Below are 576,716 nucleotides of genomic sequence, written 5' to 3'. Positions count from 1 at the left end.
GGTTTATAAACTAATCTTGTCCTTGGGGACCAGCCTTTCACTGCCTACCTCTCCAGTGTCTAGGCCTCCGGCCCTCTTCCCTCACTTTATCCAAACACTGCCACGACTATAAAATCAGTTATAAAATCAAACTTTCTGTAGGAAACATGTCTACTAAAAGAAAGTGTCTCTAGGTTCGAGAATAAGTCGAAATTAAAGGAACTGATATAACCACAAGAAAGAACAATACTAGCAGCAGAGTTATGAAGGTAACATATGTTGTTATATCCTCGTATGATCTTTCTTGTGGTTATTTAATATCATTCTTGTTCTAGGTGTTTATCAGAACTTTCCAGCCCTTCCTCGTAATGTTAACACCGTGCATTGTTACATAAACTCAGTTGATAGATCTTAGCAAAGTGAGCACTCATTATTTGAACAATCTTGTCAGTTTCTGACATAAGGTTGCCATCTACATTTAGTAAAGTTATTCTTTCACATTCATTCTTTCTTTTACTTGTGGCATAATGATAAAATTCTTTTAGAATGCCTGTAGCCTGTACATTCATTTCTTAACGTGATGTGAAAAATGTTTAAGTGTTTTAAAAAAAAAAGTTTTCTTTGTCCTGTTCAATAATATCGTGAAAAATAAAGATGTTTTCCAATACTGATATGTAAACGACATAATCAAAGGGGAAAAAAAAATTAGTAAAAGTACGAGCTTATAAACTCGATGACGCACTGCTTCAATGGTTCACTACACAAAGAAATGCTAGATTTTCAACAGACGGTCTCCGATCTGGAAGGCTCAAGCGGAATATTTTGCTAAACAATTTGGGCGTGACTTTGGCTGGGCCGAAATGTTTAACCTGAGAGAAATAAATTGTTTAGTATTAAGTGTAGTTTGTTAATTATGGACAAATAAATTGTGATTAAGTGTACTGTAGTTAGAAGCATATTCATCTAAATAATATCTAAGTATGTAATTATATTATTTTTTCTCTCTAATGCTTTTTTTAATCTATTTTTATCGCATTATTGAGAATTAAAAAAAAATAGGAGGTAGATTTAACTCATCACTGATATAGTGAATAATGGTTATAACGAGAATATTTTGTCGGTCGTGTGGTACTCGTGTGAACCTAGTTCAGCGCTTCCCAAACTGTGGGCCGCAGCCCTCTTGGGGGCCATTAGTTTTGTTGAGTGGGGGGCCGTGAAACCATGAAAACAAATTTAAAATGTTTTAAGACTAAGTGTGCCATGTCAAATGTGTATGTAAGATGCTAAAAATGTAATATTTGCATATGATTTTTGCAATATTAGCTGTGTATGTTTTGTATTGAATATAAATAAAATAAATATTATAATAATCTGTCTGTATGACGATTTTTTTTTTTTTTCGATGGAGGTCCGTGAAATATTTTAATTTTTCCAAAGGGGCCCTTTACATCCATAAGTTTGGGAAGCACTGACCTGGTTTGACTGTACTTGCTTGAATGTTTTTAAGGTAAATATTTAAATATTTTAAAACCGTAAGAATTTATCTGTGATATTTTTTGTAATTATGTATCATGTAGCTTATTTTTATTGTATTGATATTATTCCTGTGTGTGTTATAATTTGACTTTTAAAAAGTGTAAAATAATTTTATCTTTTTTTTTTTTTTTCTCATAAAAAAAATAAATTCTCTCGGAATCCTGGTTTTGTCAGTTAGCAATTCTATGAGGAATCTGATGGGCTGGGTTAAAGTTTTCATTTCTACGCCCTAAAATAAGTAGAATCAGCCTATTTTGATCCCAGTTACAAGATATTTGTTGACTAGTGATAATCTGAATTATTGAGCATCTCAATGAAACCTATGATTCCAGAGGGGATTCTGACTTACCTGTTATGGTAATTGCCATTTGCCCTATTATTTGCACTTGGCATATCAAAGTATGCATAGATAATATATTTTGCTTTATGATACTCCTGTCTATCATAGCGCGAATTATACATGTTTTAAGCTTGTAGCATTTAGTTCATAACGTTTATTCCATAGGTCGTCGGTTTCTAAGGTTCATCTCGCTTAAATTGAAAACCGAGAGACATTATTCAAGTGGAGGAAACACATTAGTATTTCTTTTTAAGCATATTTAACCACTCTTTAAAGTGAATGCACAAGATTTTTCTATCAGAATGTAGATAACAGGCTCAGGGCCGTCGCCAGATTAGATGGCAAACAATTAAATATCGCCCCTGGTGGATTATAAGATAAAAATACGTATAAGAATATAAAAAAATAAGAACTCGTATAAGAAAATCTCCAATTGCTATTTTGTTTATAAGCTCTTCTAAATTTAAATTATAAGCTATGTCCGCCTCTATCGATATAGTTGCTAGACCAACAATCTTTCTTGGGTCATTGCTGTTCACAAATAATTTTTAATCAGTTTAAACTTGGAGAAACTTCTTTCCGCACTTGCTAAGCGATGGCGCCTTACGCAATATGGCTGAAAGAGCGCCCTTTTAAGCCGCTCCGTGGTGCAGGCTGCCTCAATGCTATACCCTGTCGACGGTACTGAACAGGCTCAGTTATCAACATCTCTATACTCTCAAACTTAATATCACATTTTTTGCTTAGCACTGAGGAATTTGTGATAAGAAAAGCGCTTTTTTATTTCTTTTTTATAATTCTTTAAATATTATAAAGAATAGTCTTTAAAAGATTTGAATATTTACATAAATAACTTTAATCGCTTAGTTTGTAAAGCAATTATGTCAGTAGATATTCGCTAAGTGATCATAATCCATAATATGTTCGACTATATGAGCAAATTTTTACTGTTTCAACTACATGTATAACTTATTCCTAACACGTGCCAAGTCCTAGCTCTTGGACCAGAAAAGAAATTTTATTTCCTTAATGACTGTATAGTGGCTGTTCAGCTGTCCGATGCTTGTATTTGGCAGCTCACCAAGAAAGCTGTCGTTAAAAAAAAGTAGATGTAGAGACAAACTGATAACATCCTGATCGTGCCAGGAAAACTTATGTGAGGAAGACACTGCGTTAGGATAGGGATGCTAATAATAAACGAACTTCTATAAGTACTATTCAGTCATCACTCATTCAAAACAGCTATGTGATTGCATAACAGGATGGAAGCAGTTACTGTTTGAATAACTTTTTGTCTCTAAAATCAAACAGCAATTTTTCGAAGCAGAGGTCAGACAAAGACTTTTTTTTTTTCTTAAACGACTTCCGAAATAAACATTGTATGAAAAAAAAAAAAAAAAGAACTAGACCATCTTGAAAATACGCCTGGCTTCCTAATTATTTTAATTTCAAATGAATACCCATTAATAAAATAAAGCGATCTCCGGGCACGAGCTGTTAACAGATTATAAAATTAAAATATCGATTTATCTTTTATTTGCTTATTAGGATTAGTACGAGTAAATCCCTATATGAATGGATTTGCCTAATGCATTTCACGCCCTTTATTTTTCCTTTATACTATAAATGTATTATTTAAATTGTAGCAATTAGTATCAGTATTATTTTCCAGGCATCCCTGAAGTCAAAAGATTATAAAAGTTTATAAAAGTTATAAACTTTTAAAGATTATAAGATTATAAAAGTTAACAGATTATAAAATTAAAATATGGGTTTATCTTTTATTTGCTTATTAGGATCAGTACGAGTAAATCCCTATATGAATGGATTTGCCTAATGCATTTCACGCCCTTTATTTTTCCTTTATACTATACATGCATTATTTAGATTGTAGCAATTAGCATCAGTATTATTTTTCAGGCATCCCTTGGAGTCAAAAGACTCTTCGCGAGAAGCCAAGCTTTTTACACATAAAAATGTATGTTGTAGGTTGCTTGGAATGCATTTAACGTTGGTGCACTCACTACCGGTCTTGGCAATGCTAAAAAAAGAATGAGTATATGTTGATATGTCATCACAACAGGTAGAAATGATATGAGAGCGTCTGCAGTTTGTTTGCCAGTATCTACTATGTGGAAAGTTTTCATAGTTATCGTATGAATCAAATTATATTTGTGCACCCAGGTAGAGAGAAAATAACATTATTGAGCCTCTCTTCACCTCTAGCTCATGCGCAAAGGAAGGAACCAAAGTGCTACATGACAAGCAAATACCCGAAAGTAAGTAATATGAGCTGTATTTGTTTGTTCTTTGCACCATATACGAGTACAGTATATAATTAAAATGCACGTGCAGTGCCGTAACTAGAGCAAAAACATTCTCTAGGGGGCACTGCAGAGTTGTACCAGTTAATACAAAATACAGTAAAAAGAAAACAGAACTGAAACTACATTTTGTTATTTTACATATTAATGTTTATCAGAAAGTATATTTTGTTATTTTACATATTAATGTTTATCGGTGTACTTTTTTTCTCTCTCAAAATAAAAATCAAAACGCATTCTTAATTTTGGAGGAGATATTTACTTAGTCCCGGCGCAAACATTGTAATTACTATGTTTCCCCGGTGCAGAAACGTGTAAATAGCGCATTAAAAAACATGCATGTGTTGCAGAGTGCCTGAAAATACCATAATATTATATATAACAGTCGGGTTAATTGTCAAGAAATGCTGAAATATGTTTTCCTGCGAATTTGTATAAATCCATTTGGCTTAAGTATTAAACAGTATTAATAGCTCGATGGGGTTAAAAAAAAGCACTTTCGTCCAGGTTCATTGTATCAAGACAGTTTCTAGACATCGCTTGAGTAATAATATAAATTGAACACAGAAGAACAGTAATTCAAGATACGCACACATTATGAAGGCGCTTTTGTCATTTTGCAGATGTAGCATTCCTAACTTCCCCCAACAAACCTTTATGGCAACTTTCAGTAGCGAAAGAAAAAAAAAGCTCTAGAAACTGAGCTTTTTTTTTTTTTTTTTTTTTTTTTTTTTTAATCACTAGTATTCAGAGAAATGGTGTGATGTGAAGATAAGTGTTTAAGATGCTGGTTGTAGAAGAGCTTAGTTTGGGACGTTTGTGCACTAGGTTGTCGAATGGGGGAAACAGAATGTGCTATCCTCAGCAAAACAATAAGGTTATGGGTCAGAGAGAGAGAGAGAGTCATTTATGGTGAGGAGAAAGAAGGTAAGCGATACAACAGAGCCTCAAGGTACTTCTGTTTTGCTGAAGTTCGAAGAGAGGAAGCCATCCACCATGTCACACAGCAATCGATCAGAGAGAGAAAGCTGACTTAGACTTACCCAGTTACAGAAGACGGAAAACAAGCAGACTGCAGTTTACTGAACAAGTCTCGATTCTAGGTTCGGTCCTATGTTGTGGAAGTGCCAAGAGTAACCGCACAGGTTTCTCCAAATGGCATAGGTCCGGAGGTGGGTGGTGGAGACGGAAATCTGCCGTGGATCTATACTGGCGGAAACTATACTGATGGTCATTGATTAATTTGTGGGCATTTAGGTCGTGAAAAAGTTATTGTTGTTGATGACCTCCATTATTAGAGGACTGGGGTAATTAGCAATGGATCGGTAGTTTGACGACTGGCTTTTATCTCCCGTTTTTAAAATGGACTGAATATAGGCTTACTTTCATGTATTAGGATAGATGTCAGATAAGTATAAAATAGTGTAGAGACAATATAGAACATAATATAATGAAAGATCAGATCGTTTTTCAGAAGTGATGTCGTAGTTTCGGAAAAGTGGTTTACTGTGCGACATGTTTTAGTAATTTTCTTTTCTTTTTACCTAATTATGAAGGTACATGAATTTTATGAACCAGCATTGCTTAATGTTATAGTATTAGTGCTTTTTGTCACGTCTTACTCCAATCTCATCTCGCAGCACTTAGCTGCCACCTCAGGCCAGTTGGCTTTAAGCAGTCTTGTATTGATATTTGTAAATAGTGTACATGCTCATCTTCTGTAATTTTATATTTAAATGGTAAATATAAAATTTACTTCAACAATTTAAATTTGTGATTATTTGTTAGTAATTTTCTTTAGTAATTTTTTACGTAGATTCAACTCTATAACTTCAGTGATGGTCGAAGGTTCTAATAGCTATTTCTTCTCTGCAGAGTAAATCCTAATAGTTGTATTTTTTTATATATTTTTAATTTTTTTAAAATATTTTTTATAAGTACTCATTGTCGAGAAAAATAGTTCGTGCTTACAAAATGGCATTTAATAAGAACTACTTAGTCGAACTTTTTTTATTTAGTTTTCGTTTAATGATGTGGACACTCATTTACGTAACTCTTTTAATTTACATACAAATGTCCTTATTGGGATTTTCACTGCTGGAGGTGACATGGCTTGTTTTAAGATTCTGAGATAATTTAATCATAGCCACATTTTGTTTTTAATAAGTACTTTTTTTTTCCCTCCAAGACTCGCTAATCCTTCCGATCTACTGAAATGAACGCTATATGAACAGGATAATAACTACTAAATTTCATATTTCTTATTTCTCTATGCCTCTGCATCGATGTGAGCTGACTCTGTCTAAATAGAAAGTATCACTCGATCATAGACCAGATCAACCTGGAAGTTATCATCTTTAAAACTTTGCTCTCTCTCCCTCTCTCACCACAAGGCAACTAGTTGTGTCATCTTTCTGACACACTACTACCTGGAAGTGTCTGCTCATCATCTAATTATTTTTTCGGTATGCATTTCTCCACTACTAATATCACTGCGTAGATATCTGAGTTGATTATAACAACTTCGCTCTGAATGGATGGATTTTGATGAAATTTCCCGGCTAGAATTTTTAGCAATATTTGATGGAAATTTTTATGTATGATTTAAATAATAAATCCTTTAATACTTGAATTATGCAAAATGCAAAGAAAACAATCTTGATATTTAGCAGTTGTAATAACGAATGGCGTCATTGGAGAAATGACACTGTATTGCTATTCATTTAACTGAAACTAAATTTATTCAATCGTTACGGAACAAACATATTGCATTTTATCCAATGAAATGATAACGAAAATTGTATATTTACACACTGATATATTTCAGATACATAAGCGACTGGCTATAAGTGGTTACACTAGTTGGCTGTGAATTATTCTCCCTCCCTCACTCTCCTTGAAGATGTCATATGAATTCAAATGATTTTTTTACTGGCATTATTGTCTGGGAAAAGTTCTGATATAAGGAGAGAAGGATTCTAATTTTCTGGTCGGGCATTGTATATAATGATGTCATTATGCTGTCATTAAATGACAGCACAGTATTCGTATTTGGCAGCAGAAACCATGGCAACCAGAAAGCAAAGAGCAAGTTACAACGCGAATAGCGAGTAATTTTTGGTACGGCAACATTGCCTATTGCAGTGCTTTTCAAACTGTGGGGCGCGTCCCCTCCTAAAGGGTAATTCGCGAGACCCTTTCTACGGAGGCGCAGAACAAATGGGAAATATTGTTTACTTTCGAGGACAACTTCTGAATATACTCGATATTGCATCCGCTTATTTTAATACAATAGGGCATTAAAAACATTTGCAGTAGTTGTCATTAAGATGATGAGTTAGAAATTTAAAAATTATAATTTTTAAAATAAATATCTTGGTGTGCTGAAAATTATAATAACTAAATATTAGCCTAAAAAGTATAATAACTCGCTATATGTTCATGCAGGACGGAAAAAGAAGAAGAAAAGGGCTTACAGGATTGCCCGCCAACTCAATAAATCAAAAGTCAGAGTCAGTGATATTTGTGCCAATGCTGACGTCAGTATCCATTAAACTGTAGTTAACTGCAATGTCCAGTTCTTGAGCTCGTCTGCATAGCGACGTTGTGTTTTTTCCATTACACCGATTAACCGATTTTTTTTTTTAATGAAAAAAGAAACAGTGAAAAAATTTTAATATGGCTTCTAAATGACTAGCAAGCGTTCGGGCAAGTAATGCTTCAAAGATAGCAAGAAAAAGACTTAAACTCTTAAATTTAAAGTAAAAACTATCGTTGTAGAAATACTTGAAGTTGGTCAGAGTAACGTTTATGATTAAGCTATAAAGCAGAGGCACAAGTCTGGTTATCCAGAACAGTGGTGGTAGTGTGTGTGGGGGGGGGGGGGGGGAAGCAGGTACAAATTACTGTCCGCAAGAGGAGGCCCCTGGACTCCACTGTGTTGCATATGTGTTTGTCTTTCTCGGTGGTATCATTATTAGCCGGTCCAGCCTTGCTAGTAGTGGGGAAGTGGCCTTATTATTATTATTTTTTCCCCGAATGAGTTCCTCGAAAAGTTTCTTTCCAAGGCTCGAAAGCCTTGGAACGCTGTATTATGGAGAGACAAATCATGATACATCCTCTCCTGAGCAAATGTACGGGTGTGGGTGTGGTGGATGCCCAGTGAATGTCTCTTATCAGAGTGCGTAACTCCAGCTATGAAATTCGGATACTGTTTTTTCTGGTTTGGCCTGGGACCTCTGTTTGTGGTGCCACGAACAGAGGTACACTGAACTCCGAGAGGTATTTGAACATTCTGGACAGTGCAATGCGTCCTATTTTTTGGCATTTCTACGAATTGTTTCTTTCACCAAAACAATGCATAAGATTGCTGCTGTAACTGCGTGGTTTGTGGACATGAATATCACCCACTTGACTGGCCTCCACAGACCCCTTTTATATCAACCCTATTGAACATCTGTGGGATGAACTGGAGCGTCGAGTGAGGTCAAGGGACGTCCTTCCCACTACAGTCCAGGACCTCATTACATGCCTACAGGAAGAATGGTCCAAAATTGATCGTTATCGTACGTTTGTGGAAAACATGCCCCGTAGGATTTCTGCAGTCATTTTTTTTAATTGTGCAAAGACATCAAGGGTAATACTGCGCCAGGACACAGCAGTACATATAGTAAGTAGTTAGCAGGACAATCCCAAACATCCATGCTCTTGGCGGGAGTCGAACCCACAGCCTCTTGGCTGGAGAGCGGATACGTTAACCACTCGGTCAACCAGGCCGGCGCTGCAGAGCAGAGGCCATCATTTCATTAGTGTATGTAACATATTATTATTATTATTATTATTATTTTATTTTATTTGCAATTATTTATTTGCATTGTGCACCTTTTAATTGATGTGGAAGTGAGATCAGCCGAATGGTTCTCGCCGTTCACTCACTGATAAAATGGAAAGAATCAGCAATTTTGTTTATGCTTCTAAATTATTCCGTTTTGTAACATGACCATCTCATCTATTATAAACGATGTCCACGATCACTATTGATAGTGGCAAATGATATGTGAGGGATAAAAATTGTAGTTTTCGTCACTTAACTTTTATTGGAAAAGGGATCTAAGTTCACACCCTCTCTGATAAGCGGAATTTGCTAAATCTTTTTTTCCAGTCAGGGAAAAAAAGATATTTAGGTCACTTCTCCTCCCAAATATATATATATATATATATATATATATATATATATATATATATATATATATATATATATATATATATATATATATATATATTAAGGATACTAAGTAATTTTATAAACTTTTTTTTTATTTTTTTACTCCTTTTCCTATATATATATATATATATATATATATATATATATATATATATATATATATATATATATATATATATATATATATATATATATATATATATATTTGGGAATGCATGTCATGATGACAACATTTCATAGGTAACTGCAATGAGTCAGCAAAGTGGAAAGAAAGAAGGTAACAGAATCGTATTCCATGCATATTTATCCTCTGCCTGATCGACGTAGTGCGTGGTGCTGCCACTCTGAACTCAACAGACTTTTTTTTTCTTCTTTTTTTAAGCAATACTACCCTTATAACAATCAACCTACAGAAGGGCTTGGGGGTGGGCAAACATTTGCTTAATGTGCATATATATTGGATAATCCCACAGGTCACATGTGAATTATCAGTCGTGGAATCCTGCTATGAAAGAATGGCAGGATCCCGCGACTGACGCTATTTTTATTTTGTTCGAAAGTCGACACAATGCTCTAACATGTATTCAAATAATACAGGATGGATACCTGTGTGTGTGTGTGTGTGTGTGTGTGTGTGTGTGTGTGTGTGTGAGAGAGAGAGAGATTCTGTTACCTTCTTTCCTTCCACTTTGCTGATCCATCACAGTCACCTTTATGACATGTTATCTTATAAGCAATAATCAATACTTCATCATATTATAATAATTGTAGAGGTGAATGTATTTTTATTTGGAAATGCATGTCATGATGACGTGCATTTCCAGAATCAAAAGACGAATGAGCAAATAAAGCAAGGAGATGTACTTCTCGGTTTTCTGTTTCTTCCCATAATATTTCCATAATGTGCTCTTTATTTAAATCCGTTTATTCATTTGTTAACACTGTTAAATGAATGCTATAGCTAAATATGCATGGCTCAGAAAAATAACGACTTTTAAACTATTTCCTTTGTTGTAAGATAGGTGACTGAAAAAACGTTTTTCTCTGTTCGTATTCTTCGTCACGACTTTCATTTACAAATGATTTTTTTTTTTTTTCATTATTATTTTCTTATCTGTGTACATGTGGCATAACTATGTTCTTGGTCGCGGCGGGAAAAATGGGGCACTCCAATACGTCACTGTCTATTGATCCGTGGTCAGAATTTCAGTGCCGCGTTCCGTTCTCTACGATAGTAAGCTTTTGAAGCGGACTTTCCCGTAGCAATCGTCTCCATTCGAGTTTAATGCCAGCCTGACTAAGTTTCGTTTTTTGGGTTCTTTTTTTAGTATTATTATTATTATTTATTGAACTTGACGAATGCTACATCGCGTCACACCTCGTGTGTCTAAATGTAGAAATGCTTATGGCCTGTGCCCATACATTGCACGAGATTATCCAAACAGAAGGTAAGTTTTTACGGTTAACTTCAAGTTCTTTATTTACACCTAATTCGAATTTACAGTGAAGTTGAAGAAAAGTAAATTAAGGTATGTCAGCAAAAAGAATGTAGCCGAGCTTATTTAGCGAAGGTACCGATGTCTGTACAACCTAAAAATTTCACGACTTGTAATGTACTATCGCTACAGTAGAATGTAAAGGTTAAATTTTATGTAGAGGTAAAAGCCTAAGCCAAAAATCGCTTCATTAAGCGGAAAATATGTAACATTAACAACAAAAAAATGTAATGTTTCAATTTACAACATATTTTATATGTTGTTTATTTGAGAAAGAAGTCATGAGGTTATTATTTCATCTAAATAACGTATTGATAATTAAAGGATTCGTGCATTTCTTTTATTACTTCAAAGTTTCTTCAGTATTTCGTAATGTTAATTATTAGAAATGTCATTAAAGCTATTAATGTGAATAAGGGATAAAATCCAAATCATGAAGAGATTAAATAATTAAGATATTAAGTCACTTCATTCGCATCACGCATCTCATAGCACTTTGGAACATTTCGTGTTATTCGTGTTTTATAAAAGGAAAGTGGGGGATGATTATTTGCGAGCTTCTGTTGCTTAGCGCAGCGAAATTTTACGAATGTAATTGTATTAAATGCAGAAGTAAGACCAAAAGAAGGAAAGACCTGGTAAATTTTCCGAGTGTATAGAAAGGCCGTTTTTAACACACGATAAAGTAAGTGCTGATTATTTACTCAGAGTCGGTTAAATCAGGTCATTTATCAATGTCGGACTAAATTTATAATGGAAACATTCGATTAGTTCACCTCTATTTGTGTGTAAAACCTTCATTGTTTAGGCTGTAGCTGCTTTTGGTTATTTTGAAGATTTCCTAGTTGAGAAGCTTGACAATCTTAAATAAAGCTTCAGATAAGCCATGCAAGTGCTCTACAAGGCGTCAACAGTACAAGTCTGTCTTAATTCTTTTACATAGGCCCTTGAAATGAACTAGTGTATTGTTCCATGCAGAATATCACACATTCATCCTTTATGTGCCAACCTATAAAAATTAAAGATCGCTTTTGGGTGTTCTGTGAAGAATTTAAACTCTTTATATATATACTCTGTACTATAAAATGATAAGCTGAAATTGGAAACCGATGTGACGTCGGCTTGAAACGGATGTAGGCTGTAACGTTTTTGTGTAACGTTTTTGTCAAGTTATTTGAAACGTTTTGAAACTCAGGGGTTACTCTGAGTGTCGAGTCTTCAAAATTCGAGTCATCGGAAATCAAGGAGAACCTGTCTACCAGTCCGGAACACGGGGGGGGGGGGGTCCTCCCTAGTATATATATATATATATATATATTTAAATCACTTAAAACGTAACAATTCTTCGTGGCTTACTTATTAAGTTATCTGTCCAGTGAAGTGGAAAAGTTGCTAAAATTCGAATTCCTTTGAATGAAAAAAAAAAAAAAAAAAATTAAGGTTCTTCACCCTGTACCCATTTAGGATATTTCATCCGGAACTCATTGGAAAACGCTACGACTTCAGGGAGTAATGGGATTTTCCACCAAATTCTGAGTCACAAATTCTAGAAGATACAGCTTCAAGAACAAAATGTTTCGCAGGTCATTTGTATCTCTGAACAAAATTCGAGTAGACAAACTAACCTTTCAAATATGAATTTAGAGTCAAAATAAAATACGAATCTTCGTATTAAGCTCCGAACCCCCCAGAAGCTCCCATTTACAAAAAAAAAAAAAAAAAAAAAGGAGTTAAAAATAACATCTTTTTGAGCGGAAAACATTCTGATGTTTCTCCGTTCAGAAATCGGTTATTCTGGTTTCGATTTTAGTTATGTGGGATAACCTCCCAGCGCTTCTTTCCCTAAGGAAGAATATATAAAATAAATACATAAAACTGGCTTGTAGTAAAAGACATCGCCGTAGGGTAATGAAATAACAACAGACCATGCATTGGAGAATTAAAGGATCTGTTCAAATCCTGTCTGGAATGCGAATAGCTATAAGTTTGTTTCGGTTTAAGGTGAGTTATCGGGTTTCATATAGATATAGCAGGATTTTTACTCACGCAACAGACAAGACTATGTAGCGAACAGACGAAAGGAACAGATGTGCATTCGCCTCATGACGTACTAGACAATGTAATCATTACATTAATCGCATCCGTATCGTAGTCAGTGGATCTAATCTTAAAAGATATTTGAGTTACCGCCGAAACAACTAAGACGTTACGAGGCCAATATATTATATTGGATAATTGTATATGTTGTCCTGGCTGGTTTGCCTGATTGGAAAGGCCTGGATTCAGTTTTCATCGTAGTACAAGAGAAATATTTATAAAGCCTTTTTCAAAAAAAAGTTGGCAAAGCTCTTTTTTTCTCTCTTCCAGAAGCTCGGATTTCATCTTCGTTTTAGAGACAAACCGGCCGGAAAATACACGAAATTGACAAGCAAAATATATTCACCTGGTGATTATCTTATTACCGCAGCGTAGCACAAACAGTGATTTGTAAATACAAACTGAATGAAATAATCAAGAATCGAAAAGCTAATTAAAAAAAAAAAAAAAGCTGGTAATCATAAAGTGGCATACTAATAACTACGTTCAGTTTAAATGGATGGGGAGAATTTTTAAGTCGCGCGATCTCGGGCACCTCTGTAACTCGGCCGAAAGAATGATTTCTGTTGTTTGGAAGTATCTCATCTTCCTTTTCCCTCTTTTACCTTGCGGTGTCGAGGGTTTATTAATCATCGGACCTCAAACAGTTCACAGGATAAGGTGGTCAGCCATACGCCCCGGTGTGTCCTATGTCCATAGTGTTGAGTTCTCAAGGCTGGTTTGCCTGCTTTGTGGGTTGAAAAAGCCCTGCTGTTCACGCCCAAGATCGGCTAACTTGGCTGTGGCTGAGGAAGATCCTTCAGCTCCTCCCGTCACCGACGGGAATCGAACCTGGGACACTCCTTCCCCATGCATATGGTTGCGAAGCGCACAGCCACTAGGCTAACCGCGCGGACTATCGGGAAATAATAATAATAATAATAATAATAATAATAATAATAATATTATTATTATTATTATTATTATTATTATTATTATTAGTGCGGATTCTCTCAAACTTGGGGAATGCCGTCAAGATTGCATTCTCTGGAAGTCACTCACATCTCTTTTGGATGATGTGGTCACCGACATACCGCATAACATAAAACGCTTAAGTTAATCCAAAACGACTGGGTTGAAGGTCAGATAATCCAAATAAAACCTTCTCTAGACACCAAACATGAACTTTTTCTAGAGTTTTCAGTAAGTGATCTCACACAGGAGATGAAATTAATCTGCCACACATTCACAACCATCCATACCCGCAGTCGAAATCGGACTCGTGACCTTGTTTGCAGAGAAGTGTTTTCCCTCTCTGCCAACCAGGCTGGCCATTTTCTCCCATTAATCTGTATTTCATAAAATAATATAATTCAATTTTTGTTTAATGAGGCAATTGATCTGATATTTTAGTTTACAAAATCAAATTGGCCTCTTTTGTTTCTTGTCCTTTAATTTAGAAATTTAAAAACCTGTCGATATAGAAGTCGACAATTTCGTTATGCTGTGCTGCCTTCCATAAATGCTTCCAGGATCATATCATGGAATTACAGATATGGTGAAACATTAGCCCTTAAGATGCCTGCTAAAATATCGCTTATGTCATGTTTTTTTTTTTTAAATATTTGCGACATAAGTTGGAGTACAACACGGCATGCGTAAAACTTTTAGTAGTAGTATTAGTAGCGTTCATCTTACGACTACTAAAACCTGAATGTACTGTTGTCATAGAAACAGTCTTGTCTATCTGTCGGTTAACAAAGCGTTCTTTTTATATAAAAGGGACATGACTCCACAAGTAAACAGTTTCTAGTCGCATCTTCTTCCTCTTTATAGTACTTTTATCTCACTTAGAATCTGGCGTTGGAGAAGGGGGGGGGGTAATTTTTATGACTGTAGAAATGTGTGTGTTCACGGGGACGGTTTGCCTGTTCTGGGGGATGAAAAACCGAAGCTTCTAATCACATAATTTGTTTATTTATACGTTGTTTTGTTCTTTAATTTCATTGTAGACTAGAAAACCGTCCCTGCTTTTATTCATAAATACTTAATGACGTTTAGTATTACTTTGTTAATCTCTCTACATTTCTATCTAAATGTTACCGATGATCGGGTATCACGGTAACCTTCGGCTAAGATCACGTTTTAGCATAGTGCCTAATGATACGGGTATCACTCGAATTGCTGACGTTATCTTAAGGTACTTCTACGGGTCGAATAGCACTGCTGTCGAAACGCCAGCTCATCACTCATGTTTGGACCGTGAAATGCCAATAGAAGAAAATTAAACATGTTCGTTAGTAAAGAGTTTTATTCATCCTGATCACCGAGCATTAGATTAATGCCGTAGCGATTTCCCCGCAGGTAGTATGTTGGGATCTCTCCAGATAAAATATGGTCGAGGAAAATAAATAATTTTTGATGTTATTAACTAATTCATTTTTTTAAAAATTTGTCTTTGGGAAAATAGTAATATTTAAAAGCACATTTTCAGAATATGTACAAATATTCCAAATAAGTATACTTTTAAGTAATGAAAAAATGTTTTATCTTAAACTTATCTTATTTCGAAATTTAAATTTAAATATAAAATAAAAGTTGAACTTAAATTCCTTCGTTTGTATCATCGATTTGTTTAATTTCGTAGAATGCAACAACGATGTGAAACATACAAATATAATAATGGAAATAAATTTATTACAGCAACATTATTATCATCATCATCATCATCATTATCATCAGAGACCTCCAAAGAGTCAGGGACTCATTGAAAGATGCCATATAACAATCACATCCGTTATATGTTTTTTTACCCGTCTTTATTCAGTTTATTCAATTATTTAAAAAAAAATCAACTAACGCCTTTTACCCCCATACAGGGAGTAGACGAGACCGTTTTAACCCTATCTGACTTTTGGAGACTTAGTAGGCAGTTCAATCTCCACTGGTACCCAATCCGAGACAGCTGGCCCAAGCTATCACGAATTAAGCTGCATGCATGCAGTGAAGAGAGACCAACAAGTGCCGTCATCTAGTGCTCCCTAACACAATATATTTAATGTCTGAAAACAGTATGGGTTCTACGGTCGATTTTCTTGAGTTTACGGGACGAAAAAAACCCGCTTGCCCGTGCCAGAGATAGACTAACTCGGGAACTGGTCGAAAAAAGGCTTAGAAAAACTCTAGTCTTCGACTAGATTCCAAACAAAGTCTTCCTTCGTGCGGTCAAGCGCTGTGGTATGCAAACGTCACATCTACTGAGCTACACAGGCTCTTTTCAATTATTTACTGAAGGCTTTTTTTTGTCACATCCTCTCCAAATTTTGGTATCCTTTCTGTTGGATCTCCTACATTGCGTATTCTTCGATAGTCAATGTATTTGATCAGTGTGATAGTCATTCTTAGTTATTTTGTGTTCCTGTTCTTATTGATGTCCCTTATTTCAAATGTTGTGAGATGCCTACAGGGATCGGAGAATATTGCTGTTAAAAAGCTAGAAGAACGTTATCCACGCTTAGATTTACCTTCTTTAACTGTTAACGTCAAAGAGTGAAAAACTAAGCCCGTTCATTGGTATCTGTGATCGGTGTTTCAAAGCGGAAAGTTAGCAGGAAATTCAGAGCGCCAAACCCAAGGTTGGCGCAGGGACAAAGCAAAGAATGACTGATGGCTCATTATTTCGAAGCAAGATGAAATTTGCTGGTGTTTGCTTATACTATTCACATCTCAATAACATGTGGCTTTTCCACCGGTCATGATCACATTATTCATTTTTCTAGGCACAGTCTCCACTCAGAATATGATAACAAGTGAAAGATCATATTTTGAACCATTCTTCGTTTAACATAACGACCAGTACATTTATTTTTTGTTGGATGCAGTAGGTCTTCCCAAGACCGACCGTTTCTCTTTCTTAGAGATGTTCTGTTTGATTGCAATCTATAGCACTCCGTCGGTTTCATCGTCGGACTGTCCAGATTTCTATACCATTCTACTAAACACCCTTTGGTTCCTTTCTATCAGTTTCCTGGATCCTCCTGTGCCACTTTTAGTTGAAGTGGCACCTTCATATTTACACTGCTTCTAATGTTGATGAGGCCAATCAAGTTTTACCATATTTTCCTCAGACCACATTGCAGTAATATCTTCAGTATGTTGTTGGTCTCTTCCCTCATCCTGCCACTATATATGCAGCATCACGCTGTTTCCAGAAGTGTTGCATATCCGTTGACGTTCATCCCTTCAGATACAACTAGAGACCAGAGTTCATGGGAGGAGAAACACTGCCATGAACTCTGTATTACGGCAGAAGCTGTTGACGCTGTGAAGACAGTGTATTGCCTGTTAAATGCCTATATTCTTCTGGCTGGGTTTACATGTTTTGCTGGAGGAAAAACCTTCTCATCTCTGTATGAGACCGGCTAACTCACCTTCAGTTAAAAAGCACTTATAAAGATTTTTCGAATACTGGACTGGGAACCCAAGACTTTCCAACCAAAAAGTATCATCAATAATGATTGAACTACGAAGAGGAGGCCTTTATAGTTCAGATGATGTCCTTCTATTTTGAATTTCAAACGCTTTTCTGGCCAGTCAAGATATTCTTACCTTCGTACTGTTGATTGGCATGGTTGATTTGATTTAAGTTAATCTGCCCTTCCATGCAGGTATTTAAGTGGTATCCTGCTACTATCCTATCACTTTTTAAACTGATCGACCGTTTCTTCATCGCACTGTCCAAATTTCTATACGATTCTATCAAACACTTTTTTTTTGGATCTTTTTTGGTTGAAAAAAAAGATCCAAAACTTCCTATTAGCCTCCTCGATCCTCCTGTGCCATGTTTGGTTGAAGTGGTATCATCATATTTCCATCGGCTAATAATGTTGATAGTCTTTTAATAATATTTGTTTCGAAGTCTGTTAAGTTCGTATCCACGTGCTATTACAGTATAGAGATGTATAGTCGACTAGAGGTTTATCTACTATAGAAGTTTTATTTTATTTTATTATTTTTTATGTGAATCCCGTCCATGAAAGATTGGGAAGTTATCATACATTAGTAACGTGGGCGGGATAAGGGTTCCATAATCTGAGAACGCTTCTCTAGAGAGCAAACATGGAGCTTTTTAAATCTACACCAGGACTCCATTTTAAGTAGGTTCATCGTGAGACACTACCCTAATTAATTCATCCCAACCCTCAGTTTTCGAGGAATTAATAGGTAGGCCTCGTGGCCATAGTTATCTTGTTTTAATACCTAACTACGTAAACCCTTTATTGGGTGGAATTTTCAGTGAATTTTAAAGAATATGCAGCATATAGGATACAGCATAAAGCCTACTGGATTGATGTTTGCATCGCACTTAATTTTACAAATCTACAACAACTTTCCCTTCTAATTAAATAAAAAAAAATGGCGATCGCAAATCTATACATGTGTGCGCGTATGCCCACCTATGTGCTGTGAGAATGTCTCCCCTCTTAGAACAATCGTTGGGACCACTAAGCACACTCTTCTCCACTATGTGAGGTTTATGGTATTTGTGTGTGTGTGTGTGTGTGTGTGTGTGTGTGAGAGAGAGAGAGAGAGAGAGAGAGAGAGAGAGAGAGAGAGAGAGAGAGAGAGAGAATAATAAACAGTATTATATTTATAAATATACAGTACATTCACTTGCCCATTATTATGGTTTGTCTTCTAGCTTGTCCGAATCTTTCTTAGCTTAATAATATATTTAATACACATTAAAGTTTTTTAATCTAAAAACCAAGCATCGTTTTCACACGTTTTCATAATCACAGGCGGTAATGATTTTTTTTAAATTAATGTACGCTACAACCAAAAAACATGATTTTGATAATTTTCATGTTAGTATTACCATGATTAGCAGCTTACAAGGTTTTTCCCTATCGATTATTTTGCAGGAAGCGCAGTACTCAGAGTAGTTGTATTTTCTAAATCATCCCATTCATTGATTTGTTATACTTCTTCCACTTAGAGTATACCGCATTCAGTAATGGCTGTTTACCGTGAGTCGCAATCGCAAAGCCAATACATTCTTGGCAGGTGAAGCTTTTTTTTTTTTTTTATAATTTTTTTATATTTTTATTACTTCTCTGTTTATTGCTCATAGTTCTTCCCTACACAATATGGGCTTCGTGTTTTCGGACTTTTATTTAATGTGTTTTTCCTAGTATCATTTTATTGCTTCATCAAATAATCATTTCTGCCTTGGATTTCAGTATTAAAGAAAGGGGAAAAAAAACCCAAAAAACATGGCGTTTTGACTGGTGTCCTATACAGTTTAGAATATTAAAGTGAAATTCAACCAAAATGATAAAAGTAATGGCTACAGGAGGGGAGTATTATAATAACCCGTATGCTTAGTTTCCAAACCAAAAACCATCTGAAAGCAAACACGTAGTTCGTGTAAAGTAAGAAAGCCTTACACATCAAGAAAGTTTCGGCTAAAATTTTATGGCTCAGCAGCAAACTAAAATTGAAGAATGTTCCTTTACTTGCATACAGTATTTAGGTAGAAACAATTCATATTCACTGAATACGAAGTAATTCAGTGAATTTAAACTTTATGATTTTAGTAGACCAAAAGTAAACTACACACACTTGTGACTAAACCTTAATAGGGACAGAGGGGAAGGATTCAGAGAATTCGAAGTTTAACTACGAGTGGATGGTTGAACGTAATCCACCACTTTCAGGGAAAAAAAAAAAAAAAGTAAAACTGATATACTCGCAAAATTTTAGATAGATATGGTTTTCTAAAATCTATTAAATGATACATAAACAGTTCATAAGAACTGATGTTGAATGCTCGTATAAATCTTACTTCCAGGTTTCCATGCGCCCAATCTACATGTCCTAAGAAATATGGTAAACAACCATATTATCACGCAATACTTTTATTACCCATAGCAATGGAAATGTTTATCTCCCGGATGCTAGCAACAGCATTATTTTGTATGGAAGTCATGAATGTTCCTATCGAAGAGTTTTCGTGCGAAAGGTTCTTAGTATGGCGTTGTGATAGTTCACGTGCATTACTGACTTGTATGCGGCTTTCTTTTCTTTCTTTTTTTTTTTTTTTTATATATTATTATAATGATGATAACACTGGTAATCAAAAAAATCAATATAAAAACTAAGTGGGATGTCATAATGAATTCTCTCTAATATAAATAAAATCCTTGATTATAACGAATGGCAGAAGAAGAGGATAATGCATAAAAACCAGTGACGTAGCTTGGGGGGGGGGAGTCCTCCCCGGGCGGCACTTTGAACCTTTTTGAACTTTTGCAGTTAATTCTAAAATACAGTCTCGAGAACTCAGTTTCAAATAGCTGTAATAGCTGTAAGTGTTGGTAGTTGTGAGAGGAGTTTTTCTAAATAAAATTTGATTAAGAATTACCTACATTACTATGAAATAGACTTCGCCAATGTCACCGACGATTTTGCTAACAGAAAAACAAGAAAAATAACATTTTAGAATGTTTAAATTAAAGTTTTACTTCAAAAATAAACATAGTGTTTTAATTTATTTCCCTATACGTCGTTTTGACTTTTTGTAGTATTTTTGGCGTGTATTGAGAGGGGCGGCAAACTCAGGGAACCCCCCGGGCGGTAACAGCTCTAGCTACACCACTGATAAAAACAGAAAAATGTGAAGTGTTTCCTGTACTAAGTAAACTGGATGTTAGTAAAGGAATGTGACTGAATGAGGTCTCACCACGCATTTTAAGAGAATGTGCAAAGGAGTTAACTGTACAGACTTGTACAGTTAACTCCTTTAAGTTAAGTCTTGCAACGGAAAGGTCCCAGAGGAGCGGAAAGGGGAACCCTACATAAAGGTGGTTTTCCAAAACAGAGGTATCAAATTACTAACCATTTTGTATTTCCGGGGTTATAATGAAGGTCTTGGAGAAGTTTGTCAAGGATAGAATACAAAATTGGACTGAGAGAAAGAATCTCTCAAACGAATAGTTAACGAGGATTTGTTAAGGAAGATCGTGCTTTAGTAATTTTATTACGTTTTACTATAAGATGACGAAAATACTAAAATAAGTGTAAAGGTTGTTGTAACATTTCTCGATTTTGCGAAGCATTTGATAAAATTTCAAATTAGAATTAGTAGAACAGTGCACTAGAAGTAATAGATATCGGCGTTGTATGTATGGCAGAGCAGTGTCCCGCAAAGGTCACATGTGGAGTACCGCTGGACTCTGTACTAGGGCCACTGCTGTTTTATTTATATCCGTATATTGATGACATAATATCTGGCTTAATAAGAGACAATCAGTTGTTTGTAGATGACACACAAAGTTCGGGAGAGTTATGAAAAATAAATCTGATGCTAGATTACTTCAGTCGGATTTGGATAGAATGGTCCTTTGGGCAGAAGAGTGAGGATTTCTTTTCAATCTCGACAAGTGTAAGGTTTTGCATTTTGACCCAGGAGATAGAATGCAGTGGATTGAAGGCTTGAAGTTCAAGGTAAACACAGCAAAGGTAGCGAAGAAGACATACAGGATTGCCGGAATAATGAAAAGGACAGTAAAGTTGTGATAAAGAAATGATTATGCCATTTTATAATACATTGATTCAACCCCTTTGGACAACTATGCGCATATTTGGTCTCTTGGATTTCAAGGTGATGAAACATTAGAAGGGTTCAAAGCGAACAACTAAGATGATTTCAATGGGATGTTGGCTATGAAAATGAATCTCATCGCCGGTGTAAAGCCACCGCTCAGCTTATCGTACACCTGAAGTGACTTGAAAAAGTTCCATGTTTGGTTTCTAGAGCAGGTTTCCGGACTGTGAGAAATGAATGAAAAAACACAATATATAATTAAAAATCCTTAGCTCACCCACGATACGAATTTACTATAGGTTTGTAGAAGCCTTTCGTGTACGTGTGCCACAAAAAAAAAAAAAAAACTGTAGGTTTCGGCGTTTCTCAATCTGCGGTGTGATATAATAGGCATATAAATTTGTGAGGGGGTTATATAGGAGAGAATACAGGAGAATTTTTTCAAAATAAGGTAGGAAGGGAAAGAGCAAGTTGTCATTCATGGAAAGCGAACAAGAGTTTAGTGAATAGGAGAGCTAGAAGTCGATTTTTCTCATGGCGAGTAGTAAGCGAATTTTTTGCCAGAGAGTGGTGAGTGTAACATTGGCGAATGAATTTAAGTTGCATGACCAACATTGTGTGATTGCGATTGATTATCTTGAGAGTTGTTTTAGATTTGAAGTGTACATATGCTGCACCTTGTTATGTGACGAGCGGACCTTCCACAATGAGTCTTGGACTCTGTGAAGATACCCATGCAATAATAACAATAACCAGTTAAACATATGTAATCCTAAAAATTGACGCTTTTACCTTTTCAAATTTTATCTTGTTGGCAATTTACAGTCAATTAAAACAGGGGAGAAAAAAAGACATCAGGCTAGTTAATCACTACAAGAATTCAAGCCTCGTACCAAGGGCTGAAACAAACAAACAAACATGGCATCTACAAAGTGTGATAACAAGTGAAAAATAAGTTCTGAATATCATATGCAACATATCTCTATCTCTTTCGACTAGTTTTAATTATAACCGATTTTTGACAAGCTTATACTAAGCCAAAAAATTTGTTTCATTCGTGGAAGAGCTATAGAAAATTTTTTTCAGTATCGCGCAATGAACAACAACAAGTGAAACCGAGAATAGTCGAAAATAAACACAATTATCATTTTCTGATATTCAATCACAAGGGTTGCAGAATACTAGATAGCAACGTTTCTTAAACTGTGTTCCGCGGAATTCTAGGGTCCCTCGAAATTTTGTAGTAGTTCCCAATATCATTCTTCCTTCCTTTCTGCTTTACGCTTAAGCGTAGACCCACACGATATCATACAGGTTTTTCAAAACCATATCCGACGGAATAGATTGGTTAAACCTTATTCCCTTAGTATCCTTTGTCTGCATGGCGTGTTCTTTTGGCCGGTTTGCTTCTATTAGTGAACTATGTGCAGTCACTGTTAAATTCAGAGAGCGCACCACGAATTATATGTAATGCATAATAGATGCATTGGCTGTTTTCATGATTGCTTTTGCTACTTCATAGTATTGCTCGAATTTTATATGCAACCAGATCATTATAGGTTCGATTCTAGTCGCCGACTAAAATAACTTTTTCTAGGCCTTTCTTTCTTTCTTTCTTTTTCTTTTCGTTTTTTTTTTTTTTTTTTTTTTTTTTTTTTTCAACCAGTTCAGAATTAGCCGATCTTCTCGGGAAAGTATGTCTTTTTCTTTCTGGAAACTAGTGTTTTTAATCATATTGACCTGTTAGGGCTTAGGATCATAAGATGGCGGCACTTGTCTGGCGTTCTCTCTCTCTCTCTCTCTCTCTCTCTCAGAAGGCTTTCATTAAGCTATAATCTTGAACTCGGCTATGACTGAAGTTGGGGTCAGGGAGGAGGAGGGAAGTCGCCCTATTTGTCTTCACAAAGTATGAAGCGGCATTAAAGGGGAGAGGATTTATTTTTATTTTTATTATTTTTTATTTAAGTCATATTTTTTGGATGAAGCAAAACAGTTCATTTGGATTGTTGGATTTTTTTTTTTTTTTTTTTTAGGTAAAAAAAATCCTGGTTATTCGGACTCATGACGTCATGAGACCGAATGTATGACTTACCTTCAGTTTAAAGAGACTTCAAGAAACATAAGAAACTATTACATTCCGAAATTGGTTTGAAAGATTCACTATGTAGCGGTGTCATCAGAGGAAGCAGTTCCACAAAACCTTCCATCACAGTATGGAATAAAATTATGAAAAATACATTCAGTATTCAGATTGATCATTTTTTTTTTTATTTCAACAACCAAGAAATCCTTCTAATTTCATGTTCTGTTGCTCAGTGTAATTCTTTATAAATTTAATTTTTCCTTCCTATTTAATTTCCATGTTTCTTCATCCTGAACGGAGGTTGCTGTTTTTCTTCACAAAAACAAATCGACCCGAGAACATATTAACAGATAAGACTGGTATTTGTTCATTGGCATCAATACTATTATTATTATTATTATTATTATGTAAGGTGCCTCCATGGAGTCAAAAGACTCATCGCGGGAGACCCAACATTGAGTTTGCCGTTATTCACACAATACCCGTCATAGTTTCCCTTAAACTCATTCACAGATTAAGCATTCACAACCACCTCTGCCAACGCATTTACAACCCTCCAAGCAAAAAATATAGTCCTAACACCCTTGTTAACCACACTCTTACACAATCTCCAGGGATGACCCCTCGTTCTCTCCCTTCCTTCACTGGTCTTAAAAAGGTTATCAGTATCAATCCTATAAAACCCTTTTAACAATTTATATGCCTCTATCATATCTCCTCTCATACATCTATCAACTAGTTTTTGAAGCCCCAGAGCTTCAATCTATCCTCGTAGGAGACATCCCACAGGCCTGCAACAATTTTCGTAACCCGCCTCTGAATCCTCTCCACCATTTCCACATCACCAAGAAACCCAGGACCAGATCTGTGCACAGTAATCCAAATGAGGTCTTATTAATGCTTTATAAAGTGGGGCAATCACTTCCTTATCCTTGCTTGTCAGTGTGTTCCTCAATAACCATGTAATCTGATTTGAAGTTTTGGCAACCTTTGCAATATGCCCTCGAAACTTAAGTTCTCTGTCCACAATAACTCCCAAGTCCCTAACCTCATCAGTATAATAAACAGCATGTGATCTCATCCTTCCGAAGTGTATCACCTTACACTTGGCCCCATTAAACTGGCAACCATTTAGTTTAGCCCAAACCACCAGCCTATTTAAGTCATCCTGTAAGATATCCACATCATCTGAATTAACTATCGCTCTTCCCAGTTTTGCATCATCAGCAAACAAGTGGATATCTCCTTTCAAACTATTCCCAATATCATTGATGTACAAATTAAATAACACATACCACTCATTTGCTCCAATTTATGCAACAGAGTTCCATGTGGAATCTTGTCAAATGCCTACAGCCCAGTTTTGCATCATCAGCAAACAAGTGGATATCTCCTTTCAAACTATTCCCAATATCATTGATGTACAAATTAAATAACAGAGGACCAAGCACTGAGCCCTGAGGCACACCACTAATCATCTGCCTTCTACTGGACTCCGCTCCACCAAACCACTCTCTGATATCTATCCATTAGCCACCCTCTAATCCAAATCACTAGTCTCGGATCCATACTCATTTGCTCCAATTTATGCAACAGAGTTCCATGTGGAATCTTGTCAAATGCCTACACTCAATTCCGTCATTATTCTTAGACAAACACATGTCATTTTGAAATATTCATATCCTACAAATCACATTAATTAAACACGAACTTAATCTCGATTCTCACTATTATTATTATTCACACTATCATTTATATGCTTTAGAATAGGATATGAATTATAATGTCAGGAAACTTCGTTTTACATCTGCCCACATAACGCCTCAGCATTTAGCTTCAGCTCCGAGGTCATACGTATTTATTTCTGAGCAATTTTGGCAAGAATTAATTGATTTAATACTTGTCCTAGCCATGTTGATAGGCTTTTATAGGAGACATAATGATAGACACAGCACAAAGATAATTTATGACCTACTCATGCGAACATCCTATTTATATAACGTTAGGGCTATTATAAAATGATATTAAATTGGTGTCGACTTAATTCTTGATTGTGGTCATAATTTGTTCCCGAAACAATGCAGCAGTAGTCTTGATAGTGACATCCATTATGTTCTTATCAGTTATTACATAACATAAACACTATTTTTCCAAGCATTAAATATCGAAAGTATTGAAACAGCAACCAACTAACCTAATGTACCGTGTGCAATACAATATTTCATTTAATCGTTCAGTTTGGTGATTGAAATAAGACAGTAGAATTCATTTTAAACTGATAAAATGAATAAGCATTGTTATTCTTGGAAATAACAAAAAAATAACAGTGCTTAATGACTTTCTGTGGATACCAATATTTCATGACGACAGTTTTTCTTCTAAGTAATTTTGGCAAGAATTAATTATTAATTATTTAATAATTGCCAAAAGTTAATTAATTATTATTATAAGTATCTGGTTATGTGATATTCATCAGAAACTATTGACTGTTATTAAAACACTCAGAATACGTAACATTGCATGCTATATAGTGAAATTAATTACCAAGAACAATAATATTAAGGGGTTCACAACATCCATAAATAACAGTATCTTATACAATATTTATAAATTTTGAGTAGAATTTTTTGGGTATTGTAAACTGGAAACTTAATGTTGTAATTCTGAGTAATAAATCCATTTTGACTTTTAAGAGAGGTGATTTGATACTGATCACTGAGTAAATAAATGAATATTACTAAACTGTATTTTAATGCTAAACATAAAAGTTCTTTTTAGGTGAGTTTGAACTGATGCATTCACCGAAGGAATTAAAAAAAAAAAAAAAAAAAAAAAACCTTCTAAGGACTTTTAGCCCTCACAAACTTTATGAAATCGGTAGGCAGCCGGTTTTTAGCTTAGTCGTTAAACTCAGAAAACTTCCAAGTACAATAGACAGTTGTTACCATCTCCCGCGGTGCTCCATCAAGAATTACTTTTGGTAACCAATATCTTTCCATCCAAAGAAATACTCTTTATATTTCTCTCTTTATCTTTATATATTCCTTGATCTTTGTTTTTTTAATTTAAACTGTAAATATCTAGCTCTCTTCTAATATTTTAATTTTTTTGTATGGCGTAATTTTGTGCATCCTTTAATTGTTATTAAAAACTCATTTCTGCTACCTGTATTTTACTCTGATCTTTTTTAACAGTTTATATTTCTGAACTATGTAATAAAGTGGGAGTGACCATTACCTTATAAAATTATAATACCACTACCTGTCCGAAATTCATTAGAGATATGTGGTGTTACTGTTGTGTTTGAGTTGCAGGTTTAAAAACCCAGTTTCATAGAAAAAAAAAATCCTTTCCTGACTGTACTGAAGAATATAAGCCTATATCAGTTGCGGCAGTATCCAGGTATTTGCTTACGCTTGGAATCGCCGAACTTTATATAGTTTCTACTATATTCGGCATGAAACTCTTTGAGTTTCTTATTCGGCTGAGAAATTATATGGGATGTAATATCCCTTAACTTAAACAAGTTATATGTCGCCGAATTGAAGCCTTTGGCTCTTCATATATCTAATAATTTATTAGGACACCCCATGGCAAAACTCGTAGAAGGGTTGTAAGTTCTGTTCGCTACAAACTTGATATTAACTAGGTCTGCCTACTCACTGATGAGACCTCAATAAAGGTTGAAACCGGTCTGGGTAGTGACCTTCTCTCATAATGTCGAACAATAATACAGCTCCTAGGAGCTAAGTTCACATTATGGGTAAATATCAAGAATAGTGATCGGATTTTGCTCCACCTTTGACACGAGTTGCCTCAGCTTGCACTACCTTTAGGGTCAGTTGCGGCAGTATCCAGGTATTTGCTTACGCTTGGAATCGCCGAACTTTATATAGTTTCTACTATATTCGGCATGAAACTCTTTGAGTTTCTTATTCGGCTGAGAAATTATATGGGATGTAATATCCCTTAACTTAAACAAGCTATATAATAGGGTTGTGTGGGAGGGGGCAGGTGATCAAGAAGAAGGGGAACTTGCTGAAGTTTCTTAAACAACTTGAGGTCTTTAAAAAACATAAGGCGAGGAAGACTGTTCTATAGGATAGAATAGGTAGAATAAATCTGGGTTTCCAATTTCGGACTGTGGATGGATATTGAGTAGTAACCATACATTTTACAGGCCTAGAGAAAAGTGAGGGAATGATGAAAGTCGGTTCAACAGCATGGTGTCCATATATTACCTAATAGGAATGATATAAGACAAAATCGGAATGGCTGTCAGAAACGTTTTCTAATTGCACTGAATTTTTGAGATCTGGCACGTTTGAAGTGCATGATCTGAAAGGCTATTTTCCATAATTCAGGTATTTAATGTGTCACTTATGTTCTTCTTTTCTTATTGATAATTGTAAACCATGAAGGAAAGACAGCCTGAGGAAAGACGTATGATAAGCGTGTCCAGAAACGGAAAAATGTTTTTATTTATATACATATCAGTGGTGAATTCGATGCTTCGGTGTTAGTTCAGATGGCATAGAAGGTATTCAAAATTTCGTGGGCGTGAAGCTAAATGGCAAATATATCATCAACATATCTGAGTTAGAGTTTGGGTTTTAGAATCACTGAATCTAAAGCTCTTTGCTCAAAATCTTCCACACAAAAGTTAGTTATGGGAATAGGAAATGGTGAGCCATGGTCGTACCTACTTTTGTAGATGTAACCCACCAATATACACAAATATTCCTATCACCATCCAGCACAAAAACACTCTTAAAAATAGCACTCTATTTTCTCTTGAGCAGACTATGAAAAATGAGTATCAAATAATAAGCAAAACATTTATAAAGAACGGCTACAACAGGAAAACAATCAAGAGAATCCTTCATAGAAATGCTAAAAAATATAAGTTCATCCGTTTCTTACATTAGGAGAATATTTGAGAAAATAGAACGCTACAAAATTGCAATATTAAGGCAACATTTAAACCTCCCACAAAATAATAATAATAATAATAAAACAGCCTGCATAGCTCCCTAAAGATTTCCCCCCCCCCTTCCCATCCAAGGGGTATACAAAATCCACTGTGCCTGTAATTTACCCTACATAGGGGAAATAGGATGTAACATACAATCCTAGTACGAAAATAACCCAAACGACACATTAAATTCTTAATTATGGAGATCAGGCCTTTCTGATCATCACATAAAACGTGCTACGGAACTGATTGGAGAGGCACCAAGTCCTTACCAAAACTTAGTACAAAAGAGAAGTCTGTGAAATTCTAATCCATCATCCCAGTTTCAACAAGAATGATGCGTTAGTCTGGAAGACCCATCTACAACCTATATATCATCTAAGGAAATAAAACAGAACAGGATGGCCAACTGCAAACACAAAAAACCAAGACAATATAGATCCATTTATAACTAATGGTCGATGGACAATTAACGCCTAAAAATAATAGGACTGTAGAAAATTTAATGGTAGCAACTGATGTAGTTCGACTTATTTAAGTGTTTAATTATGTTATTTTTTATATTATTTAAAATTTGCTCTTCCTCTTTGAAAGTTAGGCTAGGATCAAGGGTTAACAGAACAGTTATGTAGCTTACTAAAAGTCCATTGCAGTGTAGCTTGTGTTCTATTGTGTGTGTGTATCGGATGATGACCTTGATGTGTCTATTGGATGATGACCTTGGATTAAAGGTCGAAACGTCGAGTGTTATTTTATCTTAGTTTTCAAGTAAAGTAATTACTCTAATATGGGAGTTTTTCTCAATAATTCTACACAATGAATGTTGACCACTGCATAGCCACAAAAGAAAGCATGATTGAGAGTGAGGGACAAACAATAAGATAGTAAGATCTCGCATAGAGGCCTACATACCGATCAAATGCTTTGAAATTTCAAGAATGAACATAACCGTTTTTCTAAACCTTTCGATAGCTTCTATCCAAAGATTATGCTAACCAGATCCTCTACGAACAGAGAGTGGCAAAAAACATAGTGCCGATGAGTGATAACTAGTTGGCCTTTTTGAGAAAACTGAAGTGCGGATGATAGTTTCATTTCTGTTTACTCCCCCACCACTTTTCTGGAATGAGGCTTCATATTGTAGAGTACACATCATCTGGATGTTAATTCTGGAGAACAAGTTTTGAAAATAATTGGTGGTGTGATACCATCACTTCCAAATACACCAAAACCATCTTCAAGAATGGAAGCTGTTTTGAACATCTGTGCAATAGGATGCAAGTAAGTTATCTTTATTTTCAGTGATGCTATCAGATATCACATGGATATAAGAAAGGAAAAGGCGGAAATATGAAAGTGTAGAGGTTGCATGGTTGATCTGAGGACACAATTCATGTGTGAGCACAGAGAAAGTTTTGTATATTTGAGCTCTTTCTGAAGAAAAGTTTTTATTTCATTTATTTATATTATTATTATTTTTAGAACTGCAGTGTGAACTTACTGTGAAAGTGGAATTTTCTAGTAATTTCCAGTAAGCTGAATTATTTTAACTAGGACTGCCTTGGTCTACTTATAGAAGAAACAGTGCTTGGATATTGGTTAAAAGTTTCGAGTTGAATTGGGAATGTAGGATTTCATTCCAGTTATTTAATTGGAACTGTTGTTCAATCAGGATAATAGAAACCGTAGACCAGGGTAGAGAGGAATGGAGGTCATGGAAGTATACCTCTGCTACTTCTACTCCTCATGCTCACACAAGAGTCGTGCCTTCAGGTTTCTACCATGTTCAGCAGAAGGAAACAATATTAAGACCATAGAAAGGTGACTTCTACTCTTCTGCAGCTTAAGGGATATCTTAGATTATGTAAATTCGTTAAACTGGAAAGGGCTTAAAGGATACTTCTAATATCTCTGGAGAGATTACCAGAGTTGGCAAAGGGAAGCTAGTTTGAGTTATGGACTAAAGATTCCAAGGAAGATGATCCCACTGTTTGGGTCCAAACACCCTAGAAATTTGATTTTCATAAATTAATAATCCGAAGATGGAGAGAGAGAAAATTGATACTACAGTATTCACTAAGGAAATTTTCAGCTAGGAGAGGATTAAAAAGAAAAGATTCTTGGTTTCGTATCCTTTGGTGCTGATGTTCTGTTTGATGACCCTTGTTAAGGAACAATCCCTGCAGTATGTAGTTCAAGTATTTGATATGGACAGTTGTCCCTATCAGATGAGATTTTGTTAAAAATAATAGATTAGAAACAGGTTAGATTTTTGTTAAGCAGTGGCGATTCGCATCGTCTGTTAGTCTGAAGACCAGGAATGTTGGTGAAATCGATGTGGAAATATGTTTCTGTTTGTTAGATTTTTTTTATAATCCAGAATATTTTCGTCAGATTTGATAACACTATTATCTTCAGTGTCTTTTTGGTAATCTCCCCTTTCTTTTCAAGCTTTAAAAGCCTCCAGTGCAGTTTATACCTTATAAACCTGGTTTATAAGGTATATAAAGAATGAAATTTATATAAAGAATGAAACCCAAGAATTCTGAAGTGGGTTCATTCTGACCATGGGCGGATTATATATTTAAACATTTTCCAACGTGTAAAAATCCTTTTGTGGACTGACATTCTGTAAGCTCCATGTGACTTTTTTTTTTTTTTTTTAACTAATTTTACGTAGCTTTCTTCTATTCTCCCGTTCCCTCGTATTCTCGAAGGGTACGAATGATTCATTTGCCAAGTACTTTGGGATTTTCTCTTTTCCTCGAACTCTTCCTTTGATTTCTTGAGAATATTATCAAGTTGTTCTTTTTTTTCTATCTTGTAGATAACTTTACGAAGTGCTTATACGCGAAGTTCATCAGTTATCTTCGGATTTATATAAAGTTACATAAAACCTGGTAAGACTGAAAAAAATTATATACAACTGGCTAATACATAATATTAATCCTGGTTGAACTGAATTTATATAAAGAATGAAACCCAAGAATTCTGAAGTGGATTCATTCTGACCATGGGCGGATTATATATTTAAACATTTTCCAACGTGTAAAAATCCTTTTGTGGACTGACATTTCCTACAAAATATGCTGAACTGTGAATATCTAACTGGGATGTTAAGTTTGTAAATAATAATTCATATGGTTTCATTTCTAATTCTCTCTTCCCCTACAACTTTTTCATAAATTGCCCACACATCCTTTCTTCGTCAATTTTCTATACGCTAGGGTAAAGCTCTCAAGCAGAAATAAGTTAGGCTCACTCACTAATATTCCCAGTTAACACGCCCATTTCATTTAACTGGTATGTGTCGTGCATGCTAATATTAAACTTGCACTTTTCACGGCAATTATGAATAACCATAATGCTCTCCGTGATCCATGTAAATCGGCCATATACGTCTAAATGCTTCACTTTTAGAAGTGAAGCATTTATGTCCGCTTTTTATGTATATCAATGGCAAACCAGAAGTTTCCTTCTAAGGAGCATGAAAACAGTTTTTTTTTTTTTTTTTAAATAGGCTTCCGTACTTTTTTTTATAAGAATCAATGTCTTATTCATCTGGTTATTAGATAAATGCTATTAATAGAAAAAGTTTTAACAAAATGAAGAAATGCTCCGACGGCGATAAATTGTCACTTTAATACAAATTTGTGTATATACCAATTTAACTGGTATATACAGGGTGGTTCAAAATTCCACGTACAAACTTTGAGGGAAGGTAGAGAACATCAAAATCAATCATATTCACATAGGAAAGCATGACCGCAAAAGGACACAAACAGAAATAACACAAGGCAGTAAGTAGTGTAAAAAACTTTAACTGAACAGTTCAATATTAGCTGGATACATAATATGGTTTCACATCAGGTGCTCAAAGTTACGACCATTAGCAGTGACCATGCCTAACATCGACGACGCATTGATTGCCGTACATTTTCGAAAATACCTGGAGTTTCCCGAATATTAGCAGCGGCGATGGCGATTCTTGCCACGAGGCGTTTCATACGCAGTGGCTTTAAGGGTCCCCCACAGAAAGAAATCTGTGCTCACTACGCCCAATCCATCGAGCCCCGAAGGACCTGTCCAAATACTGACGCACAGAAATGCCAAAATGGGCTGGAGCCCCGTCGTGTTGGAACCACATCTGCCGACGCACAGTCACTGGAACATTGTTTAGTAAATCAGGCAGAATTTCTTCCAGAAAGGTCCGATACCTCTGGGAGTCCAGTCGGAGTGGTAACAGGTATGGGCCGACTAAACAGTCAGCGACAATACCTGCCCATACATTAATGGCGAAGCGTTGTTGTGCAGCATGTGGGTTCTCATGGGTCCACACATGAGCATTGTGGTGATTGAAGACCCCTTCGCGGGTAAATGAAGCTTCATCCACGAACAAAACACAAGTTGGAAAATCCGGGTCTACGGCACTTTTCTGCAGAAACCACTGCGCGAACTCCACACATGTCGAGGATAATCTTCAGCCATCAGTGCATTTTTAATAATTAAAAAATTGTTCCACGTTTGTAATTTATTATAATGCAAATGTTAAAAATAAATACCCCTTTTTAATTACACCAATATCTTGCATTGCGTGGGGTTCGCTATAGCACGATTTATAATTTTTAATAATTAAAATGAAGGTAGTACGGTACTGTACTGCATTCTCAACATTCTGACTCGACTAAAACAGTACCGTAGTGATTTAGCATACTGCAGTAACAGCTGTATCGATGCATACTTTAGTATTATTATTATTACTTGACACCTCCAGGGAGTCCAAGACTCGAGGGAGGGCACCACTCAACCTCATCATCTACCAATGCCATCTACTGTCCACTACTACTACCACTTGTATTTTCACAGCCAATCACAAACATCCATACCCCCAGGGGATTAGAACCAGCAGCCTTTTGGCTGGAGGGCGGATACACTAACCACTCGGCCAGCCAGATAGGCAGTATTATTTCAGCATTGGTGCAGCAAAGTTATAGTCGCTCTAGAAATATTTTTATTTTTTTTTATTACATATGAGTACCTGTACATGCACAGTTATAAGCATCTACAAAAGAATTCTCATTAAATGAGATTTCGATTTTATTGTAAAAACAGACGATGCTTCTGATTTTTCTTATGATCGAACCTAACATTGAACGAAAAATTAAAATTCAGCAAGCATTGCAAAATGATATTAGATATTACAAAGATATGCATGCCGAGAAAATTAAGAAAATATCCTGTGCATTCTACATTGTTTAAATACAGTTTTTCCAAATAAAAACTCCTGTTCAGTTATCAACAATAAAAATCTTTACTATTTTTTAATAAAGCAGTAAATTTCATTTTTTTAAAAAAAATTTCATTTTTTAAATTTTAAATTAAAAAAAAAAAATTTTAATCCTTCTTAATTTTTCTGTGTGCATTATTTGGTATATCTGGTGAGCTTGCAGTAAACAAAATGATCTGTAATTATTTTTTCTCCCACCAACACACTGTAATTTTCCCTTTGGAACGTAGCATTATACAGTGCAGTCTGCATAGTACGGAAATTTTTGGCATCTATTAACCGCGCTATGCGAGATATTACTGTATTAGCATTCAAATGAAATATTATTAAATAGTTGTTAATTTTTAAATATGCTATCAAATGTCTTCAATTATATCTTGTCCTCTGCGCCTTTGTAAAACTTATAGTTATCTCGTTTAAACCTTTCTTCTTCTTAACCTTTATTATACATCTGACTTATGGCCGCAAATAATAAAGCTCACGTGTGCAAAACTTACAGAACAAAGAAATCGCCTCTGGCTGGAGCCAATCTCTTTCTCTGACCTACTGGTGTTTATTCTCAACTGAATTTGGAAATTTTATTTAGTTTCTAGCTGCGCCACCAAATTCGTGGGTGGGAGGTGAATCTCCCTCCGAAGAATAACACACAGTAAACTACACGGAACTTTTCTCTCTTAATTCTAAGTAAATCTATCAACTTAAATTTCCTGTTATGCAGTCGTGACAATATCTTTTTTTAAGGCTCACAGATTCGAATTAATGAGTAGTGCATTGGAAATAGAAATCAGGCAAGTTATTTAAAATATTATAAAAGAAAACAATTTATTTAACATCAATGAAATGTACAATGGTTCTATTTTAAGTACTAAGTACATTACCTTCTATGCTTCGAATTACAACTAATGACTACGTTTACAATTTAGTTCCTCATCATATTCAATTCTAGTAAGACCACGTGTCTATAATTTTCTCTCATTAAACTTGGTTATACCCAGATTAATCTTACATAACATTTTGCAGGCTTAGGCAATAGCTATAACATAAAATACACGATATTTCACTTTAGCCAGACCTCTCACATATAACAAAATACCTCAACTATCAGCATAAGGCATAGAGTATCACTATAAAACAAGTCCCTTAAATAAATCACCGTCATAATCTTCTTATTTCTAGCTAAACAAAGGAAAATTTTTACTTTGAACAGAAGTCTGGTCTTCTCTGAATGATCCCTGAAATCACTTCTATCTATTACCATCCGACTTTCGTACTGCACTTGGATATCATCTCCGGGATTTCGTGAGATCTCCTCTTAATATCGGCGAACATTTGGATCTTGGCGGCATGAAAAATCGGCATCTAATTTCTTCTAAAACAGCTTATCTTGGTCGCGTCGGTCCCTCGGCAATTTTCTATCTGAAACACATGTCTCCGATGGCAATTACAAATTATCTCCGACGATGTTAGCAAAACTCCGCTGCCGTAGCGTACATCGTAACTTCAGGTCGAAACTCCTCGCTAACCCGAGAACGGGATCGACTCGAACTCGTACTCCCGACGCCCACGTCTATCGGTGCAATTAGATGGGAGACCCCCCCCCCCCCGTGTAATATCGCGCTGCACGTGTACAGTAGCCTCAAGTCATGACTTAATCTTAATCCTGTCTGCAATTTTTGGTCACTATGGCATACTTAGACACAATACAATCTCCTTTGTTCTTACACAAAACTATTGATAATACATTATTCATAATTAAAAAAAAAACATTATTTCTATTACAATTACACCAAGTTTATTAATTGATATACAGGTATTTTAGCAGGAATTAGTATACTTGTAAAATCTGAATAAAAGGTATTATATTACTAAAATCCCTTTTATTCAAGATTTAGCAACATTCTAACCTGTCCAAAATTGTCTTTGTCTGAGAGAGGAGGTACGCTGATGTTATTAAAATTTTAAAAAGGGTACACGGGTACCGAAAGCTTGGGAAACACTGCCCTAGAGAGAATAAACAGAGCTCTTTAAGCTCTAACTTCTAGAAATTGGGGATGCTGATTGTCGGCATTGATCGTCAACAAAAAATGCCACCATTTTGTGTTCCTAAACACAAACACTCATATTGTTTTTGAGCTAGTTCTACAGTCTGTTTTTTCTGAAATGGGGTTTCAAATCCCCCACTTTTCACACAGGACACCCTAACTACCTATGCCAGAGATTGGCTAACTTTTGAACTAGATGAAAATAGACCTAGTCGGTAAACCAATAGCATCTTTCTTTTTGTGGTCTAGGAGTGCTATTATTATTACATGACACCTGCAGGGAGTCTCAGGACTCACTGTCTCCACTTTCCAGGCAAAAAATCCTGATACTTACATTTGAGATAAGGGAACCCACCTTCAATTTAAAAAAAAAAAAAAAAAAGAAGCCCATACAAATATTCCGTTCATGACGAGATCAAACCTTCTTGTTTTCCACTGATGAATGCATGTTCTGTCGTTCTTACAGCTGGTCTATTGAGGTTAGGAATTACCCATATTCTACGTATAAGGTATGTTCAATTTATGTATTAAAGACCTACTTCTTTTTTAAAATTTTCAACCCTTACTTATTATTATTATTATTTTTTTTTTAAATCAATGAATATTTAGGAAGCCACTCCTTATATACATCACTGAACTCAGTTTGGAGCCTGTAACAAAATTTCTTGGTTAAAGGTATTTTTCTCCCTTCAATCAGAGATGAATTGTCTGATAGACTTCCTATCAGGGAGGCCATTCCTGAGCCATGAATATATTATCCTCATTCACTTTAATTGATTTGTACTGCAAACTTCCTTGCGCACTAGTTTGCCAAATTGTCTAATGCCTGTTCTAATAACTGTTCATATTGTTTTGAAAACTAAGCAAGCTGAAACGCTAAATGCATAGTTTTCTTAGAAAATCATGTTCTCGGTTATATATTAAAATGTAAAATTATATGAAAGCATTGTTATATAGCAGTGGTGTTCAATCTTTTTTTAAGCAAGCTACTTTTTTATAAAAAGTTATTTGGCGATCTACTCTCTTATATATAAGTTATTCGGCGATCTACTCTCTTATATAGATTACGTTCCCCCAACCTGATATCTGATTACGCACAAATAAACAACTAAAAAAAAATACACAACTAAAAACTTTATTTGTGTATTTAAAAATTTATTTATCACTTTTAATTACTTTAATACAACAAATATTTTAATACAAAAAAATATATACATACATATATATATATGAAATATGAAATTTGGCATTGTTTGGACCTCTCAATATTTTCATAGTCAAGTTGATATGCACTAGTTCGTTGTTGAAATTGAGAATCTAGAAAATAGTGATATGCGAGGTATGAATAGTGATATTTGCGAGGTAGTACCAGATAGCTGTGAGAGTGGCGTTGAAAGTGAGAATGAAGGTAAATATACAGAACGGATGAATGAATTATCGGAGAATAAAAATGATGAGACTGATGCAATGAGTGAGCTCGCTCAGTTTTATTTTGGTATCCAGCTTGCTATTCCTATTGATAAGAGGGTAAAGCTGTGCAATGACTCTTGATGCGTTTATACATGAGGATTTTATATGTTAACTGAATGTTAGTTTTCTGTCCAGCAGCACACCCAGATATTTGGCTTCTGCTTTCCAGGGAATCTTGGTATTAAATAGGAAGATGTCATCTTTGGGAGATATTGAGTTTTTAGTGAAGAGCATGGCGATACTCTTCTGAGGGTTTACTTGCAATCTCCATTCCGAGAACCAGTGCTCTAATCTCTGCAGGTTTTCTTGCAGTTTCTTGGTGACAAGGTGCGGTTTAATAGATCTGGCTAGTATAGCTGTGTCGTCTGCGTATAGGGCAATGATAGATGACATTGGATTGTGCGGAATGTCCGCCATGTAAATCGTGAAAAGTATCGGTGCCGGTAGGGTCCCTTGAGGAACTCCTGCCAAGATGCGTCGCTGGGTAGATAATATATCATTTAGTTTGACTTGCATTCGTCTGTCACTAAGAAATGACTTTATACTTTGGACTAGATCTAATGGAATGCCAGCTAAAATCAACTTGTATAGTAGTCCAAAGTGCCATAATTTGTCGAACGCCTTTTCTAAGTCAAGAAAAACTGCTCCGGTGTATTGGTGCCAATTGTAACTTGTGATAAAAAATTCGATAAGTTTATGAATTTGTTGGGTGGTACTGTGAAATTGGCGAAAATCAAACTGTTCTGAAGGAAGGATGGTTAATTTTTTTTACTGAAAGTTGAATTCTGGAAAGGATAGCTTTTTCTGCTATTTTGCCCAAATTAGAAATCAGACTTATGGGACGATAACTTTGAGGCTTCTGAGGATCCTTTCCAGGCTTGTATATAGGAACTACGTCTGCCAACTTCCATGCAGAGGGGAAGTACTTAAACCTGAACATAGCATTTATTATTGTTGTAAGATATACGATAGCCTTTCGGGGTAGCAGTTTAGTAACTTTGTTGGATATGCCGTCAGGCCCTGGAGCTTTTTTAGTCTTTAAATTCTTTATAATGTCATAAATTTCAGCTGAGGAAGTAGGTGTGAGTTGGCTGGTACAAGTATCAGGCCGTTTTAACACGTGTCTGACGTGGCGGTGGACTTTGTAAATATGATTGAAATCTAGATTATTGTATGAAGGGCTACACTGTTTTTCTAAATTTTTAGCTATAGTTTCGGCTTTTTCTGCATCTGTGTAAACAATGTTCAGGTCAGATTTGAGAGGAGGTAGAGATTTGTTTTTGTTTTTAATGTTTCTCAGGAACTTCCAAACGGTTTGATCACCAGGTGATATGGAGGCTAATTTGTCTTCCCATAGTTTGTTTCTATGGACTTTCTATGCATCTCTCACTGCACTGTTCATTTTGTTGAGATATTTTTTGTGTTGGGGTGCTCTGGTGTTGCGGTATCTTTTTCTTGCTTTATTTTTTTCCCTGATTAAGTTCGTTATGTCATCTGGTAGTCGTTTCGGCTTGAAAGCAATTGAATTTGAGGTGACAGATGCTATGGCTGTGTTGATTTGATCAGTAAGTTTATTGACTGCAGAATCAATTTCTTCCTTGGAATTAATATGAGGGATGGGATCGATGTAGTTTGGAAGCATTTTGGATAGTTTTTCCCAGGGAATGAAGGTATGAGGCAAAGGGGGAAGTCCCCTCTGATAACCTAGTTGGAGCAGAATAGGATTGTGGTCTGATGATAATTCATTCAATGATTCCAGGGTGTACTGTAGGTTGACATTCTGAAGGACAGCTATATCCAAGACGTCGGACGAGCCAGTAGGACTGTGGTGAGTTGGCACTGAGGGGCCAGCCACAGTTGCGCAATTTGAGCTTGTGTAGTTAAAGAGGATGCGGCCATTCCTTATAGACCTACTGTTCCAGGCGTGATGTTTTGCGTTAAAATCTCCGGCAATAATAACCGGCAGTTTAACGCTGAGGATAGCATCCAGATCTGTGGTCAGCAATGTTTTAGATGGTGGGTTATAAGCAGCATAGATTTTTATGTTTCCGGCAGAATTTGTGATGACATTGATACCTGTGACTTCGAGATTAGTGGTTGTAGGAATGGCTACAGTATGATGGTTGATGTGATTTTTAATGAGGATGGCTGTGCCACCACCTCTGTAATCCAGCCTGTCATTCCTGTAGAGTTGATATCCTTTGAATTTAGGATTGTCAGCAGGTCTCAGGTGAGTCTCATTAATTAATAATATACCCGGATTATATCTGTCGTTGAATTCCTGCACTTCTAGTATTTTATTTTTAAGGCCGTTGGCATTCCATGCCACAATCATTTGAGAATCTGGGGTAAATTTTTTCTATGCATTGGAGAGTGCAGATAAAATGGACTGTGTTTGCTGCAAGAAACTTTTTGTAGTGCTTAGTGATGGATTTGCGTTACTGAAATCCTGTAACATATTTACAAGAGAAGAGGTGATGATGGCTGTTATATTTGAATGTGGATTTGGCATATTCTGGTCATTGATTGCTTTTTGGGGGCGGGCCACGTCAGCATATGCTCTTGTTTGGTGTTGAAGATTTATTTTCTTGGGGGGCTCAGTTGATGGTGCGTGAACACCTGTCATCTTCTTCAAACTAATAGGAGCCTGATGAGCTTGCGCTTCTGGGGCTCTCGTTTCTGATAGTGAGGTAGATTGACTGATTAACTCAGTTTGCCTGTTTTTTGGGTGGCAAATGCACCCTCTGTAATTTGCAGGGTTAGGGCCACCACAATTAACGTATTTAGCCGGGGTGGTTTGTGGCTTGGAGCAGGTATGTGTGGGGTGGGTGTCACCACATTTTAAACATCTGTATTGAGCTTTGCACAACTGGGCATGACCAAATTTTTGGCATCTATGGCACTGCCCAGAGGAGGCCCTCTTCTTAAGTGGCTCCGGTGTGACCTTAAGCCCACAGATTGTCTTCAAGTTATAAATATCTTTATAGATATTGTGTATTTCCACCAATACCAAAAGCATATGGGTCTTGTTTGATCTGTACATTCTGCTGACCTTTATGGGAGGCAGATCTTGCATGTTGAGGTCAGCAGCTGTTTCAATGTCTTCAGATTCTCCTCGGAGTACCACTTTTAAATTTTTTTTCCGATGTAAGTGTGAAGGTATGGTATTGTATACCTCTTACATCCAACTCCTTGGTTAAATTTCTATAGTCAGTCACTGTAGTAGGCTGAATTTTGAAGCCCTCCTCTGTGTTCTTGGCAGTAGAGTAATTTATCTGCAGGTTGGCCATGGTGGTTCTTAAGGCTGTCCATCTCTGCTTTTCCCTGAGAATGACTGGAGGCACCTTTTCATTGGTGGAGGCAGAGGAATCTGTGTTGGGGGCATCTTCATCCATGCCATTTTCGTTTACTGACTCCGAGGCGAGAGTTTTGCGTTTTTTGCGCACGTGCCTCTCTCCTTGATCTGAATGAGTAGAGCCAGAGATTACTAAATTTAATTTTTCCTCCATTTGAGGAGCGTCTTCATTTTGATCTTCATCAGTCTCGGGTAAAGAGTAAAAATTTAGGAAGCCGGGCCATTCAAGCTCGAACTTCTTAAGGAGTTTCTTTATGAAGCTGAAAGCCAGTCCTTTATCTAGAGAGTCTATAATGATGTCAGGATCTATCATGTTTGATGGCCATTTGAGCTTAAACTTCCTTTGAAGTTTATTTACAAGAATAAGCGCTGGCTCTTCATCCAGAGAATCCGTGAGGGCGTCCAAATCTAACACATTCATCATTAACGATTTGCGTATAAACGCAAGTAAATCCTGCAAGTATATGGATCTGAAATAGATATGCTAACAATGGCGATTCTAACTGTTAATTATCTGTTAGGCACTAACGAATCGCCCTCGTTGCAATTACAGTCCACTTACCTTTGCTGCTGTTCTTAAATACAGTATGATCCGTAATTTAATAAATTTAATCACGTCTCTGCTAGTTAATCTAGCTGCTACACTACAAAACCAAAGTTTCTCATATTAGATTTACACTTTCTACCGAGAAGAAAATCCACAACCGTATACTCCTCTCTCTTTGATAACTGATAACTGATGTGGCATGATGGATATCAGTCCCATGGACTCCGATCCCTTCGTCGCTATGAAATAGTCTTGTATTAAAGATTAGCGAGCACTTGGCTCACCCTATTTAGGGCTGTACGGAGGCACCTGAACCGATAAGCAGAGCTGCTTTCGGGCGCTTATGTTTCCACCTGTCGTGTTCGTCATAGTTAGATGACTCTTGAATGAGTTGATTTGGATGAACAGCTGCTTTGGCAAAATAAGCAGCAGCACTGTTATGGAGGAACGTGGGAATATCTGGAATATCGGCATCACGGTGTAAGAGAGCATTTCTGACAAACCACGGAGCGTTAAAAATCATACGGAGGCACTTGTTTTGAATAACTTGTAGCTTTTTGATGTTGGTGGGGGAAGTGTGACCCCATGCCGGTGATCCGTAAGTTAACGATGGTCTGATAATTGTTTTATAGATCCGTAGTTTGTTTTCAGTGCTGCCTTGACTTCTTCGTTTGAGGAGAGAATAGAGTTGCACAATTGCAGAGTTTGCTTTTTTGCATGCATAAACTATGTGGGAGTTAAAGTTTAAATGATTATCAAGTTGAATGCCTAGATATTTGGTGCTAGTTCTCCATGGGATAGCTATGTTAAAAAGTTTAACTTCTCCAAAGTGAAATGCTTGTCTTGTGAAGAGAATGGCAGTGCTTTTATCGGCATTTACAGATATTCTCCATTTCCTGAACCAGTCCTCCAAATTTTTTGCTGCAGTTTGTAAGCGCTGCCTAGCTATATGTGGCCTGAGAGATCTGCTAAGAATTGCCATATCATCCGCATAACTAGCTATAGTGGTTAGTGATGTGCTAGGAACATCAGAAACAAAGATGTTAAAAAGCAACGAGCCTTGAGGGACACCAGCAGTGATTTTTTTTCAATGAGGATCGAATTCCACGCAACTTGACCTGGATTTTACGGTCTTGTAGAAAGGAGTCAATAATTTTAGTAAGGTAAAGAGGGATGTTGGCTGAAATTAATTTATAGATGAGACCTTTGTGCCACACCTTATCAAATGCTTTTGCAACATCTAAAAAGATAGCTCCTGTGTGCTGTTTCCAGTTAAAGCTGTAGTGATGAATTCAATCAGTCTGTGAATTTGCTGTGTAGTGCTATGTCCGGTACGGAAACAAATTGTTCTTTCGGAATTATGTTATTTTTATTCACTTCCTCATTAAGTCGGTTGAGAATGACTCTTTCTGCGATTTTTCCTAGGCATGATAAAAGACTGATAGGTCTATAGTTCTGTGGCATTTGAGGTGCCTTACCAGGCTTGAGTATAAGGAATATATCAGCTTGTTTCCATCTTGAGGGGAAATAATTTAATCTCAGCATTGCATTAATAATGGCTACTAAATGCATGACAACTTTGTGTGGGAGGGCTTTAATTGTTTTGTTGGTAATTTCATCTAGACCAGGGGCTTTTTTGTTTTTAAGCTTCCTAATGATTGAGTAGACCTCTTTAGGTGAGGTTGGACAAATATTTTCACGGCTGCAAGGTTGCTGAAGCGCGGTGCGTACTCGACGGTGTATTTTCTTTATGAAGACCAGATCCGCATGTGCATAATTAGGATGGCACTGAAGTTGGAGAGCGTCAGAGAAAGCTTCTGCTTTTTCATTATTTCTGTAAACAAGACCTCTTTCTCCGTGAATGGGCTGGATGTTAGTGCGATCTGTACGGAGAGCTTTAGTCAACTTCCACAAAGAATTATCTTCAGTTTTGAGAGAACAGAGTTTTCTTTCCCATTGCTGATTCCAGTGATCTTTTAATGCGTAACGGACTAGGTTGGACGCTCTATTTAGTTCTCGACGGTCTTGCAGAGATAGCGTGTTGTGATAGCGGCGTCTGAGTCTATTTTTTGTTCCTGATCAGAGCAAGGATTTCTTCAGGAAGTAAGTTTACTTGAGCTGGGGTGGAAATAGAACACGCTGCGGATATGCCAGAGTGTATTTTACATTCAAGATTGCTGACTGCCACGTCAATTTCTTCACTGGAAGAGATAGTAGGTACTGAGTCTATGATAGTGTTCATTTATTTTAGCCTTGAATTTTGCAAAGTTAGTGTGGGATTGGCTGGGAATGAGCTCAGGCTCCTCTCCTAAACTTAAAAGTACTGGATTGTGATCTGAGCTAAGTTCGTCAACCACTTGAAGTTAGAATTGATGAGAAATGTTGTTAAATATAGCAATATCCAAAACATCAGGTCTGCCGATCACTCCGTAATGTGTTGGCTCGATCGGGCCTGCAATAACAATATTTCTCATCAAGGCAAAATTGTAGAGGATCCTTCTGTTGTTGTTAAAACTCTTGCTGTTCCATAAAGGATGCTTGGAATTGAGATCTCCTGCTACAATTATTGCTTCATTGGTGTCTAGTAGCTGAGAGAGATCAGAGGGGAGAAGTGGTTTGCCAGGGGGGTTGTATACAGAATAAATCTTTAAGCTGCCTGCATTGTTGGTATGAATTTCTATGCCTGTCTCCTCGAGGTTAGATGTATTAGTCTTCTTAATCTCATTATAGCAGATGTTTCTTCTGACAAAGATGGCAGTGCCTCCACCTCTAGCATTGCTTCTGTCATTTCTAAGTAACGAGTAGTTTCTGAGTTTGGGATTATCGCAGGGACGTAGGTGAGTCTCATTAATGAGGAGAATATCAATTTGTAAATGATCTGTAAGTTCCTGTAGTTCCAAAATTTTGTTGTTGAGACCATTTGCATTCCAGAATACTATCTGCATAGAATTTGATGTTGAGGCCGGATTAGTCATTAATCATAGAGAAGATGACCTGAGTATGCCTAGGAAATTTGTTGGTGTCGGCCTGGCTTGGATTTGTTTTGCTAAAGGCCGTTAACATCTCCCCTAGTGAGGCAGCGAGAATTGCTGAGGAGTTTTGACTGCTAGTTGCAGGGAGTACCTCGGTGTTATGCGAGGAAACCACCGAAGCATAAGATTAATCTGGCATAACTACCCGCGCTTTGATTTCAGGTGCAGATCTCGTGATACTTTTCTGAATGGATGGGACTGACTCCTGTCTACTTTTGGAGGTTGGATGGATGTAGAGAACAACCCTTGTAATTCGCAGGATGTGGGCCGCTGCAGTTTGCACATTTAGCAAGTATGGTCTTTGGCTTAATGCAAGTGTGCGAGGGATGGTTGCCACCATACTTTACACATTTGTAGTCTGCTCTGCATAGCATTTGCACATGCCCATATTTTTGGCAGCGATGGCATTGACCAGCCGATGCCTTTCTTCTCAGTGGCTCAGTCCTGATCACCAAGTTGCAGACTATTTTGAGATCGTATATTTCTCTCTGATCTTTACTGATCTCCATTAAGACCAGAGGCATGGGACGCTTGTCTGTTCGATACATACGATAAATCTTGATCGGCTCTAAGCCTTGTGATCTGAGGTCAGTAGCTATCTCTTCTGATGTTGTGTTTTCTACCAGTCCTCTGATAACTAACTTAAGGTTTTTTTCACTTTTCAGTTGGTATGTGTGATATGGTAATTTCTGTTCATCCATAAGCCTGGTGAGCTGGCGGTAGCCCGTTGTTCCTTCGGGCTGTATGCGGACTCCATCATTTGTGTTTTTGGCTGATGAGAACTTGATGTTATTGTTCTTCATCGTTTGTGCAAGTGACGACCATTTTTCCTTAGATCTCAGGACTACTGGTGGTATCCTCTCTTTGGGCTGTGTCAGTATATCTGTCTCTGTTCTTGCACCAGATAGCGCTGATGTATCGATTTGATATACTATTTCAGGCTCTGCTGCTGGTGAACTCTTCTTACGCTTTTTTCTGCTGACAACCTGATAGTCTGTAGAGTTATCTGAGTCCACTAGGGGCTGGTCGTTAACCAGTGACATAATCTCTCTGGTGTTATCTTGAGAAGTGCTGGGGAGAGGGTCAGGGGATTGATAGTCCTCTGTATCCACCTCTTCTACTTGGTGGATTGCCACCTTACCTGGCCATTTCCTTTGTAGAAGGCCTCCAATATGCTTAAAGACAGCCAAAAGCTGTTTGAAATCAAGCTCGTCGTATGGAGAGTCCATAGTTTGGCTTGAGAGAAATTAACAGTTTCCCAGGTAATCCTGTAGACTGAGAGTCTACTAGCAAATCCCGTAGACAGCTTAGAATAAGCGTCTACCAGCAAAAAGTTAGTCTGTTATAGGAGACTATCCTAAAAACGTGGAAAAAGGAGTTTCAGGAGCTTACTTGGACACAGTGCAGCGATCTACCTCCCTAAAACCATTCAACCACCACTGGTCCTCATTGCGGGTGGGGCCTGCCGGCCATTAGACCTCTGCATATTTCATACAGAGGGGGAGATAGTAGATCACGAACTGTGTTAGTTCCAGTGCAATGCGAGCTTCCCGAAAAACCCTATATAAAAATCAACTAGGTAGAGTCTAAAGGAATACGTCCGATCACAGTGACAGCAAAACGAAAACTCCTATTACCAATCCAATTCTCCTCTCTCTTTACTTTCGCTTTCCAGTTAAATACCTTCTCTTCCCCCTTCCAATCACGACACGAATCCTTATCTCTAATCATCACCCATAATTCCATACGCGAACAAAACAAACAACGTGACGTCACACACACAGATGGTCCCCAGAAAAATTCCTAACATTCCAAACTCATGACGTCACACACACAATGACATCATCATCTCAACAACCAAACATGTCACGATTCCTTATCTTATCTTCATCTTGTCAGAAGTGGCTACCCTACTACTCTGCTTGTTTCAGTCCCTTTTTATTAGGTCTCCTCTGAGACCTCGCATGAAGTTTGGCAATCCCCAAATAATCGGTATGAGTCTTTCATCTTAAGTTTCAAGTTAGGCTCGCCTTTTGTTCTCCTCCGCTTCCTTTTGATTGTAAGTTGCCGGTCATCGAAAAGTTGTTTGAACTCTTTCTGACTGACTTCCGATATGTTTACACTTAGAGCCTGCAAGCCTTTCTCATACATACAAGTTTCAATAACAATCTTTCTAATGGCGCCATGTACAGCTTTGGCGACAAAAATATTGCCTTTGTTTTTAACACTCTAACATATTCTTATTAAAGCAGTATATATAGTTAGCTTCAAAAGAGTTATTTACAAAAACATGTAATACAAACTATACCGAGACAAACAAAGTTTATTTTTTTACAATATTCACATGGGACTTAACCTAAGTAAAAAAATCGATGTAATGTGCTTTGGCATATTTAATATTTAAGCTACAATCGAGTTTTTACACTTTGCTTGTAATCGTATTCACTCTGCTCGCTGTTTGACTTCCAGTGATCCAAATTAATTCATTTATCCGGACTTTTAAGAAAATTACTGATTTGACAATTTTAACGAAAAATAAATAAACAAAGCAATACACTTAAAGCGAATTAAAAATAATACAAAATAATGATAAATAAAATATTATGTTATGTTTTCAGTTTTAATTAAATTTGTAAGTAAGGAGGAATACACAAGAGATCGACCAAAAATCGCTCCGCGATCGACGGGTTGAACACCCCTGTTATATAATGTTCTGTGAAATAGATTGTTATTGTTATAAGAAGTTCCAGTTAAATGAGCATGTGTGGAGCAAACTTATTTTGTATAGAGTTCTGTAATAATTTCTTTATATAGTGTTTTCTAGTTAGTGGAATATCAATTTTCTTAATAGCTTAATGTCAATTTATATTTGAATACTGTAAACTGAAAGACATTTTTATAAGCAGAGAAATAGCATTGAAATTGTAAGATGTGTACTTTTTTTTTTACCTGAATTCTACCTAGGAAAGGTTGTAAACCCTACCATGCTGAGGATTAGGTTAAATAATTCTTAGCTCACTCACAGCATTTGCTCTCTCTCCCTTTCTCTTTGATCTCTCTCTCTCTAATTTGGGCCTCCAATAAACAGTATTATGGTCTCTCACTAGACAATGGAATTTACTTACCGCCTTAGTTTTTATACAGCAGCAGTTTGTATTTAGGTAATGTGTTTGTATTGTTTTATTAGATTCCACCATTTAAAATATTTTAAATGGTTAATTTTTCACTTGTGTATTTTCTACCTTACATAAAATTATTTTTTTTCTCTTATAATGTCAGAATTCATAATGTTAACTACTGTATAAAGGTTCGGAAAGAGTTTCCCACACCAGAGTTATTTTAATGAATTTGCATGGAAATCTAATTTATTATTTTAACCTATGTAGAGCGAACAAGCAGGGCCGGCTCTACCGACGGTGCAAGACGTGTATTTGCATGGGGCGGCAAGTTTTTTTGGGGTGCCAAAATTGGCATAAACCTATATGAAAAATAAGGGAGAAGGGGCAGCCCTGCAAGCAAGTAAACATGTCCTTCAACATTTACAAACAAAAATCAACAAAGTCTCTTCCCTAATGCTTTTTTTTTGTGGTATCCTGATATATAAAAAAATGTTGTACCAAGAAACCAAGTTCATTAAACTAATGCTCCTAACTTTTACTATAGAGAAGGTTAGTTTTTCAGTGCACACAGAGCGAAAGTATTGTACACATTCAGCACAGCATAATTGAAGATACCCTCATTCATTCCTGGTTTAATTTACCTACTCACTGACTCTAGATATTCAATGAACAGTGAAGGCCCTTTCATCTCTGTCTGGCTCTGTGCTCACAAATTTGAACACCTTATGTATTCCAATTTGTGAGCACAGAGCCAGACAGACATAGTGCAATTTGCAGTGATAAAATTTCTCTATTTTTGTCGTATTGTGGGTCTAACAATAACACTATCTAATAACTTTCAACATTAATTATTATTTCTATCAAATTCAGTTAAATGTGGGTGAGAAAATCTCATCGCTGTTCCTGATCACTAGCCATGACCAGCATATATCAATAACTGTGTAAAAAGTGAATAACATGTATCTTTGCTGTATACCTGAAGTGTGGGGAGAGGGGAGATTGTCCTTCCAAGATATGAGAACAAAATTATATTCTGAATAAAATTGTGCATTGTAAATTAAATAAGAAGTATGGACACATGCAACTGAAGACAAAAAGGCACATTTTGCAGCAACGTATTGATAGTAGCATCATTCATCAGATTTGAATAAAGTGGACAATTGAGTAGAGAATAGGAAATGTCTCATGTACTGTAGCCAGTTTGTTTATTGCCATTTACACTGTCCTCTTGTCCAATTTTTCATTAAAAATTGTTCGCTTGAAACCAAAATTTACAAAACTTGACATTAGTAAGATCCTAAATATTAATTATTATATCATTGAATTCTGCTGCGAAAGAGGTGTTATTAATTTGTATCTTCTTTCAAATAGTTCCCCCCCTCACACAAAAAAAATGGGCCAATTGAAATTAAAACAGATGGCTCCACAAATCCTGATAAAGATTCTAAATACTAAATTTGAATTATATACCAGCAAGTCACCTGAGGAAATGGCATTTGCTCCCATAGCACAAGAGCAACAACAGAAAGAGACAATATAAGATTGAACCTAGTCAATGACTAGAGAAAATATGTTTCAGCCAGTTCCAAGTTAGTCGGTCTTTGGTACAGGCAAGTATTTTCTCTCTCTCCCCTTTTAAGGTCAGGTTTTTTTTTTTATCCAGTAGTTCATGAAAATCCACCAAAGAACTAAGTATTTCAGACAACAATACTGTGTTATGTCCATGAGATAGCAGCAGTTATCTGTAGTACTTTCCTCCAATGTGTTTATGAAAAATCATGGAGAGTATTGGGCAAGCTATTTGTGTTAGCTAAAGATACTCGGCTACCTACTATTCTTCAAAATGTTAGTGCTAAACAGCCTCCTCTACTCTCTCTAGGGGAACAAAATGACACTGAAGGAATTATTTTGTTTTTTTAATAAATCTTCCCAGAAGAGAGTTAATATAGCACAAGAAATAAACTAATAGGTACTAAGCATAGAGCACCCCTTTTTCTCTGACCACACCCAACCTCTTTCCCTCTGGCACTACAAAGTGTGATGATCTCCAGAACTACTACTCCTCTTTCGCATGGCATGTCTATTGCTTCCACTCTTCTGACCCAGATACCTGCACTAAAGCGAGTCACAGAAATCATCCTCAGTAGCATGAAGGCATTCATCCCACATTCCATCCAAAATTCCCATCCACTTTCTAGTCCTGGTTCAACAGATGTTTGTAAGCAGTTGAAGAAAAAAACTCAGCCTACCCCAGGCAGCTTGCATCAAGAACCCAAACTTCATACTCAGCCTATGAAGAAGCATGCAATAAATGTAAATCAACTATCAACAAATCTAACTTTATAAAAGTCACCAACAGAAAACTCGTCTCTTGTCCAAACAGTAGCTGTGCCTTCTGGACCCCTCACAAAAGCGAAGTGGGAGATGAATTTCATCGCCTGGTGTGAGACCACTACCCCACGTATTGGAGACCTGAAGTAGGTTGAAAAAGTACCGTGTTTAGTCTCTAGAGCAGGGTTTGCAGTCTGTGTAAAAATAAATAAAATTACAAAAAAAAATATAAAAATCATAAAAATCCCAAAACTAAAGTTCTTAGCCCACCCACAGTACAAAACGTACTATAAGTTTATAATAACCATTCATGGGTGGGAATCACACACACACACACACACACATTGGACACAACTTCTGCTCACCTGCACTCTCTCTCTCTCTTTTGGGAATTCAGATTGCACTACTGCTACATCATCCAAAGAAAATGCTGACCTCCTAGCATCACTCTTTCTCTCTAACTCCTGCGTAGATGATGAAGGCAAATCACCTCCTTTTATACCAGCAAATGAGCACTGTGGCCTTTTGGCAGAAAGACATAGGAAGAATATTAAACAACCTGAACACTACAAGGTCGTCTGGTCCTGATGACATCCTATTGTACTTAAACATTGCTCCAGAGATAACAGATGTCCTCTATCATTTCTTCAATCTTCTATGCTCAGCTGGCGTCTATCCCATCTCATGGAAACTAACATATATCCAACCTATTCTAAAACAGGGAGACAAAAGCCTACTGCCAACTACAGACCAACTGCTATCACCTCAATCTTCTCCAAAATATTGGAGAAAGTTATGAATGGTCACTACATAGAAACTGACTAGTTAATGAGCAACCACCAGTATGGCTTCCACCAATCCCGATCCACGGCTAATATCTTAGACTATATCACTCACCACTGGACACCTGCCACAGAAAGGTTTGGAAAAATGTGTGCTGTAGCCTTTGATATTTGCAAGCTGGGTTCAGGCCAAATGGGATCAGATCAGATTTTCACTTTATGACAAATTCAGCAAACTTTGCTTTAATGAGCATAGAAATAATGACATCATGGCTGTAATGACCATAAAGCCATAATGATTTTAATTTATACATATTGCTTGCTTTTATTGCTATTACACAGATGTACAGTACAAATTTTAGTAACTATGCAAATAGTCTGAATTGCTTGGAGAGTTCTTTGAATAGACAAAAATAAAAGGAGTGACTTAGTTTTACGGCCATCTGCATTGGATTTCAGTCCAGTTTATAACCTAATCTTGTCCTTGGGAACAATCCACACTCTACTTTCCTATGCAATGACTAGCTTCCATCCCCACTTTACTCAAACATTACCACAAAGTAAAATCAGTTAAAAACAAACCCTTGGGTCAGAGGCAAGTCTACTAAAATAAAGTGTCTCTTGGTTCGCAAAAAGTTGAAATTATTCACGAGTTACAACATAGTGCAAAACATGTTGAAGTGTGTTGATATTGTAGAAGAATAAATGTGTTTACATATCAGCACTGGAAAACAGCATAACCAAAACAAAAAAAATTGTAAAGTGCAAGCTTACAGTCATCAATGAAGCATTGTGTCATTGGTTCAACTACACAAAGAAGTGCTGGATTCTCAATAGATGGTCAGATCTTGAAGGATCAAGCAGAAAAATTTTCTAAACAATCTGGACATGACAATTTTGACAATGCATTTAAATTCACAGGGGAAAATGTGGTGGAAAAAATCAGACTCGCCTGATGGTGCTCATATTTGTACATATTTGTATAAAAAAATCCAGCCCATTCGTACATATGGGCTAAGGATTTTTTTTCCATTTTCATCAATTTTATATATATATATTTGTATTTTTAAAATTTATTTTTTACATAGATCTGGAAACCCCTGTACTAGAGACCAAACACATAACTTTTTCAAGCCACTTAAGACTCCAGTAAGTGGAATGGTGGTATCACACTAGGCAATGAAATTCATCTCCCACCTAAAGACAATGACAAACATCCATGCCCATGATAGGATTCGAATCCACTGTCTGAGTTGAAGAGCATGTATGTTAACTGCTCAACCAACCATGCTGGCAATGAGCAGATATTCTTCAGCAGTTCTTACATGATTGGAATAAGGAGGTATTTGAAAAGAAGAAAACTATTTTACTATTAGTTAATAACTGCATTCCCAAATTCAAACTTTGTCTCCAACATTAAGCTAGTGTTCCTTCCTCACAATGCAACATCAATTTCAGAACCAATGGACATGAGTGTAATCAAGGGTGTGAAAGAGATTTGTAGTTATACATGTAATCAGTCAAAGAGAACAAAAACTTTTTTGTTCTCTTTGACTATCTATTTTTATCTATTTTTTTATCAAGTTATAATTAATTAGGTAGATGAGTTAAATCTACCTTATATATTTTTTTTAGTTAGAACTAAAAAAATATATAAGGTAGATTTAACTCATTACTGATATAGTGAGCGATGGTTATAAGGAGGAAATTTTGTCAGTTATCCTGCTGCTTGTTATAACCTAGTTCATTTGTAATTGAGAAATAATGGGAATAACATGGATCTGTATTTAAGTTTTGTAGATCTCAAATAGGCATATAACAAACATTTTGAAACACAGCTATTCAAAATTAAGTGGATATTGAATACCAGATTATTTCTGAAATTTTAGTAATTTTGAACAGCCAAAGGAAAAGCTGTTCAAAATACTGCAGCTATATGAGATTACATGTAAATGAGACTTTACAATAAGTAATACATAGTCTATATTTGAGTTGTAAGTTAGCAGTTAGATTTGAAGGAGGTAACAGGTTGATGGTTGATTCAAGGGCAACAGCCATGAATTTCTCTACAAAGGTGGAGAAGATTGGTTAAGATCTGTTGATATCTGCCTCAGAGAACATAAATGCATTCATCACCATCTCAGTGTACAGAACCAGTGAAATATTGGCAGCTAAATAAGGATCACATTCATTTTGTTCTAGTGTTGTTAATTAAACTGCAGAATTAAAGATGAACAATTATAGGTCAGCCCATCATTCTCAAAAATAACAGAGAATGCCAACTTCTTTACTACCTGAGGTCACCAATTAATTAGTGATCACCACTATGGACGTCAGCACTCTCGATCCATAGGAAATCTCTTAACCAATCTTCTCCACCTTTGTAGAGAAATTCATGGCTGTTGCCCTTGACATTTCAAAGACAACTGACTGAATCTGGCATACAGATCTTCTTGCCAAGCTATTCATGTCATGGTGGATTTCTTCTTGTCAGAAGCTCTCTATCACTGCCAGGGAACCATGAGGCTCTATCCTTTGGCCCACACTCTAACCTCAACTCCTATCTGTGGTTTTGCTGATAACCCTGTGCATCATTCCTCTTCTTCATTCAATAAATTTTGTAGTGCTCAAATGATTCAAGCTTCAAGGTCTTCCTTGACCAATATCTTAAACACTAATCTCCTCACCATTCTCTAATGAGGTGAGAATGGTTTTATGAATTTCAATAAAGCACTGAAATTTATTAAATCAAAACACAATCCTGTCTTCTTTTTCAGAAGAAACTTCCCTCTCCCTTCTAATAATATACAAATCATTAATAGTAGGCTACATGTGAAAATTACCCTTTCTCTTTTTAGTTAATTTTCACATGTAGCCTACTCTTGCACAACTACATCACATCCATAGCTTCCAAAGAATTTTGTCTTCTTTCATTAAAAACATAACTTCTTTCTTGCACAACTGTTAATACTTTATAAATATGAAATATGCTGAACCTTAGAATACCATTTGGAGCAGTTTACTAAAAGCCTCCAAGTGATGCTGTCCAGAAGAATGTGATCCACTTAGTTGATAATACTTCTCTTAAAAACTCCTTACAGTTGCTTTCTCATATATGCTCTGCTTCTGCAAGGTTTTTTTTTTTTTCATGGGTGTTTTAATGGACACTGCACTACTGAACTGGCTGCCACTATTTCTTTGTTTCCTCTAAATATGCAAGAACACAAACAGCTGTTAATCAACATCCACATAGTTTCAAACTTATTGTACAAACTTCTCATTCTGCTTTTTCCTTCCATTTACCTGTGTTATTTGGAACAGCATTTCTCATTTAATCCCCAATGACTCCAGTTCTTCAAGAAACACAGTAACAGAGTATTCTTTCTTTTTGCTAATTACTTGCCCACCCACTCAGTAATGTCATGACCTATCATGTGTGGGGTTGATAAATATAAAAATGACTGTTTGCTTTCACAGACTTTCATAGTCATATATTAACAGTTACTGAAGACGCTGTTCTGTAGTTGGAATTTTTTTATGTGGTTAATGGTTCCCATCCATGAAATGTTATTAGTAAACCTATAGTATATTTGTACTGTGGATGGACTAAGATGCCCCCCCCCGCCATTTTTTATCATTTTTACATATATTTTTTGTAATTTTTTTATTTATCTTTACATAGTGTGGAAACCTGCTCTAGAGAAAACTATGCTCTGGAAACCCTGCTCCAAACCAACTGGCCAGCTGAATGGCCCTGTTATTCAATTTTATTTGCTTTTACCTAGAAATGACAAGTTGTGTATTAGCATTATCAGGGTTGTAGATCACAGTTGTCCTTACTTGAAAATACTTGTTGGTTATTTGAACAAATAAGAGATATCACTATGGTTATATCATCTTACAACATTTATTTTTAGCAGAGATCTTTGATAGTTTTTAATTAAATACGAAAACTTCATTTTCATAGAAAAACCTTTCACAACTTTGAGAAAAGTTACTTATAAAACACCAGAATTTTTGGCTGTAAGTAATAAAATTGGTTCTTCGTTCTTTCTCTCTCTCTAAAAGAGATTTTATCTATAGTATGCTTGAGAAATCTGTAGCAAACGTATTTTATGTAATGCAATTAATGGATCATATACTACAGGAAGAAATGCATCAGAAAAAATTTTGTTAGTAATTAGTCTCATCTAAAAGGTTTTTTTTTTTTTGGTAATTTCTGCAGCTGTTCCAGGTAGTACTTCAGTTAGCTGTCAACAGCTTTTCTTTCTTTACCCTTTTAAAGATATTAATAAGTAGCCCTGTTATTCTACAAAGGATTTAAAAGTCACCAGCACAGTAAACCATATAAGAAGCACCAGCTTCTTATATGGTTTATTATGAAGACAAGTGGTGTCATCTCGTGTCCCTAAACCATACCAAGTCTATAGTATGCTTGAAACAGTGCAAATTCTATGGTCAATTTTTTTGAGCTTTAAATTTAAAAACCAGAGTTTCCAGGAGGATAAAAAATAATTGCCTGCGACAAAGATCGACTAAATCAGGAACTTGTCAATAAAATGCCTAGAAAAGAAGTTCCTCTAAGCGCAATGGAATCTATAGCGGCCTTCCTTCCTGTAGTTTAGCTGTATATGGGGGGTGGGCACATTTTCACAGGTTATGCAGTTATCTCAATAACTGATCTAACTTTTAAAGTCATTAAAATCAACATATTTAAACTTAAAAATAAAAATAAATCCTTTCCTGCAAAAAAGGACAGTAAGGAGTATTTTTTGTTTGCAGGAAAATACAATAAATATACTACACCATAACACCATTTATTCTCCACATTACAGCAACTCAATTAAGGTGTGTTAGTAATTGGAAACAATCAGTAACCATTTATGGATAACATAGAATCTTGACTACGAGAGGTGAGTGGCTATGCTATTCCTGACATACGGTACGGTGCAAAAAAAAGTACTGAACTTCGACACCCCCTCAGCAGGGCCGGTGGAAGCGAGCATACGATGAATGCGAGCGCCGCTACGAAGGGGGCGCCGAGGCACGAGTCATAAGTTCATTTTTAAGAAACAAAATTTTTATATAAAAACAAAAAATTCTTAGAATGATCAATATTAAAATAAATAAGGCCGGATACACCGAATAAAAATTAAAAAAAAATTGTATATTGCCGGCTGTTTACAATTTTGCAGCGAGAGCAAGCTAAATGCTTGCTTCCAGAATCTAAAGTGAAACGGTGAACGGTTTTTATGCGCAGAAACGAATTTTCGTACAAAATATTTGTTGCTACGTAACCAGTCATATGGTACTGTAAAAACTCGATTGTAACTTAAATATTCCAAAGCACATTACATTCGATTGTTTACTTAGGTTAAGTCCCATGCGAATATTGTAAAAATAAACTTTGTTTGTCTCTGTATAGTTTGTTTTAGATGTTATTGTAAATAACACTCTGGAAGTTAACTATATACTGCTTTAATAAGAATATGTTAGAGTGTTAAAAACAAAGGCAATGTTTATATCGCCGAAGCTGCATATAATAGATCTACAGGGCGGCATTAGAAAGATTGTTATTAAAATTTGTTTGTATGAGAAAGGCTTGCAGGCTCTAATTGTAAACATCTGCTAAGTCAGTCAGAAAGGTTCAAACAATTTTCCGATGGCCGGCAACTTACAAAGCGGAGGAGAAGAAAAGGTGTGCCGAACTCGAAACTTAAGATGAAAGAATCATACTGATTCTTTGGGGGTTGCCAAACTTCATGCAAGGTCTCAGAGGAGATATAATAAAAAGGGACTGAAGCAAACAGAAGAGGCTGCAGAAGTTCCAGAGATGTCCACAGAGAGACAGGAGAGGCTGCCCGGTTCCAGATGCTGTCAAAGAGGAGGCAGCTCGGTTCCAGACATTGCTAAAGCTGCCCAGTCCCAGACGTTTCCAAAGAGAGACAGAGCTGCTCCGTTCCAGACATCGTCAGAGAGCATCCCACATCCAGACGTTGGTTGAGAAAGGAGTTTTCCGCTTCCAGAAAGGAGCTTCTCGGTTCGAGACGTCGCTAGAGAACGACTTCTAGGCCACAGATAGGGCTTTCAAATTGCCGAAAGGAGAAGTCCCAAACGTCGTAGAAGAGAAAAGTTTCCAGTCCAGAGGGACCCTGATTGACAGTTGACAACAATTTCATTTTTCTTAAAGGCGGCAATTCAAGCTACTTGAGACAGCAGTCGTCCAAGCATTTTCGGCTAGCCCAAGTAGAGGAGAAAAGGCGAGGCAAATTTCCCGAAGTACCTTCGCTCGTAAGTCTTTCTTTTCGCCATGGGAGAATAACATTTTTCTGGAACTGTATGAGTCCCGCTACATTCCCAATTGATATGGCCGAAGCCAAAATTCCAGATGAAGATCTGAGATGAAAGAATTGCCATAGAACTTTTAGTGAAAGACTTTTGACTAATTGTGAGATACAGAGCCTTTGTAAGTTCAAAACTTTTATATAATTCCTCTTATAGTTGTATTAGAAAGACTTTTAAGATATATGTTTAAAGTTTAATAAGGTTAAGAAGTGTCCTTAAGAGAATCAAAAAGATAACTTAACAGAGAGATTTAGGTAACCTCTTTGTGAGTAAGCTTGAAGTTTAATTCGTAAAATTTGTAAACCGAGAGTAGATAATGTTTTGTGTTAAAGAAAGTATTTTAAAGTCGAAGAAAAAAGGTTCTAAATTTTGCTAAAGAGTTTTTATAGAAGGATAGAGAAAGCAATCTCTCTAATGTTTAAATTCGTGTACATTTCATAGTAATTTAAATAAATGTGATTTGACTTTCTTGTAAACATAGCACGTAATAATATAAACAAGAGAGATTCTGAGAGAGAAAGCGTGCACAGCTACATTAGAATAACGGAGAATAAAGTATAAAGTAAAGAAAAAAGACATCACAAGTAATTAATAGAAATTACAAGTATACAAAGTTAAAATAATAAAATTTTACAATGTCGCAGTAATGACAGAATAGCAACAGTAGATTTATAAGAGTACGCATCTCAATAGGCTACTGACAGTAGCGCGGTGCAGACTATTATTTCGTCTCTGTGTCATGTTGTGTAATAATTTCTTGTTGGTATAAAATAGAAATGGAATCAAAAATTAAAAAAAGTTATCTGGTGCACAAAATCGTAAGAGTCATGCTGCGAAAGAAGCAGATATTAAGAAACAAACTGGGGCTCTTTGTTAAAATATTAAAATTTTTATATTAAAATTAAAATATTAAAGTTTGTTAAAATATTAAAATATTTTGATGCAGATTTTAACCAACTCGATACATCAGAAATCAGTGTTGACAAACACTGCACATCATCCAGTTTGAATGAAAGTACTATTACAACTGTTGAACAAGATAACAAGACGCAGGATTTAAGTGAAAAACAGTTGGGAGAAGATTTAGTTGTAGTTGACCACGAAACTAACGCATTGTTAGTCTCTGTAAATTTAGAAGATCCCAGTGAATGGGGAAATGTTGATGAAAAATTACGAGTTGTTTTAATTGAAATGGGGCCTGTTCAAAAGAAAAAAATAATATATCCCAGAGATACTCATGGTCGTAAATTAGACGACACGTATTATAATAGAAAAATGGAAAACGGGGAGCTCGTGCCAAGAACATGGCTCATTTATTCCAAAACTTTAAATTCTGTTTTTTGCTTTTGTTGCAAACTTTTCGCACCTACTGAATTAAGTAGTCTTGTAGAAGGTTATAACGATTGGAGAAATGTAAGTACAACTTTGCATAGACATGAGACTAGTTAGGTCGCATGAAAAATTTCTTAAAATGGAAGGAACTTGATAAAAATTTAAAAAACAAAACTACTATTGATTGCCAGACTCAAAGCATGTATGAAATGGAAAAGAAACATTGGACGAGTGTTTTAGAACGCTTGATTGAAATTATAAAATTCCTTGGTAGCCAAAATTTAGCTTTTCGCGGATCATCCGATAAATTATATGAAAGGAATAACGGCAATTTTTTAAAATTAGCCGAACTGTTTGCGAAGTTTGATCCCGTTATGGAAAATCATGTTGAAAGGACTAATTGTATGACAAGGAAACAATAGAGTACTCTATTTGAGTAAAGACAGTCAAAATGAAATATTGGAAACTTTAAGTAATGCAATCAGGGATACAATTTTATTATCAATTCGAAAATCTAAATATTATTCCATAATTTTAGACTGCACACCTGATGCAAGTAAAACAGAACAAATGACCATTATTATTAGCTTTGTTTCCTGTGACAATGGAATTGTCAAGATCAGGGAAAACTTTTTAGGTTTTGCAGATATATCAGATTCCACAGGACATGGTTTATGTGCAACAATAGTGGAACAACTGGAAAAATGGAATATTCCCATTGATGACATGCGAGGTCAAGGGTATGACAATGGGGCAAATATGAAAGGGAAAAAATATGGGCTCCAAAATTTGCTTTTGAACAAAAATCCTCTAGCTTTTTACATGCCATGTGCTACTCATACTCTAAATTTAATCATTAACGATGCAGCCAAAGTGAATGCAGATACAATTATTCAAGAAATATATAATTTCTTTCATTCTCTTACAAACGTTAGGCAATCCTTTTAAAGTTCGTAAAAAATTTAACATTGAAACAGCCATCAGAAACGCGATGGGAAAGTAAAATTAATGCAATCCGCCCTCTACAATATCAGTTAGGAGAAATTTTAAATAATGAAAATTTTAATAAAGAAACTCAGCATGAAGCACAAACATTGTGTGCTGCTAAAATGAATGAGTACAAATTTATTTGTTCTCTTATAATTTGGCATGATTTACTTAACAGAATAAAGCCTGTGAGTAAAATGCTTCAAGACAAAAATATGAACATTACACTTGCTTTAGAATCTCTGGAAAACTTAAAAATATTCTTACAAGAGTATCGATCAGATACAAATTTTAAAGAAGTTCTAAAAACGGCAAAATAACTGACTGAAGAGATGGATGAAGAACAAGAATTTAAAACTGGTACGGAAGTTCGACGACGAAAGAAGACACGACAATTTGACTACGAGCATCATGACGAAACGCCACAATCGCCAGAAGATAAATTTAGAGTGAATGTGTTTTATACACTTCTAGAAGTTGCAATGTGTTCGTTAATAGACTGTTTTGAACAACTAAAAACATATTATGATAATTTCAATTTATTGTATTATAACAAATTAATAACGAAGATTTACGAAAAAATTGGGACGATTTAGAGATTCTCTTGATTGACGGCGACTATAAAGACGTAAATGCAATAGAACTATATGACGAGTTATGTGTTTTCCGGGATATTTTTAGAAAGGATATTTAAATATTCAAAACCCTTTCGATATTCTTAATTTTATTGTGTCCAATAATTTATCTTTCCCTAACTTTTCAATTGCTTTAAGAATACTTATTAACCTTACCTATTAGTGTAGAGAGCGGTGAACGTTCCTTTTCCAAGTTGAAATTGATTAAAACCTACTTAAGAACAAGTATGTCACAAAAAAGGCTTGTTAGTTTGGCGTTAATAGCTATTGAAAATGATGTATGTGCGGAATTAGACGTTAAGACCATTATTTCTAATTTGGTGAATATGAAATCAAGAACCCTAAATTTTTAATAAAAAATTTTCAAGTATATTTATGTAATTTAATTTATTTTCTGTTATTCTGTAAAGATTTTATTTTTTGAATACTTATATTAATATTAATGAAATGTTCTAATTATTATTTCTGAATTCTTTTCTTATTTTCTCATGTATCTTGAGTTTCTTTTATTTTCCTAAAAGATAGTTCCACTTATAAAATTATTAAAAAAATTTTACAACTTACTAAGAATTTAGTAAAATGCAAGAATTTTTTAAACTTTAGTCAAATAAATTTTAACTTTGATTAAAATTCATTTTAATTTTGTTAGCGATTCGTTAATTAAAGTGAAGTGGCTTTATCAAAATTTGCTTTAACTTTTGAGAATTTTTTGAATATTCGAGTTTTTAATGATTATCCTGCCTAGTCAACACCCCCGGTTCGTTACATTTAGCGAACCAACGTGTGGCTGTTCTGTCAAAATTTATTTAAGAAATTTCAAATAATTTAAATTTTTATTATCGTAAAAGAACCACACACGTCTGGATCGTTACAGGGGCCCTTAGATAGACATTGCATGCGGGCGGCAAAACCCTAGTGCCGGCTCTTCCCCTCAGTACATGCTATGAGATATGCCGTTTGACTGCATGCATATAATAGAAGAACACGTGTAGAGTCTATGCCATTACATTTAGCTGTAGCAATAGGTCGTGAAAAAAAGACGTTTATTGTGGATCATTACTTTCGTTCATTCGGAGTTAGTAGAATAAATAGTACAAGCCTACAAGAGCAGTTGGTTCGTCGTTTCCGTAAGCATGCCCGAAGCGATAGTGTCATCATTTCCTTAATCGAGCGCTTCCGGCTTACCGGGAGTGTTCTGCCACAATGCAACGGCATTCGGGAAGACCACTAACTGAGAATCACGGGCGTGTGCTGGAATAAGTGTTACATTCTCCCGAATTATAGAGTAGAGGAGCCCTCCCTCGATGAATCTTTGAATTCTCTGGAGGTGTTAAGTAGTAATAATAATAATACCGAAGCGGTCACTAGAGAATCCTTAAGGAGTTGGGGACCTTTTCGTACGTCATTCAAGTGGGTCAGTGTTTAACAGCAACGGATTGCGCTGTATGGCGGGAATACTGTGCACGCGCACTGGCCAATGTCAAAGAAGATCCGTCCTTCCTCATAATGCCTGGTTCTCGGACGAAGACAGTTCCATCTAAGCAGTCATGTAAACAGACGAACCTACGGGTTTCTTGGTTTCTCGAAACCTGAAATTGTCCAAGAGAACCTCTTCACAGTGAAAAAGGTCACTGCATGGTGTGCAGTTTCTAACTATGCATAATTGGGTCTTAATTGAAGGGGGGGAGGGTTTAACTATGACCGTGAATAGCGAACGCTACATCGAGAATGTGTTGGTTCAGTTTACCTAGGATTTGCATAGGGTGTGTCGTGCAAAATACATTCCATTTCCTGCACAGTATTCCAGTAGGACGGCGCAACCTGTCACATCACACACCGTTTGGCTCCAGCGCCTATTTATCAGAAGAATTTCCCGTGAGGCTCATTTCGAGGTTCACAGAATTCCCGTACACACTTCAGATTCTCCTGATCTCACATCACTTGATGGGTTTGGAGAATGTTCAAGGAATGGGTATTCCACCATGACCCACCTTCAAACCTTGATAAACTAAGGGATAAAATTACACAATATGTCCAACAGATGTCCCAACCCTTGTTCTCCAATATGACAAAAAACCTTCGTATGTACTACGAGACAAAGTGCCCATTTCAAGCACTTAATCTACCATCGTTAACGTTTTATTCGACCATGATTCCACCAATGGTTGTGGATACATATCATCATTCGTAACATATATTTCTTTGTTAATAAACCCATTTACTCCTTAACATGTATCGTAGTTATTCACTACTTTTTTTTTTTGCCTCATACTGTATTAGATTTATCAGTGTCTCTCGCAATGATGTAGAGAAAAAGTACAGCAAATTTAAATATAAAATAAATAATCTGCTAGCTATCAGGAGGTCGTATTGTTCTTTGGAAATTACGTTTGCATCCATAGCTCTAGGCCTCCCAATGAAAGATCTTAGTTCTATTCTAGTTGCCAAGAAGATGCCTTTGGCTCAGCCTCTCAACCAGTTCTCGAGTTCATCGATTTCTAATACAGGCAAGTAGGGATTATTCCCTAAAAGTTGAGTTTTTAACCCACGTGTCTATCAGATGTGAGGGTTAAAAATCGAGAAATCAGACAAGACGAGTTTTAAGATTTACAGTTATGACATGGTGGTATTTGTCCAATATCTAAGTTTTTCAGGAGAGTTGTCTCTCTTGAAAAACGTTGATTTATTGATATTTTGTGCTCACTATTGGTAAAGGCTTGGATGGAGACCAGCTGCCTAATCCTCATCCTTCAGGCAATTGGAGAAGAGAGCCGTATCGGCATGTTTGTATGAAATTATGCAGCGTAGAGGATAGCCGGCTTTATGGATTTTGGCTGCAGATAGTAGGGAAATGATTTGTACGATGTATAAATTATTAGTGTATAAGTTATTACAGTGTATATATACAATTATTTTTCCTTTAAATTGTTCTTCTTCTTATTGTGCTATCTTCTATCGAAGGTCAGCGACCATCTTGGCGAACAAACTGCGCTCTTGTGTTAATCTGAGCAGTTGTGCACTGCTCTTTCCTGTCCACGTCTTGATGTTGTCAAACCATGATATTCTTTTTCTTCCTCTAGTTCCTTTGCCATCAATTCTTCCTACCAAAATAGTTTGTAGAAGTTGGTATTTGCTGTTTCTCATGATGTGTCCAAGATATGATGTTTTTCGTTTCTTGATTATTTGTACAAGATGTTTAGCTTTGCCAATGGATTTTAAGACATCTTCATTGGTAATTTTTTCTGTCCATGATATCTTTAGCATTCTTCTGTATAGCCACATCTCAAAGGCTTCGATTTTCTTGATGGTTGTCGCCTTCAATGTCCATGTTTCAACTCCATAGAGCAGAATAGACCACACGTAACATTTCAGCATTCGGCATCTGACTTCCATGTTTAGGTCTTTATTGCAGAATAGTGTTCTCATGTTCATGAAGGACTGCCGTGCAACTTCAATCCTTGTCTTTATATCTATTTCTGGATCCCACCGTTCATTAAGCCAGCTACCAAGATATTTATATCTTGACACTTGATCAATATTTTTCCCAATGAGTGTCAGTTTCATTGATGAGGCTGGATGTTTGCTGATGATCATGTATTTTGTCTTGTTGATGTTTATATTTATTCCCATTCTTTGGCTTTCTATGTATACTCTGTCAACGAGTTTTTGGAGATCCATAATGTTATCTGCAATTAGCACAGTGTCATCTGCATATCGTAGGTTGTTAACAATCTTTCCATTTATTGTGATTCCCTCTGGACATTCTTCCAATGCTTTTTTAAAGATTACCTCTGCATATATGTTGAACAGGAGTGGTGAGAGCACACATCCTTGTCTCACTCCTCTTTTGGTGTTAATATCACTGGTGGTAATGTTGTCTAATTGAACGGTAGCTGACTGATTCCAATACAGATTTGTTATTAGTCTTATGTCTTGTTCGTCTAGCCTTATTTGGTGAAGGATTTCTATTAAGTTGGTGTGTCTGACTTTGTCGAATGCTTTTTCAAAATCTATGAAACACATAAAGACAGATTTCTGTTTTTCTATGCATTTTTGTATCAATATTTGGGTACAGAAAAGGGCCTCTCTAGTACCAAAACCATTCCGAAAGCCGAATTGTGTTTCACTTAGAGTTTCTTCACTTTTTCTATAAATGCGATTCTGAATTACTTTCAAAAATATTTTTAATGTTTGGCTCATTAGACTAATAAGTCGAAAGTCACCACAGGAATTCGCTTTGGGTTTCTTCGGGATAGTGATAAATGTAGATTTGAGCCAATCTGATGGAAATTCATCACTTTCATATATTTTATTAAATAGTTTTTCAAGAAGTTTGATGTTATCTGGTTCGATTAATTTTAAAAATTCTGTTTGCACACCATCTGGTCCACTGGCTTTTCCTGTTTTACTTGTTTGTATAGCATTCTCTATTTCGCATTTCATGATTGCTGGTCCTTGAATGTTATCTTTTATATTTATAGGCTTCTGTCTAGTATAATTGAAAAGTTCTGTTACATATTTTATCCAAATCTGTGCTTTATTCTCTTCTTCTAGAACTATTTTTCCATTTTCGTCTCTTAGAGACACTATTTGCTTTTTCCTCAGTTTTCCAGAAATTTCGTTGATTTTCTTATACAGAATGAAATTATCATGTTGTTTCTGAAGCAGTTCAATTTCAGTACATAAATTTTTCATCCAATTTTCCTTGGCTTCTTTTATTTTTTTCTTGATGATGTTATGTGTTTCTGTATATCTGGCTAGGTCTTTGTTTTTATACATTCTTCTTGTATCAATAAGAGAAAGAATCTCATCTGTCATCCATTCCTGTTGTTTTATATTATTCACATAACCTACTTCTTCAATTCTTGTTGTTACGATGGCATTCTTTAAGCTATTCCAAAGAGATTCCACACTTTTATTTTCTTCTATGTTAATCTGTTGTAATCGCAGGTTAAGCTGTGTCTTGGCACTTTTATTTATGTTCGGGTCTTTCAATTTTTCTACATCAATTTGCTTTTTCTTCTTTTGTGATTTTTTAGCTGATTTTAATCTAAGACGTACTTCTGCAACTATGGGATTGTGGTCTGATGAGATATCTGCTCCAGGATAAGTCTTTGCACTCTTTATACTACTGTGGAATCTTTTATTTATCAGTATATAATCAATTTGATTTCTGACAATATTATGTTGGTTATCTTGAGGCGATTTCCAAGTGTACATTCTTCTTGGTGGAAGTTTAAACCAGTTTAAATTGTTCTAAAAGTTTTTTTATTTGCTTTATGATATTGTTTGCAGGGTCTTCTGTACTTGTTTTATAAGTGCTGGTATCACTGACCATGTCTTCTTTATCTGCTTTATTGATGATAATATTAGATATTTTTATGGCTTGAAAAATGTGAGGTGTTAGATTTGATTTTGGAATTATTTTGCTATTTATGATATTGTTTATAAATTATAAACATTTATAATTGTTTATAATTTGTCAGTCTGGTTTGTCGAGTGGTTAGCGTATCCGCTCTAGCCAAAAGGCTACGGGTTCGAATCCTGCTATGGGCATGGATGTTTGTGATTGTCAGTGGAAATAATAGTGGTGGTGGTGGTAGAGGATAGATGGCGTTGGTGTAGTTGCAGTTAGCTGTAGTTAGGAGAGAGTTGTAGAATAGGTGCCCTCCCTCGATGAGTCTTTAGACTCCCTGGAAGTGTTACGTAATAATAAAACATATCTTTCTTGGCGTTATTTTCAAGTAGTTAGTTTTCTTATATATTCTTTTCTAGGAATAGGGAAACTTAAACCTTTGTTGAACATTTCAATTTCATTTTGTGGTGTATAGCTGAATATAAATATCCTCAACAACTAATAGACTATGCTATTTACTTAGCGAAAAAACCTATGCCTTTTTCACAAATCCAACCTATTCTATATCATCCTAAAAGTCCGATATATCGATATTTAAATTCTTCAAAATTCAAAATTCATTCTTCAAATAATCCTCTGTGCAAGGCTGCACGAAGATAAGACTTATAGTTCGAAAATAAGTTATAGACTTATAGGCAGTCGTCGACTGGAGGAACTTTTTCTAAGCCTTTCTTCAACTGGTTCCGAGTTAGTCGATCTCTAACATGGGCAAGCTGGTTTTTTCTCCTGGAAACTCAGGTTTTTCATCCTGTAAACACAAAAAAATCGACCGTAGAACCCACATTATTTCAGACAGTAATATATCCTGTTAGGATTAGTTACCAGCAGATGGCATCACTTGTTTGCAGGTCTCTTCATCGGTAGCGGCCTATAATTAGTGATAGACATGAGTCAGCTATCTCTGATTGGCTACCAGTGGAGATTGAACTGACCACTCAGTCTCCAAAAGCTGGATAGGGTTTAACCATACTACCAGCCAAGACCTCTATAGATGTCAAAATTATCATGGATACAAAGTGCATATTAAAATTTTAATACCATTGATATTACATTGAAATGTGTGATGGATACGAAGCGTATGAGGATGCGTATTTGATCCATAATGGCCGGTAAGGTGATTGAAGCCCTCGCTTACTTCCTATAAGGGAATAAAAGGCGTTACTTATTATTAGTAGTAGTATTTAAATTACAGAATTGCCTTCGCTAAAAGCAAAAATAAATAAAATAATAATAATAATTAATAATAAAAATAGAGAGTAGGTGAGGCCTTTTAATCCTATCTAGCTTTTGGAGACTGGGCAACTCAATCTCCGTTGGTAGCCAATCCGAGATAGCTGGACTAAGACTATCACTAATTATAAATGGCAACTGATGAAGAGACAGGTAGACAAGTGATGTCATTTCTTGGTACTTAACCCAACAGGATATTTTTTTGACTGAAAGAATGTATGTTCTTCGGTCGATTTTCTCGAGTTTACTGGAAAAACAGACCCACGTGCCCTTGCCAGAGATCGACTAACTCGGGAACCAGTCGAAAAAAGGTTTAGAATAAGTTCATCCAGTCTGCAACGAGACTTGAACATAAGTCTATCTTGGTGCAGCCTAGCACAGAAGATGCAAGCGTCACTTAAACTGAGCTACACAGCTTTCATTATTATTATTATTATTATTCCTGATACATCCAAGGAGTCCGAAGACTCATCGCGGGATCACACCTACAACTGTCTGAACCACTATACCGAACCTCTATTACGAATCAACGCCATCTACCGCCCACCTCCACCTCAACTAGTATTTTTTATCTGTAAATTGCGTGTGTTCTGAAGGGCCGATTTGTCTGTATGCGGGATGAGAAACCCGAGTTTCCGGATGAAAAAACCCTGCTACCTCCGTATGAGATCGGCTAACTTACCTTCGATTAAAATCGTCCAGATAAAGATTCCTCCCGTCTCGACGAGAATCGAACTTAGGCCTATTCCAATCGAAGGGCGCAGTGTATCATCGTTCTTCCAATTCCGCTACGGAGGCGCTTAAAAGCAACAGATTACAAATACAGTATACTAAAACATAAAGCCACAATGTCTAAGACGACGTTTTACTATGGCACAATGTTGTTTAAGTTTATCTGCCAATCAGGATGCAATTCCTGATACATTAGATCCACTGTTCGTTTACAGTGGATCTTAACAAACATTAGCGAGATTGCTATAAGTTGCCGCTAGAGGGATTCGTTGTGTAGTGTTCGTGAAAGCTCCTGATAAGATAAGCGTTATTTTCAGTTATTGTTGATAAATTTACTTTAATATTGCGGAGTTTTGTTTGCTTTGCTTTGTTAGTGCGTCTGTTTGTGTGTTTTTGGTGTTTATAATTTGATAAAATACGTTACTATTATGGCTGTAGTACGAAGGGAAATGGCGGCCAGTAATGATGGTTCGCCATCTTCTTTCAAGAACGGTAATGTAAAGGAGATGATCCAGTGTACTATCTGTGAAATGTACGCTTTGCAGAGTGTGGTTAGATGATAATAAAGGAGTGAATGTGTGTAGAAAATGTAGGGAGAATGAGGAATTGAAGTGTATTTCGGATCGTGAGTGTGATATTTTTGTCAAACTTCAGAATGAAGAAAATAGGGATATGACAAGAAACGGCGAGGTTGTACCAGAGAATTGTGAGAGCGTGAATGTAGAAAGTGTGAATGATAGTATTTATGGTTTTACAGAGAATAAAAAATATGAGATAGATGCAATGAGTGAGATCGCATTGTTGAATGGTGCGACAAAGGGCAAAACAGCAGCTAGGGCGTATGAGCAAAAGTCGACTGAATGAACCAGCCAATAATAAAAAGTATGACAGGAAAAATAGGCGTATGAGTGTGAACATGAACAAAATGAAGGATAGAGTGCTGTATGGAGACTCGTTAGTACGAGGTGTGTTAGTAGAGGATTTGACAAAATCGTACCAACCTGGTGCGACCATAAAGGATGTAACTGAGTCTATTAGAGAGCAAAAGGAAAGGGTGAAAGAAATGATTGTTGTGGCAGGTACGAATGATTTGAAAGGAGATAAAATGGAAATGATAGAAGACCTGAATGAATTGTTTGAGGTAGCAAAAGAAAAGAGTGAGAGAGAGTTAGAATGATTAGTCTTTTGCCACGGTATGACAGTGAAATGTTTAAAAGGAGGGCCATAATTGCGAATGACTTTATGCGTGGGTTATGTATGACGAGTGGTGTGGAATTTGTGGATGTGTGGAGTGAGTTCGATGGGCGAAAGGATCTATATAAGATGGATGGCTTGCATTTGAATGGTTACGGTATAAGGAGACCTGAGAAAGTGTTGCTGAATGTAGCGGATGTGCAAATTCAGGGAAACTAGATTTATTAAGGGAGGCGGGGGGTAGATATACAGTCCTTAGGGAGGTAGTTGAATGTATGAATGAATATAATATGCCCGAGCAGATAAGGACAACAAATCAGAGTGGGACAGTTAATATAAGGCATCAAGATAGGGTTGGGGATAATGGGGGGTCTTAAATTAATGTACACTAATGCTAGGAGTATTAGGAACAAAAAGGAAGAGTTTTTGGCCATGGTTGGCACTTCCAGACCACAGGTTATTGGTATTAGTGAATCATGGCTGGCTGTAGATGATATAGCTAGTGGGATTGAATGCGATGGGTATAGTGTGTTCAGGAATGCCGGGAGAATAAAATGGGGGGAGGAGTATTGTTGATGATAGCTGATGAGCTACAGCCAAGGAGAATAGAAGTTGAATTGCAGGATAGAGAAAAGAGCACATTTGAGACCATTTGGTGTGAGATTGTGGCTAGCAGAACTAAATATACAATTGGGTGCTGCTATAGACCAGGTGATGGAAAAGATGGTGGTGACAGCATGCACAAGCAAATAGAAGAAATAAGTGGAAGGAGGGTAATTATTATGGGAGATTTCAACTATGGTCGCATTGATTGGAGTGAGGAGAGGACACACGGGAGGAAGGAATTGGATTTTATGCGGTTATTAAGGGATAACTATCTGCGACAGCATGTGATGGAAAATACTAGGGGTCAGAGAGTGCTTGACCTAGTAATTACATCTGAGGATTTGGCTGTAACAAATATGACCACATTGCCACCAATTGGGGAGAGTGATCATAGGGTCTTGACTTGGGAGGTGGCTAAAGGTGTGGAATTTTCAATTAAGACAGGGTACGTGTGGAATTATTGGGCTGGAAAGTATGACAAGCTTAGGAGTTTCATTGGTTCAGTGCCATGGCATGTACAACTGCCTCCCATGCACTATCAATACTAGAAGTTGATAGTGCATGGGAGGCAGTTAAGAAGTGTTTGCATGAAGCAATGGCTGACTGTATACCTAGAGTCCGAATAATAAATCAAGTAGGGGTTAAATGGATGAATAACACCATTAAGCTTGAGCTGCAAAAAAAGAAACAACTATGGAGGGAATTTAAGGAGTAAAGTGACCGGCAGGTACATGAACGGTATAAAGCACAGGCCAGAAGGGTAACGAGTGTGGTAAGAAAAGCAAAAAAGGATTACGAAAGAACATTGGCCATGCAGGCTAAAGAGAATCCTAAACAGTTTTTTAGATATGTAGCAAGTAAAAGGGAAAATGTACATGGCAGAATGATTTTAAAGAATGCCGATGGGAGAGAGGTAACTGAATCAGTTGATATAGTTGAGTTACTGAGTGAGCACTTTGCAAGTATATATCATCCAGGTGGTGACATTGCAGAAACGAATAAACCAGTAGATTATATGGGAATTATGGTGAATGTAGCGGAGGTGAGTAGTCTATAGCATAACCTCAATGTCAATACATCCGTGGGATTGGATGGTATACCAGCTCTTGTCGTAGGAGAAGCAGCTAAAGAATTGTCAGTACCCTTGACTATTTTGTTTAATTTGAGTCTCGGGTCTGGGTTAGTCTCGAGGGGGTGGAAAGAGGGGAAAATAATTCCACTGCATAAAGGTGGTTCCAAGACTGCTGTTGTAAATTACCGACCGATTAGCATATCAGGAATCATTGCAAGTCTTAGAGAAATTAGTCAAGAAAAGAATACAAGATTGGATAGATGAAAATGGGATATTGTATGGGGGACAACATGGTTTTGTGAAGGGTAGATCATGCCTCAGTAACTTGCTCAACTTCTATAACAGAGTAACGGCTGAACTGGATCGGGTTAATGGGTTTACAGTGATACTACTGGACCTTGCCAAGGCCTTTGACAGGATACCACATGGAACCCTAATCAGTAAACTGGAGCAGATGCGGAGAGATATAGGGTTGGTGAGATAGATAGGAGGGTGGTTGAAGGAGAGATACCAGAGAGCGGTTTATTCAGGAGTGGAGTCCAAAAGACGGCTTGTGACTAGTGGTGTGCCATGGGGGTCTGTTCTTGGACCACTGCTTTTCAATTTGTTCATCAATGATATAGGAAAGGATTTGAGAGGAAGTGTTCACTTGTTTGCTGATGATGCAAATTTGGGTAGAGCAATTGTGAGTGCACACGATGTCAAAATTTTACAGAATGATTTGGATAGTTTGGAGGACTGGGCTAGGAAAAATGGATGTCAATTTAATGTGCCAAAGATTAAGGTTATGCACTTTGGGATGAAAAGAATAGCAGCAGTATATCGCATTGGTGGAACGGTACTTCAGGAGATTCATGAGGCCAGGGATTTGGGAGTGCTGGTGGATAGGGAATTGAAGTTTAGGGGGCACATTGCAAAAGTGACTAAAACAGCTCACCAAATCACTTGGCTTCTGAAAAATACTTTAACATGCAGAGACAAACAAGTTGTTGTTCCTCTGTATCGAGCTTTGATAAGACCCCATCTGGACTGCTGTGCGCAGTTATGGGCACCAGGGTTTCTTTGTGATGGGGAGGAAGTGGAGAGGATCCAGAGATGAGTGACCAAGATGATAGAAGATCTACAAGATTGATCCAGAAGATATTTTTGAAAATATGACTGGTGGTGGGAGGACTAGGGGCTATGCATGGAAGCTGGGCAAGAGCGTGATTGACAAGGGTGTTAGAGCTAGGTTTTTTACTTGGAGAGTGGTGAATGAGTGGAATAAGCTTCCAGAGTCTGTTATGGGTGCTTCGACCGTGAATGAGTTCAAGGCAAGGTATGATAGATACTGTGTCAATGTCGAATAGTTGTTCTTGACATGATGTTAGGGCCTCCCTCGATGAGTCTGTCGACTCCTTGGAGTTGCCCGGAACAATAATAATAATAATAATAATAATAATCATAGAATGTTTATACTCCACCACTAAAACGAAACACACACAAAAACACACCAATCACATTAACGAAAATCTCACTACTGAAGTATCATTGCATATAAAACGGTCAATACACATCCCTGAAATGGATAAAGTTACCAATATTGATTTCCAGTAATGAAACCAAATTACGGTGTTCCCAATTTCTAGAGATATCGACCAATCAGAAGGCTATGAATACAAAAAAAGAAATAAAATAAATAAATAAATAATAATAATAATAATATAAATAAAATATAATCTAATTTCGCATCGGTAATTCAACAAATAACTTACTTCTCATTAACCTCGAATCACCAGCACTCGCTGTTACTCTGGAACTAAGCAAACTCCTCTTAATGATCTTAGACCACGCAGTAACTTATAGTAAGTTTTGTGCTGTTCTCATCGGGGAAGACATCAGGACACGACTAGTACTACCATCATGCAGTTTATCCAATAGGTAACATTAGTTTTGCTCCTTTTTGTCTTTAATTAAAAAAAAATTCTGCTAATGCCTTTTATTTCCATGTAGGGAGTGGGCGAAGTCGTTTCAACCCTGACCTGGTTAACTGAGTAGTTAGCGTGTCCGCTCTCCAACCAAGAGGCTGCAGGATAGAATCCCGCCAGAGGTATGAATGTTTGTAATTGTCCTATTAATCTTCGTGGAAAAGGCATCTGCGAGCCTACCACTTCTAGCAGAAGGCTTTGCTCTTGTAACCCAGTGAGGTACAGGAGTGACCATATGGCGTCAAAATACGACCTCACATATGAATGAATAACTTTTGAATACTGAATTAGCAGTCAGTCTCCTCATGTAGCCAATCAGAGATAACTGGCCAAGTGCACCTTGCATTTTACAACATTGAATTGACAACCATTGTTCTTTGCCCACACTGCCTTACTTAAATCATCCTGTAAGTTATCTACATCACCTTTATCAACTACTACAATCACCGGCAAACAACTGAATATATCCCTTCAAATTTTCAGCTATACCATAAATGTACAAATTAAAGAGTAGTGGTCCTAGTACAGAGCTATAGGTTACACTAGTCACCTTCATTTGCCTTGATTACACTCCACTATATAACATCCTCCATCCATGTCACCAGGCTCATCCATTCTCTGTGCTCCATCTTATGTAATAGCTTTCCATGGCGTATTCTGTCAAATGCTTTTGCAAAGTCCAACAATACCATAGTGTAGCCATTTCCTTTATTGACTTCTGCTGTCACCTTATAAAATGTGAATAAATTACTGAGGCATGACCTACCTTTTACACAGAGTATCATATTCATACTCCACCCATTCCTGAATTTTATTTTTAACCAACATTTCCACTTCAGAGATTTTCTACTTCTGTCTTGGAGCCACCTTTATGTAATGGAACTATCTTACCTCTTTCCACTCCCTTTGAACCTTGCCAGAGCTGAGAATTAGAGTAAACAACTTCGTCAGAGGCACTGCTAGTTCACTCGCACATTCTCGTAGCTCATACCGTCCAGGACCACTGGTATATTCATGTTGATATTTTTCAATATACTGAGTACCTCCAGTTAATCTATCCCAATGCTCATCAGTTTCTGTCACTTCAGTAACTGCAAATTCACCATCTGAATGATATACGCTTGCAAACTGATTACTTAGTAACTGAACTATTTCTTCTGTTTCTGTAAATTTCTTACCATCACCACTGAGTAAAGTTATCTTTCCATAATCATTCTTTCTCTTGCTCTGTAGTAGAGCAAAACTTTTGGATTTGTTTTGATATAATCTGATATAACCTTCCTTACCATATTAGTTACTCTTCTTGCTTGTGCTTTATACTGCTCATGGACATGCTGATCATTTTATTGTTTATATAATACTTTCTTTTTTGTGGCTTATGCTTTATATTATTAGTCATCCGCTTCATCCCTGCTTGATTTATCCACCTGAGTATGCACTCTGATACTGCCTTGCTCAAACAATCCTTGACCTTTCCCATGCACTAATGATATTAATTCCATGTAGTTTCTTATATGAGGGCAGTGCTCCAAGTTGCTGCCTAAGTTTGTCATAATCGCCAGCTCTGTAGTTCCCCATAAACCCTTTCTTCATTGAAATTTCCGCATGTTGAGTGATCTCCTAGAACAAGACTGCATGCTCACTCTTTCCCTGATCAGAGGTAGAGTTGCTACTGCAGTTGTAGATAGATCTTCTGAAGCTATTTCCAGATCCAACACTTTCAAACCCCTGATCCCTTCCATCACGTGATGTTTTTGGTAATTATTCCTTAATAACTATACATTCCATTTCCATTTTGTCATGTGCCTTTTTCTCCTGTTATACAGATTATTATTTGAAGTAGTATATGGATTAATAGAATCTAGACGAAGGCAAATGACTACTAAAGTGTGCTAACAGTGCTCTGCCTTTGGACTGCTGCTGCAGTTTTGGATATTAATAATATAGGATGTTAATTTAAAGCAAATATATGGCTTTTTAGTTGTGATCAATGGTTAGTTATGGTAAATTAATAATTAATCGAGGAAACATAAATATCCTATCGATAATCGTTTGCACACACGGCGCTTGATAGCACGAAGGAAGACTTGGTTTCGAATCTAGTCGTCGACTAGAGGAAATTTTTCTAAGAATTTTTTCAACCGTTTCCCGAGTTAGTCGATCTCTGGCGCGGGAAAGCGGGTTTTTTCTCTCGGAAACTCGGGTTTTTCGTCCCGTAAACTTAAGAAAATCGACCGTAGAATCCACATTATTTCAGACATTAAATATAAAATATATTGTGTTAGGCTTAGGAACCACGAGATGGCGGCACTTGTTGAGCCATCTCTCTTCACTGTGTGCCACTTAATTAATGATAGCCTTGGGCCAGCTATCTCTGATTGGCTGCCAGTGGAGATTGAACTGCCCACTCAGTCTCCAAAGTCAGATACGGCTAAACGGCCTCGCCTACTCCCTATACTGGAATAAAAAGGCGGTAGCTGATACCGATAATTTTTATAGACTAAAAGTATGAATAAAGAATATAACTGATATCAGATTGCACTTATCTGAATTGCACTGCTGGAAATTTATGGGACTGGGAATTTGGGTTGTGGTGGATTGGGAGTCGAAGTACAGAAGGCATATTGCAAAGTGGTCACAGTAGCTTATAGAATAACTTTGTTATTGAAGAACATACTGGTAAACGGGAATGAATTATTTATACTATCTCTAAAGCTTAGGAATGGAAATATCTAGATTTTTGGGAATTGGAAAGTAGTGATGAGATCCAGACTACCGACCAAGATAATGAGTATTCTGTGGAATATGTGATTGTGGTGGGGAAATGTAGGCTATCTAATTTTTAGAAATTGAGTAGGAAATTGGTAAGAAGCACATCAGGACTGGAGTTTTCGTATGGAGAGTTGTGAACAACTGGAAATGGTTGTTAGAGTTTGTTTTGAGTGCGTTGTCAGTGAACGAGTTCAGGGGTGAAGAGTTAATGTCGGCTTCCGATGTTTTTGCACTAATAATCAGATTTTTTGACATAAGGCATAAGTTGCTGACACATTTAAGCATTAAAGCAATTATTAGAAACAATATTAAAAAAGAAAAAAAAAAGAACAATGTTTAAGAATAACTGAAGGAGGAACAGGAAGATAATAGTGTTTTGCTGTGAAATAATTATATTCATGCTAAGTAGTATACCAGACGCTTTCGACAAGATCAAGATAAGATAAGGAATCGTGACGTGATTGGTTGATGACGTCATTGTGTGGGACGTCATGGGTCTGGAATGTTTGGAATTTCCCTGTGCCAATGTGTCAATGGCTTCAGTTCTTGTGTTTTGGTTCGCGTATGGCCTTATGCGTGATGATAGAGATAAGGATTCGTGTTGTGATTGGTGGTGGTGCAGTTCTGACCAGATGAATATCAAGATAAGATAAGGAATCGTGACGGTGTGTGTTGTTATGAGCTGTACATAAGTGACGTCATTTGTTAGTTGTAAATAAGTGACGTTATTGTTTTGAATGGGAAGGATGATTTTAGTGGTCAAGGAATCGTGTCGTGATTGGTGGACACTTCTGACAAGATGAAGATCAACATAAGATAAGGAATCGTGACATGAATGTTTGTTGTTATTGAGTTTAGAATGTTTGGAATTTTGCTGGGCCCTCGTCTGTCGGGGACATCACGTGGTGTGTTTGGTGATATTTAGAGATAAGAATCGTGACGTTATGTGTTTGGAAATTTCTGGGGAACATAAGTCTCTCTCTGTGATATCACATGGTATTTTGGTTTGGCTATGGAATTGTGGGCGATGTTTTTGAGATAAGATATCTTGGAATTTTCCCAGAGTGACACACATCCATCATTGTAGTCATGTTTGGTTGTCTATAGATGGCTGTACTAATTTTCCAATACATTTGGGGTATCTCTTTCCTGATAAAGTGTGGTAATTCTTAGAGAAAGTCATGATGGCTGTCGTGTTTCGAGTTTTTCTGAATAATTAATTACGTACTGGTGTCCCTTAAACACACACATACACATACACATTAGACATAAAAAAATCGCTAATGTATCCATATTGATACTCTAATATATACCCTATGATTATTCTTATGGAAAAAAACTATTCAGTATTAGAATTACGCTTACCAAAAACATACCAGCAGTTGTTATGTTTAAGTTAAAAAAGTACTTACAGCTTTCCAGATGACTCTTCTAAATACGAATATTCCAAAATAGTTGAATTTTATATCCACAACACAACACAAACACAAAAACCACAAAGAATGAAATTTCTGTAAATACTGTAACCTGAACCAGTTAAGTACTTCGTCCTTTAGATTACAGACCGTAGATGCTGTGGTTTCGTCATTGCAATATCCCCCAGCGAGCGGTTTTCTTCAAAGGGGTCTTTCATGAAAATGACACGAGTCACATCCGTAAATTGTGGTATTGTTCAAAAGATAACATTTCCTCAACTTTGGATATTTCTCAAATACTTACATATGACTAAGGGATTAGTATTCACATGATTGGATGACACACATCATAAATTATTCATTCTTCGTTACGGTTGGCATTTATTGGTGTAGTAAATTAATGCTTACATTTAATTTTAATTTAGATTACTATCCGATTGGTTCTCTGTATTAATTCTTTCCCACTGTTGCCCAAGCTTGGTGGGAAAGTCTATGCGCTGTTTTGTTTAGGGTAAGTGTTATTTGCGGTTTCGAATTCCGATTGCTGTTAGAGTATGGAATTCTGACAAGTGAAATTATTATTTTTTTTTTTTCAAATTGAATGGTTATTTTCTGTATTTTACTTTTAAAGGGCATATTCTAACAGAATAACTGAGCAGAATTAATAAATATATAAAGTGTATGTGAATTTATTTTCTAACACTGTATATTGCTCATTAAGTCTTATCTTAAAGATATCTCTCTTATCCGGTCGCCATTTGTTGTACGTAGGTGAGAAATCGTGTGTTTTGGTTCGAACTCTTGGTGTCCGTTGGGAAATTACCAATATAACTATTAATTTTACCTTCGATTCCTTGTGCTTTTAACTTATTTCTGTAAGTGGAATTTATTTATTTTATTTATTTTTTTCTTTAGCAATAGTAAATTTTAAGTACCTGATATGAGACAAACAAGGTTTTGAACTCTCCGCAGCGTTTTTCTACAGCAATCTTTTTAAGAGTTTTGTATAAAATAATTCTCTGGTTACTTTGTGGCATGAAATTTCACAAGGAAAAAAGAAAAAAAATGTTATCCTCCTTAAAGTTGTATATAACACATCATCGACACCCAAGTGTTCATTTAAATTTACAGATTTTATTTGAATAAAATATTTTTTACAAATTGTATTAACTGAATCTAACAATAGAGAAAATAAATAAATAAACTGAAAATTACATCAAAGGTTCTTCCCAGACTTGTGGAATTGCCATCATATGGTTTTTGACAATGTGACTCTCATCTGAAAGTTAATTTTTCTTTTGGCGTTCGTTGGGAATTTATTACTGTAGTAAAATTAAAGGTTGTGTATTTATTTCTTTGAATCCAATATGTATACTTCAGAGAATTATTAAAAGCACAGAATCTTTCGTTATGTTTCCAAAAGCATTTAAAAGTACACGTTATGTTTTCACGTTTTGGGCATCCAATTTCATTTATATCAAGAACAGGCCTCCCTATTAACTTCGTTAATGTTTTTGATTTTTCTCTTCCTTTGGCAAGTAATATATGATATTTGCATGTTGATTCTATCATCCAATCTCTTAGTTTGTCCAAAGCTAGTGAACCAATTTCCCACTTCAGCTGATGGTTATATTTTATTAACCAAGAAATCTGTTTTTTAACTCTTTCAGGTAATTCTTTCCAACTATAAGGTGATTTTGTCAATGCATATCTTACACTAATTCCATCAGAAATACAAGTTTCTTTAGGAAATAAATTTGAACTCTTATTCAAAAGAAATTGGCAGTCAAGTATCCCAATGATAACTGAAAATTCATATTTTTCACCCACTGTCGATTTTTCATAATCGTTTTCCTTCATTCTTCTTCTTCTTCGATTACTTCATATGGCACCACAAATAAATAGTTATTTATTATTATTTCACTGATTATTAGCTCTGATCGTATACTTTATGGTAACTTTCGTTTACAAAATTCTAAACAATTAGAACTTTTCACAAAGAAACTTTCAAAGAATTTGTGGCTCACCCATTATTTTTACATTACCAAACACAAATCACAAAACAGCAGCTGCAGTGGATGAACGATTACCTTAAGTCCAAAGCCACTTGACTCTATGGCATTTTCTTATAGAACTGTTTACACTTACCATGCCCTACCCTGACCGTTCCTTCAAAAATGAACCTTTTGCGCAGATGACTCAACGACATGTTTTCACATGATGTTGGATATACTGTTGGTGTGTTTTTATCTTACTTTGTGTAGGGAAAGGTAAAATTAGTATATGTGTTATCTGTAGAGTACAAACATTTTCTCTATGCCAAACTTTAAAGAAGAGTTAAAGTCACGTTTTGTTGGGTTAATTAGGTGCTTCTCTCTCTCTGTAAAATAATCAAATTCTAGCAGTTTGGATTTTCGATTATGTGAATGATTCGTTTTCAGATAACTCAAATAATGTCAATAGGTAGCATTAGACAATTTCTAAAATAATCAATACATGGATATTCGTTTTCAACACTTTTTTTTCCTGTCCTTAATTTCACAGTTGTGATTTTTTTAAATAAGCAAACAGAATTGCATTAATATATAAAGTTGTGGATTTAAATATCAAGATCTAATCAGAATAACAGTAAAAATTCAATGTGGAAAAACAACAACAAAAACACACTTCTTTGTTCATTTAAGTTTACAAATGCACATTTTATTTTGCTGAAATACTATTTACAAGTATATTCACTGAGAAAAATTCGAAACATGTAATTACCTAAAAATATTTCACAATATTTAGTTTAGACTCTTAACATTTTCCAAAGAGTTCAATGAATAAAATTTTTGTTACTCACTGTTTCTTGGTTACATTACATCAAAATAGCTGGTCACACAAAAGAATTTTTAAATCAGATACCATGGTAACCACACTTCCATACGTTTGATATTGTGTCAGTCTGGAAATGACACCATGCCTCCCTAAACATTCTGTGTATTCTTTTGTCAGCAAATATACACAATCAGTTTTTGTAAAATGTTCGTAAATGTCCTAAAATAAAGAATCTTTATCGAATTGGATAAAATCTTGAAAGTCTAATTTTACCATTGATGAATTTAAATTATTAGCGATAATTTTCCCCATTATACGAACAGATGGTAATTCTGTTTCCAAAAATAGTAAATGATTATCAATGTCGTACATTTTTGGTGAAAATCTCTCAGCTTCTTCACAACTAATAGAAAAAATTTTACTTCCATCACCTCCTGTATCATCAAGTATTAGTTCCCCATCTTGGCATTTCAGAATATAACACTCACCGAGGTCCATTTCATAGTCAACTCTTCTTTGCAAGTAGCCGAGGATATCAGACCACTTGCTGCATAATTTTTCCCAAGTGGTCCTGGATAAATACATCACAATGTACGTGTCTTCTAAAATAATAATCGGTTTCCATTCTTTTAGAGCTAGGTGAAGAGTTTTGTCTCGTGCTATTTTCCTGAAGAAAGAAAATTTCAATGACTTTTGTGGCTCACCCATTATTTTACTTTAATTTCCTGGATACCAATCACCACAACACAATACGATAACTTCACAGGATGAACGAATTGTCGTAACTGCAAAGACAATTGACTCGTTTATTTTTCCTTATAGTTCTGTTTACCTGACCCTTAACCCTGACCGTTCCTTCCAAAATGAAACTTTTTGCGCAGATGATTCACGGACATGTTTCTACATGCTGTTGGATAAAACATGATGACAATGACGGATGTCTGTCACTCTGGGAAAATTCCAAGATATCTTATCTCAAAAACATCACCCACAATTCCATAACCATACAAAACATGACAACAATGATGTTATGTGTTTGGAAATTTCTGGGGAACATATGTCTCTCTTTCTGTGATATCACAGAGGGTGACAGCTGTCTTCCCTGCAATGCACCCCCACCTAACCCCATCACCCTAGTCTCTCCCCTCTCCTCCAGAAGATGTCTGCTTAGCCTAGTGGAGATGAGTGAGCTCATCTTTTGCAGATATCTTTTAGTGATGTCACCTCCAACTGATAATGATAACTTTTTTGGAAAAAAACGTGTTTTTATGATAACATTTTTGGGAAAAAAAATAAAAAAACGCGTTTTTTATTTTTTTTTCAGGGAAGACAGCTGTCACCCTCTGTGATATCACAGAAAGAGAGACATATGTTCCCTAGAAATTTCCAAACACATAATGTCATTGTTGTCATGTTTTGTTTGGCTATGGAATTGTGGGTGATGTTTTTGAGATAAGATATCTTGGAATTTCCCAGGGTGACACACATCCGTCATTGTCATCATGTTTTATCCAACAGCATGTAAAAACATGTCCGTGAATCATCTGCGCAAAAAGTTTCATTTTGGAAGGAACGGTCAGGGTTAAGGGTCAGGTAAACAGTACTATAAGGAAAAATAAACAAGTCAAGTGTCTTTGCAATTACGACAATTCGTTCATCCTGTGAAGTTATCGTATTGTGTTGTGGTGATTGGTATCCAGGAAAGTAAAGTAAAATAATGGGTGAGCCACAAAAGTCATTGAAATTTTCTTTCTTCAGGAAAATAGCATGAGACAAAACTCTTCACCTAGCTCTAAAAGAATGGAAACCGATTATTATTTTAGAAGACACATACATTGTGATGTATTCATCCAGGACCACTTGGGAAAAATTATGCAGGAAGTGGTCTGATATCCTCGGCTACTTGCAAAGAAGAGTTGACTATGAAATGGACCTCGGTGAGTGTTATATTCTGAAATGCCAAGATAGGGAACTAATACTTGATGATACAGGAGTTGATGGAAGTAAAGTTTTTTCTATTAGTTGTGAAGAAGCTGAGAGATTTTCACCAAAAATGTACGACATTGATAATCATTTACTATTTTTGGAAACTGAATTACCATCTGTTCGTATAATGGGGAAAATTATCGCTAATCATTTAAATTCATCAATGGTAATATTAGACTTTCAAGATTTTATCTAATTCGATAAAGATTCTTTATTTTGGGACATTTACGAACATTTTACAAAAACTGATTGTGTATATTTGCTGACAAAAGAATACACAGAATGTTTAGGGAGGCATGGTGTCATTTCCAGACTGACACAATATCAAACGTATGGAAGTGTGGTTACCATGGTATCTGATTTAAAAATTCTTTTGCGTAAACAGCTATTTTGATGTAATGTAACCAAGAAACAGTGAGTAACAAAAATTTTATTCATTGAACTCTTTGGAAAATGTTGAGTCTAAACTAAATATTGTGAAATATTTTTAGGTAATTACATGTTTCGAATTTTTCTCAGTGAATATACTTGTAAATAGTATTTCAGCAAAATAAAATGTGCATTTGTAAACGTAAATGAACAAAGAAGTGTGTTTTTGTTGTTGTTTTTCCACATTGAATTTTTACTCAGTTATTCTGATTAGATCTTGATATTTAAATCCACAACTTTATATCTCAATGCAATTCAGTTTGCTTATTTAAAAAAATCACAACTGTGAAATTAAGGACAGGAAAAAAAGTGTTGAAAACAAATATCCATGTATTGATTATTTTAGAAATTGTCTAATGCTACCTATTGACATTATTTGAGTTATCTGAAAACGAATCATTCACATAATCAAAAATCCGAACTGCTAGAATTTGATTATTTTACAGAGAGAGAGAAGCACCTAATTAACCCAACAAAACGTGACTTTAACTCTTCTTTAAAGTTTGGCATAGAGAAAACGTTTGTACTCTACAGATAACACATATACAAATTTTACCTTTCCCTACACAAAGTAAGATAAAAACACACCAACAGTATATCCAACAGCATGTGAAAACATGTCGTTGAGTCATCTGCGCAAAAGGTTCATTTTTGAAGGAACGGTCAGGGTAGGGCATGGTAAGTGTAAACAGTTCTATAAGAAAATGCCATAGAGTCAAGTGACTTTGGACTTAAGGTAATCGTTCATCCACTGCAGCTGCTGTTTTGTGATTTGTGTTTGGTAATGTAAAAATAATGGGTGAGCCACAAATTCTTTGAAAGTTTCTTTGTGAAAAGTTCTAATTGTTTAGAATTTTGTAAACGAAAGTTACCATAAAGTATACGATCAGAGCTAATAATCAGTGAAATAATAATAAATAACTATTTATTTGTGGTGCCATATGAAGTAATCGAAGAAGAAGAAGAAGAATGAAGGAAAACGATTATGAAAAATCGACAGTGGGTGAAAATTACGAATTTTCAGTTATCATTGGGATAATTGACTGCCAATTTCTTTTGAATAAGAGTTCAAATTTATTTCCTAAAGAAACTTGTATTTCTGATGGAATTAGTGTAAGATATGCATTGACAAAATCACCTTGTAGTTGGAAAGAATTACCTGAAAGAGTTAAAAAACAGATTTCTTGGTTAATAAAATATAACCATCAGCTGAAGTGGGAAATTGGTTCACTAGCTTTGGACAAACTAAGAGATTGGATGATAGAATCAACATGCAAATATCATATATTACTTGCCAAAGGAAGAGAAAAATCAAAAACATTAACGAAGTTAATAGGGAGGCCTGTTCTTGATTTAAATGAAATTGGATGCCCAAAACGTGAAAACATAACGTGTACTTTGAAATGCTTTTGGAAACATAATGAAAGATTCTGTGCTTTTAATAATTCTCTGAAGTATACATATTGCATTCAAAGAAATAAATACACAACTCTTAATTTTACTACAGTAATAAATTCCCAACGAATGCCAAACGAAAAATTAACTTTCAGATGAGAGTCACATTGTCAAAAACCATATGATGGCAATTCCACATGTCTGGGAAAAACCTTTGATGTAATTTTCAGTTTATTTATTTATTTTCTGTATTGTTAGATTCAGTTAATACAATTTGTAAAAAATATTTTATTCAAATAAAATGTGTAAATTTAAATGAACACTTTGGTGTCAATGAAAGTGTCAATGCTAAAAAGTGTCAATGTCAAAATGGTGTCAATGTCAAAATGGTGTCAATGTTATCCCAAAGGAGGATAACATATTTTTCTTTTTTTCCTTGTGAAATTTCATGCCACAAAGTAACCAGAGAATTATTTTATACAAAACTCTTAAAAAGATTGCTGTAGAAAAACGCTGCGGAGAGTTCAAAACCTTGTTTGTCTCATATCAGGTACTTAAAATTTACTATTGCTAAAGAAAAAAATAAATAAAATAAATAAATTCCACTTACAGAAATAAGTTAAAAGCACAAGGAATCGAAGGTAAAATTAATAGTTATATTGGTAATTTCCCAACGGACACCAAGAGTTCGAACCAAAACACACGATTTCTCACCTACGTACAACAAATGGCGACCGGATAAGAGAGATATCTTTAAGATAAGACTTAATGAGCAATATACAGTGTTAGAAAATAAATTCACATACACTTTATATATTTATTAATTCTGCTCAGTTATTCTGTTAGAATATGCCCTTTAAAAGTAAAATAGAGAAAATAACCATTCAATTTGAAAAAAAAAAAAATAATAATTTCACTTGTCAGAATTCCATACTCTAACAGCAATCGGAATTCGAAACCGCAAATAACACTTACCCTAAACAAAACAGCGCATAGACTTTCCCACCAAGCTTGGGCAACAGTGGGAAAGAATTAATACAGAGAACCAATCGGATAGTAATCTAAATTAAAATTAAATGTAAGCATTAATTTACTACACCAATAAATGCCAACCGTAACGAAGAATGAATAATTTATGATGTGTGTCATCCAATCATGTGAATACTAATCCCTTAGTCATATGTAAGTATTTGAGAAATATCCAAAGTTGAGGAAATGTTATCTTTTGAACAATACCACAATTTACGGATGTGACTCGTGTCATTTTCATGAAAGACCCCTTTGAAGAAAACCGCTCGCTGGGGGATATTGCAATGACGAAACCACAGCATCTACGGTCTGTAATCTAAAGGACGAAGTACTTAACTGGTTCAGGTTACAGTATTTACAGAAATTTCATTCTTTGTGGTTTTTGTGTTTGTGTTGTGTTGTGGATATAAAATTCAACTATTTTGGAATATTCGTATTTAGAAGAGTCATCTGGAAAGCTGTAAGTACTTTTTTAACTTAAACATAACAACTGCTGGTATGTTTTTGGTAAGCGTAATTCTAATACTGAATAGTTTTTTTCCATAAGAATAATCATAGGGTATATATTAGAGTATCAATATGGATACATTAGCGATTTTTTTATGTCTAATGTGTATGTGTATGTGTGTGTTTAAGGGACACCAGTACGTAATTAATTATTCAGAAAAACTCGAAACACGACAGCCATCATGACTTTCTCTAAGAATTACCACACTTTATCAGGAAAGAGATACCCCAAATGTATTGGAAAATTAGTACAGCCATCTATAGACAACCAAACATGACTACAATGATGGATGTGTGTCACTCTGGGAAAATTCCAAGATATCTTATCTCAAAAACATCGCCCACAATTCCATAGCCAAACCAAAATACCATGTGATATCACAGAGAGAGACTTATGTTCCCCAGAAATTTCCAAACACATAACGTCACGATTCTTATCTCTAAATATCACCAAACACACCACGTGATGTCCCCAACAGACGAGGACCTCAATGACCCTCGTCTGTCCCCGACAGACGAGGGTCATTGAGTTTAGAATGTTTGGAATTTTGGCACCCAAAATTCCAAACAAACTTATCTTATCTTGATCTTCATCTTGTCAGAAGTGTCCACCAATCACGACACGATTCCTTGACGACTAAAATCATCCTTCCCATTCAAAACAATAACGTCACTTATTTACAACTAACAAATGACGTCACTTATCTACAGCTCATAACAACACAAACACCAACGTCACGATTCCTTATCTTATCTTGATCTTCATCTTGTCAGAAGTGTCCACCAATCACGACACGATTCCTTAACCACTAAAATCATCCTTCCCATTCAAAACAATAACGTCACTTATTTACAACTAACAAATGACATCACTTATCTTCAGCTCATAACAACGTCACGATTCCTTATCTTATCTTGATCTTCATCTTGTCAGAACTGCACCACCAATCACAAAACGAATCCTTATCTCTATCATCACCCATAAGGCCATACGCGAACCAAAACACAAGAACTGAAGCCATTGACACATATGCCCACAGGGAAATTCCAAACATTCCAGATCCATGACGTCCCACACAATGACGTCATCAACCAACACGTCACGATTCCTTATCTTATCTTGATCTTGATCTTGTCAAAAGCGCCAAAGTTTGTGTGTGCTAATCGGTACACAGAAACTTTGGCACACCATTAGTTGATTTCTTTGTTCTTAAAATTTTACTGCAAAAAGAAGCTTGAACCAATTTATAAATTTACTATAAAAAATTTGGTATGCAAAGAGATGACTTTCAAAAACGGAGGAACATACAGTTGATATCTTATGTCAGCAATTCATCTTCTAAAGAAAAATAAAATGAAATCTAATGATTTTTACTCCTCACAAGTAAACAGAACTGTTTACTTGAAGTAACTTTTTGGAAATCCCATATTGCAGCTAAGCTGTATCCTTAGTCGTCTGACGATTAAATTCATGGCTGTCGATAATTTCGAAGACTAAGGAGTGAGAGTACGGTAGAGAACTGCTGCCGTTTCGTGTTCTTGATCATAAAGTGTGTGTTATTGTCTGTATTCTGCTCTTATTTTACATTACGTGGCTTAAAGGTTTTTTTTTGTGTGTGTGTGTGGGGGGGGGAAACTTACCCGTCTGTCCTAAAGATCGGCTGACTCGGGAACCTACTGATCGGCCTATAAAATGTATTTGTAGTCACTACTAGAATCGAACTTGTAACGTACTTTCTTCTTGTGTTCAAAAATTATTGGATTGGAAATGATCGAATAGGCATTGTATAGTTCGCCCACCGATTTGAGGTCCCTCGACACTTCTGCGCATGTTAGAAAAAGGAGAATCCATTCCGATAATAGGGTAATCAGTCTGTCTTCTGGGATGTAATAATAAACAAACTGAGTTTGTTTTTTATTTAACTATTTTGCTTGTATAAACAGTTGGAAAAATGTACGTAGAGTGTTAATACGTGCAAACACTGTGTTCTACATAAAACAATGTCACTTCGCTCCATGATAAGTTTCCTTTTATTCTGTGACTTTTTAAAACAAAATCTGATTTCATGAAGTATTTTCCTTAAAGTTTCTCTTTTCCAAGGAAAATTAATTTTTTCTTTAAGCACAGGAATCAATTTCAGAACAGTTGGCACTCTTTTCCCGACCACGTAAAATTTGTGAATAGCTCTTCTAATAACGTCCACATCAAAATCATTCAAATCTACGGTTTCGATGGTTTTCTTTCTCTGGGGTTTTTTTTAGGAGATTTAAATTTTGGCTTACCTTCACCTTTTGATTCCCTACGAATTCTTTTAACAGTCGACCCCGATACGCCCGCACTTGCACGTTTTATGACTTGAGAAAGGGGAACAAGAAGACGGCCTTCTGACGATTCTTTTTCACAGAATGTCAGCACATTATTCAATATTCTTTTACAAGAGCTACTGAAACGTGTAACAATAGAACATGTGGACTGTACTGGATCCATCATACAAATTAATAATAAAAAAAAATGCAAAAAGAGAACAACAAAAATCAAGCTAGTACTAGTACAGCGACAGACAAGAAAGCACGTGATTTCGCATGTTGGCGACCAATTTGTACATCCTTCATTTCTTTCTCCCCTTCAGCATGAATCGACTATTCTTGGCACCAAGCCAAGAAGGGATCTAGAAATGGTGGACGAATTATAGTTAATAAGGCATGATATTCTCTTTCTCTCTATCTTTTTTTTTTAGGTTAAAAAGGCAACGCTTTTAGCATATTTCAAACCTAACAACCTATTCTACATTATCCTAAAAGTCTAATATAACGATATTTAAATTCTTCAAAATTCAAAATTCATTCTTCAAATAATCCTCTGCGCTAGGCTGAACGAAGATAGATGAAGAACTTAGAGATGCGGGTACGATAAGTCGTACCCGCATCTCTAAGTTGCAGCATTCATAGTTCCGCTAGGAAGCACATATAGTGTTTTTTTATACAGGCCGATATACCGTCAAGTCCCACTGTTGTATTCAAATTGATATTTTTCAATATGTTGATCACCTCTAGTTCGATTTCCTCAGTTCTCCCATCATCGTCTGTCACATCAATAACTGCAATATCAATTTGATTTCTTGGCTCAGCTCTTTTATTATTATTATTATTATTATTATTATTATTATTATTATTATTATTATTATGGGCTACTCAATGGAGTCAGACTCATCGAGGGATGCTTTAAACATCATGCCGTTTTCTTTAAACATCATGCCAACACTCGCAAAGTATCTATCATACTGTGCGAGTTAATATGGGTTGATACAGTCAATTTGAAATCATTCAAATTGACTCTATCAACCCATTCTACTCGTATACCACTCTTTAAAAAAATTTCGTCCTGACACCCTTGCTAACTACTCTCGTACTTAGTTTTCAACGATGGTTACTACTTCTCCTACCACCAGACTTGTTCTGAAAAATTTCCTCTGTATTAATCTTGTAAAAACCGTTGTGTAATTTGTATGTCTCAATCATATCACCCTTTTCCGTCTGTCAAAAATTTTCTATAATTCACCAATCTTCAACAAATGATGAACATCACCATCAGGTGATTTAACTACATCAGTTTACCGAAAGCCTACTTTCACTGGACGTCACATTCTTCAGCAACCCGCTCACCATCCTTCTCAAAAGACAGGAAATATTAAAACTTTATTTCGACCCGTTACACTATTTGCTCGACGCTGCATGAATTACAGGAAGAACTCTTAAACATCCAATGGTATATGAAATTAAATCTGTTCTCAGATAGGACTATACAACATCTGTTTGACTCCTACAAATCTAGCTTAAATAATAAGGAAACAGTTCCAATCCCATACCTTTCAGGCATTTCAGAACCGATTTCCAGAATTCTGAAAAATACAATTTAGCGGCTACTTTTATATCTATCAATAAATTATCAATTTATTGATAGATATAAAAATCACTTGTTTTCCCTTTTCAAAAGATAAACGTTCACTTCTGTCTCTCTCTGGCTTATACCAAGTTCCTTGTGATTGCCATCTATCCTACTTAGGACAAGCTGGATGCTCAGTAGAAAAGAGAATATAAGAACATCAGTGTTATATTTGCTATAAAAATTCTGATAAATCTGGCTTAGCTCAACACGGAATAGACATAGACCACATTATTTGGGCTGAAACTCGTCTATTTCATCGTTGTGTACAAATTTCAGTGTTTGTTTAAAGAAAGTGCTGAGGACTTGCTTCATTCCCCTGAACTTGAATCGGAACGACTACCTATCTTTATCTGAAATATGGGAAAATCTTATCAGAATAACACATCATTAAAGTTTTTTTATATTTTTTACAGTTATGGTTTCCTCAGTTATAGCATTATGCTCTTCTAAGTATAACATCACGCTGTTCTTTTTGTTTCAAATCAATCCATTGTTTACGTTCCAGTTTGTAATCAACTGTCATTGCCACCGAAAATCGCCTGCAATGTTCAAACTGAAATATTGGCTTTATCTAAAGAAACAGTGTTACTTATTCCTTCTGTTTTCATGTAAATAATTAACAGGAACTTACAGGGGCGAATGCTGGGCTTGAAATTCACGCTTGCTCTTGTTATCATTCAGGGAGTGAGAGGTGTGATTGAAGTTTGATTAGCAGAATAATGAATTACTGACCATTAAAATTATATATTTAGAAATTTATGTACATTTAATCTTACAAATACAACATTTATTTTACAAATGATATTCTATCTCTTTCAATTTAGTTACTTGAATACAAATTCTACCCTACGGTTTTTTCTTTATAAATTGGTCAATAGCATCATCATAAAAAGTTGGTTTTAACTTAATTTTTCCAAACACTTGTAACATGCACACTTGTAAAGGCTGGCTGAAGCTCACTGGCTAGAACTACTTTGACTGCGTATGGCCTTGTGTTTAAGACGACGTGAAAGGAGTGGAAATGGCTATGTGTGTGCATGAAATTACAGTGCTGCAGTGAGGACCTGGAAGCTCCTACAACTGAGCAAGCCAAGGTAGCTTTGGCTAGACAAGCAAACATCGGCCTTCGATACACAACGCAAAGCTCAATTATTGCCGCGCAAACTTAAGGCGTCTTCATCAAATCAAAATCAACTAACGCCTATGTTGTCCCCATATAGGGAGTAGACGGGGCCGTTTACCCTATCTAGTTTACCCTATTTTGGAGACTGAGTGGGCAGTTCAATCTCCACTGGTAGCCAATTAGAGAGAGAGATAGCTGGCCCAAGGCTATCACTGATTCATCGGTATGCAGTGAAGAAGGCGGCAAGGTAGTGCCACCATCTCGTGGTCTCTAACCCTAACACAATATTTTTAATGTCTGAAAATAGTGTGGGTTCTACGGTCGATTTTCTTAAGTTTACGGGATGAAAAACCCGAGTTTCCCTGAGAAAAAATCCGCTAGCCCGTGCCAGAGATAGGACTAACTCGGGAACCGGCCGAAAAAAAGGCTTAGAAAAATTTCCTCTAATCGGCGACTAGATTTGAATCCCATCAAATCCTTTCTTCGTGCGGTCAAGCGCCGTAGAGTGCAAACGCCACTTCTACTGAGCTACACAGGCTCTCTTAAGATGTCTTCTGTCTACAAAAATAAAAACCTAAATGGAATGCTTATAAATGCATGCATTTGTTAACAAATAAATATTACTTCTTTCTCAATTAATGATTAAGCATAGCAAGCATGGAGAATTCTCCCCTGGGAACTTATGAGTTTTTCTAAAAGAGTAAAATTTATTATAGCGGGACAGTGATGGAAGAACAAGAGGTCATCCCTGGAAATTACGTAAGAGTGCGGTTAACAAGGGTGCGAGGACTAGATTTTCGCTTAGAGAGTGGTGAATGAATGGAATGCGTTGCTTGACTCACTTGTGAGTACTTCATCTGTTAATGAGTTCAAGAAGTTGTTGTGATAAATATTGTGTGGATAGTTTGGGTCTCCTGCGATGAGTCTATTGATTCCATGGAGATGCCCGTATAACAATAATAATAGATTGGACAAAATAAGACCTGAAAAAAACTTGGACCGCAAAACTAGAAAATTAATGACTATGCATCAATCATTACATCTACGAAGTGATGTTGACCGGCTGTACCTACCAAGAAGAATAGGTGGACGGGGTCGCTGTAAGTGAGGCAGACTGGAAGAAGAGGAAATAAATTTAAAAAATTACATCGACAATAACACTGAGCAAATACTTCATTCCATTTCACAAATAAGGATTCTAAATGCAATAGGAAATAAATCTGATTACAAAAAAAAGGAAAAGCAAAATAATCGATATGTGCGCTGGAAAAATAAACCTTTGCATGCCCAATTTCTTCGAGATACTGAAGAAAAATATTGCGTGACCAAGACGAGGCAGTGGTTGTAATATGGATATATTAATGAAGAAACAGAAGAATTTATTCTAGTTACTCAAGTACAGGCGTTACAAACGCAAGCAATCAACGCAAAAATTTTGAACATCAATAATAACAGCAAATGCAGATTATGTGATCAGAAAGGTGAGATTGTAGAACATAATCAGTGCCTGTACAGTGGCGTAGCTAGGGAGGATGGAGGGGCGGTCCGCTCCGAGTGGCACTTTGAACCTTTTTGAACTTTTGCAGTTAATTCTAACACAGTCTGGAGAGCTCAGTTCCAAACAGTGCTGTAAAGAGGGCGTTGCGAAAGAGGCTCCCGCCACGGGCGCAAATCGGTTTGGGGCGCAAAACCTAGAAAAATGTAAAAAATAAAAATAAATAAATCGTTATAAAAGTCCTCTAATTTATATTATATTTTTAAATTTCGGCAATACGTCGCTTTAGACACAAATTCTGCAACTCATTTTGATGGGGTTAATAGTAAGTATTTAACATATTGCATTTGGTAAAATTTAACTTGTTACATTTAAATTTTTCAAAATTTTTGTCATTTTTGGGTTCGGTTGGGCGCAAGTTAGACATTTGCCACTGGCGCTTCACACCCTCGTCACTGTACTGGTTCCAAATATTGTAATACTACTGCAAATTTTCCTCACAATTGCTGTAAGTGTTGCTAGTTGTGAGAGGACTTTTTTCTAAATTAAAATTGATTAACAATTACCTACATTTCTATGAAATAGACTTCGCCAATGTCATCGACGATTTTGCTAACGGAAAAGCAAGAAAAATAACATTTTAGAATGTTGGAATTAAAGTTTCACTTCAAAAATAAACATAGTGTTTTAATTTATTTCCCTCTATGTCGTTTTGACTTTTTGTAGTATTTTTGGTGTGTATTGAGAGGGGCGGCAAACTCAGGGATCACCCCAGGCGGCAAAAGCTCTAGCTGCACCACCGTGTCTGTAGCAATGTAACTCAAATTGATTATAAATACCGCCATGATCAAGTGGCCAAATTAATTCATTGGAATGTATGCAAAAAATATGGCTTTCCTACTTCTGCTAACTGGTGGCATCATAAAATAGAGACAGTATGGGAAAACGAAAGATAGATTTGGATTATTGCTATTGCAGTACCCACCGATAACATCAAGAAAGAATTGGGGGGAAAAATCACAAAATATCCAGATATGGCAATCGAAGTCGGCCGGCTGTGGCTTAAACTCAACACAGTCCATCCCAGTAGTTATCGGTGCACTTTCAAAAAAAAGCTATCCAACTATTTACAAGAATTAAACATCAACAAAGTGAACACATATGATCTACAAAAAAAACAACATTATTTTACGTCCATATTTTGAGACGCTACCTGATAGACTATTCTTAGATTCTTGGGTAGAATCTGAATTGCGCTGTATCACCAGTGAAATCATTGTTTGAATGATATCTTGTTTTGACTGTGTATCAGTTACGTGAATAAAGTAATATCGTTTATCTGTCTTCAGATCCTAATCCTGTGGCCTCCTCTCTTTGAAACGGTTGCAATTGATTACTAGGGAGATATGTCGCAAAGTGATTTCTTTCCCGTTGTCTTCCTTGCCATAATTATTTATGACTGCAGCCTTGTGTGTTCACGGGACCGGTTTGCCTGCTTCAAGGGAAACCCGGGTTACCGGAAGAAAAAACCCTTCACCTCCGTATGAGACCGGTCAAGTCACCTTTAGTCGAAAGAGAGATAAAGGTTCCTCGCGTCATGGACGGGAATCGAACCAATTTCTTTCCGATCAAACGGTTTCATCTATACCGACTGAGTCAGTTTTGAAAATTAGAAAACTGACTGAGCTACGGAGGCTCCATCTTCAGCTTTTTTGTAAATAAAGTTTAAGTTTTTTTGTTTTTTTTAAAGAAACTTTTTTTTTGTCTGCAGTGTTTTGAGAGTTCTAGTTTGAAATTTTTTGCTTATTCAAATTTCAGTTAGCTGTTAAGTAGAAGCGATGGCAATTACGTTCTCTCCGAGAAAAAAAAAAATGCTGTCGAAATTTATTTCTAGTAACATCGTGAATTAAGTAGTAATAAGTCATTTTTAGTTTTCCAGATTTTCCCGATAGAGGACTCGCGAGAACTTTTTTGGTGCTTACTTCAATATTCTTAGGAATTCTGATAGTTGTTAGTAATAGATGCATTTTTTTGTTTTTGAGGAAGTGACGATATGGGCTAATGTTAACAAATCATTTGGATAAGTGAAATTGGGAAAATATCTTGTATTGTTTCTAGACGATGCACTTCAGACTTGCATATGACGGTGAACTGTAAAGTGCCTTCTCCTGCTCGACAGTGCTGTAGGTGGGTGGAGTGGATGTTACAGGGTTATACACTTTTTTTTTAAATCCCATTTCTTAAGCAGAGAATGTTGGTTAACTTACAGTATGCCTGTATCGTGAATATTTTAAAGGGAAGAAAAAAAAAACATATAAATATATCTTACACTTGGAAATGCATAAGAAAGTAGAATTAAACCAGTAGTGTAAAATGATAATTCATAAGTATATTATATATATATATATATATATATATATATATATATATATATATATTCATAATTGAGCTATGAACAAGAAGAGAGGAGAGGAACCGCACCCTTGAAGAAAAATCAAAAAATGTACATTTTCAATTTATAATTTTTCTGATAATTATAATTTACTTGAACTGAAATATTATTAGTAACATATCCAAGTAAATTATGTTAAAAAAACATTGCTAAAACACCTAAAATATATTTCAGTTTCCTCTTAAATGATTATTGGTAATCCCCCCCCCCCCACCAAAAAAAAAGCCTGGATGGCATTTGATTATGAATGGGTAGGTGGAGTAATGAGGATGACTGCACTCTCTGAAATCATATATAAAAAAAAGTTAATTTTTAATAACTAAGTAAAAATGAAATATTTATTATATTACATTAAATATCAAATTATTTGACTGAAAAACAGTGAATTATCTGGCCTGGTTGACTAAATAGTTCATCTGCTCTCCAGCAAACCAGTTGCAAGCTGTTCACACTGCAGGTGTGGATGCTTGTGAATGCCTTTATATAGTAGATGAATTTCGTTCTTCGGTGTGAGACCACCATTGTTATTAAAGGCCAGAGTGGCTTGAAAAAGTTCCATGTTTAATCTTAATAGGTTTCTGAATTGTTTCTTGGCCCACCCATAGTACTGATGTGCTGACTAGTTAGCAGCCTTTCATGGATAGAATTCACATAAAAATAATTGTATTAATAAAATGTTTCTAAAGAAGTATTGATAGTTGGATTAAAAAACAAATGAATTGGCTATTCCAAAGTCAAAAAAACTCCTAAAATTTCACTTTCCCTCAATATTTATTCCCTCAATGAGATGTTCTGGCCTTCAACTGAAAAAGAAGCACACTTCATTCTTGTTGTGATGAGAGGCATCTTTATATGGACTTTTTTCAGTTGAAAGCAAAATATCCAATCTCATATGGAAGTAATAAGGTTTTTTTCCTCTTGAAATGAGTTTTTCATCCTGTATACAGGCAAATCAGCTAAGAGGATACACAATTTACAAACAAAAAATGCTGTTAGTGGTGGTAAATGGTAGATAGCATTCTGTGTTGATGGTAGTGGTGTGCATAGTTGTATGATTAAGCAAGAGAGATAGTGAGTTATATTTAGTGAATAGTGTGCCAAGGAGTTCTGGACAGGAGCGGAGGGTAATTAAACTTTTTTTCCTCATCTGTACCTTGCTAAGGAATTGCACTGCCCTGTTTAAATTAATTTTTTATAATGATGGATTCCCTTTAAGTTACTTCACTTCTGAACACAATTGTAAATTGTGTTCAGAAGTGAAGTAACTTAAAGGGAAAAGTTATCATCCTGTTCTTGGATGCAGATATGGTAACCAGTGTATCACTAGATTTTTTCATTAATCTGTTGAAATTTTATTAATCAACACAATATAATTATTGCTTATATACAGTGGTTAATCTTCATTTATTATTATGATTTTCTCAGTCATTTAAATGTATTGTGGAAGGCCTGTACTAATCATTCTTCACATTATTATTATTAATACCAGAACTCCATGGAGTCAAAAGATGGAGTCATTCACATCAATTCCATTGTGAAGGGTAGTGCAAATACTGATGTAACTGTCGTCCTATCAGTATCTCTGGTGTGGTGGTGAAGATTTTAGAAAAAGTTAATAAGAGATCACATACAGAAATGGGTTGATAGAGAATTTTGCAATGAACTGCATGTTTAATTAAGAAAGGGCATGTTTGAGTAACTTGCTCACATTTTATAATAATGTTGTGTTAGACAAGGAGAATGGATATGCTATGATACTTTTTAATATTTTTTTTGCCAGCAAAGGTTGATCAATTGGTAGAATCTCTGTTACTAATGATTCAGGCAAAAAGTTAAGTAAGTTTGAGCATGGTTAGTAGTTGGAAGAGGATCAGTCATTCGATGCTGTTGGCACACTCTCCCTTGATGAGTCTTTGGACTCCCTGAAGGTGTCACATAATATAATAATGATACTTTTCGACTTTGTTAAAGCTTGTGACAGGATATAGCATGGAAGGCTGTTGCATAAATTGGAGATATGGGATTGGATTATAAAATATTAGTGTACATGGCAGACCGACAGATATCAAAAAGGGCAGTATATGTGGTATGTGAGTACAAGATTTAAGGTGATCAGTGGTGTTACCCTAAGGATTAGTTCTCAGTCCATTGTTATTCAATCTTTGCATTCATAACATTCAGAACTTTACAGGAGACATATAGCCATTTGCTGAAGATGGAAAAATAGGCAGGGCAATCAAGAATGTGAATATAAAGTTGAATTGTGGCTGTAAATGTAAAGTTATGCACTTTTGTATAATGAAATATCTAATAGCATATTGTATGCAGGATTATGCTAGAAGAAACAAACCAGACTGAGGATTTGGAGTTTTATTAGATTAGATGTTGAAGTTCAAGGCAAAGATTGTGAATGGAAAGGAAAGAAGGCAAAATAATACCACTATACACGCATGATTCTAGGATAGAAGTTTCCAGTTATAGACTAGTCTCTATAACTGCAGTTGTAGTCAAGATGTTGGAATGATTAGTTAGGAATAGAATACAAGATTGGGTTGATGGACATAGTATTCATTATTATGGCTGCATGGATTTGTAAGGGTAGGTTTTGTTTTAGCAGTTTACTTGCATTTTATGATAAGGTAACGAGTGTATTAGATAAGGACAAGTTGTACACAGTGACATTCTTGGACTTTGCAAAAGTGTTTGTAGATTATCCCATGATAAATTTGTGTACAAATTTATTTATGTGTTCAGAGGATGAAAATAGATAGTATATTGGCTAGATGGATCATGGATTAGTTCTCTGAATGATACCAGAAAGTTGTGTATGATGGAGCAAAGTCTCAAAAAAAGAGGGTAACCAGTGACAAGCCCCAGGGTTTTGTTCTAGGAGCCCTGCTGTTTAACTGGTTTGTAAATGATATATCATGTGGACTGACTGGGACTCTTCAGTTGTTTGCTGATAATGCAAAGTTGGGGAGAATTATAAGTAGCACTGTTGATGTTAATTCCCTTGAGGAAGATTTGAATAAATGTTTTTACTTGGACAGAGGATTGAGGTTTTTTTTATTATTATTACATCACACATCCAGGGAGTCCAAAGACTCATCGAGGGAGGGCTTCTACTCTACAACTCTTCATGTGACTACTCCACCAACCTTCATCATTTAACACCAATGCCATCTACCGCCGACTACCATCACTAGTACTTTCACAGACAATCACAAACATCCATGCCTACGGCGGGATTCGAGCCCTCAGCCTTTTGGCTGGAGAGCGGATACGTTAACCACTCGGCCAACCAGGTCGGCAATGGGCACAGGTTGTGGTTTTAATATTAATAAGTTCAAGGTGTTGCTTTTGGAGTAGAAATAAAAGACCGTGTATTATATTAATGGTACTGTGCTACAGGAAGTAGATGAGATTCGAGATCTGCGAGTGATGGTTGTCAGTAAACTGAAGATTAGAGGGCATATTGCAAGTGCTGCAAAGACTGTACATTGTAGTGCAACTATGACAAGAAGCACACCGATATGTAATAACAAGGAGCTGGTTGTGGCACTGTATAAAGCACTGGTTAGACTACACTCAGGCTATCGTGTTCAGATTTTGTCACTTTTTTTCATTGTGATGCAGAAACATTAGAGAGGGGCCAGAGATAACAACTAAGACACTATCAGGGGTCTGGAATGTTGGCTATGGAGAGAGAGAGGTTGAAGGAATGTGGTGTGTAGAGTTTGACGAGGAAAGGAGGTGATATGATAGAGATGTTTAAGTTAGTGAAGGGATTTTGTTTAAATCCTGAGGGGGTTATAAAAAGATTAGAAGGTGAGAGCAGAAGTACCAGAGACCATTGCTGGAAGTTATGTAACAGTGTGGTGAAGAATAGTGTGAGGAGTAGATTTTTATATGGAGAATTGTGGGAATGGAAAACATTACCAAAATATGTTGTTAATCCAAAGAGTATTAAGGATTTTAAGATTCAGTCTGATAAATATGTTGTCATTTGAATGAACTTCTCATGATGAGAAGTTCATTCAAATGGCATTTATAATTCCTATTATTATTATACCCTCCATGCTGACTGCATGGAGGGTATAATAATAATAATTATAAATGCCCTAATCCAACATGTCTAATGGACTACATTTACTCTTCTTATCAGAAATAGCTTAATTATTAGTAATAATGAATAATCATTATTTATTCCTGTTTGTATATGTGTGTATGTATATGTTTATGTATATTTGTAGTTTTTTTTTTTTTTTAATGTTGCCTTACTGCTATATTAGTGTTGCATTGTTGATTTTCCTGCTGTGTGCGTGCACGTGCATGCAACCATATCTGTTTTTTATTCATTTTATACTGAAGATGCCTATGAAACATTGGTGAAAATAAATTTATAAATAACTTTTTTATGTCAGATACCTGTGTTATTATTTGGGTAACTGACCTCTTTACCTTACTGGCATATTGGTGTTGCATTGTTGATTTTCCTGCTGTGTGTGTGTGTGTGCACCCATATCTGTTTTTTTATTCATTTTATACTGAAGATGCCTATGAAACATTGGTGAAAATAAATTTATTTATAAATAACTTTTTTATGTCAGATACCTGTATTATTATTTGGGGTCTCTGTAGAGTTAGAGGACTCACTGTAGGAGGCCCATCTTATGCAGCCAAAGTCTATCGTACCATTCCTTAAACTTGATTGCTGACAATCTCCATCACCTCCTGCTCAGGTAATGCATTCCATGGTAACTACTCTCTGTGCAAAAAGCCCACTTCTTATTCTCTTACTTACTTTTGCAGGTTCTAGGGATGGCCTCCATTCTTTTTTTCCAATTGCTTATCCTCAACCATCTCTCTCAGTATTATAACAGTCCTCTAGGTTGCCTTCACTTCATGATATGTGCCCTAAACTTCAAATTTCTATCAACCATCACTCCAAGATCTCCCCCCCCACACACACACTTTGTTCCCATTCTTAAAAGCCAGAACAGCACATTTTCATTAATTGCACGAATAACAGCCATCTCATTTATGGACACTTCTTTAGAGGCTGTTACAAAATCTAAAAGTATCTTTTTCTATAACTTTTTATTTTTGATTTCACAGTAGACAATTGCTTTTGTGATAAAACTGTTGTACATCTACACTCATAGTCAGTGTATTGGAAAAATTAGTTAGGAATAGAATAAATACAGGATTGGGTTGATGAATAGAGAAAAGATGAATAGATACAGACAAATTGGCCATGAATATACATGTAATTTACAGATAAGAAATACTAGTGCTGGTGGGCAGTAGATGGCATTGGTGTAGATGATGATGGCAGTATTAGCAGTTCTGTGTAGTTGATGGATTAAATGGTGGAGAGACGCAGAGTTGTAGAGTCGATTGCCCTTCCTCCCTCGATGAGTCTTTGCCTCCTTGGAGGTGTCATATAATAATAATATATGATTCTCTGTTATGTCAGTATTGTTTTGTGAAGGTAGGGTGTGTATTAGCACTGAGTGATATTCTTGGACTTGGCAGAGACATTTAATAGATTGCTAGATGAGAGGTTGATGCACAAGTTGCTGAAGATGAGAATGGATAATAGGTTGGTTAGATGGCTTGCCTTAAATGACACCAAGTTGTGTATCAAGCAGCAGCATTTGTTTTCAAAAAGGAGGGTAACCATTAGTGTGCCTCAGGGTTTTGTTTCTTGAGTATTTACGATGAGTCTGCTAGCTCCATGGAGAATTTCATTATATGAAATGTTATATAATGGTGAAGTCATTTGACAATAGCCAAATAATGTTTTTAATAGGTAATATCTATGTATATTTATAAGAAATGGAATCTCAAATTAATGCTTTAATAGTGAAGTTAGTGATGACAAGATTGCAGTATTTTAAGGGAATGTACTGTGCTTAGGAATTGACCTGATTGTTTATAAGTTATGCAACTAGAAGATTTAAAAGTAGCAAGAGTAAGATCATTCCACTTATATGTATGAGCAAATGCAATGGCACAATCTTTGGAAAAATAAGAAAAAATATTTTCCACAAAAATAATCAGTAAAAAATATGTTTCAAAAAATTAGTTGCAGAGTAGTTATTAATAGTGTTTTTCCAAGCCTCTAACATCAAGACCTCAAAACATTCAGCATCTATAGTAGTAATTCATCCCATTCACTCACTATCTGCTATGCAGAAACATCTTTTCACTTCTTTCCTCATAGTTTTTATACAATTTCCAGGGGTGACCTCTTGTTCTCCCTCCACCTATTATCATGTGTAATAATTTACTTATATCTATCTGATAGGCTTCTCTCAACATGTGCTTTGCATTATGGGATACTAAGCCAAGGGATGTGAAGTCATTAGCCTCTATATACGAGTTTCGCAGTCCTGAAGTTTCTTCAGGTGCAAACTTTGTTTGCTTACACTTGGATAAAGGATTAAACCAAGAATATAATTTCTTGGCATCTTTAATTTATATTAGCTCTTTGTTTGCCAAGTCCTACAGACCATAGTTCCTTATTCCATCTTTATACTCATTATTTCGTGAAAATATTATTCTGTACTGTGTTCCCTGATATGGATTTGACTTTACTCATTTCTGCTCAGCATATGGACTGGTCTAGTCATTTTTAGCACCATGTTCTAACTTAAGAGATGTGCACAAGTTTACATGGAGAGAAGACAAATAAGAAAAGTGTCATTAACTATGTTATTGTTGATAGTGATATTCTCATGCTGGTTCATGATACAGGAATATACAGATGTGAAATTGGAAGTGATCATCAATTTTAAGTAAGAGAAAAATGAATATCACTTAGAAAAGAACAGCATATAAGAAAGTTTTAAAAGGAATTAAAGTTAAGCAACTTTTACAGGGGATTTGTAGACTCATCTAAACAAGCATTATTATTGTTTAAGTTAAGGGATATTACATCCCATATTGTTTCTTAGTCGAATAAGAAACTCAGAGTTTCATGCCGAATATAGAAACTATATAAAGTTCGGCGATTCCAAGCGTAAGCAAATACCTGGATAGTGCAACACCTGACCCATTTGGTAGTGCAAACTGAGGCAACTCATAGTAAGGGTGAGGCAAGCTCTGATCACTATTCTTGGTATTTACCCATAATGTGAACTTAGCTCCTAGGGACTGTATTACTGTTCTACATTATGAGAGAAGGTCACTACCCAGACCGGTTTCAACCTTTATTGAGGTCTCATCAGTGAGTAGGTAGAATGGGAGTTCATGTCTTTCATCATCGGCCTTTGGAGTATAAAGATTGCTGAGGGTCAGCAGGTAGTAGTAGGGGAAGTTAAAGACAGGTAGAGTATGATAGTAAGAGATAATAAAGAAGCCTCAGTCAACCTGTTTAGCTAGGTAACCAAGAGGTTGTGGCTAAACAGTCCATACATATCATCTCTTCTTACCTGTTCTAAAAAAACTTTAAATGTACTTTACTTTACCCCATAGCTTAAACTAGATTAAACCAGGTGTCTGAAGATGTCATCTCCTAATACCTATTGCTCTATATAAAAAAGACATGACTTAAATTAAATTAAACCAGGTGTCTGTAGACGTCTCTTGTTCCTACAAAACGGAAAACAATTTAAACTTAAATTATATAGGATTGAATTTTGGAACCTTGACTAATTAGCTTAGTCCCAAATTAAAGGGATCCATTGTTTTGAAGGGCGACTGAGGAGAGAAAATCACCTGACATCTGTTCTTTGCAGTTTACACTGTAACATATCTGAAATAAAACTTTAAAAAAAGGAAAATAAAAGAAAAAAATTATTAATTAATTCTGGAGTTGGTCTGAGGAGAAGAAACCTGATATGACTTTGAAAGAAATCAATGGAACTTCAAATGAAAACTCCCAAAATAAAAAGCGATTGACAGAGTGGGGGGGGGGGGGAAGAACCTGGCCTGAGTGATGCAGCCCACAAGGAGCTGCACCGCCTCGATGTAAGCCTTTGCAGCTTGGGTTCTCAGGTCTATCCCCCTCCTTTGTGGACTAATAATCATAAACCTATTGGGGCAAGCGAAAAAAATTATAATTTTTTTTTTCGTACCCCTCCTGCATGAACTAACTCAACCTTCCTAGCTGTCGTAACCTTTGGAAGTATTTACGTCCAAGCCACTCAGTGTCTTCTTTGATCTCTGACTCTGTGAACTTTCTCAAAGAGTTCTGCAGAAGTACTTACTCTCGACCTCTGTCAGGCCCAAATGCCCCGTTACGTGGTTGGGCATGGCCATGTCCTCGATATAGATATCCTTCCATTTCATACTTATAATTCCTTACCGAAGGAGGAACGTTGGCCCATCTTCTCTGCAAATTGTTAAGAATACACTGTCTGCGGATTCAGTGGGGCCACTCCATTTCTTTATTATTGCAGTCCCATTTTTAAACATATTTTCATGCATAACTAGTTTGATTTCTTCTACAGAAAATTCTTCAGCCTCTTCCTGTATTGTTGTTTTGGTCTCCATTTCATCAGCTTCTGATTTTTCCGATGAGGTTGTGTTACCTGGTTTTGATTTTTTAATGTTCCCTTCTTCAGGGCTTCGTGACTGCTTTTGTGTGCCTTCTTCTTTAGTAGTTCTTTAGTAGGCGAGTACGACGGACAACAAATCAGAATGGGATAATTAGTATAAGGAATCAAAGTAGGGATGGGACAAATGGGCTTCTGCGATTCATGTACACTAATGCCAGGAGTATTAGGAACAAGAAGGAAGAGTTTTTGGCCATGGTTGGCACTTCCAGGCCACAGGTTGTCGGTATTAGTGAAACATGGCTGACAGAAGATGATAAAGCTAGTGGGATTGAATGCGATGGGTATAGCATGTTCAGGAGTGACAGGGTGAATAAAAAGGGGGGAGGAGTGTTATTGATGATAGCTGATGAGCTTCAGCCAAGGAGTATAGAAGTTGAACTGCAGGATGGGGAAAAAAGCACATTTGAGGCTGTTTGGTGTGAGATACAATCTAGCAGAACAAAATATACAATTGGGTGCTGCTATAGACCGGGTGATGGAGTGGATGGTGGGAATAGTATGCATAAGCAAATAGAAGAAATGAATGGAAAGAGGGTAATTATTATGGGTGATTTCAATTATGGTAATATTGACTGGAAAGAGGAGAGGGCACATGGGAGGAAGGAATTGGATTTTATGCAGTTATTAAGGGACAACTATCTACGGCAACATGTATTGGAAAATACCAGGGGGCAGAGAGTGCTGGACCTAGTAATTGCAACTGAGAATGTGGCTGTAACGAACATGACCTTGTTGCCACCAATTGGTGAGAGTGACCATAAGGTCATGACTTGGGAGGTGGCTAAAGGAGTCGAATTTACAATTAAGACAGGGTATATGTGGAATTATCGGGCTGGTAAGTATGACAAGCTTAGGTGTGTGCTTGGCTCAATGCCATGGCATGTAAAACTGCAAGGGCTGGATGTTGATGGTGCATGGGAGGTGGTCAAGAACTGTTTGCAGGAGGCAATGGTTGACTGTATACCAAGAGTCCGAATAATAAATCAGGTAGGGGTTAAATGGATAAATAACACTATTAAGCTTGAGCTGCAAAAAAAGAAACAATTGTGGAGGGAATTTAAGGAGAAGGGTGACCATCAGGTGCATGAACAGTATAAAGCTCAGGCCAGGATGGTAACAAGGGTGGTAAGAAAAGCAAAAGCAGATTACGAAAGGAAATTGGCCATGCAGGCTAAAGAGAATCCCAAACAGTTTTTTCAATATGTTGCAAGTAAAAGGAAAAATGCTCATGGTAGAATGATCTTAAAAAATGCTGAGGGTAGGGAGGTAACTGAATCAGTCGATGTTGTGGAATTACTGAGCGAGCACTTTGCAAGAGTATATCATCCAGGTGGTGGCCTTGCGGAAATGGAGGAACCAACAGCTTATACTGGAATTGTGATGAATGAGGTAGAGGTAACTAGTCTGTTACAGAACCTCAATGTCAATACATCTGTGGGATTGGATGGTATACCAGCTCGTGTCGTACGTGAAGCGGCAAAAGAATTGTCAGTGCCCTTGACCATTATGTTTAATTTGAGCCTCAGGACTGGGTCAGTCCCAAGGGGGTGGAAAGAGGGGAAAATAGTTCCACTGCACAAAGGTGGTTCCAAGGCTGCTGTTGAAAATTACCGGCCAATCAGCATAACAGGAATCATTATCAAGGTCTTAGAGAAAATAGTCAAGAGGAAAATACAAGATTGGATAGAAGAAAATGGGATACTGTATCGGGGACAGCATGGTTTTGTGAAGGGTAGGTCATGCCTCAGTAACTTGCTCACGTATTATAACACAGTGACGGCTGAACTGGATAAGGGTAATGGGTTTACAGTGATTCTGCTGGACCTTGCTAAGGCCTTTGACAGGATACCACATGGAATTCTAATCAGTAAATTGCAGCATATGGGAATGGACATAGGGTTGGTGAGATGGATAGGAGGGTGGTTGACGGAGAGATATCAGAGAGTGGTTTACTCAGGAGTAGAGTCCACAAGACGGCCTGTGACTAGTGGTGTACCACAAGGATCTGTTCTTGGACCACTGCTGTTTAATTTGTTCATAAATGATATAGGAAAGGATCTGAGAGGAACAGTTCATTTGTTTGCGGATGATGCAAAGTTGGGTAGGGCAATAGTGAATGCAGATGACGTCAAAATTTTGCAGGATGATTTGGATAGATTGGAGGTCTGGGCTAGGGAGAATGGATGTCAATTTAATGTGGCAAAATGTAAGGTTATGCATTTTGGGGTGAAAAGATGGGAGGCAGTTTACTGCATTGGTGGAACCGTGCTCCAGGAAATTGATGAGGCACGAGATTTAGGAGTGTTGGTGGATAAGGAATTGAAATTTAGGGGACACATTGCAAAAGTGGCCAAATCAGCTCATCAAATCACTTGGTTGCTGAAGAATACGTTGACAAGCAGAGACAAGCAGGTTATTGTTCCTCTGTATCGAGCCTTGATAAGACCTCATCTCGACTACTGTGCTCAGATTTGGTCACCTAGGTTTCTTCTTGATGGGGAGGAGGTGGAGAGGATCCAGAGGCGAGTGACCAAGATGATAGCAGGTCTGTGGAATGAACCGTATGAGAACAGGTTGAGGATTTGTGGGTTGCAAAAATTGGTTGATAGGCGGAGGAGGGGAGATATGATTGAGACATTCAAATTACTGAAGGGTTTCTATAAAATTAATTCAGAAGATATTTTTGAGAACAGGGCTGGTTGTGGGAGGACTAGGGGACATCCATGGAAACTGGGCAAAAGTGTGGTTAGTAAAGGTGTTAGAGCTGGGTTCTTTACTTTTAGAGTAGTGAATGAGTGGAATGCGCTCCCTGAGTCTGTGGTGGATGCTGTGACAGTGAATGAGTTTAAGGCGAGGTATGATAGATACTGTATGAATGTCGAATAGTTGTGATGAAAATGATTTGGGGCCTCCCTCGATGAGTCTAATGACTCCCTGGAGTTGCCCGTAATAATAATAATAATAATAATAGTTTCCATTTCTTCCTCTGCTTCGTATTCCTTCTCTGTATCTAAAGTGGTAGTTTCTTGTTGGTTGTGTTCCTTTGTTTCTTCCACTGTGGTTTCTGGGGTGGTGGCTTGATCCTTGGCTGTTTCTTCTTCCTCTGTTCTTTCTTTGCTTGTCATTTCTGCATTCTTATTTACGGGCACTTCCTTCTTATTGCGTTTTTGATTCCCTGTCGTTATCGTGTTATGTGCAGCATTCAGGGTTGGGAAGTCTTCCCGTTCTGTGTCATTAATATTTACTGTGGCTGGCGTGATAGCACCTCCCATCCTTTCTGCCTGGTTTCTGGATGGGCAGGTGTCTACTTTGTGATCCATGGTGCCACATTTAAGGCAAGCTGATTTGCATTGTTCTAATGCATGGCCTGCTTTAAGGCAATTTTTGCACTTAAGTTTAGGGCAGTCTGCCTCAAAGTGGGTGAAAGCACCACACCTGAAGCATTGCTTCTTTACACCAGGGTAATTAACCATTACCCTGGCTGATTCTAAAAAAACGAAGTTGGGGATGGGTGTTTTCATCTCTGTGGAGATGAAAACCTCCCCTGACTTCCACTCTGGGATGTCCATGTCATCGGATATTGTTACTTCTCTAACTGTTCCTCATTTGGAGAAGTACTTTTTTCATTTCATCTCCTTTCTCCAAATATTCTAGGGGAAACCTATCTATTTTAATGGTCTTGAGGATACTCCCCAACATGGAAGGATAAAGTTTTTCTCTTCTATACCAGATGACGATTCGTCATCTGGTATAGCTGCAATTTGATTCTGTTGCTGAGCTTGCTATTTCTGTTAATTAGCTGATAGATCTGAGCTATGGCTTTAGATGCCTTTGCGCACATAGATTTGATGTGTTGGTTGAAAGATAGCTTTTTGTCGAGAATTACACCCAGGTATCTTGTTTCTGTCTACCAGGAAATTTTAGTATTGAACAGCAACACATCTCCTGCGGGAGATATTGGCCTTTTCAAGAAAAGAATGGCTGAACTTTTTAGGGGGTTGACTTCCAATCTCCATTTAGAGAACCAACCCTCCAGCTTTAGAAAGTTTTCTTGAAGCTTTTTGGTAATGAAATGGGGTTAGAGAGATCTGGTTAGTATTGCTGTATCGTCTGCATACACGGCCAAAATGGAAGTCATCGGATTGTGCGGGATGTCTGACATTTATACAGAAAACAGCAAGAAAACCTAAAGCTGGAGGGTTGGTTCTCTAAATGGAGATTGGAACCATTGATTTTGACTTGTATTGATCTATTCTGAAGATTCAGATCTATCAGCTAATTAACAGAATGGATTAGATGAACCCTTTTTAGTGAGGTACCGGCTGAGATAAGTTTGTGTAGGTGTCCAAAATGCCAGATTTTGTCAAATGCTTTGGATAGGTCTAGGAAAACAGCTCCTATGCACTGGTGCCAGTTATAGCTGGTGGTGATGTATTCCACAATTCTGTGTATTTGCTGGGTAGTACTATGGTGTCACCGAAAACCGAACTGTTCTTTAGGGAGGATGTTTAGGTCATTTACTGAGGTTTGGAGTCGAAAGAGGATGACCTTCTCCGCAACCTTACCCAGATTGGAGATGAGACTGATTGGAGGATAATTTTGCAGTAGGTGTGGGTCCTTGCCTTGCTTATGTATAGGAACCACATCAGCCAGTTTCCAGGTGGAAGGAAAATAGTGAAATCTTAAGATTGTATTTATTATACTGGTCAGGTGCACTACAGCTTTTCGAGGCAGCAGCTTGATCACCCTGTTTGAGATGCCATCTGGTTTAGGAGCTTTATTGTTCTTAAGTTTCCTAATAATATCATACAGTTCAACAGGTAATGTGGGTGCAATATGGTCAGCACTGGTATCTGGGAGATTTAATGCGTGGCTGACCTGTCTGTGGATTTTGTACAAGTGATTGAAATCTAAGTTGTTATAAGAAGGTTTGCACTGCTCCTCTAGATTCTTTAGTATGGCTTCTGCCTTATCTACATCTGTGTGAACTAAGCCCTGATTTGAGATTATGGGGGGGATCTGTTTTTATTTCTAATCTTTCTCAGTAACCCCCAGATAGAGTGATCAATAGGTGAGATAGAGGCTAACTTTTTATCCCAAACTTGGTTTCTATGAGTTTTAAGTGCATCTCTTACAGCCCCATTCAATCTATTAAGAACTGTTTTGTCCTGAGGAGCGCGAGTGTTACGAAATCTCTTCCTAGCTCTGTTCTTCTCTCTGATCAGGTCCATAATATCCTCAGGCAAATGACAAGGCTTGGGAACAGGCTTGTGGAAGGTTGCAACCGTTATAGCAGACTTAATCTGTTGGGTGAAGCTAGTCACTGCAGATTCCACATCTTCTGCTGCGCATATGTGAGGGACAGATCCAATTTGATCCCTAAGTGCTTTAGATAATCTCTCCTGATATGCCTGAATGAGAGGGAGGAGACAGGTATTCTTGTTCTCCCAATTGTAGTAGAATTGGATTGTGATCCGATGACAGCTCGTTTAGTGATTTAAGGCTGTACTGAAGTTTAATGTCTTGAAGGATAGCTATATCCAGGATGTCAGCAGTGCCAAACGTACTGAGATGAGTTGGTTCAGTAGGTCCAGCCATAACAGCATAGTTTGATCCTGTGTAGTTGGAAAGGATGCGGCCATTTTTATTGGTAGATTTACTGTTCTAGGCAGGATGCTTTGCACTGAAGTCTCCAGTGATGACGACCGGTTCTTTTACTCCAAGGATGGCATCCAGATCTGAGGTCAACAATGTCTTTAATGGAGAGTTGTAAGCAGAAAAAATTTTAAGGTTTCCAATTGAGTTTGTGAGGACATTAATTCCTGTGATTTCAAGGTTGGTGGTTGTAGGGTTGGTTATTGAATGATGGTTGATATAGTTTTTGATAAGGGTGGCTGTACCTCGACCTCTATACCCAAGTCTGTCGTTTCTGTAAATCTGATACCCTCTGATTTTCAGGTTGTCAGCAGGTAAGTTTCATTGATTAGAAATATATCTGGATTATATCTATTATTGAATTCCTGGATTTCTAAATTTTTTTTTTTTTTTTTTTTCCCTATGCATTAGAGAGTGCAGATAATATGGATTGGGTTTGCTGTAAGAATCTTTTTGTAACGCTTAGTGATGGATTTCAGAAGAGAAGAGGTGATAATAGTTGATAGATTTGAATGTGGATTAGCCAGGTTCTGGGTTTGTACTATCTGTTTGGAGCAGGCCACATCAGCATATGTTCTTGCTTGATGTTGAAGATTCATTTTCTTAAGGGGCTCATTTAATGATGGGCAAGCACCTGTTGTCATGTTCTCACTCTTGGAGGACTGAGGAGCCTGAACTTCAGGAACTCTCACACTAGATGACGAGGTAGATTGATGATTTGGATCATTCCATCTGTTTTTGGGGATGATGTATACACCCTCTATAATTAGCAGGGTGAGGACCCCCCACAGTTAGCGCACAGCCGGGGTGGATTTTGGCTTGGCGCAGGTAGGGTGATTCTCACCACATTTTAGGCATCTGTACTGGGCTTTGCATAGCTTCTGGACATGGCCAAATTTTTGGCATCTGTGGCACTGCCCATTATCTATATGGATCACATTATGAAGGAATGTGGTATTAAACCTGATATCAAAATTGGAGATGTTAATGTCAGCTCTTTGCTTTATGCGGATGATGTTATACTTCTAAATAAATCCGCTACAAGTCTGCAAGATTCTCTGACTAAATTGAATAGCTGTTGTAATAGATATGGTATGAAGGTCAGCAATAAAAAGACAAAGACAATGAAAATAGGCAAAATCATTGAAAATGTCAACTGTGTTGTGAATGGAGAACCTGTGGAACAAGTAAAACATTTCAGCTACTTAGGCATGATTTTTACTGAAGATGGTAAATTAAATATAGAAATAGACAATAGAATCAGCAAAGCTGGTATGGTGGGAAGTCAATTGAATAAATTCATATGGAATAAGAAAGAAATTAGTCGGAACACTAAATTAGCTGTATACAAGACTGTGTTCAAACCAATTTTAACTTATGGATCTGAGAGCTGGGTCAGAAGTAAAACACTTGACCAAAGACTAGAGACCACAGATATGAGAGTCCTGAGAAATATTAGAGGCGTGAACAGATGGCATCAATGGCAATATCATATTAAAAATGAGGATATTAGGAAAGAACTTGACATTGTCAGCATCCAGGAATGCATTAGCAGAGCTAATCTCAGATGGTATGGTCACTTAAATAGAATGGGAGAGGAAAGATTAGCAAAACAAGTGTTCTCTGCCAGGTTGGCAGGAAAACGACCGAGAGGAAGACCAAGATATAGGTGGATTGATACGGTACAAAGTGCCTTAGACGATAGAAATATAAGATCTGATAATGTTGGAGTCTTGACAAGTAACAGACTGATTTGGAGGAAAATTGTAGATAGGAAGCTAGTAATGATGTAATTTTTTCATGTAGTACTGTCATATCCTGTACACCCCTTGAGGGTACATGGCAGGAATTTGATGATGATGATGTGGCACTGCCCAGAAGATGCTCTCTTTCTCAACGGTTCTGGGGTGATTTTTAAGAGAGATTGATTTTAGATTGTATATGTCTTTGTAAATATTATGAATTTCTACTAAGACCAGAGGCATAGGTGTCCTATTTGATCTGAACATTATAGTGACCTTTATGGGAGGTAGATCCTGTAAGTTGAGGTCAGTAACTATTTCATCCGTGTCAATATCCTCGGAGACTCCTCGTAGGACCACTTTCTGATTTTTTTCAGAGGCAAGTGAAAATGTGTGATATTGAGTTCCTCTTGCGTCCAGCTCCTTTGTAAGATTTCTATAATCAGCCACCGTGTTGGGCTGAATTTTTATGCCCTCATCTACATTTTTAGCCGATCTATAATTTATTTGTAAGTTAGCCATGATGGTTCTTAGTGTTGTCCATCTCTGCTTTTACCTTAGGATAATTGGTGGCACCTTTTCATTAGGGGAAGCAGAGGGGTCTGAATTGGGAGCATCTTCATCCATACCAACATCAATTGTTGGCTCAGTGAGAGTTTTTCGCTTCTTACGAGCATGGATCTCTCCTTGATCAGAAGGATTAGAGGTAGAGACAACTAGATTGAGTTTTTCCTCCATTTGAGGAGAGTCTTCATTTTCCTCAACATCGACTTCAGGTGAAGAATATAAGTTTAAGTAGCCAGACCAATCTCTTTCAAATTTTTTGAGAAGCTTTTTGACAAAAGTGAGTGCTAGCCCTTTATCGAGTGACTCGATAATGATATCGGGGTCAATCATGCTAGTAGGCCATGTCAGCTTGAACTTCTTTTGGAGTTTATTTATGAGTATAAGAGCCGGCTCTTTATCAAGCAAATCAGTGAATACGTCTAGGTCAGGCACACTCATATCGATTTAATTGCATATGAGTGCTAGTAGAAATCCCACAGGTCTAAAGACCTGCCAGCAGAAATTTTGTAGAATATCCTGCAGCCACAAAGGACTGCCAGCAAGTACCAAGCATAGGCTAAATGAAGCAATAGCAATTAAATTGCATCTAAATCAAAGTCTTACCTTGAGCACAAATCCAGTCATCATATACACCACAAAATCATTCACTTAGCTTCCATTGTTAATACCAAGTTTGCAGCAAACAGAACTCGCATCCCTTCTATGAGAATTGCCAAGAAGGTGTCCTAATAAATTACTAATTATATGAAGAGCCAAAGGCTTCAATTTGGTCACATGAACTTATTTAAGTTAAGGGATATTACATCCCATATTGTTTCTTAGCCGAATAAGAAACTCAAAGAGTTTCATGCTGAATATCGGAGCTTGCTCCACCCTTACTATGAGTTGCCTCAGTTTGCACTACCAAATAGGTCAGGTGTTGCACTATCCAGGTATTTGCTTACGCTTGGAATTGCCAAACTTTATATAGTTTCTATATTCGGCATGAAACTCTTTGAGTTTCTTATTCGGCTAAGAAACAATATGGGATGTAATATCCCTTAACGTAAATAAGTTCATGTTGCCGAATTGAAGCCTTTGGCTCTTCATATAATTAGTAATTTATTAGGACACCTTCTTGGCAATTCTCATAGAAGGGATGTAAGTTCTGTTCGCTACAAACTTGGTATTAACTACGTCTACCTACTCACTGATGAGACCCTCAATAAAGGTTGAAACCGGTCTGGGTAGTGACCTTCTCTCATAATGTAGAACAGTAATACAGCTCCTAGGAGCTAAGTTCACATTATGGGTAAATACCAAGAATAGTGAATGGAGTAAATACAAAGAATAGTGATCGGAGCTTGCTCCACCCTTACTATGAGTTGTCTCAGTTTTCGGCATGAAACTCTGAGTTTCTTATTCGACTAAGAAACAATATGGGATGTAATATCCCTTAACTTAAATAAGTTCATGTCACCGAATTGAAGCCTTTGGCTCTTCATATAATTAGCATTATTATTGTTTTATGGAAGCGAAAGACTCCTGAATGGAGATCTGCACTGCACTGCCTGAAAGTGTGAAATGTACTCTCTGAAATTTTGATGAGTTCAGGCAGTGAATTGCACTCACCAACCACTCTCCATGTAAAGAACCACTTTAACCTGGTGACAACCCTTTCAGTAACTTATACATGTTGATCATATCCCTTCTCCTTCTATTCACAAGGTTCTGAAAATTGCATTCCCTCAATCTTTCCTTATATTCCACATTCCATAGACCTGAAACCAGTTTAGTGAACCTTCTCTGGACACCCTCTCTAATATACTCTCACTCCCTTGAAATTATGCCTATCAAATCTGTGACAGTAGCCCATATGCAGCCTGATCAAGCATGGCCTTATGCAAGGAAATCATAACCTCTATGTTTCTGCATGTCAGTGTCCTCCTCATTATTGTCATAATCCATTGGGATGTTTTTACAGTTTCAGTAGTGTTATCCCCAAACTTCAAGTCTCTGTCTACCATCATTCCCAGATCTTACTAAATGATCCTTGTGGGGATTGAACCCATGACCTTCATGTTATTAGCACGATGCTCTAACCAGCTGAGCTAGTAGGCCACATGATTCAAGAAAAATTTGACAGTTTGAAAACAAAAACCAGACCTTGGAATCTGTAAATAACTGTAAAGAAACCATTTCTTTATTTAGCTTGAAAGGCATGTGGGAGGTTGTCTGCAAGGTTAGTAAAATAAGAATATCATGTGAACACAAGAAGTTAAAGAAGCAGTGATTATAAAGAAGAAAGCATTATGAAAGTTCATCTAAACTAAGTTGGCAAATGTCCTAAAAGAATACAGAGAAAATGTAAGAGGACTAAGCTATGTCTAGGAGCACTAATCAAAAGTCATGGGAAGACTGATTAGAATATAAAAGATAAATATCAGGAAAGTGATAAAATGTTCTGAAGATAAGAGTACTGTAAAAATAATAAAGGAGATGAGAACATTGAAGATAAAGTTATTTCTTGAGTAATTACTCTGAATGCATATTAAATGAAACAAGCAACATCAAAATATTCCAGAGGAATGTAAAGAGGAGTAACTATCAAGGCTTGAATCAGAAAGAGCAATCAGAAGCTTGAAATGTAGAAAGAAGCCAGCTGTAATAAATGCGACATGAAAATCAGCAATAAAAGAACAAAACTATGAAATTAAATAGGAACATAGAAAACTTCGACTGCATTCTCAATGAAAATCTTATAGAATAATAAAATATTTCAGCTATTTATGCACAGTTTTTAGTAAAGATGGGAAATTAAACATGGAGATAGATAAGAGAGTAAGCAAAGCTGGTATGGTTGGGGTGCCAGGTGAATAAATCTATATAGAATAAGAGAAATTAGCCTAAACACTAAGTTATCAGAATACATGATAGTGTTCAAACCAGTTTTAAGTTATTACATTGTTATTATTATTATTATTATTAAGAGATGCCTCAAGGGACTCAGAGACTCATCGAGGAAGGCCACATACTTCACACACCAGCTATCATACTTATTCTTGAATTCATTCACACTGCTTGCACTCACAACTTCCAATGGCAATCCATTCCAATCACACACCACCTTATGAGAGAAAAATCTAGACCTCACCCCTTCTTAGCAGCATTCATTCTCAGCTCCCAAGGATGCTCTCTTGTCCTTTCCCCACCCTCCATAAATTGAAAAATTCCATCAATTAAAATCCTGTTATGGTTATGGATCTGAGAGTTATATTAAAATTAAAACATTTGATCAAACAAGAGGTCTGAGACAAATTAGGGAAATGAACAAATGGCATTAATGGCAGAATCATTAAAAATGAAGATAATATTAGGAAGGTTGACACTATTAGCATTAGACAAGAAGAGATAGATTAAGGTGATATGTTTACTTAAACAGAATGGGAAAGGAAAATTAGCAAAACAGGTGTTTAATTGCAAGATAGCAAGAGAAAGACAGAGTTAGACCAAGATCTAGGTCGGAGGATTGATTCAGCCAGAAGTGCACTAAAAGACCAAAATATTAGACTTGACAATGTTGGATTGCTGACAAGTAATAGACTAATTTGGAGGAAAATTGTTGAAAGAATTACTGTATTATAATAATTATTATTATTCAGGCCTCCATGGAGTTAAAAGACTCATTGTGGGAGGTCCTTCCTAGAAAACACAGTCTATCATGCAACTCCTTGAACTCATCGACTGTTGTGCCCTCACCACTATATCAGGCAATGCGTTCTATTGTTCAACCACCCTTCATACAAAGAAACTACTCATCACCTGCTTGCTCACAGCTTTCTTACATAACTTCCAGGGATGGCATGTTATCCTCGCTCCTTTCCCCTGTTCCACCAAGCAATAGAAACTCCCCAGTGTCAACCCTGTAACTACCTCTCAATAGTAACAGTTTAAAAGTCTCAATCATATCACCTCTCCTTCTATCTACCAAACTCTGCAGTCCACATTCCCTCAGCTGATCCTCATAACGAACATTGTACAGTCCTGGAATCATCTTTGTTATCTGCCTCCGTACCCTTTCCACAGTTAACTTATCCCCTTCAAATCCTGGGGACCAAATTTGAGAACAATAGTCTAAGTGCGGTCTGATCCGGGTCTTATACAATGGAAAGATAACTCTTATCTCTGCACGTCAGCGTCCTTCTCAGTATTGCAGCATTCCTCTGGGTTATCTTCACCACCTTTGCAATATGCTCCCTGAATTTCAGTTTTTTATCAATCATCACCACAGATCTTTTGTCTTCCCTACTTCCTCCAGTATAGCTCCTCCAATCGAGTATGCATCCTCCTCCTCATCGATGGATCCCAAACTTCAAGACTTTACATTTTGCTGTAGTAAACCGACATCCCCATTCATTCGCACATCTGTCTAGTTTATTCAAATCCTCTTGCAGGGCTGCTGCATCTGCACTATTATTGATAACCCTTTCCAGCTTCACATCATCTGCAAACAACTGAATATCCCCTTGCAATCCATTGACAATGTCATTAATATAAAGATTAAACAATACAGCTCCCAGTACTGAGCCCTGTGGGACCCCACTTATAACCTTTTGCCTCCTTGATATTGCAACACTATGCACGACTCTGATACCTATCAGATAGCTAATCCTGAATTCAGTTAACTAACCTGACATCTAAATCCATGTGCTGCATCTTAAATATCAGCTTATCATGTGGCACCCTGTCAAATGCCTTTGCAGAATCCCCAAAAATGGCAGAATATGCCTTTCCCTTATCAACTGTTCTTGTTACGTTATTATAAAAGGCAATCATATTACTAAAGCAACAGCATCCTTTAACAAATCCTCCTTGTTGGCTCTCACAGATAACATTACTCTCATCTGCCCAATGCTGTATATGATCTCTCACTAATTTCTTCAAGATCTTAACAACTATTGATGAAACAAACTGGTCTATAATTTGACACTTCCAGTCTGCTGCTGCCCTTATGGAATGGCACTATTTTACCTTTCTTCCATTCTTTGGGTACCTTTCCTGTAGCAAGACTTTCATTACAAAGCTAGGTCAAGGGAGCTGTCAGTTCTTAAGCACATTCTCTCAAAACCCGTGGTAAAATTCCATCTAGTCCCACAGCTTTATTGACATCCACAAACAGTATTTGAAACATACTCATCTCTAAACCTTGAACCTGCCCTATCCCTCTAGTATTAAAATCTACTTCTCCAGGATGAAATGCTCCACAATGTTCTCTTCATCAGTCATTCTATTCTCATTTTTATCCCACAATATCATTCTTCCACAATCATTTCTCCTCCTACTGGCCACACAGCTAAAAATTCGTAGTATTTTCTTTGGATCTTACGACCAATCTCTTCTCATATTCCAGTTTTGCCTTCCTTACCATACTAGTCACTCTCCTGGCCTGTGTCTTATATTCTTCATGCATCTGCTCTTCACCTGTCTCATATCTCTTCCATAACTTTTTTTCACCTGCAATTCCTGTTTGATATTGTTTGTGATCCACTTTACACCAAACTGTGCCCACTTCGTCACTAGTGGAATACAGCTTACTATTGCTGCTAACAAATATTCTTTCACAATTCCCAAAGCACTAATAATATCTCGCCCTTCCAATTCCTCCCTCCATGGAACTACCCTGAATTGATATCTGAGGCTATTATAATCACCTGCCTTATAATTCCACATACATTCCCTTCTCTTTGATACTCCTGCATGTTTATTCATCTTACAAGTCCAAATCACATGGTCCCTCTCTCCAACTGGGGGAAGAGATGCCATCTCAGTTATGACCAAAGACTTCTGATGCTATGACCAAATCCAAAACTCTTGAACCTCATGTTCCTTCTGTTACATGTTTCCTGACATTTGTCCCTCAAGAATTCTAGAAACTCCATTCCTTTATTACTACATGCATTTTCCACTTCCCAGCTTATACCACTATTGTTAAAATCTCCCATAACAATCATTCTTTTTGTACTTGCCAAGCTCAACTGCCTAAACATCTTCTGCTACTCACCCTCTGTGCTCCTTGGTTTGAAGCAACACCCCACTAAATATCTTGTCTTGCCTACCTGTACCTCACACCATATGCTTTTAAAACCATTAGTGTCATTGTCCTCCAAAGCCTCCACTCTGAGGATAAAGGGTGTCCCAAAATTCACTCAAGAAGTAATTTTGATAGAAAACACAGGTTTTTAATTAAAAATTGTAATTTCTTATTGATTCATAAAGTATACAGTATAGGGTTATGCATGGAATAGCATATCGGATAAATGGCCTCCACGGCTTTGCTGGCACATATGCACTCTTTTGTCGAAATTTTCCATGACCGTTTTGCATAAATTATTATTATTTATTATTATTATTATTCAGGCCTCCAAGGAGTCAAAAGACTCATCGAGGGAGGTCCTTCCTAAGACATAAAGTCTGTCAAGACTCATCGAGGGGAGGTCCACCCCTGAGAAACACAAAGTCTATCATACCACTCTTTAAACTCACTGACCGTTCTCGCTCCCACCACTCCATCAGGCAATGCATTCCACGGCTCAACTACCCTCCACACAAAGAAACCACTCCTTACCCTCTTGCTCACAGTTTCCTTTCGTAACTTCCAGGGATGGCCTCTTGTCATCACTCCTTCCCGCTGATCAACCAAGCGAAAGAACTCCCCAGTGTCAACCCTGTAACCACCTCTCAACAGTTTAAAAGTCTCAATCATATCACTTCTCCTTCTATCCACCAAACTCTGCAGTCCACATTCTCTCAGCCAAGTTTCATAACTATCCTTGTACAGTCCTGAAACCATCTTTGTCATCTGTCTTTGTATCCTTTCCACAGTTAATTTATCCCCTTCAAATCCTGGGGACCAAATCTGAGAACAATAGTCCAAGTGTGGTCTGATCAGAGACTTATACAACGGAATGATAACCCTCTTATCTCTGCAGGTCAGTGTCCTACTCATAAAAGCAGCAATCCTCTGTGTTACCTTCACCACCTTTGCAATATGTCCCCTAAACTTCAGGTTTCTATCAATCATCAACCCTAGATCTCTTGTCTCCCCTACTTCCTCAAGTATAACTCCTCCCATAGAGTATGCAGCATCCCATCGATGTTTCCCAAACCTCAAGACCTTACATTTTGCTGCATTAAACTGACCCCATTCATTTGCCCATCTATCTAGCTTATTTAAATCCTCTTGCAGGGCTACCACATCTGCACTATTACTAATAATCCTTCCCAGCTTCGCATCATCCGCAAACAACTGAATATCCCCATGCAATCCACTGGCTATATCATTGATATAAAGGTTAAACAATATAGGTCCTAGTACTGAGCCCTGTGGGACCCCACTTGTAACCCTCTGCCTCCTGGAAACTGCTCCACCATACACAACTCTCTGATACCTATCAGACAGCCAATCCTGAATCCAGTTGCCAATCTGACATCCAGACCCATGTGCTGCAACTTAAATATCAGCTTATCATGTGGCACCCTGTCAAATGCCTTCGCCAAGTCTAAGAAAATTGCAGTATATGCCTTTACCTCGTCTAATGTTCTTGTAACTTTATTATAAAAGGCTAGCATATTGCTAAAACAAGAGCGTCCTTTCACAAATCCATGTTGATTCTCACAGATAACATTACCCTCATCTGCCCAATGCTGTATACGGTCCCTCACTACTTTCTCCAAGATCTTAACAACTACTGATGACACAGACTGGCCTATAAATAGACACTTCCAGTCTGTTACCACCCTTATGCAATGGCACTATCTTACCTTCCTTCCATTCCCTGGGCACCTTTGCCAAAGCTAGACTTTCATTGAAAAGCCACGTTAAAGGTACTGTCAATTCCCTAGCACATTCTCTCAAAACTCATGGCGAAATACCATCCAGTCCCACCGCTTTACTGACATCCAGAGTACTCAGTATCTGAAACACACTCTCCTCCTGTACCTCCAGACCTCGAACCAGTCCTATCCCTCTAGCATTAAAACTGACTCCTCTAGGATGAAATACTCCAATAAAGTGTTCTTTGAACAATTCCACTATGTCCTCTGCATCAGTCACTCTATTCCCATTTTTATCCCAAAATATCATTCTTCCACAGTCATTTCTCCTCCTACTGGCCACATAGCTAAAAAATTCCCTAGGATTTTCTTTGGATCTTAGAGCCAATCTCCTCTCATATTCCAGTTTCGCTTTCCTTACCACACTAGTCACTCTTCTGGCCTGTGTCTTATATTCCTCATGCATCTCTTCACCTGTCTCCTTATATCTCTTCCATAGCCTCTTTTTCGCATGCAATTCCTGTTTAATATTGTTTGTCATCCACTTTACTCCAAATTGCGTCCTCTTCTTCACTCGTGGTATACAACTTACCATTGCTGATAACAAATATTCTTTCACAATTTCCCACGCACTGGTAATATCCCGGCCTTCCAATTCCTCCCTCCATGAAACTTCCCGAAGTTGACATCTAAGACTATTATAATCACCTGCCTTATAATTCCACATAAGTTCCCGTCTCTTTGATACTCCTGCATGTGTATTCATTTTCCAAGTCAACACCATATGGTCACTCTCTCCAACTGGTGGGAGAGACGTCAACTCAGTTATTATCAACTCTTCTGATGCTATAACCAAATCCAAAACTTTTGAACCTCTTGTTCCCTCTGTTACATGTTGCCTAAGACATTTGTCCCTCAAGAATTCTAGAAATTCCATTCCCCTATTGCTACATGCATCTTCCTCTCTCCAATTTATACTACTGAAGTTAAAATCTCCCATAACAATCATTCTTCTTGCACTTGCCAAACCTAGCTGTCTAAACATCTCCTGGTCCCCATCCTCTGTGCTCCTGGGTCTGTAGCAATACCCCACTAAATATCCTGTCTTGCCTACCTCTACCTCACACCATACGCTCTCAAAATCATTTGTCTCACTTCCTTCCAAATTCTCCACTCTTAGAGGACATAGGTCATCACTTATCATAAGCAGCACCCTACCACCACGCTTTCCCCTCCTATCCTGACGAAAAATGCTATACCCAGTGACTTCTATTCCTGTTGTTATATCCCCTTCTGTCAACCACGTCTCAGGGATCGCAATAATTTTTGGCCAGGCTGATGCTATCTGCACCACCAATTCCTCTCCCTTATTCCAGATACTCCTGGCTTTAGTATAAAGCATATAAATGCCATTGTTTCTATACCCAGCATTATCCCTTCTAGACTCCACTGGGCTCAGTGTTACCTGACATTGTCTCCCTTCTCCCAAGTATCCATTCCCACAAGAGGCCACCCCTGCTATCATCCTCCCTGGGATACACTGACTTGTTCAGAACAGCAATCTCTCCAGATGCCTACGTCCTTCCTCATTCAAATGTAAACGGTCTCTCGCATACAACTCCTCTCTTTCCTCAAACGCACTCCAAGCATCCACATATACCAGTCCTCTCTTGTCACACATTCTCGCTATTATGCCATTCAATATCACCGCTCTTCTGCTCAGCTCATCATTATCATACCTAGGCAACACGCACACTATTTTTCCTCTCTCTGTTTTCTTCCGCACAGTCTCAAGCAAAAATCTCATATCTCTCGCTGCCCGACTTACATTACCACTCAAGTCATTCGTTCCTACCATCACAATCATCTCATCCACCCTTTCACCTCTCTTAATTGCCATAGCCACCCTTTCTATTGTTCCTCCTGGCAAACACTCCTCACGCATCCTATCTTGAACACCACGGATCATTGAGTCGCCATACATTATACCTCTTACCATTCCCTTGCTCCTATTGTTTCCATTTTCTCCTCTTCTTTCATTCCCATACCTCTCTCTTCTACTGTTTCCATTCTCTCCTCTTCTAGCACTCCCATGTGGCTGAATTTCGTTGATACAGAGTTCAATTTCCTCCTTCAAGGCGTGGGTGGTCATGAACTTGTTGGCATAAACCTTAGACTTCAAAAAACCCCAAAGAAAAAAGTCCATTGATCTGGGCAGCCAATTCTGATCACCAAAATGGGAAATTACACGACCAGGAAATGACTCATGCAGTAATTGAATTGTTTCTCGGGCTGTATGGCAAGTGGCACCGTCTTGTTGAAACCACATGTCATCCACATCCATATCTTGCAATTTAGGCACAAAAAACTGGATTATTATGTCGCGATAGCGAGCACCATTAACTGTTATTGCCTTACCAGCCGCATTTTCGAAGAAGAATGGACCGATGATGCCTCCAGCCGAAATTCTGCACCAAACAGTGACATGTTGTGGATGCATTTGTTTCTCAACAATCACTCATGGATTTTCTGAACCCCAAATGCGACAATTTTGTCAATTAACGAAGTCATCAAGATGAAAATGAGCCTCATCGATGAAGATGATTTTGTTCGAAAAATAAGCATCCCCTTGTTATTGTTCCATAATCCATTCAACGCACTCTCTTTGCTGTGTGTGTGGTCAGTAGGCTTCAGTTCTTGAGTCAATTGAACTTTGTAAGCATAAAGATGCAAATCTTTCATGAGAATACGCTGTAGAGAGCTTCTCGAAATGCCCAATTCAAGACCACGGTGCCGAATTGATGTTCCTGGACTCTCAGCAACACTCTCACAAACTGCTTTGATGTTTTCTGTTGAACGACTTGTTGAAGGACGGCCAGAGTGTATAAGATCACTAATTGATCCAGTTTCCTTGAATTTTTTAATTAATCTTTTCACAGTTGAAGTTAAATCACTATTCCGACCATATTTTGTATGAAAATTGCAAACTGTAGCTACTAAACCTTCATTATTTTTAAAATATTGCTCAACAATGAAAATGCATTATTCTTTCATGTAGCGCTCCATTTTTAATAACCCTGAACTGTCAGCTGTCACACTGTCTTTTTTTTCTCGTTGGCAACACTTTACCGCACAAATGGCACTAAATTTAAATCTTGCTTGAATTTTGGGACACTCTGTATAAGTCATCACTTATCACAAGCAGTATTCCACCATCGCGTTTTCCCCTCCTATCCTGCCAAAAAATGCTGTACCTGCTGCTTCTATTCCTGATATGCTTCGAAGATCATAGAGTATCAGTGTGGTTTCTGCAAGGGAAAGTTGACAACTGATTATGTTTTCATGCCTCGAGGACTGTTAGAAAAACATGTTTTTCTAACAGTTGTCATTATATATGTGTTATATATAACGACAACTATAACACGTGCTATATATATATATATATAAGGTCAAAGCACCTTGTGGCAACTTGTATAGGTTAAAATTATAAGTTCTGCATTACTTCAACCTTGGTATCACCGCCTCAGGGTCTGGCTCCCAATGATGAGACCTCAATAAAGGTCGAAACCGGTCTGGGTAATTTCCCTTTCCCTTAATGCATAGCATCATACATACATCATACAGGAGATGTGCTTTGCATTATGGGAGATACTAAGGTAAGTGATCAGAGCTTATTCCACCTTTACCATGAGTTGCCTCAGACCTGAAAATACTTCAGGCACAAGCTTAGCTTACTTGCTTGTTTGCTTACTTGGGAAAAAAAGGATTAAAACCAAGTTTATAAATTGCTTGGTATTTTTAACGTGTGTGTGTGTGTGTTACGAACATATACATATATCTTTGTATATGTTTTCTAACATATACAAACATATACATTGACACACTGTGGGAAGCAATAAAACTCTTCTGAATACCATAAAAGTATATAAATATGAAACAACTTTGTAATCGCTACGCTGTCTGCAAGGTATGTTTCCTCCAGGAACTTTTCATCAAGTATTGACATAAACTACCCTGTTTAATCTAGCTTAAATGAACAAAGGAAAATGAAATGAATGGGCACAACATCCTGTTGGCTTATGCTGATGATATTGTTATCCTTGGAGACTTGTCAGGATGTTATACAAACCACATGTAATTTAATGAAGCCAAGTAAACCTCTGGGTCCTGTCATCAAACAGGAAAAGACTAAATATATGTGCATTTCAAGTACCCATCAAGACAGATCCAATTTGGTTGATAATTATTTTATCTTTGAGCAAATGGATAATTTTAACTATCTAGGAGTAGTCGATATTAACAGTCACCGTAATATTCATCAAGAGATAGAGCAGAGAATCGAGAAGTCCTATCATGACTATTTTGTGATTTTACAACTCCTGAAATATAGAATATTATCAAGGAAATCCAAAGGAAAACTATATTCAAGTTATCTATGACAAGTATTAAACTGTGGTTGTGAAACATCTCAAGACCAAAGAGAGATAATAGAAAGCTTATCACATATGAAAAAAAGTACTGGGTAAAAGTTATGGACCATCTTACAATCAAAATATGTGAACGAAGACATAATGAGGAAAATTGCCACATTTGGAGAGCAGATGACCAGTTAATCGAATAAGTGCTTTCAAATAAAATTAACAAGAGAAGATCCACAAGAAGACCCCAAACATATGGATGAATAATAGTAATGAAAGGCTTAATACAGCTGGACAAACATTTTACACCAAATACAGCTTTTGACATTGGCACATGGAGAAAATTAGGGATATCAACATTAGACTGAATGGTCCATTAAACTGTTGAAGAAGAAGATGATTAATAGGAGATTAGTATTAATGTAAATTTAATTATGTAGTATTGTCATAGCATCCTGTACACCTTTTGAGGGTTCAAATCAGGAAATTCATGATAGCAAGGCATAAATGTAAATGATTATAAGTTATTTGGACAGTATTAACTCAATTCATTAACTCATTTATGCCATCAAAAATCATTGCAGTTCTCCACTGTCACATGCAGAGTTTATCAAACCATGCCTTAAACTCAGATTTTGCACACAACTACACTCTCAGGCAATGTATTTCACTAACCATCCACTCTATATGTGATGAAACTATTCCTCAATTCCCTTGAGGGATGGCCTCTTGTACTGTCCCTGTCTCCCTCCATTCTGTAAAAAGTCACTTCCACATTAACCTAGTTACAACCTCATACTAGCTTGTGTATCTCAGTCATATCCTCCTTCCTCATGTTTGAGGCTCTATGCATGGCACTACTCAATGTTTGTCTGTTTGTCCCCTCAATCTTCTATGGACACTTTCCTGTATATATATATCCTCATTTCTGTGAAAACCATATAACAAAATCTACATGCAATAATCCATATGAGGCCTAGTTACAACCTTATACAATGGAGCCATAACCTCTTCTGTTGCATGTTAAGGGCTTTCTCATCATTGCATAATCCAATGTGATGATTTCATAACTTGAGCAGTGTGACCCCTAATCATCGGGTCCCAGTCCACCACCACTACTTGCACATCTCTCGTCTTCACCTCCTTCAAAATTTCACCACCATTTTTGTACTTTGAATCTGATCTTTGCCCATCATATTTCAAAACCATATCAGTTCAATGTTGCAAATATCCTTTGCAACATTGAACTGAGCTCACCCGTGCAGTCTGTTTGGATCCTCTTGGACCACATTATATGCTTGACTTGTTGTTTACTCCAACTTTGCATCTGCAAACAGCTGCATATCTCTATTTAAACCCACTCTAATATAATTAATATACAAGGTAAACAGTAATGGTCTCCTGCAGCGCACAATTAGTGGCTTTCCTGTTTTAGGATACTGCACCCCTCATAGATAACTTGTTGGTACCTATCTGACAGCCCATCACCTGCCAAACTCTCTAACGTAGTATGCAACTCTCATCTGTTCTGGTTATGTAGCAATCTATTAAAGGCATTTACAGGATATTAAGTATACCACTGTATGCGACTCCCTTGCCCATTGCATTTGTCATAAGTAAATATAAGTGATGTATAAATTGGTAAAACATAACCTCTCTAACAAACCCATGTTGACCATCACAGAGAATTACTTCAGTTTTGAATCCCAGCTCTCCCTAACTCCTCCATCACCTTAATCACAACTCCAGAATATACAGATTGGTGATGACTGAAGCTACAGATTAGCCTCAGTCTTATCACCAGCTATATGAATTGGAACAACTTTATTCTCTTTTCACTCCTTTGGACTTACCCTGTAGCAAGATTTGTTAAAGAGGCATTCCAAACAGCTGTTTGCTCCTTTGAATATTCCATTAGAATGAGATCGTATGTTCATCAAGTACTGTTGCCTTATTGAGATCAAGTTTACTTAATTCTTCATATACCTTTTGTTTGCCTACCATCAGTCAGTCCTCTACCATTTCCATCTACATACAAGGTATGTATGTAGATCTACATACATCTACATACATACATTCTCACGATGTCACACTTGTAAATGATGAAATGATAATGAAAGGATCATGGAATACTTCAACTATGTCCTCTACAGCAAATATCCATATCCATGTTGTTGTGGAATGCACTTCAAAACAAAGAAATGCCACAGAAAATAATAAACCTCATACAGGAAGGATATAACAAGTTCCAATGCCATGTGCTGCATGATGAATATCTGTTGCAACCCTTTCAAACTGTATCTGGTGGGCAACAAGGATGTCTGCTTGGTGCTAGATCAAGTTCTAGAACAGATAGCAATGAAACATGGCAAAGGAATATCATGGAAAATAAATAAAATTTTGGGTAATCTAGACCAGATCCTCTTTGAGTTGCGACCTCAGATTTCTGAACGTGAAATGACCAAAAATTAATTCCAAATCAAATGCATAATGAATCCGAGGTGTTTCTGGCAGCGCACACCCGTGTCGCATCACGCTACTTCGCTACAGCCGTGGTACTGAACACACAACATGTAAACTTTGCACTGAGCATGCCGTCACGCCACTCAGCACCAACAAATGCTGCCAGAAACAGCTCTGCTCAGATTCGAGACTATTGTATTGTAATTCTTTATGTAAATGGTAAAATTATATGTATACCAAAGAATTGTTTTATAATAAATGTCTTTATGATTTATTATCAGTAAATGTTTGATTTGTATACCTATTTTTGTACCTATATACCCGGGGTCGCGTAAAAATTTCTTGAGTGAAAAGGGGTTGCAAGTGGGGAAAGTTTAAAAAGCTCTGATCCTAGACCAGTGGTGGTGAAAATTTTTATGTGCGCATGCCAAAAATTTACAAATCGAGTTGCTGATGTTACGGCGCATACCAAAAAATTAACCAATCAATTTGCTGATGTGCCAAGCAGTTTTTAATAGGGGAAAAAAATTAATAGAAAATTAATCTAACTTATTTATTTATATATTTATAAATTTATAATATATTTATTTATAATATTTTATAAATAATTATTTATACTTTTATAAATAATATTTTATATTATATATAAATTTACAATGTTATTCAGTGTAAAATTGATTATTGTATTATTAAATTGATTTTCATTATGTTGGTTTGAAAAAAAAATTTTTTTTGCATTGTAACTCACTATCAAAGTTAGCTGAGCAAGGGAAGCAGCAGAAGGATGTCAACTTGTTGGTGAAATGCTTACTATATTTAGTAGCAAATAACTTGCCCTCGTGCATAACTGGCACCCCTGATTTTACTTTATGAAAAAAGACATTAAAAAGTGTTGCACACGAAAAATGTTTAAACATGTTCACGTCAAGGCGATAGTAACTTGCTCCCTGCGGCTAACAACACACCCTCCCCAACAGCCATTATACTGCAGATGCAAGAAAAACAAGTAGTTTTATTGTATCCCTGATTAAGGTATACAGAGGCTTTTGCAGTCTGTGTAATATATTTCTCAACAAATAGTGCAATTAGAGATAGCTGGAATAAAAACGGCGCTAACTAATGAATCACATGTCCCCTCTCACAGAAACTACACTGTATAGACTCAAGCAAAACCATATGTTGCACCGGAAACACATTATCTAACTAAAAATTCTTGTCCAATTTTTTAGTTACATGAAATAAGTGTTTGTTTTATTGCATTTGAAATTCTCGATAAAATATAATTCTTCAAATAAAATTCTACCATGAATTGAAATATGCCATATAATGCATGTGTGAGTTCCTGTGCCAGCTCAAACGCAAACAAGCAGCAATAAAATTCAACCAAAGGTTAAAACATTGTGCGAGTTGAGCCCACCGATAAAGAGATGTTCTGTCAGAACGATAAACGACCCATCGTGAATGTGTTAAAACTAAGAAATATATAGTGAATGTTGTGACAGTTTCACATGTTATGGAATTCGGTTGAAGAGAATTAGCATTTCAACTCAACAATTGTAGGTTGTCTTTGTCTTGCGCGACCTTTTGTTAATACCGCACCAATCATATGCACATCTTCATAGCTGCTCTCTGTAAAACAAAATTTAACTTGTACGTATTGTTACAGTTAAAAAAAAAAGGTTGAATAATTTATCATCATCATCAAATTCCTGCCATGTACCCTCAAGGGGTGTACGAGATATGATAGTACTACATGAAAAATTTACTTCATTACTAACTTCTTATCTATAATTTTCCTCCAAATCAGTCTGTTACTTGTCAAGACTCCAACATTATCAGATCTTATATTTCTATCGTCTAAGGCACTTTGTACTGTATCAATCCACCTATATCTTGGTCTTCCTCTGGGTCGTTTTGCTGCCAACCTGGCAGAGAACACTTGTTTTGCTAATCTTTCTTCACCCATTCTGTTTAAGTGACCATACCACCTGAGATTAGCTCTGTTAACGCATTCCTGGATGTTGACAATGTCAGGTTCTTTCCTAATATCCTCATTTTTAATAAGATATTGCCATTGATGCCATCTGTTCATGTTGAATAAATTTATAAGCGTATAAAAGGATATCACCTGTAAATCGTTGATGTGCCAACTCTGGCACATGTGCCATAGGTTCGCTATCTATGTCCTTGACTATGCAGATGATATATGTCTAATTGCTCACAGACATGCAGATATCCAAAATAAACTAACCACATCACAAGAATAATCACTGAAAGTCAGTTTTGAAAATAAATAGAAACAAAACAAAAAAAAAATGAGAATCGATGTGAACAACAAGGCACTGAGTACAATTAAAAATGCAAAAATCAAAACTGTTTTACATTTTACATATCTGGGCACATGTTTTGTTTGCAGATGGAGGTGCCACTAGAGATGTTGACATAAGGATTCAAAAGGCAAGAAGTGCATATGCTAAACATAGTAGAGTATGGAAAATTAAAAATATTCACACAGATAAAAAATTAAAAATGAGTAATGCATGTATTAAATCAGTTCTTTTATATGGATGCGAAACGTGGCTGGTTTCAAAGGAAATACAAAGAAAACTACAAACATTCATAAACATATGTCTGTGGAGCATACTTTGAATTTGGTGGCCACATATTATTACTAACAAAGACCTCTGGAAAAGAACCAATCAAAAAGTCAACCTTGAAATCAGAAAACGAAAATTTAAATGGATTGGACATATATATTTAGGAAAGATCATGAAGAAATCTATCATCAGCCATGGAATGGAATCCACCAGGAAAGAGAAAGCGCAGCCATCCTAAAAATAAATGGAGGAGACTGACTTTAATAGAATGTGGGAAGACTTTTGCTGAACTAATACCAATAGCAAGAATAAGGAAACGATGGAAAGCATTCACAGACCCTTGATGTTCCGGATGGAATCTGGGAAAGAAGAAGAAGAATGTGGATGGTAATGACCATGAAATATATAATCAAATTAGCCAAGCAAATAAGAAAAGGGTGATCATTATGGGCAATTTTAATTATGGCAATATAGACTGTGATGATGAGATAGCAATTGGAAGTAAAGAAAACGAGTTTCTCGAGTTTTTGAATGACAACTACCTCAGGCAGTATGTAACAGAGGTCACACAAATATTGAGGGTGAGGATGTTATTATAAACGAGTTGTCAAATCACCCTCCAATTGGTGAGAGTGACTATGAATGATTACATGGGTGGTTGCCAGCAGTTGAAGGACCTCTGTTATGAAAGGTATATGTGGAACTACAAACCTGGTTTCTAGTAGAAGCAATGTCTAAATGTATTTCAAGGGTCAGAAGGTTGAATAAGGTAGGCGTGAAATGGATAAATGAAGAGATTAAGTATTATTATTATTAAGAGATTAAGATTACCACTCCGCTTATGCCACCTCCATTATGGAGGTGGCATAAGCGGAGTGGTAATAATCAGTTCGATGAGGATTACAAAGAACTGGCAAGGAGGGTGACTTGGATAGTAAGGGTAGCCAAAGTGAAATAAGAGCAGCAATTAGCTAATTAAACCAAAAACAATGATTATGATTATCTAATGAAGCTAGCAAAAAAAAAATTATGGAAGGGTGACATTGATTGGAGAAAATGGCGTAAGAACAACTGCTGCCGAAGATATAGTTGAGATATTTAATGAGCAGTTTATAAAGGTCTTTCATTCTCAGGAATGCGACATCATAGAGACTTTGAGAGCAGTAGCTGATGAGGAGGAGAAGCTGACTGTAAGTGAGTAAGAGATATATGGGTAATTGAGCAAACTTGATGTTCATAAGGTTTGGGACTTGATAATAGATTACCACGTATTTTGAAGGAATGTGCCAGGGAATTAGCATCTGGCTTGTCATATTTTTTTAATACGAGTCTTGCACTGGGTCAAGTTCCAGAGCAGTAGAAGGAAGGCAAGATTGTGCTGCTTCATAAGGGAGGTGACAGAACTCAAGCCTCAAATCATAGGCCTGTTTCTGTGTTAGTTAGTTGTGGTTAAAGTGGTGGAGAGGCTGGTGAGAACCAGAATTGGATTAAGAACATGGCATTATCTTTGATGGACAGCATGTATTTGCTAAAGGGAAGGCATGTTGTAGTAATCTACTTATTATAATAAGGCAGTGGCGCACCCAGGGAGGGGGTGCAAGGGGCCCTGCCCCTCCTTAAAAAAAGAAAAAATTGAAAAACACTAAATTATTTTCCAAAATACTTTTCCTAATTAAAATTCATTTTTTATTTATGTTGTTTCATGTTTTCTATTTCTATACTACTTATGAATTAGGGGTCACATAAGGTAAGAGAACCCTATAGCAGTGTTTCTATCCACAGACCACAGGTGGTCTGCAACGATGGGACAGGTAGTCCACAGGCTTAAATTAACCAAATAAATCTATATATTTTAATTATTCAAACAAAACAAATTAAAATTGAATAAGTAAGTAAAAATTATTAAAATAAAATGAATATTAAAAAAAAAAATAGCAGCAGAATGTTCATTCCATGAACATTCTGCCACTATTTTAATTTGTAGCGGCAGAATGACGAGTAATAAAAGAAGGGTGAAGTGAAAAACAATATGGTTTTATTGCTTCCACCTTCCCTTGCTGTTTTGTCAGATTTGAAGCGAACATGTGTTGTCCACATGACCACATTTCAACCAATTGCTTGTTGTTTATTGATTTTTATTGTTGAAGGGTTTCCTCCTTCAACCAAGGCTCAATATATCTTCAGAAGTGCTAAGTAATACTTAGACAAAATGTGTTGTGTGTATATTTTTCGGAAATCGCATGAAAAGCAAGCTGACAATTGAGTTGAAATGCTAACTCTCTTCAACCGAATTCCAATAATATGTGAGACTGCCATAACAGCATTCACTATATATTTAAATATATCTTAGTTTTAACATGTTTACGAATTTTAACACTTTCGGTTGAATTTTATTGCTGCTAAGTGAACTCACACAATCTAATTAATAATAATAGTTTTTAGTTAGATACTGTGTTTGCCGGCGCAACATATGGTTTTACTTGAATCTATATATACAGCATAGTTTCTGTATGAGAGGACATGTGATTTATCAATTAGTGTAGTTTTTATCCTACTTGTTTCTAATTGCACTATTTGTTGAGAAATATATTACACAGACTGCTTATACCTTATTCACTGAATACGGTATAAGCAGTCTGTGTAATATAAGATATAAGATTATATGTGTAATATAATATAAGATTCACTGAATACGTAATAAAAGTACTTGTTTTTCTTGCCTCTGCAATATAGTGGCTATTGGGGGAGGGCGTGTTGTTTACCACGGGAGCAAGTTACTATCGCCCTGCTCTGAACGTGTTTCAGCTTTTTTCATTTGTGAGGGATATGCGAAACTTTTTAATTTATTTTTTTCGAAAAGTAAAATCAGGGGTAAGAGTTATATGCGAGCAAGTACAGTATTTCAATTATGGATAAGTACATTGGTACCTTCTTTAAACGGAAATATATCTCGGATGATAGTGATAATACAAAACGAGTTTGTAATGACAGTTTGTGTGTAGTTTCTGAAGAAAAAGAGGTCTGTAATGAAACACAGAATTCCCATCAGTTGCAATGCGATAATATTAATACGCTGAACGAAAGGAAAGATTTGCTGATTTGCTAGACACTGGACCAGTGGATCGCATTTAAAGGTAAATACAGTTGGTTATTTTGTAGGAACATTTTTCTGTTTTGTGACTTTTCTCCCTTTAAGGTAATTATGCCTACATTATTGTGTTATTATTCAACAATTGTTTACAGGTTTGAATGTGTATATAAAGTCAATATCAACAGTAGCCTGATTACGAACGCATGATGAAACTTTCCCCGAAACTTATTAGTTTGGAATTTAACCAATGGGAAAGGGTTTGTGTCCACCTCAAAACTCTGAAACAGAATTTGGAAACATTTTCCGAATAACTTTTTATAAGAAATTTCTGTGATTTCACAATCCATTTCAGGCTTGCAGTCACAAGAACGACCTTTCGTTATCAAAAAAAGAACAGCTAATTGAGCTTTCACGTGACAGTGGGCTGAAAATGCAGTTCCGTGATCGTGGTTTGGCTCGATTCTGGATCTCGCCTTCAGTGAGAAGTGAATTTCCCTGAATTATTTGAAGACGTCAAAATTCTACATGCAGTTTTCTACAACCTATCTTTGCAAGAAACGATTTTCATCACTCCTTCAAATAAAAACAAAATGCAGAATTCGTCTTAGTGTGTATGTGCCGATCTTCGACTGAAGTTGACCAATATTGAGCCAGATATCCAGCAACTCTGCAAGGTTGAGAAGCTCATCGGTCTCATTAAAAGTAAATAGTACCATAATTGTATCATTTTATTTATTTGTTTAATAAAAATTGAAACTTTGTTTTAATTTTTATCCACAAAATTTAATTTTTTATCTGTATATCCGGCCTGGTTGGCCAACTCTCCAGCCAAAAGGCTGCGAGTTCAAATCCCACCGTGGGCATGGATGTTTGTGATTGTGTGTGAAAATACTATTGGCAGTGGTCGGCGGTAGACAGTGTTGGTGTAGATGATGATGATTGTAGTTGTGGTTGGTGAAGACGGAGAGTTGTAGAGTTGGTGCCCTTCCTCGATATGTCTTTGGACTATCTGGAGATGTTATGTAATAATATCGACAAGCTTTATATGTTCATTGTGCATCACATAGTTTGAATTTGGCACTTAGAAATGCTATATCTGTGACAAATAAGAAATTGCATTGGCATAATTGAAAAGGTACACAATTTCTTCAGCACCTAAAAGACAGGACGTCCTTGTTGTTTATAATATTAATATCTTTTAAGATTTATAATATCTTTATTTCTCTTGCAAAAAATATTTGTGTGCACCTTACCATTGCCTAAAATAATGCAAAAATCTGACAGTGACTTCTTAATTGCCCTAAATTTTGTTGATGATATAGTGGCTCAATTAAATACCGTTCGTAAAACACCAGATTCTTCATTTAAAGATATTTACGATGAAACATGTATAAAAGCCAATAATTTTAATATTGACATTAAAAAGCCAAGGACTTCATCAAAACAAACATTAAGGTCCAATGTTCCAGCCGATTCTGTAGAAGAGTATTTCAGGAGAATTATTTCATTCCATGTATTGACCAGATATTGACTCAACTTCATGAACGTTTCACTTGGCACTGCAACATTTTGAAGTATGTTTTTTTTCTCTTCTACCAAATGGAAAAGATGCTCCAACAATAAGTGCAATGGAAGATTTTCGTCAATTGTGTAAATTTTATGCCGGTGATTTGCCTTATACAAATCCAGCAATTTTGAATGCCGAATTCAAGTTGTGGTATAAGAAATTTGAAAAACCGTTTGCAATAGAGCCATGCAAAAATATCATTGATGCAGTTTCAAAGTGTGATAAAATGATATATCCTAACATCCATAACTTATTAAAAATATTTGCAACGCTTCCGGTAACAACATACATCAGTGAAAGGTCATTTTCTAATTTACGCCTTTTAAAAACCTATTTAAGATCTACCATGACACAATCACGATTGAATGGACTGGCTTTGCTATATATATATACACACAGAGAGGGATTAATGTAACCATGACTGAAATAATTTTTATTTAATGAATTTTATTGAATGAATAAAATTTAACGAATTTTAGTTGAACGGATAAAAATATTTTTAATGCAAATTCATTGTATTAAAAATGTTTTTATCCATTCAACTCGTCCCTCCCCCCTCCAAGATTAAATCCTGGGTGCGCCACTGCAATAAGGTGATGGCTTCATTGGACAAAGGAAATGGATACACAGTATTATACTTAGATTTTGCAAAGGTTTTTAATAGATTTACCACATGGCAAGGTGATAGTCAAACTAAAGCAGATGGGGTTGGATATTAGACTAGCACATTGAATCGGAGATTGGTATCTGATAGGTATCAGCAAGTTGTGTATGGGGGGGGGGGAGCAATATCCCGGAAGAAGAAGGTCACTAGTGGTGTGCATCAGGGGGTCTGTTTAAGGGCCATTGCTGTTTAACTGTATGTTAATGATATTGGGGAATATTTGGATGGGGATATTCATTTGTTTGCAGAAGATGCAATGTTGGGATGAACTAAGGAATATAGCAGATGTGTCTGAGATACAAGTAGTTCAGACATGAATATATTTCACGTGCAAAACATTGTTTTGCTTCCTTGGGTAAAGGATTAAAACCAAGTATATAATTCTTGTATCTTTAATGTATAATAGAACCAAGGTAAAAAAAAAACTTTCAAAATCTGATATCAAAATTGGCAATATTAGTCTTATCTCTTTACTTTATACAGATACTTTTAAATAAATCCAACACAATTCTGCAAGATTCCCCTGAGTAAATTGAATAACTGTTGAAATAAATTTGGTATGAAAATCAGCAATAAAAAGACAAAGACAGTGGAGATAGCCTGATAGATTGAAAACATTAACTGTATCCTGAATGGTAAATCTACAGAACAAATAAAACATTTCGGCTATTTTAGGTACCATTTTAAGTGAAGTGATATTGGCCTCTTGTGGGAATGGGTGCTTGGGAGAAGGGGGATGACATCAGGTAACTCTAAGCCCAGTGGAGTCTAGAGGGGGGGGATACTGCTAGGTATAGAAACAGTGGCATTTTTATGCTTTATACTAATGCAAGGAGTATCTGGAATAAAGGAGAGGAATTGGTGACACTGATAGCATTAGCCTGGCCAAAGATTATTGGGATCACTGAGACGTGGTTGACAGAAGAAGGTATAATAACAGGAATAAAAGTAGCAGGGTACAGCATTTTTTGGCAGGATAGGAAAGGAAAAGTGGTGGAGTACTGTTTATGATAAGTGATGACTTAAGTTCTCTAAGAGTGGAAGCTTTGGAAAGTAGTGACACTAATGTTTTTGAAAGCATGTGGTGTGAGGTAGAGGTGGGCAAGATAGGATATTAACCACCTTACCGACCATTATGGAAATATGCATGCTCAAACGCTTCGTATCCATCATATATTTCAATGTAATATCAATGGTATTACAATTTTAATATGCACTTCGCATCCATGATAACCTTGATGTTTATAGATGTCTTGGCCAGTAGCGTGGTTAAGTCCGGGGTTGCTACAAACCAAGGAGCACAGACGGTGGGCACCAGGATATGTTTAGACAGTTGATCTTGGCAAGTACAAGAAGAATGATTGTTATGGGAGATTTTAACTACAGCAGTATTTAAAATCTCCCATAATAATCATTCAAAAAAATTGGTGAGAGGAAGATGCATGTAGCAATAAGGGAATGGAATTTCTAGAATTCTTGCAGGACAAATGTCTTAGGCAACATGTAAAGAGGGAACAAGAGATTCAAGAGTTCTGGATTTGGTTAAATCATTAGAAGAGCTGATAATAACTGAGATGAAATCTCCCCCCCCCCCGTTGGAGAGATTGACCATGTGGTTTTTGCTTAGAAGATGAATAGATATGCAGGAGTATCAAAGAGAAGGGAACGTATGTGGAATTATGAGGCAGATGATTATAACAGTCTTAGATATCAACTTGGGGCAGTTCCATCGAGGACAGAATTGGAAGAGCGGGATATCATTAGTCTGTGGGAAATTGTGAAGGAATATTTGTTGGCAGTAATAGTAAGCTGTATTCCACAAGTGAAGAAGAGGACACAGTTTAGTGTAAAACGTGGTTGAGAGAAGAGGATATAATAACAAGAATAGAAGTAGCAGGGTACAGCATTTTTCGGCAGGATAGGAAGGGAAAGCATGGTGGAGTACTGCTTATGATAAGTGACGACTTATATCCTCTAAGAGCAGAGGCTTTGGAAGGCAGTGACACTAATGAATTTGAAAGCATATGTTGTGAGGTAGAGGTGGGCAAGACAGGGAATGAAGGAATATTTGATGGCAGCAATAGTAAGCTGTATTCCACAAGTGAAGAAGAGGACACAATTTGGTGTAAAGCGGATGGCAAACAATTTTAAACAGTAACTGCATGTGAAAAAGAGGCTATGGAAGAGATATAAGGAGACAGGTGAAGAGCAGATGCATGAAAAATATAAGACACAGGCCAGGAGAGTGACTAGTATGGTAAGGAAGGCAAAACTGGAATATGAGAAGAGATTGGCCCTAAAATCAAAAGAAAATCTAGGGAATTTTTTGGATCCTAGGTAAGCTATATGGGCGGTAGGAGGAGAATGATTGTGGAAGAATGACATTGTGGGATAAAAATGGGAATAGATTGACTGATGCAGAGCACATTGTGGAATTGTTCAATGAACACTTTATTGGAGTATTTCATCCTGGAGGAGTAAATTTTAATACTAGAGGGATAGGGCAGGTTCGAGGTTTAGAGGTGCAGGAGAAGAATGTGTTCCAAATCCTGAGTACTCTGGATGTCAGTAAAGCCGTAGGACTGAATGGTATTTCACCATGAGTGTTGAGAGAATGTGCTAAAGAACTGACAACTCCCTTGACCTGGCTTTTCAATGAAAGTCTGGCTGTGGGAAAGGTGCCCAGGGAATGGAAGGAAGGTAAGATAGTGCCATTGCATAAGGGCAGTAGCAGACTGGAAGTGTCTAATTCTAGGCCAGTTTGCGTGTTCGTCAGTAGTTGTTAAGATCTTGGAGAAATTAGTGAGGGACCGTATACAGCATTGGGTAGATGAGGGTATCTGTGAGAGTCTACATGATTTGCTCAGGGGTGTTCTTGTTTTAGTTATAATGCTAGCCTTTTATAATAAATTACAAGAGCAGTTGATGAGGGAAAGGCATATACTGCATTTTCTTGGATTTACCAAAGGCATTTGACAGGGTGCCACATGATAAGCTGATATTTAAGTTGCAGCACATGGGTTTGGACGTCAGGTTCGATTCAGGATTAGCTGTCCGATAGGTATCAGAGTTGTATATGGTGGGGCGGTATCAAGGAGGCAGAAGGTTACAAGTGGGGTCCCACAGGGCCCAGTACTGGGACCTGTGTTGTTTAACCTTTATACCAATGACGTTGTCAGTGGATTGCAGGGGGATATTCAGTTGTTTGGGGATGATGTGAAGCTGGGAAAGGTGATTAGTAATAGTGCAGATATGGTAGCCCTTCAAGAGGATTTGAATAAACTAGACAAATGGGCAACTCTGCCTGAAGTTGGTTACTCTGAGTAGTGATCACTGTAGCCAGTCCCAAGCCTTGATGAAAGAGGAGGGTTGTGCATTGGGTTGGCAACCCAATCTCATAAAAAATTTGATGTTATGAAACCTCCGAACAGTACTCAATGGCAACCGACCTGGAATGGAAAAAAAGAATGTGATTGGAGTATGAAATAGACAGAAAAATTAGAATAAAATAAGAAGTATAGATATCAGAATGGCAACATGGAATGTAAGGACAGTGAAACAAATAGGAAAGATGAATGAAGTTGCTACTGAAATGCTGAAATATAAAATAGACCTCGTTGCACTACAAGAAATGCGATGGCAAGGACAGAGAAGAATTGATAAACAGCATTATACTTTTATTTATAGTGGTCCCAATGAACAAACTGGTCAGCTGTGTACTGGCTTCATAGTAAGCAAGGAAATACAGAAAAGTATATTAAAATATGCAGCTATTAGTGACTGAATATGCAAAATAAGATTAAAAGGAAAATTTAGAACATTACTGTCATTTCAGCTCATGCACCAACTGAGGAGAAAGAAGAAATTGATAAAGATTGAGAAGTCTGCTGTAAGACACAATGGTATGATATTCTATTAATCATGGGAGACTTTAACACTAAGATTGGGAGAGATGAAAATCAAAAGCAAGTGGCAGGAATATTTTCGTTACATGATAAAAAATAATGAAAATGGTTATTTACTGATGCAATTTGCAATCAGAAACAAATTATTCATAAGAAGCACGTCATTCGTGCATAAAGCAATTCACCTGGGAACTTGGAGGATACCAGACACGAACGAAGTAAACCAGATTGATCATGTTTTAGTGTCGAGACATCATTTTTCCTCTGTCATTGATGTCAGGAGCTGTAGAGGCCCTAACTGTGACAGCGATCATTATCTAGTGAAATTGATTATAAGAGAAAAATTATCAAATGTGATAAAGATGACAAAAAAGAGGCTGGGTTATGGGACATAGATAAACTTAGTAATGATATAAAGGAAGCTAAGAAATACCAAGATAACTTGAAAACTAAATTAAATAAAACTATAAATAAAACTAAAAAAAAAATAATATAACTGATGGATTCAATGGAATTGATGGAAAATGGAACAGAGTAGAAAATATGATTAAAGAAGCAGCTGCTGAAACGATAGGTGAAAAGAACTCATAATGAAGAATGCTTTGAAGAATGTGATTCAGCTATAAAAGAGAAGAACCAGAGCACAGAGAAGAGATAGAGCCAGAGCACAAATGATGCAGCTAAAGACTAGAAGCAATTGGGAGAGATAAAATGAACTTAGAAGAAAAGCAAATAATATACTGAAGAAAAAGAAAATGATTATGAAACAAATAAAAGAAATAGAACAACTTAATAAAAATGAAAGTAGAAAATTTTATACTGCCGTCCAAAAAATGAAAAAAGGATTTCAACAGGAATTAGTGGATGTAAAGAAAAGAAAGGAAATTTATTAGGAGAGGAAAAAAAATATTAGAGAGATTATTATTATTATTACGGTGACTCTAGGAGTCCTTAGACTCATCGAGGGAGGCCCTAAACATTATAAGATGGGTAGAATATTTTAAGGATTTATTAAATAGAGAATAAAATGGGAAAAATATTCAATTATAAACAAGAAAGGACATTGGCGTAGAAGAGAATACCCTATAAAACCACCAACTAGTGAAATTGAAGCTAAAATACAAAAAAAAGAGAAATAATAAAGCACCTGGAGAAGATAATATAGTTGCAGAATTATTGAAACACACAGAGGGTATTCAGTATGTTTTGTACTATAGGATATATTTTCAACAGTCTGGTCTAAGGAAGAAATGCCAGACAGCTGGAATGTTGGCATAATCTGTCCTATTTATAAAAAAAAGGAGATAAACTCGACTGTGGGTATTAAATTACTTAATGTAGTTTATAAAATTCTTACATCCAGAATAAATGACAGGCTTAAAGAGATTACCAAAAAAGAAAATTAGAGAATATCAATGTGGATTTGGATCAAACAGAAGTACCATTGATTAACTTTTCTATTGCATGCTCAAAAGACCTACATATGTTATTTATAGACTTTAAGCAAGAATTTAACAATCTAAACAGAGATAGTCTACAAAAGGCTATGAAAGAATTAGAGATAGAACCAAAATTAATTAGATTAGTAATGACGATGATGAAAAAAACAAAAGCAAAAGTTAAAATAGATAATAAATTTAGTAACCCCCTTCGAATTTAATAAAGGTGTAAAACAAGGAGATGCACTATGAGCAACATTATTTATTATAGCTTTACATTATGCGATTAAAGATTTCGATCAAAGAGGAACAATTTTTAATAAATCAAGTCAGTTATGTGCTTATGCCGATGATATAGTCAGTACCGTCGACAGGGTGTAGCATAGAGGCAGCCTACCTCACGTCGTGGCTTAATAAGGGTGCTCGTTCAGCCATATTGCGGTATGTGCCGTCGCTACACTAACAATTCCTGTTAGCGTAGCAAGTGCAGAAAGAAGTTCTGCACTTGCTAACCTCTTTCTGCACTTCCAAGCTTAAACTGTTTAAAACTTATTTGTGAACAGCAATGACTCAAGAAAGATTGGTTGGTCTAGCAACTATATCGATAGAGGTGGCTTATAATTTAAATTTAGAAGAGCTTAAAAACAGTTTTATTGTGCGATATCCCTGTAGAGCAGACATTTAATTCATATTATCATGTAATCATTTTGCATTAATGTTTCTCTTGTAATAAAAACAAAATAGCAATTGGAGATTTTCTTATATTTTTGTCTTATAATCCTTCAGGAGCGATATTTAACTGTTTGCCTCAGGGTGTGATCTAATCTGGCGATATCCCTGGATATAGTCATCATGTCAAGAACTAAGAAATGGTTAATTGAAGTGTATAATGAACTGGAAAGAAAAACTAATGATATCGGATTAGAGATCAATGTAAATAAAACTAAATATGTGGTGATGTCAACTTCAGAAATAAGAAGAAAACTCAAGAATCTACAAGTTGGACAGAAAATTTTTGAAGGAGTGACCAGATTTAAGTATCTAGGACATATTGTTGAGAATGAGGCACAATCAACTATAGCACTTAAAGAACACATTCAAACTAGTAATAAAGCATATTGTGCAAATATGAACATGATTAAAAGCAAGCTAATAAGCAAAAATACTAACATACTTATATATAAAACTCATTAGACCCATGGTTACATTTGGAAACGAAGCATGGAATCTTAGTGAAAAAGACCAAGACAACTTGAGGAAATTTGAAAGGAAGATTATAAGAAGTTATGGACCTGTTGAAGAAAATAGTGTATGGAGAATACAGCACAACAAAGAAATTAGTCAGATACTAAAAGAAGAAGAAGATATTATTAGGTTCATAAAAGTGCAGAGATTGCAATGGCTAGTTCATGTAGAGAGAATGGAAGACTTCCATTAATATGCCAGGAATGCTGAGAGAAAAGATAAATGCAACAAGGAAAAAAGGAAGACCGAGATTAAAATAGATTGATAACGTAATCCAAGACTTGACTACTACGAAAGTGAAAGGCTGGGAAAGACTAGTCAAGAATAGAAGATTGTGGAGATAAGTTGTACAGGAGGCTAAGGCTCACAGTGGACTGTAACACTGGATGGTTGGTAGGTAGACAAATGGGCAAATGAATCGGAGATGTTGGTTTAATACAGCAAAATGTAAGTCTTGAGGTTTGGGACACATTGATGGGGCATTTCATACTCTATTGGAGGAGTCATACCGGAGGGAGTAGGGGAGACGACATCTAGGGTTGATGATTGAAAGAAACGTGAAATTGAGGTTTCATTATGTCCCCTATTCAGTGGTGAAGGTAACACAGAGGATTGCTGCAATACTGAGAACGATGCTGACCTGCAGAGATAAGAGTTATCATTCTGTTGTATAAGAACCTGATCAGACCACACTTTTACTGTTGTCCCCAAATTTGGTCCCCAGGATTTGAAGGGGATAAATTAAATGTGGAAAGAGCACAGAGGCAGATAACAAAGATGGTTTCAGGACTGTACAATGTTAGTTATGAGGATCGGCTAAGGGAATGTGGACTGCAGAGTTTGGTAGATAGAAGAAGGAGAGGTGATGTGATTGAGAATTTTAAACTGTTGAGAGGTGATTACAGGGTTGACACTGGGGAGTTCTTTCACTTGGTTGAACAGCGGGAAGGAGTGATGACAAGGGACCATCCCTGGAAGTTGCGAAAGGAAGCTGTAAGCAAGAGGGTGAGGAGTGGTTTCTTTGCATGGAGGGTGGTTGAACTGTGGAATGCATTGCCTGATAGAGTGGTGAGAGCAAGAACAGTCAATGAGTTCAAGGAGTGGTATGATAGACTTTGTGTTTCCTAGGAAGGACCACCCGTGATTAGTATTTCGATTCCATGGAGACCTGAATAATAATAATAATTAAATTAAATATGGAAATAGACAACAGAATTAGTAAAGCTGGTTATGGTAGGGAGTCAGCTTAATAAATTTATATGGAATAAGAAAGAAATTAGTCAAAACACTAAATTAGCTATATACAAGAGACAGTGTTCAAACCAATTCTAACTTATGGATCCGAGAGCTGGGTTAGAAATAAAACACTTGATTATAGATTGGAAACCTCAGATATGAGAGCTGTGAGAAAGATTAGTGGAGTGAACAGATGTTGTCAATGTTAGTATCATTTTTAATAAAAAATGAGGATATTAGGAAAAAACTTGCCCATTGTTGGCTTTCTGGAATGTGTTATAAAACTAATCTCAGCTGGTATGGTTACTTAGAAAAGATTAGCAAAATAAGTGTTCTTTACCAGGAGGCAGGAAAAATACCCAGATAAAGACAGATGTAGATTATTATTATTATTAAAAGAGACCTCCAGGGAGTCAGTGACTCATTGAGGGAGGCCACATACTACACACACTAGCTATCATAGCTATCATACTTATTCTTGAATTCATTCACACTTCTTGCACTCACAACATCCAATAGAAATCCATTCTAGTCATGCACCACCTTATGAGAGAAAAATCTACCTCTCACTTCCTTCTTGTCCTTTCCCCACCCTTCATAAATTGAAAAATTCCATTCAGTTGAAATCCTGTATGACCCTTTCAGAATTTATAAGTCTCAATCATATCACTCCCTTTCTTCTGTTTGCTAGTGTCTGCAGTCTACAAATTCTCAATCTGCATGATCAGTATTCCATAATCCTGATATCATTTTTAACATTCTCCTTTGTACTCTCTCCAATATATCAGAATCACAACGGAAACACTTTCACAGAAACAGTTTCACTGGTCTGACAGCTGTTTCAAACTCATTGGTTTTCATCTGAGACTAGGCAGAAACCTAAGAGAGCAAAAACTCTCAGTACTAAGGAACTCAAAGTGTCGAAGAGGTGTATTTTCCATAATCGAACCCTCGGTCGGTGCATGATGAAAACCAATGAGTTTGAAACAATTGTCAGACCAATGAAATCTTATCAAAATGGACCAATAGGAGGAAATATACAGGTGCTTTGTGTGTTCATGTTTCCTATAAGGTTCAGCTAGAGCAGCTCGTAGTATAGCAGTGAGTGTATGGTGGCAAGCTCTCTAGTCACTTTTCACATGAATGCTGAAACTTTTATAGTTTCAACATTCGGCTTTGAAATGATGTTGGCTTTATTTATGACAGTCATTAACATTGACATTCCAGCTGCAGAACTATGCACTGTTAACTAGATGCATTTTTGTTAATAAAATTGGTTAAATATGCTGTTTTTTTTTTTTTTTTTGAATCATTTACTGTGTATTGTTTTTGACATAACACTTTCATTTTACTTGAATTTGTAAGACCAGATTATCATAACAAAAACTTCAATTTTTGTTGTACTATTTTGAATCTTATTGCAAAGTCTGAATTCTTTGCATTTGCAGAGGTGTTAATTGTGAAGTATTCGATCTTTATTTTAGCATTATGGATAATGCTGCCAGTACTGCTTTCCAGGAATGGTCTCCATCAGCATTACCAACAGTCAGTGATTGTATCCTTCCTGTACCAGGCTCTCCACTCGCTTTGTATTTTCCAGAAAATAGCTATGTATCAAAGATAACCAACAGGTTGCCATATAGTGCTCTATCTAAGGTGAGTTGTTGTTACACAACCATGCATAAAATTAATAAATATAAATAAAAACATTTATATAATTAAGATTTAATTAAAAATGAAAAACATATTGGAATATGGGAACTTCTTATTCTTTAATTCAAAATAAGTTTCCCATAGTCAATGGTATCACGCTAAGTATTGCTTTTGAAAACAGCCAAATCACCAAAGAGTTCTAATGCAAGAAATCAAAAAAACATTAAGGAACCCAACTAATAGCTTGAAAGCTGTTAAGAAAATGTTACTGTCATACCAAATAATAGATTATAGATGTAAAATATCTTCCTTAGTAAGAAATAATACAGATGAAAATTTGAATCTGCTGAGCAGCTGAAAGGGATCTCAGTATCTTGAACCAAAAATGGCATGTTCCCTTTAAAAAAAAAAGTATCATTTCCTCTTTTTACTATTAAGCCCAGTTGCTTGTACCTCATTGTATACAGATAGGGGAAGTAAAAGAGTTGATTGTTTTGGCAGGCACAAATGATTTCAAAGGTGAGAAATATGATGAGAAGATGTGAAAGAGTTGTTGGAAGAAACAAACTCTTTCATATCCAACTGCATTCATCCCTCCCTCCCCAACAACAACAACCAACTGCATGTATGTTGCATTCTGTTCTTGTCTTTCATCCCCCCCCGCCACTTTACAACGCTGAATTGGTAGCCTCAGCTATTTGCTCACAGAGAGAGCCTATTTGAATCCTGCTGTGGAGCTCTAACATTTGGTGTCTCTCTAGCCTCCTTGATGGATCACAAATTTCAAGATCTTACATTTAGAGATATAGTTGTTGGTAATTTTTCCACTTGGTTATACTATAAATTAAAGATACCAAGAAATTATATACTTGGCTTAATTCTCTATCCAAGTGGTAAGCAAACAAAGTTTCTGCCTGACATATAAAGAGGACTAGGGTAACTCGTATATAGAAGCTAATGACTTCACATCACTTGCCTTAGGATCCCACAATGCAAAGCATATATCCTTACGGGTATGTATACTGCTGTGCATTATGGGAAGGGTCACTACCAAACCGGTTTTGACCTTTATTGAGGTCTCGTCAGTGGGAGCCAGATCCAGAGGTGATACTAAGGTTGAAGTAATGCAGCAGTAATATTTTCATATACGAGTTGCCAAAAGGTGTCACACTTTATTATTAAAGTACTCTGGATTAGAGATAATTGTTGGTAGTTCTTCCACTTGGTTATACTATAAAAGACACCAAGAAATTATATACTTGGTTTAATCCTTTATCCAAGTGTATGAAAATATGACTTCTGCGTTACTTCGACCTTAGTATCACCTCTGGGTCTGGCTCCCACTGACGAGACTCAATAAAGGTCGAAACTAGTCTGGGTAGTGACCCTTCTCACAACGCAGAGCAGTATACATACCCATAAGGATATGTGCTTTTCGTTATGGGATGCTAAGGCAAGTGATGTGAAGTCGTTAGCTTCCGTATACAAGTTGCTCTAGTCCTGATTATATTTCAGGCGCAAACTTTGTTTGCTTACACTTGAATAAAGGATTAAACCAAGTGGCTACTTGCATTGGTCCTATTACCAATAATCTCTTTAGACTCTCACATCATCTGTAAATAATTGAATATTTCCCTGTAACCCAGTGACAGTATTATACACATACAGGTTAAAAAGCAAAGGTACTGATCCATGTGAAAATCCACTTGTGACCTTCCTTTTCCTAAATACTGCTCTCATATGCACAACTTTTTCTCTGTTATATAGTCCATTTCCAATCCAGTTCACTCATCTATCTTCTACCAATTTAAATATCATGTGGCACCCTATCAAATGCTTTTGCAAAAAAAAAAAAAAATGTAATATATGCTTTTCTGTGGTCAACTGCTCTTGTCATTCATTATAAAAAGCAGGCAACTTACCAAAACAGGAGCACCCCTTAATAAATCCATGCCGAAATTCACAGATAATGTTATCCTCATCTGCCCGAATTTGTATACAATCTCTGACTCATTTTTCCAAAATTTTAACAACCATGAAAGAAATACAAACAGGTCTGTAGTTTGACTGTAATTTTGATACCACCTTTGTGCAATGGCACTCTTACCCTCCTTCCACTCGCTGGACTTTCCCAGTTACTAGACTTTTATTGAACAGCCAGGTCAATGGAGCTGTCAGTTTATTAGGTTATTCTCTTAAAAAAAACGTGAAGCGAAATCTTATCCAGTCCCGCTGCCTTATTGACCTCATGCACTAAAATCTTTAACCCTTCCATATGTCTCCAGGAATAAAACCTACATTTTACAGGATGAAATTCTCCAATAAAGTGATCATTAAACAGCTTGCTATGTGATCTGCATTAGTCACTCGATCCCCTTTTCCATCTAACAGGATAATTTGGCCACAATCATTTTGCCTTCTACTTGGATTTCATAATGAAATAATTCCTTATGATCTTCCTTGGACTATAATGCTCATTTTTTCTCATGTTCCATTTTTCTCTTCTTGACTATATTACTCCATTTCTTGGCTTGAGTCTTGTATTCCTCATGAATCTGTTCTTTCCACCTCTCTCTCTTTCTTTATACTTTTTTCCATAACCTCTTTTTTATATGCAGTCCTGTTTGATTTCATTAGTCATCCTCTTCACACCAAAATGTTATCTTTTTCACTTGAGGAATGCAATTTTGCCATTGCTTTTGATAAATATTTCTTCACTAGCCCCTGTGTACTGCTGATTTCTCTCTCCTTTACAATTCTTTCATTCATGGAACTTCTCAAGCTAGTTACTAGACTTATAATTCCACATAGATTCCTTTCTTCCTGATACTTCCACATGTCAGTTCAGTATCAAGGCTCATCATCTGAGTCAAGGTCCATTGTCACTGTCACCACTGAGGGAACATGACTAACATCTCGGTTATTATTATTATTATTATTATTCTTAGACACCTCCAGGGAGTCCAAGGACTCATTGAGGGATAGTCACATCATCTGATGCAAGGATGAAATCCAAAGCTTTTGATCCTCACATTCCCTCTATTATATGCCACCTGAAACATTTGTCCCTCAAGAATTTCAGAAATCCCATTCCCATACTAATATATGCAATTTCCTCTACTGCTGTAGAAGAAATTGCATATATTTTTATGCTGCTGCAGTTAAATCTCCCACGATTAACACTTGACAAACTGATCTGGCTAAACATTTCCTGTTCATCACCCTCTGTTTTCACTGACCTATAGCGACATCCCACTAAATATTTTATCCTGCCCACCCTATACCATACACTTTCAAAACTATCAGTTCCATATCCTTCCATTTGTTCTTCTTATCATGTCAGAATATGTTTTATCCTACTACTTCTATTACTGTTAGAACATCATCTTCTATTAAACACATTTCACTGATTTCAGTAATCTTTAGACAGGCTGAGGATATCAATGCCACCAGTTCACTTCCTTTTGTATAAATTTATATAAAAAAACATCAGTGAATTGATGCCAGTTCTATATCTATTATTATTCCCTCCAGACTTCATTTGGCTCTACAGTATACCATACATTCTCATCTCCCAAGTCACTATCTCCACAAGAGGCCATCCATACTACCATCAATCCTGATCTAGTTTTGTTGTCTTTCTCTTGCCAAGAGAACAACAGACCATTGCAAATAACCTCAAAAAAGATTATTTGCAAACCTATAGTACATTTTGGGTGGCTAAGGATTTTTATCTATTTTATATATATATATTGTGATTATTCATTTTTACTCGGTAGAAAATATTATAAATTATTTTAAATGACTGATACCGAGAGATAAAGAGATGACATGGTTTATTTAAAAAGATACTATTAGTTTACTAGTTTCGTTGAATGGATCAACTTCTTCAGGTATCACAATATCAAAGAAATATACAAATATAACAGAGACTTAAAATTGCATTAACAGTACTAGTCCAAAAGAACAGTAGTACATTTTGAAAACAGTAATGCGAGCTTGAGTTCCAAATAAAAGATACTACTAGTTTCGTTGAATAGATCAACTTCTTCAGGTATCACAATCAAAGAAATATACAAAAAATAACAGAGACTTAAAAATTGCATTAATAGTACTAGTCCAAAAAAAACAGTAGTACATTTTGAAAACAGTAATGCAAGCTTGAGTTCCAAATAAAAGTTGACTACGTGCTGTCACGAGTGCGCCAGTATTTAACAGAGGCAATGTGTGCATCAGAAAGATTGAAACTTAGGGAGTTATTTATATGGGAAAAATCTAAGGCAATTTCTCTGGATTCGACAATCTTTCTTTCAAGTTCATTATAGCACACATGGATATTAGAAGTTTCTGTCCAGTCCACAATGTGTTGGCAGCCTTCATCTGAGTTAACGGAGAAAAGAACATGGCTAGAGAGAGCGCTGGCTCTAGTCCTGTTGTAGGAAATATCTCTACGGTGTTCTTCCAAACGTAGAAGGATGGATTTAGCAGTTTGGCCATAGTATGGCTTTCCACAATCACATAAGATCTTGTAGACTCTTGGAAACTGAGTTGGAAGATGTTTCTCTTTAGGTTTACTAAGTATGGAGCGAAGTTTTGGGAGCATAGTGAAGCAAGTTCTGAAGTTAAATTTCTTGAGAATTTTAGCTAGTTTTGGTGAAAGAGAGCTGATGTAAGGCAAAGAAATAAAGGTTCTGGGGTGAGTATTGGACTAGAGCAGTGTTTCAACTGCCAGGCCCTAGCATCAATTATACCGGAGAAGTTCTCCTGGAACTTGTTATTTTAGCTTTCTAAGCATTTTTTATTAATAAATATTTTAAAGTGGAAATATTCTGAGGAATATAATATTCGTGAATGTGTCGAAAAGCCCAGAATGTCTAAATAACATCTGTGTAACAAATGTCACTGACCAATCAGCATTTTTTTAAACATGGAAGTATTCATGAATTATTATAAATTATCATATATATATATATAAATATTCATAAATAACAACATCAGGCAGTTCAAAAGGCTTTAAGTGGAAGTGCACAAAGTTTGATTAATGGAGTAAGTAACACTACTTAAGGATATGGTGTTCAAAAATAACATTAGATGTTATGTTTGTTTGATGTATGCCTCAGGCTTTAAAAAAACATGTATGACATTAAGGAGGATGTGAGAAATGTGAGAAATGCCTTATGTGAAAACATAAGGCAAAATGTGCATGAAAATGATTCTGGGATGAGTGAAGTGCAGAACTGAGATTTTAGAGAGATTTGGGGTACTCCGGAGCTCACTGTAGATAGCACAGAGCGAGAGTCAAGGATTGGATAAGAGATCCTTGGGAATTGGAATGGAAAGGATGAATTTAGTAGACATGGATGGATGGACAGGGGAAGTAAAAGGTGGAGGAAAGAGTTAAGAAAACTGTACTAGGGGATTCGATGATTCGTAGAGTAAAAAACCAGGGATGTCTTTAAAGAATGTTGTCCGAGAGCTACATTAGAGTGTGTGACTCTAATGTAGCTCTCTTTATGAGGGTTGAGAATGTAGATGAAATGATTTTAATGGTTGGGACGAATGATTTAAGAAGCAGTGTAAATTATGTGACAAGGAATTTGAAGGAGATGTTGGAGACTGTTAGATTTAAGAGTGCTAGGATAGTCAGTGTGCTGCCCAGATATGATAGTTGAGAATTGAGAAGGGGATGATGATGATGATGAATAAAATGGTAGCTAGGAGGGGTGGGATATGTGGATGTATGGGAGGAGCTTGATGGGAGAAAGGAATTATATGCTGATGATAAGTGTAAGGAATAAGTCAGAAGAGTTTATTGCATTTCGTTATTTAAAAAAAAAAATGCTGATAATGGTCTGCATTTAAATGAGTACGGGAGTAAATATTTACAGAAGTTACTGTTTAATGAAAATATGTGGGTATTAGATCAAGAAAATGAGAGTTATTGAGAATGGAAAGGAATAAGGATGGCTGTCAGAAATAACAGTGACAGGGATGTGGTAAAAAATGAAGAATCACGGGTAAAGGTTAAAAACACCCTCCTCTGTTTATATATCAGTGTGAGAAATATAAGGAATAAGTCAGAAGAGTTTATTGCATTGGAGGATGATAGCAAATGAGTTCTGTCCATGTAGGTCTGTGGAAGTAGGGAGTAAAAATGAGAGTGATTTTGAAAGTGTCTGGTGTGAAATAAATGTTACTAGAGAGAGAGAGAGAGAGAGAGAGAGAGAGAGATTTAGTTTAGGTGTGTTACAAACCTGGGAATAATGAATGAGATGAGAAAGAAATGTATAGGAAAATTAGTTTAACTTGTGAAAAAAGCTTTATAATAATAGGGATTTCAATTTTCGAAATATAAATTGGAAATAAGAAGTAGCTTATGGGAGAAAGAAAAAAGATTTTCTGGAATTCTTAAGGGATCACTATCTTATATAGTTGGTGATGGAAGGAACCCAGGGCTAAATATACTGGATTTAGCAATAACATAATTGTTAACAACATATCAACAATGCCACCAGTTGGTGACAGTGATCATGTAGCCCTGACCTGGGAGGTGCGAAAGCATGCAGATGTATCCAGAGTAAAAGGGTACATGTGGAACTATACAGCAGTAGATTATGGAAAACTCAGAAAACAACTTGAAGGAAAAGAAATTAATATGGCATGGGTCATAGTTAAGAAGTATTTGATGATGGCAATAACAGAATGTGTGCCTAAATCATAAAGGATTAACAAAATAGGTGTTGAATGTATGAATAGGGAAATTCAGCAGGAATTGTAGAAGAAGAGAAGATTATGGAGAAAATATAAACTTCAAAGATGAGAACAGTTGCATGAAATCTATAAAGTGCAGGCAAGAAGACTGACAAGTATAACAAAGGCAAAATTACAGTATGAAAGGAGATTAGCAAAACAGGCTAAGAAAAATCCCAGAGAGTTTTCTGTTATGCAGCTAGAAAAAGAAAGAATGATTATGGGAAGATAACGCTGCTAAATAGAGATGATGCAAAAGTGACCAAGGAAGAAGTTATTGGGGAATTTTTCAGTGATCATTTTGCTCAGGTTTTTCATGTTGATGTGAATAAGGCTATTGGACTAGATGGAATTTCACCATGTGTTATGAAAGAACATGCTAAGGAATTGGCACTTCCGTTGACTCGGTTGTTTAATGAGAATTCTAGTGTCCTCAACAATCCCTAATGAGTGGAAAGAGGGCAAGATTGTTCCATTACATAAAAGTGAAAGCAAAATGGATGTTTCATATTACAGACCTGTCTGCATTTCTGGAGTGGTTGTTAAGATCTTGGAGAGATTGGTTAGGAATAGAATACAGGATTGGGTGGAAAAGAGAAAAATTCTGTATAGAGGTCGACATGGGTTTGTTAAAGGGAGGTCTTGTTTTACAAATTTGCTTACATTTTATAATAAGGTGACTACCATTCTGGATAGGGCTGATTTATATACAGGGATACGTCTGGATTGTACAAAGGCATTTGATAGGCTACCACATAATAAACTGGTGTATAAGTTACGGCAAATGAGTTTGTTTGTTAATGATATTGTGAGTAGTCTGCAAGCTAATATTAAGCTGTTTGCAGATGATGCTAAGCTGGGAAAAGTTATTAGGAAATGATGCAGATATACTGGTGCTTCAGAGCAATTTGGATAAAGTGGCTAAGCGGGAATACAAGTAGGGATGTCAATTTAACACCAGTAAATGTAAGATTTTGCACTTTGGATCTCAAAAAAGTAAAGCTGCGTATCATATTGGAAACGTATTACAGGAGGTGGAGGAAGTGTGATCTTGGGATATTGGTGGATGAAGAATTGAAGTTCAAAGGACATATTGTAAAAATAATAACAGCACAAAGAAATGCAGCATACTAAGAAAAACACTGACAAGTAGAGATAAGGATATGGTCATTCCACTGTATGAGGCTTTGATTAGACTACATGGATTACTGCACATTGATTTGGTCACTGTGTTCCTAGGTGAGAAGCAAGCTGTGGAAAAAGTTCAGAGACGAATCACAAAAGCAATATTGGGATTGTGGAATACTGAGTATAAAAATAGCTTGAGAGAATGTAAATTACAGACGCAAGTCAATAGGTGGAAGAAGGGCAAAATGATTGAGATATATAAATTACTAAGGGATGCTTGTCAAATAGATACTGAGGATGTTTTTTAAAGGGTTGAAGAAAGGAAGGGGATGGAGACAAGAAGTCATTCGTGGAAGTTGTATAAAGGTGTGGTGTGTAAGAGAGTGCAGCATGACTTTTTTTTTTTGCATGGAGAGTGGTTGGTGAGTGGAATTTATTGCTGAAAGAGATGGTGAGTGTTCAAATATTGAACCAATTTAAGATGAGGTATGATAAACATTATCTCTGTTAGAATGCATCTTACTATTGCCTCCTTTGATGAGCCTTGATTCAAGGAGGTGTTTATATAATAATAATAATAATTTCATTTTCTTTACTTCCAATTTCCATCTCATCATCCCAGTCTATATTGCTGTAATTAAAATCACCCATAATGATCACCTTTTTCCTCTTTGCTTGGTTAATTTGCTTTTGCATTTTGTGATCACTACCTTCTACATTGTCAGGTCTGTAGCAACATTCAGCTAACTATTTCATTCTGTTCACCTCTATCTCATGCCATACTTCCCCAAAACTACTGCCACTATTTCTCCCTCTTGCATCTCTACCTTGTTTGAGCATAACTCTTTTTCTATCAATAGCATTTCACCTCCCTTTGTAGCTTTTCTATCTTCATGAAAAACATCATATTCTTATCTCTATTCCTGTCAGAATGTAATCCTCCTCCCAGCTCATCTCGCTAATTCCAACCATTTTTGGGTGAACAAACTCAATCATTGCAACAATTTCGTTCCCCTTGTATATCCAAGAATACTTTTGGAAATTACTTTTTTTCATCATGAGTTCAATATTTCTTGTTTCTTCACTTCCTAAATAGGTAAGTATAAAGTTATCTTTTCAGGTATATGATCAGGTATAGTATGTGATTTTGTGCATTGGTTGTAGGATGCTGAGGTTATGGTTATACAGTATTTTGTTTTATGGGGGTTGTTGCCATTGTTAAAAAAAAAAAAAGTGTTGCAAAAGTACCCAAATTCAGTTTTCAGGACTTTATTAAAACAAATAGCCCTGGCTTTCTGTTTTTAGAATGTTTACTGTTGTGATGGGTAGTTGTATGCTCATGTAAATACTTTTCCCTTATGGGTTTTTATTAACAGAGAAGGATAATAAATCATTTGGTAGTCACTTTATTAAGGGGAGGCAGTTGTAATTTCTTTTTTTCTGTGGCGAAGTATATTTTTGGGTGTTAGGTGTTTAAATATATTAAAAATGTATTTAATGTGTATAGAACATGAGGCCAAATAGCCAAAACATCACTTATATAGTATTCCCAAACTGTTAGCTTATGTGTAGCAATTTTACAGGTTATAGCTAGATGAAAAAAGCAACTTTACAATAAGAATTTTAGTGCGTTAAATCCTCAAAATATCACTGTCAAAATTAAAGTGGAAAAGAAGTGCAAATTCTTTTAAATTTGAGCAGCTGGATTTGTTTATAAAATGCATGTATATGCAGTATTTAAGATGCTGAAGAGATGCATTTAGGTTTCTCTTATAGACCAGGTGATGGAATAGATAGTGGAGATAGTATGCATAAACAAACTGATGAAATGAGTGGAAGGAGGGTAATTATTATGGGGGATTTCAACTATGGTAACATTGACTGGAAGGAGGCGATGACACATGTAAGGAAGAAACTGGATTTTATTCAGTTAATAAGGGATAACTATCTGAGACAACATGTAATAGAATATACTAGGGATTTGAGAGTGCTTGACCTGGTAATAGCATCTGAGAATTTGACTGTAATGAATATGACCATGTTGCCACCTGTTGGTGAGAGTGATCATAAGGTGTGGAATTTTCGATTAAGACAGGGTATATGTGGAATTACCATGCTAGCAAGTATGACAAGCTTAGGAGATTGCTTGGTTCAGTGCCATGGCATGTAAAACTGCAAGGGCTGGATGTTGATAGAGCATTGGAAGTGGTCAAGAAGCATTTTATTATTATTATTATTCAGGCCTCCATGGAGTCAAAAGACTCATCGTGGAAGGTCCTTCCTAAGAAACACAAAGTCTATCAAGACTCATCGAGGGGAGACCCCCCCCCCCTAAGAAACATAAAGTCTATCATACCACTCCTTGAACTCATTGACCGTTCTCGCTCCCACCACTCCATCAGGCAGTGCATTCCATGGTTCAGCCACCCTCCATGCAAAGAAACCACTCTTCACCCTCTTGCTCACAGTTTCCTTTCATAACTTCCAGGGATGGCCTCTTGTCATCATTCCTTCCCGCTGATCAACCAAGCGAAAGAACTCCCCAGTGTCAACCCTGTAACCACCTCTCAACAGTTTAAAAGTCTCAATCATATCACCTCTCCTTCTTCTATCTACCAAACTCTGCAGTCCACATTCCCTCAGTTGATCCTCATAACTATCATTGTACAGTCCTGAAACCATCTTTGTTATCTGCCTTTGTACCCTTTTCACAGTTAATTTATCCCCTTCAAATCCTGGGGACCAAATCTGAGAACAATAATCCAAGTGTGTCTGATCATGGTCTTATACAATGGAATGATAACTGATTTATCTCTGTAGGTCAGTGTCCTTCTCATTATTGCAGCAATCCTCTGTGTTACCTTCGCCATCTTTGCAATATGTCCCCTAAATTTTAGGTTTCTATCAATCATCAACCCCAGATCTCTTGTCTCCCCCTACTTCCTCCAGTATAACTCCTCCCATAAAGTTTGCAGGAGGGTATGGCTGATTGTATACCTAGGGTCCAAATAGTAAAACAAGTAGGGGTTAAATGGATGAATAACACCATTAAGCTTGAGCTGCAAAAAAAAAAAGAAACAACTGTGGAGGGAATTTAAAGAGAAAGGTGACTTGCAGGCACACAAACAATATAAAGCGCAGGCCAGAAGGGTAACAAGTGTTGTAAGAAAAGCAAAAGCGGATTATGAAAGGAAACTAGCTATGCAGGCTAAAGAGAATCCCAAACAGTTCTTTCAATATGCAAGTTAAAGAAAAACTATACACGGCAGAATGATTTTAAGGAATGCCGATGGCAAGGAGGTCACTGAATCAGTCGATATAGTGGAATTAATGAGTGAGCACTTTGCAAGAGTATATCATCCAGGTGGTGACATTGAAAGAATGAAGGAACCATTAGTTTATACGGGAATTGTGGTGAATGAAGTGGAGGTGAATAGTCTATTACATAACATTAATGTGAATACATCTGTGGGATTGGATGGTATACCAGCACGGGTCTTATGTGAAGCAACTAAAGAATTATCAGTGCCCTTGACCATGTTGTTTAATCTGAATCTCGGGTCTGGTTTAGTTCCGAAGGTGTGGAAAGAGGGGAAAATAGTTCTACTGCATAAAGGAGAATCCAAGACTACTGTTGCAAATTACCGACTGATCAGCATATCAGGAGTCGTTGTCAAGGTCTTGGAGAAAGTAGTCAAGGGAAAAATACAGGAATGGATTGATGAAGGTGAGATACTGTATGGGGAACAGCACAGTTTTGTGAAGGATAGATCATGCCTCAGTAACTTGCTCAAGTTTTATAACACAGTGACGGCTGAACTGGATAAGGGTAATGGATTTACAGTGATACTGCTGGACCTGGCTAAGGCCTTTGACAGGATACCACACGGAATGCTAATCTGTAAACTGCAACATATGGGAATGGATAAAGGGTTGGTGAGATGGATGGGTGGGTGGGTGATGGAGAAATATCAGAGAGTAGTTTATTCAGGAGTAGAATCCAAAAGACGGCCTGTGACTAGTGGTGTGTTGCAGGGTTCTGTTCTTGGAACTGCTGTTTAATTTGTTCATTAGCAATATAGGGAAGGATCTAAGAGGAACAGTTCATTTGTTCACTGATGATGCAAAGTTAGGTAGGGCAATAGTGAATGCAGAAGATGTCAAAATCTTGCAGGATGATTTGGATAGATTGGAGGTCTGGGCCAAGGAGAATGGATGTCAATTTAATGTGACAAAATGTAAGGTTATGCATTTTGGGGTGAAAAGATTAGCAGCAGTATACCACATTGGTGGAACTGTACGGAGATTAATGAAGCCAGGGACTTGGGAGTGTTGGTGGATAGGGGGATGAAGTTTTGGGGGCACATTGAAAAAGTGGCTAAATCAGCTCATCAAATCACTTGGTTGCTGAAGAATACTTTGACGAGCAGAGACAAGCAAGTTATTGTACCTCTGTACCGAGCCCTGATAAGACCTCATCTCGACTACTGTGCCCAGATTTGGTCACCTCGGTTCCTTCTTGATGGGGAGGAGGTTGAGAGGATCCAGAGGCGAGTGACTAAGATGATAGCAGGTCTATGGAATGAACCTTATGAGAACAGGTTGAAGATTTGTTGGGTGCAGAAATTGGTTGATAGGCGGAAAAGAGGAGATATGATTGAGACATTCAAATTACTGAAGAGTTTCTATAGGATTAATTCAGAAGATATTTTTGGGATCAGGACTGGTGGATGGGAGGCTAGGCGACAGCTATAGAAGCTGGGCAAGAGGGTGGTTAGTAAGGGTGTTAGAGCTGGGTTCTTTACTTTTAGAGTGGTAAATGAGTAGAATAAGCTGTCAGAGTCTGTTGTGGGTGCTATGACAGTGAATGAGTTCAAGGTAAGGTATGATAGATACCGTGAAAATGTTGAATAGTTGTGTGACATGATGTTCAGAGCCTCCCTCGGTGAGTTTAAGGACTCCTTGGAATTGCTCGTAATAATAATAATGTTTATCATGCACTTCACAAGATCTTTTAACAATTTTAGGCATATCAGATTCACTTTATGGCTTGTGACTTGCTATGTGAGCTCAGCCTACTGCACATATTGAGTCTGAGACTTGAAATTTGTGCACAAAATGTTCTTTATGCACACGTGGACTAGTAAAAAGAGGAAATAGTGGCCAAGAGCCTTCAGTAATAAACCACACACATTCCATTTTCTCCAGCCAAAATGTATAGCTTTATACTTAACAAGATTGAAGTGACATTCCCATTCTTCAGTGAAGCACCAGTCTATTCAAGTCTCTTGTGACAACATCACATTAGAACTTCCTGACATTGCTCTTCTTAATTTAGCATCGTTAGAAAACAACTGAATATCTCATTTTACACTCTGAACTATATGATTGCTATATAAATTAAAGAACAGAGTCCTCAGAAGAGAACCTTGTAACCCCCATCACTTTCCTTTATTAGGACACTGCACATCCATACATGACTTGCTGGCTCCTGTAAATCACCATCCCTGTATCCAAGCTACCTACTCATTGCCCATCCTCGTCCTGCTTGGTTTCAACAGTAGGTTATCATTTTATACTCGATCAAATGCTTTAGCAAGGTCCAGATAAGTCACTATATAAGCATCTCTTCTGTCCAATACACTAGTCACCCTGTTTTAAAATGTAACCAAGTTACTAAAGCATGGCCTTCTCTTAACAAACCGATTCAGCTCACTTGAAAGATTTCCATTCTCATCAGTGGAGGTTTGTATTCTGTCTCTAATCATCCTCTTTAATGCATTTATCGCTACACTTGGCACCCGCGCGCGTGCACACACACACACTGGGCTAATGTTAAACACCACTGACTTGGATTATCCATTATGAAGTGACACTATTTTTCCTTCTTTCCATTCTTCTGGTATTGATCTTATTGTCAGATTCCTGTTGAACAGCCAGGTCACGGCCACTGCCAGAGCTTTCACACATTCCTGTAATATGCATAGTAATATTCCATCCATTCTTGTTATCTTATTAACATCAAGGTTACTTAATATTCTAAATACCTTCCATTCCTCTGACCTCCTTCATGTAGTTGAAATATAAATTGTGCATTTATGTGGGTGGTCTGAAAAGTTCTCAGCCTAACAATGAAAAAACAAATTTATAATTTCTAAATTATTTTTATTTTTCAATATAATCTCCTTAAGACTAATACATTTATTTCAGCAAAGCTCCAGTGCCATTATCCCATCCCTGTAGTGGTTCTCAGTAAGATCTGCAAAATACCCCTCTACAGCTGCAATCACCTCTTGATTCAAAGAAAAATGCTGACCAGCGAGGATCACCCTGTTTTAGTTTTTAGTTTTGGGAAGAGATAGAAGTCAGAGGAAGCCAAATCTGGGGAATAGAGTGGATGTTCCAACAATTCATAGTGCAAATCCCTTAATTTTTCCGTTGCTGAACAACCTTTGTGGGCAAGTGCATTGTCCGGATGAAAGATGTTTTTTTCTTCTTCAAACCAGGTCTTTTCTCACAAATTTTTTCGTCTAGTCTGCTTAAAGGATTGGAATAATATTCCTTGGTTATTGTTTTACCCTTTTCAAGATAATAAACAAAATGCCATTAGCATCCCAAAACGCCAATGCCATGACCTTGCCTTCTTTGGTGCTGAACAACCGGCTTCTGTCCACTGTTTTGACTGCTGTTTGGATTTTGGTATGTACTGGTGAATCCAAGTCTCATTTATAATAATAAATCGATGCACAAAATCAGTTTTATTCTTGTTAAAATGCTCCAAGCACTGTTCAGAGATTTTCACGAGAGTCCGTTTTTGATCTGCGCAGCACCCATCTTGCACAAAGCTTTTTCATTTGGAATTCTTCATGCAAAATGTACCCTACAAGTTCTTTTGAAATGCCTATAGTCTCAGCACTTTCATGCACTTTGACTCGGCAGTCATCCAATACCATATCGTGCACTGATCAATAATTTCTTGTGTTGCTACACTTTTTGGACATCCTTCACATGGATCATCTTCAAGGCTGGTACAGCCATGTTTAAACTCGGCTGCCCATTTCTTAATGTCGAAAATGAAGGAGAAGAGTGCTCATAAACTTTTACAAACTTCGAATGAATTTCTTTTGGCATTAAACCTTCTTTTAAAAAGAATTTTATAACTGCATGATACTCAGTTTTATCCATTTCAAGGGATACAGACAACACTTTGGCTTCCGACAGCTGTATAAAAAAAACTATTTGATAGATTGACTTGCAATTTCATATCGATGCTTATGACAGATGTACGAACTTAGAAAAAAAAAACTTGCCAATAATTTTGCCATTTATGGTTGAGACCGAGAACTTTCCAGACTCGTATGATTCTTAGATTTGTCCAGTGTTTACCAAGTTCCTGCTGTAAGTTTGTGACCACACAGGAGAAGGTCTACATCAGAATTCCCTGAACACATATAGCATCTAATGCTACTACTAAGATATGAATCGCTACTTGAAGAAAGGAGATGCTCTTTTTTTTTTCTTTTTTTTTTTTTTGCAAAAAGAGCTTTGAGATCTCTCTGCTGATTAAATTTGAACAATACCAGAGATTTTGAAAGCAATGGATTATAAAAAGATATTAGGCTTTGTTCCTGTAAATTTTTCTGACCACCCACGTACTTTTGCATAAATTCTAATGAACAATTTTAAGAAAATATTTTCAACAATAGATGAGAAAATTTAACTTTTTCTAATAAAATTATTGAGATAAGCACACAGAAATTAAAAAAAAATTATGGAATTACTTTTGCATACAGCATTGCTAGAAGAATATATGAATAACTGAAAATTTGAGGAAAAGTACAATATAATCCTTGTAGTTTTTACTTAATAGGAATATATTGTTTTACCAGAATCATATGCATTAGGTCCCAAGGTTACTTGTAAAGGAAATATGGATTAACTGTTAAATTATTTTAAAAATGAAGTCTTGGAAAATTTTGATTAGTCTTTTTATGTAATCAGTTCAATTAAAAAATAATTGTTTGCTTTTAGTTGGATAGATTAAAAATAGTTCAGTCTAATAGGAATTTTAAATTTATTAATAGTTTTTCTTAATGAAGAAATGCTATAATGACAGTCTGTTTTTGATGCAAATATTTGATTTTGATATAGTTGGTAAAGGAACTCAACCAACATATGTGTAAATATCACTACCTTGCCTTGTCTCTTGGAAGCACATGTGATGGAGAACAAGTCAGAATGGAGCTTGCTGCACTCAGACAAAGAGCTAGCGATATCATAAATTCTACAAGGACTCGACTAGCAGATGCATTTAGAAGGTTAGTTATTAAATTCCATAAGAATCTATTAAAATGTTTTATCATATTTTAAGGATATATAATATTTTTTTTTTTCTATTATATCATACCTCCATGAAATCAAGACATGGGAAGTGCATCCTAAATAGCACAGTGCTTGTCATTACTACAATTTAAGTTCATTCCCCAGTTTTTGCACTACTGGCATTGCCTGGCAATGGATTCCAATCACTATTCTCCATACAATATATATATAAACTTCTCACACTCCTACTTACTCTACCTTTTGTGCAATTTTTAAGGATATGTTTTTACTCTTTCTATTTTTTTGCAGAATACCTCTATCTACTTGTAAGCTAACAGGTATGTTTTGATCATATCACTTCCTTTTCCTGTTTACCTGGGCTTGCAGTTTACACCGTCATTTTCGATATGATGTTTTATATATTCTATATTCTTATATTCTATAGCTGTGAAACTGTCTTAAATATTGCATGCTTTCTAGGCCTTCATATTACTCTGAATATGACAATGAAACATTATTATTATATGGGAAACTCCATAGAGTTCTTATACTCATTGAGAGAGGTCCTAAGCATCACGTCAAGTACTATCTAACATTTTTGCACAGTATCTATCATACTTTGCTTTGACCTCATTCACAGCCATGGCACCCATAACAGACTCTGGCAACTTATTCTGCCCATTCACCACTCTCCAAGCAAAAAATCTAGTTCTGACACCCTTGCAAACTACACTCTTGCTCAGTTTCCAAGTATAGCTCCTACTTTTCCCACCACCCAACCTGTTCAACTCTGTATTAATCTTGTAAAAACCCTTCAGTAATTTATATGTCTCAACCATATCACCATTTTCTGCCTGTCAACCCAGTTTTTGTAACCCACAAATCTTCAATCTATCCTGTAAAGTTCATTCCATAGACCTGTTACTATCTTGGTCACTTGCCTTTGGATCCTCTCCATCTCCTCTTTATCCCCAAGAAACCTAGGTGACCAGATCCGTGCACAATAGTAGTCAAGATGGGTCTTACCAACAAGGCTCTATAAAGAGGTATAATAACCTGCTTGTCTCAGCTCATTAGGGTATTCTTCAATAACTGATTTTACTTGAGAATCTGATGAGATGCTTTAGTCGCAGATTGAAGATTTGTGGGTACAGTTGGTAATCTTTTCACCCCAAAATGCATCAATTTATACTTTGCCACATTAAACTGACATCTGTTCTGTTTTGCCCATACTGTTAATCTATCTAATCATCCTGCAAAATTTTAACATCATCTGTATTAGCTATTGCTCTACCCAATTTTGCATCATCAGCAAACAGCCTGAATAGTTCCTCTCAAATACTTTCCTATATATTTAATGTACAAATTAAATAGAAGGGTCCTAGAACAGAGCTCTGTGGCATGCTACCATCACAGGCCTTCTTGGACTCTACTCCTAAATAAACTACAGTCTGGTTATCTATCCATCAACCACAGTCTTATCTACTTCACCAGCTTGATATCCATTCCCAAGTGCTGCAATTTATTAATTAGAATTCCATTTGTTATCCTGTCAAAAGCCTTTGCAAAGTCCAGCAGTATCACTGTTAACCCATTATCTTTTTCTAACTCATCTGTCACTGTATTATAAAATGTGAACAAGTTACTGAGGCGACCTACCCTTCACAAAACCATGTTGCCCCCATATATTGTATCCCATTTCTGTCTCATTCCTGTATTTTGCACTTGACCAACTTCTTCAATATCTTGACTACTACTCTTGATATGCTGATCAGTTGGTAATTTGCTACATCAGTCTTGGAGCTTCCTTTATGCAAAGGAACTATTTTCCCCTCTTTCCCCTCATTGGAACTAACCCAGATCCAAGACAGATTAAACAATGTGATTGAAGGCATTTCCAATAAATATGCATGTGGTTGTACATATAAAATATGTACATAGTTATCAGGTGCAGTGTAATCAGTGCCTTATACAAGGACATGATGATCTTCTTATCTGTATTTATAAAGTTTTTTCATCTCCTCTCCACCACCTCCTCTAAAGGAGTTGAAGACCACCAATGCAGTGAGACTTCAGCATCAGAATTCTGTGCAGAATTGTTTCAAGTTCCCTTACGTCCTCCACTTGCATTACAATTCCACTCTTGTAGTGTGCAGCCATCCATCTCTCTTAAATTTCAAAGTGGAAACCAGGCATTTAACTACACTGAAATTATATCCTCAATATACCTGCTTACATCACCACTCTGTTCAAATTCCTGCTTCAAGGCCACCACCTGAATTTTTTGATAATCATCCTAAGCTTTGTAACATTGACACCTGCATCTCTCCTGCAAACCATTAGAAATATTGTTTACACATTAGTTGAATATCAGTGGACTAAGAATGGATTTCTGTGTTATGCAATTTTTACTCTTCCTCTCAGACTTTATCCTGCCATACACTATTCTTTGAAAGGCAATTTTATTCAATTTGAGTAATTTACTATCCACTATTATTTGTTGCAGTTTAGATATTAGTTTTTATATGGTAATTTATCAAATACCTTCACAGCAGTTTCTGTCTTTATTATTAAAATGCACATTTATAGTGGAATGACCTGGTTCTGAATGCCATGAAATATTGAATAATCTTTATAAGATTTCATTCTGTAAAATAATCATCATGTTATTAAAAACATATTGCAAGAAGACTTGAATAAATTGAGTGATTGGGCACGGAAATGGAATGTGAGTTCAATGTTGCAAAATGTAAGGTTTTAAAATTTGGATAACAAAGATGGGATGCAGAATTTATGCTTGGTGAGAATATATTGTTGGAGGTATAGGAAATAAGAGATCTGGGGGTGATAGTGGATAAGGATCTAAAATTTAGGGGACACATCACCAAAATTGTGAAGACAACACAAAGGCTTCTGGGAATGATGTGGAGGACACTGACGTGTAGAAGTAGGGAAATTCTTGTTCCGTTGTATAAGGCTTTGATTAGGCCACACATGGACTATTGTGCCCAGATTTTGTCACCGGGTTTTCAAAAGGATGAAGAGATGCTGGAAAGGGATCCAAAGGCGACTGACTAAGATAGTTTCTGACCTCTGGAATGTTGAGTATGAGGAAAGATTGAGAACATGTCATTTGCAGAGTCTAGTGGACAGGAGGAAGAGGGGGGGGAGATATGATAAAGATCAGTGGTGGAAAAATTCTACAGAGAATGGTGGGAGATCAGGGGAGAACCAGAGATCATCCCTGGAAACTGTAAAGAGGGTGTGAGTAGGGGAGTGAGAGACATTTTTTTTCGTGCAGAGTTGTGAATGATTGGAATGCCTTGCCTGAGGGTGTGGTGTCTGCAAGGAGTTTAGTGTGTTTAAGACACGGTATGATGAGATGTGTGTGTGTGTGTGTGTGATAAAAGGACCTCCCAGATGAGTCTTTGACTCCATGAGGTCTTGGGGTAATAATAATAATTTCTTTAGTTGCTTTGTTATTCCAACTTGAGTATTCTGTTATAAAAAGTAACCAGGTTACTTTAACATGACTATCACGTAAAACTCATTCAGGCTTTCATAAAGAATTCCTATGTATCTTATTTCCTATATCACTTGTCTCCAATCATGAGCTATGGAAATTTTAACAAAGGGCTCGCATCGTGAAGCAAAAAAAAAAAGCCGTATTTCACACAAAAACTTTTGTTAATACAGCTTGTGTACAAATGCCAATCAAAAAGTATGAGGTGGACAATCAACCTGCAAAGGCTATCATTTTTAAACAAATATTTCATGATCTAAACATGAAATATTTGCACACAATCATCTGTGTTAATTTATCTTACATAAGAAAAACCTTATTTAACTATCAAAATATAATAAGAATAAAATCTTTTATAATCGCACATAAGAAATAGTCCACACTTTTTATAAACAAAATAAATTTCTTTTGTTTGTGATAGAAGTTTTTATGACAAACAATCTATAAAGAATAAATAAATATTATCTAAACACAATAATATTGAAGTACGTTATATATCTCTTTTGTTTTTATACTTCAAGTGATAATCAACGGTACCAATCAAGGGGCATTATTATTATTATTATTCAGGGGCCTCCATGGAGTCAAAAGACTCATTGTGGGAGGTCCTTCCTAAGAACATAGTCTGTCAAGATTCATCGAGGGAGGGGAGATCCCCCTTAAGAAACACAAAGTCTATCATACCACTCCTTAAACTCACTGACCATTCTCGCTCTCACCACTCCATCAGGTGATGCATTCCACAGTTCAGTCACCCTCCACGCAAAGAAACCACTCCTCACCCTCTTGCTCACAGTTTCCTTTCGTAACTTCCAGGGATGGCCTCTTGTCATCACTTCTTCCTGCTGTTCAACCAAGCGAAAGAACTCCCCAGTGTCAACCCTGTAACCACCTCTCAACAGTTTAAAAGTCTCAATCATATCACCCCTCCTTCTTCTATCCACCAAACTCTGCAGTCCACACTCCCTCAGCCGATCCTCATAACCAAAATTGTACAGTCCCGACACCATCTTTGTCATCCATCTTTGTACCCTTTCCACAGTTAATTTATCCCCTTCAAATCCTGGGGACCAAATCTGAGAACAATAGTCTAAGTGTGGTCTGATCAGAGACTTATACAACAGAATGATAACCCTTTTATCTCTGCAGGTCAGTGTCTTTCTCATAATTGCAGCAATCCTCTGGGTTACCTTCACCACCTTTGCAATATGTCCCCCTAAATTTCAGGTTTCTATCAATCATCAACCCTAGATCTCTTGTCTCCCCTACTTCCTCCAGTATAACTCCTCTCATAGAGAATGCACCATCCCGTCGATGTTTCCCAAACCTCAAGACCTTACATTTTGCTGCATTAAACTGACACCCCCATTCATTTGCCCATCTATCTAGCTTATTCAAATCCTCTTGCAGGGCTACCAGATCTGCACTATTACTAATAATCCTTCCCAGCTTCGCATCATCCATAAACAACTGAATATTTGTTTATGGATGATGCATTCCACTGGCAATGTCATTGATTAAATCATTGAATTTTATAGTCCTATTTATTTATATGCGATTACCAAAAGTGAATTCTTATTTGTAAAGTGGTGGTGGTAACAGTAACTATAATATTTGATTTAATAAAATCACTTTGTTAGGTTGTTAAAATCACTTTGTTAAAATCACTCTAATAATGTTGGAGTCTTGACAAGTAACAGACTGATTTGGAGGAAAATTGTAGATAGGAAGTTAGTAATGATGTAATTTTTTTCATGTAGTACTATCATATCCTGTACACCCCTTGAGGGTACATGGCAGGAATTTGATGATGATGATGGCTTTGTTAGGTTACTGTATGAGTTTGTCGCTTAATATATTTAAAAAAAAATTTTTTTTTTTTTTTTTTTTGAAAAAATAAAAAAGTAAACAAGAAGAACAAGGGGCTTGCAAATTTGAGAAAAATTTAACCAAGGGCTCAGGTGAGTCCCTTAAGACTCGAGTTATATCACCATGCCTAGGGTTATTTAATAAGAGTAAGGTCCTAGCATATCCCTTTAAAATGAATAGCAAAATACCATCTGTGATTCCACAGCCTTATTATCATCTAGATTATTTCATACTTATTCACATTTATGAAAGAATAAATTTCACATTTATTCTTTCAGTCTCACATCCCCACCCCCAAGAAATATTGACAATTTTATCACTGTGAAGTATCTAAATATCATAATACATATTTTTGTGGTCTGCAGGGCTTCACTGTACTGAGTATCTACTCTAGATTTTATGAATTGAAGCATGAATTAGTAAAAATTGAATTTTATTAAGTCTAATATTTCTTTAGTGTAACACTTCCATTTCAAGATGAAAGTGTTACAACTAACACTAGAGCTAACAAAATGACTGTAGCAACTGATAAGGAACAACATACAACAAAGTGTGAGCTTGTAAAAATAATTATAATTTAAAATTATGAATATTTTTACAGATTGTTAATGTTAGTATATTATTAGTTTTTATTTCATAACATGTATATATCAGCACTTGCGATGAGCCCATTATTATTAATTATTATTTAGGCCTCTGAGGAGTCAATAGACTCATCGTGGGAGGTCCTTTTTAGGGAAACACAAGTCTATCAAGACTCATCATGGGAGGTCTGTCCTAGGAAACACAAAGTCTATCATACCACTCCTTAAACTCATTGACCGTTCTCGCTCTCATCACTCCATCAGGCTATGCATTCCATGGTTCAACCATCCTCCATGCAAAGAAACCACTCCTCACCCTCTTGCTCACAGTTTCCTTTCGTAATTTCCAGGGATGGCCCCTTGTCATCACTCCTTCCCGCTGTTCAACCAAGCAAAAAAACTCCCAACTGTCAACCCTGTAACCACCTCTCAACAGTTGAAAAGTCTCAATAAGATCACCTCTCCTTCTATCCACCAAACTCTGCAGTCCACATTCCTTCAGCCGATCCTCATAACTAACATTGTACACTCCTGAAACTGCCTTTGTACCCTTTCCACAGTTAATTATCCCATTCAAATCCTGGGGACCAAATCTGAGAACAATAATCTAAGTGTGGTCTGATCAGGGTCTTATACAAAGGAATAACACTTTTATCTCTGCAGGTCAGTGTCCTTCTCACTATTGCAGCAATCCTCTGTTACCTTCACCACCTTTCCACTATTATTAATAACCCTTCCCAGCTTCACATCATCTGCAAACAACTGAATGTCTCCCTGCAATCCATTGACAATGTCACTGATATAAAGGTTAAACAATATAGGTCCCAGTACTGAGCATTGTGGGACCATACTTGTAACCCTCTGCTTCCTTGAAACTGCCCCACCATACACAACTCTCTGATACTTATCGGACAGCCAATCCTGAATCCATTTGTGACCAACCTGACATCCAAACCCATGTGCTGCAACTTAAATATCAGCTTATCATGTGGCACCCTGTTAAATGCCTTTATTAAGTCCAAGGAAATGGCAGTATATGCCTTTCCCTCATCTACTGCTCTTGTAACTTTATTATAAAAGACTAGCATATTACTAAAACAACAGCGCCCCTTCACAAATCCATGTTGACTCTCACAGATAACATTATCCTCATCTGTCCAATGTTGTATACGGTTTCTAACTAATTTATCCAAGATCTTAACAACTACTGATGACACACAAACTGGCCTATAATTAGACACTTCTAGTCTGCTACCGTCCTTATGCAATGGCACTATCTTACCTTTCTTCCATTCTCTGGGCACCTTTCCCACAGCCAGACTGTCATTGAAACACCAGGTCAAAGGAACTGTCAGTTCTTTAGCACATTCTCTCAAACCTCATGGTGAAATACCATCCAGTCCCACCGCTTTACTGACCTCCAGAGTACTCAGCATTTGGAACACAATCTCCTCCTGCACCTCTAAATCTTGAACCTGCCCTATTCCTCTAGTATTAAAATTGACTCCTCCAGGATGAAATACACCGTAAAATGTTCATTGAACAATTCCACTATATCCTCTGCATTAGTCACTCTATTCCCATTTTTATCCCACAATGTGATTCTTCCACAGTCATTTCTTCTCCTACTGGCCACATAGCTAAAAAATTCCCTAGGATTTTCTTTGGATCTTAGGGCCAATCTCTTCTCATATTCCAGTTTTGCCTTCCTTACCATACTAGTCACTCTTCTGGCCTGTGTCTTATATTCCTCATGCATCTCTTCACCTATCTCCTTATATCTCTTCCATAGCCTCTTTTTCACATGCAGTTCCTGTTTGATACTGTTTGTCATCCACTTTACACCAAATTGTGTCCTCTTCTTCACTTGTGGAATACAGCTTACTATTGCCGCTTAGAAATATTCCTTCACAATTTCCCAAGCAACTAATGATATCCCTGCCTTCCAATTCCTCCCTCCATGAAACTTCCCCAAGTTGATGTCTAAGACTATTATACTCACCTGCCTTATAATTCCACATATGTTCCCGTCTCTTTGATACTCCTGCATCTCTATTCATCTTCGAAGTTAAAACCACATGGTCACTCTCTCCAACTGGTGGGAGAGATGTCATCTCAGTTATTATCAACTCTTCTGATGCTATGACCAAATCCAAAACTCTTGAACCTCTTGTTCCCTCTATTACATGTTGCCTAAGACTTGTCCCTCAAGAATTCTAGAAATTCCATTCCCTTATTGCTACATGCATCTTCCTCTCCCCAGTTTATACTGCTGTAGTTAAAATCTCAGTATCTGGAGAGTTCATCGAAAAGGCAATTCATCGAAAAAACAGTTCACCGAAAATTTAAAATTTTCGAAAGTGTTATGAGAAAATTTATCCATTTCGAACAAAACCTGAACCGTGAATAAGGAGATTACAATGCTACTTTCATAGGGAAAATTATGGAACAATATGGTTCTTATAATCTTTCTTGTCCGAATAACTGTTTCATCTCTGTTCATGGGACCAATTTGCCTGTTTCTGGAAGAAAAGCCCAGCCGTATCTATATTATGCCTGCTAACTTACCTTTAGCAGAACAGGACTGATAAAAATTATGCATAAATGGGATCCAACTACCCAGGTCTTTCTAACTAAACGGCTTTGTTTTTACCGAGTGAACTACGCAGCTTCATTATTATTATTGTTGCTAGTAGTAATATGCGACTTCAATACAGCAGTTATTATGGGATGAATTTTACTCAGATTTGCTATTTGAAACTTTTACAAGAAAATGTCGAACCGTTCCAGTTTTCAGTTCAGCTATATTTGGGGCGACAAAGAAATAACGTGTCCAAATTATGTACTGTATTACAAAAGCTTTCTGACTTAAATGACTTAGTAGAAGTTGTTGGTACAAGAAGCTGTCTGCATGGTTCAGTTTTTGTTCTAAATGGATTACTTTTACCATAACATTATCGAAAATTTAAAATTTTCTGTGAATTGTTTTTCGATGAATTGCATTTTCGATGAATTGTCTTTCGATGAATTGTTCATTCAATGAATTGCCTTTTCGATGAATTTTCCTGTAACCAAAATCTCCCATAACAATCATTCTTCTTTCACTTGCCAAGCTGAACTGTCTAAACATCTCCTAGTCCCCACCCTCTGTGCGCCTTGGTTTGTAGCAACACCCCACTAAATATCACATCTTGCCTATCTCTACCTCACACCATATGCTTTCAAAATCATTAGTGTCACTGCCTTCCAAATCCTCCACTATATTATAAATTAAATGCAAAACATTTTAAGTTTTGATGTACTTACTAGATTCTGATAGTTGTGCTAGCTACTTTCAATTTTTTTATTGTAATATAAAATTGTTAAGTGTGAGACATATGTTGTAGTTTGTGAAGACATTCTCGTTACACTAACGGAGACAACATGTCAGCCATTATATGTAACTTCTCGCTTGTCATTTACATGGTGTGTGCATGCTCTCCAAGGAGATTGAAGGGCGATTGACAGCTGACAGAGAGCGGGTTTGGTATAGGATTAACAGGGGAATACAAAGAAGAGAGATAATAAAAATTTGAAAACAGCAACTGGAGAATTTTGTTCTTAGGAAGTTTTTAAGTTTATGTGCTAGTCAGGAGAATATTAATAATAGAAATTCTGAAAAGGAATCATAGAATTGCGAGTCTTTAAACTGGAAGAGATAAGACTAACAAGTATTTAGTAAATAAAAGAAGATATTGCAATTGACATTCTAATGGAATGTTTGAGGTAATGCTGAATGGAAAGTTTCATCTTCTGTCTTAATGACGCCAGATTACTATGGAAAAAGCAATTGGTGAAATTTGAAACTGTAAAGTGGCTTAACATGTAGAGCTCAACTTAGATATGTTGTTTGTGAAGTATTAGAAGAAATTTCCTTCACCGGTACAAAAAATTAGTAAATTGTGCATCAAATAGAAATAAGGGAGATTAAAAAGGATCCCATGGGAAAGAAGAAAATTTTATATTTTTTGAAAGGGCCTAACAAAGAAACTGATGCTGATGAACATTTTGTTGTTTAGTCTGTTAGACATGATTAAGTAATCTCAAACAATCCAATAATAGACTGAGTCCAAGAATGAATGATTTTAAATATCTTGGATAAGAAAATCTCAAAAGATATGTTTATTTTAGAAGGCCTTGGATCCAGCTAATTTTGTAGTTATTTATGTAATGTTATTTAAATGTATATAATGTTTTAGTTTCATTAAATATATATATATTTTTTATTTTGCTCTTGAGTCAATAATTTTCCAGATTCTAAAAGAAATGATAAAATTTTGCTTACAGGGTGCAAAAATTAATGATCTTAGCGATTCAAATCCAGAAGGGAAACATGAAAGTTCATTGTTTTGGCCAGAACAAATGATTTGAAAGTAGTCAAGTATGATATGAAGGGGGACATGAAAGAGTTACTGAAACTAGCAAAAGAAAAGAGAGAGTTAAGATAGTCTGTTGCTATGGTAGGAAAGATTTGTTGAGGAGGGCCATAATAATGAATGAGTCAATGCATAGGTTATGCAGAAGGAATGATGTGGAATTTGTGTATGTGTGGAATCAGTTTGATGGATGAAAACACTTATATAAGTGTTTATTATATAGTGTTTTATTAAGGCGGTTAGTTTGCACTTGAATGGATTTGGTGTTTGGAGTCTGGAAAAAGAGTTGTTGAATGAAGCGAGACTGGATGTGCAAAATCAGGGAAACTAGTAGAGCTATTTGTGGGGAAGCTTTTGAGTGTATTCACAGATGTCAGTGAGGCAATTGAGAATGTGAAAAAAATGCCTAAGGTAGTAGTACTGACTTAAGAATAGTTAGTATAAAGTGTGAGAATAATGGTGAGCCAGAGGGGGGGGGAGGATATTGTGCTTTATGTACACTAATGTTAGTAGCATCTGGAACAAGGGGAAGAAGTTTTTGGTATTTGTTTGTTCTTGGCCAAAGGTTACTAGCACTAGAGAGACATGGCTGACAGAAGATGGTATGTTTAGCAGGATAGAATGTGAAGAATGTAGTGTATTCATAAAAGATCAAGAGACAAGAATGGGGGAGGGATATTGTTGATGATAGCTGATAAACTGCAACCAAAGAGAGTAGGAGTTCAACTGGAGATCAGTGAAAACAGTGTATTTGAGGTCATTTGGCCAACAGGACAAAATATACAATTGATTGCTGTTATAGGTATGACAAGGATAGTATGCATCAGCAAAATAAGCCCAATAACAAAAATAAAATATAAACAAAATTAGCGTAAGGAGAAATAGATACACATTCTGATAATAAAAATATACACCATGGTAATAATATTACTTGACCTCCATGGAATTGATGGCATTAAATCCATGGAGGTCAAGTAATTATTATGGTGGGACTTCATCTATGGGAATAGGCTGGAAGAAGAAAGGACACATGGGAGAAAGGAAATGGAATTTATACAGTTGATAAGGAATAATTACCTTAGGCAGCATGTGATAGAATGTACCAAGGGTTTGAGAGTGCTAGATCTAGTAATTACATCAGAAGATTTGTCTGTAACCAAGATGACCACGATGCTGTAAGATGGTGAGGTTGATCATGTGGTTTTGACCTGGAAAATGACCTTGAAATTTCAGCATATGGAATTGCAGTGCTGGTATGTATGACAAACTTAGGTGATTGCTTGGAGCAATGCCATGGTGTAATATTTTTAGTATCAGTGTGTGTGTGTATCTGTTTCTCTTTGTGCTAATTTTGTTTATATTTTTAATTTTGTTATTAATTTTTATTCATACTCAACTGCACCTTTGTAGTTATGTGTTACTAGTCCAGCTCCTTATGCCTTACTTAACTCTGTTCTACTTTACCCTTAATATAACCTTATTCTACTTAACAAATATCTCTCAGTTAATCCTTCTTAATCTTATCCTCTGTTCCTACTGCAAGTAAACAGACCTTAAGCCTTCAGCCTATCTATGAAAAACGGGTCACCTAATTTCAATCAGAAAAATTTATTTGATTTTACGACTGCACCATTCTAATTGAATTTATATAGTCTGAGAATTTAGGGAAGGAACACAGGCAAAATCTTAGGTAAATTACATATGTTCATGCAGCTAATCGTGGTGGTTCTCTATCTAATTGGCACACAGGTTCGCTAAATTTTTTTAAGAGATAGTGCATTGGCAAATGATCAGACAAGATTGTTAATCAAACATAACATTTTATTTTAACTAGTAAGAGACTACGATTCACATACTCAAAGGGAGAAAATATCTCTTAGCCTATCTGTACTTAATAGGTATACTATACAATTGACTATTTTTCATGTAACATTCACTTAACCACATTACTAAACTATCTACAATAAACAGGAGCAGCTATCCCTGAATCACAACTTAAACTAAATACTTCAACCTTATGTACAATTATACAATCATTTCACCCATACATAACCATAACACAATGTCTAACATTTCACTACTTTTCCGTAAGCACTTACACATGCTAATTCCGATTATTCTTATCTTATGCTCACTTACGGTACTCTTTTACATTGTCAGTCCGGTCAGTTGAACAAAACTTCAACATGGATAGCTTGTCTCTATGTCTTCATCCTTGGTTATGATTGTTGCTTGGACGATGTGGTGGTTCTTGCTATGGGAAACTGCCTGATACAGTTGGGGTGATTTATCATCGGGTTACTGGGAAGGATCTGCTGAATTCTCCATTACGTCTGCAGGTAGTCATGTTCTCCTGGCACGTCCATGCATCCAAGCAGGAGCATCAATTACAGCCTCGCCTCCACACAACTGGAACTGGATCTTCTGAGATAAGGAAAAACTCAGAGCCTAAGATTTCTTTTTTTGTGTCATCTCAGTCCTCTTAAATATCTTTTCTAATCCTTTGTTTCAATGCTAAAGTAACCGGGATTACCCTCCGTTCGGGTATTATCTCTTTCTTGGGTGCTTATTTAATATTCACAAGACTAAGCGAACATTTGTTTTTGCTGATTAATTAACGCATTTTACAATAAAATAAAACATTTATTCAATTACTACATAATTTCTATTATAAAAATGTCTGAAAGCCTCTTAAAAATCGAGCTTGATAAGTTAATTAATTTAACTTATTGTGCGAGAATTTTACAATGGCATGTGAAACTGCAAAGGTTTGATGCTGATAGGAGGGATGTGGTAAAGGAGTGTTTGAGGGAAGAGGGAAGGAATAGCAGAGTCAGGATGAATAGTATCATTAAGCAGGAGATACAGAAAAAGAAATATTTGTGGAGAAAATTCAAAGAGAAAGGTGACCAGTATGGTAAGGTAGGCAGAATCAGAGCATGAGAGAAAATTAGCTGTGCAGGTCAAAAGTAATCCCAAGATTTCTTTTTAGTATGTGGCAAGTAAAAGGAAGAATAATTTTGATGAATGCTGATGGTGTGGTGATAACTGAAGCAGATGAAATAGATTAATTACGAAGTGATCACTTTGCAAGGGTATATCATCCAGGTGGAGATATTGTAGTAAAAGAGAGGCAAGGGCTAATATGGAAATTGGGTAGATGAACTGGACGTGCATAGGATATTATAGAACTTTGATGTGAATACAGCCTATGGGATTAGATGGTATATCAGCTCAAGTGTTACAACATTTGAGCTAACGCACACTTACAGGCGCACAAAAAAATTGTCCCCCCCCCCCAATGCCAGAGTGCAACAAACTGGTTGAGGTTTCCCATAGTCACATAATCATAGCAGACTCTGCACTAAGTAGGATAAAAACACTATAAAGAGGAAGAAGAAATAAATAAATAAATTTAACTTAATAACAAACTTTCCAAAATGTGGGAAACACTAATAATTCGAGATCACAGTTTACATCCTAGGATGCCAATATGTGTCCACAGAGGTTGCCCCCCCCACTTAGTTAAGATTCTAGTCATTCATGTTTCACCACATGTTCCACTTCATTTTGTGTTGCCTCATATTGTACAAGTCTCATATTGTAATTATTGACAATTTTCCCAAAATATTGGAAGAATTGAGTAATATTTTTAATCCTTTCTCAGTGCTGTTTCACTTCATTAAGCCTCTAACATGAGTTTCTCCCAGCACTTAAGCTTTAACACACTTTTCATTAAAGATACCATGTAATTTTATATAAACTTGGTTTTAATCCTATTTCCCAAGTAAGCAAACAGACAAGTAAGTCAAGTTTGAGGCAACTCATGGTAAAGGTGGAGTAAGCTCCAATCACTTTCCGTAGTATTTCCCTCTAATGCAAAGCGCATTCCCTTGCGGAGATGTATGATGCTATGCATTAAAGGCAAGGGGCCACTACCCAGACAGGTTTCAACTTTCTATAACACACTTTACCTATGACTAACCTATGGTTGAGTCTAGGAAGCAGGAAATAATTCAGAATGAAGAGCCTCTGCTGAGGTTTACATTGAGATTTACGGAGAGAGGAGATAAAAGATCCCAGAGTGGATGGGAAAGTGGAAGAGGCTGCCGAGAGAAAAGAACACTAAGATATCTCCATTCTTCCAGAACTGAAATAGAATGCAAGATGTTATGTGCAGGGGAAACTCAGAAGTTCTCAGCCTTCAATTTCTTGTCTCTACCTGAAGTGATAAGAAAAAGTAGCTTGAAAATGTGCCATATTTGGGCACTATAGTGGGATTTCTGGATTAAGTAAAAAAAAAAAAAAAAAAATTAAAGAATACCAAAACATAGAAAGTTACTAAAAATAGAAAAAAAATCTCTATAGGGTAAAACCTTGCATGGAGGGATTCAACCTGGATGTGATGCCTGCTGTATCAAATCTCAATTGTGCAGTTATGTTTCCTCAGCCTCTTGAATTCTAGTCTGGGTATTGCCTTAGTTATTCATCTCTGATCATTAGTATCTCACAAATTGACTTTTCTATTCACATGAATTTCAGAATATTAAAGTTAAAGCTTTTCCTATAATTAGTTTTAAATATAGTATTTTATTTTGTGAAAATAGATAACTAAATAGAGTATAATAGTGCATTTATGACTAATGTATCTTTATTGTTCAAAGTGCAGAGAGCCTGTCAAAGAAAGAGGTATCAGAACTGGAAGAGACTTGTCGCATTCTTGTTGGCTGCATTCATACCTTAGACAGAGAAATGAGACGTACGAGATATCTCTTCAACCTTTTCCCCCTTATTCCAGATCCAGGTAATATAGTTTGTTTTTTAAAACATGATTTGTATAAAAAAAAAATAGTCAATTCTAGCTATAGCAAATACCATTATAGTGAATTCGCTATTCCTAACTGAAGTCTCATAGCATCATTCTAGTTCTGTAAGAAATTCATTATAGCAAAGATTCTTTTAAGGTTGGCTAATTTCAGGATTTAAAAAAAAAAAAAATTATGATTTCTTGTTTTCCTACTTCTATTGATGCTCTTCTTTAAACAGCTGTGTTTGTAATCCTTGTGGAACATTAATGAGAAACTTCGAAGAGAATAGAATTAAGGAAGAGAAGCTGGATGAGTGGGTTTAAAGTTGAACTCTCTCTCTCTCTCTCTCTAGATGGATAATAACCGACTGCTGGTGGTGTTTATATAGGTTTAGAGAGGAGTTAAGAAAAAAATGAATGCCACCTTGTCTGAATAGTGTCTATGCAAGTTCCTATATGGAAAAACAGAAACAGACTGATTGTTGGAGTGAGCTGGTTAAGAGAAATGGATATTTAGAAATTTTTTTTTTGGTGCATCACTCCAGACATGAAAACGGTATTCTAAGTATGGGAATTTTTTTGCAAAATCAGCAATTGTATATGCAAGTGAAGTAATATCTAGTGTTGAAGATTATTTTATGAGTGTTGAAGATTATTAATGTTGAAGGCTGAGAAAGGTATAGTTGCAATGTATTTCTTTTAGGAAAGGTTGGAGATAAATATCAACCTAAGAAGAGATATGTTATCTTTCTGAAGATCTGTGTGTTATAAAAGTAAGGGAGAGTGAATTGAGGAAGAAAACAAGACTGTGTTTAGGTTGCAATGAAATTGACTAATCTGTTCACAAATTGAAGAAACAACATTTAACCCTTTCAGGACCAGAAGGACTTATTAAAAGGTATTAAAATGACTTTATTAGGTATCTATTTAACATAAAACATCATCATTATGTAGGAAAAAATCGTAGGTTTTATAGAATTTCATGGGACTCATGTGTCCCAATGGATGCAAAGGGTTGCAAATAAATTAAAATTACTAACATTTATGTATTGGCTTCAACTATTTTACTAAACATAACAGTACATAAATCAACAAAAACAACAATGGACGTAAAAAAGATAAACACTATAATCGTAAATAAATAAAAATGAGCAAATAAAATCTTTTAGTTATGGTATTCACAAAGCAATTTCTGTCGTTTGTATAGCATAGGCGAACGTTACATGTAGTGCGAGTGTTATTAGTGTGATTTTCAATTTTACTTTTAGCACAGTTTACACATATTTTACATGTATTTTCTTTCGCCATGGGATGTGAAGGCATGGAATATTTCAGAAATATACATTTTGTACTTATCACTGTCGTAGGTATGGCCCTCTTTCTCAAAGAGAAATCGCCAATCAAAGATTGAGTTATGACCTGTCTGTACTCGAGGCAGGATAGTTTAGGGCCCACAGCACGTTTATTTTCTTTGTGAAACTTTGTGTAAATGATATAGGCATTATTAACAGCTATATCCAGAAGATCAAAAAATAGATGGAGGTAGTACTTTATCTTTGATTTATGATCCAATTTGTAGCACACCTTGCGCTGATCCATAAGGTCGACACTGCCCATGTTTTTGTATAGGTTTATTTCTGATATACTGTTTCATAATATTGTGCCCCTTGTCAATGGATTGTGTTTTGGTATTGTTCATCGCTTTTTTGAAAAGAACTGTTCCGATTACAGGCCTGATTTTATATGCTCTGTCATAGTTAGCGCTATTTCTATCTGGTTGGTCTTCATTGTTACAAAAGTGTTAAGTTTTTGCTGATATTTTCAAACCTATTTCTAGGCATTATATTTGCAATGTAGGGAATGCCCATATCTGGATCAATAGACCAGTAATCTCTCAATGATGGCAAAACATGATAACCTATCACCAAATTCATACCTAGATAGGCTTTCATTTCATCATCATCGATTGTGTATTGTGTTCCATTCTACTCAGCGTACCATATAGATTCGACTCTTATTTTTCTAACTGAATCGTTGAAGTTAGTAGTCAAATAAAAAATTTCAGTGGGCGTCAATAACGAATTTTTATCTCTGTCTCCGCAAATCTGAACTTCTCCAAAGATATAATCAACATCAGGAAAGCTATTTGGTACGTTTGTATTTTTTTCCATATGAATGTAGGGCCACTTACTTCCGGTCTATTTTCTGTTTCAGGTTCTGTTGCTGATAATTCTAATGTGTTTTGTGCAGAGTCTTCAATTTCAACCATAGAAACCCCTGCATCCACATCTTAAGTTATAAATACCTGGTCTTCCTCATCGAGTTCTAGCACGTCTTCATCATCGCTATTTTCTGCTACTAAACATCGCAAAATTTCGTTATCTTTCAGTTCAGACTGCTTACACCCTTTTCTCAACATGTCTGTAATGATAAAAAGACAAATAAAATACAAAAGTGGGTGAAATAAATAAAAAAAAAAAACACCGATTACAACAACAAGTAATTTACTTATAAAATGCGCCCCTTTATCCACAGGGACAACAGTGTCCCTTTATGTTTTTACTAGTTTTTATGGAATATTATTTCAAAATTTTATTGAAAAACATAATAATACTATTATTTACTTACCATCAAATGAAAATATTACACCATAAACATATAAACAAACAATATTCTGTGCAGAAACACTTATGAAAAGTTCTGAATATGCCGCTCTGAATGTACGATTTGCTGCAAAACGTTTTTTGACAGGTGGCGCTAACGTAGGGTTTTCAGTAATAAAATTATCAAAAATACGTTCCAGATTACGCATTTGCTGGAAAAAAAAATATTGACATCATTTTGGTTTACATACAATCAAGATTTTATGTGGGGACACATGTCTCATGGTCGTGAAAGGGTTAAGGTATTAATGAGCACTCTGTTTGTCAACAAGGAGGAATACTCCATTCATTGGAAAAGACTTGATGGACCATCTCTATAATAGTCATTAAAAAATTAATTATTACACTTGATGTTTCATTCATTATGTTGAGGCCATCTTCAGGTGTATATTTCTGCATGTACTATACAGTATGCTTATAATAAAGTAACTGGAAAACTACATTAATTTTTCCCTAACCATAAGATGAAGCTACCTGTTATTTGCAAGGAATCCATAACAAACCAAAAGAAGAAGAAAAATATTTAAGCTCAATATTACTATTAAAAAAAATTAATAAGTAATCTAGAGTTTTAAGTTAGTTGAAGACCATCGATCAAATGTGTCTAACTTGACCTACTTTCGTTGGTCAAGTTTAGACACATTTGATCGATGTTAGCCTAGAGTTCTAGTTTTGGTAAAAGATGAGAAAATATGACATATTAAGGTGAGGGGCTTCCTGGTAATTCTTGAGTTGTTATATGCTGGCTGGACAAGTTGAGAACCTGGTAGAGAAGGATGTTTTAGTACTGTTAATCTGTTGACTTTCAAACACGTGTTTTTAACAGAGCCTGAACTGTCATGAACAAACTTATTTCTCAATATCCCATTTGCTGTATGAATTATACAGTTGAAGAATATGATTAACAACTCCAGAACTGCCTGGGATGTCACCATTTAGTGGTAATGGCATATCATAATGGACCACCTAGATAATTGTTGAGTTGTTACTCTGGCTATTTTACTTTTATATGGAGTGGTGATGGAGGATGAGATCAGATTTTAGCTTACCAAATTATCGTCATGATCAGATCTCCATGGAGTTAAATGACTTATCACTAAAGGTGCCTCCACTGTCATACACGATCATTGAACTGAGCCTTAAACTTATTCACTACACTCTGAGGCAGTACCTTTCCCTCACCAAGCAAAGAAACCATTCCTCACTCCATTTGCTTACACATTTATTCAGCCCTACTACTCCTTATTCAGCTTCCAGGTATGGGATCTTATTTTATCCCTGTCTTCCTCTATTCTGGGAGAAAGTTGCTCCACGTTAATCTGGTAACTTCTCACTAACTTGCATGTCTTCATATCTCTCTCTCTCTCTCCTATTCATAGGATCTAGCAAATGGCATTCCCTCAATTTCTTCTGTATACTCCACATTCTAGAGACCTTGCACCTCACTCTTCTCTAGATCCTCTACAAGAATTTTTTTTTTATCTCCCATCCCTTTGAAAACAAGAGAAGTAGATCTCTACACAATAGTCCATGTGTGACCTTATCAAGGTATATGATGGAATCATAACCTCTTTGTCCAGGCAGTAAACTATCAGGGTCCTTCTGCATGCCAAGGATCTCCTCATCATTGTCATAATCTACTGTAGTATCATCACAGTTTTATCAGTATGACATCTAAACTTCATGTTCCTATCCACTACCACTCCCAGATCTTTATCTTCCCTGCCTCCTTCAAAAATTCTTCACCACCTCTATCTTTGTATCTGTGCCTACCAAATTTCAAGATCTTTTAATTATTAACATTGAACTCGTTGCTCCATTCACTTGCCCACTCATACAGCCTATTCAGATTCTTCTCCTTTATAGAAGAAATTGAGGGAATGCTATTTGCTGGGCCTCATGAATAGGAAAAAGAAGGGATATGATTGAGACATACAAGTTGTAGTGAAAAGTTACCAGAATAATGTGGAGCAAATTTCCCTCAGAAAAGAGGGAGACAGGTAAAATAAGAGCCCATCCCTGGAAGCTGAATAAGGAGAGTAGCAGTGTAGGCAATGGGAGTGAGGAGGAGTTTCTTTGCATGGTGAGGGGGGGGGGAGAAACTCTGCCTGAGAGTGGTGAATAAGTTTTCAAGGCTCAGTTCAATGATGAAAGACTCCGAATTCTTTGACATGAATCAAAGATAATAGCATTGCCAAAACTCAATAAGTTAACTGATGACCCTAACAACTACTGTTCTATAGCATTGCTCTGCACTCCTTACAAACTCTTTGAAAGGATTATCATCCCTAGGATTTCTCCAAAAATAGAAGCCATCTTACCTATTGCACAGACTGGATTTTAAAGCTGGCAGAAATTTCTGCAACGAAGTCCTTGCTTTTACAGCACACATAGAAGCTGGATATCAAAAGATTTAAACACAGGTACTGCTTTCATATACTTAACATCAGCTTATGATACCATATATGAAAGAAAGGTTTAATGTATAAAACAGCCAAAATAATCATTTGCCAAAAAACTCTAAAATTACTAGAACAAATGTTCTCCAATAGGCAAATAAAGGTTCATCTGTATTCACAAAAAAAGTAGACCATTCATCCTGCAGGATGGATTGCTGCAAGGATCTGTCCTTGTCCCAGCTCTCCTCAAGCTGTACACAAGTGACATCCCTCCAACAGGCTAGTCAAAAGTTTATCTATGCTGATGATATAGCAATTGTTGCCATCAAAGACAGTACTTTCCAAGGCCTTGAGGAAACACTGAGCAAAGATATGAGCTCACTGCCAAAGTACTTTGAAAGCTGGAAGATATCTAACCTCAGCAAAACTGTTATTTTAGCTTTCCACTTAAATAACCATGAGGTGCATAGAAAACTAAAAATAAACTTCTGCAACTGGACTTCAATCCACGAACATATGAACATGCTGTAAACATGGAAAAAACTAAGTTGAAGATATCTTCCAGGGACAGCATTGTAAACAAGCTCACGGGCATAATTTGGAATTGTAATGCCTCAGTCTTTAGAACCTCATTCTTTGTTTATCCCTCACACTCCTTCCCACCCTTGTACAATGGAATTACCTTGTGTACTTTGCATTCCTGCAGAATCTTCCCTGTTCTGAGATTCATATTAAACAGCCTGGTCAAATGAATAGCCAGTTCAGCTGAACACTCTTTTAGCACACGTGCTAATACCCCATCAGTCCCTATTGCTGAATTCTTATTCAGTTTGTGCAAGAGCTCTAATACCTCGTCCTCATACACCTGAGTTTCTTCATCTAGTAAAGAGGTAGCATTGATCTCAATGTCGCGTACACCAAGTTGATAGCTTTTAACCAGATGGGCACTCATTAGTTGAACAACTTCTTCTGCATCTGTTATCCTCATGCCATCTGCATTTAGAAGAGTTATTCTTTCATATTCATTCTTTTGTTTACTTGCAGCATATTGATAGAATTCTTGTGGGTTGTCTTTAACATGCAGAGCCAGTTTGTTTTCATACTCAGACTTTGCTTTCCGTACAACAGTTGTTGACTATTCTAGACTGCTGCTTATAATTTTCATAACAGACATCCTTATGCACACGGTATTCCTTCGACATCATCCTTTTCTTACGAATATCTTGCTTAATAATATTACACATCCATTTGACTCTTACCCTATTCTTCGAACTCTAGGGATACATTCTGATATAGCATCATTTAAGTATTCTTTAAATGCTTCCCATGCACTGTCGATATTCTTCCAACCAGCAACTGATCCCATCCCACTGAACTCTGTATATTCCTCAGTTCATAATTTCCTGCCTTGTAGTTCAGCATGTAACATTTTCTGAATGGAACATTCATAAACTTAGTCACTTCCCAAGTGAGCATTGCATGATCACTGTCACCAACTGGAGGCTATTTAGGAGGTTAATTCATTTTCATTGACCTCCTCCACATCTCCAATAACCTCGTCAGAAATGCTAGCCTTCTTGTTCTTGCCTGCCGTGCTCTTCTTAGCATTGTTTCTTGTGCATTTTTGGTGCCATTTTAAACTTATACTTGTTGAAGTATCTTAATAAAATATGTTATAAACTACTAAATATACTAAAACAGTAAAATTTACACTGATATACCGGGTGATTATAAAATAACGTCAAGTGTTCAGAGCCCTCTAGCGAGTAATGTATTGGACGAAACACACCAATATTCGGTAGACATACACAATGGAACATGGGGATTCGATTTAAAGGAAAACAAAAGTACCAAAAGTCGCCAACAGGGGAAATTTTGGTGCTGCCAAATTAATTTTAGTAGGTGTGACTAATGAATGACTAAATGGCAAATGAGAACAGCACATACCGATTTCATGACGTTTCTTGTTAATTACAAATGAGGTTCAATATGACCACCATTCTGATGTTCCAGGAACTGCATACGGTGCACAACATTTTCCACAGTGGCTCGCAACATATCGGAATTGATTTGTGTCACGTGTAATGTTATTCGATCTTTCAAAGTTGGAATATCGGGTACATGTCCTTGATACACAATGCTTTTAAGAAATCCCCACAGCCAAAAGTCACAAGGATTGAGATCAGGCGATCTCGGTGGCCATGGTGTGGTAAATGCACGACTAATGATTCTTCTGTCAGAGAAATGTTGTCGCAAAACATGCTGTACCTGAAGTCTGATGTGGGGTGGTGCACCATCTTGCATGAAGATGGTCGAATCGAGACATCCTTTTTGCTGCAGTTGTGGAACCACAGAGTTCTGTAGCATATTGGCATACCTGTTAGCATTGACGGAACAGGTCACTGGTCCATTTTGGCGATTTTCCTCATAAAAGTATGGACCGATGATAAAAGTGCCGTAAATCTACACCACACTGTGACTTTGGGTGAGTGGATAGGCATCTGCAGATACACATGCGGATTAGTTGCAGCCCAAATGCGACAGTTGCATGTGTTAATATCGGCGTTCAAATAAAAGTGCGTTTCGTCACTCCACAAAATCTGCCACGGCCATGCATTATCCACTTCCATGCATGCTAAGAATCTCAAAGATAAATCGATTCGTGTGGTTGCATCACCAGGGCGTAATTCTTGAACATGACTGATTTTATAGGGGTAAAACTTCAACATTTGATGTAGGATTTTCCACACTGTTGTGTATGCGATATCCGTTTGCCGGAATATTGCTCGTGCACTGCTGGTATCCTGCACATTCGTCATCTCCTATTCCACAATAGTAGTTGCAACTTGTTCAACTTGTTGGTGATTGATTGGTTTGCGTCCCCTTCCCACCTGCACTGCTAGAGTTCCAGTAGTTTCAAATTGCTGAATCAGTTTTTTTAAGATTGTTACGCTAATCGGTCCTTTTCGTAAATTTTTCATACGCCGAAAATCATGAAGCCAAGCACTGGCATTATTGTTCCACTGATAATAGAGTTTGACTAACAAAGCATGCTCATGTAAGGTAAGAGGCATCGAAAAGCAGTTTGTCTACGAATGATAAGAAATTTCACAGGCTTTCCTTTTATTGCATGATCACTCATAAGAAATGCAATAATGCAAATTAATGCATTTTACTCGGTAAACAGTGCCAAAATTTCCCCTGTTGGCGACTTTTGGTACTTTTTTTTTTTGTTAAATCGAAACCACATGTTCCACTGTGTACATCTACTGAATATTGGTGTGTTTCGTCCAATACATTACTCGCTAGAGGGCTCTGAACACTTGACGTTATTTTATAATCACCCGCTACTGTAAAACACTAATTTGCTAAGGGAAAAACATAATAAAACAGACAAAAATCACCAATTTTACATGAGCACTAAATTCACTGACCAACCGCAATGTATCCTTGTACTAATCTCCGAATCAATGTAAATACTCCAAAATAGAGATATATTATTATTATTATTATTATTACCCAAGATCCGATGGAGTCAAAGACTCATCTAGGAGGTCCTTTTACCAAACACAGATATATTATTATTATTATTATTACCCAAGATCCAATGGAGTCAAAGACTCATCTAGGAGGCCCTTTTACCAAACACAGAGTTCATCATACCATGCTTTAAACACACTCAAATTCTTTGCAGACACCACACTCTCAGGAAAGGCATTCCAATCATTCACAACTCTGCATGAAAAAAAACCTGTTTCTCACTCCCTTACTCACACCCTCCTTATACAGCTTCCAGGATGACCTCTGGTTCTCCCCTGATCTCCCACTATTTTCTGTAGAATCTCTCCAGCATTGATCCTATAACAACCCCTTAATAACTTGTAGGTCTCTATCATATCTCCCCTCCCCCTCCTGTCCACCAGACTCTGCAAGTTGCATCTCCTCAATCTTTCCTCATACTCAACATTCGAGAGGTCAGAAACTACCTTAGTCAGTTGCCTCTGGACCCTCTTCAACATCTCTTCATCCTTCTGAAAACCAGGTGACCAAATCTGGGCACAATAGTCCATGTGTGGCCTAATCAAAGCCTTATACAATGGAACAAGAATCTCCCTACTTCTACAAGTCAGTTCCTCCACATTATTTTCAGAAACCTTTGTGTTGTCTTCACAATTTTGGCTATGTGTCTCCTAAATTTCAGATCCTTATCCACTATCACCCCAGATCTCTTATTTCCTCCACCTCCGACAATATATCCTCACCAAGTATAAATTCTGCATCCCATTTTTGTTTTCCAAATTCTAACCTTACATTTTGCAACATTGAACTCACATCCCCATTCCTGTGCTCAGTCACTCAATTTATTCAAGTCTTCCTGTAAGGCCACAACATCCTCTCTACTCTTCATGGTTCGTCACAAACTTTGCATACAAACAACTGAATATCTCTATCCAAATCTTCACCAATGTCATTAATATACAAGTTAAACAGCAGTGGTCCTTAAACAGACCTCTGAGGCAAACCACTAGTAACTTTCCTTTTCTTGGATATCGCACCCCCATACACAACTTGTTGATACCTATCAGATAACTAGTCTCCAATCCAATGCATCAGTCTAATATCCAACCCATTCCACTCCAGTTTGACTATCAACTTATCATGCGATAATCTATCAAATGCCTTTGCAAAATCTAAGTATATTGCTGTGTATCCTTCTCCTCTGTCCATGGATGCTGTCACCTTATTGTAATAAGTAAGTAGATTACTAAAACATATTTAGCAATATGGATGAATGATGCAAGCTGCAGTTGCTTGCTACAGAGAAAATTGTGTAGAAAAGAAAAGGAAACCTCTGCAGACTTTTAAGTTTTTAAAGTCTTTAAATTTTAAAGAAGCCCACTCTTGCTGTTCATGTCATTTCCAACTTCTGACTTTTTCAACTGATGGCATTATCATCATAATGGAACTCCATAAGTTGAGGACTGACTGGATATATATATATATATATCCAGTCAGTCCTCAACAAAAGCATTACACACACACACACGTGTGTGTGTGTGTGTGTGTGTGTGTAATGCTTTTTAACCACAAACCTTCAATCTGTCCTTATAGGAAACATAAGTATAGAATCACTGATAGCACCTTATTAAGATGAATATATCAGAAAAACCCTTAGGTTTATTAATAACTGAAAAAATAAACGAGCATGTGTGGTAAAGGACTTTTAAATAGAATGCTAAGGAAAGATTAAGCAAAATAATAGAAATCATGGATCAGCTGAGAGAAAGACAAAGGTCAGGTTTAGAAATGGTAATGAAAAATGAAACTGGAGCAGAACCTTTACAGAAGGTTATACTAAATAGGAGACATAATAAGATGATTGAAAAGAAAAATTAATAAAATTTTTTATTAAAAGAAGCAGGTCTGTAATATACTCAGTTTTTAGCAGACTAGTTTACATGTTAACATAGGAAGTAGTAATTGATGGTTCCTCCCGCCAGTAAAATGCATGTAATTTGAAAAGCAAAATGTAGTATATTTGTTATACTTAAAATTATGTATTGCTCTTATCTGAGTTTTCATCATTTTCATAAGAAAGAATTACCCAATGCTCACAACTGTTTCTTTAAAGAGTTACTTGCTATGTGGGTAGAATTTATAAAAATAACATCTGCTTCACGAACAAGTTAGGCAAAATTCTTCCTAGTGTGAACATTTTAAAATTATATCAAAATAGTAAAATGTTTTAATATTTCTTAAAGTACTTATATGAATTTAGTTAATTTGGCTTGAGAACATTACTTAATTGTTTGCTAAATATGATTATAGTTTATGCTTTAATCACATGTTGTTCATAATATTCAAATTAAATTGTTTATCCCCCCCTCCCCCTTTCTGTGCTAGATGGAATAAAAGTCTGCCACTTTATTAGAACAGGTCTGTCTGATAAACATGAGCAAGCAAATAACAATGCCTTAGTCTTGAATGACAAAACACCAGCTGAAAAATATATTAAGGAAAGAGAAGACTGGCAAGATTTAGAAAAGTAAGTTTTTTTTTAAAAAACAAACCTTAAAAACGTGAAGTTTATCTAGGATTGCTAACCTTTTGTACTTCAGATGGATGAATCAACAAATCAGTGATTATAAATAATATTGCTTGGTTGGTAGGTGATGGATAGTGGTATGCTGTGTAGATAGAGGATTAAGTAGTGTATATAGTAGATTGTGTAATGTGGAGTACCCACCCATGAAGACTCCTTCAAGATATTTCATAACAATAACAACAAATAGTTTGGCCCATTGTCTTCCTTTGTTAACATCAGTTTCAGTTAATCATTCACAACTTAAAGTACTTATTGATTTAAATGTACTTATGTCAAAAACAATATTGATATGTGTGTAAAACTACTATTATTATTTTCCCAAGGCCCACATGGAGAAGACTCATCATGGGAGGTTCCTTTGTCATTCACATACATCATACCATGCCTTAAATACGTTCAAATTCTCTTCAGACACCACTCACACAGGCAATGCAATTCAATCATTCACAACTCTCCATGCAAAAAACCTATTTCTCATTCCCTTCTCATATCCTCCTTATACAGCTTCCAGGGATGACCTTATGTTCTCACCCAATCTCCCACCATTTTATGAAAATTTCAGTGTTAATCTTATAACAATCTCTTACAAACTAATATGTCTTATTCATATCATCCCTCTTCCTCCTATCCACTACATCTGCAAATTGCATCTTCTCAACCTTTCTTTGTACTCACCATTCCAGAAACTACCTAAGTTGGTCATCCCTGGACCCTTTCCAATATATCAAAAACCAGTGACCAAATCTAGTGGCCTAATCAAGGCCTGAATAATAATAATAATAAGGGAGGTCCATCATGGGAGGTCCTTTCTAAGAAACACAAGTCTATCAAGACTCATCGAGGGAGGTCCCTCCTAGGAAACACAAAGTCTATCATACCACTCCTTAAACGCATTGACAGTTCTCGCTCTCACCACTCTGTCAGGCAATGCATTCCATGGTTCAACCACCCTCCCATAACAATCATTCTTCTTGCACTTGCCATGCTCAACTGTCTCAACATCTCCTGGTCCCCACCCTCTGTGCTCCTTGGTCTGTAGCAACACCCCACTAAATATCCTGCTTGCCCACCTCCACCTCACACCATATGCTTTCAAAATCATTGTGCAATGGAATCAGAATTTCCTTGCTTCTACACATACCAGCCACTGAATTAGAAACCTTTATGTAGATGTACATAAACAACTCTTATGCAGCATATGTGAAAATACTTGGTCACATGCATTACCACGTGTTCTAGGTAACTATTTAAGAATGCTGCTGATTAGTAATTGGTGATAGTGTTGATCACAATGGGAAAAACAAAGGATCTTTCAGAGTTTCATAAAAGTCTTATTATAGGTACCCATCCTCCAGCCACGAAACTCCTCCAAGTTGACGTCTAAGACTATTATAATCACCTGCTTTATAATTCCACATACGTTCCCATCTCTTTGATACTCCTTCATGTCTATTCATTTTCCGAGTCAAAACCACATGGTCACTCTCTCGAATAGGGGAGGGGGAGATATCATCTCAGTTATTATCAACTCTTCTGATGCTATAACCAAATCCAAAACATGATTTTGAAAACAGCAGAGTTGACTGGTTTCTCCAAAGGTGAGATATCTCAGATGTTTAATCAGTGGAAAAATAACCAACATTGCTTGTGTAAGAGGCATAAATATGGTCCTAAGACAATCTATCAGGATTGAGATTGCCATCATTCTGAGAAGGCTTTTATAGACAAACACAACTCCTGTGTAGTACTTGACTGAAGAATTTAATGAAGGCTGTTCTTGATCCATGTCTCACTGAAGTATGCACAGGGAGTTGAAGAGGGTTGGCAGTCGCATGCCTATACAGAAACCACTGATTTCTGCAAAGAACTAGAAAATTCATCTACAGTGGTGTTAGGAACACCATGACTGAATACTGGAAAAAAGTCATGGTCTGACAAGTTACTGTACATCTTGTTCTGTACCGAGAGTTTGGTGTAGAAAATTTCACAGGAATGCCATGAAGCAATGAACCAAGCTTGCCTTGTAAATAAAACTCAAGCTTCTGGAGATGGTGGCATGATGTAGGGCATGTTCTGTTGTATGGAACCAGTCCCCTGATATTGTTGGAAGGTCAGATATCTTCCAAGGAATATCTGAACATTGTTGCCAATCAAGTGCATCCCTCAATGCTGACTTTTTATCTAGCAGGTGACAGTTGTTTCTTGGATGACAGTGCTACTGTCCATCATGGATGAATTGTTCAGCAGTAGTTCAGTGAGCATTACAGCAATCACCATCTTCTCTGGCACCACAAAGCCTAGATCTGAACCCCCATTGAGAATGTATGAGACATGCTAGATAAAATAGATCAGGGAGCAAAGTCCTTTGCTGTCAAATCTGAACCAGCTAAAGGATTGTGTGGTGATTGTCAGTACATTGTAGAAGTAAATGCAATCCAACACCTTGTGGAATCTATGCCATACCATGCATGTGCTGTAATTCAAGTTAAAGGAGGTCCAACATGGTATTAAATAAAAGTTTCTAATTCAGTGGCTGGTATGTGTACAAATCTGTGTCTTCCGCATTATTGCCAGAATTCGTTGTGTTGTCCTCGCAGTTTTAGCAGTGGTTCTCAATTTTAAATCCTTCCACCATAACCCAAATATCTCTTATTTCCTCTGCCTCCAGCAACATATTTCTATCAAGAGTAAATTCTACATCCCATCTTTGTTTTGCAAAATTTAAAAACTTTACCCTTCACAACATTGAACTGGTATCTCCACTCCTGTGCCCATTCATTCAGTTTCTAAAAGTCTTTTGTAAGGCCAGAGCATCTGCTCTATTCCTCCGTCTTCCCAACTTTGCTTCATCTGTAAACAACTAAATACTCCCATTCAAATCTTCCCCAGTATCATGAACATACAGGTTAAATGGCCCTATAACAGACTCCTGAGACACACCACTAGTGACTTTAAATTAAAGATGGCAAGAAATTATATTTTTGATATTTTGAATATTTGTACTGAAGTATCTTCACAACTGGACTACTTATATAGAAGCTAATGACTTCACATTAATTGCCTTACTATCCCATAATGCAAATCACACACCCTTTCTGATGTGTATAATGCTATGCATTATAGGAAGGACCACTATCCAGACTGGTCTTGACCTTTATTGAGATCTCATCAGTGGGAGCCAGACCCTCAATATACAAGTCTAGTTGTGAAGATACTTCATGCACAAACATTGTTTGCTTATGCCTGGATAAAGGATTAAGCCAAGAATATAATTTATTGGCATCTTTAATTTCTATTATAAGTAAGGGAAAAAACTTTCAATATTTATCTCTAATCCAGAGTATTTTAATAATAAGGTGTGACACCATTTGACTACTCGTATATGGGAAATATATGACTGCATTAGTCATATATTTCCAATATACAATGGTCTGGCTCCAACTGGTGCAGTTTTATGTGGATGTGGGAAAATTTGCTAAAGTGGTTTCCACAAGGTGTGGCAAATGAAGTGGATGCTTTAACTTGAGATTTGGGTGATTGCTTGATGGTGTGGTGGATCTGTCCCTTTGGATCACCCATAGTCAGTATCTCCTCATTCACTACTTTCAAACTCTACATGTCATGTTCACAAGGATGAAATACCTTCATGAACTGGTCATTAATTATTTCAGCTACTGTATTTACTTGAATATAACTGGCCCTTGCGAATATATATATATATATCGCACTCCTGATGTTCCTTTTTGAAAAAATTTACTTTTAGAAAATTGGGCGATAGCAGACTGGAAATGTCTAATTATAGGCCAGTTTGTGTGTCATCAGTAGTTAGTGAGATCTTGGAGAAAGTAGTGAGGGACCATATACAGCATTGGGCAGATGAGGATAATGTTATCAGTGAGAGTCAACATTGATTTGTGAAGGGGTGCTCTTGTTTTAGCAATATGCTAGCCTTTTATGATAAAGTTACAAGAGCATTAGATGAGGGAAAGGCATATACTGCCATTTTCCTAGACTTAGCAGAGGCATTTGACAGGGTGCCACATGATAAGCTGATATTCAAGTTGCAGCACATGGGTCTGGATGTCAGATTGGTCAACTGCATTCAGGATTGGCTGTCGGATAGGTATCAGAGAGTTGTATAGGATGGAGCAATATCAAAGAGGCAGAAGGTTACAAGTGGGGTTTCGCAGGGCTCAGTACTGGGATCTATATTGTTTAACCTTTATATCAATGACATTGTCTGTGCATTGCAAGGTGATATTTGGTTGTTTGCAGATGATGCGAAGCTGGGAAGAGTTATTAGTAATAGTGCAGATGTGGTAGCCCTGCAAGAGGATTTGAATAAGCTAGATAGATGGGCAAATGAATGGGGGTGTCAGTTTAATGCAGCAAAATGTAAGGTCTTGAGGTTCGGGACACATCGATGGGACGCTGCATACTCTATGGGAGGAGTTATACTGGAGGAAGTAGAGGAGACAAGAGATCTGGGGTTGATGATTGATAGAAACCTGAAATTTAGGGGACATATTGCAAAGGTGGTGAAGGTAACACAGAGGATTGCTGCAATTATAAGAAGAACACTGACCTGCAGAGATAAAAGGGTTATCATTCCGTTGTATAAGTCTCTGATCAGACCACACTTAGACTATTGTTCTCAGATTTGGTCCCCAGGATTTGAAGGGGGATAAATTAACTGTCGAAAGGATACAAAGGCAGATAACAAAGATGGTGTCGGGACTGTACGATGTTAGTTATGACGATTGGCTGAAGGAGTGTGGACTGCAGAGTTTGGTGGAGAGAAGAAGGAGGGGGTGATATGATTGAGACTTTTAAACTGTTGAGAGGTAGTTACAGGGTTGACACTGGGAGAGTTCTTTCGCTTGGTTGAACAGCAGGAAGGAGTCATGACAAGGGGCCATCCCTGGAAGTTACGAAAGGAAACTGTGAGAAAGAGGGTAAGGAATGGTTTCTTTGCATGGAGCATAGTTGAACCATGGAATGCATTACCTGATGGAGTGGTGAGAGCGAAAATGGTCAATTCGTTTAAGGAGTGGTATGATAGACTTTGTGTTTCCTAGGAGGGACCTCCCATGATGAGTTTTGACTCCATGGAGGCCTGAATAATAATTATAATAAAAATTAGTAAACCAAATCAAAACGTTTAATATGTAGTTCTCACACGAAAAAAGTTAAAAACTTTAAGAAGTAGATAGTTAATGTTGTCATGATAATTTCGGATATTTTGGAATTTGGTTGGAGAGAATCACCATTTCCATTCAACAATTATTGACTTGCCTTTGTCATTGAGTCGCACTATATTTTGTTAATATCACACCAATCATATGCATAGAGATGGAGGCAACCAGTACACAAATTGTGGGAGTGAGAGCATTGACTTCTACTCGATCTTGAATTGCACAGGGAAGGGAGGTTAAGATTAAGAGACCATCATTATAATTGTTGTGCAATTGGAATTTGGGAGATTGGGGACATGATTTTCCTAAAAGATTCAAAATATATTGCTTAACAAAGGTGAGCAGCTGATCTCGTAAATGACATTGATAATTAAATTCATGAATTTTATAAATAATGTGAGCAAGTATAAATTATAACGAATACTGACAATGTAATTATAAATGTCAATTTAGTTTTTTCCTGAGAAGAAACTTTTAGTTGCTAAAAATTCCTGCATATATCTCGCACCATGTTTTTTAACTTTAATTTTGGAGAAAAAAAAAGTGCGAGTTATATTTGAGTAAATACGGTATACGAGAGTGGTCTGAAAAGTTCTTGGCCTAACAATGAAAAAAACGAATTTATAATTTCTAAATTATTTTTATTTTTCTCAACATAATCTCCCTTAAGACTAATACGTTTATTCCAGCATTGCTCCAGCACCATTATCCCATCCCTGTAGTGGTTCTCAGTAAGATCTGCAAAATACCACTCTACAGCTGCAATCACCTCTTGATTTGAAGAAAAATGCTGACCAGCAAGGAAGAGTTTTAGTTTTGGGAAGAGATAGAAGTCAGAGGGAGCCAAATCTGGGGAATAGGGTGGATGTTCCAACAATTCATAATGCAGATCCCTTAATTTTTCCATTGCCAATACTGCTTTGTGGGCAGGTGCACTGTCCTGATGAAAGATGATTTTTTCTTCTGTAAACTGGGTCTTTTCTCACAAATTTTTTTCATTCAGTCTGGTTAAAAGATCGGAATTATATTCCCGGTTATTGTTTTACCCTTTTCAAGATAATTAATAAACAAAATGTCTTTAGCCTCCCAAAACACCGATGCCATGACCTTGTCATCTTTGGCACTGAACAACTGGCTTCTGTTTTGACTGCTGTTTGGATTCTGGTGTGTACTAGTAAATCCAAGTCTCATCCATAATAATAAATCAACGCACAAAATCAGTTTTATTCTTGTTAAAATGCTCCAAGCACTGTTCAGAGATTTTCATGCGAATGCGTTTTTGATCTGAGTGGCGCCCATCTTGCACAAAGCTTTTTCATTTGCAATTCTTCATGTAAAATGTATCCTACATGTTCTTTTGAAATGCTTATAGTCTCAGCAATTTCACGCACTTTGACTCGCCGGTCATCCAGTACCATATCGTGCACTTGATCAATGATTTCTGGTGGTGTTACACTTTTTGGACGTACTTCACATGGAGCATCTTCAAGACTGGTACAGCCATGTTTATACTTGGCAGCCCATTTCTTAATTGTCAAAAACAAAGGAGAAGAATGCCCATAAACTTTTATGAACTTCGAATGAATTTCTTTTGCCGTTAAACCTTCTTTTACAAAGAATTTTATAACTGCACAATACTCAATTTTATCTATTTCAAGGGATACAGACAACACTTTTGCTTCAGACAGCTATATAAAACAAACTACTTGATAGAATGACTTGCAATTTCACATGGATGCTTATGACAGATGTACCAACTTAGAAAAAAAAAGCTTGCAGATAGTGTTGCCATCTATGGTCGAGGCCCAGAAACTTTCAGACCACCCTCGTATACTCTGCAGCAGTTTTCCTTATACTATTTTCTGCAATCAATGTCTGCTATCGTAATTTTTTTTTGTTGTTTTTTTGCATCCTTAGCTAACTGCTGCTCATATTACACCTTTGCTAAACTTACCAAACAAGTCACCCTCCTTGCCTGTTCTTTGTACTTCTCATGAAATTGATTATTGCCACTCATCTTTTGTTGCATGCTTAATCTCTTCATTCCTTCATTTCACACCTATTCATTCATTTAACCTTCTGAACCTTGGAATACATTTAGACATTGCTTCTACTAGATAGTTCTTAAATAACACTCAAGCAGCATTGATCTCCTTTCCACCCAACTCCTCATGTCATTTCTACAGCTGTGGGCTGGTTCCTGAGCTTATCATACTCACCAGCCTTGTAGTTCCACATGTTAACATTCTTCACAGAAGACCTCACATGGCTGGCAACCACCAAAATAATCACTTCATGGTCACTCTCACCAGCTGGAGAGAGATTTGACACCTCTCTTATAATGACATCCTCTGATGAGATGAGATAATCAAATCCAAGACCCTCAATCCTTGTTTTCCTCTCTGTTACATACTGTATGAGGTAGTTATCCTTCAAAAACTCAAGAAATTCATTTTCTTTACTTCTAGTTTCTTGTCATTCTAATCGATTTTGTCATAATTAAGTATTATCCTTTTCCTATTTGCTTGGCTAATTTGTTTATACGTTTCATGGTCACTACCCTTTATGTTACCAGGTCTATAGTAATATTCAATGAAGTATTTTGTTGTATTCATATTTATCTCATGCCCTTCTGCCTCAAAACTGCTGCCACTATTTTCCCCCTTACGTCTATCTTGTATGGACATAACTCGTTTTTTATCATAACTAGCATTTCACTTCCATTTTTTACCCTTTCTCTTTTCATTAAAAACATCATACCTTCCATCTTTATTCCTGTCTGAATGTCATCCTCATCCAACTATGTTTCACTTGTCCAATAATATTTGAATGTGAATGCACTCAATCAATGCAACCATTTCATTTCCCTTGTTTCTGAAACTTCTAGCCCTCGTATATAAACATAACAGCTCATTCCTGGAATTATAAGAAATTTTGATGACACAACTTATTAGATGTGACTTCTCCATACCTTCCTTGAGCCATTTTTTTTCCTCTTTACCCATCCCAGAACTTTCTTCAAATCTAACTGTTCTTCCTACATCCCATTTCGCCTATGCTTGTGCATGCACCCGCACGCACGCGCACACACACACACACACAAATTCTTTTCCTTTTTAAGTGCATCAACCTTTTCACGCTATGTTTCCCTGTTTGCCATGCACGCTTGTTCTCTCATTCTCTACACCCATGCTATCCACTTCTCCATTCATATAAGCACCACTTCAATCTATCCTGCTCTTTCACATTATTTCTTACTTGCTCAGATTCATTCTCTGCACTCATTGCTCTCTCTTCCAGCAGTAGTCTCTTCAAATGATTCATACCAGAACCATTCAAATGCATTTTATCATCACTCTTATACAGTTCACTTCATCCTTGAAACTTATTCTACACATTAACAAACTGCACTCCTTTCTCTTCATACATTTCTGCTAACATATCATTCATAATCCTTGATCTCTGCTTCATCCCATCACTGTTATATCTGGGCAACATGCTAACTATCTTTCATATTGAACTATTCTATTTTATCCTTGGGAACAAAGGATAAAATAGAATAGTTCAATAGGAAACAACCTCCAATAGGATATCTAGCTTTATGTCTTCATCTTGTTACCACTACCAACTGTTTTGCTTGCTTACTTCTCATGTCTGATGCCTCAATCACTCTTCATTTTACCTCCTTTGGAAAACAAATCTTGTGCATCTTCTTGTTTACCACACATCTAATAATTGAATCCTGTACAATGCCACTCATGAGTCTTGCATCATCTCCTTTATACCAACATCATTCGTTCTTATTTTCTTCACTCTTCCATATATATCTACAATTCTCTTCATTTTACTCTGCATCTGCTTCATCTCCTGCCTCATCTTCGTCCTCAGCTTTCAAATCTTGTGTCATTTTTTTGTTGTAGGTCACTCTAGCTATCTTATTATTAGTCACACAGACTTGATTGCCATTAATCCTGTTCTCCATTTTATCATTAATTGCCACTCTGTTTTTCAACATAATTATGACATGCTCTATCGTCAATCAGACTTTTTTTCCTTGCTATCACTTCTACATACTTTCTGAACATTTGCACATCATCATCATCATCATCATCATCAAATTCCTGCCATGTACCCTCAAGGGGTGTACAGGATATGACAGTACTACATGAAAAAATTATATCATTACTAACTTCCTATCTACAATTTTCCTCCAAATCAGTCTGTTACTTGTCAAGACTCCAACGTTATCAGATCTTATATTTCTATCGTCTAAGGCACTTTGTATCGTATCAATCCACCTATATCTTGGTCTTCCTCTGGGTCGTTTTCCTACCAACCTGGCAGGGAACACTTGTTTTGCTAATCTTTCCTCTCCCATTCTATTTAAGTGACCATACCACCTGAGATTAGCTCTGCTAATGCATTCCTGGATGCTGACAATGTCAAGTTCTTTCCTAATATCCTCATTTTTAATATGATATTGCCATTGATGCCATCTGTTCACGCCTCGAATCTTTCTCAGTTGGATTTCAAAGTTGGAACACTAAATTAGTTGGAACACTAATTTAGTGTTCCAACTAATTTCTCTCTTATTCCATGTGAATTTATTCAATTGACTTCCCACCATACCAGCTTTGCTGATTCTGTTGTCTATTTCTATATTTCATTTACCATCTTCACTAAAAATCATGCCTAAGTAGCTGAAATGTTTTACTTGTTCCACAGGTTCTCCATTCACAACACAGTTGACATTTTCAATGATTCTGCCTATTTTCATTGTCTTGGTCTTTTTATTGCTGACCTTCATACCATATCTATTACAACAGCTATTCAATTTAGTTAGAGAATCTTGCAGACTTGTAGCGGATTTATTTAGAAGTATAACATCGTCCGCATAAAGCAAAGAGTTGACATTAACATCTCCAATTTTGATATCAGGTTTAATACCACATTCCTTCATAATGTGATCCATATAGATAATGAATAACAGAGGGGATAATGTACATCCTTGTCTCACACCAGATTTAACATTAAACCATCTTCCTGTACTTCCTTCAATTCTAACTGCTGACTTACAACTCAAATAAAGACTAAGTATTGCTTGATATAATGCCCCATTGACACCATATAACTGCAGCGTATTGAATAGCTTCACTCTTGGCTCCTTGTCATATGCCTTTTCCAAATCGACAAAACTTAAATACAGATCTTTGTTATATTCCCATGCTTTCTCGACTATTTGTCGTAAAGTGAAGATCTGATCCTGACAGCCTCTATTTGGCCTAAATCCAGTTTGTTCTTCACCAAGCTTTTCTTCCACAATTCTTCTCAACCGTTTCTCAAGCATACTTGCATAGATCTTGACAGAACACTCAGTAGGGAAATACCTCTGTAATTCTCACATGTAGTTTTATTTCCCTTTTTATATATGGGTACTTATGAGAGCGCTACTCCAATCATCGGGAATTCGTCCCTCTGTCCAGGCTTTCTGAACTATGCAGTGCAGCCACTGTAAGACTTTTATACCACCATACTTCAGCATTTCTGGTCGAATAACATCTACTCCTGCTGCCTTTCCACATTTCAAGCCTTTTATGGCTTTTTCTACTTCAAATATGGATATGTATTCCTGACTGCATGCCTGGTCAGTGTTTTTTATCACTATGCTGTCATCACTGCTTGTTTCATTTAGCAGTTTTTCAAAGTAATTACTTCATACTTCAAGGATATCTTTTTCTCCTGTTTTCATGTCACCTTTATCATCTCTAACTCCATTTACAGCACTCTTTCCTCCATTCCTAAGCTTCTTCAACAATCTCCAGAATATTTTGCCACCTTCTTGATATTTATTTTGTATATTCTTGCCAAAGTCCTCCCATGACTTTTGTTTAGCTAGTTTTACACACTGTTTAGCTTTCTTACATTTGTCTCTGTATTCTGTAAGAGTAAAAGCTGACTTATTTGCCAGGAACTTTTGATATGCTTTCTTCTTTTCCTTCACTGCCTCTTTAACTTCCTGCGTCCACCAGGGAGTCCTGATTTTTTTATCCTTGCACACAACCTCACCACATGCCTCTCTGGCAGAATCAATCAATGTTTTCTTCAGAGTTTGCCACTGAATCTCCAAGGTTTGATTCCTGTTGTCAAACTCTTTCATTTTCTTTTCAATAATCTTTCTGTAATTTAGTCTACAGTTCACATCTGAGAGCTTCTCAACTTTTATTCGCTTTAAAACTTTCTTACATGTTATTCTTTTCAATATGAAATTCAATTTTATCCTGCTCAAGACTAAATAGTGATCACTTCCAATTTCAAATCCTCTGTACACTCTGGTGTCCTGCATCAGGGAGAAAACATCACTATCAACAATAACATAGTCAATGAGACTTTTCTTATTCCTAGCCTCTTCTCTCCATGTGAATTTGTGCACATTTTTATGTTGGAACATGGTGTTAGTAATAACCAGTCCATGTCCTGAGCAGAAATCCAACAGATATTTGCCATTATTATTAGCTTTGCTCTTTTCACCAAATTTTCCCAAAATATTTTTGTATGTCTCACAATCATTTCCTACTCACTCTGCTATTTAGATCCCCAACAAGGACCAACTTTTCCTTTTTCATTGTGTCAGTTGCTTTTTCGAAAGCATCAAAAAATTCTTCCACTTCTACCTTAGTAGAACCTTCTGTGGGACCATAAGCACAAATAAGTCTCATTGTCCAGTTCCCCATTCTCATATTTGCCCACATTACTCTACTTGAGACTGACTGCCATTCAAGAAGATTAGCCTCGTAATTTGTGTTGAATACTATGGCTACTCCTTTTCCTTGATTGTCATTGCCTGAATATAACATTTTGTATTTATTGCTCAGAAAGTTCTCACCAGTTGTGGTCTTTTTTGTTTCAGTCACCCCTATTATGTCGATCTGATACTTATCTAATTCCTCAGCTAGCTCCATTTCTTTGCCATTCAGGCTTCTTACGTTGATAGTACCGATCTTTAACTCTGGTGATGTTGAGTTGGGGTTTGTTTTCAGATTTGTTCCAGTAGCTGACTTTTCGCTGTTCGCCCTGGTTCCCTGGCGAAAACAATGGGGGGCTTGTTTAACCGTGCGACGCCCCAGCCGGCATGAAATTTTGTCATGTTGTACCATCATTCCATATTTTGGTTTAACCAATAAGAATACAATTTGGTCGGGTAAATCCCAAATTGCCAACCCATCCTCGTTCGTTCAGTATCAAAGTAGATACCCAATAGGGTGCACCACGAGAAGGTGAGGATTGGACATTAGGTCAGAAGCCCTGGTCTGTTCTCTGCATTCCTTTAAAGGCTATGTGGAGGTCTCCTCTCAGTTATACAGCTTTGACCCTTAAGCACCCCAACATTTGCACAATCTTCCTCAATTATCATTTCAGTTACGATGCCAAGTTCCCTACTCGTATTTAAAGAAGCCTCGTGTCCATCAGAATATCACACTCACTACACTCACTCCTTCCTCTTATTTAGCTTCTCCACATAAACATCTATGATATCTTCCCATGAATATGTATTCATACATACTACATTCATGGCACCGTACCATTTTGTCATCAGGGCTTATCCACACTATTCACTTTACTTGTTTTTTGCACCCAACTACACAGCGATCTATCTTTCACCGCCATATTTGTATCAAAGCAGTAACAAGAAACGACAAATTTAAAGTAATACAGTCTTAGAAATGTAACCAAAAAACCGCATTCAATACTCAAATATCTCACAGTAAAACTTAATCTATAAATTAGACAACATTACCACACATTACATATAACATTTACTTATCTTTTTGCAGCCTGCATGACAATTAATTTGTCCGATGTGACCGATAAAGTGCAAGTTTGTTTATGAATAAAAGTTGATACTATTGTTCACTTTCAATACTAAAGAATGAAATAAACTGAACAAACTGCAGAAAGCCAAATAAATACATGTTGTCCAAAAAAAAATGCTTAAATAGCTATTTGTTTATAAGCAACCAGATTTAGTACATCCCAAAGAAAATTGCATTTTACTTGTGTATGCATGTGCACAACACACACTCTTAGCAAAAAATGCAGGACAAGGACTCATGCCCTTGTTAGTCACAATCTTACACAACTTTCAGAAGTGATCCCTTGTTCTTCCCCACATCATATCCTTGAAAAATTTCCACTGCATCCATCTTATCCTTTTATCAAGGGATTTTATAAACTTTATGCTTCTTTCTATTACATCTCCTTTCCACCTATAAACCAAATTTTATAACCTCATAAATCTTTAATCTTCATACAAAGTATATGTCAGACCAGGTGTGCAATAGTGTGTACCTCCCACAATGATTCTCTGACTCCATAGAGGTCAGATGTTAATAATAATAATGATCCGTAAGAAACTCTCTTGCCAGATTATCCTTCTCAAAAATTTGGCATTATTAAAATGCTTTTCATAATCACTCATCTGCAGTCTCTGTGATCTTAACGTAGAACTTGATACCAGAAATATGATGAAAGTTTATTTTTCCCTTGGTTAGACTATAATAAATTTAGTTTAATCCTTTATCCAAGTGTGTGCAATCAAAGTTTGCACCTGAAAGTATCTTCAGGACTAGGGCAAAGTGGTACAACACCGGGCAACTACTTACAAAGGTGGAGCAAGATACCAACACTCCTATCTCAGTATCTCCCATAATGCAAAACACATCTCCCTTGCGGATATGTATAATGTTATGCATTAAGGGAAGGACCACTACCCAGACTAGTTTCGACCTTTATTGAGGTCTCTTCAGTGGGAGCCAGGCCCAGAGGTGGAGATACAAGCCAGAAGCAATGGCAGGTCATCTTTACCTATAGTAGTTGCCAAACCGTGTGCCACCTTTTTATTAAATTACTCTGGATTTAGAGAAAGATGTTGAAAGTTTATTTTTCACTTGGTTAGACTATAATAAATTTAGTTTAATCCTTTCTCCAAGTGTGTGTGCAAACAAAGTTTGCGCCTGAAAGTATCTTCAGGACTGGGGTTAAGTGGTACAACACCAGGCAACTCCTTGCTGAAGACACTTTCAGGCGCATTTTGTTTACACACAGTTGGATAAAGGATTAATTAAATTTATTATAGCCTAACCAAGTGAAAAATAAACTTTCAACATCTTTCTCTAAATCCAGAGTAATTTAATAAAAAGGTGGCACACCGTTTGACAACTCCTATAGGTAGAGATGACCTGCTAATGCTTCTGCCTGGTATCTCAACTTGGGCCTGGCTCCCACTGAAGAGACCTCAATAAAGGTCGAAACTAGTCTGGGTAGTGGCCCTTCCCTTAATGCATAACATTATACATATCTGCAAGGGAGATGTGTTTTGCTTTATGGGAGATACTGAGATAGGAGTGTCGGTAGCTTGCTCTACCTTTGCAAGGAGTTGCCCGGTGTTGTACCATTTTACCCCAGTCCTGAAGATACTTTCAGGTGCAAACTTTGTTTGTAAATATCACACTTGGATAAAGGATTAAACCAAATTTATTATACTAGAAATATATACACATTAGCACAAGAATAATGTTTAATTTGCCAAATATTTCGGTCTGAATATTACAGACCATCTTCAGTGGCTACATAGGAATAGTTTTAAAAAACAAAGTGGAATACGAACAATTGATCATTCATAGATAGAATGCGCCATGTGATGTCAAATCGTATTAGAAGAGTAAACATTTAAAAAAAAAACATAATTAAAGATATTAATTCAGAAATTCATATAATGATCTTAAATAACATTATACTGATAATAAAATTTAAAAAAAATAAAAAATTTAATGTGTTATCCTGATTAAACTTTCCCAAATTTTTGATATAGATATACAGTCATTACGATTCAAGTTAGGACATTGAAGTAAGGCCTCTACACTTTCTTTAAATAAACGTTCAAATTTGTAGCGACAGCTGTGTAGGAGAGTCTTGGACCAAAGGATGTTGTGGTTTGTTTCTAATCCATGCTGAGCTAATCCAGATTTCTCAGGTTTGTTGTGTTGAATTGATGACTGATGCTCTTGAATTCTTTTTTCTATGGGACGTCCACCAAAGTAAGAAAGATTATAATTACAAGGAACTTGATACACACCAGGTAGAGACAAGGTTGAGCGTTTATCTTTAGATGAAGGAAAATGGGTGGATAATTTGTTGATAGGTGTATAAGTGGCTGTTAAATTATATTTCTTTAGAATTCTCGAAATTGGTTCCGAAATCCCGGAAATGTAAGGAATTGGAACTCGGCGTATTGAATCTTGGTTGTTTTGTGTTGGTTTGTAAGAATCGAAAAGATGTTGTGTACTCTTTTCGGAGAAGCCATTTAGTTTCATGTGATGTTTGATAGTCGAAAGTTCCTTCTGTAATAAATGAGAAGTTGAACAGTTAGTTTTGGCTCATCAGATTAAACATTTTGTGACTCCTTTTTTTTGACAAGGGTGATGAGCAGATTCTTTGAGAATATAACGACCTGTGAAAGTTGGTTTTCTGTAAACTGTTGTTGTAAGAATACCAGAAGGTGGACGGATGAGAAGGGCGTCTAAAAAGGATAACTTGTTGTCTTTTCCAATTTCCGTGGTAAACTTTATACGAGTATATAAGGAATTGATACTGCTTAAATAAAAAGGAAGGTAAGGAGTCTGTCGTGAGGCCATATAGCTATATATCTAACCCAAAAGGTTGGTTGAGGGAATATAGATGAGAACAGGACTTCTTCTAGAGGTTCTAAATAAAAGTTTGCAAGAGCAGGAGAAAGTGGACTTCCTATGGCTGTTCCTTCCACTTGGTTGTAAAATTTATTTTGAAATAAGAAATATCCAGAGTGCATTACGAAATCAAATAGTTTTATAATATCTTGTGGGAAGATGTCAGCTAATAATTCCAATGTCTCTTTGAAAGGTACATTTGTATATAAAGATTCTATATCGAAGGCAATAAAGACAACAAGTTATCCTTTTTAGACATCCTTCTCATCCGTTCACCTTCTGGTATTCTTACAACAACAGTTTACAGAAAACCAATTTTCACTGGTCGTTATATTCTCAAAGAATCTGCTCATCACCCTTGTCAAAAAACAGGAGTCACAAAATGTTTAATCTGACGAGCCAAAACTTACTGTTCAACTTCTTATTTATTACTAGTCGAAAGGGAACTTTCGACTATCAAACAACACATGACTTCTCCAAAAACAGTACACAACATCTTTTCGATTCTTACAAACCAACACAGAACAACCAAGATTCAATACGTCGAGTTCCAATTCTTTACATTTCCGGGATTTCAGAACCAATTTCGAGAATTCTAAAGAAATATAATTTAACAGCACTTATACACCTATCAACAAATTATCCACCCATTTTGCTTCATCTAAAGATAAATGCTCAACCTTGTCTCTACCTGGTGTGTATCAAGTTCCTTGTAATTGTAATCTTTCTTACTTTGGTGGACGTTCCATTGAAAAAAGAATTCAAGAGCATCAGTCATCAATTCAACACAACAAACCTGAGAAATCTGGATTAGCTCAGCATGGATTAGAAACAAACCACAACATCCTTTGGTCCAAGACTTTCCTCCTACACAGATGTCACTACAAATTTGAACGTTTATTTAAAGAAAGTGTAGAGAGCCTTACTTCACCGTCCTAACTTGAATCGTGATGACTGTATATCTATATCAAAAATTTAGGAAAGTTTAATCAGGATAACACGTTAAATTTTTTTATTATTTTTTATTTATTTTTTAAAAATTTTATTTATTTATTTTTATCAGTATGATGTTATTTAAGATCATTATATGAATTTCTGAATTAATATCTTTAATTTTGTTTTTTTTAAATGTTTACTCTTCTAATACTCAGCGATATGACATCATGCGGCGCGTTCTATGTATGAATGATCAATTGTTCATATTCCACTTTGTTTTTTAAAACTATTCCTAATGTAGCCACTGAAGATGGTCTGTAATATTCAGACCGAATTATTTGGCAAATTAAACATTATTCTTGTGCTAACGTGTATATATTTCTAATCATTATGTCACAAGTATCGTTAAAAAATCAGAACTTGATACTATTTAAAGAAATGTGCAGCAGAATGGCTTCAGTCCAAAGATGCAGCATATCATACACACAGATACAAGCCTGTTCTTAAAAACTGCTGCTTTGTGTGTAGAGTTCCAACTCTCTGCATTGCTGGACTTTCTGAACCAATTGCAAGGATTGTAAAAAAAAATTACATGATATCTACTTTTTTTTCCTGTCAATAAATTCTCCCTCTATTCCACCAAAGATAGTTTTCTTCTCCCTCCTCCCTTAACAGATTTTTTCTAGATTTCTTATGATTGTCTTCTCTCATACTTTGAATGAATGTAACATTCCATAGAGAAGCGATGTAGGAACGTCATATATCTTCTTTCTCTCTCTCTTTTTTGCTACAAATTTGGGGAAGTTGATGGTCCTTATTAATTGTGAACAGTAAGTAGTCTTGAGTGCTCTCTTGTGATGTATCCTTGGATATGATGGGAAATATCATGTTAATAATAATATATTTGTATACTGAAATCCATCTGTTATTTTGTCTCTTTTTTGAATTATTAGATACACTGAGGATGATTTGTGAGTATCAGATTGAAATATTTGATTATATACATTAGTGATAAACTTTCTTGCATCCATGTTTATATATTGCTTCTATGTCACAAATGCTATTTAAAATGTGCTTTTATTGATGAAGTTTCAATTAGTTTATTAAAACTTGCACCATTTCTGTATTCTATAAAATAATGCTGTCCAGCAAATGAGCCATTTTTTGTAACAGAAATTAGGAGAAGTGATTCTGACATATTTCAAGGATATGAAACTCAGTTCAAAAAATTCTATCTTGTTGAGTTTTTTTTTTAACAGATATGAATGCCTTTCATTGTTTTTTATAGCGTATTATCATGTTAGTAATAATCATTAAGTATCTTACAATATTAAAAATTTAACTATTCTTATTTAATGGCCCTTTATGGTTTTCAAGTTGTGTCACAGTAGTTAAAAATAAATTGAGATATGGTTTGAACTTCTTTGAGCCATTTTACCTCAAGAAATACTGTAACACCCAAACTATTTAAGAGCACTCATTTGTGCTGAGACATATTTGAATATTTCATTGCTTTCATTTAGGGGAAGTAATGCAATTAAAAAAAGAATAAAAAGCAGATTTTCCAATTACTGTTACACATCTTGAAAAAAATTTATTATAATGCTCATTTGTATACTGAGTAGAGTGCAGGACAATACAATAGAATTCGTTATTGAAAAATTACATTCAAGCCTGTATGATGCTAAATTTTTGGAATTACATCTGTGAATAGGCATTCAGTGACAACTTGAATCACAACCTGGGTGCTTCAGGATATTAATAAGGGGGAAGTGCTGATCACAGGAGAAGAAAGATCGCAGTTTTCATCACCTAACTCTCTGTTAACTGAAGTTTCCCTTCTTCATTCATATGTTAACAGTGTTATGACTCAGACATCATTTTCCCATGTCCAATGTTCTGTAATGGTGGAAGGATTGTGATCTGGAGATGATACAGTAATTAATATCGAGTTACCTCGGTTATTAGAGATTATCATAATAGCATATATACTGTCTGTTGTGATATTACAGATTATCACAACAGATAGTATATATTCTGATAGAAGGCATGAAAGTACCCTGATATCATTTGGACAGCCTCTTATATCACTTGTTTGTTTTTCATGTGACTCCAGTAACTCTTCAGCAAATTATATGGGTATATCTGGAGCACCTACTAGCCCTAGTTCAAGTATTGGTTAGCTAAACAGAAACTAGTTAGAGGTGACACTTAAAAGGCATTTGGAAAGAGTCCAGTTTTGTAAAGAGAAGAAAGAAGCCTCTCCACCCAATAGCCAATCAGCTAGTTTCAGGTCCACTGACTAGACTGGAGTGGAATGTTGCTCCAGTTATCCATCCGTGTAACACTGATAATGCTAAATTTCAAACTCAAGTTGCTGCAGATCTACAGTACTATGAAAATGGCCTACCTTTTAACTATGGCCCTATGATATCTCAGAAAGGAAGCCAAATATATGAGAGCTGAATTGAGGAAAATGAATAGAAACATTTAGGACTCTTGAGAATAGTTTAGTTGATGTGACAAGAACGAGAACATGTCGGAGAGAGAAAGAGAATCAGTCACAGGTTGAGAGAATGAAAGAACTTTAGAAAGAGCGATAATGAAAGGATTCCATGAAAGTAGGAAAGAAAGGGAAAGTGTGATAAGAAGGAATGAAAGCACGAGAATTATAAGAGAGAATGGGAAAAGAGAGACTGAAGGATGCTAGTGTGAGTAGTAATGAAGCCATGACATGTATAATACGAGGGTGGTCTGAAAACTTCTTGGTCTAACAGTGAAAAAACGAATTTGTAATTTCAAAATTATTTTTATTTTTCAACATAATCGCCCTTAAAACTAATACGTTTATTTCAGCGATGCTCCAGCACTATTATCCCATCCCTGTAGTGGTTCTCAAACATAATAGGTATGTTTTCCAGGCGGTAAAATGAGTAGAATGATTGAGGCATTGCATATGAGGGGGGAACGAGCAAAAGAGTTAATTGTATTAATTGGTACAAATGATTTGAGAGAGAACAAATTGCATGTCAAAATGAATGTCAGGAGACTGCTTGGAAAGATAAAAGAGAATAGTGTGACAGGAAGGGTAGTCAGTGTGTTGCCTAGGTATGATTGTGGTGAAATGAGGTGGAGAGCAAGGATTATGAATGATATTCTGGCTGAAATGTGTGAGGAGATGGGAGTACAGTTTGTTAATGTGTGGAATGAGTTTGAGGGACGAAGTGAGCTGTATGGGTGCGATGGACTGCATTTGAGTAGTTATGGTGTGAGTCGCTTGGAGAGACTGCTGCTGGAAAGTGGAGAAGTGAATAGAGAGAATGAATCAGATCGAGAGGAGAGTGATGTGGAAGAGCAGGAGAGTAAGACAGGAGAGATTGAAGAAGTGGAAATGAATGGGGAAGTGAGTGGTATGAGTATAGAAAATGAGAGAATGGGTGTGCAAGAGGAGCAGGGAAACGGGGAGACTCAGGGTGGACAGGGATACACAGCGTGAGAAAGGTGGATGCTCCAAGAGGAGGTGAGAGCATGTGTAGGCAGGAAAGTAATGGGATGATCAGGGATCAAAAGGAAACAGATGGATTTGCAAAGGGTTCTTAAATGAAGAAGCAGAAAGGGAAATGGCCCCAGTCCAGCATGGAGAGATCACATCGAGTGAGTGGTATCAGTGGAACTAGCTGTAGATCCAGAAATGAGTTGTTGTGTTTGTATACCAATGCTAGAAGTATAAGAAACAAGGCGGATGAAATGGTTGCACTAATTGCGTCTGTGCACCGAGAGATTGTCGGAATAAGTGAGACATGGTTAGATGAGGATGACATCCTGACAGGAATAGAGATGGAAAGGTATGATGTGTTTCGTGAGGATAGAAGGGGTAAAAAGGGAGGGGGAGTGCAATTGATGATAGAGAAAGAGTTATGTCCATACAAGGTAGAAATGCAAGAGGGAAATGTGGCCAGTGGTTTTGAGGCAGTATGGTGTGAGATAGAGGTGAATAGAATCAAATACTTGGTGGGATGTTGTTATAGACCTGGTAATGTGGATGGTGGTGATAGTGAAATGTATAGTCAAATAAGCCAAGCAAATAAGAAAAGGGTGATCATTATGGGTGATTTTAATTATGGCAATATAGACTGGAATGAAGAGATAGCAACTGGAAGTAAAGAAAATGAGTTTCTTGAGTTTTTGAGGGATAACTACCTCAGACAGCATGTAACAGAGGGCACACGAGGATTAAGGGTCTTGGATTTGGTCATCTCATCGCAGGATATAATTATCAATGAGGTATCAAATCATCCGCCAATTGGTGAAAGTGACCATGAGGTGATTACTTGGGTGGTTGCCAGCAGTGCAAGGACCCCTGTGAAAAAAGGGTATATGTGGAACTACAAGGGGGGTGATTATGAAGAGCTCAGGAGACAGCTTGCAGGTGTAGCATGGAATGAGGAGTTAGCTGGAAAAGAGATCAGTGCAGCTTGGGGGATTTTCAAAAAATATTTAGTAGATGCAATGTCTAAATGTATACCATGGGTGAGAAGGTTAAATAAGGTAGGTGTGAGATGGATGAATAAAGAGATTAAGCATGCAATACAGAGAAAAAGGGCATTGTGGAGGCAGCATAAGAGAAGTGGAAGTAACCAATTACATGAGGTTTACAAAGACCAGGCAAGGAGGGTGACTTGGTTGGTGAGAGTAGCTAAAGAGAGGTATGAACAGCAGTTAGCTAATGAAGCCAAAAAGAATCCTAGGGAGTTCTTTCGATATGTAGCTAGCAAAAGAAAGAATGATTATGGAAGGATGACATTGATTGGAGGAAATGGTATAAAGACAGCTGTTGCAGAATGTGTGGTGGAGATATTTAATGAGCAGTTCATAAAGATCTTTCAATCTTGTGAATGTGACTTCATGGAGAGATTAAGAGCAATTGATGATGGGGAGGAGAGACTGACTGTAAGTGAGCAAGAGGTGTTTGGGGAGTTGAGTAAACTCGATGTAAATAAGGCTGTGGGACTTGATAATATATCACCGCGTATTCTGAAGGAATGTGCCAGAGAGTTGACACCTGCCTTGATATATTTTTTTAATACGAGTCTTGCACTTGGTCAAGTCCCTAAAGAGTAGAAGGAGGGCAAGATTGTGCCACTTCATAAAGGAGGTGATCGAACTCAAGCATCAAACTATAGGCCTATTTGTGTGTCAGGTGTTGTGGTTAAGTTGTTGGAGAAGCTTGTGAGAACTAGGATCCAGAGTTGGGTTGACAACAATGGTATAATCTTTGATGGACAGCATGGATTTGCTAAAGGGAGGTCATGTTTTAGTAATCTACTTACTTATTACAATAAAGTGACTGCTTCCTTGGACAGAGGAGAAGGATTCACAGTAATATACTTGGATTTCGCAAAAGCTTTTGATAGAGTACCTCATGATAAGTTGACAGTCAAACTAGAGCAGATGGGGTTGGATATTAGATTAGTGCATTGGATTGGAGACTGGCTATCTGATAGGTATCAACAAGTTGTGTATGGGGGTGCAATATCCAGGAAAAGGAAAGTCACTAGTGCAGTGCCTCAGGGATCTGTTTTAGGGCCATTACTATTTAACTTGTATGTTAATGATATTGGCGAAGATTTGGATGGAGATATTCAGTTGTTTGCAGATGATGCAAAGTTGGGACGAACCATAAAGAGTAGTGAAGATGTTGTGGCCTTGCAAGAAGACTTGAATAAATTGAGTGATTCGGCAAGCAAATGGGGATGTGAGTTCAATGTTGCAAAATGTAAGGTTTTAAAATTTGGAAAACAAAGATGGGATGCAGAATTTATGCTTGGTGAGAATATATTGTTGGAAGTGGAGGAAATAAGAGATCTGGGGGTGATAGTGGATAAGGATCTAACATTTAGGGGACACATCGCCAAAATTGTGAAGACAACACAAAGACTTCTGGTAATGATGCAGAGGACACTGATGTGTAGAAGTAGGGAGATTCTTGTTCCATTGTATAAGGCTTTGATTAGGCCACACATGGACTATTGTGCCCAGATTTGGTCACCTGGTTTTCAGAAGGATGACAAGATGTTGGAAAGGTCCAAAGGCGACTGACTAAGGTAGTTTCTGACCTCTGGAATGGTATGAGGAAAGATTGAAAAGATGCAATTTGCAGAGTCTAGTGGAGAGAAGGAAGAGGGGGAGATATGATAGAGACCTACAAGTTGGTAAGGGGTTGTTATAGGATCAATGGTGGAGAAGTTCTACAGAGAATAGTGGGAGATCAGGGGAGAACCAGAGGTCATCCCTGGAAATTGTATAAAGAGGATGTGAGTAGGGGAGTGAGAGGCAGGTTTTTTTCGTGCAGAGTTGTGAATGATTGGAATGCCTTGCCTGAGAGTGTGGTGTCTGCAAGGAGTTTGAATGTGTTTAAGACGCGGTATGATGAGATGTGTGTGAGATAAAAGGAACTCCTAGATGAGTCTTTGACTCCATGAGGTCTTGTTTAATTGTTTAATAATAATAATACCCCTCTACAGCTGCAATCACCTCTTTATTCAAAGAAAAACGCTGACCAGTGAGGAAAAGTTTTAGTTTTGGGAAGAGATAGAAGTCAGAGGGAGCCAAATCTGGGGAATAGGGTGGATGTTCCAACAATTCCTAGTGCAGATCCCTTAATTTCCCCATTGCCAAAACACCTTTGTGCGCAAGTGCATTGTCCTGATGAAAGATGATTTTTTCCTTCTGCAAACTGGGTCTTTTCTCACGAATGAAATTTTTTTTCATCTAGTCTGGTTAAAAGATCAGAATAATATTCCCCAGTTATTGTTTTACCCTCTTTCAAAATAATTAATAAACAAAATACCTTTAGCATCCCAAAACACCGATGCCACGATCTTGTCTTCTTTGGCGCTGAACATCTGGCTTTTGTCCACTGTTTTGACGGCTGTTTGGATTCTGGTGTGTACTGGTGACTCCAAGTCTCATCCATAGTAATAAATTGACACACAAAATCAGTTTTATTCTTGTTAAAAAGCTCCATGCATTGTTCGGAGATTCTCATGTCAGTGCGTTTTTGATCTGCACGGCACCCATCTTGCGCAAAGCTTTTTCATTTGCAATTCTTCACGCAAAATGTATCCTACATGTTCTTTTGAAATGCCTATAATCTCAGCAATTTCATGCACTTTGACTCGCCGCTCATCCAATACCATATCCTGCACTTGAACAATGATTTCTGATGTCGTTACACTTTTTGCACGTTCTTCATGTGGATCATCTTCAAGGCTGGTACGGCCACGTTTAAACTTGGCAGCTCATTTCTTAATTGTCGAAAATAAAGGAGAAGAGTGCCCATAAACTTTTATGAACTTCGAATGAATTTCTTTTGGCATTAAACCTTCTTTTACAAAGAATTTTATAACTGCACGATACTCAGCTTTATCCATTTCAAGGGATACAGACAACACTTTTGCTTCAGACAGCTGTATAAAACAAACTACTTGAGAGAATGACTTGTAGTTTCACATGGATGCTCATGACAGATGTACCAACAGAATTGTGCCGATAGTGTTGCCATCTATGGTCGAGGCCGAGAACTTTTCAGACCACCCTCGTAGAGAAAGGGACTTGGGAGGGTATTGAAGAGTCACATCGTAGAAGTGATGTCCATAGGACTTCTAGAACCAGAAATGATTTCTTATGTTCATTTACTAATGCCAGAAGTATTGAAAATAAAGGGAATGAAATTATTGCATCGATTGAGTTTATTCGTCCCAAAATTGTTGGTCTAAGTGAGACGGTTACATGAGGATAACATCCTGACAGGAATAGAGATGGACGGATATGATATTTTTGGTGTTGCTTTACAAGAAATAGAAGATCTAACAAAGACTGGAAGAATCAATAAAGCTTATAACATTATAAAAGGAATAAGCCAGCAAAACAAGACACGAAGTACAATTATCAAAAATAAACAGGGGAACATACTTATAGATAAGGAAGAAATTTCGGAAAGATGGAAGGAGTACTTGGAAGATCTATATAGTGAAAAGATCTAGATGTAAATGCCATAGAAGATGAAACAAGACTAGATATGGAAGAAATTGGTCCAACTATATTAAAAGATGAATTTGAATGGGCACTGAATGAATTGTCAGCCAACAAAGGCACCAGGCACTGATAACATCCCCTCAGAATTAATAAAATACTCAGGAAACATAACTAAGTCATACCTTTTCAAGATCGTAAAGGATATTTATGAAACAGGGATCATCCCCAAAGATTTTACAAAATGCTCTGTCATACCCATTCCTAAAGTAAATAATGCAAACAAGTGTGAAAATCATCGAACAGTAAGCTTAATATCACATGCTTCAAAAATACTACTCAAAATTATACAAAAAAGACTAACAAAGAAGGTTGGAGAATATGTTGGCAATGACCAGTTTGGATTCAGGAAACAGCAGGGGACAAGAGAAGCAATCCTAGCTCTAAGAACAGTTATTGAAAGAAGATTGGAGAAGAATCAAAATACTCTGATAGTCTTTCTTGACTTGGAGAAAGCCTTCGATAGTATTGACTGGAATCAAATGTTTCACCTCCTAAAAACAATAAAGGTAGATTGGAGAGATAGAAGGCTCGTATTTAATCTTTGCAAGCATCAAGAAGCCCTAATAGAAGCAGCCAGCAACACAACAAAAATCACAATAGAAAAAATACGTAGAGGCGTAAGACAGGGGGGTGCTCTCTTTCACCCATATTGTTTAATCTGTACATTGAAGATGCAATAAATAAACTGAAAGAACTAATAGAAACCGGAACTAAGATAAATGGAATTGATATTAACTGGCTACGGTTTGCAGATGATATAGTAGTTTTAGCTGATAACGAAAACAAACTGAAAGCCACCCTAACAAAGATGGAAGAAATCTTCACACAATACAGCCTAAAAATTAATTATAAGAAAACCAAATTATTAATTACAAGTAAAGCAAATCCAATGAAAATAAATCTGGAAATAAATAATAACCTACTACAACGGGTATCCTCTTTTAAATATCTTGGAAGTCTTATCACAGAAGATGGAAGAAACCAATCAGATATTAAAGCACGAATAATCCTAGCCAAAAAAGCATTCTATAACAGAAGAACCAGCTCAAAAAAAGGCTAGTGAAAACATACATATGGAGCATTGCATTATATGGTTGTGAGGCCTGGACTCTAACAAGACATAAAAAAGTTGGAGGCATTTGAAATTTGGTGCTGGAGAAAGATGATGAAAATTAGTTGGACAGAAAAGTAATGAAGAAGTTCTGAATATAGTTCATGAAGAGCAGTCATTAATGAAACACATCAATAAGAGAAGAAAAAGCCTAATTGGACACCATTTGAGGCATGGGGGACTGATTACAGAAATAATGGAGGGGACTGTAGAAGGAAAGAGGCCACGAGGCAGACCAAGAATTTCATATATAAATAACATAATGATGCTAACTGGCACTAAGAGTTATGAAGAGATAAAAAGGAAGTCACAAGACAGGATGTTGTGATGTGCTGCTATATTTATCAATTTTCGGATTGATGCACCAAAGAAGAAGATAAGCCAGGGAGCATAGAGAGTGAAGAGCAAGAGATGTTTAGGCAGTTGAGCTTGGTGAGTGTAGAAAGAATGATTGTTATAGGAGATTGTAACTATAGTGGTATAGTTATAGTTAGTGGTATAAGAGGAAACTGCATGTAATAGTAAGATAATGAAATTTCTGGAATTCTTGAAGGACAAATGTCTTAGATAACATGTAGTAGAAGGAACGCAAGGCTCAAGAGTTTTAGATTTGGACATAGTATCAGAAGATCGGATTATAACTGAGATGGCATCTCTGCCCCAATTGGAGAGAGAGTGACCATGTGGTTTTGACTTGGAAGATGAATAGACATGCAGGAGTATCAAAAGAAAGTAATGTATGTGAAATTATAAGACAGGTGATCATACTAGTCTTAGATATCAGCTTGGGACAGTTCCATGGATGGAGGAATTGGAAGGGTGAGATATCATTAGTGCTTGGGAACTTGTGAAGGAATATTTATTAGTAGCAATTGCAAGGCTGTATACCGCGAGTGAAGAAGACAACACAATTTGGTGTTAAGTGAATGACAATGACAATATCAAATGGGAACTACAAGTAAAAAAAGAGGTTGTTAAAGAAATATATGGAGGGGGGAGGTAGAGAGCAGATGCATGAAGAATATAAGACTCAGTCCAGTAGAGTGACTAGTATGATAAGGAAGGCAAAACTGGAATTGAGAAGAGATTGGCTCTGAGATCCAAAAAAAATCCTAAGGAATTCTTTCATTATGTGTCAGTAGGAGGAGAAATGATTGTGGAAGAATGACATTATTAGATAAAAATGGGAATAGAGTGACTGATGCAAAGGACATGGTGGAATTGTTCAATGAATATTTTATTGGGATATTTCATCCTGGAGAAATAGGTGTTAATACTAGAGGGATAGGGCAGGTTCAATAAAAACAATGAGACTGGATGGAATTTCGTCACAGGTTTTGAGAGAACAGGTTTTGATGATGCAAGTTGGGTAGAGCAATTGTGAGTGCACAGGATGTCAAAATTTTACAGGATGATTTGGATAGTTTGGAGGACTGGGCTAGGAAAAATGGATGTCAATTTAATGTGGCAAAGTGTAAGGTTATGCACTTTGGGGTGAAAAGAATAGCAGCAGTATATCGCATTGGTGGAACCATACTCCAGGAGATTGATGAGGCCAGGGATTTGGGAGTGTTGGTGGATAGGGAGTTGAAGTTTAGGGGACACATTGCAAAAGTAACTAAAACAGCTCACCAAATCACTTGGCTTCTGAAAAATACTTTAACATGCAGAGACGAACAAGTTGTTGTTCCTCTGTATCGAGCCTTGATAAGACCCCATCTGGACTTCTGTGCCCAGCTATGGGCACCAAGGTTTCTTCGTGATGGGGAGGAAGTGGAGAGGGTCCAGAGACGAGTGACCAAGATGATAGCAGGTCTGTGGAATGAACCTTATGAGAATAGGTTGAAGATTTGTGGGTTGCAGAAATTGGACGATAGGCAAAGGAGGGGTGATATGATTGAGACATTCAAATTACTGAAGGGTTTTTATAAGATTGATCCAGAAGATATTTTTGAAAATATGACTGGTGGTGGGAGGACTAGGGGCCATGCATGGAAGCTGGGCAAGAGCGTGGTTGACAAGGGTGGTAGAGCTAGGTTCTTTACTTGGAGAGTGGTAAATGAGTGGAATAAGCTTCCAGAGTCTGTTGTGGGTGCTACGACCGTGAATGAGTTCAAGGCAAGGTATGATAGATACTGTGTGAATGTTGAATAGTTGTTCTTGACATGATGTTAGGGCCTCCCTCGATGAGTCTGTCCACTCCTTGGAGTTTCCCGGAACAATAATAATAATAATAATAACATGCTAAAGGACTGACAGCTCCATTGACATGGCTTTTCAATAAAAGTCTGACCATAAAAAAGGTGCCCAAGGAGGGTAAGATGGTGCCATTGCATAAAGGTGGTGGCAGATTGGAAGTGTCAAACTATAGACCAGTTTGTATTTCATCAGTAGTTGTTAAGATTTTGGAGAAATTAGTGAGAAATTATTTACTGCATTGGGATGATAAGGGTAATGTTATCTGTGAGAGTCTCATGGATTTGTTGGGTGGGGGGTGGAAATGCTCTTGTTTATGATTATATATGATTGCCTTTTATAATAAAGTAACAAGAGTGGTTGATGAGGGAAAGGCCCATTCTGCCTTTTTTTTTTTTTTTTTTGTATTTTACAAAGGCATTTGACAGTGTATCACATGATAAGCTGATATTTAAGTTGAAGTGGATTTGGGATTGGCTATCTGATAGGTATCAGAGAGTTGTGTGTGGTGGAACAATGTAGTCTTGAAATTTGGGATACATCGATGGGAGGCTGCGTACACTGTTGGCAAAACTGTACTGGATGAAGTGGGGAAAGCAAGGGATCTGAGAGGGTGGTGGTGATTGATAGAAATCTGAAATTCAGAGAACACGTTGCAAAGGTGGTGAAGGTAATCTAGAGGATTGCTGCAATACTGAAGACATTGACCTGCAGAGATAAGAGTTGTCATTGCATTGTATAAAGTCCTGATCAGACCATACTTGGACAGTTGTGCTCAAATAGGTCCCCAGGATTTGAAGAGGATAAATTAATCATGGAAAGAGTGCAGAGGTAGGTAATAAAAGATGCTATCATGACTACAATTTCCACAGGTAATTAGTTATGTGGATGGGCTGAGGGAATGTGGACTGCAGAGTTTGGTAGATAGAAGGAGGAGAAGTGATATGGTTGACACTGTGGAGTTCTTTTATTTTGCTGGAACACGAGGAAGGAGTGAGGACAATGGGTCATTTCTGGAAGTTAAGAAAGGAAGTGAGCAAGTGGGTAAGGAGTGCTTTCTTTGCATGGAGGGTGGTTGAACCGTGGAATGCATTGCCTGATAGAGTGGTGAAGCACAAACGGTCAATTGGTTCAAGGAGTGGTATGATAGATTTTGTATTTTCTAGGGTGGGCCTCTTGTGATGTCTTGTGACTCCATGGACGCCTGAATAATAATAATAGAATTTGCAGCTGCTTTCAAAAATAATCCTCATTTGAATATATATATATATATATTATATATATGGTTGCATAAAACTTAAAAAAAATGGGAAACACTAATATTTCAAGATCTCAGTTTACATCCTAGGCTGCTAATAGGTGTTAGGTACCCATAGAGGGCATCCCATGTAGTTATGACTCTAGTCTTTCATCCAGTTGTTTCACTTTTTTTTTGCGTTGCTTTTTTTTTTCATATATGTGTGTGTGTGTGTGTGTGTGTGTGTGTGTGTGTGTGTGTGTGTTAAGTCTTATATTGTGGGATGAAATATTGGAAGAATTAAATATTGTTTTTAGTCTTTTCTCAGTGCTGTTTCACTCTTAAGCCTTGAACATGAGTTTCTCCAGCACTTATGTCTTAACACACACACACACATACTGCAAGATTTGTATATGACATTTATAAATTATTGCTGTTTCCAATTTTTCATCAGCAAACACCTGGATATTCCCTATAATCAGTGTACAAATTAAATTGCAGAAGACCGATGCAGAGCACTGTCGCATTCTACTGGTCACTTGCATTCTCCTGGACTCTACTGTATACTGCTCTCTGATTTCTGTCTGCTAGGCATCCTAATATCCATAATGCCAGCTTCTTATTCATTCCCAAATGCGAATGAACAAGAAGCCTAGCATTATTGTGATAACCATTATCTTCATAAGGCATATTCCGGTAATTGGACCACATTTTTTATTTTTTTTATTTTTTTATTACACTAAAAGCACAATAAAGAAATAAAACCCGACAAGTTTCGTAAGTCGTTTGATTTATATCTTCAGGGGTAAAAGGTAACTGAAAGTTAAAACAACAAAAAAGAGAAATTAATAGTTCATATTATACAGTTGTAGCCGTCTGACTGTTTATAAAATTAAGAAATCAGAATGCAGATTCAAAGCAGTGATAAGTTTAAACAATGCTGGATAATGCCACGTTCTGTTGTTCATGAACATGATGTCAGAGGTCTGACTGAGGGTTTTTTTTTTTCAAAGCTGACCAAACTTGGTGTAGAATTAAGCCAAGGATTTTATTGCATTGTGTTGGAATTCTAAGCATGTTTGCAGCTTCTTTAAATTTCCTTTTGTAATAGTTTTTTTCTATATAAGACATGTTTGTTTTCTGCCAGAGTACATTGTGGCCGGTGGAAGTGGTATGGAAAGCTAGATCTGATTTGTGTTCTCTTCTGTTTTGTACATCCTTTTGGTGTTCGTTCATGCATATTTCCCCAGATCTTCCTGTCTGTCCTATGTGGCAGATGCCACAAGAACAATAAATTTTATAAACACCTGGTTTTTTTAAAGGATGTTGTGTAGGTTTCGGGGGATATAGAAATCTTGAAATTTTTTCCAGCGGTAGAAAAGCTACTTTGATATATAAGTTACATAAGGAAATTTAAAGAAGCTGCAAACATTCTTAGAATTCCAACACAATGCAATAAAAACCAAGGCTTAATTCTACACCAAGTTTGGTCAGCTTTGATAAAAAATATACCTCAGTCAGACCTCGGACATTATGATCATGAACAACAGAACGTGGCATCATCCAGCATTGTTTAAACTTAGCACTGCTTTGAATCTGCATTCTGATGTTTTAATTTTATAAACAGTCAGACAGCTACAACTGTATAGTATGAACTATTAATTTCTCTTTTTTGTTGTTTTAACTTTCAGTTACCTTTTACCCCTGAAGATGTAAGTCAAACAACTTACGAAACTTGTCGGGTTTTATTTCCTTATTGTACTTTTAGCTTAAAAAAAAAAAGTGGTCCAATTACCGGAATATTATGCCTTATGAACTTCTAAACCACAGAAACCTCCACTTACAACCATTACCTTTATCTAACTCAGCTGTCATTTTATTATTAAAAAAAATAGTCCTTTCATCTATAAAATCGATTCAAAACATAAAAACTGCACACACCATTCTTCCCTCCCACACAATCTTTCGTTTGCAATTATGGCCCTCTTCTTCTCAATTCACTCCAATCATCCTGTAGCAGCAGACTCAGAATCTTCTCCCTCACTTTTCTTTGTCATTTCTTTTGTCTTTTGGTAACTTTTATATCTTCTCGCATTCTGTGTTTCACTTTTCAAATCATTTATACCTGTCAAAGCAGCGAGTTGTTTCATATTTCAAGAAAGTATTTGACAAATTTTTGTACAGATTTCAAGAAACAAATTTTCATAATAAATATCCAGCCAGAGGTTCAAAATTACTTGAATTTAGACAAACAGAATGTGAATCTTAAAAGTGATACTTAGGCATTTTGCAAAATACTGAAATGGTTTCATAAACTTGTTTTACATTTGTCAGTCATTTTACAAAACGTATTACTATTCATTAGCCCTTGTCAAATATTGTAAATTTGACAGACACAAAGCGTAATTTTCAAAAAAAAAAAAGGAATGATGAGGATCTACCATTTCAAACCACACTATATGTAATCAGTTAGTCACTTGAATATTGGAGTGAAATAATTTTCATTGTCTGTGTTCAAACTGGTTGAGAAAAGATTTTTTACACTAGAATCCTATTGTCAAAAGGTTTGAAATAACTCCTCACTGCCATGATTGAAATTCAGTAAATTTTGGTATTTAGGATCAATGTTTTAAAATTTGTCAAGCTTTTTAGTTGGACCATTTTAATGTCAAATTTAGACAAAGAAAATTATATGTCAGTATATATGCTAGGAACAGCTCTAGGTTCAATCATTGTAATATGGAATAGCATTGCCATATGAGAATACTGTAATAAAACACACCTTTATTTTTAACAAACCACATGGAGCCAACAGACTCATTATAGAAAGACGAGCTCAGCCACTAACAGAAATATATTGTACTCTTAGCAGTCAGTACATATTTAGCAATGCACTCCATCCACCTAGCACTTTACATGTAAAAGAATCTACTCACTGATCTCCATAGATTTTGAAACCAGCTTGCAGCAGTACAATGGATGACAGAATTTTAAAGAAGAGAGGTCAATAGTGCATGGGAAATACTTTGAAGAAAAAATTGTTGACAGCATTGTGATTGTAGAGATGGCAATTTGGAGTCAAATGGATAATGAGAAAGAGGAACTTGAGATGAAAAACAGATTATGGAAGACAGAGAGAGAGAGGAAGGTGGGGAATAATTGCTTGAGGCACATAAGGCTTAGGCCAAGAAAGTGACTAGAATATGAGACGAGACTAGCACTGCAAACCAAGGAAAATCCCAGTTTTTTTTTTTTCACTATGTAGTGAGGAGGAAAAATTATTATGAATGGATTACCCTGCTTGAGGGAGATGGAACTTAAGTGACCAACTAACATGGTCACTTGAGTATAGTTAAGCTATATAACGATCCCTTTATTAGAGTGTTCCATCCTAGTACAGCAGGCTTTATTCCTAGAAGGATAATCAGTGATGAACTGTTAGAAGTGAATGAAGAGGATTTATTCCAATTACTGAGTATGCTAAATATCATTAAGGCAGATTAGATGAAATTACCACGTGTTTTAAGGGTGTGTGCTGTAGAATTGACAGTCTTTAACTTGGTTGTTTAATGAAAGTCTTGCAATGGGATAGGTTCCTCAAGAGTGAAAGGAGGGTAAGATAGTGCCATTGCATATAAAGGTGGTAGTAGAATGGAGGTTTCAAACTATATGACAATTAGTATTTCTTCTACAGTTGTTAAAAATTTAGAGAAATTGGTAAGAACTTGTATACAAAATTGGGCAGATGAGGACAATATTATTTATGCTGGCTTTGTTAATCTGGTTACTTTTGACAATAGAGTAACAAGGGCAATGAATGAGAGTAAAGGCATACACTGCCATTTTATTTTGTATTTTGCAATGCCATTTGACAGTGTGTCAAATGACAAGTTGCACCATATGGGTTTGGATATCAGGTTAGTGGAATGAGTTGGTAATTGACTTTCTGATAGATAGTAGAGAGTTGTATATCAGGGAGCATTATCAGAGAATATGAGTGTTACAAGTGGAGTTTCAGAAGATTCAGTACTGGGACCTTTATTGTTCATTTGTTATGTCATTGATATTATCATAGGACTACTGGGAGATATTCAGTTGTTTGCAGATGTGAAGCTTGTGCAGGTTATTAGTAATTGTGGTGATGTTTTGGCTCTTCAGGAGGATTTGAATAAGCTGTAAAGGTGGGCAAATGAATGGAGATATCAGTTGAATGCAACCAAATGCTAGGTTTTAAAAATTGGGATCCACAGATGGGATACTTCACACTAACTTGTTTGAGTTATACCGAAAGAAGTGGAGGAAGCAAGAGATCTTGGGGTGATTGTAGATAGAAATTTGAAGTTCAGAGAACATATTGCTCATATCTGGTCACCAGGATTTGAAAAGGATGATAAAACCTTGGAGAGGGTACAGAGGCAGACAGATAACACAAATGATATCAGGATTCTACATTGTTGATTGAGGATAAACTGAGGACTGTAAATTGCAAAGTTTGCCGGATAATAGACAAAGGGGGGGGGGGTATGATTGAGACCTTTAAGCTGTTGAAGGGTTATCAGATTAATACTGGAAAGATTTTTCACATGGTAGAATAAGGGGAAGAACAAGGAAAAGTGCTCTTCCTAGAATATAGTTTCACAAGGAAGTAATGAGTAAAAGGGTAAGAAGTAAGTTTTTTTTTTGCATAGAGAATGGTAGGAGCATGGAATGCATTGCCTAAGAGGGTGGTCAAAGTGCAATTGGTGGATGAGTTTAAGGAGTGGTACAATTGAATTTGTACTGATTAGCATTGACCTCCCATTATGAGTCTTATCTCCAAGTCAAGAAAAGAATAAATGTGCCCTCACTAATATAAACATCCATTCTCTTTTCCCCTATCCATTGAAATCTACAATTTACATTTCCTCATCTGTTCCCCATAACTAACATCAAAATACTGCTGATGGGTTTAGTTGTCTCTAGATCCACTCCATTGTTTTTCATCACATTGAAAACTAGGTGACAAAATCTGTGTCTAATAATAGTCCATGTATGGTCTGATAAAAAAAAAAAAAAAAAAAAATTCTTGTATAGTAGAACATCCTTCTCCTTATCTGTAGTTGTCAGTCATCATAGTAAACGGTAATTATTCCAAATCTTGTAGTATGCCCATTGAACTTCCCTCTGCTGATCATTTCCTCCAGATCCTGAATTCATTTACCTCATGGAACACAGTCCACAAATTATTATTATTATTAAACAAGACCTCATGGAGTCAAAGACTCATCCAGGAGGTCCTTTTATCTCACACACAACTCATCATACCGCATCATAAACACATGCAAACTCCTTGCAGACACGACACTCTCAGGCAAGGCATTCCAATCGCTCACAACTCTGCACGAAAAAAACCTGCCTCTCACTCCCCTACTCACACCCTCTTTATACAGTTTCCAGGGATGACCTCTGGTTCTCCCCTCATCTCCTACTATTCTCTGTAGAACTTCTCCACCATTGATCCTATATCAATCCCTTACCAACTTGTAGGTCTCTATCATATCTCCCCCTCTTCCTTCTCTCGACTAGGCTCTGCAAATTGCATCTTTTCAATCTTTCCTCATACTCGACATTCCAGAGGTCAGAAACTACCTTAGTCAATCGCCTTTGGACCCTTTCCAACATCTCTTCATCCTTCTGAAAACCAGGTGACCAAATCTGGGCACAATAGTCCATGTGTGGCCTAATCAAAGCCTTATACGATGGTACAAGAATCTCCCTACTTCTACACGTCAGTGTCCTCCGCATCATTCCCAGAAGTCTTTGTGTTGTCTTCACAATTTTGGCGATGTGTCCCCTAAATTTTAGATCCTTATCCACTATCACCCCCAGATCTCTTATTTCCTCTACTTACAACAATATATTCTCACCAAGAATAAATTCTGCATCCCATCTTTGTTTTCCAAATTTTAAAACCTTACATTTTGCAACATTGAACTCACATCCCCATTTGCTTGCCGAATCACTCAATTTATTCAAGTCTTCTTGCAAGGCCACAACATCTTCACTACTCTTTATGGTTCGTCCCAACTTTGCATCATCTGCAAACAACTGAATATCTCCATCCAAATCTTCGCCAATATCATTAATATACAAGTTAAATAGTAATGGCCCTAAAACAGATCCCTGAGGCACTCCACTAGTGACTTTCCTTTTCCTGGATATTGCACCCACATACACAACTTGTTGATACCTATCAGATAGACAGTCTCCAATCCACTACACTAATCTAATATCCAACCCCATCTGCTCTAGTTTGACTGTCAACTTATCATGAGGTACTCTATCAAAAGCTTTTGCGAAATCCAAGTATATTACTGTGTATCCTTCTCCTCTGTCCAAGGAAGCAGTCACTTTATTGTAATAAGTAAGTAGATTACTAAAACATGACCTCCCTTTAGCAAATCCATGCTGTCCATCAAAGATTATACCATTGTTGTCAACCCAACTCTGGATCCTAGTTCTCACAAGCTTCTCCAACAACTTAACCACAACACCTGACACACAGATAGGCCTATAGTTTGATGCTTGAGTTCGATCACCTCCTTTATGAAGTGGCACAATCTTGCCCTCCTTCCACTCTTTAGGGACTTGACCAAGTGCAAGACTCGTATTAAAAAAATATATCAAGGCAGGTGTCAACTCTCTGGCACATTCCTTCAGAATACGCGGTGATATATTATCAAGTCCCACAGCCTTATTTACATCGAGTTTACTCAACTCCCCAACACCTCTTGCTCACTTACAGTCAGTCTCTCCTCCCCATCATCAACTGCTCTTAATTTCTCCATGAAGTCACATTCACAAGATTGAAAGATCTTTATGAACTGCACATTAAGTATCTCCACCACACATTCTGCAACAGCTGTCTTTATACCATTTCCGCCAATCAATGTCATCCTTCCATAATCATTCTTTCTTTTGCTGGCCACATATCGAAAGAACTCCCTAGGATTATTTTTGGCTTCATTAGCTAACTGCTGTTCATACCTCTCTTTAGCTACTCTCACCAACCAAGTCACCCTTCCTTGCCTGGTCTTTGTAGACCTCATGAAATTGGTTACTTCCACTTCTCTTATGCTGCTTCCACAATGCCCTTTTTCTCTGTATTGCATGCTTAATCTCTTTATTCATCCATCTCACAACTACATTATTTAACTTTCTCACCCATGGTATACATTTAGACATTGCATCTACTAAATATTTTCTGAAAATCCCCCAAGCTGCATTGATCTCTTTTCCAGCTAACTCCTCATTCCATGCTACACCTGCAAGCTGTCTCCTGAGCTCTTTATAATCACCCCCCTTGTAGTTCCACATATACCCTTTTTTCACAGGGGTCCTTGCACTGCTGGCAACCACCCAAGTAATCACCTCATGGTCACTTTCACCAATTGGAGGATGATTTGATACCTCATTGATAATTATATCCTGCGATGAGATGACCAAATCCAAGACCCTTAATCCTCGTGTGCCCTCTGTTACATGCTGTCTGAGGTAGTTATCCCTCAAAAACTCAAGAAACTCATTTTCTTTACTTCCAGTTGCTATCTCTTCATTCCAGTCTATATTGCCATAATTAAAATCACCCATAATGATCACCCTTTTCTTATTTGCTTGGCTTATTTGACTATACATTTCACTATCACCACCATCCACATTACCAGGTCTATAACAACATCCCACCAAGTATTTGATTCTATTCATCTCTATCTCACATATATCTACTGCCTCAAAACCACTGGCCCCATTTCCCTCTTGCATTTCTACCTTGTATGGACATAACTCTTTCTCTATCATCAATAGCACTCCCCCTCCCTTTTTACCCCTTCTATCCTCACGAAACACATCATACCTTTCCATCTCTATTCCTGTCAGGATGTCATCCTCATCTAACCATGTCTCACTTATTCCGACAATCTCTGGGTGCACAGACGCAATTAGCGCAACCATTTCATCCGCCTTGTTTCTTATACTTCTAGCATTGGTATACAAACACAACAACTCATTTCTGGATCTACAGCTAGTTCCACTGATACCACTCACTCGATGTGATCTCTCCATGCTGGACTGGGGCCATTTCCCTTTCTGCTTTTTCATTTTAGAACCCTTTGCAATTCCATCTGTTTCCTTTTGATCCCTGATCATCCCATTACTTTCCTGCCTACACATTCTCTCACCTCCTCTTGGAGCATCCACCTTTCTCACGCTGTGTATCCCTGTCCACCCTGAGCCTCGCCGTTTCCCTGCTCCTCTTGCACACCCATTCTCTCATTTTCTATACTCATACCACTCACTTCCCCATTCATTTCCACTTCTTCAATCTCTCCTGTCTTACTCTCCTGCTCTTCCACATCACTCTCCTCTCGATCTGATTCATTCTCTCTATTCACTTCTCCACTTTCCAGCAGCAGTCTCTCCAAGCAACTTACACCATAACTACTCAAATGCAGTCCATCGCTCCCATACAGCTCATTTCGTCCCTCAAACTCATTCCACACATTAACAAACTCTACTCCCATCTCCTCACACATTTCATAATCCTTGCTCTCCGCCTCATTTCACCACAATCATACCTAGGCAACACACTGACTACCCTTCCTGTCACACTATTCTCTTTTATCTTTCCAAGTCTCCTGACATTCATTTTGACATGCTCTTTGTTCTCTCTCAAATCATTTGTACCAATTAATACAATTAACTCTTTTGCTCGCTCCCGCCTCATATTCAATGCCTCAATCACTCTACTCATTTTACCGCCTGGAAAACATACCTTGTGCATTTTATCCTCTAGCACACCTTTAATAATGGAGTCGCTATACAACGCCACTCGCTCATCTTTCGTTAACTCTTTCATGCCATCATGATTTATTTTAATAGTTTTGACCTGAATTCTCTTAATTTCATTCTGCATCCATTTCATTTCTTGCTCCATCCAATCCAATTCACCTTCCGAACCTCGCGACACATTCTCTCTATCATTAAATCTTTCTAACTTTCTAACTCTTCTCACTTTCCCTCTCATTCATCCTTCTTTGTTTCCGTACTTTCGGTCCAACATACGTCCAACTTTTACTATCATTCTTCTCACTTTCACTCTCACATATCTTTCTTTGTTTCCGTACTTTCGGACTAACATGCGTCCAACTTTTGCTATCATTCTTCTCACTTTTACTGTCATTCATCTTTCTTTGGTTCAGTACTTTCGTTCCAACATGCGTCCAACGTATGGTACAGCTTTTCTAATGTTGCCAATCCAGTCTTCATTGAGAAAGATGTAGTATATGATACAATCATTAGTGTGTACTATAATTATATCTTTCTTGAGCATACTGAAATTGCTGAATCCCACCATTGTGGAAGCAGAATGATATACCAGTATTGGAATTTGAATTATATATATTATTATACAGGTATCTCTGTGGAGTCAAAATACTCAATGTGGGAGATCTACACAAATATGGTAGAATAAGGGAAAGAACAAGGAAAGTGCTCTTCCTAGAATATAGTTTTGCAAGGAAGTAATGAGTAAAAGGGTAAGAAGTAAGTTTTTTTTTGCACACAGTACCTATCATACCTCTTCATAACTCATTCACTCTCACATTACTCACAATTAATTCTGGTAATTCATTCCACTCACTCGCCGTTTGTCAAACAAAAAATCTAGTCCACATACCCTCACCATTCTCCAAGCAAAAAAAAAACTAGTCCCGATACCCTTCCTAACCACCTTCTTACACAAGCTCCAGGAGTGACTTTTAGTTCTCTCTCTCTATTTGTCATGTATTGAAAAATTTCCTTTGTGTCACTTTTATAGAACCCTCTAATAACTTATAAGTTTCTATCATGTCCCTTCTTTTCTGCCTATCATCAACTAACTTTGCAATCCACACAGTTTCAACCTGTCCTAATTGGGAGCATTCCACATACCTGTCACCCATCTCTGAATCCTCCCCCACTGCCTCCTGATCCATAAAAAATGCAGCTGACCAAATCTGTGCACAGTAGTCAAGATGAAGTCAAAACATAACCTATTAATGAGGGTGATGATCTTGTTAGTGCGTTTTTCAACATCCAAGTAATCCCTTGAGCAGTTTCACCAACTTTTGCAATATGCTCTCTGAACTTAAACTCTTTCCACCATTATCCCATGCCCCTAGCCCCATTAGTTTTCTACAGTCCAGTACCATCAATGTGATACACATATATAACCTTTTCAATCTGAATTGCAGAGCCTTACATTTTGCAACATTAAATTGATAGTCATTATCCTCACCCACAATACCAATTTATTTAAATCACCTTGTAGGATATCTGCATTACCTTTATCAACTGCTGTCCTCCTCAAGTTTGCATCATCAGCAAACAATGGAATATTCCTCCTTAAATCTTTCTCTATATCATTAATACTCAAATTAATGAGTAGTAGTTCTAGTACAGAACTCTGAGGAACTCCACTGATCATCCTTATTCTCCTGGATTCCACTCCGCCATATACTACTGCTTGGTATCTGTCTGTCAGCCCCTCCCCCCATCCATGCTACCAGCTTCATATCCATTCCTATTTGCTCCAGTTTTTGTAATAGTTTTCTATGAAGTATTCTCTCAAATGCCTTTGCAAAGTCCATCATTATCGTGGTATAACCATTTCCTTGATCTAATTCTGCTGTAACTCTATTATAAAATGTTAGTATGCAATAAGAACTCTTCAAAACATGCTAGTGGGGTGGATGAAGTATGACATTTTAATAAGAGTAGTTTTTTGTTTTGTATTGATAGAGGAACTTATTAATTTGGTTTGATCCTTCAAATTGGTTTTTAGATAGAAGTAAAGCAAGTCATTTCTTAAAACAAACTCCAAATGATAGAATAAACTTCTTTTGTATTAAGGTCTTCCTTTGAAATATATTTGCATTGGGCTGATCTTTCTATGCTGAGATTTATGAAATGCAGTAAATTGTTGCTTTCAAAGTCATGATAGTTTGGAAGACTTTGTGCTGTTGGTTTTTGTTAGTTTTGTTTGTTAATTCTCGTCCACTATTATGATGTCCCATATCATTGTTCATTCTCTTACCTCTTCTTGCAGGTCAGCCTATTCTCAAGCATTGGACTTTAGTGGCCAACCATTACACTGTGCCCGTCTTATGTCTTATTTAATTTTATTTTATATTCTTACGTACACAATCCCCAGCTGCAACAAACTATGCTGCCTGCTGCAAGGATACCTACTTCGTTGACTCTCACAGCTAAAACTAGGTAAGCGTCATTTGTTTTATTAATAAACTTTTTAGTTTGAACATCCTTTATTCCCCTAGAGATCAACTTTGTACTTTCTCTCTCTCTCTCTCTCGTAGCATCCCTTTATTTTGCTGCATATGTTAATTGCATGATTTTGCAAATCCAGAAATTTACAGCAAAAGGCAGTGTGGTCTGTGAAGGCTTTTTTTTTTCTCTCACAAATTTGACATGTTGCTTCCTTAGATAAATCACCATTAATAACTTTAATGTCATGTATTGCTCAAAGAATTATGTCTGTGTTAAAGTATAATAATACTTTAATGCAACTAATAAAATAAGAATAATGTAAAATACTGATATTTCTATATATGAGGGGTCTCAAATGATACTTTGTGTGTGTGTGTGTGTGTGTGTGTGTGTGTGTGTGTGTGTGTGTGTGTGTGTGTGTGTGTGTGTGTGTGTGTGTACATATTGATAAATACATGTATCTGAATACTCTTATTTATAATTATATTTAAATTTGAAGACAATTTTTCTATAATAAAAATATAGACTTTTTATTTTGGAACCTTTTTTTTTTATATATGAATATTTGAAAGTATTTGAGAGAGCTATCTTCATTAATACCATACAAAATAATAAATCTTTTAAATTCTTTTTATTCCCCTAGCAAAGTAGAATTTCTTCTCTAACAATATGAATGTTTTCATTGTTAACATGTTGGTAGATGATCATCAAAACTCACCAAGATATCATCACTATAAGCATTATAGATGTTTATATGAGGCTGGCTAGCTTGCATGCAATATTAGGAATGAATATGCTGGATTGAACTGCTGACCCATAGGCTAACAGTAGCATTTGTGTGATCAGTATTTTTTTGTTTTCTTGCTAGAGTTTCTTTGTAGTTGATCAGGCATTATCTCACCCTATTTTTAATTTTGTTTGCTATTAGTAAGATTTTTTGGGGAAGATCTTTTTGTGTTGTAGCTCATATATGACCATGTCTGCTATATACAGGCAGAAAAGATTTTTCTTGCAGAAATTCATTTGTACCTCTGATCTACAAATCTTTAATATAGCTGGGGAGGGGGGGGTAGTGAAGGATGACATTTTATAAGGACAAATTTTTCTTTGCTTTTATAGAAGAACATATTAATTTGACTTGATTTTCTGAATTGGTTTCATAACAAGCAGAGCATGAAAACAAACTTATCTAGAACTATTAACAAACAGAATATACTTCTCAACTTAGACAACAACAGGTATTATTGATACAAAATTAATAACTCGCGTACAAAGATTATTTAATAGTATAATTTGTATTATTTTGTATCGATATGTCTACTCACGGTATATCTCTTTTAAAACCTAACAGGTATTATTAGTCTCATACAGGGACGGTAGGATTTATCATCTGCCACAAAATAGGCACACTTTATTGGCATACACATACTTGCCTCAAATCCTTAGCTTATGCATAATTTAAAAACAACAATCAGCCACAATCAATATTAATGTATTTGTGACCTCAAAACCTGCTGTTGTTATCATTCAAAATGTGTGAGCAGTGGAAAAATCCTAGAGGAAGACGAGATCTAGGTGGATAGATGTGGTTCAAAATGCTTTAGAAGTATGAATGCCAAGATCTGATGATGATTGGAGTCCTGACAAATAAAACTAATAAGAAGGAAAATTGTTGCTAGAAAATTAGTAATAATGTAAATTTATCATATATTACCAACTTTTGCAATATGCTCTCTGAACTTTAATTCTCTGTCTACCATTACCCTCAAGTCCCAAGCCTTATGAATTTCCTGCAATCCAGTACCATCAATGTGATACACATTAGGTAACCCTTTCAACTCAAATTGCTTAACCTTACATTTTTCAACATTAAATTGGCAGTCATTATCCTTTACTCTCAATGCCAAATTATTTAAATCATCCTGCATTATATCTACATCTCCTTTATTAACTATTGCCATCCCCAATTTTGCATCATCAGCAAACAACTGAATATCTCTTCCTTTATATTTTCCCCTTTATATATTATTGATATACAAATTAAAGAGTAGTGGCCCTAGTACAGAACCTGAGGCACTCCTCTAGTCACCCTCATTCTCCTGGATTCCACTCCATCATACACTATTCTCTGGTGTTGTCTGTTTGTCAGCCACCCATGATACTTCATATCCATTCTATTTTCTCCAATTTTTAAATAGTTTTCCATGTGGTATTCTGTCAAATGCCTTTGCAAAGTCCAGGCAGTATCATAATGTAACTATTTATTAATTTAACAGCTACTCAGGAGTGGTTGTTAAATTAATTAATATTAATTGGTCTGTAACTTGCTTCTTGTCTTGGAGCCAACTTTATGTAATAATGTAATCTTATCCTCTTTCCACTCCCTTGGAACCTTGCCAGAGCTGAGACTTAAACTGAACAACTTCAGAGGCAATGCCAGTTCTCTTACACATTCATATAGTACATGGGCTTACTTGCTATCCAGTGTCATATTTATGATATTTTTCAATATGCTGAGCATTTCCTATTCATGTACCTCAGTTTTGACATGAATTTATTATGTCTGCTTCATCTCAGGAATGGCCTCTTTTTTTGGGGGGGGGGTGAGTGATATCAGTCTGCACTACCCCATGGCAAGGAAATAGCAGCTTCTGACTAATACTTCACCTCAGGATCCCACAATGATATTCTAGATGCTATAAGAAATGAGCACACACACCATCATATCAGATATACTGGATTGAACATTGCCCATATTAACAAGGTTCATATCCATAGCTTAGGCAGAGGGCTATGTTTGAAAAGTCCAATACAGTCCCCAAATTATTTTAATCATCTAAAAAATTAATAATAAACAACCAAACGACAACATCAGAAATAGCCTGACTATTCTCTAGCTGAACATCAAGGGATTTACTAAACCAAAATCAGAGGTACTAAATAATTCTTAGCAGGTATGACATTGTTGTGGTGCTTGACAGGAAACTCACAACATCTCACAAGAAAATATTACCATTCCTAGCTACATCCTTCTCACTGATAAACCTGATGAAAGATGTGGCCTGTTGATTTATGCAAAAGCAAATCTGGAACACATCTCTGAACTTCTGGAACACTTCCAAAGTAAAATTTGATATCCATCTGCACAACTTCTCAATTACAACATATATATGTCTCCTCATCTAGCTGAGCCTGGCACTTCCTCAGCTAGTCCATCCTTGTACCATCCTTTAGGATTTCAACTTGCACAGTATGTTATGGGAATACAGTAATGAGAGCAACTCAGACCTGCAACTGAGAGATTGGATGCAAACAGCTCTACCTCCTCTATGACAGCAAACAACCTGGAAACTTCAAATCTAGAAGATGGAGATAAGAGACAACCCTTAACTTCTTCTTTCCCACATCCAATACAAAAGGAACTCCTCTCACCTCAAACTATCAAGTACTGTCTCTTTTTCTCACAGACAGCACAGATCCTCCCTAATTACAATAAGACAATCCTCAGAATAAAAAGCTTCCCAATACTACCTCCAGTGGAATCTCAGGAAAGCAAACTGGCAAAAATTCATTGAAATTGTTTACATAATTCCACCTACAGTCGATACCTATGAAGGATTTACTAAACTCCTCATAGCATGTGGCAAATTACATCTCCATGTTGGTCATCCAAAAGTAGTATTCGTCTGGCAGAATATGAACAAGATCCTTAAGCTCATTGGCATGAAGAAATGAACACCCTCCACTTTACTAGATCAAGTTGAAAGGTTTGGTCACTGCTCTGTTGACTGGGAGGCCCCATTAGTTTGAGGGCCGCATCATACTTTTGATTAGTTTGATGCAGCCCTCAAACTAATCAAAACGGGTAAAGCTCCTGGTGTGATGGCATCCTTCCTGGATTTTCTTACTCACCTTGGCCTAAGATAATAAAAACCTGGCTATCTAATTTCTTCTCTTTAATGACAAAAGGATGAATGACTCCAAAAACTTTGGCATGAATTAAAGATAATATCCTTGCCAAAACCTAACAAGTCAACTGACAACCTTGATAGCATTGATCTGTGCTCCTTACAAACTTTTTGATATGATTATCCTCTCTGGGATTTTCAAAAAATAGAGGTAATCTTACTCAGTGAACAAGCTGGGTTTAGACCTGGCAGAAACTGCTGTGACCAAATCCAGACCTTCACAATCCATACAGAAGCTGGATACAAAAGGGCTTAAAAACAGGTACTGCTTTTATAATGTTAACATCAGCTATGACACCATAAAACTGCCAAAATAATAAACTTCCAAAACAAAAAAAATCCTTATAAAACTACTAGAACACATGCTCTCTAATAGGGAAAATAAAGGTTCATCTGAATTCATGCAAAAAAAAAAAAGCAGTACATTTATCCTACAGGATGGACTGCTACAGGGAGCATCCTCAAAAAAGCAAATTTCCTATAAATTCTATCCACAAAAATCTATGAAAATACTTTCTTTAAAAAAAAAAAAAAAAAAAAGGTCATTACTAGAGTGAATAAGAATGCTGTTATAGTCCCTGCACACCGGTCATGCGCATAAAAAACAAATATTCTACTTATTGATTGTGTCACCTATATAGCAAATAGATTATTATCACTCGGCCTATGTCTATCATATCTCACCTTGAATACATTCACTGAAAACATGCTAGCAACTGCTAATGCTATTCCATACACTTGCCACATGCAATGAAAGGAATCTAAACCTAATGTGCTTCCTAACCACATGCTTAATTGGCTTCCAGGGATGGCCGTAAGTCCTACCCCTAGATGCCATAAGCAGCAAATTTTACTTGTATCTATGTTGTACGATATCTACTCTCCTTGAGACTGCAGAATGGCAGGGAGTCTGGTCACTCTTTGTGTGGGTGTCATACTTACAAGTCTATTTCCCCCCACTGCATGCTCCCATTCTTTCCTTTCATTTCATCCAATAACAGACCAAAAATGAAACAGACAAATAATGATGGCATCACTGTGAACATAATAAATCTCCCTCAACCAGTTCATCCAAACAATTAAATCAAACACAATATTCCAAACTTACCAGGATCCGTACCAAAAATATCATTTCCACATCTACTTAACAAACATCTGCAGCATAAATTCCAACATAAATGGCATTCATCAGATGCATCCACTTACAGACATCCAGACCAGACCTCCTCTTAAGAGAAATCCACATTATAGCTACATCAACAATATTGAAGGTGAATCAGAGTTCACCATCAATACTCAAATTATACTCTTCATGATTCATTTTGCCACAAAGATAGTGCCTGTGCCTTTGTACATTCTAACATTACTTGCCAGAGAATGCCAAATCTAGAATCCCCTGCTTTTGATCTCCTCTGGATGAAGGTTTCCTTGCCTCCCATTTCTGCTGCATTTACTGGTCTTCAAATTCTGAAAATCACAAAGACCTCTTCATCTTCCTCTCCATAAAACTCAATCATCTACAATCCAGCTACCCAAAAAGCAAAGTCATCATCCTAGGAGACCTGAATATCCATAACTCCAACTGGCTCCCCTTCTCCAACACTACAGATCAAGCCAGATGTGATGTGGAAGTTTTTGCTATAAACAACAATCTAATGCAAATTGTGCTGTTACCTACCTCAATTTCTGATAATCTCTACTTTGCCAATACCCTTGATTTTTTTTTAACTAGTTCTCCTTCCAGATACGTTGTAGAAGTTACCTCTCTTTTCGGCAACTCATACCACAATCTTGTGCAAGTTTCCAGTCTCATAGAATGCCACTCCTCTGACCACATATAACCTCATATCCTCTGGTATTACAGAAGTACAAAGTGGGATGATCTCCTGAACTACTACTCGTGTTTTGCAACCCAGACACCTGCACTGAGCAAGTCACAGAAATTATCCTAATTGGCATGAAGGCATTCATCCCTCATTACATTCAAAATTCCTGCCCACTTTCCAACTTTAGGATTAACAGATGATGTATGAAAACTGTTGGGGAAAAAATGAGCTTACTTGCAGGTGGCTTGCATCAAGAACCCAATCTTCAGCCTATGCAGAAGCACATACTAAATGTAAATCAGCTATCAACAAATAAAAATTCACTTCATAAAAGTGAATCCATAACTTCTTCTCACCTGTACTCTCATCTCTCTCCCATCCAGATGGCACCACTGTTACAGCATCCAAAGAAAAAGCTGACCTCCTAGCATCAATATTTTCCTGTAATTACTGCATAGATGACAATGGCAAATCACCTCCTTCCTCCAACAACTAAGCACAATATGCCTCCTGTGGCCTTTTGGATGAAAAACATGAGATAAAGATATTAACAACCTGAACACTACAAGGTCATCTGGTCTTGATGACGTCTCTCCTATTGTAATCAAATGTTGTGCTCCAGAGTTAACACCTATCCCATCTCATGGAAGTAACATATATCCAGCCCATTCCAAAAAGGCGAGACAAAAGCCTACTGTCCAACTATTGACCAGTTGCCATTACCTCAATCCTCCCCAAAATAATAGAGAAAGTTATCAGTGGTCAACTTCTTCACTACCTAGAAGCTCACCAGTTAATCAGTGATCATCAGTATGGATTCTGCTAATCTCGATCCATGGCTGATATCATAACGTACATTGTTCACCACTGATACATGCCATGGAAAGATTCAGAGAAACGTGCTGTTGCCCTTGACATTTTCAAGGCTTTTGATCATGTTTGGCATCAAGGCCTGCTTTGCAAACTGCTTTCCTTCAGTTTAGCTACCCCTTTAACTGGATAGCCAGCTTTCTCTTTGGTTGTTCACTGCATGTCATGGTGGATAGCACCATCATTTCAAGCTTTGCCTCCAATGCAGCAGTATCTCAGGGCTCAGTTAATCTTACATCAAGATCATCTGCAACCAGTGCCTCAAACATTGGTCTCCATTGCATCCTTCAGTGGGGCAAGGATAACCTAGTCACCTTCAATGCTGCTAAAATGCAGTCCTGCTTTTTTCTCACAAAAGGGATCTCCGCTCACCTTCCCCTTATCATTCTTGGATTGATATTTACCTCTAACCTCTCTTGGCACAAATGCATTACATCAATAGATTCTTCAGCTTCTAAAAAACTAGGCATTCCTTTCTGTTCAAGAAGCTGTTTTGTACCCATCCAGTCCTAATCCTATATACATCCCAAATCTGCCCATCTTACACACATTTGGAGTGGTGTGCCTTAAATCTTGTTAAAAATTCTTGATGCTGTCTAGAGGAGAGCAATTTGGCTCATAGACAACCTTTCCCCTCACAGGCTCACTTCAACCTCTATCTCACAGACACAGTGTTTCAGCTCTGTCTCTCTTTTATAGCTACTTCCATGGTCACTGCTCCAGTGAACTGACAAATATTGTTCCTCCACTTGCTGTTAAAACTAGACCAGCAGCTGTCCAACGTCCCTTTACAGTACAACTGCATACTCATCAAACATACTTTTCCTCTTCCTCGTTTATTTCATCTACCCTAAGTCCTCTGTAACAGCCTTTCTCATGATGTGTTTTCAACAATTTCAATCTAGAGTTATTTAAAAAGATATCAATAGGTTTCTTCTTTCTTGACCCTCATTTTCACCTCACACACACACACACACACACCACTAATGTGCTATAGCCTTTGGACTCATCAGCTTGCTAGCTTTCATAATTATCTCTGGCCTTCCTTACCATACAAATCACCTTTCTTAGCTGTTCTTTTTTTGTACTGCTCATGGGCTTGCTGATCACCTTTCTTTTTGTATGTCCTCCACAACTTTTTGCTGCAACTCCTGCTTAATGATGCTGCTCATCTGTACCCCCCCCCTAATTTATCCTCCTGATTCTTGTATTTAATTTAATATTGCTTTCTTCACAAGTCTCCTTGGTTATCACCTTCATTATTAACATCTTTCTCCTCCTTTCTCTCCTCTTTATCTCAGCACTGCTCTAAACTGACCCTATTTTTTTTTAATCACCTGCTTCATAATTTCACATATACTTCTTAACTGAAAATTAGATACCTGAGTCTTGTAGGTCAAGACCTCATAATCATGCTTTTAATTGGGAGTATTGTATCTGATGCTATCACCAGATACAGTACTCTCAAACCTTGAATCCTCTTCATGACATATTGTCTCAGGTACAGATACTGGCCACCAAATTAGAGACCTTTATGAAGATATTTGTAAGCATCACTTATGCAGCATATATGCAAAATACTTGTCTACATGCATTACCACAGGTTCTAAAGCTAGCAAGCTGATGAGTCCAAAGGCTATAGCAGGCAACTATTGAAGAATTCTGATGTTCAATAATGTTGATTGCAATGGGAAAAACAAAAGGATCTTTCAGTTTGATAAAAGGCTTATGCATTATTTTTATTATTATTATGTGACACCTCCAGGGAGTCCAAAGACTCATCGAGGGAGAGTGTGCCAACAGCATCGAACGATTGATCCCTTCCAACTACTAACTGCATTCAAACTTGCTTAACTGTTTGTGTGAGCCATTAGTAGCAGAGGCTCTACCAATCGACCAACCTTTGCTTATGAGTGTCTGTTGGCTGGAGCCACAATTTTGAAAATTGTAGAGGCTGATTGTTTCTCAAAAGGTGAGATATCCCAGTCAGTGGAAAAATAACACATATTTCTTGTATAAGAAGCATAACTGTGGTCCTAAGACTGTCAGGAATGAGATGACAGCAATTCCTGAGAATACTTGTTTGGACAGACAAAACTTCCTGTATGTAACAATTGATCAAAGCATTTAATGGGCTGTTCCCGACCTATATCTCACCGATGTGAACAGGGAATTGAAAAGGATCAGTATTGGCAGTCTCATGCCCATATTAGAAACCACTGATTTATGCAAAGTAAATAAAATTTTCTAATTCAGTGGCTGGTATGTGTAATTATCTCTTAGTAGCATAAATTCCATTTCCTTCCCGTTCTATGACTGTTCCACTTTTCCAATTTATATCCTTATAGTTGACATCCTCCATATTAATTATCTATCCTACACTCATTTCATTGCACTAATTTGCTAATGCCTGCCATCTACATTTTTCCTTGTGTCCTCTGGCCTATATCAGTAACCAACTATATATTTCATCCTACATTAGATAGCATGAAATGCACTACCTTCTGCATCCCTGGCTTCCTAATGGACTTATTTTGGGCTCCAGTTCTTCTGTTGTCATTAGCAAATCCCCACCACCATTCTGTTCTCTCTGTCATCTTATTTCTTCATTGGACTTGCAAGCTAGTATCGATCAGGAAACATGCAATAACAAAGTCCTGTTTCATTAAAGTTCTAGAATGTAGTCTTCTCCTGCAAAAACTTTATGATAGATATATATATATTTTTTTTGGTTTGTCTTCCATTATTCAGCTTGACTCATCATAATTTTACTAGAGATACAGTAGGTGCTCCTTAAAATAGTTTTATTAACACTACATGCACTCACAACACACTCAGGCAATGCATTCCACTCACTAACAACTCTCCATGTAAAAAAAATGTACTCCTCACCCTCTTCTTCACCACATCTGTATACACCTTTCAAGGATAGCCTCTCGTTCTTCCCATCTTAACATCCACTCTTTTTATAATTTCTTCTGTAAATGTAATTTGATAGAATCTCTTAACTAACTTGAAAATCTATCATAATATCTCCTCTTTTCCTCTTATCCACCAACCTCTGTAATCCTCATTCTCATTTAATATCTCAACTATATCCTTTGAGGGTTATCCTTCTATTATTTTCACCGATCAGTATCATCCTTCCATAATTTCTTCTTCTGGTTGCATATCAAAAGAACTCCCAGTGATTTTTTTTTTTTTTTTTTTTTGGCTTCATTAGCTAATTGCTACTCATACTGCTCTTTTGCATTCCTTACCAACTGAGTCACCTTACTTGCCTGTTCTTTATACTTCTCATGAAATTGATTATTACCACTCATGATATGCTGCCCCAAAATGCATTTTTTCTCCACAATGCTTGTTTAACCTCTTTATTTATCCATTTCACACCTGCCTTATTTGATCTTTGGTTCCTTGGAAGTTATTTAGGCATTGCTTCTGTTTAGATAGTTCTTTCCACCCCAACTCCTCATTCCATGATATAGCTGCAAGCTGACTCCTGAGAATTTCATATTTGCCAGCCTTGTAGTTCCACATATATCGTTTTCTGACAGAAATCTTCATGTATCTGGACACCACACAGTTAATTGCTTCATGGTCATTCTCGCGCCAAATGGAGAAAGAGAGAGATTTGACATCTCATTTATAACAACATCCTCTGATGAGATGATCAAATTAAAACCCTTGGTCCTGTCTCTCCTCTGTTACATACTGCCAAAGGTAGTTGTTTCTTCAAAAGTTGAGAAATTAATTTTCTTTACCCCTAGATGCTATCTCTTCATTCCATCCATAGAGAGGGTAGCATGAGCATTTTAGAGAACAGTAATCTGGATTTAGTGTTATAATATGATGATCATTTTCATATTCATTTAAGTTGTAAATATCTAGCTCTCTTTTAATGTTTTCATTTTTATGTGGTCTAAATTTGTGCATACCTTAGTTCGTAAAAATCTCATTTTTTTTTCTGCCTATCTACTTTGATCTTCCTTTTAATAGTCCATACTTCTGAACTATATAATTGAGTAGGAGTGACCACTAATTTATAAAATTTAAGTTACTTTTCTCCTTTTTTTTTAAATTATTAAATTTATTTTTATTCAGTGTCCTTTTAATTGTTCCACAGATTTTCTGAAATTTATTTATTTTCTTCATCCATATCTTTTGTCTTTTAGATATGTTAGTATGCAACCCAAAGAATTAAGTCATGTTTCCTGTTCTGTTATTATTGTACCCTTTGACTATTTTTGATTTAATATGATTTGGATCTTTAAATGCCATGATTTTTGCTTTCTTTTGTGCAGTGTTTAAATTGTATTGCTAGCTTATTTTATGTAAATCATAAACTGATTTTTGAAATGTTATTCTCATTGTCTTGTAATATAATCAGATCATCTGCATACAGCAGTGTATTGAGAACAGCTTTTCTGGTTAACTGGATACATCATTTTATTGTGGTTTTCCATATGTTTATAATTTGATTAATAAAAAAATGTAAACATAGATATTAACTATACGTGATCTTCCATGTCTGAAATCATTTTGTTCTCCTGGGAGTAGATTGTTTGCAGTATTTCTTTTATTCAAAATTTTACTGTATATATATTTTATAACCTGCATTTAATAAACTTATTCTTCTGTAATTTTACAGTCATCTGTATCTCCTTTCTTAAATATTGATATACCCTTAGCTTTTGATCAGTCTGATGAAACTTTGCACTTCCTCCAACAGTTATCTTTAAGAATCTTTAACTTGAAGGATCTTTTGATTTAAATATTCTCCAGCATACTTCCAAAGCTCTGTATTTATGTTATCTATCCAGTTGATTTTCTATTTTTTGATACTTTTATTACTTCTTTTAGTTCTACCAATTAGATTGGTTCTTTATCAGTACTGATTTCTTTATTTTGATTTTCCATCCCAAACTTAAGACCTTAAATTTGGGTCACACCATAATTCTTAGTGTTCTGACCATTGTTTCTCTTATGTTGATTTGTGCTGTATCTCTTTCTTGATTATTTAATTAAGAAAGAGATAGCAAAAATCAACATAACAAGAGATGAAAGTTTAACTATTTTCTAGGATATGTTTTATCTTCCATATATGTGTTTTATTAATAAACATATTCCAAAAATCTTGGTGAGATTTCTTTACTATGGTTTTAGCTATAGTTCTTTTGTTTTTATATATTTCTTCTGCTTCCTTTATTTTTGAAGGAATGATGTTTATACCAAATTATTTTTCTTATATTACACTTTCTATATCTTTATTTTAAATTTTAATGTTTTTTAATATTTTATTTTTCTTTGAAAGTACTGTACCCCCCCCCCCCCAGAGACTCCCTTATGAATTATCTTTAAGAGGTTATCCATTCTTCTATATCTTCATTAATTTTGGCTTCTTTTAGACAATCTCTTAATTGTGATTAATATGGTATTCTAATGCTTCCTTCTTGTAATAGATATACATTGTATATTTGTTCTGTTTCTTATTTTTTCTTATTCACTTCTTTTCTCCATTTTGTTACTATTTCTATTTCAGAAATATATTTTAATATTTTGTACTTTATTTTTTTTAGTATGAAAAATTAATGCTTATAGCTTTCTTTGCCCACCAACCGACCTTTATTTAGAAAAAATAAAATTGGAAGAAATTGAGAAGTTATTTACATTAAAAAAAAAAAGTTGAAAATTATGATCTTTGGCTTGAGAAGCTGAACAGTTAATGGTCCATTTGAACCACAAGGCAAATATATTTTCAAATTTTAGATTAGACAAAAAAAAGTTTAGAAACCATACAGAAGTATCTGATGAAACTCAATTTTTTTCATTCTGTGTACAAGCAAATCGACCATCAGAACACACGCAATTTATAGACAAAAATACTGTTGGTGGTGGTGACGGATGATAAATGGCATTGATGGTAGTTGTGTGTAGCAGGAGAACTAAGTAGTAGAGAAGACAGTCAGATGTGTGTAGCAGAGTGGAGTAGAGTGTCCTCCCACGATGAGTCCTTGGAGGTGTCACAATAATAATAATCTCAACTTTATTTAGAGAAGAAATGCAACAAGTATATTTTGTACTTTTTTTTCAAGAACAGTTGAGCATTCCATTTGCTGAAAATTTCTGACAAATTTTGTACATTAATTGATAAAATATTTGGGATGAAGGAAGGGTGATTCAGCTTCTTTCTCTACATTCTTATAGGATGCATCATCCATGGTACATTCTTTCGTTGGAAAGGTCTATGTTAAAAATCTGTCAGGCATGTTAGGAACATTGTTCTTTTCAACTCAAAATGAGTTGATATAGGATAGTTTTAGTTGATAGAGTTAGTTATATAGCACAGGTTTTTCTTTTGAAAAACCTGTGCTATATATTTCACCTGGTCAAGAAAAAAGAAAAGACAAATGAGCCATTAAATGCATACAGTTCACAGAGGAATAGACATTTCATGGCTTTAGCAGCAGCCTTGGCATTGTTTTTCATCAATTCCACTTCTCTTACACACACACTTCTCCAGAAAACAGATGAATGAACACAAAGAACATCTAAATTAGAGATTTGTGTTATGGATTTGCTATTGTGCAATACAGAAAGAATAGTGATAGAAGTAGTGATTTTAGGATTTCAAAGGTAAGCTCTTTTTTTAAAAAATAACTGGTGATATTTGATTCATTTTTACTGATTGCTATTTTTTATGATGGTTGCTTGTTTGTTTCCAAGAGTTGTTTGGCTTGGTTCTAAGAGCTGTTACTTTTATGTATATTGTTTGTTATGGCACTGATGCAAAATAGAATGCTGGCAGAGGCAATTTCAATGTGTAATTTTGTTTGCTGCAGTGTGTGTGTGTGTGTGAATATTTGCTTTGTAGAATGAAAGATTTGTAGGAAGAAAGTAAAACTGGGCTAGTGAACATGTGGATGTCAGTTTTGAGAGCAAGTGTGTGTGTGTGTGGGGGGGGGGGGTACAAAGAATAACAGTGGAGAGTTGAATATTTAATGGTGAGAAAATGCAAGTAAATATGAGTGAAATTGCTGTTGTGATAAGTAATGTGATGAAATGCAGGATGAGTGATAATCTAATACTATATATCTCTCTACTGTAATGTGATAACCTATCTTGGTAATTACAGTAGCTTGGTCAGAGGCGGTGCCAGTTCTCTTGCACATTCTCATAACACACAGGCTATCCCATCCAATCCTATATATATTGACAGTTTCATGCTGTCCACATCCTCACTTGCATCCCCTGGACTCTAGTTTTAACTATGACTATGTTTTGCCTTTTTGGACTCTTGTCTCACACAAAACAGCCTCAAATGTATTGTGTAATTCATCAGTGACTTTGTACTGAACTGCTATTCTTGTTGGTTTGCATTCTTTTGCTATAATTAGCAATATTCCTTCCAATCTGCTCTCTCATCTTCCTGAAAATACAATAGCCATATATTCTTAGCTATATAAACCTCTGTCAACCAAATCTATCAGTAATGCTAGTTAATGTTTGGCCAAGTCAGACTAACCAAGTCAAAACTTCACTGTTATTCTTGATGCTTTACACCTTTGTATACATGAATTGTGGTATCCCTCATGATCCTAAAACTATCCTTGCATCTTCTAACGATTCTTCCATTGAGATTCGAGAATGCAAGAAACTTCATTTCTCATTTTTTGCTCTTTCCCATTCTCACACTCACTCACTTGCCTTAAAAGGTGCTTTGTGCCTGCATGCACGCACACACACACACACCTGCATTCTCCTCCCCTTAATAATTGTTCTACTTCTCTGATTTTACACTTCCAATTTCTCACTGAACAAGACTTTCTCCAGACACCTAATCCCAGTGCCATTCAAATGCAGTCAATATCATAGAAATACTTTCATACATCAAATTTATTGCACACATCCACAAATTACACTGCATTCCTCATGTACAATCTAAGTATTGATTCATTTGCTATTATGGTCTAGTTCACTGCTAACATATTATTATTAATGCCAGCCCCTCCAAGGAATCAAGATCTATCACCAGAAGTCTGCACTCATGCAAAAAAAAGATATCAGACAGTGCCTGAAACCTATTCACAGTTTCCTCACTCATCATCTATTCTCAATGCAAAAAACCTGCTCCTAACTCTTTTTAACATCTTTACATAGCTTCCAGGGATGGCCTCTTATTCTACTCCTGTCTCCCTCTACTCTATGACAAATCTCCTTCACATCAATCCGATAACAATCCAGTTTGTATGTCTCAGTCATATTCCCTGTTCATATATTTACAGTGCTCTGAAAATTGCATTCCCTCAATCTGTCTTCATATCCTACATTCTATAGACTTGACAGTGACGTAGTGAATCTTTTCTGGATAATTTCTAGATATCCTCATCCCCTTGAAAACCAGAAGACTGATCTGTGCACAAAGTTTTTATTTATGGTTTTCACTTATACAAGTGAAACATAACCTATTATCTTCTGCATGTCAAAGTTCTCAACATGTAATGATGAGAGATGTCAAGGAATGGAAGAGTAACTGATCAATTTTTTTAATTCTGTAATCACTGTAGCCATTGGATAGGAAGATGTTGTGTATATGGTTGAGTTCAGTTGAAAGAGAGGTTCCACTGGGACAAAGATTATAGACTCTATTGGTTAGAGTTTTAATGATATCACAGTCAAACTAGAGCAGATGGGGTTGGATATTAGATTAGTGCATTGGATTGGATACTGGCTATCTGATAGGTATCAACAATTTGTGTATGGGGGGGTGCGATATCCAGGAAGAGGAAAGTCACTAGTGGAGTGCCTCAGGGGTCTGTTTTAGGGCCATTATTGTTTAACTTGTATATAAATGATATTGGTGAAGATTTGGATGGAGATATTCAATTGTTTGCAGATGATGCAAAGTTGGGACGAACCATAAAGAGTAGTGAAGATTTGTGGCCTTGCAAGAAGACTTGAACAAACTGAGTGATTGGGTAAGCAAATGGGGATGTGAGTTCAATGTTGCAAAATGTAAGGTTTTAAAATTTGGATAACAAAGATGGGATGCAGAATTTATGCTTGGTGAGAATATATTGTTGGAGGTAGAGGAAATAAGAGATCTGAGGGTGATAGTGGATAAGGATCTAAAATTTAGGGGACATATCGCCAAAATTGTGAAGACAACACAAAGGCTTCTGGGAATGATGCGGAGGACACTGACGTGTAGAAGTAGGGAGATTCTTGTTCCTTTGTATAAGGTTTTGATTAGGCCACACATGGACTATTGTGATCAGATTTGGTCACCGGGTTTTCAGAAGGATGAAAAGATGTTGGAAAGGGTCTAAAGGTGACTGACTAAGGTAGTTTCTGACCTCTAATGTTGAGTATGAGGAAAGATTGAACAGATGTCATTTGCAGAGTCTGGTGGAGAGGAGGAAGAGGGGAGATATGATAGAGACCTACAAGTTGGTAAGGGGTTGTTATAAGATCAATGGTGAAGAAGTTCTACAGAGAATAGTGGGAGATCAGGGGAGAACCAGAGGTCATCCCTGGAAACTGTATAAAGAGGGTGTGAGAGGCAGGTTTTTTTTGTGCAGAGTTGTGAATGATTGGAATGCCTTGCCTGAGAGTGTGGTGTCTGCGAGGAGTTTGAGTGTGTTTAAGACACGGTATGATGAGATGTGTGTGTTATAAAGGGACCTCCCAGATGAGTCTTTGACTCCATGAGGTCTTGGGGGTAATAATAATAATAATGTTGAGAGGGATGGTGGTGGGAAAGTTTGTGAATATTGCCTGTGTGAGTGGGTTTTCTATATTCAGTAAAGGAAAGATTACCATTCAGAAGGTTTGTTACTAAGGTATCTAGGAAGGATAAACCATTGCTATTTTCCTTTTTCATCGTATTCTTGGATGTTGACTATTAAAGTGACTGAGGAAGGACTCTAATGTGTCTGGGCCATGAATACAAATTGAGAACACGCCATCTATGTACCAGATAAAAGATTTGAGATTTTTTAAAAAGATTTTATCTTTTAAAAAGATTTAAAAGATAAAAGCCAGGTTTGAGAGGGGCCGAGTCTATGACTCATTTTTCAAAATTTTCCATGTAAATATTAGCAATGGGGCGGGACCTCTATCTGTTTGTAAATTTTGTTCTTCCAAGAAAAATAACCAAAATTGATGGGAAAGGAAAAGAGATCTAGGATATCTGAAGGAAAAACGTTTTTTAAGTGTGTTTAGGTGTCATTTAAGGGCATATTGGTAAACAGTGAGGTGATGTTAAAGCTTACTAATGTATTATTTAAAGTTATATTCTCAATCAAGGTTTTGAAATAGGTAGAGTTTTTTTAATATAGGATGTGGTAAGTCTAGTGAGGGGGGGGGTAAGAGAGTTTGCCAGCTGTTTTGACAATTTGTAACATGGAGCATCAGTGGAATCTATTATAGGTCTTAGTGGGGAATTAGATTTGTGGATTTTTGGTAAACCATATATCTATATGGGGTGAATGAGAACTGAAGAGTTTGAGTTTTTTTGTAATGTCCAGTGGCCAGGAAGATATTTTTTTAAAGTAAGTTTTATAATTTTTTAACTTGCTTTTTTGGAGGATTGTGATCTAATGGGGATGTATGTAGCACAATCTTGGAGAATAATATCCATTTTCCAATTATATTCCATGATGTTAAGGATGACTGTGGAAAAGGAAAATAACAATAGTTTATCCTTCCTTGGACACCTTCGAATGATATCCTTTCCATCACTGTATATAGAAAATCTACTCACACAGGCAGATACATCCACAAACTCTCCCCCCCACCCCCTCTCAACAATATGGCATCATTAAAACTCGAACCAATAGAGCCTATAATCTTTGTTCCAGTGGAACCTCTCTTTCAACTGAACCCAACCATATATACCACACCTTCCTATCCAATGGCTACAGAGATTACCAAATTAAAAAAATAATCAGTTCTTTCCCATTCCTCGAACCATCGCTTAAGGATTTCAGAAACGCCATTACCATCCCCTAAGGGTTTGGCACAATGAAAAAAATAGCCAGGTCATTAAAAAGATACAACATCTACACGGCTTTTAAGCTGGAAACTTGGTACCTTTATCAGTTCTACCAAATATCGGCTCCCTCCTTTCTCAGTGCCTGGAGTATATAAAATGCCCTGTTCCTGCAAGTTGGCTTACTTTGGACAGGCAGGTAAATCAGCCACTGTCTGTTTAGATGAACACAAATCTTACATCTACAATCACGACTATAGTCAATCTTGCTTTGCAGACCATGTATTAGACACACCAGGATCTTCAAGAAGAAAACTACCATGCTTCACCATAGTAAATTTAAAAAGGAAAGGCTCTTTTTAGAATCTGCAGCAGCACTCAAAAACCAACCTAATCTAAACAAGTATGGATGCATGAAACTTCCCGAAATTTGATAAACAATAATCTTAAGAGGTCCCAGTGGGGCACACCAGCTAGATAGGACTTTAGAGTAACACATGTATTTCATTAAGTATTGTGTTGTCTTTTTTTGTGTGTGTGTGTGTGTGTGTTACAAGTGTTATTTGTACTCACTGAAGATGTCTCTGTGACTGTTGGAAGCATTAAAATTAGTTTTTAATCCTTTTCTAGTGCTGTCAATATTCCATTAAACCTCCAACATGATGTCCTTCCAACACTTAAGCCTTAACAATCAGTTTACCAGCTTGTAATGTCGCATTTCTGTCAAAGGCTTTTGAAAAATATCCAGTGAATTCATCACTTTGTGGTAGAATGTAAGCAGATTGCTAAAACATGACCTCCTCCATTTCTGAGTCCATCCCCTCACCAACTTCTATCTCACACTTAATGATAACATCAGACACACAGATTGCCTATGATTTAGCCTCGGTCTTCTCCCCTCCCCTGCCTTTGTGAACTGGAACATGTTTCACTCTTTTTGAGACTTATCCTGTTTCAAGACTCAGGTTAAACAGGTGTACCAAGGGTGTCGTTAATTTCAGAATTCTTTCAATACAACTGGTGATATATTGTTATGTCCTATTGCCTTATTAACATCAAGTTTACTAATTTCTCATATTCCTCCTGTTCATTAACTACCTCCCTCCTAAACCACATTCTTTATACTCAAGCTTCTAATGATTTCATTATCATGAATGCAACATCATTAGAAGCTTGAGCAATCCTTCTAGATTGCTCAAATATTTCAACTTTATCCTCAGCATTGGTTACTAATATATCATTTTTTTTCTTTAAATAACGAAACCTGTGGTGAGATCATAATTAAAAGAAACACACGTATAATTTTAATTAATTTTAATCTATCATTTTCATCCACTAATATCATCCTCCTATAGTCATTCTTTCTTTCCTCTGTTTGTCACATATCAAAAGAACTCACTAGGATTTTTATTTCATTGATGGGATTACTGCTTATAGTGCACTTATTTTGTCTTTACCAACTGAGTCACTTTTCTGGCCTGCTCTTTGTACCCTTTGTGCAACTGATTATTATAAATATTCATCTTGTGTTACTTCCACATTACCTTATTCTTCCAGATTCATGCTTAATCTCTTTATCCATTTTATTCCTATCTTATTTAGCCTTTTCACTTTTGAAATAGGTCACTTAGATATTGCTACTATTAAATATCTTTTTACCAGCACCCAAACAGCATCTGTTTCCTTTCTTTCTAACCCCTCTTTCCATGCTATATACAGCTCCCAATTGTCTCCAAGTGTTTCATAATCACTGGTCTTACACACTACATTCACAATCACATTCCCTGATAATATGATCAGATATAAGACTATCAACCGCCCCTCACCTTGTGACCTCTGTTACATATTGCCTAAGATAATTGTCCATTAAGAACTCAAGAAATTTATTCTCCTTATTTCCCAATGATATCTCTTCATTCCATTCAATGTTATTCTAATAAAAATCACCCATATCCCCCCCCCATAATTTGCTTGCTAAGCCAGTTTGTACATTTCGTTATCCAGTAATACTCAACTAAATATCTCATCCTGTCGATCACCACCTCATACCATACTAATTGAAAACCACTGTTACTATTTTTCCCCTTAAATCTCAACTTTGTGAAGACATAATTCACCTGCTATCATCACTGGCACTCTTTCTCCCTTCCTGTCCTCATGAAAAACATCATATTCTCCCATTTCTATTCCAGTGAAGTTGTCATTCTCATCCAACTGTGTTTCACTTATTCCAACTATTTCAGGTGAATGAACTTAATCACTGCAATAATAATGTCATCACCCTTATTTCTAATTGTTGTGGCATTCATAAATAAGCATGGCAGTTAATTTCTTGGTCTGTAACCAGTCCTACCCATGCCATCCCTCATTTGTGGCTGCTCCACATATACTCATGTTCTCTCACTTTCATAACCCTTTACAACATATATCTCCCTAAATTCGACTCTCTTCCCATGCATCCCATTCCTGTGCTGACCATTCCCATGCACATATACATTCATTACTGCTTCTAGAATCCACTCTCCTTACACTGTGTCTTCCTGACTGCCACAACTCTCCCTATTTCCTTTTCCAGCTTGCATTCCTGTTTTCGCATTCTTATCTCCCATCCATTCAAAAACGTTTGGTCTCACTTGATCCACTCTCGTGCAAGTTCGTATCAGTTCTGATCCCTTTCTCATATCACTCACTACACTTACTTCCAGCAACAGTCTCCAGTTGATTTGCACCAAATCCATTCAAATGCAATCCATCTGTTTTATACAATTCTATTTGCCCTTTGAATACATTCCATACATCAATGAACTGCACACAGATCTTCTATCATACCATTCATGATTTTTGACCTCATCCCACTATTCAATATGCAAGTTGAAATGTGCACGATTTAAATAGATTTGTCACTCAATATATTTGATTCATTAATCATCAATGAAATGTTACCGTTTGATGTAATGGTTTTATTAGCCATATGTTTCTCATTTCACCACTAATACAGTTCAGGATGTTAATGCAAGTGTTAGTTGAATGAAGAATATGACCCATGTCAATTTGATTTAATCTTGTAGGTCAACCTCTGATTCAAAATGATCATTCCTATCATCATTTTGATGATAAGAATGATCATTTTGAATCAGAGGTTGACCTACAAGAGGTTGAACTGTCCTTATATGTGATGCAAAAAATTTTTCAGGTTATTATTCATTTTAGAGGAAAGGATTTTCCTGTTATTAATTTTTCACAAGATAAATTTTTAAACACAGTTTTATAACAGCTTTTCAAAGCTGTTTCTTATGATCAAAAATTTTCTTATGGAATGAAAAATAAAAATAATTTTGAAATTATAAATTCATTTTTTCATTGTTAGGCCAAGAACTTTTCAGACCACCTTCATATTTTGCATGGAGAGTGGCGATTGAGTGGAATGTGCTGCCTCATTTAGTCGTGAGTGCTGAGTTGCCTTGACAGTGAATGAATTTAAGGAGAAGTATGATAGGTATTGTGAGTATCATGGTTAGTATGGGTCTCCCATGATGGACGTTCTGATTCTATGGAGATACCTGTATAATAATATACACCTGTATAATAATAATTGCCAGCCTGACTGGCCGAGTGGTTAGCATATCTGCTCTCCAGTCAAAAGGCTGCGGGTTTGAATCCTGCCATGGGCATGGATGTTTGTGATTGTCTGTGGAAATACCAGTGGTGGTCGGTGGTAGATGGCATTGGTGTAGTTGCAGTCATTTGGTGGATTAAGTTGGTGGAGACAGAGTTGTAGAGCAGGCGCCCTCCCTCGATGAGTCTATGGACTTCCTGGAAGTGTCAAGTAATAATAATAATTGTTATTTTTCCTTTCCAAAAATAACCTGAGGGTATAGTGAATTTGAATTATTCAAATTCACTATACCCTCAGGTTATATAATTACCCTTATTTCCAAGAATGTGGAAATAAGGTCATTTCCACATTTTCAGGTGGAAATGTGACTAAATAAGATTGTTTCTTTCATTGATGCATTGTAGCAAATAATCATGTAATTTGAAGCTGATCATAATGTCTGAGTGTTTTAGATTAAGAATTTTTTTTATTAAAATTTTAAAGCAAATAGAATATTTAACGAAGGAGGAAGAGTTGCCAGTGGGTGGGGAGGAAGCAATTTTGCTGACTGTCTGGCAGGTTAGTAGGTAGGGCTGTATGCTCTCAACTATAGGATTAAACACAGTGTTGAGTCGAGAGCAGACAGCCCTACCAATTTGGGACCTCATATATCCCAGGTAGTTTATACATGGTAAGGATTTAGTTTTTTGGTAATTTCTTTGGATCAAGATGTAATTTTTTAAAATGATTTATACACATTTTTTCTTTTGGTGTGAGGGCACTAGAGTGGGGATGGCAGTTCAGTGTTGCAAAATGTCATCATCATCATCATGCGTATCAAGGATTTAGCCCTAGCGTGGTCTGTTTCCGGCCTTAGAAGTCATCTTTTAAGAGGACGTCCTGGTTTTCCTTTTCCTAATGGCTTGTACGTTAAGGCTTGTTTTGGTAATCTTCCTAATTTCATTTTTTCTATTACTGATTCTTGGTTTAATTCTTTCATAATTTCTTCATTGCAAAATGTAAGGTTTTAAAATTTGGGAAACAAAGATGGGATGTAGAATTTACGCTTGGTGGGGATATATTGTTGTAGGTGGAGGAAATAAGAGATCTTGGGGTGATGTTGGATAAGGATCTAAAATTTAGAGAATGCATTACCAAAATTGTGAAAACAACACAATGAATTCTGGAAATGATGTGGAGAATACTGACTTGTAGAAGTAAGGAGATTCTTGTTCCATTGTGTAAGACATTGATTAGGCCACACATGGATGGACTACTGTGCATAGGTTTGGTCACCTGTTCAAACGGATGAAGAGATGTTGGAGAGGGTCCAGAGGTGACTGATTTCTTATTTCTGGAATGTTGAATTTGAGGAAGGGTTGAGAAGATGCGGTTTACAGAGTCTAGTGGATAGGAGGAAGAGGAGTGATATGATAGAGAGGTACAAATTGTTAATGAGTTGTTATAGGATCAGTGTTGAGGTTTTTCATAAAATTGTGGGAGATCAGGGGAGAACAAGAGGTCATCCCTAGAAGCTGTATAAGGAAGGTGAGAACAAGGGAGTGAGAGCAGGTTTTTTGCATTCAGAGTTGTGAATGATTGGAATGCCTTGCCTTGAGAGCATGATGGCTGAGAGAATTTGAAGGCAATGGGCTGTGTGTATGAGAAAGGGGACCTCCTAGGTGAGTCTTTGACTCCATGGGAGTCTTAAGATAATAATAAAGGGCAAAATATAAATTTCGTTACTATACTGCTGTAGGTGAGGTTTTCCAAGAAAGATATGGGAGGTTAGCAATGTATGATAACATAGATTGCATTGAAAGATCACATGCCAGAAAGGAAATGGAATTTTAAGTAATTCTATTTCCAGAAAGGAAATAGAATTTTAAGTAATTATTAAGAAATAATTACTTGAAACAGCATGTTAACATGTTCGCTGCCAACTACGAGTATACTCGTTGTTGGTATATGAGCCCCACAAGCCAGCTACAAGTATACTCGTATGACTCTTACCGCCAGCAATGAGATTACCTGTCTGTACTGACCTTGAAGAAGTGAAAATGCTTGGCATGTGGAGCTAGCAGCAAAAACTGTGTATACTCGTAGATGGTATATGCTCCTCACAAGCCAACTACGAGTATACTTGTATGTCGATTACCCCCGGCAACGAGATTACCCGTACTGACCTTGAAGAAGTGAAATTGCTTGGCGCATGGGAACAAACTATGCCGAAGTAGCATGACAGTGAACGTGTTAAAGAGAGGATTCAGAATTTGAGAGTGCTGGATCTGGTTATAGGATCAGAAGAATTAACCATAATTCTTTTGGGGAGAGTACTTGACACATGTGAGTTGCAGACAGAATTTTCAGTTAAAAGGAATGTATGTGGAACTATAGAGAAGGTGATTATGACAAGTTTAAGAGGTGTCTTGAAGTAGTGCCATGACAAAGGAATCTGCTAAGGATGTTAGCATTGTATGGAAGGTGGTCAATGGGTATCTAAAACAAACAATACCAGAATGTATCATTTAGTAGGAGCTGCAAAAGAAGAAATTTTTTTGGAGAGTATATAAGGAGAAAAGTAGTCTGCAAGCTCACACACAGTGCAAAAGTCAGGCAAGAATGGTGACCATGGTGGTAAGGAAGGTAAAATCAGAGTATGTGAAAAAATTATCTGAGCAGGCCAAAGGAAATTCCAAAGAGTTCTTTTTCTGTGTTGTAAGTAAAAGGAAGAACGATTGTGGGATGATGACTTTAACAAGTACTGATGGTATTCAGATGACAGAAGCAGATTTGTCTATCACCTAAAGAAAATCACAAACAACTATGCTCATGGCAGGATTCCACCCTGCAAGTTGGAGAATTTTGTGAGGTTGCATAATTGGTTGATAGGCAGAAAAGAGAAGATATAATAGAAACATTTGTTACTAAAAGGGTTTGATAGGATTGTACTGGAAATTGATGCACTTGGCTAAGGAGACAGAGTACAGGGTCCTCCCTGGAAATTAAGTAAGAAGAGTTTCAAGAACTAGATTTTTGGTTTGGAGAGTGGCAAGTGAATGAAATGGGTTGCCAGAGACTTTTTGTGAGTGCACTGTTTGCAAGTACTTTCAAGGGTATGATAGATTCTGTGTGGATAGTGTGGGTCCTAAAATATGTCTTCAAATTCCACCAAGGTTCCACACAATACTAATATGTCAGGGGGAGTTATTAAATACATAATTTCAGCAAATCTGATGTGTCATTGATATAAATTTTGATTATGACATATAAGATGTGGCCATATCAGTGACTTATAATGATAACATCCTTATCTGTACTTGTTAATGTATTCTTCAATAATCAAGTAATCCTATCAATCCTGTGTGAGCCACCTTTGCCACTCTGTAGTGTGCTTTCTGAACTTAACCCCCCCCCCCAAAAGCTAGTTTCACCAGTTTACTGGAGAACAATTCCATCAATGTTTAACACATACACTGCCTGGAAAGGAATCAACAGACACGCCATTAAGCAAGGTGCATCATGCCATGTAAAGTCACGTGTTTGTAGCCAGCATAAATTGGAGGAATATGATGTCATTGCATCTATCTATCTATATCCAGGCTGCTAGAAAGAACTGATGGAGTTTGAAAGAGGCATTGTGATAGGATGCCATGTTGCATTCTTATCTGTTTGGCAAATTATTGACAAATTAAGCTATCCCAGGTCAATAATCAGTGATGCCATACTGAGATGGAAGCACAAGGAGTCTACTGCACCCTGTGCTTCCATCACAGTGGATGACCCAACACATTCACCAAATGTGACCGTAGGGTGCTATGAAGGATAATATGTACAAACTGCCACTCGTTGGCTGACACATTGAATGCAGAGTTCCGGGCATCAATTGGAACATGAATCTGCACAAAAACATTCAGAATCAAGGCTTGCAACACAGATTTCTATGGTAGGACCACAATATGCATGCCCTACATTACCCGAATCAACATGCAATGTTGTCTTCAGTGGTGTAAAGTGCATGTACAGTGGGATGTGGAAGCTTGGGAAGATGTGTTGTGGAGCAGTGAATCATGCTGCACCCTCTACTGAGCAGATGGACGGATGTGGTGGATGGCTGGTGAATGTATGGTCCTGGTTTGACCTTGGACCTATGTTTGTGGTACCATGAACATTGAACTTAATTTGATTCTGTTTTATTCTGATGTGCGTATGTTATTAATGATATTGTACTGTAATATTTCATATTTCATGTAATGCTTTAACTACACTAGCTTTTATTCATCTTGCATTTTTGTGTAAGATGAATGGAACTTTTCTGTGGAACTTTCTATGGAACTAACCATTGTTGCTTTCAGCAAGACAGTGTGCCATGACTGTACAATGATAGTTATGAGGATTGGCTGAGGGAATGTGGACTGCAGAGTTTGGTGGATAGAAGAAGGAGCGGTGATATGATTCAGACTTTTAAACTGTTGAGAGGTGGTTACAGGGTTGACACTGGGGAGTTTTTTCGCTTGGTTGAACAGCAGGAAGGAGTGATGACAAGAGATGTTTTGTAACATCCCTGGAAGTTATGAAAGGAATCTGTGAGCAAGAGGGTGAGGAGTGGTTTTTTTGTATGGAGGGTGGTTGAACCATGGAATGCATTGCCTGATGGAGTGGTGAGAGAGCAAGAACGGTCAATGAGTTTAAGGAGTGGTATGATAGACTTTGTGTTTGTTAGGGAGGACCTCACCTCGATGAGTCTTGATAGACTTGGTGTTTCTTAGGAAGGACCTCCCACGATGAGTCTTTTGACTCCATGGAGGCCTGAATAATAATAATAATAATAAGGCTGCTGCTGTAACTTCATAGTTTGTGGACATGAACATCACCATACTTGACTGGCCTTTACAGAATCCTGATCTCAACTTTATTGAACATCTCTGGAATGAACTGGAGCATACAATTGCTGCAGCCTTTGCAGCGAAAGGAGGTCTACAGCTTAAGTTTGGCACCAATGCTGTTTGTTCTTCATGCTGTGGTGTGAGAAACAAACAGCTTCTTTCCAAAGTGTGTAGCTTGTAATTGCTTCGCAAAATGCATAAATTTCCTTTTCACATTAAACTGGCATCCATTACTTTTATCCATGCTTCAGCTTATTTAAATAGTTAATCAAGGCTCTATACATATGCCTTGATTAACTATTATTTTATTGAACCCAATTTTGCATCAGCAGCAGCAAACAACTGAATATTTCTCTTCAAATAATTTCCTATATTGCTGATGTACAAATTAACAGCAGTGATTTAAACATAGAGCTTTGTGGTACACCACTGATCATCTCTCCCCTGGATTCTGCTCCTCAGGTACCACTCTTTGGTATTTATCCATCAGTCTTCCTTATATCTATTCCATTTGCTCCAGTTTGTGTAATGAGTTTCATGCAGTATTATGTCAAACACTTCACAAAACTCAGCACTTACTCCCTTGATCCAGTTAAGCCAACACTTATAAAAAGTTATTAAATTAATTATTATAGCCTGATCTAACCCTAACAAAGCCAGACTTCATCCCATCCCCCCCCCCCACACAATTATTATTACATCTCCATAGAGTCAGAAGACTTGTTGCAGGAGATCCATTATTCACCAAGTGACCATTATTTGCACAATACCTATCATACTTCTCCTCAAACTCATTCTTTGATAAGGCACTCACAACCACCTCTGGCAACCCGTTCACCATCCTCCAAGCAAAATAATCTAGTCCTGTTATCCTTGCTAATGATAGTTAGACAATTTCTATGAGTGACCTGCTCATTCTCTCCCTTCCTGCCATGTACTGAAAAAAAGTCGTCAGTGTCAATCCTATAAAACCGCTTTAATAAGTTACATACTTCTATCATGTCTCCCTTTTTTCCTATCAACTGGTTTTTGAAGCTTGTATACTGTCTTATTCTCACAGGAAGTATTCCATAAACCTGCCACAATCTTTGTCACTTACTTCTGGATCCTCTCCATTGCTTCATTTCCACAGAATATCGTATTCTTATCCATCTGTTACTGAATTCTGTCTTTTAACCAACTTTTCCAGTACATTTATCATCACAACTAAGATGCTGATTGATCTATAATTCTCTGCTACAGTTTTGGAGTTTCCTTTATACAACAGAAGTAATTTGCTCTTATTCTACACCCTTCAAACTTTACCAATGTGAGACTTAAGTTAAACAGCCTCATCAGTGGCAATGCCAATTCCTTTGCACATTCCCATAATTGTGCAAGCTGATGTTCCAACTATTACTCATCTATTTTGCCTCCTTCTGTTACTTCACTGTCATCAGCACTCATTAAGGTTATCCTTCCTTAGTCATTCTTCATTTTACTTGACACATAGCAAAAGAACTTTCCTTTGGCCTACTTTGCTAATTTCTTCTCCTAATCTGACTTTGCCTTCCTTACCATGCTGGTCACTGTTCTTGCCTGTGTCCTGTACTATTGTGATCTTGCTTGGTCACCTTCCTCCTTATATGCATCATACATTTTCTTCTTCTTTTTTTCCTTTCCTTTTCTTGTTTTTATTTATTTATTTATTTTTTGTATGTACTCCTTAATAATACTACTCATCCATCTGACTCCTACTTGATTTATTCTCCTTACCTTAGATATACAATCTGATACTGCTTTCTTTAGATATGCCTTGACTATCTCCCATGCACTACTTCAAACTGCATTTAAGCTTGTCATAATCACATGCCTTGTAGTTTCACAAATATCCTCTAACTAAAAATTCAATATTTGGCATCCTCCTGTGTCAAGACTGCATGATCACTCTCCCCGATCAGAAGCAATGTGGCTAGCATGGCTATGAACAATTTTTTTTAATCCTATGACCAATACTTCAAACCATATTAACAACTCATGAATACATATTATGAATTTACTGAAATAAGATTTTTTTTTACTGACTTATCATTTAAATTCTAAATAAATACAGATATCAAATTTCATATTAATATTTTGTTTGTAGAGAAATATCAGAAGTTCATAATTTAGATGTGACACTTCATAGAGATGACATTCTTGGACCTGTGATGGACTACCTTACATTATGTCCAATTAAAGGTAAATGTACTGTTATGAGCCCTAATCTTAATTTAATACTGTTTTAATCTGATGTGGTTATCTTATTAATGATACAGTACAGTAATGCTTTAACTATAATAGTTTTTATTCATTTTACATTCTATAAATATGAGGAAAAGATTAATAAAATATTATAACAGCAGTTTCCCCTTAATCCATGGGGGATGCATTCCAAGCTCCCCCCCGTGGATACCTGAAACTACAGATAGTACTGAATCTTATATATGCTATATTTTTTTCTATACATACCTATGATAAAGTTCCATTTATAAATTAGGCACAGTAAGAGATTAACAACAATAAATACAATGATAAATGAGATTAAATCATGAGCTATCATATATGAGACATAAACAAGGAGTCCGATGCATGTCCCCTTTCAGCAACTCTTTTTAATATTTATCTAAATGGAATAAAAATATCCACCAAGGTATTAAGCTTTCTCCTATTGTGAACTTAAACACTCCTTTTTTCCGATGACCAAATAATTACAAATTCCGAAGATAACTTACAGAAAGGTATTTTAAATTTAAATGAAATAGCTAAAGATTATGGAATGATAATATTAACAGAAAAATCAAAAACTATGGCCTTAGAAGGACAAGATCCAATAAGAACTAAAATAGTAGTAGATAACAAGATTTTAGAACAGGTGAATTCATTTAACTACGATGATTACATATGAAAAGATATAAACCTAAAAATTGCAAAATATTTAAAAATAACAGGTTGTTAGATATGAAACAGGTGACCTCATTCTACATGACGTCACCATTCCAGAGTCTAACAGAAATTAACCATAATTTGAGCATACTTATCATATCATTTAGCACAGTGTAACTGTGTTTTTGGAGGAAATAACATCTTGCAAACTAAATGTAGAACTGTTTAAAATATAATTAATGCATCTATATATCAAATGTAACTAAGTCAATAAAAGGGGCAATTGTAAGAGTAATTTTCATAATGTTCTACACGAAAAGGAATGCCAATAATTCAGCAGGATGGGCAAAGGTCGCCCTAATGCTACAAGAGGAGCGTAAGCGCCTGCGGGTGTTACATCTGAGAAAATATTATTATGCATGTATTCCCGGAATTAGAAAGCCCCGTATGAGGATCGGTGAGGTCACCCAGTCGGGGACCAATCGACAAGATGATAGGAGAAATCAAACTCGGAAAGGTGGCGCTCTTGGGGAGCGTATATAAAACCCGCAACACGGAGAAAAACCACCCCGTTTTGTTTGTTCCTGTATTCTCACCATGTGCTACAAGTGTTCATCGTGGTTCAGTTCTTAATTTTAAGAGCTGACCTTCGAGAAGTTCCAGCATGGCACCGTCACAGAGCACGGCAAGATTGAACGTAGGCCGTCAATGAGAAGAAGCGTTGACGTAAATCCATAGCAAAGAAACAGCGCCCGATTCAGGAAGAGCACGTGAATCCCACGTGGCGGTAGAATCAAGATAGCCAGAATCTTCACAAAGAAGGAAGGATGGAGAGAAACCGAAACAGTGTAGATAAGTACTTTCATATGTTCTAGCCCCTTTTAGAGAAATTGACTAACAGCATGGAAAAGATTGTATTTCAAATATGTGATAAAAGGAAGTATGAAGAATTGAAATTTATGTGGATAACTCTATACCTTTGGACTGAATTTTAAGAACTATTAGTTTATTAGATGTTTTGTCGTGATCCACTCGAGGGAAAATATTAATGTGCTAAATGCCTAGCTGGCCTAATGAGCTGTAAACTAAAATGTCAAATAAGTTGAAAAAATTGAATTTGTGAAGATTTAGAAATCAATGTTTCTTTTAAGAACGAGAGGGTGAGAGGAAAATAAGAGTTTAATTTAGTATTAATAATTGTTTTGTTCCTGTATTATATTAAATAATGAATTCATTAAAATTGTTTGATACCTTTCATGCCTGTATTTCTGACCATGCTGACTGACCCTTCATAAAATTTCGAACCTGTGATCATATATGTGCGCGGGGATATTCCAATTAAGAGAGAAAATGGGCACGGCTGCAAATAAACTAGAAAACCTAAGGCTTCTAATTATAGTATATGATATTAGTAGCACATGATACCCTATAATTATCCTTAGGCTGAGTTTAGTGCGCCAGCACTAAATATATTTATATACTGCGCCAGCCTGATGGCCCAGGCTGGTGCAGTAAATAAATTTGCCTGAGTGAATAAGGATAGCTTATAGTGATCAGGGAACAGGTATTTCTGGGGGCCCAAAAATTGAGAGATTTGCTAGATAAGTGATAAGATCACATATTCAAGTAAGATAGATGACTTAGGGATACATGAAGTTAAAGATATCAGATAGAAGCCAAAGTATATATAAGAAAGTAAGTCACGCAAAGAATAATAAAAAGGGATAAAGATAAAAGATATAACAATGAGCAAGGGTAGAAACGTAACAATGGCGCAGACCCGACGAATACAAAAAATATAACAATGGTGCAGCAGTTGACAGGATGTGTTTGATCCAATAAAAAGGGAATAAATTAATCAAATGCAGTGAAGTGGTATCAGTCACATGAGAAGAAAAGAAAGAATTTAATTTTGGAAGGGAAATTTTGAAAAATATTGTAAGCAAAAGGATAAATATGTCGCTACCAACCAGTACAGAACCAAGTAATTTAGAATTCCTTAAAATGGGAGAATCTGATGAGAACCTCATCAGATTCTCCCTCAGTACACTGGAGAAGATTCTGATGATATAGGGATATTTTTCAAATATGCCAAAGAGCTTAGGAGGGTGGGTAGATGGAGCAAATTCCAACTTCTAGCGTTGCTTCGCGGCACCCTAAAAAACCTGACCATAGTCGGAGGACTCATAGAGGGAACACCATGTGAAATTCTGTTAGACACAGGTGTGCAAATTTCGGTTGTTCCTCACTCAATCTTTAAAAAATTTGATCCCCTTAGTCCCGAGAATTTCATAGAGCTGGAAAACCCTCGCACTCTAATAGGCATAGCCAGGATAGAATTGTGCTCCAGAATGAAGATAAAGATGCGAATATCTATACCTTGTTTCCCCGTAGATCTCACTCACAAACTACTAGTTCTACCTGAGATAGCGGACCTAAGCAATCAGGTTGTTCTGGGCCTGGATTTTTTGAAAAAGAACCATTTTGCATGCGAAAACTTCGGAAACCAATCCCTCTCTCTCTTTGTGGGAGAATCTTCCGAACCGGTCACAGCCCCAAGGAGAGAAACAATATGAGTGAAACCATGAAGGTTGAAGTAGGCAGTCTAAGTAATAATCATGATGAATGGAAGGAAAGGCTCACACATGATGCCATGGAACTGCATCACTCCAAACTGGTCAAGGAAGAAATTAGAGAATTCTTCCACACCAGCTACAAAAGTTTCCCCAGGGTGTTCACGGAAGGAATCACTTCCCTCTGCTGCACAAATGTGGTGGAGCATTCCGTACAGGTCACTTCGGAAATTCCATTATATACAAGGCGGTACAAGATTACTCTAAAACACCAGGACAAATTAGATAATCTCTTAGCAGAATATGAAAGGGCAAGAATTATTGAGAAATCGAACTGTCATTGGAACAGCCCATTTATCCTTGTCGAAAAATCTAATGGTGATCTAAGGTTTGTGCTAGACCTTAGGGAGATTAATAAGGTCACCATACCTACAATATTTCCCTATGTGTACAATAGAGGAGTTGCTGGTCGGCCTGGAAGGAGCAAAGGTGTTCTCTAAGCTCAATTTAAACTCTGGCTATTACCAAATTCCCCTTAGGAAGTGGGACAGACAGTATTTTGCCTTCACCACTAAATGGCAAAAATACTAACTGTGCCATCTTCCCCAAGGAGCAAGGAACTCAGCTATGAGTTTTCAGAGCCTCATGAACACCCTAATAGCTGATGTATTGGGCAAGGGAGTCCTGTGCTTCCAGGACAACCTGCTGATCTACTCGTCCACACTAGCCGAACACAAGGAGATTCTACTGATAGTTCTACATAGACTGAGCGAAGCCCGCCTGTCACTCAAGTGCTCCAAATGTAAATTTTTTTTAAAGGAAGTAGAGTACCTTGGACACATAGTGAGTGGCACGGGAATAAAACCTTCCAAGGAGAATGTGAGTGCTGTCTTGGAGGCAAAACCTCCCTCCACAGTTAGACAAGTCAGGAGATATCTGGGAATGGTGAATTTCTATAGGAAATTTATTCCCGAATGCTCTGAGTTAATGGACCCCATAGTGAAGCTTACGAAAAAGGGGGTAAAATTCACATGGGAGGAGGAGGGGCAGCAGAGAGCTCATCGAGCTTTGAATAATGCTCTGGTTTCAGCACTGGTTCCCACTCATCCCAAGATGGGACATTCTTTCTTGCTGCCAATGCTTCAAGTAACACCATTGCCGAACAGACTAAGGGAGAAAATTTTAGGCCGATTGCCTTTATGAGTAGGAGATTGTTGTCTTCTGAACAGAACTACTCTGTTATAGGGAGAGAGGCCCTGGCAATCGTGTGCAGCCTTAGGAAGTTCAGATACTTATTGCTTGGACAACGCATTATCCTCAGGTTGGATCACAAACCCTTATCCTTCATCTCCTCAATGAAGGATAAAAATCAAAGGATCGTGCGTTGGTTCCTAGAGATGCAGGAATACAACATGGAGGTTAGTTATATTCCTGGCAAAGAAAACGTAGTAGCTGACTATTTATCCAGGTAGCTAGACCCCAACCCTGACGGGAACAGCTGTATAGATACGGAGATGAACCCTGTAGTGATAATAAAAGAAAAGAAAAAAGGGTAGATCTCTACCCCCACCCCACCCCCCAGCTACAAGTCTGGGATAAAGCAGCAAATCACTGATGCCCAAAGGACAGATCCAATTGGGGGGGGGGGGTGCACAGAAGGCTATCAGAAGGACAGGATCTATTATCGCACAGTCAAAGGTTCTATGACTCCATATTCATCGACAAAGATGGCCTTCTGTTGTCTAAAAAAGGCATCACCGGAAAGTGGAGGGAAAAGATTCTTGTTCAGAGTGTCATGATCTCTTGGGTATTGTACACCTTTCATGACACGGACCTAGCTGGCCATCAAGGCATACATAGAAACTGGAAGAGGGTGACGGACAGATACCTATGGAGTGGGATGAGGGATGATTTGAGGCCTACGTATTATGTCATTTATGTCAACAAAAATCACCCATCACTGGTAGAGCACCTCTCCAACCTTTCCCACTCCCATCATGCCCCTTTCAGGCTGTGGCTATGGATATAGTGGGACCACTCCCCACTACCTCAAAGGGGAACAGATACATACTTGTCATAATTGACATGTTCTCCAGATTCCCTGAAGCCATAGCCATGAAGGATCAGATGGCGAAGACTGTGGCGAATAAGCTGTTCAAATTGATAATTTCGAGTTATAGAACACCAGAGACGCTCCTGTCGGATCAAGGCACAAATTTCACTGCCAAAGTGATGTTACAATTCTGTAAATTGCTGGGGATAATGAAGCTATTTACCACCCCATATCATTCCCAAGGGGAATGGGATGTGCAAAAGGATGAACCGCACTCTAAAACTTACCCTATCTAAGCTGACAGAGGGACAAGTTTCAGAGTGGGACTCTCACCTTGCGCAAACCCTTTTTGTCTGCAGGACAGCCCTCCACACTGCCACCAGGGAGATCCCCTGTGGTTGTGCTATATCGTTTTGAGCCCCTTCTCCCCAGTGATTTCAGAAGCTCCACAGCAAATACAGGATTTTCAAACATTGAACAATCTTATTCAAGAGATTGTTCAGAGAACAGGTTAGCACACGAACTAGTAGCTCAATCCAGCAACATTTGCAAACAGATCGAGAAAATACAAGGATCTAAATCTGGGAAATTTGGTTCTATTGGAACAACAATTCAACAAGGAAGAGAGGAGGTAAGTTTGGAAAGGGTGCTGATGGACCCTATGAGATAATAGAAAAATTGTTACCGTCACCTACAAGATTAGGGAAACAAGAAATAAAGGAAAAACTTTGATCGTCCACTCAGATCGGTTGAAGTTGTATAAAAGTAGATCGGATAGGATAGTCTGTTTAGGTGATTCTCTGGAAAACATCTGGGGTAGACGAAGAAGGCAAGAAAGGGGGAAAAGAACTCCGAAAAAACAAGAGTACAACCAGGTCCAAAAATCACTCACTTGTGGGAAAGGATAACAATGAAGAGGAAGGACAGAATATATCTGAGTAATACCTTTCCAGACATGTCAGAGATAGAGAAGGTTTAGACAAAAATCTCAGGGGGGGGGGGACACCCACCATGGGAATCAGAAAAAAAAGGGGGGGTTGGCAAATTATGGAGAGAGGATCCAAGACCCCTCCCCCCCCTCAGATACTCACCGAGACCTAGACATAATGGAAGGGTCATAACAAAAGGGGGGACTGAGAAGGAAAATTTTCTCAGGGACAAAATTTTTTTAGGAGGAGGAGGCCTTTGTTAGATCTGAAACAGGCAACCTCATTCTACATGACGTAACCATTCCAGAGTCTAACAGAAATTAACCATAATTTCTGTTAGACTTAGATTTAGTTTGCAAGATGTTATTTCCTCCAAATGTTTGGAGGAAATAACATCTTGCAAACTAAATTTAGAACTGTTTAAAATATAGTTAATGTATCTATATATCAAATGTAACTAAGTCAATAAAAGGGGAAATTGTAAGAGTAATTTTCAGTAATATTCTACACGAAAAGGAATGCCGATAATTCGGCAGGATGGGGCAAAGGTCGCCCTAATGCTACAAGAGGAGCGTAAGCGCCTGCAGGTGTTACATCTGAGAAAATATTATTATGCATGTATTCCCGGAATTAGAAAGCCCCTTATGAGGATCAGTGAGGTCACCCAGTCGGGGACCAATTGGCAGGACGATAGGTGAAATCAGACTCGGAAAGGTGGCGCTCTTGGGGAGCGTATATAAAACCCATAACACGGAGAAAAACCACCCCGTTTTGTTTGTTCCTGTATTCTCACCATGTGCTACAAGTGTTCATCGTGGTTCAGTTCTTAATTTTAAGAGCTGACCTTCGAGAAGTTCCAGCATGGCACCGTCACAGAGCACGGCAAGATTGAACGTAGGCCGTCAATGAGAAGAAGCGTTGACGTAAATCCATAGCAAAGAAACAGCGCCCGATTCAGGAAGAGCACGTGAATCCCACGTGGCGGTAGAATCAAGATAGCCAGAATCTTCACAAAGAAGGAAGGATGGAGAGAAACCGAAACAGTGTAGATAAGTACTTTCATATGTTCTAGCCCCTTTTAGAGAAATTGACTAACAGCATGGAAAAGATTGTATTTCAAATATGTGATAAAAGGAAGTATGAAGAATTGAAATTTATGTGGATAACTCTATACCTTTGGACTGAATTTTAAGAACTATTAGTTTATTAGATGTTTTGTCGTGATCCACTCGAGGGAAAATATTAATGTGCTAAATGCCTAGCTGGCTTAATGAGCTGTAAACTAAAATGTCAAATAAGTTGAAAAAATTGAATTTGTAAAGATTTAGAAATCAATGTTTATTTTAAGAACGAGAGGGTGAGAGGAAAATAAGAGTTTAATTTAGTATTAATAATTGTTTTGTTCCTGTATTATATTAAATAATGAATTCATTAAAATTGTTTGATACCTTTCATGCCTGTATTTCTGACCATGCTGACTGACCCTTCATAAAATTTCGAACCTGTGATCATATATGTGTGCAGGGATATCCCAATTAAGAGAGAAAAGGGGCACGACTGCAAATAAACTAGAAAACCTAAGGCTTCTGAATTATAGTAAATGATATTAGTAGCACTTGATATCCTATAACTATCACTTAAGCTGAGTTTAACTCTATCCTTAAGGCCCAGGCTGATGCAGTAAATAAATTTGCCTGAGTGAATAAGGATAGTGATCAGGGAACAGGTATTTCTGGGGGCCCAAAAATTGAGAGATTTGCTAGATAAGCGATAAGATCACATATTCAAGTAAGATAGACGACTTAGGGATACATTAAATTTAAGATAGCAGATAAAAACCAAAGTTTTTAAGAAAGTAAATCACACAAAGAATGATAAAAGATATAACAATGAGCAATGGTAGAAACATAACAATGGTGCAGACCCGATGAATACAAAAAATATTTATGGAATGATAATATCACCAGAAAAATCAAAAACTATGGCCTTTAAAAGACAAGATCCAATAAGAACTAAAATAGTAGTAGATAACAAGATTTTAGAACAGGTGAATTCTTCTAACTACCTAGGATGTATGATTACATATGAAAAAGATATAAACCTAAAAATTGCAAAATATTTAAAAATAACAGGTGTAATCAACTATATTTAAACTAAACCTAGTACAAAAACAAACCAGACTAAAAGTATACATTAGCATTAGCCCTACCAGTCCTATTGTATGGAATTGAAATCTGGACAATAAAACAAGACATTGATTAATAACAGCTGAAATGAAGTTAATGAGAAAAACTGCGAAGTATACTCTATTTGATCACAAAAGAAACGAAGAAATTATGAAAGAATTAAACCAGGAATCAGTAATAGAAAAAATTAAAAAATATAAACACAAAAGGATGGAACACATTGAAAGAATGAAAACAAAGATTACCAAAACAAGCCTTAAATTACAAACCATTAGGAAAAAGAAAACCAGAATGTCCTCTTAAGAGATTCAGTGATGAATTCTAAGGCTGGAATAGGCTACTCTAGGCCTAAATCCCTTGATAGGCATGATGATGATAAATACAATAATAAAATAAAACAGTTATAACAATATACTGCAATAAAAGTTATCTGAATGTGAATGGAATTTTAGCAACCTCAGCATATGTTTTTATTTATTTATTTATTTATTATTTTCTGAAGTGGAGAACTTTCGCCTTTTTCACTTAAAAGGAAGCACTTTATGGCTTCTATCTGAATTGCCAGCATCGCTACTCTTTGCGTTTTGGGGCCATTATTAAGTAAAATAAGGGTTACTCGAACACAAGCACTGTGATATTGTTACAGTCTATCTGATACACCAAGATGGCCACTAAGGGATTAACAGGTGGGTGGCATAAACAGTACAACATGGATACGCTGTGCAAAGGGGTGATTCATGTCCCAGGTGGGATTGCACAAGATTTCATCATATTACTCGGAACAGCACACAATTTGAAACTTATAAATTGTTTATTACTAAAAGGAAGAGCCATAAGGCTTCATTTCGGCAATGTAAAATTACATAGGCAAAGTGGATACTAGATCCAATATTATTTCAAAAGCCGAATGTTTGTAGAAACTATGAAAGTTCGTAAGTTGACCTGAGAGCTTATGAGAATACAATCCTTGGCATCCCTGAGTTGACTTACGCACTACTTAGGTAGTGGTAGTGCAAATATTCTACTAACTACAAACATTTGGCTTTGAAATAATGTTGGATCTAGTATCCACTTTACCTATGTAATTATAAATTATTTATTTTTGGAATTTGCCATTTAATATTTTCGGATCAGAGTTTACCACAGATAACTGAAACTGTGGATAGCAAACCCACAGATGGGGGGGGACTGTGGTACTGTTATTATTGTTATATAGGTATATCTTTGGAGTTGAAAGACTTATCACAAGAGACCCCCATGCTAACTTTTATACATACAATAATAACCATCATACCCCCACCCCCATTTAAATTCCTTGTTCATTGTTTGATCACTCACAAATAATTCTTACAAGCCATATTTCTTGTTTGTACACATTCTTATACAACTGGTACCGGTGATCAGTGGTGCACCCAGGGGAGGCCAAGGACCCCCCCCTCCAAAAGTTAAAATATGTGAAATTGCCGTAACAACATTCATTATATATATATTTCTTAGTTTTAACACGTTTACAAATTTTAACACGTTTGGTTGAATGTTATTGCTGCTTTGTGGTGAGTGAACTCACACACATCTAATTAATAACAATAGTTTTTAGTTAGATACTGTGTTTGCCGGTACAACATATGGTTTTGCTTCAGTCTATACAGTATAGTTTCTGTATGAGGGGACATGTGATTCATTAATTAGTATCGTTTTTATCCCAGTCATCTCTAATTGCACTATTTGTTGAGAAATATATTACACAGACTGCTCCTTATTCACTGACATAATAAAAATACTTGTTTTTCTTGCCTCTACAATATAGTGGCTATTGGGTAGGGCATGTTGTTTACAGCAAGAGACTGCTCTGAATGGCTCAGCTTTTTTTCATTTGCGACGCATTTGCGAAACTTTTTAATTTATTTTTTCGGAAAGTAAAATCAGGGGTACGAGTTATATTCGAGTATGTATGGTATTTCGATTATGGATAAGTACATTCGTACCTTCTTTAAATGGAAAAATAGCTCGGATGACAGTGATAATACAAAACTAGTTTGTGTGTAGTTTCTGAAGAGAAAGAGGTCTGTAACGAATCCACAGAAACACAGAATTCCCATCAGTTGCAATGTGATAATATTAATACGCTGAATGAAAGGAAAGATTTGCTGACTTGCTGAACACTTGACCAGTGGATCATACAGTTGGTTATTTTGTAGGAACATTTTTCTATTTTGTGACTTTTCTCCCTTTATGGTAATTATGCCTACATTATTCAACAATTGCTTACAGTTTTGAATGTGTATATAAAGTCAATATCAACAGTAGCCTGATTATGAACGCATGATGAAAGGAACGGGGGGTTTAGAGCTTCCCCAGATAGTATTCAAAAGGTAAATACAATTGGCTATTTTGTATAGGGCCCCGAAACTTATTCGTTTAGAATTTAATCACTCGGAAAGAGTTTGTGTCCACCTCAAAACTCTGAAACAGAATTTGGAAACATATTTTCCGAATAACTTTTATAAGAAATTTCTGTGGGTTCAAGATCCATTTCAGGCTTGCAGTCATGAGAACGACCTTTCGTTATCGAAAAAAGAACAGCTAATTGAGCTTTCAAGTGACAGTGGGCTTAAAATGCAATTCCATTTGACTCGATTCTAGATCTCGCTTTCAGTGAGAAGTGAATTTCCCAAATTATCTAAAGAAGCATTGAAAATGATCATGCAGTTTTCTACAACCTATCTTTGCGAGAAAGGATTTTCATCACTCCTTCAAATAAATAAAAACAAAATACAGAAATTCATCTTAGTGTGTGTGCCGATCTTCGACTGAAGTTGACCAATATTGAGCCAGATATTCAGCAACTCTGCAAGGCCGAGAAGCTCATCCATCTCATTAAAAGTGAATAGTAACATAATTATATCATATTATCTATTTGTTATTATCTATTTTATTAAAATTTTAATTTTAATAAAAATTAAAATTTTGTTCAGTGATGATACACTTTTAATTGTTTACTTCTAAGTTAATTATGTTTACATATATATTCAAAACGTGCTTTTAGATTTATTATGTTATAAATGGCACAGTTTTTCCCCAAATGTTGGTAATCCCCACATACATTTTTAAAAAAATTACATAACTTAGTGGTTCATAGAATTTTGAAAGTTTATTTTTCAGTTGGTTACACTATAATAAATTTAGTTTAATCCTTTATACAAGTGTGAGCAAACAAAGTTTGCGGCCTGAAAGTATCTTCAGGACTGGGGTAAAGTGGTACAACACCGGGCAATTCGTTGCAAAGGTGGAGCAAGTTAACATCACTCCTATCTCAGTATCTCCCATAATGCAAAACACATCTCCTTGTGGATATGTATAATGTTATGCATTAAGGGAAGGGCCACTACCCAGACTAGTTTTGACCTTTATTGAGGTCTCTTCAGTGGGATCCAGGCCCAAGTGGAGATACCGGGCAGAAGTATTAGCAAGGTCATCTCTACCTATAGTGGCCCTTCCCTTAATGCATAACATTATACATATCTGCAAGGAGATGTGTTTTGCATTATGGGAGATACTGAGATAGGAGTGATGTTAGCTTGCTCCACCTTTGCAACGAGTTGCACAGTGTTGTACCACTTTACCCCAGTCCTGAAGATACTTTCAGGTGCAAACTTTGTTTGCTCACACTTGGATAAAGGATTAAACTAAATTTATTATGGTCCATATAATTGTTTTAGGTATTTTACTGGTCCTTGGGCTTAAAAAGGGTGAGAAACGCTGTCCTATAGCTTGTTTGAACCCACTAACTGTTAGTGGGTTCAAAATGAAGGTTCTAATATCCTGGTCTCTGTGCTAAGTGGCACAGAGACCAGGATGTTAATTTGCAATATGATTTTTACTGTTTGTTTTAGAAGTGTGGGTGAAATATGAACTATATGGTTCCTGTTCCAGAGGGCTAAACATAATCAACCAGTTTTATATTAAAAAAATACCCAGATTGATATGATTAAACAAAAAATGAGAATGACTTGCAAGTTCTGAATTTAGTCACTTTCAGTAAGTACCATCAGCATCAGAATCTTTCAATGTGATTTTCGGTCACTTGCACCTGATTGTCTCCAGTTTCTGCTGTTGGAAATATCTGTTCAAATCTATTCTCAAGGTTTCTAAAGATATCTTCATTGAATCCGATAACAGAATAAATTCAACCAACAAGATTAAACATTCAGTAGGAAGGCAAAAGCATGATCATAGGAGGCAATGCATTTGAAGACAGTCTATCTACGGAACTCAACAGAACAAAGTATATGGTCCTTGGTTGTAAAGGAACTTGTGAGATTTCCAAGTTGAAAAGAAACACATAACCACAGCAAAAAAAGTATAAACTATATAATTCAGTTAAGAAATATTTTCATGATGAGCATCATGATGTTCATAATACTCGGAATGGAATATCTTCTAATTAATTAAATCAGTATTTATTATCATAATACTGATATGCTATGATAGCATCCTTGAAGTCCAAAGACTCATCACAGGGGACCTACAGATGAATGCTAACCATTCTTTACACACTACCTACCATATCTCTTTAAGCTCACTCACTAACAAATCACACAATGACTTCTCGCAACGCATTCACCACTGTCCAAGCAAAAAAATAGTTCTCACACCCTTACGAACCACATTTCTCAGACAGCTTCCAGTGGCATTCTCTCCAGTTCTGTCAGTTGGAAAACTTCTGCATCTGCTCTGTAAAATCCCTTTAGTAACCTGTGTTAAATTCTGAATGAAACTGAAATTAAATCCATTTATGTTTCATTCAGATTTAACATGCAATAACATTCCTGGGCCAATATTGGTATATCAGAAAAAATAAGGCTAATTGTAATTTATAAGCAACATTAGTGATTTGAGTAAAAACTTGTCTATGCATCGTGTTGTAAATAATTATTGTAAATTTTCTAATGTTTAAACTATGTGGATTTTGTGCAAATACTTGTGTATTGCTGGGAGTTAGATAATTGGATTAGATAGTGGTGGCCTGAAACTAAACACGTGCACCAAGTAGGACACGCACGTGGGTTCCCTCCGTAATGCACACGGAGAGTGTGGCGCTAGGTGCTGGAAAAAGTAAGGTGTCGTGAGAAAAAGGAGAGAGCAGGATGACGTAGAGAAGAAACATCAAGCGCATGATTTAAAAGGTGTAGCGGCACTAGTTCAGGGCTTTTTTTCTCTTCCCCCTGAATTGGAGTGGTCATCGAGACAGAGGTCATTGGGGCACTCTGAAGTGTCTATGGCAAGTTCACCAGTGAACGAGTAGCCTAGCAGAGTGGAGTTCCCGATCACCACTGAGATTGATAAGCCATGCTGTGCCAGTTGACCTGAGAGCGGCGAGCCAGACTTACCTTTTGGCAGAGATGTGTCTAGTCCGAGTCCATCAGTCGAATAGTGAGATGAAATCAATTAAGAGAAGGATCAAGGAAATAAAGTTCTGTCGAGATGTATGTGAAGGTCGAATAATTCCCCAGCCATTGGTAATGTAGAATTTTGATCTGTTATATAATTGTGTTGAGGTGAACAACCTGTAATTGTAAAAAGGACTTTAGGTTTATAATGTTTCAATTAATGAAAGGACTTTAGAGATTATGCTAAAGGAAATAGAGGAACTTTAAGTTTTGGATGAACCAAATTGTGTGGAAGCACGTTGAGATAATTTTGTTATTGATAAATGAATGACCTTTTAGCATTGTTATGTGTAAAATGGATAATTGACCTTTGATAGAATTTCCTACTTGAAGTAATCTTTTAACATATTACGGGAGAATTAGAAATGTTAGTTGAGTATACTCATTTCCTAAAGTTAGTGCAACTCTATGTCAGAATTTGTTCATAAAGTGTAAATTGTCTGATTTTCTAATTAAATATTTTTCTTTAGTATTAATTGATGAATTGATGATTTCCTTTCTATTGCACCACTCATTAAGTTATAACCAAGGCAGGAGGTAAAATACAAGGGAGGCCACGACTGTGAAATGAATTTTAGTTATTTGATGAATTTAGAATTTAACGAAAGTGCTTAAGAGATATTAGACAGTGTACTAACTGAGTTCTAGTTCCTTGATTTTGCATTGTTCAATAGTCTAGGATTCAGGGTGGCGCAGTATAATAGAAATTTTCTCTGAATCTGAAAAGGAACTGGCATCAGCACTGAAACAAAGGCTTTGGTGCTATCCAACGGCAATCCCTTTGTCTTCAATCCACGTGTACTACTCTTAAGAAAGTTATCGGCCCAGATTTAATATTGAGACTGCATAGGAATTGAGGTATATTAACTTGATGCATCGAGCAAAGAACTTTTATTGAAATTAGGTTAAGGAAATTATATGAATTATATGAATAAATAGAATTAGGATTAAGATCATAAATCACGACGTTAGGAGAGAATAGAATAAATATTACACCTGCACATTTCTCTCTTATCCTCTCATCAGTTCCATCCATGTAGCATGCAACTTCTAATCTTATTTCCAAGTTCATTGCCTTATACTTTGCTATGTTAAATGTGCAACAATTATCTCTTGTTTATGATGCTAGTCTGTTGACATTATGTGAGATCTCTGCATCACCTTCATTAACTGTTGGTCTCGGCAATTTTGCATCATCTGCATATAGCTAGGTATTATTCCCCCTCCCCACACACACATCATTCTTTTTAACATGCAAATTATATGGCAATGTAATGTAGAGCTCTATGGCACACTACCGTCACTTGCTTTCTCCTGAGTATACTCTACCATATTACAACTCTTTTATGGCTATCCATCAGCCATCCATTTGTCCATGTACCTTTTATTCATCTCCATTTACTCCACTTTACATAATTTAGTTTTTGTGTATATCACATTTGAGCACTGCAAGCTTAGTAAGATGGATGGAGAGTACTATCCAGCCTGGTTGGCTGAGTGGTTAGTGTATCCGCTCTCCAGCCAAAAGGCTGAGGGTTCGAATCCCGCCGTGGGCATGGATGTTTGTGATTGTCTGTGAAAGTACTAGTGATGGTAGTCGGCAGTAGATGGCATTGGTGTTAAATGATGAAGGTTGGTGGAGTAGTCAGACGAAGAGTTGTAGAGTAGATGCCCTCCCTCGATGAGTCTTTGGACTCCCTGGAGGTGTGATGTAATAATAATCACTTCCACATGAGAGGTCAAAAGGCCTTGTCAAGTAAATGTTTTGTGTGGGCTGGGGTAAAGAGCAAAGTAATCTGTTGATATGATATTCTTCTTAAGTCCTTGAGAATACTTTATGAGAAAGGCAGTTCCACAGAACTCTGGTGGAATACAACATGAGTAGCAGGTTCACTGAATCAGCAGTTAAGTAGAAGCTGTTGCTCCTGTTCCTGTAGGTTTAGCAAAAGAGCATAATGGATGCTGGTTCTACTGAACAGTGCCCATGGAAAAATCTGTGGAAGACATAATGTAGAAACTGAACATCTATAAGACAGTGGCTGAAGAGAGTCTGTTAAAGAGAAGGGGGGGGGCATCAATCAACCATACTGCTCTCTTCTGAACAGCATCAAGAATTTTTAAAGTGCTCTTATATACTGGAATAATGTCCAACTTTGGAATATCGCTCTCACATTTGAGGTGCACTACTCTGAATGCTACAGTAGTATTCCAAGTTTGGGCAAATTTTAGATTTATACAGGAAAAAAGTATGCCAAATTTTTAAGAAGCTGTAAATTCTATAGAAGTGATAGAACATGATTATGCCATGAAAGACAGCAGCAAGAGTTAGTCCGAGAAGAGAAGTCTTGTCTGTTAAGTTGAGCAATAAACAAAGGCGAGTGAATTGAAGAACCAAGGCTTTTTTTTTTGAACCATTAAAGATGACAAGTTTGTTGTCCATTGAAGGATGGTCTGTTTAGGGTACTTATCATAAATGCTCTTGAAGCTCAAGATATTGGAGCACTGCAAGCTTAGTAAGATGGGTGGAGAGTACTATCATAAAACTATGAATAGTATCATGAGAATATAACAAAGATTTGTATTTAAGTCTTGTAGATCTGGAAAAGGCATGTGACAAGGTGCTAAGGAGGAAAAAAAAAGTCATTCAAGAGAAATGGGATATTGTATTGAGCCATACATACAGTTGAGATGTACGTCAGAAGTTAAAATTGAAGGAGGTACAGGAAGATGGTAATGATTTGATGTTAAATCAGGTGTAAGACAAAGGTGCACATTATCTATACTTCGTAAGGATTGCATATGAAGGAAAGTGGTAATAAACCTGGCTGATATCAAAATTGGAGAAGTTTATCTCAGCTCTTTACTTTATATGCAGATGATGTTATACTCCTAAATAAATCCAGTACAAGTCTGCAGGATTCTCTAACTAATTTGAATAACTGCTGTAATATTTGTATGAAATTGACCAATGAAAAGAAATGAAAATAGGCAAAGACATCGAATACATCATTTGCATCCTGAATGGAAAATCTATAGAACAAGTAAAACATTTCATTTATTTAGGAATAATTTTTAGCAAAGAATGGCAAACAAAATATGGAAATAGATAACAGAATTAACAAAGCTGGTATGGTAGGAAGTCAACTGAATAAATGTATATGGAATAAGAGAAAAATCAGATGCTAAACTAGCTGTATACAAGATTGTGTTCAAACCAATTTTAACTTATGAATCTGAGAGCTGAATTAGAAATAAGACACTTGATCAAAGACTGGAGACCACCCATGTGAGAGTTCTGAGAAGATCAGGGGAGTAAACAGATATCTTCAATGGTGATATCATATTAAAATGAAGGTATTAGGAAAGAACTTGATGTTGTTAGCATTCAGAGATGTTAGTATTCAGGAATGTGTTAGCAGAGCTAATTTCAGGTGGCATTGTCACTTAAACAGAATGGGAGAGGAAAGGTTAGCAAAACAAGAAAGAAGTATTTTTGTGCCAGAGTGATAGGAAAAAAGATCCACACCAAGGTCTCAGTAGATTAGTAGAGTGAGGATATGTGTTAGAAGACAGAGATATAAGATCTAATGATGTTGGAATCTTCACAGATAACAGATAAATTTGGAGGAATATTATTGATAGGCGTTAGTAACGATCTAACTTTTTTCATGTAATAGTACCATAATATCCTGTACACCTACTGATCGTACATATCTGGAATTTGTACAAAATTCCAGATATGTATGATCAAAATATATACAATAGCTGTTAATAGATCTGGTGCAACAGAAGATATAGTGGCATGTCAGAAGATATAGTGGCATATGAATGTCATACATTCATATGCAGATTTGGTCACTTGAATTTTACAGACATAGACTTTGAAGAACATTATAGGCAGATGACAAAGATAATTAACTGGCTATGGAATGTCAAATGGGCATATATAGGCTGAGTGACTGTGGTCTTGCAGACCTTGGTAAATAGAAATAAGAGGATAATATGATTGAAAATATATAAATTTTTGAGAGAAGTTTAGTGGATGGATATGTTTTGCAATCTTCCAAAGGCCATAAGAGGAATTGGGAATAAAAAAAGAAGCCTTCTCAGGAAGTTACATAATGGTGCGATGAGAAAGGGAAGGAGAAGTACTTTTTTGCATGGTGAGTAATAAGTGGAATACATAGATGGCGAAGTAGTTGCATAAATTTCATTGATAAGTCTAACTTCATAGAGATCCAATTTTAATAATAATAAGAAAGGATTATTCAAATTTTATTTTCATCGTTTCTTTTCAAAGTGAGTCTCAGTTTAATTGACAGTTTTGTGTATGTTTTTTAAGGTTTAGATGAAGTCTCTAGCAGTACAGTATCAGTTGATGACATATGTGGACCTTCAGATTCCTGTGTAAGTGTGAAGTCTCAAATTAATTATTGCTATTTCTGAATCTAGCTGTTATTTAAATTCCCTTTTTTTTTTATATTGGAATTTTAATTCAGTTTGCAAAATATTTCCTTGGCTAACTATTAATTTTTAAAAGAAGGATGACTAAATAAAGTGGCACCTCTATAAAATAATGTTACAAGGTAAAAAATAAAAAAAACTTGCTCAGTGAAGAAAAGGCTAAGATATTCTAATATCATAAATTACATAGTATCCAACTGATCATCTACTTCTTAGATGGTAGATTACTTTAACTACTTAACACCACTGTCTTTCTTAGTAGAGCCCATTTTCCAAGCAAGTCTCTGTGGCTAAGTTGGAAAAACAAGACGTACTGTTTAGTAGAAAAAATTAAGTGTTTGAATCCTGAATTCATGTTTACTGCATCATGGCATAAAAGATGCGCAAAAAAAAAAAAAACTTCGGTGACAGAAATGTTGCAAAAATGGTAGTTTTATCATACATGACTTTGATCAGGCTGCATATAAGGAATCTAGAGTGGCTGTCTAGATTCAGGAAATGAAGCAGCACTGAAATAAGATAGAATGTTCAGAAGTGGTCATACACTGAGAGAATGTAATCTGCAGTGCTTGGAAAATAAGAGGGAGAAAGGTAAAGTATCAAAACATTAGATCTTGAAAGAAATTGAACAGATAGATATTGCAGATATTTTCCAAAGAGCAGAGTAATATTATTTTCTTGGTCATCTCTATGAAATCAAAGACTCATCACAGGAGGCTCACTTTAACAATTATTGATACAGTACTTATCATATCTCTCCATGAACAAAACATTAGCAATCACCACTGGTAACTCACTTTATCCAATCACCACCATCCAAGCAAAAAAATCTAGTCCTAACGCCATTGTTGACCACATTTTTATGAAATTTCCTGGGGGTGATTCCTTGTTATCTACTTTGCTGCTATGTATAGAAAAAAAGTCTTCTATGTCAATCCTATGAAACTCCTTTAATGACTTATGATTCTCTCATATTTGGCTATCAGCTGGTTTTTTTGAAGCCCATAGACCTTCAGTCTATCCTCATAGGGTGCATTCCATATACCAGCCACAATCTTGGTAACTTGTCTCATTATCCTCTCCAAAACTTCCTTGCTTCCCATGGAATCCAAGCAACTAGATCTGCACATAGAATGCATTAATAAAGCAGATGTGGCTTTATTAACTCCTCATAAAGAGAAATAATAACCTCCTATCCCTGTTTGTCAGTGTGTTCTTCGACAACCAAGTTATCTAATGAGCCATTTTGTCCACTTTATTGTTATGCCCTCTGAAGTTTAACACACTTCCTCTCTCTCTTACCACCTCAAAATCCCTGGATATGATAGTGCCTTATAAACTTCTTGTAGTTCAGTTCCATCAGTGTAGTACACTTTTTGTAATCTTTTCATCCTAAAGTGGATGACTGTATATTTGGCCATGCTAAATCAGTAGCGTTTACCCTTGATTCTATGAAAATTCATCGAAAGACAGTTTACCAAATGGCAATTCATTGAAAAAGCAATTTATTGAATAAACAATTCGTTGAATGACAGTTCATCATATGACAATTTGTTCCAAATGCAACTGATCGAAAAAACAATTCACCAATAATTTTTAGATGAATTCTATCATAATTCATTGAAAGATGAATTTTCTTAAAAACTATTGTTTTAAAGGGTTTGTTAAGAATACTTAACATCACCCAAGATGTAGACAGCATATGTAGGTGGTCATTGAAATGTTAAATTATTTTATTGTTTTTTACACTATTATTTTGTAAGCATACCTGCTACTTCATTATGTAAATAGTGATTTATCTCTGGATAAAAAAGTTCATTCTGTCTAATTTTTTCACAACAGTGATCAGATTAAAATCAAAACTGACAAATTTTAGATTGTATGAATGGGCAGGTAAGTGTAACTATCACTTCATTGTTGCAAAGTATAAGGTTTTGAAATTTGGTAAGTAACGATGGAATGGAAAGCATACACTTGTTGGGGAAACTTTAAAGGAGGTAGAGGAGATGAAAGATCTAGGAGTGATGGCAGACAAGGACCTGAAATTTAGGGCCCACATTGCACAAGTTGTGAAGACGTCGCATCGGATAATGACAATAATGCGAAGGATCTTGACATGCAGAAAGGTTATGATGCCATTGTACCAGGCCTTGATCAGGTCTCACATGGATTATTGTGCACAGATTTGGTCGCTGGGTTTTCTTTTGGAGTTTGGTCACTGGTTTTTTTTTTTTTTTTTTTTGGAAAGGGTCCAGAGAAGATTCACAAAGTTGGTCAGTGATCTTTGGAACGTGGAGTGCAAGGACAGATTGAGAGAATGTAAGTTGCAGAGCTTTGTGAATAGGAGGAAGAGGGGTGATATGATTGAGACATAAGCTAGTCATGGGTTGTTATCAGGTCAACATGGAAGAGATTTTTCATAGAATGGGAGAGGGAGTTAGAACAGGAGGCCATTGCTGAAAACTGTATAAGGAGGTGTGAGCAGAGGAATGAGGAGTAGGTTCTTTGCAGGGAGAGTGGTTGGTGAATGGAATACATTGCCTGAGTATGTTGTGGGTGTAGGCACATTGAAACAGTTTAAAGCAGTTGGATGAGCATTGTGTGCAAGAGTGTGTACCTCCCATAATGGGTCTCCAACTCCCTGGAGGTCAAATGTTAATAATAAGTAAACTGTAAATTATAGGTATTATTTCTGGGAAAATTCCCATGTTACTCCTCTTAAAAACTATTATTTTTATGGCTATTTTGCTTTCGTTTAGAGTGTTCCTTTTTTAATGTCATTGGCTTTTTACTCAAAGATTCTTAGGGCTTACAGATGTATTTTAGAGACAAACATATGCAGAATAATAGAGGAAGAAAATTCGCATACTTTTTTGGATATTGTTGGTTGTCTTCTTTCTGCGATGTGCATACTTCTGCTGTTAGGCTGTTAAATGGGAAGGGGGTTTTGGAAAACGTGGGGAGGGGTTGAGGTTATGTGGGAGAATTAATTGAAAAACCTGCTTTTTTTTTTTTTTTTTTTTTTTTTGAGGAGGGGAAGGGTTTATGGGAAAAGGAGCCAGGGAGATGGTTAACGGGTTGTGAGCCGTTGTCGGAACTCATGGGAGAAGTGTAGACTATGTCACGTTGGCTTGGTGCTTCTGCCTTTGAAGTGCTTGTGTTATCGCCTATTTGTCGGAGTTGTGACCTAATTTTTATGTTATGGAGCTTCCAACACTCGGAGATTATGTAGGGTCGGTGGACGTTGATTGAGTTTTTGTCACATTTTATGGTTATCGTTTCCAATATTCTAAGCATTGTTTTGTTACTTTGTCTGTCTATTATTATAGCCTTGTCGATTTGCGGGGTATGTTTCTGTTCAACGGTATGAACTGCTATTTCTGTTTTCCCTGTACTCTGTATTCTATTTTTCTTTTTGATGTTGTGTTTTTGTGTTTAAATGTTCTGAATAATATATGCATGTAAACACAAGAAAGATATTTAATTAACCAAATATTTCGGTCTGGAAATAGCAGACCATCTTCAGTGGCACTACAAGAGCAGTTTTAAAAAAAAAAATACAAGGTGGAATACTAACAATAGATCATTTAAAAATAGAACAAGCCGCATGATGTTATATCACTAAGTATTAAAGGGAATATTTTTAAGCAGAGACATGATTGAAATAAAGATATTAATATTCCCTTTAATACTTAGTGATATAGCATCGCGTGGTTTGTTCTATTTTAAATGATCTATTGTTAGTATTCCACCTTGTATTCTTTTTTTTTTTTTTTTTAAACTGTTCTTGTAGTGCCACTGAAGATGGTCTGCTATTTCCAGACCGAAATATTTGGTTAATTAAATATCTTTCTTGTGTTTACGTGCATATATTATTCAGTCTTTATGTCACAAGTATCCTTAAAACATCAAAGTTTAAATGTTCTGGAATAAGGATGTTACAGTCACGGAAGTGTTCTTGTAGTCTTGCCCATAAAGGCCTGATAGTGAAACCTGTGTAGGTGATATCACAGTCTTTTTGGCAAGGAAATTTGTAGACTATGTTGTGGTGTTCTAATATTTCTTTGTGTGTGAGATTTAGTGGGTCTTCTTAGAAGTCTTGCCAATTTTTGGTTTGTGGTGAACACCAGCTTATAGTCAATATGTTTGAAAATGTATTTGTAGGCTTTGTATGTGTTCTGGATGTATGGCAGTGTGATAACTTTTTGTGTTGGGAAGTTTGTTTTGGTTGTCAGGTTGTTTTGATGGGTTCTTGATGTCCTGTTGCGTAATTTATTAGTTGTGTAGGATGGTTATGATTTTTATAAATCTGTGTTAATTTTTTTATTTCTGTGTTGAGATAATTACTGTCAGTTGAAAACTTGTAAGCATTTATAAATTGTGATAGGATGACCGATTTTTTAATTTTTTTATATACCAACAACATCAAAAAAAATTTCTATTTTCAGCTCCCTCTTTCATCTCTTCCCCCCCTCCAAAAAAAGCACCCTTAAAAATAATATATGTATATATTATATTAAAAAAAACTAGGTTTTTCAATTAATTCTTCCACATTACCTCAACCCCCCCCCCAGTTTTTCCAAAACCCCCTTCCCCTTTTAACAGCCTAACAGCAGAAGTATGCACATCGCAGAAAGAAGACAACCAACAACATCCAAAAAAGGTATGTGCGAATTTTCTTCCTCTATTATTCTGCATATATTTGTCTCTAAAATATATCTGTAATGCCCTAAGAATTCTTAAGTAAAAGGCAATGACATTAAAAAAAGGGGCACTCCTAAATGAAAGCAGGCAAAATAGCTGTAAAATTAATAATTATATATTTAGTTTAATCCTTTATCCAAGTGTAAGCAAACAAAGTTTGAGCCTGAAGTATCTTCAGGACTGAGGCAACTCATGGCAAAGGTGGACCGAGTTCTCATCACTTTCCTTAATATCCCATAATGCAAAGCACATCACCTTGCAGAAATATATAATGCTATGCATCATGGGAAGGGTCACTACCCAAACTAGTTTTGACCTTTATTGAGGTCTCTTCAGTGGGAGCCAGACCCAGAAGTGATACCAAGGTTGAAGCAATGCAGAAGTCATATTTCCATATGCCAGTTGCCAAAAGATATCACATTTTATTATTAAATTACTCTGGATTAGAGAAGATGTTGGAAATTTTTTTCCACTTGGTTAGACTATAAATTATATATTTAGTCTAATCCTTTATCCAAGTGTAAGCAAACAAAGTTTGCACCTGAAGTATCTTCAGGATTTGGGCAACTTGTGGCAAAGGTGGACTGAGTTTTCATCACTTTCTTAGTATCCCATAATGCAAAGCACATCTCCTTGCAGACACGTATAATGCTATGCATTATGCGAAGGGTCACTACCCAGACCAGTTTCAACCTTTATTGAGGTCTCTTCAGCAGAAGCCAGACCCCGAGGTGAGAACTCGGTCCACCTTTGCCACGAGTTTCTCCAGTCCTGAAGATACTTCAGGCGCAAACTTTGTTTGCTTACACTTGGATAAAGGATTAAATATAATATATAATTTTATAGTCTAACCAAGTGAAAAAAACTTCTAACATCTTTCTCTAATCCAGAAAATAAGTAAACTGCATAGAAGGTTCAGAAGCAGCTTCAAGTATGAAAATATGAGGTCTACATGATGTACATCAAAATTAACAGAATGCAGATTAGAGTTAGTAAATTCATGGAAAAAAGAAATATGATAAACATATTGAATGGAAATAATAGGAGAAATGCGTCCTGATAAGTAAAAGCAGTGAAAGTGTGACCTGAAAGTTGAAGTTACAGTATCAGTAATAGCATTTTTCTCATGGACAACAGTGGATAAGTAAAATGTAGTATCAGAAAAGATATCAGCACATTAACACTAAATGAGTAATGTGAAGCATAGTTGCCAGGTTAGCTGAGTTGATAGGATCTCTAGGTTTGAATCTCTCTCTGCTGCTCAGTGCAAGGTTACCACCTTCCTTACTCTAAGTTTGAAGTTGCTTGACAAACTATATTTGACATTTACAATATTTCCAAGTTATCTAACCACTGGCCCACTACACCATAACAGTCAGAGTAAGCATTTCATGTATAAGCCTGGGGAATCTACACAAGTGCAGAAATATTAATGACATCTGAAAGATTAAACTAAACGTTAGTATTATTACCCCAAGACCTCATGGAGTCAAAGACTCATCTGGGAGGTCCTTTTATCACACACACACACAGCTCATCATACCATGTCTTAAACACACTCAAACTTCTTGCAGACACCACACTCTCGGGTAAGGCATTCCAACCATTTACAACTCTGCACAAAAAAACCTGCCTCTCACTCCCCTACTCACATCCTCTTTATACAATTTCCAGGGATGACCTCTGGTTCTCCCCCGATCTTCCACTATTTTCTTTAGAACTTCTCCAGCATTGATCCTATAACAACCCCTTACCAACTTATAGGTCTCTATCATATCTCCCCTCTTCCTCCTGTCCACTAGACTCTGCAAATTACATCTTCTCAATCTTTCCTCATACTCGACATTCCAGAGGTCAGAAACTACCTTAGTCAGTCGCCTTTTGGACCCTTTCCAACATCTCTTCATCCTTCTGAAAACCAGGTGACCAAATCTGGGCACAATAGTCCATGTGTGGTCTAATCAAAGCCTTATACAACGGAACAAGAATCTCCCTACTTCTACAAGTCAGTGTCCTCCGCATCATTCCCAGAAGCCTTTATGTTGTCTTCACAATTTTGGCTATGTGTCCCCTAAATTTCAGATCCTTATCCACTATCACCCCCAGATCTCTTATTTCCTCCACCTCCAACAATATATCCTAACCAAGCATAAATTCTGCATCCCATCTTTGTTTTCCAAATTTTAAAACCTTACATTTTGCAACATTGAACTCACATCCCCATTTCCGTGCCCAATCACTCGATTTATTCAAGTCTTCTTGTAAGGCCACAACATCTTCTCTATTTGTTTCATTGGTTTTATATGTTTATAAATGCTCAGAAAGAAAACTTGCCACAACCTTTTGTATGTTTAGAAATTAAATAAATACTTTTGGTATAAACAGCATATTTCTGTTCATTATCACTAAAATTGCTTCCATTTTCATATAGGGTGAAGACTCAGCCTCCAGAAGAAAAAGCAATATTGTATGTTATGCAGTTGCAATTATGACAATTATTTTTATTGGTGGTGGTGTACTGATGGGAGTCATTTTTATAATTGTGGAATAAAACATTTTGCCAGACAAGTAAGGGACTTCCAGTTTGAGCAACAGTTCCGTCCACCTTTCCTGAGTTGTGAATTCTAGCAAGTGTTAGGAATCCAGGATGATAGTTTCATTCCATTAGCTCAGAAACTGGCATATCTGGGATAGCAAATGTCTCTTTCTGATCACGTTTGTGATATTTTATACTAGTTCCTCTAATCAGTAGAACCTTTTTAATGAAAATAGATCTAACATTGTAAAATAAGCATTAACATAATTAGGTATTTTCCTATGTCTTATTAAAAAAATTCTCACATTAATGGTTGAAGATTAAGGAATAATGTGGCTATTAGAAATGTGTTAATTATATATCACTGCATGTGTTTGTGTGCATGTGCAAGAAACATATGCACATATTGTGGCTCTTTATAGAGATTAGTGCACTGAAAATTCATTTGCTCTAGTCTTCCAAAAGGAACTCAGGGTTATAGTGAGGGCTAATTTCAATAAATATGTATAAAAGATGAACAGTGTGTAAATAGGTAGTTTAATAGTTATATACACTTAATTTTGATTATTTTGTCCCCCTGAGAAATTCATCTCTAAAAAAATGTATTTCAAAAAAAAAATATATATATATAATGCAAAGAATAACTATTAAAGAATGTTAAAAAAATTTAATAACATTTATGTTGAGATGCAGGTCTGTTAACACCGGTCATTATTGATCTTTGTAATTAGGAACAAAACAGGTGATTCTATGTATTTAAGGGTGTAGAATTTTAAAACAAAATTCTATATTGATGTATATTTTCATCATGTTGGGATTCTTTGATACATGTATGTCAATGCCAAAACATAAATGGCTAAGTATTGTTTAATGATTAAAAAAAAGTTATTTAAAAAAATAGTATTAATAGAATGCCACTGATCAGCAAATTCAAGTACTACATATTTTATTATAAGTAAGAAAAAAAATATTAAAAGTACAAATTTAAAACTGCTTACATTTTTTTTTGTTAATTCTACCCATAAAATGTTAGTAACACATATTACACTATGAGTAGGTCAGACAGTCCAGTAAAACCAATATGGAAACTCTTTCAAGCCACTTTAGCCTTCTAATATGCAGAGATGGCGATGTAACACAGATGATTTTTCATATAAAGATATCCTTATCTTTATAAAATTATTTATAAAAATTATCTTCATACAGTTGAATTCATATCCACTCATAACATGTGTAATCTGGAAAGCAGAGACATTATCCACTCAACCAGCCAGACCAGAACAATACTTAGTTTCCTCTTGGAAGCATGTTTGTATCTCTCTGTCTACTTCTCTCTCTCTCTGAAGAAACCAACAGTAGTCTCCTATCATACTGTTCTTGTACTAGTGATACAACTTTCAGGTGTATCACTGGTAGCCTTATCAACTTTCGCTGGTAGGTTATTCACTTACCATGGTCAAAACGGGGAATCAGCGTGTGATTCTGGAGAGGGAGCCTGAGAAACTGCCACCATATTCCATTTTCCCTGTATGCGATTGCTCCATTACCATAATGTCCTGGAGGGAAGTTACTTTAGTTTTGCAAGTCACAAGGTTTTTGCAGGGTGAACAGGAAAGAGGTCTGGGAGAAAATGATGGAGGTGTGAATCTTCAGTGATATCTTGTACTTATTATAAAGTTGATTAACTTAATTGTAACTGAAAAATTCTTCAGCAATATATTTCCAGGCTTCTGATGCTATTTTCATTTCATATTATTCATTTTTTAAAACTTCCATAACATGAGGTCCAATAAATATACCACCTTAAGTTTGGCTTGTGAAAGTTTTGGAAATAGTGTACTAGGTAATGAAATGTAGATCCATTTTTGTCAAGTGCTTTAACAAAGTTTTTTTTTTTTTTTTTTTTTTTTTTTAAGAACCAGTTTATTGTTCAGTCATGGTAGAAACATTTCCTTGACCTAATGTTTTGTATTGCTGTACCATAAACACAAAAAACAACAATCTTTTGTAAATCCTCCTTATATACTTGCAGTAGGGTTTCTGTCCCAGGGCAAAATATAGTGTAAACTTGAGTATCTTTCTTGAGTCCTGGGAAAAGCATCTCAAGTCATTTCATAAAGTTAAATTTACAAATTTGAAACAGAAAAGCATCAAATAATTTTTATATCTTTTAATTTAAGTAAAATTAATATTGTATCATACAGATTATAGACAATAGTTAAAGTTTTATTATGAATTAAAATATTTATTTACTGAAGTGATTACAGTGTTATTTGTTATTTTATATGTATTTGTTTCTTTTAAATATAATACAATAATATCATTATATGACTAATATAACTATGAATAAAGTGCAATGTTTGTTGCACTTGATTCATAGATATATTAATCATAGTCATGTAGATTCAGAGCCACATATATATGGACATTTTTATTACACTTAGCTGCTCCGAGTTGATTTGTTCACAGAATTATCCATCATACCAAACAACTTGTTGGTTGGTTAAACAAAATATTGCTACCACTAGGCAACGGTCTTTCATGTTACTAAAGTTATTTTTTATTTTCACTTTTTAAGTTTGGATTGCATATGACAACTTGATAAGATAAAAATTATTTATAACTTCAAGTTTTATTAATTTTATAATTTTAATGTTTTAAGTTTCAAAATGCCCGTGTGGGGGGGCAACCTGTAACCCCTTCGGGCATGTCTGCTGGTGGCAGATCGGGGAATGCTCATCATAGTTTACTATGAAGGGTAGGAGGGAAATAAAATGCCTCCCACGGACCAACAGGAGAGCACTTCTCTCATAGGCTGGTCTGGAGGCCTCGAAGGTGGCAGCTCCACCACCAGACTCATGTGCTGAAGGCTAATCCCCTACACACCTTAAAATTTCACCCATTAAAAGAAATAAGAAAGAGATAGCCAAACTGCCTAAATGGTTAACAACAAAGTGAGGAAAAAGGTACATGAGATATGGAACATTAAAAGTCTTCATGGAAAAGAAAATGAATTAATAGATGAATTAAAAACTCAAGATTGGATCTGCTAGCAGTCACAGAAACAAAAAAAGAAAGATCAAGGTTGCCATAAAATGAAAGATGGATATATACTTTTCTATTCAAGGGTAAAGCAACCCCCTTGTTTTCCCCAAGAGAATGGGGAAAACAAGGGGGTAGCTTGCATAATTAAACCAGATCTCAAATATATTACTAAATGGCAACTAATAAATGAAAGGTTGTTGACAATCACTATAGATTTTAAATCAGATAACCAAGTATTCACTGTAATTGTTGCATATGGCCCAAATGATAATGCTAATAAAGAAATTAAAGATGAATTCTTCGAACTCTTACAAAAAACAATCGAAGAAGTTCAAGGGCATATCATACTACTAGGAGACCTTAATGGCTGGGTAGGGAATCAAGTAGATGAGGAAACGAAACAAGTGTTGAGATCACAAGGAGATATAACCTGGAATAATAATGGAGAAAGAATAATAAATCTTTGCCTTACAGATAATTTAGTAATAGCAAATACTATGTTCAAGCATAAAGAAATCCATAAGTTTACCAGGGAAGAGACCAGTAGAAATGAAAAATCTATAATTGACTACACCATCATAAGCAGATTGTACTGGAAGTATGCAAAAAATGCAAGAATCTATAGGGGTCCTGAAATAGGCAGTGACCACTACTTATTAATATTGAAACAATCCATAAAATAAAAAAAGTTGAAAAATGTAGAAAAAGTATCAAGGAAATAAATGTTAAGATAAAGAATTACAAACTAAAGAAAGAAGAAACAACCATTGAGTATAAAAGTAAAATAGAAGAGAAGAAGAAAAGAGTAGAAAAAGAGATATATGAAAGACCAGGATGTAGAAAGCCTAAAGTGTTTTGAACCTATACCTGCTACACAGGTACAGGTTCAAAACACTTCTTCTAGAAAAAAGCAAAGAAATTTGTGGTGTATCCTTAAATAATAATAATAATTATTATTATTATTCAGGCCTCTATGGAGTCAAAATACTCATCGTAGGAGGTCCCTCCTAGGAAACACGAAGTCTATCATACCACTCCTTAAACTCATTGACCATTCTCACTCTCACCACTCCATCAGGCAATGTATTCCATGGTTCAACCACCCACCCTCCATGCAAAGAAACCACTCCTCACCCTCTTTCTCATAGTTTCCTTTCGTAACTTCCAGGGATGGCCCCTTGTCATGACTCCTTCCCGCTGTTCAACCAAGCGAAAGAACTCTCCAGTGTCAACCCCTGTAATCACCTCTCAATTTAAAAGAGATCGACTAACTCGGGTACCAGTCGAAAAAAGGCTTAGAAAAATTTCCTCTAGTTGCCGACTAGACTCGAAACCAAGTCTTCCTTCATGCGGCTAAGCACCGTGGTATGCAAACGCCACATCCACTGAGCTACACAGGCTCTATTTTTTTCCCTGATATTTTTGAATTATTTCAATTTACCATGAATGCAGGTTACTTTACATGGGGAGGAAAATTCTACACACAGATTAATGGTACTGCTATGGGTTCCCCCCTCTCTCCCCTGTTAGCAAATTTTTACATGGAACACTTTGAAAACAAAGTACTTACAACAGCTACATACAAGCCGCAAGTGTGGTTACACTATGTAGATGATGTGTTTGCCATCTGGCCCCATGGACAAGACACTGGATGCTTTTGTCAACTACCTAAACAGCCAACACCCCAAAATTCGCTTCACAGTAGAAAAAGAATCAAATTACTGTTTACCATTTCTTGACACATTAGCTGCCTGCCTTTCAGATGGATCACTATCCTTTTCTATTTACAGGAAGTCTACACACACAGGAAGATACCTACATAAACAATCACATCATCATCCAGTCCAACAGTACGGCATTTTAAAAACACTTACACACAGAGCCAGAACAATTTGTTCTAACGATACAGCTCTGACCACTGAACTCCAATACCTGTGCCATATGTTCTTAGCCATAGATAAAATACTACATAGGCCCATTACTCTGCCCTCTCCTAATACACAAGAATACAACATGACCATTTCTATTCCCTATATCAGAAGTACATCGGAAAAGATAGCCAAAGTATTGTTGAAACAGGGCCTTCGCACCACTTTCAAACCTCATGTTAAGCTGGCAACTCTGATCTGCTCACCTAAGGATAAACTTCACCCTTTAGCACACCCAGGAGTGTATGAAGTTCCTTGTGACTGTGACTTGGCCTATTATGGGCAAACAGGAAGATCAGTGATACATTCGCTACTATTACCATGGCAAGTCAGGACTGGCAGACCACGCTTTGGACACTCCTTCACACAGGATTAGATGGAGGAAAACGAATGTGCTATTTAGGAGTCGTTATAGATCTGAAAGATTATTTTTTGAGTCAGCAATGGCTTTGAAGAATTCTCCCAACCTTAACAAATATGGTTGCATTAATTTGCCAAAAATCTGGGAGACGGTTATCCTAAGAAAAACTCCTGGATAGCTGCTGTTTTTTTTTTTTCCCATTAGAGGGCACCAAAAATAGGACTTTAGATCTTTTGTCTTTTGCAATTATATTGTTTCACTCACTCACTGTCGCGTATACAAGTGTGTTGCGCTCTGATGATGCCGAGTTGAAAATCAGCGAAATATAAGCGTTAATAAAACATCTTTGTGTTAAAAGTGTGTGTGGTGTTGTTAATACCATGAAAAATAAGTCATGATTAAAGGAAAACAAGATAAAACAAGATACAAGATAACCTAATAGCAGCCATATAAAACCTCTACAAAAGTAACAGAAATTATGTAAGAACCTGTAATAATAGATCAAAAGAATTTGAAACAAATGTAGGAGTGAGGCAAGGCTATATCCTCAGCCCTCTTCTCTTCATTTTTAAAGGCATGCCAAACAAAAACAAAAAAGTTCCACCTAGGAAACTGAAAGAAACCAGGATTTCACACATAACTTTTGCAGATGATGTAGTGATTCTAGCAAATACAGCTGAAGATTTGCAGTACAACATGAACATTTGGTATGAAGAAACAAAGAAAAAGAATATGGCCATAAATATAAATAAAACTAAAACAATGATCATATCTAGAAACCAACCAAAACACATACTAAAAATAGAGAACCATCAACTGGAACAAGTCCATTCCTTTAAATACTTGGGATCATATATACAAGAAGATTGTAGACTAGACACAGAAATTAACAACAGGATAACCAGGGAAACAAAGCTATGAAAGGTCCACTCCTAGATAAGAAAGAAGTCACCCAGAATACCAAAATGGCAGTGTACTGTTCAGTGTTTCTACCAACATTAACATACAGTTGCAAGTCTTGGTGTTTGACAATAGGAAATACAAATAAACTACAAACAATTGAAATGAAATATCTTAGGAAAGTGGCACAAAAAACAAGACTAGACTGAATAAGAAACCAAACTATAAGAGACAGCCTTCAAGTTGCACCTCTGAACCAATTCATAACACAAGCCCAAATGAGGTGGTTTGGACATCTTAATCAAATGAAAGAAGGAAGAATAGCAAAATCTGTATACGAAAGCCAAAAAATGGGAAAAAGAAACATAGGCAGACCCAGGAAAGGGTTGGCAAAAGAAATTAAAGAAAAATTGGAAAAGAAGGGAATTAACTGGAAAAAAGCAAAACAACAAGCATTGGACAGGACGGCATGGAAATCTCTTTGGCAAAATCTCAACGCTTAAAAGTACAAGAGATCATAGATGAAGAAGTAGTTTCAAAATGAAAATATATCAATCTAAAGTTTAGAAACACTTTAAGAAATGTAAAAATCAGTAAGTAAGCAACTCAGTACAGTTATTGTCCAAAGCATCAAATTTATCCACTAATGTTCGATGCCCTACCTGAATAAATGTAAGGCATCTTTCATTTTCATCAAATTTTCGATGAAAATGAAAGATGCCTTACATTTATTCAGGTAGGGCATCGAACATTAGTGGATTGATAAGGCATTTAGAATGTATGCAAGAATCACATTTTAAAAGAAGCGCTGAGAGAAATACAGTTGTTCATTGACATCTCAATTTGAACAACTGCGAATAATTCTTTTATACGCAAATCACTTTCAAAACAGAATTATGTATTACCAAAGAAAACCAGTTAGGTATTTTAAAATTAATTTTTATCTTCTGTAAACAAAACAAAAAAAAAAAGCAAATATCAAAAATTAAAACTTAATAGAATCAGATCATTTTAGTCTTACTTTGGATGAGTGGACCAGTATTGAAAAGAAAAGGTATTTCACTGTTATTATTATTATTATCATTACACTCTCCATGGAGTCGACAGGTTCATTGTGGTAGGTTCATTCAGCTGACAACATATTTATCATTTAGAATCTTAAAGTCCTTAACACTCCTTGCATTAACAACATATTTGGGTAATGCATTCCATTCACTGACAAGTCTCCATGTACTCCTCACATCCTTCTTCACCACACTTTTACGTAACCTCCAGGAATGACCTCTGGTTCTTTCCCTCTCGCCTTCTACTTTTTTTTATAATCCTCTCTGGATTAATCTGATAAAATCCTCTTAATAACTTAAACATCTCTATCATATCACCTCTCTTCCTCCTATCCACCAAATTTTGCAATCCATATCTCTTCAACCTCTCTCTCTCTCCATAGCCAGTATTCCAAACTCCTGATATTATCTTAGTCACTCATCTCTGGACCCTCTCCAATGTCTCCACATCACATTGAAAAGCAGGTGACCAGATCTGAACACACTAGTCCAAGTGTGGTCTGACCAGTGCCGTATACAGTGGCACAACCACTTCTTTATCCTTGCATGTTAGAGTATTTCTTATCATAGTAGCACTACGATGTGCAACCTTTGCAACACTAGCAATATGCCCTCTAAACTTCAGTCTACTGTCAACTATCCCTCCCAAATCTCTAATCTCTCCACTTCCTGCAGTACAGCACCATCGATATAGTACACAGCCTTATATTTCTGCACTCCAAAATGCAACACCCTGCACTTATTGATATTAAAACTACAACCCCGCTCTTTTGTCCAAGTAAAAAGTCTATTCAAATCTTCCTGAAGGGATTCAGCATCAGCCATGCTACTTATAATTCTTCCCAACTTTGCATCATCAGCAAATAACTGAAGATCCCCTATCAATCCACATAATATATCGTTTACAAACAAGTTAAACAGCAGGGCTCAAGAACAGAACTGTGGGGCACGCCACTGGTTACTCTTCTTTTTTGAGACACTGCTCCATCATACACAACCTGCTGGTATGCTGGTATGAGCTAGAGATTGGCTCTCTAAACACGTTTAAAGAGCCAATCTCTGATTCATCTAACCAATATACTGTCTATTCCCATCCTCTGCAGCTTGTACACCAACTTATCAAGTGTTAATCTATCAAATGCTTTTGCAAAAGTCTAAGAATATCACTGTATATGATTCTCCTCTTATCTAACACACTCGTTACCTTATCATAAAATGCAAGTAAAATCTTGAAACAGGACCTACACTTTACTAATCCATGCTGACCATCATAAAGAATGCTGTGTCCATCAATCCAATTCTGTATTCCATTCCTCACCAATCTCTCCAACATTTTGACCACAACTATAGGCCAGTTGGAGACTTTTGTCTTGGAACCATGCTTGAGGAGTGGTACTATTTTGCCTTCTTTCCACTCCTTAGGAACTCTACCTGCTGCATGACTTTCATTAAATTACCAGGTCAAGGGCATAACTAACTGTGGTGCACCTTCCTTAAGCCTACATGGTGATATGTCATCCATCTGATACACCTATGTGTCTTTCACTTCCAATTCTCCTAATACTTGCCTCTCTTCTATATATTGTACTGGATATTTATACCAGTATGATATACGCTTATAAAGTGCTCGTTCATTAATTCTGACCTGAGCACAATATCACTTCCACTATATATTTTGCAGCTGTTAGTCTGCTGCCACCATGACTATCCACCAATGTTAGTCTGTCATAATTATTCTTCCTCTTGCTTGCCATGTAGCAGAAAAATTTCCTTGGTTAACATTGGCCTGACCAGCCAATCTCCTCTCATACTGCACCTTTTCTTTTTTTACCATGCTCATAACCTTTCTAGTCTGCACCTTATACTCTTCATGGGTCTGATCACCACAAACTGTTTTGCACCTTCTCCATAATCATTTTCTTTTCCAGCACAGCTTGCTTGATTTTGCTGTTCATCCATTTTACTCCCACTCTATTTACTCGCTTAACCCTCGATATGCAGTCATATGTTGCTTTTGTCAGATACTGCCTTATGAGTTTCCATTCATTGTCAGTATCTTTTCAGCTCAGCTCAGCTCATCTACCCAACGTACTGATGCTAACTGACCACAGAGCTTCCTATAATCACCTGCTTTATACTTCCACATGTATCCATTTTTGACAGTAACCTTTTCTTGTTTCATCACTTCCCAAACAAGTACCTCATGATCACTCACAAACTGGTGGCAGTGTCAACACATCATCATATCATTAACAACTACATCTTGTGAAGTTATCACCAGATCCAAAACATTTAAGCCTCTAGTTGCTTCATTCATGTGCTGCTTAAGATACTTATCTCTCAGAAGTTCCACAAACTCGCTCTCCTTGTTCCCATACACTATCTCCTCCTTCCAGTCTATTTTCCTGTAATTAAAGTCTCCCATCAGGATCACCTAATGAACTTATTGTTCATTCAGATGATGCAAACATTTTTAACTTAGGATTAGTTTATAAATCCAGAAAAATGTTCATCAGCTGATATTCAAAATATTGTGGATTCATGAATGCAAGAATTTGGAGTAATTTTAAAAAACATAATGTGGCTATAACAACAGATGGAGCTAGGATGATGCTGAAATTTCGATATGAAAGATCAGTTGAAAATTTACTCTGCTTTATTCATACTGTTTATTTAGCTGTTATAGATGCACTTTAAAAAAAAAATAAATGATATTAATTTTTATGGCCATTTTGCTTATTTTTCTTTAGGATGCCCCTTTTATGATGTCATTGACTTTTTACTTTTAGAGCATTACTGATCTTTTAAAGACAAATACATGAAGAATATAGGGAAGGAATAATTTCTGATATATCTTTGTATAGGATGTTCTTTTTTTTTTTTTTTTTTTTTAAACAGCATCAGGCGTATTATGATAAACATTTATATATTATAAATGCTGGCCTGGTTGGCCGAGTGATTAGCATATCCGCTCTCCAGCGAAAAACGCTGCAGGTTCGAATTCTACCATGGGCATGAATGTTTGTGATTGTCTGCAAAAGTACTAGTGGTGGTGGTGGTGGGAAGTAGATGGAATTGGTGTAGTTGGTGAATTGAGTGGTGGAGACAGAGTTGTAGAGTAGGTGCCCCTCCCTCGATGAGTCTTTGGACTCCCTAGAGGTGTCACATAATAATAATATCCAGAGAGAAGGATTTAGATAGATTCAAGCAGTGTTTAGCCAGTAGAATATGATGAAACAAGATTGGGTGAGAGTAATGGGGGTGTGAGCAGTTTCGACTGTGTGTCATCTTTGTAGCTCAGCACACCCGTTACACCCAATCTCCTAATCTTGTTCCATCATAGTCTCTCCTCTCCTTTCCCCCCAACAAATTTCTATCTTTCACCTTCCCAAAAAATTCACAGCCCACCCTTGAAATCTGGGTTTTAAATTCACATACCTTTGTCTTATCTGCAATGCTCCCATATCTTTCTATCTCCACATTTCCAATCCCTCCCCCACTTCCTTTCAGTCATACTTCAGCAGTAATATAAATGTTTATTGCCATACACTGGATGCTGCTCAATAAAAAAAAAACAACCAGGAGCATCCTACAAAGATATTGCCAAAATTATTCTTTCTTTATGTTCTTCATGTATCTATATCTTTAAAACATCAGTAATGCCCTAAAAATGAGTAAAAAGCCAATGACATCATAAAAGGGGTACTCCTAAAGAAAAATTGGCAAAATAGCCATAAAAATTAAAATTAAAAAAGATAATTTGTCTACCAAGATTTCTGAGTGTGTATCGGTGGATCATAAACAAATCAAGACTATGGAAAATGTTCTTTGAGAACAAAATGAGAAACTTTTCTTCTCCTTTATAAAACTTTGTAACATATTAAAGAGTTTTGTAAAGGGAAAAAAAAGGGGAATATATGGTACACTTTTATAGTTGAGCAAAAAGAGCAAATGGAAAAGTATGAGTGTACTGATTTTAAACGAGTTTAAAAATGGGTGTGGCATACATGGTGGCACTGATACTACTTCAAATGCAGAGGTAGTGTGTGGTAATAATAATCCCTCTCCCACATTTAATTTTTAAGACCAGGCTCAGTTTTATAAATTATATTATTACAGACACCTATAAAATAGGTGTAACTACATACTTACCACATTTTGGCAAATTTCCATTAAGTTTAGAATTTGTAAAACTTATTGTATTTGAAAGCTCATAATTAAAGCTACAATTGAAAATATCAATCAGCTAATCAGGATAAATGATGTCAAGAAGGAACTATCTGTGAACAATAAAGTGTGTTTAGTGAATACTGGAAATATAGCTTATATTATAGACTTCAGACTAGTTCATCTTATCTAATAGTGACTGCAAGATAAAATTAGTATGGTATTTAAAAAGATGCATTAAAAGATACAAAAGAATCAACTGACATTACAGACCAACCACAATTAGCAATTTTTATTCATTTCGTTCTTGAGGATGGAGTGACGCGAGAATTATTATTAGATTTAATGACATTAAAAGATAGTACTTGTGGCGTTGATATTAAGGAAGCTTTTGATGTTGCCCTTAAAAATGTGAGCACTATTCTATCCACATGAACACATATGTGTAATGTTCATCTTTAGTACATTACAAATCATATATTATTATTATTATTAAACAAGACCTCATGGAGTCAAAGACTCATCTAGGAGGTCCTTTTATCTCACACACATCTCATCACACCGGGTCTTAAACACATTCAAACTCCTTGCAGACACCACACTCTCAGGCAAGGCATTCCAATCATTCACAACTCTGCACGAAAAAAACTTGCCTCTCACTCCCCTACTCACACCCTCTTTATACAGTTTCCAGGCATGACCTCTGGTTCTCCCCTGATCTCCCACTATTCTCTGTAGAACTTCTCCACCATTGATCCTATAACAACCCCTTACCAACTTGTAGGTCTCTATCATATCTCCCCTCTTCCTTCTCTCCACTAGACTCTGCAAATTACATCTTTTCAATCTTTCCTCATACTCGACATTCCAGAGGTCAGAAACTACCTTAGTCAGTCGCCTTTGGACCCTTTCCAACATCTCTTCATCCTTCTGAAAACCAGGTGACCAAATCTGGGCACAATAGTCCATGTGTGGCCTAATCAAAGCCTTATACAATGGAACAAGAATCTCCCTACTTCTACACGTCAGTGTCCTCCTCATCATTCCCAGAAGTCTTTGTGTTGTCTTCACAATTTTGGCGATGTGTCCCCTAAATTTTAGATCCTTATCCACTATCACTCCCAGATCTCTTATTTCCTCTACTTCCAACAATATATTCTCACCAAGCATAAATTCTGCATCCCATCTTTGTTTTCCAAATTTTAAAACCTTACATTTTGCAACATTGAACTCACATCCCCATTTGCTTGCCCAATCACTCAATTTATTCAAGTCTTCTTGCAAGGCCACAACATCTTCACTACTCTTTATGGTTCGTCCCAACTTTGCATCATCTGCAAACAACTGAATATCTCCATCCAAATCTTTGCCAATATCATTAATATACAAGTTAAATAGTAATGGCCCTAAAACAGATCCCTGAGGCACTCCACTAGTGACTTTCCTTTTCCTGGATATTGCACCCCCATACACAACTTGTTGATACCTATCAGATAGCCAGTCTCCAATCCAATGCACTAATCTAATATCCAACCCCATCTGCTCTAGTTTGACTGTCAACTTATCATGAGGTACTCTATCAAAAGCTTTTGCAAAATCCAAATATATTACTGTGTATCCTTCTCCTCTGTCCAAGGAAGCAGTCACTTTATTGTAATAAGTAAGTAGATTACTAAAACACGACCTCCGTTTAGCAAATCCATGCTGTCCATCAAAGATTATACCATTGTTGTCAACCCAACTCTGGATCCTAGTTCTCACAAGCTTCTCCAACAACTTAACCACAACACCTGACACACAGATAGGCCTATAGTTTGATGCTTGAGTTCGATCACCTCCTTTATGAAGTGGTACAATCTTGCCCTCCTTCCACTCTTTAGGGACTTGACCAAGTGCAAGACTCGTATTAAAAAAATATGTCAAGGCAGGTGTCAACTCTCTGGCACATTCCTTCAGAATACGCGGTGATATATTATCAAGTCCCACAGCCTTATTTACATCTAGTTTACTCAACTCCCCAAACACCTCTTCCTCACTTACAGTCAGTCTCTCCTCCCCATCATCAACTGCTCTTAATCTCTCCATGAAGTCACATTCACAAGATTGAAAGATTTTTATGAACTGCTCATTAAGTATCTCCACCACACATTCTGCAACAGCTGTCTTTATACCATTTCCTCCAATCAATATCATCCTTCCATAATCATTCTTTCTTTTGCTGGCTACATATCGAAAGAACTCCCTAGGATTCTTTTTAGCTTCATTAGCTAACTGCTGTTCATACCTCTCTTTAGCTACTCTCACCAACCAAGTCACTCTCCTTGCCTGGTCTTTGTAGAACTCATGAAATTGGTTACTTCCACTTCTCTTATGCTGCCTCCACAATGCCCTTTTTCTCTGTATTGCATGCTTAATCTCTTTATTCATCCATCTCACACCTAACTTATTTAACCTTCTCACCCGTGGTATACATTTAGACATTGCATCCACTAAATATTTTTTGAAAATCCCCCAAGCTGCATTGATCTCTTTTCCAGTGGCATACAGTTGACATTTTGAATATCCAAACATTTCTAATGATGATGATGCTAAATGGCTCTAATAGAATGTGGTAACATGTTTTTGGGGCCAAATGTAATGTAACTACAGTTGATTCTCACTGTAACAAATAGAGATCACAGAAATAGTTTGTTATGAATGGATGGTTTTCTATTGAAAATAGAAAATTTTTCAGTAGTTTGTTGCAATGAGTGAGTTTGTTATAGTGATATTTTCTGTAGTGAGAACTGACTAAAATTTGTTGTTTACCTATGTTATTAAATCTCCATGGAGTCAAATGAGCTATGTGACAATGGGACTTCCTATAATGAGTAACTCCTATTGTCACATAGCTAATCAAACCTTAAGCTCATTCACTATTTCTGCTTTCATCACACTCAGGAAGTGCATTCCACACACACTCACTCACTCCAACCACTCTTTATGCAAAAAAGTCTCCTGACTTTTCTGCTCACACCTTATACATATTCCAGAGATGGACTCTTATCCCACTCCCTGTTATCCTCTGTTCTCTGAAAAATCATTTTCACTGATCTAGTAACAATTTTCTTAAATATCATACAGATGAGGTTTTGCAAATTGCATTTCCTCACATCTACCTTGCCAGAAACTGGAAATCATTTTAATCAGTTGTCTTATTATTATTTTCTTGATCTCCATGGAGTCAAAAGACTCATCTTGGGAGGTCAACACAAAGTCTGTCATACCACTCCTTAAACTCATCTACTGTTTACACTTTCACCACCCTCTCAGGCCAATGCTTTCAATACTCTTACCATTTTCCATGCAAAAACCTTACTCCTTACCTTTCTACTCATGACTTCCTTTTGCAACACCCAGGGATAGCCTCTTGTTCTTGCTCCTTTCTCTTTTTCTATTATGCGAAAAATCTCAATGTTAACATGATAGTAACCCTTTAACAGCTTAAATGTCTCGATCATATCTTCCCTTTGTCTCTATCTATCAAACTCTGCAGTCTGCTTGTCCTCATAATCAACACTGGACAGTCTTGATATCATTTTTGTTATTCATCTCTGCATCCTCTCCAAAGTTACTTCATTCCTTTCAAATCCTGCTGAGCAGATCTGAGCATAGAAATCCAGATGTGTTCTGATTAAAGATTCATACAATGGAACCACCACACTTCTTCTCTCGTGATCAATATCCTCAACATTGCAGCAGGGCATTCACAGGCTATCCACAATCATCCCAAGATCCCTTTCTTTCTCCAGTATAACTCCACAAAGTGAGTATGAAATATCCCAAATTTTAAAACTTGCATTTAGTTGCATTAAACTGACATCCCGATTAATTTCTAGCTTGTTCAGATTCTCTTGAAGAACAAAACATCAGCATTACTAATAACTTGCCCAAGTTTCACATCATTTGCAAACAACTGAACATCTCCTTGTAGTCCTGTGACAATATCATTGACATAAAAATAACAGCAATGGTCCCAGTACTGAACCCTGTGGAACTCCATTTGTAATCGTCCAACTCCGTGACTCTGCTCCCCCATATATAACTCTCTGATATCTATCAGAGCCAATCGCCAATCCAGTCTACTAACCTGATATCCAAACCCATATGTTGCAACTTAAAAATCAACTTGTCATGTGACATATATGCCTTATCCTCATCCCCTGCTCTTGTTACTCTATCATAAAAGGTAACCAGATTACTATAACAAATCCATTCTGGACTGCATAAATGATATTTCCTAATCTTCCCAATTTTGTACACAACTTCTTACCAATTTCTACAAAATCTTAACAGCTACAGAAGAATTACAAACAAGACTATAGTTTGACACCTCCATTCTAACACCAACTTTATGCAATGGTGCTGTCTTATCCTCCTTCCATTCTGCAGGAATTCATCCCATTTCATGGCTTTCATTAAATAGCCAAGTTAATGGCACAGTTAGTTACATAGCACATTCCTTTGAAATATATATTCCATCTGGTTGCCCTGCCTTATTGATATTTAACATACTCAGTATTTGGAATAAATCCTCTTCATCACTCATTATCCTTCTAGGAATAAAGCCTGCTGTACCAGGATGGGACACTAAAAAGGTCAAAAATTGCTTAATTTTCCCACTATATAGTAAAGAGGAGGAATAATGATTATGGATGGATTACTCCTCCTCCTTACTATGTAGTGGGAAAAAAAAAACTCCTTGGGATTTTCCTTGGATTGCAGTGCTAGTCTCCTCTCTTATTATCTTAGTCACTTTCGTAGCCTAAGCCTTATGTACCTCATGCTACTGTTCTCCTCTCTCTCTCTGTCTTCCATAATATGTTTTCCATCTGCAGTTCCTCTTTATCTTGTCATCCATTTGACTCCAAATTGCCATATCCTCTTCACTTGAAGAATTTCCTATTGCTATCAACAATTTTTTCTTAAGTATCTCCCATGCACTAATGACCCTGCTTCCTTCAAATTCTTTCATCCATAGTACTGCTGCAAGCTGGTTTCTAAGTCTATGATAGTTGCCTGCCTTATTATTATTATTATTACGTGATACCTCCAAGGAGTCCAAAGACTCATTGAGAAAGAGTACCTACTATACAACTCTCCATCTCCACCACTCAATCCACCAACTACAGTGAACCACATCATCTACACCAATGCCATCTACTGCCCACCACCATTACTAGTATTTTCACAGACAATCACAAATATCCATGCCCACGGTAGGATTCGAACCTGCGGCCTTTTGGTTGGAGAGTGGATACGCTAACCACTCGGCCAACCAGGCTGGCAATATAATTTCACATAAATTCTCTCTATTGTGATATTTCTACATGATATTTCTTGACTCCTTCATACTCTTCCTTCTGGCTATTCCTTTTTATCATCACTTATATTACACCTCTCCCCAGATCTAAATGTTACCCTTACATCCTTGACCATCTTTAATCCTTTATTTCACACTTGCTGTCCACTCCTGAAACCATCATCTACACTTCTCACAGTGTGTCCCTCTCAATCCTGCACACTATTCACCTGAACATTATTCCCTAGTGTTCAGGTGAATAGTGAACACAAGGTGAAGCACTATTCACCTTGTGTTCCTTCTCTGTTCCTTGTGCACTTTCCACTCACCAAACCTCTATTCACTGAATCTCCCCCCCCCCCCCCTTCTTGACTCATCTTTACCACTCTTTCATCTCTTCAGTTACTTTCTCACTGCCATTTATGCCAATTGCATTTTTTCCACCTTGTGCATCTGCTGTCTTATTGCTCGTTGCACAACCGTTATTGTCAGTTGCCAATAATGCAACCGACAATAATGGTTGTGCAACGCTCTCCAGCCAAAAGGCTGCAGGTTCGAATCCAAACATGGGCATGGATGTTTGTGATTGTCTGTGAAAGTACTAGTGGTGGTGATCGGTAGATGGCATTGGTGTGGATGATGAAAGTGTTATTATTATTATTACGGGTATCTCCATGGAGTCAGTAGACTCATCGCGGGAGACCCAAGCTAGCAAAACAATATCTGTCATATCTCTTCTTGAATTCATTTACAGATGAAGAGCTCACAACAAAGTCAGGCAATGAATTCCACTCATTCACCACCCTCCAGGCAAAAAACCTTGTTCTGACACCTTTGTTAACCACACTCTTCTTTAATTTCCAGAGATGACCTCTTGTTCTTCCATCACTATCACACAGCTGAAACATTTCCCCTGCATCAATCCTATAAAAACCTTTTAGTAATTTGAATGTCTCCATCATATCCCCTCTTCTCCGCCTATCAACCAATCTCTGCAATCCACAAGCTCTCAATCTATCAATGTAGGGAGCATTTTTTATATCACTCACCAACTTGGTCACTCTTCTCTGAACCCTCTCCACAGCCTCCTCATCTCCAAGGAATCCAGGTGACCAGACCTGAGCACAGTAATCCAAATGTGGAAGTATCAATGCTTTATAAAGGGGAATAATAACCTCTTTATCTCTGGATGTCAGTGTGTTCCTCAACAACCAAGTAATCCTATGTGCAATCTTGGACACCTTAGCAATGTGTCCTCTGAACTTCATCTCCTTATCTACCAATACCCCTAAGTCCCTAGCCTCATCAATCTCTTGGAGTACCTTTCCATCGATGTAGTACACAGCTGGTAATCTTTTAATCCCAAAATGCAAGACTTTACACTTTTCCACATTGAACTGACATCCATTTTCTTTTGCCCATTTTACCAGCTTATTTAAATCCTCCTGCAAACTTTCAACATCAGCTTGATTTTTTATTGCACTACACAACTTTGCATCATCAGCAAACAACTGAATATCTCCCTTTAAGCCGTTTCCTATATCATTTATATACAAATTAAACAACATTGGCCCAAGCACAGAGCCCTGAGGCACACCACTGGTCACCTGCCTCATTCTGGACTCGGCTCCTCCATACACCACCTTATGGTATCTCTCCCTGAGCCATTCTCCTATCCATATCACCAATTTAATATCCATTCCCATCTGCTCCAATTTGCGTAACAGTGTTCTATGGGGTATCCTGTCAAAAGCCTTAGCAAAATCCAGAAGTACCACTGTGTAGCCAGTTCCTTTGTCCAACTCTGATGTTATTCTATTATGGATAGTTAATAGATTGCTAAGGCAGGATCTACCTTTAACAAAACCATGTTGGCCTCTATAGAGTATCATATCCTGATCCACCCATTCTTGAATTTTGTCTTTAACCAACTTTTCCAATACTTTTACCACTACTCCTGAGATGGTGATTGGTCTGTAATTCAATACTGCAGTTTTAGAGCCACCCTTATGCAAAGGAACCACTTTGCCTAACTTCCACTCCCTAGGGACCATACCAGAGTTCAAACTTAAATTAAATATCCAGGTAAGAGGGGTTGACAATTCATTTGCACATTCACGCAACACCCGAGCTGATATTCCATCTAAGTCTACTGCAGTGTTTGCATTTAAGTTTCGCAATATATTTAATACCTCTGATTCTTTAGCTTCAATTCTCACATTAGGTATTGCTATAGGTATAGAGATATCCTCACTTGGGTGATAGACTTTTGAGAAGTGATCACTCAGTAACTCGACTATTACATCTGATTTTGTCACCTCAATACCATCAGCACCCACTAAGGTTATCCTTCCGAAGTCATTCTTCCTCTTACTTGCCACATAGCGGAAGAACTCTTTGGGATTACCCTTGATCTCTTTGGCTAAGGTCTTCTCATAATCTGATTTAGCTTTTCTTACTATGCTGGTAACCTTCCTAGCTTGAGCCTTGTACTGCTCATGGGTGTCCTGATCGCCCTTCTCCTTGTAAATTCTCCATAACATTTTCTTTTTTTGTAGTTCAAGCTTGATACTACTGCTCATCCATCTAATGCCTGCCTTGTTTGACCTCCTGACGATGGGGACACAATCTGATATTGCTTTCCTCAGATACCCGCTGATTTTATCCCAAGCACTGCTAACATCTTTCCCTTGCAATATGTTCTGCCATGGGATGGCTGCAAGCTCACTCCGAAGCTTGTTATAATTGCCTAACCTGTAGTTTCGTACATACCCCTTCTTAATAGAAAAATCCACAGATTTTGCAACCTCCCAAGTCAATACCACATGATCGCTTTCACCAACTGGAGGTAACGAGGTCACCTTACTTAAGCATATAACCTCTGAACCAATAACCAGGTCCAACACTCTCACACCACGTGTCCCTTCAGTTACGTGCTGTTTCAAGTAATTATCTCGTAGCAGATGTATGAACTCCATTTCCTTTTTGCTACATGATATTTCCTCCTTCCAATTGATATCACCATAATTAAAATCCCCCATAATAATCACTAAGCCTTCACTCATTGCACTAAGTTGCTGATGCATGAATTCAATATCTCCCCCTGTACTCCCTGGCCTATAGCAGCATCCAACTGTATATTTGGTTGCGTTGGTCACTATTTCGCACCAGACTGCCTCAAATGAACTCTCATTCACATGTCTATCATCATGATATACTACTTTCTTTGGCTGCAACACATCAGCTATCATCAACAGTACTCCTCCTCCTGTTCTATTTTCTCTATCCTCCCTGAAAATACTGTACCCATAACATTCAATTCCAGTGACCACATCTTCTGCTGACAGCCAAGTTTCACTAATGCCTACAACTTTTGGTGAGATTTCACTGACTAATGCCAAAAATTCTTCTCTCTTATTTATAATGCTTCTAGCATTGGTATACAAAAATTGCAGATTCCCTCTAGATCTTGTACCGGCTTTAGAACTGATATATAAGTCACTAACTACCGTAGTCCTATGCCGATTTTTTTCCCCTCTCTTCTGCAATTTATTCTGCCTATAAGGATCAATAAATACACAATCAGTGCTAAAGTTTCTCTCTCTTACACTCAACCTTTTCAATATTAGTTTCCCTGCCCAATAACTTCAACCTGTTCAGAAAACAATAACTTCTTCAATCTCTTATGTCCTTCCATGTTAAGATGCAGTCCATCTCTAGCATACAACTGCCTTTTTCCTTCAAACACACTCCAAACATCAACAAACTCCAGACCTCTTTTTCTGCACATTCTTGCAATCATATCATTCATTATCATTGCTCGTCTACTTAACTCGTAATTGTCAAAACGAGGCAGCACACACACTATTCTCCCATTGACACTTTTCCTCTTCACAATATCTAATAATGTTCTTAAATCTTTTCCTACCCGATTTATACTACCTCTCAGGTCATTCGTACCCACCATAACTATCATCTTGTCTGTTTCATGCCCTCTCTTTATTGCTAAAGCCACTCTTTCTATTGTACCATCAGCCAAGCACTCCTCATGCATACCACTCTCCATACCCTTAATCATAGAATCACCATATATTTTACCACTATTAACTTCATTCAAGTTCACACTCATGGATTCATTCTCTACACTATTCAGCATGACTCTCCCAGCTTCATTACTCAACTCTCTATTACTTATCCCCCCACTCTCACTACATCTCATTTCTTCTTGGCTACTTGTGGTTTTATTATGTTGACTCCCAATCACTCCCATACTATTTATTACTGAATCATTCACCAAAGACTCACCCATATGTAATCCTGTTCTAGTTACTTCAGCTAAAGTAATCTCTATAGTCCTAATTTCTCTGTTTAACACATTAAACTCAGCTTTAACTTCCAGTATCTCCTTACCGATCACTTCCACTTCCTCATGAAGAAGATGAAGGTCATTTTTCATTTTCATAAACTCCCGCCGAAGTTCTTCCGCTACGGTCCCGATGTCAGCTTCCATTCCTAAAAGTAGTTGCAGTTCGTTGTAGTTGGTGGATTGAGTGGTGGAGACAGAGTTGTGGAGTAAGTGCCCTCCCTCGATGAGGCTTTGGACTCCCTGGAGGTGTCATATAATAATAATCTTCTTTCGTGCGTTCAACCAAACCATCAACCCTGCTTACTTCTATGGTACAGTCAAGATCGTTTGTCTGCTATTGCTCACATTCAAAGGCACCACATAATGTATAAACATATAAGTATAACTTTCTCGTCTCTCCTATTAATCCTCTCCAGATATCATCAGTCTCTCCTAAAGCATATATATTACATTAATAGCACCTCACCATTTTTGAAAAATCTATGCCACTTGCATTTGTCTTTTGCACCGATCTACATCTCAATGCCATTTTGCACATTCTCAAAGCTACACACAGAAGAAAGTAAAAAAAAAATTAACAAATCAAAAGAATGCAAGTTTTGTAATCACACAGCAGGTTATAATTAAGTGGTCCAATTAGATATAGATACATCTTGTTTAGTAAGAGTTTAAAGTGTTTTTCATTGTGCCTTTCAAGTCTAAATTAAGTGTGTGTATGAGGGGGGGGGGAAAGCTTTGACCTAAACATATACAGCAGGGTTATTTAATTCAGCCCACCCACAATACTACTTACGCTTGCAGATTTTTGTGAAATTATCATTAAAAAAAAAAAAAGTTAGATACAGTAATACCCCGACTTACGTAAATCCGGAGTTATGCAGTTTCCTATATGCACGTATTCCTGTCCCGCTTCACGCCTCATCACTAGTCGTATCTTTCCAGCGCTGGCCGCATTTGCCAGTGTCGCACATGCTGTGAACAAGCACTGATGTGTTTCTTGCCGTCTCCATTCATACATGATTTTTATAGTCTACAAACCTTGCGATTGTTTGATGTTATGATCTTGATCAAAATTTTATCACATAAAAAATAATAATGTCATCCAAAAGAAGCAAGTCTGATTCTTCTACAGCTAGCAAGAAAAGAAAAACATTGACTTTGGAAACAAAACTCAATGTTATTAAGGATTTTGAAGGCGGAATGAAAATTTGTGAGCTAGCAAAGAAGTTTGATCTACAGGAATCCACAGTAAGAACAATCATAAAAGAATGGAGATGGCATTCTTGTCATGCCTAATCATTGAATTCAACATAATTCGTAAACGTCATGGGATTATTGGTGAGATGGAAATGTTGCTGTGAACAAGCACTGATGTGTTTCTTGCCGTCTCCATTCATACATGATTTTTATAGTCTACAAACCTTGCGATTGTTTGATGTTATGATCTTGATCAAAATTTTATCACATAAAAAATAATAATGTCATCCAAAAGAAGCAAGTCTGATTCTTCTACAGCTAGCAAGAAAAGAAAAACATTGACTTTGGAAACAAAACTCAATGTTATTAAGGATTTTGAAGGCGGAATGAAAATTTGTGAGCTAGCAAAGAAGTTTGATCTACAGGAATCCACAGTAAGAACAATCATAAAAGAATGGAGACGGTATTCTTGTCATGCCTAATCATTGAATTCAACATAATTCGTAAACGTCATGGGATTATTGGTGAGATGGAAATGTTGCCAGAAACTGATCAAGTTGCTGAGGCAATAGAAGAAGTTGGCAACTTTGCTAGGCAATTAGATTTAGAAGTCGACAGTGAAGATGTCAGCAAGCTGTTAGACTCACATAACAAGAAGCTTACAATTGACAAGCTCATAGAGATGTGTGAGCAAAGTGCTACTGAACAGACCGAAACCTTTGATCCAGTTCTACCACAAAAGCACATGACAATTGCAAAATTAACAGAAGGTCTCAGCTTAATTAAGAAAGGTTTACAGATTTTGGAAGACATAGATTCTAACGAGGAATGAATTGTAGCCACAAGGCAAGGAATAAAAAAATCATTGGCTTGCTATCAAGAAATTTTGCATGACAAGAAAAAGATATTATGCAGTCAGACGAATCTATTAGATTTTATGAAACCATCGACATCGAAATAACTTTCTTTTTTTTTTTATGTACGGAAAACTACAATTATGATTATATTTCTTAAAAAAATATAGGTGTTTTTGTAAACCTTTGGTCCCAATTAACTAATATTTTGTATGTTTGTATATATAAATTACATGCAAAATTATACCCCGAGTTATGCTAATTCAACTTGAGCACTTTTTGTTGGTCCCACCTACCGTGTAACTGCAGGGGTTTTGCCATACTTTATTTTTAAAAAAAAAAGTCAAGAAGAATACACATCACTTACATGAAAGAAAAATTGCTACAGCAGCTACTATTATATGCAAAACAAAGTTTTGAAATGCACGAACCTTAGCATCTTTGCTATATAACATTTCAGTTTAATTTTTTTTTTCTTTTAACACAAGATTGTTATTACTTTGAGTTTTTACACTATGAAGTTCTCATTCAGAAAATGAGATGTTTAAAATTATCATTGAAGTAGCTAAGGCCACAAAACAATCATTGTGTCAGTCAGTGTATGTCTTCATCTAATTTGTTTTGTGTGTGTGTGTGGGGGGGATCCCTCTACCTCTGTCTGAAACTAGCTATCTCAGCTTCAATTGAAAACTCCTAGAAAATGTTCTCTGCTTTCATAATGGGAGACATACTCAATTAACAATTAACAGAAAAGCGACACAGACCGAATTAATGGGCATGTGTCATTCTTGCACTGCACAATGGAGGTTCCCTTCAAACAATAATGAATGAGAAATATTCATCCAGGACAAAGCAATGTATCTAATTTTACTATTCCTTTTTTTTTATCTGCAGCTGTTTAATGTTATGTTACTGCTCATTAAATTTTATCTGTGCAATAAAATTGCATTATTCTGTTACTAAAATAATAATAAAATCCACGTTTACATGTTCTGCAACAGAAATATTTAATAGCTTATGAAATAGATATTCCACATTTACTGATCTATGGTAACTATTTATTAATAAGAATGACACCAACTTAGAAGATGTTTCAGAGAAGCAACTAAAAACTCCATCAGCCTCATTGATCTTCTTGCTGGGTTTCAACCAAAAAAATCAATAATTATGATTCAGTAATATAACTACAGTAAACCCTTGCTGAATGCGATTTTGCACATATGTGTTATCTTAATTGTTTCCATTGGCTCTGCAGATAAAGAAGCAGCAGAGAAATTCAAACCCCAATTTTTGAAATTCATTGAAGAAAGGGGTTACGTTCCGCAACAAATTTTCAATGCGGATGAGATGGGCCTATTTTATAAGTGAATGGGACAACGAACCTACATCGCAAAGACACAAAAGGTTGCCCCAGGTTTTAAAGCTTTTAAGGATAGACTAACTTTGCTTTTTTGTGAAAATGCATCAGGTGACTTCAAGTACAAGCCTCTGCTCATTTATCGATCTAAAACGCCTCGTGCATTGCAGGGAAAAAAATTTGAGCAATTGCCCGTTGTGTGGAAGTGGAATAGAAAAGCTTGGGTAACAAAAGCCCTCTTTAATAACTGGTTTGAAAATTCATTCGTTAAAGAAGTCAAACATTACTTAGAACAGCAAAAGCCTGTGCTTTAAAGTTCTCCTAATTCTCGATAATGCTCCAGGACACCATGCCGAAGCCCTCACAACATTGCATCCAAATGTAGAGGTTTTATTCCTCCCACCTAACACCACTTCCTTAATCCAATCAAGCAATCATAAAAACATTCAAAGCCTATTATGTCAAGCATGTTTACACCTCTGAAAATAAAGCACTACAAAAAGGAAAGCACGACACGCTAATGGCATTTTGGAAGCGATTCAACATAAGCCACTGCACAGAAATGATTAAACTCGCATGGGAACAAGATTCATCAACATTGAATGCTTGCTGGCATCAGCTCTGGCCATAAGTTGTCAACAATTTTAAAGGATTTTCATCGATTGAAAATGAAGCCAAAGAAATCATACAAATTGCAAAAGCAATTGGCGGCAAAGGATTTTCAGATATGGAAGAAGGAGAAGTCAAAGAATTAATCAAGAATGACGAATGAAGAATTGGATGATCTTGTAACACCAGCCGATAGTGAAGAAGAAGATAAAGCGCTTTTAACTTACAAGAAGTTAAACGAATTGTTAAAAAAGGCACAGGAACTGTCTGATTTTGCAATGGAGATTAACCCAAGTAAAGAAAGAAGAGGGACACTTTATGAAACGCATTGAAAAACTTTGCGCTCCTTACCGCGAAACTTTTAAAGAGTTGCGTCAGTCATTGTCCTAAGCAAAAATCACTAGCTTTTTTAAAAATAATTGTATCATGTACCTACTTATTAAGCAGTAATAAAAATCCTATCAATTAACATTTGTTTCATTTTTCCCTTTTAATTACAACAATATTTAGGTTAGTTTAAATTATACATACATACATACTTTCTTAATTTGAACTATACTTAACACATTTTTTTCCATAGAAAGTTAACTTTGCGGAACGCGATTTTGCTGTGCACGCAATGTATTAATGATGTAACCCCGCGTTCGGCAAAGGTTTACTGTAATATATATATATATATATTCATGAAGGGTTTCTCAGCTGTGAGACAGGTAATATAAATTTTTATATCCAGTAAAAATTAAGGGGGGGGGCATAGCCCCCTCTAGTATATATATATATAGATGAACAAACTCAAAATTTGGTATAACAACATAATGTGATGGCTTCAGTAATATTAAGACTATAACAACAAATGAAATTAATCTGCATTATAGAAAATGCTGTCTTAACTTCAGTAAGCACTCTTATCATTGGAAACCTGACAAATATATTACAAAAATGCAATTAGAACAATAATTTGCTCTAGTGTATAACAGATTTCAATGAATCTTGGTGTCAGCTAAAGACATTCATAATTTAGATACTATAATACACTACTGAAGATACCATTTGCTTGCAGACTTCCTTGCCTCAGGAGGACAATGCAGCTATTTTAATTTCATGGTGTGGAAAAAGTATATCAGAAATATATCTTGCAAACCACTGAATCTACCAGGCAACTTGTTTTATTCAGTCTGAGATCAAGTTCAGAGAACAGCTAATGATTGCTATCTGAGCACAGTGAACGGCGCAGTGAACATGTAACAGTATTGTATATACATAATGGTAACACGTCTTTGATGAAGCAAGATGTAATTCTGAAGTGATGTTGAGATTGTTCATCAGTAGGAAATTTTTATCTGTAAGTTGGTTATGTATTAAATGTGTTTCAGCAATTACTAGTTTGAGACACTGAGTATTGTGTAGTTTTTATATACTGAAACACAAGAGAGGAGGATTTTGAAAAAAAAAATCACCACCTATTTGGATGAAAAAAAATACTTTCGTTGTTCTTGTGCATAAGCTAATTTTACAAGATGACACAATAGAAACTGTTTTGTATATGGAAAGCACAAATAATTCCTCTGCTAAAAGACAGATTTTTCCACATAAAGATTTGTGTATTACAATGTCCATTTTTAACCTGTAAGGAATAAATTGTCATTTTGTATGGTTAATATGATGCTGGTGGTGAAACATTAATCTTATTAATGTACTCTCACCAGCATTTGTGGGGTCACCAAGTTCTACATTTTCTAGAAATATGATAATGACTTAGGAGAAGTCATAAAAATAAACAAGGTTGTATCTGTTCATATAGTGAACTGAGTAGATACCATCTCCACTCTGCAACTAACAGGCTGTCAGTTTGAATCCCACTGCTATGTCGTCTGTGAAAGTCTTTGTGGGATATGATTTTCATTGTCTGATGTGAGACTGCCAATCCACTTACTAGCTCAAAAAAGTTTCTTGTTTGTAAGAGTTTCTAGAGTATGTAACCCTTAGCTCATCCATGCTATGCTACATATACAGTAAGTTTACAACTTTTAATAAGTGGAATTCATATTAAAAATGTGACAGTTGATATAGATTCTCATAAATTGATGTCATCGCTCAGGAAAATGTAGAACTTAGTGATTGTATAAACTAAAAACACACTGAAAAACATCCATAGGTAAGTTGCAGTTGTTATGCCTAGCTCATCTTTTATTCACTCCTAATTTGTATGCTGTTACATTAGCGGATAGCTATTGCAATGAAATTAAACAATGTGATTCTTCCTCTTTTACTACAGTAGTTATATTTTTTCATTCCAATTCATGTGTTTCTTTTCTGATACCTTCTCTTATAAATAAAAGAAAATCTAAACAAAATATTAGATTATTCTTGTTAGCCAGATCTGTATATAGTATATCAAGCAAAATAGTTTTGACATTTTTGGCAACTGTTATTAAGAAACCTGAAAATGCCAGTTCCTTGAACTTTGTATTGTTGATTATTCTACTGTATTAGCATCTTTTATGAACAGTTATGTGCTGTAGGACTGAAAAATACTCCGTATGTTTTGCTCATATTGTCTTATATTTCTAGATGCTCTTAACCTACAGAAAAAACATTTATAAATGTAGGCAGTTCCCACTTTGAGTTTTTTTTTTTTTAATCTAGTATCAACAAAATAAAAAATATGAACATTAATTGCAATAAATAAATGCTAAATATTCATAAATTCAGCATTTCAAACCATGCATGTAGCTATACAATACAGTATATGATGTATGCATTTCTGTGTTCTGACATATAAGAGTGTCTCACTGAATCATCATTTATTCATGTATAAATAGGGAAATATATACAGAAATATTCATATAACTCATCATTAAGATAGTCTGTTAAAGTGAATCAAGTTGCTCTGTTTTGTACCAAATAGTAAATGTCAGATGGTTCGCATTTTCTTCATCTTCCTCTAGCTATTAGTTGGTCTGAAGAGAGCAAGAGCACTGAACATAGGTGAATGTCTAACTTGGTGTCCAAACCACCTGAGTTGACTTTTCTGAATTGTTTCTATTAGGGGTATTTGCTGGCTTTCTTCAAGAATGACAGTGTTAGGAATGTGTATCCTAGTATCTGCCTAGTAGACCTAGTATATTGGTCTTTTCATAGATGGAAAAAAGATTAAGAATTTTATTGATTAAAAAATACAGTATGTAGGTATCTGATGAAACTTTATGTTGGTACATTCAGTAATACTCAAAATGTATGGATCATAATTCTGCATTACCTTGTTATTCTTGGGTGTAGAATTGATTGAAGACTTTTTCCAGAGTTATCGATATTAAATGCTCGTTGAGTTGATGTTCCATGTCTGGGAACCAGATGTAAACATAGCTTGACAGATATTTAGTTAGGCTTTTAGGGAATTAAAGAGCTTGTGCTTTTTTTTTTTTTTTTCAGTACATCAAAGTATTAATTTATTATTATTACAAGATACCTCCAGGGAGTCCAAAGACTCATTGAGGGAGGGCACCATCTCTACAACTTTGTCTCCACCACTCAATCCACCAACTACAACAAACCCCTACTATTTTCATCATCTACACCAACACCATGTACCACTGACTACCATTACTAGTATTTTCATAGACAATCACAAACATCCATGCCCACAGTGGGATTCTAACCTGCAGCCTTTTAGTTGGAGAGCAGATATGCTAACCACTCGGCCAACCAGGCTGGCTATAGGAACCAAGGTAATCAAAATCATTATTATTATGTGACACCTCCAGGGAGTCCAAAGACTCATTGAGGGAGGGCACCTTCTCTACAACTTTGTCTCCACCATTCAATCCACCAACTACAACAAACCCCTGCTATCTTCATTATCTACACCAATGCCATGTACCACTGACTACCATTACTAGTATTTTCATAGACAATCACAAACATCCATGCCCACAGTGGGATTCAAACTCGCAGCCTTTTGGTTGGAGAGCAGATATGCTAACCAACCGGGCTGGCTATAGGAACCAAAGTAATCAAAATCATTTTTAATCATTACAGAGAAAGGTTGTGTTGCTCTTCATGTTGTCTTATATCAAATTTATCTTTATTAATACTGCTTAGCATGCTAAAGCTAAGTAATTCAAGGGAGAGTGATGTTAATAAAAAGAAACAATTGAGATTTTCAAGTCATAAGATTCAAATTTCTAACTTATGTAAATTCAGAGATACAATACAAGGTGAGTACCATGAGCTTCGAAGACTCATATCACATAGACAGTTAATCTTCTTCTTCTACCTAATATGTATTAGGCCTACTGGCTTCTTACAGAGCTGACTTCAGCTCTTCTAAGTCGAACCCGTCCCGAGGATAAGGTGACTAGCCCTATGCCTCCTGGTATATCCTATGACTACATCTCATGTTCATGGAGCCAGTTTGTTTGCCTGCTTGCAGGAAGACAAATCTCAGATAAACTGGGGCGAAACCCTACTGTCCATGCCCGTGACCGGCTGACTTGGCTATGTCTGAGAAAGATCCTTAAGCTCCTCACGTTGGCAATGGGAATGAAACCCGGAACACTCCTTTCCCAGGCATATGGACAGACAGTTAATCATTTTTAATATTTGCTGAGGATGAGAATATCCCAAACTTTCAGGATTGAGAGGCAGTCATTCCAGTTTAAAGTCAAAGCCATGTTACATTGTTCAAAATCAGGCAAGCATGTTCCAGTAGATTAGCTCAATAATGTGTTGTGCTAGACCTGACTTTGATGGCTTAAAGTACTCATTGTAGTAATAATGTCTTTAGAAAATATTTATTCTCTTTTCTACAAACTAGGCAGTCTGTCCAAAATATGTTAAATTACTCTTACAAGGAATCTGATAAACACAGGCTATAGTTAGAGGGTTCATAGATGAAAAAAAAAATTAAAAATTTTGTTGATTGAAAAATATAGTATGTAGGCATCTGATGAAACTTTGTCAGTACATTCAGAAATGTTCAAAATGTATATGTATAGATCATAATTCTGCATTCTCAAGAATAACAATGCAGAATGCATTGTAATTTTTGAGTGTAGAATGTAAAATATGCATATCCATTGCTTATGATGCCTATTATAACCATTTGATTTCACTAATGATTTAATTGTGACATATTCCTGCTGTAAAGATGGAGGAGAGGAACAAATATATTCTGTTAATTAAGATTTTGATACCTCTGATTTTCAGGGATGCATGATGAGTGTAACTTCGATGTATGTAGTTGCCAGTAAAGATAGGTTTATGATGAGCACTAGATGAATAGGTCTGTATCAGTAAGTAAGATGTCTAAGAAAGATAAACTCACAGAACTCTGCTGTCCATAGGGAATGAATATGCGGACGTAGAAGAAGACTTTTCCAAACAAAATCATGTTTCCCTAGTGCAAAAATTAATGATATTAGTCATGCCATCCAGACTAATATTCCGACTATGGGCATAGATATTTGTGATTGTCTGTGAAAATACTAGTGGTGGTGGGCATTAGATAGCTCGGTGGAGACGAAGAGTTGTGGAGTAGGTGCCCTCCCTCGATGAGTCTGGATTCTCTGGAGGTGTCGTAATAATAATATCCAGAGAGAAGCCTTCAGATCGATTCAAGCAGCATTTAGCCAATGGATGTTAGTGAAAACAGAGACAGACAATATCAAAACTGAACCAGAATTCTAGAGCCTTTTAAGGTAATATTTAATCTTTTCTAGAAATTGCGTGAAATTTTTGATGTGATCTAGAGCATTTGATATATGCACACCATAGAGCTTCCTTGGAAGTTTATCTTTCTGACCCATATTTTTTCTCTGGTACTTTGTCACCCATCATTTATAATAAACTTACCTTCACTAGTAGATACACGCAGCCAAGTTCAACTCATCCCAGAAGATTAGAGTTGTCAAAGTACATAACATTTATTCCTCTCCATCTTCACAGCAAGAATTCTCGCTTCGATGAAATCAAATAGTTATAATTCTCATCACATTCACCTGGATATTGGACTTGTAGTTTTACCCCAAAATACCACAACAGAATGCAGAGGTCTCATCCCATACATTTTGGGTATTTCTAAATCTATCAGCAGAAAGTTTCACCTACAGTTTTTATGTAACTCCTACCCACAAAAGGTTGTAAACCTATAGTGCATTAGACTAAGGATTCTTTTTTCTATTTTTATTAATTTCTTTTCATATATATTTTTTTACATAATCTAGAAAGTGTACCAGATCTAGAGGCCAAATAGAATAGAATTTTTTTTCAAGCCACTTCATGCTTCCAATAAATGGAGCAGTGGTCTCTTTTTTACATGAATTTTTAGGGCCAAAAAAAAAAAAAAAAAAAAGGATTAAAAAGAATTTATTAGTTGTTAAATTTAAAATTGTACCAATTAGCTTCAATCACACAAAAAACGGGTGACTTCTTCAGGGTTTATAATTAGCACAAAACACAGTTACAGTGTTTTTCCACACTGTACATTACAAAGGAAATAAATAAATTCATCCTAAAGAAGAAGAATGCAAAGTCATGTGGCATGTTTTAGCTATCAGATAGACCCAAAAATAACTGGATATTTTTGAGTCTTGAGTTGGTAGATGATTTTCATTACCTGGTTGGAGACCACCACCATTCTACATCCTTGAGGCTTGAAAAAGTCCCATGTTTCTTTTATTTATTATTATTTTGTCATGCTAGTATCGCCATTTTGTGGGTAGGATTCAGATAAAAATAACTATGTGTTATTTTTATCTTATTCTAATCCTGTAAATCTAGTCTTATTTACAGGATTCAAGGAGGTACAAGACTCATTGTAAGAGGCTAAATTATCTACAGACCACAATACATACCATATTTCACATTGAACACCATGCATTCTCTAAGCAAAAATCCATCTGTGACTTTCTTGATTATGATACACTAAGTGAATATGATGTTTCTTTTCTCCAACCAGTAGGCCGTGGGTTCAAATGCCACTGTAGGCACAGATGTTTGTGAATATTTTCAGGCAGTAAATGAATTTTATCACCTGGTGGGAGATCAACATCCTGCTTACTAGGACCTTGAAGTGGCTTCATAAAATTCAGTGTTTGGTCTTTAGCGTTTCTGGATTATCTGATCATTAGTCCAACTATTATTTTTTTTTTTATAAAAATAAAATAAATCCTCCATCCTAGTACTTGACATTCCAAAGCCTCAAGAAAGTTTTTAACTTGGGTATACTATGTTAAAGATACCCAGCAATTTTATAAGCTAGGTTTTAATCCTTTTTACCAAGTGAAGCAAACAGACAAATAAGTCAAGTTTGCGCCTGAACGTAGTTCAATTCTGAGGTAAACTTGTGGTAAAGGTGGCGCAAGCTCCAAGTGCTTTCCTTAGTATTTCCCCCTAATGCAAAGCACATCCCCTTGCAGAGATGTATGATGCTATGCATTAAAGGCAAGGACCACTACCCAGACCGGTTTCGACCTTTAGTGAGGTCTCATCAGTGGGAGCCAGACCCATAAATGCCAAGTTGAAGTGATGCAGAGCTTATACATTTTACCTAAACAAGTTGCCACAAGGTGCTTTGACCTTATTAAATAAAAATCTCAGGATGAGAGTAAGATGTAGAAAGTTTTTTAACTTGGGTAAACTATGTTAAAGATACCGAGTTCCACCTTTACCATGAGTTGCTTCAGACTTGAACTACGTTCAGGCGCAAACTTGACTTATTTGTCTGTTTGCTTCACTTGGGAAAAAGGATTAAAACCTAGCTTATAAAATTGCTTGGTATCTTTAACATGGTATACCTAAATTAAAAAACTTTCTACATCTTACTCTCATCCTGAGATTTTTATTTAATAAGGTCAAAGCAACTTGTTTAGGTAAAATCTATCAGCTCTGTATCACTTCAACCTTGGCATTTATGGGTCTGGCTCCTACCGACAAGACCTCACTAAAGGTTGAAACCGGTCTGGGTAGTGGCCCTTGACTTTAATGCATAGCATCATACATCTCCGCAAGGGGATGTGCTTTGCATTAGGGGGAAATACTAAGGAAAGTGATCGGAGCTTCTCCACTTTTACCATGAGCTGCCTCAGACTTGAACTACGTTCAGACACAAACTTGACTTATTCGTCTGTTTGCTTCACTTGGGAAAAAGGATTAAAACCTAGCTTATAAAATTGATTGGTATCTTTAACAAAGTTTTTGTTACTTGCCTTCATACTCTATTGTTTCCCTATCACATAAGTATGCAGGTAACCAGATCTGTGCATGGAAATCCATGTGTGACCTAATAATTGCTTTATATAGTGGCACTATCATCTCATTATTTCTTATCAGTGCCTTTGCATTATGGCAGCAATTTTCTGGTAATCTTTATGAACTTTTGCAGTATATTCCCTGATCTCAAGTGCTCCCTATCCACCAACACCCTGAGATCTCTCATCACTGCATTCTCCTATGGTATATAGTTCAACCAATGAAGTATACCCTGTTTCATCTTCTCTGGCCAAAATGCCACATAGCAGTACTGAATCTCCAAAACACCAACCTATTGAAATTCTCTTATATAACAGCATCATACTAGAGCTATTCTTTCCAATTTAACGTTGTTGTTATTATTATTATACAGGTATTTCCATGGAGTAAAAAGACTCATCCCAGGCGATCCACACTAACAATTATTCACACAACACCTATCATACTCTTTTTACACATGTTTACCTTTGGGGCATTCAGAACTACTTCTGGCCATCCATTCTGCTCATTAACCACTCTCCAAGCAAAGAACCTAGTTTGCATACCCTTAATAATTACACTCTTGCATGACCTCCAGAGATGAGATGCCCCACCCCCTGTTCTCCTCCCATTCCTCGTGTATTGAAAAATTTCATTTGTGTCAATCTTATAGCATCCCTTTAGTAACTTATGTATCCTATCCTCCACTTATCAACTAAACTGCAACCCACACTCCTTCCATCTATCCTCATAGGGAGCATTCTACAGAAGACCCATCATCAGCTTGATCACTCATCTCTGAATTCTTGCCACCACCTCCTGATATCCAAGAAACCCAGGGGTGACCAAATCTGTGCACAGTAGTCAAGATGCAGCTGAATCATAGAGGGATAATAACTTCCCTATCTTTACTTGTTAGCATGTTCTTTAACATACAAGTAATCCTTTAAGCTATTTTACCAACATTTGCAATATGTCCTCTGAACTTCAAATTTCTATCCACCATCACACCAATATCCCTAGCCTCATCAATTTCCTGTAATCCATTACTGTTAATATGATCAATGCATGTGATCTTTTTCATCCCAAAGTACATCCCTTAGACTTTGCAACATTAAATTGACAACCATTGTCCTTTGACCACACTGCCAATTTATTTAAATCATCCTGCAGGATATCTACATCACCTTTATCAACTATTGCCCTCTCCAGTTTTGCATCATCAGCAAATAACTGAATATCCTCCTTTAAATCTTCTGCTGCATAATATATGTTAAAGAGTAGTGGCCCTAGTACAGAGCCCTGTTTTGCTACTAGTCACCCTCATTCATCTTGATTCCACTCTGCCATACATCATCTGATTATCTATAATCAAGTGACTGTCTCCTCCCAAGCCATGAACTATATTATCAGTATATAAATAGCAATGGTAGCTCCAGAACAGAACCCAGTGATGCTCTATTTGTCATCATCCACAACCTTCTGCCATCTATCAGCCACCTGAAACCATGACACCAACTGACTATTGATTTCTATTCTCCTCAATTTCAAAAGTAGTTTGTCTTGTAGCATCTATCAAATGCTTTTGCAAAATTTGGAAAACTCACTTCACAAATATCTTATGTGCTGCTATATGGTTATCATCCTCTTATGAAATGTTAGGAAGACCTCCCCTTAAGAAACCTTGACTCTTCTATGAAAACATTTCAATTCTCATCAATTCAGTTTAGTATTCTCTCTTACCAGCCTTCTCTAATACATCACAATTACTCTCGACACACAAACTGGCTTATAGTTTGGCACCACGGACTTGAATTCTCTCATATGCAGTGGCACTGTTTTTCCATATTTCCAGTCTTGAGGGATTGTTCTTGTCAGCCTTATTAAATAGCCAAGTCAAAAGCACTGTTAATACCTTTCACATTCCCTTAATAATATACTTAATAATATCCCATCTAGTCCCAAGCCTTATTAACATCAATCCATCTTTTTTATTCCAGTTGTATTCAACATTATATACATAATCATAGTTTTTAAAAGTACAAACAATTTAACTAATAATATAGTATGAGAGAGAATATGAAAGGATTGCTGGAAGAAGCGAGAGTGAAAATCATCTTTACTACCAAGTATGATAGTAGTGAATTAAGAAGGGTTATAATGGCAAACGATTTAATGTGAAGGCTGTGTAGAAAGAATGGATGCAAATTTTGATGTGTGGAGTGAGTTTAAGGGAAGAATGGATTTATATAAGAGGGACATTTGAATGCCTGCACTTGAATGCATTTGGTATTGGAGTCTGGAGAAATTATTTATCGGCATGAGATCTAATATGGAGAGTCATGAAAACAAGATCATGATGGTGAGAATTTATGCATAAAACCAATTAAACTCTGCAAATCTGTTAGTGATATGAATCATGGAAGTTGATTATGGTGAAAGGATGATTGTGTGTTCATCTGGTTTGGATTTATTAAGTGTGGTATGTACTATCTCCGAGTAAAGCATTACATATGGACAAGGATCTGAAAGTTGTTCAGCTTGGTCATGCAGACTACAGAGAAGAGTATATAAAAAAATAGCATGGAGGTAACATACTGTGTCTATACAAATGCCAGGGGTATTAGGAACAAAGGAGTAGAGTTTACTGCCATAGTAAATACATTGGGGCCTGAGATTGTATGCATTAGTGAGACTTGATCCTCAAAGGTAGATGCTAACTGCTATCAGTGTAAAGGGTACAATATTTTTAGTAATGATGGACAAGATAGGAGAGGGGAAGGCTGCTAATAATACTGGATGATTTGAGTCCTTTTAGGATAGAAAGCTATGAATTCAATACTAGCAATAGTTTTCTATGTAGCAGTGAGTTTGAAGCTCTCTAGCATGAGGTGATCCTAACAAGATAAAATACAAGATCAATTGTTACAGACCTGGTAGATCAGTTGATGTTGATAATGGAATGCATCACCAAATCATCACAAGCTGATGGATGCTAAATGAATAGTCATCATAGGTGACTTTATTTATGAGCTATTGGGAGACAACTTCCTCAAGCATCATGTGACAAAAGGAAATAATTCAAAGATTTTAGATCTGATGATTATGTCATAGGGGTTTCTGTTACAGATGCGACCATTCTCCCTTCAGCTGGTGAATGGTGAAATCATGCTGAATGGGAAGTGGCTATCTATGTGAACGTTCCTTACAGAAAAGGTTACATGTTGAATTGCAAAGCAAGAAATTATAACCAACTGTATAACAACCCATGGTATTGGTTGTTAGATGAGAAGGATATCTGCACTGATGCAATATCGAAATGTGTCCCTAGCATTCAAACGCAATGGAGATGCAGTCTTATTAAGCAAGAAATTCTGAAGAAATTGATGAAAGAAATAAATACTATATGCATAAGGATGTCAATTATGAAAATTATAAGGCACAGGCCAGAACAGTTACACATATTACACGAAAAGAAACGGACAATACAAGCTAAAGACAACTCAGAAGAATTCTATTGTTAGGCTGCAAGTAAACGAAAGAATAACTTTCACAGGAGGTATTATAAATGTTGCCCAAACTGCATAAGAATTTGGCAATAGGGACCAATGCTAAAAGAGCATTCAGTTGAACTGGCTATGCTCTTCACCAGAGTGTTTGAGTTTCAGAACAAGGAAGGTTTGAAGTGGAAAGAATGCAAGATTGGCCTATCAGTATCTCTGGAGCGGTGGTGGTGGTGAATATTTTGGAAAAGTTGGTAGATGCCTGCATACAGAAATGGGTGACAGTGAATTTGCACTAAGGGAAGGTCATGTTTGAGCAACTTGTTCACATCTTTTTTTTCAAAAAAGCAATTTTCAAATCAGCTGACGCCTTTTTTATTCCCGTATACGGGAGTAGGTGAGGCCATTTAGCCCTATCTAACTTTTATGGAGACTGAGTGGGCAGTTCAATCTCCACTGGTACCCAATCAGAGATAGATGGCCCAAGGCTATCACTAATCAAGCGGTACGCAGTGAAGAGAGACGGCTCAAATGTGCCACCATCTCATGGTCCCTAATCCTAACACAATATATTTAATGTCTGAAATAATGTGGGTTCTACAGTCGATTTTCTTGAGTTTACAGGACGAAAAACCCGAGTTTCAGGGAGGAAAAACCCACTTACCCGTGCCAGAGATAGACTAACTCGGGAACCAGTCGAAAAAAAGGCTTAGAAAAATTTTCTCTAGTCGCCGACTAGACTCGAAACCAAGTCTTCCTTTGTGCGGCCAAGCACCGTGGTATGCAAACGCCACATCCACTGAGCTACACAGGCTCACATCTTAGAAACAATATTATGGTTGTACAAGACAAGGGAAATGGATACACCATGATACTTTTTGGACTTTTATAAAGCTTTCAACAGGATATGGCTTGGAAAGCTGTTGCATAAGCTGAAGGATATGGGATTGGATTATAAACCAATTATAACTAAAGCTTGAATAAGAGGAGGACTGATTGGCTGATGTCAAAGTGATGTATTGAGGGTGGGGGTGAGTCTGTAAGACTTAAGGTTATACAGCTGTTTGCTGATAATGTACAGGTAGGAGGGTAAACAGAAATGTGATGGACATGCAGCATCTTGCAGGATTTGCATAGGCTGGAACTGTGAACATGTGAAGGCTGTCATTTCAATGATAATAAATGTAAAGTTATGCATTTTCGTGAAAAGAGATATCTGCTGGCGTATTATATCGGTGGAATTATGCTAGAAGAAACGGATCAGACTAGGGAGTAATCTTGGAGTTGTAGTAGATGGGAAGTTGAAATTCAATGGCTATATAGCAAACACAAATCTAAAGCCACATAGCTAAAAAATTCCTTAGGATTTTCTTTGGATCTCAGGGCCAATCTCTTCTCATATTCCAGTTTTGCCTTTCTTACCATACTAGTTACTCTCCTGGCCTGAGTCTTATGTTCTTCATGCATCTGCTCTCCACCCTTCTCCTGATATCTCTTCCACAACCTCTTTTTAACCTGAAATTCCTGTTTGATATTGTTTGTCATCTATTTTACAAAGATTGTGTCCTCTTCTTCACTCATGGTATTACAACTTTCTATTATTCTAATAAATATTCCTTCACAATTTTCCAAGTAGTAATGATATCTCGCTCTTCCATTCTTCCATCCATAGAACTACCCCAAGTTGATATCTAAGACTTATATAAACCAGGGAAACTAGAACTACCAAGTAGGGGGGGGGGATATGCAGACATCAGTAAGACAGTTGAATGTAAGAATGTATATAATGTACCCAAGCCAGTACTAAGGACAAAAAATCGGAATGGGATAGTTAGAATAACGCATCACGATAGGGGTGGGACAAAGGGACCACTGCATTTCATGTATACTAATGCCAGGAGTATTAGGAACAAGAAGAAGAATTTTTGGCCTTGATTGGCTCTTCCTGGCCACAGGTTATTGGCATTAGTGAAACATGGCTGACGGAAGATGATATAGTTAGTAGGATAGAATGTGTAGGTTAGGAGGGACAGAGAGAATAAAATGGGAGGAGGGGTGTTATTGATGATAGCTGATGAACTGCAGCCAAGGGGAATTGAAGTTGTATCACAGGATAGTGAAAGGAGCTCATTTGAGGCTATTTGGTGTGAGATTGAGACTGGCAGAATAAAATATACAGTTGGGTATAAATAAAATATACTATAGACCAGGTGATGGAATACATGATGGAGATAGTATGCATAAACAAATTGATGAAATGAGTGGAAGGAGGGTAATTATTATGGGGGATTTCAACTATGGTAACATTGATTGGAAGGAGGAGAAGACACATGTGAGGAAGGAAATGGATTTTATTCAATTATTAAGGATAACTATCTGAGACAGCATGTAATTGAAAATACCAGAGGTGTGAGAGTGCTTGACCTGGTAATAGTATCTCAGAATTTGACTGTAATGAATGACCATGTTGCCACCTATTGGTGAGAGTGATCATAAGGTCTTAACCTGGGAGGTGGCTAAAAGTGTGGAATTTTCGATTAAGACAGGGTATATGTGGAATTACCGTGCTGGCAAGTATGACAAGCTTAGGAGATTGCTTGGATCAGTGCCATGGCATGTTCAACTGCAAGGGCTGGACATCGATAGAGCATGGGAAGTGGTCAAGGGTCATTTACAGGAGGTTATGGCTGATTGTATACCTAGGGTCCGAATAGTAAAACAAGTAGGGGTTAAATGGATGAATAACACCATTAAGCTTGAGCTGCAAAAAAAGAAACACCTGTGGAGGGAATTTAAAGAAAGGGGTGACCTGCAGGCACATCAATGGTATAAAGTGCAGGCCAGAAGGGTAATGAGTGTGGTAAAAAAAGCAAAAGCGAATTATGAAAGGAAACTAGCTATGCAAGCAAAAGAGAATCCCAAACAATTCTTTCAATATGCTGCAAGCAAAAAAAAAACTGTACACGGCAAAAATGATTTTAAGATTTGACGATTGTACGAAGGTCACTGAATCAGTCAATATAGAGGACTTACTGAGTGCGCACTTTGCAAAAGTATATCATCCAGGTGGTGACATTGAAAAAAATGAACCATTAGTTTATACGGGAATTGTGATGAATGAAGTGGAGGTGAATAGTCTATTACAGAACCTTAATGTGAATACATCTGTGGGATTGGATGGTATACTGGCACAGGTCTTGCGTGAAGCGGCTAAGGAATTATCAGTGCCCTTGACTATGTTGTTTAATCTGAGTCTTGGGTCTGGTTTAGTCCCAAAGGTGTGGAAAGAGGGGAAAATAGTTTCACTGCATAAAGGAGGATCCAAGACTACTGTTGCGAATTACCAACCGATCAGCATATCAGGAGTCGTTGTCAAGGTCTTGGAGAAAGTAGTCAAGGGAAAAATACAGGAATGGATTGATGAAGGTGAGATACTCTATTGGGGACAGCATAGCTTTGTGAAGGGTAGATCATGCCTCAGTAACTTACTCAAGTTTTATAACAAGGTGACAGCTGAACTGGATAAGGGAAATGGGTTTACAGTGATACTGCTGGACTTGGACTTGGCAAAGGCGTTTGACAGGATACCACGTGGAATTCTAAGCCGTAAACTACAACATATGGGAATGGATATAGGGTTGGTGAGATGGATAGGTGGGTGGTTGATGGAGAGATATCAAAGAGTAGTTTATTCAGGAGTAGACTCCAAAAGATGGCCTGTGACTAGTGGTGTGCCGCAGGGTTCTGTTCTTGGACCACTGCTGTTTAATCTGTTCATTAACGATATAGGGAAGGATCTAAGTGGAACAGTTCATTTGTTCGCTGATGATGCAAAGTTGGGTAGGGCAATAGTGAATGCAGAAGATGTCAAAATCTTGCAGGATGACTTGGATAGATTGGAATTCTGGGCTAAGGAGAATGGATGTCAATTTAATGTGACAAAATGTAAGGTTATGCATTTTGGGGTGAAAAGATTACCAGCAATATACCACATTGGTGGAACTGTACTCCAGGAGATTGATGAGGCCAGGGACGTGGGAGTGTTGGTGGATAGGGAGTTGAAGTTTAGGGGGCACATTGCAAAAGTAGCTAAATCAGCTCATCAACTCACTTGGTTGTTGAAAAATACACCTTGACGAGCAGAGACAAGCAAGTTATTGTACCTCTGTACTGAGCCTTGATAAGACCTCATCTCGACTACTGTGCCCAGATTTGGTCACCTCGGCTCCTTCTTGATGGGGAGGAGGTGGAGATAATTCAGAGGCGAGTGACTAAGATGATAGCAGGTCTATGGAATGAACCATATGAGAACAGGTTGAAGATTTGTGGGTTGCAGAAACTAGTTGATAGGCAGAAAAGGGGGGAATATGATTCAGACATTCAAATTGTTAAAGGGATTCTATAGGATTAATTCAGAGGATATTTTTGAGATCAGGACTGGTGGTGGGAGAACTAGGGGACACCTGTGGAAGCTGGGCAAGAGTGTGGTTAGCAGCGATGTTAGAGCTGAGTTAATTACTTTTAGAGTGGTAAATGAGTGGAATAAGCTGCCAGAGTCTGTTGTGGGTGCTATGACGGTGAGCGAGTTCAAGGCAAAGTATGATAGATACTGTGAGAATGTCGTATAGTTGTGTGGACATGATGTTTAAGGCCTCCCTCGATGAGTGTAAGGACTCCCTGGAGTTGCCTGAAATAATAATTATAATAATCACCAGCCTTATAATTCCACATACATTTCCTTCTCTTTGATACTCCTACATGTCTATTCATCTTCCAAGTCAAAACCACATGGTTACTCTCTCCAACTGGGGGCAGATATGTCTTGCTCACCTCTCAGTTATAATCATATCTTCTGATGCTATAACCAAATTTAAAACTCTTGAACGTGATGTTTCTTCTACATGTTGTCTAAGACATTTGAAGAATTCTAGAAATTCCATTCCCTTACTATTACATGCAGTTTCCTCTTTCCAATTTATACTGCTATAGTTAAAATCTCCCATTCAATAATTCTTTTTGCACTTGCCAATTTATCTCTGTGAATGCTCAATTGCTTAAACATCTGCTCTTCACCCTCTATGCTCCCTGGCTTATAGCAACACACCACTAAATATTCTCTTCTTAAGTTTCATCTTCCCAATTTATATTGCTATAGTAGTTGAAATCTCCCATAACAATTTCTTTTTGCACTTGTCAAGCTCAACTGTCTAAACATCTCCTGCTCTTTACCCTCTATGCTCCCTGGCTTATAGCAACATCCTACTAAATATCCTGTTTTGCTCACCTCTATGTCATACCATATGCTTTCTAAACTATTATTGCCATTGCCCTCCAAATTCTCCACTCCGAAAAGACATAATTCATCACTTATAAGTAGCAGTCCAGCACTGTTTGTCCTTCCTATCCTGTCGAAAAATGCTATTCCTGTCAACATATATCAACAACCTAAATGACCAGCAGATGCATCTCTTCTTACAGAAGCTTTACCAATGTATTGATGTTCAACAGGATTCATTGCTACACCTCTCACTTTAGTCCATGAATTTCTCTTTGCCTTGTATTTGTGATCAACTCTTCCAGCAGGATTAGCTTATCAATATTCTCACCTTCTGCAATGATACCAATCATAGCTCTATTTGTTGAGGGCATTCTTGGCACCAAAACCAAGCTTTACTCTTGTTTTTCTTGAGTGGATTATGAGAGATGGAGGGTGGAGAGACGGCATCCATGGAAACTGAGAATGAATGCAGTCAAGAAAGGGGTGAGAGATAGATTTTTCTCTTATAAAGCAGTGTGTGATTGATTGGATTTACTTTGGCATTTGTGAGTTAGTGTGAATGAATTTAAGAATAGGTATGGCAGCTAGTGTGGGTGATATGAGTCCCTGAAGATCTCTAGTAATAATAAATGGTGGATATTAAGAATGAAAACAGCACACACATATATATACCTCTACAGTGCTTTTATTTCATCTGATATTCTAGCGATGCCTTTCTCCATTGTTATCCTGCTCATCACTCAAAACATTGTGTAGATTATTGTTAACATTACTTAAATATATTAGATAAGCAAATATTGTTCTTTCAGAAAACGTTGTGTTCAACTAACTTAGGTTATCATCTCTCATTAACATCCTTAACCCCCCAACCAGCCAGGACGTCTATAGATGTCCAGCTAAATCTGGATATGATTCTGTAACAATTATTGAATAACATGGATAAGAAGTGCAGTTCAGTCTCACTATTTATTTTGCACTTGGTTAGACTATAATAAATTTATCTGGATATGATTCTGTAACAATTATTGAATAACATGGATAAGAAGTGCAGTTCAGTCTCACTATTTATTTTGCACTTGGTTAGACTATAATAAATTTTCTGGATATGATTCTGTAACAATTATTGAATAACATGGATAAGAAGTGCAGTTCAGTCTCACTATTTATTTTGCACTTGGTTAGACTATAATAAATTTTGTTTAATCCTTTATCCAAGTGTAAGCAAACAAAGTTTGCACCTGAAAATATCTTCAGGACTGAGGTAAGGTGGTACACATCCCTTGGCAACTCGTAGCAAAGGTGAACCAAGCTCTCATCACTCCTGTTCTCAGTATCTCCCATAATGCAACGAACATCTCCTTGCAGACATGTGTGATGAGAGCTTGGTTCACCTTTGCTACGAGTTGCCAAGGGATGTGTACCACCTTACCTCAGTCCTGAAGATATTTTCAGGTGCAAACTTTGTTTGCTTACACTTGGATAAAGGATTAAACTAAATTTATTATAATCTGTATATGTTTCTTTATTCCTACTTGTTAGTACACTTTTGTTGTGATTTATCTCTGTGAATGTCGTTTGCTATGATGATTTTTTTTTTATCAAATATATACACTACAGCTCTTCCAGATTGATTATTTTGCTACTATAGTGGAAATAAGCCACAAATATATTTAATAAGAATGGAATTTATTCAGTCACAACTTATAGAAATCAAATAATACATAGCCAAAATTATTTATTTGTAGAATTGCTGTTTCTTCTATACGCATGAGAGAGCAAAAACTGGTTCTTACATTACACTGTATAATAATTCAAGAACACATGTGCAACCCTGGAACAAATCAGATCTGTCTAAAATATACAACATATAAAACTATGTTAACACTCAAATTATTATAACACAAAACATTCTCACATTTTGTCATGGATTAAGAAATAGATATGCTGTAATATTTGCACACAAACAGTACGAAAAGGCAACACAGACTCTCTTACTGCTACCACTTGAATTGTAAAATCTTTAAAAGCAAGTCAGAATACAGAAAGGAGAAGATCTAATTCACAGTCCACTGACATGAAGCAGTGGCTTGCTGCTGCTCAAACACGTACATTAATAATTATTATTATTATTCAGGCCTCCATGGAGTCGAAAGACTCATCGTGGGAGGGCCTTCCTGAGAACATAGTCTGTCAAGACTCATCCAGGGGAGTTCCCCCCCCCCAAGAAACACAAAGTCTGTCATACCACTCCTTAAACTCAATGCCCGTTCTCGCTCTCACCACTCCATCAGGCAATGCATTCCACGGTTCAATCGCCCTCCAAGCAAAGAAACCACTCCTCACCCTCTTGCTCACAGTTTCCTTTCGCAACTACCAGGGATGGCCTCTTGTCATCACTCCTTCCTGCTGTTCAACCAAGCGAAAGAACTCCATGGTGTCAACCCTGTAACCACCTCTCAATAGTTTAAAAGTTTCAATCATATCACCTCTCCTCCTTCTATCCACCAAACTCTGCAGTCCACATTCCCTCAGCCGATTTTCGTAACTATCCTTGTCATCGGTCTTTGTATCCTTTCCACAGTTAATTTATCCCCTTCAAATCCTGGAGACCAAATCTGAGAACAATTGTCCAAGTGTGGTCTGATCAGAGACTTATACAACGGAAAAGTGTCCTTCTCATAATTGCAGCAATCCTCTGTGTTACCTTCACCACCTTTGCAATATGTCCCCTAAACTTAAGGTTTCTATCAACCATCAACCCCAGATCTCTTGTCTCCCCTGCTTCCTCCAGCATAACTCCTCCCATAGAGTATGCAGCATCCCATCGATGTTTCCCAAACCTCAAGACCTTACATTTTGCTGCATTAAACTGACACCCCCATTCATTTGCTTATCTATCTAGCTCATTCAAATCCTCTTGCAGGGCTACCACATCTGCACTATTACTAATAATCCTTCCTAGCTTCGCATCATCCGCAAACAACTGAATATCCCCTTGCAATCCACTGGCAATGTCATTGATATAAAAGTTAAACAATATAGGTCCTAGTACTGAGCCCTGTTGGACCCCACTTGTAACCCTCTGCCTCCTTGAAACTGCTCCACCATACACAATTCTCTGATTCCTATCAGACATCCAATCCTGAATCCAGTTGACCAATCTGACATCCAGACCCATGTGCTGCAACTTAAATAATCAGATTATCATGTGGCACCCTGTCAAATGCCTTTGCTAAGTCTAAGAAAATTGCAGTATATGCCTTTCCCTCATCTAATGTTCTTGTAATTTTATTATAAAAGCTAGCATATTGCTTAAACAAGAGCACCCTTTCACAAATTCATGTTGACTCTCACAGATAACATTACCCTCATCTGCCCAAGGTTGTATACGGTCCCTCACTACTTTCTACAAGATCTTAACTACTGATTACACACAGACTGGCCTATAATTAGACACTTCCAGTCTGTTACCACCCTTATGCAATGGCACTATCTTACCTTCCTTCCATTCCTGTAGCCAGACTTTCATTGAAAAGCCAGGTTAAAGGCACTGTCAGTTCCCTGGCACATTCTCTCAAAACTCGTGGTGAAATACCATCCAGTCCCAAAGCTTTACTGACATTCAGAGTACTCAGTATCTGAAACACGCTCTCCTCCTGTAGCTCTAAACCTCGAACCAACCGTATCCCTCTAGTATTTAAATTGACTCCTCCAGGATGAAATACTCCAATAAAGTGTTCATTGAACAATTCCACTATGTCCTCTGCATCAGTCACTCTATTCCCATTTTTATCCCACAATATCATTCTTCCACAGTCATTTCTCCTTCTACTGGCCACATAGCAAAAAAATTCCCTAGGATTTTCTTTGGATCTTAGGGCCAACCTCCTCTCATATTCCAGTTTCGTTTTCCGTACCACACTAGTCACTCTTTTGGCCTGTGTCCTATATTCTTCATGCATCCTCTCTTCACCTGTCTCCTTATATCTCTTCCATAGCCTCTTTTTCACATGCAATTCCTGTTTAATATTGTTTATCATCCACTTTACTCCAAATTGTGTCTTCTTCTTCACTCGTGATATACAACTTACCATTGCTGCTAACAAATATTCTTTCACAATTTCCCACGCACTAATGATATCCCGCTCTTCCAATTCCTCCCTCCATGAAACTTCCTGAAGTTGACGTCTAAGACTATTATAATCACCTGCTTTATAATTCCACATAAGTTCCCGTCTCTTTGATACTCCTGCATGTCTATTCATTTTCCAAGTCAAAACCATATGGTCACTCTCTCCAACTGGTGGGAGAGATGTCATCTCATTATTATCAATTTTTCTGATGCTATAACCAAATCCAAAACTTTTGAACCTCTTGTTCCCTCTGTTACATGTTGCCTAAGACATTTGTCCCTCAAGAATTCTAGAAATTCCATTCCCCTATTGCTACATGCATCTTCCTCTCTCCAATTTATACTACTGAAGTTAAAATCTCCCATAACAATCATTCTTCTTGCACTTGCCAAACTTAGCTGTCTAAACATCTCCTGGTCCCCATCCTCTGTGCTCCTGGGTCTGTAGCAACATCCCACTAAATATCCTGTTTGCCTACCTCACACCATATGCTCTCAAAATCATTGGTCTCACTTCCTTCCAAAGCCTCCATTCTTAGAGGACATAGGTCATCACTTATCATAAGCAGTACCCCACCACCACGCTTTCCCCTCCTATCCTGACAAAAAATGCTATAACCAGCGACTTCCTGTTATTATATCCCCTTCTGTCAACCACGTCTCAGTGATCCCAATAATTTTTGGCCAGGCTAATGCTATCTGTGCCACCAATTCCTCTCCCTTATTCCGGATACTCCTGGCATTAGTATAAAGCATATAAATGCCATTGTTTCTATACCCAGCTTTATCCCTACTAGACTCCACTTGGCTCAGTGCTACCTGACATCGTCTCCCTTCTCCCAAGTATCCATTCCCACAAGAGCTCACCCCTGCTATCATCCTCCACGGCACACACCGACTCGTTCAGAACAGCAATCTCTCCAGATGCCTGCGTTCTTCCTCATTCAAATGTAAGCGGTCTCTCGCATACAATTCCTCTCTTTCCTCAAACGCACTACAAGCATCCACATATACCAGTCCTCTCTTGTCACACATTCTCACTATTATGCCATTCAATATCACCGCTCTTCTGCTCAGTTCATCATTATCATACCTAGGCAACACACACACTATTTTTCCTCTCTCTGTCTTCTTCCGTACAGCCTCAAGCAAAAATCTCATATTTCTTCCTGCCCGATATTACCACTCAAATCATTTGTTCCTACCATCACAATCATCTCATCCACCCTTTCACCTCTCTTAATTGCCATAGCCACCCTTTCTATTGTTTCTCCTGGCAAACACTCCTCATGCATCCTATCTTGAACACCACGGATCATTGAGTCGCCATACATTATACCTTTTATCATTCTGTCTCTCCTATTGTTTCCATTCTCTCCTCTTTCATTCCCATAGGTCTCTCTCATTCCCTCTCATCTACTGCTATTCTCTCTTCTAGCATTCCCATACCTCTCTCTCCTACTGTTTCCATTCTCCCCTCTTCTAGCACTCCTGTAGATCTCTCTCATTCCCTCTCTCCTACTGTTTCCATTTTCTCCACTTCTAGCACTTCCATATCCCTCTCTCATTCCATCTCTCCTACTGTTTCCATCCTCTCGTCTTCTAGCATTCCCATATCTCTCTCTCTTTCCATCTCTCCTATTGTTTCCATTCTCTCCTCTTCTAGCATTCCCATATCTCTCTCTCATTCCATCTCTCCTACTGTTTCCTTTCTCTCCTCTTCTAACACTCCCAAATTTCCCCCCCCACTCTGATTCGGCGTGCATTTATCTCTTCCATTCTCCTAATCTTATCTTTCATACTTCTGCTCTCATTCACAAGACATTCCACCTCCTCTTTCAGCTCATCTATCTCCCTCTGCAGGTCAGTCACTCTTAATCTAAATTCACTCTCCCAAACAAAACCATCTCCTAAACTTTCACAGTCACTCATGCCTTCTACACTATCAACTATTATTTTCTCATTCTTTCATTCCCCATTCCTGCAAGGTCAGATATTGATAATTCGACACTTATTTCCTCCCACTGCCTGCATTTTGCACACATACGCTCTCCGCTCCCTTTAACAAGCCACATATCTAATTCCCGAGACGCATACATGCCACAAGTACTGCATGCCACAAAGTCCCTTATGATATTTCTTATAATAGAGTTCTTAAATGGCGATACGCCACTTGCAGCTGAATCCGCCATCATTCCTTACTGCTGAGTAGCGTAATCGTTAATTATTCAATTAATAAATTCCGTTAAATAAATAGAAAAAAAAAGTACAAATAATTACAAGCAAAACAAAACATTTAAGTACACTAAATAAAATGAAATATAACTAAATACAGTAATGAAAACTTGGCTTCGTTTTGTCTTCCACCATTATGCATTCGATTCTGACGGTAACAAAATATATTATATCACGACAGCAACTAACTTCCAAAAAACAACCACTGAAGTACACTCGTATTCAGAGAAACAATTTAGCACTCAAAAACGTAGAAAAACGGGGAAAAAAACACACTATTCACCAATTAAAAATCACTTTCAATAAGGTACATTTTTCTTTGGAATGTGCTATAATACAAACTTCACTCATGAAAATATTGAGAGATCTTGCTAAACTAATGTTGCAACTCTATCATAACTCTAAATACATGAAATTAAGTGACTGTGCCATGAATAAATTTGTCTTCTCAGTTGGATCCAGTTTATCTTGTTAAAAAAAGCTTAATCCCTCATAATAAATACTGAAGGATGGTTTATTTTTTACTATTTATTGACGGTTTGGAGAATTCTACATATCTGATTGTTTATTTGTTCCAAAATTGATTTTTTCATTGGCACAAAGCATACAAACCAGCCTGTATAAAGTAATGATCCAAACCTTGTGTCACAGACTCTCCACCACATGCTACTCACTGATATGTCAATCAGCCACTCTGTTATCCATGTCACTAAGTTCATATTCATCCCCATTTGCTCATATTTATGTAATAGGCTTCTATGCAGTATCCTGCCAGATGCTGCTGCAAAGTCTCACGATATCATAATAAAGCTATTCCCATCATCCAATTTGACTGTCACTATACTACACAAAGCTCTGCTATTCTCTATATTCCTCTCTACCCATTTCTTGAATTTTCGCCTTCAACTTTTACAGTTCCTTAATCACCACTTCTGAGATAATCATCATCTATAATTTGCTACCTCTATCTTGGAGCCTCCTTTATGTAAAGTGACCATGTCACTCTCTTTTCATTTCCTTGGGAAAAAGGGAAAAAATTTTTTAAATAAAGCTAAACTTCAGAAAGCAAGTAGCAATCTGATGGTGATACTGAATGACCTAGCCAAAGAGAGTTTGTAGTGAAGTTGCCTGCAGGATTAGAAAAATAAGAACTTTAAAATGAACAAAGGCTGATTCCATAAATAGTCTTTCGAATTTGTATTTGCTACGGTGTATTACTGTAGCTTTCTCAGCCCTAAGAAACTCTCCAAACCTCAACAAATTTGGTTGTATGCGACTGACCCAAATTTGGGAGGCATACATCAGCAGACCTTCAGCCCAACGGCCAAGAACACCTACTTAGCCCACTAGAGGGCACCATCGGGACTTCTAGGAGAATGATAGCTTCATATCTTCAATCTCAGTTACTGTGTTGTAGTGCCTGCGTGCACGTGCCTTTTTGTACGTTCCTTTTGAAAATGGCAACGTGACGTTGCCGAATTATCGGAAATATTTATTAAAGTATAATTTAATATATATTCGGATCTACGTTGTTCAATTCCCTAAGTGATTTAGAAATGCATAACCAACATATAAGCCTGTCTACGAGAAGTTACATATGACAATATTGGAGTGCTGCCAAGTAATAGATTCATTTGGAGGAAAATTGTTGATAGGAGATTAATAATAAAGTAAACTGAATCGTGTAGTGCTGTCAGAGTATCCTGAACATCTCTTGAGGGTACATATTCAGGATGATGATGATAACTCTACCAGGAGGTGATTTATTTCCTACATGCTTCATTGCATGCAATACATATGCTACATGTAGCTTTTAAATAACTTATTAACATTATATTTTTGTATCAATATTCATATTTACATTTATACATCTATATGTACATTAATATTCATATTTGCATATACAATATCAACAAATAATTGTCTGGACACTCCTGTTATTTGAAGTTTTGGAACATTTCAGGTTTGTTAATAATATAAAAACCAGTGTACAGATAGTATGAAGCATTATTTCATCGTAACAGTTGAATACAGGTATGGCAACACGACGTGAACTCAGTGACTTTGAGAGAGGTGCATAGTTGAGCACTAATACTGTAAGAACTTAATGTACTGAGAGTTTCCATGGAAGAGCAGTGGCATTTAAGCCAAACATCACAACAACAAACAAGGTGGTGGCTCGTCTGGCCTGGTGCAAAAAAAAAAGAGCATGTGAACTGAACAATTGACCAGTGGAAAACGATACTCTGGAGCGATGAATCAAGGTTCACCTGTTTCCAGTCTGATGGCCGGGAGTGGAGGCAGACTGGTGAATGTTTGTTACCACAGTATTGTACCCACATTAAAGTTTAGTGGTGGAGGAGTAATGATGTGGAGTGCATTCAGCTGGTTTGGAATGGAACCATTGGTAGCTCAGTACCTTGATATTCTGGATAATTAGATGCTGCCTGCACTGTGGAGTTTTTATGGTATGGACCCGTGTTACTATCAAGACAATGTCCCATGCCACAAAGCTGCAGCTGCTATGAAATGGTATGAAGCGATGGGTGCTAAATGACTGCTCTGGCCTGCACAGGACTCTGTGTAGGCGCCAGAACTGCAGGAACGAATTTGAACATTGATTGAGGTCCAGAGCAGCATGACCTTGATCTGTCGCTGAATTCCTTGCTAATTTGATGGAAGAATGAAGACAAATTCCATCTGATGTCTGCTGCACATTGGTGGAAAGTCTCCCTCAAAGGGTGCAGGAGGTGATCAAAGCCAAAGGTGGACATACCCGATATTAGGGTTCACCTGATGGTATCAATTATAAATTGCTGAAGTGTCCAGATAATTATTGGTAGATAGTGAGTATTTATATTTTTATATCAACATATATTTCCACTATATAATCCAAACATTATGAGTAATTTATATTATGTTACAATGATTGAAAGTTAATTCCATTGGCAAAATGAAATAATTTCAATACTTTTGAATAAGTGTCTGTTTCAATACTGACCACTCATTTACTGGAATGATGATTTCTTGTATCAGGGCATCTGGATGAAGTCCAGTAGCTGACAGCCATAGAGTAAGTGATCTACAGTCTGTTCAAGGTGTGGACAACAAACACATAATGGCAATTCCAGAATATAAAATCTATGCAGATAGTGTTTATTTTCTATGTTGCATGCGTGCGTGTGTAAATTAATTTTTTTTATGTTAGACCTTCATTCTTTGGTATACAGGTACAAATTTGAAATATCTTAACCAACCAATAAACAAAAACTATATACAAATAAAGTTAACCTCCACTATACAACTGACTTAAAAAAAAAAAAAAATTGGGTATGGACAAAGTTGGGATTTAACAGAATCTTGATATGGACTTTTTAAATAGAAGACAGCCAATCTCACATGGAAATATCAGGATTTATTCTTCTTCTTCCAGAAACTCAGGTTTTTCGAATTATAAAAATATTTCAAGTTTCAAGATGCATTGGCTAACAAAGTTTATAAAATCACTGATTGGAAAGAAGTCAATGGATACCCCTATGGGCAAAGTGCATCATGCCATGTAACGAGTCACATGTTTGTAGCCAGTATAAATTAGAGAAATATGATGCTCCCAAGTCAGTAATTGTGTCTGGGTGAAATGGCTGTGAGAAGAGACCTAACAGAGTTTGAAAGAGGCATTCTGATAGGATGCTATGTAGCAGGCCTATCTTTTCAGCAAACCGTAGACAAATTGGGACATTCCAGATCATTAGTCAGTGATACCATACTGACATGGAAGTGCAGAGAGTCAACTGCAAGTGCTACCCACAGTAGACAACTCACTCCATTTACTGAACATGACTATAGGGTGTTATGAAGGATAATATGTAAAAACCGCCATTCGTCAGCCGGTGAGTTGAATGCAGAGTTCTGGTCTCGACTGGAACACGAATCTGCACAAAAACATTTAGAACCAAGGCTGACAACGTGTTTCCATGGTAGGACTGCAATATCCAAGCCCAACATTACCCAAATCAACATGTAGCACTGCCTTCATATTGTTATTTTATCGTCATCAGTGCAAATAGCATGTACAACAGTGAGACATGGAAGCTTGGAAAGATGTTATGAAGTGATGAGTCATGCTACATCCTCTACTGAATAGATGGATGAGTGTGGCAGATGCCCATCTCTTACCAGAGTGCATAACCCCAACTATGAAATTCAGAGGTGGTGGTGTGATGGTATGTATGGTGCCGGTTTGGCCTTGGACCTCTGTTTGTGGTCTGCTTGGACTACTCAACTCCTAGAGGTATCTGAAAGTTCTTAAAAATGCAATTCATCTCACTTTGTGGTGTTTCTAAGGAATGTCTGTTTCAGCAAGACAGTGCATCATGTCATAATGCTGCTGCCATAACTGTGTGGTTTGTGGATCACACTTGACTGGCCTCCTCAGAGGCCTGATCTCAAGGGTACTGAACATTTGGAGGATGAACTGGAGTGTCAAATGAGGTCAACGGACTGCCACACAACAGTTCAGCACCTAATTACATGCTTACAGGAAGAATGGTCCAAAATTTCCATTGATTGCTATTATATACTTATAGAAAGTATGCCCTGTAACATTGCTGCAGTCATTGAAGTGAAAGGTAGTCTTACATCTCATTAAGGTGGCTGTTTGTTCCACACTTATGGTTTCCATTCACTTCTTTCCAAGCAGTGTAGAATGGAGCTGCCCTTAAAATACTAACAATAGGCTACATATTAATGTTTTATTTGTTAATTAAATTATCATTAATTGAAATATTAATTTCATTATAAGGAGAATAAATTAAATCATACCTAGATATCTGGGAGATAGTGATGATTTCCATATAGAAATGAGTGAGATTGGAAAAGAAAAAAAAAAAAAACTTTGAAGGAATAAGAATCAATATGGGTGTATGGAATTATGAAAAAGATAAACTAAAATTAAATAAAAGAAATATACATAACAAGCAAGCAGTGAGAATGACAGTTTGCTGGCTGTTTCAGAGAAATCATCATCAGGTAGCAGAAGATAAAAATTCATTGAGCTAGTTGCATGATTCACAAGATGAATATGTTAAGTGGAAGATCAGTAGTTTGAGAGTAAGGAGAAGATATCTTGCTTGATTGTCATGATGGCAAGATTAGATGGGGATCTCTGTGCGCTTATAGTGCATCGGTCACAAGACATTCTGAGCAAAATGGTTTGCTTTCACTTTCTTGGAAATGAATAATGATGATCTTATTGATTTTAGAAATGTTTTATCAATATTTCAGTGATGAGATTCTTGTTGATGTTTGTACTTTTTTTTCTTTGTGATGCAGGTAATTCGGTATAAGGATGTTACAATCATAGGAATATTCAATTTTGATGAAATTTTAAATTCAGTACTATATATATATAGTACTTAATTATGTGTGTGTGTTTATACACACACACAGTGCTTTTTTTTTGACGGTACACAGTACTGGCACCCTTTTTCTTAAGTTTTTAAAAATTTGCGATTTATTGACAGCAAAATGTATTATGAATATCCTGGTAATGAATTGAATTTTCAGTTTTGATTACTCATAAGTTGGTACCCTGCTTTCCTGTTTCATAGATTGGTACACAATTGGAAACAGGAAGTTGTGTTCACTTCAGTCTGCAACAGGAAGGTGTTCATGTGAGTTTTGAATTAATCTGAGTTAAATCAGTGCGATCATTGTTCAGAATGAGTAAAATAAATAGTTACTTTATGCCAATGAGTAAAAAAATGAAGGCTGAAGAAGCAGAAATTGTTGAATATACGTGTGATCCTGTAAAACAGAAAACTAGCACCGAAAATACACTTGGTGAAGAGGATCACAAAACCAAAGATCCACGTGGTCAAAAGGAAGCAGATTCTGATAATGATTGGCCCGAATGCTGGACACTTTTGCAGAAAAATGACTTCTGTGAGAGAAATGAGTGACTGTATGTCAAGAATAAAATGTTGGGCTGTAAAGTGTGTCATAATGTCGGAAGTCTTGCCTTCAAGAAACACATGGGAATAAAAATTTCAGCAGAGTGGGAAAATGGTAAAACCAGTCATTTTGGAGAATCTCGCAAACAACAGTTAATGTCAGTAAGAAAAAAAGATCATAAGGACAGTGCAGCACACAAAGTATGCCAAAAAATAAAATCTGAAGAAAAAAACGAAACGTTAGAGAAAATTTTCTTAAATACTTAGTCTTATAATAAAGACGTAACAGGAAAAGTGTTTCGAACTGCTTATAAAGTTGTGAGGAGAAATCAATCGTTTAACAACTTTGAAGGCAAAATAAATTTACAGGAACTTAATGGCCTAAACATGGGATATATTCTTCATTCTGTAAATGCTTGCGTTAACATTGTGAGCCATATTGCAAATGAAATGAGAAAAACATTAATAGACAATATACTGAACTCCAAGAACAAAATATCGTTACTTATTGATGAATCGATAATTGTGAGTAACACAACAACAATGGTTGTTATTGTTTGTGTAGTTCTTCCTGAACTTTCGGCTCCTGTGAGTATTTTTCCTAGATTTGATCGAATTATCAGATGTAACTGCTAGAGAAATTCTAAACTCTTTAATTAGTCATGAGTGTTTAGGATTATCTGAAGATTATTTAAAGGAGTATTTATTGTCTGTAATTTGTGATGGTGCAGCCATGTTATTTAGTGTGCATAATGGTGTAAGGAGGCTAATGCAAGAGAAGTTTCCTAGTGTTATTTTCTGGCATTGTGCTAGCCATCACCTTGATTTGTCTGTTAGTAACACAGTGAATAATGTGGCAGGAGTGAATCGCTTTAAGAGTTTCATGGACAAACTTTATGTAACTTATCATGCTTCACCTAAGAATGTTAGGGAACTACAGGAATGTGCAGTGACTCTAGAACTTCAACTTCTTAAAATTGGCAGAATTTTAAGCACTTGCTGCATTGCATCTAGCTTTCGCACTGTTTCTGTAGTGCGGCAAGACTTTGAAACCCTCGTCCATCACTTTCTGGAGGTAAAAAAAGATAGCAGAAGAAGCAAAACAGATTGCTTTCTTTATTTCTTTCTTTAAGAAAAATAACATCATGTGAGTTTGTTCTTAATTTGGGCCTTATGTGTGATTGCTCTCCAAGAACTTAGTGAACTAAGTCTAGATTTACAAGAGAGAAATATTAACTTGTACAAAGCAGATGGGAAGATAAAGAATAAGTTCAACTTTTTGAAGAAAGAATTGAAAATCCTGGTCCATACTACAGTATTTCTCTTCAAAGTCAGAAGAACATGACGTTCAAAGGGATTGAGCTCCACAAAAATAAAAGACAGTCCTGCAATAAGTTCATCTGCTTTCTATAAAAGTCTGAAAGAAGCTGTTGCAAAACGTCTACTTGAAGGAGATGATGCTGATTTGCCTGAATGTGCTAAGATTTTAGATTCCAAGTATTGGCCAGAAAATCCTGTGAAGCTCAAATTAAAAAGCTAGCACGCAAATTTTGCTTAAATGAAAGAGAAGCAGTTCGTGGTTTCTATGAAAATCTTCAAGAAAATAAAGTCCTGGACATACTACTTCCTCTAAAGCACACTCTGGGCACAATTGCAATATCTTCCAGTGAATATGAAAGGGATTTCTCTCAGATGATTCTTATAGTAACACTTCATCTAGGTCATCTCTGCTTGTATGGACAACTTCTGCGCTGATGTTCATCAGTATAGTAGGAACTCAGCTCACTCAGTTCAATCCTAGCAAATACGTGGACTCATGGCTGCTCCAAGGTCGTCATTCTGCAGATGATACCAAAAGCAAGAAGCAATCTAGAGATGACGAGGGTATATCGGAGGATATGTTAAAAGTGTGGAAGTTGCTGTAATAACATTTTCATGGTGAGTACCGGCACTTTTTTTCCAGAAAAAATGCACTGTGTGTATATATATACGTGGGCTGTTCAATAAGTAATAAGACTAATTTTACTGTGGTGACACCACTCATCACAATATTAATTTCTGTGGAATAAAGAAATGTTGTTGTCTGTATTAACAAAAGAGGTTGATAGATGGCGTATATGAGCTGATGTGCCAGAGTGTCACGTGACTAAACGCAAGTGCTCATCGGCACGCTTTACGAGGTGCAACCAGTCTTCGAAATGGAAGCGTCCTTGGAACAACGTTATGCGATTAAATTTTGTGTGCGTTTGCAAAATTCGGCATCGGACACTTTTAACATGATACGCGAAGCTTTCCAAGATGAAGCAATGTTGAGGGCAAGTGTTTTTCGCTGGCATAAAACTTTTAAAAAAGGAAGGCAAAATGTGGAAGATCTTGAACGTGAGGGAAGACCTTCAACGTCCATCACAGAGACAAATGATCAACACAGCAGCGATTATCATGAAGCACGTCAAAAGGAAGCGTCCATTGCTGAAGAATGGCTTCTTATTGCACCACGATAATGCAAGGCCACATATTGCTGTTTGTGTAGTGGACGTTTTGCAGAAGAACAACACAGATATCCTACCACACCTTCCATACAGTCCTGATCTCGCACCGTGCGATTTCTGGCTGTTTCCTCAGCTCAAGAAACCGCTAAGAGGCCGCCATTTCGAAAGCAACAAAGCATGTGTAAAAGCAGCTGATGCAGTTTTGAAAAAAACTCTCAAAAAACGGACTCTCACATGTATTTAAGAAGTGGACGCAACGCTGGGACAAATGCATCGAATCTCACGGTAGTTACTTCGAAAAAGACCATGTAAATGATGACGATTAAAGGTAATCTGTTTTCTGTATAAATATAGTCTTATTACTTATTGAATAGCCTACACGTATATATATATATATATATATATCTTCATTGGGTCCAAGGTTATATTGTGTATTTTCTTTAGAAAATTAGACTTTTATAGTATATTAGAGTGTATTTTCATGTTTGGGAGTATATAGTGTCTGTATAACATATTTTTATTGTAATATTTTAATATTAAACACAGAAGTTGTTGAAAGAAGAAAATATTGAAAATAATTTAACCTCTGAGATCACTAGGCTAAAGCAGATTATTAAATAGATGATGAGGGAACTACAGAAAGCAGAGTGGCATTTGGAGGAACACAGAGAGAATAAAAAAGTTCAGCAGCAATTCGTCCCAACTTTGCATTATCTGCAAACAACTCAATATCTCCATACAAATATTCACCAATAATATTAATATACAAGTTAAACAGTGGGGTGCTTAAGGGTCAAAGCTGTATAACTGAGAGGAGACCTCCACATAGCCTTTAAAGAAATGCGGAGAACCGACCAGAGCTTCTGACCTAATGTCCAATCCTCACCTTCTCGTGGTGCAGCCTGTTGGGTATCTACTTGGATACTGAACAAACGAGGATGGGCTGGCAATTTGGGATTTAGCCAACCAAATTGTATTCTTATTGGTTAAACCAAAATAAAAAAATGATGGTACAACATGACAAAATTTCATGCCGGCTGGGGCGTCGCCCAGTTAAACAAGGACCACCGTTGTTTTCGCCAGGGAACCAGGGCGAACAACAAAAAGTGAGCTACTGGAACAAATATGAAAACAAACCCCAACTCAACATCACCAGAGTTAAAGATCGGTACTATCAACATAAGAAGCCTGAATGGCAAAGAAATGGAGCTAGCTGAGGAATTATCAGATCGACATAATAGGGGTGACTGAAACAAAAAAGACCAAAACTGGTGAGATCTTTCTGAGCAATAAATACAAAATGTTATATTCAGGCAATGACAATCAAGGAAAAGATGAAGTAGCCATAGTATTCAACACAAAATACGAGGCTAATCTTCTTGAATGGCAGTTAGTCTCAAGTAGAGTAATGTGGGCAAATATGAGAATGGGGAACTGGACAATGAGACTTATTTGTGCCTATGGTCCCACAGAAGGTTCTACTAAGGTAGAAGTGGAGGAATTTTTTGAGGCTTTAGAAAAAGCGACTGATACAATGAAAAAGGAAAAGTTGGTCCTTGTTGGGAATCTAAATAGCAGAGTAGGAAATGATTGTGAGACATACAAAAATATTTTGGGAAAATTTGGAAAAAAGCGCAAAGCTAATAATAATAGCAAATATCTGCTGGATTTCTGCTCAGGACATGGACTTGTTATTACTAACACCATGTTCCAACATAAAAATGTGCACAAATTCACATGAAGAGAAGAGGCAAGGAATAAGAAATGTCTCATTGGCTATGTTATTGTTGATAGTGATGTTTTCTCCCTGGTGCAGGACACCAGAGTGTACAGAGCATTTGAAATTGGAAGTGATCACTATTTAGTCTTGAGCAGGATAAAATTGAATTTCATATTGAAAAGAATAACATGTAAGAAAGTTTTAAAGGAAATAAAAGTTGAGTAGCTCTCAGATGTGAACTGTAGACTAAAATACACAAAAATTATTGAAGAAAAAATGAAAGAGCTTGAGAAAAGGAATCAAATCTTGGAGATTCAGTGGCAAACTCTGAAGAAAACATTGAGTGATTCTGCCAGAGAGGCATGTGGTGAGATTGTCTGCAAGGATAAAAAAATCAGAACTCCCTGGTGTACGCAGGAAGTTAAAGAGGCAGTGAAGGAAAAGAAGAAAGTATATGAAAAGTTCCTGTCAAATAAGTCAGCTTGTTCTCTTAGAGAATATAGAGATAAATGCAAGAATGCTAAACACTGTGTAAAACTAGCTAAACAAAAGTCATGCGAGGACTTTGGCAAGAATATAGAAAATAAATATCAAGAAGGTGGCAAAATATTCTGGAGGTTGTTGAAGAAGATTAGGAATGGAGGAAAGAGTGCTGTAAAAGGAATTAGAGATGATAAAGGTGACATGAAAACGGGAGAAAAAGATATCCTGGAAGTATGGAGTAATTACTTTGAAAAACTGCTAAATGAAACAAGCAGTGATGACAGCACAGTGGTAAAAAACACTGACCAGGCATGCAGTCAGGAATACATATCCATACTAGAAGTAGAAAAAGCCATCAAAGGCTTGAAACGTGGAAAGGCAGCAGGAGTAGATGATATTCGACCAGAAATGCTGAAGTATGGTGGTATAAGTCTTACAGTGGCTGCACTGCATCGTTCAGAAAGCCTGGTCTGAGGGACGAATTCCCGATGATTGGAGTAGAGCTCTCGTAGTACCCATATATAAAAAGGGAAATAAAACTGAATGTGAGAATTACAGATGTATTTCCCTACTGAGTGTTCCTGGCAAGATCTATGCAAGTATACTTGAGAAACGGTTGAGAAGAATTGTGGAAGAAAAGCTTGGTGAAGAACAAGCTGGATTCAGGCCAAATAGAGGCTGTCAGGATCAGATCTTCACTTTACGACAAATAGTCGAGAAAGCATGGGAATATAACAAAGATCTCTATTTAAGTTTTGTCGATCTGGGAAAGGCATATGACAAGGTGCCAAGAGAGAAGCTATTCAATACGCTTCAGTTATATGGTGTCAATGGGGCATTATATCAAGCAATACTTAGTCTTTATTTGAGTTGTAAGTCAGCAGTTAGAATTGAAGGCAGTACAGGAAGATGGTTTAATGTTAAATCTGGTGTAAGACAAGGATGTACATTATCCCCTCTGTTATTCATTATCTATATGGATCACATTATGAAGGAAAGTGGTATTAAACATGATATCAAAATTGGAGATGTTAATGTCAGCTCTTTGCTTTATGCGGATGATGTTTTACTTCTAAATAAATCTGCTACAAGTCTGCAAGATTCTCTGACTAAATTGAATAGCTGTTGTAATAGATATGGTATGAAGGTCAGCAATAAAAAGACAAAGACAATGAAAATAGGCAGAATCATTGAAAATGTCAACTGTGTTGTGAATGGAGAACCTGTGGAACAAGTAAAACATTTCAGCTATTTAGGCACGATTTTTACTGAAGATGGTAAATTAAATATAGAAATAGACAACAGAATCAGCAAAGCTGGTATGGTGGGAAGTCAATTGAATAAATTCATATGGAATAAGAGAAAAATTAGTCGGAACACTAAATTAGCTGTATACAAGACAGTTTTCAAACCAGTTTTAACTTATGGATCTGAGAGCTGGGTCAGAAGTAAAACACTTGACCAAAGATTAGAGACCACAGATATGAGAGTCCTGAGAAAGATTATAGGCATGAACAGATGGCATCAATGGCAATATCATATTAAAAACGAGGATATTAGGAAAGAACTTGACATTGTCAGCATCCAGGAATGCGTTAGCAGAGCTAATCTCAGGTGGTATGGTCACTTAAACAGAATCGGCGAGGAAAGATTAGCAAAGCAAGTTTTCTCTGCTAGGTTGGCAACAAAACGACCCAGATGAAGACCAAGATATAGGTGGATTGATACAGTACAAAGTGCCTTAGACGATAGAAATATAAGATCTGATAACGTTGGAGTCTTGACAAGTAACAGACTGATTTGGAGGAAAATTGTAGATAGGAAGTTAGTAATGATGTAATTTTTTTCATGTAGTACTATCATATCCTGTACACCCCTTGAGGGTACATGGAAGGAATTTGATGATGATGATGAAGTTAAACAGTAATGGCCCTAAAACAGACCCCTGAGGCACACCACTAGTGGCTTTCCTTTTCCTGGATATCACACCCACATACACAACTTGTTGATATCTATCAGATAGTCAGTCTCCAATCCAATATCCAACCCCATCCGCTCTAGTTTGACTATCAACTTATCATGTGGTAATCTATCAAAAGCCTTTGCAAAATCTAAGTATATTACTGAGTATCCTTCTCCTCTGTCCAAGGAAGCAGTACCTTATTGTAATAAGTAAGCAGATTACTAAAACATGACCTCCCTTTATCAAATCCATGCTGTCCATCAAAGATACCATTGTTGTCAACCCAATTCTGGATCCTAGTTCTCACAAGCTTCTCCAACAACTTAACTACAACACCTGACACACAGATAGGCCTATAGTTTGATACTTGAGTTCTATCACCTCCTTTATGAAGTGGCACAATCTTGGCCTCCTTCCACTCCTTAGGAACTTGAACAGTGCAAGACTCTTATTAAAAAAAAATATGTCAAAGCCAGCATCAAATCCCTAGCACATTCCTTCAGAATACCTGGTGATATATTATCAAGTCCCACAGCCTTATTTACATCTAGTTTGCTCATCTCCCCATACACATCTAGCTCACGTAGTATCAGTCTCTTCTCCCCATCATCAACTGCTCTCAATCTCTCCATGAAGTCACATTCACAAGACCTTTATGAACTGCTCATTATATATCTCCATCACACCTTCTGAAACAGCTATCTTTATACCATTTTCTCCAATCAATGTCATCCTTCCATAATCATACTTTCTTCTGCTGACTATATATTGAAAGATCTCCTTAGGATTTTTTTTGGCTTCATTAGCTAATTACTGTTCATACCTCACTTTAGCTACCCTCACCAACCAAGTCACCTCCCCTGCCTGGTCTTTATAGTCCTAATGGAATTGGTTATTTCCACTTCTCTTATGCTGCCTCCATAATGCCCTTTTTCTCTCTATCACATGCTTAATCTTTTTATTCATCCATTTCACACCTACCTTATTTAACCTTCTCTCCCTTGGAATACATTTAGACATTGCATCTACTAGATAGTTTTTGAAAATCCCCCAAGCTGCATTGATCTCTTTTCCAGCTAACTCCTCATTCCATGCTACACCTGCAAGTTGTCTTCTGAACTCTTCATAATCAACCCCCCCCCCCTTGTAGTTCCACATATACCCTTTTCTTACAGAGGTCCTCACACTGCTGGCAACCACCCAGGTAATCACCTCATGGTCACTCTCACCAATTGGTGAATGATTTGACACCTAATTTATAATTACATCCTCTGATGAGATGACCAAATCCAAGACCCTCACTCCTCGTGTGCCCTCTATTACATACTGTCTGAGGTAGTTATCCCTCCAAAACTCAAGAAACTCACTTTCTCTACTTCCAGTTGCTATCTCATCATTCCAGTCTATATTGCCATAATTAAAATCGGCTATAATGATCACTCTTTTCTTATTTGCTTGGCTAATTTGATTATACATTTCATAGTCACTACCATCCACATTACCTGGGCTATAACAACATCCAACTAAGTAATTTATTCCATTCAGCTCTATTTCCCTCTTGCATCTCTACCTTGTATGGACATAACTCTTTCTCTATCATCAATAATACTCCCCCCCCTCTCTTTTTACCCCTTCTATCCTCACAAAACACATCATACCCTTCCATCTCCATTCCTGTCAGGATGTTGTCCTCATCTAACCATGTCTTACTTATTCCAACGATTTTTGGGTGGACAGACTCAATTAGTGCAACCATTTCATCTGTCTTGTTTCTTACACTTTTAGCATTTGTATACAAACCCAACAGCTCATTCCTGGATTACAGCTAGTTCCACTGATACCACTCATTCGATGTGATTCCCTCCATGCTTGACTGGGGCCATTTCCCTTTCTGCTTATTCATTTTAGAACCCTCTTCAATTCCAATTGTTTCCTCTTGATCCCAGTTTATCCCATTCCTTTCCTGTCTACACATCCTCTTGGAGCATCCAACCTTTCTCATACTGTGTACCCCTGTCCACCCTGAACCTCCCCATTTCCCTGTTTCTCTTGCACACCCATTCTCTCATTTTCCATACTCATGCCACTCACTTCCTAATTCATAACCACCTCTTCAATCTCTCCTGCTGTTCCACATCACTTCCCACTTGATCTGATTCATTCTCTGTACTTATTTCTCTACCTTCCAGCATCAGCTTCCCAAGTGACTCACACCATAACCACTCAAATGCAGTCCATCGTCCTTCAGACTCATTCCACACATTAACAAACTGTACTCCCCCTCTCCTCATACATTTCAGCCAACATATCATTCATAATACTTGCTCTCTGCCTCATCTCACCACAGTCATACCTAGGCAACACACTTACTACCCTTCCTGTCACATTATTCTCTTTTATCTGTCTAAGCTGGAAACAAGCTGGATCATATTGTTTTGGCTCTTGAGCATGTGTGTATTTTTTTATTTAAACATATACCTGATATTTTTCTTTACTCTGCAAATCTTGTTCACACTACCTCCACCAAGCATAAGTCTTTATAGACCGAGGAGAAATAAAATCTGTAAAGTATCCTAGTTCTGGATCATGTACAGTAAGATTTAGTGGATAATTATTCCTGTAGTAAAAGAATAACATGATTTGTAATACACAAAATTAATTGAAACAAGTCATTGAATAATTTTAATTAAATTTATGAATTTGTCTTTTGACAAATTCATTTATGTATGGGTAAAAGATATTTAAACAATGTTTAAAAACACAGAAGCATCAATGCTTTACCTACTACAACTGAGTAAAGTATATTTGGAATTAAATATATTTGGAAGACACAATCTATGACTTCTTATTAATCTGTTTAATACCTGTGACCTAGAGAAAAACATATTCAAAAAATAAGGCTTATCAGCCACTTTGTGATTTTTATGTGACTCACACCCACAAAAAACTTTTGTAAAACTAGAGTATATTTGTACCATGAATATTTCAATTTTTTTTTAAATTAAGTTTATATTTTTTTGTATTTTTTATTTATTTATTACATAGTTCCAAAAGCCTGCTGTGGAAACCAAATGCTGAACTTGTTCATTTGTTTCAGGCCTCCAGTTAGCAGTATAGCGATACATTGAGTGATGAGATTTATTTCCCACCTAAAGAAAATCACACACATCTATGCTCACAGTGGGATTTCAACTCACAGTCTGTTGGTTGGAGAGTGGATATTCTAACTACTCATCCAACAGGCTCACAGAAAATACATGAAGAAAACATTCTTATAGAATGTCATCTGTTAGCATTTTAGTAGCAATATGCTCTATGGCATAGATTCTCAACCTATGGTACGCGTACCACTGGTGGTACGTGAGCCACTCCCGGGTGGTACGAAAACAGAGTATAAAACAAAAGGGTAAATTAACATTTTTTTTACTCACAACATGAGTTGAGAATTAAAAATGTATGCACAAATATTTAACACTTCTACTTAAAATATTTCATGCAACTAAATGAAAACAATTTGATTTTAAATTATCATTAAAACTTTTGTATGATAATATACGAAAATAATATGGAAGTTCGATTTGAATTTAATAAATATTAATCAAATGACAATGGCAGAAAGTAGCTCGAATATGTTTGATCGGACAACAATGGGAAACAGTTTGTCCATTGTCATTTGTTTAACCACAAGCTGCAGTTACAGTTAAGAAAGTAGTGATGTTAGATTATTGTCTTTGAATGCGAGATTTTATTTGTGAAATTGTCATATTTATATGTAATTTGTGCTAGAGGATAGAAACCGGAACATGAGTAAGTGGTTAACGAGCCGATCCTCAAAAAGATCGACGGGTGAAATGGATATAAGCGAGGGAAACAATTCTTCTGCCAGAAGCCACTACTTCGAATCCTAACCAAACGACGGAGGACATCATTGTACAAGAATGCAACAAAAAAGCCCCGTACAGCATAACGTAAATATAATCTTAATTATTTATCATATGGTTTCACATATATTGGAGAAGAAACCGCACCTATTTCCCAGTGTGTGATTTGTTATGAAATGCTATCAAAACATTTGATGAAGCCTTCCCTTCTTAAACGTCATTTTGAAACCAAGCATGGCGATTTAAATTGCAAACCTTTCAAATATTTCCAGAGAAAACTCCGATTTGTCAGCAAGGAAAAAACAAATATCCTCATTTTCAGGATTTAACATGAAGACTCTGGAGGCATCTTATGAAGTCAGTTTAAGAAGAGCTAAGGCAGGAAACCTCACATGATCAGAGAGTCATTACTATTACTGACAGCTACAGATATGGTTAGAATAATTTTTCGGGAAAAAGCAGCAAAACAACTTGAAATGATTCCATTAGCCAATCACAAAGAATTTCAGATTTGTCTTCAAATGTTAAGGAGCAGTTAATAGAAAAAGTTCAGGCTAGTAAATATTTTTCCATACAATTGGATTAAACTACTGACATTACCAGCATTGCCCATCTTCTTACATATGTAAGATTTACAGATGGGAAAAGAGTGAAGGAAAAGTTCTTATTTTGTGAACCACTGCCTGCTAACAACCTCAAATGAAATATTTTCAAAATTAGACCAATTTATGAAAATTAATGATATAGAATGGAATAAACATGTTGTATTTGTTCTGATGGAGCTACTTTAATTTTTGCATTGTTGCAAAAATTAAAGTAGCTCCACAAGCAAAATTTGTACAGTGTAGCATTCATCGCGAGGCTTTAGCTGCAAGAAATATACCTGTTACTCTGAAGACAGTTTTGAATGAAAGTGTGAGAAATGTTAACTTCATTAAGTCTGGAGCTATGAATTCATGACTATTTTCCATTTTGTGCAATGAAATGGGTGCTGAACATGATTCTCTTTTATTTCACACCGAAGTTAGGTGGCTGTCGAGGGGAAATGTATTAAGCCGCCTGTTTGAACTTCGTTCAGAAGTGCAAATTTTTCTCTCTGACAAATCCTCAGACTTCAATTATTTCACTAATGAACTATGGTTTGCCCGGTTGGCTTACCTGGAAGATTTATTATGCCACCTCAACCAGCTGAACACGAGCTTGCAAGGGTCTTGCATACTTTCTTGTTCTTGATACAGGATCAAACTGCGGCTCTTAGGAAAAATCTTGGCTTCATCGTTAAAGAAATCGATACTGGAAACACGTGTTCCTTTCCATTGTTGGATGCTTTCTTAACTGAGAATGAAATTCTTCTTCATAGTGAACTGGCAGTGAATATAAAAAAGCATCTTGGGAGTGTAATCACAGATTTCAAGGAATACTTCCCTGAAAACCTGGCTTCAGAATTTTGGATTAGAGAGCCGTTTTTCCATTGATGACACCTTACCAGACACGTTAACTCCTTCTGAGAAAGATGAACTGATCAAGCTCTCCTGCAACAGACGTCTCAGGCAAACGATCAAGAGGATGGATTTAACAGACTTCTGGTTGACAAGAAGAAATGAATATCCAATGATCTCAGAAAAAGCTATAACATTTCTGTTGGTGTTTGCAACTACTTACCTTTGTGAATGTGGGTTTTCTTCTCTCATTTATATCAAAAACAAGTACAGGAATAAGTTGAATGTTGAACCCGATTAAAGATTCAAATTAAGTCAATTAAAACCAGACATTAAGAAGCTGTGTTTAGCTAAACAAGCACAACCTTCACACTGAAACAAGAATGTGAGTTCTGTAATTAAAAATCTGTTACATTTATAGCTTGTATTGAATGCAAGTTTATTTGAGAACTGGAGTATACCATTATCAGGAATATGTGTTTATCAAAATTTGTTTATGTATTCACCCATTATTATTTTAATTTTTAAAAATTTTACATTTTACAGAACAATCCATTGAATAGATTCAAAGAGTATCCGTTTCTCTAATAAATATTTGAATAAAATAATAAATAACTAAATAGATCACTAGTATTGTAGAAAAATGCTTATTTTGTCCTTGGAACCAACAAATCGCCCTTTTCCAGAATAAATTTGCTTACTGGTATCTAATATCCTGAATTAAATATAATGGTATGACACTGGAAAAGGTTGAAAATCCCTGCTCTATGGTATTTACAAGAGTTGTAAATACCATAGAGTTGTAAATATCTACGGTATTTACAAGAGCTTAACATTAGTATTTACAACTCTTGTAAATACTAATGTGCTCCCTGAAATTTACATTTCTATTGATCATGACTGCTAGATCTGAATCTCAATCCCTTTCTGGAGCACATTTCCACAAATACTGTGCTATGCATTAGAATTTGAAGTGCAAAACTTTGCACTTAGCAAAATTAAAACTAAATCTCACTCTTATGTCCAAGCAATGAAACCATATGAATCTTCCTGAAGAGAGTAGATTAGCATCATTCCTTATAATTCTCACGACCTTTGCATCATCGAAAAACAAAGAATGTCCTCTGTCAACAACATGAAATATTATTAGCAAATCATATGAAATAATCAGCAGTCCAAAAACAGAAACTTGTGTTACATCATTGGTTATCTTCCATTCCATGGACAATGTCTTCAACCTCTCTACTTTTCATATATAATTAGCTAGTATTATCATCATCTCAGCCTAGCAAGCTCCTTCCATTAGGAATATGTTGAAGAACCTGTTAAGGTATCCTGGTCCTCTCTAATCTGTTTACTAGCAGCAAACAGCCGCTAGTAAACTACTATACATATGGTATTATAGGTACTACATTTAGTTTATTTATTATATATCTTTGTTTTCATCTAATTCATTAAAGTACATCTCATGCAGTTCTTCTCATAAATTTGATTTCAATTGATGTAACTATTATTCATCTTGTTTTCTGATAGTCCAGGCTTTACTCCTATAGGTAAAGACTAGTCTTTCAAATGTCTTGTATTCTTTAATTCTAGTATATTTTGTACTTTTTGTTCAATTAAAAACTTAATTATTCTAAGTGCTGTTGTTATAATTAATTATTCTATACTTTTGAATTTTATTATTAATGTTATTTACTTCATAAGTTAGATTATAACAAATTAGATAAAGCATCAATAAAGGTGTATAGAATATTACAATTCATCATCCGAGATTATTCCATTAAACCTCCAACATGAATTCTGTGCAGAATTCATATTGGAGGTTTAATGGAATAATTATTAGCATTGAGAAATGATTAAAAATAATTTTAATACTTCCAATATTTCGTTTCTGTCACAGAGACATCTTCAGGGATTACAAAAAACTTTTTGTAACAACACACACAAAAGCAATACAGTAGTGAGTGAAACTAAAGTCTTATCTAGGTGGCGCACCCTCTATGGGCATTTGCAAGTGGCCTAAGATGTAAAGAGGGATCTCTAATAATTAATGTTTCCCAAATTTTGGGAAGTTTAATACAACCATATTTGTTTAAATTAGGTTGATTCCTGAGTGCCGATGCAGATTCAGAAAACAGTCTTTCTCTTTTGAATTTACTATGGTGGAGCATGGTTGTTTTTTTCAAGAAGATCCTGTGGGTAGTATCCAAAACATGGTCTGCAAGGCCAGATTGACCATAATTGACTGACAGAGAAAATATTGGAAGTATTAAAATTATTTTTAATCCTTTCTCAGTGCTGATAATAATTCCATTAAACCTCCAAATGAATTCTTCATCATTATTGGTTACCTAATCACTGCATATAATTGTGTTAAGATAACTATCATCATAATGGAATAAATTAAAGGAGCCAAAAAATTATATTCTTGCTTTAATCCTTTATCCAAGTGTAAACAAACAATGTTTGTGCATGAAGCATCTTCACGACTGAGTTACTTGTATGGAGGCTAATGACTTCACATCAATTGCCTTAGTAGTGTTTGCTTTGCATTACGGGATACTAAGGCTATTAATGTGATGTCATTTGGGCCTCCATATGCAAGTAGCCCCATTGTAAAGATACTTCATGCACAAACATTGCTTACACTTGGATAAAGGATTAAACCAAGAATATAATTTCTTTGCATCTTTAATTTATAGTATAACCAAGTGAAAAAACTTTCAATATCATAATTGGTCGATTGGTAAAGCCTCTGCTGCTAATGGCTTACAAAAAGTTCAGGAAGTTTGAGCGTGGTTAGTAGTTGGAAGGGGTTCAATTGTTCAATGCTGTTGGCATACTTTCCCTCGACGAGTCGTTGGACTCCCTGGAGGTCACATAATAATAATGGAATATTTCCAAACTATCAGTTTGCAATGTCTGACAATAGTGTTGATATATATATATATCATCAATTTCCTGATATGTACTCTCAAGGGGGGTTCAGGTTGCTCTGACAGCACTATATGATTAAGTTTACATTATTATTAATCTCCTATCAACAATTTTCCTCCAGACCAATCTATTGTGAGCATTCCAATATTACCATATCTAACATTTAGTGCTTCTAAAGCACTTCTCACTGAATCAGTCCACCTAGATCTTGTTCTTTCTCTGGGTCTCTTTCCTGCCATCTTGGCATCAAACACCTGTTTTGCTAACCTTTCTTCACCGATTCTATTTAAGTGGCCATACCACCTTAAGATAGCTCTGCTGACACATTCTTGAATGCAAATAATGTCAAGTTCCTTTCTAATATCTTCATTTTTAATATGATTCTGCCACTGATGTCATTAGTTCACTCCCCTAATTTTTCTCAGAACCCTCATGTCTGTGGTCTCTAGTCTTTGATCAAGTGCTTTAAACTGGTTTAAACACTGTTTTATATACTCCAAGTTTGGTGTTTCGATAATTTCTCTCTCATTCCATATAAATTTATTTAGCTGGCTACCCACCATACCAGCTGGATTCACTAAAATCTGTGCCTAAATAGCTGAAATATTTCATTTGTTCTATAGGATCTTCATTCAGAATGCAGCTGAAGTTTTCTATGCTCCTGTATATTTTCATAGTTTTGGTCTTTTTATTGTTGATTTTCATGCCAAATTTCTTATAGCTGTTATTCAGTTTAGTTAGTGAATCCTGGAGACATGTACTAGATGTGTTTAGGAGTACATCATCTGCATAAAGCAAAGAGTTAAGTTTGATAACTCTGATTTTGATATCAGGTTTAATGTCACTTTCTTTCATAACATGATCCATATAGATGAACATCCTATACTTGAAATTGTTATAATTCTTGACCACAGAGATTAATGAATAACTAACTCTTATTTAAAAGTATTGGTCAAGTGGCAATAAACTATTTAATAACCAACTAGTTTCACTGACTATTGCTGTCGACATCTTCAGGGTTCAAATAAGGTAGGCAAAGTAAATTACAAGCTAGATTGGTTATTAAATAGTTTATTACCATTTGACAAATACTTCTAAATAAGAGTTAGTTATTCATTAACATCCTATACTTATTTATTATGTTCTCACCTGTTTTTGTCTTCTTTGTCTCAGTAATGCGAATTATGTCCATAATGATTTCCTTTTCATTAATACTTTTATACTAATAGTTCCTATAATAAATTTAGTTTAATCCTTTATCCAAGTGTGAGCAAACAAAGTTTGTGCCTGAAAGTATCTTCAGGACTGGGGTAAGGTGATACAACACCGGGCAATTTTTGCCCGGTGTTGTATCACCTTACCCCAGTCCTGAAGATACTTTCAGGCACAAACTTTGTTTGCTCACACTTGGATAAAGGATTAAACTAAATTTATTATAGTTTAACCAAGTGAAAAATAACCTTTCATCATCTTTCTCTAAATCCAGAGTAATTTAATAAAAAAGTGGCACACCGTTTGGCAACTCCTATAGGTAGAGATGACCTTGCTAATGCTTCTGCCTGGTATCTCCACTTGGGCCTGGCTCCGACCAAAGAGACCTCAATAAAGGTCGAAACTAGTCTGGGTAGTGGCCCTTCCCTTAATGCATAACATTATACATATCTGCAAGGAGATGTGTTTTGCATTATGGGAGATACCGAGATAGGAGTGATGTTAGCTTGCTCCACCTTTGCAATGAGTTGTCTGGTGTCATACCGCCTTACCCCAGTCCTGAAGATACTTTCAGGCGCAAACTTTGTTTGCTCACACTTGTATAAAGGATTAAACTAGATTTATTATAGTCTAACCAAGTGAAAAATAAACTTTTAATAGTTCCTATCTTCAGTTCTTCTGAAGATAGAAATTTCTCTCTTCTGAAGTTTCACTTATTCCAATGATTTTGGGATGAATAAACTCAATCAATGAAGCAATTTCATCTCTCTTATTTCTGATACTTCTGGCATTTATAAAACACAGCAGTTCACTTTCAGGTCTATAACCAATCCTACCCAAGCCACTTGTTGGTTGTGATTATTCCCACCACACCTGCTCTTGCCCAATCATCTTTATTACCATTTACCACACATATCTGCTGAGGCTCAACTACCCCACTTGCATCCTGATCTATTCCATTTCTATGCTGATCATCCCCATACATGCATTTATTACTCCCACAACATCCACTCTCCCTGTCCACCTGTGTTGAGTTCCTCCCTCCTCCCCATTTCCCCGTTCCTCTCTTCCATTCCCTCTCTCTCTTAATCTTTCACACTACTACTGTTTCCATTGCCAAGCACTTCAGTCTCTCCAATATCACAATCCTGTTCTTTCACTTCACCTCTTACGTCTGATCTCTTGCTTGCAATAACATACTGCATTTCCATTTAGCAACAGTTGCTATAGTTCACTCACTCCAAAGCCATTCAAATGCAGTCCATCACATCTGTATAATTCCATTCTTCCCTCAGACACATATAATACATCCCCAAACTGCACTCCCTTCTCACACAGCTCTGCTAGCATACCATTCATGAATCTGGAGTTCTCCGCCTCAATTCATCATTATCATATCTCGGCAATACACTGACAACCTTTCCCACTATACTGTTATCCTTCACTCACCTAAATAACCTCGTAATGTCTGCCCTTACATTCTTCTTATATGCAATTTGACCATTTGTGCCCACAACCACTACTAATTCTCTTGTGTGTTTCCTTCTCATGTCCAAAGCATGAATTATCTTGCTCATTCTCCTTATTGACTCTCTCATTAACCAATCCTCTAACAATGTAATCTCCATACACCTTTCTTGAATCATTCTTTACCTTTTTTTCTTTCATTCTATTCTTCTTTACACTTTCATTTGTTTCCACTAAACATCTAATATCACTCTGCATATTCCTCATTTTATTTTTCATTTTGAATAATTGTTTCATCAAATCTTGCATTACAACAATTTCACTCTCTGTTGCGCCCATAGTCTCGCTACCTCTTGTTCTGCTAGATCTTACTTCCATTTCTTTGTTCATATCTCCTTTAACTCCCTTATCATTTAATTTTGCTTCTTCATTCTTGCATTCTTTCACTCCTTCAGTCTGTCTACTAGCTTTTTCCATTTCTTTTACTTACACTAACCTTTACTCCTTCAGTCTGTTTCACATTCAGTAACTCAGTCTAACAAAATATTGCACCTTCTACACATCCATACTTTCTATTGTCTCTTGTAGTTCAGTCTCTCCACAAGCATATCTTCACATTTCGCATACATATATTATTACACTCACGATATTGAACCAATTTTGAAAAATCTATGTCATAAATAAGCAATGGATTTTCAAGCCTGAGGAAGAAGACAAACATTACTCACTCTATTAATTTATGACTTTACGACACTGATTTTTTTTTTTTTTTGGAAAATGTGATGAATAGACTTTTGATGTATCTGTAGTAAAGGGTTTCTGATAAGTGCTGGCTGACAAAGTACCAGAGGCTGTGCAAGTAAAAAGGATGTCCAAGAAGTGTAAACTACCAGAACATTCTTTTTTCATGGTGAATTGAATATGTGGGAGAAGACCATTGATCTGATGTAGGAAGGTGGTAAGTTCATTTTCAGATTGAGAATACCCAGCAAAAACATCATCGACATAGCAAAGCTAGAAACAGGGGGATCAATGGATGAAAACAGTCTCTTCCAGATGGTTAAAATAATACATTTCAATGAATAATTTTCATAATACTAAATGCAATCTTTCTCGTCTTTCACGGGATGATGTTAACAATACGCTCGTTAGCATCGTCACATTTTTAAATATGCTTTGAAGTTGCTGCATCATTCTTTATAAGCAAATTACTTCAGTGTAATTTATCTACTACTGAATTCCATGTACTGATTTCCTTAAAGCAAAGGAACCACATATCTATTTCAAAATTGGATAAAGGAAAATCTGTAATTATAATGGATAAGGTGGCTATGAGAGAAAGACTGCCTTTCACAGGATACCTCCAACTACCAAGAAATTAGTTATCATCCCACTAAAACAAAAATTAGACAATTAAATAATCTCCTTGATGAAGCTGTTAGCTGGGATGAAAACACTTTAAAGAAGTTACACATTCATTTTGGAAAGACTGCTCATTTATGGTCTTCCAAAAATATACAAAGAAGGTTGTCCTGTATTATTATTACGGGCAACTCCAAGGAGTCCTTAGACTCATCGAGGGAGGCCCTAAACATCATATCAAGAACAACTATTCAACATCCACACAGTATCTATCATACTTTGCCTTGAACTCATTCACAGTCATGGGACCCACAACAGACTCTGGCAGCTTATTCCACTCATTCACCACTCTCCAAGTAAAAAACCTAGTTCTAACACCCTTGCTAACCACACTCTTGCCCAGTTTCCATGGATGACCCCTAGTCCTCCCACCACCAGTCCTGTTCTGAAAAATATCCTCTGAATTAATCTTATAGAAACCTTTCAGTAATTTGAATGTCTCAATCATATCACCCCTTTTCTGCCTATCAACCAATTTCTCAAACCCACAAATCTTCAACCTGTTCTCATAATGTTCATTCCATAGACCTACTATCATCTTGGTCACTCGCCTCTGGATCCTCTCCACCTCCTCCCCATCAAGAAGAAACCCTGGCACCCAGATCTCGGCACATTAGTCAAGAATCTTATCAAGGCTCGATACAGAGGAATAATAACTTGCTTGTCTCTGCTCTTCAAAGTATTCTTCAGTAACCAAGTGATTTTGATGATTCCACAAGTAAAGAAGAGGACAAAATTTGGTGTAAAATGGATGACAAACTATATCAAACAGGAATTGCAGATGAAAAAGAGGTTATGGAAGAGATATAAGGAGAGGGGTGGAGAGCAGATGCATGAAGAATATAAGACTCAGACCAGGAGAGTGACTAATATGGGAAGGAAGGCGAAACTAGAATAAGAGAAGAGACTGGCACTAAGATCCAAAGATAATCCTAGGGAATGTTTTAGCTATATGGCCAATAGGAGGAGAAGTGATTACAGAAGAATGACATTATGGGATAAAAATGGAGTATTGGAGTATTTCATCCTGAAGAAATAAGTTTTAATACTAGAGGGATAGGGCAGGTTCGAGGTTTATAATAAAGTGATAACAACTGGATTCAGGAATGGCTGTCTGATAGGTGTCAGAGTTCTGTATGGTGGAGCAGTATCAAGGAGGCAGAAGGTTACAAGTGGGGTCCCACAGGACTCAGTACCAGGACCTGTATTGTTTAACCTTTATATCAATGACATTATCAATGGATTGCAGAGAATATTCAATTGTTTGCAGATGATGTGAAGCTGGGAAGGGTTATTAGTAATAGTGCAGATGCAGCAGCCCTGCAAGAGGATTTGAATAAACTAGACAGATGGGCAAATAAATGGGGCGTCGGTTTAATGCAGCAAAATGTAAAGTCTTGAAGTTTGGGATACATCGATGGGAGGCTGCATACTTGATTGAAGGAGCTGTACTGAAGGAAGTAGAGGGAGACAAGAGACCTGGGAATGATGATTGATAGAAAACTGCAATTCAGGGAACATATTGCAAAGGTGGTGAAGGTAACCCAGAGGATTGCTGCAATACTGAGAAGGACGCTCACCTGCAGAGATAAGAGTTATCGTTCCATTGTATAAGACCATGATCAGACCACACTTAGAACTATTGTTCTCAAATTTGGTCCCCAGTATTTGAAGGGGATAAATTAACTGTGGAAAGGGTACATAGGCAGATAACAAAGATGGTTTCAGGACTGTACAATGTTAGTTATGAAGATCAGCTGAGAGAATGTGGACTGCAGAATTTGATAGAAGAAGGAGAGGTAATATGGCTGAGACTTTTAAACTGTTGAGAGGTATTTACAGGGTTGACACTGGGGAGTTCTTTTGCTTGATGGAACAGTGGGCAGAAGCGATGACAAGAGGGCCATCCCTGAAAGTTGCAAAAGGAAACTGTGAGCAAGAGGGTGAGGAGTGGTTTCTTTGCATGGAAAGTGGTTGAACCATGGAATGCATTGCCTGATAGAGTGGTGAGAGCAAGAATGGTCAAAGAGTGGTATGATAGACTTTGTTTCCTAGGGAGGACCTCCCACAATGAGTCTTTTGACTCCATGGAGGCCCGAATAATAATAATAATAATAAATGAGTTGGTTATGTTTCAACTGGTTTCCAGTTGAAAAGTGCACTGCTTTTGCTAGGAATGTAAGCTGTTTCTCAATAAAAATTAAAAAACAGATAACATATGTGAAAATCACTTATAAAATTTTCAATTAGCATATATAACAATATTCAGTGTAAAATGGCACTAATTTAAAAGATAGAACAAATATGGAAGCATGAGTTGTTATTAAGGGAGGAATATAAGACTATATATATATATATATATATATATATATATATAATGGGTCAGGGACATAAATCAAATAAAAGTGAAATGGATGAACATTACACAGAATATTAAAAAAGAAAAGGAAGAAAGAAAGTGGTGCTGTTGAAGGCATACAAAGAGAAATGGGATAAGCAAGGTCATGACTAATACAAAGCCTAGACAAGGAGAATTACAAGCATTATAAGGAATGCAAAATCAGATTGTGAGAATTTCCTCTCATAATCTGATTTTGCTGAGAAATGAGCTGAGAAAGCTAAACAAATTCCCTAAGAGTTATTTCACTACAGGAATAAAAAGAATTACTTTGAGAAAGAATATCATCCAGGTGGAGATAATGTAATGATTGATGTGATAGTGACCAATGTGAGAATAAAAATAGTTGATATGTGAGATAAAGATAGTTTTATATTCATTGATATGTGACAAAAACATGTTGTGAGGTAAAATATGTTGTGAGGTGGAGATAATGTAATGATTGATGTGATAGCGACCAATGGGAGAATAAAGATAGTTAAAATGAAGATGTTTAGGATAACATAAAATCTCTACATGAATGCTGGCCACTGAATTAGATGCTATACTGGCTCACATATTATAAAAAATGTGCAAAAGAATTACTAGTGCCCATGACTAGGCTGTTTAAGTTTCATTACATAATAAGGAAGGTTTCAGGACAGTGGCAGCAAATTATAAACCAATCAGTATCTCATGAGTGGTGATGGTGGTTAAGGTACTGAAAAAAAATCTGTTAAGGCCAGAATTCAAGAATCACTCTAGAGCAGTGGTTGGCAACCTTTTTAATATGAAGAGCGCAATACTGCACGCCATGAAGCTCGCAGGTGCTGTGTTGCCGACCCCTCCTGATTTAAATAATTAAACTTAAAATTACAATTGGCATGAATGGTTTTTGAAATGTCTTTCTATATTACTTTTTTTTAGAAATAGCTACACTATTATTGCATAATAAACAAATAAATTTGCCATTATGATTGATAAAGCAAGGCGCTCGCATCTGATCTGACAGACACACGCTAAATGTTAAGATGAATATTCTTTTTTGTATTCGTTTTTTATTTTTTATGGTATTTTATATTCATTGATATGTGACAAAAATATGTTGTGAGGTAAATAAAATAATGTTAAAATTTGAAATGTCATTTTTCTTAAAAACAACTAATCATAGAATTTCTAGGCCTGAAATGAAAGAAAAAATGCCTGTGTCATGAGCCCTCTGTAATTTTCAAATTTTATATTGTGCGCTTCATATTAAAAAGGTTGCTGACCTCTGCAAGATGTGCTTTATATTTATGGAAAATACTAAGGAAAGAGGTCTTGAGCTTGCTCCACCTTTACTATGAGTTGCCCATAAGGCACAAAACTCTTGTAGTTTCTATATTCGGCTATGAAATAATGTTGGATTCAATATTCACTTAATTTGTACCATCATGTACTATATTTGCAGTGTTTTTTTCTTTATGTTTTATTGCATTTTAAAAAGCACATATTAGTAATGAATGTAACTCTCAGATATACTACGATCTATGCTGCAAAATTACCGCTGCGAGCTCCAAAGCAGTTTACAATAATTTCTCTGAGGGTGCACTAAAAATTCACAGCAGGCGCCATGGCGCCCGTGGACACTGCGTTGCCGACCTCTGGTCTAGAGTACTCTGTGGAGGACAGTACAGTTTTCAAAAGGGAAAAAAGTCTTGTATAGTAATTTACTCACATTTTACAATAAAGTAATGACCGAGATAATAAAGGAAATAAGCCTGTTACTTAAATGGAGAAAATGGGAAGATGGATATGAAGCTGCTGAATGATAACATGGTAGCTGATGAACCAATATCAAAGAGCAGTAGTGGAAAAGTAGAATCAAGGAAAAGGTGGCCAGTGGTACGCAACAGGGCTCTGTACTTAGCTTGGACTGGTGCTATTTATTTTTAGATTAATGATATTAGAAAGAATTTGAGGGAGAATATCCAGTTGTTTACTGATAATGCTTAACTAGAGAGGACAATAGTTAATAGAGGTAATGTGGAGATCCTGCAGGATTTATATATAGACTGGCAGTATAGGCAAAGGATAATAGTTGCCAATTCAGTGTGGCAATGTAAGGTTATGCACCCAAGAATCAAATAAATAAAAGCTTGGTATTACCTTCATGGAAATGGACTGAAGGAAATTGATGAGGCTAGGGATTTGGGAATGACAGCAGTCAAGGATTTAAAATTCACATTTCAAAAGCAAGCAAAACAGTTCATAGTATCAGTATCCAACTGATAATACACTGATAAGGGATAATGAGGATTTGATATGGCTGCATTTAGACTACTGTGCACAGATTTGGTTGCATGGGTTTTTTTGAAGATGTGTCAGAAAGGATGCAGAGATGAGCAAGAGGGATGATCATAGTTCTATGCAATTCTTCTTATGGGGACAGAGTGAAGATTTGTGGATCAAAATTTGGTACACAGGTGGAAAAGAGGAGATGGGATGGAAATGCATAAGTTGCTAAAGAGGATTTATAGGATGGATGCAGAAGAAATTTTGTAATATATGATAAGGGGGAAGAAAAAGAAACAGATCAGTGCTGGAAGTTGTGCAAGAGTGTAGTTAGCAAGGGTATCAGAGCTAGATATTTTGCTTGATTCTGAGTTACCAGAAGTGGTCAGTGAATGGGTTTATAGAGAAATATCTTTTTTCTATAGAAAAACTTACTTTACAGAACTTGATCTAATTAAAAAAAAGGAAATAATTAAAGAAAATATAATAATTTAAGAACATTCAGAGCATAAAAAAAAAACAAAAAAAAATACTCATGAAATATTAAACAAAGGTTACATGGAAGAAAAATGGATTCCACGATTTTAAAATAAGCAAGGAATGGTGTGGTACAGCAGAGAAGAAATAAAGAAAATATGTAGTGAGTTTTATAGGGACCTATATGCAGGCATGGAAATAGATACAAATCTACTATATTTAGGTGAGACTGATATTGGACACCCATCATGAAGGAAGAATTATGGAAAGCCCTCGGATCAGCAAAGAATAATATAAGTCCTGGTAAAATGGCATATTAGCAGAACACACAAAATCAGGAGGTTCACAGTTTCATAAGTTCACACTGGATATGTTCAATAATATTTGAACTACAGAAAAAATTCCAGCCCAGTGACATAAATCCTTGATTATCTTATTACATAAAAAGGGCAGAGAGATTATATTAATAACTATAGGCCAATTAGTTTGCTATCACATTTGTACAAAATGTTTATAACCACTATACTAAATAGGATCACAAGATTTTTGGATGATGCACAGCCACATGAACAAGCAGGATTCAGAGCAAGATTCTCTACAATAGATAATATCCACACTATTAATCAAGTAATAGAAAAAGTAAATGAATATAATCTTCTTGCATATTTAGTGTTTGTAGATTTTGAAAAAGTATTTGATTCTCTATATCTAAGAAATAATAAAAAACAATTTAAAAACAACCAAAGTCATCCCAACAAAGCAGAGTTGACCCTTGAACAATGTGGGGGTAAGGAGTGCCGACCCCCACGTTGTTTGAAAATCAGCATATAATTTTTGATTCCCCAAAAAACTTAACTACTAATAGCCTACTGTTGACCAGAAGCCTTACCAATAACATAAACAGACGATTAACACATATATTATAACATAAATTGAAAGCCAAATGGCTATTTTTCTGGCATCCTTAATAATAATTAAGGGGATACAAATCCCTTGTTGTTCAATTGCCAGTAAGCAAAACACTAAGATCGAGAACTACGAATCTATGCGTTTCATATATATATATATATACCGAAAAACTATCGGTGAATCCAAGTGTAAATGACCACTTAGTACAATAAAGTGACTGCTTCCTTGGACAGAGGAGAAGGATACACAGTAATATACTTGGATTTCGCAAAAGCTTTTGATAGAGTACCTCATGATAAGTTGACAGTCAAACTAGAGCAGATGGGGTTGGATATTAGATTAGTGCATTGGATTGGAGACTGGCTATCTGATAGGTATCAACAAGTTGTGTATGGGGGTGCGATACCCAGGAAAAGGAAAGTCACTAGTGGAGTGCCTCAGGGGTCTGTTTTAGGGCCATTACTATTTAACTTGTATATTAATGATATTAGCGAAGATTTGGATGGAGATATTCAGTTGTTTGCAGATGATGCAAAGTTGGGACGAACCATAAAGAGTAGTGAAGATTTGTGGCCTTGCAAGAAGACTTGAACAAACTGAGTGATTGGGTAAGCAAATGGGGATGTGAGTTCAATGTTGCAAAATGTAAGGTTTTAAAATTTGGAAAACAAAGATGGGATGCAGAATTTATGCTTGGTGAGGTTATTTTGTTGGAGGTGGAGGAAATAAGAGATCTGCGGGTGATAGTGGATAAGGATCTGAAATTTAGGGAACACATAGCCAAAATTGTGAAGACAACACAAAATCTTCTGGGAATGATGCACAGGACACCGATGTGTAGAAGCAGGGAGATTCTTATTCTGTTGTATAAGGCTTTGATTAGGCCACACATGGACTATTGTGCCCAGATTTGGTCACCTGGTTTTCAAAAGGATGAAGAGATGTTGGAAAGGGTCCAAAGGCGATTGACTAAGGTAGTTTCTGACCTCTGGAATGTGGAGTATGAGGAAAGATTGAGAAGATGTAATTTGCAGAGTCTGGTGGACAGGAGGAGGAGGGGAGATATGATAGAGACCTACAAGTTGGTAAGGGGTTGTTATAAGATCAATGGTGGAGAAGTTCTACAGAGAATAGTGGGAGATCAGGGAGAACCAGAGGTCATCCCTGGAAACTGTATAAAGAGGGTGTGAGTAAGGGAGTGAGAGGCAGGTTTCTTTCGTGCAGAGTTGTGAATGATTGGAATGCCTTGCCTGAGAGTGTGGTGTCAGCAGGGAGTTTGAGTGTGTTTAAGACACGGTATGATGAGATGTGTGATAAAAGGACCTCCCAGACGAGTCTTTGACTCCATGAGGTCTTGTTTAATAATAACACCAAGGCAACTCGAAGCAAAGGTGGAGCAAGTTCCCGCACTATCCTTGATATTTTCTCATAATGTAAAAACACAGCCCCTAGGAGATGTAATACTATAATTACATTATGAGGAGAGGTCACTACCCAGACCGGTTTCAACCTTTTTTGAGGTCTCATCAGTGAATAGGTAGACCTGGAAGATAACAAGGTTTAAGTGAAAAGAACTTACATACCTTTACTATACTAATGCCATAAAGGTGTGTTTGTATATTATAACATAAATTGAAAGCCAAACGGCTATTTTTCTGGCATCCTTAATAATAATTAAGGGGATACAAATCCCTTGTTGTTCAACTGCCAGTAAGCAAAACTCTACGATCGAGAACTACGAATCTATGAGTTTCATATATAGCGAAAAACTATCGGCGAATCCAAGTGTAAATGACCACTTGGGTAAAACGATAGTTTTTTAGTATATATGAAACTCATAGATTCGTAGTTCTCGATCGTAGAGTTTTGCTTACTGGCAGTTGAACAACAAGGGATTTGTATCCCCTTAATTATTATTAAGGATGCCAGAAAAATAGCCCTTTGGCTTTCAATTTACGTTATAATATACAAACACACCCTTATGGCATTCATATAGTAAAGGTATGTAAGTTCTTTTCACTTAAATCTTGTTATCTTCCAGGTCTACCTACTCGCTGATGAGACCTCAATAAAGGTTGAAACAGGTCTGGGTAGTGACCTCTCCTCATAATGTAATTACAGTATTACATCCCCTAGGGGCTGTGTTTTTACATTGGATTCGCCGATAGTTTTTTGGTATATATGAAACTCATAGATTCATAGTTCTCGATCTTAGAGTTTTGCTTACTGGCAGTTGAACAACAAGGGATTTGTATCCCTTTAATTATTAACACATATATTGTATGTTATGTGTATTATACGAGGTTGGTCTGAAAAGTTCTCGGCCTAACAATGAAAAAACGAATTTATAATTTCAAAATTATTTTTATTTTTCAACATAATCCCTCTTAAAACAAATACATTTATTCCTGTGATACTCCAACATCGTTATCAACTCCTTGTAATGGTTCTCAATAAGATCTACAAAATACCCCTCTACAGCTGCAATCACCTCTTGATTCTAAGAAAAACCTTGACGAGTAAGGAAGAGTTTTAGTTTTGGGAAGAGATAGAAGTCAGAGGGAGCCAAATCTCGGGAATAGGGTCGATGTTCCAACAATTCATAGTGCAAATCCCTTAATTTTCCCATTGCCAAAACACTTCTGGGCAGGTGCATTGTCTTGATGAAAGATGATTTTTTTCTTCTATAAACCAGGTCTTTTCTCACGAATATTTTCGTCTAGTCTGGTTAATAGATCGGAATAATATTCCCCAGTTATTGTTTTACCCTTTTCAAGATAATTAATAAACAAAATGCCTTTAGCGATGCCATGACCTTTCCTGCTGATGAAACTGACTTTGTCTTTGACGCTGAACAACCGGCTTCTGTCCACTGTTTTGACTGCTGTTTGAATTCTGGTGTGTAATGGGGAACCAAAGTCTCATCCATAATAAATTGATTACTATGGATGAGAAATAATAAAAACCACTATATATTAAAGATTCTTCCCGTTACTAAGAGAATCGAACTTATGCCTTTTCTAATCGATGGGTGCAAATGTACAGTAATTCTTCTAATTGCACTATGGAGGTCTCCGATTATATCTGATTATTAAAAACCGGATGTCAAACTTCCACAGCCAGTATCAAGCTAGAACATGACTCTTCCCCAAAAGTCACTACCAAGACCGGTTGCAACTTTACTGAAGTCTGATGAGTGGGAGCAAGACTAAGAGGCAATACGAAAGATGAAATAATGAATACAAAGAATATAATTTCTTGATATCTTTAATTTATAGTATAACCAAGTGGAAAAACTTCCAACATCTATCTCTGATTCAGAGTATTTTAGTAATAAGGTGTGACACCCTTTGGCTACTTGTATATGGAAACATGACTTCTGCATTACTTTAACCTTGGTATCACCTCTGGATTGGCTCCTGCTGATGACACCTCAATAAAGGTTGAAACTGGTCTGGGTAGTGACCCTTTCCACATAGCATTATACAAATCCCTAAGGATATGTGATTTGTATTATGGTATACTAAGGCAAGTGATGTGAAGTCATTAGTCTCCATATACAAGTTGCTCAGCCCTGAAGATACTTCAGGTGCAAACTTTGTTTGCTTACACTTGGATAAAGGATTAATCCAAGAATGTAATTTCTAGTACTGTACTGTATTTATTAATATTGTATATTTACATCATCTGTTTACAAGATAAATCGTGTGTCTGTCAATACCTACATCACTATTGTCATATGTGATACAAAACATTGTAAATGGAAGTTTTCCCACTTGGTTATACTCTATATTAAAGATACCAAGAAATTATATACTTGGTCTAATCCTTTATCCAAGTATAAGCAAACAAAGTTTGCACCTGAAATATAATCACGACTTACACTGGGATAAAGGATTAAATCAAGTATATAACTTTTTGGTATCTTTAAAACAGTGTAGATGTTATATGTATTACTAACACTAGACATCAAAAATGAAAAGATAATGTGAAAAAGAAATTCATATTTATTTACAGGTATAATGAAGGAGCAGCAATACGATTACTTTATGGTAGCCTAGTGCAATCAATTCTATTGCTTCATGGTAGCCTAGCTTATACACTAATGAATGAATAGTTATAATTTCTTTTTTATTTTTAACTAATTAACAGTTATGATTTAATACTGCATCTTTAAGTTTGTTTACATTTCTCTTGACTGTGACAATGTATGGTCTGTAAGTGTTTGTTTGTGTGTGTAAGTTTTGATAAATTTTAACTTTTTCATAATAGATTTATGGTAGTAAATGACTAGTGTCTACAAATATTTTATGCATTCATGACATACCTAACTTTTTAATTTTTTTTCGATATTTCTAAGTATGCAGTTTGTCTGTGAATTTTTTCAAATTGTCAAAATCTCTAAAAAAATTTCAAACATATTTATTAAAAAAAAATGCATATAAGAGGATCTTCACAGTTCAAACTCACATTCTTCAAGGGTGAACCATATATTGCTTATTATTTTTTATTTCGCGATACCTCCAAGGAGTCCAAAGACTCATCGAGGGACGGCACCCACTCCACAACTCTCCGTCTCTACCACTTCCACCAGTCTCCATCATCTACACCAATGCCATCTACTACCCACCATCACCACCACTAGTATTTTTTGTCTGTATGTTGCATGTGTACTGAAGGCTGATTTGTCTGTATGTGGAATGAAAAACTTGAGTTTCCAGGAGTAAAAATTCCTGCTACCTTCATATGAAACCTTCAATTGAAAAGAACCCATATAAAGATTCCTTCCATCATTACTAGAATCAAACTTATGCCTTTTCTAATCGATGGGTGCAATGTCCAGTCATTCTTCTAATTGTACTGTAGAGGTTTCTGATTATATCTGATTATTAAAAACGGGTTATCAAAACTCAACAGTCAGTATAAAGCTAGAACATAATACAGTGGTATCTCGCTAATCCGAACTAATAAAAACCGTGCTCGTTCGGATTAACGAATTTTCCCCCAAGAGACAACAATAACTAGCGTTTAAGACAAAAATAATCAGATTCTAATGGTACATCAATTTAATTATGTAAATAAATGAAGTAACTGATAGAAAAAAAGCTACTGTACTGTAATATAAAAAATAAAAATTAATACAGCACACAAGTTTATTTTAGTAAAACATTTAGTTTGTATGTATCTGTATTGTTGAGGATTCTGATTTAATAAAATTGCATAGTTCAGTACATAAATTAATTTGCGTAAAAATATCACTTTCTGGAACACAACACAAAAAAAAAAGTTTTTTGATTTCTTTGTAAAAAAGTCACTGATTTTCTTTGGCTTCTTGGAAGCTAAACTTTTTCGAATGCTTCTTCTCAGAGCTGCATTAGCAATAAAATTTTGTGGAATGGCGTATCATTCTGTTTAGCCCATTCTATACACACATTAAAACTGTCAGCTGCCCTTCACGTTTTACTTTTTCTTCTTCAAGTTCTTTATCATCATCTAATTCATTCTGTAGCGTGATATTTATAATTTCAGCATCTGATTTCATTTCGATTTCACTTTCGGTTCTACCTTTAATCCATTCCATAATATGTGTTTGAGAAATTTCAATATCTGGATTTATAGTTTTAACCAAATTATGCACATTTTGAATTTCCTCTTTTTGTGTATCACCGTAGTTATACTGTACTGTAATAATAATAAAATAAATAATAATTATTAAAAAAATAGTACACAAAATAATAATACGTCATAAATAAAAAATTTTTTCTTTCAATCCGCAGTTCGGATTAGCGAGATACCACTGTATTCAAAAATGGTGTTGCTTGTTTAGTGAGCAGTTTACTATATTCACATATACTTCCAAATCAAATAAATGTGCAATGTATAATAGTACAGCTTATCAAACAAAGTATTATATTATGTTACATCTGTAACATAATATAATACTATAATACATAATATAATAATAATATAATATAATCTGTAATTAATAAGTTATGTTGAATCAATGTTACAAAGATCATCATAGTTTTTGACTAAATATTTTCTCTTGCTTTATCTGTTTAATAAAGTTATTAATAAAGAATTTTTGTTTAATCTATTATACAAAGGAAAAATATGCTTGCCTGTTTAGTGAAATCAAAACAGTTGAATTTATAGGTGTTTCAAATGCTGCCAACTCTAATCCTTCATTTCCTTTTACATTCAGATCTATACGTACTGTGCCATGTGGAAGAAACTTGCTAAAAAGTAACAAATATTTCATTAAAATCATACAATACTGTTCATTTATAATGCAACATAAAGATGTAACTACCCCACCTATCTAGGGTTAATTAGTGTTATAAATTTCATTCAGACTTAAATAAATTGTATCAAAATCGTAATATATTTTGCTTTAAGTATTAGTATACACTACCTAAAATAAACATTGGAATAACTGAACCAAACAACCTAAGAATATTCTATATGAAAACATAATAATTCTGTCTAATTTTCTTCTCAAGAATCATCCCACAATGAGTCTTTTGTTTTTATGGAGGTTTGGCATTGCTCTGCTCTTTTTGTATAATAATTTTTGTGCAAGTTATTTAAAAATATTATTATTACTACGGGTATCTTCATGGAGTCAGTAGACTCACTGGAGGAGACCCAAACTATCAAAACAATATCTATCATATCTACTCTTGAATTCATTTACAGACGAAGAACTCACAACTGAGACAGGCAATGCATTCCACTCATTCACCATTCTCCAGGTGAAAAACCTCATTCTCACACCCTTGTTAACCACACTTTTTCCTTAATTTCCAGGGATGACCTCTTGTTCTTCCATTACTATCACACAGCTGAAACATTTTCCCCTGCATCAATCTTATAAAAACCTTTTAGTAATTTAAATGTGTCTATCATATCCCCTCTTCTCCACCTATCAACCAACCTCTGCAAATCCACAAGCTCTCAATCTATCAATGTAGGGAACATTTTTTACATCACTCACCAACTTAGTCACTCTCCTCTGAACCATTTCCACAACCTCCTCATCTCCAAGGAATCCAGGTGACCAGACCTGAGCACAGTAATTCAAATGTGGAAATATCAATACTTTATAAAGGGGAATAATAATCTCTTTATCTCTGGATGTTAGTCTGTTCCTCAATAACCAATATACTTGACATGCTAATGTCAAGAGGAAAAATATCTGGTTTATTAGATAAATCATGGCATGTAAAGTATGTCATATACTAAACAGGACACAAGTAAAATAAAATAATCAGTAAGCCCACCTATATATCTCATTATAATAAAATTATGGAGGATGCTGCTATATTGGAGTAATAACTTTAATATAAACTAATTTAATTTAATTATTATAAACTAATTTAAACTTAATTATAAAATAAAACTGGATATTTGGAAACTGAAAAACTGCTTAGTATCAGGAAAGCTAAGAAAAAAGACAGGGATATGCTGATTCTATGATTAGAGGTATTTTAGACGAGCAAGTAATGAAAGTGTGTTTTGTGGAGTAAGGATTGATATTACAGAGGCTACATGCAGGATATGATTGTATCAGTCAGAATAAATGACTTGAAAGGAAATAAGTACAGTATGATAGAAGACATGAAAGAGCTGTTGAATGGCATAAAAAAAAGAGCAAAAGAATCAAAATTGTGAGCAAGTTGCAATGATGTGTGTTGAGCAGAGATACAGCACTCAATTGTTAATGATTTTTGAAAAATTCTTGATTGTAAGAAGGATTTGTACTTGTAGCATTGATTACACTTAAAATAGATTTGGTGTCAGGTACTTGGACAGAATGGCCGTACGAGAGCTTGGATACATGCACTAAAGTGAGAGACTGCAATTGTTATGACAGATAAAAAGACAATGATAGTACAGAAGGGATAACTAAGAGTATGGTGGAACTAGTCTTGTCAGTGAAGAAAAACAGTGGGATAAGGAATCTGGTTGATTAATCAATTCGGGCTGCTTATTTGAATCAGTCAGATTTTAAGATTTACTTGAATATGCATTAGCCTATGTGGTTATTGGTGCATGTTTACTAATGCCAGAATCATCAAAATTTTTGGTACAGTAATACCTCCCATTACAATGATTCACTCATATAATGTTTATAAATTATGACCAATAATCATTTATATGATGGTGCATCCACTCATACAATAGTTTTTGTGGATGAGGCTCTCGTGATCAACCGCCGCACAGTTTCCACAAACTGTTTTTATTATTATTATTATTCCTGATACCCACAAGGAGTCCGAAGACTCATTGCAGGAGGACATTTACAACTGTCTCAACCACTACACCGTGTTGTTGTTATTGGCTCATCTTTCTATGTTTTGGTGTTTCACTGTGCTTATAACTTTGTTTTATTTATTGTTATTAATAATGGCAAATAAAATAAAAGAAGAAGACTCATAAACCTATTATAGTTGCTAAGATTAAAATAATTCAATTTTGTGACAGTAGTCACAAACTCTAAATAGTCACTCCAAACTCACCTGCTTGAATGCAACCAAAGCAGTCACTTAATTATATTGCATGAGCAACTGACATAGCAAGCAAAACATAATAAACAAACTAATACTTTATCAGTTGGCAATAAGGCCAATACTCACCTTACCTAACTAGCTTGGAGTCACACAGCTACTTCTAACATCCAAAGACCACAGAGTCCAAAAGAAACATCTGTGCATAATATTAGACACACTGTGGTATATCAGAAATGATCAGCTATATCAGCACTACAGATATTTCCTTCCTATGCCATTCTGTAGCAGTAAAGCTTCGCAGATGCAGCTACCTACCCAATTCAGCTCCTAAAACAAGCTATTGACTACAGTGAAAGAGATCCCTTCAAGCACCGACATCCAAAAGTCATTCTCCTAACTGAAGGCACATGCCTAAACTAACAGTCCCCAAAGGGCGAGCATCAAGCTCTCAAATCATCTGTAAACAATCAAAGGGGAATGTGAAAAGCTAATCACTTGTGCCCACGCAGTCAATGTCATCATCCATTATCCGCACAGTATCTTATCTCCTCAAATTATACAGATGAAATTAAAGGCTTTCCTTGACAATTTAAGAATCCTTCAATCTTCCCCTCTTTCCTTTGAAGTTTTTTTTTTAAATAAGAATTTTCAAACTTAGACAGACAAAAAGTTCTAAAAAAGAAAGTGTGATAACAACAAAGGAAATATCAGCAGTGTGAGGACCTCTGTGAGAAAGGGTATAAGTGGAACTACAAGGGTCAATGTCATCATCCATTATCCACACAGTATCTTATCTCCTCAAATTATAGAGATGAAATTAAAGGCTTTCCTTGACAATTTAAGAATGTGTTCTTTTCCTCTTCTCCTTCAATCTTCTCCTCTTTCCTTTGAAGTTTTTTTTTTTTTAAATAAGAATTTTCAAACCTAGACAGACAAAAAGTTCTAAAAAAGAAAGTGTGATAACAAAGGAAATATCAGCAGTGTGAGAACCTCTGTGAGAAAAGGGTATATGTGGAACTACAAGGGGGGTGATTATGAAGAGCTCAGAAGACAGCTTGCAGGTGTAGCATGGAATAAGGAGTTAGCTGGAAAAGAGATCAATGCAGCTTGGGGGATTTTCAAAAACTATCTAGTAGATGCAATGTCTAAATGTATTCCAAGAGTGAGAAGGTTAAATAAGGTAGGTGTGAGATGGATGAATAAAGAGATTAAACATGCGATACAAAGAAAAAGGGCATTGTGGAGACAGCATAAGAGAAGTGGAAATAACCAATTCCATGAGGTCTAAAAGACCAGGCAAGGAGACTGACTTGGTTGGTGATGGTAGCTAAAGAGAGGTATGAACAGCAGTTAGCAAATGATGCCAAAAAGAATCCTCAAGAATTCTTTCGATATGTAGCCAGCAAAAGAAAGAATGATTATGGAAGGATGACAATGATCGGAGAAAATGGTATAAAGACAGCTCTTGCAGAATGTGTGGTGGAGATACTTAATGAGCAGTTCATAAAGGTCTTTCAATCTTGTGAATGTGACTTCATGGAGAGATTGAGAGCAGTTGATGATGGGGAGGAGAGACTGACTCTATGTGAGCAAGAGGTGTATGTGGAGTTGAGTAAACTAGATGTTAATAAGGCTGTGGGAGTTGATAATATCACCACGTATTCGGAAGGAATGTGCCAAGAAGTTGACACCTGCCTTGACATATTTTTTTAATATGAGTCTTGCACTCGGTCAAGATGGGGCCACTTCCTAAGGGAGGTGATCGAACTCATGCATCAAACTATAGGCCTACCTGTGTGTGTGTCAGGTGTTGTGGTAGCTTGTGAGAACTAGGATTCAGAGTTGAGTTGACAACAATGATATTATCTTTGATGGACAGCATGGATTTGCTAAAGGGAGTTCATGTTTTAGTAATCTACTTACTTATTACAATAAAGTGGCTGCTTCCTTGGACAGAGGAGAAGGATACACAGTAATATACTTGGATATCACAAAGGCTTTTGATAGAGTACCTCTTGATAAGTTGACTTTCAAACTAGAGCAGATGAGGTTGGATATTAGACTAGTGCATTGGATTGGAGACTGACTATCTGATAGGTATCAACAAGTTGTGTATGGGGGAGCGATATCCAGGAAAACGAATGTCACTAGTGGAGTGGCTCAGGGGTCTGTTTTAAGACTATTACTGTTTAACTTGTATATTAATAATATTGGTGAAGATTTGGATGGAGATATTCAGTTGTTTACAGATGATGCAAAGTTGGAATGAACCATGAAGGGTAGTGAAGATGTTGTGGCCTTACAGGAAGACTTGAATAAATTGAGTGATTGGGCATAGAAATGGGGATGTGAGTTCAGTGTTGCAAAATGTAAGGTTTTCAAATTTGGAAAACAAAGATGGAATGCAGAATTTGAATTTATACTTGGTGAGGTTATTTTGTTGGAGGTGGAGGAAATAAGAGATCTGCGGGTGATAGTGGATAAGGATCTGAAATTTAGGGAACACATAGCCAAAATTGTGAAGACAACACAAAATCTTCTGGGAATGATGCACAGGACACCGATGTGTAGAAGCAGGGAGATTCTTATTCTGTTGTATAAGGCTTTGATTAGGCCACACATGGACTATTGTGCCCAGATTTGGTCACCTGGTTTTCAAAAGGATGAAGAGATGTTGGAAAGGGTCCAAAGGCGATTGACTAAGGTAGTTTCTGACCTCTGGAATGTGGAGTATGAGGAAAGATTGAGAAGATGTAATTTGCAGAGTCTGGTGGACAGGAGGAGGAGTGGAGATATGATAGAGACCTACAAGTTGGTAAGGGGTTTTTATAGGATCAATGCTGGAGAAGTTGTGTGTAGAGGCTTAAGTGCTGTGAGGACATCATGTTGGAGGCTTAATGGAAAAAACTTAAACCTTTCTGCTCCCATCCCCCCAGAATATACGGTTTACCAAAAATCCACAAACCCAATTCCCCACTCGGGCCTATAGTAGATGCTACCAATGCACCTTGCTATAGACTATCTAAACAGCTGGCCAAATCTCTGATCCCCCTCACCGGAAGGTCCCCTTCCTATATAAAAAACTCGACCCACTTTAAAGCCCTCACAGAAAATTTAACCTTGAAGAAGACAGACATATTGGTAAGCTTTGATATCTCCTCTTTGTTTACCAATATTCCCTTAATTGACACCTTATCTCTCTTAGAAAAGGTTTTTCCCTCTGACATCTTAGATCTCTTTTCCTTTGCCATTAACTCTGGATATTTCTCGTGGAACAACAAAATCTACAAGCAGATAGAGGGAACTGCCATGGGTTCCCCCCTCTCACCCCCCCCTTGCCAATTTCTATATGGAAGATTTCGAAAAACGAGCCTTAGACTCAGCCCCACTCAAACCTTCTATCTGGCTAAGATATGTAGATGATGTGTTCTCTATTTGGCCTCATGGCCCAGACACGTTAGATTCCTTCCTCAGTCATCTCAATAGTCTACATCCAAGAATCCAGTTCACTATGAAAAAGGAAAAGAACAATTGTTTACCCTTCCTAGACACCTTAGTCACACGCCTGCCTAATGATACACTTACCTTCACCGTATACAGAAAACCCACACACACAGGCAGATACATTCACAAACTCTCCCACCACCACCCCTCTCAACAATATGGCATAATTAAAACTCTTACCAAGAGAGCCCACAATCTTTGTTCCAGTGGAACCGCCCTCACTAATGAGCTTAACCACATACACAGCACTTTCCTCTCCAATGGCTACAGCGATCACAGTATCAAAAAAATAATCAACTCCTCCCCCATTCCCCTTCCTTCTCGTCAACAAGATTTTAAAAATGCCATCACCATACCCTACATCCGTGGCACATCTGAAAAAATAGCCAAGATACTAAAACAATACAATCTACACACAGCATATAAGCCCCACCGCAAACTGGCTACCGTTATCCGTTCTACGAAAGATCAGCTCCCTCCTCTCTCTCTGCCTGGAGTTTACAAAGTACCCTGTTCCTGTAAGCTGGCGTACTTTGGACAGACAGGCAGATCAGCATCCATCCGTCTAGAGGAACACAAGTCTTACATCTTCAAACACAACTATGGCCATTCAGGCTTGGCTGACCATGTTTTGGACACCACCCACAGAGTATCATGGAAGAAAACCACCATGCTCCACCACAGCAAATTCAAGAAAGAGAGACTTTTCTTAGAAGCAGCAGCAGCTCTCAAAAACCAACCAAATCTCAATAAATATGGGTGCATTAAGCTTCCGAAGATTTGGGAAACACTCATCACCAGAGTTCCCACCTTACATTCCAGGCCACCTACTACTGCCCTTAGAGGGCGCTCTACCTAGATAAGACTTTAGTGTCACCCACGTGGTTGGGCTTAGTATTGTTTGTTATTTGTGCATATGTTACATTAATTTTTTTGTAATCCCCGTAGATGTCCTAGTGACTAGGACGAAATATAGGAAGTATTAAAGTCTATTTTAATTCTTTTTGAGTGTTGTAAAAAAATCCATTAAGCCTCCAACATGATGCTGGAGAAGTTCTACATAAAATAGTGGGAGATGGGGGGGGGAGAACCAGAGGTCATCCCTGGAAACTGTATAAAGAGGGTGTGAGTAGGGGAGTGAAAGGCAGGTTTTTTTTTTTATGTGCAGAGTTGTAAATGATTGAAATGCCTTGACTGAGAGTGTGGTGTCTGCAAGGAGTTTGAATGTGTTCAAGTCAGGGTATGATGAGCTGTGTGTGTGATAAAAGGACCTCCCAGATGTGGGAGGTCCCCACATACTGAATTTGTGCATCAAATTCAGTATACACCTGCATAGGCAAGGGAAGAAATTGGATCCTTAGAGGAGCTGAGTAAACTTTTTAATTTAAACATTTTAACTCTCAGAAAATTAAAACATTTATTAAAACTTTGGAAAAGAGGGGGATTTAGAGGCTCAGTGATCTTGTTTACAGCTCACAGGTCTAAAATAAATCTAACTTTTCCATTTGGTTTCTCTAACAAAAGATATGGGCTGTTCCACAAACTTTTTCAAAGTTGAATAATTCCTGCCTGCATCCAGTATGAGTTTTTTAAACTTTTCTGCATACTTAAGTGGTGTGTGTGTATTACTGCCTCACATAAATTAGTTTATCTGAATTCACTTTAACACAGTGCTCCACCACATTCTTTTCTGATAAATTGGACATTCCTTCAGTAGAGAATGTACCAAATCTCTTGAATAACCTCCTTAGAAATTTTGAGACAACAGACTTATTCATCAAGAGAAGCACGTAGCAAGGTTGTCTGTAAGGATAGAAAAATTAAAATTTCATGGTGGACTCAGGAAGTTAAAGAGGCAGAATAAGAAAGCATATTGAAAATTCCTGGCAAGTAAGTCAGCTTGTGCTCTTAGAGAATACACAGAAAAATGTAAGAAAGTGAAGCACTGTGTAAAACTAGCTAACAAAAGTCATGGAAAGACTTCGTTAAGAACCTAGCAAAATATCAGGAAAGTGGCAAAATATTCTGGAGGCTATTCAAAAAGCCTATAAATGAAACTGTGCAAGGCATCAGATATGATAAAGGTCATATGAAAACTGAAGATAAAGATATTCTAGATGTCTGGAGTAATTACTTTGAAAGACTGCTAAATGAAACAAGCAGTGTCAACATGGTGGTAGAAAACTCCCAACAGGAATTTATATATATCCATACTTGAAGTAGAAAAGGCGATCTACAACCTGAAATGTGGAAAATTAGCTGGAATAGAATTCGACCAGAAATGCTCATATATGGAGGTATAACAGTTTTACTTTGGCTACAATTATGCATTGCATAATTCAGAAGTCCTTGTCAGAGGATCAATTTCTGGATGATTGGAGATCAAATTACAGAGTGCTCATAGCACCCATCTATAAAAAAGGGAAATAAAACTGAATGTGAGAAATGCAAAGGTATTTTTCTACTGAGTGTTCCTGGAAAGATTTATGCAAGTATACTTGAGAGATGGCTAAGAAAAATTGTGGAAGGAAAGTTTGGTAAAGTTTGAGTGCTGTATGGGGATTCACTATTAAGAGGTGTGATAGTTGAGAGTTTGACAAAATCATACCAGCCGGGTGCGAACATAAAAGACGTCAGCGAATCTATTCGAGTGCAAAAACAGAGGGTGAAAGAGATGATAATCGTGGCAGGAACAAATGATTTGAAAGAAGACAAAATGGAAATGATAGAGGATGTGAGGGAATTACTTGAGGTAGCAAAAGAGAAGAGTGAGAGAGTTAGGATGGCGAGTATTTTACTGTGGTATGACAGTGTAATGTTTAGAAAGAGGGCCATAATTGCCAATGACTTTATGCGTGGGTTATGCATGGAGAGTGGTGTGGAATTTGTGGATGTGTGGAGTGAGTTCGATGGGTGAAAGGATTTATATAAGATGGATGGGTTACATTCAAATCAAAATTACAAGAGAAATCTAATTTAATCTAATCTGTTGATTATTATCATTATCATCAAATTACTGATATGCTCCCTCAGGGGATTCATAGGATATTATGATATTACTGCATGAAAGAAGTTACACCGTTACTAACATCCAACCAACAATTTTCCTTTAAATTAATCTGTTATCTGTCAAGACTCCAACATCATCAGAGCTTATATTTCTGTCTTTTAAGGCACTTTTTACTGTATCAATACATCTACATCTTGGTCTTTCTCTGGATCTTTTTCGTGCCAAACTGGCAAAGAACACTTGTTTTGCTAATTTTTGATCCTTCTACTGAGGGAGGAATAGATAGTATATTGGTTAGAGGGATCGGAGATTGGCTCTCTGAATGATACCAGCAAGTTGTGTATGATGGAGAGTCTCAAAATAGGAGGGTAACCAGTGGCATACCCCATGGTTCTACTCTTGGGTCTCTACTGCTTAACTTCTTTGTAAATGATACATCATGTGGACTGACTGGGGATCTTCAGTTGTTTGCTGATAATGCAAAACTGGAGAGAATTATAAGTAGTACTGCTGATATTAATTCCCTTCAGGAAGATTTGAATGGACTTTTGACTTGAACAAAGGTTCAGTGGGGTTTCAGTTTTAATATTAATAAGTTCAAGGTGTTGCATTTTGGAGCACTGAAATATAAGGCTTTGTACTATATTGATGGTGCTGTACTGCAGGAAGTGGATGAGATTCAAGATTTGGGAGTGATGGTTGACAGTAGGCTGAAGTTTAGAGGGCATATTGCAAGTTTTGCAAAGACTGCACATCATAGGTTGGTTGGGTGAGTGGTTAGCCTATCTGCTCTCCCGCTAAAAGGCTGCGGGTTCGAATCCCGCCGTGGGCATGGATGTTTGCGATTGTCTGTGAAAATACTAGTTGGCAGTAGATGGTGTTGGTGGAATGAGTGGTGGAGACAGAGTTGTAGAGTAGGTGCCCTCCCTCGATGAGTCTTTGGACTCCCCGGAGGTGTCAAATAATAATTCAGCATTTTTCCATTTACCAAGAGACTTAAATGTTTCAGCAGTTTCAAAAAAATAAAATGTTTTCCTAAGGTTCTCCACTAAAAGTATAAATTAATCTATCCAAATCAGTAAGTTTTGAAAATTCTTCATTTTGAAGAGATGGAGCCAAATAACCCACATTTTCATTATAAATATTTTATGCAGAAATTTTACATTAAATAAAACTGGAAATTAATTTCAGAGAAATAAAAAGCTTAAGTATGCTATTTATTCGCAAGTGCTTAAACTGATCCTGCTGACTGCATAATTTATTGTGAAAATTGATGAAAAATAATTATATTATATATTATTAGTGTGTGTTTTGTGCACCTATAAAAGGTTAGGCCCATATCACAAGTATTATTTAAATATTTCTGATGCCTTTCTAATATATTTAAATTTCTAATACTTTAAAAAAAATCTGGTTTCCTAAATTCTTAATCTCTCATATATTACATTCACTTATCTTACTCTCTTAAATTATTATTATTATTATTGCATTGCATGAGCATCTCCATGTAGTCCTAAAACTCACTGTGGGAGACCCAAACTCTCAACACAGCATATCTATCATACCCCTCCATGAAACTTAACAGACATAGCACTCACAACTGATTCAGAAGTCCATTTTTTTTTGGTTTGTTTGTCCCTTAAAACAGGCAAGCAAGTCTCATGCACACACACACACACACACACACACACACCTACAGACATAGAATACTACTGGACAAGGAAAGCAATGGGAAACTGCCTTGTTCTATTAATAATTCCCTTGTAAAAGTAGTACTGTTACCGCACCAACCATTAGGCTGAGGGGAGAAGGAAGTTGTTTAACTTGTATGTTAATGATATTAGGAAACGTTTGAATGTGGATATGCAGTTGTTTTTAGATGATACAAAGCTGAGAACCATGCGAAGTAATGCAGATGTTGCGATTTTATAAGAGAACTTGAAAAGGATGAGGGAATGGGTGAATGTATTGCCAGTTCAATGCTTCAAAGTGTAAGGTATTAAAATTCGGACACTAAAGATGGGATGAACAGTATACAACTGGTGGTGGAGGAAATAAAAGACTTGGAAGTGATGGTGGATAAGGACCTAAAATTTAGGGAACATGTTGCTAAAATTGTGAGAACATCACAACAGATTCTAGCAATGATTTGGAGAACACTAATACGTAGATTATGGTTCCATCATATAAGGCCTTGATCAGGCCACATATGGATTATTGTGCAGAAATTTGGTCATTTGGTTTTCAAAAGGTGGAAAAAGGTCAAGAGATAACTGAGTAAGGTATGTTTCTGGAATGTTGAATATGAAGAAAGGTTGAGAAAATGCAAATTGTAGAGTTTGGCTGATAGGAGAAGTGGTAAGATGTTATTATTAGATTAACATAAATTTTTCCTTGAAGAAAGAAAGAGAGAGAGCAAGGGAGAGAACATAAGGTTATCCCTATAAGTTATGTAAGGGTGTAAGCAGGTGAATGAAAAGAAAAGGTTTTTGCATGGGGTATGATTAGTGATTGGAATGCACTGTCCAAGAGCATGTTTAGTGCAGAGATGGTGTATGAGTCATCAGAAGGACCTCATGTGATGATTCTTTTGACTCTATGGAGGTCTGATGATGATGATAATATATTTTATTTTTTCTTGATTAATCTGCAGATGTATCTTTGTTACTACTTTTTCCAGACTGATAAAGGTTTCTTTTATTGCTGTTTGAGTTCTTCATATAATATCATCAACATATGCCAGAATTTGTACTGAACTTAAAAGAGAATTTCCCTTTATGTTAATAACAGCATTGCTGATAACATTTTCAATTTCCATGTTGAATGCCATTTTTTTGTGTGTACTTTACCAGAAAACATGTTCCGAATTTTGATCTAACCCCTGAATGTTTTTCAATGTTTGACTAGGGCGAAAGACTAGAGTCCTAATTAAGTAGGGCACCACAATTCTCCAAGCCAAAAATCTAGTCCTTACACTCATACTAGCCATGCATTTATGTCCTGGTCTTCCAGGGGTGACCTCTTATTCTGCACCCTCTAGCCAAGTGCTGAAATATTTCCCATGCATCCATCCTATAAAACCCTTTAAGTAACTTAAATGTTTCTATCGTATCCCCTCTTTTTTCATCTATCAACCAACTAATGCAATCTACACATCCTCAATCCATTCTCAGAGGGAACATTCAAGAGACCACTCACCATCTTGGTCACTTGCCTCTGAATCCTTTCCACTACTTCCCCATTCCCAAGAAACCTAGGAGACCAGACCTGAGAATAGTAATCCAGATGTGGATGTATTAAGATCTTATAAAGAGGAATAACAACTTCTTTATCTCTACTTATTAGTGTGTTCTTCAATAGCCAAGTAATCTTATGAGCTACCTTAGTAGCATATCCTACCACCAATCCTAAATTACTTGGCTAATCTTATGAGCTACGTTAGCAGTATATCCTACCACCACCAACACTCCTAAATCCCTAGTTTCATCTATTTCCTGGAGTACAGTTCCATCAATGTGGTAATTGATTTATCCCAAAATGCATAACTTTACATTTCTCAACATTAAGCTGATACCCATTATCTTTTGTCCATACTGACAGTCTATTTAAATCATCCTACAAGCTCTCCAGATCGTAATTTAGCATCATCAACAAACAATGGAATGTTTCATTTCAGATTATTTCCTATGTAAAAATTAAACAGTAGTGGTCCTAGCACTGAACCTTGCAGCATACTACTAGACATGCTTTTTCCTGGATTCTACTCCTCCATATACGACTTTGTGATATCTGTCCAGCAGCCACCCTCTTATCCACATAATCAGTGTCATATCCATCCCTATTTGTTCTAATTTGTGTAACAGAGTTCCACGTGGTATTGTCAAATGCCTTTGCAAAATCCAGAAGAATCATCGGGTAACCATTTCCTTTATTCAACTCAGCTGTCACTCTATTATGACTATATATACATATATATATGGAGAGAGAGAGAGAGAGAAAGAGATTTTTTTTTTTTAAATTGTAAACATAACAATCTTATGTACAGGATTAACTGGTTTTTGGTTCTCTGCAATCAGGTAGAGAGGTTACATGCTCATACCCTTGTTGAGGTATGTTACATCGAAATATCAATTATAAGGTGAATTACTTTTTTTTTTTTTTTTTTTTTTTAAATACAGCCATTAACAGTTATTTTGACATGATACTGTATAAGAACATAAAATCTGACATGTATGTGTACAGCTTGTGAGAACTAGGATCCAGAGTTGGGTTGACTACAATGGTATTATCTTTGATGGACAGCATGGATTTGCTAAAGAGAGATCATGTTTTAGTAATCTACTTACTTATTATAATAAAGTGACTGCTTCTTTGGACAGAGGAGAAGAATACACAGTAATATACTTGGATATACTTGATTGTGGAGGGAATTTAAGGAGAAAGGTGACCAGCAGGCGCAGGAACAGTACAAAGCTCAGGCCAGGATGGTAACAAGGGTGGTAAGAAAAGCAAAAGCAGATTACGAAAAAAAATTGGCCTTGCAGGCTAAAGAGAATTCCAAACAGTTTTTTCAATATATTGCAAGTAAAAGGAAAAATGTTCATGGCAGAATGATCTTAAAAAATGCTGATGGTAGGGAGGTAACCGAATCAGTCGATATAGTGGAATTACTGAGCGAGCACTTTGCAAGAGTATATCATCCAAGTAGTGACATTGCAGGAATGGAAGAACCAACAGCTTATACTGGAATTGTGATGAATGAAGTAGCGGTAACTAGTCTATTACAGAACCTCAATGTCAATACATCTGTGGGATTGGATGGTATACCAGCTCGTGTCGTACGTGAAGCTGCTAAAGAATTGTCAGTGCCCTTGACCATTTTGTTTAATTTGAGCCTCAGGTCTGGGTCAGTCCCAAGGGGGTGGAAAGAGGGGAAAATAGTTCCGCTGCATAAAGGTGGTTCCAAGGCTGCTGTTGAAAATTAAATCAGCATAACAGGAATCATTATCAAGGTCTTGGAGAAAATAGTCAAGAGGAAAATACAAGATTGGATAGAAGAAAATGGGATACTGTATCGGGGACAGCATGGTTTTGTGAAGGGTAGGTCATGCCTTAGTAACTTACGTTTTATAACACAGTGATGGCTGAACTGGATAAGGGTAATGGGTTTGCAGTGATTCTACTGGACCTTGCTAAGGCCTTTGACAGGATACCACATGGAATTCTAATCAGTAAATGGGGATGGATATAGGGTTGGTGAGATGGATAGGAGGGTGGTTGATGGAGAGATATCAGAGAGTGGTTTATTCAGGAGTAGAGTCCACAAGATGGCCTGTGACTAGTGGTGTGCCACAAGGATCTGTTCTTGGACCACTCTGTTTAATTTGTTCATTAATGATATAGGAAAAGATCTGAGAGAAACAGTTCATTTGTTTGCAGATGATGCAAAGTAGGGTAGGGCAGTAGTGAATGCAGATGACATCAAAATTTTGCAAGATGATTTGGATAGATTGGAGGTCTGAGCTAAGGAGAATGGATGTCAATTTAATGTGGCAAAATGTAAGGTTATACATTTTGGGGTGAAAAGATTAGCAGCAGTTTACTACATTGGTGGAACTGTACTCCAGGAAATTGATGATCAGTGTTGGTGGATAAGGAGTTGAAGTTTAGGGGGCACATCGCAAAAGTGGCCAAATCAGCTCATCAAATCACTTGGTTGCTGAAGAATACGTTGACAAGCAGATTATTGTTCCTCTGTATTGAGCCTTGATAAGACCCCATCTCGACTACTGTGCCCAGATTTGGTCACCTAGGTTTCTTCTTGATGGGGAGGAGGTGGAGAGGATCCAGCGGCGAGTGACCAAGATGATAGCAGGTCGAGGATTTGTGGGTTGCAAAAATTGGTTGATAGGCGAAGGAGGAGAGATATGATTGAGACATTCAAATTACTGAAAGGTTTCTATAAAATTAATTCAGAAGATATTTTTGAGAACAGGGCTGGTTGTGGGAGGACCAGGGGACATGCATTGAAGCTGGGCAAAAGTGTGGTTAGTAAGGGTGTTAGAGCTGGGTTCTTTACTTTTAGAGTGGTGATTGAGTGGAATGTGCTCCCTGAGTCTGTGGAGGATGCTGTGACAGTGAATGAGTTTAAGGCGAGGTATGATAGATACTGTATGAATGTCTAATAGTTGTGATGAATATGATTTGGGGCCTCCCTCGATGAGTCTAATGACTCCCTGGAGTTGCCCGTAATAATAATAATAATAATTTCGCAAAGGCCTTTGATAAAGTACCTCATGATAAAATGATAGTCAAACTGGAACGGATGGGGTTAGATATTACATTGGTGCATTGGATTGGAGATTGGCTGTCTGATAGGTATCAACAAGTTGTGTATGGGGGAGCAATATCAAGGAAAGGAAAAGTCACTAGTGGAGTGCCTCAAGGGTCTGTTTTAGGACTATTACTGTTTAACTTGTATATTAATGATATTAGCGAAGATTTGGATGGAGATATTCAGTTGTTTGCAGATGATGCAAAGTTGGGACGAGCCATGAAGAGTAGTGAAGATGTTGTGGCCTTACAGGAAGACTTGAATAAATTGAGTGATTGGGCATAGAAATGGGGATGTGAGTTCAGTGTTGCAAAATGTAAGGTTTTCAAATTTGGAAAACAAAGATGGAATGCAGAATTTGAATTTATACTTGGTGAGGTTATTTTGTTGGAGGTGGAGGAAATAAGAGATCTGCGGGTGATAGTGGATAAGGATCTGAAATTTAGGGAACACATAGCCAAAATTGTGAAGACAACACAAAATCTTCTGAAAATGATGCACAGGACACCGACGTGTAGAAGCAGGGAGATTCTTATTCCGTTGTATAAGGCTTTGATTAGGCCACACATGGACTACTGTGCCCAGATTTGGTCACCTGGTTTTCAAAAGGATGAAGAGATGTTGGAAAGGTTCCAAAGGCGACTGACTAAGGTAGTTTCTGACCTCTGGAATGTGGAGTATGAGGAAAGATTGAGAAGATGTAATTTGCAGAGTCTAGTGGAGAGAAGGAAGAGGGGAGGTATGATAGAGACCTACAAGTTGGTAAGGGGTTGTTATAAGATCAATGGTGGAGAAGTTCTACACAGAATAGTGGGAGATCAGGGGGAAAACCAGAGGTCATCCCTGGAAACTGTATAAAGAGGGTGTGAGTAGGGGAGTGAAAGGCAGGTTTTTTTTTGTGCAGAGTTGTAAATGATTGAAATGCCTTGCCTAAGAGTGTGGTGTCTGCAAGGAGTTTGAATGTGTTCAAGGTATGGTATGATGAGCTGTGTGTGTGATAAAAGGACCTCCCAGATGAGTCTTTGACTTCATGAGGTCTTGGGTAATAATAATAATAATGTGCAAGAACATAAGAGTTACTATAGGACAATATTATATATTTAGATGAGGTTGACGCTCGTAGACAGGCTTATAAGTTGGTTATGCATTTCTAAATCACTTAGGGAATTGAAACAACATAGATCCGAATATAAATTAAATTATATGGTGGAGAAGTTCTACAGAGAATAGTGGGAGATCAGGGGGAAAACCATTTATACTTTAATAAATATTTCCGATATTTCTCCAATGTCACATTGCCATTTTCAAAAGGAACTTAAAAATAGGCAGGTGCACGCAGGCACTACAATACAGTAACTGAGAATGAAGATATATGAAGCTATCGTTCTCCTAGAAGTCCTGATGGTGCCCTCTGGTGGGCTAAGTAGGTGTTCTCGGCTGTTGGGCTAAAGGTCTGCTGATGTATGCCTCTCAAATTTGGGGCAGTCGCATACAACCAAATTTGTTGAGGTTTAGAGAGTTTCTTGGGGGCTGAGGATGATTCCATAAATAGGCTTTCTAATTTGTATTTGCTTTGGTGTATTACTGTAGCTTTCTTCCACCGTATTCGGTGGCGTGTATCCAGAGCATGGTCTGCAAGACCAGAATGGCTGTACTTGTTAAACCGGATGTAGTCCTTATGTTCAGAAATTCTGATATTCGCTATCCTGCCTGTTTGGCCAAAGTACGACAAAGTACATAATAAAGAATTAGTTATCACCAAAGCGGATAAGGGAAATGCAACTGTAGTACTTAACCAAAAGGACTACAAAGGTAAGCTTAATGCTCTTCTATTAGATCGGGCTACTTACCTCCTTATCAATTACAATCCCACCAACTCACAAATTAGAAAACTTCACAGGCTCCTTAAGAAAGTCACTTCTTGGCCTGTAGAAGTTACCAACAGATTAAAGCTGTTTAACTCTATACCCCCCCCCCCATATTTACGGACTCCCAAAAATACATAAAAAAAAAAAAAGTGCCATTACGTCCCATAGTGGATGGCATTGATTCTCCCACATACAAATTAGCTAAACATTTGGCCAAAGAGCTCACACACTATACTGGCAACACATCATCACACATAAAAAACTCAGCCCACTTCAAAGCCAGCATAGAAAACCTTACACTCCAACATACTGACATAATGGTCAGCTTTGACATCTCGTCCTTATTCACAAATGTCCCACTCAAGGAAACTTTAGAGCTAATCCAAGCTAAATTTTCTCTTGATATCTCACCCCTATTTCAGTTCACAATGAACTCAGGCTATTTCGTTTGGCATGGAAAATTCTACAAACAAATAGAGGGGACAGCCATGGGTTCACCACTCTCCCCACCCTTGGCCAATTTCTTTATGGAGACCTTTGAAGAACAAGCCTTAGCCTCTGCCCCACAAAAACCAACCATATGGCTTCGCTATGTTGATGATGTGTTCGCTATTTGGCCACACAAAAGAACTGCCTCCCTTTCCTAGATACACTAGTCACCCGCCAGCCTGATGGAACCTTGGTTTTTTCAGTCTATAGAAAACCCACCCATACAGGCAGATACATTCACCAACAATCCCTCCCCACCTCACAACAATATGGAGTGGTGAAAACACTATACAACAGGGCTAAACTAATCTGTTCTAATGACATGGCCCTTAACACTGAACTAAATCACATCCTCAACACTTGCTCAGCCAATGGCTACCCCCCCCATAAAATCCAAAAAATATTAAAACCTACAAACCACAGCCCCCCTTCCCCCCTCAACAACAAAGATTACTCTAAATCCATCACCATTCCCTACATCCGAGGCACCTCGGAAAAAATTACCAAAATTTAAAAAAAAACATGACCTCACCTCCTGTTACAGGCCTTACAGAAAATTGGCATCCCTTATCCGCTCCACCAAAGACCAACCACTTCCCCTAGAACTACCTGGTGTATACCAGGTCCCTTGCAGTTGTAAAGTGTCATACTTTGGCCAAACAGGCAGGACAGCGAATATCAGAATTTCTGAACACAAGGACTACATCCGGTTTCACAAGTACAGCCATTCTGGTCTTGCACACCATGCTCTGGATACAAGCCACAGAATACGGTGGAAGAAAGCTACAGTAATACACCGGAGCAAATACAAATTCGAAAGACTATTTATGGAATCAGCCTCAGCCCTAAGAAACTCTCCAAACCTCAACAAATTTGGTTGTATGTGACTGCCCCAAATTTGGGAGGCATACATCAGCAGACCTTCAGCCCAACGGCCGAGAACACCTAATTAGCCCGCCAGAGGGCACCATCAGGACTTCTAGGAGAACGATAGCTTCATATATCTTCATTCTCAGTTACTGTATTGTAGTGCCTGCGTGCACCTACCTTTTTGTAAGTTCCTTTTGACAATGGCAATGTGACGTTGCCAAAATATCAGAAATATTTATTAAAGTATAAATGAATTTATATTCGGATCTAAGTTGTTTCAATTCCCTAAGTGATTTAGAAAAAAATAGATGAGGTTGACAGCTGATTAATATTCTAACTGTTAAGCACAAAAATTCTTTCTTCCCCCTTTCCATGGGGGGGTGTGATGTCAATTCTATGCTGGAAAGTGGACTATGATAGATAGATAGATAGATAGATATATTATACGTATATATATTATATGCATATATACTCTAGAAATTTGATGCAATGGATTTACTCAGCTATATGACATAACTGAAGAAATCCACTGAGTTGTGTATGGAAGAGCATGTGAGAGACATCATATATGGCATAACTAGAGCCAGCACACTATCTAATCACATTCTTAATTCTGCTCACTCTAATAATGAAGATTCGATTCTATCATCATCCAGTGATCCAGAACAAATCAGGAAACATTTTTATATGCTATGATGACCTTGAGAGAAGAACTGTCGAATCAACAGAAACTGCCCTCAAATCAGTCTATCTTAATACTAACCTTAACTGTAACCTATCTGAATGTCATTCTTTAGCTATCCAACTTAGTACATGAGATCATGCCCATGTGAATATGCCCAACAATATTATGGCATCCAGAATACTTGCAAATGTCATCAATACTCTCTTGTAATGTATATATATATATATTTTTTTTTCACGTCATGCATCTGATCAAGTCTTCTAAGAAGGCAGAAACTAGTTTTGCATTTAAATAATTATTATTATTCAGGCCTCCATGGAGTCGAAAGACTCATTGAGGGAGTTCCTCCTAGGAAACAAAGTCTATCATACCACTCCTTAAACGCATTGACCATTCCTGCTCTCACCACTCTATCAGGCAATGCATTCCAAAGTTTAACTACCCTCCACACAAAGAAACCACTTCTCACCCTCTTGTGCACAGCTTCCTTTCGTAACGTCCAGGGATGGCCCCTTGTCATCGCTCCTTCCCGCCGTTCCACCAAGTGAAAGAACTCTCCAATGTCTACCCTGTAACCGCCTCTCAACAGTTTAAAAGTCCCAATCATATCACCTCTCCTTTTATCCACCAAACTCTGCAGTCCACACTGCCACAGCTGATCCTCATAACTAACATTGTACAGTCCTGACACCATCTTTGTTATCTGCCTTTGTACCCTTTCCACAGTTAATTTCTCCTCTTCAAATCCTGGGGACCAAATCTGAGAACAATAGTCTAAGTATGGTCTGATCAGGTCCTTATACAATGGAATGATAACTCTTATCTCTGCAGGTCAGCATCCTTCTCAGTATTGCAGCAATCCTCTGAGTTACCCTCACCACCTTTGCAATATGCTCCCAAAATTTCAGTTTTCTATCAATTATCACCCCCTAGATCTCGTCTCCCCTACTTCATTCAGTACAGCTCCTCCAATCAAGTACACATCCTCCCATCAATGGATCCCAAACCTCAAGACTTTACATTTTGCTGCATTGAACCGACAACCCCATTTATTTGCCCATCTGTCTAGTTTAGTCAAATCATCTTGCAGGGCTGTCACATCTGCACTATTACTGATACCGCTTCCCAACTTCACATCATTCGCAAACAACTGAATTTCTCCTTGCAATCCAATGACAATATCATTGATATAAAGATTGAACAATACAGGTCCCAGTACTGAGCCCAGTGGAACCCCACTTGTAACCTTCTGCTTGATATTGCCCGTTCATACATAACTCTCTGATAATTATCAGTCAGCCAATCCTGAATCCAGTTGACCAATCTGACATCCAGACCCATGTGCTGCAACTTGAATATCAGCTTATCATGTGGCACCCTGTCAAATGCCTTTGCTTAGTTTAGGAAAATGGCAGTATAGTGGTGCCTTGGTTAACAAGAGCCTGATGTACTTGGTTAATGACGAGTGGCTGTAAGAGGAAAATCTCTTGTTAATGACACAGGCTTTGGTTAATGACTCTCGATTATGTGAACCTCTATCTGATCGCACTCATCCACGCACAAGAAGACTTTGTCGAATAGAGAACAGCCATGCGGCATAGCTGTGAAGCACAGATATGTTTGACCCATCATAGCCAGATGTTTATGTTTTCCGTTTATTGTTTCTTTTCTTGTAGTGTACTGCGCTTTATTTTAAAATTTGTGGTTATAAAAACGTTTTATGATGAAAATGAGTATTTAAGCATTTATTTTTTATGTGTTGGTTCATATAGACAATAAATCGGTGGGTGCGTGTTACTGTTTGTTTGCCATCAGAAGGCAAAATGAAATCATATCGGTATAATAATCATTGTATGTTACAGTAAGTGCTGTATCTAATATCCTCACCTTACAAGCAAAATGCACTAAGTCAAAAATTGCAGGTTTCGAATTTAACTGTTAATTAACTTTTATTTCAAAAAGGTTTTTTTTTGAAATAAAAAAAACTTTTACTTTTATTTTCAGGTGACGATATGTTCTTTGTATCCCTTGTCTTAGTGTTGTATAATTTGTAATAATACCATATTTTGCATATCTTTTTTTTATACAGTGAATTTTTTTACTGTGTGACAAAATGGGTCCCAAAAAGAAAGCTAGTGAGGGAAAAAAAAAAAGAGAAAAATTTTCTCTATTGAACAGAAGAATGAAATAATAGCAAAACATCATGAAGGCGTAAAAGGTATGTAGCTAGCTCGAATATATGAAACCAGTCATTCTTCAATATCAACTATTTTGGCTAAGAAAGAAGAACTTATGGTAGCTAAGGTTGCTAAGGGAACTTAAAGGTTGAATGTCAGAGGGCTTCTTTTTGAGCAAATGGAAAATCTATTACTAATTTGGGTGAAAGAAACAGAAATGGCAGGCAATACTACATCTCAAAATGCAATCTGTCAGAAAGCTAAACAGATTTATCAAGATTTGAAAAAGACGACTTTGGGATCAAGTTCTGAGGTAAATGATGATTTCAAAGGTAGCAGAGGTTGGTTTGACAACTTTAAAAAAAGAACAGGAATTCATAGTGTGGTCAGACATGGAGAGGCAGCTAGTGCTGAGAAAGCAGCAGCAGATAAATTTATCAATAGCTTTACAAGAATTATAGAAGAAGGAGAATACCTACCTCAACAAGTCTTCAATTGTGATGAGACTGGGTTATTTTGGAAGAAAATGCCCAACAGGACATTTATCACAAAAGAAGAAAAAAAACTCCCTGGCCATAAACCAATGAGTGATATGTTAACATTGCTTTTAGCAGCAAATGCAAGTGGAGACTGCAAGATAAAACCAATGTTAATGTACCACTCAGAGAATCCCCGAGCATTCAAAAAGTTCAATGTCTCCAAATCCAATCTAGGTGTTTTGTGGAAGTCTAACAACAAAGCCTGGGTCACAAGAATAGAATTTAGAGACTGGATTCGTGAAGTGTTTGGAGCAACTGTCGAAGCCTATCTTGAGCAAAACAATCTGCCTCTAAAAGCCATTTTAACCTTGAATAATGCACCTGGCCTTCCAACGGGCATACAAGAAGAGCTACTAGAGGAATTAGGTTTTATCAAGGTACTTTTTCTTCCTCCCAAGACTACATCTCTGATTCAACCTACGGATCAACTGATAATTGCAATTTTTAAAAAACTTTACACAAGGGCACTTTTTACCAGGTACTTTGAAATGTGTGAGGCTACCAACATAACCCTAAGAAAATTTTGGAAGGAAGAATTCAACATTGTCATAGCAATTAGGCTAATTATAAAGGCTTAGCAAGAAGTAACAATGAAATGTCTCAAAGCAGCATGGAGGAAACTGTGTCCTTCCTTTGGTAATGAAGAAACTTCAGGTGAAGGACACAAATTGGTAAAGGATATTGTGGCAACTGCTCATGATCTTTACTTGGAAGTAGGAAGACGATGTTGAAGAATTACTGGAGATGCATGACCGAGAACTGACTACTGATAAGCTAAAAGAACTTTTCAAGCAGCAATGTGAAGAAAAGGAAATGGAAATTTCATCTGAAGATGAGGATGGAGAGAAAGAATAAATTACAACTGATGAAATAAAAAATGTTTTGGCAAAGTGGGAGGACGTTCAAAATGTTGCTATGAAATGGAATCCAAACAAATCTGAGGTTATCAGAACTGCAGATCTATTTAATGAAAAGTCCATGCAGTTTTTCAGAAACATTTTAAAAAAGAAGCAGAAGCAAACAACCCTAGACATATTTTTTACAGGTCCATTTGTCAAAAAACTCCAAAGTGAGCCCAATTGTCCTTCTGGTGAAGATTGATAATTAAAAACAGTTTTCATGAACAATTCATTTTTTAATGTTCATTTTTTTGTAGCAAATAGATACACTGTATAATAAATAAATGATATTTACCATATTTTTATGACATTTTAAATGAGTTTTATCAGCATTATGAATATGTACTATGGTTGTGGGGAGGAGCCGGATGAAATTAATCGATTTTCAATTAAATCTTATGGGGAATTGCGTCTTGGATAATGACAGTAATCCTGGAATGGATTGCCATCCTTAACCAAGGCACCACTGTATGTGCCTTTCCCTCATCTAATGCTCTTGTAACTTTATTATAAAAGGCTAGCATATTGCTAAAACAAGAGTGCCCCTTCACCAATCCAGGTTGACTCTCACAGATAACATTACTCTCATCTGCCCAATGCTGTATACAGTTCCTCACTACTTTCTCCAATATCTTACTAACCACTGATGACACACAAACTGGCCTATAATTAGACACTCCAGTCTGCTACTGCCCTTATGCAATGGCACTATCTTACCTTCCTTCCATTCCATGGGCAGCTTTCCTGTAGCCAGACTTTCATTGAAAAGCCAGGTCGAAGGTACTGTCAGTTCCCTAGCACATTCTCTCAAAACTCGGGGTGAAATTACATCCAGTTCCACAGCTTTACTGCCATCCAGAGTACTCAGTATTTCGAACACTATCTCCTATTGCACGTCTAAACCTCGAACCTGCCCTATCCCTCTAGGATTCAAATTGACTCCTCCAGGATAAAATACTCCAATAAAGTGTTCATTGAACAATTCCACTATGTCCTCTGCATCAGTCACTCTATTCCCATTTTTATCCCACAATATCTTTTTTCCACAGTCATTTCGTCTACTACTGGCTACACAGCTAAAAAATTCCCTAGGATTTTCTTTGGATCTTAGGGCCAATCTCTTCTCATATTCCAGTTTCGCCTTCCTTACCATACTTGTCACGCTCCTGGCCTGTGTCTTATATTCTTCATGCATCTTCTCTTCACCTGTCTCCTTATATCTCTTCCATAGCCTCTTTTTCACATGCAGTTTCTGTTTAATATTGTTTGTCATCCACTTTACTCCAAATTGTGTCCTCTTCTTCACTCGTAGAATACAGCTTACCATTGCTGCTAACAAATATTCCTTCACAATTTCCCAACCACTAATGATACCCTGGCCTTTCAATTCCTCCCTCCACAAAACTTCCCCAAGTTGACGTCTAGACTATTATAATCAATTGCTTTATAATTCCACATACGTTTATGTCTCTTTGATACTCCTGCATGTCTATTCATTTTCCAAGTCAAAACCATATGGTCACTCTCTCCAACTGGTGGGAGAGATGTCATCTCAGTTATTATCAACTCTTCTGATGCTATAACCAAATCCAAAACTCTTGAACCTCTTGTTGCCTCTGTTACATGTTGCCTAAGACATTTGTCCCTCAAGAATTCTAGAAATTCCATTCCCCTATTGCTACATGCATCTTCCTCTCCCCAATTTATACTACTGTAGTTAAAATCTCCCATAACAATCATTCTTCTTGCACTTGCCACGCTCAGCTGTCTCAAATCTCCATCCCCACCCTCTGTGCTCCTTGGTCTGTAGCAATACCCCACTAAATATCCTGTCTTGCTCACTTCCACCTCACATCATATGCTTTTAAAATCATTAGTGTCACAGCCTTCCAAAGCCTCCACTCTTAGAGGACATAGGTCGTCACTTATCATAAGCAGTTCTCCACCACCAAGCTTTCCCTTCCTATCCTGTCCAAAAATGCTGTACCCAGCAACTTCTATTCCTGTCATTATATATATATATATATATATATATAAATATATACTAATGCCAGGAGTATACCCAACATTATTCCCTCTAGACTCCAGTGGGCTCAGCATTACCTGATGTCATCCCCCTTCTCCCAAGTACCCATTCCCACAAGAGGCCACACCTGCTTCCATCCACACTGGGCAACACTGACTCATTCAGAACAGCAATCTCTCCAGATGCCTGCGTCCTTCCTCATTCAAATGCAAGCAGTCTCTCGCATACAATTCCTCTCTGTTCTCACACACACTCCAAGCATTCAGATATTCCAATCCTCTCTTCTGACACATTCTCGCTATTATGCCATTCAATATCACTGCTCTTCTTCTCAGCTCGTCACTATCTTCCTTTCTGTGTCTTCTTTTGTAGAACCTCAAGCAAGAATCGCATATCTCTCTCTGCCCTATTTACATCACCACTAAAGTAATTTGTTCCATCACAATCATCTCATCCACCCTTTCATCTCTCTTAATTGCCACAGCCACACTTTCTATCATTCCTCCTGGTAAATGCTCCTTAAGCATTCTATCTTGAACACCATGGATCATTTAGTCCCCATACAGAGGTCATACTCAACGAGGTCAGTTATGGTCATTTCTAAATCATCAAGTTCCTCCCATTGCCTGCATTTTGCGCATATACATTTTCTCTCTCCTGCCAGATATACAACCGCCGGGACGCATATCCTGCATGCTACAAAATCCTGAATGATATCGTGCAAAATGGAGTCCTTAAATGAGGTGGGGTGGGGGGGGACTTGGCAATACGCCATTTACAATTTTAACTGCCGCTGCTGCTATTATTCAAAATAGTGTCGCTAATTAGTGCGACATGTCAAAAAATAAACGCTAAATAAGTATTAGGGAATATAACTATAAGAAAAAGTACAACCAATTACAAACAGAACATTTAAGTACACTAGATATAAATAAATAAAATGAAATAATTAAATCATCAAAACTTAAGAAATAAAATGAAATAACTAAATCATGAAAATTTATCCTTCGTCTTGTCTTCCACCGTTATGCATTCAATTCCGACACTGTCTTCTCGGTAACCAAAATACACAATAGTGCAACAACAACGAACTTCAAAAAACAACCACTGAAGGACACTTGTATTCCAGAAAACAAGTTAGAACTACAATTTTGGTATCTCTTGGCTTTTAGTCATTAAATTTCTTCAAGTGTGTATATATATATATATATATATATATATATATATATCATGAAGCTGTCTACACAAATATAAAAAATAATGAGAACTTCATTGCAGATTCAACAAGACACAGTTGAGGATAAATCACATAAAAAGTTACTGTTAAGTAAACCACCATATACTTTTAGACAATACAGATGGGGAAAAAAAAATAAGAAAGTTATGCATAACAGTAGCTAACCAATAATTAAATATCATTAAGCCTGAAGTAATTATTTTGATAAATTATTAAACGAAACAATCAGCAACAGGACAGCAGCAGAAAATATCCAAGAGGAATGCATTCATGAGTACATTTTGATACTAGAGCTACTAGGGAATTAATAAAAAAATTAGAAATCTAAAGCTATTACATATCAGAAATGTAGAAAGGCAGTAAGGCTTTGTTTAACTTGACATTACACCTGATTATGTCATACCATTATACTACTGTATGTGGGTTTAAACTAATACAAAATACAATCTTGCTGTCACAAACTGTTAGACTACACATTAAGTCAGAAGTTCTGATCAGTTCTCTGCATTCGGATATTAGGACATTTCCTAATATCCTCCAGGCTTATGTGGAGATCTTCTCCCAGTTATTTATCTAACTTTTACTTATAAAAAAACACCTAATAATAATATGGGATTTTTTACCTAAAGTGAGCAAGTGCATAGTACATTGGTTGCCTGTAAAATTCATTGCTTGTATGGTTTACAATTACTGGAGCATCAACAAAAGTAGAAAGCCAGTTAGGTCCACCATCAGTGTTTAAAGCTAAATTCCAATCCACCCAGCCAGCTGTCCAATGTAAAAGATCCTGCAGATAAAAGGATGTATTATTTTCAGTGAATAATTTTGTTAAAAATATTAGTTTGATCATAGCCTATCAATTTTCTATTAGATAAAGTAAAATAAAATTCATTTAAGTTTCTAGATAAAATAATTTTGTCATGTGTGCTGATTCAGGATAAAAATCTACTTCCTGCTCTAAATTTTTAACCAAGGATTCATATTTGAATTGTTTCATTTATTTATTTTATACACACACACTGGAAACAATGCAAATTCAGCAGCTAATTATATAAATCATAAAATAAGAGGAACAATTTACAATATACAATAAAAGAACAACAGTAATGCAATTTAAAACATATATGAAAAAATGTAAGTGTTCAAATTTAGAACATTCAGTCCAGAACTTTGTACACTGCAGGGGCAGTATCTGTGCACTCAGCCAAATCTTAGTTGTGTAAGCTTGATCCAGTTGTGAAAGGCATATTATTACCTAGTTTGTTTCACCACTTAAGAAATCTGAATTTGGATTTTTCCATCTCAGTATATAGCCTGTTCAGGCTTTTCTAAGTTACAGACATATTCGATTATAAATTCTGTTTATATGTAAATACTGGTTTGCTACACTTAATTTTTTCTTTAATTTGTTTTTTGTACATAACATGATATTTACTATATTTCTATTTATTATTACCTAGAGTACTGCTGTAACCTTTGGTTTGGCACAGTATGACCTTTGCTGTCCCTGTGCCAATAAACCCATAATCAACCAACCAGCTCTTAAGAGTAATCCAGTGTCTTGCCAGGTGATAGCACTTCTGACAGTGGCAGGTGTCAGAAGTGCTCGTTCTGGATGTTAGTGCCATCAAATGATGATTTTGCCACATTTCTAACTTAATAAGAACACTCTTGGTATTGTTATTGCTGATTTAATAAGCAGAAAATACAACTATCTGCTAGATCATCTACATATGCAAAACTTCTTCTGCCAGTTTATATTGGTTAGTCATTGACATAAATGTTTAAAAGAAGAGGGGGCAAGTATGCTCCTCTCTTTGCCACATAAAGTGATTGTGTAGTCCAAAGTTGTGAGTGTGTAGTCCTTGGTAATGCTAAAAATTTTAGTAAGGAGAAGTCTGTTGCTGATAGTGTCATAGGCAGTGAGGTCAAATAATAAGGTGATACACTGGTTGGCAACACAGAGGTAAATATGACCTCTCCTATTGCTTCTGACTTAGTATCACCACTTCTGGGTCTGTCTCCCACTGACGAGACCTCCATAAAGGTCGAAACCGGTCTGGGTAGTGGCCCTTACTTTAATGCATAGCATTATACATGTCTGCAAGGAGATGTGCTTTGTATTGTGGGAGAGATATTGAGACAAGGAGTGATGAGCTTGGTCCACCTTTGCTGCGAGTTGCCTAAGTGTTGTACCACCTTAACTCAGTCCTGAAGATATATTCAGGCGCAAACTTTGTTTGCTTACACATGGATAAAGGAATAAACTAAATTTATTATAGTCTAACCAAGTGCAAAATAAACTTCCAACATCTTTCTCTTAATCCAGAGTAATAGAATAATAAGGTGGTACACCGGTTGGCAACTCGTATAGGTAAATATGACCTCTCCTATTGCTTCTGTCTTAGTATCACCACTTCTGGGTCTGCCTCCCACTGACGAGACCTCAATAAAGGTCGAAACCGGTCTGGGTAGTGGCCCTTACCTTAATGCATAGCATTATACATGTCTGCAAGGAGATGTGCTTTGCATTATGGGAGAGATACTGAGACAAGGAGTGATGAGAGCTTGGTCCACCTTTGCTGCGAGTTGACTAAGTGTTATACCACCTTACATCAGTTCTGAAGATATTTTCAGGCGCAAACTTTGTTTGCTTACACTTGGATAAAGGATTAAACTAAATTTATTATAAATAATGTTAGTTAAAATTTAATTGATGTGAGCAATTATAAATTATAATGAATACTGAAAATTTAATTATTTTCTTGAAAAACTTTAGTTTCTGAAAATACCCACATATATCTCGCACCACAATTTTTTAACTTTAAGTTTTTTTAGAAAAGTGTCAGTTATATTCGAGTAAATATGGTATGCCCTCTGAACTTTAACACTTTGTCCACCATTATCCCCAAGTCACTCGCTTCATCAATTTCCTGCAAACCAATACCATCAATATTATTATTATTACCCAAGACCTCATGGAATCAAAAACTCATCTTGGAGGTCCCTTTATCACACACACACACACACACACACACACACACACACACACACACAGCTCATCATAGCATGCTTTGAACACATTAAAACTACCTGCAGACACCACACTCTCAGGCAAGGCATTCCAATCATTTACAACTCTGCATGAAAAAAAACCTGCCTCTCACTCCCCTACTCACACCTTCTTTATAACCAAGCGTACCGACTAATAATAGGCAAAAGTATGATAGAAAAAATAAGGGTATGATAGTGAGTGTAAACAAAATGAAAGAGCATGTGTTGTATGGAGATTCCTTAGTAAGAGGTGTGTCAGTTGAGAGTTTAACAAAATCGTACCAACCCAGTGTGAATGTTAAGAATATAAGCGAGTCAATTAGAATGCAAAAGCAGCGGGTGAAAGAATTAATAATGGTAGCAGGTACAAATGATTTGAAAAGAAACAAAAAGGCTATGAGTGAGGATGTGAAGGAATTGCTTGAGGTAGCAAAAGAAAAGAGTGAGAGAGTTAGAATGATGAGTCTGTTACTGTGGTATGTCAGTGAAGAGTACAAAAGGAGGGCCATAATTGCAAATGAATTTATGCGTGAATTATGTTTGATGAGTGGTGTGGAATTTGTGGATGTCTGGAGTGAGTTCGATGGGCAAAAGGATTTATATAAAATGGATGGTCTACATTTGAATAGATTTGGTGTACAAAGACTTGAAAAGGTGTTGTCAAATGTAGTGGAAGTGAATGTGCAGAATCAGGGAAACTAGAGTTATTAAGGATTGGGGAGGGGAGGGGAGTAGATATGCAGATTTTAAGGAGACAGTTGAGTTGTATACAAATGCCAGAATTATTAGGAACAAGAAGGAAGAATTTTTGGCCTTGGTTGGCACTTCCAGACCACAGGTTACTGGCATTAGTGAAACATGGCTGACAGAAGATGACACAGCTAGTGGGATTGAATGTGAGTGACAGGGAGAATAAAATGGGGGGGGGAGTGTTATTCATGACAGCTGATGAGCTACAGCCAAGAAGAATAGAAGTGGAACTGTAGGATAGAGTAAAGAGCACATCTGAGGCTATTTGGTGTGAGATTGAAACTAGCAAAACAAAATATACAGTTGGGTGCTGCTATAGACCAGGTGATGGAATAGATGGTGGAGATAGTATCCATAAACAAATAGAAGAAATGAGTGGAAGGAGGATAATTATTATGGGAGATTTCAACTATGGTAACATTGATTGGAAGGAGGAAAGGACACGTGGGAGGAAGGAATTGGATTTTATGCAGTTATTAAGGGATAACTATCTGTGACAGCACGTAATGGAAAATACTAGGGGTCAGAGAATGCTTGCCCTAGTAACTGCATCTGAGAATTTGGCTGTAACGAATATGACCACGTTGCCACCAATTGGTGAGAGTGATCATAGGGTCTTGACTTGGGAGGTGGCTAAAGGTGTGGAATTTACAATTAAGACAGGGTACGAGTGGAATTATCGGGCTGGTAAGTATGACAAGCTTAGGAGATCGATTGATTGGTTCAGTGCCATGGCATGTACAAATGCAAGGGCTAGAAGTTGATAGTGCATGGGAGGCGGTAAAGAAGTGTTTGCATGAAGCAATGGCTGACTGCATACCTAAATTTTGCAGGATGATTTGGACAGTTTGGAGGACTGGGCTAGGGAAAATGGATGTCAATTTAATGTGGCAAAGTGTAAGGTTATGCATTTTGGAGTGAAAAGATTAGCAGCAGTATATCACATTGGTGGAACCGTACTCCAGGAGATTGATGAAGCCAGGGATTTGGGAGTGTTGAAGTTTAGGGGACACATTGCAAAAATGTCTAAATCAGATCATCAAATCAATTGGTTGCTGAAAAATACTTGAACAAGCAGACACAAACAAGTTATGGTTCCTCTACATCGACCCTTGATAAGACCCCGTCTAGACTACTGTGCACATATATGGGTGCCAAGGTTTCTTCTTGATGGGGAGGTGGTGGAGAGAACCCAGAGAAGAGTGACCAAGATGATAGCAGGTCTGTGGAATGAATGAATCTTATGAGAACAGGTTGAAAATTGGTTGATAGGCAGAAAAGGGGTGATATGATTGAGACATTCAAATTACTGATGGGCTTCTATAAGATTAATCCAGAAGATATTTTTGAGAATAGGACTGGTGGGGGGGGGGGGGAGAGAACTAGGGACCATACATGGAAGCTGGGCAAGAGTGTGGTTAGCAAGGGTGTTAGAGCTAGGTTTTTTACTTGGAGAGTGGAATAAGCTGCCAGAGTCTGTTGTGGGTGCTATGACTGTGAATAAGTTCAAGGCGAGGTATGATAGATACTGTGTGAATGTCGAATAGTTGTTCTTGACATGTTAGGGCCTCCCTCAATGAGTTTGTCGACTCCTTGGAGTTGCCCGAAATAATAATACAGTTTCCAGAGATGACCTCTGGTTCTCCCCCGATCTTACACTATTTTCTGTAGAACTTCTCCAGCATTGATTTTATAACAACCACTTACCAACTTGTAGGTCTCTATCATATCTCCTCCCCTCCTCCTGTCCACCAGACTCTGCAAATTGCATGTCCTCAATCTTTCCTCATACTCGACATTCCAGAGGTCAGAAAAAATCTTAGTCAGTCGCCTTTGGACCCTTTCCAACATCTCATCATCCTTCTGAAACCAGGTGACCAAATCTGGACATAATAGTCCATGTGTGGCCTAATCAAAGCCTTATACAGTGGAATAAGAATCTCTCTACTTCTACACATCAGTGTCCTCCGCATCATTCCCAGAAGCCTTTGTATTGTCTTCACAATTTTGGCTGTGTGTCCCCCTAAATTTCAGATTCTTATCCACTATCCCCCCCCCCTCCAGATCTCTTATTTCTTCCACCTCCAACAGTGTATCTTCACCAAGCATAAATTCTGCTTCCCATCTTTGTTTTCCAAATTTGAAAACCTTACATTTTGCAACATTGAATTCACATCCTCATTTCCGTGCCCAATCATTCAATTTATTCAAGTCTTCCTGCAAGGTCACAACATCCTCGCTACTCTTCATGGTTCGTCCCAACTTTGAATCATATGCAAAAAACTGAATATCTCCATCCAAATTTTCACCTATGTCATTAACATACAAGTTAAACAGTAATGGCCCTAAAACAGACCCCTGAGGCACTCCGCTAGTGACTTTAATTTTCCTCGACATCGCTACCCCATACACAACTTGTTGATACCTATCAGACAGCCAATCTCCAATCCAATACACCAATGTAATATCTAACCCCATCCATTCCAGTTTGACTATTAATTTATCATGAGGTACTTTATCAAAAGCCTTTGTGATATCCAAGTATATCACTGTGTATCCTTCTCCTCTATCCAAGGAAGCAGTCACTTTATTGTAATAAGTAAGTAGATTACCAAAACATGACCTCCCTTTAGCCAATCCATGCTGTCCATCAAAGATGATACCATTGTTGTCAACACAACTCAGGATCCTAGTTCTCACAAGCTTCTCCAACAACTTAACCACAACATCTGACACACAGATAGGCCTATAGTTTAATGCTTGAGCTAAATCTTGTCCTCCTTATGGACTTGACTGAGTGCAAGACTCGTATAAAAAAAATATGTCAAGGCAGGTGTCAACTTCTTGGCACATTCCTTCCGAATACATGGCGATATATTATCAAGTCCCACAGCCTTATAAACATCTAGCTTACTCAACTCCCCATACACCTTTTGCTCACTTACAGTCAGTCTCTCTTCCCCATCATCTACTGCTCTCAATCTCTCCATGAAGTCACATTCAGAAGATTGAAAGACCTGTATGAACTGCTCATTAAGTATCTCCACCACACATTCCGCAACAACTGTCTTTATACCATTTTCTCCAATCAATGTCATCAATATCAAAATCTTCCATAATCATTCTTTCTTTTGCTGGCTAATATCAAAAGAACTCCTTAGGATTCTTTTTGGCTTCATTAGCTAACTGCTGTTCATACCTCTCTTAAGTACCCTCACCAAACAAGTCACCCTCCTTGCCTGGTCTTTGTAGACGTCATGGAATTGGTTATTTCCACTTCACTTATGTTGCCTCCACAATGCCCTCTTTCTCTTTTTTATATGATACACCATATGCAACCTTTTCTACCCAAAGTGCACAATCTCACATTTTGCAACATTAAATTGACAATCATTATTTTTTGTCCACAATGCCAATTTATTTAAATTAACCTGCAGGATATCTAAATCACCTTTATCAACTATTGCTCTCACCAATTTTGCATCATCAGAGGCCATCCCACTGAAACCATCACTTTATACTCTAGCTGCTATATCACATCTCTCTCTCTCTCTTTTGTCAGACCACACCTATTTCCTTGATCCTGACTCTTAATTGCCATTCATACCTGTCTCATATTAAACACATTCTTCAATGGTAAGCAGGTGCATTTTTTGAAATTCATCAATATTTATGCAAGTGTATGAATTTTTTTTTTTTCAGTAGAATTTTTGTATAAAACCTGTTTAAAATTGCAAAAAATAATGTTATCACATTTAAAATCCTTAAAAAAAAAACCCAGAGCATTTCCTTTAAAAAAAAATAGTTAATACAAATACGTGCTATAATAAATGTATTCTTTTAAACCAAAGTTTATAAGTTCTGTTGTTTTGAGACTGACCTACCACTTAGAAAAATGTTCGGACCTGTGTGAGTGAGGGAGAACATTTCATGCAAGGTAGAAAGGGGAGCCACGACTGCTCACCACGTGATCCCTATGTTAACTAGTGTTACCAAGATAATCAATTAAGTATCAAGAATTAGTTACCGCCTGGCACAGTCGCTCTAAAACATTTTGTCGGAAAGAAACGAAATTTCTGGTACACAGGAATATAGGATAACAATAGCAGTAAATAAAGAATAAAACGAAAGTATAAGATGTAACAAGGGCTAGATAAGAGATATAACAACCTTGATGGACCTGTGTTTCACTCAGGATTTCTCCATCAGTGCAGGTCACAAAGATGTCTCCAACGATCTCAATCTTCCATGTTATACTCATAGATTTCATTAGTGAGTGTCTTCCCATCTTATAGGTGGTCTTCCTGCTTTTCTCTTTATTCTTGGTTGAGTATTCTATATATCCATCTGTTATCCCTGAGTCTGGCTATGTGACCTGCCCATCTCATCTTGCTTTCATATACTGCAGTTAACACATCTTTTAGGCCTGATCTCTTTCTTAGTTCTGTGTTTCTAACATGTTCCATTTTGCTGATGTTACAAATTCTGCATTCTATTGCACGCCGAGTTATTCTGAGAGTTTCTTCTTCTTTTCTTGTCGTGTTCCATGTTTCTGATCCATATGTGAGTGATGGAAAAATGTCACTAATGATGTCAAGATTTGGATAAGTAAGTGTTTCTTTTAGTCTGTTGAATGATAGCCATGCAGCTTTCTTTCTTTCTTTTTGCTAGTTCTTCAGATAAATCATTATTCATTTTTATTATTTGTCATAAGCAATTGTAGGAATCAACCTGTTCTATGGGGATGCCATCAATACATAGGTGACTGTCACTTGTGTTGATGTTTTTGATCCATTTTGTTTTTTCTAGATTCATTTCTAAGCCTATCTTACTGCTGTTTGTATATATTTTTTCACCCATTTCTTCTAGGTCTTTTGGGTTGTGGGATATCAGTACTAGATCATTGGCAAACATAAGGATTTGTAGTTTTTCACCATCTATGCTTATTCCTCCGTTTAGGTCTATTTTTTTCAGAATGTATTCTAAAGTGCTGGTAAATAGATTTGGGGAGATTACATCGCCTTGACGTACCCCTCTCTTTATATCTATATTTATAGGTTGATCAAATAGGGTTATTTGTGTGGTCTGATTTTTGCTAATTTCTTTTATCATGTGGATGTAAGTAGGATGCACATTTATTTCCAGTAAGGCATTGATGACTGCACTGTGTTCTATGAGAACAAGGCTACAGTTTGAGGGTGAGAGAAAAATCTTTCTTGTGCTCCTTCATGGCACAACAAGCTTGTCCTAATTTATCTGAAAATATTCAGGTTTGTTTTCCATGTTGAGGTGATATTTTATAAATCAGAGTTCAAAGTGGTCACATTATGCACATTACAAAAGATTTCTATGCTCAAAATGATGCTAAGAATATATTGTCAGGTGACCACAAGTCATTTTGCGAACTGAATTCAATATTTATGGGAAACAGAACAATCTGCAGTGGGTGAGCTCTTGGTTCAGGTTTTTAACGTACAAGGATACAGACCTGAACACAATACTAATATATCACTAATATATAGTAATATATTAGTATTAATATATTTTTATATAAATAATGTATTTAATAAATATATTCAATAGGATAGCATGTAGATTTTTTTTTTCATTTAAATCATAATGAAACCTTACTGGCATGATCATATGACTTACAGTTAGAAAACCAGAGACTGGTATAAACATAACAATTTTATCCTGTATGGAACGACATTGCACAGAGTATTAACACTAAGGTTTCACTTCGCTTTAGTCATGGATGTCAATGTTGTTATATAGCTTATGTAGTAAAAAAATTATCATTTCATTATAATTATTTCACAAAATTTGCAAGTCTTTTTATGTGATTTCTTTCATTTTTTTTAGACCTAAATCTACTTAAATGAACAAAAAACAGTAAGCAATCTGCAATTTTTCTGTCAATTTTTGGAGACAGCTGTTAGCTAATACCTGATGTGATTTCTATGCCCACAGTATACTAAAATAAAAGTAATGTCATGTTAAGTAAAGCAAAGTAAAGAAGTCATTGGTAAGTTGTGGTAAGTATAAAAGTCACTGCTAAGCGTAAGAGTTGTAGTAGTCTTATACAGTGAGTATAGCACAAAATAAGCATTTTGTAAAAAAAATTGGGGGGGGGATAGTTTTGTAAGCCCAGTCACCTTGTATGCTGGCATACAAGTAGCTTTCTTCAGACTACCCTTTAATTACTTTGCAACTGGTGCTGTGCTGATTCTTCTACTATGTGGATTCTCACAAAGTAAAAGGTGAATTATAATAATATTATAATTCACCTGTCTCATACTTCCACATATATCCCTTCTTAAAGTTCACATCTCAAGACATCAACTGCATGATCACTCTCACCAAATGGAGACATAACAGTCACCTCAATTTCTAGGGATTCTCAGATGTTATACATACTGTTAACCAGTCTCCATAATGTCAATAATTTTGCCTCCTATCCTCCTCCTAGCATTCCCCAATTCCTTACCCAATTCCTTAACATCTTTCAGATGCTTCTAGCCTTAGTGAAGATGTATGGTGTTCACTAATTATGTCTACCAATCTTATATCTCTATTCACATTTTCTCTATTATATTCTCTCTCTCTGTCATTACCATCTGAATTTTGAATTATTATTATTATAATACAGGCACCTCCATGGAGTCCGAAGCCTAATTGTGGGAGACTCAAACTATCCACATAATCTCCAACCAAAAACTAGATGCATGCAGACATCCAGTTCGTATTGATACATGCATCAAAGTTCATATGCAACAGTTCTGACACATCTAGTTTCTCTGATTATTTATATTCACTTTTTGTTACTCAATAACAATTTCTTGCACCTAACATAAAATCCATTTAAGTATAATACATCCTTCAGACTATCAAAATCACCCCATTATATCAATATTCTGCATGGCATTTTCCCGAATTTGAAATCACATCTCTTCACTCTCTCAGTTATCACATCATACCTAGCAAACCCACAATCTTGTCTCTTTTGCTCTTGTTTTTATCAACGATTCTTCCATATCCTTTTTTTTTTTTTACCATGCTTATCTCCTTTTGAGTCATTTGTTCTAATCAACACAATCATATATTTCATTATGTAATATTTGCTTACAATGCTCTCAGTCATGTTTACATCTTCACACCTGGAAAACACTTTTGGCTAGCACGCTTTGTATTCATGAGAAGCTCCAGACAAACAAAGAGATGTAATCCACTATGCTGGTTACATCTTACAAAGCAAGGTGTAACCAGCACAGTGGATACAACACAGCAAATTGCATCGTGCTTTCCATTTCTGCAGTGGGCAAGCATAACAGATTGCAATGTGGGCTTTCTATTGAAACCAAAGCTGTGTAGAAGGTAAAGGAATCTGGTTATATGAGGATGTATAAGTAACCAATAATAAGGAGATATTCAACATTTCACTGACACATTTAAATTACTAAAGATGTAGTTAATTAAGTTCTGTATATGTCAGTGTTTAAGATGAATATTTGAAGTTACGGAAAAAATTGCTGAAACATTGGGTCATCTAATACTAAAGATTTGAATTCAGTGATGGAAAACATCATTCAAGTGATTGCCTAACATCTCCAGTAATGTATGGTGTGTAGCAGTCTTATGTTGGACCCATGTACTAATATTTTATATTAGAAGTTTTGATCTAGCTGAAGGAAAGGTACCCAAGGAATGGAAGGAAGGTAAGATAGTGCCGCTGCATAAGGGCGGTAACAGACTGGAAGTGTCTAATTATAGGCCTGTTTGTGTGTCATCAGTAGTTGTTAAGGTCTTGGAGAAATTAGTGAGGGACTATATACAGTGTTGGGTATGAGGGTAATGTTATCTGTGAGCATCAACATGGATTTATTAAGGGGCACTCTTGCTTTAGTAATATGATTGTCTTTTATAATAAAGTGACAAGAGCAGTTGATGAGGGAAAGGTATATATTGCCATTTTTTTGGATTTTGCAAAGATGTTTGACAGGGTGCCACATGATAATCTGATATTCAAGTTGCAGCACATGGGTTTAAATGTTTGGTTAGTCAAATGGATTCAGGATTGGCTGACTGATAGGTATCAGAGAGTTGTGTATGATGGGCAATATCAAGAAAGCAGAAGGTTACAAGTGAGGTTCCACAGGGCTCAGTATTGGGACCTGTATTGGTCAATCTTTATATCAATGATATTGTCATTGGATTGCAAAGGGACATTCAGTTGTTTGCGGATGATGTGAAGTCGGGAAGAGTTATCAGTAATAGTGCAGATGTGGCAGCCCTTCAAGAGGATTTGAATAAGCTAGACAGATGGGCAAATAAATAGGGTTGTCGGTTCAATGCAGCAAAATGTAAAGTCTTGAGGTTTGGGATCCATTGATGGGAGGATGTGCACTTAATTGGAGGAGCTGTACTGGAGTAAGTAGGGGAGAAAAGAGATCTGGGAGGTGATGATTGATAGAAAACTGAAATTCAGAGAGCATATTGCAAAGGTAGTGAGGGTAACTCAGAGGATTGCTGCAATACTGAGAAGGACGCTGACCTGCAGAGATAAAAGAGTTATCATTCCGTTGTATAAGGCCCTGATCAGACCACACTTAGACTATTGTTCTCAGATTTGGTCCCCAGGATTTGAAGGGGGATAAAATGATGTGGAAAGGGTACAGAGGCAGATAACAAAGATGGTTTCAGGACTTTACAATATGAGTTATGAGGACCAACTGAGGAAATGTGGACTGCAGAGTTTGGTGGATAGAAGAAGGAGAGGTGATATGATTGGGACTTTTAAACTGTTGAGAAGCAGTTACAGGGTAGACATTGGAGAGTTCTTTCACTTGGTGGAATGGTGGGAAGAAGCGATGACAAGGGGCCATCCCTGGAAGTTACGAAAGGAGGATGTGCACAAGAGGGTGAGGAGTGGTTTCTTTGTGTAGAGGGTGGTTGAACCTTGAAATGCATTGCCTGAGAAGGGACGGTTAATGGGATCAAGGAGTGGTATGATAGACTTTGTATTTCCTAAAAACGACCTACCACGATGAGTCTTTTGACTCCATGGAGGCCTGGATAATAATAATAAGAAGAACATGTTTAATTAGAAGATTAATATACTGATATATTAGCAATATTAATATATTTTGTAGATAAATATTTGTATTTAATAAATACATTCGTTAGGGAGTATATATATATATATATATATATATATCTATATGTATATTCAAGATACCAAGTAATTTTATATAAACTTGGTTTTTAATCCTATTTCCCAAGTAACCAAACAGACAAGTGTGTCAAGTTTGCACCTGAAGTAGTGCAAGACTGAGGCAACTCGTGGTAAAGGTGGATTAAGATCCGATCACTTTCCTTAGTATTTTTCACCTAATGCAAAGCACATCCCCTTGCGGAGATGTATGATGCTATGCATTAAAGGCAGGGGTCACTACCCAAACTGTCCGTGCGGTTAGCCTAGTGGCTATGCGCTTCGCAACCATATGCCTGGGGAAGGAGTGTCCTAGGTTCGATTCCCGTCGATGACGTGAGGAGCTTAAGGATCTTCCTCAGCCATAGCCAAGTTAGCCGGTCTTGGGCGTGGACAGCAGGGTTTTTCCCATCAATTTAGCTGGGGTTTTTCATCCCACAAGCAGGCAAACCAGCCTCGTGAACACACACGGTTCTACAGTCATAAATACTTAACCCCCAATGAGGGGGCTCAACTCGTCCCAGTAGGGACAGGGGAGAAATAGGGAAAAACTCCATACGAATAAATAAATAAACTACCCAGACCAGTTTCGACCTTTATTGAAATCTCATCAGTGGGAGCCAGACATGAAATATGAAGGTTGAGTAATGCAGAGTTTATATGAATTTTATCTAAACAAGTTGCCATAAGGTGCTTTGACCTTATTAAATAAAATCTTAGGATGAGAGATAGATGTAGAAAGTTTCTAACTTGGGTATATTATGTATTCAAGATACCAAGTAATTTTATATAAATTTGGTTTTTAATCCTATTTCCCAAGTAAGCAAACAAACAAGTATGTCAAGTTTGCACCTGCACATAGTGCAAGACTGAGGCAACTCGAGGTAAAGGTGGATTAAGGGTAAAGGTGCACTACTTGCAGTAAGTTGCCATGTCATAAAGACTAGAGATGTTAGATGGCTGATTTATAAACTAAAAATAACACAACATTGGTATATATTTGCATTAAAAAATAAATAATATATATATATATATATATATTTTAATATAAACTGACTAAAAATCTGAGAATTATAACAAATTGAGATTTATTAAAAATCGCAACATGTTTTGTCAAGATTGACTTCATCAGGCGTTAAGAACATACAAAGCTATTAAAAGACATTAAGAACATAGAAAGCTATTACCTTTCTATGTTCTTAATGCCTGATGAAGTGAATCTCAACGAAACATGTTGCATTTTCAAAAAAATCTCAATTTCTTATATATATATATATATACACACATATACACTCTATAATATAAAATGATAATTAAAATTAAGTGATATTACATCCCATATTGTTCTGCTACAAAACCTTCATATTATATCTAGGTCTACCTACTCACCGATGAGACCTCAGTAAAGGTTGAAATCGATCTGGGTAGTGACCTTCTCTCATTATGAAAAACAGTAATACAGCTTCAAAGAGCTGGGCGTCACATTATGGGTAAATACCAAGAACAGTGAACGGAGCCTGCTCCACCCTTACTATGAGTTGCCTCTGTGTTGCACTACCAGGTGGACTACGAGTTGCCCTGCTGTTGTACTATCTAGGTATTTGCTTCATATCAGTTCGTATTAAAATTAAAAAAAATAATCACTAATAACTAAAAATAATAACTATCCAGGTTTGCTGGACACGTCCAGCAAAGAAATGGTACACTTACATACATTAATTTCATGGAATACATACAGCAGTTCCTGTTAGCTTTATATTCTAAGGAAAGAACAATGATTTCAAATGGAAGAGGAAGACCTCACAAATTTTTCAGCGGCCTCTAGTTTTTATATTATCATCATCAAATTCCTGCCATGTACCCTCAAGGGGTGTACAGGATATGATAGTACTACATGAAAAAAATTACATCATTACTAACTTCTTATCTACAATTTTCCTCCAAATTAGTCTGTTACTTGTCAAGACTCCAACATTATCAGATCTTATATTTCTATCATCTAAGGCACTTTGTACCGTAGCAATCCACCTATATCTTGGTCTTCCTCTGGGTCGTTTTGCTGCCAACCTGGCAGAGAACACTTGCTTTGCTAATCTTTCCTTGCCCATTCTGTTTAAGTGACCATACCACCTGAGATTAGCTCTGCTAACGCATTCCTGGATGCTGACAATGTCAAGTTCTTTCCTAATATCCTCGTTTTTAATATGATACTGCCATTGATGCCATCTGTTCATGCTTTTAATCTTTCTCAGGACTCTCATATCTGTGGTCTCTAGTCTTTGGTCAAGTGTTTTACTTCTGACCCAGCTCTCAGATCCATAAGTTAAAACTGGTTTGAACACTGTCTTGTATACAGCTAATTTAGTGTTCCGACTAATTTCTCTCTTATTCCATATGAATTTATTCAATTGACTTCCCACCATACCAGCTTTGCTGATTCTGTTGTGTATTTCTATATTTAATTTACCATCTTCATTAAAAATCGTGCCTAAGTAGCTGAAATGTTTTACTTTTTTTTTTAAATGTTTTTATATTATGTTTTTATATTTTTATATAATAAAATACTTATTTATAATATTTATAAATAAATATTTTATTTTGCAACTATTATTATTATTATAGGTAACTCTAAGGAATCCTTAGACTAATCGAGGGCGGTTGAGTAGTCTACATTCACTGTGTGGATGTAGACTACTCAACATCCACACAGTGAACTCATTGACAGTCATGGCACCCACAACAGACTCTGGCAACTTATTGCACTCATTCGCCACTCTTCAAGTAAAAAACATAGTTCTAACACCCTTGCTAACCACACTCTCTTGGACTAAGGGCCATCCAGTTTCCATGGATGGCCCCTAGTCCTACCAACTATAACTATGCTGGTTTTTTTTATTGTTCTCTGTGAGGAGTACTATGTATATATATAGAACGATGATATATATGAAACTCCATAGATATGGAGAAAATATATGAGCGATATTCTGCACAGACTGGTTCAGAATTTATGCTAATTATGAACATTTCCAATTACCCCCCCCCTCTTTCTCCCATGAATTATAAAGAACTACTCTAATTTTCTACTGAAAGTTTTCACTAAACAGTAATCAATATCTATTTTTTTCATTTTAACGTTTAAAAAAATAAGAATACTAAGAATATTGTTGTATTCGGTGAATTCTGGCGTATTTCTTTGTGTGTGTTGACATTATTCCCAGTTAATAAAATAAAATATATAATAATAAACAAATTCAGTTGTGGAGTGGCAGTTTGTTTCTTAAAAAATTCAAATACTGACAATGTTACTGCGACTGGAAATAGAAATAAATTTTTATATTTTCATCATCACTAAAATCTGGCTCCCCGAAGTTCGCTCTTCTAAGTTCGCCTAATGGTAAAACCAGACCTTTGCATAAGAATCCAGCTTTTCTCTTTTTCCGTGGGGGAAGGACCCACCTATTAATCAGCTGATGTTAAAAAAAATTTATTTTCAGTACTTCATAACACAATTGTTATGAACGAAAAGCGCTTAGGTTAGGGAGCATACTCAGCATTTTATTATACTAAAAGTACATAGCTATTTCAAAAATTGCCACTGATCTAAACTAGCTGAAATATCTTTTTTAAATATGCGGTCATTTCTTGTTTGTACTGATATGTCAGATAATGATGATGATGATAATAATGATAAGAAAAGATGTGGTACTTTCATTGAGTGGAGATTTCAGAATGAAGTAATTTATAATGTACTTTCTTTGTGTGATTTTAGAAAACTGCACATCATTATTTTCTGGCTATTACTGTCAACTGACTATCGGAAATAATGGAAATGACTAACTACAGGGGATTTGTAATGGTTTTGACCTCCTGCCTTAGAAGAGTGAACCTGTGTTCTTTGGATTTCCTCAATTAGGAAATTCAAGCTAATATTTTGGTGATGTATGCTTACAGCTTCAGATATAATGCTGCTGTTTGAGAACAACTCTTTTTCATATAACGATATATATATATATATATCGTTATATATAACAATAAAATGCTTAGAAATTTGTGCTGTCTATTCATTTTAACATCTCTTTCTCTTGAATACCATTTCGAAATGCACTATTGGACTTTTCTTCTTAAAATACTTTCTCCAAAGCCATATAGCAGCAAAGACAGTTTCACAGAGCACACTACACATTTTGACTTATCAGGTCCATTGAAGTAGTTAAGGATGCATGGATGATTGGGGTGGGGATGCAGTGTGCTTTTATTTATTTTTCTGAAACGAAAATCACAAGTGTGGCAAGCTTTTTTCACCCTGGCCGTGTATGGTGACATACCGTAAAAAGCAAACATGGCGCGTGTGCTCGGCCGAATATGCACGCAAGCGACCGATTGTAACCAGAGAGAGAGATACGAGCGTCACAGTGACGTCAATCTGATCTAACTTCCGCTTCATCCCTCTTCCGGTGACGTCACTTCCGGTAGTGAACGAAGACGAGGTGCCCGCTCATGCATTAATGCGTCCGCTGCGGTCTTCCATAGGCTACTATGTTAAAGAACCAGCCATTTGAAGGGAAAGAGTCTGATTTTCGAAATGGATTAATTCCCAAACCTGAAACGAGCCCTAATTTTAGTAAGTTGCGCTATTCTCACTGAAAGGTAACAAATTGCATGACATGCTAATATCGGGATTTAGATTTGAGACAATCTTTTTCACGCTTTGTCAAAGAAATTTCATTGTAATTTAAAATTATCAAAGGTTGCGTTTTATGAAGACATTCTCTTGTCGCTAACGGAGACAACGTGTCAGCCATTATTTATAGCTAACTTCTTGCTTACCAGTTTCATGGAGTGCTCATGCTCGCCGAGAAGGTTGATGTGTGATTGACAGCTGACAAGTTCGGTATCGAAGCAACGAGAGAGTAAACAGGATAGCGTTCGGAAGGAATTTAGAACACGTGCTGGCAGATATTTAGGTTCGGAGGAACTTAAGTTTTTTATGTGACAGTCGGAAGAAAATTAATAGTACATTCCGAAAAAGGAATCGTGGAACCATTAAGTTTTAATGTGGAATAAATATGTGGATAAATAAAAGAAAATATTGCTATATGCATTTTAAACGGAATATTGGAGGAAACACTAATTGAAAGATTTATAGTAGATTCCGAAAAGGAAATCGTAGAACTGTAAGTTTTTTTTTAATTGGAAGAGTTAAGACTGCCAATAAGCATTTAGTGAATAAAAGAAGAATTTGCTATTTATGTTCTAAAGGAATGTTCGAGAAAACTCTCATTAGGAAGTTTCATCTGTATTAAGGATGCCGGATCTGACTATTATTTCCACTGAAGAAAAGAGACAGAATTAAGTCAGGAAGATTTTATGTGCACTACATGAGTGATGAAAAGGATCCTGTGTAAATGAAGAATGGAGTCATATCTTCAGAAAAGGGCCTTGACAGATAGAAAAATTGGCTATGAACATTTTGTCATTTTGAAAACAAAGTGTTTAGGCTTAAGTGTAAGTTTATTTAAAAAAAGGCCTTGGATCCAATTAAATTTGTAGTTAGTTATGTAAAGTTGTTTGAAGTGTATTATATATATATATTGTTTTTGTTTTATAAAATGTGTTTATTTTGTATTTTGGTCTTGAGTCAGTGATTATTTGGATTCTGAAAGAGTTAAGATCCTTGCACCAATTGGAGTGACCCCTTGTGCATATAAAAATATATAGGTATACTCGGAATTAAAGAAAACAATTGTTAGAAACAGAGATCATCTCTATGGTAGGATTAAATATTAAGATATAATATCTATGAATATCTCTATATATATAAAAATCCACCAATTATTAACACATTTATGTGTTAAATGTATTTTAATGGTATTATTCATTAAAATTAATACCATGAAATATTTAAAATTACACAATAACCACAGTAATTAACTTTAATGAAATGAAAGTACAGATATTTCATACTGAACATAACAGTAAATCATCAGTATGAAATATCTGTAATTTCATTTCATTAAAGTTAATTACTGTGGTTACCGTGTAATTTGTTGTTTAATACCATTAAAGTCAATTTACAGTTAAGGTCGCAGTTAATTTTAATCACACTGTGAATGTTTTTTAATCATTATCAAGGTTAATTGGTTATTTACCACAATAATATCATGAGCATAACTTTCAGCTCTCTGCCAATTTCCAAGCTGAACTTTTGGAATGTCCCATGGGTATGGACCTGTACATGCTTCAGATGACAACAAAAATATACTGGGGAAGTAGTTGTGGGTGATATCTAGCAACTTAGGTGGTGAAATGAAGTTCCAATACCAATGATATGCAATTCCTGATATATAACGTGCAGCCTCTTCATCACCAAGAATCTGAAATACAAGACATTCAAACTACATTACTAAAAAAATTAGTTAACTATAATTTATAAAATAAAACTACGTTAAGAAAACAGTAAAATCAATCTAAGTAGTGAAACCCATTAAAACTGATTCTAAACATCTTTAACATATAAATTTGCATTAATGCTGCAGCATTTTCATAGATGTAACAGAGAATACTATAATTAGTCTATAACAGAGACTGAAATTAGAGGATATGAATAAAACTTCCAGATATATATGAAAATGATTGCAAGGGTAAGCAAGGAAAGAATTGTTTAAAAATATAACTAATGGTATGAAGTGCCAGGAATAAGCAAAGCACACCAATGGATTTAAAAGTATTTTGTCATTGTCATCATATTCTTCTACTAATGTAATGACAGAAGGTAATTTTTTTTGTTAATTTTTATTTACAAGTACAAGGTGGCCCATAAGTGGCCTATGAAGGGGTTTTAAATGTGAATAACTTTTTTTTTTATTATCAATTGTTCCATTTTATTTTTTTCAGGTATACTAAGGAACATTTGGGAAATTAATCATAGAACAATTTACAACCCAACAATGAGCCAAAACCGTGCAACTTTACAATTATCTGCAATAATTTCATGAAGATCTGCAATTAATTGGCCATCATGTTCTTCAGATCTGATGACTTTCTACTTTTTCCTATGGAGTTACCTGATAGAAAAGGTGTATGTCAACAAGCTCCAGACAATCCAACAGCCGAAGGAGAGCATTCATGCAGAAATTAAAAGCTGTCATGGAACATGCTGTGGAAAGGGCTGCCCATTTGTGAAGCTGAAAATGGAAGGCATTTACGTGACGTAAATGCCTTCCATTTTTTTTTTATTAGTTTTTCATAACTAAGTCTCAAGATTCTGTATTTATTAATAACAAAAAAGAAGAAAAATAATAAATAAAAAAGTTATTAAATGTTTAAATCCCTTCATGACTTAGGGGCTTAGCAATTTATTGCAATATAATGATAATATTACATTATTAGCATTTTTATCTGGTTTGACATCTCTGTGATGAGAGGAACTTTATTAAGCCTTTTTAAATCCTACATAAGTCAGATGGTCTTAGAAGACATGATAGCTTACCCAAGTGTCTATATATGGAATATATGGACGATGTCTTCTATATGGTATGTGCTGGGGTAACTCATAAATGCCAGCGAGTGTATTCCCGTAAGCTCTCTGGTCAACTTTTTTTTTATGAAACTTTCATAGTTTCTACATTTGGCTTTGAAATAATGCTGGATTTAATATCCACTTGATTTATATAATTTTGCATTGCCGAAATGAAGCCTTTTGGCTCTTTATTTTAGTAAATACTTTACGCCCTGACTGAGAGTTCGCTTAAGAAAAATATTTCTCTCCGACACTTTGAGTTCTTTAGTACTGAACGAAAGTTTTTGCAACTCTTAAGGTTTCTGTCTGGTCTCTGGGAAGAACCAACCAGTTCAAAACAGCCATCAGGGCAGTGAAACCATATCAAAATGGACTAATAAAAGGCAAATATATGAGTGCTTGGGCAAGCGATCATGTCTTCTATATGGTCGCACTAGGGTAACTCATAAATGCTGGCAAGTGTATTCCCATAAGCTCTCTGGTCAACTTTTTTATGAAACTTTCATAGTTTCTACATGCGACTTTGAAATAATGTTGGATTTAATATCCACTTGATTTATATAATTTTGCATCGCCAAAATTTACCAAAATAATAATAATTTACCAAAATAAAGAATTTTATGATTATTATGATTCAGGACCTACATGGAGTCACAAGACTCATTGTGCTCTCACCACTGTATCAGACAATGCATTCCACAGTTCAACTACCATTCATGCAAAGAAACCAAAGAAACTTCTTTTGCAACTTCTTGGAATTGTCCCCACCATACAAAAGAACTCCCCAGTATCAACCCTATAACTATGTTACTCGGAAGAAGTAGAATTGGAAAGAAGAAGTAGAAGTAGAAATAGAAAAGAAGTAGAAGAATTGTTCCATCTTTCTTACATAGAAAGATGGAACAATTTCTTCTACTTCTTTTCAGAAATAATGTTGTTTAGAAATAATATTCTTTTCAGAAATAATAACTAGAAAAGGATTTATTTAAGCCCCAACCCAAAACCTCTAAAGTAATAAAATACATGAATAAAGAAATAAAAGAAAAGATAAAAATACAAACAATAGATTTAGAAAAATGGGTGACCTATTTCCAAAATCTCTGGACAGATGAGAACAATGAAATAAAATTTTATAAGACAAAGAATGACCTAATAGAAAATATCACAATGTTAGAACTGAAAAATATAATAAAGAAGATGAAAAATAGGAAAACACCAGGAGAAGACAATATAAATATAGAACTATGCAAAAATGCAGGTGAAAAATTTAACAAAAGACTTCTGAAATTTTTTAATATGGTTTGGATGTCTGGAAAATCCCCTAACTCTTGGAAAAAAAGCACTGGTTATCCCAATCTATAAAAAAGGAAATAAAGACAATTGCAATAATTATAGGGGAATTAGCCTGCTGAATACAGGATATAAAATATATGCAGGAATATTAAAAGAAAAACTAAGCAGCATTGCAGAAGACAAATTACTAGAAGAACAAAATGGTTTCCGAAAAGGCCGATCCTGCATAGATCCAATTTTTACTTTAAAATTATTAATAGAAAAGAGAAGAGAATTTCAAAAAGAAACACATGTGGCCTTTATTGATTATGAAAAAGCCTTTGACAAAATTAGTAGATAAAAATTGTTTAAAATATTAACCAATTTAAACATACCAAACCAACTTTTACAATCGATTCAAGAAATATGTACAGGAAATAAAATAGCAGTTAAATTAGAACACATCTCAGAATGGAAAGATATATCAAGAGGAGTACGACAAGGATGTACCCTCTCACCTCTGCTTTTCAATATATATATATAAATGAAATATTAACAATCTGGAAACAGCATAACCTATTTGGTATACAAATGACCCTGCAAATGAAGATAGATACACTACTATTTGCAGATGATCAAAATTAGCTACATCAGAAGATGACTTACAAAGATCATTAAATGATATCTCAAAGCAATATAATATGACTATCTAAAGAAAACACAAAAATAATGGCATTCAACGGAGAAAACCCAATAAGAAGTAAAATAGTGATAGATAATAAAATACTAGAACAAGTAAACACTTTCAGATACTTAGAATGTGATCTATCATACAAATAAGAAAAAGACAGACACTAAAATATCAAACTTTGTCAAAGTTAATGGCATAATAAATAATATATTTAAGTCATTCCTAGTACAAAAACACACTAGAATCAGACTATATAATGTCTTGTCAAAACTAACTCTACTATGCGGAAGTGAAACATGGAGACCATGAAAAGGAAAGATGAAAAACGAATTCAAACACAGAAATGAAGTTCCTCAGAAAAACAGCTGGATATACCAAGTGGGACCACTAAACAAATGAAGAAATCTTATAATCCTCGAAAATAAAACCAATTAATTACTACATAAGACAGTACAAACTGTCTGGGGTGCTTAAGGGTCAAAGCTGTATAACTGAGAGGAGACCTCCACATAGCCTTTAAAGGAATGCGGAGAACCGACCAGGGCTTCTGACCTAATGTCCAATTCTCACCGTCTCGTGGTGCACCCTGTTGGGTATCTACTTGGATACTGAATGGACGAGGATGGGCCGACCAAATTGTATTCTTATTGGTTAAACCAAAATATGGAATGATGGTACAACATGACAAAATTTCATGCCGGCTGGGGCGTCGCCCAGTTAAACAAGGCCCCCGTTGTTTTCGCCAGGGAACCAGGGCGAACAGCGAAAAGTCAGCTACTGGAACAAATCTGAAAACAAACCGCAACTCAACATCACCAGAGTTAAAGATCGGTACTATCAACGTAAGAAGCCTGAATGGCAAAGAAATGGAGCTAGCTGAGGAATTAGATAAGTACCAGATTGACATAATAGGGGTGACTGAAACAAAAAAGACCAAAACTGGTGAGATCTTTCTGAGCAATAAATACAAAATGTTATATTCAGGCAATGACAATCAAGGAAAAGAAGGAGTAGCCATAGTATTCAACACAAAATACGAGGCTAATCTTCTTGAATGGCAGTCAGTCTCAAGTAGAGTAATGTGGGCAAATATGAGAATGGGGAACTGGACAGTGAGACTTATTTGTGCCTATGGTCCCACAGAAGGTTCTACTAAGGTAGAAGTGAAGGAATTTTTTGAGGCTTTAGAAAAAGCAACTGACACAATGAAAAATGAAAAGTTGGTCCTTGTTGGGGATCTAAATAGCAGAGTAGGAAATGATTGTGAGACATACAAAAATATTTTGGGAAAATTTGGAGAAAAGAGCAAAGCTAATAATAATGGCAAATATCTGTTGGATTTCTGCTCAGGACATGGACTGGTTATTACTAACACCATGTTCCAACATAAAAATGTGCACAAATTCACATGGAGAGAAGAGGCTAGGAATAAGAAAAGTCTCATTGACTATGTTATTGTTGATAGTGATGTTTTCTCCATGGTGCAGGACACCAAGAGTGTACAGAGGATTTGAAATTGGAAGTGATTACTATTTAGTCTTCAGCAGGATAAAATTGAATTTCATATTGAAAAGAATAACATGTAAGAAAGTTTTAAAGCGAATAAAAGTTGAGCAGCTCTCAGATGTGAACTGTAGGCTTAAAATACACAAAGATTATTGAAGAAAAAACGAAAGAGTTTGAAAACAGGAATCAAACCTTGGAGATTCAGTGGCAAACTCTGAAGAAAACATTGATTGATTCTGCCAGAGAGTCATGTGGTGAGGTTATCTGTAAGGATAAAAAAATCAGAACTCCCTGGTGGACACAGGAAGTTAAAGAGGCAGTGAAGGAAAAGAAGAAAGTATATGAAAAGTTCCTGTCAAATAAGTCAGCTTGTGCTCTTAGAGAATATAGAGACAAATGCAAGAATGCTAAACACTGTGTAAAACTAGCTAAACAAAAGTCATGCGAGGACTTTGGCAAGAATATAGAAAATAAATATCAAGAAGGTGGCAAAATATTCTGGAGGTTGTTGAAGAAGCTTAAGAATGGAGGAAAGAGTACTGTAAAAGGAATTAGAGATGATAAAGGTGACATGAAAACGGGAGAAAAAGATATCCTTGGAGTATGGAGTAATTACTTTGAAAAACTGCTAAATGAAACAAGCAGTGATGACAGTACAGTGGTAAAAAACACTGACCAGGCATGCAGTCAGGAATACATATCCATACTAGAAGTAGAAAAAGCCATCAAAGGGCTTGAAATGTGGAAAGGCAGCAGGAGTAGATGATATTTGACCAGAAATGCTGAAGTATGGTGGTATAAGAGTCTTACTGTGGCTGCACTGCATAGTTCAGAAAGCCTGGACAGAGGGACGAATTCCCGATGATTGGAGTAGAGCTCTCATAGTACCCATATATAAAAAGGGAAATAAAACTGCATGTGAGAATTACAGAGGTATTTCCCTACTGAGTGTTCCTGGCAAGATCTATGCAAGTATACTTGAGAAACGGTTGAGAAGAATTGTGGAAGAAAAGCTTGGTGAAGAACAAGCTGGATTCAGGCCAAATAGAGGCTGTCAGGATCAGATCTTCACTTTACGACAAATAGTCGAGAAAGCATGGGAATATAACAAAGATCTCTATTTAAGTTTTGTCGATCTGGGAAAGGCATATGACAAGGTGCCAAAAGAGAAGCTATTCAATACGCTTCAGTTATATGGTGTCAATGGGGCATTATATCAAGCAATACTTAGTCTTTATTTGAGTTGTAAGTCAGCAGTTAGAATTGAAGGCAGTACAGGAAGATGGTTTAATGTTAAATCTGGTGTAAAACAAGGATGTACATTATCCCCTCTGTTATTCATTATCTATATGGATCACATTATGAAGGAAAGTGGTATTAAACATGATATCAAAATTGGAGATGTTAATGTCAGCTCTTTGCTTTATGCGGATGATGTTATACTTCTAAATAAATCTGCTACAAGTCTGCAAGATTCTCTGACTAAATTGAATAGCTGTTGTAATAGATATGGTATGAAGGTCAGCAATAAAAAGACAAAGACAATGAAAATAGGCAGAATCATTGAAAATGTCAACTGTGTTGTGAATGGAGGACCTGTGGAACAAGTAAAACATTTCAGCTATTTAGGCACGATTTTTACTGAAGATGGTAAATTAAATATAGAAATAGACAACAGAATCAGCAAAGCTGGTATGGTGGGAAGTCAATTGAATAAATTCATATGGAATAAGAGAGAAATCAGTCAGAACACTAAATTAGCTGTGTACAAGACAGTGTTCAAACCAGTTTTAACTTATGGATCTGAGAGCTGGTGCAGAAGTAAAACACTTGACCAAAGACCAGAGACCACAGATATGAGAGTCCTGAGAAAGATTATAGGCATGAACAGATGGCATCAATGGCAATATCATATTAAAAACGAGGATATTAGGAAAGAACTTGACATTGTCAGCATCCAGGAATGCGTTAGCAGAGCTAATCTCAGGTGGTATGGTCACTTAAACAGAATGGGCAAGGAAAGATTAGCAAAACAAGTGTTCTCTGCCAGGTTGGCAGCAAAACGACCCAGAGGAAGACCAAGATATAGGTGGATTGATACGGTACAAAATGCTTTAGACGATAGAAATATAAGATCTGATAATGTTGGAGTCTTGACAAGTAACAGACTGATTTGGAGGAAAATTGTAGATAGGAAATTAACAATGATGTAATTTTTTTCATGTAGTACTATCATATCCTGTACACCCCATGGCAGGAATTTGATGATGATGACAGTATAAACAAAAATGGCTAGAACATTTAAATCGAATGGACAACTGCAGACTACTAAAAATATTATACAGATACAAAATAAGTGGAAAAAGAAGAATCAGAAGACCAAGAAAGAGATGACATGAGACCCGAACAGGCCACTTGGCCTAAATTCCATTTTAGGAAGAAGAAGACATTAAGAGGAACGTATATTAAAATAAAGAAAAAACACAAATAATAAAAAAACCTTTTTATTCATTTCCTACTAAGATGTTCTTCTGGCTTATTTATTCCTTATTTTTTATGAACGTGTTCGATTATATCGCCCCTAAATTGTGCCGCCCAAGGTTCATTGCACTGTGGTATGGAACGGACCTGGACATTGTCTTGCTGAAAGAGATAATGGCCAGTTCTGTAGAAACACCACAAAGTAGGAAACATTGCATTGTCCAGAATGTTCAGATACCTCCTCAGTATTCAATGTTTGTGGACCACAAACAGAGGTCCAAGACCAAACTAGGCAAAACAGGACCATACCATCACACTGCCACCTCCAAATATTATAATTGGGGTTATGCACTCTGGTAAGAGACATTTACTGAGCATCTGCTAAACCCACACTCATCCATCTGCTAAGTAGAGTAGCATGTAGCATGATTTGACACTTCATTACCTAGCTTTCTAAGCTGCCACATTCTACTGTACATGCTCTTTGTGCCACTGAAGATGACATTGCATAATGGTTCAGGTCACGTGTGGCTTACATATTGTGGTCCTATAATGAAAACCCATGTTATGAGCCTCAGTTCTGAATGTTTTTGTGCAGATTCATGTTCCAACAGATGTCTGGAACTCTGCATTTAATGTGTCAGCTAAGGAATGGCAGTTTTACATATTATCCTTCATAGCAATCTGGGGTTATTTTCAGTGAATGTGGTGGGTCATCTACTGTGTGTATCACTTGCAGTCGACTTTGTGCACTTTATCTCAGTGATACCCTACTGAGATAAAGTGCAGATTTTTGAATTGGGATGGCCCAATTGTCAAAAATTTGCTGAACAGATAGACCTGCAATGCGTCATCCTATCACAATGACTCTTTCAAACTCTGTCAGTTCCCTTCTCTCAGCTATTTCAACAGGACACAGCTGCACTAACTTGGAAGCATCATATTCCTCTAATTTATACCAGATGTGACTCATTACATGGCATGATGCACCTTGCCCATGGGGAGTGTCTGTTGACTTCTTTCCAAGCAGTGCACCTACCTCTCAGTAGTTTAAAAGTCTCCATCATATCACCTGTATTTCTTCTATTCACCAAACTCTGCAGTCCACAGCTAATTTATTCCCTTCAAATAGGCAACAGAATTAGTAAAGTTGGTATGGTATGAAGTTATTATTATTATTATTATTATTCAGGCTTCCATGGAGTCAAAAGAACTCATTGTGGGAGGTCCTTCCTAAGAACAAAGTCTGTCAAGACTCATCGAGGAAAGGTCCCCCCGGAGAAACACAAAGTCTATCATACCACTCCTTAAACTTATTGACCGTTCTCGCTCTCACCACTCCATCAGGCAATGCATTCCACAGTTCAACCAACCTCCATGCAAAGAAACCACTCCTCACCCTCTTGCGCACATCCACCTTTCATAACTTCCAGGGATGGCCTCTTGTCATCACTCCTTTCCGCTGTTCAACCAAGCGAAAGAACTCCCCAGTGTCAACCCTGTAACCACCTCTCAACACTTTAAAAGTCTCAATCATATCGCCCTCATTCTTCTATCCACCAAACTCTGCAGTCCACACTCCCTCAGCCGATCGTCATAACTAACATTGTACAGTCCTGACACCATCTTTGTGTTCTGCCTTTGTATCCTTTCCACAGTTAATTTATTCCCTTCAAATCCTGGAGACCAAATCTGAGAACAATAGTCCAAGTGTGGTCTGATCAGAGACTTATACAATGGAATAATAACCCTCTTATCTCTGCAGGTAAGTGTCCTTCTCATAATTGCAGCAATCCTCTGTGTTACCTTTACCACCTTTGCAATATATCCCCTAAACTTCAGGTTTCTATCAACCATCAACCCCAGATCTCTTGTCTCCCCAACTTCCTCCAGTATAACTCCTCCCATACAGAATGTAGCATCCCATTGATGTTTCCCAAACCTCAAGACCTTACATTTTGCTGCATTAAACTGACACACCCATTCATTTGCCCATCTATCTAGCTTATTCAAATCCTCTTGCAGGGCTACCACATCTGCACTATTACTAATAATCTTTCTTAGCTTCGCATCATCCGCAAACAACTGAATATTCCCTTGCAATCCACTGGCAATGTCATTGATATAAAGGTTAAACAATATAGGTCCTAGTACTGAGCCCTGTGGGATCCCACTTGTAACCCTCCGCCTCCTTTAAACTGCTCCACCATACACAACTCTCTGATACCTATCAGACAGCCAATTCTGAATCCAGTTGACCAATCTGACATCCAGACCCATGTGCTGCAACTTAAATATCAGCTTATCATGTGGCACCCTGTCAAATGCCTTCGCTAAGTCTAAGAAAATTGCAGTATATGCCTTTCCCTCATCTAATGTTCTTGTAACTTTATTATAAAAGGCTAGCATATTGCTAAAACAAGAGCACCCTTTCACAAATCCATGTTGACTCTCAGAGATAACATTACCCTCATCTGCCCAATGCTGTATATGGTCCCTCACTACTTTCTCCAAGATCTTAACAACTACTGATGGCACACAAACTGGCCTATAATTAGACACTTCCAGTCTGTTACCATCCTCATGCAATGGCACTATCTTACCTTCCTTCCATTCCATGGGCACCTTTCCCGCAGCCAGACTTTCATTGAAAAGCCAGGTTAAAGGCACTGTCAGTTCCCTGGCACATTCTCTCAAAACTCGTGGTGAAATACCATCCAGTCCTAAAGCTTTACTGGCATCCAGAGTACTCAGTATCTGAAACACACTCTCCTCCTGTACCTCTAAACCTCGAACCAGTCCTATCCCTCTAGTATTTAAATTGACTCCTCCAGGATGAAATCCTTGAATAAAGTGTTCATTGAACAATTCCACTATGTCCTCTGCATCAGTCACTCGATTCCCATTTTTATCCCACAATATCATTCTTCCACTATCATTTCTCCTCTTACTGGCCACATAACTAAAAAAATTCCCTAGGATTTTCTTTGGATCTTAGGGCCAATCTCCTCTCATATTCCAGTTTCGCTTTCCTTACCACACTAGTCACTCTTCTGGCCTGTGTCTTATATTCTTCATGCATCTTCTCTTCACCTGTCTCTTTATATCTCTTCCACAGCCTCTTTTTTGCATGCAGTTCCTGTTTAATATCGTTTGTCATCCACTTTACTCCAAATTGTGTCCTCTTCTTCACTCATGGTATACAACTTACCATTGCTGCTAACAAATATTCCTTCACAATTTCCCATGCACTAATGATATCCCAGCCTTTAAATTCCTCCCTCCATGAAACTTCCTGAAGTTGATATCTAAGACTATTATAATCACCTGCTTTATAATTCCACATAAGTTCCCATCTCTTTGATACTCCTGCATGTCTATTCATTTTCCAAGTCAAAACCATATGGTCACTCTCTCCAACTGGTGGGAGAGATGTCATCTCAGTTATTATCAACTCTTCTGATGCTATAACCAAATCCAAAACTCTTGAACCTCTTGTTCCCTCTGTTACATGTTGCCTAAGACATGTGTCCCTCAAGAATTCTAGAAATTCCATTCCCCTATTGCTACATGCATCTTCCTCTCTCCAATTTATACTACTGTAGTTAAAATCTCCCATAACAATCATTCTTCTTGCACTTGCCACACTTAACTGTGTAAACATCTCCCGGTCCCCATCCTCTGTGCTCCTGGGTCTGTAGCAACACCCCACTAAATATCCTGTCTTGTTCACTTCCACCTCACATCATATGCTTTTAAAATCATTAGTGTCACAGCCTTCCAAAGCCTCCACTCTTAGAGGACATAGGTCATCACTTATCATAAGCAGTACCCTACCACCACGCTTTCCCCTCCTATCCTGCTGAGAAATGCTGTACCCAGCGACTTCTATTCCTGTTATTATATCCTCTTCTGTCAAGCACATCTCAGTGATCGCAATAATTTTTGGCCAGGCTGATGCTATCTGAGGCACCAATTCCTCTCCCTTATTCCATATACTTGTGGCATTATTATAAAGCATATAAATGCCATTGTTTCTATACTTAGCATTATCCCCTCTAGACTCACCTGGGCTCAGTGTTACCTGATGTCGACTCCCTTCTCCCAAGTATCCATTCCCACAAGAGGCCACCCCTGCTATCATCCCCCCCTGGGACACACTGACTCGTTCAGAACAGCAATCTCTCCAGATGCCCACGTCCTTCCTCATTCAAATGTAAGCGGTCTCTCGCATTCAATTCCTCTCTTTCCTCAAACGCACTCCAAGCATCCACATATACCAGTCCTCTCGTCACACATTCTTGCTATTATGTCATTCAATATTACTGCTCTTCTGCTCAGCTCGTCATTATCATACCTAGGTAACACGCACACTATTTTTCCTCTCTCTGTCTTCTTCCGTACATCCTGAAGCAAAAATCTCATATCTCTCACTGCCCGACTTACATTACCACTCAAGTCATTTGTTCCTACCATCAAAATCACCTCATCCACCCTTTCACCTCTCTTAATTGCCATAGCCACCCTTTCTATTGTTCCTCCTGGCAAACACACCTCACGCATCCTATCTTGAACACTACAGATCATTGAGTCGCCATACATTATACCTCTTACCATTCCCTCTCTCCTACTGTTTCCATTGTCTCCTCTTCTTTCATTCCCATAGGTCTCTCATTCCCTCTCCTATACTGCTATTCTCTCTTCCAGCATTCCCATATCTCTCTCCCCTACTACTGTTTCCATTTTCTCCACTTCTATATCCCTCTCTCCTACTGTTTCCATTTTCTCCACTTCTATATCCCTCTCTCATTCCATTTCTCCTATTTTTTCCATCCTCTCATCTTCTAGCATTCCCATACCTCTTTCTCATTCCATCTCTCCTACCGTTTCCATTCTCTCCTCTTCTAGCACTTCCATATCTCTCTCTCTCTCATTCCCTCTCTTCTACTGTTTCCATCCTCTCATCTGCTAGCATTCCCATACCTGTCACTCATTCCCTCTCTTCTACTGTTTCCTTTCTCTCCTCTTCTATATCCCTCTCTCCTACTGTTTCCATTTTCTCCACTTCTATATCCCTCTCTCATTCTATTTCTCCTACTGTTTCCATCCTCTCATCTTCTAGCATTCCCATACCTCTTTCTCATTCCATCTCTCCTACCGTTTCCATTCTTTCCTCTTCTAGCACTTCCATATCTCTCTCTCTCTCATTCCCTCTCTTCTACTGTTTCCATCTTCTCATCTGCTAGCATTCCCATACCTGTCACTCATTCCCTCTCTTCTACTGTTTCCTTTCTCTCCTCTTCTAACACTTCCAAAATTCTCTCTTCCCCCTACTCTGATTCGCCTTGCATTTATCTCTTCCATTCTCCTAATCTTATCTTTCATACTTCTGCTCTCATTCACAAAACATTCCACCTCCTCTTTCAGCTCATCTATCTCCCTCTGCAGGTCAGTCACTCTTAATCTAAATTCACTCTCCCAAACAAAACCATCTCAGATTTGGTCCTAAACTTTCACAGTCACTCACACCTTCCACACTATCAACTATTATTTTCTCATTCACATATATATATATTTTTCATTCTCTCCTATTACACTACTTGTCTTCCTACATTCATTCCCCATTCCTGGAGCAACAAGTTCGGATATTGATATTTCTAATGCACTGATTTCCTCCAACTGCCTGCATTTTGCACGCATACACACTCTCTTTCACAAGCCACATATCCAATTCCCGAGACGCATACATGCCGCAAGTACTGCATGCCACAAAGTCCCTTATGATATTGCTTATAATAGAGTTCTTAAATGGTGGAGGACTTGACGATATGCGACTTGCGACTGCAGCTGAATCCGCCATCATTCCTTCCTGCCGAGTAGTGTAATCTTTAATAATTATTGAATTAATAAATTCCGTTAAATAAATAAGAAAAAAAAGTACAAACAATTACAAGCAAAACAAAACATTTAAGTACACTAAATATAATTAAATAAAATGAAATATAACTAAATTCAGTAATGAAAACTTAGCTTCGTTTTGTCTTCCACCGTTATGCATTCAATTCTGACAGTAACCAAAATATATTATATCCCGACAGCAACTAACTTCCAAAAAACAACCACTGAAGTACACTTGTATTCAGAGAAACAATTTAGCACTCAAAAATGTAGAAAAACAGGGGGAAAAATAGACTATTCACCGATTAAAAATCACTTTTTTCTGCACAGCTCAAATTCACCACCACGTGCTGCAAGTTAGCTGACTAAATTTATATGGAATAAGAAGGAAATTAGTCAAAAAACTAAATTAGTTGCCCCCATTGTTAGCATTTAAGAATGCGTTAGTAAAGCAAGTTTCAGGTGGTATGATCACTTATATAGAATGGGATATGAAAGATTAGCATTCTTTTGTTTTTTGATATATTCCAAATACGTGACTTTGTTATGCTATGTATGTATTTTTCCATAATTAATTTATATAAGAACTGATCAAAAACCAAGGTTTTCCAGAATATTATATAACTATTTACATGTTTAGGGAAATAAAATTTCCATTTGTAACAAAAGTTAACTGATGTTATTTTATTATTATCATCATCATTATTACGTAACACCTCCAGGGAGTCCAATGACTCATCGAGGGAGGGCACTCTACAACTCCACTGCTCAATCCACCAACTACCATCATCTACACAAGCACTATCTACCACCCATCATCATCACTAGCATTTCCACAGACAATCGAAGCATCCATGCCTGCGGCAGGATTCGAACCCACTGCCTTTTGGCTGGAGAGCTGATATGCTGACCACTTGGCCAACCAGGCCGGCTTAGAAATGGCAAAACAGTTGGAAACAGATTCCTGTAATGAAGTTTGTGGTGTATTTTCATTGAAATGGGTTGATATATGAAAGGTATAGTGTAGTAGCAGAAAACTGAAGTTGAAGAGAAAAGATTCGCAATGAGAATGGTAGAAAAAGTCGAGCACCGATTGAGAAACTGATTTCAGACAACCTTGGAATTAAGCATTTTGACAGAACACTGCATATTATTCACAAAGAATGGGGATACTACAAAGTTTCTGGAGAATAAGCAGAAATCTGTTCTTCATAATTAGTTGCATTATATATATATATATATAGGGCAAGTGATTAGGAAGAAGAAAGGAATCTATTAATGTGCTTCTTGAAGTGCTGGCTGGAGGTTGTATTCATTGCAGGAAAACTGTTTGGGGAAGGCTGTTCCACAAAAAAAAAAAAAAAAGGATATCTGTGGAAGTGTAAGGCGAGTGTGAATATGGGAAGCTCTGTAGCCAATTAGAATCAATATGTTGGGTTAATGAACTGTGCAGAAAAGATGTTAACAGTAAATAGAAATTCATAAGGCAGTATCTGACAGAAGCAATGTGTAATTACATACCAAGGGTTAAGCAAATAAATACAGTGGGAGGGAAATGAATGAACAGTGAAATCAAGCAAGCTGTATTGGAAAAGAAAAGGCTATGGAGGAGATACAAGACAGTTAGTGATGACTGGATCCGCGAAGAGTATAAAGTGCTGGCAAGGAAGGTGACGGGCATAGTAAAGAAAGAAATGGTGCAGTATTAGGATAGATTAGCTAGTCAGATCAAGATTAATAATTATATAGTAGAATTTTTCCACTATATGGCAAGCAAGAGAAAGAAAAATTATGGTAGGATGACAGTGGTGCATAGTCATGTCAGCAGAGTGACCGTTGCAAATAGTGAAATTACTGAATGAGCACTTTATCAGTTATATTGTACTGGTGAAAATAATGCCATGCAATATGTAGAAGGGAGGCAAGTATTAGGAGAATTAGAAGTGGAAGAGGTGTATCAGGTAGTGATTAGGTTAGATGTTAATTTAATAAGGCTGTGGGAATGGATGACATATCACCACACATTCTTAAGGAATGCACAGATCAAGGGCATAGTTGGCTATGCCCTTGATCTTCTTATTTAATGAAAGTATTGCAGTGGGTGGGGTTCCTAAGGAGTGGAAAGAAGGCAAACTAGTACCACTCCACAAGCATGATTCTAGGAAAGAAGCTTCCAATTACCAGTCTGTATAATTTTTATACAGACTGGTAATTGGAAGGTCTTGTTTTAGTAATTCACTTGCATTTTATGATAAGGTGACAAGAGTGTTAAATGAGGGAGAATTATATGCAGTGATATTCTTGGACTTTGCAAAAGCATTTGATAGATTACCACACAATAAGTTGGTATACAAACTGCAGAATATTGGTTAGATGGATCAGAGATTAGCTCTCTGAACGATACCAGCAAGTTCTGTATGATGGAGCAGAGTCTCAAAAAAAGAGGGTAATCATTGGCATGCCCCAAGATTCTGTTCTTGAGCCCCACTATTTAATTTGTTTGTAAATGATATATCATGTGAACTCACTGACGATCTCCAGTTGTTTGCTGATGATGCAAAGTTGGGGAGAATTATAAATAGCACAATGCTAACATTAATTCCCTTCAGGAAGATTTGAATAGACTTTTGACTTGGACAGAGGAGTGAGGTTGTAGTTTTAATATTAAGTGCAAGATGTTTCATTTTGCAGTGCAGAAATATATGGTTCTATACTTGATGGTGCTGTACTGCAGGAAGTGGATAAGATTCGATATTTGGGAATGATGGTTGACAGTAGGCTAAAGTTTACAGGACATATTGCAAGTGTTGAAAAGACTGCACATCATAGTGCTGCTATTATAAGAAGTACTCTAACATGTAGAAAGTCGTGCTACTGTATAAAGCACTGGTCAGTCCACTCTTGGACTGACCAGTGCTTTATACAGTAGCATTGGACTATTGTGCTCAGATTTCGTCACCTGGTTTTCAGTGTGATATGGAAACATTGGAGAGGGTCCAGAAACGAGTGACTAAGACAATAACAGGACTTTGGAATGCTGGCTATGAGAGGTTGAAAAAACATTATTATTATTATTTTGCGACACCTCCAAGGAGTCCAATGACTCATTGAGGGAGGGCACCTGCTCTACAGTTCTCCATCATCTTCACCCCTGCCATCAACTGCCTCCACTACCACAAGTATTTCTTTGTCTGAAAAATGCATATGTCCTGAGGGCCAATTTGTCTGTATGTGGGAAAAAAACCCGAGTTTCTGAAAGGAAGAAACCCTGCTATCTCAAAGGCCTTTCAAATCAAACGGTGCAATGTACCATCATTCTTCCAATTACATTACAGAGGCACTATAAATATGTATTGCAGAGTTTGGTGGATAAGAGGAAAAGAGATGATATGATAATGACATTTAAGTTAGAAGATTTTTTTGGATTAATCCAGAAGTGATTATAAAAAGAGTAGAAGGTGAAAAGGGAAGAACCAGAGGCCATCCCTGGAAGTTATATAAGAGCAAGGTGAAGAGTAGATTTCTTACATGGAGAATTGTCAATGAATGTATCACATTATCAGAATATGTTGTTTTAATACAAGGAGTGTTAAAGATTTTAAGATCTGGTATGATAAATATGTTGTTAGTTGAATGAACCTCCCATGATGAATCTGCTGACTCTTGAGGAATATTATTATTATTAATAACAAGAAGTAGATAAATTATTATTATTAGATGATAAATAGTAGATATAGTCGATAAAATGTTATTAATAACAACAAGAAGTAGATAAAATGAAAGATGTGGATGAGAGGTTGGTGAAATAGCATGGGGCGGAATTGTATACAGATATGAAGCAGTATTTTCTTACATGCTCATTTTATTACGTGATTATAGGATAGGCAAAGAATGGTGATGGTCAGTTTGGTGGATCAGTATTCATGAAAAAAAAAAAACATATTTTAACATCAGGCAGATGTGGATTTATAAAAGATTAGGAGTAGTGCAAGCATGAAATAATGTTTTGAAGGAAAGATCAAGAATATATTTGTGCCAAGCTAGATGTGAAAATTAACCTAAGGCAAGAAAACCGATCCTGATTGGAGACTGAAATATTATCAAAATAAGTAATGGGAATCCAAGTAAAACTTTTATTTCTAGAAATAAAAGCAAGATTGTGTTTTAGTAGCAATGAAATTCACAGGATTTTCTTTTCACCACTGGAGAATGGGTGATTAGATCAATGTTTAAGACATCTGTTATGGAAGATCTTGAATCATTTGAGCATGGGAAAGTTTTTCAAATGAAGAAAGGAATATACTGTCATCAGTAGAACTATGGAGAGAATTTGATGTTAGAAAAGAAGGTCATTAATGTACAAAAGGAAGAAGGTTCATGAAAGTGAAGAGCCCTGGGATACACTAGGACTGACAGATAAATCTGATGAAAGGAAACTGGTAATCCAATCAAAAAGGACAGGAGGAACACCATAAGATGGCAACTTCATCAAAGTCCTCTATGTTGGACTGGATCCAATGCCTTGGAAATATCAAAAGTGAACCAAATGACTTTTAGAATTTTTCCATGACTTTTATTCAAAAGTAAATATGGTTGGATAGAAAATCTGCTGTGGAACAAGGGGGAAAGAATCCAATGGTGATCACTAATCAATGATCACTTACACTACCACTTTCTTCATGACTTTTGAGAGTACTATGCTAAGGATAATAGAATGTTAAATTGCTTCCATGCAATATAGGATGGGAGTACAAGTTATTAGGATGATAATAGAGGTGTTAGCATCAAAACAGGGAGACTTATTAATGTCAACATTATTAAGAATTTTTCTGATTTACTTCTGGCAAAAAATCAAAGAGGAAATGCAGTTATTGTGGTAACACAAAAGGTGATTTTCCTTGGTTGCCTAAACAAGAGTTGGAGGAGAAGACTGACACTAAAAGGTGTCAGATGTTAACATGGTACAATTAGTATGTGAGAAAGAGGAGGAAGTATGGAAGGATAGGATTGCTAAACTAGCCTTAGCAAAAAACCAGAAAATAACTGACAGACATTCAAACAGGAGGCAAGTTATTTTGTGCTTACAAAGTCCATGGATTTGTTCGTGTTTTTTTTTTCTTCCTTTTTTTTTTATTGTTTCTGATGTAGGTAGTATGGATTGTGAGAAGCCTGAGATTTTGGACTTGGGCTATTTAATGTATGCTGATTATTATTGTTTACTTGAAGTACTTTGGCAGCACACTTGTTGGAGAATCCAAAGCTTGGGCAATGATTTTGGGTTTTGTGTAGAATTTGGATGAAGGCTCATTTCAGCAGGATTATTTCAGTTATTTGGGTAGAACAGTTGTTTGGATCAGGAAAATGAAAACCATAGAAAAGAGGTACAAAAATCCCAGAAGTCACTACTATGGGTACTATTATAGTGTCCTCTGTTTTCAACAGAGGGTCAATCTGTAGAAAAAGTAATGTAGTGAAAGCTGCCATGAAAAGAGGTACAGAAATCCCAGAAGTCACTACTATGGGTACTATTATAGTGTCCTCTGTTTTCAACAGAGGGTCAATCTGTAGAAAAAGTAATGTAGTGAAAGCTGCCATGAAAAGAGGTACAGAAATCCCAGAAGTCACTACTATGGGTACTATTATAGTGTCCTCTGTTTTCAACAGAGGGTCAATCTGTAGAAAAAGTAATGTAGTGAAAGCTGCCATGAAAAGAGCTAACATTTACAGTATATTACAGGAAGAGGTGGTTAAGAAAAGATCCAGGGTGTTGGAAGAATCATAAGGATTATCTTGCATTCTGGTCAGAAAGTGAATAATTACTGACAGCAAATAGTTTGGTTTCCCTTTCAGCTTAACCTGTGAAGTTAGAAATGGGAAGTCAGTCTGAGTTATGCACATCGAAACCTCCAAGTAAAATGATCTTACTGTTTCAGTAATTACTGTAGAAACTCAACCTTCAGAGATAAATAATCAAAGAAGGTCAGTATGGCAATTGGAATTAGGAAAGCAGTAAAGACAGAAAATGAAAGCAACAAAGTGAGACAAGGAAAACTGAAGCCAGAGGTGATGATACTGGAAGGGTGAGCAATTAAGATTGGTAATCTCTGGAATGGAAAATGATATTAGATCTGACAAAGGTACATATTCCACCCTTCTTACAGAAGGAATCATACAGAATGTAATTGTAATGGATGCCAGTTGAGGTTCAGAAGGAATATAGTGAAGTGCATGTGAAAGTATTTTGCTGTATTTTTTTTTTTATATAGGACTTTTTTTTTTTTTAGATTTTTGGGTGTATTTTGTTGGGGGGGGGATTGTAATTTTTTGCATTTTTGATATCTTTTAGTTCTTTTTTTGTGGGAGATTTTTTTAAATTATGCTATGGTTCAAAAAAAATATTTTACTATGATATCTTTCATAGTTAGTGATGTCAGACACTTTCAGAGAGGGCAGCCAATATGGGTTAATGGCTTCTGGACATGACCCCCACATACAGTTTGTCAAGACTCTGGTCCAAGAATGGCGTTAACTGCATCCTCTGAATATTGCAAGCACAAAACCTATATTTGGTGCACCATCCCACATATGAGAAAAATATTCTACAGTAGGCCAGACTTGGGATTTATATAGTGCTAGGAGTTGAAGTAAGAAATAATGTTTTGAATGGAATGGAATATGATGTGATGTGCTTATGCCAAGAAAGGCTAGAGGTGTAAGTCCAAGAAAATATATTTAATCTTGCATGGAGATGAAGTTACAAGATTGTTCTGTATACATGGAAGTTGAAAAGGTTATCATCACTCCACTAAAATATAGCAAGGACATCAGTGCTTAAAAGGCAATGATTATGGAAAATCTTATACATTGGGATATATGGGCACTACAAAGTTTGGTGAATGAAAAATGAAGTGTACTGTCATCAACAAATTTGATATTAACAAACATTATGCAGTAGCACAATTTTTTCTTCTTGTCGGCCTGGTTGGCCGAGTGGCTCGCATATCCATTCTCCAACCAAAAGGCTGCGGGTTCAAATCCTGCTTTAGGCATGGATGTTTGTGATTGCCTGTGAAATCACTAGTGGTGGTGGTGGCAGTTGGTGGTAGATGATGAAGGTTGGTGAAGTAGTGAGACAAAGAGTTGTAGAGTTGATGCCCTCCCTCAATGAGTCTTTGGACTCCCTGGAGGTGTGATATAATAATAAAAAAATCTGTCAGTATCATTGTGTAGCTATTCCCCTTATCCAACTTAGGCATTGCTCTATTATAAATGTTAGTAAATTACTAAGGCATGAAACTAATGGAAACAGTTATGTTGGAGGTTTAATGGATTTTTTTACAACACTCAAAAAGAATTAAAATAGAATTTAATACTTCCTATATTTCGTCCTAGTCACTAGGACATCTACGGGGATTACAAAGACAATTAATGTAACATGCACACAAAAACTTACAATACTAAGCCCAACCACGTGGGTGACAATAAAGTCCTATCTAGGTGGAGCGCCCTCTAAGGGCAGTTGTAGGTGGCCTGGAATGTAAGGTGGGACCTCTGGTGATGACTGTTTCCCAAATCTTCGGAAGCTTAATGCAACCGTATTTGTTAAGATTTGGTTGATTTTTGAGAGCTGCTGCTGCTTCTAAGAAAAGTCTCTCTTTCTTGAATTTGCTGTGGTGGAGCATGGTGGTTTTCTTCCATGATACTCTGTGGGTAGTGTCCAAAACATGGTCAGCCAAGCCTGAATGGCCATAGTTGTGTTTAACGATGTACGACTTGTGTTCCTCCAGGCGGATGGATGCTGATCTGCCTGTCTGTCCAAAGTACGCAAGCTTACAGGAACAGGGTACTTTGTAAACTCCAGGCAGAGAGAGAGGAGGGAGCTGATCTTTCGTAGAACGGATAAGGGTAGCCAGTTTGCGGTAGGGCTTATATGCTGTGTGTAGGTTATACTTTTTTAGTATCTTGGCTATTTTTTCCGAAGTGCCACGGATGTAGGGTATGGTGATGGCATTTTTAAATTCTTGTTGACGAGAGGGACGGGGAATGGGGGAGGAATTGATTATTTTTTTGATGCTGTGTTCGCTGTAGCCATTGGAGAGGAAAGTTCTGTGTATGTGGTTAAGCTCAGTAGTGAGGGCGGTTCCACTGGAACAAAGATTGTGGGCTCTCTTTCCGCTCCCGTCCCCCCCGAATATACGGTTTACCAAAAATCCACAAGCCTAATTCCCCACTCAGGCCTATAGTAGATGCCACCAATGCACCTTGTTACAGACTGTCTAAACAGCTGGCCAACTCTCTGTCCCCCCTCACCGGAAATTCAGCTTCCTATATAAAAAACTCGACCCACTTTAAAGCCCTCACAGAAAATTTAACCTTGAATAATACAGACATATTAGTAAGCTTTGATATCTCCTCCTTGTTTACCAATATTCCCTTAACTGACACTTTATCTCTCTTAGAAAACGTTTTTCCCTCTGACATCTTAGATCTCTTTTCCTTCGCCATCAACTCTGGGTATTTCGCTTGGAATAACAAAATATACAAGCAGATAGAGGGAACCGCCATGGGCTCCCAACTCTCACCCCCCCCTTGCCAATTTCTATATGGAAGATTTCGAAAAACAAGCCATAGACTCAGCCCCACTCAAACCTTCTATCTGGCTAAGATATATTGATGATGTGTTCTCTGTTTGGCCTCATGGCCCAGACACGTTAGATTCCTTCCTCAGTCATCTTAATAGCCTATCCAAGAATCCAGTTTACTATGGAAAAGGAAAAGAACAATTGTTTACCCTTCCTAGATACCTTAGTCACACGCCTGCCTAATGATACACTTGCCTTCACTGTATACAGAAAACCCACACACACAGGCAGATACATTCACAAACTCTCCCACCACCACCCCTCACAACAATATGGCATCATTAAAACCCTTACCAAGAGAGCCCACAATCTTTGTTCCAGTGGAGCCACCCTCACTACTGAGCTTAACCACATACACAGAACTTTCCTCTCCAATGGCTACAGCAAACACAGCATCAAAAAAATAATCAATTCCTCCCCCATTCCCCGTCCCTCTCATCAACAAGAATTTAAAAATGCCATCACCATACCCTACATCTGTGGCACTTCGGAAAAAATAGCCAAGATACTAAAAAAGTATAACCTACACACAGCATATAAGCCCTACCGCAAACTGGCTACCCTTATCCGTTCTATGAAAGATCAGCTCCCTCCTCTCTCTCTGCCTGGAGTTTACAAAGTACCCTGTTCCTGTAAGCTTGCGTACTTTGGACAGACAGGCAGATCAGCATCCATCCGCCTGGAGGAACACAAGTCGTACATCGTTAAACACAACTATGGCCATTCAGGCTTGGCTGACCATGTTTTGGACACCATCCACAGAGTATCATGGAAGAAAACCACCATGCTCCACCACAGCAAATTCAAGAAAGAGAGACTTTTCTTAGAAGCAGCAGCAGTTTTCAGAAACCAACCAAATCTTAACAAATACGGTTGCATTAAGCTTCTGAAGATTTGGGAAACAGTCATCACCAGAGGTCCCACCTTACATTCCAGGCCACCTACTACTGCCCTTAGAGGGCGCTCCACCTAGATAGGACTTTATTGTCACCCACGTGGTTGGGCTTAGTATTGTAAGTTTTTGTGTGCATGTTACATTAATTGTCTTTGTAATCGCCGTAGATGTCCTAGTGACTAGGAGGAAATATAGGAAGTATTAAATTCTATTTTAATTCTTTTTGAGTGTTGTAAAAAATCCATTAAACCTCCAACATAATGTCCTCACAGCACTTAAGCCTCTACACAATAATGGAAACAGTATATATATATATATATATATATATATATTACTGTTTCCATTATCAATTATCAAACTTGTTAAATAATTAAGTCAAGGCAGTACCTTTATGTTCCCTTAATATATACTGATAAGCCTTCGAGTCCTACAGTTTTATTAACATCAAGCACTCTCTTGATTAAATCTATCTTCCTTCCTATTGTTATTATTAAGCAGATAATAACAAATAATTATTATTATCCCTCCCCCAATAGGAAATACTCATTCAACATTTCCATTGCATCTTTTGCAAATGTAATTCATGTGCTGTTTTCAGTAACCTTTTTTCTTGCCACATGACTATAATTCTCCAGGATTTTGTTTTGCTGCCTCGGCCAAACTCCTTTCGTATGAGCAAGTAAGAAGCGACATGAAAGAGCAGGAGAGTAAGGAAGGACAGATTGAAGTGGTGCTTATGAATGAAGTAAGTAGCATGAGTATAGAAAATGAGAGAATAAGTGTGTAAGACAAACAGGTAGATTTAGGGGCTGACAAGGGAACACAGTGTGAGAAAGGTTGATGCTCAAAGAGGAAGTGAATATGTGTTTAGACAAGAAGTGAATGGGATGGCCTGGGTGGGATGTAGGGAGAGCATTTGGATTTCAAGAAGGGTCTGGAATAAGTAAGGAGAAAAAGAAATGGCTCAATGAAAGTATGGAGGAGTGACATCTAATAAGTAGAATCAGTGAAACTTATTATAGATCCAGGAATGAGCTGTTATGTTTGTATACAACATAGAAGTATCATAAATAAGAGAAATGAAATGACTTCATTGATTGAGTTCATTCACCCAAAAATTGTTGGAATAAGTGAGGCATGGTTGATTGAGGATGACATCCTGACAGGAATACAGATGGAAGGTATGATGTATTTTGTGAAGACAGAAAGGGTAGAAAGGGTGGAGTGCTATTGATGACAGAAAAAAGAGTTATGCCCATACAAGGTAGAGATGCAAGGGGGAAATAGTGAGAGTAGTTTTGAGGCAGTATGGTGTGATAAATTATTATTTATGCCTCCATGGAGTCAAAAGACTCATCGCAGGAGGTCCTTCCTGGGAACCACAAAGTCTATCAAGACTCAGCGTGGGAGATCCCTCCTAGGAAACACAGTATATCATACCACTCCTTAAACTCAGTGACCGTTCTCACTCTCACGACTCTATCAGTCAAATCTCCCTCCAGTTGGTGAGAGAGATCATGAAGTGATTACCTGGACGGTTGCCAACCAAGTGAGGACTTCCATTAGGAAAAGGTATATGTGGAACTACAAGGCTGGTGATTATGAGAAGCTCAGGAAACAGCATAAAGAAGTGAATAGAATGAAATACTATGTTGAATGTCTATAGACTTGGTAGTGAGCAAGAAATGTATAAGCAAATTAGCCAAGCAAATGGGAAGAGAGTGATCATTATGGGTGATTTTAATTATGGCAATATAGACTGGGATGACAAGATAGCAACTGGAAGTAAAGAAAATGAGTTTCCTGAGTTTTTGAGGGATAACTACCTCAGACAGTATGTAACATAAGACAAACAAGAATTGAGTATCTTAGATTTGATCATTTCATCAGAGGATACTATTATAATTGAAGTGTCAAATCTCCCTCCAGTTGGTGAGAGAGACCATGAAGTGATTACCTGGATGGTTGCCAACCATGTGAGGACTTCCATTAGGAAAAGGTATATGTGGAACTACAAGGCTGGTAATTATAAGAAGTTCAAGAAAAAACGGTATGCAGCTGTAACATGGAATAAGGAGTTGGGTGAAAAGGATATCAATATTGCTTGGGTGATATTCAAGAAATCTAGTAGAAGCAATGTCTAAATGTATATCAAAGTCAAAGGTCAGAAGGTTAAATAAGGTAGGGGTGAAATGGAGGAATAACGAGATTAAGCATGTAATACAGAGGAAGAAGGCATTGAAGTAATATAAGATAAATGGTAATAATCATTTCCATGAGGAATACAAAGAACAGACAAGGAGGGTGACTTTGTTGGTAAGGGTATCAAAAGTTCAGTATGAGCGGCAGTTAGCTAATGAAGCCAAAACAAATCCTAGGGAGTTTTTTTCATTATGTAGCCAGCAAAAAAAAAAAAAGAATAATTATGGTAGGATGGCACTGATTGGAGAAAATGGTATAAGGGAAAACTAATGCAGAGGATATAGTTGAGATATTTAATAAGTAGTTCATAAAGATCTTTCATCATCCTTGTGAATGTAACATCATAGAGAGTTTGAGAGCAGTGGATGAAGAGATGTTGGAGAAGGTCCAGAGGTGAATGACCAAAATAGTTTCTGATCTTTGGAATGTTGAATATGAAGAGAGGTTGAGACAATGCAATTTAAAGAGTCTAGTGGATAGGAGGAAGAGGGATGGTATGATAGAGATGTACAATTTGGTTAAGGGTTGTTATAGGTTTAACACTGAAGATGTTTTTCATAAAATGGTGGGAAAGTGGGGAAGAACAAGAGGGTCATCCCTGGAAGCTGGTTTTTTGCATGGAGAGTTGTGAATGATGACTGGTTTCATATATTCAAGCTAGCTGCATAACTTTCACACCTTCATGATGTTTTGCTATTATTTCTTTCTTCTGTTCAATAGAGAGAATTTTTTTGTTTTTTTTTCTCCCTCGTTAGCTTTCTTTTTGGGACCCATTTTGTCACATGGTAAAAAAATGCACTCTATAAAAAAAAAAAAGATACTCAAAATACAGTATTATTACAAATTGTACAACACTAAGACAAGGGATACAAAGAACATATCGTCACCTGAAAATAAAAGTAAAAGTTCAAAAAAACACACAGCTCATCATGGTATGATGAGCTGTGTGCACAACAAAAGGGACCTCTTAGAAGAGCCTATGGGGTCTTAGGATAATAATAATAATAAGCCAATATCTCTTTCCTAACTGCACTCATCACTTTCCTTATATTCCTGGTGCTGCTGAGGTGTAACCTGTTCTTTATTCTTTTCCATATCAACTTCTTTCTCAGCAGCTCTTACATAATTACACAAGTCATACTTTTCACCCCTACTTTATACAGTGGTGCCTTGGTTAACAACAGCCTCAGATACGACATACGTGGTTAACAACAAGTGGCTGTAAGAAAAAAAATCTCTTGGTTAACAACTCTCAATTATGTGAACCTCTATCCGATCTCAAAATCCAGAATTTTCCGATCGCACTCAGCCACGCACGGGAAGACATTGTCGAATAGAGAACAGCCACGCGACATAGCTGTGAAGCTCAGATATGTTTGACCCATCATAGCCAGCTGTTTATGTTTTACATTTATTGTTTCTTTTCTTGTAGTGTACTGTGCTTTTTTTTTTTAATTTGTGGTTATAAATGCATTTTATAATGAAAATGAGTATTTAAGCATTTATTTTTTGTGTTGGTTCATATAGACAATAAATCAGCAGGTGTATGTCACAGTTTGTTCGCTATTCTAAAGGCAAAATGAAATCTCATCTGTATAATAATCATTGTATCTATAAGCTACTAACTAGTATATGTTACAGTAAGTGCTGTATCTAATATCGTCACCTTACAAGCAAAATACACTAAGTCAAAAATTGCAGGTTTTAAATTTAACTGTTAACTTTTATTTCAAGAAGTTTTTTTTTGAACTTTTACTTTAATTTTCAGGTGATGATATGCTCTTTGTATCCCTTGTCTTAGTGTTGTACAATTTGTAATAATACCGTATTTTGAGTCTCTTTTTTTTTATAGAGTGCATTTTTTTACCATGTGACAAAATGGGTCATAAAAAGAAAGCTAGTGAGGGAAAAAAAAAACAGAAAAATTCTCTCTATTGAACAGAAGAAAGAAATAATAGCAAAACATCATGAAGGTGTGAAAGTTATGCAGCTAGCTTGAATATACGAAACCAGTCATTCTACAATATCAACCATTTTGGCTAAAAAAGAAGAACTTATGGTAGCTAAGGTTGCTAAGGGAACTTCAAGATTGAATATCAGAGGGCATCTTTTTCAGCAAATGGAAAATCTATTACTAATTTGGATCAAAGAAACAGAAATGGCAGGCGCTACTACATTACAAAATGCAATCTGTCAAAAAGCTAAACATATTTATCAAGATTTGAAAAAGAAGACTTTGGGAGTTCTGAGGTAGATGATGATGATTTCAAAGGTAGCAAAGGTTGGTTTGACAACTTTAAAAAAAGAACAGGAATTCATCATGTGGTCAGACATGGAGAGGCAGCTAGTGCTGACAAAGCAGCAGCAGCATATAAATTTATCAATTGCTTTACGAGAATTATAGAAGAAGGAGAATACCTACCTCAACAAATCTTCAATTGTGATGAGACTGGGCTATTTTGGAAGAAAATGCCCAACAGGACATTTATCACAAAAGAAGAAAAAACACTCCCTGGCCATAAACCAATGAGTGATAGGTTAACATTGCTTTTAGCAGCAAATGCAAGTGGAGACTGCAAGATAAAACCAATGTTAATCTACCACTCAGAAAATCCCCGAGCATTCAAAAAGTTCAATGTCTCCAAATCCAATCTCGGTGTTTTGTGGAAGTCTAACACCAAAGCTTGGGTAACAAGAATAAAATTTAGAGACTGGATTCATGAGGTGTTTGGACCAGCTGTCAAAGCCTATCTTGAGCAAAACAATGTGCCTCTAAAAGCCATTTTAACCTTGGATAACCCACCTGGCCATCCAACGGGCATACAAGAAGAGCAACCAGAGGAATTAGATTTTATCAAGGTGATTTTTCTTCCTCCCAAGACTACATCTCTGATTTAACCTATGAATCAGCTGATAATTGCAAATTTTAAAAAACTTTCCACAAGGGCACTTTTTACCAGGTGCTTTGAAATGTGTGAGGCTACCAACATAACCCTAAGAAAATTTTGGATGGAAGAATTCAACATTGTCATAGCAATTAGGCTAATTGTAAAGGCTTGACAAGAAGTAACAATGAAATGTCTCAAAGCAGCATGGAGGAAACTGTGTCCTTCCTTTGGTAATAAAGAAACTTCAGATGAAGGACACAAATTGGTAAAGGATATTGTGGCAAGTGCTCATGATCTTAACTTGGAAGTAGAGGAAGACGATGTTGAAGAATTATTGGAGATGCATGATTGAGAACTGACTACTGATAAGCTAAAAGAACTTTTCAAGCAGCAATGTGAAGAAAAGGAAATGGAAATTTCATCTGAAGATGAGCATGGAAAGAAAGAACAAATTACAACTGATGAAATAAAATATGTTTTGGCAAAGTGGGAGGAAGTTCAAAACGTTGCTATGAAATGGAATCCAAACAAATCTGAGGTTATTAGAACTGCAGATCTATTTAATGAAAAGTCCATGCAGTTTTTCAGAAACATTTTAAAAAAGAGGTAGAAGAAGCAAACAACCCTAGACATTTTTTTTACAGGTCCATTTGTCAAAAAACTCCGAAGTGAGTCCAATTGTCCTTCTAGTGAAGATTGATAATTAAAAACTGTTTTCATGAACAATTCATTTTATTAATGTTAATTTTTTGTAGCAAATACATATAGTATTGTATAATAAATAAATGATATTTACCATATTTTTATGACATTTAAAATGTCATAAAAATATGGTAAATTGAATGAGTGTTGAATGAGTTTTATCTGCATTTTTAATGTGTACTATGGTTGTGGAGAGTAGCCGGAACAAATTAATCGATTTTCAATTAAATCTTATGGAAAATTGTGCCTTGGATAACAACGGTTTTGGTTAACGACGGTAATCCTGGAACAGATTACCATCGTTAACTAAAGCACCACTGTATATCCTCCTAACCATAGATATACAATTTTGCATCGCCATAAGTAATAGATCTGGAACCAAGTCTATGTACTACTGATTTTTCTCCATTTCAGTGCTGCAGAAGGTTATTTCCTCAGTTTATCACAGTCTTCTCTCCTGTAATTCCACACATCTCTTTGATACATACTTTTGATTTTTCATTCATGTAATGTTCATTGATGTAAGAGAGGTGACGGTGCTGAATGAAGGGAGTATTGCAGTTTATCTATAATAATGTCAAAAGTATAAGGGTTAAGAGTTTTTTCCATTGGTTAGTTCAACTTGGCCAATAGTTATAAGCATTGTTGAGACTTGACTGACAGAGGATGATTTAGTCATGGGGATATAGCATTTTCAGAGAGAATAAAGGGTACAGAATGCAAGGAGTGGTGCCTCAAAAAAGTATGAGTACATTAAGGAGGATGAAGAGGACAGTTTATTTGAGGCTATCCTGTGTGAGACAGACCAGTAGGATGAAATACATAATTGGCTGTTGATATAGCCAACGAGATATAAAGGGGAATATAAATGGCATGCACTGGCAAATTAGCACAATGGGTGCATTTCAAGTAATTATTATGAGAGACTTCGACTATGGGGAGACAGATTTTAGAGGGAGAAATGGTCACAGGGAAGGAAGGAAACAGAATTTGTATAGCTGCTAAGCAATATTATTAAGCAATATATTACCTGAAATCACATGTAATGGAGGGGACAAGAGTTCGAGAGTGCTGGATATGGTCATGGCAAAAGCGAACTTAGCAGTAAGCAATAGAGTCACACTGCCTCTGACTGGTAAAAAGCAATCATGTGATCTTAATCTCAGAGTGTCAGACATGCAGAATTTTCTGTTAAAACGAGTATATGTGGAATTACAAAACAGACGATTATGACAAACTAAGTCAATTTGGAGCAATGCCATAGCATAAAAATTTGGGGGGGGGGGGGGTGCTAGCAGTGCATGGAAGATAACCAAGGGGTGCTTGAGGAAAGCAGTATCAGACTGTACATCCAGTCAGGAAGATAAATCAGATAGAAGTTAGATGGATGAATAGCATCATTAAGCAGGCATTACAGACAAAAAAAAAAGCTGCGTAGAGAATATGAATATAAATAAAGTAAAAGGTGATACCCATGAACAGCAAGGCACAAGCAAGAAGGGTGAAGTGTGTGGTAAGGAAGGCCAAAGCTTATTATGAGAGGAAGTTAGTGAAGAGTGCATTTGCTATGTGGCAAGTAAAAGTAAAAATGACTACTATGGAAGGATGATTTCAACTAGTTTTAGTGGTAGGAAGGTGACAGAAACAAAGAGAAATAGTTGAATTACTGAGTGATAATTTTGAAACTGTATATAATGAGAATGTGCAAGAGAATTGGTACCTGCTCCAGCTGTTTAATTTGAGCCTCAGTTCTGGGACGATGCCAATGCAGTAGAAAGAGAGCAAAATAGTTCCATTGCATAAAGGAAACTCCAAGACAGAAGTTGCAAATTATAGGCCAATTAGTATCTCATGAGTGGTGGTTAAGGTATTGAAGAAATTGGTAAAAAGCAAAATTCAGGACTGGGTGAACAGGAATATGATACTTTTATATGAACAACATGGTCTTGTGAAGGGTGGGTCTTGCCTTAGTAATTTGCTTACTTTTTTTATAATTAAGTGACACCTGAGTTGGATTAAAGAAATAGCTACTAACCGCTACTGCTGGACTTTGCAAAAGTATTCGGCAGGATTCCACATGGAATTCTCTTGCATAAACTGGAGCAAATATAGATTTATATGAAGCTGATGATTTTGATAAGAGAATGGCTAATGGGTATAAAAAAAAAATAGCAGTGTATGGTGGAGTTGAGTTCAGAAGAAGGGCACATAACTAGTTGTTTACTGCAAGGCCCAAAGGGATGTATGGATCACTGTGGATAAGGGAGTTGAAATATAGAGAACAAATTACAAAGGTAGACAAAACAGCACATCAAATTATGAGGTGGCTGTTGAAGAATGCATTGACAAGCAGGGATAAAGAGGTTACTATTCCTCTTTATAAGGCTTTAATAAGGTCACATACTACTGGTTCCCTGAATTTCATGGAGTGCAAGAAGTGGTAGCGACGTTGAGAGGCTTTCATGTGGCTTAATGGAATATATACAGCACTCAAGAGGCAAGTAACTAAGATTGTGGAAGGTCTATGGAATACAGCTTATGAAAACAAATTGAAGGTTTGTGAGCTTCAAAAACTGCTGACAGCCAAATAAGAAGACATAATAGAAGCATATAAGTTACTAAAGAGGTTTTATAGGATTGACACTGAAGACTTTTTTTCAGTGTAAGCCATTCATTACCAATCATCAGGAAAAACTATGTAATTCCTCCTTGTAGAAATATCTTAACCCACATCACCAGTTATGGAGATGTTACAGGAAGAATACCACAAGTGTACATTCATTTAATTTAATTTTAATTTCATTTGCTTTTTTTTTCAGTACATGGTGGGAAGGGAGAGAACAAGGGGATCATCACTGGAAATTATTGAGGAGTGTGGTTAGCAAGGGTGTTATGACTAAACTTTTGCCTTGGAGGATGATAAATGGGTGGAATGGGTTGCCAGAAGGGGCTGTGAGTGCTTCATGGGGAAGACTTCAAGGAGATGCAGAATAGATATTGTGTGAGAGTGGGTCTGCCATGATGAGTTTCTGACTCCACATAAGATGCCTGAGAAATAATAATAATATTTGATTTTTCATTTTCTGTGAGTCATATTTTTCATTAGAAAAACACGACTAGTACAGATTATTTACCAACCTGGGTGGCTGAGTGGTTAATTAACGTATCTGCTTTCCATGCAACTACAGGGTCAAGTCCTGTCATGAACATGGATGTTTGTGATTGTCTTTAGGTGGGTGATGAATTTGATTGTTGGGGATGAGACCACCTCCCTGCTCAAAGTGGAGTGAAAAAAAGTTCCCTGTTTGGGCTCTAGAGCAGGGATTTTCAAATTATGTAAAAAATATATTTAAAAAAAATACAAAAGAATATATAAAATTAATAAAAATAATCCTCAGCCACTCATGATATGAATGCGGTATAGGTTTACAAAAACCTTTCATGGATGGGAGCCACATAAAAAACATGAAATTCATCTTCCAGCTAAAAACAATCATCAACATCCATGCCCATATATGGATTAAAACCTGCAGCTTGCTGGTTGGAGAATTGGTATATTAACCACTTCAGCCTTTACATCTTTAACCACTTTACATCACCATTTTGAAATGTTTTGTCCTGGCAAATAGTCTTATTTAATCTCTACCTATATAGTCTGCTATGTTTCTTTGTTATCTGTCTAATGGATGCCTATTTAGAGGGATGAAAAATCTGAGATTCTGAAAGTAAATTACCACCCTTCCTAAAAGTCCTTTATAAAGACTTAAGAGGAGTGGAATTTGAACCCATGCTCCATAGGAAAATGTCAATACTGACTTAGCTATAAGGCTCCTACAATGAATGTACTGGAAGAGAAGCTTTCATATGAAAATACTAGTGGTGGTAGGCGTTAGTGTAGTTGCGGTTCATTTTAGGTGGTGGAGACAAAAAGATGCAGAGTAGTAGGTGCCCTCCCTCGATGAGTCTTTGGACTCTCTGGAGGTGTCATGTAATAATAATATAAATTATCATCAGATAGTCTATCTCATTATAATGGATGACTTAATGCAGTGGTTGAATATGACAGTGAATGTGAAGAAACTGGATAGTTTGGACTAGGCAGGAAGGCAAGAGGAGAACAATTATCAGATTTCTGCAAACAGCATGACCTTATAGTTGATAACACATTTTTTGAAGTATCAAAATCAAGACACTATATATGGAAATCACCAGGAGATTATTTAGGCCTCAAAGGAGTCAAAAGACTCAAAGCAGGGAGGGGGGGGGTCCTTCCTAGGAATGTCACACGATACCAGATTAATTACATACTAATCAAGATGAGATACAAAAACCAAATTAAGCCATGATGTAGTTACCCAAGAGCTGAGATAGAGAGTCACCACTCACTCGTTATTGCAAAATGTAAAATAAAACATAAGAAAATAAATATAAGGAGGAAAAAATGGAATATTGAACTACTGAAGACCTCAGATATAAAAAAATAAATTTAAAAAAGAAACAGGTTGCATGTTTGAGAAGAAGACTGAAAAAGACTGGATAGTCATCAGATTTACAAAACTACAACCATCGAAGTCTTCGGTCACAAATGAGATACTTAAGTTAATAGAAGAACAAAGTAAAGCAAAGAACAGTATCAAAGACTAAGGAACAAGATTAAGGAAGATTAAATTGAAAGATTGTAAAAAAGCAAAGGAGAACTGGATAAAAGAAATATGTAAAGAAGTTGAATATAAATTCAAAACAGATATATAATATTAGATATATCTGTTTTTAATTTATATTCAACTGTATGAAATCAAAAAAATTACTTATTGGTAACAAAGAAATAGCTGACAGATGGAAGGACTTGAAAACTTATATAGTAGAGAAAATATGAATAATGATTATCGAACCAGAATATGAAGTTGAAAAAGAAAGTCTTTGACCAGAGATACTGGATGAAGAAATGAAAAGAGCTATTAATGAACTACTTAACTGGAAAACTGGAAGGAACAGATGAAATACTGCCTAAAATTCTGAAAATTCTAGCAGACACAACACAAGAAGCTTCATTTAAAGTGATTAGGCTAATCTATCAAGAGGGACAGGAAGTATTTGATTTCTATGAAAGCAGAAAGTAATAGTTTGATGGTAACAATACCCAAGAAAGGGAATGCAATAGACTGTAAAAATTATTGAACATTAAGTATACTCGGTCATGCCTCAAAGATCATATTAAATATAGTGAAGCATAGAATAAAATCAAAAATTGAATGCTATTTAGATAAAGATTAGTTTGGATTCCAGAATAGTAAAGGAACTAGAGAAGCAATACTAGACTTAAGAACAATAATAAACCAAAGAAGTCAAATAAATAAAGCTATATACATTTTTATAGATTTAGAAAAGGCATTTGATAATGTACAATGGAACAAGGTTTTTCAAATAATGAAGGAAATTATAATAGACTGGAATGACTAAAGACTAATTAAGAAATTGTATAAATTTTATACTAGCGAAAATAAGGGTACAAATACAGGAAAATTAAGCAACTACAGAAATAATGAAAGGTATAAGACAAGGTTGTGAATTTTCACCCTTACTTTTCAACCTGTATATAGAAAATGCAATGAAATTGATAAAAGAAGGAATGAATGGGATAACTGTAGGTGGAATGCAGATACATATGATACACTTTGCCAATGATATAGCTGTATTATCTAAGAATGAACAAGATCTAAATCAGATATTATCTAAGATGGATGATGTTTTATCTGATTATGGACTTAAAATAAATGCAGAAAAGAAAAAAAAAAACTGAAATAACAGTGGAAGGCTTAAGTGAACAAAATATAATAGCTAAAATAGTGACTAGAATAAGTAAGGGTGTAAAATAGTTCATATATTAGGGATGAACTATTCAAGAAAATGAAAGGTGTAAGGAAATCTGAAGAAGCTATGGGAAAAGAAGTATTACGGGAAAAGAGATAATTTATTACAAGTAAGATAAGCAAAGATATATGGAAAAGAGTTATAGAAACATTTCATGACTTATTTTTCACGGTATTAACAACACCACAAACACTTTTATCAACAAGGATGTTTTATTAACGCTAATATTTCGCTGATTTTCAACTCAGCATCATCAGAGCACAACACACATGTAAACGCGACAGTGAGTGAGTGAAACAATATAATTGCAGAAAGACAAAAGATCTAAAGTTCTATTTTTGGCGCCCTCTAACGAAAAAAAAAAAAAAGGCAGCAGTTATCCAGGAGTTTTTCTTAGATAGGAAGAAGAAGATAAGGAAGAAGAGAGGAAGATACCTACATAAACAATCACATCATCCAGTCCAACAGTATGGCATTTTAAAAACACTTACACACAGAGCCAGAGCCATTTGTTCTAACGATACAGCTCTGACCACTGAACTCCAGTACCTGCGCCATACGTTCTTAGCCAACGGCTACAATCCCTACAAAATAGAAAAAATACTACATAGGCCCATTACTCTGCCCCCCCCCCCTAATACACAAGAATACAACATGACTATTTCTATTCCCTATATCAGAGGTACATCGGAAAAGATAGCCAAAGTATTATTGAAACATGGCCTTCGCACCACCTTCAAGCCTCATGTCACGCTGGCAACTCTGATCCGCTCACCAAAGGATAAACTTCACCCTTTAGCACACCCAGGAGTGTATGAAGTTCCATGTGACTGTGACTTGGCCTATTATGGGCAAACAGGAAGATCAGTGAACATCCGCCTGGAACAACATGAAAGATACATTCGCTACTATTACTATGGCAAGTCGGGACTGGCAGACCACGCTTTGGACACTCCTTCACACAGGATTAGATGGAGGAAAACGAATGTGCTATTTAGGAGTCGTTATAGATCTGAAAGACTATTTTTTGAGTCAGCAATGGCTTTGAAGAATTCTCCCAACCTTAACAAATATGGTTGCATTAATTTGCCAAAAATTTGGGAGACGGTTATCCTAAGAAAAACTCCTGGATAACTGCTGCCTTTTTTTTTTTTTTTCTTTGTTAGAGGGCGCCAAAAATAGGACTTTAGATCTTTTGTCTTTCTGCAATTATATTGTTTCACTCACTCACTGTCGCGTTTACATGTGTGTTGTGCTCTGATGATGCTGAGTTGAAAATCAGCGAAATATTAGCGTTAATAAAACATCCTTGTTGATAAAAGTGTTTGTGGTGTTGTTAATACCGTGAAAAATAAGTCATGAATAACCAGCAACGCCTAAGCTTATCTGTTAGATTATAGAAACAGATGTTTGGAGCATATTCTTATATGGATATGAGACTTGGACTTGAACAGAAGAAGACTGGAAAAAGAACTGAAGCATTTGAAATGTACTCTTAGAGAGTATTCCTAGGAATAAATTGGAGAGAAAGAAAAACCAATGAAGAAGTCTTGCATGAAATAAAAGCACAAAGTATTGAAGAAGACAATCATAGAAAGAAAGAAAGAAAGAAAGATGAAATTCCTGGGGCACATATGGATATGTAATGAATGGATTGGGTTATAAACATACTAGAAGGGAAGATATTAGGGAAAAGAAGAAGAGGATGGCCAAAATATACATTCATAGAGGAGTTGTTTAGATTAATCAGAAGAGATTATAAACTACTAAAGAGGAAAGCTGGAAATAGGATGACCTGGAAAAGGAAACTTGCCATAGCAAAGGGGACTGTCCCTTAGAATGATGATGAAGTTGATCTCAAAGAATTGCCTATTTATTTAATAACCTTTAATAATATAAACATTTATGAAAATCATTGACAATGATAGTTGTGCTAGCCATTGGATAGTTAACGATATGCAATAACAATTTTAAAAACAAGCTATCTTAATTAGATAAACAGAAAGGGCTTAATATGAATATATAAATTTAATTCATCCTGCAGTTAATACATTACATCAAAAATAAATAAATAAAATAATAATAAACCCATACCTTTTTTGCCCAAATAGGCAAAGCAAAACGTTGATCATCCATTATCATAATTTTTAATTTATCAGATCCATATCCGGCTTTCTGAAGAGATGGTCCCAAGTTCAATTTGATAAAATCACGTTCAAGTTCTGGAGTAAAAGCCATACTTTGAAAAGGAAATGAAGGAATCATTCCATCAAGTGGCTCATTCTGTATTGTAATACCCCAGAAAGTAATATTATATTTTTCATATGCCTGAAGAAACCTTGAAGCAGAGAAAACCATGATATGAAACAGCTGGATTTTTTAATACAAAAATTATAAATAACATTGTATAAGTGAATATTAGATTCAGCATTATTATAAATAAAATTTCATGACATACTTCTTTTTTAAAATGTTGTGTTAAAAAACAGATAATGTGTAAAAAAAAAGCTTAGCTTATTATATTATTGATGTTATTATTATTATATTATTGCACAGGCATCTCCATGGAGGCTCACACTATTTATGCAATGTCTATCACACCTCTCAAACTCATTCACAGACAAACACTCATGATGGCATCTGGTAACCCAGTCCACTTATTCATAATTCTCCAACAAAAAATCTAGCCCACGCTCCTTTTCACACTCTTTATCTGTACTTATCAGTGTAGTTTTCAACTTTCAAGTGATCTCTTGAGCTATTTTGCCTACATTTTGCAATATGTGCTCTAAACTTCATCTCCCTGTCAACCATCACTTCGCTGGTCTTTTCAATTTCTCACTCCATTCCATTAATAATAATTATTGTTATTATTATGATTCAGGCCTCCATGGAGTCAAAAGACTCATCTCGGAAAGCCCATCCTAGAAAACAAAAAATCTATCATATACTCCTTGAACTCATTGACCGTTTGTGTGCTCATCACTCTATCAGGCAATACATTCCATGGTTCAACCACCCTCCATGCAAAGAAACTACTCCTCACCCTCTTGCTCACAACTCCCTTTCATTAACTTCCAGGGATGGCCCCCTTGCCTCACCCTACAACCAACTCTCAACAGTTTAAAAGCCTCAATCATATCACCTCTCCTTCTATCCACCAAAATAGTAGCCCAAATTCCCTCAGCCTGTCTTCATAACTAACCTTGTACAGTCCTGATACCATCCTAGGTATTAGGGTGCAGTGGAAAGGGTGCAGAGGCAGATTCCTCTGCACCCTTTTCACTGGAGACCAAATTTGAGAACAGCAGCCCAAGTGTGGTCTGATCACCGCTTTATACAATGGAATGACAACTCTTTTATCTATGCAGGTCAGTGTCCTCGGTATTGTAGCAATCCTCTGGGTTACCTTCACCACCTTTGCAATATGTTCCCCGAATTTCAGGTTTCTATCAATCATCACCCCTCCAGATCCCCTGCCTCCCCTGTACATACCCCCCCGACAGAGTTTGCAGCCTCTAATCGATGTAACCCAAACTTCAAGACTTTACATTTTGCTGCATTAAACTGATATCCCCATTCATTTGCCTATTAGTCCAGTTTATTCAAATCCTCTTGCAGGGCTGCCACATGTGCACTATTACTAATAATCCTTCCCAGCTTCACATTATCTGCAAGCCACTGACAATGCAGGTTCCAGTACGAAGCCCTGTGGGACCCCACTTGTAGCTAATCCTGAGTCCAGTTCACTAACCTGACATCTAAATCCATGGGTACCAACTTAAATATCAGCTTATCATGTAGTACTCTGTCAAGTGCCTTTGAAAAATCCAAAAAAATGGCAGAATATGCCTTTCTCTCATCAACTGCTCTTGTCACTTTATTATAAAAGGGAATTATATTACTAAAGCAAGAGTGCCCCCTTAACAAATCCATGTTGATTCTCACAGATAACATTACCCTCATCTGCCCAAAGCTGTATATGGTCCCTCACTAATTTCTCCAAGATCTTAACAATTACTGATGAAACACAAACTGGTCTATAACTTGACACTTCCAAAATTTTGCTACCACCCTTATGCAATGCAAAGATACCCAAGCATAAGGGTGAATGGCACCCTTATGCTTGGGTATCTTTGCATTGCAGGTACCTTTCCCTTGGCCAGACTTGCACTAAAAAGCCATGTAAATAGAGCTGTTCTTTAGCATATTCTCTCAAAACCCATGGCAAAATTCCATCCAGTCCCACTGCTTTATTGACATCCAGAGTACTCGGTATTTAGATGTCAATCCTTGGACCTGCCCTATCCCTCTAGTATTAAAACCTACTTTTCCAAGATGAAATACCAATAAAGTGTTCATTGAGCAATTCCACTATATCCTTTGCACCAGTCAACTCTATTTACATTTTATCCAGCAATGTCATTCTTCTGCAATCATTTCTCCTCTTACTAATTCCTTAAGATTTTCTTTGGATCTCAGGACCAATCTCCTCACATATTCCAATTTTGCCTTCCTTATAATACTAGTCGCTCTCCTGGCCTAAGTCTTATATTTTTCATGCATCTGCTCTCCACCCCTCTCCTTATATCTCTTCCATAACCTCTTTTTAACCTGCAGTTCCTGTTTGATATTGTTTGTCATCCATGTCATCCACTTTACATCAAATTGTGTCCTCCTCTTCACTCGTGGTATACAGCTCTCTATTGCTTCTAATAAATATTTCTTCACAATTATTCAGCACTAATGATATCTCACCCTTCCAATTCCTCCCTCCATGGAACTGACCCAAGTTGATATTTAGGAGACTATTATATAATCACGAGCCTTATAATTCCACATACATTCCCCTCTCTTCTTTGATACTCCTGCAAGTCTATTCATCTCTTCCAAGTCAAAATCACATGGTCACTCTATCACTGGGGGGGGATGCCATCTCGGTTATTATCAGCTCTTCTGATGTTATGACCAAATCAGAAACTCTTCAACCGCATGTTCCTTCTACTACATGTTGCCTAAGACATTTATCTCTCAAGAATTCTAGAAATTCCATTCCTTTATTACTACTGTACATGCAGTTTCCTCTTCCCAATATATACTGCTGTAGTTAAAATCTCCCATAACCATCATTCTTCTTCTTTTTGCACTTGCCAAGCTCAACTGCCTAAACATCTTCTGCTCCTCACCCTCTGTGCTGCTTGATTTGTAGCAATGCCCTCACTTGGATTTGTAACAACACCCTCACTTGGAGTATCCACATACTCCAAGCCACCTCTACCTCACACCACATCCTTTCAAAACGATTAGTGCCATTGCCCTCCAAATTCTCCATTCTGAGAGGACATAAGTCATCACTTATCATAAGCAGTACTCCACAGCCATGTTTTCCCTTCCTATTCTGTTGAAAAATGCTGTACCCTGTTACTTCTATTCCTGTTAGTATGTCATCTTTCATCAACCACATCTCAGAGATCCTAATAATCTTTGGACTGGCTAATTCTATCAGCACCACCAATTCATCTCCTTTATACATATATTCCTGGCATTAGTATAAAGAATAAAAATGTCACTGTTTCTATACCTATCATTATTCCCTCCAAACTTCACTGGATTCAGCATTGCTTGATTTATTCTCCCTTCTTTCAAGTACCTATTCTCACAAGAGGCCATTCCTACTACCATCCACCCTGATAATTCTAGTTTCCCTGCACTGACACACTGACTCATTCAGAGAACAGCAATCTTTCTAGATGCCTATGTCTTTCCTCATTCAAATGCAAGTGGTCTCTCGCATACAGTGCCTTTCTGTCCTCAAATGCCTTCCATGCATCCATATACTCCAAGCCTCTCTTTTGACACATTCTTGCTATCATACCATTCATTATTAATGCTCTTCTTTTCAGCTCTTCATTATCATACCTGAGCAACACACACTATCTTCCCTCTCTGAGTCTTCTTCCGTACAACTTCAAGCATGAACCTCAGATCTCTTGCCACCTGATTCACACTGCCTCTCAGGTCATTCGTGCCCACCATCACAATCATCTCTTCCACCCTGCTTAATTGCCACAGCCACACTTCCCATCATTCCTACAGGTATACACTCCTCAGGCACTCTATCTTGCACATCTTGCACACCATGGATCATCAAGTCTCCATACATCACACTTTTTACTACTCTGTTCCTTCCATGCTCACCTGCATCCCTCGCTCTCTCTCTCTCTCTCTCTCTCCTCTTATGCTTTCTTTCTTTCTTCCCCTACATGTCAACTGTCCTGATATTTCTCTATCACTGGTTCCAGCACTCCCTTGCATTTTTCTCATTCCTCTCTCCTGCTGTTTCTATTCTCTCCTCTTCTATCATTCCCATAATTCTCTCTCACTCCTACTCTGATTTGCATTCATCGCTTGAATTCACTTAGTCTCTTCTTTCATGCTTCTTAACTCATTCCCGAAACATCCTACCTCTTTCAGTACATCTATCTCTCTCTCTGCAAACTATGCACTCTTACTCATCATTCATCCTCCCAACTATGACCATCTCCAAAAACTTCACAATGATTCAAACTTTCCACACACTCCACTTTTATTTCTCTCGCCTCTGATGCAATACTGCTGAGGTCTTTTATATTAATCTCTAACTCACAAAGTTCTTCACATTTCTTACATTTTCCACATATATGCACTCCCAAGCTCCAGGACACATACATGCCACAAGCCCCACACAACACAAATTTTGTAGCATGCTATGCAAAATGTAGTCCTTAAATGGGGAAGGACTTGGTGGCAAGCCATTGGTAGACTGAGCTGCAGCAACTGCCATCATTCGAATATTGCACAAAGAACCAAGTACTTAGAACTACACTTCTTAGATTAGAGAGAGGGTTTCCCAAACTGCGTTCTGCAGAAGGTGAATAAGTGTTCAGAAAAGTTCTCCTGGAATTTGTCATTTTAGTTTTCTAAGCATTTTTCATGACTAAATATTTTATAGTAAAATATTCTGAGGAGAATAATATTCATGAATATGTCGAAAAGCTCAGACCCAGAATGCCTAATAACATCTGTGTATTGTTAATTTTCACACATCGAAACCTTTCAACATTTGGGAAAGAGAATACCACTGTTAACGACTGGTCATAAAAATTGCCTGCAAGTGTATTATAACAAAGGGCAACGTATCCTCTGTCCTCAAAACTGAAGGAAATAACATCTGTGTAGCAAATGTCAGTGACCAAGCGGTATATTTTTAAAAAAGGAAATATTCATGTTTTATATTCATTAATTTTTCATACTCACCTAGTGAGGGAAATATAAGTCTACCTTCAAACTCTCATTCTGTTACCTTCATCTCAAGTAATATTCTCTCAGGGAAGAAGGTTATCAGCAGAAATAGAGTAAGGGTGTGAATAGGAAGCATCAGGCCCAGATTCTTCTCAGTCCTATGGTGTGGATGAGTGTGTGAAATGTACTACCAGTAGATGTTGCAGCTTCAGTGAATGTTTTTAAACAAAAATATGATCAGCTATTTATGCATAGTGTGACATAGACATGACCTCCCTTGATGAGTGCTTGGTTTCCTGGAGGAGCTTGCATAATAATTATAACAATCTTCTCCAACTTCTACATAGATTACCTAGTCACACTGCCTTCTACTATACAAAAACAGTACATTGTTTTCTTCATCATTCATCAGAAAGATGAGAGAAGAATGTCAAATAGCCTAGATACTAGTAAGTCTTCTGGTTCTGTTGGTAGCTCTGCTCAGTGATCAAAACTTGTTCTCCTTTACTAATGCCCACCCCCTTATCATCTGTATAATTTTTCATACTCACCTGGTGAGGGAAATATAAGTCTACCTTCAAACTATCATTCTGTTACCTTCATCTCAAGTAATATTCTCTCAGGGAAGAAGGGTATCAGCAGTCAACCTCTTTGAAATGAGATCCACCAAGTAATTCATGACCACCAGTATGAATTCTACCATAAGAGATCTATAACAGATCTATTAGCACACATCAAAACCTTTGGTGACAAGCCAAGGAAGGTTTGGGTAAAGTTATGTGGATTGATATTTCCTGGACATTTGATTGGGTCTGATAAAGAGACCAACTTATAATACCATCATCATATAGTTCAGGGGTTCCCAAACTGTGTTCCGCAAAATACCAGTGTTCCGCAGAAGTACATTCTGCGAGAAGTTCTCCTAGAGCATTTTTCATGAATAAATATTTTATAGTGGAAATATTCTGAGAAGAATAATATTCGTGAATATGTCGAAAAGCTCAGACCCAAAACACCTAATAACGTCTGTGTAGCAAATGTTAGTGACCAAGCCATGTATTTTTAAACGTGGAAGTATTCATGAATCATCATCAATTTTCACACATCGAAACCTTTCAATATTTGGGAAAGGGAATACCACTGTTTATGACCAGTCATAAAAATTGCCTGCAAGCCGATTACAACAATGGACAGCGTATCCTCTGTTCTCAAAACTGAAAGAAATAACATCTGTCTTGCAAATGTTAGTGACCAATCAGCAAGGAAGTATAAAGAAAATTTTTCCACTAAAATTGAAGATCAAGATAGTCTGTATCCGGTTCTCAAATCTAGTAATACTGAATACTTTCTTTGCAAGTTCGTAATGTAGGGTGAAAGTTTCGAAACCGTAGTGCCGTGATTTTTTAAAAGTAATAGGCCTGCAGATTTAAATTTTAATATGAATAAGAGACTTTGTTTAATTTTGGTATTAAGAAATCTCTTGTTGAAGGTGTTTTAATTAATGTAGTAAATGATCAGAGTCTACTTGTGAAGCACGATAGCACAACTAAGCGGATTGTATGAGAGGAGGAAGATGGGTATGAGGTTTAAGATGTGATGCAGTAGCACAAGGTGATGGAATGCATAAAGTTGAGGATGAGACAGGTAGCAATGGAAATCAGAGTCAGGATCAGGGAAATGAGAGTGGTCAGACCAAAGAGAGAGAGGTGTGGTATAGCAGCTAGAAAAAAGAATGTTGGTGATGGTAGAATGGCCTCAAAGATATAGGAATTATTATGTTTGTACACAAATGTAAGGAGTATTTGAAACAAGAATTTGTTGCATTGATTAAATTAGTATGCCCAGAGATAATTGGAATAAGTCAAACTTAGTTGTCGGGGATAGAATATATAATTTTTCGGAAGGATAGAAATGTGAAGGGAGTGGGATGTTATTAATGATTGCAGAGGAATTATGTCCACAAAGTGCAGAATTTGATAGTGCATGTGCAGATTTTGTTGAAATTAACAGGCTAGTATATCTGATAGGATGCTGTTATAGGCCACGGAATGCGGAGAATACTGATTATGAAATGTACAGGCAAATTGGTTAGGCATGTAGAAAAAGGTTAACATAATGGTCCACTTTAATTACAGGAATATAGAATGGAAGAAGGAGAGTGTATGGGAACAAGGAGAGTGAGTTTGTTGAATTTATGAGAGATAAACATCTTACGCAACATATGACTGAAGCAATTTGAGGTTTTAATGTTTTGGATTTGGTGATAACTTCACAAGATGTAGTTGTTAAAGAAGTGTTGACACTGCCACCAGTTGGTGAGATAATAATGTGGTACTTGTTTGGCTGTGGTGAAACAAGAAAAGATGACTGCCAAAAATGGGTATATGTAGAAGTATAAAGCGGGTGATTATAGGAAGCTCTATAGACAGTTAGCATCAGTTAATTTATTTATTCATGTGGGGGTTCCCTCATTCCTTGACTGCTCCTTAGCATTGGAGCAGTCAAGGAATATCCTGTGATTATATCCTGTGTGTTCAGGGGGCCAGTTTGCCTGCTTGCAGAATGAAAAACCCCAGATAAACTGGAGGAAAAACCATGCTGTCCATGCCCAAGACCAGCTACCTTGGCATTGGCTGAGAAAGATCCTTAAGCTCCTCACATCATTGATGGGAATCGAACCTAGGATATTCCTTCCCCTAGGCATGTGGTTGTGAAGCTCATGGCTACTAGGCTAACCGTGCAGATGTTAGCATCAGTATGTTGGGTAGATGAGCTGAACAGAAATGATGTTGACAATGCATGAAAATTCACAAGGCAGTATCTAACACGAGTAATGTATAACTGCATACCAAGGGTAAAGCGAGTCAGTAGAGGAGGAGTGAAATGGATGAACTGTGAAATTAAGCAAGCTGTGCTGGAAAAGAAAAGGCTATGGAGGAGGTACAATACAGTTGGATCCATGAAGAGTATAAAGTGCAGGCTAAAAAGATGCAGTAACAGAGGAGATTGGCTGGTCAGGCCAAGGTTAACTCAAGGGAATTTTTCTTCTATATCGCAAGCAAGAGAAAGAATAATTATGGCAGGTTGACAATTGTGAATAGTCATGCAGCAGAATAACAGTTGCAGAGGATATAGTGGAGTTACCGAAGGAGCATTTTATCAGTGTATATCATACTGGTGTAAATGATGCAATGCAATATATAGAAAGGAGACAAGTATTAGGAGAATAAGAAATGTATCAGGTTGTGATTGGGTTAGATCTTAATAAGATTGTGGGAATGAATGACTTATTATTATTATTATTGTGTGACACCTCCAGGGAGTCCTAAGACTCATCAAGAGATAGTGTGCCAACAGCATCGAACAATTGAATCCCTTCCAACTATTAACCATGCACAAACTTGCTTAACTTTTTGCGTGAGCCATTAGTAACAGAGGCTCTACCAATCGACCAACCATTGCTGGCCATGCCATATCACCATGTATTCTTAAAGAATGTGCACCACAGATGTATGCCCTTGACCTGGTTATTTAATCAATCTAGCATTGGGTAGGATTCCTAAGGAGTGGAAAGAAAGCAAAATAGTACCACTCCACAAGCATGGTTCTAAGAGCTTCTAATTAGTGTCTGTATAACTGCAGTTATGATCAAGGTGTTGGAGAGACTAGTTAGGAATAGAATACAGGATTGGGTTGATGGACATAGCATTCTTTATTATTGTCAGCATGTGGATTTGTAAAGGGTGGGTCCTGTTTTAGCAATTTACTTGCATTTTATGATAGGGTAGCGAGTGTGTTAGATAAGGGAGAATCATGTACAGTGATATTCTTGGACTTTGCAAAAGCATTTGATAGATTACCACATGATAAGTTGAAGTACAAGCTGCAGAGAATGGGAATAGATAGTACATTGGTTAGATGGATCGGAGATTGGCCCTTTGAAGGATACCAGCAGGTTGTGTATGATGGTTGTGTACTGCAGAATGGTGCGATAGAAAGGGCAAAATAGCAGCTAGAGTGCATGAACAAAAGTCGACTGAATGAACCAACCAATAATAAAAGGTATGACAGGAAAAATAGACGTATGAATGTGAACATGAACAAAATGAAGGATAGAGTGCTGTATGGAGACTCGTTAGTACGAGGTGTGCTAGTAGAGGATTTGACAAAATCGTACCAAACAGGTGCGACCATAAAGGATGTAACTGAGTCTATTCGAGAGCAAAAGGAAAGGTTGAAAGAAATGATTGTTGTGGCAGGTATGAATGATTTGAAAGGAGATAAAATGGAAATGATAGAAGACCTGAATGAATTGTTTGAGGTAGCAAAAGAAAAGAGTGAGAGAGTTAGAATGATTAGTCTTTTGCCATGGTATGACAGTGAAATGTTTAAAAGGAGGGGCTTAATTGCGAATGACTTTATGCGTGGGTTATGTATGACAAGTGGTGTGGAATTTGTGGACATGTGGAGTGAGTTTGATGGGCAAAAGGATCTATATAAGATGGATGGCTTGCATTTGAATGGTTACGGTATAAGAAGACTTGAGAAAGTGTTGCTGAATGTAGTGGATGTGCAAATTCAGGTTAACTAGATTTGTTAAGGGGGGGGGAGTAGATATACAGTCCTTAGGGAGGCAGTTGAATGTAAGAATGAATATAATATGCTAGAGCAAATAAGGACAACAAACCAGAATGGGATAGTTAATATAAGGCATCAAGGTAGGGTTGGGACTAATGGAGGTCTTAAATTCATGTACACTAATACTAGGAGTATTAGGAACAAGGAAGAGTTTTTGGCCATGTTGGCACTTCCAGACCACAGGTTATTGGTATTAGTGAAACATGGCTCACTGTAGATGATATAGCTAGTGGGATTGAATGTGATGGGTATAGTGTGTTCAGGAATGACAGAGAGAATAAAATGGGGGGAGGAGTATTGTTGATGATAGCTGATGAGCTACAGCCAAGGAGAATAGAAGTTGAATTGCAGGATAGAGAAAAGAGCACATTTGAGGCCATTTGGTGTGAGATTGTGGCTAGCAGAACTAAATATATAATTGGGTGCTGCTATAGACCAGGTGATGGAAAAGATGGTGGTGACAGTATGCACAAGCAACTAGAAGAAATGAGTGGAAGGAGGCTGATTATTATGGGAGATTTCAACTACGGTCACATTGATTGGAGTGAGGAGACGACACACGGGAGGAAGGAATTGGATTTTATGCGGTTATTAAAGGATAACTATCTGCGACAGCATGTAATGGAAAATACTAGGGGTCAGAGAGTGCTTGACCTAGTAATCACATCTGAGGATTTGGCTGTAACGAATATGACCACATTGCCACCAATTGGTGAGAGTGCTCATAGGGTCTTGACTTGGGAGGTGGCTAAAGGTGTAGAATTTTCACTTAAGACAGGGTACATGTGGAATTATCAGGCTGGAAAGTATGACAAGCTTAGGAGTTTGATTGGCTCAGTGCCATGTCATGTACAACTGCAAGGACTAGAAGTTGATAGTGCATGGGAGGTAGTTAAGAAGTGCTTGCATGAAGCAATGGCTGACTGTATACCTAGAGTCTGAATAATAAATCAAGTAGGGGTTAAATGGATGAATAACACCCTTAAGCTTGAGCTGCAAAAAAAGAAACAACTATGGAGGGAATTTAAGGAGAAAGGTGACCGGCAGGCACATGAATGGTATAAAGCGCAGGCTAGAAGGGTGACGAGCGTGGTAAGAAAAGCAAAAAAGGATTACGAAAGAACATTGGCCATGCAGGCTAAAGAGAATCCTAAACAGTTTTTTAGATATGTAGCAAGTAAAAGGAAAAATGTACATGGCAGAATGATTTTAAAGAATGCCGATGGTAGGGAGGTAACTGAATCAGTTGAGATAGCTGAGTTACTGAGTGAGCACTTTGCAAGAATATATCATCCAGGTGGTGACATTGCAGAAACTAATAAACCAGTAGATTATACGGGAATTGTGGTGAATGAAGTGGAGGTGAGTAGTCTATTGCATAACCTCAATGTCAATACATCTGTGGGATTGGATGGTATACCAGCTCGTGTAGTACGAGAAACAGCTAAAGAATTGTCAGTACCCTTGACCATTTTGTTTAATTTAAGTCTCGGGTCTGGGTTACTCCCGAGCGGGTGGAAGGAGGGGAAAATAGTTCCACTGCATAAAGGTGGTTCCAAGACTGCTGTTGTAAATTACCGACCGATTAGCATATCAGGAATCATTGTCAAGGTCTTAGAGAAATTAGTCAAGAAAAGAATACAGGATTGGATAGATGAAAATGGGATATTGTATGGGGGACAACATGGTTTTGTGAAGGGTATATCATGCTTCAGTAACTTGCTCACGTTTTATAACACAGTGACGGCTGAACTGGATAGGGGTAATGGGTTTACAGTGATACTACTGGACCTTGCCAAGGCCTTTGACAGGATACCACATGGAACCCTAATCAGTAAACTGGAGCAGATGGGGATAGATATAGGGTTGGTAAGATGGATAGGAGGGTGGTTGAAGGAGAGATACCAGAGAGTGGTTTATTCAGGAGTGGAGTCAAAAAGACGTCTTGTGACCAGTGGAGTGCCGCAGGGCTCTGTTCTTGGACCACTGCTTTTCAATTTGTTCATCAATGATATTGGAAAGGATTTGAGAGGAAGTGTTCACTTGTTTGCTGATGATGCAAAGTTGGATAGAGCAATTGTGAGTGCACAGGATGTCAAAATTTTGCAGGATGATTTGGATAGTTTGGAGAACTGGGCTAGGAAAAATGGATGTCAGTTTAATGTGGCAAAGTGTAAGGTTATGCACTTTGGGGTGAAAAGAATAGCAGCAGTATATTGCATTGGTGGAACCGTACTCCAGGAGATTGATGAGGCCAGGGATTTGCGAGTGCTGGTGGATAGGGAGTTGAAGTTTAGGGGGCATATTGCAAAAGTGACTAAAACAGCTCACCAAATCACTTGGCTTAGGAAAAATACTTTAACATGCAGAGACAAACAAGTTGTTCTTCCTCTGTATCGAGCCTTGATAAGACCCCATCTGGACTTCTGTGCCCAGTTATGGGCACCAGGGTTTCTTCGTGATGGGGAGGAAGTGGAGAGGGTCCAGAGACGAGTGACCAAGATGATAGCAGGTCTGTGGAATGAACCTTATGAGAATAGGTTGAAGATTTGTGGGTTGCAGAAATTGGACGATAGGCGAAGGAGGGGTGATATGATTGAGACATTCAAATTACTGAAGGGTTTTTATAAGATTGATCCAGAAGATATTTTTGAAAATATGACTGGTGGTGGGAGGACTAGGGGCCATGCATGGAAGCTGGGCAAGAGCGTGGTTGACAAGGGTGTTAGAGCTAGGTTTTTTACTTGGAGAGTGGTGAATGAGTGGAATAAGCTTCCAGAGTCTGTTGTGGGTGCTACGACCGTGAATGAGTTCAAGGCAAGATATGATAGATACTGTGTGAATGTTGAATAGTTGTTCCAGACATGATGTTAGGGCCTCCCTCGATGAGTCTGTCGACTCCTTGGAGTTTCCCGGAACAATAATAATAATAATGGAGCAGTGTCTCAAAAAAGGAGGATAACCATTGGTGGGCTTCAGGATTCTGTTCCTGGGTCCCTGCTGTTTAATTTGTTTATAAATGATGCACCATATGGACTGACTGGGGAAAATCAGTTGTTTGCTGATGATGAAAAGTTGGAGAGAATTATAAGTAAACTGCTGAAGTTAATTCCCTTCAGGAAGATTTGAATACACTTTTGACTTAGACAAAGGAGTAGGGTTGTAATTTTAATATTAATAAGTGCAAGGTGTTGCATTTTATTATTATTATATTGTGTTTCCTTCCTAGGAAACACAAAGTCTATCATACCAATCCTCGAACTCATTGACCATTCTTGCTCTCACCACTCTATCAGGCAATGCATTCCACGGTTCAACCACCCTCCACCCAAAGAAGCCACTCCTCACTCTCTTGTTCACAGCTTACTTTCGTAACTTCCAGGGAGTGCAGAAATATAAGGCTGTGTACTATACTGATGGTGCCATACTGCAGAAAGTGGATGAGATTTGAGAGTGATAGTTGACAATAGACTGGAGTTTAGAGGGCATAGGTAGTTTCAAAGGCTGCATGTCATAGTGCTTCTATGATAAGGACTCTAACATGTAGGAAATGGTTGTGCCACTGTATAAAGCACTTATCAGACCACACTTGGACTACTGTGCTCAAATTTAGTCACCTAGTTTTTCGGTGTGATGTGGAACCATTGGAGAGGGTCCAAAGATAAGTGACTAAGACAATATCAAAACTTTGGAATGCCGGCTATGGAGAGAGAGGCTGAAGAAATATGGATTGCAGAGTTTGGTGGATAGGAGGAAAAGAGATAACATGATACAGACATTTAAGTTAGTGAGAGGATTTTATCACAAGGGATTATAAAAAGAGCAGAAGGTGAGAGAGGAAGACCCAAAGGCCATCTCTGGAAGTTATGTAAGAGTGTGGTGAAGAGGGGTGCGAGGAGTACATTTTTTACATGGAGATTGTCAGTGAATGGAATGCATTACCAGAATGTGCTGTTAATCCAAGGAGTTAAGGATTTTAAGAGTCGCTATGATAAATATGTTGTCAGTTGAATGAACCTCCCACGATGAGTCTGCTGACTCCATGGAGGGTGCAATAATAATAAGTAATGAATAAATAAATGACTGTTTCTTCAAATACTGGAAGAAGAATATCCCAATGGAGACTTCTGCACTCAACTTGTTCCATCTCTATGAAAGGAAACATACACACCATCAAAACAAGCACCAGGCACTGCAAACTAAATGAAGCCAATTCTGCTGGATATTTATAATCAATTCCAAATTTACTCAGTACCAGTTAGATTTATATATGATAATGGATACTAGAGAGTGGTCAAGAGGATAGATGGTATGGCTTGGAATATATGGTAATTGCTTATGTGTTGGAAAACCAAGATATACTGTGATGTTGAGGATACACAGCTGAGAGTAAGTTGAGCTGATGTCAGGAATAAGGAGGTAAAAATCATTGTTAGTGATTGTATGGGTGGGTTAAGTAATATACAGATGGAAATAGTTATAGAAAGATATGGTATTTCCTGTAAGGATAAGAAAGGAAGGAGAGTGAAATTGATTACTATGTCCTCTAAAAGTGGAAATGCAAGAGGAGAAAAAACCAGAGCTGTAAACCAAGAAGAGAAATTTGGTCTTATTTGGAGATCTTGGTATTATCAAAGGTAACAAGAGGGAGAGAGAGATGAAATGAGATTTTTGCTATGAGAAAGAGGACAGGTGTTCTAGTAGAGTTGAAGTTGATGCGATTGTTTTCAATCCAGTGGCTTGTGACAGCAGTACCAGGTGAAGGAAGTAGATAAGATTTAGTGAGAAAAACCAGAGCTGTAAAACCAAGAAGAGAAATTTGGTCTTATTTGGAGATCTTAGTATTATCAAAGGTAACAAGAGAGAGAGAGAGAGAGAGAGAAAATGAGATTTCTGCAATGAGAAAGAGGACAGGTGTTCTAGTAGAGTTGAAGTTGATGTTATTGTTCTCAATCCACAAGAATGGCAAAGGAGATCAGTTTTTAAAGCATTATGATAGTTCTTAAAGCGTAGAAAATCTGAACACTAAAAAATCTACCAAATGAAGAGGGAAGAATGAAGTATACTCTCATCTGCAACTATGAATAGTCTGTGAGAGGTGATCATTTATGTATGGGAAGAAAAGAGTGAAAAAAGCATAGAACACTTGATTACTATGGCACCAGGAAGAAAAATCTAAGGATAGTAAATTGGCTTTCCTATCACAAAGAGGAAAGGCAAACTATATCAGCGTTTCTCAAACTTTTCCTACGACTGAACACTTCACAAATACTGAAATTTTCACGGAAAACCTTGGTTATTTTGTAATGTATTAATTAATAATTAATTGTTAATTTAGCTGATTTTTTATTAATAATTGATCATTAATCATTAATTAATAATTAATTAAACATCATTAAATGAATCTGTGCTGATTTTCATTGACATATCCCATTCTGATCACCAAAAATTTATAATATTATTATAAGTACTTACAAATGAATGAAAACTTTTTCTCCTGTTTGCTGGTAGTTTTCCCCTCCTTTTATACATCCTGGAAATCGTTTTATAGGCTGGTGGTGGATGACTCGCTATCTGTTGTGTCACAAACACCTTCAATAAGAGATTTTTTAATGCCAAAATTACACAAAGTCCCTTGTCTCTTATTCATATTAAAATTTAAATCTGCAGGCCTATTACTTTTAAAAAATCACGGCACTACGGTTTCGAAACTTTTACCCTACAATATGAACTTGCGAAGTAAGTATTCAGTATTACTAGATTTGAGAACCGGATACAGACTATCTTGATCTTCAATTTTAGTGGAAAAATTTTCTTTATACTTCCTTGCTGATTGGTCACTAACATTTGCAAGACAGATGTTATTTCTTTCAGTTTTGAAAAAAAAGGATACGCTGTCCATTGTTGTAATCGGCTTGCAGGCAATTTTTATGACCGGTCATAAACAGTGGTATTCCCTTTCCCAAATATTGAAAGGTTTCAATGTGTGAAAATTGATGATAATTCATGAATACTTCCACGTTTAAAAATACATGGCTTGGTCACTAACATTTTCTACACAGATGTTATTAGGTGTTCTGGGTCTGAGCTTTTCGACATATTCACGAATATTATTCTTCTCGTAATATTTCCACTATAAAATATTTATTCATGAAAAATGCTCTAGGAGAACTTCTTGCAGAATGTACTTCTGCGGAACACTGGTATTTTGCGGAATACAGTTTGGGAACCCCTGAACTATATGATGATGGTATTATAAGTTGGTCTCTTTATCAGACCCAATCAAATGTCCAGGAAATATCAATCCACATAACTTTACCCAAACCTTTCCTTGGCTTGTAACTAAAGGTTTTGATGTGTGCTAATAGATCTGTTATAGATCTCTTATGGTAGAATTCATACTGGTGGTCATGAATTACTTGGTGGATCTCATTTCAAAGAGGTTGACTGCTGATAACCTTCTTCCCTGAGAGAATATTACTTGAGATGAAGGTAACAGAATGATAGTTTGAAGGTAGACTTATATTTCCCTCACCAGGTGAGTATGAAAAATTATACAGATGATAAGGGGGTGGGCATTAGTAAAGGAGAACAAGTTTTGATCACTGAGCAGAGCTACCAACAGAACCAGAAGACTTACTAGTATCTAGGCTATTTGACATTCTTCTCTCATCTTTCTGATGAATGATGAAGAAAACAATGTACTGTTTTTGTATAGTAGAAGGCAGTGTGACTAGGTAATCTACGTAGAAGTTGGAGAAGATTATTATAATTATTATGCAAGCTCCTCCAGGAAACCAAGCACTCATCAAGGGAGGTCAAGTTTATGTCACACTATGCATAAATAGCTGATCATATTTTTGTTTAAAAACATTCACTGAAGCTGTAACATCTACTGGTAGTACATTTCACACACTCACCCACACCATAGGACTGAGAAGAATCTGGGCCTGATGCTTCCTATTCACCCTTACTCTATTTCCAGGGATGACTTGAGTCCTCCTCTCCCACTTGCTGTAAAATATCAGTTGTGTCTATACTCCAAGATCTCCTGATATGTTTTTGTCATATCTTCTCTCTTCTGTCTATTACTCAAACTTTGAAGACCACATTCTCTCTCTGTTGGCACAATTCTCTCTCTCTCTCTCATTTCTACAATTCTGCATAATTCCATAGGGCAGATATCATCTTGGTTACTGCTAGATCTTTTCATTTGTTTCATCATCTTCCCCTGAACCCTGGTGACCATAGCTGAGGACAAATATATTGAATAATGATGAAAGAAGGTCATGTTCCTCTTTGGGCAATATTACAATGACACCATTTGGTTGGTTGTGAAAGAGAGTGAAGTATGGAAAGACAGAAAAAAAATTAAAAATTGCTCCAAACAAAACATCAAAAGTTATCCCAAAATGCACAGCATGCTTCCTTTTAAATACATATTGACATGCAAATGGGTAAGTTCATATCCAGACTAGTTCTAACCTTTAGTGAGGTCTCATTAGTGGAGATAAATGATGAAAACAAGAATATAATTTCTTGTCGAGTAAGAACTGACTTTTTGATCCAAGGAAAACTTGTTCTGGCATTGGCTAGGGACAAGAAGGCATAACTGTTCATTTGAGAAAAAGGCAAGCTATGTATACCTTTCAAAGTTGGATTAATGTTTTTTTCATACCTATTGAGAACTGCACAGTAGGCTGAGTGCAATGCGAAGTTTTTATCCTGCAGTACTTGTGATATACTGAATTTTTTGCTTGAAGTGCCTTGGCACACTTGTTGGAAAATCAAAGCTTGATTTTCCAACACAGTAATCAGACCATGAGAAGGAAGAATAGAATCATCACAGAGGTCACTGTGGTGCCAAGGGCACAAGACTGACAATAGTTGAGGGAAGATAATTTATGGAAAAAAAAATTCAAACAAGATTATGGTTTTGGTTACTATGAAAAGAAATGACCACAGTATACTAAAAAGAGAACTGGTTAAAAAAATATAACATTGTTGGGAAGATACCCCGTGTGGTGATCAGGGTTAAAGAATAGTCCCAATGTAGCCCATGCATATCGTAAAAGGAGACTAAAATGGATACCCATAACCCGGGGGTATAGCCGGGTTCCTTCTTGTAAAGTTGGGCGCAGGGCTAACAACCCTGTCCTGTAAAAACTCAACTTGTTAAGAAAGTCAAAAGGAAAATTAGCCTGACAGACTTCACAGAACAACCTGGACAATGGAAAAAGGATTATGAATATTGGTTTGGAAGTTGGAATGTCTTAAGCCTGAACAGACCAGAAACACATACTATTTTTTTACAGTGGAGGAGATCGAAAAGCCTTTGGTACCACATTTTTGGTTAATAAAAAATGGAAACACTTGATTCTTGATTTTAGACCAGTTAATGAATGACTTTGTGTATTGAGAATAAAGTTTAAGATATTCAATATTTCACTTATATGTGCACACGCACCAATTGAGGACTCTTGTGAAGAAGACAAGATGAATTTCTATGAATTATTGGATAAGATATATGATCAGGCACCGAAACATGTAAAAATGGTTCCAGGAGACATGAATGCCAAAATAGGAAAGGAAGAGGAGACCTTCCAACCAACAATTGGAAGAGATAGTGCACATGAAGAAAGTAATGAAAATGGCATGAGACTAATTGATTTTGCAAGTAGCAAAAATATGATCATATGTACAACCTGTTTTCCACATAAAAAATTACATAAAGTTACCTAGAGATTGGCAGATGAAATAACAGAAAATCAGATAGATCATGTGATGATTGATAGACGACATGGGACATATATCATTGATCTAAGAAGTTTTAGAGGAGCGGATCGTGAAACAGATCATTACTTGTTAAGAATTAAATATAAACAAAGGATAAAAATTAATAAAGTACCTAGGTAGAGGAAAGAGAACACCAAGATATAACATCCAAAAATTTAAAGATGGAAAAATCAGACAAAAATATATTGAAAAATTGAGAGAAGAAATAAATGAAGAAAATGAGGATGACTATACAAATGATATGACTATAGATAAAAAATGGGAAGGGATCAAGAATAAAATTACTAAAGTGTCTGAAGAAGTCCTGGGATTCAGAAAGAATGATAAAAGAAATGAATAGTATGATTTGGAATGTAAAAAATGTGTTGAATACAGCTCTTCTAAAGATGCTTGAATGAAAAACTCGAGCAAATGAGAATGAATATAGAAAAAAACGAAAACAATCCAAAAAGATGTGTAGAAGAAAAAAACGTGAATGGGAAAAGGCAAGGCTAAATGAAATTGAGGTTTTGAAGAATACAGGACAAATTAAGAAAATGTATAATTAGATAAAGGAAATTAAAGGTGGATTTCAACTCAGAACAACTTTCTGCAGAGACTATGAGGGCAACTTGCTTGGTGGAACGGAGGACATTTTGAGAAGATGGGCAGAATATTTTGAAGATCTCCTTCAGGACAAAACAAGCTTGGAAAATAATTTTCCAGAAGATGAGTTTAACGAACCCCTGGCAAGTATAGGAAAAGCTGAGACAGAGGAAGCACCAGAATTAAATGAAGTGGAATTAGTCCTAAAGAGAATGAAAAATCATAAAGCACCTGGTGAAGATGGAATACCAGTTGAGATATTAAAATATGGTGGGCAATCACTATTAATCAAAATACATAAGTGCTCGTCACAGGTACGGGAAACTGAGTCTATGCCTACTGAATGGGACACTGCTATTATCGTTCCTATACATAAGAAAAATGACAAGTCTCTGTGCCAAAATTCTAGAGGAATATCACTGTTAGCAGTAATTTACAAAATATTTGCAAGGGTACTGGCAACTAGATTGCAACCCTTTATAGAAAAAACACTGGGCGACTACCAATGTGGCTTTAGGTATGATAGATCAACAACAGACCAGATTTTTACAGTACGAACTATAATGGAGAAATGCTATGAGTTCAGTATCAATCTGCACCATTTGTTTGTGGACTTTAAACAAGCCTATGATAACATCAATAGAGATAAGCTATTTAAAGTCATGAAGGAATTCCAAATTCCACCTAAACTGATAAGATTAGTTAAAATGACACTCAAAAATACCATGGGTAGAGTGCAAATACAGGACAAACTCACACCTGAGTTCAGGATTACCAAAGGATTACGACAAGGAGATCAACTATCAACAATGCTTTTCAACCTATGCCTTGAAAGGGTAATACGAAATGTAATTATAAACAGAGGTGGAACTCTTATGAATAGAAGTCTACAGCTTTTGGCTTTTGCAGATGATGTGGACTGTACTGCAAGGACTGAGAGAAGCCTCAGAGAAGGTTATAGACAAATGAGAGAGGAGGCAAGGAAAATGGGACTACAAACAAATGAAACTAAAACAAAATACTTAATTGTTGCCAGAGATAAACAAAAAATTGGAAACAGCCAAAGTTTCACAGTAGATGAAGAAACCTTTGAGCAAGTCCAGCAGTTCAAATATTTGGGTTCAGTAATAACAGAAAGTAATGATGTGTCAGTTGAAATTACCTATAGAATAGCTGCTGCAAATAGAACTTATTATAGTATTCAACCACTATTAAAATCTAATTTGATTTCGATAAAAAGTAAAATCCAGCTATATAAAGTAATCCTCAAACCTGTACTTTTGTATGGCTGTGAAACATGGACAATGATCCAGAGAGATCAAAACCGATTACAAACATGGGAATGAAAGGTTTTAAGAAAGATCTTTGGCCCAATTAATGAGAATGGACTTTGGAGAGTGAGGAATAACAAAGAAATAATGGAGAAATTTAATGAAGTGGATATTATTACTGAAATAAAGGTGAGAAGACAGATATGGCTAGGACATGTTCAGCAAATGGGGGATGACAGAGCCATAAAAAAGGTCTTCATGTATGGACCAGGTGGATCTAGGCCCAGAGTACAACCAAAAAGGAGATGGCTTGACGACGTGGCAGATGATTTAAAGAAAATGAGAGTAAAGAACTGGAGGAGCAAGGCACAGAATCATGAAGAATGGAAGGCTATCCTGAGACAGGTCCAGGTCCTAAATGGACTGTAATGCCAAGGATTGTTGGGAAGATTATCATCATAATCAGATCTCTATTGAGTGAAAACACTGATTATGGAAAGTTCTACTATCATACACATATAACTCATCATTCTATGCTTTAAATTCATTCTACACTCAAAACACTCTCGGGCAATACATTCCATTCATCAACCACTGTTTACACAAAAAAAAAACCTGCTTCTCACTTTCCATTCACACTATTCTTATACAGTTCAGGAATAACTTCTTGTTCTATCCCTGTTTCCACCCCACTCTATGCAAAATCTCCACAATGATCCAATAACAAACCCTTGCCAACTTATGTCTGAGTTCAATTCATCCCCTCCTCCTATCATGAGGCTTTGCAAAAGGCATTTCCTTAACCTTTCTTCATGCCAAACATTATAGAAATAGACTGACCACCTTAGTCAATCAATTCTGGACATTTTCTTCATTCCTAAAAAAGCAGAGAAATAGATCTGTGTATAAGATGATGAATGTGTTGGATAAGAGAGAATCATACACAGTGATATTCTTGGACTTTGCAAAAACATTTGATATATTACCACATGATAACTTGGTGCACAAGCTGCAGAGGATAGGAATAGATAGTATACTGGTTAGATTTTCTTTGCATGGAGAGTGGTTGAACCGTGGAATGCACTGCCTGATGGAGTGGTGAGAATGAGAACGGTCAATGAGTTTAAGGAGTGGTATGATAGACTTTGTATTTCTTAAGGGAACCTCCCCTCGATGAATCTTGACAGACTTTATGTTCCTAGGAAGGACCTCCCACGATGAGTCTTTTGACTACATGGAGGCCTGAATATAATAATAAAAAAATGCAAGGTGTTACACTTTGAAATACAGAGATATATGGCTACGTACTATATTGGTGGAACTGTACTTAAGGAAGTAGATGAGATTCATTATCTTGGAATAATGGTGGAAAGTTGACTGAAATTCTGAGGGTGCATAACACGTGTTGCAAAAGACTGTTGTGCCCAGATTTGGTCATCTAGTTTTCACTGTGATGTAGAAACATTACAGAGAGGATCCAAAGATGAATAACCAAAGTGATGTCAGGACTCTGAAGAGTTGGCAATGAGGAGCGTTTGAGAGAATATGGATTACAGAGATTGGTGTATAGGAGGAAAAGGGGAGATATGATAAGAGACCTTCAAGTTAGTTAAGGGATTCTATCAGATTAATACAGAAGGAATTATAAAAAAGAGTGGATGTTATGATGGGAAGAATGAGAGGCCATCCCTGTAAGTTTTATAAAGATGTGGTGAAGAAGGGTGTGAGGAGTAGATTTTACATAGAGAACTGTTAGTGAGTAAAATACATTACCTGAGTGAGTTGTGAGTGCAGCTAGTGTAAATAACTTCAAAGCTCATTATTATTATTATAGACATGTTGCTGGTGGAGTGGGCCTCCCATGATTAGTCTGTTGACTCCATGGAGGTTACCAAATAATAATAATAGTAATAATAATATGGATATGTGCATATGCACACAGTAATCCACATGTGGTCTAACAAGACCTTGTACACACAAAACATAACTCCTTACTTCAACATGTCAATGTCCTCTGCATCACTGTCATAATCCATTGTCAGTATAGATGAAGCCCTTTGGTTAGAAAGACCTGGGTTCAATTCCTGTCTATGACACGAGGAACCTTTATTTGGTCTCTTTTGACTAAAGGTGAGTTAGCCAGTCTCATATGGAGGTAGAAGGTTTTCCACTCAGAAACTCGGGTTTTTCTTCCCTCAGAACACACACAGATCTACAGTCATAAAAAATATATATACTTAATCACTCATCAGAAGGGCTCAACCTGCACCCCCCAAAGGGATGGAGGAGAAAGGGGTGGAAACCCAATATAAATATATATACTCCTAGATTGTTTATCTCTTTCACCTTCTGTAAGTTTATATCATCTGCAGGTAACTGCACTTCCCCATTCAAACCCCTTCCATTATAATGAACATATAAATAAAATGCCAATAGTGGCAAAACAGGCTCCTGGGACATGCTACTTGAGATTTTCTTCTTTTGAGATATTACTTCACTATAAACAACTTGCTGATAACTATCAGACTCCTATCCAATGAAGTAATCTATTATCTAATCTCATCCTTTCCATTTTAATTCCAGCTTCATGTAGTAACCTATGAACAACCTTTGCAATGATCAATGATCTTTGGAATGTGAGATATGAAGACACTGAGGAAATAAAATTTGCAAAGCCTCATAAATAAATAGAATGAAGAGAGGAGATATGATTAAGATGTTTTTGTTGGCATGGGATTGTTACTGGATTAATGTGAAAGAAATTTTTCATAGAATGGGAGAGGGAAAGTAAAACAAGAGGCCATCTCTGGAAACTGAGCAAGGGAGTAAAAAAAAGGCACACTCTTTACATGGAGAGTGGTTATGAGCAGAATGCATTATCTACAATGTGGTGAATGAGTTTAAAGCACAGTTTTAATGAACTTTGTGTGTAACAGGTGTAGCTCCCACGATGAGTCTTTTAACACCATGGCAGTTTTGTGTTAATAATAATTAATAATATGCATCTTCCTTGTCCAATGCATGCGTAACCTTGTTATAATACCTAAGTAGAATGCTAAAACATGCTCTCTTAATAAATTGCTAAAACTCATGATAAGCATCAGAGAGTTGCTGAATGCTAGATCCTAGCTCTCAACAACCTCTTCAATGCCTTAACTATGACTCCAGACACACACACACAGATTTTCCTGTAAGTTAGAGCCTTAGTCTTATCAAAATAAAAATAGCCAGTGAGCTAATGGCATCATTAAGTACATACATGATGCCATTAGCTCACTGGTACATTCTACCAAACACATGCAGTGATATGTCATAAGTAACTAAAATCAAGCTTAATTTCTCGTGTATCTCATCAGTCCTTTCTTCTCTATTCTGTCTGCATGATTTGATTCACACTTATGAGAATGAAATACTTTGATGAATTTTTCATCAATATCTTGACTATATCTTTATATCCCTCCATTCCACTATTTTCACCAACTAATATAATCATTCTTTCTTCTACTGGCCACATATCAAAAGAACCATGTTGATTTTTCTTGGCTTCATTGGTTAATTTTGGATCAATTATGCTTTTGCTATTCTTCCAAGCAACTTGCTTTCCTAGCATGCTTGTTCTTTGCATTTCTTTGTATTTACCACTCATGCTGCCTTCATGTCTTCTTCATATACTTCCAGACTGCATGCATGGTCTCTTCATTTATTATTATCATTATTTTGGTAACAACAGCCTCATCAAGGAAGGCCCACTTAACCAGCAACATGCCTATCATAATGAGCTTTGAAGTTATTTACACTACCTACACTCAGGCCACATTCCACTCACTAACAGTTCTCCATGTAAAAAATCTCCTCCTCACATCCAGCTTCACCACATCTTTATATAACTTCTAGGGATGGCATCTCGTTCTTCCCATCTTAACATCCACTCTTTTATAATTTCTTCTATATTCATCTGATAGAATCCCTTGGAGGTCTATATCACATCTCCCTTTTCCTCCTATCCACAACCTCTGTAATCTGCATTCCCTCAAACACTCTTCATAACCAACACTCCAGGTCCTGATGTCACTTTGGTCATTTGTCTTTGGACTCTCCCTAGTGTTTTCACATCACAATGAAAACCAGGTGAGCAAATCTGAGCACAATAGTCCATATGTGGTGTGCCCAATCATCACACCACATATGGACATAATATGATGTGCAGTCTTTGCAACACTTGCGATGTGCCCTCGGAACTTCAGTCCACTGTCTACCATCACTCAAAGATCCCAAATCTCATCCACTACATGAGGTACAAATCCATCAATATGGTATGATTTGGCAATCACACTGTTTGGCAATTCCTATAGGTAAAGATGACCTCGCTATTGCTTCTGCCTGGTATCTCCACATCTGGACCTGGCTCCCACTGAAGAGACCTCAATAAAGGTCGAAAACTAGTCTGGGTAGTGGCCCTTCCCTTAATGCATAACATCATACATATCTGCAAGGAGATGTGTTTTGCATCATGGGAGATACTGGGATAGGAGTGATGGCAGCTTGCTCCACCTTTGCTATGAGTTTCCCGGTGTTGTACTACCTTACCCCCCAGTCCTGAAGATATTTTCAGGCGCAAACTTTGTTTGCAAGTGTGAGCAAAGTTTGCTCACACTTGGATAAAGGATTAAACTAAATTGATTATAATAATAACATCTAACCATCAAAATGAATGATATCAATAAGAAGATGTTCTTTGTTAAGTATTTTTTTAATATCGTCATTACTATTTAGATATCATTACAGTGATATTTTAACTATGTCTGAAAACATTCCTATCTCTAGTAGTGACGTTATTATGTACTGCAAGGAGACAATGTTCTTATTCTGCTCAGGAAAATGGCAATGTGTTGTATAATGATGCACAATTTTTGACTAGGAAAATGGTGGTATAGAATTCATGAAATGCACTGTTCCCTAGACATTTCATGAATTGTGTAAGAGGGATGTACAATTCATGAAATGGGCAAGAAACTACACATTTCATGATTTGCACGTAACATGCACATATGGAATTCATCTATAATACTAGAAAAATTCCTAGATCAACAAAAAAATCGGAACTGCTTTTTGTCAGCTCATCAAGTTCCAATTCCAATCTCTCCTAAAGTCAGTCATGCCAAAACATGGAGTGTTTTGGCATGACTGACTTTATGTGTGTGACCAATGTGATATCCTTTATGTTGGAAAAACCAAAATATCAACTGTTTCAAATAGAAGAACACATTATAAACATCGCATAGCCAGGTCAAAGTTATGGCACTGTTGCATCATGAACTCGCTTCCAAAACATTGATACAGACAGAAAAAGTTACTGAGAGGATTATAGTAAGTGGCTGCAGATAAATTTTTCTAACATGATTGAAGAACAGACAGTGTTATTCCTGGAAGTTAAGCAAAGCACAACCAGCAATAAAGTGAAAAGAATATGTTTCCTAAAAGTGCATGAAGAAGTGGGAATTGATAAATGCACTGATATTCAATCTGGAGAAAAGTATGACAGATATGCTGCACGTAGAAATGATATCTATACTAGAAAAAAGGTGTGGCAGAAGAGAGATCTTGCAATCTTGGATCCTGAAAATTCATGAGTTAATAATACTGTTGTTACAGGGCAATTCATATAGAACATAAACCCAAAAATTCTGTTACAGATGCGAAATGTAGCACTCGAAGCACTGGTGAATTGCTGATTACTTCATGCCAAGCCATTCCATGTACATTTTGAATGATACATGACAACAGTAGCACAGCAATACAGTGTCACAACACAGATTACTCTTTGGACGGTGTGTTTATTATGTGCAATTATTGGGTTCCTCGCAACACAGTGACAATTCAAGACATAATTTTGGTCTCCAATAATTCCCAGTGATGTCAATAATACATGATCTGGCATGGAAACTGGAAAAGACAGGGGTCCCTTCTTGATGAATATGGTAAACATCAGCCACCAATGTGACAATGCATCATCAACAATATGATATGCTCTATCAAACCATGCTTGGCAGAGGATGGCAGTTAGTGCCAACATATAATGCGATTTGAACGTGGAACAAGGTAAGTCTCCTGAAACTGATCAGTTTCTATTCATTTGCCTGTGATCTAGAGGGAAACTTTGGGTTTGGTCCTATATGAATCACTCTGTATTATTACAAATGAAACTTTTATACTTGCTCATTCATGAAAGGCATTTTTCTCCTATTGCTGAATAGCATATATCTCATTTTCCATTCACTGACAAAAGAATAAAAATAATCTATGGTTTTCAAAGTAATTAATATATTTACTTAACAAAATAGTTAGCCCAAGTCTGATAGTACAACTCGCCAGGTAATCCCCTTAAATGTCCTCCACCAGTCATGTTATTATTTGTTTTCATCCATGCTGGTGCACTCCAGGGACTTGCAAATAGCTTTATTGGATTGGAGCTTGCATTTTGGGCCATGCTGATTACAGGAATCTATTAATTAAAGATTATTTCATAATTATATTACTATTAAATTAATAAATTAAACAAATAAGCAAAATCAGGTTAGTTACTTTGAATTTGAATAATTTCAAAGCGTAGCAGAAGTCTTAATTCTTTAACATAATCTTTCACATTTTATAGATATATTAAGGCACATCATTTCAACATGAAATGATGTGCCTTAATATATCCTACCAGTGGAATATGTAATAATAATATGTAAAGATCCATCAAATCTATATTCTTAAAGAGAAAAAAAAGTGTAAAAAAAAGAAAATAATCTTTTACAGGATGCAATTTACAGACAAAAAATGTACTGATGGTAATAGTGTCAGTGTGTAGCAGGAGGAGTAGAAGAGATGGTGAGTTGTTGTAGTGGAGCAGTATGCTCCCACAATGAGTCCATGATCTCCTTGGAGGTGTTACATAATAATAATAACAACCATTATCACAATATACCACTGATTAATAACAAAAATTTACTAAATTGAGGAAATTTGCCAATAATAATAACAAACTCTCAACATTATGAATTTGGAAAGCATGTCTTACATGTGAATCTTTACCCATATGAGACAATGATCTCATATGGGTAAAGATTTTCTTTCATTTAAATATTTAATAAATAAAAATCAAACTGCTTTGCCAATAAAGTTTTACAAAGATAACATCAAATAAATGCAGTAAAGGTTTGATGCAGTGAAGCATAAAAGCAGTTCCCAAGCTCACAGACTCAAACCATGGTGTGAAAGTAGATAATGCATGTGACATATATGATATGTAATAGTTATTGACTGTTTCTCAGGGATGCATGGGGTAGAGGCAGAACTGGCAGTAGGGTCATTGCCACCTGCATGCAGTTTCTATCTAATCACCTCCCTGTAATGATCCGGGCATGTGTGGTTCTTTTATGATAATAAAAATTTAAATTATTTGAAATTTCTTAAATAAATTTTGACAGAACAGCCACACGTTGGTTCGCTAAACGTAATGAACTGGGGGTGTTGATTAGGCAGGATAATCGTTAAAAACCCGAATATTCAAAAAATTCTTAAAAGTTAAAGCAAATTTTGACAAAAACCACTTCACTTAAATCATTGAATATAATGATAGAGAGATTATAGCCTTCTCACTGACCTGAATCGCTAACAAAATTAAAATGAATTTTAATTAAAGTTAAAATTTATTTGAATTAAAGTTTAAAAAATTCTTTCATTTTACAAGTTAGTAAATTCTTAGTAACTTGTAAAAAATTTTTAATAATTTTTATAATTCGAACTATCTTTTAGGAAAATAAAAGAAACTCAAGATAGATGAGAAAATAAGAAAATAATTCAGAAATAATTAGAACATTTAATATAAGTATTCAAAAAATAACATCTTTACAGAATAACAGAAAATAAATTAAATTACATAAATATACTTGAAATTTTTTTTATTAAAATTTTAGGGTTTTTGATTTCATATTCACAAAATTAGAAATAATGGTCTTAATGTCTAATTCTGCACATATATCATTTTCAATAGCTATTAACGCCAAACTAACAAGCCTTTTTTGTGACATACTTGTTCTTAAGTAGGTTTTAATCAATTTCAACTTGGAAAAGGAACGTTCGCCACTCACTACACTAACAGGTAGCGAGAGGTGCCTGCTTGCTGGCCCTGGGTAGAGGTATGTTACACATGGCCTCTCCTACTCAAATGCCACCCTCACCATCTTTCCTTCTTGTGATACATTCTGTTTTCACAAATGAGGCAATAGCAACTAAGTCACAGGAGCATAACTGTTTCATCATACTGGAAGAAATACTAACATAATATCTGCTGATCCACAGATTGTAAGATGGCACTCTGACCACTTGACTCACAACTTCTCAGCTAGTAACTGGTAGGTCATTTAAATTACTTTCAAGTCTAGCAGAAGGAGGCTGACAGGAAGACCAGCCAAGAGATAACTTAAGACCATAATAAGTCACTGGGCCTGCTACTGGATAGGATGATGATGATGACTGTTTTTCATTGCTAATAGATAGTTGCATGAGTATTTTAGTTCTGACATATTAATCAATCCATTTAAGGATTTTGAAATATAAAATATTAGTTGTTTTTTTTCTTTATGTGAATCCCACCAATGAAAATTTTGTAAACCTGTAATGTATTTTAATACTGTGGGTGAGCTAAGGTTAGATACTCCAGGCAGTTCTTCTGCTCTAGAAAACAAATGTGGTACTTATTCTTTGCCACCAAAGGCCTCCATTAAACAGTATGATGGTCTGAAACCAATAATGAAAATCATCTACCACTTAAAAATATAAATATCCATGCACAGCAGGATCGGGGGGGGGGGGGGTCGCCAGATTAGATTGCACCCTGAGGCAAACAATTAAATATCACCCCTGATATAAAACAAAAATATAAGAAAATCTCCTATTGCTATTTTATTTTTATTACAAGAGAAACATTAACGCAATTATATAATAATATTAATTAAATGTTTGCTCTCTATGGGGATATTGCCCAATAAAACTGTATACAAGCTCTTCTAAATTGAAATTATGAGCTATGCCCACCTCTAACAATATAGTTGCTAGACCAACCAATCTTTTTGGGTCATTGCTGTTTGCAAATAATTTTAAATGAGTTTAAGCTTGGAAAAACTTCTTTCCGCACTTGCTATGCTAACAGGAATTGTCAACAATATCCTTAGGGTGGTGGTTACGTTGGGATAAATTTCTACAAGATTTTGGTTTTATATATATATATGTGATAAAATTTGGTTGCATTATTTTTGAGAGAATTTTTACTTCTTCATATAAACCTATTGCATCTACATCAGATGTTTTGCCACTGCTCAAAGCAATTTCCAAGTCTTTGTAATGTTTTAATATTTCGTCAGAACTCCAGTTATGTAAATAATTTATATTATATAAAAATCCAAATAGATCATTGTGTGATCTCAGATCTGTTCAAATCTATTTTGTAAGCTATTTATAGCTGTATCAATTAAGATGTTAAAAACATTAACTTCAAAGTTTTTCTGGGGTAGCTTGCAGCTCATCATGGCTCTCATAGGAAAACATTTTTCGTTTTCTTATTATTCTTACATGAGGAAATTCCAGTCATACATCAAGTTTTTCTGCAATTTCAGTTGCAGTTGTTTTCATTTGTTGAAATCTGTTTTTTCTATAATCAGTTAAAAATTTCAGGATGATGTCAACCTGCTCTAAGGCATGACCAATATTTAAATTTACACTTTGCAACATTTTACTCACTGGGTTTATTAATGATAGAATGTCATACCAAATAATTATGCTACAAATAAATTTGAATTAAGTGATTTTTTCTACAAGGTCATGAGCAGTGCATTTTGTTTCATTTCCGGTTGAACTCGTCAATTGAGGATTTTTGTATATTTCCACGAGTGCATCGTGAATTTCGCAGAATTGAAATCGAATTGGTTTAATTGCTGCAATTTGAGCTTCCCATCAAGTATCAGACACCTTTTATGTCATGTTTGGTAGGCGTTTCAAAAGAACCTACCACCTTGTTTGTCGATCCAGAAAAACAGTTGAATTATTCCAAAAAAATGATACAGTGTCAACTGTACTTTTAGCTGCATCATTAACAACAAGATTGAGAGAATGAGCACTTCATGGGATGTTAAATGCGCAGGTATTTATATTTAAAATGCCAGTTTGTACACCTTTCTCTTGTCCCTTCATGTTAGCGTCATTATCGTAACTCTGTCTATGCATGTCTTCTATATTGATATTCAATTGCTCTAATTCTTTTATAATTTTATCAGTCAACCCAAGTCCTGTTTTATAACGAATTTCCAAAAAAACCATGAATTTTTCACATATTTTCCCTGTTTCTGAGCAAACGTATCTTATTATAACAGTCATTTGTTCAGTATAACTGACATCTGGTGTGCAGTCTATAATAATGGAATAGTATTTGGCTTTTTTAATATCACTTATTATTTTACTTATAAGTAAATAATTCTGTCATAATTTGAATTAACCGATTTTGTATTTCAGGATCCAAATAATGAACTTTACGTTTTTGTTTGTTTTTGGTTATAGTAACAAGATGTTGCTTCATAACTTCAAACAATGCGAAAAGTTCTACAAATTTTAGAAAATGTCCATTGTTAGGAGTATAAATTGTAGAGGATGATCCCTGAAGCGCAAGATTTTGTGCTGCTATGCAACGGATTATTGCTAATAATAGTATTAAAACTGCTTTCCAGCATTGTGTTTCATTGTCCAAAATTCTTTGTTGGTCTACATCAATCGGCAGTTTCAAATTTAACTGGATTGTCAATTCCCTCCACTCAGAAAAACAACGAATATGGGAATGTGAAGTTTCATGCATTTGAAGTTTTCTGTTGATAATTTTCCAATCATCAAAACTGCTTTTCGACATAAGGCCTTTTGCTCTGATGAAACAGGATTAAAATTTTGCAGCAGAAACAGTAAACAGCATCATTTTACCTGGAGTATAGAAGCATGATCGTCTGATATTTTCAGAATTTTTAAGCAATCATTGATAATAATTATTCGAAACTTTTCTACCTTGATCATTCAAAGGATATTTATTTAATTTTACTTGAATACAGCCTTTTCTTATAAGTTCAATTCTAGTTTTGTCATCAAATTTCTCTGGCCAGTAGTATGGATCAGTTTCAATAAAATAATCTTGATTTTTAATTGCATCATCTGTTCGTAATTCCTGTTTGTCACTATCATCGTTTACCTCATCATTTTTGGAATCATCAATTGTTATGGAATTACTACAAATGGTTGTTACGTCAGTATCAGTGGCTGTTGCAGGGGAATCGCTGGTATTGGTAGATGAGGATGTAGAAGCTGCTCCAATGGCTGGTGCTGAAATTTTTATAACTTTTGGTGTTGGTTCAGTTGAAAACTCATTATCTTTGGTGTCTTTCGTTAAAATTCCAAATCTCCTCATATCGCTTTCTTTACTTGCTCTTCCTTTTCTTTTTTTTTTTTTTTTGAGAAAAGCAGCTCCCGATAATTTTTTCACTTTCAAATTACTCATCTAAATGACAATAAATTTTGTATTGATAAATTATTCATTTTTTCCCTATTAATTATTAATTTTGAGTTAATTTATTTATTATTTTTAAGAGTTTTAAAACAATAAAATCTTATTTAAAAAAATCGATTTAAAACCGTTTTCTATGGATTTTTACTATAAATAATTAATTTATACAATAATTTGAAAATGTAAGACTTAGTATGCTGCCCAACGAGCGATTTTGGCATTTTAGCAAAATGTACCTCTGAGTAATATTTTTATAATTTATAAACTACTTATCTTTAAAATTTTATTTGTCTATCAAAAATCCAAAAATAAGTACACAATTAAAATCAAAGACAAACTTGTCCAAAGTCACTTAAACACAGAATGCACAATACACTCAATATGTTTCACATTCAGAAATGAAATGACTAAATATTTGGATAGACCAGTGTTTCTCAAACTTCAGATATCCGTGTATCCCTTCTTAAATTTTCATTATTACAAAGTATCTTATCAAAATAATAATAAATAAATAAAAATATATTTCATTGTAAATGTCTATTTTATTTGAATTTAGATGTCCATTTAAACAAAAAAATATGATTTATTTTTAATAGAACAAAATTAATAAAAATACTATACATTTTTACTTAATATAAATAATTTATCATTAATGAGAGGAGTGAAATTGCTTATGTGTGCATCAGGTGTTGTAGTTGAGTTGTTGGAGAAGCTTGTGAGAAATAGGATCCAGAATTGGGTTGACAACAATGGTATTATCTTTGATGGACAGCATGGATTTGCTAAAGGGAGGTCATGTTTTAGTAATCTACTTACTTATTACAATAAGGTGACTGCTTCCATGGACAGAGGAGAAGGATACACAGTAATATCCTTAGATTTAGCAAAGGCTTTTGATAGAGTACCTCATGGTAAATTGATAGTCAAACTAAAGCAGATGGGGTTGGATATTAGATTAGTGCATTGGATTGGAGACTGGCTATCTGATAGGTATCAACAAGTTGTGTATGGGGGGAGCAATATCCAGGAAAAGGAAGGTCACTAGTGGAGTGCCTCAGTGGTCTGTTTTAGGGCCACTACTGTTTAAATTGTATATTAATGATATTGGTGAAGATTTGGATGGAGATATTCAGTTGTTTGCAGACGATGCAAAGTTGGGATGAACTATGAAGAGTAGAGAAGATGTTGTGGCCTTAAAAGAAGACTTGAATAAATTGAGTGATTGGGAATGGGGGATGTGAGTTCAGTGTTGCAAAATGTAAGATTTTAAAATCTGGAAAACAAAAATGGGATGCAGACTTTATGCTTGGTTAGGATATATTGTCGGAGGCAGAGAAAATAAGAGATCTGGGGGTGATAGTGGATAAGGATCTGAAATTTAGGGAACACATAGCCAAAATTGTGATGACACAAAGGGAATGATGTGGAGGACACTGACTTGTAGAAGTAGGATGATTCTTGTTCCATTGGATGAGGCTTTGATTAGGCCACACATGGACTATTGTGCCCAGATTTGGTCACCTGGTTTTCAAAATAACGAAGGGATGTTGGAGAGGGTCCAGAGGTGACTGACTAAGGTAGTTTCTATCCTCTGGAATGTCGAGTATGAGGAAAGATTGAGAAGATGCAACTTGCAGAGTCTGGTGGACAGGAGGAGGAGGGGAGATATGATAGAGACCTATAAGATATTAAGGGGTTGTTGTAGGATCAATGCTGGAGAGGTTCTACAGAAAATAGTGGGAGATCAGGGGAAAACCAGAGGTCATCCCTGGAAGGCTGTATAAGGATGGTGTGAGTAGGGAGTGAGAGGCAGGTTTTTTCATGCAGAGTTGTGAATGATTGGAATGCCATGCCTGAGAGTGTGGTGTCTGCGGAGAATTTGAGTGTGTTTAAAGCATGGTGTGATGAGCTGTGTTTGATAAAACGACCTCCTAGATGAGTCTTTGACTCCATGGGGGTCTTGGGTAATAATAATATCTGCTATATTGCTCTCTTTTGTGCATTTTATAAATTCAGTCTTTAACATGATCCATACTTAAGAATTTGAAAGCTAAAAAAATTACCATATTTACTGGAATATAACTCACATTTCCCCCCCAAAATTAAAGCAAAAAAATTGTGGTGAATAATATATATGCGGAGATTTTCAGAAACTAAAGTTTTCAGGAAAAAACTGAAAATGGGTATGACTTACCAAGAAGCTCCTATTCACCATCACTTCTTCTGGCCTCAAGAGCGATTTCCATGTGTGCAACATCAAAGTTATCTACCCAAATAGTGTCATGTTCTTTCCAATGACATGCAAAAATTGTCATGGGAGGGTATGTCTAGCAAAAATTACCAGCAATTTACAAGACTTGAGATACATAATGAACAATCCTTCACAAATGACTAATGAGAAATAAAAGCAGAGTGTGAAACAGACAGCAATGGCAGGCCAGTAGAGATAGAGCAGCTATGAAGACATGCATATGATTGGTGCAGTATTAACAAAAGATCGCACGACCCAAAGAAAAAGCAAGCTGACAATTGAGTTGAAATGCTAATTCTCTTCAACCAATTTTCCTAATATCTGAAATACATCCACTATATATTTCTTAGTTTTAACACGTTCATGACAGGGTAGTGACTGGCAACACGTTTTTTTTTTTACACTTACCTGTCGTGAACGTTTTGCCCGAGTCTATACAGCAGTTTCTGTGGGAGGGGATATGTGATTTGATTCATAAGTTAGTGCCATTTTTATCCCAGTTATCTCTAATTGCAATATTTGTTGAGAAATATATTACACAGTCTGCAAATGTCTGTGTATACCTTATTCTGTGACATGATAAAACTAATTGTTTTTAATGTTTCTTCAGTATAGTTGCTGTTGTGGAGAGCGTATTGTTTAATGCAAGGAGTGAGTTATCGCTCCAACGTGAATGTCAGGGGCGAGAATAAGTAGCAATTTGAGTAGGAGAATTCATGCATAATATAATTTAATTTAATATCAATTGAATAAATTCATATGGAATAAGAGAGAAATTAGTCGTAACACTAAATTAGCTGTATACAAGGCAGTGTTCAAACCAGTTTTAACTTATGGATCTGAGAGCTGGGTCAGAAGTAAAACACTTGACCAAAGACTAGAGACCGCAGATATGAGAGTCCTGAGAAAGATTAGAGGCGTGAACAGATGGCATCAATGGCAATATCATATTAAAAACGAGGATATTAGGAAAGACCTTGACATTGTCAGCATCCAGGAATGCGTTAGCAGAGCTAATCTCAGGTGGTATGGTCACTTAAATAGAATGGGAGAGAAAAGATTAGCAAAGCAAGTGTTCTCTGCCAGGTTGGCAGGAAAACTACCCAGAGGAAGACCAAGATATAGGTGAATTGATACGGTACAAAGTGCCTTAGACGATAGAAATATAAGATCTGATAATGTTGAGTCTTGACAAGTAACAGACTGATTTGGAGGAAAATTGTAGATAGGAAGTTAGTAATGATGTAAATTTTTCATGTAGTACTATCATATCCTGTACACTCCTTGAGGGTACATGGGAGGAATTTAATGATGATGATGATATAATTTAATATAAAATTAAGAAATATATACGTTAAATTCTTTTTTTTGTTAATAATGATTGCATGCGTTAATGATGTATAACCAAAAATTGCCATGTAGCCCCAGGGGGTATGCATATCACACTTTGAGAAACACTGGGATAAACTATAAATGTTTATGAAATTCACATCATATGATATTTTATGGGTTGTTTCCTTAAGTATCTAATAAGTGGGTTCTAAAATGTTTAGTTTTAGTATGTATGACTATAATTTTTTTATTAATAAAATATAATAAGCACATATTTAACTGTCAATGGGAAATAGCACTTTTATTATTTGGTAAACTAAACACTGTATATTTGTAAAATATCTTGTTGCCATAATAAGGCTGAACGAAAGCCCTTATTAAGCAGTGTCATGAGGCAGGCTGCCTCTATGCTATACCCTGTCGACGGTACTGAGTGGGATTGAAATCCAAAACCTGTTGATTGGAAGGCAGGTATGCTATCCACTCAGTCAACCAGGCCAGCTCTTTTGCCTTCATTCTTATTTGGAATTGAGAGCACATAAATTTGCTGGATCTTTTGAAAGCATATAAAGAGAAATCTAGCAGATCAACAGTCTATGACTAGTGAGCAGTCAAGCCACATCATTCCAGACTTATTATATTCAACATTACTGCAGTGTTTCTCTCACAGATCATAAAACTTCAGCCTGGAAAATTCCTTTAGCTCCATATCATTTACTGTTGGATAACAATCAGAAATAGATAGATAAAAGGATTTTGCACTCCTCAGCAGTATAGTGGTTAGTATCCCCCCCCCCAGCTGCCATGTGAGAGTGGGATTCAATTCACCATTCAAGGAGGAGTGTTTTATAAAAAAAAAATTTTAAAAAAAATCAGCTAACACCTTTTTATTCCCGTATAAGGAGTAGGTGAGGCCGTTTAGCCCTATTTAACTTTATGAGACTGAGTGGGCAGTTCAATCTCCACTGGTACCCAATCAGAGATAGTTGGCCCAAAGCTATCACTAATTAAGCAGCACACAGTGAAGAGGTGGCTCAACAAATGCCGCCATCTCGTGATCCCTAACACAATATATTTAATGTCTGAAATAGTGTGGGTTCTACAGTCGATTTTGAGTTTATAGGACAAAAATCCGAGTTTCCTGGAAAAAAATATGCTTGCCCATGCCAGAGATCGACTAACTTGGGAACCAGTCGAAAAAAGTCTTAGAAAAATTTCCTCTAGTCGCTGACTAGATTCAAAACACAAAGTCTTCATTCGTGCAGTCAAGCGTTGTGGTGTGCAAATGCCACACCCACTGAGCTACACAGGCTCTTGTTTTTTATTTACTTTGGTCATCGTCTGACCATCGTCAGGCAGACGATGGTCAGACGATGACCGAAACGGTCCACACCCCGTAAACCCTTGCCCCAGTTTCCACATAAGGATACCCTTCCCCTTCTTTCCTCCCCCCCCTCTCCCCACAACAAAATAATATATTTATATATATATTATTAATAGTACCCGGGTTCCCAGACTTATTTCCCGTGTCCCAAGTACATCCCCATGTTCTTTCCCTCTCTTCCCCCCCCTTTCAACAAGAGCTTGGATTTAGAAGGCATCTTTAAACCAAAATCAAGGTATGTACATAATTTTTCCACATTTTTTATTCTGCCATAATTGCCTTCTTCACTCGCCCGTAATGCCCTAAAATATATACATACCCCTTTTGAGTTATGTTAGCTAATGTATTAAATATGAGGGACACTACTAAACAAAAACAGGCTAAAATAGCCGTTAATTATATTAATTTACTTTTTATTTTTATATATTTTACATATGACTCACACACAAAATGTTGCAAGACCTATAACATATCAGTAGAGGGTGCAGGCAAGAGGAGATAAAAAGTAGGAATCTGTTCACATTTTTTTCAACTGCTGAAGGTTGTATTCTTTGGGCAATCGAGAGTTGGAAAGGCTGTTCCACAGAAGAGAAGTGGATGTGATCTTTGGAGGTAGAGAAATTGGTTCAGCAAATTTCAAGCTGAACTGTAAACAAGTGTTGGTTAGCAATAGATCTTGTTTTTATGATTTTGGAGGGAATATAGGTTGAAACCAGTCTAGATAGCGATCCTTCGCATAATGTTTTGCAGTTTCAAAAACTGAGGTAACATGTGAAGTCAACAGTTTCTATATACAAGTAGACTAGTTGTGAAGATACTTCACATGCAAACTTTTGCTTACGTTTGGGCATAAAGGACTGAAAGAAGAATACAATTTCTTGTCAAGTACAAGTGTAACAATCTTTTGTGTAATATCATCAGAAAGTAAACGGTTCCTTTGATTTTTTTTCTTAACAATAAAATAAATGGATGGACACATAACATATATTAATTATATTAAAATTGCTACCTTTACATTTTTGTTCTCTGGTCAGTCTACTATGATTTCTCCTTGTTTTTTTTCATGTCCTCCCCTTAAGCTAGAATCCAGTTCTTTACACATATCTGAGTAGATAACTAGGTCAGAAATCATATAACTCCCTGTACCTTGATTAGTTCTCCATATATTGCCAGTCTGGCTGGCCAAGTGGTTAGCGTATCTGCTCTCCCCCCAAAAGGCTGCGGTTCGAATCATGCCATGGACATGGATGTTTGTGATTGTCTGTGGAAATGCTAGTGGTGGTGATCAGCAATAGACAGTGTTGGTGTAGTTGTGGTCGGTTGGTGGAGACAGAGTTGTAGAGCAGGTGCCCTCCCTCGATGAGTCTATGGACTCCCTGGAGGTGTCAAATAATAATAATAAGTATAAAAGAACAACTTAAATGTTAAATTATATTTTGGTCTGTTTTGAAGAAAAGAATATATGCATGTGAATCTATCTAACAAGAGACAAGTTACATACCTTGAAATCAATATCTTCCTTTGTTAGATGAAAGTGTTTCAAGTCAAAATCATTTTCAACATCATCATAGGAATAAACATGAGTTGAAAAATCACAACTTGCAATAGGAACTCTTCCAATTGTATACTCTAATCCTAAATAAACATAAATTACATAATATTCTTAGTATAAGTAAAAATTTTTAGAATGCGATCCATGTTCTAAAATCAAAAAATAAAGGACATAATTAACCTTTATCTAGTCCTATATGGTTTTTGTTACATTACTGGATGTAATGTAACATCCACTGCACTTTACAAAAGTAAAAATTCACCTTTGTAAAGTGCAGTGGCATGTAGCTTGTATTTCATAGATGTGTGGTTTTCCTGATGATGATCTCAATACAGAGGTTAAAACATTGAATATCACTTTCAAGAGAGAGAGAGAGAGAGAGAGTTTATCTGTTTATCTTTTCTGGATGGTAACAAGAGGAGATCCTGCTGATAGGGGAAAAATTATACTGTTATGAATACATGTGTCTAATAAGTCTGTATCTATATGATGCAGATGATGCGAATCTGGGAAGGGTTATTAGTAATAGTGCAGATGTGGTAGCCCTGCAAGAAGATTTGAATAAGCTAGATAGATTGGCAAATGAATAGGAGGTGTCAGTTTAATGCAGAAAAATGTAAGGTCTTGAGGTTTGGGACACATCGATGGGACACTTCATACTCTATGGGAGGAGTTAAACTGGAGGAAGTAGGGGAGACAAGAGATCTGGGATTGATGATTGATAGAAACCTGAAATTTAGGAGACATATTGCAAAGGTAGTGAAGGTTACACAGAGGATTGCTGCAATAATGAGAAGGACACTGACCTGCAGAGATAAAAGGGTTATCATTCCGTTGTATAAGACTCTAATCAGACCACACTTAGACTATTGTTCTCAGATCTGGTCCCCAGGATTTGAAGGGGATAAATTATCTACCTCTGTACCATTTTGTGGAAAGGGTACAGAGGCAGATAACAAAGATGGTTTTAGGACTGTACAATATTAGTTATGACGATTGGTTGAGGGAATGTGGACTGCAGAGTTTGGTGGATAGAAGAAGGAGATTCAGACTTTTAAACTGTTGAGAGGTGGTTACAGGGTTGACACTGGGGAGTTCTTTTGCTTGGTTGAACAGCAGGAAGGAGTCATGACAAGGGGCCATCCCTGGAAGTTACAAAAGAAAACTGTGAGAAAGAGGGTGAGGAGTGGTTTCTTTGCATGGAGGGTGGTTGAACCATGAAATGCATTGTCTGATGAAGTGGTGGGAGCAAGAAATGTCAATGTGTTTAAGGAATGGTACAATAGACTTTGTGTTTCCTAGGAATGACCTCCCTAGATGAGTCTTGATAGAATTGTGTTTCTTAGAAAGGACCACCCACGATGAGTCTTTTGACTCCATGGAGGCCTGAATAATAATAATAAAAAAAATAATTATTTTAACACACGTGTTGTGTTAAATAAAACTGTTTTCTAAGCAGTTTTATTTTCATTTTTCACACTCACCAATAATTCTGTTTTTTGTTTAATGAGGAAAAAAAAGAGTAAGTCTGAGAATCTACACAACCAGAAACAACATCAGAGGCATATTTACTTTACAGAATTTATATTTCTGAATGCTTCCGAGTATAGAGGTAGTATCAACTAGAAAAATAAAGCTGAAATATAAAGAAAACCCTCCCTTTTATTTTCATTATGTGACAGACCATAAGGAATGATTATGGTAGAATGAAGTTCGCTGGGAAAAAATGATAATAAAGCATCCCTGGAGTAGTTATTATTACTTGGACATCTCCATGAAATCCAAAGATTCAACGTGGGAGATCCACAATGATTCACACAATACCTAACGAAACTTCTTTTGAATTCATACTGAAAGAACACTTGAAAGCGATTCTGGTGACCCATTCCTCACATTCACTTTTCTCTCTCTCTCTAAGCAAAAAATCTAGTCCTCATACCTTTGCTAACCACACTAACACACAGTTTCCACTGTTTTCAGATAAATTTCTTCAGCATCAATCCTAGGAAAGTTCCTTTACTAACATGTTTCTATCATATCTCCTCTTTTCTGTATATCAATTAAATTTGTATTCCACGGACTGTCACTCACTTATGGATCCTCAATATTGGAGGCTTAATGGATTGTATACAGCACTCAGAAAGGATTAAAACAGAATTTAATACTTCTTATATATTTCGTCTCAGTCCTATCTAGGTGGAGCACCCTTAGGGCACTCCACCTAGATAGGACTTTAGTGTCACCCACATGGTTGTGCTTAGTATTGTGTGTTTTTTATGTTACATTAGTTTTTTTGTAATCCCTGAAGATGTCTCATTTAATGATACGAAATATATAGGTAGTATTAAATTCTGTTTTAATCCTTTCTGAGTGCTGTATACAATCCATTACGCCTCCAGTATGATGTCCTCACAGCACTTAAGCCTCTACACACAGACTTATGAATCCTCTCACACCACTTCATCCCCAAGAAATCCAGGCAATCAGATCTCTAAACAGTAGTCCCAAAGTAGCCATATCAAAGTCTTATTAAATGGGATAATAACCTTCTTATCACTGCTTGTCAGAGTACTGTTTGATCTCCCAATATTCCTATTGCCACATTTGTGATATGCTCTCTAAACTTCAACTTCCTGTCACAATTCTAAATCTCTAGCCTAATCAATTTCCTGAAGTCTAGATCCATCAGTACAGCACTCTCTCTCTACTGTACTGAATCAAGTATTTTTAGGGAGCTCTTACCACTCCAAATGTGAGAACAGTATTCAATGATTGGATGAATTTAAGATCCATTAAATTGACAGCTCTTCAGAGATAAAGCAGCACCTTAAGTGAAAGAGAAAAATTTTTGAATGCTAGGAAGTAATAGTTGTAATATATTTATGTCAAGAGAGAGGGAAATTTCAAGTAGTCATAGAAAGAGCCATTCCATCTTCTTGTCTAGAGATTTGAATGTTATCAAAAACAAGGGTGAAGGAAAAAGTCCTTTTTTTATGAGAAATAAAACAGGATGAGTGAGTTTTACCAGCATTGAAATTAGCAAGATTATGAGAATGCCACTGAAAAAATGGTTTGGAGGTCAGAATTTAGGGTTGTATAATTTACTATTCTGGGATGATTTTGGTAATGCATAGTTTGTCAAATAAAAAGCAGAGTGCAATGTACTGTCATTGGAAAAACTGACTGAATTTGCAGTCAACAGGAGAGGGTTGTGTTGCCTAGGTATGATAATGATGAGCTGAGCAGAAGAGCGGTGATATTGAATGGCATAATAGCGAGAATGTGTGACAAGAGAGGACTGGTATATGTGGATGCTTGGAGTGCATTTGAGGAAAGAGAGGAGTTGTTTGCGAGAGACCGTTTACATTTGAATGAGGAAGGACGTAGGCATCTGGAGAGATTGCTGTTCTGAACGAGTCAGTGTATCCCAGGGAGGATGATAGCAGGGGTGGCCTCTTGTGGGAATGGATACTTGGGAGAAGGGAGACAATGTCAGGTAAGACTGAGCCCAGTGGAGTCTAGAAGGGATAATGCTGGGTATAGAAACAATGGCATTTATATGCTGTATACTAATGCCAGGAGTATCCGGAATAAGGGAGAGGAATTGGTGGCGCAGATAGCATCAGCCTGGCCAAAAATTATTGCGATCACTGAGACGTGGCTGACAGAAGGAGATATAAAAACAAGTATAGAAGTCGCTGGGTATAGCATTTTTCGCCACGATAGGAGGGGAAAGCGTGGTGGTGGGGTGCTGCTTATGATAAGTGATGACCTATGTCCTCTAAGAGTGGAGAATTTGGAAGGAAGTGAGACAAATGATTTTGAGAGCGTATGGTGTGAGGTAGAGGTAGGCAAGACAGGATATTTAGTGGGGTGTTGCTACAGACCCAGGAGCACAGAGGATGGGGACCAGGAGATGTTTAGACAGCTAAGTTTGGCAAGTGCAAGAAGAATGATTGTTATGGGAGATTTTAACTTCAGTAGTATAAATTGGAGAGAGGAAGATGCATGTAACAATAGGGGAATGGAATTTCTAGAATTCTTGAGGGACAAATGTCTTAGGCAACATGTAACAGAGGGAACAAGAGGTTCAAAAATTTTGGATTTGGTTATAGCATCAGAAGAGTTGATAATAACTGAGTTGACGTCTCTCCCACCAGTTGGAGAGAGTGACCATATGGTTTTGACTTGGAAAATGAATAGACATGCAGGAGTATCAAAGAGACGGGAACTTATGTGGAATTATAAGGCAGGTGATTATAATAGTCTTAGACGTCAACTTCGGGAAGTTTCATGGAGGGAGGAATTGGAAGGCCGCGATATCACCAGTGCGTGGGAAATTGTGAAAGAATATTTGTTATCAGCAATGGTAAGTTGTGTACCACGAGTGAAGAAGAGGGCACAATTTGGAGTAAAGTGGATGACAAACAATATTAAACAGGAATTGCATGCGAAAAAGAGGCTATGGAAGAGATATAAGGAGACAGGTGAAGAGATGCATGAGGAATATAAGACACAGGCCAGAAGAGTGACTCGTGTGGTAAGGAAAGCGAAACTGGAATATGAGAGGAGATTGGCACTAAGATCCAAAGAAAATCCTAGGGAATTTTTTAGCTATGTGGCCAGTAGGAGGAGAAATGACTGTGGAAGAATGATATTGTGGGATAAAAATGGGATAGAGTGACTGATGCAGAGGACATAGTGGAATTGTTCAATGAACACTTTATTGGAGTATTTCATTCTAGAGGAGTCAGTTTTAATGCTAGAGGGATAGGACTGGTACGAGGTCTGGAGGTACAGGAGGAGAGTGTGTTTCAGATACTGAGTACTCAGGATGTCAGTAAAGCTGTGGGACTGGATGGTATTTCGCCACGAGTTTTGAGAGAATGTGCTAGGGAATTGATAATACCTTTAACGTGGCTTTTCAATGAAAGTCTGGCTTTGGCAAAGATGCCCAGGGAATGGAAGGAAGGTAAGATAGTGCCATTGCATAAGGGTGGTAACAGACTGGAAGTGTCTAATTATAGGCTAGTCTGTGTGTCATCAGTAGTTGTTAAGATCTTGGAGAAAGTAGTGAGGGACCGTGTACAGCATTGGGCAGATGAGGGTAATGTTATCTGTGAGAATCAACATGGATTTGTGAAAGGACGCTCTTGTTTTAGCAATATGCTAGCCTTTTATAATAAAGTTACAAGAGCATTAGATGAGGGAAAGGCATATACTGCAATTTTCTTAGACTTGGCGAAGGCATTTGACAGGGTGCCATATGATAAGCTGATATTTAAGTTGCAGCACATGGGTCTGGATGTCAGATTGGTCAACTGGATTCAGGATTGGCTGTCTGATAGGTATCAGAGAGTTGTGTATGGTGGAGCAGTTTCCAGGAGGCAGAGGGTTACAAGTGGGGTCCCACAGGGCTCAGTACTAGGACCTATATTGTTTAACCTTTATATCAATGACATAGCCAGTGGATTGCAGGGGGATATTCAGTTGTTTGCAGATGATGCGAAGCTTGGAAGGATTATTAGTAATAGTGCAGATGTGGTAGCCCTGCAAGAGGATTTAAATAAGCTAGATAGATGGGCAAATGAATGGGGGTCGGTTTAATGCACAAAAATGCAAGGTCTTGAGGTTTGGGAAACATCGATGGGATGCTGCATACTCTATGGGAGGAGTTATACTGGAGGAAGTAGGGGAGACAAGAGATCTGGGGTTGATGATTGATAGAAACCTGAAGTTTAGGGGACATATTGCAAAGGTGGTGAAGGTAACACAGAGGATTGCTGCTATTATGAGAAGGACACTGACCTGCAGAGATAAGAGGGTTATCATTCCGTTGTATAAGTCTCTGATCAGACCACACTTGGACTATTGTTCTCAGATTTGGTCCCCAGGATTTGAAGGGGATAAATTAACTGTGGAAAGGATACAAAGACGGATGACAAAGATGGTTTCAGGACTGTACAAGGATAGTTATGAGGATCGGCTGAGAGAATGTGGACTGCAGAGTTTGGTGGATAGAAGAAGGAGAGGTGATATGATTGAGACTTTTAAACTGTTGAGAGGTGGTTACAGGGTTGACACTGGGGAGTTCTTTCGCTTGGTTGATCAGCGGGAAGGAGTGATGACAAGAGGCCATCCCTGGAAGTTACGAAAGGAAACTGTGAGCAAGAGGGTAAGGAGTGGTTTCTTTGTGTGGAGGGTGGTTGAGCCGTGGAATGCATTGCCTGATGGAGTGGTGGGAGCGAGAACAGTCAGTGGGTTTAAGGAGTGGTATGATAAACTTTGTGTTTCTCAGGGGGGGGGGGACCTCCCCTCGATGAGTCTTGACAGACTTTATGTCTTATAAAGGACCTCCCTCGATGAGTCTTTTGACTCCTTGGAGGCCTGAATAATAATAATAATAATAATAATAATAATAATAATATATTTAGAGTTAGTGAAAGAATAGATCCTTGCAGGAAAACCAGCAAGAGTGAAGATCTATCCATCATCATTATCGTACCCAGATAGAAAGCTGACAACTTCTCTTTAATTTCATCTTGCCATCTTATTTGTTTTATCATTGGGGACTTCAACTATTGGAATATAAACAAAAGGAGGAACAGTCACAAGGAAAGAAAGAAATATAATTTACACAGCTGATAAGAGATAATTATCTCAGTGTTATAGCATTAGAAAAACAGTAATCAAGGTAGTCTCAACTGCCTTGTAGTAGGTAGAGCAATGTGGTCTTGACCTGGGAGACTGCTAACCACTCAGAATTTTCAGTTGATTATGCATATATGCAGAAATACAAAACAAGTGATGACAAAATTAGAAGTCAGCTTAGGGTATTGCAATGGCATAAGAATTTGGAAGAGGAAAGATGTTAACAGTGCATTGAAGATGATCAAGAAGAGAAGAAAGCAGTATCAGACTGTATACCAAGTCAGAAGGATAAATCAGATAAAAATTAAATGGATAAGCAGCATCATTAAACAGGAATCACAGCAAAAAAGAGAAAGATTGTGGAGGACTTATAAAGAGAAAGGTGATTGGTAAAAAGGATACCCTGTATGGAAGGAAAGCCAAAGCTAATTATGAGAGGAAGCTGGCTGATGAGGTCAACAGAATTCCCAAAGAGTGCTTTCTCTATGTGTAGAGTAAATGGAAGAATGACTATGGGTCATTCTTCCATTTACTAAGGATAACTAAGGACTAAGGATAACTTTAACTAATGCTGATGGTAGGCAGGTAACAGAGCTATGGCATGATCATTTTGCAAGAGTGTACCATCTGAGTGGAAACACTGCCTAGATGGGATACTGATATAAGAATAGATGTAGATGAATTGAAGGTACTTACAATATTGCAGATCTTTAATGCAAATATGATCACAAAATTGGCTGGGATATCAGTCCATGGTTATGAAAACTGCAAGGGAAGGTGCCTAGGGAGTGGAAAGGAGTCAAAATAGTTCCAATGAATACAGGAGTTTACAAGACATGGGAAGAAAATTGTAGTCTAATCAGTATCTCATTATGCAGATTAATAAAAGGCATCAGGACTGGGTGGGAAGCAATATAATACTCTTATTATTATTATTATTATTATGTTGGAGGTTTAATGGATTTTTTACAACACTCAAAAAGAATTAAAATAGAATTTAATACTTCCTATATTTCGTCCTAGTCACTAGGACATCTACGGGGATTACAAAGACAATTAATGTAACATGCACACAAAAACTTACAATACTAAGCCCAACCACGTGGGTTACAATAAAGTCCTATCTAGGTGGAGCGCCCGCTAAGGGCAGTTGTAGGTGGCCTGGAATGTAAGGTGGGACCTCTGGTGATGACTGTTTTCCAAATCTTCAGAAGCTTAATGCAACCGTATTTGTTAAGATTTGGTTGATTTTTGAGAGCTGCTGCTGCTGCTTCTAAGAAAAGTCTCTCTTTCTTGAATTTGCTGTGGTGGAGCATGGTGGTTTTCTTCCATGATACTCTGTGGGTAGTGTCCAAAACATGGTCAGCCAAGCCTGAATGGCCATAGTTGTGTTTAACGATGTACGACTTGTGTTCCTCTAGGCAGATGGATGCTGATCTGCCTGTCTGTCCAAAGTACGCAAGCTTACAGGAACAGGGTACTTTGTAAACTCCAGGCAGAGAGAGAGGAGGGAGCCGATCTTTCGTAGAACGGATAAGGGTAGCCAGTTTGCGGTAGGGCTTATATGCTGTGTGTAAGTTATACTTTTTTAGTATCTTGGCTATTTTTTCCGAAGTGCCACGGATGTAGGGTATGGTGATGGCATTTTTAAATTCTTGTTGACGAGAGGGACGGGGAATGGGGGAGGAATTGATTATTTTTTTGATGCTGTGTTCGCTGTAGCCATTGGAGAGGAAAGTTCTGTGTATGTGGTTAAGCTCAGTAGTGAGGGCGGTTCCACTGGAACAAAGATTTGGCTCTCTTGGTAAGGGTTTTAATGATGCCATATTGTTGTGAGGGGTGGTGGTGGGAGAGTTTGTGAATGTATCTGCCTGTGTGTGTGGGTTTTCTGTATACAGTGAAGGCAAGTGTATTATTAGGCAGGCGCGTGACTAAGGTGTCTAGGAAGGGTAAACAATTGTTCTTTTCCTTTTCCATAGTAAACTGGATTCTTGGATGTAGGCTATTGAGATGACCAAGGAAGGAATCTAATGTGTCTGGGCCATGAGGCCAAATAGTGAACACATCATCTACATATCTTAGCCAGATAGAGGGTTTGAGTGGGGCTGAGTCTATGGCTCGTTTTTCGAAATCTTCCATATAGAAATTGGCCAGGGGGGGGTGAGAGTTGGGAGCCCATGGCGGTTCCCTCTATCTGTTTGTAGATTTTGTTATTCCAAGCGAAATACCCAGAGTTGATGGCAAAGGAAAAGAGATCTAAGATGTCAGAGGGAAAAACGTTTTCTAAGAGAGATAAAGTGTCAGTTAAGGGAATATTGGTAAACAAGGAGGAGATATCAAAGCTTACTAATATGTCTGTATTATTCAATGTTAAATTTTCTGTGAGGGCTTTAAAGTGGGTCGAGTTTTTTTATATAGGAAGCTGAATTTCTGGTGAGGGGGGACAGAGAGTTGGCCAGCTGTTTAGACAGTCTGTAACAAGGTGCATTGGTGGCATCTACTATAGGCCTGAGTGGGGAATTAGGTTTGTGGATTTTTGGTAAAGCGTATATTCAGGGGGGACGGGAGCGGAAAGGTTTAAGTTTTTTCGTGACGTCGGGGGGCCAGGAGAGAACTTTTTTAAGTAAGATTTTTAATTTCTTAACTTGCGTTTTTGTGGGGTCGTGTTGTAGCGGGATGTAGGTAGCGCGATCGCGGAGGATAATGTTCATTTTACGATTGTATTCGCTGGTAATAAGGACAACTGTGGCATTACCTTTATCCGCTCTGGTGATGACGATACTTTTTTCTTTGCGTAGTTTCTGGAGAGTCATGCGTTGGGAATAAGATAAGTTACTTTTTGGAGGCGAAGAGTGAACGAGGATGTTAGCTACGTCGAGTCTGATGTTGTTTGCTACCTCCGACGGTAAGCGACCGATCCCCCGTTCGACGTTAACCATTAGATCGAGCACCGGCACTTCTTTCGGGGCGACGGCAAAATTACGGCCGAGGCAAAGGGCGCTGACGGCATCATTGTTGAGCTTTTTGGACGAGAGGTTTATTACTGTTTGGAGCGGTTGAATTTGTGGTTGTGGTTTGTCTTTAACCAGGTTGTTGTATTTCTTGACGTGTTTGTTTTTTATTTTCTGAAATTCTCTCTGTGCGGAAGTTTCCGAAATGTCAGAGAGAATCGCCCAAAGTTCAGGGTTAAGAACGGTGGAGAGCTCCGCTTGTAAGGAGCCAATGGCGGCGTTCGTCACTGTGAGGGCGGCACGAGTAGAGGCGATTTGCTCGCGTAGTAATGCTAAGCTGGCACGTTTGTATATCCGGAGTGCTTTTTTGGAATGGAAATTAATCTTCATTTTAACACATTTCGGTATCACTCTTGTATCCCAACATCTTTTTAAAAAATGATGGCACAGACACATTAGATTCCTTCCTTGGTCATCTCAATAGCCTACATCCAAGAATCCAGTTTACTATGGAAAAGGAAAAGAACAATTGTTTACCCTTCCTAGACACCTTAGTCACGCGCCTGCCTAATAATACACTTGCCTTCACTGTATACAGAAAACCCACACACACAGGCAGATACATTCACAAACTCTCCCACCACCACCCCTCACAACAATATGGCATCATTAAAACCCTTACCAAGAGAGCCCACAATCTTTGTTCCAGTGGAGCCACCCTCACTACTGAGCTTAACCACATACACAGAACTTTCCTCTCCAATGGCTACAGCGAACACAGCATCAAAAAAATAATCAATTCCTCCCCCATTCCCCGTCCCTCTCGTCAACAAGAATTTAAAAATGCCATCACCATACCCTACATCCGTGGCACTTCGGAAAAAATAGCCAAGATACTAAAAAAGTATAACCTACACACAGCATATAAGCCCTACCGCAAACTGGCTACCCTTATCCGTTCTACGAAAGATCGGCTCCCTCCTCTCTCTCTGCCTGGAGTTTACAAAGTACCCTGTTCCTGTAAGCTTGCGTACTTTGGACAGACAGGCAGATCAGCATCCATCCGCCTAGAGGAACACAAGTCGTACATCGTTAAACACAACTATGGCCATTCAGGCTTGGCTGACCATGTTTTGGACACTACCCACAGAGTATCATGGAAGAAAACCACCATGCTCCACCACAGCAAATTCAAGAAAGAGAGACTTTTCTTAGAAGCAGCAGCAGCTCTCAAAAATCAACCAAATCTTAACAAATACGGTTGCATTAAGCTTCTGAAGATTTGGGAAACAGTCATCACCAGAGGTCCCACCTTACATTCCAGGCCACCTACAACTGCCCTTAGAGGGCGCTCCACCTAGATAGGACTTTATTGTCACCCACGTGGTTGGGCTTAGTATTGTAAGTTTTTGTGTGCATGTTACATTAATTGTCTTTGTAATTCCCGTAGATGTCCTAGTGACTAGGACGAAATATAGGAAGTATTAAATTCTATTTTAATTCTTTTTGAGTGTTGTAAAAAATCCATTAAACCTCCAACATAATGTCCTCACAGCACTTAAGCCTCTACACCAGAATATAATACTCTATTGGGGCAACATGGTTTTGTTAAAGGATACATCTAGTCTAGTAATTTGCTCACTTTTTTATAACAAAGTCACAATTGAGTTGGATAAAGGAACTGACTACATGGTGATAATACTGGACTTTGCAAAGACATCTCACAGGATACCATATAGAATTCTGTTAAATAAATGGACGCAAATTGGGTTGGATGTGAAGCTGATGATTTGAATGAGTGGATAGCTAATGGAAGGCAGAACGATTCTGGTTTGATGGGTGAAGCATAAATGCTTTTCATATTCCCCTTTGTCTGAGAAGAAAGTTCTTTGAGTGGAGAATTATTGAGCTTTAAGCTCACCCTGAAAGAGCAGTGAGATTAGCTGTGTTCAGCTGAGCATAGAACTGACTTTGGTCTTTTCTATTTGCAGAATTCTGCTTCATTGTAGTCTGAAGCTTGCTTGATCAGCGGGTTCAGATGATTATTTGTCTTGATGAAGAACTTTACTGCTAGGTCATGGAGGAGGGATGTGATGTAGGGAATGTCGACTTCTCTGTGAACCTGGAAGTTTCTGATAAACCATGGGGCATCTAAACTCATTCTCAGGCATTTGTTCTGTATTCTCTGCAGCTTTTGGATATTTGTATTCGAGGTATGGCCCCATGCAGGAGATGTTTAAGTGATGACTGGACGTATTACCATCCTGTATATGAGTAGTTTGTTCTGAGTGTCCAGTTTGCTTTTTCTGTTGATCATGGGGTAGAGCTGTGCAATTACTTTGGATGTCTTCGAGCTTATGTGTTTTATATGACTGGTGAATTGTAGTTTTTTGTCGAGCATTACGCCGAGATACTTGACTTCACTCTGCCATGGGATCTTAACTCCTAGTAGATGTATGTCTTCCTTGATCTGAAACTTCTTTCTAGTGAACAGTATGGCTGAACACGTCTGTGGGTTTGCTTGGATCCTCCAGTCCATCAACCATTTCTCTAATGTGGGAATACTACTTTGGAGTCTTTTGATGGCTAGTTTTGGGCTGAGAGATCTTGCTAATAATGCAGTATCGTCTGCATATAACGCAGTGATTGTTGAGCTTGTATTTTGAAGGATATCAGCTATGTAGAGCAGTGATTGTTGAGCTTGTATTTTGAGGGATATCAGCTATGTAGATAGAAAACAGCAGGGGGGCCAGGAGTGAGCCCTGCGACACACCTGCCAGGACCTTGCGTCTGTTTGACGCAGTTTCATTTATTTTGACTTGCATGAATCTGTCTTTGAGGTATGAGTGAATTATTTTTACTAGATTTGTTGGTATATTGAATGTGATGAGCTTGTAGAGAAGACCCTGATTGCCACATCTTATCAAAAGCCTTCGCAGCATCTATGAAGACTGCAGTTGTGTGGAGGTTCCAGTTAAAGCCTTTGGTGATGAATTCGACCAGCCTGTGAATCTGTTGTACGGTAGTGTGGTTTTTTCCGAATCCGAACTGCTCATTAGGAATAATACTTAGTTTATCCGTTTCTGATTGAAGCCTTGTAAGGATGACCTTTTCTGCAATCTTTCCAAGGCTGGACAGAAGATTGATAGGTCTGTAGCTTTTGGGGAGCTGGGTGTTCTTTCCAATATTTTTGATTGGCGTGATATCTGCCATCTTCCATGTTAAGGGAAAATACTTTAGTCTGAGGATGGCATTGATTATGCTGACTAGATGCATAACGGCTTTTCTGAGGAGTAGTTTGATTAATTTGTTTGTAATTCCATCTGGACCTGGAGCCTCATTCAGGTGGGTTATGATATTTATAACTTCTGCTAGAGAAGTGGGTGTGACAGGTTCTGGATCGTCGTTTCGTTGTGTTATGGCCTGCTTAACTCGGCAGTGAATCTTGTAAATAAGATTGATGTTCAAATTTTCATAAGAGGGGTCACATTGAGTTTCCAAGCTGTCTACCAGAGCCTCTGCCTTTTCCTTGTCAGTATGGGCTATTCTCTTCTTGGTCTGAATTGTGGGTAAAAGTTGCCTTTTAGTGCAGAGGGTTCTCAAGAACTTCCAAATGGAGTTGTCCTCTGGGTTTAGCTTCGTTAGCTTGGAATCCCAATCTTGGTTTCGATGTTTTTGGAGAGCTTCGCAAACTTGTCTATTTAGTTTATTCAGATTTTTCTTATCTTGTGGGGATCTTGTGTTATGGTACCTCTTTCTGGCTTTGTTTTTCAATCTGATTAGATCCATGATTTCTTCAGGGATTACTAGAGTAAAAGACTGTACTTTGGGTGACTGACTTTATTGCTTTTTTGATTTGACTGGTTAAATTGTTTACAGCAAAGTCCATCTCCTCTTTAGTGTGAATAACAAGGACTGGGCCAATGTGGTCAGGGAGAATTCTGGAGAGCTTGTCCCAAGATATGAAAGAGTGCGGATGGGAGGGGAGAATCGCTCTTGTGTACCAAGTTTAAGCAGAATGGGGTTGTGGTTGGAAGAAAGTTCATTTAATGTTTCCAACTGATACTGATATCTGATGTTTTTGAGGATGACTATGTCAAGTACATCTGCGCTTCCAACTGAGCTGTGATGAGTGGGCTCTGTGGCTCTGGCTACAACAATAGAATTTTGTATTGAGTAATGATTTAGAGTTCAACCTTTGTCATTGATTTTGGAGCTATACCAGGCTGTATGTTTGGCATTAAAGTCACCAGCCATGATGATGGAGTCTGTGAAACCAAGAATGGTGTCCAAGTCAGATACCAGTAATGGAATGCTGGGTGGATTGTATCCAGCATAGATTTTTATACTGTCAGCATTGTTGGTATGAACTTCAATGCCTGTTATCTCTAGGTTCTTGGTTTGTGGATTTGTCAGAACATTATTGCTTAGGTAGTTTTTAACGTATATGGCCGTACGTATCTCCTCCACTGCTGGTGAGTCTGTCTGTTTTGTACATAATATAGTTCCGTAATTTGAGGTTATTAGTTAGCCTGAGATGTGTTTCATTTACTAATATTATGTCAGGATTGTGTCTGTGAGTGAACTCTTGCAATTCCAGAATTTTGTTACTCAGTCCATTTGCATTCCATGCAGTGATCATGAGAGAGTTGGGATGGAATTTTCTTTTATTCATTATTGAGGGCTGTCAAAATTGAGTGGGTACCTTGTAGGAATCTTTTCATGGAGGACGGCGAAGGATTAGTCATGCTGAATTCTTGTAACATGGTAGCTAGTGAAGCAGTTAATACTGATGTTAGATTAGAACTTATTTGTTCATGGGATGGAACAGCCTTAGTTCATGCGGCCTCTGCATAAGTTTTGGTCATTGCTGCAGTTTGTTTTCTTTCCTCAGTTGTCGAGCTTGAGATTATTTGGACCGGAGTGCGACCTGCACAGCTGCCTTGAGCATCGCTGTAGTGTGTTGGAAGAGTAGTTTTTGCTGACCCACGGTTCTTTGGGTGTATAATGCATCCCTTGTAGTTGGCGGGGTGAGGTCCTCCACAATTAGTGCATTTAGCTGGTGTGGATCTTGGCTTGGTGCACATGATGGTCTGGTGGCCCTCGCCGCATTCTAAACACCTGAAATTAGCCTTGCAAAGTTTTTAAGCATGGCCAAACCTTTGTCACCTATGGCACTGCCCAGCTGACGACTTTTTCCTTAGTGGCTCAGTAGAAATTCTGAGGCCACAGATAGCGGTCAGTTCATATATCTTTTTCTGTGCCTTGTCAATTTCTACGAGCACCAGTGGCATTGGCCATTTATCTGACCTGAGCATCCTGCTCGCTTTTACTGGGGTCAGGCCCCAACTCATAAGGTTAGCAGTGATTTCTGCAGAGGTGACACCTTCGGTTACCCTGCAAAAGTATCATCTTGAGATTCTTTTCACTGGGTAAAGCAAATATGTGATAAGGAAGACTTTTGTTATCCATTAGTTTTGTCATTTGTCTGTAGTCAGTGACTGAGGCTGGCTGGAATTTGACTCCTTCATCTTGATTTTTAGCCAAAGAATATGAGATTTTATGTTCCCTAAGGACTGATGTGACAGTAGTCTATTTGTCCTTGTCCCTTAGTATAACAGGTGGAACCTTTTCAGTGTTCCTCGGGACATCTGGTGTTGGTGAGTCTTCATCCATCTGGTCCTCTGTAGGTCTACGTCTTTTGTTAGAATGTTCTCCCTGTAAGTTGTTTTGACAAGGGGATTTTGGTGACAGAGCAATAATGAATTCTTCTTGTGATATCTCCTCCTCCTCTCCATCCTGATCGTTAGTTTGAATGTACTGCTTTATAAAACCCAGCCAGTCAGACTCAAGCTTGCCTATCATGAGTTTCAGTACCTCTAGGGACTGCTCCTTATTAAGGATCTGGATCTGCTCCTTGATATTTTTTATATCCGAGCGCCGATCTCCTGCCGGTAGAAATTGTTTGACAGCAGTATATGTAATTCCGCAGGGCTAGGGGCCTGCCAACAAACGCCCTGTAGACTGAGTTGGTCTACTAGCATCCTACTAAATGGGGAAAGGAGTATCAGTATCTCACTTGGCCACAGATTGGAAACCTACCTCCTATAAAACCTTAAATCCACCACAGGTCCTCATTGCAGGTGGGGGCCTGCCGGCCATTTGACCTCTTGCATGTTTCATGTAGAGGGGAAGACAGTAGGAATCAAACTGTGTCTTTGCCAGTGCAATGTGAGATTTCTGAGAAACATTGTATGCAATCTAATCAGGCTGTCTAAAATAATACATCCGTTCCCACCAAAAGCAGAATCGATGGCTAATGGACAGATATCAGAGTACTAATAAAGGAGATCTGAATCCAGGAGAAGGCAGGTGACTAAAGGTATACCACAAGGCTCGAGTATTTTGGTCTGCTGTTGTTTAATTTGTATGTTAATGATATAGGAAATGATTTAAGGCAAAATATTCAACTGTTTGCCAACGATGGCAAGCTAGGAAGAGCACTATTCAATAATGATGTGGAGATCCTGCAGATGACTTGTAGTATGACTAGAGAATAATAGCTGTCAGTATAATGTGGTGAAGTGTAAAGTCATGCACTTTGGAATGAAATAATCACAAGCTGTGTACTAATCCGACAGAACTAAAACTGAAGGAAATCGATGAGGCCAAGAATTTGTAAGTGACTGTTGATAAGGAGTTTAAGTTTAGAGGGCAATTGCAAAGTCAGTTAAAATAACACATCCCATTACCTGGTGGTTGAAGAACACACTGAAAAGCAGGGATAAAAAGGTTATTAATGTTTCCCTTTATGAGGCTTTAATAAAGCAACATCTGGACTAGTACTGGCATACCTGGTAGCCAGGATTCCATGGTGAGGAAGTAGTGAAGAGGACCCAGAGGCAAGTGATCAAGATTGTGGCAGGTCTATAGAATACTCCCTGTGTGGACAGATTAAAGGCCTGCTGCAAAGACTAGTCAATAGACAAAAAAATAGTGGACATGATAGAAACATACAGGTTATTAGGTTATTAAAGAATTTTATAGGACTGACACAGAATTTTTTTTTTCATTATGTAGTAAGAAAGAAGAGAATGAAGGATTACTGCTGGAAACTGTGTAAGAGTGTGGCCAGCAAGGAAGTTAGGATTAGATTTTTTGTGGAGGGTAGTGAATAATGGTTAGTGCAGTCTCGTATGACGAGGCTTTAAGATGCCCAAGAAAATAATAATAAAAAAATTTCACTTTTTTTGTTTATTTCATTTCTTGTTTACAGAATTTTATAAATGGTTTCTCATCTTCAGTTTAACATCACATTTCCTCCTTAATTCTGATCTCCTATTCAAGTTTTTTGTATATACTTTGCTTGTTTATTTTTTTCTCCAGTCATGTTAAAATCTCCTGACACTACTGTATGCTAAAGGATCCTGGTATTTTGTTTGTATCAAACACTGAAATCTTCCTCTTTGTAAAGGCTTATTGATGAATAATTAAGCATGATTGTTTTCCTTCTTGACATTTGCAGTATTACTATTATTATTAAGATCAGACCTCAATGGAGTCAAAAGACTTTTCGTAAGTGACTCACAATATTTGATCTGATATTTCCACATGCTATTCTTTTCATATTAGGAAACATACTCGTTTCCATTTGGCATCATCTTCTGGTGCTTTCCATTAAAGCACATTTTCTGATTTTAGTGTTCAAATGCTTTCTTGTTATTTTTTTATCTTTACAGTAAAATACTATTTAAAACTAAATATCTTAAAATTTGATTTTTCTACCAAATTTAATAGTCCATGTTGATGCTGTAGTGGAGATTATTATTATTATTCAAGCCTCCATGGAGTCAAAAGCCTCATTGTGGGAGGTCCTTCCTAAGAAACACAAAGTCTATCAAGACTCATCAAGGGGGGAGGTCCCCCCTCCTAAGAAACAAAGTCTATCATACCACTCCTTAAACTCATTGACTATTCTCGCTCTCCCCATTCCATCAGGCAATGCACTCCATGGCTCAACCACCCTCCATGCAAAGAAACCACTCCCCCCCCGTCACTATCTATGAATGAAGCCATCAATTAGCCTTCCTTTGAATAAAATTTCACTTATCTCACACATTAGCATCACAGTAAGTGATGCAGTGGTAGTAAATAGTCAGTAAACACAATTCAAATACTAGTTGAATTTTTTTTTTTAATATATCAGTACCACACACAAGAGGTTGTACAACCTATAACACATCAGTATCATATATAAGCATCCTGACATCATGAAATTCTCAGATTCCAGAGAGAGAAGGAAATTCTAGAAGTTGAAAAGCATTTAACAAAGTAATATCATGATTGCAGAATATATAAAAAGTTTATTATTATTATCAGAGACTACAGGCCACAGATATGAGGGATCTGAGAAAAATTAGAGAAGTGAACTGGTATTAGAAAGGAAAAGGAAGATATTAGAAAGGAACTTGACATTATTAGCATTCAAGAATGTATCAGCACATCTAATTTAAGGTGGTATGGCCATTTAAATGGAATGGGTGAAGAAAGGTTAGCAAAACAGGTATTTGATGCCAAGATGGCAGGAAAGACACCCAGAGGAAGACCAAGGTCTAGGTGGATTGATTTAGTCAGAAGCGTCTTAGAAGCATGAAATGTTAGTTATGACAATATTGGAGTGTTCACAAGTAATAGATTAACATGAAGGAAAATTGTTGATAGGAGATTAATAATACTCTAAACTTAATCATGTAGTGCTGTTGTATAATCTGAACACCCCTTGGGGATACATATGAGGAAATTGATGATGATGAAAAGTTAATGATATGATTTCAGCAAATGAACAAGATCTTTCTAAGGATGCAAAAAGGGAAAGGACTAGAGTCATACCTAGAAGTTGTATAAGGATGTGGCAAGTAAGAATGAATACATAAAGGGTCACTACTAAGAATCATAATAATAAAAATACGTAATCAAAATCAATGTCAAAAAAAAAAAAAGTAATACCATATTTTGAGTAGTATCCTTTAATTATTTGTTCTTGTAGAATTACTGGCAGATTCTTTATGCTTATACATGCTGCATCTGTAAATGCCCCTCCAAATCCAAAAATTTCTTGGTATTGTTTTTTTCGTTCAATGGTGGCATAAACAGTCCTCTTCGAAGTAATTTCTAGTAAAGTAAGAATCAATGCGAAAACATAAAACATCTTAATTTTGAATGTATTATAACACTTATAATTTCAGTAGAAAGTGCTTTCACTAAGAAGGAAAGTAAATTATACTTGATAAGGAATCCTTGTTTTCAACCTTATTTCAACTAAGCATCAGCAAGCATCTGTATATACAATCAGGCTGCTTGATATCATTATAATTTTACACTTCCAGGGAGTTCAAGACTCATCGAGGGGAGGACACCCACTCTACAACTCTCCGTCTCCACCACTCAACCTCATCGACCAACTGCATCATCTACACGAATACCATCTACCATCCACCATCACCATTAGTATTTTCACAGAAAATCACAAACATCCATGCCCATGGCAGGATTTGAACCCGCAGCCTTTTGGCTGGAGAGCAGATACACTAACCATTCGGCCAACCAGGCCAGCATGGATATACAAAGCTGACTTAGTATCAAATTTCCTGCATAATTTAGGGATCTTCCACAATGGATCTTTGACTCCATAGGGGTTTGGGATGATGATGATGATAATAATAATGGCAGATTCTTAATAATTTACTTTCCTTTCTAATGAAAAAGCTTTCTACAGCTATCTCTATTTCAGAGTTGTGGAAAGCTTTTCCACTTAGTCACAATGCATATTACTGTATATATTAGTTACAATGTATATTTTTACTTAGATGTTTTATAGAAACATGTCGTAGACATAATTATACTTTTAAAAAACACTTTAATGCATGTAAGTGAAATTAAGATTTATTAACAACTCCTATACATTTTGCTCACTGTAACATGAGCATCATTAAGGGGGGGAGGGGAGAGAAAGGAATTGGTTACAACATTCAAATTATTAACACTAAAATGAGTCAAACATCATGAGTCATATTTTCATATGTCTCAGTCACAACTGGGTTCCTGTTTTACTCTTCTTTCATACTGGCTTCTTTACTATTCTGCCTTAATTCTTCTACATTTCCACTGTCTTTTGTGTCTTTATCTATCTTACTATCCTCTGCTGTGACATTCACCCTGCTGTACCACATTCATTATTCCTGATTTTTGCTATGCCCTTATCACTTATATCATTCATGCTACCACTGATTACTTTCTACACACAATATCTCACCCCTGCTTTTTGATACCTTTCTTACTACTCACTTGCTACTATTTTTTTTTTTTACATTAATTAATTTTTACATTATCAGTCTTCACTATCAGACAAACACCCATCGTTTTTGTTATATTCTTGCTAGCTACTTGCACCCTCAATCATCGACAACACCTCATCCGACAACTCCACATTTAAATGGCATTTCACGCCCATTCCTTCCATTAGCTTTAAAAGACTTATACACAACTTATTCACATAAACCAACAAGTGCATGTAACATACCTCATATTTCACAAAACAACTACAATCAAAATTTAATTCATTAATAAACAAAGCAGATGCTAACTTACTGTCAATACCTAATGCTCTGTCTCCCCATTACTCCACCTTTAATGAGTTTGTGAAAAACTGAAACACACACAACTTTTACAGCAACTTTCACACATAAAAACCAGTTAATTAACATGGTTAATCATCATCATTAATTTCTTGTTATGTACATTCAAGGAGTGTTCTGCTGTGATAGCACTACATATTTAACATTACATTATCAATAATCTGCCATCACCAATTTTCCTTCAAATTAGTCTATTACTTGTCAGCACTCCAATATTGTCATATCTAACATTTTGTTCTTCTAAGGAACTTCTCACTGAAACATTCCACATAGACCTTAGTTTTCTTCTGGATTGTTTTCATGTCACCTTGGCATCAAACACCTGTTTTGTTAACCTTTCCTCTCCCATTTATTTAAGTAACCATACCACCTTAGATTAGTAAAGCTCACACATTCTTGAATACAAACAATGTCAAGTTCCTTTCTAATGACTTCATTTCTAAGTTCCTTCCTAATGTCTTCACTTATAATATGATTTTGCCACTTGCTCAATAAGTGTTCTTTAGAACAGCGCTTCCCACACTGTGGGCAACAGCCTCCTTGGGGCCATAAGTTGTGTTGAGGAGGGCCTTGAAATAATAAAAAAAAATTTTAAATGTTTTAAGACACAGTAGATTTTTTTTTTAATCTTCAAAGAAACATATTTAATTTTTATTATTTATTAAGCCATTAGGAAAAAGAAAACCAGGACGTCCTCTTAAACGATTCAACGATGACTTCTAAGGCTGGAACAGGCCATGCTAGGCCTAAATCCTTGATACGTATGATGATGATTATTTATTATTTTTTTTTTTGCTCTTTTTTATATTTTAATGGAAAAAATCACATTGGTGTTGGTTAACAAATTTTTCTTCTTGGTATTTTGGCGATTAATGAATATTAGTAAATATATGCTTATTCGTATAAGTTTTGTTTCAAAGGTATTGATACAAAACACAAAAAAGATTACAAACCAAAATCTTGAATATAAATTGTATTGAATATAAATACAATAAATATTCTAATAATATATGTCTGTATTACAATTTTTTTTCAGAGGGGGGGTGCATGAAATATTTTAATTTTTCCAACAGGGGCCTTGGCATCCATAAGTTTGGGAAGCACTGCTTTAGAACACCTATTGAGCAAGATCTGTAAATTGATAATCAAAAGGCATAAAATTAATGTGTGAAAATACTAAGTAATTACGGAGAGAAGGATAATGTAGTCTCCACTCATATTCATCATCTATATGGATCACATTATGAAAGAAAGTAGCATTAAACCTGATATTAGAATTGGGGATATCAAACTTAGCTCTTTGCTTTATACAGATGATATGGTACTCCTAAAAACATCCAGTGCAAGTTTCCAAGATTCTCTAACTACATTGAATAACAGCTGTAACAAATTTGGCATGAAAGACAGCAATAAAAAGACCAAAACTATGAAATAGGCAGAAACACTAAACACATCAACTACATTCTGAATGGAGAACCTATAGAACAAGTAAAATATTTCAACTACAAAGGGGTGCCTGAAAGTTCTGATAAACACCTAGAACAAAAATTATATTAAAGCAACTGACATAACCACAAGAAAGAGCATATGAGGATATAAGAACATAAGTTACCTTCATAACTCTGCTACTAGTATGTTCTTTCTTGTGGTTATGTCAGTTGCTTTAATATAATTTTTGTTCTTAGTGTTTATTAGAACTTTCCAATCCCTCCCTCCTCTAGAATTTAGGCACAGATTGTAGTGAAGATAGCAAGTTAAATCTGGAAACAGACAATAGAATAAGCAAAGCTGGTATGGTGTGTGTGGGGGGGGGGGGAATAAATTTATATGAAATAAGAGAGAAATTAGCCAAAACTCACTAAACTAGTAATATACAAGACAGTGTTATGGATCTCAGAATTGGGTTAGAAATATGTCGATTAATTTTGATGGTATATATTAGAACACATAATGATAAGTGTATAATTATTCATAGACTTATTGCTGACATTTCACTGGTGTTATGACCAGCATCTTCAGAGCACAAAACGCAGTCTGTTACAGTATGTGAGATTACAATAACATAGTGTAACAATGGGACTAGTTGGAAACAATTATAGCAACAACACAAAGACTAAAGTCTTAATTAGGCGCCTCTATGTTTAAAAAAAAAAACATAGAGAGAGAAAGCAGGTACTAGTTATGTCTTAGGATGACTGTCTTCCAAATCTTAGGCAAATTTATATAGCCATTTTTGTTCAGATTGAGTATGTTTCAAGGCTTCTGTTGCCCAAAGAACAATCTCTCTGACTTCTAAAAGCTTCTTTGCAGTACTTTTGTTTTCTTCCAGCTGATCCTAAGTGCAGGGGTATCCAAAGCATGGTCTGCTAGGCCCGACTTGCCATAGTGATAGTGCTGGATATATTTTTTATGTTCATTGATGCGGATGTCCATAGTTCTTCTGTTTGACCGTAGTAGGCTTGATCACATGGGCAGGATACTTCGTAGACTTCTGGATGAGAAAAAGGAGAGATGCCGTCTTTGGGTGAACGGATGACACTTGGTAATTTGATATGGTCTGAATACAGTGCGTAGTTGATATTTATTGAGAACTCTAGATATCTTTTCCAATGTGCCTTTCATGTGTGGGATGATGACTGTTTTGTTGTAGTTCTCTGTGGTGGATAGTGGGAGGGGATTTCTTGGGGACATTTAGTATTTTGTCTATCTTATGGGTTTTTATAGCCATCGACTAAGAAGGGTGTGGCATAAGCGAGAAAGTTCAGCAACAACAGCATTGTCATTGGAACAGATTGTTCTCACTCTGTGGGTTAGCGTTTTTAAGATAGCATACTGTTGAGAAGGGTGATGGTGTGATTGTTTAAATATCTCCCTGTATGTGTGGGTTTTTCAAAAACCGAGGATGATAAGGAACCATCTGGAAGACGTGTGATCAGTGTATCCAGGAAGGGCAGACAGTTATTAGCTTCCAGTTCCACTGTAAAGTGGATTTTTGGGTGTTGGTTATTTAAATGCACTAAAAATGTATCTAATGTGCCTGGGTCATATGGCCAAATAGCAAAGCATATCGTCAACATAGCGTAGCCAAAGCGTTGGTTTGAGAGTGGCTGTACTGATAGCTAGTTTTTCCAGGTGTTCTATGCAGAAGTTGGCTAAGGGGAGGGAGAGAGAAAGGGGGAGCCCATAGCTGTCCCATCTAATTGTTTGTATGTTTTCCCTTTCCATGTGAAATATCCTGCATGTATTGTGAATTTAAATTGTTCAAATATATCAAGGGGAAAGTGTGATTTGGCAGATCAAGGGTTTCAATTAATGGTACATTTGTGAATAGTGAGGTGATATCAAAACTCACCATTATGTCTGAACTTTTTAAGGTATGGTATTCTAAAATACTTTTCAGGCAGAATTTTTGACAAAGGAGGGAGAATTGTTTATTAAAGTGGCTAGTAGCTTAGCTAAATGTCTAGCTAGTTTGTATGCAGGGCTATTTATCTTCTTCTTCTTCGCGTTATTCCCGCTTCCTATGCAGGGTCCGCATGTTACTTAGATGCGACATCTTGTTAGTACTACTATAAATAGCCCTGTATGCAGGGCAATTTATACTATTCACAATTGGGTGTAAGGGTGTACCTTGTTTATGAAATTTTGGTGCTCCATATATCCTGGGTGTTTTAACGTGTTCGAGTTTGTTTACTGTTTCTTTAGGCCAGGAAGTGACTTTTTTCAGTAATTTACGCACCTTATTCTTTGGTGTGTTGAATTTAATTGAATTCGATTAAATTCAACACGTTGAATATAATTTTATAACTCTAGGCGAGTAGCGTTAATCTGTTCTCGTAGTAGCGATACACTCGCTCGTTTATAAACGTGTTGGGTTTTTGCTGAGTGGAACTTGTTTTTAATATTCCCACAGTTAGGTATTAAATTGGTGTATTGGCACCTCTTTAAGAAGGCTAAATTCAACCATCAACGTGCTACATGACCTACTATTTAATATTTTGAGAAAAAGTTTTGATAGGAGATTACTAATAATGTAATCTTAATCACATAGTACTGTCACAGTAGCCTGAACACCACTTAAGGATGCATATCAGGAAATAGATGACAATGGATAATGTAGTTAAATGATCACCAAGAGATAAGAAAAATGTAGACATTGTGATAGAAGGAGACAGAACAGTAATGTTGCAGTTAGATCACAAATGATGATGCAGAAAATATCATTTGTGATCTAAAACCTCTTAAATTGAAATACAAATGCCAAAAAAAGAAATGTAATATTGCCCAGAATAAAGAAGAGTTAGTAATTTATTAAGATGATTATTAACATCTGACCTCCATGGAGTCAAAGGACTCATTGCAGGTGGTATATACTCTCTCATGTCAAAAGATCACTGAACCATGCCTTGAACCCATTTGCACTCAACACTTTCAGGCAATGCATTCCACTCATCAGTCACTCTCTATGCAAATAACCTGCTTCTCACTCCCTACACCCTCCTTATACAGTTTCCATGGATGGCCTCTAATTCTACCTTGCCTCCCTCTACTCAACTGAAATCTCTTCTCCACATTAATCTGGTAACAAAACATTACCAACTTATATTTCTCCATCTTCTTCTGTTCACAAGACTCTGTAAATTGAATTCCTCCAATTGCTCTTCATATCTGATATGTTATTATCAATCTGCCAGTGTCATTAACTAGCATCATCCTTCCATAGTCTGAGATTGATTGGCTAACTTCTCATACTACACTTTTGCTACCTTTAACAAAGGAATTACCTTCCTGGCTTGCTCTTTGTACTTTTCATGCAACTGATCATTACCAACGTTCATCTTGTGTTACCTGCATAGTGCCTTCTTCCTCCAAATTTCATTCTTAATCTCTTCATTCATCCATTTTTACTCCTATCTTATTTAATCTTTTCACCTTTGAGATATACTCAGACATTGCTGCTGTTAAATAGCTCTTGATCAATGCCCACACAGCATCTATATTCTTCCCACTCAACTCCTCTTTTCATGCTATAGCTCCCAGTTGTGTCCTAAGCTTCCAATAATTACCAGCCTTGCAGTCTCACATATGTCCCTTCTTTACAGAAGTTCTAATGTGACCAGCTACAATCCAGGTGATCAATTCATGGCCACTCTTGTCTCAACCAGGTGAACATTGGACACTCCATTAACACTCTGATGATATAACCAGATCACCATCATCATCAAATTCCTGCCATGTACCCTCAAGGAGTGTACACGATATTATAATAATACATGAAAAATGTACATAATTATTAACTTCCTATCTACAATTTTCCTCCAAATCAGTTTGTTACCTGTCAAGACTCCATTATCAGATCTTATATTTCTATCTTCTAAGGTACTTTTTTACCATATCAATCCACCTATATCTTGGTCTTCCTCTGGGTCTCTTTCCTGCAACCTGGCAGAGAACACTTATTTTGCTCTTTCCTCTCTAATTCTGTTTAAGTGACCATACCACCTGTTAGCTCTGCTAATGCATTCTTGGAACCTGACAATGTCAAGTTCTTTCCTAATATCCACCTTTTTAATATGATATTGCCATTGATGCCATCTGTTCACACCCCTAATCTTTCTCAGGACTCTCATATCTGTGGTCTCTAGTCTTTGGTCAAGTGTTTTACTTCTGACCCAGCTCTCAGATCCATAAGTTTGAACACTGTCTTATACAGCTAATTTAGTGTTTTGACTAATTTCTCTCTTATTCCATATAAATTTATTCATTTGACTTCCTACCATACCAGCTTTGTTGATTCCATATTTAATTTACCATCTTCACTAAAAATCACCTATGTAGCTGAAATGTTTTACTTATTATTATTATTATTTGACACCTCTAAGGAGTCCAAAGATTCATCGAGGGAGAGTGTGCCAACAGCATTGAACGATTGGTCCCCTTCCAACTACTAACCGCACTCAAACTTACTTAACTCAGCCATTAGTAGCAGAAGCTCTACCAATCGACCAACCTTACTTGTTCTATAAGTTCTCCATTCACAATGCAGTTGATATTTTCAATGCCTTTGTCTTGTTTCTGTTGACCTTCATACCATATCTATTACAATAGTAATTCAATTTAGTCTGGAAATCTTGCAGACTAGTAGTAGCAGATTTATTTAGAAGTATAACATCATGTCATCTGCATAAAGCAAAGAGCTAAGATTAACATCATCAATCTTGATATCTTGTTTAATACCACTTTCATTCATAATGTGATCCATATAGATAATGAATAACAGAGGGAATAATGTACATCCTTGTCTGATACCAGATTTAACATTAAACTATCTTCTGTACTTCCTTCAATTCTAACTGCTGACTTACAACTCAAATAAAGACAAAGTATTGCTTAATATGATGCCCCATTGACACCATATAACTGTAGTGTTTTGAATACAGTCTTTCTTGGCACCTTGTCATAATGCCTTTTCCAGATCTAAAAATTTTAATACAGATCTTTGTTATATTCCCATGATTTCTCAACTGTTTGTCATAATGTGAAAATCTGATCCTGACAGCCTCTATTTGGCCTGAATCCAGCTTGTTCTTCACCAAGCTTTTCTTCCACGATTCTTCTCAACCGTTTCTCAAGTATACTGGCATAAATCTTGCCAAGAACACTCAGTAGGGAAATACCTCTGTAATTCTCACATTCAGTTTTATTTCCCTTTTTATATATGGGTACTATTAGAGCTCTACTCCAATCATCAGGAATTCATCCCTCTGTCCAGGCCTTCTGAACTATGCAATGCAGCCACTGTAAGACTTTTATACCACCATACTTCAGCATTTCTGGTCGAATATCATCTACTCCTGCTGCCTTTCCACACATCAAGCCTTTGATGGCTTTTTCTACTTCTAGTATGGATATGTATTCCTGATTGTATGTCTGTTGAGTGTTTTTTTACCACTGTGCTATCATTGCTTGTTTCATTTAGCAATTTTTCAAAGTAATTCTCCATACTTCAAGGATATCTTTTTCTCCAGTTTTCATGTCACCTTTATCATCTCTAATACAGCACTCTTTCCTCCATTTCTGAGCTATAACCAGATCTAAGATTCTTAACCCTTGTGTATCTTTGTTATGCACTGCCTAATATTGTTGTCCCATTACGAACTCCAGAAATTCATTCACCTTATTCCCTCATACTGTCTCTTCATTTCAATCAATATTGCCATAATTGAAATCGCCCATATTAATTACCCTTTGCTTACTCACTAAGCTAAGTTGCCTATACATTTCTTTGTCTCCATCTTACACATTCCTTGCCTGTAGCAACAACGTGCCAAATATCGTTCTATCGACATACACTTCACCCCATACTGCTTCAAAACCACTGCCACCTTTTTTCCTCCTTGTATTGCAACCTTGCATGGACATAATTCCCCTGCTCTTGTTAGTGGCACTCCCCCTCCCTTTGTGTGTGCCTTTCCTATCTTCACGAAAAATATGATGCCCCCTCCATTTCTATTCCTGTGAAGATGTCAATCTCATCTACCATGTTTCACTTATTCCAACGATTTATGGCCACATAAACTCTATCAATGCAACAGTTTCATCTCCCCTATTTCTGATACTCCAGACATTCATAAATAAACATAACAATTCATTTTTTTGGTTTATAACCAGTCCTACTGATGCTGTTCCCCATTTGTGACTTCTCCTCACCTGCTCCTGTCTGCTCACATCTTCTGACACAACATAGCCCTCCAGACCCAACCCCTCCATGTACTCCTGACCATTCCATTCCCATGTTGACCATCCACATACATGCATTCATTACCACTTTTAGAATCCACTCTCATTACACTATTTCCCTGGCTCACCTCGTTTCCCTGTCCAACTTGTATTCCTGTTCTCAAATTCTTTGTTCCATTTTCAACCATGTCAGTCTAACCTAGTCCACTCTTCTGCTCATTCAAATCAGCTTTGACTTTCACTGATATTTTGTCTGCATCACTCATTACACTTCTTTCCGGCAGCAACCTTCCAATTGACTCACTCCAAAACCATTCAGATGCAGTCATTCCATATGTTCACAAACTGCACTCCTTTCTTTTCACCCAACATATTTCCTCTAACATTCTATTCAACATAGATCTTTGCTCTCTGCTGCAACTCATCATTGTCATACTTGGGAAACACATAAACTACCCTTCTTACCATATTGTTGTCTTTTCCTCTCCTCAATAATCTCCTGATATCCAATCTCACATTCTCCCTATGCCTAACCAAATCATTCATCCCAACCATAACCACTAACTTCCTCACACTTATTTCTTATATCCAGTGCCTCAAACCCTGTTCATTCTCCCTCTTGGAAAATATCCCTTGTGCATCCTTTCCTCACTGCACTTTTTATGATAGAATCTCCATAAAGTGCTATTCTTGAGTCATTCACTACTTCTTTCTCTCATTCACTATCTTTTATTTTAAACTTTTGCACTCTTCCATTTGTATCCACCATATGTTTAATTTCATTCTTCTACTTTTGCATTTCAGCAATCACTCCCATTATTGCTCCATCAGTCAGACTTTCATTTCCACAGTCATGCCAGCTCTTCCTTTATTTGTCAGGCACACTTTTGCTTCTGTAATTATGTCCAGTTTTCTTTTTTTTTTTTAATGATTGCTGTATTTACATTTGTGCATTTTATGTATCTGGGAGTTAATATTGACACTTAAGGTGGAGTTAGACATAGCACAAAGATTAACTATAGCAAATACCATTTACAGAAGAATGAATAAAACCAAAATAAGGATATTCAAGATTAGCATGAAATGCAGCATTATTATATCACTAATGATCTCAGATGACTTGTGTTGCCACCATGTGAAAGTTTAGAGAAGCAGTAGTGATAGCAGCTTTCTGTTTCAATCTGTTTGGTGCAAATTGTCCACGGGGTTAGCCTAGTGGCTTTGCGCTTCGCAACCATATGCCTGGGGAAGGAGTGTCCTAGGTTCGATTCCCACCAACGACGTGAGGAGCTCAAGGATCTGCCATAGCCAAGTTAGCTGGTCTTGGGCATGGACAGCAGGGTTTTTTTGCCAGCCTGGTTGGCCGAGTGGTTAGCGTATCCACTCTCCAGCCAAAGGCTGCGGGTTCGAATCCCACCGTGGGCATGGATGTTTGTCTGGAAATATCAGTGGTGGTTGGCGGTAGATGGCGCTGGTGTAGTTGTGATCAGTTGGTTGAGTGGTTGAAACAGAGTTTGTAGAGCAGGTGCCCTCCCTCGATGAGTCTTTGGACTCCCTGGAGGTGTCAAATAATAATAATAATAAATTTTGTCTGGTGCTGTGGAATTATAAGGTTAGTGATTATGACAAGCTTAGGAGATAGTTTGGAGCTATAGCATGGAATGAGGAGTTGAGCAGTAATGAAATAAATGAATGCTGCTTTGGAACTGACATGGAAAAACATAACAGCATCAGTGTGTGAATGTATTCTGAAAGCCAAAAGGCTGAATGAGAAGCTTAAGCATGAAATCTAGAAGAAGAATGATGTTTCATGAAGTTTCATGAAGAGTATAAAGAAAAAGCCAGGAGAGTTACTCAGTTAGTAAGGAAAACAGAAGTGCAGTATGAGCAGAAATTGGCAAATCACAAATTGGCAAAAGATATGTTACATATCTAAAAAATCCTAGAGAATTTTTTAGATATGTAACAAGCAGAAGGAAGAATGATCATGGTAAGATGATGTTAATAGGTGAAAATGGTAGAATGATTAACTCATGCAGAAGAAATTGTTGAGATATTCAGTGATCAATTTATAAGGATGTTTCATCCAGATCTGGGTGGAATCATGAGGAACTTAAGTGTGGAGGACATATGAAAGGATGCCTTAATTGTGATTGAGCAGGAGGTATTTGAGGAAATAAATAACCTTGATGTCAATAAGGCAATGGGATTTGATGACATATCACCATATGTCTTAAAGAAATGTTCCAGGGAATTGGCAGTAGCATTGTATTGCTTGTTTAATAAAAGTCTCACAACAGCAGAGGTTCCAAGGGAGTGGAAAGAAGGTAAAATTGTTCCACTGCATAAAGGTAGTGATAAGGCTGTGGCTTCAAATTATAGGCTAATCTGTATACCAGGAGTTGTGGTGAAGATACTAGAGAGAGAGATTAGTGAGAATAGGATACAGAATTGAGTAGAAAACACCAATATTCTTTATGGTTATCAGCATAGGTTTATTCAGGTGAAGTACATTTTGAAGTACATTTTACTTATGTACTATAAGAAGGTGACAAATGCCTTGGACAGGGGAGATGCATATACATTAGTGTACTTGGATTTTGCAAAAGCTTTCGATAGGCTCCCACATGACAAACTATTAAATAAATTAAAACAGATGAAATTGTATAACAGACTTCTGAGTTGGATCAGTGACTGGCTGTCAGATAGGTATCAGAAAGTTGTATATGGAGATGCGATATCCTGTAAGAGGAAGATCACTAGTGGTGTACCACAGGGGTCAGTTTTGGGATCGTTGTTGTTCAATTTGTATGTTAATGATATTGGGATGAGAGTAATTAGTGATATGCAGCTGTTTGCAGACAATGCAGAGTCAAGCAGATATTATGGCCTTACACGAGGACTTGAATAGATTGCATGAATTTTACATTTTGCAACATTGAACTTGCATCTCCATTTCCATGCCCAATCACTCAATTTATTCAAGTCTTCTTGCAAGGCCACAACATCCTCACTACTCTTCACGGTTCATCCCAACTTTGCATCATCTGCAAACAACTAAATAGCTCCATCCAAATCTTCACCAATATCATTAATATACAAGTTAAACAGTAATAGCCCTAAAAAAGACCCCTGAGGCACTCCTCTAGTGACTTTCCTTTTCCTAGATATCGCTCCCCCAAGAAACTCATTTTCTTTACTTCCAGTTGCTATCTCATCATTCCAGTCTATATTGCCATAATTATAATCACCCTTTTCTTATTTGCTTGGCTAATTTGATTATATATTTCATTATAACAACCATCCACATTACCTGGTCTATAACAACATCCAACCAAGTATTTGATTCCATTCACCTCTATCTCACACCATACTGCCTCAAAACCATTGGCACTATTTCCCTCTTGCATCTCTACTTTGTATGGACATAACTCTTTCTCTATCATCAATAGTACTCCCCCTTCATTTTTACCCCTTCTATCAACACGAAACACACATCATACCCTTCCATTTCTATTCCTGTCAGGATGTCGTCCTCTTCCAACCATGTCTCACTTATTCTGACAATCTTTGGGTGAACAGACGCAATTGGTGCAACCATTATGTTAGAATTAGATTGTATTGTGGTGGTAATGAGATTTAATTTAAAAGTTTTATTTAAATATAGTCAATACAGGTAACCCTTGTATAACGCAGTACTTATACAACGCGGTTTCGATATAACGCAGTCTACAAATTGTAATAACCCTTGTTCAACGCGGTTTCGATATAACACCATCTACAAATTGTAGTAACCCTTTATCTTTTTATATATTTTTTGTCGTGTGACTTAAAAAATCAAATTTTATCTTCGTTAAATTTGCATCTGCCCATATCGTGCATGTAGTTATAACAAGTGAATTTATATTAGGGAAAAATATCTTTTAGCATACATGTATGCCAATTGTTTACCATATAAAGTGTTTATTGTTGAAAATTGCCTTCATTTTTTCCAGGAAAGCACATTAAAAATCATAACTGTGTTAATCTCATGCTGAGCACTATTTTCTGGTGAGTTACATACAATGTGTAATGCTTCTTTATGTAAAAATTTATTTTTATAGTAATGGGCACTTAGATGGCTTTTGCTATATGGTTGAAAATGAAATTAGTAAATTAATTAATGGGAAAACAGATTTAAATGAGAAGGAGCTGGTACAATTAATAGATGATGTCAAACCAAATGGCGGGAAAGTTATGCCGAAGATTCTGATTGTGATAAATACATTAAAGAATTCAGTTTAAAGAAATTAACAGGATTGGACTTGACAAGAAAGTTAGGAAGTTATTTTACGCATAATTAGGGGCATCACCAGATTAGATCGTGCCCTGAGGCAAACAATTAAATATCGCCCCTGATGGATTATAAGACAAAAATATAAGAAAATCTCCAATTGCTATTTTGTTTTTATTACAAGAGAAACATTAATGTAAAATGATTATATAATAATATTAATTAAATGTTTGCTCAACGAGGATATCACACAATAAAACTGTTTTTAAGCTCTTCTAAATTTAAATTATGAGCTATGTCCGCCTCTATCGATATAATTGCTAGACCAACCAATCTTTCTTGGGTCACTGCTGTTCACAAATATTTCTAATCAGTTTAAGTTTGAAAAATCTTTCCGCACTTGCTAAGCTAACAGGAATTGTTAGTGTAGTGATGGCACCTACCACAATATGGCTAAACAAGCACCCTTATTAAGCCATGCCGTGAGGCAGGCTGCCTCTATGGTACACCTTGTCGACGGTACTGCTCATAATAATCCCTCAATGGAGCACTCTGGAAAATTCACGAGACAATTCAATATTTGTTTAGCTCCATATTATGAACTTAATAAAAAATTGCAGCATAGTGGTAAGCAAGGTCTGACGTCTTCATAACTAAACCAGTCAAAGTATACAATGAGAATTACACTAATGATGTCCAAGAGATTTCAAGTGATGATGACGTCATAAATAAAGAACATCTACGAAATTTTAGCTTTGAAGACAGTGATGACGATTAAAATATGCACTTTATTTTATTTTGCCTAAAACATTTATGCATTATGTGCAATGAAGTTTACATACAATTTATAATTTTTATAAGTTTATATTGTATATTTTTTTCATAGTTTATGTTTTCTTAACTTATATTTTTATTTAATTCAGATAATTCATATATTTTTGTTGGATATGTCATTGTTTATATAATAAAAAAAACGATTTCGGAACATAACCCTACTTTTTCTATGTGATCTGAGTCTCGCATAATGCAATTTATATAACGCAGCATTTCTAGGGAACCTAACATCCGCGTTATACGAGGGTTACCAGTACTGTCTTTCTGCACAGCAAGTTGCATATCATATGACATTGCACCAACGTGAAGAACAATGGCATCATTGTTTAAAAAATTCAACCAGAGGGACTTTGTAGAGTGCAATATCTGCAGAATGTAAGCATTACCAAAAATGGATGGACTTTGATTTGAAAGTGATAGTGGTGAAGAGTGTGCTGAAAATTCTATGAAAGCGAGGGTCAGAAGTGCGGTTCAGGTCACGAGACTGAAGTGGTGGATGGAACAGAGAGCATAAATGAAAATGTGTATGACAGAATGGAAGATAGGATTGAAAGAAAGATTAAAAGTGGCATGACTGGGAGAGATAGTAAAAGTGGTGATCAAAACAATAGTAGTATGATGGATATATTATTATTATCATCCCAAGACCCCATGGAGTCAAAGACTCATCTAGGAGGTCCTTTTGTCATACACACAGCCCATCATACCATGTCTTAAACACACTCAAATTCTCTGCAATCACCACACTCTCAGGCAAGGCATTACAAACATTCACAGCTCTGCATGCAAGAAACCTGCTTTTCACTCCCCTGCTCACATCCTCCTTATACAGCTTCCAGGGATGTTATCTGTTCCCCCCCCCCCCCCGATCTTACACCATTTGCTGTAAAACCTCTCCAACACTGATCCTATAACAACCCCCTTACTAACTTGTAGGTCTCTATCATAGCACCCCTCTTCCTCCTATCCACCAGACTCTGTAAATTTCATCTTCTCAACCTTTCCTCATATTCGTCATTTCAGAGATCAGAAACTACACTTAGTAAGTCGTCTCTGGACCCCTTCCAACATCTCTTCTTCCTTTTGAAAACCAGGTGACCAAATCTGTGCACAGAAGACATGTGTGGCCTAATCAAAGCCTTATACAATGGAAACAAGAATCTCCTTTCTTCTACAAGTCAGTGTTCTCTGCATCATTCCCAGAATTCTTTGTGTTATCCTCACAATTTTGGCAATGTGTCACCTAAATTCCACCTTGTCCACTCCAAGATCTCTTATTTTCTCCACCTCCAACAATATATCCCCCACCAAGCATAAATGGGCATGGAAATGGGGATGCAAGATTGAACTTGCATCCCCATTTCCATGCCCATTCACTCAATTTATTCAAGTCTTCTTGTAAGGCCACAACATTTCTACTCTTCATAGTTCATCCCAACTATGCATCATCTGTAAACAACTGAATATCTCATCCAAATCTTCATCAATATCATTAACATATAGGTTAAACAGCAATGGCCCTAAAACAGACTCCTGAGGAACACCACTAGTGACTCTCCTCTTCCTGGATATTGCTCCCCACATACACAACTTGCTGATACCTTCAGATAGCCAGTCTTCAATTTAATGCACTAATCTCATACCCAACCCCATATGCTCTAGTTTCACTATCAACTTATCATGCAGTAATCTATGAATAGCCTTGGCGAAATCTTACTACTGTATATCCCTCTCCTCTGACCAAGGAAGCTGTCACCTTATTGTAATAAGTAAGTAAATATACAGATTGAAGATGTGGCCATAATGAGGGAAACAGTGTGGTCACGCAGAGTGGTAGACAGGAAGAAGTTACTGAAGTGACTATAGTTAGGCTTACGTCCCGGTTGGACTGGGACTGTCCCAGTTTGAAGGTATGGTCCTGGCATCCTGCAAGTGTGTCATTTTGTCCCGGTTATTTGGTAAAAATTTAAAAGTGCAGAATATACATGCAGTACAAAAAGTGCAGCCTTGGAAAATGGTGATTAGCCAACACGAATACCCCACTTTGACTCTGGCCTGTATGCTGCGTTGCAAGTCATTGTTGAGCATGCGCAATCTTAGTTGAGTTTAGATTGCGAGTCAGTGTCTCTTTTCAGCATGTTGTTTGTGATTTTTTTTACTTCATTAAATTAATTTAACTCCAAACGCCAAAAAGAAACTGTGTGTTTACGGATGAATTAAAAAAGAATTATCCGTTTTTGAAAAAAGTTTGTAGTCATATTGACAAAGTGAAATGTGAACAGTGCTTTTCAGAATTTTCTGTGGCTCATAGTGGGCGTTCAGACATAAAAAATCACATGGCATGTGCGAAACATGGCTAGTCTAGCAGCAGCAGGAACTTCCTCAAAGATATTGTCATATTTTAAAGGTGCCGATCCAAGTGACAAAGAATTTTTAATACCTGCTAAAGAAGCAACTTTTGCATTTCATGTTGCTATTCACAATCTCAGCTTTAAGTTTGCCGATTATTCATCTAAATTGATATCAAAGCTTTCTGAAACAAAGTTGAGACTGGGTAGAACAAAATGTGAAGCTGTCATTGTTAATATGATTGAGCCACTGTTGTTTCAGCAACTTTGTAAGATTTAAACAAAACAAATTTTGTGATGATATCAAATTGATTCTTCCAACAGGAAAAAAATTTAAACTGTGTCATGTGTTGTGCGGTATTTTAAAGCAGGAGTCATGATTTTGATTCATAACTCCCTTTCAAAACAGTTAAAACATTATAAATTATGGAATGAAAGAATAATAGAAGCTAGAATAAAAATAGATAGAGGCTATTTAACAATAATTGGTTTATATGCCCCCAGAAGAGGGGGGGGCATATATCAAGTTTGTAGCAAACAGAACTTATAACCCTTCTATGAGTACTGCCGAGAGGTGTCTTAATAAATTATTAGATATATGAAGAGCCAAAGGCTTCAATTCGGCGACATATAACTTGTTTAAGTTAAGGGATATACATCCCATATCGTTTCTTAGCCGAATAAGAAACTCAAAGAGTTTCGTGCCGAATATAGTACAAACTATATAAAGTTTGGCGATTATGGGTAAATATCAAGAATAGTGATCGGATCTTGCTCCACCTTTGACATGAGTTGCCTCAGCTTGCACTACCTTAAGGGTCAGTTGCTGCAGTATCCAGGTATTTGCTTACGCTTGGAATCACCGAACTTTATATAGTTTCTACTATATTCAGCATGAAACTCTGAGTTTCTTATTCGGCTAAGAAACGATACGGGATGTATATCCCTTAACTTAAACAAGTTATATGTCGCCGAATTGAAGCCTTTGGCTCTTCATATATCTAATAAGTTATTAGGACACCTCTCGGCAATACTCATAGAAGGGTTGTAAGTTCTGTTCACTACAAACTTGATATTACCTAGGTCTACCTACTCACTGATGAGACCTCAAAAAAGGTTGAAACCGGTCTGGGTAGTGACCTTCTCTCATAATGAAGAACAGAAATACAGCTCCTAGGAGCTAAGTTCACATTATGGGTAAATATCAAGAATAGTGATCGAAGCTTGCTCCACCTTAGACATGAGTTGCCTCAGCTTGCAGTACCTTAAGGGTCAGTTGCTGCAGTATCCAGGTATTTGCTTACGCTTGGAATCGCCGAACTTTATATAGTTTCTACTATATTCGGCATGAAACTCTTTGAGTTTCTTATTCAGCTAAGAAACGATATGGGATGTATATCCCTTAGCTTAAACAAGTTATATGTCGCCGAATTGAAGCCTTTGGCTCTTCATATATCTAATAAATAAAAATGATTACGTAATTTTAGCAGGAGACTTAAATGCAAGAATTGGAAACACAAAAATTAATAACAGTATAGGAATACATGGAGAACATACTCTAAACAGGAATGGTAAAAAATTGATTGACTTTGTAGTTTATAATAACCTAAAAATAATGAATTCCTTCTATAAACATAAAGACATACATAAATATACTTGGGCAGCAAGAGGATGGAAATCGATATTAGATTACTTTATACTAAACGAAAAGACATCAAAATTTTCACTAGATGTTAGAGTTCACAGAGGATATGAAATAAGCAGTGACCACTTCCTTGTTAAAATAATATTAAGATTACCACCTAAATGGCTACAAGTAACAAAAGCAGAAAGAAAAATTGAAACATTTGTTTATAAAACTAGACTATCGAATGACACAAATGTACAATGGCTATATGAACAAATAATTAACCAATATCTAGACAAAATAAAACAAAATGAAGAAATAGAAATAGAATGGCTTAATATAAAAATGATACTAAATGCAGCAGCAAATGAAAGCTTAGGAAAGACCAAAAAATTCAATAAAAGGAAAAAAACTGAAGATCTGGGATGATACAATGAAAGAAATAGTCAAAAAGAAAAAAGAAGCCTATCACAAATGGTTAAGCAGTAAAAGATTAGAAGATGAAATAGAATATAAAAGAATAAGAGCCGTAGCTAAAAGAGAAGTCAGAAAAAGACTCATGAGACGAGAATCATGGAATAAATTTGTTTCTAATTTAGAACATGATTTATATAAAATAAGACCCAATGTATATAAGATTTTGAAACACTTAAATGCAGATACCAAAGAAAACAAAATTAAACACTGAATTTAAATTAGAAGAATTTATAATTTACTACACAGAATTGTGGACAGACAAATATTTTAAAAAAGACAATTGGCAAACAATTAACGAAAATGAAAAGAAAATAACTAAAGAAGAATTTGAAATCAGCCTGAAAGAAACAAGAAATGGAAAATCACCTGGAGAAGATAAACTAGATTCAGGACTATATAAATATGCAGGAACTAGATTAAGAGAAAGACTCTTATTATTTTTAAATAAAATATATTCAACTGGTATACCCCCAATACAATGGAAAAAAGCAATTGTGATTCCTATCTTTAAAAAAAGGTAATAGAGATGACTCTAAAAACTATAGAGGTATCGGTATACTAAATTCCTGTTACAAAATATATAGCAGAATCTTAAATAGCAAACTAATGTAATATTCCGAAAACTTTATTTTAGAAGTACTGAATGGATTTAGAAAAGGATGATCATCTATTGACCTGGCCTTTTGCCTAAAATTAATAATAGAGAAAAGAAGAGAATACAATTTAGAAACACATATTGCATTTATTGACTTTGAAAAAGCATTTGACAAAGCTAAAAGAAACATATTATTTAACATATTAAAAGAAAGACAAATACCAAATAATATCCTAAAAGCTATCACAAGTATATATGAAAATAATCAAATACAAATAAGATTAAATCATGAGCTATCTTATACGAGAGAGATAAACCAAGGTGTCCGACAGGGATGACCCCTCTCAGCAACTCTTTTTAATATCTACGTAAATGAAATCATAATAAAATGGAATAAAAATTTACATCAAGGAATTAAACTTTCTCCTACAGTGAACTTAAACACACTCCTTTTTGTCAACGACCAAATAAAAATTACAAATTCTGAAGATAACTTACAGAAAGCTATTTTAGATCTGAATGAGATATTCAAAGATTATGGTATGATAATATCAACAGAAAAATCAAAAACTATGGCCTTTAAAGGACAAGATCCAGCAAGAACAAAAATAGTAATAGATAACAAGATCTTAGAACAGGTGAATTCATTTAATTACTTAGGATGTATGACCACATATGAAAATGAAAAAGATATAAACGTAAAAATTGCAAAATATTTAAAAATAACAGGTGTAATTAACTCTATATTTAAACCAAACCTAGTTCAAAAATAAACCAGACTAAAAGTATACAATACATTAGCCATACCAGTCTTAATGTATGGAAGCAAAATCTGGACAATAAAAAAAAAAAAGACAAACAAAGATTAACAACAGCATAAATGAAGTTTATGAGAAAAACTGCAAATTATACCCTATTTGATCATAAAAGAAACAAAGAAATTATCAAAGAATTAAACCAAGAACCAGTAATAGAAAAAATTAAAAAATATAAACATAATTATTGCGATCACTGAGACGTGGTTGACAGAAGGAGATATAACAACAGGAATACAAGTCGTTGGGTATAACATTTTTCGTCAGGATAGGAAGGGAAAGCGTGGTGGTGGGGTACTGCTTATGATAAGTGATGACCTATGTCCACTAAGATTGGAGAATTTGGAAGGAAGTGAGACAAATGATTTTGAGAGCGTATGTTGTGAGGTAGAGGTAGGCAAGACAGGATATTTAGTGGGGTGTTGCTACAGACCCAGGAACACAGAGGATGGGGACCAGGAGATGTTTAGACAGCTAAGTTTGGCAAGTGCAAGAAGAATGATTGTTATGGGAGATTTTAACTTCAGTAGTTAAATTGGAGAGAGTTAAATTGGAGAGAGGAAGATGCATGTAGCAATAGGGGAATGGAATTTCTAGAATTCTTGAGGGACAAATGTCTTAGGCAACATGTAACAGAGGGAACAAGAGGTTCAAAAGTTTTGGATTTGGTTATAGCATCAGAAGAGTTGATAATAACTGAGTTGACGTCTCTCCCACCAGTTGGAGAGAGTGACCATATGGTGTTGACTTGGAAAATGAATAGACATGCAGGAGTTTCAAAGAGACGGGAACTTATGTGGAATTATAAGGCAGGTGATTATAATAGTCTTAGATTTCAACTTTGGGAAGTTTCATGGAGGGAGGAATTGGAAGGCCGGGATATCACTAGTGCATGGGAAATTGTGAAAGAATATTTGTTATCAGCAATGGTAAGTTGTATACCACGAGTGAAGAAGAGGATGCAATTTGGAGTAAAGTGGATGACAAACAATATTAAACAGGAACTGCATGCAAAAAAGAGGCTATGGAAGAGATATAAGGAGACAGGTGAAGAGATGCATGAGGAATATAACACACAGGCCAGAAGAGTGACTAGTGTGGTAAGGAAAGCGAAACTGGAATATGAGAGGAGATTGGCCCTAAGATCCAAAGAAAATCCTAGGGAATTTTTTAGCTATGTGACCAGTAGGAGGAGAAATGACTGTGGAAGAATGATATTGTGGGATAAAAATGGGAATAGAGTGACTGATGCAGAGGACATAGTGGAATTGTTCAATGAACACTTTATTGGAGTATTTCATCCTAGAGGAGTCAGTTTTAATGCTAGAGGGATAGGACTGGTTCGAGGTCTAGAGGTACAGGAGGAGAGTGCGTTTCAGATACTGAGTACTCTGGATATCAGTAAAGCTGTGGGACTGGATGGTATTTCACCACGAGTTTTGAGAGAATGTGCTAGGGAATTGACAGTGCCTTTAACGTGGCTTTTCAATGAAAGTCTGGCTTTGGCAAAGGTGCCCAGGGAATGGAAGGAAGGTAAGATAGTGCCATTACATAAGGGTGGTAACAGACTGGAAGTGTCTAATTATAGGCCAGTCTGTGTGTGTCATCAGTAGTTGTTAAGATCTTGGAGAAAGTAGTGAAGGACCGTATACAGCATTGGGCAGATGAGGGTAATGTTATCTGTGAGAATCAACGTGGATTTGTGAAAGGACGCTCTTGTTTTAGCAATATGCTAGCCTTTTATAATAAAGTTACAAGAACATTAGATGAGGGAAAGGCATATACTGCAATTTTCTTAGACTTAGCAAAAGGCATTTGACAGGGTGCCACATGATAAGCTGATATTTAAGTTGCAGCACATGGGTCTGGATGTCAGATTGGTCAACTGGATTCAGGATTGGCTGTCTGATAGGTATCAGAGAGTTGTGTATGGTGGAGCAGTTTCCAGGAGGCAGAGGGTTACAAGTGGGGTCCCACAGGGCTCAGTACTAGGACCTATATTTTTAACCTTTATATCAATGACATAGCCAGTGGATTGCAGGGGGATATTCAGTTGTTTGCGGATGATGCGAAGCTGGGAAGGATTATTAGTAATAGCGCAGATGTGGTAGCCCTGCAAGAGGATTTAAATAAGCTAGATAGATGGGCAAATGAATGGGGGTCGGTTTAATGCAGAAAAATGCAAGGTCTTGAAGTTTGGGAAACATCGATGGGATGCTGCATACTCTATGGGAGGAGTTATACTGGAGGAAGTAGGGGGAGACAAGAGATCTGGGGTTGATGATTGATAGAAACCTGAAGTTTAGGGGACATATTGCAAAGGTGGTGAAGGTAACACAGAGGATTGCTGCTATTATGAGAAGGACACTGACCTGCAGAGATAAGAGGGTTATCATTCCGTTGTATAAGTCTCTGATCAGACCACACTTGGACTATTGTTCTCAGATTTGGTCCCCAGAATTTGAAGGGGATAGATTGGCTGTGGAGGGGATGCAGGGACAGATGACAGGGATGGTTTCAGTACTGTACAAGGATGGTTATGAGGATCGGCTGAGAGAATGTGGACTGCAGAGTTTGGTGGATAGGGGAGGGAGAGGTGATGTGATTGAGACTTTTAAACTGTTGAGAGGTGGTTGCAGGGTTGACAGTGGGGAGTTCTTTCGCTTGGTTGAACAGCGGGAGGGAGTGATGAGGAGGCCATCCCTGGAAGTTACGAGGGAAAACTGTGAGCAAGAGGGTAGGGAGTGGTTTCTTTGTGTGGAGAGTGGTTGAGCCATGGAATGCATTGCCTGATGGAGTGGTGGGAGCGAGAACGGTCAGTGAGTTTAAAGAGTGGTATGATAGACTTTGTGTTTCTCAGGGGGGGGGACCTCCCTCGATGAGTCTTGACAGACTTTATGTCTTAGGAAGGACCTCCCTCGATGAGTCTTTTGACTCCTTGGAGGCCTGAATAATAATAATAAATGGATGGAACACGTTCAAAGAATGAAAACAGAAAGATTACCAAAGAAGCCTTAAAGTACAAGCCATTAGGAAAAAGAAAACCAGGATGTCCTCTTAAACAATTCAACAATGACTTCTAAAGCCAGAACAGGCCATGCTAGGCCTAAATCCTTGATTATGCATGATGATTTTAGTCACTCAACTAAAAGCGTTCTGTGAATTTGTAGATGTAGAGTATAAAAAGGTTCTTCAACATGGCAACACCCATTTTCTTTCGTTACATCCAGCTATTGACAGAATACTTGAAATCTATGAGGGACTGAAATCGTATTTTATTTCACAAAAACACTGTTCATTGATGATAAAACAGTTTGATAATGATTGTGGTGAAATGTATTTGTGGCTTTGTGCACAGGCAACTCAAATTGTTTAACAAATCTATCATGATTTTGGAAAGTACAAAAGCGAGTGCAACAGATATTGTCATTGAACTTGGAAAATTAAAAACAAATCTTGAGGAAAGGCGTGATAATAAATTTATACCTCAAGAAGCAAAAATGTATTTTATAATACTGGAAAATAATGGAAGTATTAATGTTAATACAATACAACAAGAGTTTACAAAATTTTATGACTGATGTCTTTCTTACATTGAGCTTTGGGAAAAACAGTTTTGGTGGAGCAGAATCTTTTACTTGGATAAACAACAATGAATTAACTTAGCCGGAAATTGAAACTTCAGGTGAAAAAATTAATGAAACTCTTGCAAATAATGCAATAAATATGGATGAACTGTTTGATGAAGTGGTGATTGCAAAAGCCTTTTGGTCGGCAAACTATGACATTTTGAAAAATACAAGTTGCGAAGAAAAATGGATACAACTATTCAGTCATTTCAAAGAAAAGAACATTTCATTGTCCAATGTTGTTCAAATTATAGAATACATTTCAGCCTGCCAGGCACATCTTCACCAGTTGAAAGGATATTCTCAATAATGAATAACATATGGTTTGAAGAAAGAAGTAGAATGGCTGAATCAAAAGTTTGCAGTGCAATACAGTAAAAGCTGTATTGCACTGCAAACTTAATAGTGAACTAAATTGTAGTGAATTTTTCGACGCAATTAAAAATAACAAAGAATTTTTAAAGAAAGTTCACGCGCTAGTGATAATTATAACTTTTTAATAATAAGTTATGTTTAGTTAAGAGTAATTAAAAATTATTATTACAAAATGTTGTTTTTTGTTAACCACTCCATTATTTAGCCTTTTGAATCATAAGTACTTAGCGTAGAAGGCATTACTTTCTGTTTTGAGTGAGCTCTCAAAAACGTCCTGGTTTGATAAAAAAATTTTATGGTAAGTCTAACTATAGTTATTGCAGATGGCAAAATAAAAGAGGGAGAGAGTTAAGAAAATGAGTTTGTTGCCTTGGTATGTCAGAGTTGAGCTGAGAAGGAACACCATAATAGTGAATGAGTTGATACATAGGTTAAGCATTAGGAATGGTGTTGATTTGGTTGGATTTATTGGTGTGGATGCGTTTTTCTACTCTGTAATTCTATCCATTCTACTGAATGGATTTTGTATTCAGAGTGTGGAAAAAGTTATTCAATGAAGTGACAGTGGATGTAGAAATTCAGGAAAACTAAAGCTTTGGGGGAAACTGTTGAAGGGGGGGGTCTCACAGATATCAGTGAGGCAGATGAGTGAGATAGAATGAGCATAAAATGCCTAAATTAGTATTGCTGGTAACAAACAAGAATGGGATAGTTAGTATAAAGTGCCAGGACAGCACTGGGCCTAAGGGACTTTTGCATACAGATCCAGTCACCTAGGTTTCTTGGCAATGAGGAGGAGATTAAGAGGATCCAGAGGTGACTGACCAAGATAGTAACAAGTCTATGGAATGGTTGAAGATTTAAGGGTTACAGAAATTGGTTGATAGGCAGAAAAGGGGTGATATGATTGAGACATTCAAATTACTGAAGGGTTTTTACAAAATTGATACAGAGAAAATTTTTCAGAACAGGGGAAATTTACATTAATACAGAGGAAATTTTTCTGGTGGTGGAAAAACAAAGTCCATTCTTGTAAACTGAGCAACAGTGTAGTTAGCAGGGACTGCAAGAACTAGATTTTTTGCTTAGAGAGAATGGTGAATGACTGGAATAGGTTGTCAGAATCTGTTGAGTGCCATAACTGTGAATGAGTTCAAAGCAAAGTATATAGTTACTGTGCAAATGTTGGTAGTGTTTGGCATAATTTTTATAGCCTCCCTTGATGAATCTAAGGACTCCATAAAGTAGCTCATAATAATAATAATAATACCACGAGACAGACTACTGTTGAAATCCAGAAGAATGGTTATGGATAGTTATTTATTTATTCATAAAAAAAAAAAACATGAAAGGTTGCAGAACTTCTAACAAATTGATGCCAAGTGTGGGCAACCTGGTTACAGTGATGGTTGGAGAGTAAAAGCTAGGAAGTTGTTTTTGAAGTACAGTATCCCAAAGAGAAATTTTCTCAAAAGAAAATGTATATTAATCTGGAAGTGAGAAGTCCCAAATCAATGTGCATTCACTAGTGATCACTAACAGTTCTGCAGAAGAAACTTTGATACAAAAGTTGTCTCAGTAAACTGAGTAGTATGTGCATGCATAGGTCTATGTTTGATGTTGGTTAGTTCAATCTGACTTTTTTTTTCTTCAGAATATTCAGTTATTTCAACTTAGTTTTGGTACAAATAAAACTTCTGTAGCATAATATCAGCATCCTCTTAGATATTACTATTAAAACAGTGAATACTCTCTGATGAAATAAATAAAACTTCTCATCCCTTTCAACCCTTTTTTGCAAAAGGGTCGAAAGAGATGAAGTTTTGTTGGAAGAAGAGTCAACTGCTTCATAGTACAATGCCCAGTGAAAATTTGTGGAAGCTTTATAATGATGAAAAATGCTCTTAAAGTGATTAAGCTATCAAAATGGACCAATAGGAGGCGAATATACGGATGCCTGATGGCAGTTGTGTCACCTATTAGGTCCAGCTAGGGCAACTCGTAAACACCGGAGAATGTATTCCCGTAAGCTCTCTGGTCAAATTTCATACGAAATACAAGAGCAAAGGGCTCTTGATTCCGCCACACTACGACCGACAGTCTGGCACAGATACATTGACGACGTGTTCGCGATCTGGCCGCACGGGCGACAAACGCTAAACACATTCCTCAGCCACCTAAACAAACAACACGAACGCATACAATTTACCATCGAAATCGAAAACCAAAATTTGCTCCCGTTCCTAGACACACTAGTTACACGTCTTCCTTCAGGCAGTCTATCCTTCACGGTCTACCAAAAAACAACACACACACACACACACACACACACACACTGGCCAATACATACATGGAGTCATTAACACCCTTAAAAACAGAGCCACAACTATTTGCTCTAACCAGCAAGCCCTAAAACAAGAACTAAAAATCATTTGTGACACATTCATAAATAATGGCTATAACAAAAATACTGTTAATAAAATACTCTATAAAACTACAACAAAAACAAATCTAGATTACAGTAAAACCATAACCATCCCATACATTAAAGAGTTATCAGAAAAAATCAACAGAATCCTACAACATTATAACCTCAATGCCATCTTTAAACCACCCACTAAACTTAAAACCATATTCAGCTCCTCTAAGGATCCTCTCCTCCCATTAGCACATCCTGGAGTCTATTGCATCCGCTGCACCTGTAACTTACCACACATTGGTGAAACAGGACGGACAATCCCTATACGCAAGAAAGAACACATCAGACACATTAAATATAACCATTATGGTGAAGCAGGCCTCTCGGACCATGCACTCAACACCTTACACCAAATCAACTGGAAAAGCACCTGCTCCTTACACCGCACAAAAACCTGGTATGAAAGGAAATTTTGACTCCTGCGAAATCCTGATAAACCATCCAAATATCAATAACAAAGATGGCATGAAAATTCCAAGGATCTGGATGGCACACATTCAGCCTACCTAATATGAAAGATCCAGCATAAGTCAGGACTCTAGTCAATCCGTAGCTAGTATTAGAAACCATTCCATACCAACTGGTTGGAATGATGTTAATATATGTATATAGTAGACAATGCTAATAATAGGACTCTAGCGTTGATGTATACTTTTTTTTTTTTTTTTTTTTTAATTTAATTTAATTTTATTTTTTTTTACCAGAGTTCAGGCCAACAATTGTGGTAGCGGTTGGTCAGTGTCTTTAACGAACCAGTCTGATTGTAGTATAGCTTGTTTCCTGTGTATATTTGTACGCTCCAGAAGATGACCTTGACATAAAGGTTGAAACGTCGAATGTAGATTTTAGTTATATTAAACTAAAGTTTCTATTCAAACATGGTAGCTGTCTCCATAATTTTCAAAAATGCATTCGGATCACCGTGTAAGCCTAAAAGAAAGGATTCATACGAAACTTTTAGTTTCTGTATTCGGCTTTGAAATAATACTGGATTTAATATCCACTTAATTTTTATAAATTTTTGGCTCTTTATTTTAGTGATTAAGCTGTTTTTCTTTTTCAAATCAATAAGATTATATATATATATACACACACACACACACACACACACACACACACACACTAGGGGGGCTCCGTGCCTATGGCACCCCCCCCCCCGAGTTCCAGGCTGGTAAGCCATTTCTCCTTCAATTCTGATGACTTGAGACATGAGATAATGTGTTTGTCTCATGAAGGCAAACACATTGTTGGACATTTCAAACGTGACATAAAAAAGTTTCAAATTTCGGCTTATCTTTTCATATATATATATATATATATATATTAATAGCATTAGAAGGGTAATTATTACATGTTTTAAAGAGTTGTAAGCAAGTCCCTTCAGTACTTCATTTCAGATGAAATAACTTTGCTTTGAAAACAATGATATATTATCTGACCTATCATTAGGTTACTTAAGATAAGTATGTATATACAGTATATATAAAAACACAAAATTGAAATTTGCAAAACTTTTCTTCCTTACCTGGTATCGTATGAAATAATAAAGAAGATAGTTTCATTCTGTCTCCATATTTATTGCTTTCAAACCCTTGCACCATACCAGGAGGCATTCTTTCAAGAGGATTCAGAGTATCACAATAAGATTCATTACAGACACAGACTGTACTGTCATATCCATAATTGCGATGCATACAGGGAAAGGACTCACCTGAAAAACAGAATAGTAAAATTTTACCAAAATTCAACCTGCAAAGTAACATGAGAATATACAGATATTGGAATATAAGCACAATACAATTATTGATGATGAATTTTTATTTTTATTTTTATTAGAATATATACTCAGTGGACAAAACATTAGAGATAGAGGTGATGGGAAGTAGCGAATGGCATCCCCCCCATGCAGAGTGAAACATACCCAATGTGAATGCAGGCAGTAAATAGGCAGACATTAGAGCTTCCCAACGGTGTATGTTTCTTATGGACATATTATTGACATAAGACAGACAGATAATTCTATTGCACAAATGGTAAGAATCCTAATGTTCTTGAGGGCAACCATATTTAGAGTCTACCACAAGTATACCATCAACGAATGTACAATTGCCCAGCAAGCGTCAACCACACAGCACTGATGACTAGGGTTGACCAAGACTGTGGAGCTGACGCTCTAATCGTGTATCACTGTTGACAGCTCATCATCAGGCAGTGCACCTCACCTAGTATTGGGACCATCAAAACTGGATCTCTGCAGAGTGAACAGTCATTACATCTGATAAATCCCATTATCAGTTGTCCCTAGCTGACAGGAAGGTGTGCATGTGGCATCGACAGCATGAGGCCATGGCCCATCATGCCAGGTTGACTCTGTTCAAGGACACGGTGCTGTGATGGTTTGTGGAGTCTTCTCATGTGACAGATTAGTTTGCTTAGTGTATGCCTGGAGAGGCTTTAAATGTTGCAAGCTAACAGAATGCACTGGCTGATCACCTACACACTTTCACCTTCGCACATCCTGAAGCTGATCTATTTCAGCAGGACAATGTGCCACCCCACTCAAGGAACACTCATCGGAGTATGGAACCATCCAGTGACCCCCAAGTTCCCCGGATTTAAATCCGATCAAATCTCTCTGGGATGCCAGAGTGACTTCAGATACATGTATTGGGACCAACATCTAAGGCACAGTTGTGGACAATGCTGCAATAGGCATGATTGGAATTACCTCCCATAACCCTCCAGCATCTGGTGGAGTCAATGCCTCAGAGAGTACTGGCTGTTATTTGTGCTAGAGGAGGACTAACATGCTATTAGGTAAATATCTCTAATGTTTTGTACATTGAGTGTAGTTGTCATCAGGAACATACAAGATACGATTATACCTATATCACAGTAACAAGCAAGACTACAGTTCTAAATAATTAACTATCATAAAGCAAAACTTGATTTTTCAAAAATAAATAAAAATAATAAATACCTATGTAAACTATTAGGATCAACTCTGACCAATATGGATAATAATATTATTGCCTTAATGGAAACAGAAATAATCCTAACTACTTCTTCTATAGGTAGAAGATTACTGGTTGATGTAATAATTAATTTTTAATTATTGAATGTATAACTAATTAAATTAATAAATAATTAATTTAATTAGTTATACATAGTTGATGTAATATCTAGTAATGGAGAACATATTTTCATTAACATCATTGTGCCATAAACATTCTTCCATTTACTTTCAACATGCTGAAAGAACACTTTGGTATTATCTTTGGACTGCACTTCTAATTTCCTTTCACACTCTGCTTTTACCTTTTTTTTTTTTTTTTACCACAATGGTTACCCTTCTGGCCTGTTTTGTACTGCTCATGTGCCTGCTAATCATCTTTCTCCTTGAATTGCCTCAACAAATTATTCTTTTGTTGTGGCTCCAGCTTAATGATGATATTCATCCATTTAACTGCCATTAATTTATTCTCCTGACTCTAGATATGAAGTCTGCTTTACTTCCCTCAAATACTCCTTTACTACTTCCCATGAGCTATCAGCATCCAGCCCTTGCAGTTTCACATGCCATAGCATTGATCCAAGCAATTTCTTAAGTTTGTAATACCAGCCCTGTATTTATATATATATATTTATATATATCTTACTAATTAGTGGCAATATGATCATATTGGTTATGGACAAATTCTGTGATTTAGTTACTAGATCTAGCATTCTCAAAACCCTAGAATATTTCATCACATGCTGCCTCAGGTAATTATTCCTTAGTAACTGCATAAATTCCATTTCCTTCCTCCCATGTGTCCTCTCCTCCTTCCAATATATGTTCCCATATTGCAGTCCCCATAATAATTACCCACCCTACACTCATTGAGCTTATTTGCTGATGTGCACTATTCACATCCTTTACATCCCCTGGTGTACAGAAGCATCAAACTGTATGTTTTGTTCTGGTGGCCACTAGCTATTTTCACTGGCTGCACATGAATTTCTAACCTCTTTGTTTGCAGTTCATCGACTATTATCAGTATCCCCACTTTACTTTCTATCCTTCCTGAACAAACTATACCCTTCACATTCTATCCCACTAACTATATCATCTTCCATCAGCATGTCTCACTAATGTCAATAACCTCTGGCCAGGATAAACTAACGAATGCTACCCCCCCCCCTTGTTGTGATTGCTCCTGGCATTAGCGCATTAGTGAAAAATCCATTAGTCCGACCACTGCCTTTATTATTATCATCATCATTATTATACCCTCCATGAATCTTAAATCCTATCATAATGAATCTTAATAATTTAACACTCTCTGCATTAACAAGATATTCCAGTAATGCAATCCATTCACTGACAATTCTAAATGTAAAAAATCTACTCCACACACCCACTCTTCATCACACCTATATAACTTCCAGGGGATGATCTCAGGTTCTTCCCCTCTTGCCTTCAACTCTTTTTATAATCCTTTCTGAATTAACCCATAGCTGCCATAGCGCAATTGGAAGAATAGTAGAACATTGCACCCTTCAATTGGAAAAGACCTGGGTTTGATTCTCGTTGTGACAAGGGGAATCCTTATATGGGCTTTTTTAGTTTAAGGTGAGCTAGCTGATCTCATATGGTAGTAGTAGGGTTTTTTCTCCTGGAAACTCGGATTTTTCATCCTGCATACAGGCAAATCGGCCTTTAGAACACACGCAATTTACAGACTAAAAATACTATTGTTGGTGATGATAGGCAATAGATGGCCTTGATGGTAGTAGTGTCGCAGTTAGAGTAGTGAAGAGGATGAGATGTATTTAGCAAAGTAGAGTAGTGTGCCCTCCCACGATGAGTCCTTGAACTCCCTGGAGGTGTCAAAATAATAATAATAATCCAATAAAATCATCTCACTAACTTCAACATCTCTATAATATCCTCTTTTTTCCTCCTATCCATCAAAGTCTGCAATCCGTTTCTTCAATCTCTTTTCATAGCAAACATTCTATAGCGCTGATATTGTCTTAGTCACTCACCAGGGCCATCGCCAGATTAGATAGTATCCAGAGGCAAACAATTAAATATCACCCCTGATGGATTAAAAGACAAAAATATAAGAAAATCTCCATTGCTATTTTGTTTTTATTACAAGAGAAACATTAATGCAAAATGATTACATAATAATATTAATTAAATGTTTGCTCTACTGGGATATCGCACGATAAAACTGTTTATAAACTGTTCTAAATTTAAATTATAAGCTCTGCCTGCCTCTATTCGATATAGTTGCTAGACCAACTAATCTTTCTTGGGTCATTGCTGTTTTCACAAATAACTTTTAATCAGTTTAAGCTTGGAAAAACTTCTTTTCGCGCTTGACAATTCCTGTTAGCGTAGCAAAGGCACCCTTACTAAGCCGAGCTGTGAGGCAAGCTGCCTCTATGCTACACCCTGTCAATGATACTGCACTCACCTCTGGACCCTCTCCAATATCTCCACATCACATTGAAAACCAGCTGACCAGATCTGAACACAATAGTCCAAAGTGTGGCCTGACCAGTACCTTATACAGTGGCACAACCACTTACTTATCCTTGCATGTTAGAGTACTTCTTATCATAGCAGCACTACAATGTGCAACCTTTGCAACACTTGCAATATGCCCTCTAAACATTAGTCTACTCTCAGCCATCACTCCCAAATCTCGAATCTCATCCACTTCCTGTAGTATGGCAAAGTCAATATAGTACACAGTCTCATATTCCTGCACTCCAAAATGCAATACCTTGCACTTACTAATATTAAAATTACAACCCTACTCCTTTGTCCAAGTCAAAATTCTATTCAAATCTTTCTGAAGGGAAGTAGTGCTACTTATAATTCTCTCAACCTTTGCATCATCATCAGCAAACAAATAAAGATGACCAGTCAGTCCACATGATATATCATTTACAAACAAGTTAAACAGCAGCAGTCCAAGAACAGAACCCTGGGGCACACTACTAGTTACCCTCCTTTTTTGAGGCACCATCATACATAACTTGCTATTATTATTCAGAGAGCCAATCTCCTATCCATCTAACCAATATACTATTCCCTTTCTCTGTGCACCAACTTATTGTGTGGTAATCTATCAAAAGCTTTTGTAAAGTCCAAGAATATCACTGTATATAATTCTCCCTCATCTAACAATCTTGTCACCTTATAAAATGCAAGTGAATTACTAAAACAAGACCTACCCTTTACAAATCCATGCTGACCATCATAAAGAATACTATGTCCATCAATCAACCCAACTGTATTCTATTCTTGACCAATCTCTCTCTCTCTAACACTTTGACTACAACAGCAGTTATAGAGACTGGTCTATAATTGTAAGCTTTTGTCCTAGAACTATGCTTGCAGAGTGGTACTATTTTGCATTCTTTCCACTCCTTAGGAACCTTACCCACTGTAAGACTTTCATTAAATAACCAGATAAAGGAGGTCATAGCTAATTGTAATGCACATTCCTTAAGAATACATGGCGATATGTCATTAATTTGCACAGCCTTATTAATATCTAACCCAATCAACACTTGATACATCTCTGATTCTCTCATTTCCAATTCTCCTAATACTTGCCTCCCTTCTATATATTGCACAATATCATTTACACCTGAGGGCGCTCGTGCGTCAAGCGTAGTGACATGTATAAGAAGAGCTCCAGATTGGGATAAGTTTTCTAGGAATAAATAAAAATATATGAGTAATTGTTTGGGAAAGAGAGGCTGTAAACGTGCGCTACCGGTTTTATTAGTGTGGGGGATTTTTTTTGCCAAAACTTAATTACGAAATCGTTATTATCAGACATAGTAACCTGCAAAAAATGGCGGCAGCATTGTCATTCCATGACTTTAATTTAGATTTCAGTCGTTTCCTTAAGTGTGAGGTCTGTTATCTGTTATATGTATTCTTTCGATTATAAATGATTTGTGGATATTTGGGGAGGATGGAAGGAGGGTGTGTGCGAAGTGTAACCTGAACGAGGAATGGATGAATGCAAATATGAAACTGATGACAGAAAGTGTTAGCGAAATTGTCGCGGGGAAAAGGAGTGCACGTTTGAAAGAGAAGGATGGTGGGAAGAGAAGCGAAAGAATGTTAAAAAATCAGTAAAAAAAAATAAAAAAGAGCGATTTGAAAACCGTAACGGATGTTAAAAGGGACGAAAGTGAGGTGATAGTGGCGGAAGGAAACGAAATTGAGAGAACGAATGAAACTAGAAATGGCGTAACGCAGAAATCGAAAGTAAAAAAAATCGAAAGAATGGATGATCGCAAAAGTTCTAGCAAGTTGGACTGAAATTACGGAAACAAAGAAAGACGAATGAGTGTGAAAATGGGAAGAATAATAGCGAAAGTTGGACCGAAAGTAGGGAAACAAAGAAGGATGAATGAGAGAAAGTGGGAAGAGGGGGTCGAGAGTTAGAAAAGTAGAAAGATTGAATGATAGAGAGAATGTTTCGCGAGATTCGGAAGTTGAAATGGATTGAATGAGGCAAGAAATGAAATGGATGTGGAATGAAATTAAGAAAATTCGAATAAAAAGTATTAAAATAAATGATGGCATGAAAGAGTTAACGAAAGATGAGCGAGTGGCTTTGTATGGCGACTCCATTATTAAAGGTGTGCTGGAGGATAAAATGCAACAAGGTATGTTTTCCAGCCGGTAAAATGAGTAGAGTGATTGAGGCATTTGATATGAGGCAGGAGCTAGCAAAAGAGTTAATAGTATTAATAGGTACGAATGATTTGAGAGAGCACAAAGAGTGTGTCAGAATGGATATCAGGAGGCTGCTTGGAAAGATAAAAGAGAATAATGTGATAGGAAGGGTAGTTAGGGTGTTGCCTAGGTATGACTGTAGTGAAATGAGGCAGAGAGCAAGGATTATTAATGATATGCTGGCTGAAATGTGTGAGGAGACGGGAGTACAGTTTGTTCATTTGTGGGATGAGTTTGAGGGACGAAGTGAGCTGTATGGGAGTGATGGATTGCATTTGAGTGGTTATGGTGTGAGTCGCTTGGAGAGACTGCTGCAGGAAGGTAGAGAAGTAAATAGAGGGAATGAATCAGATCGAGTGGGAAGTGATGTGGAAGAGTGGGAGAGTAAGACAGGAGAGATTGAAGAGGTGGTTATGAATGGGGAAGTGAGTGGTATGACTATAGAAAATGAGAGAATGGGTGTGCAGGAGGAGCAGGGAAACGAGGAGGTTCAGGGTGGACAGGGTGGTTGGTGAGAGTTGCTAAAGAGAGGTATGAACAGCAGTTAGCTAATGAAGCCAAAAAGAATCGTAGGGAGTTCTTTCGATATGTAGCCAGCAAAAGAAATAATAATTATGGAAGGATGACATTGATTGGAGAAAATGGTATAAAGACAGTTATACCATTTTGGTATAACTGTCTTTATACCATGGTATAAAGAATGGTATAAAGATTGATGCAGAATGTGTGGTGGAGATACTTAATGAACAGTTCATAAAGATCTTTCAATCTTGTGAATGTGACTTCATGGAGGGATTGAGAGTAGTTGATGATGGGGAGGAGAGACTGACTGTAAGTGAGCAAGAGGTGTTTGGGGAGTTGAGTAAACTCGATGTAAATAAGGCTGTGGGACTGATAATATATCACCATGTATTCTGAAAGAATGTGCCAGGGAGTTAACACCTGCCTTGACATATTTTTTTAATATGAGTCTTGCACTCAGTCAAGTTCCTAAGGAAGGCAAGATTGCCACTTCATAAAGGAGGTATCGAACTCAAGCATCAAACTCTAGGCCTATCTGTGTGTCAGGTGTTGTGATTAAGTTGGTGGAGAAGCTCGTGACAACTATGGTCCAGATTAGGGTTGATAACAATGGTATTATCTTTGATTGACAGCATGGATTTGCTAAAGGGAGGTCATGTTTTAGTAATCTACTTATTTATTACAATAAAGTGACTGCTTCCTTGGACAGAGGAAAAGGATACACAGTGATAAACTTGGATTTCGCAAAAGCTTTTGATAGAGTACCGCATAATAGGTTGATAGTCAAACTAGAGCAGATGGGGTTGGATATTAGATTGGTGCATTGGGTTGGAGACTAACTATCTGATAGGTATCAACAAGTTGTGTATGGGGGAGTGATATCCTGGAAAAGGAAAGTCACTAGTGGAGTGCTTCAGTGGTCTGTTTTAGGTCCATTACTCTTTAACTTGTATATTAATGATATAGATGAAGCTTTGGATGGAGATATTCAGTTGTTTGCAGATGATGCAAAGTCGGGACGAACCATGAAGTGTAGTGAAGATATTGCGGCCTTAGAGGAAGACTAGAATAGATTGAGTGATTGGGCAGGGAAATGGGGATTTGAATTCAATGTTGCAAAATGTAAGATTTTAATATTTGGAAAACAAAGATGGGACGCAGAATTTATGCTTGGTGAGAATATATTGTTGAAGGTAGAGGAAATAAGAGATCTGTGGGTGATAGTGGAGAAGAATCTAAAATTTAGGGGACACATCGCCAAAATTGTGAAGACAATGCAAAGGCTTCTGGGAATGATGCAGAGGACACTGACGTCTAGACGTAGGGAGATTCTGACCTCTGGAATGTCGAGTATGAGGAAAGATTTGGAAGTTGTAATTTGCAGAGTTTGATGGACAGGAGGAAGAGAGGAGATATGATAGAGACCTACAAGTTGGTAAGGGTTTGTTATAGGATCAATGCTGAAGAAGTTTTACAGAGAATAGTGGGAAATCAGTGGAGAACCAGAGGTCATCCCTGGAATCTGTATAAAGAGGGTGTGAGTAGGGGAGTTAGAGGCATGTTTTTTTCGTGCAGTTGTGAATGATTGGAATGCGTTGCCTGAGAATGTGGTGCCTGCAAAGAGTTTGAATGTGTTTAAAACAGAAGGTATGATGAGCTGTGTGTGTGTGTGTGTGTGTGTGTGTGTGTGTGTGTGTGTGTGTGTGTGTGTGTGTGTGTGTGTGTGTGTGTGTGTGTGTGTGTGTGTGTGTGTGTGTGTGTGTGTGTGTGTGTGTGTGTGTGTGTGTGTGATAAAAGGACCTCCCAGATGACTCTTTGACTCCATGAGGTCTTGGGGTGCTAATAATAATAATAATATATACTGATAAATTGTCCATTCTTTCTCTCTTTCAGTGCTATATTCCGTTACACCATCGCCTAGATTTTCATGCATACTCTCTCTTCCATCCACCACTTCACATGACCCAATCGACACATCTGACCTTCACTTTTGGAGCATTTTCAGAACATTCCCCCACAACTGTCACTTACAAACCAAGGTCCATTCACTTTAGGTAATATGTATTGAAGTCATTGCACTGAATGAAGTCACTCAAGAAGCCATTGACACAAATGTTAACATGAATGTTATTAAAGGGGTTTTATAGGATTGAAAGTGAGGACTAAATCCAGTTCATGGTAGTAGGAGAGAGAAAGAGCATGTCAATCATTGAAAGAGTGTGGTTAGCAAGGGTGTTAGACCAGATTTCTTGCTTGGAGAGGTGAACAGGTTGCCAGGTGGTTGTGAGCACGTCGTCAATGAATGAGTAGAAGGAGATCTATGATAGGTAGTGTGTGAACAATGGATCTCTCGCTGTGAATCTTCTGACTCCAATAATAATAATCAGGAATGTAATCCACAATACAGCACTTACAGAATGATTAGAACAAGTTAAAATTATGACAATTTTAAGGAGTCCATGAAAATGTCACATAATAATAATAATTCAATCATGCAGCAATAACGCATTGGAAATTTAAGGAAGACGTTTCTCCATAAAGAAGAGTTTTAAAAAATAATAATATATAGGAATGCACATAAAAGATTTATTTTGGTTAACTTTTTTTGACATATTATAAAGTAATCCCATTTATTTTATGGGTGGTAATTTAAAGAAAATAACTAGAACATTTTGTTTCATCTTAAAATGATTTTTCCTGAACCGCATTAAAAAAATAATCAGCTAACGCCTTTTCTTTTATTCCTGTATAGGGAGTAGGCGAGGCCATTTTAGCCCTATCTAACTTTTGGAGACTGAGTGGGCAGTTCAATCTCCACTGGCGGCCAATCAGAGACAGCTGGCCAAACGCTATCACTGAGTTAATCGCCACGCAGTGAAGAGACGGCTAACGGATGCCCCATCTCGTGTAGCCTAACCCTACCAGAATATTTTTAATGTAAAATAGTGTGGGTTCGAAGGGCAATTTTCTTGAGTTTACAGGACGAAAAACCTGCTTTCCTATATTTCCTGTTTTCCTATCCGGTTTCCGAGTTACATCGAGTAACTCGGAAACCGGACAAAAAAAGGCTTAGAAAATGTTTCTCTAGTCGACGACTAGATTTGAATCCAAGTCTTCATTCGTGCGGTCATGTGTCATGGAGTGCAAATGCCACTTCCATTGAGCTACACAGCACCACATCAAAGTATTGTGAAAATACTTTAAAATAAATATTTACCCTGGAATAGCGAGCAATGTTATTATTATTATTATTATTATTATTATTATTATTATTATTATTATTATTAAGCCGTATTTTAGTATTAGTATTATTAAACAGTACTTAATGAGCAAACTATTCCATCTAATGTTTCCAATATATGACCTCTTGATCTGATTACTAATAACCGAACCAGTTCCGTAATGCTAGACATCAATCATTATGATTATCATGTTTATGATTCAAGTCTCCATGGAGTCAAAAGAGTCGTCATGAGAGGTTTTCTTCCTAGAAAACAAAGCTATCATACCCCTCCCTAAACTCATTGACCATTAGTGCTCTCGCCACTCCATTATTCAATGCATTCCATGGTTCAACCATCTTCCATGCAAAGAAATCACCCCTCACTCTCTTGCTCATAGCGTCCTTTTGTAACTTCCAGGAATGGCCCCAGGTCCTCGCTCCTTACCCCTGTTCCACCAAGTGAAAGAACTCCCCAATGTCAACACCTTTAAGTACCTCTCAACAGTTTAAAAGTCTCAATCATATCATATCTCCTTCTATTCACCAAACTCAGCAGTCCACATTCCTTCAGCCAATCCTCATAACTAACACTGTACAGTACTGAAACCATCTTTGTTATCTGCATCTGTACCCTTTCCAGAGTTAATTTATCCTCTTCAAATACTGGGGACGAAATTTGATAAGAACAGTCCAAGTGTGGTCTGACTAGGGCTTTATACAATGGAATGGCAACTCTTTCTATCTGTGCAGGTCAGCGTCCTCAGTATTGCAGCCATCCTCTGAGTTACCTTCACCACCTTTGTAATGTGTTCCCTGAATTTCAGGTTTCTATCAAACCTGATACGATGGATAAAAACACAGTATAAACCGAAACTAAAAATTAAGCTGGGCAGAGAAACAACAACTTTAATAATAACTTGAGAACATGTTACACTTTGAGGCTAGGATGAACTTACAATAAGTTATTAGTATAGTTATAGCAAGTTCAGTTGTTTATTATTATACAAACATCTTCTGGTGTCATCTGAAAAATAAAGACCAAGAAGGAACTGAGAATAACATGAATAAGAAGGGTAATTCATTGAGAAAGGGTTCAGTGAACATGTGAGTGGAAAGTGTAGAAGTTCATAGTCTCAAATCAGAGAATGAGGTGCCAAATAACAAGAGAATGAAACAGGAGAGGGAAATGGGTGAATGATTTAAAGAGAGAAAGAGAAAGAAAGAACTACATAGAGATTGGATGATCAGGAGATCACCAGTAATAAAACTATGTTTTTTTGGAACAAAGAATAAAAACATTAACTAAGAAAACGTAATGTTATGGAAGTTGGTCGATTGCTTTGGATTTAAGACCAAAGCATTTAAGGCTATGAAACCAGTGTATTATAATCTGTCAAATGTATGTATTCTTCTGGTTGATTTTCCTATTTTGAGGAAACTCCTATAATTAAAGTATGAGACGATGTTATGTTACAGAGGAATTGACTGAAAGAAGTTATAATAATAATAATAATAGAAACGAATGATTTAAATAGCAAAATGAGAGCCTGAGTAATTCAGTAGAAGTGATGTTTGTACTCATCAACCCTAGACCGCCCGAAGAAAGAGCGTGACGAGTTCGATTCTAGTCGCAGACTAGAGGAATTTTTTACTAAGCTTTTTTCGACCGATTCCCCAGTTAGTCGATATCTGGTACGGGCAGATGGGGTTTATCGTCCCGTAAACTCAAGAAAATCGACCGCAGAACCAACACTTTTCATTAAAATAAGATCAGGAGCAGTGGCGTAGCTGGAGGGGGAGGCGCTTTGAACCTTTTTGAGCTTTAGTAGTTAATTCTAAAATACAGTCTCGAGAACTCATTTCCAAATATTGTAATACTAAAGCGAATTTTCCTCACAATTGCTGTAAATGTTGCAAGTTGTGAGAGGAGTTTTTTCTAAATTAAAATTTATTAAGAATTACCTACACTACTATGAAATAGACTTCGCCAATATCATCGACGGTTTTGCTAATAGAAAAGAACAAAAAGTAACATTTTAGAATGTTGGAATTAAAGTTTTACTTCAAAAATAAACAGTGTTTTAATTTATTTCCCGTATTTTTGATGTGTATTGGGAGGGCAACAAACTCAGGGACCGCTCTGGGTGGCAAAAGCTCTAGCTACACCACTGGGTCAGGTACCACGATATGATGGTACTTGTTAACTGTCTCTTCACTCTGCCACTTAAATTATTGATAGCCTTGGTCCAGATATATGCGATTGCTACCAGTAGAGATTGAACTGCCCACTCAGTCTCCAAAAGTTAGATAGGGCAAAAATGGCTTCGCCTACTCCCCTCTATGGGAATATAAGTTGTTAGCTCAGGGAAAGCAGGTTATGCTCTTCTGAAGCTTAGTCAGAAGAATCTAGAATTAAACTCAGGAAATGACCTAAGCTTGATTATCAAATCGTTCACAATCTTTATATGGACTTTGTCAACTGAAGATAAGTATCAATCAATCCCAGAAAATAAACGGGTGTTTTTCTAGCAGAATTTTTTTTCAGCATACTCTGAAGTGTATTTTCTGAAAAAAACATTTTTTCAGAAAATACACTCCATTAACTCAAATACTATTAATGACAGTAATTGGGGAAATGTGGAGAGTATATTATGTAGTGTCATGTAGGGTATCCTCTCGCAATGAGTACTGTATTTGGACTTCATGGAGGCATCAGCTAACAATAATAAAAAGCAGGAATCATAGCTTGTGGGACGAATATTTCCTTAAAGATGCAGAATATAAAAGGATATTTGTTTGTCTATCTCCTCCCAGAAATTTCTTTTGTTTCCTGACATCCGATCCAATCCCAAGTACGAAACATAGTTTAGCCATTTCCACAGGGCTATACAGCAAATAATTCCTATCGGTATGAAAACGTTTACATGTAGTTCTCGACTTTATGAGTTAATTTGAATAAGAGAAGTCAGTGAAAATGAAAATCAACACAACTTCATCAACATGGTAACTGTTATATGAGCATTTATTTCTTGCAATTACATATTTTCGATGATGTTGATACTTGGAAAAAAAAACTCGTAAAGCGAGAGCTGTCGATATTTCCAAATTCCCATTTTCTGTAAGCCTTTATTTTCTCAAAGGAGGGTCAAGGCTACACATGAGAAGAGTCGAAAACACTTCAACTATCTTGCAACCCAAACTTCATCTCCCTACGCTGCTTATACCAACGCCAGAATTAGTTGCAAGAAACTATCAACACATCTAACGCTGGTTTCGAAGTTAAAAGCAGGAAAATTGCAGCTTGTCCAAATTGCAGTCATACCGTATGAACCATAAAGAATGCCTACCAAAACTATTAACTGTAATTACCATCCAACACTGCTTCCCCCATTACATCTGGTTGGTTCTATTGCTTAATTACCATTATAAAAAAGTCCTGACTTCCTACTTCTCCAACCCTTGCACAACTCATCTTGGTAAATGTTTCCCAACTATTACAATCCTAAGTATAACAACTGGATACCAAAACGTCTCCTTGTCCTGATGGCATTCCTTTTCAGACTGTTCTAATGGTTTGTGCTCCATGTTGATGCCTACCCAATGTTGCCTTTTTGACCACTCTTATTCCACTGGTATCTATAGTGATATCTAAAAATTAGCCAACATACAATCAGTTCCTAATGGTGACAAATGAGTTCCATCTAGGAACTAAAATAAGAGCTTTTCAACTAAATAAAACACCCAATTAAAATATTGGCGATAACTAAACCAAATAGTCAGCTCGTATGCCAACTTTTCTGGATCTTCGTCTTTTGTGATTGATTTATATTTTCAAGGTAATGTATATCAGTAAGTATTTTTATAGTAACCAATTGCTATTCATTCAAAAGCTTATGGAGGCTTAAATAAATATCGATTTGAACTCCACTTGCTGCTTTCATGGAATGAAAGTACACCAAATAACTTCATCACTCATGATGAGTGTGTTATTTTCGACCACACAATATTAATTAAATAAGGTAACTGAAATTGGGTTGTATTGATCGGAATTAGATACAGCTAGTAACCTACTAGTTGTAGCTAATTCCGACCAATAAAACCGAATTTCAGTTATCATATTTAATCAACTTAATCATTTTTTTAATGATTTCCGAAATCGTCTCTGTCACCAAGATATGATCACTGTATTAATGAGTTTTTTTTATTATTATTATTTTCATTTATTTATTTTTAACGAATAACCGAGGACTAGGCTTTATGTGGTAAATTATATTATATTTAATTCCTTTGATTGTTTGCACGTACCTTGTATTCTGTTCACCACATTCTATTCTGATTATACAACAACGAACAGAAATTCGAACACCACATTTTAAACAAAACTTTTAATTTCAAGAGAAAATAAGTACAAAAATTAAACTCCAACTTTATCTAATAATTTATATGTACTCCTTTGTTCCTAATAAGTTCATTAACTCGCTTGTACCAACGCAGAACACATATTTCTTATTTCCGCATTTTATAATGTGTTGCATTAAGTTATCCTTTGTATAGCAATTTAATTTTCCAAGTCTCTTTTTCAATATGGCCCACGAATTTTATATTGGTTGTTGTCGGGAGGGTTACCTGACCACTGAAGCAACTGGACGTGGTGATGTTTGAGGAACTCTTTCACTTTTTTTTTTTTTTTTTTTGAAGTGTGGCATGGAACGAGATCCTGTTGAAAGATGAGCGTTTGTCTTTTTGGATCTGCATGACCACTCTTTTCTCCAATATTTTTATGTATTGTCACTTTTCATTATACTGTTAACAGGCACAAGTGATTCTGGACCGTCAGGTCTAAAACAACCCCAGAACATCTTTTTAGCTGGGTGTTTAAGTGGCGGGGAGAAATCTTCTGAGATTTGCGAACATAGGGTATTCACTCTCCTTTGACAAAGAAATGGCTCTCATCTAAGAATATGACCCTCTTCTACTTCAACAGTCCAATCTTTTAAGGGGATAAACACCCTTTGTTGTTTTATAGCCAGTAAGCGAAACTAAAGATCGATAACTACGATCTATGAGTTTCATGCCGAAAAACTATCGGCGAAGGCAATTCGAAGTAAAGGTGGAGCAAGATCCCTCACTATTCTTGATATTTTCTCATAATGTAAAACACAACTCCTAGGAGATTTAATACTTATTACATTATGAGGATTATGAGGAGAGATCACTACCCAGACCGGTTTCAACCTTTTTTGAGGTCTCATCAGTGAGTAGGTTGACCTGGAAGATATCAAAGCTTAGTGAAAAGAACTTACATACCTTCACTACACGAATGCCATAAAGGTGTAATTATATTTTAGTTAAGATAAAAAGCCAAATGGCTAGTTTTCTGGCACCTTAATATAGAAATTAAGGGGATAAACATCCTTTGTTGTTTTATAGCCAGTAAGCGAAAGTAAATGCCGATAGTTTTTCGGCATGAAACTCACAGATCGTAGTTATCGATCTTTAGTTTCGCTTACTGGCTATAAAACAACAAAAGATGTTTATCCCCTTAATTTCTATATTAAGATGCTGCCAGAAAACTAGCCATTTGGCTTTTTATCTTAACTAAGTCCAATCTTTTGCCCACTGCAGCCTCTTTTTCTGAGAGGCTCTCAGAAAAAAACAACTGTTGACAACCGTTGACAACTGCATAGTCAACAGTTGTTTCTTTTTTTTTTTTTTTTTTTGTCTCCAGGCAGTCCTCCCTGTTTCCGACTGACTGCCATATGAGAAACATTAATCCCACTAGCTACCAACTCTATTTAAGTCTACAGCATATTGCTTTTCCAAACTAGTAAACGATCTTGAGTAAGTGTAGTTTACTTTTTTCGCTAAATTTTCCTTTTCTGTCTGGGGAAAAGGTACTTCTCTTTAAAATCACATTCAGAATATGCAAACCAACACCACTTATTGGCAATTTGTCTTTGAATCATTATGGATCTGTGCTGAGAAAGAGTACATATTTTTGAATGCTTTCTTGAAGATTTTTTTAAATAACGAAACCTGTGGGGCGATCATCATTAAAAGAAACACACGTATAAACCAAAGTGAAAATTATTTAATTGTGAATATTTCATCCTAAGTATCTTAGGACATCATCAGTTCAGTATTTAAAAAAAATTAGGAATAACATACAGTTAGGGCGCATGATTACAATAGAAAACGTGAAATAACGTGCATAACGTGCTAAAGTAGTACAAAAAAAAAAAAAAAAAAAACATTAATTATTTAACACAGTTTTGTATGATAATTTATACTGCAAATACGTCATCGACATATCTTAGCCCAAATCACCAAACCTAGCAAATTTGTTTCTAGAACACCTTGAGGAAAAAATATTCACTTTTGAACCCAAACCAAAAATTTGGCTAAGATATGTCGATGACGTATTTGCAGTATGGAATCATCCCGAACCCGAATTACAACTGTTTCTAGATAAAATAAACCTTCTTCATCATCGCATCAACTTTACGTTAGAAAAAGAATCTCCACAGGGTATCTCTTTTTTGGATTTACACATCAAAAGAAAAGAAGACGGTTCTATCGCCACTTCCGTCTTTCGCAAGCCTACATTCTCAGGTCGCTACATTCACAATTCTTCTGCTCATCATCCATCTCAGAAATCTGGCATTATTAAATCACTAGTTTCCAGAGCACACAAATTCTGCTCCTCTGAAGAATCTTTAAACCAGGAATTAGAAGTTATCAAAAATACAGCCATCCTAAATGGATATAATCCCAAAACAACTCAAAAAATCATCAGTCACTTCTGCATACATCAAACCAGACAGGAAGAAGTGCATAGGATTCCCATACCTTACGTTAAAGGCATCTCAGAACGTCTTTCTAAAATTATGAAGAAATACAATTTTGCCACTACTTACAAACCTATCAACCAAATTTACAACTTGTTACCTTCTCCTAAGGACAAACTCTCACCCTTGATGTTACCTGGTGTTTATGAGATTCCATGCTCATGCAAATTATCTTACTTTGGACAGACAGGTAGGTCTGTTCAGAAACGCATCTCGGAACATCAAGACCACATTCGTCTTCTTAAACCGCAGAAATCTGGCCTCTCTCAACACGGAATTGAAAATCCAAACCATAGGATCCATTGGGAAAAGGCTAAACTTTTACATAGATCTTTATTTAAACATGAACGTTTATACAAAGAAAGTTCTGAAGCCCTACTACACAGACCAAACCTAAACCGCAACGACGTTCTTACTATTCCTAAAGTATGGGAAATTATCATACAAAACTGTGTTAAATAATTAACGTTTATTTTTGTTGTTGTTGTTGTTGTTGTTGTTGTTGTTGTACTACTTTAGCACGTTATGCACGTTTTCATGAGATTCTATTGTAATCATGCGCCCTAACTGTATGTTATTCCTAATTTTTGTTTAAATACTGTACTGATGATGTCCTAAGATACTTAGGATGAAATATTTACAATTAAATAATTTTCACTGTGGTTTATACGTGTGTTTCTTTTAATAATGTTTCTTGAAGATGTATCCATTTTATTGTTACACAGAATGAATAAGACGCTACGAATGTCAACTTATTTACACTATTAAAACGCACACTATTAATAAACATCGTACAAACAGTTAAAACACGCAGGCCTCCACCACGATAGTCAACAAAAATCAAAATTATTGTGAAATGACACAAAAACCAAACCCAAAATAACAACGTGACGAAAATTCAGCTTGTTGGAATTAATTTGACCCTACTATATCTCCGTGACACTGATGGAATGCCGAAATAATATATATATCGACCGTCTCCCACATGAAAACTCCAAAACGTGTAGCAAAACAAAGTCATGCAGGGAAGTGAGAATAAATGTTTATTTATGTATCGTATATATTCATTCTATAAAAATTCCATCCCTTCGGAAATTGTAACTGAGAAACGGAAGTTACAATTTCCGAAGGGATGAAATTTTCAGTTTATGGAAATAGCATAACAAAATTAAAGTTAGAAGTATTGCATAGCAAAAGCTGTGTAGCTCATTGGAAGTGACGTTTGCCCTCCAAACTCGTAAGGAAAGCAGAAGTAACGTCTGCCCTCCATACGGCTGCCGAAAGAAAAAGTGTTCGATTCTAGTCACTGACTTAAAGAAATTTTGCTAAGTCTTTCTTTGACCTGTACACCAGAGTTATTAAGCGTTTTTAAATCTTCCATCTCCAGCGGAACCTCTGTTTTTTTTGTCCCGTAAATTCAAGAAAATCAACCACAGAACACTATTTTATAAATCATTTTTTTTTATATATTTATTTATTTATTTATTTATTTTTAGCCACCACGACATCGCGGCACGTGTTAGCAGTTTCTTCACCGAATCCCACTTAAAATTAATGACATCTCTCATTGGCTACCAGTGGAAATTGAACTGTCCACTCAGTCTCCAAAAGTTTAGATATGGCTAAAACGGCCTCGCCTATTTAGCCATAGGGGGAATAAAAACTGATTTTGAGCCAATTCTATTTGACATATACATTAAACGTAACATCAGACCAGAGCAATCAACACGTTATTTCTGCGATAGCTTGCAATAGCTGGAAACTAATTATTCGGCCTTTATATATATATATATATTTTTTTTTTTTTTTTTTTTCTGTGATGCAAGGCTATGCACCTAATCTGGAGTCAGAATACTCTGCCTTCCTAGAGGAAGTGGATGTTGCTTTTGACAGGGTGGCAGACATGGAATCAGTCCTGCTAATGGGTGACTTCAATGCACATGTTGGAACAGATGACCAGACATGGAGGGGTGTGGTTGGGAGGAACGGTGCCCCTGACCTTAACGCGAATGGGTTGAAATTATTGGACTTCTGCTGTACTAACAGCTTGTCCATAATGAATACCTTCTTCCAGCACCGAGAAGTCCATAAGTATACCTGGTACAGGGATACACTAGAACAAAGGTCTCTGATTGACTTCTTAATAGTCTCAGCAGACCTGTTTTCCTCAGTGTTGGACGTTCGTGTGAGAAGAGGGGCAGAATTGTCAACTGACCACCACCTTGTTGTGTGCACTCTACGGCTTCAGAAACCAGATGCTACCATCAACGCTGGTAGGCCTAAGCAGCTATACCGCGTGAAATGGGAGACATTGGAAAATGAGGCTGTGAGGAAGAATTCTGCAGATGACATTTCCTACAGGTTCAAAGAGATTCCCAAGCATACTGCAGGTACTGAGGAGGAATGGAAGCTGTTCAGAACAGCTGTCACTGCCTCTGCACTCTCATGGTGTGGCAGAAAGTGGCTCGGCGTGGCAACGGGCAGTGAGAAAAGGACACCTTGGTGTAATCAAGAAGTCCGAAAAACTGTCCGGGCAAAAAAGGAGTCCTACCTAACATGGCTTAGAGGCAGGTCACCTGAGATGCGTTTGCGGTATGCTGAGGCACGAAAAGCTGCTGCTAAGGCAGTAAAGACAGCAAAGCAGAAGGCTTGGGAATCCTTTGGAGAAAGATTAGACTCATCCTATGCAAATGCAAACAAAATATTCTGACAGACCATCCGCCGCCTTCGAGGGAGGAAATCGTGCACAGCAAGGGTAATTAAGGCCTCTGATGGTGCACTTTTAACAACCGAGAAGGATATCCTCCACAGATGGAGGGAATACTTTGAGAGCCTTCTTAACCCGGGTGGCCCAGCAGTTGTGGACATCCAAGAGGTGCAGATCGGGGCAATGACTAGTCTCACAGCAGAAGAGGTCCATTTAGCAATAAAATCGCTAAAATCGAGCAAGGCTGCTGGCGATGATGAAATTCGGCCCGAAATGCTAAAAGCCTTAAATCGAGACGGTGTTCTCTGGCTGACTCAAGTGTGTCAGGCTGCTTGGATATCTGGGCGAGCACCAAAGCAATGGCAGACAGGCATAATAATACCAGTCTTTAAGAAGGGAGATCAGAAGGATTCCAGTAACTATCGTCGCATCTCTCTGCTCGGCCTGCCTGGGAAAGTGTATGCTAAGTGCTTGGAAAGACAGTGCAGGAGCATAGTTGAGTCAAAGTTTCAGGAAGAACAATGTGGCTTTCGTCCTGGTAGAAGCACAACTGACCAAATCTTCACTTTAAGGCAAGTCTTTGAGAAATCTTGGGCATATGCCAAGAATGTCTACACATGTTTTGTGGACTTGGAGGATTATGACCGGGTTCCTGGGGATAAACTTTGGCAAGTAGTACAGGAGTATGGAGTGGATAGTCAACTATTAGCTGCCATCAAGTCCCTGTATGAATGCCCAGAGGTCTGTGTCAGGGTACACCAGGAACAGAAAAACTTACACTGCATAGTCTCTTAAGTATACAACAGAGGGATGTAAGTTAATCATTCAGTCATAGCCTTAACTAGGTTTCTTATTAATCCATGATGGTGACTAAGTTTAATACATTGAGAAGATACCAGAATGCTGCTAACCATAATCATGGCATCACGTGAAAACGCATCTCTCATGGGAAGGGGTTTGAATAGCTAACGAGCGAGTCCGCATTGTTTCCAAATCATTTTCAGGACTCGACAACGCTCGCCAGTAGTGAATACTGCAGCTGCAGATTAGAAAAAACGGAATTTTTTTTTTTATTAAATAAAAAATAATTTTCTAAATAAAAATGTTTTTAAGTAAGAAAACACAGATGTAGTCCCACTAATCACCTTGTGGAACTTCTATTGACTTATTGGGATATAGTGACAAGCATTTAAAAATGGGGGTCTTAGGTGAGTAAATATTTTGTGGCGGGTATGGTTTCGCATAATTTGTGGAGTCCTCATATTATCACTAAATATCACAAGGAATCATACCACATCATCAGATGCAGGACAACTAGAACCATAGCTCAATCGCACGATCATATGTGCGTAGCGCCGTCTGTTTTTTGCATGTTAAGATCCCATCGGAAAAATTCCTCAGTTGACTGATGTACTTGAAGCAAACGTCATTGCGTGAAAACATGTTCATCATTAACGAAATGCATAGGAAAAATTGTGCCATGCTGTCAGCGGTACAGGACAGTCGATGCGCAAAATCTGGCTGTTGACCATTATTAGGTGGTTAACAGCCTTTCAACTTTACTCTATAGCCAAGTGATCTTCCTCCATTTAGGGAGATCGTCTTCAATTTAAATGGAGCAGATCTCCCTACGCCCATGGCATTTTGGGATTCCAGTTTTCTTGAATTTAAAATATTCATGTTGAAGAATGCTTAAGGACATGTTTCTATTTTCTTAAAATGGGACCCATGTATAAACCAATGATTAGAAGGGTTAGAGAACATATTTTTTTTTCATCCTCTTGTCATGTAAATTTCGTCGGTTAAGTCAATTTCAACTCTAATTACGTGTTATTTGATTACAGTATGCGTTTTCGATTTATCTTAAGCCTTTATTAACTTATTTATACTCATTCTTAAAAGTGGCGTTATTTAATTCCCTACGTTTCAAATACTTTGCTGTCGTTAATAAATTGACTAGAGGAAATTTTTCTAAGCCTTTTTTCGACCGGTTCCCGAGTTAGTCGATCTCTGGCACGGGCAAGCAGGTTTTTCCTCCCGGAAACTCGGGTTTTTCGTCCTGTAAACTCAAGAAAATCGACCGTAGAACCCACATTATTTTTCAGACATTAAATATATTGTGTTAGGGTTAGAGACCACGAGATGGCGGCACATTTGAGCCGTCTCTCTTCACTGCGTACCGCTTAATTAGTGATAGCCTTGGGCCATCTGTCTCTGATTGGGTACCAGTGGAGACTGAACTGCCCACTCAGTCTCCAAAAAAAAGTTAGATAGGGCTAAATGACCTCGCCTACTCCCGTATATACGGGAATAAAAAGGCGTTAGCTGATTTTTTTTTTTTGATATATACTGTATATATATATATATATATTATTATTATTATTATTATTATTATTATTCCTGATACCTCCAAGGAGTCAGAAGACTCATCGCGGGAGGACATCTTCAACTATCTCTACACCTTACCTCTACTACGAATCAACGCCATCTACCGCCCACCTCCAACACCACCACAACTAGTAATTTTTGTCTGTAAATTGCGTGTGTTCTGAAGGGCCGATTTGTATGTATGCGGGATGAAAAACCCGAGTTTCCGGGAGAAAAAACCCTGCTACCTCCGTATGAGATCGGCTAACTCACCATCGATTGAAATCGACCAGATAAAGATTCTTCCCGTCGCGACGAGAATCGAACTTAGGCCTATTCCAATCGAAGGGCGCAATGTACCGTCGTTCTTCCAATTGCGCTACGGAGGCGCTTTATATTTGTTGAGCCTGTATATATATTTGTTGAGCCTTGCTTTATTATTATTATTATTTTATTGTGGTTTAAGATCTCCGTTCTTGTTTTCCTATCTTCTTGGATTCCATTTCGGATGTCTAAAATTTCCTCCTGATAGTTTGTTTCATTCTTTGGACGGCATTTCTGAGTAAAAGTCTAGTTCTTTGGCGGCATAGATTTGTTATGCTTAAGCCGGAACGCACCATGCAGTGGTTAAATTCAGCCAGCGCCTGGCCCTGAGACTTTTTTATGCACCGGGTCCGGAACCGGAACGTTTTTGTTTTGTGGCTTTTCTCCATTTACGGTAATCATGTCTACATTATTGTGTCATTATTCAACAATTGTTCACAGTTTTGATTGTGTATATAAAGTTAATATCAGCAGTCGTCTGATTACAAACACGTGATGAAAGGAACGGGGAGGTTTGGAGCCTCCTGATAAGCATAATATTGTTGTGCAGTGTAGCAGAATTTTAATAAACTCATAGTGATATTTTGTCTTTTCTGGTTGCAACACTGTCAGCAACCAACAATAGAACAGCAGATTAGCAGTTGTTTATCAGTGCTCGTGAGAAAAACAAAGAAAATCGTATAACATTTTTGTGTTTATTTAGGCCTACTATTTCAACCAGGGGCGACTCGTGCATAGGCACTGAGGAACTGCAGCACCCCCAGTTTTTCTCATCATCATCATCATCATCAAATTCCTGCCATGTACTCTCAAGGTGTGTACAGGATATGATAGTATTACGTGAAAAAAATTACATCATTATTAATTTCCTATATACAATTTTCCTCCAAATCAGTCTGTTACTTGACAAGACTCCAACATTATCAGATCTTATATTTCTATCGTCTAAGGTACTTTGTACTATATCAATCCACCTATATCTTGGTCTTCCTCTGGGACGTTTTGCTGCCAACCTGGCAGAGAACACTTGTTTTGCTAATCTTTCCTCGCCCATTCTGTTTAAGTGACCATACCACCTGAGATTAGCTCTGCTAACGCATTCCTGGATGCTGACAATGTCAAGTTCTTTCCTAATATCCTCGTTTTTAATATGATATTGACATTGATGCCATCTGTTCATGCCTATAATCTTTCTCAGGACTCTCATATCTGCAGTCTCTAGTTTTTGGTCAAGTGTTTTACTTCTGACCCAGCTCTCAGATCCATAAATTAAAACTGGTTTGAACACTGTCTTGTATACAGCTAATTTAGTGTTCCGACTAATTTCTCTCTTATTCCATATGAATTTATTCAATTGACTTCCCACCATACCAGCTTTGCTGATTCTGTTGTCTATTTCTATATTTAATTTACCATCTTCAGTAAAAATCGTGCCTAAATAGCTGAAATGTTTTACTTGTTCCACAGGTTCTCCATTCATAACACAGTTGACATTTTCAATGATTCTGCCTATTTTTATTGTCTGTCTTTTTATTGCTGACCTTCATACCATATCTATTACAACAGCTATTCAATTTAGTCAGAGAATCTTGCAGACTTGTAGCGGATTTATTTAGAAGTATAACATCATCCGCATAAAGCAAAGAGCTGACATTAACATCTCCAATTTTGATATCATGTTTAATACCACTTTCCTTCAAAATGTGATCCATATAGATAGTGAATAACAGAGGGGATAATGTACATCCTTTTCTCACACCAGATTTAACATTAAACCACCTTCCTGTACTTCAATTCTAACTGCTGACTTACAACTCAAATAAAGACTAAGTATTGCTTAATATAATGCCCCATTGACACCATATAACTGCAGCGTATTGAATAGCTTCTCTCTTGGCACCTTGTCATATGCCTTTTCCAAATCGACAAAACTTAAATACAGATCTTTGTTATATTCCCATGCTTTCTCGACTATTTGTCGTAAAGTGAAGATCTGATCCTGACAGCCTCTATTTGGCCTGAATCCAGCTTGTTCTTCACCAAGCTTTTCTTCCACAATTCTTCTCAACCATTTCTCAAGTATACTTGTATAGATCTTGCCAGGAACACTCAGTAGGGAAATACCTCTGTAATTCTCACATTCAGTTTTATTTCCATTTTTATATATGGGTACTATGAGAGCTCTACTCCAATCATCGGGAATTCGTCCCTCTTTCCTGGCTTTCTGAACTATGCAGTGCAGCCACTGTAAGACTTATACCACCATACTTCAACATTTCTGGTCGAAAGAATACCAATTTTTCTCAATATATATAAATATATTTATATTTATTTATTTATTTATTTTCCCTATTTGCTTGTAATATTTAATTTTATCATCAACAATCCTATACAATTCTCTTATTTTGTATAAAAAATAATGAAAATCCATCTTGTAGCACTTAGGAGGGCGAAGGACGCTAGCAGCACAGTGTTTACCACAGTGCCATATTGTCACAAGCCGCCAATTGTTTATATGCAGTTTGCGCCAGTAATAGAGTGTTCGTAGCGCTTATCGTGTTTATTCAGTCTCTTTAAATATTTGGACATTACAATTAAGGGCATAACATTTGTTATAGTTTTTATTTTAGAACATTATTGGGGTTATTGACAATTATGACCTCAGAAATGCAACCTGAAGAAATAAGTTCTGTGACTGTAAGTGATACAAAAACTTAAATTTTGGTAGAAAAAAAAAAAAAAAAACACTTTTGAGGAGCACTATGAATTAGGATAGGTTAAATGCACTTGCAATGATTTCGATGGAGAAAAAAATTCTTCAACAGTCACACGAACATCAAGAAAAAGTTATTGACCATTTCGCTGGAAACAAAACAAGAAGAATGGATTTTATTTTTAAGTAATTTTGCATTATACTAAACTGTATAATTTTATCGATAATAAACAATATTTTTTAATGAAACAAAACAAGAATATATTTTAAAGTAATTTTGAATTATACCAAACTATAATTTTATCGATAATAAACAATATTTTTTCACGTTTATTTTATTTTTTATCATAATTTTGATATTTTATACAAACACGTATACACTGTACTTAGTGTGTATGTATATCTCGAAAGTTGCAGCACCGCCACGATTTCAAGCCACGAGCTGCCACTGATTTCAACTATGGATAAGTACTTACTTATCCTCGTACATTGTTTAATTAAGAATTAAACGGATAAGTACTTACTTACTTATCCGTTTAATTCTTAATTAAACGGAAAAATTGCTCGGATGACAGTGACAATACAAAACGAATTTGTAACGATAGTTTGTGGTAGTTTTTGAAGAGAAAGAAGTCTGTAACGAATCCACAGAAATACATGATTTGTATCTGTATCTAATGTTTCTGGTAGTGTGGAAGAGAAGGCCTGATGGTTTTATCTCCATCAGAATAAATAAAATTTTTAAAAATATGTTGCGACAATCTAGCAATAGCCTCACATTAATGATCCTTACTTTAAGAGCCCAGAGCTTATTCGTTTAGAATTTAACCACTGTATGACGTGATATCTTCGGAATAGGAACAGAAGTAGATTTTAATATTATGTGACACCTCCTCCAGGGAGTCCAAAGATTCATCGAGGGAGAGCGTGCCAACAGCATCGAACGGTTGAACCACTTCCAACTACTAACCGCTCTCAAACTTGCTTACCTTTTTTTTGCTAGCCATTAGTAACAAAGACTCGACCAACCTTTGCTGATTTTTTTGCGATCACAGGGCCAGAAACGGAAAGTCGTCGTATATGAAATTTTGAAGTTCTTCCATAAAAGCGTGGTCCTAAGTTTTCATCGCTTTTAATATTTTCTGTCTCCATTCCTTGAATGACGTCTTTAGGTTAGTAGAATAGATCGCCCTACCCCGTATGTATGGCATTTGTTCTTTGTGATCATTAAAACGATCATCTATGTATTTTCTTCTCTTACATCCTCTCTCACTGAATTATGCTATATGTTTTTTTTTTTTTTTTGTTGTTGTTGTTGTAGAGATCTTTTTCTTTTCATGTATTTTCATGCCTGTTACCGACTTGTGTTCTTCATATGAATATGTTCGTTACCTTTGTTTTTTGAGATTTCCTCGTATGTGACTGCATCGCCAAGATAGCAAAGAGTATTAGAATAATAAATCATATTATAAAAATGTGTCATGTAAAGTACTTACTTTTTAAAGACGAAAAAATACCCACAAACATCACCAGCCTTGTCAAAATAGTTTTAGCCATAGCGATTTGCAACTGAATTATTGTCCACAGTAAATGAATGACTATTAGTGAACTGTGTTACTGAGTCTGTATATATAAAAGCAGCTGACTTAATTCATGATAAGCTGCTGATAATAAAGTACAAGGTCCATTTGGTTGCTGAGGTTTCGGACATGTTCAAAATATTATCATAATTACTTCAGTTCATGTAGAAATGTCGCGTGACAACTAGTTTACAGCTATATTCTTTAACACAGGAAATGAATGCTAATGATCAGCTTTCAGTTCTGTGCTAGCGGAAAAATCGGGGTCTCCAGGCGAAAGTACGTCGTTGTGGCACCCTTTGGACAGATGTTGGGGCAAAGGGGAAAGTTGTTTTTATGTTATTAATAAATCAATAATTTCTTTATTCACATTTGAAAAATATCAATACACTTTTACCAAGGTTTGACAAATTGTGTAACACCCTACTCGCCACGCAAAAAATGCATTTGCCCTATCCCCCATTTTTTTCTAATGATATGTCACTATATTCCAATTGGACAAAGTGATTAGTGGTGCTACACCCGCATTTTTTTAAAAAGATTTTTAGAAGTTTTTTTTTTTATTATTATTATTAAGTTTTTTTTAAAAAAATCCATTTTGTCCAACCTGTAGCTTTTCGCCAGCTAGCAAAATCTACTCGGCATTGGCCGGTATTTTGTCGAGCCCTGTTTGGTATATAAACATTCTCGATGCTATTCAGATGAGAGCGGATCGTTGACTGGCGACACTTCTTTCATACTCTCTCTTTTCAGCCATTGTCATGTAGATTGTTAGTTTCCTCATTGTCTCTCTCTCTCTCTCCTACAAATATTTCCATGGGTACTGTTCAGCAGAACTAGGATCCATCATGCCCTCATTTCTACTAAACCTATATCAATATGAAAACCAGTGTCACACTTACAGTTGCACTGCTGAAACAACGAACTTGTTACTTCCTTTCCTTCCATTCGCCTTCTTCCTGTGGAACACCTTTTCCTATGAACTGTTCTGCAACGATTACAGCCACCAGCTCTTCAAGCAGAATATCAACAGATACTTGGTTCTTGATATCAGCCTATATTGCACAGAGCATTTATTTGCTCTATGCAATATCTTTGAAAAAAAAAAAAAAAAAATTGTGAACACATTTATGCGCAAACAAAAGTTAGTCGTTGAAGCTGTACAATTTCTATATCAAATGATGATGATATTTGAATATACTGAACACTGAGCTCAGAAAGGAACATTATCTTAAAATAAGTATTAGAAATTGGATAATTTAAGCACAAAAATAAATAAATAAAATAAAACTTTAACCTTTAATAAACATGCTGGAATACGGAGAAGCTGAAATGAAATATATAAATACAGCAATAGGGATAAATTATAGTGGCATGTATTGCATTATTATTATTATTTTTTTTATTTTTATTTTTTGCATGGTTCTAAATTTCGCGTATCATTCTTTTCTTGGTTTCTCCGCATTGTAAGCCCTGCTGAATTCTGCCAGGCTACTGCTTTCATTGATGCTCAAGTGATGATGATTAATGGTCATCTAGGGTTCGCATAATTCTTAAAAACTGTTATTCTAACTTTGAAAAGTGATTAATCGAAAAAAAATCACTTAAGTCCTGATTTCTAAGAAGATGATGATGTGGAAAGAGTATCGTGAGAATAAGAGTGAGAGGAATTATGAAATATATAAATAAAGCTCAGCCCAGAAAAATAACGAGTATTGTGAGAAAAGCTAAAACGGAGTATGAAAAGAAATTGGCCATGTAAGCTAAAGGCAATCCAAAAGAATTTTATCGTTATGCCGCAAGCAAAAAAAAGAATGAATGTGGATGAATAACTTTATTGAATGCAGATGGTACACGAGTGTCGGAAGCTAAGGAGATTGTCCAGTTAATGAGTGCTCACTTTGCTAAGATATATCAACCAGGTGTACGTAGTATGGTGCACAGTGCTACTGCTACGTTGGATGAAGAGTTAGAAGTTCATGAAAATGAGGTTGAAGAGCTTTTGCATAACCTGGATAAGAATTTGTCAATAGGGACAGATGGAATATTTGCCTGTTTGTCAAAGGAATGTTCAGCTGAATTAGCTAGGCCTTTCCTTTCACACATTTGTATAACTTGAGTTTCAGTTCAGGAATCAGGACAGCATTTACCATTAGGCGTAAGATGGGGGCCTCATTTTAAAACCTTACTCCTCACAAAGGACAATAAAAAAACAGCGTAGTTATAGTTGCAAAATAAAATACTTATTTTTAAATATTAAATTCATGATATAAAAACTAGAGGTCGCTGAAAAATTTGTGAGGCTTCCAGCTTCCATTTGAAATACATTGTTCTTTCCATAGAATATAAAACTAACAGAAACTCTGTATTCCATAAAATTCATGTATGTAAGTGCATACCATTTCTTTGCTGGACGTATATACATGTCCAGCAAACCTGGATAATATTGTCCACCTGCTGAAAGAACATGGATAAGAAGTGTAGTTTGACCGCCATGTCCATTAGAAGGTGCAATAATCCTTCGTGCTGAAAATAACACTTAACTACATTACCAGGTGTACGTAGCAGCTACGTTCTGTGGCCTACAGCAAGAAATGCAGTTGCTTGCCATTTGCTAGGTAACCGGAATCTAATTTATATCAGACTAAATACCTATGCGTTATATTTATTTTGCTGCTTGTTTTTATCGTATAATTAGGTTTTAATGCCAGCGTAAAATAAGAAATCCTTTCATACTTTCTGCACTTCATATTGTATCACTTTGGAAGATCAATGTCACTATCAATTTTTTTGCTAATTATTTTAATCGCCAATACATTTTAAAATTCTCCAAGAACTTGATTGAAGATAATTATTTTTGTCAAACAATTATTTTATAAATTCATGAAAATCCGAATCTAAAAATGAATACAGCCTCCATCTGTTCCAAATTAAGTTTCCTATTTTATTCATAATCTTAGTTCGAAGGTTAGTTATCATAGGTAAATCTTGAATCATATCATGTAATGCATAATTTTTATAACGTAATCTGTAGGTTTTTGCATTTCAACTTTCTTGGTTTTCCCACTAATCACTCACTACAAATCAAAATAAACGCAGTTGTGAAGTCAACTGTTATGTATATATTTTTGGCTAATTTCGATATTATGCGGCAGTTTTGAAGTAGCGATATTTTCCCTACAGTTTATCATTTGATACATGTGTAGGTGCATGCGTCAAAGTGAAATTTTATTTCCAAAATTTTCATAACAGAATTAATTCGCCTTTAATGGATAACTCCCCCCTCCCAAAATTATCACCACACACACACTTTCTTTTTGTTTGAATCGTTATTTTTCAAAAGTAATTGTACTGTTGCAGTTTTAAGAAAAAGACAAAGGCAGGCATAGAATCTCTGATAAAATACCATTGGATATAAATTAAAAAGACTCACAATCGAAAACCCCGAGTAATGCAGTTTATTATTATTATTATTATTATTTTAACGGTGTCTCCATGGAGTCAAAAGACTCATCGCGGGAGACCCACATTGACACACTAACCATTATTTACACAATACCTGTCATACCTCTCCTTAAATTCATTCACAGTTGAAGCATTTACAACCAGTTCTGGCAAAGCATTCCACCCATTCACAACCCTCCAAGTAAAAAATCTAGTCCTAACACCCTTGTTAACCACACTCTTACACAATCTCCAGGGATGGCCCCTCGTTCTCTCACATCCTGCATTGGTCTTAAGAATATCATCAATATCAATCCTGTAAAATCCCTTTAATTTAAATACCTCTATCATCTCCTCTCCTACGTCTATCAGCTAGTTTTTGGAGCCCACAGATCATCAATCTATCCTCATAGGGAACATCCCACAGACCTGCAACAATCTTTGTAACCCGCCTCTGAATCCTCTCTACCACTTCCGCATCACCAAGAAATCCTGGCGACCAGATCTGTGCACAATAGTCCAAATGCGGCCTTATTAATGCCTTATAGAGTGGAATAATAACTTCCCTATCCCTGCTTGTTATTGTGTTCCTCAACAACCATGTAATTTGATGTGATGTTTTGGCAATCTTAGCAATATGCCCTTTAAACTTAAGTTCTCTGTCCACAATAACTCCCAAGTTTCTTGTCTCATCAACTTCCTGCAGTTCAGTTCCGTTAATATAGTAAACAGCATGCGATGTCATCCTCCCGAAGTGCATCACCTTACACTTAGCCACGTTGAACTGACAGCCATTTACCTCAGTCCATAGCGTCAGCCTATTTAAGTCATCCTGTAAAATATCCACATCATTTGAATTGATTATCGCTCTTCCCAATTTTGCATCATCAGCAAACAAGTGGATATTTCCATTCAAGGTATTTCCAATATCATTGATGTACAAATTAAACAATAGAGAACCAAGAACTGAGCCCTGAGGTACACCACTAGTCACTTGCCTTTTCCTGGACTCAGCTCCTCCGTAAACCACTCTTTGATATCTGTCCGACAGCCATCCTTTAATCCAAATCACCATCTTCGGATCCAAACCCATTTGCTCTAATTTATGTAACAGAGTTCCATGTGGAATCCTGTCAAAAGCCTTTGCAAAGTCAAGCAGTATCACTGAGTAAGGATTTCCTTTATCCAACTCCACTGTTACTTTATCATAGAACGTAAGCAAATTACTTAGGCAAGACCTACCTTTCGCAAAACCATGTTGCCCCTTATAAAGTATCATATTGCTGTCCACCCAGTCCTGAATTCTAATTTTAACTAATTTCTCCAAAATCTTAACCACCACTCCAGATATATTGATTGGTCTATAATTTGCAACATCAGTCTTAACGCCATTTGTTGTTCATAAAAAAAATAAAATAAATCGTTCCTAAAATTGAAATGTGCGACCCATATAATCTTATTTTGCAAGGAAAGGTAGCAAAATGTCATATTTATTTCAATAAATGTTATTTAAAAAATATAAATATTTGACATAATATATCCAATGCAAACAAACATTTTGATTATTTATTTTCGCACATGTGAAATTCGTTTTTATTTGGGAAGAGACACAATAAGTAAATTGTGCAGCAAAAAAGGGTCAATCTAAGAAATACAGTGCACATAACTACAATAATCCGTTAACGGCGCAGGGGAGGGGGTAATTGCATTTCATCAGCATTCTTCCTTTTTATTAGGTCAAAGGGATTTTGAGTATATTTGCGAAGAGATATATTCAACATAACTTAGTGTTGTAAAAGTGCCGCATTTGAAGAAATATGAGCGGCATAATAATAAAATAGCAAAATTCATAATGCTTCAGAATAACTTGATAATACCAAAAGAAGATGAGACACATCTGTAGAAATCTATTATTATTATTATTATTATTAGTCCTTTTAATTATGAATTCTATAAAGATATACTTAATAAATTTGTATTTTTAAATAAATAAACTAGTTTCATTTTGTCACAGATGGTTTTCGCTGGACTACCTGGACTTTTAGACTATTGTTCTCATCAATTTTGCAAAAACTCGATTGTAGCTTAAATATTCCAAAGCACATTACATCGATTTTTTTACTTAGGTCAAGTCCCATAAGAATGTTGTAAAAAATAACCTTTTTTTACAAATTGTGTACATTTAAGTAAAGGGATATTACATCCAATATTGTTTCATAGCCGAATAAGAAACTCAATGAGTTTCATACCGAATATAGAAACTATATAAAGTTAGGCAAGTCTAAGCGTAAGCAAATACCCGGATAGTGCAACACCTGACCCATTTGGTAGTTCAACACTGAGGCAACTCATAGTAAGGGTGGAGCAAGCTCTGATCACTATTCTTGGTATTTACCCATAATGTGAAACCCAGCTCTTAGGAGCTGTATTGCTGTTCTACATTATGAGAGGTCATTACCCAGATCGGTTTCAACCTTTATTGAGGTCTCATTGGTGAGTAGGTAGACCTAGTAATACCAAATTTGTAGCAAACAGAACTTACATACCCTACTATGAGAATTGCCTTGCTGGAGCTGTATGATGTACATGGCGGCATTTGAAAGGTTGTTTATTAAATTTTGCGTGTATGAGAAAGGCTTGCAAGCTCTGCACGTAAACACCACCGAAATCAGTCAGAAAGGTTCAAACAACTTTCCGATGGTTGGCAACTTACAATCAAAAGAAGGCACAGAAGAGAACAAAGAGCAGGCCGAACTTGAAACTTAAGATGAAAGAATCATGCCGAATTCTTCGGGGGTTACAAACTTCATGCGAGGTCTCAGAGAAGGCATAATAAAAGGGGACAGAGCCAAGCATATAGGGCTTTCCAGATCCAGAAGCGCTAGAGAGAGAGAGAGAGACGTTGTCAGAGAGGAGCTTCCAGTCTTAAGAGAAGGCTTCGAGTTGCCGAAATGAGATGTTCCAATTTCCAGAGAAAAGCTTCCAGGCTAGAGAGGAATCCCGGTTGGCAGCAATTCGAGTTAGTGGAGGTGAAAAAAAAGGAGGCAGTCGTCCAGGCATCTTTGACAAGCCCAAGCAGAGGAGAAAAGGCGAGACAAATTACCCGAAACACCTTGGCTCAGAAGTTTTTCTTTCGCCGTGAGAGAATAACTTTTTGCCGGAGCTGTATATGAGTACCGCAGGGCGCAGTTCACAGTCCGCTATTTTCCCGATGAGATATTTCTGAAGCCAGATTTCCTGAAGGAAGCTCATCTTAGATGAGAGAATTGCCTTCGAACTTTTTTGTGCAAGACCTTTGACTGAATGTGCGATAGAGAGCTTTTGTAAGTTATTTACCTTTGTACAATTTCTCTTGTGTTGGACAATTAAGATTTAGATTAACAGTAACAAGAAGTGTCATTAAGAGAATCTATTGGCATATTTGATGTTTGGTACAAGTAACTTAATAGAGAGTTAGCTAACTTCTTTGCAAATATACTAGAAGTTTAATAAGTGGAAATTGTAAACAGAGTAAATAAGTTTTTGAGTTAAAGAAAGTTTTTGCGATCATTTTGAAACACGTTCCAGAGACAACAGAGGTTTTTTTCTGTGCTGCTGCTATTTGTATTAATTAGTTGGGTAAGAGTAGTTTCTATATCACATAAATAGCGCATCTGAATTTCAAGTTATTATTATTTATAAATTAAATTGATTTTTCAGTTCATTTTTTTGTGCATCAAGATTCCAGTCATTTTAGGGTAAAATGTCGAGTAAAAAAGTGGATGTTAGCGAGCATAGCAAGTTATCGTTACTATTTATTGCCTCTACGTTTTAACTAACGCTGGAATTCTTATGCTTATTACTGCAACTTAAAAAAAAATCAAAGCTGGAGTTGAATAAATCTTGTAATAAATACATGTTGTAATTCCATAAATATGATTTTTGCTATAATTTTTATTATAGCAAAAGTTTATTATAGTAAATTCAAAATTTTTATTTTTAGTGAGAATATCTGAACTTTACAGTTAATGAAGTTCCAATTTTTACCTTGATTAGCAAGCTTAATTTGATTGCATTTAAATTTTTTTTTAAACTTTTATCCTTATACTGAATTATTACCATACCTTTTAATATTTTTTTGGTATTCAGAATTTTTGTAGCAACTATGATGCTTGTCAACGAAGCTTGTCGAACAAAATCAACGTTCTCAAAATCAATAGTCAACACTGCTATTGAAATCTTCCACAGAAAGATTTTAATTACAACTTTCTTTAAATTATGATTCAATTACATGGAATATTTAAAAGTGTAAATAATATATATATTTAGAATTACATTAAAAGATTTTAAACTATTTAGAAAATTTAATATTGAATATAAAGTATCGTAGAAGTTGCATAATTATTTATAACCCATCGATATAAGTTAGTCATTTATTTATATTTGTTGTTTCAAGGATACTTGCGACATAAGACTGAATGATATAATCACGTAATCACAAGAAAGATATTTATTTAACCAAATATTTCGGTCCGGAAATAGCAGACCATCGTCAGTGGTATTACAAGAACAGTTTAAAAAATACAAGCTAGAATACTAACAATAAATCGTTAAAATTAGAACACGCCGCGTGATGTTATATCACTAAGTATGAAACGGAATATTTTAAAGTAGAAACATGATTGAATTTGCTATTAAAAAAAAAAAAATTAATTAATGAGTAATCTTGATTAGACTTTCCCAGATTTTTGATATAGATATACAGTCATTACGATTCAGGTTGGGGCGATGGAGCAAGGCCTCCACGCTTTCCTTGAACAAACGTTCGAACCTATAACGGGATCTATGCAAGAGGCGAGTCCTGGACCGAAGGATGCTGTGGTCAGTTTCAATCCCGTTATAGGTTCGAACGTTTGTTCAAGGAAAGAGTGGAAGCCTTGCTCCATCGCCCAAACCTGAATCGTAACGACTGTATATCTATATCAAAAATCTGGGAAAGTCTAATCAAGATTACTCATTAATTTTTTTTTTTAAATAGCAAATTCAATCATGTTTCTACTTTAAAATATTCCGTTTCATACTTAGTGATATAACATCACACGGCGTGTTCTAATTTTAACGATCTATTGTTAGTATTCTAGCTTGTATTTTTTAAACTGTTCTTGTAATACCACTGACGATGGTCTGCTATTTCCAGACCGAAATATTTGGTTAAATAAATCTCTTTCTTGTGATTACGTGATTATATCATTCATTTATTTATATAAAAACTTACAAGGTTGCTAGTTTAATATTACCAAGATTTTTTAAATATTAATATTTATTGTATACATGTGAATGTATACAATAAATGACCCCACATAAGTGGGAGAAGCTGCAGAAGAAGAAGATTGTATACATATGAATTTTGGGAAGAGACACAATAAATAAATTGTGCACCAAAAAGGGTCAAATATTGTAGAACAGTAAAGGAAATTCCAAAGAACGGTAATTAAACTGATATTTTGTTACCGTTATTTGGCTAGTACTTGTAAAGCAGTATACTGTATACAAGTGTATATACCTAATTATATGGTTAAAGTAGTTGTCGCAGTCGGTAAGAATATATTATTCAATTAATTATTATTCTTATTTTACTGTTACTCGTTTATTTTAACAAAACCAAGATACTACAGTTTATATTTTTGTATTTTTTAAGCTTTTAACGTAATTGTTTATTTTATTTATGTTTATTTTGGATTTAATAAATATTTATTTCGCTTTTGATAGATTAATACACATAATGATGCCAAGAAAATTTGAATCCGGAGCTAGTAAAAGAAAACGACTTCGAGAAAATGAAAAACAGCTAAATAGTCAAAAGGGGCAATTTTGTCTTTCTTGCGTTCTTAAAATGAAGAATTCCGTAGAACTGAAGTTATACTTCAAAGTTCTCGGAATTTTATTATTATTATTATGTGATGACACCTCCAGGGCAAAGACTCATCGAGGGAGAGTGTGGCAACAGCATCGAACGACTAACCTCCTTCCAACTACTAACCGCGCTCAAACTTGCTTAACGTTTTGTGAGTCATTAGCAGCAGAGGATCTACCAATCGACTAACCTTTCATTATCAGTAAGAGATAAAAGTGAAAATGAAGAACATCAAAATGATGTGGAAAACATAGAAGGAGAGAAAGAAGTAAATGAAATAAATCAAGAGGATTCTGAAGAAAATTTTCAATCGGAGTCTGTACATACCAGCACGCAAGCTATCTCTTATCCTACCGATATAGCAGTGTGGCCACTTACTATTAATGAACAGTTTATCGAGCATATTTTAATAAATATGCCTCAGAATGTTGGTAAAATTGAAAATTTAAAAGAAAGAATACACAGAACGCAATAGAATATATGTCAGAAATGTAAATATATCACATTTTTACTGTAAAAAGGCGAATGGAACAAAGGAGAAACGAGAGTGGCTAATTTTTTCAGAAACCAGCAAAGCAATTTACTGATTTGTTTGTATATTGTTTTCTAAGTCAAATAATAGCTTAATGAAGGGTTTTAATGACTGAGAAAATATAACACGAACCTTATGTGATCACGAGCATTCTACTGAGCATGTGCATATATCGCAAAAGAAAATCAAGTTCTGTAAAAAGTCGAACTGATTCTGAATTGATCAAACAAATACAATCTGAAGAAAATTATTGGAGAGAGGTTTTTAAAAGAATAATAGCTACCATTAAGTTACTGGGTAAACTAGGGCTAGCATTTAGAGTAAATACAAATGATACTTTTTCTGATTCTTGCGGAAATTATTTATCGTGTTTACATTATTTAAGTGAATTTGATGGTTTTTTAAAACATCACATGAAAATGTACGCTAACTGTGGTTCTGGCAGATCAAATTATCTTTCTTACCATACTTGTGATGAATTCAGTGTTAATAGCTAAAAAAACAAGAGAAATATTAATATCAGAAATTAAGGAAGCTGCTTATTTTGCAATAATACTCGCGATCAACGCCAGACATTGCCAATAATGACCAACTAGCTATGATATTTAGGTATGTTGTCACAAATTCTGACATTAGAGAAACATTTATCGGGTTCATCAGAATTACACAACATAATTCCTTATATTTAGAAGAGGTAGTATTAAAAAAATTAGAAGCATTATCTTTGAATATAAAAATGTGCAGAGGGAAAAGCTATGATAACGCTGCCAATATGAAAGGTATCAATACAGGTTTACAAGCTGAAAAAACGTAGTCCCGTTGCACATTATATACCGTGCTCTAGTCATTCCTCACATTTAATTGGCAACTATGCCGCGGAATCTTGTCCGGAAGCAGTGCAATATTTTTGTTTTATTCAAAATGTATATAATTACTTTTCATCTTCAACAAGAAGAATGAACATTTAGAAAAAAAATCTTTAACAGTTAAAAGACTAAGTGGAACGAGGTGGTCCGCAAGAGCTGACGCTATATTGGCTTTGAAACGTGGATATAAACAAATTAAAGACGCATTACTTGAACTATCCATTTCTCCTCATGAAAAACCTATTTCTAAATTAGAGAGCTCATCATTGGCTGATCATTTTGACAAACCAGAAACAGCAATTTTAACAGTTATGTGTGACAAAATTTTACAACGAATAAATGCTACTAGTAAATCTCTACAAAATCCCGATATTGATTTGTTTTTAGCTAATAATTTGTTACTCTTTAGTTGGTTTTATTTTAGATATAAGAAATAGTTTTGCTGCTGTAAATGAAGAAGCTAATTTATTAAGAGATGAGACAAAATTTAAAGATGAAAAGGAAAGAGTTAAAAAACGAAAAAAAAAATGAGTGACGAAGTTTCACAATCTAACAATGCGATTATATTACATGGGAAAGAAAATTTCGCTGTGAACACTTTTAATTTCATTTGCGATAAGCTAATTTTGGAAATTAATGAAAGAACAAAAAGCAATTTCGACATATTAGATATATTTGACATTTTTTTGAAGGAAGATATAGATCAAGACAAGTGCAAGATTGGTATTGATAAAATTTTACAAACTTATGGGACTGATATTGATCCAGAAAAGTTTACTGAAGAAGTTATATTTAATAATGATAAAGGAAGAAAACTCAATTAAAAAATGTACAAATTCATGAACGATGGGTTAAGGTCTACTTTTCCGAACGTAGAAAATATTTTAAAAATATTTTGATGATGCCCATTTCAAATACACGTGCTGAACGCTCATTTTCAGTGTTGAAATGAATAAAAAATTATTTAAGAAGCAACTTGCACCAAAATAAAACAAGTGACCTGTCGTTATTATGCATTGAATCAGATGTAATAGACTCGATCAATATGACATTATAGATATATTTACTAAAATCAAATCCAGAAAAAAAAAATTTCAGTTATTAATTTTTTTATTTAAATTTAATTTGGGCTGATTTATTTTTATACTTTTTTTAAAATGCAAATATATGTATACCAATGTTGTATTGTGTTATTAAAATGAGTTATTACGGAAATATCGACTTTTATTTGCAATAAACTAAAAAAAAAAATGCTTATTTTTGAGGGCCTCCAAAAGTATAAATGCGGCCCTGTCAGGAATACCACAGGAATGTAATATAGTTCCATTGCACAAGGGTGGTGCAAAAACTGATGTGTCTAACTACCGACATATTAGTGACCTTAGGAACGTTCACCGTAGCGAGCGGTGAACGTTCCTTTTCCAAGTTGAAATTGATTAAAACCTACTTAAGAACAAGTATGTCACAAAAAGGGCTTGTTAGTTTGGCGTTAATAGCTATTGAAAATGATATATGTGCGGAATTAGACGTTAAGACCATTATTTCTAATTTTGTGAATATGAAATCAAAAACCCTAAAATTTTAATAAAAAAAATTTCAAGTATATTTATAATTTAATTTATTTTCTGTTATTTTGTAAAGATTTTATTTTTTGAATACTTATATTAAATGTTCTAATTATTTCTGAATTCTTTTCTTATTTTCTCATCTATCTTGAGTTTCTTTTATTTTCCTAAAAGATAGTTCGAATTATAAAAATTATTAAAAAATTTTTACAAGTTACTAAGAATTTACTAACTTGTAAAATGAAAGAATTTTTTAAACTTTAGTTCAAATAAATTTTAACTTTAATTAAAATTCATTTTAATTTTGTTAGCGATTCCGGGTTGGTGAGAAGGCTATAATCCCTCTATCATTATATTCAATGATTAAAGTGAAGTGGTTTTGTCAAAATTTGCTTTAACTTGTAAGAAGTTTTTGAACATTCGGGTTTTTAACGATTATCATGCCTAATCAACACCCCCGGTTCGTTACATTTAGCGAACCAACGTGTGGCTATTCTGTCAAAATTTATTTAAGAAATTTAATAATTTTAATTCGTAAAAGAACCACATATGCCTGGATCGTTACAGGGGCGCTTAGATAGAAATTGCATGCGGGTGCCAAAGACCCTAGCGCCGGTTCTGTCTAAAGGGACACCAAACAATGCACAGAAAGTTCAGAAAACTGGTTGCAGCGAAAGAAAAATCATCATTATTACACGAGTTTCATTAATATTAAGCATGGATGGATTTCTGATATAGAAGATTACAAGCAAGCAGCTAAATTCACAAATTTGCGATCACTTCGGCAAATGAGTCAGCCCATCACTGTAATTTATTCCCCTAAACACGAGACTTATCCCAAATCGTGCTAGCTGCCTCAACGCATATCTTGGAGAAATAGAAGAATTGTTAGGATTGAAAACTCACGGTGGCTGTTACCAGAAGCATCAAGACCATTCCACTGTTCCCTACTAAATACTAGCAATGAAAGCAGCAGAGGAGTGTCAATATTTATTTGACACTCCTCTGTATAATCTCCAATCAACCAAAAGTATTGTGTACTGGAGTGCCAACAGAAATGCAAGACACAGTCAGAGAGCTGAATGATGGAGAATGTTGCTGACGAAAAATACAACTCACCTTTCAAATCTAAGTATAAAATAGCATTGAAAACTAGAAAAAGGGCAGCAGAATTAATAGGGATTTAGCTAAACTAGAAGAGATGCACTGGATTGAACACAGAATTATAAATTTGATGAATGGATTATTATTTTACCCTGGAAGAAATTATAAGATTCATAGAGAAGCAGTCATTGTTAAAAAGAAATCAATATCGAGGATATAGAACAGGATGACTTAATTGTGAATAGCAGGAGGTGTAAAAGGAAATAAATAAGCTTGATGTCATAAGGCCATAGGATTTGATGACATATTACTACGTGTCTTAAGGGAGTGGTCCAGGCAATTGGCATACATGTTTAATAAGTCTTAAAACAGCACAGGTTCCAAGAGAGTGTGGCTACAAATTATAGGTCAATCTGTATATCTGGAGTTCTAAAGGTACTGGAGAGATTGGTGAGAAGTAGGATATAGAAATGGGTTGATAACAACAGTATTCTCTGAGCTTGTCAGCATGGGTTTGTTAAAGGAAGGTCATGTTTTATTAACCTGCTTATATATTATAACAATGTGACAAATATTTTGGCAAGGGAGATGCATATACAGTGGTATATTTAGATTTTGTAAAAGCTTCTGATAGACTGCAACACAACAAGCTGTTATTGGATAAGACTAGTGAGCTGAATGGTGACTGGCTGTTCAGATAAGTATCAGAAAGATGTATATGGGGATGCAGCATCCTGAAAAAGGAAATTTGGCCCAATTCTGTTATTTTCATCCTTTCAGCCTAAACAGAGACTTTTAAAAATAAAGAAACTACTTATTTTTCTTCTTTTTTTGTATCTTTTAACATCTTTAGTATAAAGACACAATGTTTTAGAGCTTCCTGAGTGGTAGGAAGTGAGCAAATTACATGTTGAAAGTTTTTACATGTCACCAGCATTAATATAAAAGTAGAATAAAACATTATAAAAAAAATGTTTTTTTCTTTCATATGAGTAACTGAGTTATGTGTGAAATGTATGATAAATTTATTTCACTTTGATTAGAATTTGTGTGTAGAATTTATGGAGACAAAAAGGCACATGTTAGTGCAATTACTTCACTTAAAATTAAGAAAATAATGCTCGACGTGTCAATATCTATATCAAGGTCGTCATCATCAGGAAACATACACAAGACACAAGCTACATGACACTACACAAGAGTATGCTCAATCTAATGGCTTCATTAATTTATTTAAACTAGCCTCACCTCTGGTGAAAAATAATAATAATAAAATAAATAAAGATATGTATAAAAATTTTATTTATTTTATTTATAATGGGTATAATAATACACAAATAAATAAGATAAAATAAAAAGTTGTTTTACCTTATTTATTAAGGAAATATAAAGAAATAAATATAAAGAAAACCTTAAGATAACAGGACTATAGATTTGCATTGGATGTAGTTCCACTGTAAAAAAATTATTTTATTTTTATCCTCTGTATATTATTATACCTTTAAAAATGTTTATTTTATTTATTTGTATGTTTATTTATTTATTTTTTCTCACCACTTGTGAGACTAGTTTAAATAATTAACAGTTAGATTTAGTACACTTTTGTGTAGTGTCATGTAACTTGTGTGTTGTTCATATGTATGTTTCCTGATGATGACCAAAAATTATACATGAATGCTAACCACCATGTAACCTTAAAAGAAAGAATAAAAGCTAGTAGAATATCCAGATGTCTCAACAGCCTCATCTGGAAGAATAAGAACATAAGAAATGGAACAAAAATAAGAATGTACTGTATATAGCAGTAATCAGACTGTTACTAACATATAGAGAAACTACAAAAATTAGACAAATCAATGAAATTACTGAGATGAAAACAGTAAGAAAAAAAAAAGATAAACTCAAGGTGTAACACACAAAACCTGGAACTCACAAATCTGAGAAAAAATACAATAAAAAAATAATGACTGGATCCAACAATGGAAAAAGAATGGAAAAAATCATGATTCTAGTAGCAAGGCTTATACGTTGGTTAGACATAACTGGTAATTAGTTTACGGAATTAACAACGCAAATGAAGTATATTAATTAAAGGTAACTTTAATGAATCACTTCTATATTTCGGCAACGTCACATTGCCATCTTCAGGAACATAAAGATATGGTATGTGCACGCAGGCACTAACACAAAGCAAATGAGGAAGAAAGCAAGAAACTAATATTGTTCCTAAAGTCCTAATGGTGCCCTCTTGCGGGCTAATTTGGTAGTCTTGGCTGTTGGGCTGAAGTTCTCATAATGTAAGTCTCCCAAATTTGGGGTAGTTTCATGCACCCAAATTTGTTGAGGTTAGGAACGTTTTTTAGAGCTGCTGAAGATTCTTTGAATAATCTTTCGTATTTAAACTTATTGCGATGAATTATTTTTGTTTTTTTCCAACGAATTTTATGGTGGGTCTCTAAGGCATGGTCTGCCAGCCCAGAGCAGCTGTACTGGTGAAACCAGATGTAGTCTTTGTGTTCTGAAATCCTGATATTAGTTGTTCTGCCTGTTTGGCCAAAGTAGGACAATTTGCAGCTGCAAGGGACCTGGTATACACCAGGTAGGTCTAGGGGAAGTGGTTGGTCTTTGGTAGAGCAGATAAGGGATGCCAACTTTTTATATGGTCTGTAACAGGAAGGAAGGTCATATTTTTTGAGGATATTGGTTATTTTCTCAGAGGTTCCCTGGATGTAGGGGATGGTGATAGAATTGGTGTAATCTTTATTGTGAAGGGGGGGAGAGGGGTTGTGGTTTACTGGTTTTAGTATTTTTTGGATTTTTTTGGGGTTATAGCCATTGGCTAAGAAAGTGTTGAGGATGTGGTTTAGTTCAGTAGTCAGGGCCTTGTCATCTGAGCAGATTAATTTTGCCCTGTTATATAGTGTTTTTATAACCCCATATTGTTGTGAGGGGGGGTGGTGGGATTGCTGGTGAATGTATCGGCCAGTATGGGTGGGTTTTCTGTAAACAGAGAAAACCAAAGATCCATTAAGCTGGCGGGTGATTAAAGTGTCTAGGAAGGGGAGGGTGTTGTTTTCCTCTTTTTCTAAGGTGAACTGGACTCTGGGGTGTTGGTTGTTTAAGTGTGTTAGGAAGGAGTGGAGTGTGTCTGAGCCATGTGGCCAAATAGCAAACACATCATCCACATAACGAAGCCAAATAGTGGGTTTTTGTGGGGCGGAGTTTAAGGCTTTCTCTTCAAATGTCTCCATAAAGAAATTGGCCAAGGGTGGGGAAAGTGGTGAACCCATGGCTGTCCTCTCTATCTGTTTGTAGAACTTTCCTTGCCAAACGAAATAGCCTGAGTTCATTGTGAACTGAAATAGGGCTGAGATATCGGGAGGAAACTTGGCTTGGATGAGCTCAAGGGTTTCTTTGAGTGGGACATTAGTGAATAGGAAGGAGACGTCAAAACTGACCATTATGTCAGTGTGTTGGAGTGTGAGGTTTTCTATACTGGTTTTAAAGTGGGCTGAGTTTTTTATGTGTGATGGTGTGTTGCCAGTGTAGTGTGTGAGCGTTTTGGCTAAATGTTTGGCTAATTTATATGTTGGGGAATCAATGCCATCCACTATGGGATGCAATGGCACATTTTGTTTATGTATTTTTGGGAGTCTATATAATCGGGGGGGGGGGTCTAGAGTTATAAGGTTTAAGTTTGTTGATGACTTCCACAGGCCAAGAAGTGACTTTCTTAAGGAGTCTGTGGAGAGTTCTAATCTGAGAGCTGGTCGGATTGTATTCAATGGGGAGGTAAGTAGTAAGGTCTAGTACTAAAGCATTTAGCTTACCTTTGTAGTCTTTTTGATTGAGCACCACAGTGGTGCTTCCCTTATCAGCTTTGGTGATTACTATTTTTTTGTTGTTTTTCAATTCTTGTAGGGCTGCATATTCGTTTTTGGAGGTTTGGCTTTAGTCAGAACACCGACTACATCCAGTCTTACGTTGTTGGCGATATGGTTAAGCAGGTTGCGAATCCCACGCTCTATTTGGATCATGATATCTTCAGCAGGTATCCTTTTAGGAACTAGCTCCTAAAAGGATATTTTTATAAGTGCTTTTAGGAACTAGCTCCTAAAAGGATATTTTTATAAGTGCTTTTAGGAACTAGCTCCTAAAAGCACTTATAAATGTTCCTTGCATGCATCCTAAGAAGAATTTGAATCAATGTAGGTGCTGTTAATCAAAATCTATTTTTCTGACTGTACTATGGAAATGCTTCCATATTCTAAATTTTTTTTCTCTTTTGCTAGACAGAAGAACTGGGATGATGAATGTTGTCTGGACTATGCATTTAATTGTAAGATAGATGTTTTAAATGAAGAAGTAGGCTAGAAATATTTT

The 576,716-nt window shown here is 36.7% G+C and overlaps 2 protein-coding genes across 3 annotated transcripts; one reads left to right on the top strand and one right to left on the bottom strand.

Moving 5' to 3' along the window:
* Nucleotides 1-93,194: 93,194 nt before the first annotated feature.
* Nucleotides 93,195-280,048, top strand: LOC150098146 (uncharacterized). The gene is made up of 8 exons (XM_090406307.1): nt 93,195-93,223; nt 141,941-142,112; nt 158,139-158,305; nt 173,365-173,504; nt 184,474-184,615; nt 253,754-253,848; nt 272,066-272,130; nt 279,323-280,048. The coding sequence occupies exons 2-8, from the start codon at nt 141,945-141,947 to the stop codon at nt 279,440-279,442; spliced, it is 897 nt and encodes a 298-aa protein (XP_090262433.1). The 5' UTR covers nt 93,195-93,223; nt 141,941-141,944; the 3' UTR covers nt 279,443-280,048.
* A 43,260-nt stretch (nt 280,049-323,308) lies between these two features.
* On the bottom strand, nt 323,309-558,958 carry LOC150098145 (lysosomal acid glucosylceramidase-like). Of its 2 annotated transcripts, none has more exons than XM_090406013.1 (11): nt 558,846-558,958; nt 532,412-532,597; nt 504,007-504,171; nt 485,348-485,481; nt 473,628-473,800; nt 446,822-447,065; nt 410,310-410,534; nt 391,772-391,935; nt 365,120-365,236; nt 343,078-343,216; nt 323,309-323,457 (listed from the first exon to the last, which is right to left on the bottom strand). In XM_090406013.1, the coding sequence occupies exons 1-10, from the start codon at nt 558,904-558,906 to the stop codon at nt 343,114-343,116; spliced, it is 1,572 nt and encodes a 523-aa protein (XP_090262139.1). In that variant the 5' UTR covers nt 558,907-558,958; the 3' UTR covers nt 323,309-323,457; nt 343,078-343,113. The 2 variants fall into 2 exon arrangements, with proteins under 2 accessions (XP_090262139.1, XP_090262138.1); XM_090406012.1 differs by having other exon boundaries at nt 323,310-323,477.
* Between the last annotated feature and the right edge of the window lie 17,758 nt (nt 558,959-576,716).

This window comes from Typopeltis vanoorti, chromosome 16, assembly GCF_054136105.1.
Source record: "Typopeltis vanoorti isolate ZY-2024b chromosome 16, IOZ_Tvanoo_1.0, whole genome shotgun sequence".
In the NCBI taxonomy this organism is placed as follows: Eukaryota; Metazoa; Arthropoda; class Arachnida; order Uropygi; family Thelyphonidae; genus Typopeltis; species Typopeltis vanoorti.
This window is presented reverse-complemented; position numbering and strand designations above follow the sequence as displayed.

Excerpts from the sequence above, each read along its gene's own strand:
- LOC150098146 (XM_090406307.1), top strand. The coding sequence starts at position 141,945 with ATGGATAATGCTGCCAGTACTGCTTTCCAGGAATGGTCTCCATCAGCA. Across the intron at positions 142,113-158,138 it reads CATATAGTGCTCTATCTAAG|TTGGTAAAGGAACTCAACCA; the intron begins GTGAGTTGTTGT and ends ATTTTGATATAG. Across the intron at positions 173,505-184,473 it reads CCCCCTTATTCCAGATCCAG|ATGGAATAAAAGTCTGCCAC; the intron begins GTAATATAGTTT and ends TTTCTGTGCTAG.
- LOC150098145 (XM_090406013.1), bottom strand. The coding sequence starts at position 558,906 with ATGGCTAAAACTATTTTGACAAGGCTGGTGATGTTTGTGGGTATTTTT. Across the intron at positions 473,801-485,347 it reads AGGAAGATATTGATTTCAAG|ATTCCTGTAATCAGCATGGC; the intron begins GTATGTAACTTG and ends TTTAATTAATAG. Across the intron at positions 365,237-391,771 it reads TATGCACTTGCTCACTTTAG|CAAGTTTCTTCCACATGGCA; the intron begins GTAAAAAATCCC and ends GTTACTTTTTAG.